Raw genomic sequence first — 576,716 nt, forward strand, 5'->3', positions numbered from 1 at the left:
AGCCCTGAAATTTTTGTATGTTGATACTGGGTAGCTTTGAGCAAATACTGTCTGTGTTTCTGCTCTCACTGTGACCAATGATAAATTAATATCCTGGTGTTAAGAAAGGAAGGTAAAAAAGCTTCCCCCCAAAACCTGCATAGCTGTACTTGTACCCATCCCTAATATCTCTCAGAATGATGTTAGATGTGATCGGGGACGCATAACACCCTTCTCTTAATTGACTATAAAATGAACCTAGCCTGCTAGCATGTACTATTCACCTCATTTTTGGCAGCTGGGTGCAGGTGAGAGGAATCCCACATTAACCAAAAGGTGTTTCCAAGATAAGATGTGTTGCCTGTGCTGTTACAGACCTGCCAGGCCCCCTGATTTGCAGTTCCTGTGCTTTTGGACCTGCTAGCACTGGTTTCCTTTACTTGAGCAAGCTACTTTCTCCAGTCCAGGAGGACGAAATGCAGAGCAGTGGCACTTCACACAGCAAGTATCCCACAGCAAGCACAAGTGTGTGACCTGACCTACAGGTAAACCCTCATTTTCTTCCCTTTTTTCGTTTGATGCAACCCGTCTGGCTGTTCCACTTTTTTTTGTATTCTGACAATTCTGGGCTTTCTGAAAAGAGAGGTAAGCCAGGCCCACACTGGGAGCCAGTAACTCCTGACTTCTCATTGCATCTCTGACTGTAAAGCTGTCAGTCTCAATCATTTTTGTTATCTCTTTGCAAGACAGCCCAGAGCACACTAGGCTCTTCCCAGACAAACCAGAGCAGCCAAGCTGTTCAAGTGTCTCTGTGTCTCACACAGTGGCAACAACAGCATTTGAAGAAACGTGCAGATTGTTTAGTGTTACAAATCACTTCCCTCTCCTCTCCTCTCCTCTCCTCTCCTCTCCTCTCCTCTCCTCTCCTCTCCTCTCCTCTCCTCTCCTCTCCTCTCCTCTCCTCTCCTCTCCTCTCCTCTCCTCTCCTCTCCTCTCCTCTCCTCTCCTCTCCTCTCCTCTCCTCTCCTCTCCTCTCCTCTCCTCTCCTCTCCTCTCCTCTCCTCTCCTCTCCTCTCCTCTCCTCTCCTCTCCTCTCCTCTCCTCTCCTCTCCTCTCCTCTCCTCTCCTCTCCTCTCCTCTCCTCTCCTCTCCTCTCCTCTCCGTTTTCATCAATTAAAGCTTGTACACTGTGTACAAGAATCCATTTCATGGGTCTGTTTATGTTTAACCAGACAGCAATGAAGATTGCTATTTAACAGTTTCCCATTCCAATAAGGAATTTCAAAGTGAACACAGACCATGAGTAAATGTTTTCTTATGTGAATAAAGTTGTAAAATAGGTCCCTGTAATTCACTAAGCCAATGAGAGATTTTCATACAGCTGCAGAGATGTCTCTATCAGAGATACTACAGTAATTTACTGGGGAGAATAATCAGCATCTGAGACAGGTTTTCTATAGAAAAATCAGATTGAGACATGTCCTGATCAATGGGATCCACTGGATTCTGCACTGCAGGAAAAGAGTGAATTTGGAAAGATGAAAAAGCATAGGTTATCTAAACCCACTGCTTTTCTAGGTGATGCATCTCTAAGTCAGGCATGAGGAAGAAGATTTGCCAGCTGGTCGAGTCAAGAAATATTTGTTGCTTTCTGAACAGTCTGACAATGGGGTAAGCTGGGCAGTCCAGAAGAGACAGACGGAGATAGATGATATTATTGGAAACATCCCCACACTGGCTCCTTCTGAAATTCTGCATCTGGCAAAGGGAGGTTTAAGGCAGAACAATAGCAGTGTTTGCTGACCTGTCGTAGCCAGGACTCTCTTGCTGAGAGGGAAGAATAAAGGCTGTCACCAGTGTTCCTAAATTCCCTCTGATCCTCTCCCTCTGCAGCGAACACACTTAATTTTTATTCTGTGGGCACCCAGGCTCACTTCCAAGCTTTGTACCAAGCAGGTGCCAGATTATAGCCATTGTGGTATCTGACAGGGAGCACAGTGGGATCAGCCTGATTATAGTCATAGGAATTTGCAAGCTGTTAAAAACACTAGAGAACATCACTATCACAGAAAAAAGACCTGATTGATGCACTTTAATTGCTTTTGTTGTTGAAGTTAGAAAGACCAAGAGTAAGCAAACCTTACTATTTGTAGTACTAGCACTTTTTTCCTCTGTTACTGTACTCTATTCCCACACACTGGATGGAGTTGATCATGTGAGGTGTGGGAGTACCTGATAATAAGATCATCATTTATTAAATCCATGGGATGCACAAAGGAGGCACAAAGGAAGGATCTCTTTTCTCTGGTTACCAGTGACAGGACCCAAGGGAATGGCCTGAAGTGTCAGGGAGATTTAAGCTGGATATTAGAAAAATGTTCTTGCCCCAGAGGGTGTTTGGGCACTGGAACAGGCTCCCCAGGGAAGTGATCACAGCAGCAAGACTCACAGAGTTCAAGAAGTGTTTGGACAATGCCCTCAGGCTCTTGTTGTGGCTCTTTGAAATGGTCCAATGAAAGGATAGGAGTTGGACTCAATGATCCTTGTGGGTCCCTTCCAACTCAGCAGATTCTGTGATTCTGCAATTCTGTGATTCTGTGAGATGTCTTGAAATTTCATACCATCATATAATTCCTGATCGTGCTTTTGTATTTTCAAAGCCTCATCAGATTGGATGACTCCACCTGGAAGAGAGACCTCTACACCACAAGTTTGAGCACAGTCATGGCCTAAAATGACAGAAAATTGTTTTCAGGGTTGTTTGGTGTCCTCTGTGAAATAAATTGCTTTTTTCCTTTTGGCTTCTTAGTAGAGATGTAGACATGTTTGAAACATTTCCACTCCATTCCATGGCCTATCAGAATATTTAAAGCACAAATGGGTGCAAAGAATGCACGATCCTTTCCCATTCCCATTGGCAGCCCTTTCCCAGAGCTCCCTTAATGACTTCTCAATGGATAACAGTGAGATTCTAGGTTTTTTAGATTCTAGGTTTCAGGTCTTTGTGGTTTTGAGAAGTTGTATATAAAGAGATGTTCTTAAGCCACACGCATTGTGGACAGAAGAAGTTACCCATTCTATGACCATAGGGACACTCTGCATGTATTTGGGGACCCATGCAGCTGTTCATGGAAATATGGGCATCCTCCTTGTAAAGTGCTCTTGCAATAATTTTAAACTTAGCCCCTGATGTCTGCTGGGTCCAGCTTTACCCAAAACTCCAATAATTTATCTGTGGAGAGTGTGTAGGTGAAAGTGAAGTCTAACAGTGTTCAGGACTGTATTTCCCTGCAAAATCTTTATAAGTCTGTTCATACTTGGTCAGCTTTTAGATACTAGGACAAGGAGTCTAAAAGAGCCTGGATGGTTTATCTCTCCAGCATTGCTGCCTGTCCTGATGGCATTAGGCCTGTAAGTGTTCCGGCATCAATGACATTTTATTTATTCAAAACCACTAACCATCTTTAAAAGAAAAATTTCTCATCGTTTTATTGGGCAATATCTTACAGCCTGTATACCAGTTTTGACAGAATCAAGTTAACTGCTGTGGTCATGAATTTATAGAAATCTCCCAGACTGAGCAAGACTGACTATTTTTGTAAAATGTCAGAAATACAAATATTAGGCATCAGGGGAAAAGGTCTGGTCTGCCATGAAAGGTGGCAGCTTTACTTTTAGCTGCAAGCACTGCTGGATCAATTAGGGTGATCACAGGGGCTCAGCTCATTCATATTTAAGGAACGTCCTTTGAAAAACCACTAATGCTTCTGGCAGCAGATTTTGCTCATGGGACAAATACCTTTAAATTAAACATACAAGAGTTCAGTGTTTGAGATGAAAGGGAAGATTGAAACAGTCTGGGGTGGTCTATGCTATTATATATCTTTATTAAACTCTCAGAGGACAAAGAGGCACACCAGGTTTTTAGTGCTGGAAGGTTTACAGGGCTCTTGAAGGGCTGCTGGTTTTTTTTCTGTAACACTTCAGGATACACATGGGTCAGACAGAGAAATATTTCCATTTACTTTCAGGGTATGCCAGTAGAATTTCCCTGTAATCCCTAGGGTTTGCTTTTCTACTAAATGACAGTGCAGAACATGCTGTTAGCAGAGATGCCAAAGCCTAGCTAGTGTTTGACACCTTAACCTCCCCAGGAGTTATATTAAAGCACTGGAAAGATCGACCTCAGTCTCTTTTGTAGAGAGGCAGGGACCTCTGGCACAGCAGATGAGTGGGTCAGAAAAGATTGTTGTATGCAGCAAGTGTCAGATGAAATCTGTTGGCTGCTCAGAAATTTGTTTCTGACTCTTTCTCAAATACATCTGAAGCTTCATGGGACACAAAGCGTGGGAGTGACAGTGGACATCATGCATTCCAATGATTTGTTTGATTTTAATACGCAGTTAACTTTTTTAACATGTACCAGCTGTGTGTTGCCCCTCACCTTGCAGAGGCACCCCATGGAGTGCTGCTAAACTACAATTAAGGCATTTTAAATGAAAACATTGGGCATGTGAAGATTTTTATACCACTGAAAAAACATCCAGTTCTGCTCTTTCAAGCTGGGGCTGACTAGAGATGCTGGTATCAGCCTTCTGCCTAATGTCTGAGTCGACCATGCTTAAGCTTTGTAACAGCTTAAAGCTGTAAAAGCTTTGTGCAATTGATGTGGCTGCTCAGGCTGCTGGTACTGCAATCAGCACTGAATTATTTTATGTCAATAGCAACTGTCAGTGGGGAGTTGCACTGCCTCAGTATAGCCATGAGCTTGCTGGCTGCTTGTGGGAAGGAAGGAGGCTGAATCCAGACAGCTCTGGTCAAGGATAGGGATTTTTACTTACTCCTGGTAACTTAACAAAAATTACTAGTTGTGTATGAAGTAAGGATAAAGGACTGCTAAGGTCTGAGAAGGAAAGTGCAGGAAGAAAAGAGCAGGAATACTCACAGAAAGTCTACTTTATAACATGCTATAAAAGAGGGGACAGAATTGTGTGCCTTATTAATGTATGGCCATTGGTTCATACAGTGTGAAAACCAGGCATTGCTGAAGGGCAGTGCCTGAGCTGGCTGCAAGCACACAGCATGCTGGAAAGTGCAGGCAACGGGACATCACTGCAGTCAGGGCAAAGCTTGTATGGCAAAAAGTAATGTAGGCATTTTAACATTCATGCAGAGTAAAGCTGGCCCAAAAAAACCAGTGGCAACAGAGGCCACTGTTCCTGCTGGGGAAAGGTGCATGGCTGTCCTGAACTCAAGGGCACATTGTCAGCCTGTATCCATGGTGAGCACACCTTGGAGTGGCAGCTGCAGCTCTGAACTATACCCTGCTGGAAATTCTGACTTCAGTTTGTCATATGGCTCCATTTCTTCCACAGCCTTGTCCTTCCCTTCACTATAAATTCACAGAATTTCACTGATTTTTTTCTCTTCCCCTTCCTGGCTATATAGCCTCTGGCACAGGATATAGGGCCTGATTCCCTCTGCAATTCTTTCACTACACCCTTTTCTAACAAGGGCAGCAGAGCCACTGCCCCTCTACACCCCTGTGGTTCTGCAGGTTTGTGCCATCCTCCACCACATCTGGATTTCCTACCCATAGCAACTTACTCATTCCTCAGTCTGCTGGAACAAAATCTTTTCTCAAATCCCCCTCATGCCTATGGTGGGTGGATGAAACCCAAAAGTTGGATGGATTTTGTGGGGCAGGCTGTGGGCTTTGCCTTGCTGAGTTGAGCTGTGCTCACACATTTCACCTGCCAGCATAGTAGGAGGCTTCTACTGTGCAGTCAGAAACATGCCAGAGACTCCTCATTCTGCCAGTTTTTCATTAAACCAAATTCTGTATCCTCCAGTGATATGGGAGGAAATACCAACCAGTGACCTTGGCTTCTAATGACACCAGGATGCTCTAAAGGTCTGAAGTCTATCAGCAAAGCCTCTGTTCACAAAGCCATTTATCTCTGGCAGCTTCTTTTTGCACTGCTGGAGCAGTGGCTGCACCCTACCCTGGCCAAGACAGTTCAGCCTGGTAGATGGAAACAGGCAGATGTGGCAGGGAACTGTGCAGAGGAGAGGTGGGAGCTCAGTCTGTCCAAATGGTGTGGGGGAAGAACAGAGAAAGGGGAGAACTGGCATTAGAATCAGAACTGATATTGTAGATTTTCACATGGTGAATAGTGAGTGTCTCAATAAACCTGGAAGAGTTGCCATGCACATTTGGAGGTGAAGTTCAACAGCAAATTAGAAAAACAAAATAAGAAATCTAGTGTTTAATGTGAGGATTAAACATTGTCTTCTTAACAACTTGAATCTGCATTTTGAGGGCTGTGAACTATGACTTGTGGTACATGAAGCTGACAGTGTTGTTATGAACACAGGGACTCACAATGCTCCTGTGTGCTCTGCCCCATCAGGCACACCCAAAGCCTGTTCCTGGCACCAAGGCCTCACAAGCCCCAGTGTGGGCTGCAGCCCCTCTGTGCACAGCAGCTTGCCACTGCAGGGACTGCAAGGTCAAGGCAAACCCAAGCATTTTCTTCAGGGAACTTTAACAATGGGCAAACAGATGCATGCACAGCCCCATCCCAGGCAGACAGGTGGCATTAGCACGGCTGGATGGAGGCATCCAAGAGACCCTGACACAGCTGCACAGAGCTGAATGCTGGAGGTCTCTGTATCCCAACACTCTCCTGCTTTAATTTCCAGCTGATTGAAACTCCACTGAGCACTTGACATGCTGTGCTACAGCTGCCAGGTCCCCTCTTGCACCCCACACAGCCCCTCTGTACCTCAGAGATGTTCCTGAGCCGTGCACTTGGTGTCCCTTTCAGCCTTTGGCAGGGGGTGCCTGCTGTCTGTGGGAGATCAAAGAGAAGGACTCCTTTTTCAGCTGACCAGAACACACTGTCTGCTGTTGCCTGGCCGTGCTGTGAGTGTGGAAGGGTTTGGTATCAGGTGGCACAGAGCTCTGCCCAGTTGCTGGAACTCATTGAGCACAGGGAGAGCTGCCCTTTCCGACACAGAGCAGGAGGGGGACAGGGAGGAGGCAGCCCTGTCTGCCCCTCACTTTCAGGGTGCATTGGTGAGACGGTGGGTAAGTGACTCTGGGCAGGCAGGAGCCAACTGCAGCTAACACCTGGAACAGACTCAACTGTGGGCTTGGACTTTGACACGGCTCCTTCCAGCAGCCTGGAAAGGGAGGGAGAGCAGGGCATGACCAGTGTGGGCGGTTCTTGCTGACTCGACACAAACATGTTTTGAAGCTTGCAGCGCCGGCAGCAGGGAACACGCTGTGCCCGTGGGTTCCTGCCCCTGGCTCAGGAGGCTGCAGGACAGCAGCCAGAGCAGCATCGCTGCTTCCCGTGCCTCCAGTCCCGGCTGGAGCAGGCTATGCTGTATATGCAGCCAGGATTTGTCCTCATAAGAAGAAAAAAAAGGAAAATAAAAGGATGAAAAGCTGTAAGTGGAACAAAAGATCCAGCAGCTAGCAGCAGACAGCAGCCATGGGTTTCCTGAAGGGTATTTTAAAGGTTTATAATTGTTCATTTCTTATTTACAGAGCTGTTTTGTATCCTTTTATCTAGCACTATCTACCAGTCTGCCCTCTGCTTAAACCAAGCTATTCATGTCCAAGTGTCTGGAGCTCCACTAACTATGGGAGGCAAACTTTGCTTTTTTAGGTACCTGGCTCCAAACAGCTGGAATAATCTTCCAGGCGTATTGAGGCAGGCCCTCGCACTGTTTGGGGTTTGGACACTCTTAATCCTTTTCTAAAAAAGCCTCAGTTGTGTGAAATGAGCACAAGCTGTGGCTAGTCACTGTCATGTGCTATTAAAGAGTTCTGTCCCTCTCTCTCCAGGCACGGGCAAAGTCCCTTTATCTCAGTGGGGATGCAAGGACAAGCTGCCCACTTTGTGGAACAGGGACACACTCACACCTCAGACACAATGGTGTCTCTGCACCCAGAATTCTGCAGCCTGTATCATGGCTTTTGGTCTCACCTGGCTTGAACAGAGAGGCTGAGAGCAGACCTCCCTCTCTCAGGGGTGTTTGGATCTCAGGCTTCTCCAGTATAAGGGCTGTACTGAATTAAGGAAGGAGGATGAGCGGAAGCCAGAGCTGTCAGCCAGTTCAGTGTACTTAAATTGGCCATATGTGCATACAGACATGTATGCTCAACATATCTTGAAGGTCTAAATGTCAGTCATATGCTTATCTTCCTCTCCTAGCTGTGGCTCTTGATTTTAGATTCCTCCTGCCCAACCAGTGGCATCTTGAAGATCTCATGGCAGGTAACAGAGTGAGGCCAACCTCTTGTCTGCTCTTGCACCCTGAGGAACTTAAAAACTAGTTTGCTTGCTGTTTTCTAGAGACATTTAGGGGGGTGTGTGTGTCTCTTCTACAGATCAGCAACCCAAACTGTTTTGGCTTTGTCCACCATTCATTGCTGTCAACAGGAAGCTTGTCACAGATTTCAGTGTATGTGATGTGAAGTCTAAAGGTCAATTATTACTACTATCATATTGTTTAATATGTTGATCCCACACTATATTACACTCTTTTATCAATTGAAAAAGAGTTAGCATATGTTAGAAACATCACAGAGAAGAGCAGGGAATTCAATCAAATTCAATCAGCAGTTCTCAGACATGCTTATAGACAACCCATTGATGCATCATCTATATTCTGTGTTCCACACACTATTAATATAAGATCAACTGAATAACTGCTTCTGAATCTATTATTCTATTATTTTTTACTAATGTACAGTAAAGAAATACTTCTATAAGTGAAATTTTACTGTAATTTATACCAATATACTGTTATTCTCCTAGAAATGTTTACATTTTTTAAAACTCCCAAACTTTCCGGTGTAAATATACTTTAAAGAAATGCTGAAAAACATTTATTTTCCACTTTCAGTGTCAACAGCTTTGCTGGAATCTTTTTCTACTCATATGAAAAGAAACAGCCCCCTGATAAGGGTAGACCTTTTTCCTCCAAAACTCTCATTTCCTAAGGCAGTGAATATGTTTGTTCCTGGGAAGTACTGGGAGGATTCCCAGTTCTTCTCTGCTTTGTTTGGCTACTATAGCTCAGATTTAAAGTCAAGACAAATCCTCTGCCTTAAGTTCAATACTCAGAGGTGAGGAATATCATTCTGCTGCAAAGGAAAAGGCAAGAACAATCATTGGAGAAGAATGGTAACATCTCTTTCAGGAAGTTCTGAGTACTGAAATATAATTTCCAAGGTCTGTCTGCATCAGTTTATGGCACTCCAGTGAAAAATTCTGCCATTGTTTCAGCTGTTCTTACATAGATGTTGCCATTTAAAACAACATCTATGTAAGAAGATGTTGTTCTTAGCCTGGCAATATGCAGAAGGTGTTACAATTTGATTTTTTTCCTCAAGTGAACTGACCATTCAGTGGCCTTGAAAAATCATCAAAAGCTTTTGGAAGTGTGACATGTCTCCAAAGGACTGTTCCCATCCTTTGGCTACAGAAGACAGGCTCAGACCATGCAAAGGCAGGCATCAGGAGGAGGATTAGGAAGAACACAGGAACAAGAGGGCAAGGCCACGGAGGAGAAGCACATGAATGAATTTGTATCAGCAGATTTCTGGGCATCTCCATTAATAACATGAATAATGAAAACTTCAGGTGCCCCTGGCCAGAGCTTGAAAATGAAGATTTTTTCATTGTGTACTTATGTAAAACCCGAGGTGAAGCTGATTACAAGCAGGGGAAAGTTGAGAGCAGAAGGTTTTATAACAGGCCCTAACTAAGCAGAAACAAGTGTCAACACAACCATAGTTTTATGCCTGAGCAAACAGCTTGCTGTGGTCTGTGAGGCAATGACACAAGCCTGGTAACACTGAGAGTGGTCCAAACCATCTGATCCAGCCCTGTGTGAAGGTTGAATTCCACCTGTAATGCCCTTCATGAGCAGGGGAGTGACGCTGGGCACCAATAGCCTTTGCAGTGCTTGTTACTAGCTCTGCTCCACGCCACAGGGATTGGAGGAGGCAGCAAGTAGCTCTGGCAGGTATTCAAACCTGTTTTCCAGTTAATTTGTTAAAAATCAACCCAGGGTGTTGTGGGCAGTAAAGCTGCTAGGAAGAGAAAACCACTCTAAGGAATAAACAGTACAAAAAAGAGCTATCAGTGCATCTGATTCATCCATATGCCTCATGGCATTTAACAATCAGCATCAGCTACAGTTATCTCCTAAGTTTCTGTAAAAGGCCTGCTCACCAATTGGTATTTGGCTGTCCCAGGAGCAGTAAGCATGGCTCAGAGCTGTCTGGCAGCCCTGCTGCCCTGTGGGGTGCAGAGTGATGAGGCTCATGCTGTCTCCTGTGATCATGTGGCCCTAGGACCAGTCCCAAACCCAGACAAATCAGCAGTGTCAGTGATGACAAGCTGCAAGAGGCAGCTCCAGGCTGACACAGTTTGTGCCAGCAGCCAGCTCATCTGCAGTGATCCCATTGGCATTTGCTGCAGAATAAACATTGTCTGGGATTTTCCATTTTACATCCACCCTGGCCAGCAATGACACAGCAGCAATGTAATTTTGAGCTTTGTATTTCCAGTTTCCTACAACCACACAGAACTAGTAAGAGGGCTTGAGTCACTTACCTAAACATAAATATTCACTGATACTTTAGAAAGCCAGGATTGCCCAAACAAGGTATTTGATGGGACTAGCAGGCATGACAAAGGACTTGTGGAAGACCTCTGTCTTCCAGAGTGACAGATGAGAGACAGGAAGGGTACTCCAGCCTGCCTCATATAGGACTATGTGTCTGTTTTTAGGTCACTCAATGAGCTGGGAGCCAGCTCACAGCTGAAGCCATCTAAATACAGGTGCCTGGAGGTGCCCCCGTGTCTGGAGCTCCATTACAGTCAGTTAGCTCTGCCACTGGGGACACTATTCAGGCACCACAATTAGGTGTCTGTTTCAGAAGAGCTCTCTGGAGTTCTCTGGGTACACTGACACTGGTCAGGAGAGGCAGCTGTGATATCCAGCTCACACCTCAGCACACACACAGCCATGTACACAGTGCCATGATAAGGTGTCGTACTCGGTGTGCCCAATCCCATGCCAAGGTTCTCAGCTTTCAGGCTCAGTCCAGTGATGTGACAAAGTACAGAAAGCCCAACCTATAACAGCAATGTAAACAAGTATCTTTTTTTTTTTTTCTTTTTTTCTTATTTGAGGCTTGCAGACAGGGCTGTATCACATTAATGTAACTTAAAGCATACTTGTTCTAAACTAGAAGCTCTCTGTCACATTCCAGGAGAATGTTCAGCAACTCAAAATAGTGGGATTGGTGGTCACACCTCTTGCTGTGTTTCCTGCATCACAGTTCTGTCTGCATTTTCAATTGGCCATGACTCCCAGGAAGGCAGTGAGACTCATTCCTCAAGGCTGTGCCCCTCACACAGCAGGAAATCAGATGCTTTCCTTTCTTTCCTCTTCCTGTTAGGAACTGCAAGGCAAGTGTGACACAGGGAAATTGTGCTAATTATACATGAGCCAATTTGTTGCACTCTGCTTTGATTTGCTTTCATAGCTGCAGGAGGAATACTGAGGAGAGCTGATGAGGAGCAGCTCCTGATCATACATATACATACAAGCCTTCCATATGTATTTTTCTGTTTATATAAAAATCTTACATTATTAAGAGCCCTCAGGATATTCCAAAGTGCCAGGACTGTGTCCCAGCTCCTTGCTTTGACGCCCAACACTTGGGATTGCGAGGAAGAATTAAGACTGCCTGTGGGTATTTCTGCCCTTTCTTTCCTGTGAGGTGAGTGGAGAGAGGCAGGACTGACTGAAGCTGCCTACCAACATGTCCTTTCTCCTTGCTGACTGTGAGCAGTATCAGCATCTAGCCAGGTACTGAATCAGTCATTCTGTCCAAATGTGTACGACAGCACAGATGTGCAAAGCCACCTTAGGACCTGTAATGCAGGGTCAGGACACAGGCATTTAAAACTGTATTGTCAGTTCTTGGGAAATATAAACCCAAAGATGTTAATGCAGAAGTGTGCCCCTTATTCTTCACCATCCCCACCCCCAAAAATTAGCTGAGCTGAGGGATCATAAACTGCCATATTCTACCTCCTGTTTGCCAAATGGCTAAAGAACTTATAGGCAAAAATTTCTTTGGTGTTTTACCTAATTCTCTAAAGTCATCATTGCTGCCATAAGGAGGGAAAAGACCCAACTATTTTTCCAGTCCAGTAGTGTTTCTCATCAAAGGTAGAAAAGCTTGTTTTGTAATAATTCTTTGGGAAGGACATTATTGCATGTAAAGGGCAAAGTCTGGCAGATTTAAAAACTTGGTTAAGTGATAGGGAAGTTATGATAATGAACAACTGTGTATCAAGGCTCCAGGGAGATTAATCTGGATTTGTGCCCCAGGCACCAGTAACACTAACCAGCAATCAGTGTACACTTTTTAGCTAATGATCTAGAAGAGAAAACACAGGGTGCTTTGGCGTGGTTTCTGTTGACATCAGGAACCTGGCTGTGTAAGGTCCCAATCAGAGAGCAAAGGGCGAAAGTGCAACGCCTGCTTATCTCCTGTGAAACCAGAACACTCCAGCCGTGGGTAAATGTGCTGATGTCAGTGCCCCCCTGACGTGCCAGCAACAAGACAGCCCCACACAGTGACCAAGAGCTGGTGCATGGCCTCTTACCCACTGGACCTGTGCAGGGGAAGGAAAACCCCCACATTTTGCCTTCTAGACTGCAGGAGCTTGGCTGGGACTGGTGGTCTGTGCACAGTGTGCTGCACAGAGTCCTGGGTCTGCTGGGGCCATGAGCTCAACAGGGAGTTGCACAGACAGCAGCTGGGTCCATCCTGCTGCACTTGGGCACCCCTGCTCCCAAGCCTGTCATAGGCAAGGTGTAGAAAGCATGTATGTGTATTTCTGCTTCTGAAAACCAGACAGGAAATATGCAAGTCCTGCCTACAGAGACTGCAGCATGGTAAAAATGATGGGAAAACACAATGTGTGTTTTTGTTGTTGGTTTCCTTTTGTTGGCTGTAGTAGTTTATTGAAGTCCCTGGTGCAGTTTAGTTTGGGGTTGTTTCTCCCAACATACCTGGCACACTGGTATGTGTCAGAGTGGTACATTTCTGTAACTGCAAAATGCAAGAACGGGATGCCATGTCATCTGCTTCCCTGGCATTATGAGTCAAAACCCTTAGGAAGGTGAAACTCTCATTGTTAAGGAAGGTAAACTCAGTACACAAGGCTGTCACTTTTAGACTTGCTGCCAGACACCTAGGTTGGTATTACCTCTCCTCTTTCAGGTGAAGCGTATATGTGTATTTTTACAGTTACTCTATCCTCTTAAAATTAAGGGAGATGCAAGATGGCCCCAGGCCAACACAGCTCTGCTAAAGCACCAATTGTACAGGTGGACTTTTGGGTCATGACATCATCAGATCACTACCATTTTCTTTCACACCAGCTATGAAAAGCCAGCTGGCCCATTGCTTCAGAGCTGAAAGACAGCCATCCCTTTAGTCTGTGGGAAAACTTTTTAGTTAGATATAAACCCAGTGATGGATGTCTTTTTTTCTTAGTCAATTTTCACACTCTTCAAAACTGAAGACAACTATTTTAGAGTGCAGAACATACACTGATGGAACATTCCCAGTTCTCATCTCAAAATGAATACCCTTCTAATTAAAAAGAGTAAGGACATAGCTAAGGTGATGCACTGATTTTAGGTACTGTGTAAGCTCTCAACCAATGCAACATTAAGCATAAGCAGATCATTCTTCCAGTGTTTCTCCCCCCTGCTGTACCTCACATGGTATGAGTGTTTTTCTCAACTCCATTTCCTAAGATTTAAAATAAAAAGCCCTTGCTTGCATCAGACTTTTTAAAAACCAAAGGCACAGACAAGCATTTAAAACATTTTATTATAAAACTATTTCAACATCTACATCCAAGTTTAAAGACTTAAAATTACAGCTCTGCTTTTAGAATAAAAAGTCAGTGAATGCTGCAAAATGTGGAGTAGTAGTAGCATTATCTAGGTAGATAGCCTAGATACTACACGGATTTCATGTGTGTTCCTTAAGTGCTTCACAACTTCTGCCTGCATCATGAATGTTCCACAGCTTTGCTCTGCAAGCAGCATCACAAACATTTTTGCAGCACATATGTGCCTCAGCTGCTTTGAAAGAGAAATTACTAACTGAAGCAGCTGCAGCTGTGTTACAAGTGTACCATCAGAGCATAACTCAGGTTCAAGCATTACTGGATGCAGACAGAAAGGTATAAATGGTGTGTACTTAACAACAATGACTATTTTGGTATGTGTTTGTGACCTTGTATTCCATTCAAAAATCATCAACTATCAATTACTTTTGATAGTGAAAGCAGCTTTTTTACACCTGTATATTCTAGACAAAGGTATTTCTTTTTTATTAGCCATATCATTCACTGAGCTGAGCTCAGATGCATGATCTGGTGACTTTTGGTGACTACAGCTCATTCACCAGGATAAAAACAGCCTAGATGCAGTACTGAGATCATCATGCTCAGCAGATATCATGAATACATAAAATTAGTTTTTAAAATAAATGAGGCATATCAAAATATATTTTATTTTCAATGAGAAATATATCTCAACGGGACTTCAAGAATGCAAAGGTAGTTTCCTATTGAAAACCATTTTAGATTTACAGTGGAATATCGAGTCATTTTCTGCCCTACAAATAGAAATCTCTAATAGAAAATTGTCACACTGAGCAGGATGCTTTACTGTATTTGTAACTTTTTGCAAAGGATCACATAAACAGAAGATAATATGATAATTAATACAAAATTAATTTCAAGTAATATTCTACATCCCTGATGAACTTTTGACTGGCTAGCTTGGCAACATCCAATAATTTAGCATCTGTTAAAGTCTACCTTGCTTACAAAAGTGAAAACACACAAAGATGGGCAAGGAAGAAGCTTACTGAGAATGGAACATTTTCTGAACAACTCTCTCTCACTGGCATTTTTCCTGTGGGATTGCCCCTATTTTGCTCTTCATAAAAGCTTTCCAGTAGTTTTTAGTGTTGTTTACATTCTGAAACATTTCCTAAGCTCTTTCCATTGCAATGAACAGTTCTTAGAATAATTTTTTACAGTTCCAACACCACTCCTGAAAACCTTTCTACAGACCTTCAGTGCTCATCTGCAGCTTTCAGGGTACAGATTCCCTATGTACATCTTTGAGCTGATGTGGTCCAACACAAATTTGAAAAAGATAATTTGCAAGTTTGACAATTTAAAATGGTGTTGTGACAGTTTGAAATTGACAATTGGACAATCTGAAAAAGACAATTTTGGTTTAGTGTATTGAGCCACTAATCTAACAGCATAACAGAAACAAGCCACAAGACTGTATTTTAAACATGCTGTTCTTCACAACATGCTTATACAATACACATCACCAAAACCTTTCTGTTCAACGTGCAATGTCTGACCTCAGTTCTTGGTAAATCCTAACTGACTTGGCACACAATCTCCAGAATACAGGGACAAAGGCCAGATGTACCCTAACGTTAGAGCTATTATAACCAAGTAGCTTTCCATTTCTTTTTAGTAGGTCTTAAAAATATCCTGATTTTCTTCTTCATTACCTTATGCATTGAAGCCCTACTTGGCTGATTTCCCATGCACAGTTTAACATAAAATATCTAGCAGTGTGACTCACAGAGCAAGGCATCACTTAAGATGAAGATCACTTAATTATTCCTGGAATAGCTTTTTTTTTAAAATGGGACTTCCTTACATATGGCAAACACTTTGTCCCTACCTCCCAGGCTCCCCCTCTTCCAGTCAGGCTGTACTTGAACGCTGTTTGTATCTTGCTACAAGACTGCCATGTTAAGTAGATCTTTTCCAAACATTATAAATACAACTTTAAAGTATGGATGCTAATTATCTACCTGAGAAGTTCTGTAATAAAATAAACTGCTGATAACTATTCTAACAGAAAAATATGCATCAGCATAACTCGTTTATCAGTCAGTATTAAGAATTCAAGCATTAAACAGGATTTAAAAATTGCACACCCCTACCACACCAAGTCTTTGATCATAGTAAAAAAATAGCTTGATTTTTCTCTATACACAGCTCTTCTTTAAAGACATATGTGCTCCTATTTTCCTCATCCTGAAGTCCACAGCAAGGTTTCAGATTCAGTGCATATAGCCTATGTTTATGATACTCTTATCTTCTTTTTCTTCTGCTAGTCCTGAAACTTGCTTGTTTGAAGGTAGATGAATACTTCCAAATGCTGCTCTTGAAGCCAGCTTGATCCCCTGGGATGTCTTGATATCAGCTTCTCTTCAGGAAGCTGCACTCTGCTTTGCCATATTCTTTGGGTCTTTACTTGGGACACACCAGTCATCTGCCTCTGAGGTAGCCTGGTAATGCTTGGAAGCTGATTTGTTAAAAACTGGGAGTTTTTCTATTGATTCTGTTGATAAGGCCTAAAAGTCAAGAAGGAACAGGTTAATATCTCTCAATAATGTCACTCAGCAAAAATTCATTCAGCATGCCTGAAGCGTTAAGCCAGTGACACTACAAAACAAAGTTTATCTGCACAAATGTTTCTGCAATAGGTGTGGTAGTTTATGTGTTTCAGTATCTATGATTGGTTGGGTAATTTGGTAGGACAACTGCAGTAACATCTCATCCTATTTATGCTTTTTTCATAGGCCTTAAGCAGTAGCCTCTAACATGTTTTCAAGACAGTCCAGGAATACATGGAAAAGGACTGATTTGCAAAATTCCAGTGAAAGAAGTGTTATATACATATATATATCTGAACTGTCTTTTCCTTTCCTACTTCTGCTCTTGTTTGTGCTTCAGTGTTTTCAGGTTAGCAAGAGGAATTCAAAGCAAGTTTTTCCCACTATTAGGCACAGAAAACAGCATGTAGTGTTGTTTGCATGTGTTTGAACATGTGTTTCTCATAGAAACAGCAGTGCAAGTTACATGCCTAGTGTTCAAAATTACTGGTATCTGAATCCCACAGAGGGGCTATGTGGCAGATGTTGAGTAGCACCTTGACTCCTTAAGGATTTAGTTTATAAGACTTTCTGGTTTTCAGAGTAAACAAACCAGATCTGTTGCTCAGACTTCAATCTCTTCAAGTATTTGGTATTCCATGAACAAGTAGATAACACCTTAACACAATCTGAAAACCAACAGGGCTCTCACTAGCAGTTGTTCAAGTAGACTAGTTAAAGCTAAGTGACTTTTTTTGATACCATTTAAAAACCAGTTACTAAATCTGTCATTTCTCAAGAAAGAACAAGAGCTACTCATGAGCAGAGAATCTGTTTACCTTAAAATGGTAAAAAGTAGCTATCCCACTGCATTGATGGTAGTAGTCTTTTATGTAACTAAATTTAAATACATACCTTCAAGTAGATGATAGCATCTGTTCCATAACCACATATGGAGTAAAGATTTAGATCTCCTTGAAAGTACTTAGCATACAGACGAGAAATTGGCAAGCCATACCCAAAGCCAGCCTAAAAATAAAGCACAATATAAAATTAATTATTTTTTACTAGCTCTAATGGCTTCAAGTTAAATAGCTGAAAAGTCTTCAGAAATTTTTAAGCTGTTAAAAAATCCTTTGAATTTCCTCTTGTCTTAGAAGAAAGCATAAATCTCTAATCAGTTTCATTGAGAATGCTGAAGCTGACCGTTAAAAACTCCAAGTCACAAGAAAAAAGATCTCCATGGAAGAGGGAGGGTCTATACATATGTCCCACTTTTGCACATTAAATTTCAGTATTTTTCCCTCTCTTGTTATTGCTAGTACAGCTTGATTAGTAAAAGGAGCTTTCTACTGGGAGATAAACATAATAGTCTCAAAGACTGTTCCAGTTGTGCTTGCCTCCAGAAAGACTCCATGATCTACAGTAAGTTTGAAGACTGAATGGAGAGTGAGGACAAAGAAAATTAGTGTCATTGTAAGGCAAGAAAAAAAAAATGAGGGGGTTAGATTCAGGTTGTAATGTTCTTCTTTATGCCTTTAAAAGTATATTTTTGTCCATTAAGCTAAATACTAAAATTCTGTTTCAGAAAGTGTAATTTCATACTTATGGGGCACAGTAAATCTTTAAATACCCCACAGAACAGCCGGATGGACACAGTGCTTCATTATAAACCCACCAACACTTACAACAACAAAATTGCAACAGGAGTATTGAAAGTATCTTACAAGAGGGGTATTTCGAGAATCATCCACATTTGGCCTTGGTGCAGTGGAATACATGTAGCTAAACAGCCGCTCAATTTTCCTCACGGGAACACCACCTCCCCGGTCTGAGATCTGATTTAAGAGAGAACAAAGTTAACAAGCATGCACTAAGAATAGTATTTAAAATGCTGTTATTTGAACACACCTTTCCAACAGTCATAAATGCAAAGATTTGTTTTGCAGCACATTATTATACAACTAGATAACTGTGCTACATGGAGGCTCACATCATCAAGAGAATGCTCTTGTGCTCATGCACAGTGTCTTCGACCTGTTCTCAGAGGCCAGATCTTTTAATAGAACCAGCTATGCATGTATAATAACAAACATTACAGTAAGTCCATTGTAGTAGGCCAACAAAATACCTTGATTGCCAGGTCTTCTTTCCCGAGAACAACTGTCACTTCAACTGGAGAAAGGGTGGAACTGTTTTCTTGGAATTCAACAGTTGCTCTCATTGAATTCTATGGAAAATAAGGTTACTGTGATCAGACGTTGCTTAATCCATGCACTTCAAACCAAATCTCATCTACACAGAGGCAAAATTATCCTCTACTCCTATCACTGCCTGGTTTCCAAGGGACACACTTAGCATTTTGGCATAATGCGAGCAGATTTATCATCATTTAAGGCGTGAGAGGAGGTCTCACAATTTAAAGCATCTATGCATAGCCAAGACTCTTCTGAGTGAAAGATTACAACATTCTTGCCCAACATCAACTCAGGCACTGTAAATTAAATAATATAACTCCCTTAAAGTCAACAGGTTTCAGGAGAAGAGCAAAGTTCAGCAGTTGCTAAAGGTTGCCAGACTTCTGTATGTCATGTTGGCTGCACTGAAGTTCAGCTGCACTCACTACTCCTTAAAGATATTGTCCATTTCACAATGGAAAAGTCAGCAGGGCAAACCTGCAGATGTAATCTCTAAAAGCAGAAGGCTACTGGTGGCCACAATCCCACATCCCACTTCACTCTCTCAGTCTATACTAACATACCTTAAAGAGCTCAAAAAGCATGTGAAAAAGATGAGATGGAACATATACAATGTTAATTGGTTCTCCTGGAGCTTTTCCTAAAGGAAAGGAAAAATAAAAACACTTAAAAGGGTGATGATATTTTTCTATGGTATCCAAATTTTACAATGAGCAAGTTGCCAAAACAAACAAAAAAATAAATCAAGTTTTATTTTTGGTTTTCCCCCCTCCAAAATTGGCAAACAGCTTTATGCATTCATTACAGTATTTACATTACAACTGCCACTTGCTTAATAAGTTTCTTTCCAAATAAACAAATAAAAAAATCAAGTATTTATTCCCCTTTTATTTATAAAGGATTTCAAACATTAAGCAGACTGCTGTGACCAGACACATGCAGGCAGCTCAGACCAGACCCAGCATTTCTGTCACAAGCCCCAGTTCCTCACTCCAGATATGGAGGTCTTCTCTAGCAACTTCTCATATTACTTTAGGTACAAGTTTGTCTAACTTTTCTCAAATTTATAAATGGTACCTCAAAAATGTTGTGTTTAAGGTACACCAATATTTGAGTCCTAACATGGGAGGTTGAATGAGTTGCCTATAATAGAAAATGGAAGAGGAACTAGCCCAAGCCAGATCAACTGGTATGTGTCCTAAGGTTACAGAATTAGGAGACTTTTGACTCAGTTTTGGATAATGATAGGCTCTTATCTTACCATTCACTTGAGTAAGTTTCAGTTCTGGAGATGTCAAGTAATACTGGTCACACAACATCTTGGCACTCTCATAAGCATCTGAAATAGTCATTTAAATAAATTATATAAAGTATAATATCAAGCAATGTAAAAATTCATTCAAATGCAAGGCAAAAAATACAGCTTTTAACCACCTTAGCTGCTAAGGTGTTCAACAGTCTAAGTCTGGAATGTGTCTCAAGGGAATGATAACATTGCATCCACTGTGTGCACTAAAAATTGAGAACAATGGGCAATTACAGAAGCATGAGCAAATCTTTGTACAGTTCGATAATTGTATGGAACTGATAGATCTGTTATCTACCAGTTGGTAAAGCCAATCTCAACACCTCAGACAACTTAACTCCTACCTCATCTGTCACTAGCTAGGACTTCCTCCAACATGGTTTTTTTTACTGCTATTTTGTATTTTAAATTCTGTCCTCTAAAAGCTCATGCTTTGATAAGACTGCTTTCAGCTATTTCAATTAAAGCCAGTCAGCATCCTCTGCAACTGGAGCTGGTTACCCAAACTGCTTGCAGTCAGATACAGACACTGATCAGGAAGAGAAACGTTAAAGCTCTGAGAGTACGCACCATTCACTACTTCAACAACGTCACAGCAAGGATCAATACTTCCAATGTGCCTTGGGTGCCCCGAGCCAGATTTATCATCAAAAAGAAGAGCTGTTTGACATGAGGACAATACAACATTTAATCCCAAAGAGTGGGTTATAAAAAAGCCCCAAAACTGAGACTAATGTAGTGTGATTGCAACATATAATTACATTAAATACTGAATATTGTTTATGCCTTTTATGAGTTAAAGTATTCTCTACTGTCAGCAAACTATGTTGGCTTTTCTGTAGCTCACATCTAAAGGTTTTTCAGACATAAAGAATGATATCCCTACATACTCCACAAAAGAGCTATTTCAATTGTTCTTTAGTCTAGAAAACAAGTTTTCCCATTACTTTGTTAAGTGATAGATTCAGTTACTAACTTTTCAGTGTCACATGAAATCATGTAAAGCAGTTCCCCAGCTGTTTTAAGAAGTGTTTACATTAACATGTTACTCATTAGGTTGAAATTTTTTCTCAGGTAAAAATTTCTACTTACTGTGTTGGTTCATTAGCATCCGGGTGGAAATACGGCTCATGTAAAAACGATCCAAAAAATACTGGATGTTTTGATTGGTGACAGGATCCACTTTAAAAGTGTCTTTGTATTCAATTACTCCTTGTGCCATTGTAGGAACCACATCATGATGTCTGTTTCGGACTCTAATTAGAGTATCTATAAAGCTAGGTTAAAAAAAAAAAATCTTTTTAGAACATTATTCTCAGACTACATGAAGCAAGCTTTGTATAAAGTAATTATCTAATCCAGCACCAGCACAGATAAGTGCTTAACAGCATTAATACTAAAATACGGTGTAGTTTTTTTTTTACTCTTTTAGAAGTAATTCTTTATTGATCTAACACAGAAGTATTTTGCATTTTTAAAACAAAAGGTATAATGAGCCATATCAAATTCACCCCCTGTTTACTCATTTATTTGAGCAGAGGAAAATGCAAGAAAAGGAAAAAGATCCCAAGCTGACATCTTGGAAAAAAGCAGAGATATGACTGCAGAGATAATATTTTTTTCTGTATTTCTCTGTCATGACAGTTCAAGGAGCAATATGACCTTGAAATTAGGCTGCAACAGGTCATATTTATTTGCAGCACTGCTAGACATGGTCAGAGATTTCTGCCAGCTTGTTCTATGCTCAGCTCTTCCTGCTAGATTATCAAATTCAGCTCATCATGGCTGTTAGTCTAAAGTGAATATACTGTGACAAGTAGAATGTGAACTAAAAAGTTCAAAGAAAAACATGAAAAGCTTACTCAGATAAGACTTTTTGGTCATCTGGGCTTTTCTGATGGAATTCGATCAACTCCTTTAAGCTTTGGATGTACCTATTGAAAAAGAAGATAAGAAATATATGCTATTAATTTGATTTTTAATAATCTAGCAATATCAAAAATATTTTGTCTTGTGCACATCATTAGTCCTAATAAGTTATCTAGGAGCTTTAATTATCTTTGAAATATCCAAGTTACAACCAACAATGGAATGACAGATGGACATTTCTTGGCTGCCTGAACACCAAAAGTTTTCAGTCTTTTCTTGTGCCTGCCACCAGAGAGAAATCTAAGCCCTCACTTAAGGTACACAGGATCTCCTTATAATTGTTTAGAAGAGATGTATTTCAGAAGAAGATCCAAACGACAATGCCAATCAGGAATCCACTTAAGCAAAATTTTTCCAAATCTGATCAGCTTTGGCAGAAGCTAAGTAGCTGAGCCGCTTGCACTAACATCTGACAGCCCTGACGCATACAGCAAAGGCACAACAGTTTGCTACATTAAGAAGAGTTTCTAGATCTGACTCTAATACTTCTGCTCTTTATGTCAGCCATCCTGGCAAATGATGCAACTGTGCCAGTAAGCAAGGTTAAATCAGCTTCAACCCCTGTGTCAACTGCAGGGATTATGGTAATTGAATTTCAAACACTTGCTGCACAGGTCAAGACGATATACTTTGGCATAGAAGCTCTGTTAGTAACTCCTTCAGTGAGAGATCAAAACAAGTACATAGCCTGCTTTCCCCTTTCGTGTGGGTCTAAGAGTCTGTAATGCTGTATGGAAACAGAACACGTTTTCTTTTCTCCCTTCTCTATTTGCTATTTCAAACTGTTAACTCCCTGCCCCCCACACCTATTTAAAGATAACAATATAATCATATTGGTTTGCAATTTAATTTTAGTATGCTAGAAAAGGAAAGTGTGTAACAGCTTGCAACTCAGATTTCATGAAGGAACTGTATTTCTACTGTATTTTGTTATACTTTCTACTATTCAAAGAAGTCTGTATCTCAAAGCTGTGTAACTTTGCATGCTGAATTAGAGCAGTTCATACTTACCAGCTTCTTACTAATTTTACTGATGGAGTGCTTAGTAATTTATCAGGAAGAAGATCAATTTCTTTCAAGATGTTTGCAAACCTCACAGGAAGTTCTTGTCGCAAAAATGCAAAAGAAGTTCTCTCACATCCATTAGTCGAGCCTATGAATAAATCCAAAATATAGTTTTCGTTTAAGGGAAGTTTCAAGATAGAAATACAGATTGCTGATTTCCCATGAACTTCAGGACTCTATTTCTCTGCAATCGTGAGGTTTTTACTAGCCGGCTCATCTAAGAGTTAGGCGTTATATGTTTATGCAGAACGCTGTTTACATGACAGTAAGACACAGCGTGTTCCCGGACGGAATACTTGTACAGTTCCGACTTAGACACGAGCCTGAATTGTAATCCCCTAAGAAGCGCTCCGGCCTCTGTAAACAGGAGGTTGCTCGGGGTGACGTCGGGCAGTATCATGTGCGCACAGCCGCCAGAGCGATAACGGGAGCTGGAACTGCGCGTTCGCTCGGCCGGAGGCTCCTCCCGCCCCCCTGTGCGCGGAGCAGGAACACGCCCCGCAGCCCGCGTCCCCCTCAGTGCCCGCACGCTGCCAACACCGCCGAAGCAGTGCTGGAGCTCATCTTCAGCTCTCACGGCGGCACCCGCAGGTCTCCAGCCCCTGGCACCTGGTCGGCGGGTAACTGCGGCCAGGGTCCCCGCCCGAGGCGACCGCCCCGCCGCCACCACCCACCCCCGGGGCTGGGAATACCCGGCGTGCCCGCTCCCCTCCTCCGCCCTGGCGCTGGGCAGCTGAGCCGGGGCCCGGCAGCGACTTCAGCGCTGGCTGAGCGCGGAGCCCTCCGGGCGGGGATCGCCGCCTCCTCTGTCCCGCAGAGCGCCGCTCCCGCGCCCCGCCCGCGGCAGCCCCCGGGCTCGCTCCTCCATGGGGAAACGAGCCTCCGAGCCCCGGCTGCTCCCCAGCCCGACCTCCCTCCGCTCCCCCCGACTCTCACCGAAGTCCAACAACTGCTTGATGGAGAGCGGGGAGGGGGAGAAGCGGGAAAACTGCTCCACCTCCTGTGGCAACCGGCCGCTGCTGCTGCCGGCGCTGGCCCCTGCCAGCGGGGCGGCGCTGCGGAGGGCGATGCGGGCGGCCTTCATCGCTGCCGGGCCGGCAGGTGCGTGGCAGGTAAGCGATCGCTGGGAGAGCGAGTGCTCCGCGGGCTCCGGGACTGTCACCGTCCCCTCGCCTGTGGCGGGCGGCCTCACGTGGCGCCTCTATTTACAATCGCAGGCGGGCGGGGCTCCGGCAGGCCGCGCCCCCCGGGCCCCTCGTGACGGCGCTGGCGGCGTTCCCTGTGCCCGGCCCGGCCCGGTGGGCACTTCGCCAGTGGCACGGGCAGTGCCCGGGGTGCTGGGCCGGGGGGCATCCGCGGGGCCAGGGCACATGGTGCTGGGCACAATATTGCTGCGCCGCTCGCGGTGACCTTGTGCATCAGGCAGGGGCTGGGCGAGGCTGGCAGGGCGGCCGTGCCCAGCTGCGGGGGCGCCGTGCTGTTGCCGCCCCTCATGGGCTGCGGGGTCCGTCTCTGTGCGGGCTGTGCACCCAGTGGGCGCCAGGGCTCGGGGGAAGGCGGTGCCGGGCACCATGGCCCGGCCTGAGGGGTGCCGGGGCATTGTGTGTTTGCACTCATACAGGGGGTGCTGCAGTGCTGGCACTGACGGGGTAGCTCCAGGGTCGGCTGGCCGACTGCGTGGAAGGCAAAGGGAGCAAAATCAGATCCCAGCCTCAGGTTGTTGACATGTAGGTCATGGCTGTGACCTGGTTAATAGTGACCAAATACCGGAGGACAGCTGTGCTGGTGACGCACTGGCCCCAGATCAGCATGTGGCCTTTATTTACTGTCGTAGAGCTGCCCTAAGAAGGGGATGACACAGGGCTCTCAGGGACAGCTCATCTCCCAGGGTGACAGTCGAGCTGGGGAAAGCCCCCTCACCTTTCCTCTTTGCTGAGGAAGGAGCTTGGGTCTCCCTGCTGCCCGGCCTTTCCCCACCACAGCCTGTCCCCTTCACTGAGGGCAGGGTTTGCATAAGGCATGGAAGAGTGGAATCAATGTCAGCAGAGGGCTTTCTGACATCTGAAATCTTGGTCTGTGGCAGTAAAATAATACAAAGTAATTGTGTCCTAATATTTGCATACAACTCTCCAGTCCAATTTTATATGCATATATTTATGCACACAAACATGTAAACTCTTTTTCAAGGGAAGGAAGATCAAATTCCTCACAAGAAAGCTGTGCACGTAGTTTAATAGACGGAGGAAAATACTTTAGCTTGTCATTAGACTGTTTTTTTAACTTTATCTTATTTTTGCCTTCCTAGTATATCTATTATCCCTACTTATGGTTCTACTCCTGCTGTACTTTATGTTTTATTATTTTATTGCTCCCTCTTTTATTATTTTATTGGGAGATTTATTCTGTTATTTTTCCATGAGATATATTCTGGTTTTCCACAGTGATTGAATGTTGGCATATGAAATGTGAAATGAAGCAAAATTTAGACATCAAATAGAAGCAAATATAATGACTTCGATTTTTCCTGTCCTTTCCAGAAGTTAAAAATTAAAGAATTTGAGATTTGGTTTTGACTGTTTAAACTTGGTTTGAGTGCAAGTTGCAGATGAGTCACAGAAATAAAACTATCATACACATTTGTTTAAACCATGAAACATGTATGATAGCTTTTGTTTAGTTCCACTTTCTTCCTTAAGCCACTAATTGGTAGCAAGCAGGGACCAAAAAATTAATTCTTTGCAATAAAATATGGATCAGGAAGTTCTCTGCAGCAGGCAGTTGTTGCAGTTTATAAAGTCATTATTTCTATTCCTATGAGATGCTTTACTTAATCTGTTGGTGTGCTGAGCCTGCTTAATATAAGTAACTCAAATATCCTTTGTGAGCAGTCTGATTAGGAAAATAGTCTACTAAGAACAATTTCTGTTGTTTGCTTTAATTTTCTTTACAGCAGCTTGTTTTCCTATTGCTTTCCTGGTAGTTATATGCAGTAAGGTATGAACAAATATCTTACATATTCAATTTAGCTGTGAACAAAGGTAAAATTGTAGTTGCAGGAAATACAGGAAGCGTGTTGCCTTCCCCATTTGTTAAAAGGACAAGGCTCCAGTAACTCAAAACCTGGGTGTTTTTCAAATCAAAACAAACTTCTGCAAGGATTTTGCACATCAGCAGCACAACAGCTGAGGGTTTTTTACTCAGATGATCTTCTAAAGAAGTGTGTCTCCTTCATAATTCAGATTTGATCCTTGCTCTTTGTATGATGGTTATATGTTACAGGAGGTTCTGAACAACATTAATTTCTATTCTTGCATATATAAATTATATATCTGTGAAGTAATTGTTATGGATGTCCTGAATGTTGAACAAGACAGCTAAGTTTTAGGCACAAATGCAACAATATATGAGGATTCATCATCAACCAAGATGCAGGTGAACTAGGCTGTGAAAATTGTAACCACTTCATATAATGCCTCCATCTCTCCTATCTTTAGCAATGTTCTCACTTTATTTCCTCTCCAACCACCATTTCACCTTCCTTCTGAAACACATGACAGTTTTAAGTCCAGATGTCAGAGAACAATGGCTATGAAGTGCAGTGCCAAATTCTGGAGTATTCATCGGAGGGGGTCTCATTTCTGCTGATTAGATATTTCAGCTTTCCTCTTCTGAACTGCCCTGGGGCAAGTTTTGAAAAGGCAGTAGCAACACTTGCAGTTGCTTGGTCACAGTAATGTTTTGCTGACTATGCTTAAGAAAATGGAGCTGCATTAACATTCTACTTTTTTCCACAACAGATGGGTCCAGAAGAGTGGAATGAATGAAGCCTGGATTCCTGTCCATTTGTCTCCTAATAGCTCTCCACTGCAATCAGCTGTCTCTCACCTCCTGTTCCCTGTGTGGTCACCCCTGCCGGAGACACAGCGTGCTGTACTGAGGTCAGAGCTGTGTTCCTGGCCAGGCAGCCTGTGTAATACCTGACCATGTTGCTGATGTCTAAAAAAAGTATCATGGTTGCTTTTGCCTTTCCTTTTTCTCTGTGGGAACAGAAAAAAATGTAAGGATCTTTTTCCTAAGCTGACAAATGCTGGAGACTCAATAGGATATGCTGGGATGAGTGCCCTCTCCTGACCAGCCAGAATATGTGGGATGACTGCTGATGTGGTTGCTACTCTTTAGTAGAATGAGTCTGGTTGAGTTTCCCCTCCCTTTTATCCAGTGTGTAGCAAAATTCTAATCTCTCCTCCCTAAACCACCTGCTAGTTTGTACACAGTTTGTAGGGAGTTGATTATTCAAATTTGGTTAAAATTCTTAGGAGGGACAGTTTGGTGAACAGGTGGGCAGGCAACATCATCAGTTTTTTCTCTTATGGAACCAGACTAACATTTTCTGCTGGGGACAAAGGCAGCTTCTAATTCAGCTTCTGTAGGAAGGGCAAATGATAACCCAGAAGGAGTAGTAAGTCTGGGTGGAAATTAATGGTAGCACTAGGAAGTTTTGAAAGTAAGCAGAGCAGTCTGGTGACAAGTGCTTGAGTCATATTCACAGCACTTCATGAAATTTCCTGCAGTACCAAGGGCAAATCACTCACCCTCCACCTGCAGATGGGTCTGCATTTATGGAATTGGATTGATACTTTAACCTACTGATACATTTGTTTTCTAAATATTTATGTGGCCCTTTACATGGAAAAAAGGACAGAAATAGCATTAAAAACAAAGGTCATATCTTCCCGTTCTCATCTTTCTGTCACCCGACGCAGCGGCTGCACAAGCTGTCAAGTTGCTGGGGGCTCCCAGTGTAGCCAAAACAGCCAAAGTAGGTGAAAGGTTGTGGAGGAGCACACAAACAAGCTGGCATGCCTCCTCAGTAGTTCAGTGAGGGAAAGGTTCTGCAGCTGCTCCAGCACTTACACAATCTCCTGTGGCTGCTCATAACTTGCAAAAGTCAAGAGTACAGTAGCTGGATCATTTTACAGATGGAGCTGTGGCTGGTCAGCAGCCTGCTTGGAGCTGTAAACATGGCAACTCAGCAGCCCTGAACAGGAGACACCCATTTTCCTCATTCCCTGCCTTTGTTACCCATGTCTGAAATTATCTGTTACCTCCTTTAAAATCATGGAAAATGAGACTGGATTGCTGGTTTCAAAATTGCTTTTCCAAAAAAATAGCTAGAGGCTTGCACGAGATTAACTGTGGGTGTTTAAACTAGGAGTGTAGAGATAGCTGAGGGGAAAAAACTGTTTTGGAGTATAGCTGTACCATTCAGGAAATAAAGCTGGGACTCAAACTGTGATAAAAGTAGGACTCAAAAGCATTTATCTTGAAATGCTTGTCACAATTCAGGAGGCTGCTTACTAAGTAGGGGAATAGTAATCTTCAGCCAAGCACACCATTGCAGAGGAAATAAAGGTAGGCTTTGAGAGTGGGCTGGCACTGATCTAAAGTAAATACTAGACACAAAATAATGTCCTTTTCCAGCCTCAGCTGACTACCATTGCAGTTCTTGTGGAAGAGCATGTGGCATCCTCCATGCGAGCTGCAGATGCAAAGGAAAATAAAGAGGAAAGATATCATCAGGACAGCTGCTACTTTGGGCCACTGCTGCCTTTACTGTGAACAGCCCTGCTCTGGAGAAAATCACCTGGGAAAAAGTGGACACCTTGTGAAAAGTCAGGGAAAAAGTTCGTATTACCAAAAGAATACATCTTTTAAGGTCTAAATCTGTTTCATCTGAACAGTTATGTTTTTTTCTGTAGGAATAGGGAAATGGGGTTAGTGGAACAGGGTATTTAAAATTAAAAGCCTTGGATTTGACATCTTAGGAGACACCTCACCCTGAGAAGGAGTTCTAGCTTCACCTGTAACCCTTACAGGGGTCAGGGGCTTTGAACTGGTGTACATAGTGGGGGTTTTTTCGGACTAGATCACTCTGGGTGAAGAGGAGATGTTTTTGCTAAGTTTTGTATCAGATGCACTTGATACTGTTGACTGTAGCAGGACAGATGGTAAAGTGGATGTGGTGGCTTGAGTTTCGGTCCTGAACTGAAGCCTGAAACTTACTCCAGGTTTGTTGTCCAAGGCTGATCTTAGAAAGCATTCCCAGTTGCTCCCTCTCAGCATTTCCTTCATCAGATTTGAAAGAGTTTATTTTCTTTTAGTGTCCACATCATATGAACTTGAATGAGAAGTTTAGTCCAGGAAATAGTAAGCCAAGACATTATCTAGAAAAGGGCTCTTTATGGTGTTACCTGGCCACACTTTCAAAGGGCTCATGGTATCTCTGGAATGCCACCTCTCCTTAGTGCTTAGGATTACCCAAGGGAAGTTTATTTTTTGTTTGCAACATCCTGACTACTATCCCTGAAGAGTGAATTCACAGATACTAATCAGTTGTTCTCATAAAGACTGAGCTTCCATAACATGCTCTACAGGGGTTGTCTACACAGTAGGTCTGTGGGAGTTTTCTTACTTGATTAAATGTATAGCCACAGGCTAAGGTGTGATGATAACTGCAATTAAATATGAAAATGTAGCTTGTGTACTGAAATATTCCTGATAAAGAGCCAGTACAAGAAAAAATGTTGCACTGCGCAATTAAAATGCTTTACCTTTGGGTCTGAGGAAGTGCAAGATATTTTTGTGTCGTGACTAACAGATAAATTGTCAATACAACATTGCTGGAATATTAACAGTTTAAACAAGGGAACTCTCCCTCTCTCCATTTATTGTGGCAAAATCTCGTGGTATATTAGACAAAACCTGCAGTTCTGCTATGCAGGATTAAGTATGCTTTCTTGTTACTGTAATTATTTTAATATTACTTATTACTCTATCCACTTTGGTATTTTCAAACTCAATTTTCAATTTAATTCTTTTCTAATAGTCACTGAAATGAAAAGACAAAATCATCAGAGCTACAGCGGTACTTGACTTCCAAGATTTCTGTCTGCCTAAAGGGACATAAATCCCCACACTAGTTTAATATTTCTTCATTTCATTTACTGGAATTACACCAATATTCTAAATTTACTGTGGTGGTTACATTCATATGTAAGCATTCATGAACATACATTTTATTTTGTTTCTAATGGGTAAAGACCCCTAGATATTAAAAACTGAAGGAAGAAATTGCTGAAATATTTACCTATTTAAAAGTTAAGAATATGTGTAAATACAAGTCTTGATTCCCTATTTTCTGGGGCATAATATCTGGGTACAAATAATCAGCAATAAGTTTGCAGGCATTGGTTTCAAAAAGCCCCCTTTGAAAGAAAATATTTTAAGATACTCACAGGAGGATAGAGTCTGAAACAGAGATAAAAAATATCTTTGTCTGTTGTGAGACTAATTGAATTAAAAATTTAGTTTGAAAAAAATATGTTAAGACATATTTTCACTGCTGAAAACCAGATTCACTAAGATGTGTAAAATCTCTTTTTACACCATATAAGAAGCAGTGTAATTTCTTCTTACACACTCACACAACTACTGTTGAAGTGAGAGTTGTTAAGCCTTCCACTTTGTGGATACTCATCATGAATACGTATTTAAGTAAAGTTGAATATTTGGGCATTTCCTCATTCCCAGAAAGAAATACAAGCTTCTTATTCTCTGTTTCAACAGTACTGGAGAAATGTTTTGAACTTTCAGTATTCAGATCAAGAAATAAACCCAAGGTAAACAACCTTGAAGATTCTATAGACAAGAGGAAACTTGGTAATCACCGCAATAGCCCTTGCTCGCTTTCAGCTGGTGCTGAGAGGGAGGGCAGTGCTTTCCCCCGCGTTGGGTGTTGGACAACCAATTTTCCTTCTGCTTTTTGTTCCAGAAATGCTACATGGAATCCTGAAAAACAGTTCCTTATTTGCAACTGCCTGAATGCTGAAACTTAGGAAAGAGAAATAAGAATATTATTAAAGAAGCAATGTGGGATTTAATTGGTGTAAGATATGCAACAGATACTGCATGGGAGTGATGCCATGTTGCAGTAAACAAGTGTATCTGTTTTGTTGGTATTATGGGCTTACAGCACACACATCAAATGATGTACATGCTTATCACCCCTCATGTATGGAAATAGTTTTTAAATTCTAAGCATTTCAGTTAAAAGAAGTAAAATCAAATCAATGCCATGAATCCTAGTTAGGATGTAATTTTTGCTGAAAATTACCTTCTTCAAGGCCTTGGAGGAAAAAAGCAGCAATTTAGTAAAATTGAACAAATAAAGACATTTCTATCACATTCCCCTTAGTCAAACCTTCATTACATTCCCCCTCTTTTTGTGAAATACAGTAAGTGAATATGGTATTATTTGCCCTTTCCATGAGAAAGACTCAAAAAAGTGTTGGACTGCATTTTGAGAAGCAGTCTGTAGTTTTGTATGAGCACTTCTGGCTGCTTAATAAAGGCTGCAAGACCTTGCAGGTCTGAGGGATTTCAGTCAGAGTTTTGAACCCATAGCACCTTGAGAAATTAGGTGCTAGGCCTGACCAACATGCTGAATTAAACTGTACTGTTGAAAACCTGACATAAATTTCCATCTGAAGTCACTCAAAGAGCATTTTGACTCCAAGAATTTTCTCTTTCAAATAAAAAGGGTGTCTCTATTTAACCATTCCTGGAGGAGAATATCTAATATTTTACTTTTGAAACATCCAGATAATTCCTGTCCTTTACAGTCAGTTCATGTTTCAAATAGTGTGCCAAATGCTCAAATCCTAGGACTAGAGAAGACCCAGAGGGAACTCATAAAATTATATAGGAAAGGCACCAATTCACTCTTGCTGAGAAGTAATTTAGTTTGGTTTAGTAACCTGTGAAATAGTTCTGTAAAATTATGAACTTTAAAGAAACTGTAAAGAGTGTGATTATTGACATCTGCTGTAGGTGACCTTTATGTGCTGAAAAGATCACAAGGTAGTAAAGACAAAAAAATTACAACCTCCTTTCCTTCTTCTCTCTAATGGTCTGAAATTGAAAAATTGAATCTATTGAACCCCAGTTAAAGTCAGGACAGCCAAATAAAACAAGGCTACAACCTACAACTTGCAGTTTCCCAAGTATGTAATTTATATACTTTAGAGACTAAATGCTGCTGCTCGAGGGAGTTGTGAGTCGCCACTGTCACCTGAACATAAATCACTTCATGTTATTTCCATCCATTCACTACCTCTTCCATAACTTCCCCCTCTATGGTAAAGAAACATATCCCAGCATTTCAAAGGAATAGATGTACACGTGCAGATCATCCAAAGCTGTCCTGATTCTTTTCTCAAGGCTGTCATAAGGGCTGTGTGCTCTGCTATCTTTCCTACTTCTCAGTATCTTTTCTGGCTGTTCTTTCTTTGCTGTTTGTGTTACCATAAGCTAAGCTCCTGGCAGCTTTTTGAAATTTGTACTGGTATTGATCAGTTTGCAGGGTACGGCGAATGCCTGAACGTCATGGTTGCTGGTGTTACAGCTCTACGTAGCAGCTCACATTTCTAGTGCATGAGCTGTGCACATGACCTTTTAGCTCTCCTCAAGAGCATCTCACAGCTGTCCTGACTCAGCGTGCCAGTTACCACAGTAGTCTGAGGGTGGCATTTTAAGTGTCCCTTGTCGTCTTGATAAGGGACCAAAAAGGCAGCAGCATGACACTGGGTATGCCCTATGACACAGATACTGCCTGAGTGTGCTGGTTGCTGGGAAATGCTGAAGGGGGCCCAGACCCAGAATAGCATTGCTTTCCTCAATGTAAATATCCCCTAACAATTTCCCTGTAATCATGTCAGTTGAATTATTTTATCAACAGCTCCCTGTCCCCTGGACAGGACCCTGTCTGGTCCTGTCCTATTTCACTCTTTTCATTTAAATGAACATGTTTTCCAGAGGTGTATTGAGCAACACAACTAGCATTGAGATACGCAATTGCATTATTCTTCCTTTTTTTTTTCATTTAGAAAGTTATTAACATTTACATTTTTTTAAATCTAATTTTATGTCTGATACACTGTTTACATGTTCAAAAAGATGTGTTTCCCTGTTCTAGTAGAAGAGTATGGACTGTCTGATCCCAAGTGCTGTGTGTCTTTTTACATAACCTTGATTTGTCCTAAGAGAAAGCCTTTATGCTTGCAGAACAGGCTTGTTCTGTGTCATGCCTGGGAATCTGGGCTGTCTCCAGTAGGGTGCAACCCAGATTTTCAAATGCTTTTTAAAGTTTTTGGGCATGGGACAGCTGTGTCTGAAAATACATTAAGGAGAGGTTGTTTACAGAAAAGGACAGGCTTGGTGTGCTCACTAACTACTGCACTGCTGAAGAGTTGGCTGTGGTTTTCTGTACTCAGACTCAGATAGTAACTCATGAGTCGTTGTATGAGTTAAATGGATGGTTTTAAGCAGGATGGTGGGAAATCTTATTGCCAGCTGCACATATTAAGTACTATGCATAGCTACTGCAGTGTGAGATACTAGAGGGCGTTGCTGGGGCATCCTTGCAGTGATGGGTTAACTTGTCAGCCAGAGGGAAGCTGTACATGTGTTATTTCCAGTTACTGGATAGTGTGTGAATGACTGTGAATGAAGTCCTAATCTAATGCCCGCTGCATTCAGTTAAATGTTTCCAGTCATTTCAGCTGTAGTTTTAAGTGGGAACTGGATCAAACCTCTCTCTGTAAGACTGGAGATAGCAAAAGGCACACTGAAAGGAAAAAGTCAGGTTTATGGTTCCTATTTTAATTTTTCAATAATTTCTAAAGACTTCTAGGGAAGTATCTTTTAAAGTCTGATTTGCCCTTTGTTCAGTTTCCTACATTATGCATAGATTAATTCTAGGAGTTGAATTTTTTTTTTTTCTTATGGCTGTCTAACTTGAGGAAGTAAGTGACCAGGCCACCTTTTTAGTGAGAAAAAAATAAACCAGGCATTCATTTCCTTGTTTTGAAATACTTTTCTCTGTGTGCTTTGTTCTTTCTGGATAAAATAAGCAGTACTTCTGTTACAAAAGTAATTTGAAACAGAAGTACTGCCAATGTCATGTCCATCATTGCTCATGGACTGTTAGAGGAAACATGGGATATCTGAATTGAGAGAGACCATCAGGGAGATCTGGTGCCAGCAGCCGGGGGGCAGAAAAGGAGGAACTGATAATTCCCTTGTGTGAGGACCAATGTCTGAGTGCACTCTGTGATCAGGAGGGAAGTGAGGGACACCTAACTTTACTGCCTGTCTCTTCTCCAGATGTAGTAAGAAAATATTAGAAAGGTAAGATGGAGCTCTGCAGGGAAATTTTTAATTGATTGAATGTCTTTATGCAGGAAAAGAGCTTCCTGCTATTTTAGTGAGTTGTTGGGGCCACTGTGCTCTGTCAGACAGCCTTGTGAGCTTCCCAGACTAGGATAGATGACATGTTAGGTAGCTTCACTGAGCCATCCCACCCCTGCCCATACAGTGTAGGCTCCTAGGATGGGTGTCCCACAGAGAGGTCCTATCAAGGCCTTTTTAACATTCATACCACCATATATAGGATTCAGATTAGCTGTTGCTACCATGCTAAAGCACCTCCTAGCTAATGACCGAGGAGGGATGATCTTGCTGGGTTTTTTGGTATTGGAGAGGGGTAGGAAAGTGAAAGAAAAAGTGGACTTAATACCCATACTCAAGACTAGTCAAAAGATGAGGTATGGGTTGTAAGTTGCTGCAGACTTTATTCCTAGCAGGGCATTCAAGCCTTCTGTTTTCTTCTGGTCAAAACATCTTTGTTTTCCTTACTGCTTCAGATTTTGGATAGATGCTTTAGCTATCAGGATGAACAGTGTTTTGGGTTTTTCCATGATTCAGTGACATGTATATGTTTAGAAACTCCCTATATGTTTTACAGGTGTAACTGTGTTATCTGCATTAGCCTAAATTCTGAAACTGGGTACTCAGTAGAGAGTCAGATAGAGGCCACTGCTTCCATCCAGACAGTAAAACTTCATGAAACATGGAAAATGTCCCTAAGGCCCTTCAAGGAATTGCATAAATTATGTGTTCTGTAGCAAGTCTCTAGCTCTAAGCTAAACAAAATTCTTTGAAAGGTTTTCACACCCCACCCTGGCTTTTGTGTCAGCTCCCAGATCAAGACTGTCGGCTTTCTGCCCAGTTAGTCAATATCTGGAGGGAGCAATACACAGATACCATTTGCTGCTGACTGCAGACATCAAGTCTGAAGTTTGAAGTCAGTGAAGGCATCTCTCACTGAAGGTATCCAAAATAAGCAGAAGCTGAAGATTTTTTAGAAGAAAAAGTAGTAGAGCAAATAATCACCAAAAAATGAGTTTAAGATGGCTTTACTGTCTCTTTAAAACAATTAGAGGAGAGGATCCAGGCATAGCTGTCATCCCTCTTTTGCTAACTTAGGAATGGTCCCTGGGATATTGTGAGGGTTGGCATCGATGCAGGCCAACACCCACACCTTGAGTTTGAGGTTTGGCATCTCTCTGCACTTCTGAGAAGGGTAAGGAAGAGGGTTGATTTGGGAAAGAGGTTGATGGTATCTGAATGAATGAAGGACCTTGTGTCCTATCCTTTAGGAAAGTCATTTATCAGTCAGCTGCACAGAAGCTTCCCATTTGGCACAGGGGATATTATGGAGGGATGGGAGAGCTCTGCCCAGCTGTGAAGAGACCACGGTGGGCATAGCTGGAGTGAGGGCTGGACTTGGAAGGCACTGAAGGCATGCTTTTGTGGGAACCCCTGTGTGAAGGGCTTTACAGATTGGAATGGGGCTGGACTGCGTGTGGAAGGCTGGTGAGTCTCAGGTGGGCACCAAATCCTCAGTCCCAGCTCTCATTGCCCTTGGGCAGTGTTCAGCACTGTGTTGAGAGCCAATATCCTGTGCTTTATATTAGGATGGATAGTGGTGTTAGAGTTAGGGTCAGAGTTACAGTTAGGAGAGTAACATGAAAATTGAAAGAAGTTAAATACCATCAAGTCCTGTGGGATCTGCTTGATCATGGGCAGTCTGGTGTTGGCAGTGCACTTAGACAACATTTTCATCGATGTACTCGGGTCATGTATTTTCTTGTGGGCACTAGTCACTTTGCTATTTTTACTTCAAGGATTATTTCAGATTTATGTGTAGGGACAGAAAGAAATGGAGTGGTTTTATACTACATATATAATTTAGAGTTCAAATGAGGTTTGATATCCATATAGGGCAATGGTTTGGTACTGATTTCTGTGAAAACTTTAGTCCCTAAGTGAACAGTAATATTTTTGAGGACATCAATTTTCCATAAGTATGAACTCACATGACTTTTTTTTCCCTGGCAAAATACTGGTGAGAAATGATCTTAGTTCTGCAAGAAACTTCAGTACAATTCTGCACTAAAGATACAAAGTGTGGAGGACAATGAACAAGATAGTATATTAGTATATTATTGTCATCTATTTCCAAGGAAACAGGTTGTGAGCATTTGAACTAAGTCTAGACGTAATTAGAGCCTGGATTACATCTGCTGCATGACATAAACTCAAAGCTACTAGCTCACCTAAATAGAAATTTGTTAGTTTAAGTATGATATGAAAGAGATAAAAACATAGCTGGGGCAACTTAGTTTCTGGGGGAACCATGGCAGTTGTAGTTATGGTACTTTAGAAACAGCCTGTTTATGAAAACTAGGCAGCCATGCAACAGTATGGCATTCCCCTTTTACTCTGGCAGACAGTACTTAAATATCATCTTGCAACTTAACACAATAAAATGAGAAATATTTACTATTGCATGGACCTTTTCTCCTCCTTATGACTGAATTTATTGAAGACCCATTATTTTTCTTATTTGTGAAGTGTCAATATTTCCATAACACATAATTTTTCCCCCACTGTGGAAAGAAGCAGTTCCTCATTCACTGGCATTTGTTTGAGAGGTTGGCATGCCAACATGTGACCAAGAATCCACATGCAGCAGGGTTTGTATTTTGGCTCTGAGCAGAGATGGTGAGGGAAAACATGATATAGGTGTACAGAAATAGACTGGGTATTTAGGATTCTAATCAAGTCGTCAGATCTAATCTCAGCCTCTGGTAAGGCTAAACCTATGTTCTCATTCAACACAGACATTCTGTGATATTCTGGAGGAAAATGCTATAGAGTTGAAAGTTGAAATTTTCATTGGAATTGAAAATAATTCTTCTGATATTATTCTATACATTCTGTATATTCAGGTTTTCAATCTAAAATCAGATAAAGGAAATTATTTTAGAACTGACAAATGCCTTTTACATGCCCAAGTTTCTGGTAGTCCAGCTCAAAACATCTTAAATGGACAACTAATGGTTCTTTCAGAAAGTTAACTTCCAGACTGACGCTGAATGGACAGACACTACTGTATCCCATCTTTGGCATTGTGAAAATATCTGCTAGGAAAGCTGTTTCAAAACAGAAAGGCTCGTTCTTACTGGCCCAGAAAAAGTAACTTTCTGCTAAGTGCTTTTAACTAGAGTTTGCTCCTGAAATCTTGCTGCACACTGTGCAGACATAATGTATGTAGCTGTTAAAAGAAATATGTGTTGTAGCCATTCTTGGTAAATAATCAGAGAAAACTTTCTAAATTAATTATATTCTAATAAATGACAGAAAAAGAAAGCAAACTTTTGTAAAACCAGAGTTATTTTGTCTAGGAAGCAGAAGGTTTTTAAATGGGCAGTAGACATTATTGACTGATCAATTCTGTCTGTGTTCCTTGAGACATTGCACCCCAGTAGATTTCTGTGGCAATGCAGGATGTCATGACAGCTTACCCAGCGTAGGTTAGATTTGCCTGTGTGGCACTGTCTAAGCTCAAGGATGTTGCCTGCTGAGACCCTGAAATGTTTTCTTCTTATAATGCTGATTCTTTCTTTTGCCTGGTTGCAAAGTCCTACTTTGGACTCTTATTTGTTTCTATTAATTTTTATTTGTATTTGTTTTCAGTGTGTATAGTTGGGAATTTGAATGCATTTGGTGTTAGCTAGAGAGTTATTTGAATCATAATTTAAGATTTCTGAGAAAAAAATAACAATTTTCCAAGAAAAGTCTTCAGGCTACTACTACCAAAACCGCCTGTCGCAGTATTATTATATATATCCAACAGACAATTCTACAGGGTGTAGTAAATCTGTAAGTACTTTGGAAGTTACTTTATAGCAGATTCCAGAAAAATAATATTTCTTTTTCCTGAATATTTTTCTCACTGTTTTCTGTATTATTTGCAGGCTATCTCATGTTTCTGATGGCTAAAATGAAACAGGAATCTTATCTACAGCACACATAATAAAACATAATAGAAAGGGTCCAGTCCCAAGTTCAGTCCCTACGCACAAAGAGATCCTCAGGTGGCATGGCAAAAGGGATCTTGGGTAGTTGTGTGGATCCTGCACAAAGGACTGCCAAAGCCATGCAAGTCACCAGAGTTGAATGTATTGCATAACAAGTTCAATGCACAGCACAGATTTAGATAGTATTACCTGCAGAACAACAGTGATAACAACACTGTAGAACTTAACAAGCCAGGAAGTTCCTGGAAGGCATTTATGATAACTTCTTCCTCCAAGCCTCCAAGTGATAGAGAAGCCAGTTAGGAGATGTGCATTGCTGGACCACATCCTCACCAAGGAGGGGCTTGTTGGGATTGTGAAGATCAAAGACAGCCTTGTGTGCAGGTCAGCATGCAGTGACCATGAGATGGTGGAATTCAGGATCCCGAGGGCAGGGAGACAGGAAAAGCAAGGTCAGAACACTAGACATCAGGAAAGCAGACTTTGGCCTCTTCAGAGCTCTTGAAAAAAGTGCTGTGTGATGACACCCTGGAGGAAGGGTGGGGCTAAGAAAGATGATTAATATTAAAAACTTGCCTCCTACATACTCAAGATTGTTCCATCCCAATGAATAAAAACTCAGACAAAAATTTCAAGAGGGCCATGTGAATAAACAAGTTGTTCTTGGCCATACTCAAACACAAAAAGGATGCAAGGATGGGTAACCCCTGAGGGATACCTGTGAGAATCATTGTCTGAATATTGAGAGATGAAGTCTGGAAAGCTAAAACCCAGCTGGATTTGAATCAGACCAAGGGGTGATGGAGGCAACAAGAAGAGTTTCTATAAGTACATAGGTGACAAAAGGAAGACTGGGGAAAATGTGGGCACCTTGCTCAATGAGGTGTGCATCTGGCTACACAGGGCATGGAAAAGGTTGAGATACTGAATGCCTCTTTGCTTCCATCTTGACTAGCCTTCAGGAGTCCCAGATCCCGAAGACCAGGAGGAAAGACTGAATCAAGGAACATGTACCCTTGGTGAAAGAGGGTCAGATCAGGGAATACTTAAGTAAACTGGACATAGATGAGTCCATGGGTCCTGACAGGATGCTGAGGGATAGCAGATGTCATTGTGAGGCCACTTTCAATAATCATTCAATGATCTATGATCATTCATGGTGACTGGGAGAAGCACCTGAAGACTGGAGGAAGGTAAATGCCACTTCTATCATTCAGAAGGGCAAAAAGGAAGACCCAGGGAGCTACAGGCTGGTCAGCCTCACCCTGATCCCTGGGAGGGTGATGGAATCCTGGAAACCAGTCCCAGGCACATGAACAATCAAAAAAAACAAATCACCAGGAGTAGTCAGCATGGCTTGCCTGAGGGGAAGGTCTTGAGCAACTTGAGGAACTTGTATGATGAAGTGACTGACCTGGTAGATGAGGGGAGAGCTTTGAATATTGTTCACCTGGACTCCAGTAAGGCCTTTGGCAGTGTCTCCCATAAGATCCTTATAAAGAAGCTGTTGGCATATGAGCTGGATGAGCAGTAAGGTGGGTTGAAAAACAGCTGAATGGCCAGGTCCAGGGGTTGGTGATCAGAGGTGTGAAATCTTTGTTGGACTTCCTTCAGTGTCCATGTCTGTCTTCTACTGGGGCCTCAGAACTGGACAAGGTACTCCAGGTGTGGCCTCAGCAGTGGTGAATAGAGTGAAAGGATTACTTCCCTTGACCTGATGGCAGCACTCCTCCTAATGCAAGCCCAGGATCCCTTCAGCCTTCCTTGCTATGCAGGCACACCACTGGCTTATGTTCAATTTTGCATCTAGCAGAACCCAGATCTACTGCAAAGATGCTCATGCTGGGTGTCCCCCAGCATATAATGGTGAATGGGGCTGTTCCTCCCCAGACTCAGGACTTGCCCTTTCCTTTACTGAACCTCCTGAGCTTCCTGCTCACCCATTCCTGTCATGGTCCCTCTGGACAGCAGCACAACCCTCTGGTGTATCAACCACTCCACCCAGCTCCCAGATTTGTGTCAGCTGCACCCTGGCAGGGGGTACACTCTGCCCTGTCATCCAGGCCATTGATGAAGACTTTAAACAGAATTAGACCCAGCCCTGACCCCTGAGGTACACTGCTGGCTCCTGGCCTCTGGCTAGACTCTGCCTCAGATGTTCAGACAGTTTTCAGTGTGCCTCACAGTGTGTGTCTGTCCAGGCCATGCTTCACCGGGTTCTCTGTGAATTTCTTACGAGAGACAGTGTCAAAGGCCTCACAGCAGTCCAGGCAGACAACGTCTGCCGCTCCGCCCTTGTCTTGTACTTTCTTTGTACTTTGCTTCTAATTTCTATTTATAACTCCCTCACTATGGCTACCAGGGTGGTAGAGCTAAGTGCACCAGTACACAGAGTTTTCACCACAGTGATCTTCTCAAAGAGAGGACCAATTCCACTGCCTTTTTAAAGCCTTTAACTGAGAGGTGTAAGAGCATAGACAAAATTATCTCTCAATCTTTGGGGGACGTGAGCCATAGCTCAGCAAGCCTGCGGTGCTGCTGCTCGGGCAGAGTGAATTGTGTCCCTGACACCTAGTGGCAGCATGGCGCTGTGTAGCAGTAATTGAGTCTCTGATACTCGCTTTATTATGATGCTCACAATTTAAGGAGGTGTTTTATTTTCCTTTTCTATGTGTTGGCCCCCTTTGTACTAATGGAATATCAAGCATCAATCAATGTCTAAAGTCTTAATGGATATTGGGATATATAATGAGAAGCCTGAATAAATAGGATTGAGAACACTGAATAACTATTTTACTAGCAGTGTATCAAACATGAGTATTTTAACAAATTCAAAATAAAGAGTTGATTAAGGAAACAAAAGTGGTGTTCTTGTAATAATTAATGACTTATTAGGGCTGATTTTGTTATCTCCTATAGTTTAGACATAAAACTTCGTTATTTAATAAAAATTTAATTGGGAAAAATTAAAAATGAATGGTGCCTGTCCCATTTACTCTGTTATGTCATGTATATGTTTTGCCATGGAATATACCCATACCCTTTCATTCACCCATCATATCTTCCTGAAAAGTCCGATGGTTAATAAAGCAATGTATGGTGAAATTATTTTTGCAATAAGAAATAAAGACATAATCTTAAGTATACAGGAACAGAGTCTATGGTTTTTGTGATGGAGAGCAGAATCATCACATGGATGAGATGCTGGCTTTTCAAGCACTGGTGCTGTGGAGCAGCTGACTCTTCTGAAAGATGCCAGCCACTTTATCTGGAGACTGAACATCCAAGTGCTTCCCATCAACCAGCTTGATTGACCCTGACTTATTGAAAATGATTATGAAAATGTACTATTTAAACCGAGGTAGGAAAAGCACTTACAGTGGAAGACTTAGAGTGAGCACCTCTGTGGGAAGGGATCACAAAAGATGCAAGAGGCTGCAGTTTTGGGTAGCAGAACGTGGGACTGATATCAATAGCACAAACCTAAGGATCTGTTTATGAGGTTCCCAAATGCAGGCCCCTCTCACTGTGTCAATGGCCATGCCAGAATGATGAGAGTCACTTGGTACATAACTCAGCTTGTTTTGAAGGCGGATAGTGATCTAAAATAATTGCAGGAGCATGGCAGTGGTATGTAATGCAAAAGTTTCTCCTTCAACATGACACCAGATGGTGATGCTACATATCTGTTCAGTGTTAAGTTTTGCACAATGCACATTACGTGTACTCTGAGCAAGGAGGATTTTGGTAGTGACTTCCATGTAGTCATCACTGGCTCCTGTAAAAAGACAGGAGCCTGGGGCTTGTCCCTGGAATGTTGCATACATTCATGTTTCATATAGCTCAGTGAAAAAATCTTTATTAAAAAGTAGAATATTAGTTGTCTTTAGGATAGCGATTTTTAAAAAGTAAGTATATAGGATGAATCAGTGGAAAGCTGAGTATCTGGCCATGCTGCAAATATTTTTTTTTATGAACTGGAGAGAGTTTTGTGAATATTGTCTAGACACACACAGAGAACTATTTTTATTTTCATCATAGTCATGGTGAGAAAACCATGCTGAGGTGAGGATACATTCATCTTCCTAGTGTAGAGTGTGACATAGGTAATGGTTCCTCTGGTTCAGTTTGACATTTTCCACAGATACTTACTTTTTTATTAACTCTGTGACATCTTTATAATAATACCACAAGGACTGTTTTTTAGGGATGTGTTAAAAAGCAGTATGCCTTTATAAATTCACCCACTCTGATTAGTGGTTATAAACACAAAACTCCCTCATCATACCATGTAGTGTAAAGTTAGCAGTGCCCTTCTAGATCTTTATGAGATCTGCTGTGTTTTCTTTTCCTGTGTAACCCTGGAACAGGATTTTTAGGATGTGTAATGCAATGGGGGGACAATTGCAGCACCTCTGTAAACTTTTTACTCCTAATCTGCTTATAATGCTTTCAACATAATTTAATGTAATCATCATTTTGCCTTGCTATAGTTGTATTTATAGAACATTAATAAAAGCTGGCAGTGATGAGAAGGATTTTACATCTGTACTGTACTGCAAAGCCTGACAGTTAATTTTCCAAAACTAAATCCTGCTAATGAATTACTACTCCTGGAAGGTTTTGGAGAGGCATTAGCAATATGTGCCAGACCTGGCAGCTGTGCTGCTGGGAAATGGTGAGGTGCAGGAAGCAGATATGGACTGCAGGCAGCTGTCAGGCAATTATGTGAAGGAAGGTATTAAAGAAAACACTGCACAGCAGGTGCAGCCCAGGGAAAAGGGAGCAGCACTAGCCACTGACATAGAAATGGGAAGGGTGGCTGAGATACAAGCTGGTGGCACACCATGTGAAATACACAGTCCCAAGGCTGCAGCCATTGGCTGTGACTGCGCAGGAGCAGGCTGTGACAAAAAGTGAATGTCTCACAATGTGCACTCACACGATATTTTACAATGGATGGCTGCACTTGATGTGTAGTTCATCTGACTAAAAGGTGTCACCCACATTTAGGCTACAGGCATCTCCCAAAGCCGTGGCCTGTGTTCAGTCATGCAGCAAGTACCTCCCTCCCTGCTGATTCAGAGGGAAGCCTGGAGGCCCTGGAGGCCCTGAAGGCTGCAGGTGGAGCTGTTCAGTGCTCCACATCCCTGAGCTGCTTGCCAAGGTGGCTGCAGGGCAGCTGCTGAGACCCCTCTCCCATGGAGCATGCATAGCTCTCCTGAAGCAAAAAGGCCTTGGAAGCCCATGTTCTTTCCCAACAGTGAGACCCTCCCCTTGTAACACAAGGTCCCAGAAATGCCAGCATCACTGCAGGGCTGGGGGGCAGCAGCACTACCAGGGACAGCAGATCTCCAGCCTCAAGTGGAGGATTCCCACACCTCAGCCAATCACTCACTACCTTCTGCCAATAATACAAATGTCAAGAAGAAATACTTTATCTTGGGAATAGCTGGTGTAGGACAGACTTGCGGCAAGTTCCTTGGGCAAATACTGCACAAGAGTCAAGACAACACTGACAGATTTGTCTGATGATAGACAAGTTTTCATGGGAAAAATGTGATCTTAAGTTTCTGTTGAGGTCCTTCTTTCATGCTTTCCTCAGACCCTTGGTTCTGTACAGCCAGTTAGACTCATGGCAGCATCAGCCCTGGTGGATGATGCTAAACAGCCCTGCTGCAAGCAGGTCAAACAGTGTGCATGTATGAAATCAGTGCCTGTCTTAGCTACTCCAAAGCATGGCTTCTCCCTCCTCCACAAGGAAACAGCCCTTTCCAGGAGGCCAGCAGTGTCAAGTGGGGTCTCTGAGATGACATAACTCTGGCAAGAACTCCCTTTTCTCCTTCACATTGGGCATCATGAACAAACAGACAGTTTGGGGACTGTCACATGCCCTGCACTGTGCTCACATGGTCCCATAAGGAATGTGAGTCCATGGGTTTTCAGGTGGCAATGACTGATACCTTGCTCTGCAGCTGCCTGCACACAGAGGAATCTGGGATGTGACACTGTTGCTGCAGTGAGGGACTAAGTTCATAGGGCAAGAAACAAATCACTTAACACAACTCTTTGCATCCAGCATGATAGGCAGTAAGATATCAATGCAGACACAATGACACTACTCATCACTCATCACTGAGACACCACCAAGCCAATGCACAGCAATTATCTTCTGACCAGATTATAAGTTTTTCCTTTCTTTCTGCACACCATTGCCAGGCATCTCACAGGCAATGTGGGAATATGGTCTGTGGGTGGGCACTTAGATGATCTGGCCACAGTGTCTGATCACTTTTAACAGCCCAGGAGGTAAGAGAGACTTAGGAACACCAACCTTGACCTCCCTAATACTCCCCCTCTCTCCCTTGTCTCCACTGTAGCTCATCTCTTCCAGCATACAGCTTCCCAGAAGAAGAACTGTTCTTGTAGCATGACCTTGATCTTATCTTCTCAATCAAGTGTTTCGTATTTTGGGCTGTTTACTAAAGATGTCCAGTGTACTCCACAAAACAGAAGACAGCAACTATTCCACAGTAAAATGCTGAGGCTCTTTGGCACTGCAGAGCACTGTTGAAACTGTGTGATTCATCATGAATATATTTCCCACTGTCAGTTACTATCCCAACCCTCCAAATAATGAGCTCTGTCAAGGTGATGTGCAGAAGGAAAGCCAGTACTCAAGCTGAGGCCCTGCTGTACTTGATGATCACAGTCCCAGAGGCAACACAGGTTGCCACTGCTTGGGACCATGATTTCAGGCAGATACCTCCTTTTATGGGTGGAAGTACAGACATAGCATCTTTACTCCTTCCATTCCTGTCTCAACATCATCTGGGCTGTGCTAGATTGACATCTAAACTTGACATCACAGCAGCAGCATCTTTGACCTTCACAACCTCTCCCTTTACCACTTGTGCTGTGACTGCTCTCATTTATTCACAGAGAGCCAGCCCTGGAGCTGCTGTCACCTCAGCCTCTGCAGCAGCTGCCAGACCTTTCCTCCTCAGAAGGTTCAGGGGTGAGTTCCTCTACTACAATCCAAGTAAACAAGGCAGGTACCACAATCCCTTTCAGACCCTCCCAGTTCTTCAGGCCTATAGCTTTTGGACCCTTGCCTATATCTTGCAGAGCTGCTTGTTCTGACCCTGTCCAGACCTAAAGTTTATCCTAGGTCCTAACTCTCCCTAATCCCTATTCACTCTGATGTCACTGGCTTTATAACCATCTTGTATACAATTTCCTAACTAAGCCTTCTTTCTCCATCTCTTCTGCACTCTTCACTAACCTCAAGTTAAGAAGAGTGGGGCAAGAGGTTTTATTCTCAGTGGATAAGATTCAGTCTTATCCCTGGCACTTCATTCTAGAGATGCCTTTTGGTGCAGACATAGTTCTGTCACACCTGGAGAGAGCAGGCAGACAGTCCTTGAGAATGGCACAGGGCATGAAATGTCTACATAACAAGGCTTACTGGAGATGTGTTATCTGTATGTACATGAGAGTGACATAAGCATCCCTCAAAGCAAAATGTTGGAATCGTGCTGCCTACCAAGCAGAGACATCCCATTCAGGACATGAGTGTGTTAAAAACTGTGGGGAAGTCAAGGTGAATTATTGTCATACACCACAGTGTCTAAACTGACACTGGATGCTTGCCTACTTTAAGTTCCAAGTAATAATCTCAGTGTCCTGTGAGCTGAGGGATTCCAAATCACCTTACCTGCTGTATGCCACACATACAGCACTCTGTTCCACTGTGGAGTGAGGACACACAGCCCTGTTCACGTCAAGCTAAGCAGCCCCATTCATTTTGTCTGTGTGGAAGCAGCCTCCTTCCTCTGGACTGAAGTGTATAATTGATCTGATTTTCTAAAAGCCTGGGTATAAATGCCACTTGTCTGCTGAATTTTAATTTGCCTTGTCTTGGTGGAACAGCCTGCGCTGCCATATCTTTTCCCTTAGGCTTCTGTGGTACGATGGTTGCCATGTCTGAAAGCTCATAGCATTCAGTAGAAAGTTTCCCCAACTCCTCTAGTATTTATTTTTAGATTTCAATGAGAAAAATATATATCCATCCACAACTCTAGGTAATGACAGCTCTTTGGGATCAGAAGCAATGCTGAAATAATCATGCTCATACAGTGCAACAATAAATTCCCTTAACCAAACAGCACTTTGAAGCAGTGGAACTAGCCTACCCCAGAACTGCTTTATCATCTATCCCCTTTTAAGAAGATTAAACTGTTATATTTCTCTGCTGCTGCTTTCATCTTCCCTCTCTGAGTGTCATCCAGGCCTCCAGGCAAGCATAACTGCTTATCCTCATCTGGAGACTTTAAGTCAGGAAAAATGAGGGTGAGAGAAAAGAAAAATTACAGACATATTTGTCAATAAGCAGTGGGTGTGTATGAGAAGAACCTGGTTAAAGAATGGAAGCCATGGCCAGGGCTGGATGCCTCAGGCCCCAGGTGAGTGGTTTTCTAACACTGCATCATAAACTCAGAGCTAGGACACTGCTTGAAAACTTTCATTATGCACTGACACATTGATAGCCATTTCCACAAAGATCCAGATCATTACTGTAATTAGCACCTACTGTTGTTGAGTCTGTAGATGGGACATTAAAGCCAGAATTTTCTATTAATTCACACCAATTATTCTGTCCAGTTCATGGTTAAGGCATAATGAAAAGGCAAGCAAAGATGACTGTCTTGGGCAGAAAAAAGTATGAAAAATAAAGGACATTTCAAAGAAACATTTTAGATAAATAGTTCCCTTTAGAATCTTCTCTACATAATGCATTTCTACTTTCAATTGTATGAATAATTTGCCATAAGGTTCCATTTGTTGTCAAAAATAGCACTTATCTGCTTTCATACACTTTAATACATTTTCATGATGTATTAAATTCATGTATCACATTGTATATACCACTGATTTTAATTTTGTTAAAGCTAAGCTTCAAGTTAATATTTGGGAGGTCTCAGCAATCCTATAAAGGAGTAGCATCCTTTGGTGTTTGCAAAAATGCAAATTGTTGTTGTTTTAAATCAAATATAAAGGTGTGGACTTCAAACCAAAGGTGGTGTGGGGAAATGAGACAACCTTTTATAAAAAGAGCACAAATATTGTAAAGATAGATGGGTGCTGCTGGTAATTCTGTAAACTCAGACATTTCTTTTGTTGTCTTCAATAAAACTATTGAGTTCTCAGGAACTCAAAACAGAGGTAAGTGGAGACAACGGTGTGGTTTGGTTTTTAGGAGAGCATTTCAGAGTCTGTGTTCCCTAAACTGTCCAGTCCTGCCTGAAGCCCATTTCTCTTCCAGGCACTGCCACTCAAGCTGTGGAGCTCTCCTTTTACAGCTTCCTCAGTAATTCAGAACGTGAGCACAGTAAAACCCTTCAAGCCTGAAGTCCTCTCCATGCTGCTGAGCCTGCATGACCATTGCCGGGAAGTGTCTCCCAGAATGTTCCACTTCCTTCCCAGGTTATCTGCTTTGCTGACATGTTTCCAAGCCCTTCCCAGTATACTGAATCTTTTCAAATAAAAGGAATTGGTTGCATTACGTAGCAAGCACCTGCTGTTTACAAAGGCAGTAATAAAATTTCTGGAGCCCTTCTTTCTGGTAGGGCATTTCTGTACCTTGGTTACAAGTGCAAAATCAGAAGCCTGGGCAATTATGTTTTAACAGGCAGAGTCTCAGATGTGAAGTCAAGTTAATGATTCCTCTTGCAGATGTACAGAACTGTTGAATTTTAGGAAAACAACTTTTTGGTGACAATGTTGTAGGAAAATGAGGAACAAAGCAAGAAAAGAGGCTTAGAAAAGAGCTTGACACTAAAATACTTGTTTCTAGGAGCACACAGTTGCAGCATGTTTGGAGAGCAACCCAAATCCAGAACAGTGTGGAACTCACCCGTCCGCCAGAGATCTCCCTTTGCCTTCTACTTGTATACATCATCTCTTATTACTGATGTTTTTTCTGAGAAAGAATTTATCATTTTTAAGACATGGGGGAGTTTTTTGGCTTTGTACATGTGTTTCGGCAAAGAGCTTGGAACTGGCAATCTACCAATAGGAAATCAATTGACAGAGGAATTATTAGTGACTGTGTACCAGATACATTTAAAATCTTCCTTTTAAGTTTTGAATGTATTGTGGATATTCAGACCTGTAGAAATTTCAGCTCAGCGATCTGCTCGGAGATCTAACTGATTTCAGCAAACAGTAAAACAAGCTCTCCAATACTTTCTTATTAAATTTTTAACTGAGCAAGCACCCATACATTTCTTGACATGAGTAACTAACTAGTTGACTTGTGAAGGAAAGTTTCTGAAGCCATGTAGAATAGTGTCCTATAGTGACTTTACTGCTGTAGCAGTAAATCTGACTTCGGAAGTGATATCCCTCACTTTATCTAAAACTTTCATTCTGCCTTTTGATCCTTTGTTTAAATCATTGATTTTGAAAAGCTGGAAGGCAATTTGTAACATCCTCTGTTATTTGCCAAACCTAGGTTATGCCTACCATGCAAAGTGTCTAAAATGTGCTGCCATTTCCACTAAGCCTTAGAAATGTCTGCTTTGAAATTAATTTTTAACCTTCAAGTGGCAAAAACTTCCTAGAGTTTGCTCATTTATTAACGCCTGCTGTGATGTAGGAGTTGCTGGTGCCTGAGGCAGGGAAAGGCAGTGCACTACTAATTATTACTAATTATTTTTCTTGTGCTGCATCATAAACAGTTATTAATTTGCCAGAGGAACTTATACCCATCTTCATTAATAACTTAAATGTGAACAACTTTATATAAAGTAACTTCAAAAAGAAAACATGCCAAATTATTTTCCCTTGAACTTTTCCAATCTAGCAATTAACCACACATTGCACTCATTAATGTGCACGGAAACCTCTACATTTTACATGTGTGTAAGCTAGAGGAGGGGAGACAGACAAAAAATGAATTTCTGTAATTTTAACAGTAGCCTTTTTCTGCACAATCCATAGTCTGGGATGGACCTCAAACTTTCCCTTAATCTTTGATTTGTCTTCAAATGACAGCATGGTGGCTGTGTGTCCATGAACAACTGACCTCTGCTGCAGGGATGGCAGCGTGTCAGATGTCTGTAATTGCTGACCAGTTTGCCCTCTGTTGTTCTCATAAAGCTAAGTAGGGCTACAATGACCACCTTCTGAATGAGAATAACCACCTCACAGAATGAGAACATAAGAGTTTTGAAAATAATCTTAACTCTGTGCTACTGCACCTTCACCTGATGACTAAGAATACGTAATCAGAAAATGCTACTAGGAGAATATATTGAGTTGGATAATATTATGGATTTGTATTTAATGGGAAAATGTAAAATTAGTGGGGTATATTGAAATGACTGGGTATTTTTCATTAAAAGGAGTTACAAATACATTATATACATGAGAGTGACATAAGCATCCCTCAAAGCAAAATGTTGGAATTGTGCTGCCTACCAAGCACAGACATCCCATTCAGGACATGAGTGTGTTAAACTGTTTTGTTTTGAAAAGGGAATATAATCATATCTTCTTGGTGTATGAAAGACATTGACTGTTGCCACTAATTTTGCCTTGTAAAATTAGTGACAACAGAATTTGCATGCCTAGAGGAAGAAATCCACAAAAATGGTGAGACCTTTTGCTGTGGAAGATTACAGAAGAAAATGGTGAGATTGAGGTCAAAGAGGACAGAGCATCTCTTCTGGGGAAATTTGTTATTCCTGCAGAGAGCTCCTTAACTGGGCTGCTCATAAATTTTTCTTGAGTTCCTGGAGGTCATTACTTGTAGGAACGCCTAGCCTATACTGTCTAGGATTGCTTCTCTCCAAATTTCCTTACAACAGTTTATTCTGAGGAGAAATTTGGGGGTTTGTTAATATACTACCCTGGCCACTGAAGTTATTTCTGAACTCCTCTGGTAAAGTAGACATTTTAAAATAATAATTTTACTAAATCTCTCATTTTGATTGATGAGGATTTTTAAACAATTTTTCCTTGACGCATACATTTCCATTCTTTATTTTTATACTTTCAGAAGACTTAATCACCTCTGGGAAATGTGACAACAGATAAAATCTGTGATAAGAGATATCAAAATTGTGTCCCATTGAACTTGGGTTTACAGGATTTTTTTAAAGAAATATCTCATGTAATTATTACTAGAACACAAAATGCTGTTAATCTGTAACAAAGCAATCTAGGGCTTAACAAGCTCTGAAAACCCATTTATGACATACATTAGTGTGCCTGGTATCACCATACAATGATATGTGTGTGATACCATGGCATCATGGTTATATGGATAGGACAGCATCTTAACCATAGCAGGCCCCATGGAGAGCCAGTCTCATCTGTCATTTCAGGAATGTTAAATGACTCCAAGGCTCTCTTTGGTCAGGAATAATTTAAAGCAATCCGCTGAGTTTGAAGGAAATTTGCAAGTGACATGTAATCAAAGGAACCTAAACAAACCCTATGGCATTTATGTTAAAGCTAAGGCCAACACTCCAGCACTTTCAAATGCAAAAGTCAGTTTCTGAGGTTCAGTTTTGGGTGTCTGATAATGAAAGGGCCTTGTTTTAAAAAAGAGTTGCAATCTAAATGTGCCAAACTCAAAACTTTTCAAACTGCGCATTTAAAACCCCCCCCACATGCTCCAACCTGCAGAAGCCAAAGATGTTGCTCTTTAAGGACTTCACAGGAGAGCAAAAGATTAATCTTTCCTGCTTCAACTCCAATTAAATTGAGAAACTGTTATTTCATTACTGTATCTGCACCAGCAATGGAGGCTTTTGCTCCTCCTCAGGATTCCTTGTCTCCTGGCCAGGCACAGTCTCTCTAGGTCTGGCAGGAGCTGGAGGTGATGTGAATCCTTTATGGCTTTCCAGTGGGCTGGGCATACCTCACTCTTCCCAGCACAGCCCTAGACCTCAAAGGACAGTGGCTGCAATTAGTGTTTCCCACCAAAACAAAAGAAGAGATGAGGCTCCAGGGATGGGGTTCTGGTGGGTACCTCTTGGACCAGAGGGATGGACAACAGTATGTCCAGGACATCAGGTTTTACAGAACAAACCATGGTACCAAAAGGTGCGTGTTTTCCTCATGTTTGGGGCAACAAAACTGTGAGCAATAAGGGAGTGGAAAGCTGGGTTATCTGCACTGGAGGTGGGTGGTATTTGGCAGGAACATGGATGATCCCCAGCAGCTCTGCTTGGCACCTCTCCCCCAGGAGATGGATGTGTCAGTGTGTGGAGAGAAGCAGGGCCAATGCTGGAAGTCTGGCCCTCCTGTCTGGTACCTGTCCCCACGAATGGTATGAGGAAACAGGGGCAAAACAAAACCTCTGCCTTTGGGCAGTCTTGTCCTTATTTAACCGTGACAGCATCTGTTCTGGAGTTTCCCTGTTCTTCCAGAAAGGGACAGGACCAAGCAGGAGCCTGGTGCCATGACAGTTGACCGGGGCTGATGGATGGCCCGGCTGCCGTGGGGGTGCTGGTGAGGCTGGCCTGCAGATATCCTAGGCAGCTCAGAGGGCCATGGCTAAGCCTTTGTGGGGCTGCCAGCTGCTGCCGTGGGGATGGCGGTGGGGATGCTGCCGCCGGCTGCTGCCCTGCGATGGTCTCAGGATGCTGTGGGGTGGCGGTGGATGCTGCCGGGGCTGTCGCGGGGCTGGCGGTGACGCCGGAGTCGTGCTGACAGCCGGGAAGCTGCCGGCTCGGCTGCTCCCGGGGCGAGCCCTGCGCCACCGCGGGGGTGACAGCGAGGGGAGCATCGCGGAGCCGAGCGGGCGCTCTTCAGGCCGGAGTTGCGGTGGGGCCGTGCGGGGACCCCGAGCCGGCCCCGCCGCCGCCACCTGCCCCGCGCCAGCCGCGGCCCCGCCCCGGTCCCACGGGCGGCGGCGGGGGTGTGTGCACCGGGGGCGCGCGGGCGGGGGAGGAGGAGGAGGCGGGAGGAGGAAAGCGGCAGCAGCAGCTCTCGGGAGGAGCCTGTCCACCGTGAGACAGCATATTCAGCCGGCGGCGGCGGTCCTGCCGCAGCGGCGGGCGGCACGGCTCGGCTCGGCTCGGCTCGGCTCGGCTCGGCAGGGCGCAGCTACTGGCACCAGCCCTTCAGTCAGCGGGGCATCCCTCTGCTCCCCCGGCGGCGAGGGCTCGGTGAGTGCTGCAAGGCGCCGGAGCCGCTCCGCATCTCCCGCGCCGGCGGAGGTGAGGCACCCGCGGGGCGGCGGGGCCGGGACGCGGCGGGGCCGGACCGGAGGGGCAGTGGGGGCTGCCCTTGGGCCCGGCGCCGGCTGCGGAGGAGCGGGGCGGGAGTCGCTCCGCGGGATGCGCAGCGGCCGCGCAGCCTGGTGCGGCCGCCGGAGGCGCTCCCCGGGCAGGCGGCCCGGCCGGGAGAGCGGGCATCCCCGGCTGGGCTACCGGGCATCCCTGGCATCCCCGGCTGGGCTACCGGGCATCCCTGGCATCCCCGGCTGGGCTACCGGGCATGCCTGGCTGGGCGAGCAGGCATCCCCGGCGGGGTGAGCGGGCATGCCTGCCCGCGGGTGGCTCTGGCAGCCTGGCGGCTCGTCGGCGGGAGGGCTGCGGTGAGCGAGCCTCGCCGGCCTCGGCACCTGCTCCGGTCCCTGGGGCGCCTCTCGGCCCCGGCTGTGAGTGGCGGCCGCAGGCTCCCAGCTGGTGCCTGAGCGCCGAACAGCTTAAAGCAAAAGGGGGTGGTAAAAGTTTTTCATCTGTAATTCTTCACACAGCGTGAGCGGTAGCGGGTTTGCTGAAGTCCAGGATGACAGCGGACAGTAAATAGATCTTTCCCCCTTCTTAAGGTCATTCCCTAAAAGGGTGAGAGAAGGAGGGAGTCAGCCAGAGGCCTTTTTTTCACTGGTAGTCCAGTGAAATAGATTTTCAAAAAGATGTTATTGCAGTTACATCATCCCGGGAATCCCCCATGGTCAGCAGAGAACATAAGACCCCAGATTTCCTAGACAAAGCCCCTGTTTTATGGACTAGAACAAAGTTTGTCTTTCTGTCAATATTGCCATTACAGAAAGTACAGATTTGAGCTATAAATGCATATGACATAAGGATTCTTGGCAGATCAAGCAATCTAGCCTGCTGATATAGAGGGTATGAGATGGAAGGACCTGACATGAAGTTGGCACGTGACTTTGGCGCCTGAAAATTTATCTTGTCATGCAGGGTTTTGTTAGTGCTTTGTTTCTGCATGAGGACTTTAAATAACATTGGGAACTGCACTAAATATCACGCACAGGACTGCAAAACCTGTTTCAGAATGGAAGTCCCAGTCCCAGGACTGCCTGTCCCCTGATAGATGGTGTTATCAGAGCAATCGGGGCATTTAATTTCTGGTACTGCCAATGGGCTTTGTTGAAGTGCCTTGTTTGTTCTTGCCAAGTTAATGGGGAAAACTTACATGTTTGCTATTCTGACTCTTTTAAGATCTTTTTGTTGTTGCTGTTTTTATTTTCATTTGAGATGGCATCTCTAGTCACATTCTCCATATTTAGTGAAGGCAGATAAAATTCCTTTTATAATTTCTCTGCAGCATTTTTCTGCAAGAAGGGGTTTCTTCAGCACAAACCTTGGGGCTGCATCTGGGTCTTGTCCCCATGAGAGTGCTCGCTGTGACACCAGTGCATCCTCTGCTTTGTTTTCTTTTCCCAAAATCATTAATTTATAGTTTGTAAAAATAAAAAATGTGTTGCCCCTTCTGCACCTTCTCTGTGAACAGACTGTTTTGAAGTTTGGGTCTTACCATCATCCTCCTTGTTGAGCAAGACTTCTGAGGGCCAGGTATGTGAAGATCCAAAAGGTTTAGAGTTAGATTGGCTAGATTCCTCTCAGCTCTAAGCACTTCTGCCTCTAATTAATCTGTCATAAAAATTCGCTAACTGTAGTGCTGCCTTATTCACAGTTTAGGAGAGGAATCTTTAAAGGAGCAGCATTAAACCACACCTTACACATGCAGTGATTACTGGCAGTTTGTACCCAGCAGATCTTAAATTAAGAAGCTGACCTTCCAGCTCTTTCTATAGAAGGAAGGGCAGTGAGCTGCCCTCCTTTGTGATGCCTTTCAGTGGCTATTTTTTTTCATTATTGAAATGTGTTTGTTTTTCAGTGTATTTTTCCAACTTCAGGTTTCTGGTTCCTGTTATGCCTCCCATAGATAAAAGCCTTTCTTTAGCAGCTGTCTTCAGGGTAGGTACTCTAAACCATGCAACAGGAACTTACCTGCCTTATTTTCAAATAAATTAACACATTCAGTCCCTTGGTCTTTTTTTCTTTTGTAAGACAGGTTTCAAAAGGCATTCCTTGCTGCCCTCTGTTTTCCAGCATGCAAGAAGAGAGAGGGGGAGTTCTAGATAGAGCTGGTTGCTCCATCTGATGGGCTGTGTTGGAGGCACCACCATTGCAGGATATTGGACAATGATGTGAAATGGGCTGGAAGGGAAAAAAATAAGGGATTGAAATAGAAAAAACATATGGGTATAGAAAGGCAGTATTGTTTTTGAAAGCTTTATTTACTCCTGCTGGTGAATCAGTTAATAATGTGGTATCTTTCAGTTCCTCAAACTTCTTGCAGAGATTTTAAACATATTTGTGGCCACTCCCTAGGACTACTCAGGCTTGTTAACCTGGGCTATGCCTCAAGTGCCCTGTTGAGCTTCTTTGGCTTGGTTTGACCAGCAGCAAAAGTAGTAATTTGGAATCTTTCAGAGTTACCAACACCTAGTTCCAAAATAAGTTGCTGCTTGGAGGTGGTGGTGAGATGTTAACAGAATGATCCTCCTTGTTGTTTCCCTGGGCTTTAATTTTTAGAGAAGTTGGAGGGAAGTAACACTGAAATCCTCACTGAGGTACACAGGGTAATTCACATCTGCAGATACAAAGTCTCAGGCTTTCTGCAGCCATAGTCAGACATAATGACCTCTCAGTGCAATACTCATCTGATACTTCCCCATTTTATTTTAAAAACCTTAAATGAAACAAACCATAATGACTCTAGATGTAATCTGTGTTTAAAAGGGACATTTTCCAGCCAAAATACTGATGGAATATGATGGCAAAATGCCCTTAGTAGAGATGCAACTTGTGTTAGTAAAACTGTGCATTTGCCAGTGCAGCTTTATTTCTGTTTGTCAGAATAACACAAGTCCTGCAGGTGAGTACACATTTCCATGTCCATATACATGCCCACATTTACATGTCGATATACATGCCCACATTTGGACATGTCCATATGGGGGCTTTCATTTCAAGTGAGGGCTTGAATGGTCTCCCCTCAGCTGTTTGTAAGCAGGCAGAAATGGTAATGCAGGAATGATACTGCTTAACCAAAAGACCCTGACTAAGTCTAACTCTCAGATTGATGCAATATGTCCCTTTGCTACTTGATAATAATCCATCTAAAAGTGTGCTAGCTCTTTTTACTTGGAGATGACATTGGGAGCTGTTGTTCACTTGGCCATCTGCAAGCCTCAAAATAAGACAGTATACATGAGCTTGCTCCCCCATACTGTTCATTTTACGTGGCATCATCTTGCCAACTTTTCTGGGAGGATGGCTACTTCCAGGCAGATGGCAGGAGCTGCAGGAAGCTGTGAAGCAGACTAATGTGTGAGCCACTAGATCTTACAGATACAAGACACCTCTGATAATCTGTGACAGGTGATGTACCAACTCCTCCTGAACTTAAAACTATACCCCTTCTTTTTTTTACTGTGCATTTTCAGCACTTTTCGTTGTACCTTTTGAGGCAAAAGCATGCTGATGACTATCTGGGAGTGCAGTGCAGCATGGAGAAGGCATGGGGCAGGGGTGATGGTTTCTTGAAGCCTTTTGTGGGCAGCACACTGGAACTCCATGCTCAGGTTTAAGGACAGAGGTCTCAGCCCTATCTCTGCTGACAGTAACGGGAGTTTCTCTCTGACTTCTCTGGTGGTGAGCAGAGCCTATAGAGTGATGGCAGAAGTCAGCTGCCCTCATTGTCTGAAAGCCATGATAATTCTTCAAACACTATTGAAGGAAATGAGAGCTTTGCATTGACTTAACAGAGTTTTTATGAGTCCCTGTGTAACTGCTGCATTGACCTGTGTGCAGATGTCTGTGTTACCTGATGAATAATAGCTGCTTAGATGTCTCTTGTGATTCTTGGCTCCTAATTGTACAGTATAAGTACATGTTTTATATTTAACCCAGCTCCCATGCATGTGAATCAGCTGATCTGGAGAGACAAGTTACATCAACCTGAGGAACAGACCTCCTGGCAGCCCTTCTGGAGCAGTGCAGTTCTCCCCTGTGTGTTCCCCAGATGCTGGCTGACTGTCCCTGCTTGGCCCTAGAATAATTAATCAATAATTAGACTAAAGGAGAAGGCTCATTTATTCCACTCAGCAGAAAACCAATACAGAAGGAATCTTTTAAGGACCTAACTTTTTGTTTGTGAAGTGGTATCTTTTCTTAAAATTTCCTTTACCTCTTGCTATCATTCTTTGAGGCTTACCCTTTTCTCTTTTACTCAATACTTGTCTTAACATCACATTCCCTTCTTACTGGCCTTCCCTTCCCCTCCCCTTTGTTTTCTCTCCCTAGCATAGAAATTATATTAGTTCCTTGGTCTTTCTCCCTCTAGCTGTGATATGGGACAAATAATTCCAAATCCTGTTCCTCAGTTATTAATTTTGCACTTCAGCCCAGCAGAAAGATGCAGTGTGTTTTGTGTTCAGACAATGGGGATTTATTGTAAGGCAAAGACACAAAACTGCCTACTATGATTAAATATAAGTAAGTATAATAGAGGATCTATTTCTTATCTATTTATATCACTTTATATCAAGCTTTCCTTGATTCTAATATTTTCAGGCTGAATTTGAGAGAGAAAGCTATGCTATGTTAGTACTGAAACTATGCCGTGTGAGTATTGAAAGTTAATCATTGAGATCTTAGACCACATGCTGGGAAAATATGGATTTCTCTTGCCTTAAACTATTCACCCCTTCCATTTTGTACCCATTAAAACAGATCTTAGCTTTTAAAGGGCAGAGAGAGTTGTATTAAATCCTTACTATTCAAGGCATGCCCTTGTTTCGTGTTTTGCACATTAGGCCAGCACTGTTAGGATCAGAGTGGTTACCAGGTCACTTGGTAATTGGGGCAAAGACATTTCAAATGATTGCTATTATATATTTCCAGAAATTAAAATATGTAATAAAGCAGGGTTACAGGGAAAAAAAACCAACCAAACAAAAAACAACAGAACAACAGACCAACCCAGGCCGTCTCTAATGTTTCCTTATATTTGAACCTGTCTGTCCTGGTTTAAAGGCTATTCCACTGACACTGACATTTGAAAGAATTTCTTCTCAGATTCTCACAGCACAAAGTTGGGGGACTATGTAAACTCATGTGACTTATTTCATAATACATGTTTATCTTCTCTTTAAGTAATATAAAAGATTTGCTATTTTCATTAATCTCACTATTCAAAGTCATATGACATTGTTTCTTTAATCAGTTTGTTTCTAGTTACATTTTAAGCAATTGCTGAACCAGAAGGTGGTTTGTATCATAATTCTGATTTATTTCATATCTTAGCTTGTCCCTAAATGAATTAATTCTTTGTCCTTTTTCGCTCAAACTGCTCATAGAGCTTTGTCACACGCTTATAGCACTTTGTTACACACTATCAACTTCTGCCAGTCTTCATTGCCTAGGAACACAAATTACTTCTGCAAAAAACTGAGAAAAGATAGTTCAGGTTATATGTGCTTATGACTGTAAACTGTGTTGTGCATTAAACAATGAATGGCTTAAAAATCTATAACCTTTTGGAATGAAACAAGAAATGTGACCTAAATCATACCCCCTGGTGTGCAATTAGCTATTCATGTACATAATCTGCTGCACTTGGCAAGCCTGTGAATGTTGTATTCTTGCCTTTCACTATCTCCACAGTAGTAATAATAATACAAGAAAAATTGTGCTGATGGGATAGGAGGGTATTGTACTGGAGACAAAATAAAAAAAACAGTGATGCCATTCTCCCTTTGTACTGAAAGAGCCCGTGGGAAAACTGTCCCTTTATTTCTCACAATATTTTCTTTTTCACAGAAAGCTGAATAGAAAGAAAATGCAGGAAAGCCTAGTTTCTCAGCCTTTAAGGGCCTCTGAAAATATTTTAAAAACATCTTGTGCAAATTCAGTACTTTGACTGATAATTATAATTAAAGAGCCTTAAGATTTTTCCCATATGCTTAAAGCATAGAATTCAGAAGATGACAGTAAATTCTACTCTTTGTTAGGGGCTAAGATGGAAAAAATTCTGTGTTCCAGCCTTGCTACTGGTGCTGTCCACACCTTTTACAGCAGCCTTTATATACATAATACTTATTGGGTTTTATTGTTTACTTATCAGTGACTACGGGGACAGGGAAATAAAAAACTCTAGACTTCCACATTGGCAAACATATCAGTCTTTTTGAACAAAATTATAATAAAATGTAGCAGCAATATTAGTTAATACTTGTGGGGATTTTGAAGTCTTTAAATGGAGATCATGCCTCCTCAGTGTTCATTCAGTAAAGTTTAATTAAATTTATTTTTTTCCCAAGAAAGTTTCTGATCTCCCTAAATCAAGCTATGGATTAGAAGAAAGTATAATGAAAGTTGGTTGCCTCTCATTTTCTCTGTTATTTTTCTTGAGGTACTGTGTATGTGTGTATATGTCAATAAGACTGCTGTGCTTTCTCATGTAATGTAATGTCCACTTTTGCTAAAGGTTTAACTTTAACTATTACCCAATTACTCCTTGGTTCTCTCTGGTTCTCTCTTCTGATACTGCAATGATCTGTAGTTTAACAGTTTAACAGTTTGATGTGGTTGATAGCCAGATATAGATAATTTCTAGCTGCCATGTGGACCTTCAGTGGTCCAGTATTTTGACAGTCACTAGTAAATGTTGATATACTTTTCAAAACTGTCTATATCACCTTCCCCATTTGAAGAGAACTGATGGTCTCTAACTGATGTCTTGGTCTCAAATTCTGGAGCCAAGGTCCTGGTGTAATGGGCCATGCACTAGGGCTTGCTTCTGGAGGTGTCCTGCAGTGTGCTCCAGGGATGTGATTGCCTCACAATTTAGGACAGAGAGTTGTTTGCTTTTACTCTCAGGAAGCCCGCTTTGCAGAGCTTCAAGCTTCTCAGTGGAAGCCAGAGCATTTGAGAGATATGTGTGGGGAGGGAGAGAAGAGCTCATGTGCAGCCAGCATTGCCTCTGTAGGAGGCTGTGCCTGAAGTGCAGAGCATGTCCACATCTTAATGTGTCCAAATCTCAATGGGATGCATACTTGAATTCCCCAAACTGGAAGTTCTTATGTTGCCTGGGAAGCTCAGCTACATCTGGATCCTGGTAATTATAGACCAGTTAACCTGACCTCAGTTCCTGGCAAAATAATGGAACAGTTTATATTATGCGCCGTCACGCAAAATTTACAGGATGGCCAAGGTATCAGACCCAGCCAGCATGGATTTAGGAGGGGTAGATCATGTTTGACCAACCTGGTCACCTTTTATGACCAGGTAGCCCGCCTAGTGGATGCAGGGAAGGCTGTAGATGTTGTTTACTTGGATTTCAGCAAGGCCTTTGACACTGTCTCCCCCAGCTTACTCCTAGACAAGCTGGCAGCCCGTGGCTTGGACAGGAGCACTCTGTGCTGGGTTCAGAACTGGCTGCATGGCCAGGCCCAGAGAGTGGTGGTGAATGGTGCTGCATCCAGCTGGCGGCCAGTCACCAGTGGTGTCCCTCAGGGGTCTGTGCTGGGGCCAGTTCTGTTTAATATTTTTATTGATGACATGGATGAGGGTTTAGAGTCTTTTATCAGCAAATTTGCAGACGACACTAAGTTGGGAACGTGTGTTGATCTGTTAGAGGGACAGAGGGCTTTGCAGAGGGACTTGGAACGGTTGGATGGATGGGCAGAATCGAATGGGATGAAGTTCAATAAGTCCAAGTGCCGAGTCCTGCACTTTGGCCAAAATAACCTCCTGCAATGATACAAGATGGGGACGGAATGGCTGGACAGTGCTCAGGTGGAAAGGGACCTGGGGGTGCTGGTTGACAGTTGGCTGAAAATGAGCCAGCAGTGTGCCCTGGTGGCCAAGAGGGCCAATGGCATCCTGGCCAGTATCAGGAACGGTGTGGCCAGCAGGAGCAGGGAGGTCATTCTTCCCCTGTACTCGGCACTGGTGAGGCCTCACCTGGAGTATTGCGCCCAGTTCTGGGCCCCTCACTTTAGGAGGGACGTTGAGATGCTTGAGCGTGTCCAGAGGAGAGCAACGAGGTTGGTGAGGGGCTTGGAGCACAAGCCATATGAAGAACGACTGAGGGAGCTGGGGTTGTTCAGCCTGGAGAAAAGGAGACTCAGGGGTGACCTTATCACTCTCTTCAACTTCCTGAAGGGTGGCTGTGGTGAGCTGGGGGTCGGTCTCTTTCGCCGGGCAACAACAGACAGAACAAGAGGACACAGTCTCAAGCTGCGCCAAAGGAGATACAGGCTAGAATTAAGGAGGAAGTATTTTACAGAAAGAGTGGTCAAATACTGGAATCATCTACCCAGGGAGGTGGTGGAGTCACCATCCCTCGAAGAGTTTAAAAAAAGACTGGATGTGGCACTTGGTGCCATGATCTAGTTGAGGTGTTAGAACATGGGTTGGACTCGATGATCTTACAGGTCTCTTCCAGCCTAGAATTTCTGTGATTCTGTGATTCTGTGATCTAAACTGACAAAATGGTATGGAAACAGAAAGTAAAATTGCTGTCCTCAAAATCAGCTTGGCTCTCACCTGGCTCCTGAAGCACAGGAAATCTCTAAAAACTCATTTTTTTGCATTTTTTGCCCTTTTCTGATGTGTTCTTACCCTTGAGCTCCCAGACTCAACAGCCAATGTGTCCACTCTGTTTCTCTGAGGTTGCTCCATCTAGTTCATCTCTAGTTCCTCCAGCCCATTTGCAGACTGTGTGCTCCATGCTGAGCTGCAGCTGACAGCATCTGCTCCTGGTTTTAATGGACTTCACCTAAACTAAAGGAGTCTCAGGTAATTTTTACTTTTGCTTAAAGACATATTTGCCTTCCTCTGTGCTCTGACCAGCAACCTGTATGTCTTCTGCAGTAAGTACCTTTCCAGTCTTTCCTGCTGAAGCTGCTTCATATAAGTCTAAAATATTAAAGTTTCTTTGAGTGCAACAGAGCATATGGGAGAAATAGAAAGGACTCTTCATCACCTTGCTTCAAATGCTCAGGAAGAAGCAGGAGTCTTTGGCTCCAGATACTAAATACAGCATTGTATTATAAACTAAACAGTCACTGTGTATAATATAAACTAACCCTGAAACAAAGACTAGAACCCAGGGGCCTCTGTTAGGGATTAATGTTCGCTCTCTCGCATCTGCTTCTTCTGGTCCAATGAATCTTTGCAGAAAAGAAATTAATAGAAAATAGCTTCGATGATTAAGAATGCAATCTCCATTCCTCCAGTGCTTCTCACTCATTAGCCAGCAGTCACCCTAGGAATGAGGGTTTCAGTCTTCTCAAGACAAAAAATGTCCAACCTCCCCCCCAAACAAACCACAAACAAACAAAGAAACAACCCTTAAAACATGTTTCTCCTATTTGAGTGGAACACTTTTACCACAGAAAAGGTAAATGGAAGGAATAGATTTCCTGATTCTTAATCCTCTCTCATATTCACATTCTTTGCGTTAGAAGAATGCAAATGTCCTTTACATTATGGTGTTAGGCATCTGCATTTATCACATTACCCTGTTATCTGGACATACCTTTTTTCTCTTTTGTCCATCAACAGGGATATTTGGCTGATGCAGGCTCTGAGCATTCATCTTGCTTTGTTAGTACTGCCAGATAAGCCCTGGGAAGTACAGAGAGAATGATAGTGTTGCTTGTTCTACTTTTTGAGAACTTTCTGTATATTTCTTACAGCCAGGGCTCTTCCCTGCTTTCTAAATCTTTAGCTGTCTTGACTTCAGAGCTGAAATCAATATGTGATATTTTTAACCTAGTTACATCCTTACAGACATCAGCAGCAAAGCGAAGCAAAGCATATTTTGTTAGAAGAAAGAAACGGTATCTGGGTAAGTCTTCCAGCAAAACCTGTGTGATGGCAGCATAGCTTGGTACATTCCCTGAAATGTTCTTTGATGTCTCTCTGGCAGTTGTCATAACTGGGTTAAGAAGCAGACACTAGATCATGCATTTTTCATGTTTGGGTAAATGGCTTTAAGTATCTCTTTGCAGCCATGTACCACTAGGGTTATCTCAGGAGGAGGGTGGAAAAGTCAGAGGGGTCAGTTTTACCCCCCAGTGTGGAATGAAAGTACACGTTTTAATGGCTGAAATGTTTTCAGGAAGGAGAAAATTAGTCTTTGGTCCACTTCAGGAGAGACTAGCAGACAATCTGAAGCAAAATTTGATGTTAGGTTTTAGTAAATCATTAAATTTACCCCTGGGAGGCATTTTGGTACTGTTATGATGAACAAGATATTTTATATAGGTTTTGAAGAAGTGTTCATATCAATGATAGAAGTAGATATCATTGACATCTTATCATTGTATAAGAAATTCATACAAAAGAAATTGAAATCAAAGACATGAAATACAAGGTTCTTATTTTTCTAGATAGGTGACCTGCAGCTTGTTACCTCTCTCACATTATCCATCTCTAAAATCTTACCCATTTACAGTTTGCATTTGGTTTTCTTTTAATGTCAGAAAACACCTTTAAATTATCCTGTGAGGTCACAGAATCATAGAGTGGCTGGGGTTGAAAGGGACCTTTGAGATCTTCTAATTCAAAGGCCCCTTCAGTGGATAGAGGCACCTTTCACTCAGAGCTCCATCCAGCCTGGCATTTAAACACTTCCAGGGATGATGCATCCACAGCTCCTCTGGGCAACCTGTTCCAGTGCCTCACCACACTCACAGTAAAAGCTTTTTTCCTAATAGCCAATCTAAACCTACTCTTTTTCAGTTTGAATCTCTTTCCCTTTGTCCTGTCACTTCCAGCAGTTATAAAAAGTTTCTCTTTCTTGTAGGCTCCTTTCAGGTACTGGAAAACTGCAATTAGGTCACCCCAAAGTCCACTCTTTTCGAGGCTGAACAAATCCAAATCTCTCAGCCTTTCCTCACAGGAGGTCTCTCTAATCAACTTGGTGGCCTCATCTGGACTCACTTCAACAGGTCCATGTCCTTCCTTGTATCCAATTTACTGGGGCCCAGAGCTGGATGCAGCCCTGCAGGTGGGGTCTCGCTGGAGCCCAGCAGAGGGGCAGAATCCCCTCCCTCACCCTGCTGGCCATGCTGCTCTTGGTGCAGCCCAGTTTGGTTTGGATTTCTGGGCTGTGAGTGCTCATGGCTGGGTCATGTCCAGCCCCTCATCCACCAGCACCCCATAGTCCTTCTAGGACGGTTGCTCTTATCTGTTCATCCTGCAGTTCCTCTCTGGAGCAAGCTGGGAAATTCACAGAAAATAACACGGTGCAATGAGAGAGACCAGTTAATGTGAGGGGAATGTAGAGTCACAAAAACTGGAATTTTGTTATGTCCATTCCCAGCTGTATACGGAGCCACATATGGAATCCTGGGTATTATTGCAGCCAAACAGTAAAAGATAACAGAGACAGAAGCTGATAGAGAGGGCAGTGACCAAGAATGCTTAGGAATCTTCTGTTCTACAAGATCTAAATGTTGTCAAGCATGCTCGTGGTTGCTTTGTTAAAAACATCTGCTCTTTGTATCTGGGGCACAATTCCTCAGTCAGATCCCTGGGAAGTACAAATCAGTATTGGCTGTTGCATCATTGAGGACCATATCACAGAAGCACATCTGAGATCATTGTGCAGATATAACTGTGCTCATTAATACTTATTGAGAGAAAATCCAAGACATTTGGAAGACCTATTTAAAATTCCGTTTTCTTTGAGGTGATATGTGCAGTTGGTTCTGTGGAATTCAATATAAAGGGAGCATATTTGGTGCAAGATGTGCAGCAGTTTTGCTAGAGGGACACGTTCGTATGAGTCCTTGAGTTCATTCTGCTCCTTGCTGGAATGTTGTGTGTTCTTGCTCATCTCCAGGGAGCTGTTGCCAGCAGCTTCTTCCCTTCAACACTGATGGCTCTTCCATGGCTCTAGGTTTCTTTGGTGCCTTGTGAAGGCTGACCTACAACAGAGCCTAGGTGGAATTAAAGAATTAAGTAGGCATTTTTTAGGAGGCCACAATAGATCCACCTTGGGCAGTACAACAGCCCAGCCAGGGCTACACCCAAGATCAACCCACAATGGTCACAAAATGGATGATGGGTCATGGGGTCTCACACTTCTATAAGTTCTGGTCCATTTGCATATTGAAATTAATTGTCTAATTATAGCTTTAGGTTATGAAGTCACATCCTTCTTGTTTTTCTCTTCACTCTGTCATTGTTTATGCTCTTGGACCTGAGATTCTGATCATTTTGCCTTGGTCCCCAGCTAAAGAAGGAATTGTTTTGTCTACATACCCTGTGAAGAGAGCTTAACATCAAGCTTACCACCATATGAAGCTCAAAACTACGCACTAAAGCAGCACAGAATCAAAAAAAGTGAAAGTTAAAACCTGAGGCATCATGTTGGAATTGAAAAGATCATGGCAAATTTAAGAGACATGAGAGTCTCAAAAAGGAGCATGAGAGGAAGGGATGACAAGATGTTGCTTCATTGGCACTATTCCTGGTGTTGGAAGAATGGGCAGTAGTGCCCATTCTTCTTCAGTGAGAGTCCTGCTCACGTGCTGCTTTGTGGAGACCCTACAATTCTGCTGAAACTGAGTTTTTGTAGTAGGGCCATTATGGAAGAACAAGAGTGAAAAGATTAAATGGTAATAGATTGTAAGGGATGTGCAACTGAGCAGTTGTGGGTACATATCTTATACCCTGTCAGCAGCCAAATAAATAGGCTAGAGATGTGCTGACCTGTTGCATAGCAACCAGGAAGAAGCACAGAACCAAATCTCTAGATGCTGGTAATTTGTAAACCTTTACAGAACAAAGTACAAGACCTTTGCCCATCTGCTCATAGTGTTCAGAAGCTGAAGGATAAAAATGGTACATTCCCTGAAATCTAACACTTGACAACCATTTTTATTTATAGATAAATACACAGATGCAGTGTAAAAAGCCTATTTTGCCTCAAGGTTATGTAGAAAAAATACTTAGTCTCTCCAATTTTACTTAGCATTTTCCTGAATTCATCACACACAGGAGATTCCTTTAAATACTGCAAATGCTGAGTTTTTGCAGCTGCAAATATTTGCTCATTGTTATGATTTCATAAACATTGATATGCCCATTTAGCAAAATTATTTATGTTATTCGACTGAAGTCAAGTACAAATTCTGATGCATGATGAAAAGAGGCACTCATGTTTATTTAAAAATTGCTGTTGAGATGCTTCTAGCCTGTCTTGCCCATTTGAAGTGTGTTTCAAACATTATTTTCAAATGAATGCGATGCATTAGAATACATTTATAGTAGGGTGGCAACTCCCTCTGGTTTCTTGCAGACCAAAGCCGTTTATCTGCTTTGTACAGTTTCATACTTTGCATGCACACTTTACAGTTGTGGAAGTCATAGGTAAATCTCATGGGAATTTTTTTTCTATTGTAAAAATATATAATATTTCTGACTGTAGGAAAGATATTAATTTGTACCAAGTAGAGATAACTACAGTACGTTATAGAAATGAATAATTTTTTTCCAGTGGAACACTTCATATGTCAGAGTTTCAATAGTAATAGTACTCCCACTCTATAAACCCATTCTTTAAAACCAAAACCACTGAGTAATATATTTTATTGTGCAAAATCCTTTGCATTTTACACAAATATGTTTTGCAGTTTTGGACTCAAGGAGCTGGCTATTTATGAAGGCATATGAATAATGCATGTACAGCATCTCTAAATGATAGATGCTGCCTATTTATTTCAGAGGAGTTCATTAATGAATCAATTATTTATAATTAGTTATATAGGATGACTAATGCCATATGTAACTGTATTTAATGAACCCCCTTGGTAATTGCAACAGAGATAATAACAAAAAGGACAACACAGGAAGTCACAAACCAGGAAAGACCTCAAGGCGCATGAAGGGCAAAATTTCTACTCCTTTTGGAAAATTTCTACTCTAGTGCAGCCTACTGAATGAACAGCATGTAAAACTCCTGCAAACACCAAAAAGCAGTAAAATCTGTAGGCTTTTTTATGTGCTACCAGATTTGGAAACTTAGGTTGCTTTTTAGATGAGCTTGGCAAAAGCATGCAGGCAAAAAGCTATCCTAGCAAATACAAAGAACAGACTGGAAAAAAAGGGAGATCTTACATATTGTTTACTTTTTCTACTTAAAAAGTGCACTGTTGTAATTGTCTTTTTTTAAATTTTATATACATTGGGCATTTTGGGCTTATTTTTTCCTGTATTTAGTCTATGTACACATCTTGCAACTCTTTGTACCTGTTTTTCTGGTTTTATTATTGTAACTTATTGGTACTGAAATTCAAGTAAAACTTATTAGATACCTGTAACTCTTAAGTGAAGAAAATAAAATACATAAGAAAAATATCTGCTCAAATATTGTGCTATTGATCATTGATAAAGACCTTGTAGCTTACAAAGCTGTAGTAAAACTGGCTTGAACCTCTAAAAGTACTTGCATGGCTTTTAGTCCAGTTGAGGATAAAATGCTGTTGTTTGCACATTTACATTCTTACTGCTACCACAAATGAGATGGTTGTGAGATGTTACTACCTATGGGGTGAGCTTGGTGGAGTAGTTTGGCATATGTTGTGTACGGCAGAAAAGTTTGTGCAAACACCATTATTATTTTAAGATTAATGTAAATTGTCTTTCAAATATCTTGTTTCATACAATGACAAGCTAAAAGGAACTTCTGGGAGCATTGTAAGGACAGGATTCTTCTCACTCTGTCTGAGGCATTTACAATGGAGATTTCTAGAACTTAATGTAGATCACCCAGGGCCCTTTATTATCATTAAAGAGGAATTGATGATTTTGGGGCATGTTTGATCTTAGCTGATTTTAAACATTTGCTTTAGGAAAAGTGGAATCACATCCTGGGATACCCAGACTCTTTTGATTTTACCTGTACTGATGGTAGGGACAGCTCCGCATGTACACGGTGGGCATCCAGGATGCTGTGAGCTGAGCCAGAAGATGGTGCAGTCCCAGAAAGCAGTCCCTGGCAGCCAGAGCTGCACGTGCACAGGCCTGGGGAGCTGCCATCACGCTGGCTCTGGTGTGTAAGTGGAATTAACTGTGTTTCCAAGCCTAAGGGGCATGTTTAATCCTCATGAGGAAAACTGACGTCTTGAAATGGAGCACTCAGTTTCATTAAAAGGCATGCCATGAGGAGCCAGCTATCTCAAAGGAAGGAGAATTTTCTCTAAGTATTCAGACAGGTGCTCTCTCTGCAAGGTCCTGATAACAAGAACCTGTGCTAGCATGTGTGGTAAGCTCTTCTGCAGTGGGAGGACTCTCTCTCCTTTTAAAACCAAGACAAGAAACTCAGCCAAACAAGTAAAAAATTGATCTAAGATCTAAGAATATGCATCTCCCTTGAACAGGGGAGCCCCAGGCTGTTGCCCTGCTATGATAATTATTTCTACACTTACTCAACATTCAGTGTGTTTATTCCTCTGTGTTCCTTCTCCCACACAGGGGATTTAATTGCTTCAGTACAAAATGTGCTCCTTAGGGTTTCCTCTGGCCAGTGCATTCTCCCAGGCCAGAGATTAGGTTGTGCATAAGCCTTGGGCTGTCATTCTGCACCAAAGAGAATGTTAAAACTAAATCTCTTTTACTGTTTGCCCTTATCTCTCTTGGTGTGGGCTGCCTTTTGGCGCTCAGAATGGCACTTGCTAGAAATTTGCTCCCAGGAATGAACAGTGTTAACTCCATGGTTCATGCCAAGCAGAGTGATAAATACATTTTCCTGCTTGCTTGTTACCAGCTTGCTGGCATCTAAGAAAGGTGGTTACATACCCTTGTTTACACACCCTTGGTGTTCAATTTGTGCTAAAATTGTAAATAGCCAGTCTGCGGGTTGGTAAGCTGTCTGGTGGGCTCAGGCATGAATATAATATATTCAGGATGAAAGTCTATAACTGAGCTCTGGCAACATTCTTTGAAGGAAATTTAATACATCCTCTTTGTTGTATGTAAGATCTATTTTGTTAAAAATAGAGCAAAGTTATAATAGGATTTGATCGCCCTGACTGGAGCATTGTAAAAGAGGGGCCAGGCACTAAACCATTGATGCTCAAATCAGGGGAAAAGCTAGTTAGCTTCCCTGGCATTAAGGGAATGAATTTTTAGAAAGCCATTCATTGATATCTGACAAACAGCTTGAAAGGGATGCCAAACCCTCAGGGTTTCTGTCAGGAGCCTTAAAATGCATTTGCATATTTTTTGCACGGAAACAGCAGCTCTCTCTCTGTTGCCAAACTGCAGAACTAAAAGGATGCAAAAACTCTATCCAATCCAAAGGGCTCTGAGGGGTAACTTCATAATCAGAATTCAAATGTGTGCAACAGATTAGGAAAATTACTTCAAAAGGGATTTCAGCCATATCTAAAAGAGGCACGGAAATCCTGAACAGATTGGTAGGCAAAACATTACCTGCACTGCTGTTAAAATGCTTGGCTTTTTTCTCTGGGCATGTCTCATGTAAAAAAATAGATCACTGATGTCAGCTGATCACACAGATTAATGTTGTTTAAGGTGCTACTGCTTACTTTTCCTGATAGCAAATGTAATTTTTCTTCTGACAGTTTTGATTTTCTCAAGTTGATAGCCATACCATTATGGATGAGAGTGATAGAGGAATAAAGAAATGGTGATCCTCCACATGCAGCCAGTGTATCCAGTGGTCCCACTGGCTGGCAACTGTCCTTCCATTGCCATTTGTCCTTCCTATACCATTTGCTGGCAGCTGTTGTGGATGGAACCAGAGTCCCCTGGCCTTGAAAGGGTGCCTTGCCAGCATGGGCAGCTCTGCTGAAGTGCAGAATCTGTGTCAGTGTGAGCTGGAGCTTGAGCTGCTCTTATGCCTCTCCTTTTCATTAAATGGTTTCCTTGTCTGATTCCAAATGTGATTCTGTTCTTTCCTTTATGGGAAATGCTTGCAAAGACAACAGAGCATCTGGGGCCAAGATTGTGCTTAATGTGCAGGTGGTGTTTTGTTGGCAATATCCTCCATGTCACAGGCTAACTATCAGGCTTTTATCATTTTGAGGAGGAAGCTGATGTGTGCAGTGAAATTCATGATGGGTGAAAATGCCCTGTAATTTTTAGCAGATAATTTTACTCTCTGGTCATCCTCCCATCCAGGCTGTAATATGAGTAGAGTTCTCATTATGCTAACAGAGTTGACATTCAAATTTCCCATGCATCAAGTGAGCAATAGACTTCCATTGCGTGTACATGGCACTGCCATTGATCTGATTGATCTGGAGTTGCAGCAGAGGATATGATCAGTGATGTGTGAACAGGAAAAGCACAGTTCACTCTCTTCATGAATGTCTATATTAGTCAGAACTGTCCTTGAAACAAAGTCCTAATAAGAAAATCAGTATTGATACAGTTAGATTACAGTTCATAATGATTATGATGTTAGAAAATCAATAAATAATCCATGACTTAATTTGTGGATTTGTGCAACACTGGTGAGGTTTTACAACTGTAGAAAAAGATTTGTATATTTTCTTTAAAGATCTGGCTCTATATCTGTATAGAATGACTTTTATTTCCTTACCCTTCATTTTCAAGGCTCATGTGCATCAGTATAGGCTGACAGAGATTTAAAAGACAAAGAGTATTTGTGGCTTCACATCCCTATTCTAAAGAAAAGTGGTTTTAAATGGTGGAAGAGGTCCTTCAGTATTTCAGAAGAAATGTTTTTACCAAGTTTGTGTGGTTGGCATCAAATCAGGAGTGTTAGGCATGTCTCCTGCCTCTTGGAAAGATGAGCTGAACACGAGACTGTTGGCAGAGCAATGTGCTGCTTCATTAAAGAGAAACATTGATTTGCTGGGGCTTTGAGCCTTGTCTGCAGCTTCCTGGGGAATGGCCCAGCTTTCCCTGGAAAGGGTGGAGGAGATTCCTGGGCAGGATAGCTCAGAGCTTGGTGAGAGTGCTCTCTGGAGGGGTGCATGTGAGCAGGACACTGAGACTGAGCTGATGGTCTGTGTGGGACTGTGTTGGTGGGACAGGGGATCCTGCTTGGCAGCTGTGCAAAGCACCTGCATAAGCAAAAACTCTCCCGTTTCCATTTTTGCAAGTGAAATTATTACTTGTCTGGGAAGTACGGGGCTCTTTGGGGCAGCTCTGATTCTGGTACTTGGAATCAATTTGTGGATCTGAGCTCTACACTCTGGCAGAGCTGCTGAAGACCATGGAAATCAAAAGATTTTAGTTTCACTTTGAAAGCATTATTTTGAGCAGCAATAGGCTTACTTCACAAAGGTAATTTTGTAGTAAAGGCAGTCTGAAAATATATTCCACATTTGGTGATATTCTGGTCTAGTTTCTTGAAATGAAAATTGCGAAGAAAATATTCAACTTCCTACAAAGTCAATATAGTCCAAGGACCAGTGTTTATACAGAAATATATCTGTTGCAATTTTAGAAGTCCTCATTTTGATATAATTAACTATCCTTTTTTTTTCAGTAAATAGAGTAATCATTCAATTTTCACCTTGATTTCCCTATTTTTGTTTCCAGCAGAGTCAAAATGTCAGACAAAAGCGATTTAAAAGCAGAACTTGAGCGCAAAAAACAACGTTTGGCTCAGATAAGAGAAGAAAAGAAACGGAAGGAGGAAGAAAGGAAGAAAAAAGAGGTAAATCTGCAAAGCCACCTTTTAGATAGCTTATGCTTGCAAAAGGGGCTTGCTGAGGTTTTGACATCTCAGTATTGTATGCCCCAAGGTATCTGTCATGTGGAATGAGATACTCAAACCCACGTCAGACTAACCTGAAAATCAAAAAGCTTATTTTTAGTCAAGAATGTTGGGGTGAGGGAATTGCTTTTAAAACCACGGCACTGTCAAATGACAACAGTTTAGACAACATGATGTGCATGTGTATGGAGAAAGAAAAATTGATTTGCCACAATGCTTTTTCCTGGGCTCTCCTTCAATGGAAAGGGAGTGGAGAGTGGGCAAAGACAGAAAGAGGACTCACATTTTTTCAAGCCATTACAATCTAAATATGTATTTTTGTACTCTGAAGACTAGTTTGATTACTAGCTAAGGTAACAGGTTTACAATTATTATTCTCCAGTAAAGTAAAACATAATTGCAATTGCATTTTCATCTTCTGGCATGGGTGCATCTTTCAGTTCTGTTAAAGTTTGATTGACATATTAGTTTATTTGTCCTTGACAATATGCATTAGGTTTATCATTAAGGGATTTGTACTTCTTTTTATTCAGTCACTTAGTGGAATAGAGGTGAGAATTGACAGGGAGTGGATATTCATTTTCATGCAAAGTCAGAGAAGCATTAAGTGATTATGCTTCCTTTCCTTCAAATGTCAACACTTACTATAGTTTAAAGCACCTGTTATCCTTTACTAATAACTGGTTTCCTTTTAAACTGACACTTTAATATTGTACATGAATTTCATGGAATTACCGTGGAAATGCGATGTGATCCAAGAAATCAGCATTCCAGTTTTGGCTGTCTTTTTAATCTTTTTTCATTTGAGCCACATTTGTGCAGTTACAGCACACGCCCCGGTGAGGCTCCCGGACTCACTGGGGAAGTCCTCCATAAGCAGATCTTTAAATGGAAATGCTTTCAGGGTTCATTACTAAAGAACTAGAGGGACTGGGGCCAAGCTAATGGCTCGAGGGAGCTCTTAGGTCCTTTCTCTTTGTCCCCTGACTCTGACTCTATGCTCATGGAGAACTTGTGGTGGTTGAAACTTTCCATTGGCCCCGAGAGCCACGTCTGCAGATAATTATGCTGCCATGCATAATTGTGTACGTGGGTTGTGCTGTTGTGCCAGGTGGTGCAGGGGTGAAGGCTGACACTCACAAAGGTGCTTGGCCATTCACACTGGTGCTGGGGAGCTGTCTACGAACCTACAGGCTGTGAGATAGTTCGTAGGAAGAGCTGAGCACAGGAATATGCTGGGCCTTGACTATAAAGTCAATGTTTCCTGTCTCTGAACTGGAGAACATAAGCAGTCTGAATTTCCAGGTTTTCTGTTGTGCCTGAACCAAGATCAACACCAGTCTGAGGAACTGTACAAGTCCTATTTTCCAACACTCAGATTTCAGCAGAAAGGGCAACCTCATTGTGGGATTCTGGCAAATGCAGGTGCTCCTACTGTGCTTAGATTCCCACAGATCAGCGTGGGAGAAGGCTAATGTGTGGAAGCTCCAAGGAGGTAGAGATAGCTAGGCAGAGAGGGAAGGGTCTCGTGGACCTTTAGTGGGCCAAGGGCTGCCAAGACCTGGTTTAGAGATGTCAGTTCTTTCCTTTGCTCCTCTTGGATATTGAAGCTAATGAGTCAGTATTTCTTTTCCCAACAAGTGCTTGGGAGCAAATGTAGGACCTTAAGCTACATCAGTGAAATGCAATGAAATTTTTTTCTTGATTCTGAAGTAAGTAGGAAAGGGCCAGTTTTATTCAGGGTAATGATACTTGTTTTATGGTCAGCTTTTATGTTAGTTGAAAAAGTTGCACCTACTGAGTGAAAGGCAGAAAACTTCCATTGTTGTCCTGTAAAAATTCCTGCATATATCCTTGCAAAAACCAGTTTTACCATCAATTTAGGGAAAAAATACTGTTGCTGATATATATAGTATAAATTATCTAAGTTATAAATTACCTAAAAGTATCAAAATGAATTTCAAATTTTACCTAAGCAGTAGTGGATACAAATATTACCACACATATAATTGCTAGAGCTGATTATATATGAAATAAACTTTTCTGTTTTCTTCTGGTTTAACTCAGGCTGATCTACAGCAGAAGAAGGAGCCAGCTCAGGAGGATTCTGACCTAGACCGTAAAAGAAGAGAGACAGAAGCTTTGTTACAGAGCATTGGCATATCCCCAGAACCACCTCTAGGTATTTAAGAGAAGCACATTGTAAAGCATTCAGCCTTGCCACAACTAATGCTTTCTTTCTACTAAAGCATGCTTGGCTTTTTTGATTTTTGGCTGTATTAGTGAAGTGAACTCTTCTGTTTGAATGCCTGCCATACCATTCACGTATACAAGCTCATGGCATTTTGAGTACTTGTCATTGCCAAAAACATCTGTTTCATTTCTTCAAGAATTTTTTATGAACATAATGCAGGTTGGTTTTGCATACCAACAGTGATTTCTTTTCTGATGGACTGTTTTTTCTTCTCACTCAAAAATATAAGTGCTAACTTCATTAGCCCCAAGTTTTGTTTCAAAAATTCAAATTAAGCATTTGTAAGGAAGGAGGAGCATAGTTATGTGGGAACTCCCACTGTGTTTCTTTTAAAATTAGGAAAAACTGGAGAAGCAAAATAAAAAAAACAAATCATAAATAGAAAAACACTTATCAACAGACACTATTGTAGATTTTTGCTCTGGTTTCGTCCACTTGACATCTTTTTTGGTTTTTATGTTTTAGTTCTAGAACCTGAAGGCTTCAGTTTAAAAACACATAGAGTACCTGAGTATGGATTGCCTTGATTAAGATCTGCCTCATTTATTGAATGATCCTAAAGTGAGAAATTTCCTTCCCCTTCCCCTTCCCCTTCCCCTTCCCCTTCCCCTTCCCCTTCCCCTTCCCCTTCCCCTTCCCCTTCCCCTTCCCCTTCCCCTTCCCCTTCCCCTTCCCCTTCCCTCTCCCTCAAATCTGGGACCACTCCCACTGTTTTAGCTGAAACCTTGGCCTCCCAGAAGCTATCAAGCCTTTTCATTAAGTTCATTGTGACTGAATCTAGGATTTTACTCCTGGTTATTCCTGCCAGTAATATATAGGAGAAACTTCAAATTTGCCAAAATGTTGAAGTTTTGGTTTAGGAAAGCACCTTATACAGATGCCTGGGTGCATATGCAAGTAGATAGTGACATTCTGAATTGGAATTTAAATTAATTACTTCCATCAACCAACATTCATTGAGAAAAAGTTACTATTTTTATAAGTTATGGTAGAGTGACTAAAGCTTTTAGACCCTATTTCTCAGAAGAATTGTCTGACAAGTAATGGTTAGGCTATTTTTATGTATAATAAAATATATTTATTAAATTATATCATGATACAAAAGTAAGGTCCAAGATAAAATCAGATATAGCATTAAAAATACTCATTTTTATGTAAGAATGAGTATATATGTCCTTATGATTTTATTAACCAAACACATATATTCATGTTGCAAGTTATCAGTTTTTATCATAGGTATTTTTTTATGTTTGATACTGTCAAAGGAACACATAAATTCACAAGAAAGATGATTCCTTTTAGTTAAAAATAGTGTTTTGTTCTCTTTTGTTCCCTTTGCATACACTCACAATTAATACAGAAAGGAGGATTTAAGAGGTCTCACTGTGAATATGGAATATGTAAACCACCAGACATACCTGTAACCTGCCAAAGGGCTGTCACAAAGATGAATTCACTTTTCATGCTGCAGTCATTTCTGTGACAGTCTCTAGGGAGAATCTGCATTAAATGCTTGACCATATGGAAAATCCGAATCTCTTGACAGGTCTGTCATTATACATTGTAAGGCATAACAAAGTATTTTAAAGTTTTACTCTGTTAAATCTATAAAAAGAAATGCACATGATTTGAACCAAATGGAAACAATGCTTTTGCATTAAAAAAAAACCTCTCTTTTTGTTTTTTATTCAATGTGGCTGCTTTGAAGAATACTTGCTTTAAATCTTGACTGGAGCCATCTCTTAATTTTTAATATTTTTGAGAAACCATTTTAAAAGAAATCAGGATATTTTTACTCTTTTATTTATTATTTCTTTGCTGAAGAGCTTTAACTCAGGCTGACCTTGAGCTATGAACTTCCTTTCCTGTTTCAGGAAACAAAACTGCCTTTGCATGAAATATGCTTCAAAAGCCCTGGCAAGGCAAAGAGAAAATCATTTCAAGAGCTTGGGCAAATAGTGTCTAAACCAAGGGAAACTTTTCCTTGAGTGTTGAAATCATGTCCCATCCAAAATGGAAATTTTATATGACCTACATTACTTAAGAAAACAATCACCAAGTAAACTGTGTCTTCTTAGCACCTTTGGGAAATGATTTTAACTTAGCTGATTTCCTTATTTAGCTTTTATTTTTGATGTCATTTCCACACTGCAGCCGTAGAGCATATCTAATGGACACTGGCTTTTGATTTAAATTCAGAATTTGAAAAGTATGCTTGTTCTGTTGCCTACGTGACTTTACCAGAAGAGTTCACTTAGATTTTGACAAGACAAGCCCCTGATACTTCTTCATATCTTTAAAATCTTTTGCAAGTCAACTTCAAACCAGACTCAACAAACAAGTGCTATTTGATTTCCACAGGTATCTTCTTCATTGATTAGCTGTAGATTTCCATTGGGCTTTCAGTCCTGTCTAGATACATGTCAGTTTTAACACTTCCAGAAGACTTAAAATTCACTTGACTCTCTTCCTTTTCTTTTTCTTTCCTTCCTTATTTGCTTTCACCATTTCAAACTCTCCTACTCATCCATCCACTATCATTTTGGTCCATTGGTTTTGATTTGTCTGACACTGCTCTTCATCAGTGCAGTCGCTGCATGTGTTAACATGGGATACCTGTTATTTTCATTATTTAGTCCCAACCCCTATGTCTCCCTCTTCGAAATCAGTGAGCACACCCAGTGACGCAGGCAGCCAGGACTCAGGGGATCTGGGACCCATAGGAAGGTAAGACACAGAGTTAACAGACTTGAATTAATGTGAGGTTTCTTTCACTTTGCTCTTACTCGCCCATTTTTTCCTTTTCTGCTGTAAATAAGAACATGCTGTATTGAATGTGTACGTTTGTTTCTGCATTGTCCACTGGGTGCTACCATCCAGCAAGAGTGGTCTTAGATGTGAGGCAAATAAATGCATGCAACAAATGGATCTTTAACTCTGAGCCCCAAACCTTGTAGTGGAAGCAGGAGCTGAATTTATACTTCTGAAATGGCCTACAGGAAGCTCTCACGCTGTTTGGCAATACACTAAACAAAAGGGAGATGTGCCCAGGGGTAGAACCTGTTATTCATGCTGAGTTCTCTCTGTTCACATAACCAGTCCCCTTGGCATTCCTCCTCGTGTAACACCAGGTTGCCTCAGGTTGCTGTGACTGCTCATTGCAGTGTGTGCCACTGACAGTGGCAGAGAAGAGCTTGCACAGGAGCAGGCTGAAACATCCCAGGACCCACTGGCAATTCTGCCTTGGAAATTCTGGATATTGGAGAGTTTCATGCAGAATGGAAGGGAAGCAGCTCTGTTCTTGTTGGAAAGTGGAATGTGTGTGAGGGATGGAAACAAGAGTAATCTTATTTTTGTTTCCATCGGGGAAATAAAAAATGAAGTGGCAATCCCAAAAGAATTCCTTCTCTGGAATAGAAAAGAAAGGAGAATGTGAGGATGCTGCTTGTAAAGAAGGGTATGTTCAAGTAAGAAGAGGTGCAAGCAGCTATAATGTATGTTTTGAGAAATGTAAAAGACAGATCCTAATGGCTCTTTTTGTATCACACTAATTCAACATAGGGCTGAGCTGCCAGCTCATCCAGTCTGTGAGCCAAGACTGCTAATGGCTTGAAAGCACAGTGATTGCTCTCTGTAGTTAACAGTGCTCAGTAGACATCATAGAATGCCTCTCCAGGCATAGACTGTAATGTAACAGAGCTTCAGGCCACCAGATTTCATGCCACACCAGCCTGCTGCTTAGTAAAATCACACTTCCATAGCAGAGACTATGTTGTGTCCCCTTCAGCCAGATGCAGACACTCTCCCTTGTGATGTGGGTGATGCACAGCTGCTACTAAATCAGCTCAGCCCTGCTCCCAGGTCTACTCTCTAGAAGTGGAGGTTGCTAAGTGAAAAGCCCTAGCCTGTAAGATGTAGCAGTTTAAAAGAGAGAAAATAGTGTAATTCTGCCTTCATAAGTAAATGCAGTAGATTTCAGCAAGTCAAAGTGCTTTGAGTAGAACAAAAATCCTTTTAAAGCAAAGTACAGCCTGCTGTTCAGTATGAAGCTATTTACCATAGTCCTGTGTGAAGCTCTGACAAGACTTCTGAATTCCTGCTTTTCCTCTGAACCTTAATGCTGTAACTTTTTTACTACTAAGGTAAAAAAAAGGCTCTTGGAAGAATTTATTTGGCTGTTACCCACGCTAGCTGTTTGGCTGTCTGTCAGCAACAAGCAGTGAAAGCACATGACCACATGTCCTTTCAGAGGAGAATGGAGTTTGTCCCCTCCTTCTGAGCTCATGATGTTCTGCATTCTGGGCTTTCACTTTGGATCCATTTTCCAGCCTCTTGTGGCTGTACTACAAATTCAGTGGGAATCCTGAGACCTTGCTTGTAGTGTCCCAGTTTGCTTGGCATATTCTCAGGTATTGAAAGGGCTGTGCTGTGTGCCAGGAAGGCTGCTTGCAGATCTTTGCCTGGAGTGATTGGTTTGTAATGGAAATGATGTCTGGTCCAGGCCCTGGGGAATGTCTGCAACCAGTGGATAGTATTGAGTGGCAGAATTAGTGTCACTGGGTGCAGGTAGATGTGCTCAGTGTTTGTGTGAACAGGTGCACTCAGGCCTGCATGTGTGATAGAGTGTCAGATGTTGAGAGGAAGATGTAGAACTGTCATCACAATGGGTAAATAGGATCAAACCACCTCAGCTGTTTTCTCTGATAGGTTCCTAGACCATGCATCTAGCTTGTTTTGACTACTGCATATATTCCCTGTTATCTGTATAAACAAAGTTATCCTGCTTCAATTTAATTTTTTTTTCCGTTTCACTTCCTGTGATAGAGGGGACACTTCTGCTGGATCCCCTGCCATGCCATCACGCTTGTTAGATCTTTCCCTTTTCTGTTCTAGGCTGAGCTCAGGCTTTAGAGGAGAGCAGATTAGTTTCAAAGCTGCTAATGCCCCAGTCTCAGTGATCACAGCTTGTCCATTGTTGCTGCTGCAGGAATGACAGGCTCACACAGCCTGGCAGAAATCCTGCAAGCAGTCTGGTTACTCATTGCTGAAGTGTTCCCCAGAGGAAGATGATGGATATAAAAAAAAAAAAAAAAAAAATAAAAGCTGTGAAGTCACAGATCTTGGCTTGTTACAGGAGAGAGGCTCTATTGAAGCTTTGAGGAATGCGGGAGATCGTCATAAGTTCCCATGAGAGGCACCAGATTCTGGTACAGAACTAGGGCATGCTCATACTTCTTAGAGTTGTTGGTACTTCTGGTAGTTCACAGACTTAATCTGTTGGTCCCATTATCACCAAGTATATTTGAGATATGCTTTGATCAGCAAGCATATGTGATGCCTTATATAAAAGTGAATGTAATTCAGCCAGGTTTACGCAGGTTTATGACATCTGCTTTTCAGGAAAGAAAATTTATAAACTGGAGAATCTGAACATTTTTAAGTAATTGTAGTCCTGGAACCACAGATCTCAGTCTTACTTTGCAAGATGAAAACTGACTGGCAACTTGCTCAACAAGTGTGATATCTACAAAGGAAAAAACAGGCTCCTCCAGCTGAAAAGGTGGAAGCAGCAAAGTGTTTGGTATTGCAGTTGGAGAAATATAAAGCAGAAAAAAATTCAATAGTGAGACAAATTTACCTAAAGACTCTGTGGGGTCTTCTATCACTGGTTGTTGCTTGTCCAGGATAATGTGTGTGGCAAACAGGCAGATAATAGGTCAAACAATAACTCATTCATAAAGCTGTACAGCCCTTTTGTTGCACAGGAAGAAAAGCTGCATGGTCACAGTAGTCACTTCTGCCATGGGACCTACAGACCAGTAGTGCTGCTATCCTCAGGACCATTGTCCATTATCTCCAGCACAACAGCCAGAGCACTGTTATCTTTTCTCTGATGCCATTCACTGTATTAGGAGAAGAAATGGGGTGGACTTTGTAATAGCACTGAATTGTGGAACCATTTCTGTCTTCCTCATCCCAAGTTTCTATGGGATTTTTTTTACTGCTTAATCTCTAGTATCATTTTGCTATTTGTCACTTGGGAAAATATTAGGTTTGAGCAGCATTCCAGCTTCCCCCTGAGCCATGACAGCGACTGTAAGAATAAGCAGATGTTAGATCGATAGCTGTTCTAGAAACTGCTGGCTGAATGCTTTCAGTTGGACAGGAGAGCCACATTTTGTATCTGTTTTTGTGGTCTTGGGGATCATTTCTGGGTACGCAGAGGTGTGTTACACTTTGATTCTGGTGCTGCTCTTAGTTACCAGGCTACACTGAACAATTCATTGGAGCCCAGTTGTTGCTCAGAGAGCAACTTACCTGTCTCCACATTGCTTTATACATCCCACTTTGCTTTTTTTGATGCCTGTGTTGCTTGTGCTATACAGAGAGGATGGAAAAATTACAGAGCCTGAGCAGATATCCATCTCTGAATAGATGGGTCATTTTCACAGAGCTTTCTTATATGATGTATTCAGACATTACTCATTTTTCATAAGACAGTGTTGCAGGATTGAATGGAGATTCTCCTTGGAATAGAGTATGCTTGGCTCTTTCAGGATAGTGTTTTGGTTTGCTAAATATTTTGTAAGCATTTTGATGTGTTCTCTTGCTGATGTTCATCTTATAAATGCACAGACATGCACATCCACATCCACATCCACAACTTCAGTGGAGATTTGAATGCCTGTGAAGAAAAGGGCTGAGGTAAAGGCATTTGCTGAGAGGTCCTATGCTGTAGCACAGTGTGAAACACAAATTTGTCTCTATTAATATAAAACTCCTTTGTAATAACTGTATGCATCTCCCTTATGGATACTCTGAACTTTTGCTACCCTAGTATGCTAGAGAGGACACTAACTAATATAATTGAGGCACCATGAAATGTGCCGATGGAGAGGTACATTCTGCTACTCAGCATACCTTAGGCATTTGTAAATCTCGTCTTTGCAGCACTGACAGCCATGAATTTTGGGTTTGTGTCGTGTGAGGAAGAGCACAAGGACAATCCTTGTACAGTGCCTCAGGGGCAGGCAGTGCAGGGTAAGGTTTTGTGGGCTGACCAGCTCCCTGGAGAGACCTCCTATCCTGGCTCAGGTAGGGTCCATCTGCACTTTGCATGCCAACCCAGCATAAGGCAGCAGAAACAGCTCTGTGCTGGGAGGAGGTGCTGCTGTGGCTGGGTAGTTTTCAGGGCTCACACCAGCCTGCACTGGTGTGTGTGCCTGTGTTACCAACAGGGAGTCCTGTGCTCACCTGGCATGGGGCATGCTGGCAGGAGCTCCATTTGGATTTATGTGATTTATCTCTGTGGCCCATTTTGCCCTGTATGCTTCACTGCCCCTATGTGTTCCTGGGAACGTGTAGGATGTTCCCAGCTATTTTCACTATCCTACGGTAGCAGGTTTGCACAGTAGCATCTCATTTATTGTGAATTGTGTGTGTGTGTGTGTGTGTGTGTCCAGTGGAGTCCCATGTGTGCAGCACTTCCTTGCTGTGCATTGGGGAACATGAGAATCCCATTAGACTGGGTGTAAGGTTTCCTGCCTTCCATCTGCTCAGTGAACTGCACCAGGCTCAGCTGTCTTGGATGTGTAAAGGTTAATGGTTGCCCTTCTTTCTGCAAGAATTTTATCTCTGCTCTTTTGCTTTCTAACTTGTGTATTTTGCTGTGCATAAGTTTAGGTACCTGATTATTTTGTGGGCTCACATAAAGACAAAGATATTAATCTTCTAGTGGCTTCTTTCAGAAGATGGCTATTTCAAAATGGTGCTTTATCTGCTAAAATAATGTAAGCCGGATTATTTTGTGCTATTTCTCTCATAGCCCATTGGACTGTGCTGTGGATTTGTTTGGCTACAGCTACTCATTCTGTAATTATTGTTCTTATTTGGATTAGGGTACAATGTAATATTTGGTTTAAATGGCTCCTACCTGATTTTTGTTGTTGTTCCTTTGATATCACAGGTTTTGAGATAAGTTTTATGCACTGAAATTGATTCACTTCCTTCAGTGTACGAAGCGTACTTGCAGTAAAGCAGGGTTAGCCCTTCTTTGGAAGAAGCTCTAAATATTTAATGAAAGTTCCTGTGAGAATGAGCTTGAGCATTGCATTAGGTAGCAAAGAAAACAAAAAACAAAGGGAAACTGGATTACTCAAAGAGATTTTTTAGCAGTAAAATGCTGGAGAAGTTAGATCACTGGAATCCTGATTATCTCATAATCACTAGTTTTTTAATTCTGCATAAAATACATTAAATGAACAATCCTAGAAATAGAACAGCTGTCTTCAATGCTGGAGCACTTTTCTCTAAGGAGCAGTATGGCCTTTGGCTTTGGCTCGTGGCATGATTTTTTTGTCCACTACATCAGTTCATCTTGCAGTCACTGTGACCTCTGAATGTTCCCAGTTGTATTCCAGGGAATATTGTAGCAGCTGTCACATCAGGTTGGATGTCCTCACTGATACAGAGTTGAGAGCATGTCTTCTTCTGTCTCGTTCTGTTTTGAAGTTTGCTGACAGTATTAGTCTGCATTTGTGCATGTTTTCATCAGATGTGATCCTGTTCCTTCCATCTACCATGGCTGCTTTGAGCCATTTTGTTGTAAAAAGAAATACACTAGGGTATATTTTCTTTCTCTGTGTTGATGTTCACTCCCAGATTGTATTGGCCTGGTGCAGGAAGAAACAGATATGATTCCAGTCCTTTTTCTCTGCAGCATATTGTTTACTCATTTTTGTATAAATAATAGGTATTCTGATTTATTTTGCAGCATCTAAACACGCACACCAGTCTTGTGTTAATCTCATATTGCTTCTTGTCTGACTGTCAAACACAAACATTTCACGCATTTCAGATACACAATCAAAAGGAAAGAGATAGCTCTGGAGAATCTGGGCACCATATGAGTCAAAGAATGTAATTATTTTGCATTTTGTATTTAATCTTTCTCTCTGAAAGTAAAAAAAAAAAAGTTATCGCTACTCCAGTGTGTTCTTACTACATAATATTTAAAATCAGAAAGATACTTTTTGTTCTATGGTCTCTCATCAGTACATCTACACATCATCAAAGTGTTTGAGCTGTGTCCTTTTTTTCCTGAAAAATCATACTTGGCAACTCAGCTTTAGTTTTCTAATAGCTTCTTAGTTAGGACAGTAATATAACACATTAACAAGCTGAAGAAAGGGTATCAGAATGCCCTTCTCCCTTTTAAGTGTCTACTTTGCTGTTTAATTAGATAGATAAAGAAGGCAAAGGGTAGATTCTGGTCTCAATTTCACTTGTACAGGAATGTTGGATTATTGTAGTAGATGACCTTTAATAGTCCATACAGCATATTTCCTATCTTCTCTTTAGCTGCAGAAAACATCTCTCACAGACATTAGCAAAACCCTGCTTCTAAAAGATCTGCTAAAACCACTGCCAGCAGAACCACATTGCCTCGGGCTCAACTACTTTATCATTAAGTAAATGCATTTGACAGGTTCTGTGCAATGATGCTGTTTCATCCCTGCCACTCAGCTTTGCATTACCAGCATTTCATTGTGTTCCCACATTCAGAAATGACAGGCATCCTTCTTCACTTGTTCCAGGACAAGTGGGCCTGTGATGTATTGCCCCAGGAGCAGCAGCTGTAAAAGTTATTTGTAGTGGATTATTTCCTTTATGGTGCTTTTCTGTAAGATCAATTTATATGTACAAAATGCTTTCTAAATGGCTGCTTTAGTGGCATACTTATTTCATAAATGGGCTGAGCCAAAGGGAAGTACAGAACAATGTGAAGACTCCAAGGGAGCTACAGGAAAGACTGAGGGAAAATAACTGCTTCATGGCAAACTTTGCTTGCATGGTGTTTTATTCAGACAAAGAAGGATTGTAACCCTAGGGACTGTCGTGCTGTTTTTCACAGTGCAGAGTCAAGAGAAGTTTTCTGCTTGGTGACTGGAGATAAATGGGATGCCCTCTGGGACACTGTGTTGCCACTCTGTTTTGGTGGCTTTGGGCTTGGTATGGGGTGTGCACCATTACGTGGTAGGACAGAAATTAATAACACCCAGCTGTTACATTTTTTCCCATTTAATTTACCGCAACTCCATTGTCAGGATGGCTTGGCACACGTTTCATTTTACAGTTTCCAGCAGACTTAGAGGCCAAATCGTGCCTTAAGCCTTCCTGAGCTGAATGGTGATGGCTTCTGTGAACAGTGACAGTGTCAGCATCCTCCCCTTGCCGGGGGGAACCCTGGCTGTCTCTGCTGGCTTTGGCCTGGGAACTCTGCTGAAGCCTCTCACACTTCCCCACATCAGGCTGTTTACAGGGCAGCAGTGGGTGGCTGTGGGGCTGTTTGCACACCACAGCTTGCCCTGCACAGGTTAGGATGCAAGGCTGAGGGAGGGCAGATTTCTTACATTGTTTTCCCTCCTTTTCTCCCTGCAAAAGAAGAACTACAATCCTTCTCCTTTACATTCAATGAATATTTAGCCCTAGATATCTAAAGCCTCTCCCTGCCAGTTTGGTTATTTTTTTTTGTTGGTTTTTTTTAGCCCATAAACAGAAGCAGACACCTTAGGGACTGATATTTGGCAGCTGCTTTCAAGTGTCTGTATATCTGACCTAGAAAGCAGGGAGTGTTTTTCGGTGTGTGCCAGTTACAAAGTCTGAATGGTCCATATTAATTAGAATCATCTGCAATCCTTTTAGCATGTGAGCCTCTGGCATCATTAAGGATTTTCATGCTTTCCTTCCTAAAGGATTGATAGAGTTCAGTCCTCCAGATCTTTGATTATTTTTCTCATTAGCAAGCATCTCCATACTATAAATCAAAGCAGAAGGAAAGATTGCCATTCCCAGGGTGCTTCGTAAAATGCCTTGGAAACCTGAGCCCCAGCTGCATCCAGAAGAAAATATTAATGTATAAAGCCCCACTTAACCATTTATGTTAGCAGCCCATTTATACTTAGTTCTCTTTAGTTATTTACAGGCATATCATCATATATTTAGTCAGACAATCAGATGATTCTAGGGACTAAAATACTAATCCTCTTAAAACAAAACAACTTACTTGCAAAGACCAGCTCAGCTTAAACAGATCCCTTGCACTGAATTTCATCTTAATTTAATTAAATTGTGTAAGATCACCTCCCATTTTAAACTCTTTAATATAGTTAAACTGGTACAGTTTGTGCATATTAATGTTTTCTCCTTCTCTAGCCTATTAAAAAGACCTTAGGAAATTTCCATTCACAATTTCATGTTTTATCTGATAAAATAAAATTATTAAATGAGTAACTATTCCCGTAATGCAATTTTTAGAATATCCCTTCAAATATGTAAAGTGGAAATTGCTGCCACTGGGGAGATATTGCTCTTTTTTTTTGTTTTGGTTTGGTTTTTTTTGTTGTGTTTTTTCCCCAAGGAGTTTTGAAACAGTCTAAGTATGCCATATAAAATTTTCCATAAGCAGAACCTATGAAAATAAATGGTTCGCCATTTAAAATTGATTTTGATTCATAAATTTCAGATGTACTTATTTACTTTAATAGTTCAAACTCAGAAAAGAATTTCTGAGCTTGTCTCTTGAAAGTCAGATCATTGGGTCAAGAGAACTTTTGACATTTTGACTGGTTATGTGAAAAATTTTTGATAACTCTCATACAGTAAGTTCTTGTTTCAGCCCTTACTGTAGCAAAATGTCATCTCTTTTGTAACAATTTTGCTTTTTCTTCCACAAAATAAATTGTATAAAGGAAGGAAAACACCAGCTCTTCTTCCAGCTAGTAGTTACTGGATTTTAGTACCAAATCAAAATGGAAAGATTGCTGAAATCTTTCACCTTCTTCTTCAGCTGAATAATACCAGACTAAAAGTTGTAGGTTCCAACCTTCATGTTACCTCTTTGAGTCCTCTGAAAGGTTATGGATTGCCTTTCCTAGATTTGACTATTAAATATGATTTTGTCTTTAGTGCAATTGTAATCAAAGTCCCTTGAAGTTTATTAGAAAGCTTTCCTTGTATGGAAAGTCTGGATCAAAGACTCCTAATGTGAGTACTGAAGTTCCTTTCAAGCATTTGCATGAGCTGATAGCGCATAAAACTTCTGCCAAGTTCTTTCTTTATATTTGTGATCATTTGAGTTCTGTTTTGCTGCAAAGACTTACTCTTGGTATAAAAACCAAGACAAAAATAGTGTTTCAAAAAAGAATTTTCAAGGTTTGCTAAGGGAATAAAACAACTTGTGCCTTGTCCCTGAACCTAGTTTTTTTTACTGCACTTTCAAAATGACCATTTTGGTATCTGGCACTCAGCGTAAATCTGTGTCAGTTCTGTTTGACCTTCTGTCCTCACAGATCCAGCTGCCCACAGCGACCTTCCTGGTAAAACAGCATAAATTTGCAGACTAAGATTTCTTTAGCTATAGAATATAAAGTGTGAGTATGATATTGCCAGGAGATCTGTAATGCAGACGTGAACCAAAGGAAAGACTTCAAATATAGCAGATAAATTCAGCAGATAGGATGAATTCAATTTCTGCTTTAATTAGTAGAATTCTGTGAAATAGGAATCAATTGGTCCTGCAGTACATCCTTATCATTGCAGGCTTGCCAGAATTGTTCACCCTGATTTAAAAATCAAATGGTTTTTGAAAACTATTAAATCCATTCTCCAGCATAGCCTTGATTCAAGAAGAATTTTGAAATACACGTGTTATAAATATTATTTGTCCATGATTTTTTCATAACTATACCTTAAAAAAAAATAACGTGTTTTAAACTCATGGCATTCTGAAAAGGGCTCTTATGGTTGCCAGGCAGCTAAAAGATAGTGCTGTGCTCTCAGGGAGGGCAGAGTTGCTCTTTTTATTGATGAAGACTGGATGGAAGTCAGAGGTGTCAGCCTGCTTGGAAGTGTAAATGCAAACCCAAGCAAAACCTGCTGGCTGTGCTCCAGCAGTGGTGCCAAGCTCCTTGTTCTCTGCATACATTAAGGCATTTTATTTTATGATTAGCAGTAGCAGCCCAGCTCTGAACACAGGAGTGCTCAGAGAAGTCAGAGCAGACTTTGCTGTAGGAGCACAAGTGAGAGGCACAAATCCTGCCCCACTGCTGATTGCCATCTTGCTTATAGTGTGCTTCAGAAAACAAGCAGCACAAGGAAGGTATTTTCTTTTTGCCAATCCTTTCAAAGTGGAACAGATCTGCAAAACAGAGCACAGATGGCAGCAGAATAGTGGCTTAGATGCAAACCATCCATTGAGGCAAGTGGTACTTTTCCATCTCTGACTAGCAGCTTTGAATCTCCTGGATTTTTGTATAGTTTGTTTTGGAGACACACTTCAAATGTACAAAAATATCAGAAAGTGAAAATCACAGCGGAGAAAATTAAAATTATAAAAATGTAGAGTGAAATTAATAAAAACAAATAGCTTATCTGTACACACATATATTTAAACATCTGCAATAATTTCTCATCAACAGTTTCTTAGTTCAGATTTTTCTATTTAATCAGAAGCAAGTTAGTAGCTTTGGAGAAAGTGACACAAGAAACTAGGTAGAACTCTTTAAAGTAGTTAAATAATTATGCAGCCTTAAATTCATTCTGGCAGTATTCAGACATTGAAAAAAAAATTGGTCTAGATACATGATAGATTACACATTGGAACTACAAATACTACTGGATTGCAAATTGCTGACAATATTTGGTATCATATTGAAAAAAATAATTCATGCACATTTTAGCATTTTATTCTGTTGGTGATTTTCAAAGAGGTCTCTTATCTCACAGATGTTGTGACCAGTATTTTTCAAGGTTGTATGACTTGGGTGTAACGTGTTTTCCGATGTGCCATCAGTATGAAGGTGCAGAGTTCCTAATGTAAGCAATTCTGAATCTTTTGGAAATTGTAATCCAGGGTTAAAATTGTAATTTTAAACATCAAAGTCAGAAGCCAGAATTGTGTTCTCTGCAGGTTTGGGCTTGTTGTTTAGCTCATTTTTCCTAATTCGCTTCTTTTGCTAGTTGCATTTGAAGTTAGAAGAAAAGAAAGCATGAAGCAGACTGAAGCCTGCAGGCTGCAAGTAGCAGCTGATTGCTTCCTTATCTATTTCTCAGCATATCAAAGGGAGAGTGAACAGTAAAGATACAAACCAGCTCTAATACCTATTCACAACTGGAGTCTAAGTTGGGTGTTTGGAGCTGCTGCATGGAGCAATCTCCTGCCTTTGTGTTTGTGTGGAAAGAGCCCACGGTAATGTTTCACTGGTGGAGCCCTTCATTTAGGTGCCTGAAGATTGTATAAACACCTCCTTGCAGCATCAAGATTCCCTCCTACAACAGACAGGGAGAATGAGGCTAGTCACAGTCACATCCTTTTAGAAATACTACTCCAGTAAGCAAAGGTGCCTTGAGACTTCCTACAGGATAGGTGAGTCCATATGCTCTGGGGGAGTCCCACCTTCATTTCTGGTCTCTTTGCTTCAGTTTGGTAACAGTCTATGCTCTGCTTAGTGGGTTGGCCTTTGATCCCTGGAAAACTGTGGCGCAGCCTAATCTGTGGAGTCATGGCACAGTCTGCCACGGAATTGTAGGGTTAGGAGGGCATTGCTGTTTCCCATACAAAGGGTCATTCTAGGACACTGCTGTTGCTGCAAGGGGAGATGCTTGGTTTGGGGCCTGTCAGCTCTAATGGTGTTTCATCAGGGACACACATGGGTATCTCAGTTCAGGAGATACCTCGGGTCTCAGTACACTGTCAGTGCAGTTTTCTCCTGCTCTGGAGAGCACAACAGCTCTTGGTGACAGGAGATGCCAGAATATGGTGTTTGCTTTCCTCCAGTTCTGCTTGAAGGTGTGATTTGCAATGCCGGAAAGAGGATTCTGCCCTGCAAGAAGCCCCTGGGAAAGCAGACTTTGCTGCTTTTCCTGTGAGGAGCCTTTTTTTCAGAAACATGGATTTTCAGGCCTGGCTGCTCTTGACCTGGGAAAGGGGAGTTGGGGGAGAAAAGAAATCATGCAGAACACATGTTCTGCAGCATCAGCAACAGATGAGGCAGGATTTGATTTTGGCTGCAGGGAAGCAGAATCACAACTAAGCTGTCAGTATGTTGCACATGAACAGTGTGGGATTGGGGCACGTACCCAGAGCCAAGTTCTGTTGCGATATGGTGGTGATTACAGATAATAAATATCACTTTTTGATGACAGATTACTAAGGATGTGTATTGGAACTGATGCTGTACGTGTTTCATACACTACTGCTAAGGCCAGACCCAAAGCTGCTTAAATCAGCTGAAGAGTTCTCATGGATTCCAGACAGTTTTGGATGTCAGACAGTTTTGGATTCTTGGAGGTGGAACATTAATGCATTCTGATGTTGGGAATTTTCCAAAAGGTTTCAAGTGTTTTTATTTGTAGTTTATTTTAGTCTTTTCCACATTTTTAATCTACATAATTGACATTATGCAATCAGAATAAAATCTTCTGGAGGTAAGGTTACACAGAGCATTGTAACATATGGCAGCGCCTGTTTTTCCATGGTAAAAATAACAATGCTACAGAAAAGGGAATGCTTCTGTTCAAATTCCTCCCACCTTAGATTTTGTAACAGTTCTCTGTCCTTTTAGAACTGTGCTCTGAATATCTTCCTAATGCTTTGGACTTGAGTTCAGAAGAAATAGCAACATTCAGTTGTTGCTAACTTTAGTAAATATATGACATCTGGGCCTCTTCCTCTTGTTGGTTTCTTTCTTCAGGTTATTAAAAGATGATGTGTCAAAATTATCTGCTACTTCTTGAGTAGTTAGTGCTAAAACAGCACCAGCATTAGTACTGTCCTAAATTTGAGAAAAAATAGGTTATTGAGATGCTTATCTGAAGGAAGAGAGTGAAAGCAGATCAGTTGAAAGAGAGGTAATAACACTTGTACCTTGTCTTCTTAGTGCAACATCTAAGAGCCCTCATTCCCTTTGTGCTGCTTTAGAACAATCTGTTATTTAGTGATACAGCTTTTTATCCTTCAGAGAGTCACCATCAGCTGTTGTGCACTGAACATGTCCAAGGGGGATGGACCATGACACAGGGCTACTGTTTGCCACTATGTGGGAGACTGACACAGCACCCAGCTCTGAAACAGTGTTGGGTAGTTCTGATTAAAATAGTGTCCGTCTGTCTGGCTGGGGGAAACGGACTGATCTGGCTTAGCCCTGACTGTGCTGCTCTGTGGGTTTCCAGGATCCTTGCCATGCCTGTGTCACTCCCTTCATCCCTGGGAGGAGTCTGCAGGACTGGAGACTGCTGGGGAGCACTGCTTTTACCTGTTTGGTCTAATGCTCCTCTCTTTTCCCCATAAAAATGTTCAACTAAAATGTTTTTCATCTCTTCTACATGGACCTGTGCCAAAATCCTTTGAATCCATTTAGGGGAACCTCGAGCAATTTGTGCTCTCTGAAATGTCCAGAGTGGGAGCACCTCAGCCTGCCTGCTGACTCCTAGGCCATGCACTTGTCCTCAGGGTCTGTGACTTTACCTTCTCTGCCTCTGTCTCTGGGTGAATGGAAGTCAAGCCATTGCAGTCTTCTTTTATGAAGTAAGAAAGAAAAAAGAAGAGCACCTCGTCCTTTTCCTCATGAAGAATGGTCTGGAGGTGGAACTCATGAACTAGTTGAAAAAAGCTGCTTTTCTGCTGAGGTCCAGTGGCATTTCAAAATCCCCACTGAGGAGAGGCCACAGGAGAACAAGCGTAACTATGGTGCTCATCCATACGATCAGGGAATGTCGTACGCAATGGCTGTTCATCACAAACAGATTAGCTTTAATTTTCCAGTCAGGATGACAGCACAGGCTATTCAACATCATTTTTGGGTTGCTAAACCTCAAAGAATCTGTTTCTTTCTTTTTTGATGTTATTGCCATGGAAACTGGCTAAATTGCAGGTCCAGATTACATCTTTACTGTTCACTCACTTTCATTTTGATCTGATGACATTCTTCAGGTGCCAGGAAGAGACAAAGAACAAAATCAATAGTGTTCCTTGAAACAGAGTCACTCCCTGTGCTCTGCAGCCTTTACTACCTGAGTGTAGCCACTTGTGTTCTGTCTCCCAGGGCGAGAGACTTGAAACCTGAAGATTTGTTTCCTGCAGCCTCATTTTGTGTGATAGCATTGCTCAGCCAAGCTGGAGAGAAGCAGACTGCTTCCTCATCTCTTCCTCACACCTGTGCAGGTGGTAACACAGGGATGCACCAGGGAGCACAAATCTGGGAAATGTTTTGCAGATGCATTAAAACTGTTGAAAACAGATGTAATCAGGAGTCAAGGAGAATTACTATTAAAAGTAGGTATCAGTGTCCAGAGTGGTGGAAGGCTGTGTATGAGAATCCAGATAATAAATACCTAAATAATGTCTCTATACATGTCAGCCTGCGATGGCCCGAACCACAAGTGCTGCCCCCATAGTTTTGGGATTTGAGTGCTGTCTTGAGTGTTGGAGATCTCTAATTTTTTTTATTTTGGGACATTTTTATCAAAGTACCAGGTAGAGGTGGCCTGGCCTGGATTCTTGGAGGTGGAACATGGGGACTGTACTTCCACAGACCTGTTGCAAGCTCTTGCTTTAATCAAATGATAATGGTGTTCTTTCCAATGAAATAGCTTTTATTGCCCTACAAATTCTGTAGGTTTGAAAGTGAATGTTGGAGGGAGGAAACTGAAATGAGTTATGTGTATTTTCTTTTATGAGTTTGGAAAACCTGGACATGAATGTATGAGTAGCCCCTAGGAAGCAGTAAAATTAGAAACTGGCACTTATGTAGCAAGTCCTAATATATGCAGCTGACCTTGATGACATTACAAGAGCAATCTTCACACAGATAGAATTTTTAATGGAGTATCTATAATGCATTAGTCATTGATGCCTTTGCCTTGCATCAGGCATTCAGATCTTAGGTCCATTTTCCACTGTACTTACACTGCAGTCAAATTACAAGGGAAAAATCTGTTATTTCTTGCTGTATTATCTTATCGCTGACCTTTTATAATACCGTTTAGTTTTGGAGAACCTTTTCTTTACCAGTATAAATTCTTTTATCCTGATAAATATTACTATGGATCATAAGTTGAGGGAAATGAGTGCCCTTATGTGGCATGAGAAAGTAGCTTTGCATTACAGGATTTCATTCTTTTTGTATGCACAGGGTGTTGAGATTGATTCTTTTTCATTCTGAAATGACAAGAGTACAGCACATGCCCCTGTCTGTCTGTCAAGAGAGTGAGTTAATATTGGTAATAGAATGGGTGAGTTTACTGAGGAAAAGAGGTAGAATAATTATTTGGCTTTCATAGATCTATTTCTGAACTAATTCAGTAACTTGTTGGTTTATATGAGTGATTCATTGGCAGAGATTGCTATTGTTGCAGAAAGACTTGTGTATATTGACCACAGCTGATTCTATAGCTAGTTTTGGCTGAACCTGGTAATATTGTCATCTCTATATCCTCAAAATTTGTTTTCAGAAGAAATTTGGGAGGGTTTAATTTTGACAACTATTATTTTCCAGCATGTCTTCATGAAGACTTGCTTGCTTAGGGAAGGAGCACTTTTCTTTACTCTACCCTCTGCTAGTAAGAGCAGTGCATAATCTAGTGTCCATACTACAGCAAAAGGTGCTGAGGAGCCACTTGAGTGTTCCTGATTCTGTCATGGATTCTGGCAGTTTTCTTGCATAGAAGATGTGTCTTCCTGAGTGTGGAAAAATAAAGTGAAATTAATAGACAGGGAAGGAGAAGGCATTTTTGAAAATGTTGGCCCCGATATGTCAGTTTCTGCATTTCTAAACTGAAGGATTCTGAATATTTCACAAGACTCTTTAAAGGCTCTGTGAGTATTTGCAAGGTGTTTTAGAGCTGGTTGCATGGGAAACTGCACTGCAGTGCAAGGAGCAACATCTTCACTTCAGACCACACCTCTGGAACGTTTGTACATTTGGTGATAGCCTCATCTGAGAGATTGTCATAGATCTGATTTTCTCAGATGTATTATTAGCCTCTTCTCCAGGAATTTTATTGGGAGGAAAAGAAAAAGGATTTGTTTGTTTGTCCCAGGTGGCCTCAGAGTGTGTCAGAGCTGGTGTCAGTGTGCCATTTGCTGTCATGTGCACTCTGTGATGCTCCTGCCCAGAGCATGTGTACAGGATGGATTGCTGTCTGTCTCAGGAGTGTGTGAAGGGATAAACTCTTCAGTGGAGCTCATGGCAAGTCCTCAGTCTACCTTTATAAAAACATATATAAATAGTGCCTGCAGATTTTACAAATTATTGTGAATCCATCAACCTAAGTTAAAGAGTTACAGTTTTTCAGGAAAAGCAAAAAAAACCCCAACCCCATGTTTAGTTAATCAATATGTGACAGAAAATCCAGCTTTTTTCCTCTGTTTATCAATAATATGTGGTTTTATTAAATTGCCTGCCCTGTCTCAGTTTGACCTACAAACCTTGTTTGACATATGGTGGCTGTTGCTTGCACCTGGAGGTTGAATGTACTATGTAGAGCATGTGACTAAGGAGATGGGGTTTTGTTCATCCTTTCAGTTAATTCTGTGTGTTCTTTTCTTCCCTCCCCTTCGTGCTGCACGGCTGATTACCACCCTAGGACCTTGCAATGGGACACAGACCCCTCAGTGCTGCAACTCCAGTCTGACTCTGAACTTGGGTATATGTCGGCTCTTTTTGTTATCCTTTCTTTGCAAGAATTATGTTGGAAATGCTTCCTAGCTGAGCTGGTTGTATGTGATTTTCATTTGCTTTTTTGAGTCAAAAAGACCATAATTTAAGTTTCATTTTTTAAGTTTCATAAATAAGAAGCTTCAGCAAAGTCATATTTGTGGAAAACAACCCAGCTATTTAAACAACCTTATGAAAAGATAAATTGCTATTTCTGTTGCCTGAAACACAATATAAATAACTATTTCATTTCAGATGAAATGTTATTATTGTGGTATATATGTGCATGTATAGTTACATTGATCTTGTTTGTACCTGTTGATTCAGACTGTTCTCTGAATCATTTGCAAGATACTTTTCCTCCTCCTTTCTCCTGGTTATAGTTAGGCTGTTTCCATATGCAGTAACAATGTCCCCTTTTCCCTTAGGAGCTGTTTGTGTGTTTAAAATTGTACAATTAAGTATGATCATAAGTCCCAGAGTAAGTGCCATCTTGGTTGAGTTCAGGCCTATGAAGCCTTTTGAAATTTTTAATAGAGCTAAAATTAATATTTTATAGTTTGGGATTGAACTGCTTTACCCTAACAAGTGAAAAAAATTAGTTTATTTAAATTATGTAGAAATGCTTGCCTGCAGAGGTATTTAGAATAACCTGTTCCCCTAAAAGGGTGGGTAGCAGCATGAGTCATAGGTAAAACCAAATCACTGCTGTGAAAAATTTTTTTTACCAGTGTTATTCTACAGAGTTGTCTGTTTTGAGTCTCCAGGCAACTCTCTCGTGCTTTTGCTACTTTATTCACCATTCTGTCAGAAAAACAACAGCTTCCCTTTAGCTGATTGACAGTGCTCCCTGCTGCAGTTAGGTGTGTTAGGTCTATTCAGCAGGAAAGATCCAGAAGGAAAGTATCCAGAGAGTTTTCTAAACAGAAGTGTTTCTCCATATCTAGAACTCCTAGGAATGTTTGTAGTTTACACATGAGTGTGACTTCAAATAGGTCACACATCTACAACTTTACCTGGGCTGTACCAAAAAGGTAGAGTTTTTTGAGCTATTTTAACCTACAGAAACTTTATAGAAATCCCAGCTGCTTTTTTTTTACAGAAGTTTGAATTAAAAGATGAGGACTCCTAGGAGCAAGGTTTCTCAAACAGCTGTGCAAAGCAAGTTCCTTTATCTGACTCACAAAAAGATAACTCTGTATGTAGAGACTTCAATCAATTACCAGCAACCAGTGCAGAGGCAGAAAAGAAGCATGCCAAAGAGCAAATCCACAGGCATACATTGTAATGGAAGTCCTGTCCCTTTTGAAAGAAAACTGTCTTCAAACCCAAGGCAGAGTTAAACTTTCCTCTAATGTCCTGAGACTAGAGCAAAAAAACCCCAACAAAACCAATGCAAAAGAAATCCTGCAGTCAGCAATTAAATGATGTGTGTCTCAAAACACTTCTAGCAGATACATGTTTCTTAAGATACCTATGGACAGAAGAATCAGTTTTCATGTATGGATTTTAGTCTCTATCCTCCTACTGACTTCCCATTAGCAGTTTGGAAAGGAATCCTTCAAAGCTTATGTGCTCTCTAAGATGAATATTTATTGAATTTATGAGAATTATGAGCACCTCAGATGAAAAATGGGGATGGGAAAACAATAAACCTTTTAGTGTTGCCCTAAAAAGAATGAAAGGCTTGAACATTACAGCACATATTTGGTAAAGTCCAGGTATTGAAAGGAAGCTCCAGTTGTCCCTGAGTGCTTGGGACCAAAGGCTAGGCCAACTTTTAGAAGCATGAGAACAATTAGAGGTGGGAATTAGACACAGGCAATCAGCGATCAATAGATCACATTCCTTCAGATGAGGAAGGACCTCTGAGTCTTCACCAGTAATTACAGGATATGGGTGGCACAAGGCATTTGTAGAGGCACCAGCAGTTGCTGAATTGGAAGTGTTTCAGATGAGGAATTCCATGCATTGTCTCAGCACAGTGCTGTGGGAAGTAGCTCACTTCTGGGACACAGTGGGCAGAGCTTCAATTCACCCAACCAGCAGTTAAATCCAGCTCTTTTTTAGGGTCATGTTCCCCATCTGCAGGCAGTCCAGGAGATACAGAGTGACCTCATGTGAAACTGTTTTAGAATTAGGTGAGGTTCTAATTAGGTCCAGATTAGACACATAATTAATTAGGGGTTATACTTAACCAAGACCACTGTCAAGAGACTCTTTCAATGCAAAGAACCTCAGTAAATGGAAAGAGGAGCCTGGGGCAGCAGGGGACTGGATGCACAGGGAAATCAAACTGACCAAGAAGGCAACAGAGATTGCACACCTGGTGCTGAGGGAGGGAAAAGCACATGAGAGTTTGCTGGGGTGAGATATTTATTAAAGATTGAATTCACACAGACCGTAAGTTAAAGCAGCTACAAAATGTAAAACTACTAAAATTTTTGCCAGCTGGAGAAACTTTTCTGCCCCCAGTAATGAGGTAGACGGTTTTCTGTAGAGTTTTTAGACAATTGTAGATTTTGTTCAGATTGGCAAAGTCAGAGATGGTTGTAAGGAGGGAGACTTGATAATTTTTCTTCTTTGAAAAGAGGAAAGATTCAGAGCTACAACAACTGTTTCTGCTTGAGTGGTTTGTTACACAATACAGCTGATTTGTACCTATTACCTACTGAATCTAATTGCAGTCAGCTTAATTACAACCCAGGCAGTAAAACAGATTGGAAAAAAAAAAATTACTGATGCAGCTGAAAAGTTCAGTAGGTGTTATCCAGTGATGACAGTTTCCTTTTTAGTCTCCCATTTCCTTTCAACATGAATCTTAATTGAATACCTAAACCACTGTAAATTAATTAGGTCAAAACCCCTATGACTTCTTCTGATAACCTGGAAAATGAAGAGGATATGGATAATGTGTAAGAATTTTCTGTTTTTCCAAATTTATCTCTTCAATACTGTGGCAAGTTGAGAAACATTGTGTCCTGGAATTTATTTCCCTATAAGTGCACAAGTGTGCTCGCACTTGTTGATTCAGGCAACTGGCCTTATTTAATTAATTTTCTTATTTTGTTTGCATTATTTCTCTGCTGAAAGTTGGCATTTTTTCCAGTAAAACACTTCCAAGTAACTGTTTTATATTCTTCACTCCCTGCAAACAGTCAGCTAATGTTCAGGAAATAAACTGATTTTTTCCCCTGCTGCTGAGTGAACTGTGCGCAGCTAAAAGTGTTCGTGGCCATACTCAAGTGCATCTCTTCTTTCTCCCTTGCCCACTTACAGTTTGATTCACTGATTTATTTCCTATGGTTTATTTAAAGCAAGGGAAGTAGACAAAATAGAAGGCAATAGTTGCCCTGCTGCAGTTGTGTTTTAGCTCTTCTCCAGCCCTTGCATTAGGACTACACTTATAATTATAAACCTACTTCAAGGCCACTATTAATGGTTCCTGTGAAAGGCAGAATCTCCTTCTTTATGGAAATGACACACCTTGCCAGTTAAAGACTCTGTTACTGCTCCCAGCTGAACATTTGGCAGTTTAATTCATTCTGGTTTAAACCCTCTGTACCCTTTCCACAGCTGTGTGTCCCAGGCTGAGGATGAGCTCCTTTGAGCAGACAGAATATCATAGTAATGATGGTGTGAAGGAAAATTTTGTTGCATGTTAAGAGGGACACAAGCAGGCCATTTCTCTCTCCCATTTGCAGTCCCTCTCAGCAGCATGATCTAGAGGTTCAACAATTGGACTTTACTATGGCAAATGGTTCCCAGGTTAATTTTCTTCACTGCAGTGAGGTACTTCTCATGCATTGTTGTGTTTCACCTTTACAAGCACTGAAGTATTTTTATCCTCTCCATAGCAGCAAGCATTTGTTCTTGGTGCTGATTTACATTTACCATGACTGACCTTTTGATGTTGTGTGTTTCACCTCAGACGCAGACTGCACAAACTAGGGGTGTCCAAGATTACCCAGGTCGATTTCTTACCCCGGGAGGTGGTATCGTACTCCAAGGAGACACAGACACCTCTGGCCACACATCAGTCTGAAGGTAAGATTATGGTTTTTTTAAAAAACATTTTAATAGAAAATTTGCATCCAAGTTAAAGAATGTAATAAAAATAATAGTAAGTCGTAACATAGCTGCTTATCATGTGTTTTCTGCAAGGCAGCTATTGTTTATGTGATTAATGTCTGTTCTGATGTGAATAATTATAAAAATCACTTTAAATACAGGTGGAACCAAACTACTTCTGACTTACAATGGGTTGTGCTTAGATAGCAGTTTAATGGGAACATTTTTGAAAATAAATCATTATGAATATAATTAAAATTGTTCTTTATTTCTTTTTTATGTTTTCTCAAGGAAGTTATAAATTCTGTGCTTTGTAAAGAGGCAGTGTTGGAATGTTGCCCTCAGTTGTTTGATCAGGGTAATTGTGTCCCCCTGCTGTAGGTGAAGCTTAGGGAGAAGATGCAGTTTAGCTCCATACACTGAAAAAGGAGGTTTGCATACTTGGATGTGGACAGTCTTTCTTTCTTTCTCTCTGCTGACATCATGCTGGCATCTGTACTCATGGAGCTGTTTGTTGGCTTTTTGGCTCTCTTGTTGATGAATAAATACCCAGAGTGGCAGAGGTTTGCTGATCTGCCATTGTTGTACTGCAGAATGCTGATTGCAGGTCAGTGGAACCATTTAAACTGATTGCAAAACAGCACATCAGCCTGATGTTTCCTGTGCACTAGAACAAAGCAGATAGAAGAGGAAAAACTCATAGCAGTCTTGACATAATTTTTGCTGTTTATAATGAAGGATCAAGAAAAGTTCAACAACTGAGTAATTTTCTGCAGAAGATAGTGTAGAACTTTACCAGGCCTCATTCAGAGAAGAAAAATACTCAAGTAGGTTCAGAAGGTGGTGGTGGTGGTAAATCTGTCTAAATGTAAGGTACTGTCAGGGAAAATAGAGTGATAAATGTAGCCAGTTGTTGCTGGGGTTTTTTTATAACTGGGTAAGCAGGTCTGCCTTAGGAAGCCGAAATAGAAACTGCTGAGCTGACTGCTCAGATTGTGCTTTTCTGGAGCGCAACCTTGGTTCTCTGTGGTCTGAAATAGTGCCTTCAAACACAGACAGCTCTTTTGCTGGGATGATACTCCTTGAGCAGTGTGTCCAGAGAGCTTTGCCTGCTCACAGGGAGAAGCAGTCTCAGAAGCCTCCCCGGGTCAGTCCAGCTCATCTCTGCTTGTTCCTCTGTGGGCTGCTGAAGCCTCGAGAAAATGGGTTTTGCCCCTGAGTCTTTGTCTTCTTTGCTGAGGACCAGTTGATGCTCTACCCTGGAGCATTATCATGAGTTCATTGTTAGGTCAGATGGAGAGGGTGTCCTTCCTCTCTGGCACGTGGCCTTTATCCAATGCAAGAACCCATGGATATGGGGAATTTAAGACATGGCTTTGTGTTTGCTTCCCTTAGACCTATGACTCTAGCACTCATATGCCTTTGACTATTACAGGAAAAAGAAAAATAAGCTCTCTACTCCATCTGGAAGTAGGCTGGAATGAAAAGGACAGGCTCACTTAAGGAAGCATCTTCTTTCAGTAAAATCTTGATTTTTTCCCAATGAGCTCTTCAACTATTACAAAATCTTTTTCTTACTAGACAAGAGGACTATCTCCAACCCTTCAAGGAAAAAACTCCAAACAGCAGTGTGATGCCATGGAGCCTGGCAGTCAGGCAATGAGCAGGGAGGCAGTGTGGTTTGAATTGGTCCTCCCAGCACAGAGGAAAGTCACTTGTTCTTTCATTTGTGTGAAAGAAGATAAGTGCAAACATAAAACATCATGCACTTTTAACTGCCTGAGCCAAAACTGCGATGGAAGGGGTCAAGTATGTGGGTTTGGTGACTGGATTTGTTATATTTCCTATTCTCTGTCATCACAGCCAAGGAAAACATCAACAGTAGTGGTGTTTTACATATTAAAATACAAAGGAAATATCACCCAATATCTTACTTCAGATGTGTGAGGGAGAGAAAGTGTAACTTACATTTCCTTTCCAATCTGCTGCTGGGGAATTCTCTGCATGTATCTTGGATATGATTATGGCTGTGCATCAGTAAAGGAGATTCAGGAAAGTTTGGCTATTCTGTTGAGAGACTATTTAACTGGAAATTCTCTAGGGGGTAAATAAGCACTGTGATTTTGGCCTCCCAGGTCTGATGGAAATGCATTCTCAGGTTTCCAGTCTCCCAAGCCTCTTTATGAATGCTGAGCCCTTCATACTGTCAGTCTAAACATGAACAGAAGAGAGAGATTCCTCAGGAGAGCAGCTTAGAGAAGAAGTCTCTACACTGTTTCTATGCATTCATGTGATAAAATATAGCCATTGTCTTTTCAAGATAAATTGTTCAGCCATTATTATGGCTATGGGCTCAGTTATTTAGCATCTGAAGCCTTAGAGTTTGAGAATAGAAAACAAGAAACTTGGATGAGTCTGGCTTCAGTGTTTGGAATTCACTTTTCACTGACTGCCTTAAATATTGGAAATGTCAAAATGCAGAATTTTAGGATTAGATTGTCCCACACTTGGCTTCTTGTTTGGAAGACAACTAATGAAGGGTATAGCTGATTGAAAAGATGGGTGAAATGAGAACTTTGACTCCATTCAAAGTTCTTGAGCCTTTTCAAAATATCCTCATCAGATTTTCTGCATTTGCTTCTCTATGGAGCAAGAAAGAAACTCTGAGGTACTTTAAACCTACTGCTGTTCTGGAGCTCTGTGTGTGTTTTTTGTGGTAATGGCTATTGCCCACCAAAACTGGAAAAGGAAGGGTTCACTCTGGTAAGTCCAAGTGGTGCCAGAGAGCCAGATGCTATGTGCACTGAAGTCTCAGCTTGTCAGCTGCTAATTTTAGAAGAAATAGTGTGGCATTATTCATCATTGTATAAAAAACAGATTAACTCCTCTTTTCAGAGCAGGTAATTTGCCTTATTTCAGAGGAATAATGACATGTCATTTCTCCTACCAACTCTATTATTTAGGGAGATGTGTATATGTATCATTCAATCCTTTGATCAGAAGAACTTAATTCTTTTGCTTTATTTAGGTCACAGTCAGCTTCAGCCTTTTCTTTTCTTCCTTGCAGGATGACTTCAAAAACACACAGATCTTGGCTCTGGAGCCTGAGAAAAAAACATGCTCTTTATTTTCCCCTTCCTCCTGCTATAATTGAACTTGAATTTAGGTATTTGTAGGCATTGAGAGACATTTTACTAGTGCTGTTTTTCCATTCTGGAGTTGATTAAGACCTAGGCCATGCCAAATAATTTTTGAGAGTTCTCTGAGACACTTCTTTCATTGTGCAGCGGCTCTCACATCACTTCAGGAGTGGCAGCCCCATGTAGCCTTCAGTGGTTGGACCCTCCAAAGCACTGCAGACCTGTTGTTCCTTAAAAGTGCACCTAGAAGAAAACAGAAAAGCCATGGCCTAGCCTCTGGTAAGGCCAGGATGGGTCCCTCACTGCTGTGCAGCAGTGGTCTGAGCTCTGCGTGACTGCCTGCAATCCACCTTTTCCAACAGGAAAACAGTGTGCACATTCAGGCTCTGCTAGATGCCTGCCTCATCTCCAGCTTACTGTTCTGCTCTTTAATGGGCCAGGAGGTAAAATCTCAGAGAAGGGAGGTACTCTTCTGATCTGGGTCCCCTCAGAAACTGAGGGCTGCAAGAAGGAGAAATTCTGTGATCTTTCTGGCTTTGCTGTCCAGTGTCAGGAGAGTTGTTATTCCTCTTTTGCAAAGTAGAAACTACTTCATCAATAAAATGAGATGTTCTGCCTTGACAGACTGTCACTGCAAATAGGTTAGCCAGAAATGCATTCCTGAAAGAGTAGGTCCTGTGTACAAGAGAAGATCTGGCTTTCTAAAACAATGGAAGTCGTGTGCACTTCATCAGTTCATCATCTTCAGCAGATGGGGGGAAAACAAATGATCTGCCATACTCACCTCCTGAGCAGAGTAACCTCATCCTGCCTCACAAATGTAGCCCAATTCTGGCAAAGAACACAATGAGACCTGTGATCCATCTGTTTATCTAGCTTTTCAAACACTAAGGGTATTTTGACTATTAGAGAAAAGAAGAAACCTCTTTACTCCATCTGGAAGTAGGCTGGAATGAAGTGTCAAAATGGACGTGGAGCTCCAGAGGCTGGGTTGGGTTCTCTGTGTGTCTGACAGTGTAATTCTCTGAACTGAGGTTCCTGAAAGTTGCCCTTTGTAAAGCAGTGAGGGAGGAGAGGGGAATTCTCTCAGTCAGGCTCATGAGACACATGAGCCTGTCTGTGTGTGATACCAAATATTAAATGACTTCTGTAGGATGAACCAAAATTCTGCGGGTGCCACAGACTGCATTGACTAGTTCTTCACTGCCAAACTTGGTAAGAGAGCTCTTTATAGCCATATTGATTTAGGTTTGTCATTATGGAGTAAAATGGGTATGTCTTACAGAGTGCTACATTGGCATCATGTGAGGCCTCTGGCCTACTTGGAGTTTTGGTAATTGGATTGGAGTTATCTGTGACTAGGACTGACAAGCTCCAATGCTGTGAAAGCAAGTCAGACCTCTGGAATTTTATCTTTTCCATTATAAAATCTGTAGATATTATGGATTTTATTTATACTTTAATTCTATTTATACTTTGATTGTCAAGGTCCAAGATTTCCAGGTTTAATCGGTGGGGAGATCTCTCTCTGTACATGCTTTAGGATGCTGTGCAGCAGCCCTCCAGCCCAGCAAACTGTGCCCCAGTCCTTCTGTGCCTTGCTGTGCCTGACTGTAGCTCAGCTCTGGCTTTGTGGATGCATGCTGTACCTTGGAAAAGCCAGTCCCAGAACTGAGATCATACTTGAGCTTTCCCATGGGCAATCTGGCTGGAGCTCATGGATCAGAAGCTGGGGTTTAAGTTAAAGAGCTTACTTTGGATTTTCCCTTCCAGAAAATTGTAAGCTCAGCTCCAGTCTCAAAAGGACAGGTCTGGACCCAAGAATAGCTTTGAATGCCTCATTTAATGGGAAATGCAGATGCACATTTGTGCATTACCATGCATGCAACATGTGTGTCAGGATCCATGATATTGTGTGATGGAAATTGGACATAACTAGGGGGAAAGCAAAGGCCTTCTGAGGTAAACAAAAGGAGATGCTGAAAAGCAAAACTAAGATGGAAATCACTATTAAAAAGAGAAGATGACCTAAGGATGAATCAGTGTTAAAGCAGAGAAACTTTTTTAAAGAAACGGACCCTTAGGATTTGTACTAATGGGCACTAATTTTGTAATAATGTTTTGTAACTTTGTAAAATACTATGCTCCATCCTAAGCAGTACCATGTATTGCTAAGTGTTACTAGTTATAAAGATATATAAAACTCCAGTTTGCCTTTTCTTCTCAGACTGCAGTCCATCAGAGTTGTACTGTGGATCTCAATTGCTGGCATTAGAACTCTGATTCAAGATGGCTTTTTTTGTAAATCAAAAAAGCTTAATTTTTTACTGTTGTACCAGACTGTACAAGATTGGAAGGGACTAGAATGAAACAGTGCAAAGATTTGAGGCATTGCATTGTATAGCAGTCTTTCAATAATTCCTCTTTCTTCCTGTCACAAGTGCATCACCTTTTCTAAATAAAAAGCTTTTCAAGGTAGATTTTAATTTATTTTTTAAATTTAGTTTTGACATAAAAATCTTTCAAAGGCATTCAGGCAGCGCTCTCTGGTGGTGCAGCGGTGAAGCGCCGTGCCTGAGGAATGCCGGCCGGGAGGGATGCGGGAATGCTGGAGGCACCTGCGGGAATGCGGGGAAGCCGGAGAGACCCGCGGGAATGGGGGAATGCTGGAGGCACCTGCGGGAATGCGGGAATGCCGGAGGCACCTGCGGGAAAACACCCGTCTGATCTTTTGCCTGAGGCAAGAATTATATTTGACAGAAGGTGCTTGAGTTGTATGTATGACTGAGATGTGTGAATGCAAGTGCTGGTGAAAGAAGTGTGAGAAGAGACCAAGGCATTATACAGAAATTGGGGGGAAAATTATATTATTTAGAAATGTTAAAAAGCTTAGGTATTCAGAGCAATAATACACTGGTGAAATCAGGTGCAAACCCTTGTTATTGTCAGTCCCTTTTGAAGTACAATGAGTAAAGTACAATTTGTTAAGGTACATGTATTCCAGAACAGCCACAACAGGCAGCTACCAGGTGTGTTGGGTCTGTATTCCACTCCTCACCAGATACAGACATTGGATATATACCTCTGAAGGCTTTCTTCACCACTTGGCTCATGGTAATTTTATGTGGTGCAGAATTGGAATAAGGACTAGGCTTTAGAAATTAGTTTCTTTGGTTTCTGTTGTGCAGAAAAATGTACTTGACTCTTGTAAGGATTTCTTCTAGGAGGAAGAATGAAGAGGCCACAGTCTGGTTGTGGATACTTTGGTGTTTGAGTGCAGAAAGGGACATCAAATGTCTGTTTTCGTAAAATATGTAGCAGACTTTGGATCAAACAGGATTTCAACAAGGCAGTGCCAGTCCATTTGTAAAAGGTGACCTAACAGTATATTAATCAGCAGTCATTGCTTCAGTATTTGCTCCCTTCCCTGTTTCTCCTTCCAGGTTTTCTCTAAAGCTTCTGGAAAAGGGCTTTTCTCAAGATGGTTCTCAGAAAGTCTCATGCAGAGAGCCCTTTTAATGCTAAACTGTTTTGAACAAGCAGATCTGACAATTTATTAAGCATCAGTAATTCTCAGGGAATTATCTACTAAGAACTGGTTTAGCAGAGAAGATTGCCTCTAGTCACACACAGTTGGAGGTCTGAAGAAGGAAAACTCTTTAGAGATCTTGGACTTTTTCTTGATCATTTCATTACACAGGGATCAAGTTACTTACCTCTTTGCAGCTGCTCCACAATCTTAACAAAATTTTGGGCAGCTCTCCTGAAAACCAGGCACACACACATAGGAGTTCCCTGCTCCAAAGCGTCCCTGACCTTTTGCAGACTCTGGTTTCTTTTGCACAAGGTGCCCCTGCATTAAATGCCAGCCAAGAAAGCATATCTGGGAATTCTTTATGAGGGTGGGGAGAGAACAACAGACCCTGTCACAGCTGAACCATGCCTTCTCTAAACCATTCAGGCAACAAAAGATGAGGAACAAACCAAAGCTTAACCGCCCTCTTGGTGAAACAAGGAACCCGTTTTTGGCCTGTGCTGCCTAGGAGAGGAGTGTTGTGCAATTTTGTTCTGTGCATGGAAACAACACTGCTTCAGAGCCTTTGCAGCCATCATGGGGAAGGACCATGCTGTACCAACCTTCCTTGCCCCTTCTTGATCCTCATGGGTCTTTGTGCTTTTAACCAGGTGGATTCCATCCTCCGCCCAAGAAATGGGAAGCTGTTCTCTCCTAGAATAATCCCAAAAGCATTGTAGTCAGTCTCCTTGTGTGGAAACCAGTCTGCTCCTTTAGTTGCAGTGGGAAATAACGTGATTGAATAAGATCCTGGTACATCTGGTGTTGCTTGATGGAAAACAAGAGAGCTGATGTTAAGAGCCCTGACCTCAGACTCCTTTAACTAGCTGCAAGTCATCTCACAGTGCCTTTGACCCATCTCTGTGTCCTGACATCTGAAACCAGCAGTGATCCATGAATTCAGAGAGAAGCCCTGTAACACCTGTATGCAAATTGAATTCTTTGTTGTCTGGAAATGAAAACCTTCCTCTAAGTCTTTCTTCTCTGCAAAAGATCCTGGCCATGTTTTACACATGAACAACTGCTGTATTGAGCTGATTTGTTAAATGTTCCCCTCAAGCAACAAAATATTTCTAAACTTATTTACAAATATATGACTATCAGTATGTTGTAACGTAGCTTTAACATGAGAACAAGGAAATTGTCCCACTAATGAACAGCACCATGATTTCCCCAGTCAACAGTCAGTGGAATGACAGTGGCCAATTTTTCTCTTTTTTCATATGTTCCTAGTTATCACTTTATGTATCATTTCAGCAGTGTTTGAATATTCTTTGAATTAGCAGTGTGTATACATATTACAATTCTCAAATGAGAAGGTCCAGACCTGAAAATGTAAAAAGGGTGAAATTTGGGTTAACAGTGCTTCCAGCAGAACAATGAAGACATGCCTTTTTGTTTTCTTCAGAAACAAAGCACGCTTTTTCCTGCCATTCCTGTAATTCCTTCTTTAGACTAATGGGTGATGCCTATTCAGTATATACAAGAATAATACCCAGCACCTTCTATTATGTCTTTAGTAACCTTTGGCAAATTCTGGCTTTGTAACGTGGACCAATCTCCACTAGAATTTAAGACAAGATTAAGAAAAATGTGCATTGTAGAAGTAGCAGTTATTAATCCTCAGTGCTCTAATTAGCACTTAATCTTTCTAATCCTGTAAGTAGATACAAAATCAGGGCTGGAATAGACACAGGCCATAATGTGGAAAGGCCTTCATTAGTGGTGTTAAAAAGATGTACAGAAAACGGCTTGGTTACTTCACGCTTCTCAGTTTGATCCTTGGCACTTGGACTCTAAGAGATGAAAAAGATTCACGTGCCAAAATCCCCTCCTCTGTTTTAACCCACAGCACTGATGTACTGGGTCAAAAATTACACAGCTGAAAGTTCTCCTGTTCAGCACCTCTCTATCTTCAATTCTATAGCTGAGCCTGAGCCTGAGAAGCTGGCTAATTGTGCCCCTCTATAGTCTCCTTTAATTGGCTCATTTCCATAGGAGAGGCCACCTGCCTTGGATAGAGCAGTGTCAGCTGCTTGCCCTCAGACTAACTGGAGAGGGAGCCAAGTGCCTGGGCTGGCTGGAGTGGAGAATTTGGCACACCCCACATGATGCCTGCCTTGGGGATGAATGGGGATGTGCCCCAAGCTGGGTCTTTGTTCCCCAGGTGTGTCCCCACACTCTGACCTGAGCACCTGTGCAGAGTCCTCCATGGCACCCCAGGGCCCCCTTCTTCCCCCCAAGAGCTGCTCCAGGGTCATGTAAAGTCCTGCTATACTTAGTGTAAAGGCAAACTGTGGATCTCATCTGTATGTAATATTTGAGAATCCCTGCTCAAAATCAGTAGCAGCTGGATCCTTTCCAGAGAATCCTTTTACTTGCTCGCTCACAAGAGTTACTCTGAAAACTGAAGAAAGGATCTGGGTGAAGAAACCTTTAATGAAATGGATATGTCAGTAAAGTAAAAGTCTCAGCATGAATTCCCACTGGCCTGTATTAATAGAAGATGGAATTCTCTTTTGCTGCAATACAATAGACTGTCTCCACAAATAATGTCACTTTTCAACCAAACCCTGGCTGTCACTTGCCCATCTATCTTATTTAAAATAAACTTAGCATGTATTCACTCTGAGCCACAATTACTTCAGATGTATGTCCTAACCATAAACCTCCAAACCAGACCTCTCTCTTCCTGCAAGCTAATACCCTACTTAAAGCACACTGGAAGTGAAAACATAATCATTATTTTTCTGAAATGTGTTGAGCTTGAGCCACGAAGCTTCACACTTATTTTAAGTCTATAATTGCATGTTGTTGCTGTGGATACTCCTTTTTTTTTCCTCACCCCAATTGTGTTGTGAAGTTTGCTACATCCAAGCTCAGTGTGGGTTCAGCTCCTCTGTGATTGGCACAAGCAGATCCCTGCACTTATGAATAGACTCACTGATCTCAGTAGCAGCTGCTGGGTTTTGAGGACTCTCAGAATTCACTGCTTGGTTTGGAGCTGAACTTCTTTGAAGGTCTTGCCCCAGCTGCACAAAAGGAGAATTTTTGAAATTTTAACCGTTAATCATGGTTATTTCATATTTTCTTTCTTGTCATCTTCACTCAGATGTTCACTCTTCTCTCCTAGGCACCCATTACTCAGCAACAGCACACTCAAAACAGCACTCATCTGCTGTGAAACACAGAAAGCACTAAAGATCTCACTTGAGGCTGCATGAAGAGTTCTCTGTGTGCTGGTATTGCATCACAGATAATGTGCAGGTTGAGAACACAGCATCTTACACAATGAGACAGCACAAACTCCTCCTGCATGTGTTTCACTGACTTCTTACCTGTGACATGAGACAGACTGGCATTCACATGGGGGGATAATTGAGGCCAAAAGAGCTGAACCCAGCACAGTCTTGTGAGGGGGATATGGACGTAGCCCAGACTGTCCTTCAGTCTGTGCCCAAGTTTCCAGAGCAGTGGAATTGTTAATTTGGTCCAAATGTCAGCTGGGCATGCTGTAACATGCTCCCAGTTCATACCGATCAGGAATAAGCATCTCTTATCTCTGCCTTTTCTTCTTTGCTAGATTGGGTACTGCAGTAATCTTGGGTTCAGGATTTCCAAGTAGGCAGGGTTCCTGAGATCTAGGCATGCTTACATACATTTTAGGGATGTCAGAGCTGCTGTTTAAGTAAAGATATAACAAATTTACATCTGGTTCTCATTTGTGCAATCATGAAAAGGTGTCTAGTGAACAGTGAGCTGTCGTTTTCAAGAATGCCTTGGACAGATTTAGGGTGGAGTGTGCAGGCACAAGTGCACCATTACACAGTGTGCTTGGGAAACATCTCTTCTGCCATTCCTAGTTTGTAACTGGATGGAGGCAGAGAGTGAACAGGAGATTAATCTGGTCTCTCTTTCCTCTTATTGTCTCTAGTCTATGCATGTTTAAAACTTGCAGATACATTTATATAGTTTTTTAAAATATTTAGTTATAAGTACAGCTATAGATACAATGTTTACATAATGTATTACCTATCTGTATATCTAGATTGATATGTAGATTTACAGAGACTTGTTTTTATGTAGATTACAGAGGCTTGTAGATGCACACATAAAGCTGACCACTACAAGTCTCACTGCCTGCCAAGTGATACCCTTGGGCTCAGAGCAATGGTGTAAATCTCAGGAGTCTTATCTTTATTACAATCTGTATGTGTAATTCAGAGCAAGTCACAAACTGAGTTACAATCAATGCAGAGACATAGACCCATCTCTTCATTTCCCACAGTACAGACCACTGAAAGCTTAAACATGAGCTAAGTGAATTCACAACAGCCTAATTTACTAGGATTTTTAGCTGTCACAGAGCTGTCTGATCTGGCAGCATGACTAGTGCTAGTACCCAAGCTAGGTAGCTGCATCCTTGTTGAGATACTTCAGGAGTCCAGTGCAGTCACAGGCAATAGCTCTGCCTTGAGGGGCCAGGCCTGTTTGTGTTAATTTCCATACTCAAAAGACTGACACAGAACCTCCCAGAAAGCAATTTATCCTATCTATTGTATTTATCATAACACTGGAAAAAATTATCTTCTATTTGTGCCTTTCTTCATTGCTTACTGGACTTAACCAACACATTCAAATTATAACCTTAATTTTTAGATGATTTAGGTAATTCCAACCACTTTGTGATGGGAATATGGGCAACTGCATTATGAATTATTTTACTGTCATCCCTTGAAACAGTTTTGGAACTGCTGTTATTGCTATTTCTTTTCTTGAGCTCCTTCATCTCTTATCTATTGCCCTTTGAAGTGGCCTCTTAGGCCTCTGTGAAAGAATAGTGAAAAAGCAGGCACCTTATTTTCCCCTGTAACCTATGTAATTGAGGGCAGCTCTTTCCCAGCTGATAAAGGCAATAGTATCAAGAAAAAATAGAAAAATTACTTTGCTCTTTTATATCTTCAATTAAGTAGTATTTTCATACTATTCAGAGGACTTTATTGTGTAGACTCAATGCTACACTTTATGTGCTAACATTTATTTTGATGCATCAGTCTTGTTTTCATATTGTGTAGTTCCTCAAATGCATGTTTCTGTCCCATTTTGCTCGAGGGTTTTTCTGTACACTAAAGCCCATCAAATTCCTTCCCCCAAACAGTGTTGAGCATCAAGTGGATACATACCTAGATCTGGAAATTATAGCACCATGACTGTGAAATGGACAAAACCACAGCTTTGTTTACTGAGCTGTAGGATGGGGAATATATACTTTCATCTCTTCTTTCATCCCTTTTAACTGTAGCACATAGGTTGTCAGACTCTTCACTTGACCTGTGATATTTCTTGCATCAGAGTGTCCTGATGAAGTATAAAAAATGAGTGCCCAACCCCTAGGTATTAGCTATGCAGTGAGGATGTTTTCAGATCTAATTAGTGAATTAGTTAGTACTAGTTAGCGATTATCCTTAGTGAATCTGGATTAGAAAAGGTTAGTAAAAGTACCTTTTCTGTTTCACAGTTCATCAGCTTGAGATAATTTAGTAACAAAGGCTCATGTTGCAATCAGGGAAAAGACTCCCGCTGACTGAAATGGGATCTGGACTGGGACCAAATGAAGTGCTTGCCATGAGCCTAAATAGCTGACATTGTCACTGACTCATCATGTGAAGCCCTTCAGTACATTGTAGAATCATTTTATTTGTATTTGATGAAATAAAAAAGTATTTTGCCAGGCCTTCCAGCTTTGAAAAACAAAGTATTTATATAAGGGCCAGGCAACCAAATAGCTATTCTCTTTTACCCTGGTTAGCAGGCTAAATCCTGCAAATATTTATGCATGTTCTGTGCTCATCATTATCCTCTGACATGTTTGATTGTCTGATATCAGGCATGTATGTATTTGCAAGAGGGGATCTGGTGCTGTTACTTTCATTTGTTGTATCCCATTTTGCTGATGGACTGCAAGCTCTGAAGGGCAGGAAATGTGTTTATTTTTCATACCTATCAGTACAGAATATAGAAAACATGCTGTAAAGAAATACTGATCATGAAAATGTGTTGATATGTAATAGAATAGTTTGGGTTGGAAGGGACCATTAAATGTAATTTAATCCAACCCCTCTGCATTGGATATTTTCAATTAGATCAGGGTGCTTAGAACCCTGTGCAACCTGACCTTGAATGGTTGGGGATGGGGTATCTGCCACCTCTCTGGGCAACCTGCACCACTGTTTTACCATTTTCATTGAGATAAAACTTTTCCTTATATCATTTAGTTTAAAGCTATTGCCCTTTGTTTCGTTGCAACAGGCCCTACTAAAGATATATATTAAATATATGTGTGTGTGTGTGTGTTTTAAGGGGAAAATATGCTTCTTCCCTGTATTCCAGGTTGATTCACTTTGGCAACTGCTAAAAATGTGCATTTTATTACCAACACCTTTTATCAATCCAAAGAACAATAGAAACAGCAACTCTGCTCCAATACTGGCCACATCTTGCAATAATTTATAAATGTCCCATATTAAAAATAATACAGTTACTCAAACTTTTTCAAAATGTCCCAGGGTAAGCAAATGCTTTTGTATTATTATTAGTTTTGACAAACCTGATTGTATGCTGGCCATTGTTAAAGGGTTCTATCTGCCTCCAAACACAGTGAGAGACAAAGAATTTTTAATGAATTTAATTAAAACTTTATGTGTTTTATGGTGTTCACCTCCAGCTGGTGTGCCATTCTTCTCTGTTGAATGAAGTTTCCTCTAATGCATAATGATGTGTTTTATAAGAGGGATGTTTGAACCCCCTTCCTAGTAGCCCTGAGGTAGTTTCCATGGTATGACACAGTGGTGAAGTTTTTAAAAGCAGGTCTCTTACACTTAAGTGAATTCTTTATATGGTTAAATGCACAGGCATGAATGCATAGATATGAATCTTAAATTTAAGAATCTTTTTTTCCCCCTTGAAGCAGTCCTTGTGGGCTAGCTTTTATGACCCATGCTGCTGAGCATTTGTCTGTACAAATGACACACTGACATGAAAGGGTCTTGTTATTTGACTGCTTCTGTTGGGGGTAGAAAGTTGAATGATGTGTTCTCCTTTGGTTAACACACTGACATCTGTACCAGGCACAAGGTCCTGGTATTGATGGGCACTCCTAGTGCTGCTGTAATAAAAATGAACAATAACATGCAGATAGCCTCGTTAGCAAATGTTTCAGTGCATTTTGTGAGACATGCTGAGACACTGCAACAAGCTGGGTCATTCCCATGGCTGGTTAGAGTTAGTGGAATTTTAGTCTTCTGCATCTCTTGTGTGTTAGGGCTTTCATTCAGGGTCTCTAAAAAGGGCAGTGACCTGTGTCCTTTTCCTGCAAGCTGTCAATCAGTATTTCTTCTGTCCAGAAGTAAGTTCGTGCTAAAAGAGGTAGGCTCTTCATTTTGAAAAGCACTTTCTTTTCAAAATCCTCAGTCTGGGTGTGGCCAGACTGGAAGACAGAGCTGTATTTTTGTGGTTCTTTGGATGGTGAGATCTCAGTTGTGCAAGAATCTTGAACAAGTTCCTCAGGGAAGGAACGAATGAAGCAAGATGTCTTGGACCAGAGGAACAGGACTTAGGAGCAACTCACATCTCTACAGGGAGTAGCATGGTCCCTGGAGAAGTGTCTGCAAAGGAGGCGACAGACTTCCAGTGGTTTTGCAGAGACTTGAAAACTGAGATGAATGTTGAAAGGCATCTTCATAAATAATGTGTCTTGTTCTAATAGTTGTGAGGCATTGGATAGGAAACTGGTTACAAAATCACCCTGTACCAGCATCACCTTTTTCTATCAACTCTCTGAGGTTGGCAGAGCCTTCTATACAATCTCATTGGAAGGTGGCTAAGAAAGAAGAAGGGGCTTTCCAGGAGTATCAGTGTATCAGCTGGAAAACAAATAGTCAGTGGTTACCTGGAGATGAGACTGTTCTCTTGGGAGGGAGATCTCAGTGTTGAATCCACCAGTGATCTTTAACACAGTTTTCTAAGGTTTAGCCGATAGTAATATCAACAGTAAATCACCATATCTGTTTTTCCCACCTGATGAAGGAATAAAATGGTACTGGAGAGGAGCAGTCATAAACTACATCAGAAAAAGTCTTTAGAGAAAATGCTGAAAAATGTGACATTTGGCATTTGGTGGAATGACAAAGAGCTGAAGAGATGAAGGAGCATCAAAAGCTGAAGAATACTTCCTGATGATAGGCATGGAAAAAAAAAGCATGATGAACAGAAAAAGAAGGCGGATAAATATGAAATTGTAAAGAATGAAGAAATGAAAAGGAATTAAATGAAGAAATAATTGGAAGAAAGTGGAGGAAGTCCTGAAAACCACAAAGACATATTGGATTTTCCTCAGAAATTAACAGGATGCTCCTGGAGGTAACAGAAGGAAAGGATATGAGGAGCTGACTGTCCTACATGGGAAAAAATCTGACCACAGACTAATGAGTCATCTTATTGCATTGCTCCTGATTCCAGATGCTCTGGCTGCAGTCTCCAGTGAAGCTTTGTTCATTAGAGCAAAGCTGCAATGTACCCTTCAGGGAAGGTAAAGCTTCTGTTGGTTAGCACAGGGAGCTCTGGGACTAAATGTGCCAGCAGCTGAGTGTCATGTCCTGTCCCTGGGGCTCTGTTGTCAGCTGATGGACTAGATTCTGTGCAGTGTAAACCAGAACAACTTCTATTTAGTGTGAGTGTGAAGGTGGCAGTCTCAGAACTGCCACCCTGTGCCTCGTGGTGTGGAACTTTCTCTGGACATAAGGCTGAGCCACACGAAGGGAGCATCACACAGCTGTAAAAATGAATAATTTTATCATACATCATGGGGCTATGCACTTCAGTATGCAGTATCAGTCAGGACATCAAAGCCTCTGTAACTCACCTGCTGGTAAATCAGTGCTGCTCTTTGCCTTTGGTTAATGTTATCAAGTGGTCAAGCTGTTAGGCATCAGTTTATATTCCTGTGATCTCCTGCTCTAAAACAACATTATGTTTAACTAGTACCCTTTGTTCCTGCAGTTACTTTTGATAAGGACTTTTGGGGACAAAGGGGAAGAAACCTGAGAAGAATTAGAGTTTGGGACTACAAGGGCTGAGCTGTGTACAGCTGTGACATGCTGTTGGTGTTTCATCAGCCTGTGAACACTGACAGTCTGACAGTGAACCTGTGGGTCCTTTGAAGTAGAAAGGCAGGGCCTAAGAAAGTGTAGGAGTCCAGATGCTGGTTGTAGTCTTAATGTTAAAAAATAGAGAGGAAATCAAGCAGGAAAGAAGTCAAATGACTGAAACCCAAGGTTGTTTTTCCCATGGTTTGTAGGTATGTTGCACAAAGTGGCCAATTAACAAAGGATGAAGATGCATGAATATTTGATTTGTAGCAGGTTTTATTGGCATGTGAAAGTGCCACAGAAACAGAGGCTTGAAGAATGATCTTAGGGTGGAAAAGGGGGCCTTTCAGCTCAGCTGAAGTGCAACAGTGCCTGCCCCAGCCCTTTATGCAGAACAAGAGTGTTGTGGAAAGTGGCGCTGCTAAGACCATTTTGATAGGAAGTCGGGGTAGCCAAGCACACATCCAAGGGTGTGCCATAGGACACTTGTCTTTCAAGGTGCTCTTCCAGGTGACCTAAGTGAGAAAATTCTGGATGTCTAAGGCCATTGCTGGATTTGGGAAGCAGGTCTGTACACATACATTCCTAACTGTTGGCAGGACAGTAGTGGAGAATAGAAACAGGAAATCTCTGCCTGTTTCATCTCTCTTACTCTTTTGCCTATTTAAGGTAACTATTGAAGCACAAGGGGATTTTGAGCCAAAGTGCTCATTAGCAGGTATTGTACATACAAATCATAGAATACACAATCTGTATATACAAATCATAGAATCATGGAATTGTTAAGGTTGGAAAAAGTCTTTAAGATCATCAAGTCTCACCATCCACCCTTTAGTACCACCATGTTCACCATTAATCTTTATGTGCAGAGACTGATGTCATTTTAGGGTGAAATAGGATCATTTTGATGAAAAATGTGGACTATTAGTAAGATACACTATGGATATCCTTAAGTATTCTTTGGATTGGAAACACTGATTCTGCCAGAATATGAAGAGAATCTTACAAAGATAAAAACTAATAGAAACAGACATACAAAAATAATGGACATTTAATAAGTTTGCCTGTACTTTTCCTTGTCTCTGGCTTCAGGCCAGATTTTCCGTGCATGGAACATGCTTAAAATCATAAGAAAATTATACCATATTTCCTTCAGAAGAAATACAAGATTTTGCTCCTCTATCTCCCTTAAATGCTTCAAAATCCCTGGATGAAAGCCCACAGAATCTCTCCTGAGGAGAAATCTGAACGTGGATAATTATGCAGGAAGCTATGAGTATTTTAATGTTTTAGCTTCTTTTACTATTTAAGTAGAAGTTAAAATGAAATAAAAAGATATATCATGTCTTATCTTGACAGGTTTTTTTCCCTTTGTTTTGGAATCCAATATTCACCGTTTCCAAAGACATAATGAAAAATTTTATGTAGAGTTAGTTTAAGTCTTTCCTCCAGTAGTCTTTACACTGAAAAGTATTCTCTTTGAAAAGCAAAACTTTATACAAAGCTTGCCAGTATTGTTAAAATGACACACTTTTTGGTGACCTTTGCTAAATCTGCATAAATAATTCTGTCACTTTTGATTATTTCTTTCTGCATTTTAGAAAGTGCTCTAGAGAGTGCTGTGCTGTTTGTGTCCATGTGAATAGCAAACCTCATGAACATTTCTATTTCTGAGGGCCAGCTCTTCCGTCCTTTACTTGCCCACCCTGAAACAGTCTTCAGCTCTGAGCCCTTTGCTCCTCTTGGTGATTTCAGTGAAGGGACAGCAGGAGTTACTTGAGCCAGGAAGCTGTACAGCAGAGGGTATAATTCACTTGTGAGGGATATAAATCGGTTATCCATGTAGGATATGGGTCAATCAATGTTTGTCTGCTCAACACACTTCTTTGGTCACTTTGCCTTGAATGACCCCTGTCAATCCTGCTAACCTCCTCTAGATGTGTGTCATGAAGGCAGCAATAGCAGTTCCCTCTCGGACTCTAGCACAGAAATGCTTGCTGAAGCCAATTACAAAATATTTGCTGATAAAACAGAGATCAAGATATTATTTGAGTGTTCTATGTCCTCTGTATAGCTGGGCTGCTTTACAGCATTGTGCTGGACTATAAATCACATTTACATTACTTTAATGCCCTTCTCCATCCCAGTGTTGTATAAGACAGCCTCAGCGTACAGGAAAGTGAGGCCAGAACAATTTGAATGGCTTTTCCTGAAGTGATAGCCATTTGGAGCAAGCTCCCCTAGAGGCAAATTAGCCATGTGGCCTGAGATCTTTGCCTGCTGTCCACCCAAGTCCCAGCATCCCATCCCCAGGCCAGCTTAGTAGGTTCTGCCTGGCTGCATTCCTGTGTAACCTGCTCTAGGTGTCCCTGCCTGGGCAGGGGAGGTGGACTGGATGATCTCCAGAGGTCCCATCAAACCCTTGGTATTCTGTGACTGTGATTCTGTGATGAGAAATCTAGCCTAGAATTTGTTCATGTTACATGGTACTGCACAGGGAACATGGAAAAGCACCCATATAACTGAAGGAATGTGTTTGGTACTCTGGGCCTGCAACATAGAGTAGGAACATCAACAAATGTCAGGCTTGGTAGCAAACTTCAGGCTTGCTCTCAGTGCACCACTGATTCCTTGCAGTGGTCACCGTTTACAACATGGATTAATGAAAAAAGGCAGTGCGTGTAAAATGATTAAAGTGCTGATCATTCTGCAGCCTGAGGCTGACTCAGGGAAGGATGGGCTCTGCCTTGCTGCTGGGATTGCCTGCTTTACTGAGGTAGATGTGCTGTGGTCCATATCATTACTGCTGCTGTGTTCTGGAGTTGTTATAAATACGTTCAGTTTGGGTCAGGATTTAAAAAAAAAAAGCGATCTCTGATTTGTTGTAATGATGGTGTGCTGTCTGCACTGTGTCATTTTCCTTACCCTTGTAGTGGGATAACATGCAATTAGAGACTGATGTCAGCCTGTAAAACTTTGGTGTAAAATTTTGGTCGCACCAAAATACCATACTTCTTAACAAAGCTGGCAGACATGTCCTTTGGCAGCAGCTGCTTGCCATGTGATTTAAAACTTCCTGTCACTATAATTGATGTGTTTTTATTCTTTCCACTTCCTGAAGCCTGATCAGAATTAAAATTGCTGTTGGAATTTCCTGTCAAAGCAACTCATTTATTCGCCGAGCGCTGCACTGACAGTACTTTGATTGGACATTGCCTTCAGCTATTCTGAGGCAGAGAGATTGCTGTGAATTATGCTCCTTGCCCAGGTTTGACTTCCCTGCATGCCACATCTGCAAATATATACAGATTGTCCATCATGTGGTAACCTTGTCCTAATGAAAACTCCACATGTAAAATGTTAGATTTGAATATCAAACTTGGCCACCTGCTGGGGCCCTGGGTTTTGTGTTTATTTAGGAAACCCCTGAATTCTTCAACTGATTGTCTCACTATAACTTTCATGTTTCCTACCAAAAAGAGCTCTGCTATATTTCTACACTGAGAATTTATACTCTTTTTCATATTTCCTTTAGAAAAAGCTATTGTTTGTGTGGGTTTTTTCTTTAATTTTCTGCTTCAGTATGCTGCTTGCATTCCTTCCCAGAGGTGGCTGTGTTGTGCTGCCATGTGGCAGTTCTCAGATGTTCCTGCAGAATTTGTGCAGGGTTCTGTGAACATCCAGGTTGAAAGATTCTGTGTCCATACAAGCTGTCGTTATTTGCAGTGTGAGTGCTATGAGGTGGTAGCTGTGTCTATTAGGAGAATAAACTGTGAAGTTTGCTGTTGGATGAATCATTCAGTTGCCCCATTTGTAACTTTGTTTTCCTGTTAGAGCTGCTTAGAGAATTGCAGGTTATTTTGGGAAGCTGAATAATGGGCAGATATTGGATTGTTCTTCAGTTATAGCTGACACAAAGTCATTGTCACGTCAGAGTAGAATAGATATAATGATACTTACTTAACTGCCTTTGTAAAGTGTTTTGATAACCTGGGCTGAAAGGTACGTACAATCCTGTGAACTGTTACTATTATTATTAGAGGCAGTATATTATTTTTAAAGTTCTAACCTGCATTATTTTGAGGATATAGAGTGGGCATCTATATATTCATGTGCAGGCTCTTTCCCTTGACCAAACTGAGTGCCAAGCACTCTTCCAGTGTTTTAAGGAAATGCCCTTGGCTGCTTTGGCTGATAGTTGTTGTATGAGGGAATAAGTGGCTGCCTTTGATTCACTCTCTACCTGCAGCTGGTGGAAACAGCTCCCACCAGATCCCGGTTGTGATGTAAGGTACTGTTGATAATTTATTAAATCTACTCTTTCTCCTACATAAAACCAAATAAACAACAACAACAAAAAAAAAACTCTTTTTTTTTTTCTATAAGGCAAGTATAAGAATATACTTGACTTATATTCACCATGGGTTTTTTTGTGGGCAGGAACTTGAGGTTTTTACTTGACATACAGACGAGTAAACAGCATGCCTCCTGCAGTGCCTGGCATTTCCAGGTGAAAAAATGGGAATGCATATGCAAGTGTTTTATGTGATGGAAGAGGACAGTTTAAAGGGAGGAGCTGTGAAAGAGATGGGGTACAGAGGAACAGAGGCTCAGGGATGGATGGTGTGGGAGCAAAGGAAGGGCCTTGCTTTGAAGACTGGTGTCTAATTCCACCTCACAGGCAAAATGTCAGGTCTTCTTTGTATGCAGGGTCACTCTGCATTTAGATAAATATGCTGTGTTGGAGAAAATACTGAATATTGGTTTTGAAAGAGGATGAAAAAAAGAAAAAGATAAAAAGTCTGTAAGAGAAATGTCCAACTGTGGTTGGCAGGACCATGAAGTTTCATTGACTAAGTGATATAATCAGAAAACTGGAAAAATGGTAATTTTGTGAAGGAAAGCAAAAGTGAAATCCTACTTGGAGAATAAAATTGCCTCTTACTCTGAAGGTCAGGATAAGGGTATGACTACTAGTAATTATTTCTGTGCAGAATTTAAGGGAGATTCAAGATATTCAAAGTTGGTCCTCTGGACAGGGCAGCCTGGATGAAACCTCTCAGTAAAGGGAAGATGACAGGGATCTACATATATGGATCATGAGACATGGCAGCAGGAGCTGCACTGGCCAGTGCTTAACAGCAGAGGTAAAGCCAGGACAGCTGGTCAAGGCGGAGGGAAACATCACATTTAAAGGGTTTCCCCAGGTCACTTACCCTAAGTAGACACCAATTTCTCTTTAGGAAGTCACAGAGATGAGGCTGCACATTGCAACATGTCCAACAAAAGAGGCTCAAAGTGAGTCCCTGGCTCTGGGCTGGACTCCTGCCTGCAGTGCTCAGCAAGGGGGGAGCACAGGCAGACTTCTGAAAAGGAAAGGAAAGGATAGTCAAAGTGAGCTCGGTTCTCCTGATGTGAGTTGTGTTTGGTTTTTTTTCAGGAGAGAGGCCAGGACAAAGAGAGAAGTATAATAAAAAAAATACAAACAAATACACTCAGTGTGCTGCTTCTTCAGCTGCCACGTCAGCCCAGCTGTAAATGCCCAGTGTAGGAAGAAGCCAAACCAACAGTGCCGAAGGCTCCAGGAAAGACATAATGCTGACACAACAGTATCTGAGTTCCCAACTGATTTCAATCACTAGATAAATATCAGTTTCAACCCTAAATGATATTCTCAAGTAATTGTCCAATGCCCAGTTGGGCTGGATCGGTGTTGCTCTGGAACTAGTTCAGGCCAACTTTAACTGCTTGGGAGAGCGTGGCCAAGAGCAGACTTATGTGCTGGAGCCTGAGATGCCATTAAACAGGCTGTAGTCGAGAGGACAAAATGCCTGGTGTGTTTAGTCTAATACACCATGGGACTTGTTTGCTACAGTTACAGTATTAAAGCTGTAATTATAGCCAGTGAACCGCAGATGTACTGTAGCCACAGGGTTTAAATGGGGTGTTACTGCTGCAGAAACCACCCCCAGTAGGTTATAAGTTCAAAGGGTCATTTTTCCCTCTCTGTTTAATCAGATACTCAAGCTTTCAGATTTCTTAGTGATCATCATCAGGTATTGAACATCTCAACTTTTTATGTAGGTCCCTTTGATTTGTTTTTAGTTCTTTGTTTTTGTTTCAGAAGAAAGATGATAGCTTAATGCTTGCATATGACCATGCAGTCAGTATTTAGTGCATGGTGCAAACAGAATAGCATTTTTATGATGTGCTGGTTAGATAGAAGTATGCCACCCTGCAGCAATATTGGGATGCAATTTTCAGTAAATAAAGATGTTGATGCTTTGTACTTGAGTTGAGATTGAAAATCACAACAGAAAACATGGATTTTGGCACAAGAAGGAACAGAAAATAACCTCTTTGAGACAATGCAAGTACAATACATTTGAAAATGGTAATAAAACATGCTCTTTTATTAATTATTAAAACACAGGTTAAGGGTTTCTGACCTTGTTATCCATTGCATGCTGGCAGTCTTTATGGCACTGGTCTAAACATGAACACACACACCTTTTACTGACACATATAGGTGTCAAGTCTCAATTTGAAGTGACTGAGGAAAAATGTCAAAATTCATATACTTTTTCCTCCCTGTGCTTGACAGACAAAATTTTATATTGAACGTAAAAGAGATGATAGCTGAATATTGACTTTCCATTTTAGCAGTGAGCATAACAATTTTTTTTTCTGATTAAGCAGGACTGTAATGGTTACCATGTAGGAAAATATAGGTAATATTAAACTGAAATATGTCTGTCTAGGGATCCATTCATTTCCCCAAAATAGCTAGTTTCTATTTATATATGAATGTCTGTATGTTTATATATATTTAAATGCCCCATTTGCTACACTGGTTTTAGCTTCTTGTTAGCATCAGTTCTTGTTAGCATGATGTTCTACAGCACAAGGCAGCTGGAAAAGTGAAACATGTGTTCAAGAATTTATGCAGTGTCTTTCTTTCATTAAGAGAACCAACAATTATAGGTGCATATTATAAGTTAGCAGTGCTAAGCAGTATGTTATAGCCACGTCTGACAGACATGTTGTTTACATTCATATTTTATATTGGTGAAACTGTAGCTTTTTTATCAACATGACATTTTTCAAATGCAATATTTATATCTCTTCTTCCATACAGAGGAAACGTAGTCATCTGAAACCACGATACGTTTTAAATCCACTTGTCTCCTTTTCAATTAGAAAATATTTCCAGTTCTTTCCCCAGAAAAATACATAATTCAGCATATTCTGTATTCCAGGCCTTCTATTAGTTGATGAGAGGAAAAATTCTCACCTTGTACTAACAGTAACACATCTTATTTTAATATGGCTGAAACTTCTGTGGGTACGTGCAACCCTCCCTTGTTGCCCTTAACATTTTCTTTGGGCTACCTGTGCCATCATTTTGCATGTACTGTCTCTGACAGTGTCAGTGGGAATTGTTCACAGCCTACCATTTTTCCCCAAGGAATATCCTTGCCTAAACTGCTTGAACTGTGATCTCTGTGATCCTCAGAGACAGCTAAAAATACAAAATCTTTTCTTACATACATATACCCCAGGGAGATGGTGTGACTATAAGCTCCAAAGTCTAATTGCACTTCTTGTGAAATTAATATATATGTGGCTTGAAAAGACATCTCTGACACTAAAGTAAACAAATAAGCAAGTACTTAGTTAATCCATCTGAATATTCTGTCCTTAAAGAAAGCTATCTTGCATACAGTACAATCTATTGTAGTATACAATCAACAGTGCAATATACAGGAGGTATTTGGTAACATAAATACCAGCCTGGGTCAAATCTGAGATCCATCCAATATAGTACTTTTATTTTCAACAACATCCAGAATGAGGTATTTCAGAGAAATGTTTCAGCAGCTCAGAGCAGGCAGAGGTGGATAATTCCTCCCTCTTTTCATCACACTCAGAAAAGATCTCTCTTAGTAAATTGAGATTGCTTTAAATCCTGAAGCATAAGGTTTCATTTTTGTTCCCATACTCTTCCTTTAAGCATTAACTATTACAAGCCTGGATATTACTACTGTTTCAGCACATGCCTGCGCTCTCATAAGACCATAACCCCAGTAACATCCTGTCATAATGAGCTCCAAGGTCCAATTACACCTTGTCTGAAAAAAGTATTTCCTCCTTTCAAGTCTGAATTTGCTGCTGTTCAGTTGTACAGACCATTCTCTTGTTCTTGCACAGTGCAACAGGAATTTCAAGCTACAGCTTAGCAGTTTTGTGTTGTGGATACACTAGTACCTGAAAAATCCTGATCAGAAGCTGGCTCTTCAAATATTACAAGGTTTTCTCTTATTCACCAGTGGATCAAATCTGTGTAGATAAAAGTAGGAAGAGACAAAACCCACCACTTTTAAGGATAGAGTAAGAGTGCTAATGCCCAGCAGGGACTATTCTCCAGCCCAGTGGTTATTTAGGGAGACTCTCCGAAGGTCCAGAAGCACCTATCAAAGACATCACTGGATGCTGTGTTTATCACTGTCTGAGCCAGACCCTTCTAAGACCTCAACTGCAACCTGATCCCTGAACACAGCATCTGTCTTACCCAGCTTGCCTTGGAGTTCCTTGCTGGAACTTGCTGGAGTTGCCTGTGTAGTCAGGGACATCTCTAGAGAGCATAAAAACCCAAGGTGGGTTGAGCTGCCTTTAGGAGATGCCTCTTTCAGCCTGTTGACCGCATGGATAGCCCAGATAGCTTGTTTAAACTGGGCTGAATTCAGGTAGGAGCAAACCCACGGTGCCAGCAGGCAGCAGCTGTAGAGAACACAGTGGGTGATTGGCCCCCGAGCACAGTCACGTCGGACGCATTGTCTGCAGGCTCTGCAGCAGGCACAGTGTTTGAAAGTTGCTTTGGGAAAGAGGAGAACACGTCCATGCAGCTGGCTGTGTGCTTAGCAATCACTTCCCAGCGGTCAAAGTTGTCTTCCACATTTAGATGGTGCAACTAAAACTAGGCAGACCCCTGATTACTTCCTATTTCGTGCAATTGCAGGTTATAGCAACATTTCTCTTTTGCTGTGCTTATGTTTCATCAAGCTTTCAAAAAATACTAGGTCGCAAGATAGAAATAACTCCACACTGCTTAGATGTTTATTAACGTGTAATTCAGAGTCTATTTTAGAAGGATGTGTTTGTGTCTGTTGATGATGAGCTGATGTGAGCATTAGATTCCTTGTCGACATTGGCATGCTTTCTAAAATCCTGAAGAGGAATTTCTGGACTGCTTGTATTCTGGAGTTTCTGTCAGTGATTGCACAAACATTTTTTTGAACAGTTTTAGTTAAGAAATAGTAAAAAGTACAAACAGTGCAGAGTGAACATAGCTTGTCATTTTTATGGGGTTAAGGCAATTCATTAATTCAAATGGAGAAGGTATGAACATGCAGACTGGCTGGTAGACTGTCCCATTATCTTAAAGGACGTAACTAAATAAAATGGACCCATTCAATATTATTATTGCACTTAAAAGAATGGTTGAAAATTAGTGAGCAGGAACTAGCAAAAAAAAGCAATAGCTTTGGTGGTTGTATAGCTTTGTAGATTGATTTTCTGTGTAATACAGTTTTGATTCTGCTGTGGAGAGTGATATATTTGTATATTATATTCTCTGCAGTAAAATTTGCATTTCTCTGTAGGTAAAATATGCACTTCAGCTGTTCTGCACTTCTTGTTTTACCAGAAAATTACAAAATTCTGGATATGAAAATGACATAATTTTATTAAGGATGTTAATTTTTACCTAGATGTACAGTTCTCAGTAAACTTTTTCCTCTATTTTATCCTGGTTTTGCTGTTGTTAGACTCTCAATCATAATTGCACTGACTGCATTTTTATGGAGTTCAGCAGTCAGCTCCTTTGTGTTGCTCATTTAGACCTATGGAACATACCTTAATTTCAGTAACAGTGAGATAAAATGGGATTTCAGGAGATGCTTGTGTGGTCAAATGGCTTTGACACATGTAAGTGACAATGGGAGAGCTGTTTCTGGCAAGTGGCTCTGCCAACAGTCCATACCACCTGGCCATTACACTGGGCCTGATAACAATGAAATATAATTCTCTCTGATGAGAATATGAAGGGAAAAAGGACCCACAAATGTCACTCACACTACTCAGTGCTCTGCTGAATAATGCATGGCTGCTTGGAATACCATGGAGATGGAGATTATAGAGGAAAAAAGAGAAAGGCAGCACCTCTCCAAGAGGAACCCAGGGTTCTGGATGGCATCCTGCTAGGACTCAGCCAGATTTAGAGACACTTAAAAAACATGTAATGGCCACTGTGAATGCTACCTTTATAAATTTAGACTGATTGTAATGGCCATAAAAAAGGAGAGTCCTTGTGCATCCGACCCTTACTATTGTGTCTGTTCTGTTAATTGGTGCTATTGGCATGTGGAGGGCCTTATGCCATGCTCTCCCCTGCAGTGAAGGGCTCCCAGAGCCCAGCTCTGAGTAGGTCCTCTTTGCTGGGAAGGAATGCAGGGCTGGGAGAAAGTGTTTTTTCTGAGATGAATTGTAGTTGTTTCCAGCCAGAATCTGGCATTATTTTCTGCCATTAAAATAAAAACAGCTGAATTAGTTTCTGGATACGAATTCTTTTGGTGCACTAAAAATCTCAGCTGTCTCAAGCCAACCATTCTTCTGAGGTCATTATGGAGATGCAGCAGAGGAGAAGGTACAATAGATTGATGCTGTATCCCCCCAGTTAGTTCTTTGGGAGATAATATTAGCTAAAGTAATTTAGAGCAGCCCTGAGGCTGCACACTGGTTCCAAGGCTTGGGAGGGTGTGAAGGCATAAGGGTGAGTGAAAGGTATAGAAGCATGGCTTAGGCCCTGAGCCAAAGTTACTGCAGTCAGGGGAAGTCTTTCTATTGACTTCAAAAGGTTTTGAATCAAGCCCTAAGGATGAAGGAATTGAAGTCTGACTGGTTGAATTATAATACCAGAAGGATTTAGCTTCTCTTACAGGGTTAAATTTCATCCCTCCTTAGCTGTGAGACAGAAAGAAGTGTGTGAAAAGTGCCAGTTGCTCCATTTCTCTGAAAGAAAATTTCTCTGAAAACCATCTTACCTATTTCCTGGGATGCTGTTCATGATCATATATTCTTTTGTACACAGTGGAGTAGTTTCATGAAACAAGCTCTTGTCCAGTTTTTCAGATAAAAGGGCTGGATACTCTATTCATAGGTATGATTGGTTGAATGTAGTCTCTTTTAAACCTAGAAAAATAAACTTGAAATTCTGCTGAGAATTTGATAAAGGGGAGTTCAGCTTGGTGCTATTAGAAAGAGTCAGAGTTTTGTGGACATGATATTGATTTGCTTTCATATAAACTAAAAATTGCAGCTGCACATAAGAGCCAGTTTGACTTTCAGTGACCCCCAGGGAATTGTTTCTTTCTCTGTAGAATAAAAGGATGCAAGTCTCTGGCAATCATGTTGTCTTTTTTGTAGAATCTGTAAGAGTTTGGTTGTATTTCTTTATCTGCAATCAGAAAAAGGCAAAATCATTAGGTGAATTTATAGGAAAGAAATAGGCTATTAAGAAAAATTTGCTATGTAAACATGAACAAAATTGTTTGTAGGATCTGGAGTTTTGTTACTTTTTTTTCTTCTGTCTTAATTCTCTATCTCCAGTTTGGAAGTTTCTTCAAATAGTGTTCTAAGTAGTCTGTACATATGCAAGGTGTAGTTGAGGAATGAAACTATGTTTTCTTGAATTACAAAGAAGTTAGTGTAATCTGTCATAAGGAAGAAAAGTCATCAGTAGCAGTGATATTCTACAAACAGTTGCAGAAATTTAAACTTAGATATTTGTTTCAAACTTTTGCAGTACAGTATCACTACTGAGAGTTGTTCATGAAATCAATGTTTTTGCTTTAGCAGCTGAGTTTTTTTTAATAGGTTAGTTTATTTCTGAAAGCAGAGTTAGTTCTCTGTATATGACATTGAGGGATGTTTAAGTATGCAATCTTTAGCAGTAACATTTTGGGAATTTACTGAATTAGTATATTTTGAAGGGATAACACATTAAACCCATCAGATACATGAAACTGGATTCTGTGTACTGGGTGCTAACAGCAGAAACCTCACACAACTGTGGAGCACCAGTTTAACTGTTTCTTGTGGTCTGACACACAACTTGGCATGTAGGGCACATGCCTTTGAGACGGACTTTTCCTGAGAGTGAATGACATCTCTTTGTAATGTACTCCATGCAAAATCAGCAAAATAGCAGTCTTCAGTTTCATCAGTTATAGACTTCCCAGGCAAAATGGTGTATTTGCACAGAGATGCAAAATGAAAGAACAGAGGAAGTTTAACCACAAACATCTTGATAAGTATACAGACATTCTCCTGAGACTGTGCTGTGCTACAGTGTTGAAGAATCTTGAGCTACTGAGCGGGTATGAAACATAAACCTCTACTATTGTGTTTTCATTGTGAAAACTGGAACTACAGCACTAATTCTCTCAGTCTGTGCTTTTAGACTGTGAAGGTCAGTGTGCATTGCAGTGGTTGGTTTCATTCTCCTTGCTCTGTTAACATGGGAACTGCAGTGCTGCAAGTCGAGTCCTTTGCCTCTAGCAACACGAACTGGTGGCAGAAGCAGGACTTGCTGTCTATACCCTTTGGTTTTCCTTTTTTTCCAGCTACACCATATTTTCTCTGATAATATCAGTGGAACAGTGAAAGATCCTGATTTACAGTAATGTGTAGGGTTTTATCTAGAAAACTGCAAGGAAACAGCCAGTAGAGTGTGCTGCTCTCTCATAATGGAACAAAAGAAAATCTTTTGTTGGTTTGCTTAGAACTTCCAGAACATATTTTCTTTTTATTTATTATTCCTTAATGTAGAATTACTCTTACCAAGTTAGACTTTCAATCTCTTTATCATTGCCTTTTCTGGAGTGGCACTCAAAAAATCAGCAGGTAAAACAAATTTGAGTTGTGTAGAAGACACTGCAACCCCAAACCAGTATAGGAGAGCAGTGGAGTCAGATTATCTCATTTTTCTTCCAGCACGAAGTTCCTATTTTGAGTCCCATTCATGAAGGTGCAAAAGGAGTGTTTACATTCCCCTTTTTCTAGCTGACCTGACCAGTTATCCTCTGACCCTGTGTTATGATCTCAAAACATCTGTGCAACCCTGGCAACTTCAGTGTTTGAGGGAGGGATAGGGAGGGGGAATTGAAGTTGTACAGGATCTTTCATCGCCTTTTGCTTTCCTTATACAGACTTTGCAGTATTTTTTGTGCCAGAGCATGCATAAGAATATCCGAATATTTATATTTAAATAAGGATATTTAAATATGTATAAGTTATAAATACTTATATTCTAATGAATTGTTTCTGAAAGACTCTGTGTCACTGCTATATTATCTTTTACAATTTTGTCATAAGGGATGGTTTTTTGTTTGCTTTTTTACAAATAACTTATTAGAAACAGCATTGCTCAATGTGTCCAAACTTTTTCCTACATGACATTTTCTCACCAACTGGGAATGGAGGTGATGAGCATCCTTTGCAGCTGGTGGGTGCCACTCTTGGCTGGCAGATTAGCTGGCACAAGATGTGTTGTGACAGCATGAAAAATGTCATGCGTTGGCAAAGGAACCCATGCCTTGTACCACGCATGCTGCTTTTGGACTGGGAGTTCAAAAGAAGAAAACATGAGTCATGCCTCAGAGTGCATGGGTTTTGCTGCTCACTATAATTTGAATAAACCTCTATCTTCAATGCAAAGATTTGGAGAAAACATTGTAATAGTTCTTAATCTTTATTTCTGGCAAAAATCAATAAACAGCAAGATTGCCCCTTTTCTTTGTAAGTTCCACAGTGTACACTTCAAAATCTGTCTTGTTTTCAGGCTTAATGAGACAAGATTTCTCCAGATTATTATTTTGGCTTTGTATCAAAAAATATTATCTATCATTATAATAAGCCTGTGCCATTAGTACAATCTTAATTATTTAATTAGAATCATGAAACAGGAAACTTTTTTTTCTTTCTTTTTTAAATTTTTATTTATTGGCACAAAAAAAAATCAGTCTATCAGAAGAAATTTTATTTTAACATTAATGAGTTGAGATTTCTGGAAATGTTGGGAAAAGTGGCCACAGTTAAAAAAATGGACTCGATAGGTAAAACTGTAAGTGTGTGTGAGATCAAAAGAGAGCAGTACTCTGATGTAGACAGCTCTTCATGGCTTGTATAAACAAGTGCTCCTGTTGTTACTACCTCTGTTGGAGCTGCAGGCATCAAAATGATCACAGAAAACACCATGGAAAAAGGCAGATTTAGCAAATGCCTGAGATGACTGAGGGAAGATCACAGCTTTCCTAATGACATTTATTTAACTTCTGCAACCATATATTTAGCAGGATAGGAGTGGACTGACTTAAGTCATAATGAGCCTTTGAGGACCTAAATGCATCAATGCCAGAGGATGTAGCAAAATGAGCATGAGGGATTTTACTGCCTAATACAGGTGCCATTTCTATTAACATATAGGGGAAATACTTCTGGTGTGGTTTCCTGAAAATACTCTAGCCATGGCTACGCACTCAGAAAGTAGACAAGTCAGGCTTTTCCTATATGCTCTGTAGCTGGGAAAACAATGCAAAGAAAGCGTTGGACTTCTCTGAAACTATGCTGGCTACACCTATGCTGTGTGCGTGGGGCTGATTCATAGAGCACAGCCCTCTTCCCTACCTGTGCTCCCACTATTCACAGTGTGCAATGTGGGACATACCTAGGGACACTCTGTTACATGATTAAGGGAGTTCAGGCTTCACCTCTTCCACATTCTGGGTCATGCACAAGCACATGCTGCAGCATGGATGATGCACAGGGAATTTTGGCATGTATGGGAATTCTTGACCCACAGTGATCCCCTTCCTGCCCTTAGTGATATATCACAGAGGCACACTGTGATCAACACCTTGCCAGAGACAGAGTTTATACATCTGTGTTTTGATCCCAGTGTTGCACTGAATCTTTGCCACAGCACCTCCTTCAGATTTCAGGGCTGGGAAACTAGTCCAATTCTTTCTGCAAGTATTCATGCAAAATGAATTTTCTTTGTTGCCCATCCTAAACACCCTCTCCCACCCCCACAACCAAAAAAACCCAAAAAAACCCCAAACTAAACAAAAGCAAAAAATAACCCAATACCAAACCAAAAAACCCCAAATGTATATACCACATTTACTGTGATCCATGTGAGCTGCACAACTGGCATACATGAAGATAGGATTTCATGTATTTTTCATTTGGGGTACTGTAAGAAATGACTTTATAAAGCTTTTGCAGATTGCTGTGTCTAAGTATGGCTAGAGTTTATACACTAGACAATAGTGCTCAGGAGCTGTGTCTGACATAAAATATTTTGGTTAGGTAAAATTCCATGGTGCAAAAATATACTAGATTCCTAAAAGCAGGTAGAATTTAGTACTGTAAGATTCAGTCAGAGATCATCTCAAATGCTGGCATTCTTGCAGTGAGGAAGAAAATGGAAGGAGAGTGTGCTTTGTGTGCTTGTCCTTTCCCTATGTGCCTTTGTAATATAATTACTAGGTAAAAATGTAACAGCATAAAAAAAAATGGCGTGCCTGAATTAAGTACAGCCTTCTGCATGCATGCATAGGAGCAGAGGCTTCTGTTAGATTCCTTGTGTCCCTGTGCAGCTTGTGAGGTTGGTTTAGGGTTTTTGTTCAGCAGCAAAGTCCAGTACTTGGGGTGCATTTACATGGAGACTGAGATTCTGCAATACATAGCAGCATGCTTTAGTCATTGCTGTATATCTTACAGACTTTGTGAGAGCAAATGCTCCTGTGGTACATGCTTCCAGTAACACCCACTGTATTTTTTCCCTGGCACTTCAGCTTTCCCTTTCATATGGCTTGCTCTTGTTTGAAAGAGCAGTATATATTTGGTTTGTTGACAGAGCTATGCTTGAGTAACACTGTCTGGGGTGACAGACTCAAGTTCCCAGAATATAATCTGAACACCAGCCTCATTATCCCAGATATTGACACAACAGATAGAGGAAACATATCAGATGAAGTGCATGACTGCTACAGCATCATTACAGCAAGACTAAACAATCTGGAGCACTTCAAATTTTAGAGAGAGAAGGGCTGTGGCTTGCATCTTACACAAGGAAAAAGTAGTTGAACAGTGCTTGTACAGTGAGAGCTCTGATGTCCTAAGGTGGAAACTCTGCTCTCCCCAGCAGGCTCCTGCCTTGAGGTGGTCAAGGCACCACACACAAAAGAACCTGTGGTTAAACGCGGGTGGCTTTCGGCATGGCTCCAGGAGAGCTCAAACCCTGTGTGTCTGCATGCACAGCAAAACACCTCAACCACGAAGCTCTGTGTGTTCCTGTAAACATCTCTCTTGTTTATACACATGATATTTGCACACTCCCAGTGTATAGGTTCTGTCCATGTGAATCCCAGTGTTTGCATGCCTGAGGGCCAGTGCGTAAAAACTGCACCCACGAAATTACCTGTACCTAAGCCAGGCTATCTCGGGTGTTTGAAAATGAGACATTTGCCGTTTCAGGGAAGTATTTTATCCTTAGTATATAAGTGCAAAATTATGCAACTGCAGTGTAATCTAGGTTTTAATAGTAACAGACGCATGATACATTTTTTGACCCTTAGGATACTGTAGAATGGTTGTTTTTTGAGAAGTTCATCAAGCTAGGTAAAACTAGAGCTCTGACAACTATTTGAATAGGTTTTTACCTAGGTTTCCCAGCACAGACAATTTACATTTTAACTAGCATGTGGTTACATTTTCTTCCCTAGGTTTAATCACTAAACACTGGAAATCTTAATTTCATCAAATGCAATCAAAGAATTTTGTATAGTAGCAATTAAAAGTGTAAAACTAGCATTTGAGCTATAGCAAATTAAACAGCTGCATTGGAGTATTTTTAGCAGTCATTCCAATCAAAATGCACAAAAGCCTTTTCTTTTTTCGAGGAGTATCTGCCGGGTGTAGCTCTGGTTTCCATAATTCAACAACCCTACTAAATATACACACATACTTTTAAAAATTCAGTTACAGAGCAGCAAGAAACTATATTTTTTCTACCAGGCAAGTCGGGTGAAAAAGTTCAGAAGGCTTGTGCTGACTGAGTTGCTTTTGCAGAATGGGAGCTTCCAGCTGTAGTTGAAGTGTTTAAATAAGGAAACCAAAAACTACTTTGTTGTTTCTGTTACTTTTACTGTACTTCATGTGTGGCATTGAGTTTTCCATATTGTAAATGCCACACATGAAGCCAGAGGACCTTGTTTCTCATCATTCCTAGCTCCTGCCACGTTGTGGCAGTAGGTCTTTCTATTTATTTTACTTTTTTTACTTTTTTTTTTAACTGGAATGCCCTAGCTTTCATGTATGTCAGCCAACAGAGTCCTACATAATCAACTATAGAATTAACCAAGAGGTAGTTCTAAGCTTCAAGTACCTACATGTTCCACATCCCTACTCTGTTTACAGACTGAATGAAGAAATTTGGTGGAATTTCAGAAGCCTGCGCAATTCCGAGTTGCTCAGCTGTGGAAATTTGCCTGCATTCCCCAGGTCTGGGAGACTTAAGAGACCTCAGTCGTGGTATGCAATGACACCTAGAAATATGGAGAGGGTCACAAGTTTTGTTTTGGTCCAGACCACTTGGGAGTCCTTAAACCAAGCATTTGAGTGTAGGATGTAGATGATATAGAGTGATATGTAGATGATAAAAAGGGACAAAGAGTCTCCAAGGCATGAGTAGAAAAAGCAGTTTTGGAGTAGGGATTGGGTGGGAAAGGCAAACTAACTCCATCAGTGTATGAGCTCATGGAAAAACCAATACAGCCATGAAATTTGATGACTGTGTAACTGTGAGGTGGGGTCCCAGCTTCTCTTCTAGCTAAGCAGAATCTTGATCACTCAAGTTGTCTTGAAACTGCTGGTGATCAAAAAGATCATGGGAGTCAGAGTACGTGAAATAAACTGACATGGTTTCATATCCAGGTCTTCCCTCAGCTTCTTCCTATATTTTGTTCTGAAAAGGAATAAAATAAAGGAACACCCTGGCACCCATTGGGACAGACTTCCTACTTTATCTAATATGTGCTTAGGGAACCTAGCACTTGGAGGTTCTGTGTTGCCAGCCCTGTGCTGAGAGACAGTAATACTTCCATTCTTCTAGCTTCTCCATCTTCCTCTGTTTCACTCTTTGCTCCATCTGGCTTTTGGTCGTTCCTGCTGTTTTACAGATCATCTCCTATATTAATAGGACAAAAATAGCTGTTCTCCCTCCCCCAGAGATTCAGTTGTTTGTTTATCATGCAATGCATTAGCTTGAAGTTAATGAACTTCCACTAGAGCTCTTTCCTTTTATTTTCTGCCATGAAGCATCAATCAGTATCACAACAGTAAGTGCTAGTTCAGTGTGGATGACATCTTTAGAAGTAGGGATGCAGCTGAGGAGGTAAAGGGAAGTGGCTATTTAGAGCTCAAGTCATCCATTAAATTACTCAGTGATAAAGTCACTGTCTTGTTCTTCAGTGATATTCATGTCATGTTGCTGTGTGGGGAGGTGGTGATGCATCATTACACTCTGGTGCTTGGTGATGTCTTATCAGCAATGGAGATATTTTGGGATAGTGCCAATATTCTCCAAGCTTTGCAGGCATGAGATGCTATAATGGGCAAGAGAAATAATTACTAAATCACCACTCCCCTTACACTGTGAGCCAGGACTGGAACTCAGCTTTCTTTTAAACACGTTTCCCAGAGTGACAGATGTGGCTTCCTCGCTGCTACCAAAACTTCATACTCTGGCTGGCTGGAGAACATGTTTGTCATATGTCTTTATGCCTTTATGCTTCAGGAAGTGACATGTTTTTCACAGCACTTTTGAAACCTTTTAGACAATCCTATAAATAAAGAAAACTAGTGTTGCTTCTTGTTGAGTGCTGCTGCTAGCACACTGCAAGTCCTCCAGACCTTGGCATTGCTGTCTCAGTCCCTGGTCTCTGCCCAAAGATTTACTCCAACTTGAAGGGATGAGATGTTGTTGACCATTCCCCTGAGAACGGTCTGCAGAGGAAGTGTGAATTGGAAAAATATGGACATTCAAAGTGGGGAATAACCATTTGAAGAAGGGAGGGACTCAAGAGCTTCCAAATTATTTCATTAACTGGCTTGCTCCCTAAACTCCCTCTAGCATGGAAAGCCTAGAAATGCTCTTAGACACCTAGTTAGGACAAAATGTTTGTGCACTGTCAGCCAGTCCTTGCTGCAGCAATGTACAGTGTGTAGAGTTCACCTAAATTCCCATGATTAAACATCTTTCTCTTGCCCACGTTTTGTAGACTGCTTCTGTGTTTTGTAGACTCACGCTTTTGGGAACTGTAGCATGCACTGAAAACCATTTTGCTGTTAATGATCTGCATGAAAATACCATCACAGGTAAATGGAACACATTATTACAGTGGCATTAATTAAAAATGCTGATCAGTCTACCGTGTTGTCAGTGCCTGAAGAGCTTTCTGAGGGATTTTACCAGCAGTACTGGAAATTATTTGTCAATGAATGATGAAAATATTGGGTTGTTTATACTTCAAGGATATCTTCTTAATAAGCAACTGCCTCCCTGCTGCCCTCCTTAAATTTTTTCCCCATTCAGAAAGCTGTTGAAGGTGGGGTTCCACTGTGGGAGTTAAGATACCGTGTTTACATTTCAAAAAGCAAGCTGAAGCCCTTGGAGTTCATCTCCAGCTGAGAGAAGCCCACATTTAGAAATTACAACATTGGTATTGGCTATTTGGAGCTTTAGGAAGTGGCTGAGAGCTGGCAGTCAATTAAAACTGGGCTGGAGTTCAATATCAGAGTTATGCTGCCTGTTTTTGTAGGATGTGTTTGAATCCCGGGCTGTGCTGCAATATGGTTTTGATGTAGAAGTATGTAAAAAGGAAATGTAACCCTTAAGAAGCTGTCTGCATTTCTGGTACAGACAGGTTGTTCTACATAACTCCAGGGCCATATTTGGTCTGGTAAGCTGCACCCCATGTACTGTGGTGCCATTCGTGATCCCATTTTTTGTGGTGTAAACATGGGCTAGAGCTGATAACTTCGTTCCTTTGAGAGAAGAGCTGTGATGCATAAATTTTGGAGTATTTTTTTGTCTGCAGCACAATGCTGGCTTTTAAGTGTGTGCTGTGCATTGGCGGAAATAAGAAATAGTGATTCTGCTTGACAAGAAAAGATATAATCCATGAATTCTGTACGTTAATGTGGATGTCTAGTGGTTTGATCCCCAAATTTCCCACGTGTGATATAGAAGATTTTCCTGACTGTAGGAAATCTCTCTGCCCGGCATTTTTAAGCTACTGGTTTCTGCAGCTGAATTCACAATTGCTTTCATATAAGGACCCTGAATTTTTCTTTTTACTTTTTTTGATTATATATCTGTGGCCCCTTTTAGCGGTTAGTGTTAGTAATTTCCACACTGGCTCACAGTGAGTGTGGTGTCAGTTCTGTTAACACTATCACATTCACTGTTCACTGGAATAATGCTGCTCTTATCAGACAAAGCAGATCAGACTTGTAATCCAGAGACCTCTGGGTTTTTTTTCCTTCTTTTCCAGTATGGTTTGGGGCTTGTAATAAGAGCACTTTGGGAGCATTTGCCACACTGTTGTGTATGCATGAAAAATACCACCTCCCAGCCCCACCAGTTGGAGAACAAGTTTCAAAAAGGAATATTTGCCCTAAGGGTTTTCCCCAAAGACACTGAAACTAATTAAAAGGCTCCCATTAACTTCAAGAAGTTTTGGATCCGATGGCTGGTGTTTTTTGTTTTCAGAGTGCTGCCTGTAACAGAGGTTTTTGAGCCGTGCTGCGAGGCAGCCTCACTGCAGTGGCGCTTCTGTTCCCAGCAGAACAGGCCACAAATGTGTAAAACAGATTCACCTCTTTGTAAAGCCATTCTCAGATGAAACCATTTAAACTTGCTTTAAAAAGAAAGGAAATAATTATTCCATTTGCTTTAAGGGTTAATTACGCTGGCTAACTAGACGGTGCAATAGAGAAAGGATCCAGGGATCTTCAACCCTGGATGAAGGGTGAAGTCATGCCCCTTACCAGTAGAGAAAAGAATGGTAATTGCCTGCTGTGAGCATGAACGTATTTTGCTGGCTAGCAGAGAAATGGCATTGACAACTGGCAAACCCACTCTGCTGAGGAAAAAATGTATTTCTGAGGCAGGCACAAAGCCAGCATTTTCATTTGGGAAGTCTCATAAGTGGAATCAAAACTCTTGCTGAGGTAACATGAAACTGTGCTTTAGAAGGTTGGTTTTTTTAATCCCACATTTAATTCTGTCAACATTTCATGCTGGAATAAGAAAAATATTCCTTAGGTTGGTTTTAGTCAATCCCTCTCATCTTGGTTTCTACCCCCACCCCAGTTCCTTTCTCCACCCCTCTCCTCAAGACTTCTTTCAGCAACACATTTGTTTGGAAAGCAGTGGTCCTTAGAAGTATGGTGCTATGCTCTCCTCTGAGAAAAGCTGCGTGAGCAGCACCCAGTATTTTGAACCTGGCCCTGATTTGGGGATGTGTTGAGGACCAGACCATGGCTTTGCATAAAAAGAGTGGTCTGGTGGACAACAGACAGGTCTGGGGAGGAGCAGCCCGTCCGGGTCACCGCTGGCACACCCGTGTCTTCTGCAGCCCTTTCAGCACTCACATAGCAATGGCAGCATGGAGATGAAGTAAGAGTTGTAAAACCACCATGTGATAGGGAAATTCAGTTGAGATGAAAGGGCAGAGCTGAGACCTTAAAGATGGGGCAAGTCTTACACAGCCCATCTAAAAGTAGTAGGCACAGAAATAACCTGTTTTAGTGCATTTAGGGAGAGAGTCCTAGGATCATGGCTGTAAATACATTTAGGTCTTGTTTAAGTCTAAGATAAGTAGACATTGTAATTGATTCTCTACAAGCCTCAAGGTGGTCATACTGGGACTTTTTTGGTATGGAGGTCTTCTGAAAATCTTCTCTACATTGTAGATTTGCACCTAATCTTTTTTCCTGTAATTAAGACATGAGAACTTGTGAAATATTAACCCTCTGCCATTGTGCTTAAGGATTTATAAAGAGCTGAAACTTTGACTCATAAATCTGTATACAGGCACTTAAACAAATAGCCTGGTTACCCAAAGTGCTGAGCACGCAGCCTTTCCAGTTGATTTTCTAGGGTTTGGCCTAAAAAAGCCTTATAGAGCTGAGTTCCCAATCTTTCCTTTCCTCCCACTCTTTTTAGTGGTTTAAACTGTGTTCCCCTGTATAGGGCTTCACTTTGCAGTGATGTCTACTACATTTGCTCTATGTCACTTGCAGAGAGAATCACTAAAAAATGTTGTATGGAGAGTTTTAAAATTGCAGGTATCCTGCAATTGCCTTAAGATGATGCCCTTTCTGTATCAGAAGCTGCATTTCATCAAAGTTCTTTAACAAACCAGTTTTTACCTAAATGTCTACTACTCTTTATGTCTGTGCTGGTTCACCATGCTTCAATGTACAGCATGTTATTGAAGTATGTTGTTGATCTTTGTCTATTTGAAATTGGACTACAGTTACCTTTGTACTTTGTACACTCTAATTAACAGCTTTCAGGTAGCAAATGTTTCTTGCCATCAGACAGAATTTGATTCATAAAAGTGCTCAAGACCGTTTCTTGGTATCATTCATTTCTCCAGTCATTACTCTTCCTAAAAACTTGAACACTGCAATAAACATGCCATTGTTTATGATTTAGCTTGGAAAGACCATTATGTTCAGTCTTCTGATCTTTGTTGGTACATTTGGTGTGGTTCTTTATCACAAAGAACTATAACTTAGGGAAAACAAAATAACTGTGTGATGCTGTAAGTTTCTAATACGGCATCTTTCCCCTCCTCCCCCCCAGCACCCCATTTTTAAAAGAATTCATAAATGAGCCAACTTGTTGCCAGATAATCGGTTTGTTGGGGCTTTTCCACTTGTTACAGTCAAGTAACATAACCAAGTATGAATGTGCAATAAAAAGTTGTATAAGAATAGAAGAACCTTTGGAACAGGAGCTAGAGAAGGCATTAACATGAACTTTAAAAATCTGTTTGGAGGCAGGAAATAAATGTTGGGGATTTTTTTTGCTGTTGTGATAAAGTTTTCTGTTCTGGCAAATTTGTGATGACACTGCCGTGGTAAAACAGAGAACAAAATAAAAAATTTTTAAATTCTTAAAAGAGTAAAAATTTTCAGAAGATTGTTCACACCAGGAAAAAAGAAAGAATAATAAAAGAAGAAGATATTTTAATAGTCTGTCTGGATTTCCTCTAAACAAAGATGAAAGCAATTTTGCAGGGATTTCTACTTAGAATGGATTGAGATTTTTTTTGCCCTGAGTTGTTTTATAATACTGCCAAAAATGTAATTGATAGAGGTAAATACTACAGATAAAATACATTTGTTGTTAACTCTGGGAAATAATTTTTGTCTTTTTACAAAAGCACGTATAATAACTTTAATGGGATTGAAAAGCTAGGGGCAGACAGAAGTTCTCTATGGATTCAGGGATACACTGCACCTGCCTACCATTTTGTTTGGCCTGGATATAAATAGAGGTCTTTGGACCAGGTTGTCATTAGTCTCTCATCTTTCATTATTGTTCAGTAATTTAATCCACAAAATACTTTAAGTGGTATATTATGACCCTTTGATTTCTAAATGATTTTCCTCGTAGATCTTTTTCTCCTTGTGTGTTTATTGGATTCCTGTGCACATGGAAGAGAGTCTGGGTCTACTAGTGAGGACAGAGCAGTTTTCCAAACACAAAACAGTTCACTCTGACTTTGGAATTGTAAAGTACTTCTGAAGGGAGGCTTTCAAATACCAGAGCAGAACTGAGCATGAACAGACATTGCAGGACTGAGTCCTTCAGAAGCAGGCCTGCCTTGTGCCTGGACTTGCACTCGCTGAAATGATGAGAGAGGTGTGAAATAGAGCTATGCTTGGGGTGTGTGAAATAGGCCTCTCAATGAAAATGAAATGTAGAAGGAGGTTCTAGATGTGTTTCGTTACTTTAGGCACTGGAAGAATTACAGAAGTAAAAGAACAGCCCTTTCCACTCCCCTGCTGGATACAGGAACCTGCAACTGCAGGGAGAGCACACTGGTTTTAGGCTTTCAAAAAGAACTGAACAGAGGCCTCAGCTGCAAACACTGTGACTTGTTTGTTCAGAAATGCATTTACTAATAAAATGAATTTAATTAGTAAATGCTGAAAATAGGAATGATCAAATAAAAAATCTCATCTGTCCAAAATTTAAACAGCTCTTGTGTTTGAAGACCCAGTTAATGTAATTTTTAGTCCATTTTCACAAAATCAAGTAATGCTTGAGGCCAGAAGGCACCTCAGGAGATCATCTACTCATTATTTCCTCTATTACATTTTGCACTTGAACAAACTCATGAAAAAAATTTTTGAGAGGAGCTTTGAGAGCAGAAGGATTTTCTTGTATTTCCAGTGTACTTTCAGAAAAAATAGATGTTGAAATTAAGTCCTCCAAACTTTGGAGAAGTATCTGAACCAAAACAATTTAAAAAGAGTATTAATATGCAATGAATGTTTATGAAAGAGGCAAAACTAATATCTGTGAATATTAAATGTCTCTGGTTATGAACAGAGCTGTTGGCAGCATGAGTTCAGTCCAAGCTGTGGCAGTACTCTTCCTCACATGAACTGTGTGCCCTGTGTCCACAACCCTTTACATCTTCCGTTCTGCTAAAGGATCACTCAAAAAAAGTCTCACTCTTCCTTGTTTAGACTGTTAGAAATTTCTACCTGGGGAATTTTAGCATTTAGGTAACTGGAAGCTACCAATTTTTTGTTACCAATTTCCATTCCCCTTTACTCTTGTCATTCCCAAAAGAGGTGATCAAGTATTACTTTGGTGTTACTCCTCCCAAAAGTCAACTAGTACAACACATGTGACGACTGAGTGCACTCTTTTCTCAGCCTTATCTCTTGTGATCCTACACGTCTGCTCCTTATGTATATGGATGGCCCTTGGAGCTGCCTACCCCCAAATCACAATTCCTACCACACAAAGCTCACCTTAACATAGAGAAAGCACACCTTAATGTAGAGAAAGCTTGCTCCTAAAAATAAAAAGTTCACTCAAGATCTTGTTCTCTTTTCGAGACAGCCGCCCGATGTGTTTGTACTAGAAACACCTGTCCCTTAGGCCTGGAGAGACTCAGCTCTTCACCCCCTGTCAATGAATCCTGGACTGGAAATAGACTTCAGACCACTTTAATAATTGCCTTTTTTTTTTTTTGTTTGTTTCCTTTTAGTTAATAGGAAAAAACAGAAACATTTTAAACCAAGTTCAAAGGGAACTTGGTCATCTCTATTTCCCCATCCAGGAGAAAAGGGGTAAAATCTGTTTTGAATTTAGCTATCAATCTAGTAGTAAATTGAATTAAATAAGAAAATGTTTGAAAGCCGAGTTGTATTTCATCCCAACTGCATTGCTGATTTAAATAGGGTAGTGGGAGGGGAATAGGGCTTAAATATTCAGCATTTTGTGATAAAGTATCCCCTGTGCTTCCACCACACCTCCTCTGGAGATGAAATACAAAGCATGTTTGGAACAGCTCGTTGCTGCCCCGCTGCAAGGCTCTGGTGCCTGCAGTATCAAAGCATAGCCCAAAGCAGGGTGAGGGCTGAGCTGCCCCGTGCTGCTGGCTCCGTGTGCTGGGGCGTGCGTGCGGGAGCCTGTGTGTGCACTCCCCACCTTGTGCAAGCATCACAAAGAGCCAGAGCTCCTGCTCTGCCTGGGCTGCTGTGGACTTCCAAGGAAAGGAAAAAAGGGTTTCCCAAATTGAAAAGCATGCCAGTGAAGGATTCTTCAAAGGCCATTTGAAGAATCAGGGGGCAGGAGGGGAATAATGCTAGTTAGAGTTTTCCAAAGGCAGGGAAAGAAAGCAAGTCTGGCCTTTAATTCTGAATTCCATGTGCAGGGGGGCAGAGGGAAGTGCACTTTGGTATTTATTTAATGTAAGGATTTTGTACAAGTGTCTGTGTCACTAATTGGTGTAGGATATTCTCTGGTTCTTACCGTGCTAGGCAGGCTCTGCAGAGTGACAGATACACCAGCTGAAATGAGAAAAATGACATGCACAGAAATGGAGGCAGCTATTCACCAGCACATAACAAAAGGAAATAGTGTAAGTAAGCATGTTAATTTCCAGCACATCTGGGAAGTCAGGCATTAATGGCAAAACCCATCATCCTGGTGTGGTCTTGAGGCAGTGGTCCTAGTTCAAAAGCCAGCAGATCTTACCCACATACTGGGTGCTAAAGACTTTGGTTTGGTCACTCAGACCAAATCAAAGGTCTTTTCTGTAGGGTATCAGGCCCAAACACGGAGTCGTGGTTTCAATTCTCGTCTTTGACAATTGGACTATTTCTTTCTGTTGTCATAAGGGTTCCCAGTTTGAGCCTCTGCTCAAGGCTGAATGCCTTGGTGCTCCATATTGCCTGGCTGTTGGCTTGCAGTGTGGTATGCCTGGAAGCCAGCTCTGATCCCCACATGGAGAAACTCTGTTGGGTGGGAGCACATCAAGACACTGATCTGAGCTCCAATGTCACCACCACCAGCAGGCTGGGTGTAATTGGTTGAAACCACATGGCACAGGAGATACGAGCAGACATCCCGACATGGCTAAATAGGAAAAGGTCAACACATCCCAAACTGGGAGTCTGTGAACTGAGAAACGATGAACAGGCAGTACAGACAAAACCTTTGGCCAAATGCTGAAGCATGGACTGACTTATATCAAGGTCCAGCCATGGACTGAGACTCTTGCTGCGGCAAGACTTCTTCTTGCTACAGAAAGAAGCTGGGGTGGTAGCAACACTAATGTGCTGTTGATGAAGCTTAACTTCTTACCATTTGTTAGGAGCTCTGGAGTGCACTATCTGCTAGATTAACCTGCACTGATTTCACATCCATTTATATGGGAAGACATGTATTTTTAACATTAGTTCTGCTGCATGCTTAAATGAGACATGCTTTACAATGTAATTAAGAAGCTCTTCGCACAGTTGTCAGCTCACACTTTTCCCACTTTGCTAATGCCTTCAATGCACAAAAGCCATGAAGAAAATCTTTCCGTGACATGATGGCATTACCAGCTCTTTTCAAGTGGGAGGACTGTACTCCTACACAGCAGATTTTCCCTGTGTTGTGGTATTCATGCAGCAAAGAGCTGTACTTCTGAAGGGTTTCTTGTTTAAGCTCTTTCATGCTTCTTGCCTTGGAGACTTCTTTTAGATTTGTAGCCAAGAGGAGGTCAGGAAGTGCTCCGTGCTGCAGCTTCTTTTTCTGTATATGTTTCTATGTGGTTCTCCACAGATCCATGGAACACATTCTCTTCCATCTCTCTCCCTTTCAGAGTAGTTTATGTTTCATTATTTGCAGATGGAAAAATGACAACTTGACAAACAGGGGAGGATCTTTTTATTTAAATCATCATCTTCTTTCAAGCTCTCATGAAGTGTAATGGGGTAATACTGACAATGCAAATACCAATTGGATTTTATTTGCCCGGTGCATGAAAAATGAACTTCCGTGCACATTTCCATGGAAGATTATTTTTAGCTGTCATTCTGCTGATGGAATTTGCCCATCTTTGTGACTTTCTGATTTGGCCAAACTACTGATGCATTTACTGATACCATTGCTGCCTTTGGTTTTAGGGGGCTGAATATGGCTTTATAAAGTCTGTATTTTCAACTCTTCTGTACTTCTTTTTCATTCCTAAGCACACAGAATAACAACCAGGGGTAGATTCAATCTTGAAAAAGCCACTAAGAATTTTTAGCAGCCTGAACCATCCCAACCAACCCAAGACACACAAGCTCTGTTCCCCAGTTTTGTTTATTCTTTTCCTACCATGATTTACAGCCAAAACACACTAGCTGTGCTTGCTCCTCACATCCCAGTCGCAAAACCAGAAAAGACTTTGTTGAACTCAGCAACAAACTGTTCAGCCCTGTCTAACAGTTTCAGAATCATTTAACCATGAGCACAAAGTTAATCAAGTTTCACAAAGGTCTGTGTGGGATCTCAGTCATGTTGGTAGGAGCTCTGAAAAGTGGTAAAGCTTGAGGGCAGCATCCTGCCTGCTGCTTGTGCCAAGCTGCTTCTCTTGCACTACTTTCCCTGCTATTACATCTCAGTTCTGTGGAGGAAAGCACTGAGAGAATGAGGCAAGAACTGACAAATTCTTTCAGCAGCAAATGGAGTGGTGGGGAAGAAGTGGAGCAGTCAGCTCATGGAAGCAATGATGGGCACTAGCTGGCATTGCCTGCCCACCCACCTCCATCTTCCACCTTTGCTGAGCTGCCCATGTAAGAGAGCAGTGCTTCCACTTTCCTCCCTGTGAGCACAGGGTATGGACCAGAGTGCTTTCCCACCCAGAGCTGATCTATCTCCTTGTGCCCAAAGCCAGGCTGCTCTGGAATGCTGTCACTGGAAAAGCAAGTGGGGCTGGCAGAGCTGGGCACAGCAAGTGTTCATGGAAGAGGACCTTCTGCCTTTCTGCATCACAGCTCCTTGAGCACAATGACTGGTCTGACCACCGCCTTTGATATTTTGTTTCGCATTTGTGTCCACAGTAAGATTTTTAGTACATCCAGAAGTCTCTTTCAGCATCCGTTTTCTAGTACAGCAGCTGAGCTTGTGTTCATAAAAGGAAGCAATTACTTTGTAGCAGCATGTACTGTTCTAAGAGCTAGGAGCAAACCCCTAAACCTTCCTCTGTCCTGTGTAATTGGAATAGGTGTTTTTACAGAAATTGACATCATGGAATCAAAACAAAATGCTTTTTTGTCTCTGATTTGCTTTGAATCGTGGTTGTTACTGCAGTGTAAGACAGTATTGCTGTTATCTTCAACCTTCTCTCCCCAAAAATCAAGCTGTAAAAAAACCTGTCTAGATTTTAGCCACCTGGTTATGGTTAGTTTCTTATTTTAAAATAGCTTTCAAAATAGATCAGACATTACACTGTTAAAAACAATTTTCCCTGTAGGTATTGAATATCAGACAGGGCTTGTAGTAATAACTGATAGGTATCTAGAATAATCTTCAGTATGAACTGAGACTACAAAGATCTGTCAATCACTGTATTTAACTTTAAACACAGATGATTTGAATTCATGTTAGCAGCATGAGGAAGTCAAAAAGATGGAATGGAGCTGTTGGAGAAAAGATGATAGGATTACCTCTGCTGTTAGCCTTTCCTGCTAGTTGTTTGAAATACTAAATCAAGGTGAAGTTTATGAAAAAGGCTACAACGGGGGTTTGTAACTCTTCATTCCTGCTGGGATTTTCCTATTATAAATCTGCTGTCAGAAGTAAGTGCTTTACTTGTGGCTTAATTTTATGCAGGCACAAACACCTTGGTTCAACACATTTTGCCAGAGACAATCTTGACTATCTTAATGCAACAGAGTCCTCATTAACAGGGACCTGTGAAAAAGAAAAATGCACACATGCTCTTTTGTCATTGGTCATTCATAAGCAGCCTGATGAAAACTGAAATAAAACATAAATCCCAAGGTGGTGTAGAGCTGGTGTGGAGACATGAGTGTTTGAATCACACAGCTTATGTGAATTATCCATCTTGGAAGAACATTACACTCCACCTTTTGAATGAAGTTTCATTACTGTAGTGGAAAGCTCACAATTTCTATTTGTTCTGCTCTGGCTGCTGAATTTAGCACTGCTCCCAGTACCTACCCCCAAAACAAACAGCTCTGTTGAGGTGATTTTTCCCATTTTATCTAACCATGTAACCATAGAGCCTACCAGGACAATGGTTTCCAAGATGCTGGTCAGACTTGGCTTGTGCAATTTTTTCTCCATGCAAGAGCCATTAAGACAAATTGGTTGCACTTTTCTGACTTCATAATGCATTTGTCCTGCTCATTTTTTCTGCATACAAATATAAAGAGTCATGACCAGACTTCAAAGCAATAAATACGTGTTTACCAATTTCCTGTTTGATGTACTGGGCTGTGTTTCAGGTGTGCATCAAGTTTGTTACCACTATCTGCTATCTTGTTCTCAGGACATGGATGTGAAATTTGCCTACAGGCACTCAGAACTGAAAGCAGGACTTGAAGTTTGTCCCATCTAAAAGAAATCATTAACCTGAAGTCTTAAGAGAGGGAATCTCAGATCATAGGAATAGATATCTTGTCATTATGTTGATGAAAGACATCCTTGAGTGTGTGCTTCTATGTTGCTTTAATATCAGATTTTAAAATTGCCACTCAAGTATGACTGCATCCCTTAGGCAGTGGCTGCTTTAAAGTCAGGCCCAGAGAAAATCTCTCCTTCATGCAGTGCTGTGAAATTTCAAATTTCAAAATATAATTTTGTACCAGCTTGAAAGAATGCTCCAATGTACTGACACTCCACCTTAAGCAAAATTTTGCCGTATTTTCCAGTCCGGTTACTGAAAACATTTATGTTTTAACAAAATTGAAAACTTTCAATTTTACTTTGCTTTACCTCATATTTTAAAGTAGTCTAAAAAAGTACTTTTTAATGGAAGGCTCCAAAAAAATCCACTCAGAAAATGTGAGAACAGACCGTTTTAATGTTTCCAGGACTGCCTCTTCATCTTGGTTTCTTTTTATAATTTCCCCACTTCCACACAGAAAGTGGCATCATTTTGCAAAAGAAAAAGATTTGATGGAACTGCTCCTTTTTGATGGAATATAACTCCAGCATTGCTGGCTTTTGTGATCTGGCTATAGATGGAAGAGTCAACTGATGAAACATAATGTGCTTTGAATTATCACAGCAAAACCCTTTGCTAGCAGTAAATTCACTGGTGTGTATGTGCGTTGTGTTTCCTCAGATCAGGATGACAACCTCAGTGCTGCCTGGTTTGTGGCATCCCAAGTTAACACATGTAAATTCACAGCTGTGAGCTGTGTTACAGTGAAAAGACACAGGGGCAGAAGCCAGCAACTTCTTTCTTTTGCTTGAGAACAAAAAAAGCAAAAACTAACAAAAAAAAAAAAAAAAAAAAAAGATGCAGAGGTGCTTCTTCAAGTACAGGATCATGAGGCAGCATAACCCAGCATTTTTTATCTGCTTTCATATGATTCTCCTGACTTAAATCTCCTGTCTGTAGCTGAGAGCTTCCAAGAACTTGCAGGAGAGGGTCTTGGCAGTGTTTTGGGGAAAAAGGAAGGGTTTTAATTCACAGGCAGGCATTGTATGGCACTTCATAGCATCCATTTTCCAAAGAGGGACAGATATAAACTAGCCACAGAAATTATTTTCCTGATGAGTCTGAACTGTGAAGAGGGAAAAAGGCAGCATATTCCAGTGGGTGGTCGTGGTGCAGTTGAATCTTCCCATGTACCCCAACTGCAGGTGCAGTCTGCCTGTTTAGACGTCTGACCCTACTGAAGTGTGTTGAGTTAAACACAGAAAAACATACCTGATCCTCCGAGTTGCAACAGATAAATGGGATTTTAACCATAGCAGTTGTGAACTTGGGTGATGGGGGTTGGTTTTTCTTCTTTTTTACAGTTAATTGTCTTACAACCCAAGTTCTCAGAAAAACCTAGAAGGTCATCTGAGAATCCAAATCAGAAGGCATTTCTGTGTCAAACAGGTATCTGCAGGTGGGTAGGGCTCCTGGCATGCAGAAAGCCCCAGATTGCAAGTAGGGGATTTTTGATATCTGCTTTGGGAAGACCAAACGCCAGGGAGGCTGGAGAGGGGCCAGGAGGAAGGAAGAGGCCTTCCCTCCCGGGGGCAGGGAGACTTTGAAGTGTGACCCCGAGCAGAGGAGGGTGGGCAGGCTGGCAGCGGGTGGGCAGCGGGGTGCGGGAGCTGCGGGGGCAGGAGGGCAGGCAGGGGTCAGGGTGGGCAGGGGGTTCCCAGCCCCGGGGACAGCCGTGCTGGGAGCTGGGTGCTCTCCCAACAGGCTGCAACAAGCTGCTGGGGGGAAACCGGCTGTGTTTTTAACAGCTGGTTTAACATAATGAGGGCTGAGCAGCCTCCAAAGCAGCCCGGATCACATGCCTCAGGAGAGGCAGTGGGTGAAATATCAGTTCAGGAATCAGGAGACCAGGATTTCATTCTGTCATCTACAGCTGTTTGAGGAGTGACTTGGGGCAAGAAGCTGATGTGCTTGTGCCCTGGCTTCTCTGCCACCAAAAGGTGTTGCTCGCCTGCAGCAACCACTGCAACTGAGTGTCTAGAAGGGGAAGCTTCTCCTCTTCCAGTATGGTGGAACAAAAATAATAAATTGAAAATTCAATTAAAATATGGCAAGTTCAAAACTGTCAGAGGGAATTCCTTTTTCACATACGCTGATGCAAATCATGGCTAACCCCAGTGACTAAGGTGAAGTGGCGTCAGTGGGAAACAGAATTAAGTGGGGTCCGTTTACTGCCCATAAAAGTAATGAGCACACACTCATCCAGCCCTGACCCAGCGTTTCTTTTGTAGTTTAAAAATTTTTAATAAAGTATTTTTTGCCTGCCTTTTCCTAAGAAAAATGTTGAAATTAATCTTTGCTCATGTAAAATGCAGTTGCCATATGACTAATGGTTATTTTTAAAGTGCTGAGAGAAATTTATGCCTGTGTGTGTCAAGGAGACAAAGAGAGGGAGTTTTTGTCTATTTGCTGTGGTAATTGTTTATGAATATAGTTGTTTTTTCCAATTATCCTTTCCAGTTTTAATGTATTAGCAGCCTTGTCTCCATTTCTGTCGGTTGAGGTTTGTGTGTAAATGTAGGAATTCATGCTGTCAGATATTTCAGTGACAAAAACATATGCTACATCTTAAGCATTCGGTTTTATTCATAAAATCCCATAAAACTGGGATGGGAAGATTTGTGGAAAAGATGGCACTAAAAGTTAAACAATAGTCATACAAAAAACTGTGTGGCCATTCAGATGATTTCTGGGCCTTGAAGTGAATATTTATTTCATGCTCAAAAACAAAGGAAAAACTCTGAAAGGCCAGAACTCATGCTAATACCTGAAGGAGAAGCTAAATCCAGAGTCAGGGCTGGAGAATTTGTCCTAAGGCATATTGGTATGGCTGCATGAGCAGAGATACAGTATGGAAGTGGAGAATTAATTTCTTCTACGACAGCTGTATTTTGTAATGTTGCTTGTGCAAAAACCCAGTGAAAAATAGACGAGGTGGCCAGTGGAGTCAAAAGTCATTTTCACTTGGAATAAATGAGTCTATGAGTGAAGTCCTAGTCCCCTATATGTCAGAAGTAATGATCCCACAGAATTCACTTGGACTACATTGTACTTAAAGTTTTAAGTACCTAGTGCCCAGCTGAGGCAACCACGATTGACCTCTGTATCAGGGGCAGTGTAAGTGCCAGATACTTCATCTGTGTGTGTGTGTTTAGTGTGAAAGCAGCTTTTGTTTTACAATTGCTGCTCATGCCATAGCTTGTGGGGACTGGTTTTCATTAACATACTTAAGTTTTTGTGATTTAACACTATTGCATGATCTTAGTGTTTCAAAATGTCTTGAGCAGGGCCTATCCAGAAGTTTGCCACGTGTCTCACTGCCCTTTCCCAGGGCAGGAGTCATTTCACACTGCTGGCATGACATGATTTCCTCCAGCAGCACAGCAGGAACAAATCCTCAGTGGCTTCAGAGGCTGTGAAAATCTGCATGGTTTAGTAATCCCCTTCTTCATCCACAGAAATAAAGGGTCTCCATCTTTTTCTTCCACAAGGTTAACTGCAGTTATGCTGGGGCAGGGTATTTTAAATTTATACTATTTGGTTTTGGAGCTGGAGGCCTGTAAATGCTACTGTAAGGCTTCTGATGTTCAAACATTATTTCATGTTGGCATTTTTATTTGAAGGCCCAGCCATGGCCAAGGAAAGGAAACTTCTGTACTTTTATTTTTGTGTTACATCTTCCAGCTGGAATATTTTCAAGCACAATAGAATTGAACATGAGATTTGGAGAGGGCAAGAGAGGAGAAAAGGGAGTCAGCTAGAAGAGGTGATGACTCCAGTGGGGTACTTTGCAGTTTAGTTCTCTGGGGACTGAAAAACACTTTCAACCAGTGTGATGTTGCAACAGCCCAAAAGAGGAGAGAAAAATCCACGTCTGATCTAGACCAACCAGAAACTAAAAACAAGGGACACTTTGAATTCTTAGACTCTCACCACAACTGAAAACTGTGTTCAGGCCAAGGAACTGGAAAATCAGTTTCTTGGGTTAGAGAAATGCTTCCCTGAAGAGTCAGAAGCAGCTTTCCATTTTAATTGGTACAGAAACGATTGTGTTCTGAAGCAGTGATCCTAACATTTGAACCGCTGCAAAGGTTTGCAGTCAGGGCTACAAAGAGTTTAGTGAAATGCTACAGTACAACAAATTTTTCTGTGACATTTTCTTGCCATTTGGCTCGGTTAGTCTATCATTTGTCACAAAATGGAAAAATAAGATCTGTCTTCATAATGTACCAAAAAGAAATCTGACGGCAAACACAAGTCAGGAAGAGGCATAGGGACAGGAGCTGAGTGGTGTAACCCTAGATCAAGAGATGGTTTTGAGAAATCATATACTGGGGACCTCAGAATCCCCTGACCAGGAGTAATTGAATGTGGTAATTGTTAAGGAGAGCTTTGAGAAGAAATCTTGAGTAAAAATTACTTACAGTGTGCTTGTTTTAAGAGGGAAGTGTAGTAAATTTCAGGACAAATTTTTAAGTGGCAATAGCACAGGCACGGCCTATGCTGTAGGCAAAATAAATTTTCTAAACTAAATGACTTCTCTCAGTCAGCCAGGCTAAGTGTTTGTTTTTGGGGTGAAATACGTATTTCCTTCATTGCGCTTGTACAAGGATAGCTGAAGCCTGAGAGCAGGACTCTGGGGATCTGGTTGTAATGGCTGGTAATAACACCTGCCCTTTATGGGATGAGGGGTGAAGTCGTGCAAATTTGCATTGCAGAATAAGGGATGAGATCAGAACGCCTTTCTTAGATGTGTCAGAGACATGGGAGATGTACTTAGTTTAACAAGAATCAAGAAAAATAGGATTTTTCTGTTAGTCTTGCACTTTTAAAGCTGATGTATCATTACTAGTCTATTTACTGTGGAAGACTTTAGGCTAAATAATGTCACAGAGAACTGCCCTGCAGCCTTCTGGATTAAAATGATAAATGTGTCAAGCATTATATTATTTTGTGCATAAATTTTAGAACAATATTTTCTTTAAAGTTACTCAGTCAATATGCTTGACTCAGGTAAAAGTAGCATGACTCCTACAGCCTGTATTTTACCAATCTTCAAACTTCTCTTTTGCATAAGAGCACCACTGCACTTTGATAACAACACATGACAAAAGATAACAAAATCAAGGGAGTTTGAAGATGCTAGGCAGTCTGTTCTTGTAGCACTGTGATTTTTTTTCTTGCTCATGTAGAACTGCAGTCAAGTAACAGATAATTTTTTTCAGGATTAAAATAATGCATGTGGAAAATTAAGGAAGAACATAATATAATTCTGTTTAAGTTTTATAGGTGCTGTGGTCATAAGATAGTTCCAGAAATGAATTCATCAGTTCTATCCTATTTTTTTTCTAATGTTCTTTGTTCATCTGATGGCCATTGGAAAGCACAACTCGCTGTGCTAGTTCATAAGGACAAGGTGGTATGTTGGGAGTGTTCTGTAACAGGGATGGGGAACTTCACAGGGATGAGCCAGAGCTTTTATATGTTCCTCCAATACACATTGAAGTATTTTTCTGGATAATGAGCACTAGTACCTTGCATGCATATGATTCTTGAGTGCAAATATGCTTGCAAGCTCCAGCTCACATGAAATTCTCATCTGAAATTTGTTGCCTGTTTCATGGAGCTTAGGGCAAGTTCTGTTCACCTGTGGGGTTTTTGCTCAGTATTGAGGCCTGAGTAGTGTTCCTTCCTTTGGCTAAATGAAATACATTTTAGAAGGCAGCTGCCTAATGCAAGAATATTTCCATCTGGGATGACTAACATGTGCCCAATGTACGTCCAGTCTCACATCCCACTCTGCAAACAAGATCCACTGATGAATTAATTATCTTCTTGCTTCAAAGGGCAGTCAAAAGATGAAAGTAAAAAACTGGACAGATTTCAAAAAATGACATTATATGAAAAATAGGTCATTCAGCCAGATTGCAAATCACAGCTTTTCAAAAATGTGGAATGTCAGGCAGTCCTTTCTGAAAAAATATGGCTTCTCTTGCTTGTTGCATATTTTGCTAGTGATGGAAAGAACATATTCATAAAGGAAAGACAGTGTTTTAACTCCTACTTAGGATAATGCCAACAGTATTCAACTTGTTTGGTTCAGGCTTATGCCAATATGAATACAATGCATTTGTCCTTGTTCAGTTTGTAGCTCTTTTGTAACAGTAGCAGCAAAGTTATTTTGAACAGTTGTAAATATAAAACTTATACAGTGGTTTCTGGTATTTCATAGTTGCAAATATGGAGTCTGCTTTTTGTGAAGACACTTGATTTTATTGAAAGTGTCATATCCATGGCTGATGATATAAAACCCCATGTAACAACCCACTGGCTTCTCATATATCACTGACTCAGTCAATAAAATATATAATTGTGATGCTAATGAAATTGGGATTTTAAAGCCGTGTCTTTAACAAAGGGATTGTTTGTACCTACCCAGAATTAAAACCAGAGCTATCGGTCTAATTCAGTATAGCTGTCAATTCTAAAAACAATACACAAAAGCTGCAACTTCTTAGCTTCAGAGGCACAGGTCTGAGGAGGTGTCAATCCTACACTGAAGAAGAATGCACAACATGCTGCCTGCTGTTTAATGTATTGGCAGATCAGAGACCATGACTGCATAAATCCCCCCAAAAATCAGCTATTTAGTAATCTATTTGAGCAGTACCAGTGCTGACTTCCTAAAACTGGCAATCCAAAAAAGGCAATACAGTATTCATCTCAAGAATTGAAACCCTAAGCCAATGTCATGTGTAGTCCTCTCAGATGCAATTATTTATTCTAGTATTCAAGTTTGTCTTGAATGTGCCTGGTATGTTTTTATGTGCTGTAAAAATAAATACAGTGGTTTAAAAGCCCTGGAAAGTCCAAGTAGGTATTAAATAGTCCAGCACTGCAGAAATGCAGGGTCTGATTTTCTGAGATCATCTGTGCTCTCTGTGAATATCTGATCCAATTCAGCACATCTGGGCATTTCTTCTGCAGCTGCCAGGGAGCTGGCCATGTATTCACAGAGCTTTCCTCTGTACCGCCTATTGCAAGTGGTTGTGGTGTCCAAGGCAAAGGCCAGGCATAGAGCAGGCTCATTGGAGCTAGTAGTTGGATAACATTTGAAAATTAGTATTTACACCCAGATGAAAAAAACCCCAGGTTTGTAGGGAGAGGTCATACTCTTATTAGGGCAACTTCTGTAGTTGGGAAAAACAGACAAGCTTTTAGACAGACAGGACCACTTCTGGTCTGGAACAGAAGCAGAAGTGTTCAAGCTAAGAGACCAAAATGAAAACAATTGCTCTACTTTTACTTTGTCAAGCACTGTTCATATTGACCACCTCCTAGATCCTGGAGAGTCATCAAGCTCTGAGTTATGAAGAAAACATTTTTAATCCAGTTATCTCAGTCTGTATTAATCCCACATATGGCTCCACCAGCTTCAGCAGACAAACATCATTATCCAAGCATTTAATGATCATTTCCATTGAGGATTTGTTTATTTATAGAAGGCAGGGTGGCCTTAGTGGGCAGGACTCTAGGCTGAAACTCTGAAGCCCACTCTGTGTTCCCTAAGCTGCGTGATGTGCAGTGAGTGGGTCTGTCTGTCAGCTTCTGTGTGGTAAATAGACATACCAAAACTGGCCTCCTTGCAAAGTCCTTTTATATCTACAAAGGAGAAGTGTTGCATGGCAGTTATACACTTCTTCATTACTAGCTCTTTTTCATGTGGTTCCTTTAATAGACATTTGAGTTCTGATAGCGTTACACCCTGTTCTCTTCTGAGCAGGGTGCAACACTACTGCTGGTGCTGGTAGCATCTCTGTTTGCCAAATGTGACGAAAAGACTCCTACTACTGTGATGTGAGCAGCTAGAAAGCTGTTTCTCTAAGCTTCCTAATATTAGATATGCTCTTAAAAGGGAAAGGCTGTGTATGTTCAGGAAATACACAAGTTTCTTCATCTGGAAAATTATTGCAATCTGAGTGGGCACATGTGGAAATGAATAACCATGTAGATGTTCACAGATTCTCCAGTAAATGTACAGTAAATGCTATCTTTGCCACCTTTAAATAAAACACAGGAAAATGAATGCTGAAGCATTTCCCATTATTCTTTATGTATATGTATATGCAGTCAAATGTACAAATGTATAACAAAAGGAAATGTATGTACTATGAAGAAGTGTGAGGATGCATTTATTGGTATTAAATAGTATGCTATATATATATATATATAATGTCATATAAACATTTAGGTTGCAAAGCCAAGCAACATTAGGTAGTCCAGAATGCAGATTTCTTGAGCATTCTTGATTAGCCCTCTTCAATATGTAGGATGATACAATTTTAATTGCATGATAGCATTTGGGGGCTTTTTTCCTTAACAGATTCTTGCTTCAGCCAGTCAATAAGGGAACAGTTTTTTAACATTTCTGCTTTTTATCTTCTTCTGTTGAGTGCTCTGGCCTCAGATCTCATATTAGTGCACATGATCAAAGTATTACACTGAACACAGAAAAAACATTAATCCACTTTCAAGGTTTAGTTTTGCTGTTGCTTCCTCAACAGCATCATAATATGCCACAAATCCTGATGAACATGTCTCTGCAAAACATCTATGCAGGGTGAGAATTCTATTTATTTTTTTTTTACAATATTATTGCCATCTTGCATAAGCGCTTAAGCACAGGGGGAGAAAGGACAAAAATGTCAGAATGACAACTTTCACTGAAAGCTGGAAAAGGGAGCTGTGGGAGCCTTTGCATGTGTAGAATTTCCCTAAGACTTTCTCCACTCAAAGCACGGTGCCAGTTGACTTCAGCTTTCAGCACTTCTGCATTTCAGGCCCCAGGTGTCTCTTGCTGAGCACCCAGAAAATGAAGCCAACCACTCAAGAGGGAGGAAATTCCAGAATTATGTCATCATGCCTACATGTGGGGAGGGGAAAGGAGCTAATCGTGCCCAGACAATCCAAATTCTGGCATTTGCTAAGATTTTAGCATTTGACTCACACCCCTATCATTCTTTTAGCTGAGTTTCTCTGTGTTTGTGTATACATTTCTCTGTAAATAAATAAGGACATCTAAACTGTGGCTAATCTCTATAAACTCTTGCACTGCTTTCTCAGTAAAACTATTTTGACGTTTGTGCCCTTGGAAAAAGGCATGATGTGTTTTAATAACCTTTACTTGCTTCCATTTATCCCTACACTGCACTAGAAGCAGGAAAGGACTATAGACAAACAAATATTTGATGCCCAAAATTAGAGGGATCAAGGACTTCTAGAAACAGGGATAACTTTGCTTCACTTCAACCTGAAAACCTGATACTAAATCTCAAGTTCTAAATTTGCTACATGATCCCTATCCATTACCAAATTGCAAGCGAAGCATTAAAAAGCATTGCAAAAAGCCTTAAAAATCCCAAATACTTCAGTTGAATATTGGTGTAGTTTTTGTTTGCTGCTTGAAATTTTTCTCAAACCCTTCACCTTCTGAAACTTCCCTGCACAAGCTGTCAGGTTAGAAACAGGTTAAAAATGGAAGCAAAATCCATATTTAAACAGCTAGTTCCAAAAGTTGGTGCTTTAGGGAATGAAAACCTTTAATGCAAGACTCACAAAACTTTTGTAGGAGCTGGTTTTATTAGTATCTACCATAATTCTGTCTGTGTGTATATATCTGTACAGCATTGTGATCCTATCTGTGTGTGCATGGTTCTTGAGGCTGGCAGAGTATTCACTCCCTGCTGCACCAGGCACTCACACTTCTCTCCTGTTCTTTGAAGCTGGGAGTGCCTTTCTTCCATGCATCCCCATCTCCCCTAGCACCACAGACCAATGGCACAAGGACCTTTTTTACCCCTCCTGTGCGTGTACAGCAGGAGAGCTCTCCTCACCAGCTCTCTGCTGACTGGGTTGGATGTTATCTGTCTTTCAGCCAGTGGACAGAGCAATGTATTTACCCTGCCAAACTGAACCACCCTGGCTTGCTCTCTAAAAGCTCATCCTTAGTCCTTCTGTGTAGGGTATCTGGGGAAAAGTAGGCACCAAAGGGAGGCATTGTGAGTACCCTACCTTTTTTTCCACCTCAGGTTCCATGGTCTGACAAACCCCTGATAAGGGAATGGCATTCATTAGTAGTGCTTTAAATTCTGGAAATGCCTCTTTATCCATGCTGGATTCCTCCTCCCTTTCCAGCTTGGGAAGCACATGGTTATCCCTCCTCCCTGGTGGCAGGGGAGATGAGTTTTTACTTTTTCCCCACTGCAGTCACTAGCAGTAAGGGGAGTGATGGCAGATTTTATGCCAAGATTTCCTCATTTTACCAACAGGGAAAAGCACATCTGTCCATGCTGAGATGCCTCCTTACAGCATGTGCCTGAGACATGATCTCCAGCCAAGAGACTGCAGAATCACAGAATCACAGAATATTCTGAGTCTGGAAGGGACCCACAGAGATCATTGAGTCCAACTCTTAAGTTAATGGCCCATATGGCAGCTAGCAACGTGTCCCCTCTGGGCTTCTGGGAGAAGTCCTAGGGTAGGCAGTGTGGTGGGAGTAGTACGGTGCCTATTACGTTATTGAAAACAAAATACAGCTGCATGTTCCTGTTGCTTGAATGCAACCTGTCAGCACCAGCATCTCACAAGAAGCCAGGACTCATTACAGCCAGCCTTCACAGCAGAAGGTGCCAGTAACCAGCCAGCTGGAGAAGGATGATATGTTTTCCCCATTAACATGGCAGGTTAGAGCAGGAAGTGTGCCTGGAGAAACACCATGACATGAGGAACTGTATGGCGACAGGAGGTTGTTCAGAAAGCCCCAGAGGAACTGCAGTGTTCTCCTGATGGCTGAATGCCCCAGGGCCTGGACAACACGTGGTCTCTTGTGCCCTGGACCAATACAGGGCACCAGTGATGCTTGCTATGCCTTGGTGGTATGTCAAGCTCCAAAATAACTGCAAAATAATTCCTCCATAGCCCATGGATTTACTCATCCTAGTTGTTAAATACTTTTAGAAACAGCTCTATTTTCATTCCTCATAGTTCACAAGATCTAGAAAGCTGTGTGTCTTTATCCTCTCAAGAATGTGAGTGGGTTGGGTGCCAGCCCTGGGCACAGGAAAAATGGATCACATTGCTGTAACAAGCTGCTAACAAGTAATGAGGGCTAGGTAGACTCTGAGGCATTTTGGTGCATCACTGTCTTTTCAGCTCTGCTTGTATTATGTTCTGGTCTGGACAATCAGAACTCTTGTAACTCAGAGAAACATCAAGGAATGAATGGTTTGCCCTCCTGAATAAAATGAGAACATGTGAGTGTGGGGAGAGAGGGGGAGGGAGAGATGCATTTGCATAGGTCAGGAAAGGTCATTAAAACATCTGGCAGTAGTAACTGACATGTGTCAAATTTTAGTGTTCATTAAATTTGTATTAATGCAAGAATGGTTCCTAAGCTCCAAATGCCACTTTTGGTTGCTATATTCCCCCAGCTGATGGTGATGACTTTTCAGAACTGTGCCATGCTTGTTTCCTTGCTAGTGGCATCTGACCTGAGGTCAGTTTTCTGTTTAACCTATTCCTGTAGGTCAAAAGACAAATTAATCTGGTGAGAATTGAATTGAAAATGAGGTATCTGGATAGCAGGTGTCCCAGCTGTGGAATAGCTGCCAGGCTGAAAGGTATTTGTATCTGTCCTCATGCCATCCAAGGAGTCATATCCGAGGTCAGGGAGATATTCAGTTGACATGTGAGAGGGGAAGTTACGGGGAGCAGAAGTGGCAGATGCCCTATGCGAGCAGATTATCTTGCAGTCAGGGGGGAAATGTCTAAGAGTGTCACTCTGAGCATAAATGTACATGTTCCATGTATTGGGCACTTTGCCTTACCATTTTATAATTGTAAAGAAGTCAGACAATTTCCAGGCCCCTTAAGGAGGAGAATCTAACAAATCTTTTTCTTCCTTTTTTTCTTTTTTTTTAGAAGATGAAGATGATGAAGAGATGGTGGAGCCAAAAACACAGGATGACTTAGAGACAGAAAATCAAGACCAGAAGCAGGAAGTGAAAGAAGGTACTTTAAAAATGAAAAGGATGATTTTGGATGTTTAAAGGATAAGATTCTGCCAGTAGCTACTCTCATAAGTAGTTTTCACTATTGAGAACACTGAAATTGAAACAGTCACCAGTTTTAATGATTCAAAACCATATGAGTAGCATGAAAGCAGAAAATTGTATCCCAGAGACCCAGCTGGTAGGCCTGAGAAGATTGTGAAAGGCATGAGGCTTGAGCTGTTTAGCAGAATGTCCTGCATGTCCTTATAATTTGAAAATGAAGTAGGGATTCTTGGATCCTAGTACTGGTACTAATTTGTCCTCTGGCTCAAGCACCCTGCTTATGTGAAAGATTTAAAATGGGAGTGCCAGGCATTCCAGCAGCTCTATAAAGTTTGTTGGTCTGTAGAGACTTTTGGAGCCCATAACTGCCTGCCTGCTAGAGAGGAACAAAGCTAAACCTAGTGGTAGTCAGGAATCTTCCAGCAGAAAATGATTTCACTTGAAAAATGTCTTCTGTCAAAATCAAAACCTTTTGTGGGAACTGCCTCAAGGAACTTAAAAAACCCCTCTGAAGCCAGACTGGTCCAGCCCTTCTGTCCATTACTCTGTATTGAGGTGCTCTGCACTGTTACAAGAGACAAAAATTCAGGTTACTACTTGCTTCTGGTGCAGACAAGGGACACTTGTTTAAGTCATGCATGTCAGCACTGATGTGGTAGATATGCTTGATGCCTCTTCTCCTTTCCTTGGACCTGTCTTAGCTTTCAAATTAGAAGAATGGTGTGAAATTTGGTCTTCCTCATCTAGAAATGTACTAGGGTATTGGCTATGCTGGTGTGTCAATGCCTTCCACGGTCAGCGGTCATTCCTGTGTTGAGTAGAGAAAAAGAACTGAAATAGCAGCAGCTGTAGGGTAGAAGGAAAAGGGTTTCTTCTCCAGCATTTCTTACTTTTGTATTGCCAGTACTGCTCAAAATTCTGTTTAGCCTCTTGAAAGGTAGTTTATTTCTTCGGGTAGGGCCCAAATTATTTCTTGCTATGGTGATCATTACTAGGATAGTTCTGTGAGCTTGGTTTTTCCCAAGATAATCTCACTAGGGGAAAACTATGGAGCCATTTTACATGGAAGCCCATAAAATCTTCAACTGGGAATACAGCAGCCAATGCTTATTTCTCATCCAGGGAGACCGGTATCTTTTCATCAGTATCCAAAAAAGACTAATCTGGTACACTAGTACCCACGTTTACTATCCTCACCCACTGAAGTGCCAGCCGTACTGTTTTGATTATAAATTGATTTTTCTTCCCTCTTTAGAGCATCACAGAAATCACCGCTGCCATAAATCCTGTAGTGTTCATTGCTTGTTTAGGTTCTTGTGGAAATGTGGAGAGATAAAAGTCCTCCTGCTCCTCATCATTCTGCTCCTTCCACTGGCCCCAGCCACTGATGCCATGGACAGAGGGGACCAGTGCAGATAGCAGGAACAGGAGTCAGGCAAGTCTGCAAAGGCAGCACTGAGGACATGAGCAAGAAATGTGGCAACACAGAAAAACTTCATTCTTCATGGAAATTACTCTTCTTTTCAAAACTGTGAGGTCAACTCGCATATGGGCTTTTGCAGTCACTGGATCTAACACAGTATCCCTTTCTGTTGATGGCAACAGAAAGCCATAAAAACCTCTACTACTGCACTGTCCTGGGTTTCTGAATGTCCCTGTAATATTCAACTTAGAGCTTATCCCACACCCATTTATTCCCACAGAAAAGTGATGCAAATGTTTACACATGGGGAGAGAGCATAAACTCCTGCAAGAAGAGAAGAAGAAAAAAATCAAACTAGAACCCTGAACTGATTTGTTTTACTTTTTTAATGGGCTTTCAAGTTAGCCTTTTATGTACTTTGCTCACCAGCCACCAGTACCAACATCTTTTATTTCTTTGCAGTGCTTTAGTCAGAGGGTAGTGCTCCCCTTCCCTGCCCAGCAGACCCCCAGGAGCAGTAGATCATCTGGGCTGCTTTAGCACTGGTCTCAGGCACACCAACTGCAGGCTGGAAAAGCAAGGCACAGCTCGTTTCAGCAGAACTGACTTTGTAAGGTGCTAACATCTGACGGGGTTCAAGGAAGAAGAAAACATGCTCATTGCCTGATAGAAAGTGAACTTGACCTGTAGTATGTGTTATGATAGATAAAATAGAGGAGTGCTGCTGACAGGCATTAACTACTGTGAATCAGATGAAGCCATTGTCCACAAACTGACAAGGAACGGAGGCCCAATTTTTAGTGTTTGGTGTCATTCTCTCCCACTTGGCTTTAGCCCTTTTGCCTACAAAATCCCATTTTCCTCTCTGTTGTAATCACCCTTCTCATGTTCTGAGCAACATTCAGAGTTTGAAGCCATCGTTTGTGTTTCATGGAAGTGATTAAAACCATGTTACAAGTCAAACAGGAGTTTAGAAGAACATTTCCTGTCGGTGCTGCACTCTGTGTGCCTACTCAGAATTAATAGCTTTTCTGCAAATTAGCACATAATGGGTTAAAAGCATGTTTATGTTGGCATTAAGTACTCTGGCTTCTTTTTCTCTGCAAGGCAAGACAATATTTTGCAAACTTTTTAAAGAATCTCTAATAGACATTATAGTGGCGCCATTCACACTGCTATATAGTAGTTAAGGCTGTGTCAGCACTTCCATTATGAATCCTGTTTTTCAGGGATTTATAACCCAGCCGTAAAAATTTGCTCTGGGCTGAAATTTGGTTTCAGCTCAGGGAGCACATTTTTTAACAGATTAAAAAAATCAGCATGGCCTTTTTGAGTTATAGGAGTGTTAAGAAAAAATCCATGGGAGAGAGAAGTGCAAGGAGAGAAAGGCAGAGCATTTTTTCATGAATATAACTCAAAAATCAGTCAGGATAAAAAATAAAGTTTGGATGTAGTCTGTTCAGTCTCCCTTTCTCCAAGCCAACAGGACAAGGGTGCTCTATTTTTATAATGGTATTTTAAGAGGAAACGGGATTTTTTTTTTCTATGTGGTTTATAGGTAGTTCAGCTTAATTCTTCAGACATTTATTGCATGCTTAATTTCCTCATCTTCCCCCCGCACACCCCAGAGCTGCCCTGTGGGGTTTGGTGGGATTATTCAGCAGCCAGGGGTGTTTGCAGGGTCTGACCATGGTTCTGGACATGTCCCAGCATCACTGTCTGGCATGGCACCTCTTGCAGAGCTTCACTGCCATGGAGGCATGAAGGGCAGAGGAACAGCTCGAGGCCCCCAGAGTGGAGTGGGAGATGAAGAACTGACTCGTAGACCTCTTGAAGTGTATGAAGCCTTGGGACCACCTTGTGTTCCTTCTGTGGGGCTGCCTGCTGCCACCCATGTCTCTGGTGCCTGTTGTCCCCATGGTTTTTGGAAGAACCGAGTGTGGGATACCTGATGGTGAACTGGGCTGGGCTCTGACTGTTCCCAGCCTCTCCTGAACACATAAACAAGAGACTGGTTCCAAACTGTGGCATCAAGTGGGATGGGGTTTTCCACCACCAGAGAGCTCTGGAGCTCCACCTAAGGCTCCTCTTTGTGTCAGTAGAAACCACAAGAACAACGGGACGGGCTTGGTCTTAAAAGTGGGCCTCAACCTGCATTTATCTGAAGCCATGGGCATATCCACAGAAACTTGCACGAAAGACTGCGATGGGAAAGGCTGAGATCTGCAGCTCCAAAGACCTGCTGTGCCCTGCTCTTGATCTGGCTCTGTGCATGGGGCTCAGGTGCCAAAAGAGCAGGCTGGGCTGGTGGGGATGGTTTCACTCCCAACAGCTCAGGCATCAGTATTGGAAAAGCAAGACAGGTTGTGGTGAGGTTTGTCATGGCCAGAAATGTCACAGTTTCACTGCCAGCACCACAGTGAGCTCAGGTGTGCCAGCCCATCCTTACAGCCAGCTCAGGCGTGCTCAGGGATGGTGTCCAGCACGGCCCCTGGAGAAGCACAGGCAGTGGGAACAGCCCTGCCTGGCACAGTATCAAATCTAAGGCTCTGTAACTTGCTACTTCAGAATTTTAAAATCCCTAAATAAAGCTTGAAATCTTCCTTTTTATGTTTAGTGGTTATGCCATGAAGGGGCTTGCCAGCACAACAAAGACATGACATATATCAAGCCATGGTATGGGACACAGCAAAGCAGGATATGGCATTTGTCAAGCCTGACATGAAAGTGCAAAGCACAAGAAAAACAGGAGGATCACAGGATCACAGGCAGAAAAGGACTGAAAGCTGCTGAGAGCCACTTCACACCTTGCAGTTCTCACCCTGTGCCTTTCAGCCATCCTCCATTGTCAGCACATCTAAAGTTTACATGGATTTAAATAGATGCTGAAAGAAATAATACAGCTCTTAAAGGGGTTTTAATAATCTCCTTCTGTCTCTCATTATATCTCTGGGTTGATAACAAGGCTGCTTCCTGCTTTACTGTTTTTATTAGCTTGCCCTTTCTTTCATTCACTTACCTTTTGGTCTTTTTCTTTTCGTTTGGTTTTTTTTTTTTCTTTTTCCTTTAATGGACCTAATTTTCATTTCTCTTATCAGGTTTTTAGAATTGCTGAGATTCCAGGAGAATCTTTGTTATATTTATTTAAATGTGGGATGGGGTTTTTTTGTTTTGTTTTATTTTTTAATGTTTTTAACTCCCTTGAGAGAAGACTCAAATTCTGCTACTTGAATATTTCTAAATTTGTTCCTGAACTGTTATCCCAACTATTTATGTTGTATTTACTACAAACATGCTTCTGCTGAATAAGAACAAGTCTGCAGCAATTTTATCTTTGTTCCTAAAATTCAAGAAGATGTTTTAATATAATTTTTTTGGTTTTTTCTGTTTTGCCCAAAGAAATTTATGGACAAAGAACCTGATGTGAAATATGGTATTTCTGAGGATTATGTTAAGTCACATGAAATGATAAAATATTCCTATTTTTGTAAATAAGTCTTGATTAAATTGGTTGTTTTCACATCATGTTCAACTATTGTTTCATATTCTAGACCTTCCTGTTCAAGCACAAGTATATACTCTTTTTCATTACAGATACACCTCACAATTTCTTTCCCTGTGGTGCCCTCTGTGCATATATTACTCTGCACGGCAATTTAATTTTAAATGTAAATTCCATTTTGTTTTGTACAGTATTGCACATTAGCACAGGGCCTCTTTGGCAGCTGTGGGTGACATCCCAGCCCAGCCCCTTGCAGAGCAGGCTGCTGCTGCTGTGGGGTCCCATCCTTGTCTCCGTGGGTTCAGGGACAGACGGGACACCTGGAGCTCCTGCCAGGCAGGACTGGGTGGCTGCACCCCAGATCCTCCTGCATGAGCTGGGCAGGGCCACAGACGGGTCCGGCTCCTTCAGGTGGGGTCACAGCACAGGCACAGCAGTTCTCTAGGAAGCTGTGGTGTCGAAGCAAAAGCAGACTGTGGAGCTTTCTTTGCAGGAGCTTTCATGGCACTCCAGGCAATAGGCACGTAGCTTTTAGCAGTGGTAACATACACACTGCACTGGGCTTTGTTCAGCACAGAAGGTTAGATGTGGTTGGTTTGGGGTTTATGCCAGGGAGAGCAGATACTTGAAGACAAATGCTGTATTCTTACAGGGAATTTCTGGAGATATTGTCACATCACATAGGTCTCCGTGACAAAACAAAACAAAACACACTTTGATCAACTACTTATGTTTCTCAGTTTTCCTTAAAGAGAGCCTGTGTTTCTTGAAAGCTGAGATCAAAGTCACTGTAAGCTCCCAGATCGGAAGAAAAATTGCAGAAAATTACATAGGTTCTTTTTATTTTATTTGAGGTAATGGACAGACAGGGAGAAGAAACAAGGAGAAAATGGGAATGTCTCTGAAAGATAAATGGTTAGAAAACCTCCATATTTGAAAGAACAAGGCTGTCTGTTTGGGTTTTTTGCTTATACTTCATGTATTTACAGTAGTTATAGCAATGTTTTACACTGGAAAAAGTAATGATAACATTCTTGTGAGAAGAGATTGCCTCAAATAAAACTTCAGAGGCAGCCGAATGAAAGAAGAAAATAAGGCTAAAATATGAAGCTTAATATTGCCAGGGGGCATCTGGTGTGTCAGTCAGATGAATGAGGTAAGCTGATTTATGCCCTAAAAACTTTAGCCAAGGTGTTCCTGATGGTTTAATAGACTGCTGGCCTCCCACAGATCATTGCTAACTGCAAGGGAGATTTTGCTGAGGTAGAACTACAATCGTCTGTTTCTCCACTGCTTGTGAGCACTCCACAGCTCCCAAGTTGTTTATTTTTCGCCTTTTCCCTTTCTATTGATTTTGGGTTGTATTTTCTTTGCAGTTATAGCCAGCAAATGGCCGAGTAATAAATTTATATTTCCAAGCTGTAGAGAGGATTTGATTTAGCAAATAATTTTTACCATTTGCAGCAGTTTACCACGAGTTTCCCAGTTGCCTTTGCAGTTGTTTTCCCCCTCTTTATGCCATTTTGCTGCATTGTCATGCTTTTTGTCTTTGATTCTGGGAAAGCAATGCTTTAGTGGTGACGATGGGATATTGCCTCATTACAAGCTTCCTTGCCAGATGAGTTCCCTCAGTGCCAATTACTGTTCAGCAGTGGATGCTGCAATAGGTCAGGCTGTTCTTCTTGCTAGTCTTTTCTTTCACATGCATTGCTTCTGTGTAAAGCACAGGGGCAAATTGTGCTCCTGCCTTGATAATTGTCACTCTGCTATGCAGGGGCACCATGTGAGGGGATGCAAATATTCTCTGGATGTGTGGAGCTCCACAGGGACCACTAACCTGCTGGTACAGACATAGGGCCAAGGCCATGGGAGATCATCAAAGGCTAAAGTTTGTAACTTTTTAGCGGCTCTGTCTCCTGAGGGCCAAATTGCTCCTCCACCTTTTGAATTTTTCCTGCCCTCTGTTTAGCTCAGGTGTAGTGCAGGGATTTTGTCTTTCAGAGCTAACGCTTTGACCACTTGAGGCAAATCATGGTGAAAGCAGCCTCTCCCAGCCACAGCACCTCTGAGAGCAGGGATGCTGAAAACAGGGGGTACTGCAGGAGTGATGATCACCTCACTGCTCCTGCCTGCTGCTGTGCCCTTCCACCCGCTCCTGCCCCGAGGGCTGGGGGTGGCATCGTGCCCCATCCAGCTGGGCACTGGAGTGCAGGAATCCAATGAAGCACAGGAAAATCAGCTGGAGAGCAAGGGCCACATCTGCCTGATCACTGAAAGAAGCTGTGTGGCATGGCACAGAAACTGAAAAATCATTTTGAGCTGTAGCTTGAAAGTGTGTCACTCATTGTTTAATTAAACACTGAGATATGTATGACAGGGCTGGGAGTTAAACTTTGCTGTATGGTGGGTGTTCTCTCAATTCCCTTTTTTGGCTGCCAGTTTTTAACCCAATATGGCCTATGGAGACTGCAAGGTCATTTTCACAGGTAAACACCTCAAATCTGTAGTCTAAAGCTAAATGCAGGAGACCTTTGATCTCCTGTTAAACTCTTACGTAGGAGTCTCTGTAGTTTTGCGGTAAATCTGTTTATGATATGTTGTTTGTGTTCCTAATTATAAATTTGGAACAAAATTCTCTGCCAACAGAGCTTTCTATGCTGGGAATTTAGGCTAGTTGCAAGGTTGATTTGGGGTAACTGGAAAGATACTGTCATTTCTTGAAATACAAGTAATTCTGAAATATAGCTATAATGATGATTCAAAAGCACTTGTAGGAAAATACATAATCAATATACAATATTCCCAGAATATCAATGTGACCCTGATAGTGCAATTGAGAACAGAATTTCTTACTGTAGTAACAGCAGCATCCCAACTTTCATTTCCTCTGATGCTCACATGTGAGTTATAATTTACCAACAAGTCATTAAACTGATGGAGATGTTGCACTGGTGTGTCCTTTAAAGACACTATTTTTCAAATGAAGGGCCAAACTGTAAATATTGGAAGTAAAGGTTTAGCAACTCTGTGTATATGCAAAGAAGCAGCTTCATCTTGGGGGAGACAGACTATTCTTACTGCTGCCCAAGACAGCCCCTACCCCTCCCAGGGCAGCTTTGCCCATGGCTTGGTGACATTTGTTGCTCTGGGTCTTAGCAGGGAATAACACTGCCTTAAATAAACTGCTGTTTGGCTGGTTGCTTTCAATTTTGCTGCCTCAGAGAATATCTTTGGTTATTCACTTCATTACTTTGCAGAAGCTCTGAAGCAAAGACAGAATTTATCAGTGACACCAAGTAGAAATTGGAAGAATTGAAGGGAGAGATTATGTGAGACCTTTTAATAAAAAGAACTGTGGTATAAGTTAAGAAGATTATTTTATCTTCAGCTCCTCTGACAGGTCCTCTGTTACATAAGTGTTCTGCTTTTTCCAGTTAGGTATTGCCTAAACGTCAGTCACGGCCATTTCCTGAAATAGGAACGCTGAGTTTATTTAATTTGGGGGGTTTAAGTATTTTCCATTTCAGAATAATAAATACATAAGATACAGGATCTCTTCTATGTAAAGGCTATGTATATTCTGGTAATATTCAGGAGTATGTTTAGACATATTAAAAACTTCTTAGTCATGATTTTAAGAGTAAAGCTTTGATTTTTCTCCTGACATGGCTACAGCAAGCTTTCATGTCAAAGGAAACCCACTGAAGATGTTGATTCATTGGGGAAGGGGTGAAATGTCATACTCCTAACTACATCTTTTCATTTTCCAAGCTCCTCCTAGAGAACTGACAGAAGAAGAAAAGCAACAAGTTCTCCATTCAGAAGAATTCCTGATATTTTTTGACCGCACAATACGTGTAATTGAGCGAGCTTTGGCTGAAGATTCTGACATCTTCTTTGACTATAGTGGCAGAGATGTAGAAGAGAAAGATGGGTCAGTTTGGGTTTTTTTTTTGCTTCTGTAAAATAAGTTTTATAAAGACAATTCTAATAACAGGAAGCCTTAATTTAAAAAATTAATATTTTTATTGTTAAGAAAATCCTAAAATCTCTCAGTGAAGGCCTGGGTCACTTTGTCATCTAAAATAATATTTAAAATAGCTTTGTGATTTACTGATCTGGGTTTTGGCAGGTTTTTTAATTTGATGTATTACTTAGCTGGTTTAATTTTTTGTTTCATTTTTGGGATGAAATTCAAAATTCTGGTAATATAACTGAAAGAGGTAAATACACATGTACATGTAAATGTATACATTCCAGCAGTGTACGTGTGTGTGCTTATGATATTTTCACAAATTCAAACTAGTGTTGTTTATACTCTACTACTGCCTCAGGTCTGTAATGGATCCCACTTTACCATGCTTCATGGGGATGAAAATGATCTCCCAAAGCGTTTGCAATCTTAACAGCTAAGACGAGAAGTGACAAGTTTTGTTTTCAGCATTTGATATGGGAGCAAAGCAGTAAAACTTGTTAGTTGGAGAAGAAATATTTAGTTTGCAGCAGCTGTGTATCTGCTGAAGCCTCATGGCAAATCAGTAGCTGTATTGCATGGAAGTTACTGGAGGCTAATCCAGAACAGCATCCCTATGGACCAGCTGAGTGCATCAGTGTGGCACTGTTGGACCAGTACTGAGCTTCAGCCTGTCCTCACAGTGTCACAGAGCATCTGCTGTCTCCATCTCTGGGAGATGGTGCTGTACCTTTAACATTTTAGGAGTCAAAAGTAAGAGAGGTTTGGTTGTAGCTTGGAGGTGAAGGTTCATAAAAGTGGGAGCTGAATGCCAGGGCCAGGTTCATCCTGGGAGAAAAAGAGGGCAGAGATGGCCCAGGGTGACCCAGAAGAGTCAGGCAGGCAGTGAGAAATTTAAAAATGTGGTTTTGTGAAACAGACCTAAAATTTGTTCCTTGTTGCATCATTTTCAGCCAGACAGTCAGTGAGAGAAATTAAATCAAGGTGGCAGACTCCCCCAGGCTGAGCAGAGATCTGAGAAGCAGTCAAAAACTTTTGCACTGCTTTTCACAGCATTTGAACCCTGATACCTGAAAATCTGTCACTTTGTTTGAATTCACACAGAGATGTTCAAGCAGGAGCCAACCTCTCCTTTAACCGGCAGTTCTACGATGAGCACTGGTCAAAGCATCGTGTCGTCACCTGCATGGATTGGTCTCTTCAGGTAAGATGTGGAGCTGGGAGATGTGTTTCCATATCACTTCCACTTCTCCCTATAAAACTTATGGGCAGCCTCTGTTTGCTCTTCTTTATGCAGAGCAGGATGTTATTTTTGAGAGAACAGCAAGGCCTTGTATGAGTGAAAGCACTTTTCTCTGTGAAGAAGAGTGGTGGATGATATAGAAGCTGTCTTTTTTTTTTGTATATGTTACTTGGTCTTCAAAATCAGGATGTTGTGTTGAAACCCTAGGTTAACAAACCTACCAAGATTAAGTCTTTACTTTTCCTCCCCCTTTCACTACTTCAGCCAAAAATGGATTTTTTTTTTTTAGGACAAAAGGTTTAAAATTAAACTAACTAAAATTAATTTACTAAATATAATACGTATACATAGTAGTACATGAAATCTTTAGAAAAGGTGAGAAATAAAATTAATTTTTCTAATATACTAAAATTTAAAATGTGAAAGTATCTGAACAATTTAAAAAGATTGAAAATAGGTCCGTCAAAAACTGCTGGATCCTCTCTTCAAGTGATGGACGAGGAGGCTGCAGCTGCTCTGGGTCATGCTAAGGCAGCATGCCTGGAATGTACCCAGTTTCTCTGCATGCAAAGCATTGTCATTGGAAAATAAAAATGATGATAGACTCGCTTAAGCTCTCCAAAACCAATGCAATCACATTAGCAAAGTGCAGAAACCAGTTTAATTAGTTACTCTGTTTGGAGAGCTGGGATTATCAGACATCATCACAGGTCCTGTTAAATGAATTTGGTTCCAGTTTTACTCCAGCTCCCCTTGTCCTGTTTCATCATTGTTAGCCTCTTCCTAGGTTCTGGCCTGGAGCAAAGCATGTGGTCTCCTTGGGGAGAGAACCAAGGAGACTCTGCTCCTAAATCCACCATACACATTTAACAAAACTGCTCCAAGAGGACATTGAGTTCACAACTGCAAGCACAAACCCAGCCTCAGGCATGCCACGGGATAAGAAGCACGGGGACTTCCATCCATGCTTCTCTCTTTTCCCTTGAAATGGCCACAGAGCTGCTTCCATCCCTCTGGGCACTTCCCAGGCAAGGTGGCAGCTGCCTGCACAGGAGGCTGCAGAGAGGAGAAGAATCAGGGGGTCCCAGTAAGCACAGCTGCTATGCTGAGCACATCTGGGTGGTGCACAACAGCCAGTTGCAGAGAAGCTTCTTGTAATAGCCAGCTTGCACTCCACGTGTGAAATGAAGGATTTATACCTTTGCTTTCATACAAAATATCAGCCTAGCAACAGGTATGCACTATTGTGATGTGGGTGGCCTTTAAGCACATATGGATTTCCACAGAAATCAAATATAAGCCTGAGGAAACACTTATCTTAGGTTGTTCACTTGTTCAGGGGCTGGAAATTACATGGAATTCTTATCTGATATTTTCCTAACAGGCAGCTCTTACTGTATTCCCAGGGCAGCAAGAAAAAAAGCCGCCTCAGAAGAGCACTGCCAAATGTAATTGTTCAGCCCCTGGGGCTTGAAGGCATGTTCTGCTTCCCACCTCTTTGTTCCAGGGTGGCCCCTCCTGCCTTCCTCTTTGTTAACTCCTCATGCTCAGCTCCCTGGCACCCCAGCAGGGGCTTCTCTATGTGGGGGGCTTCTGCATGCTGCCCTACAGTAGCTTGGGAGTGCGGAGTTGCCTCCTCTCCTTCCTGCTTTGAGTGGTATGCATGAGACAAGGGCTGGAGCCAGACAGAGGTATTTCACCTAACCACTAGCTCTGCTGCTCACACATGCTCCAGGACATGGCAGTGTCCACTGTGCCAAAGAATAACTTGAATAATCATGGGAACTGCAGAACACATTGCTCAATTTTCTGCGATAAAACTGCTGCTGCGAAACAGCCTGGAGGCAAATAGAAGCTTAATCAAACAAAGGACATTGATGCATTGATTAAACAAGTTACTCTGTTCCCAGTCACATGTAGAATACAGTCTCAAACATGTGGGATCATTCATACCATTCAAGTTAACCCTCTAGCCCCTTGATTATTTCACAGAGCAACAGGAAAATGACTTAGGTGCTTAGGGATCTCAGGGAAAGGCCCGATTGACTGAGACTAAACATGAAGAATGATAGCACCTTACTCTGTCCATGGGAGCTAACTTGAAGCCAATAAAATCATGGTCTCAGAGAAAATGATATGTCTTTCTGGACCCTCAGGCAGCAGCCTCGGAGGAGGTTTTGCACAGCACCATTTCTATGTTGCTTTCATTTGCAGGACATCTGGGCACCCGGTGAGGACTGAAACTGTGTAAATGGAAGTAGCTTGAGTGGGGCATTGGAGTTTGTAGTGCCAGAGAGGATTTAGGGTACTGCACTCAGCTCTGTTTTTTTAAGAGTCAAAAAGTCTCATCTAGGTATGACCCCAGCATCTGCTTAAACTTTAAACTGTGTTTCCAGTCAAATACATAAACTGATTGCAAAACCTGACAATAGACCAGAAAGATTTGAGTCAGTGTCTGTTTATGGCCAGATGTGCTGCCAACCATGCCCACTAAACTTCCCAGGAGCATGAACCAGCCCCATAGTGCTTCAAAATTGGTGCTTTGGACCTGGCCACACACGCTAGCTGGCTGTAGTCATGCTGGCAGGAGGGCTTATTGCTTCTGCCTGCCTGTGTTTCTGCCCCTGCGTGGCTGCAGGCTCAGGCACTCGCGTGAATGGTCCCCAACCTGCTCAGCCACAGCGTGATGCCCTGTCAAGAGCCTGCTGCACACTCTGTTTACTTGGCCATGGGCCAGTGTGGGATGAAAAGGTTCAAAGGAGAAGCTGAGTTTGCTGTTCAGAAGTGGCTGTAAGCTCTATTGCAGGAGTGAGAGAGGAGAGGGGTGAGATGAATGAGAGCAGTTGAGGGCAAGGCTGGCACAACTGTGTCCAGAGAGGTGGCATCTCAGGTGTGGGATTAATTCACCTTCAAGTGCCCCTTGGGTCTTGATGAGGTACTGATTGGTCTACTGCTTCCTTTAAATTCCATGCAAGTGAATTGGGTGTTAAATTGTCCTTACAAGCTGTGCCAGCATCAGGGTCTGGAGGGATGTAGGTATAATCTAGTCAGAGTTTCCTTAAAATGGGAAAGGGCCAGGCTGTGGTGTCCATGTGTCATTGCTAATTCCTCCACACATGGGTCCAGGCTCACTCAGAGCAATGAGCTTGAGTAGGAAAATCATCAGCTCTGTGATCCATTATCCATGGAATTGTACAGAATGTGGGAAGCAACAGCTGCTGGTGGCAGAAGTTACAGCTGTGTGCATTATTTCCTCCAAATGGATTTTGAGACCAGAGAGGTTCAGACCCCAATAATAATGATAGGAAGGCTGGTGGTTTGGGGTTTTATTAACTGTTAAAGTGCCTTTGGACCAAATTCACAACTCCCAAAAGAGAGGTTCTTTGTCCTGCTTCCTACCAGCTGCACTGTTCTCCTGTAAAGTGGTGGATGGTTTGGTAGGAATCTACCTGGGAAAGACAAAAAGTGACAATAATTTGCAGATACTGAGAAATTTTGAGGGAAGCATTTCTAATTTACAAGAGGAGAGTGTAGGTCTTGCACAACTTGAGCTGCTGACTTGTTGGTCTGCAGAAGCCACATGCTTTTCTCTGGCCATCATCTGCCATCATCTCCACTGCCTTACCCCTCTAAATACTCAGAGGGAAGGACAGAGGTTAGCAGAGGTGCCTAGTGTCAAACATGTGAGAGTGAACAACTGGGAGTTACTACGTAGACAGAAAGTGATTGATGTTTTGTGGGTAAATTATTACTTCTTACAGTGTTTTAAAATGATGCAAGGTCATCAAGACAGTGTGAAATTCTGATTTTTCATTTATAATATTATGTATATATAGATAGGTATATATAAACAAAGCAAATGATTATGGGTGCTGCATATCTACTTCTATACAACAGGGGATAATGAGTATACAAAAAAGTGTGGCTCTGTTTTTAGAGTGCTTATTGCATCAATCCTACTGAGTCAGTGGAATTCAAGGTCACCCTGTGCTTTACAAGATGACCTCAGCATCTTGCAAAATTGAGCTTCTGTGAAGAAAATGTTTTGTTTGCCATTTGAATCATCAAGAAGAGCTTTCAAGTTGATTCTGTGCATAAGTGAATAAGAGTGCATAATGAAATAAGAAAGAATAGTTTTCAGGAATGTTGGAAAAAAAGTGAATTTCAGAATAAAAGCTAGTCAGCCCTATGGTCATAGTGTTTTATTATCAGTCAATTAAGACAGCAGTTTGTCCCTGAAGACATGTTGAGCAAATATATTAAAATTATTCAAGCTTTCAAATTTATCTTCCTCCTTCCTTTTCATTCCCTTTATAAATATTTTGCTAGTTGTCTTTTCTTAAGTATTACCTGCAGAAAATAACATTGCCTTTGTGATATTTTAGAATAACTGATAGAGAGCAAGTATCAGGGGCTTTAAGGACTTTAGGGATGAGTAAAATGTAAAACCAAAATGAAGCAGAATAATATGATTGAACTAGCATTTATTTTAATTAAAACCAGATATTGCACATTTACTGTAGATTATTTCTGTCTGATATGATTTTGTGTAGGCTTTTCATTATCCATGTTATTTTATTTGCATTTTCTTTTCCTTTCTAGTACCCTGAATTGATGGTTGCATCTTATAACAATAATGAAGATGCTCCACATGAGCCTGATGGGGTAGCCTTGGTGTGGAACATGAAGTTCAAGAAAACTACACCAGAATATGTGTTCCATTGTCAGGTAAGGCAGAGGAAGACATTGATTTTATGCTTTAGACAAAATAATTTACTACATGGTGCATCTCCCCACTGATTACATGAAAACGTTAAGGTTAAAAATAGTGATATTTAGTAAAAAGTGACAGTCCAGTGTTTTTGGAAGGCAACCAGCCTTCTCAAACAAAAGCCTGTCAGAGCTGCATGTCATTCTTTGTCTATTTAAAACAGTCCCTAGGAGATTTAGTTCATAAATCCCTCGCACTTATGAAGTAACTGTGGTGTACCACTTCCTCATGCAGGCAGTAACACATGCTTTCCCACCCACGTTAACTTCCTCGCATCCTCTGCACTCAAGCTGCCCACCCTTGCCTTGGTTCTGCTCAATATCATGTTTTGCCTTTAAAATTGGGTAGTAAACTTTGCATTTTTGGACATGTGTCTGTCTTCCAGCCTAATCAAAATGGTGTCGATTTCAAGAACTACTCCACCAATTCCTTTAGGTCAATCAGTTTGACTGTCCTTTAAGTCAGCAAAGTAGTGTTTCACTTCACTCAGTGCTACTTTAAAATTATGCTGGCTTAGAAGCTTATGGACAATTCAAAAATAGTTAAGTGTTTTATTTCTCTATGTCTGTTTGTTCCTCTTTTGCCACTGCTTTTATGTGTGAAATGGCACAGCCTCTATTGACAGCAGTGTTCAGCTCACTGCCTCTATCTCCATCAAACTGTCCAAACTGTGGAACAGGGCTTGGGCCAAATTTCAAACCTCTTCATTAATATCCCTCTGTGGTAATTAAATACAGGACAGTGATATTCAAAAAGCCATATGGAAAAGTTTCAGCAAGTAAAACTTAACAATCAGAGATTAGTAAAACGCAGATAATTCTGTGGTAAAAATTGCTTCTCTTGGAAGGATATGTATTACCTGGCTAATTGTGTAAGCTAAGTGTCATTTTACATTTGAGAACCAAACATCTTTTTGAACTAAGTTTATGTTTGGACTTGGGTACATTATCAGATGTAACATAGTGGGAGGGAGTTGCTGGAATTGAAGTTGCTGCTTCAACCCGATTAAGTAACCTTTAATTCTGGGCATATTTTTCTAATTTGCTATACTGAAAAACAACTTCACAAGGAGTTTAGGCCTGCAAATATGCTATACAGATTTATATACATAAATATGTATGTATATATGTGTGTGTGTGTGTGTGTGTGTGTGTGTCTATTACCTTTGAAAGAGGACTTGTGTTTTCCTGGGTATCATATTTGGCAGCCAATGCCAAATTGGCACTGTCCTTTCAGACTGCTTAAGGTCTTAGCTCAGATCCCATGTTCAGATTCTTCTATGATACACATGCAGCTTAATGGTTTGAACAAAACTTCCAAGAGAAGATATAACATTTCTAGGAAGGATAATCCTTTAACTAGATTTATTTTGCAAGATAATGACCAGATTCAGGGTATCCCTCCTGTGCAGACAGAGGAAGATTGACTAAAGACATAACAATTTGTTCCATTAAAGTTCTGTCTAGATACACTTAAACAAAAGAGTTATGACTTACTGCATTGAAAGCAATGAGACAGGCCACACTCTTCACTAGAAAAACACATGTAGGGCAAAGTAAGTGGTGGCCAGGGATTTGGCATGGTTGAGCTTCTGTCTAATCCTCGCATTGTTGGATGTTCTCCCTTTTAGAAATGGAATCTTGAAACCTGTGAATTGAGAGACATATATGACACTGTGCTTGCACATGTATCCTGGATTCACTCTCTTTCAGCTAAAGAATATCTGTTCTGCCCATGGGAAATATTTATTTTCCTTTCAAATTGACCATAGATTATTTGCATTATAAATTCATTATGAGTTGGATCTGTCTTTGAACCATCATTATAGGGCTTTTGATGTGGAGTATCTTCTGCTTATCTTCAGATCAGATGGGGAAACCCACATGGGATTAAATGGGGAAGCAAAAAGTATGCAACTTGGTCTCTTGAACACAGGTTTTGTTGTAACTGACTCAGATGGAAAATAAGAAAAGAGTAATATCTTAGCTCATGCTCTGGATTTCAGTTCTATAGATCATCATGTTATTCTGTTAGTGGAAACTCTATAATTAGTAAACCCCATATAATTTATATTACCATTTTGCTAGAGAAACATTCCCTTATTCACTCCTGATTCTGTTATTTCTCTAGGCCTTCTGAGAGACAGGCCCAATTTTGTTTCATCAAATAAATGACTTTACAACAGTCCAGCCCAACAACTAGAGATGAACACACACCTTACTGTGTGTTGCCCAGAAAGGCCAAATCCAGTACTTTTTATAGCACTGTGGAAATTTGTTGGGGAAACACAGTGTATTTCCCCAATAGCCCTCTATTTTCCTTCCCAATGACTTTCTATAAAAAGTGGTCTCAATAAATCCTACAAGATGCTGACTAATATACCTTTTGCCTTTCAATTTTTGGGGCTCAGAGAGCAAGACACAAGGAAGTAGAAACTCATTTCAGGTGTCACTGTCTATGAGGTTTTGCGAGCCACTTCTGAGAAGCCAAATCAATAAATGGGTTTATGAAGGCATTTCTGAGAAACTTCTAAGAAATTTCACTCAGGAGTTCTGCTAACATCAATAGAGATAGATCTGTGAGGCATCTCTGGACAGCTAAAGAGCTGGCTGGAGTTGCAGCAGGGAAAACTTCAGATACCGATTGTGCACATTTGGTAAATTCTTGAAGTTAGAACCCTTAATCTTTTCCTGTCTTTCCTGATATATTATCTAGATGTGTACCGTGGAATTTCTTTATGTTCTTTACCTCTTTCTGAGACTGTTTTTAATCTTAGATAGGAGAATGTGAAATGCTGAAAGTTGCCAGAACCAAGGGGCTTCAGCTAAAGTTCAGCCATGACAGACCATGATGTAAAAATCTACTGGCAATGATGTTTTTGCCTAACTCCAGTCAGCAAAACATTTGATTTCACTCCTGAAATGTGAGGGGTGCTGAATTCTGTAAATATGAAATTCTTACCCAATTTAAAGTTATTTTAAGTTGTTGTCTCATTAATATAATTCAAGTAGTAGTAAATTTCATAGCTCTACAATGTGTTGTGCTACAAATACTGGGTTCAATTTTAGTTAACACTCATTAAAGGAAAAGTTACAATTAGCCAAGTAGACATACTTACTCATTAATTCATGTGTACTGCCATGCGCTCTATCAGATGCTTTCTAAAATAGTCCTGATGGCTTCTACTCTTACCTCCCATGGAATTGGTTTTTTTCTTCTATGTGTTTTATTTTTGCCCTTCTTTGGGTTTTTATATTTCTGCTTTATGTGCTGACAGTATTTTAGCTGTGAGTCCCAGATTTTTTCCTCTGCAGCTCATCAAACATTTCTTTACCACAATGTTAGAAATAGGAAAAAAGGGAAGAATGAGGGATTGGGCAGTTTGTTCATTTGTTTTCCTATGCAAGCAAAATTTGCTGTCTCAGAAGCAAAACTGGAATGGGAGGATGATATCATTTGCCAAAGGAATGAATGCTCAGTGCTTTCCTTAGGTAGTGAGAAATAAATTGAGCATGCAGTTAATACTGCAGAGTGCAGACTGGGAATACCTTTGTAGGAAGAGTCAGGGATGTCCTCTACCCCCATGCTGGAGCATCACATACTCTTGCTGTGATCCAGAGCATTCCAAAGGCAAGACACATGCCTTTCAGAAGTACTTTACGAAACCATGCAGATGAGTCAACCCTAGTTGGGTTGGTTTGGCAGTATCCAGAGATGGAATGAATTCCAGGAACAACACGGAAATCACATTGAGTCTCCCTTGGTTTAGTTGGGACAATTTTAAGCAGTGGTTCAAATTGCTTCTCTCAGCTACTGCTGGTTTGTGTTTAGGTGGGGGTCACAAAAACAAAAGTAGTATCTCATTTATTGATGATCTGACTCCACATGTGCTCAATCCTATATTGATTTCTGCAATGCACAGGGCTGGCCTTGTATGTAAACATTCCCTCCTGTACCATTGATTGATAGAATAGCACCAACCATGTTTCTCCATATTTGTGTCTTTTTCAGAAAGTGCTTTTATGTTCTTTATGTGTTTTTTCCTTGAACATACAAATAAAAATCTGCATTACCCATTAATTATGAGGATTATTTGTAGTATTCATCATCTCTGCCCCTGATGTTGTTTCTGTTTCATGGTGGTCTGATCTAAGCTTTCTAAGTCAGAATGACCTGAAGAAGTATCTGAAACTTTGCAGCAATATATCTGGACAAGTGAGGCAAATGAGAACTCAGAGTTTGCAGTAGATGGGCTAGCAGATAATGGTCTGAGCTTTACACCCCTTCTTTCAGCAGGGCCTATTAGCATGTGTACAGCACTGCTCTTCTATCAGATCTCATAGCTTTTGGGTTAGACCTGAACAGCAGAGACAGAAGTCACTAGGAAAAGAAATAATCTGTTACCTAAGGGACTTGAGGGTATTACAAACCATTTCCTTTCTTCTGGAACTTAAGAGGGGTTATTAAAGTTGGTTGAGGTATCTGAATCTCAGCCTCAAACACCTATCATTTCAGGAGAGGAGGGGTGGATGAGGAAGACAGCTAAAGATATTAGTTTTGTGCAAATAAACCAAATTGAATGTTACTTTCTGATTTGGAGGACTCTGCACTGTTACTGGGAAGTAAAGAATTCTGTTTTACTACACACAATCTAATCATAACAGAAACAAAATATTACTGCATTGATGGTCTTTTGATTTATTGTGGATTAGTTCCTGATCTTCTAATTTCCTCTTTGTCAGCTATGTCTTTTCCAAATGTCTGAAAAGGGCAGTGAGAAGTATAGATCTGACACTTAGAAGCAACTACAGTCAGTGTCTTTTTAAAGCAGGAGAGCACATGTGAAATAGCTTTTATTTGAGGAAGCAGTAACCATTTAAGAGTTCTTTCAAGGAGTCAGATCAACTTTTAGTATAATCACAAAAATATTTCAGCAGTATATCGCTTTCAATAGCTGCAGCTATTTCTGTCCTTTTCCTAAAATGATATGCAGTCAGATTTACTTGGTTAGTTCCATCTTTTTACTAAACTGTCAGGTTTTTTGTGGGAAAGGGGATTTGTGTTTTCTATTTTAATTTCAAGAAAAGATGTCCATGCTTGGAAAATATTGGAGGATTGGGTACAGAAATCAGCTACTCAGCTGCACCACAAAATGTTTCATTCTCCCCTAGCTTTTTTGTAGTGGCTTCCATACACTGCCATTAAGTTATGTGTTTGACCACTCTTCATTGCTTATCCTGGTGTGGTCTTTCCCTTTTCAACTAAATAGATGGAGTCATAAATGCATATCTTAGAATTAGATGCATTGAGGGACGTGAAAGGCTATATTTAGTGGCTGATATTGGCCAGAGTTGCCTTATTTTTTTCCTGATCTGGTTTCTTTGTTGTTGTCTGCTCTTTCAAAATCAACATAAATTCCTTCAGATGTGCCTTTTGCTCCAGCAGCCTGCCTTCTAAAGGTGCTGGGTGCCCAAATCCACAAGACTTGTGTGTGGAACAGGCTGAGGTAAAAGCCTGAATGACTAATATCCTCCTTTTCCTCTTGTCCTTGACTTTCCTTCTCTGCGGCGGCCAGACTAGAGCTCAGTCCCTCCAGAGCTTCTAAAGAAAAGAAATACTACAAGAAATTTAGGAAAGTCCAGAAAGTATGGTTGGAACACTTAAAAAAAGAAGAAAATTTTCTCTTCTAGTTATATTGGTGCTTTTCCACAAAAACTTCCTCACCTTGTAAGCACTAAGTTTCAAGCAAAGATTCAGGTCTTCAGAGACGTACAAGAAATTAAAGACCCGGAACTCTCTCTAAGCTTCACAAACTTTCCCAAGTAAAATCAATCCAAAAATCCAGCATGTCCAATTCCAAAGCTGACTTACCTAATTCCTCAGTTTCTTGTGAGAGAGGGTACCTGTGATCAGTCTTTAAAGGGCTGCAAATGTCAAAGAAGACCTATGGTTCTGAGCTGACTGCAAATTTTCCCAAAAAAACCACAAATCCCTTCTTTGGAAGAGAAAGTTTTTTCCAGCCTGAATTTCCCCATGACCCTATGAGCCTAAACATGAATCAGATTCCTCCTTTTTTCATAGTAGCTCACTGGTAATTGGGCCTCTGACTGTCTGCCTGTGAAGATACTGAGACAGCTGTCACAGTGGGAATACCTCAGCACCCAGGCTCCCAAATTCGTTGCTGACTTTTGTAACACAGACCCAAATGTTGCCAATCATACCAAGGGGGGGCTTCTTCAGAGATAAAGGTGCTATTTTCTCTTCATTTCAGTTTTGTTTCCTGCTGTGCATCATCGGTAGGATGATCTTGGTGGAGCTGTGTAAGCTCTGCCTTTTCTTTGGGACGCTGTTGCTCATACATTTGTGCCTGCATGGTTATCTGCACACTGTAATAATTAATGCAGATGCATAGTTGTGCCATTTTGAATTACATTTTGGGGGAAGTTCTAACTATAGGACCGGGGGAGAAGAAGAGTTTCAGCTACAGCTTGTGATAGAAGGACATACTTACTCTGTTCCTGTTTCAAAACTTCTGTCATCTGCCATGTTTCTGTTTGGAATGTGGAAATACAGAGCACAGTTTGTGCCATGAAAATGTCAGTAAGCAAGAGCCCACATCTTGTCTCTTAGGCTTTGGTTTTGGATTCTTCCCTCTGTCCTCAGCTGATACCACTTGTGGTTTTTTGCTCCTCCCATTGGAGGCTACACCTCTTCTAGCCTTTGCTGATTAGAAATATCTATCATTCGGCCTAAGATTAGTGCCCCAATACTTGTGAGGAGATTGTGTGTGAGTCAGCAGAAGTTAACTCACACATCTGAAGGCTAAGTGTAGTACTTGGAAATTATTTTAATGTCTTAGGTGAGAGAAGAGACCTGCATGCGGCAGATTTGTAGAGGGGAACAAAGAGGACCCCATGGTCTCCTGTCTCCTGTCAAATCATTTAAATTGGGGGAGGACAGAAAAGGCACTGAAAATGTGAAAATGTATATTCTGGCTCAGGTGCCACAATGTCTTAGCCAGTCCCAAAATCACCAGTCCTGCTTTACTGCTGAAGTGCCACAGCTGTTAGCATGGAATCCACTAACACCTGCACTTCAAAACCAAGTATGCCATGTTTTCTACATAGCCCTTCACCTTTCAGTCCTAAAATCTCTTAAACCTGATTAATTTCCACAAAACTCAAATCATTATATTTTTTATCAAGAGTGGGAGAAGGAAACCTTCTTGCAGGCAAGGTCAGAGAGCAAACAAACATCATTATTTAGACTAAAGGGGTGTCACGAAGTTGCATACCTTCCCTTGGGTTTTAACTGTATCTTTACAAACCCTTTGTAAGTTGATTTTTCCAGGATGACTTGGATCTCTTGCTGCCTTGTACAGAACCCTGAAGAGTGACACACCCAACAAGCCAATTTGTATAACAAAATAATTGTAGCCATGTCAGTCATTGAAATGACTGCTATTACAAAAGGTGGGTGTAGTTCCCCTATTAGTAGTTAACATTCTGAATTATTTGAGAACTGTGTTTATACATACAAAATCTGCTAGCAACAGAATGCTCCTTTGCTTAGAGCAAGGCTTAACACAGATCATCTTCCTCATTTGAAACTGAGATTTCAATTATGAATCAAATAATTAGGAAGTGACAGTTTTGCTTGTCTTGGATAGAAAATTTCAGGCAGTTCTCACATCTAAGCCTTTTTTGGAGGGGGTAGGTATCATACACTTAAATGATACACTGTCACTACTAGCAATAGCATTGTGCTCTTTGCTAGTGTGAAAATAGGGATTTGTAATGAACCTGTACTTAAAGATGCTGTTTCTCTTCCTTAAGTTCCATAGTCTTCCTTTCAGACCAAATATAAAGAATATGTTGGCTACTTGATACAGTGAGCATTCAATTTTTTTTTTAAGTTTCCTTATTTCACTGATAACTTGAATATCTTTCTGAATTACTGGCATCTAATATGCAATTCAGAGAAAGCCTAACTTTTGACTCTGCTGAGTTAGACATGCAATATTTTTAAACTTTAGCTAGCTAAGGGAAAAAAAAACTCTGTAAAAACCTCTGTAAAAAACTATATTTCATAGGAGAAAATTATAGTGATATTGATGGTTTGCCAAAACCTCAAGCAGTGACAAAATCCACAGTGTCCTGAAAGAGATGCCTTTGCAAAACCATTCCTTTGCAGATGGCTTAGATTATTGATACTTACAAACACATGACATTATTCGTTCAACTTTGAAAATCTCTGTTGATAAAAAAATGCAGATTTGTCACACTATCCCAAAATTGCAGAGAAAAAAAATATCACCCAATGCTGCAATTGTTCCTGGGATTGTTTTATGTTTTAGCAGTTGTTGATTTGGTTACATTTCGACATAACCTAGTGTAAAAAGGAAGGAAGAGAAAAAAGAACCCAATTTTCCTTTGCTGATATGAACACTACATTTTAAATATTTTTTGTGTATTTGAAACTCCCATTGCTAAAAGGGTTTTAGGTGAACAAGAAGTGCAGGATCAGATGTGAAATCAATAAGTCACTGAGATCCTTCCACCGAATTTTTTTCCATAAAGGATGTAAAATACCATGCAATTCCCTAGCTGCACTGCAAATGATGGATAAACAGCCATAGGCATGACTTTTCTGTTTGGGTTATGTAACTGTTCTCAGTGCAAACTACTTGCAATGAAGAGTACATTTGGTCCAAATTCAAGAAAATTATTTCACCTCATGATTTTTGTCTCTGTGGGAGCTCTATGTGAGGAGTGAAGCCTCTTTTTGTGTTACCTGGCACAAAATATAAAACAGTTACTCTTCTAAATTGCTGTAAAAGGCCCCAGAAACCAAGGAATCCATCATTACAGCCCAGGATACAACTGTCCACTGCCTTAAGTCTAAAATCAACAGTTTTCCGCCCTCTGCCCCCATGGCTGAATGACTGACAAGTACTTCCTTAAAAAGAACTTTTGTATGTGAAAACATTGATTTAATGATGATTAGCACTCCTGGCTTCTCACAAAGGGAAAGGAGAAGCACGTGCCACGTGGCTGAGATACTGATATTATCCTTGGAAGATGTTTCCCATGGGGCAAAGAGAAAGAAAAGTTAAAGTACATTTATTTCAGCATAAAATGACAAGCAAATGTCCTAAATAGAAGAAGCAATATGCTTTTCACAATTTGTCATATTGGAGAGATCAGAGTGTTTTCATAATCGCTATGACAAAATGTGCCAGAGTGTGTTAGGACCTGTGATAAATTAATTTGATTGCTCTTATAACACTGTTCGGTTTTTTTGTAGTTAAGAAAAATATCAATCCCACTTCAGTTCTATATTGTTCTTGAACATATCCTAAATCACCAGTCATTTCATGGAGAAAAAAACATGCTTAACATTTGCTATCTCATGTTTGCATCTATCGGTCTATTGAATAAATTTACTAAGCCAAATTTGGATTGGAGTTGTGCAGAACTACTAACATGAGTTTTCTGGGATAAATCCATTCTTCCTGGCAGGATAAGGATGCATTGTGAAACGTCCCATCACTGTTGTGAGTGAATGACCCAGGGGTGCTGGTTTTTGAGCAAGAAGTCGTCCTCTGATACTCCAGAGTCAGCAATCGTAGATGGTGTAACTATGCTGATTTAGTGTTACTAAGGCTTCACCCTGAGACTGGAGAACACTTATCTCAACTCTTCCTCCTCTACAAGACTACTTATGGAAAAAAATTGTGGAAACCAAGGAGCATAGCCTTGCAGGTGACAAAAGCAGGATGTGAAATTTAAGAAAACTAAGGTTTTCTTGGAGAAAGAGGAATTAAAAATTGTCTATAATGGGTTTCATTTATTCCTCTGTGATCTTAGCTGCTTCCTAATGCTCTATGGGTACAGAATCAGACTACTGATACTAGAATGAGAGTGTAAATTACAGTCATTTACTGTAGGAGAAATGAACAGTGTGAAAATAATTAATGTTTCCACCCTCATTCTTAAATCCAGACTTGCCTGTGGTATCTTCTGTGTTTCCACTAGATAGCTGTTTATTTGTGCCTCTAAGTCTCTCAATCTCCACATCTACGTGCAATGTTAAATTAATTTTCAATTATTTTCAGTTATTTCCAGTTACACAGTGACACTGCTTATAAAAGGTACATCAGTGAAGTGATGGATTTGGGCAAATATAAAAGTCTATTAGTCTTAATATGACTGACATCATCTGCCTGGACTCATGCAGAGCATTTCACCTTGTCTTGCACAACACCCTTGTCTCTGAACTGGAGAGACATGGATTTGATGGATGGAACACTTGGTGAATAAGGAATTGGCTGGATGGTTGCACTCAAAGAGTTGTGGTCAATGGCTCAGTGTCCAAGGGGTGACCAGGGACAAATGGTGTCTCAGGTGTCAGGGTTGGGACCAGCACTGTTTAACATCTTTATCAGACACATGGACAGTGGGACTGAAGCACCCTGTGTGTTCACTGACCTCACCAGGCTGTGTGTTTCAGCTGACGCACTGGAGGGAAGGGATGCCATCCAGAGGGACTTCCATGGCCTTGAGAGGTGGGTCATGAGAGTCTCATGAGGTTCAACAAGGCCAAGTGCAAGGTTCTGCACCTGGGGAGAGGCAATAAGCACAAATACTGGCTGGACTGAGAAGGGATTGAGAGCAGCCCTGTGGGAAAGGACTTGGGGGTGTTGGTTGATGAGAAACTCAACACGAGCTGATGATGGGGTCTCCATCCATGGAGACAGTCAAACCCTAGCCACACACAGCTAACAACAATCTGCTCCAGCTGACCCTGCTCTGACCAAGGGCTTGGACTAGACAATCTCTAGATGTGCCTCCCAACACTGGTAATTCAGTGAGTCTGTCTCTGACAGCTCATACTTGTTTTCCCTTCCCTGTTTGATATTGATGTGGAAGAGTGCTAGGTTGAGACTGTCTCTAAGTCTATGGAGTCTTCCCAGGACCATCTGAACATGAGGGCGTCCTTCTTTCCTCACAGAATGAAGGTCATTTGCTTTCAGAAGGCCTGAATTTAAAAATTGCTTGTTTAGGAAAGCACTTACCAATTTGCTTGGCTGTAAGCAGGCTTTTGAGTCATTAAAATAATGGAGAACTTAGAAGAATTAATTACAATTAAGTTCATGGACTTCTGAGAAAAGATGGACTTACTAAGTTCTTTCTTCATCTGGGACTTTAAAGTGCTCTTGGTTCAATATGTTTGATCTTCTGACTGTGCTTTGGTTCTCATGGCCTTTGCATTTCTTGTGGGGGTTTGGACTCAGTGCTACACTTGAGAACTATCTGTGACTCTCTTACAAGCAGCTGTGACTACTACACCCAACTTCACAAGCTGAGTTGTAGATAATTGTTCTTGCAGCATCTGTACTGGTTTCTAATTCATCTGTGGCTTCACTTAGTTTGGTTGATCAGATGCATTGGTTTGAGGAACTGCTGCCATAGAAACCACAAAACCATACCCAGAGCATGAGAATAACTCGTGTTTCTATTCCTGTTCTCCAGATCTGGAATTTGTGACTACTGTGGGCTCTCTAAAGTCTGACTCTGGTATTTCCAGGACTTGCCATCAAGTGATTATCTGTTGTGCTTTCACTGTGATGAGGAGAGTCCAGGACACCAAAATCCCAGCCTAAGCTCAGTCTCTGGGGGATCTCTTCTGCTTCTGCATAGTGTTAGATGGGAACACCTCTGGACAGGGACTCTTAAACCTCACTCCTGAGGCCTGGTCCTGCTTCCAGCAGGAAGGAGATTCTGCCTGGACAAATGTGCACCATTACGAAGCTTAAGTGTTTAGACAAATGGCTGGGGTACTTTATGAGCATGGGGCTGACTGCCAAGATTGCATCTATGTTCTATATCAGATGATATCCAAGAGATAATATGCAAAAGTAACTCAGGAAGAGTGACCAAAATTCCTGGATTTGTCCCTCACAGCCAGGTTCCCCAGGTAATTGCTATATAGAAGTGGCTTCACCTTCAGAGATGCTTTAGGACTTGGCTAACTGCAACACTTACAGAAGGCTTTGGTTTGCATGATGTTTTTAGTATGTGCCTTTCTAGATCTGATTTCATTTGCAGTGCTTAAAATAATATGCTTATCTGGCATTTCGAACCATTGCACCAAGTAAGTTTTTCAGGTAATGCTATTATTTGCTCAATTCTAGAGGCCTTCATCAGACTGAGATGTTTTAGTAGGGATTTTGTTACAAGCCCATCATAATAAAGTAGTCTCTGTGCCACAAAACTTGCAGCTATAGTTAGCAGCAGTGGCAGCAGGCAGTGACACCATGACCCTACATGTATAGCAGCTCTGGTCCAGAAGCCTTTGGCTAATGCTGAGCTGAAAGCAGCCAAAGCATGAGCCCTGCTGCCTGCAAGCTGCATGCCAGACTGCCAAGCTGACACTCACCATCTGCTCCAAATTGTGGCCAGCCTGTGGAATGAGCGGGGATGGCAGAAGGTCTCTGTGCTCCACCCAGAGACACATGCCCTCAGGCTCCAGGCCTGTGAGGGTGGTGAAGACCCATCACTTCAAACTTGTCAATAATTCAATCAAAACTTTTACGAGTGCTTGTGAATAACTGTAGAGTATCATGACCTAAATAAAATAGATAAACCAAGGAAGTGTTTGCTTCTCCAGCATGCAAGCACACAGACATTAATTGTTTGACCCTGAGATCTGATAAGCAGCCAGGTCCTAACCAGAAAAAACAAACATATTTGGGTACTTAGCATCTAAGAAGCCGGGGGGAAATAAAACTTTATTTTGATGTGCTGTTGCTATGAAATTACTCCTTATTTCTCCAGGCTTTAATCATCTCATCATCAGTCTAACAAAGACAGTATGATGCTCAGCAAAGATGGTATTCTCACTGCATGTGTGTGGAGTAATTCAGGGTTACTGAATTGACTCCTTACTGCAGTCATGGATAGAGGCACACAGGATCTCCCCATATTAAATTTGAGAAGTGTCAGGATTATCTGCATTTGCAATACAGCAAGCAGTTTTGCTGTTTTTCCAAGTCACCATGACCCTGCTGAATTAATAATAACAGCAAATGCACTTTGCAGAAGGGCTGAAGTGTAGATTCCCATTTGCAAAGGCAGCTTGTGAACTTTTCTCCTGATTATTTTGCTCCTGTAGTTACATGGGCTGAACCTGCAGTTACAGAGATGAAAGCAGAAAGCTCCAGCTTTCTGCTCTATTTAAAATGAAGTCATAAGGCTGGATATTGCCTTTCTGCAGACTTGGGCAGAGTGTCTCATTCTACTGCAATACTCACATGTCAGCACTGAGGTTAGATGCCAGAGCTACCTACCCTGTAAACTCAGCTAAGAAAGGCTGCATTTCCTGACATACTCTTTTCCTTATTTTTAAGGACTTAGTACTTTTTCAATAAAAATAAATTTAATTTGTGGCTACATTTCAGCTCCATTGGTTTGATGGTATAAGTGGAGCAATACCAGCTTTGGATTTAGAGCAGTCGTGTGGCTGAGTCTCTCTGAACAGCTTTCATGTGGTCTGGTGAGACATTCTTAGAATCCCCAAACATTTTTGAAGATCCTAAACTGGAGACATTCACAATTCTTCCCTCCCTTTCTACCATTAATCCTTCATGTTTTAACAAGCACTGAAGTTAATACAGCCTACACTCTTTCCTGTCACACTGGGCCCCCTCCCTCCTTTCTTTCTCTTGAATAAAGCAATCTGTTCTTTCCCGTCCATACTCTTGTAAATCAAAGGGGTAGATGTCGACACACACCATAACCAAGTATAAACTTCCTTTTTTTAATTAAACAGAGTTCTGACATTTGGTTTGAAGAAGTGTTTGTTGGCTTTTATTTATTTATTTTTTAATATGTGAAGGATGTCAACTGCTTTTATTTTATTTTTAGTAGAGACGAATCTTGTATGGTACCGCAAATAATCTCCAGCACAAAATCTTTCAGATGTTGTTTCATAGTTTAATAGGAAGACAGTTGGAGAGGAGCAGAAGTCTTGGAATTTGAAGCTTTTAGAATTAAGAGGTTACCTCTTTGGTACAGGTTTTTGTACGCATAAATCATATTTTAACTTCCTTTTCAAATTTAATTTCAAAACCAGCTGTAATTCTGTTGCTATTCTCTCTGCTGTTTTCTTATTACTACTAATTATACTTAGACAGTTATATGAAACACAGAAATATCCAAACTCACAATAGCAGGTACTAAAAACAAACAGGACTCTTGGAAGGAGCACAGGCTCTATTTCAGTGTACAATACCAGGTATCTCAGTAGCCAAAGCAAAGTCACCTAAAGTTGCCTCTTTCAAGATATCTCACACCTTTTGTGATGGAAAACCAGAGAAATGTCCCTAAATCAGAGAAAGTGCTCAGATCTGATACTGCTACTTTCCATGATTATTCTCAGTCCATGACTGGTCACGAAAAAATGGCTTTATTTAATAATTCAGTTTCTGTTTTATTTCTAGATGATGGTTTTAATCCACATTTGCAGTTGAACTATATCATCCCTATGACATAGGGGACCAGATATAGCAATGTGTGTATAGCAATGGAGGAATGAAAAGGTCTCCTGACTGCCTGGTCAGAAGAAGGTTGGGCAGCTCTCAGAGGGATTGTGAGTGCTTAGACTCTGTAAATGCTGCTCTTGATGAGCAGGACTGAGAACAAAAGGTTATGAGTAAGTTGCTTGTGTACTTCTGGCCTTCCTCTCTATTTATTTGTTCCTCAGGAGTGCAGACATACGTGATCAGTGATTCAGTCCCTGTTCTTCAGTTCCTATGGATGAAGGACTCTGAGTACGGCACCTTTTCATGGTTTTAGCTAAGGAGCACTACCACAGCTTTGTCCCTCCACTCTCAGTCCCTCAAGCACAGAAAAGGATCTGCCACTTCAGCAAGAGGCCAACTGTGTCCTGGGGTGCATCAGGCACAGAATCACCAGCCAGGCAAGGGAGGGGATTGCCCTGCTTTGCTCTGGGATGGCTCACCTTGAATAATGTGTGAACATTTTGGGTGTCACAATATAAAAAAGACATTAAGATGTTAGAGAGTGCCCAAAGGAAGACCATGGGGATACTGAAGGGTGTGGAGGGGAAGCCATATGAGGAGCAGCTGAGGTCATGTGGCAGTCACAACTTCCTAATGAGGGGTAGAGGAGGGACAGGTACTGATCTCTTCTCTGTGATAACCAGTGACAGAACTCAAGGAAAAGGCATGAAACTGCATCAGGAGGAATTTATGTTGGATATCAGGAGAAGGTTTTTCACTCAGAAGGCAGTTCAGCACTGGAACAAGCTTCCCCAGGAAAGTCTTACAGCACCAAGCCTGACAGAGTTCAAGAAGTGTTTGGACAAGGCTCTCAGCACATGGGCAGTCTTAATGGGTCCTGTGCAGGAGTTGGACTCGATGATCCTGATGGTTCACTTCCAGCTCCGCATATTCTATGATTCTATGAACTCAGCTGCAGTTGATTTCATTGCCTGCAGTTGTCTGTGTCACAGTGACCCACAGCAGCATGCCACTGATGGTAGTGCTTTTTCACATGCATGTGCTCAGCTAGAAAATCCACCCAGGAGCTTCCTGAGAGCCTGCTGCAATATAACCTGGTCTTCTGGAGCCTAGAAATCCCTGTGAACTCCTCAGATTGCTTCTTCCCACTGACAAAGTATTGTTTTGAGCTACATCTGGTGTCAGGCGTAGGCATATGGCACCAGTATGGCAATGCTGGCTCCGGGGGTGGTTTCCTGCAGAAGAGGTCTGGCTGAAGGCAGTAGTCACTGCCTATGGAGAGTTATTATTATTTAGCACCCATGCCTTTGTGAACTTGTTTGACTGGTGGCTGGGCAGAGTGCCATCGGAGCGTATGGACATGAGCAGAGACAGCTGAGTCTCCAGGGCCTTGCACACATCACATGTGGGTACTGAGGTCAGGCTTCTCAACAGGGAGAAGCTAAATGTCTGCCTGTCCCAAGCACGTGTACCTGTGGTTGACGGGATATGCCATAATTAATCCAAATCTTGGCTGTATTAAGCTTCTAAAATAAAAAACAGCTTTGCCAGCCACTTGAAGAGGGCTGGGGGCCTGTTTGGATCAGTGCTTTAGTGGGGAAGGAGAGAGGGAAGGAGCAGGGAGGCAGAGCAGGACTGATGAACAAAAGGGTATCATGTGGAGCCGTGCTCCACAGTACTCCTCCCCATGGGCTGAGATGACCTGACCCTACACCAGGGCAGGGGGCAAAGGGTGCTGCCTTCCTCCCCCCAACTGCAGCCCTCTCCAAGGCCTGAGCAGCACTTCTGTTTGTGAGGCCCAGCCCTCTCTTTGCTGTAACAAATGAACATCTCATGATTTGTTTCTTAATTATGTTTTCAGTGCAGTACTTGCAGCAGCTGGGAGGAGAAGCTTTAGCATTTGAGAACCAGGATTGCCTGTTTGCTGAGCAAAATCCCCAGGTTTAGCAGCCTGAGCTCTCTCTTATGCTTGGGCAATGCTCCCACATGGAACTAACTCAGGTTTCCCCCTCTGGCCCTTGGAGGCAGAGCATGCACAGGGGAAGAGGCAGCAGCACCAGTATCGTGGCCCCGCTGAGAGTACAACATCTGAGTGGAATATCATAAGGCCAGAAGCACCAGAAATACTTTAGTAAGGGCATTGAGAAAGCTAAGGAGAGGCAGAAAAAGCAAAACCCAGTAGGCTGTATTTGCACAGAGGGAGAAAACACCTGAGCACTAGGCTGAAATAAATACTGAAGTGATTCAGTGCACAGTGCAATTCAGAGGAATGCAGATGACCAGACACTCCGATTTTGCCTGTCTCTTGTGGGTCCCGACAGTTGCTCAGACTGATGCTTTGTGGCACCCATAAAAAGATAATGCTGGGATTCTCCTGGCCTTAAATGCTGCTTCTCTGCTGTGAACACTAAACTCCCTGTGGAATTCTTTCTGACATGATTCCTTCTACATTTATTTACGTGCTATTGTCATATACTGTGAAACTAGCTGCTTCTGTCCTCTGCAACAGGTAACTAAGCACCTACAGTATAAAATGTCCCTAACTGAAAAACTGGGAAGCTCTACCATTGCTATTGGAAAGTGCCATGAGATTTCCCTAGAAGGGTGTGGCAGGAGTGCAACCAAGGATATGCTGTTATTTTAAAAACCTGACCATGTGCTGGTTCCTCCCCCTTTGAAGTCGGTGGCAAAGCTGTTTCAGAGGAGTAAGACTACTTGAACAGGCAAACAAGAGGCAGCCTGGGGGCAGAAGAGGCTTACAGGGAATGGTTTCTGCTGCTGTCCTTGAGCACAGAGCTGTTCAGACAGACTGGAGACCTGTCAGCCACTCTCTCCCATTAAGACTAAGAAATGAATGCTTTTCAAGTTGTTAAATGAATGGGCTTAATCTTACAGCCCTTACTCATCTGAGTACTGCCATTAATTTTAAGACAATAATCACTGTATTAAGTGCTATGGAATGGGGTCCTTAAATTGTTAAATTCTAATATTTGACAGAATTTTTTATTGGATAGAAAAATAATACTGACATAATTAAAAAGATGTGAACATTTCACCTTTTGAAGACTGCAAGCGGCTTTGGAGGGAGATGTAAAACTAGAAGCAGTGCAGAGAGCTCAAGTCCGTGTCATGTCTGTAGGTTATTTTTGAACTTTATGAAAAACACACTTTAGCAGTTTATATCCTGACCATTCAACTGTATTCTGGCATTCTAAATGCAAAAACATGCTAACCATGAAAGCAGAACTTTTAAAAATACACTGTCCACTTGGCTTCTTTGCCCTCCTTCAGAGTCTCACAAGTTTGTTTGGGACAAACTGGGGAACTTTGTTGTGGAATGGCTGTTTGAATTGGGGTTTCTTAAAATACATGTGGAGCCTTGTAGCTGCTGTGGGGTGTACCCAGTGGTGGAGCTGTACTATTTTAAAATCATCTGGCTATTTCACTTCATGTAAGAATATCTGTCAGCTTAGTTATAAGGAATGAGAGGGGTTGATTAAAACAACTCACGAAGCCATTAAACAAAGAGATAAAATGTAGAACATGTGCTGTAGGGTCGTTTTAATTATAGTGTGGGGGAAATCTGTGGAAACTGGATGGCAGCTGCAGTGTAGCTGAGTCTTAATCCCTCTTAACAGTACCAACATCCTGTTCCTTAGGGGTGGAGTTTCTTTTCTGTAAAGCTAGGTCCTTTGGAAATGGTGTTTGGAAGCTACCTCTCATGGTGATGACTGACCAAAATGGAATTGCTCTGCTCAAGCACTTAGATACAGACTAAAATAGGGACTTTTTACAGACTAAAATAGGCATTTATGTACACTAATTGTCTAGTCCTTAGGTGCTAGACCATATAACAAAAGAGAAATGTATGCAGAAGCGTTAGTCAAGAGGGGAAAGTATAAAGATGTCAAGTGAAAAGCCAGGAGTATCCAGAGAGAGTGGGGAAGAAAAAAGGTAATTGCAGCTTTTTTCATTGTCTTGATTATCTTATCAGGTCAAAAAACCCCAGTAATGAATATACTGCTGTATGCTGTAAGTGTGTCTATTAAGTTCCCTTAGCATATAATCTGGCTTTAAACAATTTATATCAGGCAGCCACATTAATTCAGTAAAAACTGTTTAAACTTCCTGTTTTACTTTATTCTTAATAACCTAGTTATAGGCATCAAGAGTTAGCATAATTAATTCTAGCCTTATCAGAAGAGGTTTCAAGTCTCTTGTGAGTTCAAATCAGTCTCTAGCCACTGGAAATCCTCATGAGGAGCAGTAGGAAAAGGAGGCAACACATCTGCCCAAGTCAAAGGTTTTACAACCCCATGCACATCTCCCAAAGACAGGGCCATTACCTAGGTAGACACTGGGTCTAGTTCAGCTTGGCAGCTCCAGTGTTCCTAATTCAACAAAGTTTACTGAAATGTCTGCCATGGTATTATGGAAATGAAATATGGTAATTTAGTTAATCCTTTGTCAGCGGGAAAAGTGTGTTCCCAGATAGGAATACCAATACTTCAAAATATCCAGTCATTAAAATATTAAAAAAGATTTGCATAAAATAAAGACATAACATCCAGGCCAATTATATAAAATAATATAGATAAATATATTATTTAAGAAGAGCATGGAAGACTTGAAGGAGTTTCTGCTTCTTGCTCTTGGCTGAAGCTTGTAGGCATATGAAGGTCTGGGGACTGTTCCCTTGAAGACTTCAGCTGTTGTATTATTTTAAAGACATTGAAAAAGTGGTAGTTGGGATAGATAACAGTCTCCATACTGGCTTGTGGGGCACTCTACCAGGTAGCCAGGGGACCCATCACACCAGCCTGGCTCCTAAGCATCCCCAGCTAAAGAAAATATACAAAGATAACTCGAAGATAACTGCCATTAGGATGAAGAAAAACTCAGTTCTGCTTAAACAGTGTAAAGTAAAGCATGGTTCCCTTTGTTCTTAGAAGACCTTGGTAGAGGAATCAGTCATTGACCCAACAATGAGACACAGCTTGTCAGCACACCTTGAGGTGAACTTCGGAGGGTTTTTTCCACAGGCTTGCCTCAAGCTGCCTGAATTAAAATTTAGGGAAGAAAGAGTGGAAGAGATGTCATGGGCCAGAATGCCATTCTCTGGCTGGGATCTGGTTAGTTGAAGTTCTCACTTCTGGAAAAGAAATTAAGTGCTTGACCATCACTGTCATGGAGAGATTATCTCAGGTTTTTAGCATCATGCTGTATTTTCCTGTATTTTCCCTAGGAGCAATGGGACAACACATTTTAGGGTCAAAGTTAGTTCTTGGCATGTGTGCTGTTGCTTTAGTAGAATTACTAGTGTGCAAGGAGCATGAATAAAGTTCATACAGTGATTCCTAAAATACAAAGTACTAATTACAGTTTGCTTCCCTTGGGAGAGAACTGAAGATGGCTGACCATGTAACCTCTCTCTTCTCCTCCTCTTTTCCTGCAGTCCTCCGTAATGTCAGTCTGTTTTGCCCGCTTTCACCCAAACCTGGTTGTTGGAGGAACATACTCTGGCCAGATTGTCCTGTGGGATAACCGCAGCCACAGGCGCACTCCGGTTCAGAGAACCCCCCTGTCTGCTGCTGCTCACACGGTAAGGATAAAAACCACCTCCCCTCTCCTTAGAGGAGATGGTCAGCAGGGAAAGGCAGCTGCCATGTTGGGTCTGCAATGCTAGTTGCCACACAGATGAAAACGGAATTGTGGTCCTTGAAGGGAAAAAAGTAGATCTGAGACATGAACAACCACCTCTTGTAAGTGTTTGATCATCACACATTGTACAATCAAGTCAGGACATTATTCTCCTTTCCAAGGAAGAGGGCAGGATTGAGTACAACACATGAATGAGGCACCTATGTGCCAGCACACTGGCACTGCAGTTCTTGTCCCCATTGTCTAAAGAGAGCCAGACCACTGTGAAGGCTGTATGTCTCTCAGTCTGATGTGGCAGGCAATTCAAGTCATTATTGTTGTCTTGGTGTACACAAATTTCTCCTTTGAACCAGATAAGGCACCTGTGAGGGTCTCAGAGTGGATTCCTGTAAGTAGACATTGGTGCCCTCAGAAAAAGTGGGGCAATTTGCTTCTGTTTGTTTGTATTTATGTATTTATGTATTTATGTACTGTTCTGTAGAGCAATACATAAATCCCTGCCATGATCTTCTGCTCCAGACAGGGCCACAGGGCAGAGTTTGCACACTGAGGGAGAGTTTGTTTCAATGGAATGATGCAGGAGAGCGTTTTGCTGACACGCACAGGTACTTACAGATAATTATTGATGGTGGCAATGGGCTCTAGTGATGCCTGGGAGATGAATGGGCAGAGCAGTAACACCAAATGCCTGAGAAAGAAGAGACTTTGTGTGTGATACAAGGATGATGTCTGTGATGGGAGAGTCTCTTACACTGCAGAGTACTCATATTGTGCTGGAGGAGGAGGAGACAAGCCTGGGTTGCCTGCTCAAGTGTCCTCACTCTGCTATGGCACTGACATCCAGCCATCCTGCACAAACACCTTGTGCATTCTCCTCCTCCCGAGTCTGGGCATGGGCAGCCTCTTCAGGAGAGATTGAAGGTGGAGCAGCTCATGCTGGGAGCGAGCATAGGGCAATTCCTGAGTGGACAGTAGAAAGGAGGAGAAAAATGCAAAAGTATGATATAAGGGTGCAGAAAACCACACATTTTCTGTAACATAGGGAACTGAACTCGACAAAGCACTCTGAGAGATAAGATGATAATCTTGTTCTAGCAGATTGAAGGTTCAGACAAAGTGATAGTACTTTTGCAGCTCCAGCTTTTACAATTCTGTGATTCTAATGTTTGGAATTTGCAGATCAAGGTTCAGCTTTCAGTTGACTGTGACAACATAATCCCTGGAGTTAAAAGACAGCTCCAGAAGCCATGCCATGTGAATTACTGCTGAAGATTCAGTATGGGGCCAGTATTATGATTGCAAGTCTCTTATATTAAAAATTACAGGTGTGCACAGATATGCTTAGTGGGCCAGACAATACAAATGTTGTTCCCTAAATTTCCACTATCATGAATGTTGATGTAATTATCTAATGATCTGTGCCATGGGTTGCAACTTCAACATTGCTTTTCATTTCCCTAATGTTTTTGCTCATTGTGTTGCCAGTAATGTTGTTCAATCTGCATGAAAAGAAACAGTCTCTCCTGGAAGTGCAATTTAGAGATGTAGCAGACCAGAAAACTAGTGGCAAGAAGCTGACTGTCACTGAAAATTGAACAACTGGGACTCAAAATCTAGTGGAAAAGCAAAGATTAATGGGAAGTAATTTGTTTACACTCAAAAATCATTTAAGGCAAAATTGTACCTCCTGGAATTATATATTAAAACAGTTTTATTATTGCAGTAGAACAAAATGTAATGTTTTCCTTTTGAATAATATAAATAAATTACTTTCAGTCGTGGATGGGCACTTTATGTGCTGTCATGGATTGGTATAAGTAAGTGTTTACACAGTCTAACATGAGGAGGAAATATGATGTTTAAAGGAGTGCTCAGATTTTACAATAAGAGTTGCTTACTTTATATTTGTACATAGGAATTACTTACATAAATTGTAAATGAGGTCCTGGTTGCAAAACGCTGGCTTGAATCCTTGCTGCCAAGAAAAAAAAATTAAATTAAGACAACACTACATTAGCAATGTTACTTTTTGTACTGCTAGATACGTGAGCTGAATAGTCTTTTTATAATTTGAACTCATGCTGCATGTGAAAAAAGGATTTTTCTCTTTTCTTTCTCTTGCTTTGTTTATTTGAAACAGATAGATCGTGTTGTTTTCCCTGACTTAAACCTTCCTGAAATTTAGTATCACTGATTACTGCCTGGATTCACCAGGAAAGAGAATTCTACCCACAGCTTACTCACTAATTTCCTTTCACACCCACCACACATCTGCACTTGGGACAACAGGAAATTTTAATTAAGACAAAACCTTTTTGCATGATGATTTCATTTCCAAGATAAATAAAAGCAAGCTGGCAGCAACCCTTTGAAAGGAAGGAGCCTGTTTAGACTTTCTGTTACATACAGTTGGTTGTCTTTTTCATCTGCTTTCTTTACATCTTTTCATTTCTGCCATGAGTTTTATTGTGCATGAAATTGATGGCTGGTAGCCCTGATTAAAGCCAGGCCTGACACACTGAGGTGCTGCTGGAAAGACATGGCTCACTCTTTCTCCCCCACTAAATATTTTAGATATTCCACTGCTTGCTGTGGCTTCCTCCCACCTACTCTGTCTGTTTGGTCTACTGGAGGTCAGAAGCCCATGAAAAAAATTGCTCTGTATGTATTTCACACATCAGCATGCAGTAATCATGTTCAGCACTGGGGTCATTAGCTTACACTAAGCGGCAAGAAGGTCCATGATATGAGGGTAATAGTGTGAGACACATGTGAGGGACCAGTTGGGGAGCATTTGATGATCAGGGAGAAATCAGGTGCTTTACAGTCTTGAGAGATAGAAAAAAGTTGGCATCAAATGGACCTTGTGACTTACTGGTGTGTACAGGTTGCCTCCAAGCACAAGGTACTATTTCAGCAGCATCCATCTCACTGTGGGCACAAGCACTGTTTGTACAGGTGCTGCACCTTTTGCTCTTGGAGAGGGGACATTTACTGGGCCCACTCAGGTATCAGACCTGAGAGTGAGCCAGAGCTCTTGGGGATTTCTGCCATTCCCCACTGACTGGGTAGATGACCTGCAGCTGGATCTTGACGTAAGTGGCAGTTCTGCCATTCCTTTCAGCAGGACCAAATGCTACATTCCTGACACTACATCGAGTTGCCTAGAAGCTCCATAGGGATCTCTTGCAAGTTGGTCCTAATTTTCTTTAATTAAGCAAAGTATTAGAGAAAATTTTATTTTTTCTTTCTGGGGATGCAGGTCTTCTATTTATTGGTAAACACTGCAGAAAAATTAAATTTTTATTTGCTTGACTTTTGTATATTTCTAACCCTTAATTTAGCAGTACCACTTGTACTGGTCAAAGGAAATTAAATCTTATTGTTCAGTCTGACTGATTTTTCACTCTGGAGATTGCTGAACTTGACCCATCCCTCATATGTCACCATCAGATACCAGATGACATTTCAGGCTCAAAGTGTTACCAGGCTCCTTGGAAAAGGAATAGGCCACATTTCATTAGGCATACTAACTGGAATTCAGCCTCCATGGAATGACTGCAGGATGGTGAACCAGGTGTAACACCCTAAATCTAGTCACTCCCCACTTATAATGACAGATTTTAAAAGGTGTATTGGCCAATGCTGAAGAACATTGATGGGCTTGCTCATGTTCTTCAACTGGAGTACATTTGCAAAAATTTAGCATGCAAGCCAAATTCTGACAGAGTTCAAGTTTTATGCAGCTGTTTTCTTGAATAAAGTTTTCATTTTTATTCCGCTTGGACAGTTTTCCTCTTTCTGCTGGTTATTTTCAGTGTCAAAAGCCATCAGTAGAATGATACATGTCCCTGTGGGTGAAATCTCATCCACATAATTCTGTATTTTCACAGCATTACTCAGCTGGGCTGTTTTATTATGAGGAAAATGAAACTTTGAAAACATTTCCACCTCGATAACAAACTTCTTAAAATTTAAATGAAAAAGAAACACAAAAACCCAACCAAAACAATTCCTATCTGGCAAAAGCTGAGTCTTATATTTTCCAGGCGTTGTGAGACTACTTAATCATTCTTTAAAATAACATACGAGACATTAGAAATTTGTTTGTGAAAGTGTAAGAATGGCTCTCTGACTTGCAGTGTTCTGTGTTTTCAGCATCCTGTGTATTGTGTGAATGTAGTTGGAACACAGAATGCACACAATCTTATTACTGTCTCTACGGATGGCAAAATGTGCTCCTGGAGCCTGGACATGCTCTCAACTCCACAGGTGGGTTTGTTTGCACCAGCATGGGGGGGAAAATTGTCTTTGGTAGAGCAGGATACCTGCGTAGTTGGAACATAGCTCCTAAAAGCCAAAATCTCACATCCTATACAATCTAAAACCAATGGATGCACTTGAAAGAGTACAGCTTGCTTCCAGCAGTCTCTGCTAAGAGCCAAACCCCATTTCCTTTACCACAAATCATGTAATTATTGTAATACGTTAATGCATAGGTCAGTTTCAAGTGAAAATGAAATAGTCCATTTTAAAGCATGGTAATTACAGAAGTCGCCTGTGGTATAAATTGCACTTATTCTACAGCATTGTTTAACAAATATGGACTAGATTGCACTGCTGCTGAACACACCCTAGGCACTGCAGGTTTCCAAGGCACAGTCAGAAACTCAGAAACTTATTTTGCTGGCAGCCTTCAGTAGCCAAAGGAACAAACAATGCAAATCAAAAGTTTTAGAACTAATTCTCCCCCACTGGAATGTTTGCTACTATTGTCTGTTCCCCCCCTCCTCTCCTTTGTATCAGAAATGAAAGGAAACAGAGGAAAATTGCCCAAACCACTAGTGATTATAATAATGGAAACTAAACAAAGAATCCAATGCTGAAAAAGGTGTACAGAAAGCATCTTTTAAGTGTTATCTTCTGAAGAAGTACATTTTCTATTCCAACACATCACTCATTTTTATACACAATTTCTTAGAAAAAAAATTAATATAATTTTTACTAAGCATCATGGGATCTGATCTTATTTCAAAATGCTGCATAGAAACTCCCTATAATGATTCCACTAATCATGCTCTAATGTGCAATTACTATTGAATTATTTGCTTTTCAATGTTGACACAAGAGGTGGGACTCCTCTATCCTAACCTGAGCCATCTAAAAGTTGATGTGTCAGGTCTAAGTTAGAAATTCAAGTTTTCTGTACCACTGAGATAGAGAGAGGCTGGCACTTCTGGAGGGTGATTCATCGCATCCAAGTGTGAAAAGCCATTTCAGATACCCACCCTGGGACGTGGAACTGTCCTATCTTAGGGTGGAGGAGGAATCTGGAAGTCATCACATCTACTCCTCTGCTCAAAGTGAGACCAACTTCAAATTTCGACCACATTGCTCATGTGAGGCAACAGTGTGGGGCTGGTAGTTGTGCCTTGGGACTGTAAGAAACCAATACTCTTCTGCAGTAGAAATGGAGGCTTCTAAAATGGCCCAGGCAACTATGTTCAGGCACCCTAATGCCTTCCACAGTTTCTCACCTAAACATCAAGAAGATAAATCCCAGCCCTGCATATTCATTTACTGGAATAATAAAGTCTAAGGCACAGATATGTGAACATCTGAGTTCCAGGATCTCATCACTCCAATGGAATTTCCCTGCTCCAAATCTGGCTCTCAACAAGGATGAGAACACACCCCACATTACACTGCAGTCTGGCACATGGCTCATGGTGATCTAGAAAAGAGAGGCACAGGGCTTGACATCAAGCTGCATGCCATAGCTTCAAACTGGGAGGAGTGAAGTGTTGCTGATGTGTGTCAGTCTGAAACTTTCCAAAGACACAGCTCCAGAGCACTTGTGTACAGTCATGGTGTGGGCGCTGGGAGCAGAGTGTCCACCACAGCCTATGGCCGTGTCTCTGCAGAGACACTACATGATGATCTCACCCCAGAAGGTTGTAACAAACATATATGGTCTCTCTCCCATATTAAGAGAATTTCTCTCTCTCACTCACATGTTTACAGAAATATGGGGTGGTCTCCCAATGCATTTTCCATGCCTTGTTTTGCCTTTATAATAGAACCAAATTTATTTCAAAGAAAAGCATAAACCAAGCAGAAGTATTTCTCTGTGGGTTTGCATCTCTCTCCTTTCACAGGGATACCAATTTTCTTTGCAGCAAAAAAGCCCTTTTGAGAAAAACCGTACAGGCTTTGGCCCTAGAAGGACAGCAGCATAGACCTTTTAAACATAGAGAACATAACCACTTAAATAGCTAAAAATTAAAATGGTGAAATCATTCAGGACTTTTGTGGATTCTTGGGTTACACCATTTAGGCTGAAAAACTAAAAAGTTGTGCAAAATCTGCTCAAAGCGTACACATCTTGCAACAGCCACAAACTTGCATGGTTATTCTATTTGCAATTGGAAAAATGGGCATGCTGATTTACTTTAAAATATAGCTACCAAATGAAAACAGAAAACATTCCTGCTGGTTTGTAGTTTGATGGTGGAGTCTAGAAGGAGTGTTTATGGTTACCTCAGAAAATCCCTGAAAAGCAATGCTTAGAATGGTGGTAGTGACAGGACCCCAACTTTTTAATTTTGTTCTGCAAAGGTACAAATGACACAGTGAAATAAATGCCTCACATGCACACGATATTGCAAGTGCTTCCTGACAACTGATTTCCAGAATGTAAATAGAAGGGTATTGCTTGATTTATTAAAGCCTGAGGCTGGCAAATGTAACCATTAAGGTATTATCTTTAGTTTCTGCACCATTAGATTTCAAATTCTCACCTGTCATCTCTGGCTGATTTAAGATGATGCAGAAAAGACCAGCGCCTTCCTGCCAGTCTCATATGTGTGACAGACAGCACTGGGGATGGCAGGAGCATCCTGGTTTGTGACACTGCATCTTCTTACAACATCTTATGTAGAAACCAAATGTGACTGGGTCAAATGATTTCATCTTCCTCTCCTGTTACTCCATGTATTATTTAGAAATCAGTTAAAAAAAAAAACCCCAACCCAGACTAAGAAAAGGAGGATCCCAGCATAATAACAAAAATCTGTTTTGGTAGGAGAGCATGGAGCTGGTATACAACAAGTCCAAACCAGTGGCGGTCACAGGAATGGCTTTCCCAACTGGAGATGTCAATAACTTTGTCGTGGGCAGTGAAGAGGGAACAGTCTACACTGCCTGTCGTCATGGAAGGTGAAGTTCAGCATTTTGTACTTCTAAAACATTGTGTACCTGTGTTAATGAGAGACAGCCAAGTGTGTGTGGAGAGTGGTCAATGTTTTCTTTTCTTGGATGTCTGATCAACAATGTTCCTGTGACCAGCACAGGAGCTCCCCAACTTTGAACATCTTTTTATACTGGGGCAGTTACCCCAGGCTCTGTGTAGCTGGTGGGGAGCAATGATTACCCTTAGGTTGACTTCCTTTACCTTTTTCAGAAGAGGAGATGGCTGGGCCCTCAGAAATACCTCTTTCTCATCAATGAGATGAGATGAGATGAGATGAGATGAGATGAGATGAGATGAGATGAGATGAGATGAGATGAGATGAGATGAGATGAAGGTTTACACAGCTGTGTACGGGTTTATATACCTAGCTGAGATGCAGGTGTCTATGTCTGCACAGGTCAAATAAGGCCTAGGAGACACTTCTGTTTCAGGGTAATCAGGCTTCAACCAAGATCAAATGGTTTATTTTATTTTGGTCTGTTTTACTTTTTACCATTCTCAGCTCCATCTTCGGTCTCCACAGGGATAAATCAGAGAAAAGCCACCATGGGCCTGATTCCTTTAATAACACAGATGCAGCCACAGTGTGCCACATGGGTTCTAGAGAATCCTGTGCTCTCTCACACTGTGGTCACACATAATATAACCCAGGCTGTAGTTTGATACTGCAAGTTCCTTGTTTGGCACCCTGCAAACCTGCAGGATGCTGGTGTGCTCTGTTAGCTTGCAGTAGTAGTTTTATCTCTGGGAAAGTTGAAAGGCTTTTGTAAAAAACAAAATCTTGGTTTTCCACTGACAGATTTGGAGCTCATCCCCACCAGTAGTACACAATGTTCTCTGAATTCTTACTTTATCATATTCTGAGTCTATGTTGGCCAAAAAGACATTGATACAGTGGTTTAAGATTGTAAGGCTTCTATTACACGCCCCCAATGTTTTATAAATACTGTTTTACATATGTTTTGTTCAATGGGGTTTTTTTTAATTTTAGAATGTTTTTATTTTTGCCTGACTGCTGACAGTGTTGCAAAATTGTGTCTATTTAGACAAATACTGATAGACTGTGTGGTGGCTCATGGTTTGAATGAGTCCTAGGAGGCTAGGATGAATGAGGCATGCCCAAGGGCATTTCTCACTTCTGAACTTTCAGACTTGCCTGGTTTGTTCCTCACAAGAGGAGGAAGGTGCCAGATCCTCTTTTTAGCAAACCTTTTTAGAAACTTTCTGCTGACCATTGACAAAAGCTCTTCTGCTCCTGCCTGTCTTTCCTGGAGCTTTTTGCTATCATCCCTGGTTTACTTCCAGAGGCTCCTGTGTCCTTCAGCCCAGCACAGTGAAGAGCCATGTGTCACTCTGGAAAAAGGTGTGTCAAAGCACAGCAGACACCCAGGGTGGTGTCAGTGCTCCAGGACTCTCCTTACCCGCTGAGTACAGTGGCAGATAGCTGGGATAAAATAAGAGGTGTCCTTTGTACCCAGCAGGATACTGCAGGACTCAGCCTCTGCTCCAGCACATGCTGCAAGGTCTGGCAGGAGAACATCAGTGAGGTCACCCTGTCCACACAGGAGAGATGAGGGGACACTGCACCAGCTGGATGAGGGACCAGTATTCTCCTTTCAGTACACTGTACTAACACTGGCACAGGGCAATTTTTCTATAATCTAGCTAAAAGGGTGATTTCATTATTCCCTTTTCTGTATACACTGTCAGACAGCACTGACAACTGATCTGGCATCATTTGCTTCCAGGAAGAAGAAAACTGTGCACATTGTCTCTTACACAGCATTGTACTTTTCCTTCCTAATAGCTATTCCAGCCTCTGGCTGATGAAATGCACATCTCCCCTTGTTCAAAGTAATGACTGTATGATACCTGATCACAGGATCAATTACTTCACTTTTTGTGAAGAAGCATTTGCTTCCTAGTGACTTGATTGATTGCTATGAAAAGTTATCTTAGATATTTAAGAGAAAAAGAATTGCCCATGATAAGTCATTAACATATCTGCATTTTTATTTTAATGGTTATTCCTTGTGATAATGGCTTACTCAGAGGCATAAGCTATAGTATAATTACAATTTTGAATTTTATAATTACACAGAAATGTTATTTCAATCTACAGGAGTAGACAGTGTATGTAGAAGTGAGTCTTCAGAAATAAGAGAAATTCTCCCTGTGCTTAATTCTGAGCATTAATTTTCCCCACTGCAGGCAAAGTCCTTAGCAGAAGGAGAAAGATTTGCAGGTTAAATAGAACTTTAAAAGGAAACAGGACCCTAACAGTAAAGAAAAGTTATGTTAAAGCACTAGTTGGTGAGTCACTCTCTGCATGTAAATTCTTCTTCTCCCTGCAGTAAAGCTGGCATTGGTGAAATTTTTGAAGGCCACCAAGGACCTGTCACAGGAATCAATTGTCACATGGCAGTGGGTCCAATAGACTTTTCCCATCTCTTTGTCACATCATCATTTGACTGGACAGTGAAACTGTGGACCACAAAGGTAAGCAATCCAAGTTGGGCTGGGACAAGTAATTCTACTTGTGAAAATGCTGTTGTCAGAAATATTTTAATACTGTCTATCAAGTCCTACGAACCAATAAATTGAAAAGCTGTGGTTGGAATGAGCATAGTGATAGAATTGTAAGTAAAATATACAGCTAGTGTAATAATCCTCAATCATATTTGCCCTGGAGCATACCTTGCCCTTTAGCAGGCCTTCATTTCAGTATTAACCCTAGTGCTGAGCAGTTTCACAAGGCAAGGAGATGAGGACATCTTGAACTCCAAGGCATCAAACAATCCATTCAGCACTCCCTGTGCAGGCTACATTGCAAGGCTAATGCTATGCACTGTGGTGATGCAGGAGCAGGAACACTTTCCTCCGACGAAGCAACAGGGGAAGTGCACATACAAGTTAGTGCAATCAATATCACTTGTGAAATTCACTGCTGGAGGAAGCTGTGATAGCCAAAAGGTATAAAATGTCCCAATGACATTAGACACTGGAAGCAGGGAGGAAGGACATGCTGGAATTTACATTCATGACCACCAGGGATCTGCTGCTGACTACTCTGTGGCCATCTGCCCGTGACCTCTTTCAGAGACAGAGCAGAACAGCAGAAATGGCACAGTCCTGTGAAACTTTGAAACCCCAACACTCCATGGGACAGACTAAACAGACTAACCTGATGGATCATACAGATTTACAATGAGATGTAAAATCCTAATTTTATAAGTAATCTAAATTTATTTTTTTATACACCAGAGTAGAGAACTGCCTTCCAAATGTCAGGTTCTTGCCTTAACCAAGTTGGTTTTATGCCTGCATTTGTTTCACATCTTGAGCTGCACCCGGCAGAGTTCCTGTACTGGAAGCTGACCACAGTCAGGAAGTTTCTCAGCATGTGTTCCTCCAAGACATTAGAGCTTGGAGATGTTAGAACAGATGCACAGCAAATGTAAATATGAAAGTGATCAGAAGGGCTCATGTGACAGCCTTGTGCTGGAAAAAGAAGCAGTTACCTAGATGGAAACTTGAATCAGCTTCCATAGTAGCTTCCAATGCTTTTGTTAATGGCATGATCCAATGTGTGTGCTAATTAACAGGGAGCTTTTCCTAATCAGCAATGACCACAGCTGTTGGTTTTGTCTTGAGCTTTACACTTCAGGAAAGTCATAATGAGAAAGGTGCACGATTTGCCCAATTCCTATGTAACTATGTACATCACTAGACACAGCCTGAACCAATGCAGAAGTAATCCAGATTGAGGAGTGGACATGGGCAGGCTGGAATGGGTCTGGGATGGTTCCTAGGCAGTCAACATTAGAAAAGGCTGCAGGATAGCCAGGGCATGGACAGCTTAAATGTTGGCTCACCGGGGCTAGATAGGCTGTTTGGTGTGTGAGACAAGGGAGGCCTGGGCAGTGGTGACTTCCCTTGGGAGCAAAGGAATACTGGAGTGTTGAAGCTGAAGCTGAGTAAGGGGAGAAGAATTTGTGGGGAGTCAGGGAAGATGAAAGGCAAGCATTGAATTCCAATCACACATGCACAGAAAAGTCTTGGGTTGGTATTTAGCTGTCAGCTTGAGGCTGAATATGGCAATAAGGGTCTCATTCATCTGCAGCTTAAATGAAAGTGCATTAAGGGATAATAAAGCCTGATTTTTATTTTAAACTCTTGGGATTTTAGAAGTTAGTAGTAACACTAACACAGCACATTTTGGGCACAAAGACACTGCAGATAGTAACACACAGTTATCCTTGTGGAATATTTCAGTGCCAAAATGGTTGGGTCTGATTTTGTTCAAGACAATCAGTTTTCAAAGAACCAAACCATTTAAATTTCTGATATCCATCAAGCTGTGGCTTGTCTGGCAAGAGAGGCTTCCTGAGAAAGCTGTTTGACTGAGCTGGGCGAGCTGTGATGTGCATGTGACACACCACGGCACCGCTCAGACCTGGAAACTGCACTGCTGTTTTGGATCACTCACTTTCTTCTGGAGCAGGTTTAAGCAGCAGCAGCAGCCCCAGGCTGCTGCCCTGCCAGCCACTGCCCTGTGAAAACATCCTCTGAGACACTAGACAAGTTCTTGAATTGTGATGAATGTTTTCTTTTTCTCCCCATTCAACTGCATCAGAAGTTTATTTCCATATTGTCTGAATAATTTTCTTGGCTGGAGCTACTACATATTTAAGGCTCTCTTTGTTCAGTTCTCAGAGTCAAGGCTCAGTCAATCAGTGGGCTCTGAAAAAAAAATAGTGGATTGATATAAAGTATTAAGTGCTTTTGCTAGCTAACAAGATTTTAGTCAGAATTGGTTTATTCCTTTACTTTCTTATTTGTAAATTAAATCTCCCTATCAGCATCCAAAGTCATATTGCTTTCCTGCTTCTACCAGCGTTGTCTACTTAATCCTGTGCACATTATCCTCTTTGGTCATGAAATTCAATTCCTTTCTGTTTCACAGGTTCAGAGTCAATGTCCAATTGTAAAGTGAACCATAAAAGCTTTGTGTTTATATTGTCTATTGATGTTGTGTAGCATCCTGGGGTGCTTACAAGAAAGGCACTTTCATAGCAGGCATTTGACTGATGGATTGAAAGCACCATCTCCCTTAAAAACTCTCACTTTACATTTTATAATGTTTTTGTGGTTAACACATTTTCTAGCTAAAGGCAGTTCAACCAGGTGACTGAGAATAAGATTTTCACTAGCGGATGAATGAGCGTTTTGTAGATAGAGCTAACACAAGGTTCATATAATCACCCATCACATCAGCCAAAAATTAGATCCCTGTGTGAATATCAAACAACCAGAAGCAACAGGAAAAGAAATAGAATTTGCAAAGATAGTTGCTTGATAACCTCAGCATTACCTGGGTACTGATGAAGTTAATAGGGCTTTACCTTGAATTCATGCTGCACCATGTGAGCAAGTCTGGGATGCAGAGCTGTCAAAGGGAAGTCCCGATGTGAAGTGTCTGTGGAGCTCTGCCCTTAATTAGGTAGTGTCTGTATGATGCTTTGAAGAGGTAAAGTGCTAAGTGGAAACGCTAAGTGTTGTTAATTAATTAAACACTAATCCTCATGAATGAATAGCATGAGGTTAAATAATGAAAAGTAAGTATTGTTATTATTGCAGCAATTGCTGTTTGGAGAGCAAATTTTTTTGATATTGTGTCAAGAGATGGAAGCTGTCTTGGAGTTGCTAAAACATAGCAAAACATAACCTGATTTCAGCTAAATCCAGAGAGCTGGATTTTGTTAGCTTTTTCATCCTTCACATGCCTTCTTTAGCTTTTATCCTTCCACTGAGGGGAGGTGCTAATGACTCATTTGCTCCTCTTGCACCCATGCCTAAGTCGTGCTCAGATGGGCAGAGATTGGTGTCACTGGAACAACATTGCTGTATCCCCATCCACGCGTGTCTCCCTCTGCCTAATGTTTAAGTAATAGTGGCGATGCCAATATCAGAAGGAGGCTCAGAGGTGAGCAGACTGGTAGTAGGGCCACCACATCATGTGGGGCCAGGGGTCATGTGTGCCCTCAGTGACAGACTACCCATTGTGTGTCAATGCTCAGTTTTGCTTTACCAGTACGTGCATCAATGCTAGTGCCTTCCTTGTGAGTCTCCTTTGTCTTTTTTTTCTTATGCTCTTCACATGCTGCTTTTCTCTTCTGCTATGCTCTGCTGTTCCAGTCTGTTGAGCTTTTTTGAGAAACCACATTTTAAACAGCAAACATTCCCATTTCTATGCTATGTGCCTTCACATACATCTCTGTATCTTGAATATCTTATGCCCATGTGCTTGTTGACTACCTGGGTATGACCCAGTCGTTCTGCCTCTTTGAGCAAATTACTTTACCTGTCATACCTTCCTACCAGCATGTAACTTCAGACTCCACTGGTTTTCATTTGGCCTAGAGTTGAATTCCATCTCCTCCAAGGTCCAGCTGAAGCCTACCTTTAGAAAAATGCAAAGAAGCATGTGGTAGTGGTGGTGGTGGTGGTGATGTTGCTGTAGACAGGTATCTCTGCCCTTCCCCAGAAGCCTTGCTCATAGGATCTGATCATATCCACTTAATAGACCAAATTTACTGTGATGGAAAAGGTGTTGCAGAATGAACCAGAGCACTACTTGATGGTCACTTTTGGCCCATATCTTCTCACATTATCATGCAAGGCATTTTAGATGACTCTTCATATCAAGTTGGATCCTCCTGGATCTTTTATTATGTAGAGCTTTCACACTTTTGTTTCTTATGCAGCCACTGGAAAGAAGTAACAGTACAGCATATATTATAGACACCTCTTGGAGACACCACCATTCCTGCCCACCACTGTCTGTGCAGGAGCCCAAGTCTGGCAGATGATCAGTTGCTGTAGCTTTTGGTGGCTTTCTTGCATCTGGGCAGCCTCAGGCCATATCTACCTGGCAGACGTGTCAGCACTTCTGAGCTCCCAAGTCTGTCTTCTTATGCTGGTTTTTCCCAAACCACTACCAGGAAGGAATCAGCCTCTTTATCCCATACCACATGCACATATACATGTGCACCTTGATTTGCTGCCAGAATCCTGTGGATTCCTTTACTACTCCTCCCTCTGACTGATTTTGGTGGGGCTCAAATGTCTATCTCAAGGGACAATTTCACTCCTCTTACTTTGGATACCTGACTAGAATGGTCTCCCTCACTGATGCATTACCACACAAAGCTCCTTCTTTTCTCTTTGATAAAAGCAATTAAAATTAATAATTTGATTAATCAGTGTCCAAATGTTAATTTAATCTGATTATACGGCATGACAAAGGGTGATAAAATAGCATGCTAGGATTTCATGGAAATGGTCTCTCTGTGGTGTGAGTTTAGAGTTTTGAGTTTGATCCAAAAACAAGGCAATGAATGAATTTGCTTCAGAGCACACTTTCTGTCAGAAGGCCAAGCTGACTTGGGGAAGAGGGTGGAGTTGCCTGTTCAGACAGGATTTTTTTAGGTTTTGCCCTTTACCTCTGGAGCCAGAGGTCTGGCTCACATCCAGCTGTTAAAAAAAAAAAAAAAAAGGTTTTTTCTAGGTAATTTTAAAGAGCAAAACCAAAGTGAAGTCAGGTGGCTTGAAACCAGTCCCAAGTTCTTCACTTGAAATACTTCTCCTTATTTCAGTTGTCTGTGTAGCCATATTTGGTAAGTGTTAGGAAAATATTAATCAGCTGGCCAACATGCTTAATTTACTGACATGAAACATGGTGCTTCTTTGTGATACATTTAGTGAACAATGGCACACCCACAAATAAAACAGTCATCTAAAATACTGAGTGCTAAAATCTCAGTGGGCTAAACTGTATTTCAGAAAACCCTAATATAAATCCAGCTGTAGCAGTGAAAGCTCTATTTGCACATGGAAAGCAGAATTGGATTTCAGGGGCTTATATAATCTGTGCAAAACAAAGTCATCATTCCTTTTTTTCCCTGAAATCAAAATGCAAACCTCCCACTGACAGCTCTGTTGCAGAATTACACTGGAGGATCAAGCTCGCTTGGAATAGTGAAGCATTTCAGGACAATTATCAGTATATAAAGCCCAGGACTTCTTCCCTAATGGAAATTTTCTCCCACCTGCTTCAGGCAGCCATCCTTTCTCTGCCATGTGAGAGACTTTTGTTATCAGTAAAAAAAAAAAAAAAAAAGGAACTGTGTTCAAAGTCCTACAAGATGGAGTCATCTTCAATAATAATTAGCCTCAAAATCCTTGCTTGCTGACCCATGAAAGCTCTGCGGGCATCCTGGTGGCAGCAGCTACAAATACTAATCGTGACTGTTTAGCAGACAGTGCTGTGACATCAGGCTGTGTCAGCCATCCTGCAATGCTCCCTGTGCTGCTGTTTCCTGGCAGCTGAGCTGCAGCAGCAGGGTCATTGAAAGCCTGGCAAATCTCTGAGTGCACACGCAAGGCTGGGCCAGGTACCCTGCGACGAAGCAGCATTTCCCATTAAAAAGAAAAATTGAGTTTTCAGGGGCCTCATACTGAATGTTCCCATCAGAATCACAGGGGTGGGATCCAACCAAACCACAGCTACATTATCCCACTCCTCTCCTTGCCTTGCAATTTGAGCTAAACTGCCTCTCTTTAACATCCTGAGGCACAAAGCAGGGAGACCAGTGCCATGACCCCAGATGAGGTACGTGCAGGACCTCAGTGCATGCCACTGCCTGTCCTGCATGGCAGGAAAGCACTAGTGCACCAATCCAGCTTCTCCCAAATCATCTCAGCCACTGTCCAGCTCTGCTTCCTTGTCCCACCTGTGTGGGATATAAACAGGGAGTGACAGCTGAAGGTAGAAGACCAAATCTGCCCTTCAGTGTTTCACTCTGTGTTTCCTCTGACCAGGACTTGGTGATTCTTCCATCAATATGCCTTGCTTATAATTTTCAGCAAGTCCCTCGAGAACTTCTCTGAAAAATAATCCAGGAATATAGTAATATAAAGGCAGGAGTATGAACTACAGAAAATATGAATCGGTTTGTTAGGCAAGGGCAGTAGGACTTTCTGTAGTGTTTTGAGCTTCCTAAAAGAAATTGAGCCATTTTTAGAAGCAGTTAGACATTCCAAAAGAAAACAATAGTATTTCTAAAGAAGTCTTTTGACACAAGTGCATAGTTAGTAGTTCAGGAAGAAGTACTGTCCTGCTTAGAGCATGTTTTAGATAAAAGGCGGAAAACGTGATTACCATTTAGCAATGAAGTCAGCAGTCTGAGGAAATGCAGAACAAATGGCAGATACCTGTATAGGCTTTTCCAGTGTTGCTGTCTGCACTTGTCTGCAGTTTGATGTGGGTTAATGAAGCAGAGAATATTAAACCTCACAGAGTGGAAACCCATAGGCACAACTCTTGTAATTGTGGAGTAAAAGGGGCTCCAGATCAGGAATTAAAGTGGATGATCTAAAATGCAGAAACAAGAATACACCAGCCTGGCCAGCAGGAACTAGGGATAAATGTGAGCTGGGGAACACTGTAAGCCAGTCTGCCTTACATGCATTCGGATGTTTTTAAAGTTCATCCACTGCAAGCAAATCTTCTAAATCATTTGAATTTACAGTAGGCATCAACTAACACACATTTATATCAAAGTCAGTGAAAATAGTTCAGTGAGTCTGATATAAACGTGCAGCTAATATGCAGTGGTAATGTGCAAATATGCAGTGGTAAAGAAGAATGCCATACTTTTTGCTTTTTTTTCTTTGGAAAATAAAAAGGTATTTTTCCATTAGGTAAGTGGAAAGGCACAGTAGGAGAGAACTTTGGAAGTACAGCAGCACAGCCAGAATGCGTTGCACCTCTGCTGAGTACTTAAAGAGTTAAGAAGGATTAACCACATAAGGAGTTTACCTGTCAGTAAAACTAGCTTCTAGGCTATATCCACAGATTTCAAAAGCTCTGCTGTTTGAATTTCTGATGCTCTCAAAAGACAAGTGCTGTCTGACTTTCCAAGTTCTTTTATTTTTTCTTCATACCATAGTATTAGACATTAAGATCAGTTCTCATTAAAACCGCCTGTGCCAATCATCAAACCTTTTTCATTTGCTTCCTTCTTTTATACTCACTTGTGGCGCTTTGGTTTTGAAGGAAACCACAAAAAATGTAATCATCAGGTTATCTCCAGACTTGGTCTGCTCTCATAGCCCCTTTCCTTTTGGTCTTACCCTTGTCCCCTCTTCTATCCATAATAATTCCCACATGTTTATGCAAAAATATGGGACTTTATTATTGACAATTAAGAAAGGCAACAGTTTTGGCATCTCTGCAAGAACAATAAATTCTAAAAGTGAACAGTTTTCTGCTTTGTCTGCAAATTTTAGAATGCCAAAGCCCAATCAGTGTAACAATACTACAGCACTTAAACAAAAGGGTTGTGAAGAGTGTAGGGATCATTTCCACACTCATTTCTTTCTCCCTGTTCTAAAACTTCTGAGTCTAAAACTTAAGCCTGTTATCTTGCCAATCAAGTCCGTTTAGACTTGATTCAGTGACTTAGTAGTTATCTGACAGTGAGGTGACACAACATACAGATAAGTCACAGCCCAGGGAAATGTTCTTTGAGTCCCAGAGGACTCAGTTCTGCAATCCAGCACTGAAACTGACTGCCAGAAAAAAATTTAGGGCAGGTAAAGGAGTTTTTACTCATGTAACTCAGTTCAGGTGCCTCAGTTAGCCAGTGACATTGGGTGGCTAAAGCTGAACATCACCCTTTTGCTTTCCCACTGCCGTTCTTTGAAGGTCTGGCTGGTCCTGGAAAAGGTGGAGCAAGCTACAAATTGTGAGTTGTATAGTTCTGGGGTCTGCAGGATAATGATACCCTTTGTGGAGAATGCAGACAGGCTTTGCTGAGCCATCAGATATGTACCTGTAACTACTGCCTCTGATTTATGACATCTAGTAACAGTTCCTGGGAATGCTGTGACTTTTAAAAAATGAGCATGAACTGAACTAAGTCAAGGCCCACAAGTATAGCATCCAAGCAGGAGCTATTGGATAATCCTAGATCACTGTAACTATTAGGAAACAGATTTGGGAGAAACATGATAGTCCAGAACTGGCAAATTTCCTGTGGAGATCAGTCAGTCTGAATGAAAACCAGGGCCTCTTTGACTCCATACAAACACAGAGAGAACATAGAGGCTTACAAGAGCAGTAGAACCTTATACAGAGCAGAGGACCGAACTCCTCACCTCACCACAAGAGGCATGGACGAGTAACTATAAAACAGCTAATAGCTGGTGTCCCAAGAAGGACACCATTGAACGGGGAAAGGTCAAGGCCAGAGTAAAGCCAATTTGATGAGCATTTGACTCAATATTCCCAGCAGCTTTTCATTTCTGCTATGCTGTCTGCATGTTTTGAGTTGGCCTGATTAAGTGGCACCCTCAGAAGGGAAACAGTGAGCCTGGATTCAGCAAAATATTGATATTTCAAAATATTTCAAGATAGAGAAGACTGGGTCTATAAAACACTGAACAAGCTCAGATCCTATCCTGACCAGAAGTTCCAAAAGCTGTGCCCTGTCCTAGTTTCTTTCACATAATCTAGTCAGTGTGACACTGCAGCACTCACTTTAAAGAAAGACAGAAGATTGTACCTTCCCTATGTGTTATCTCTGCTGAAAGAAATGCTTTCTTTGACACCATTTTGCATGTTGTGGTTTTGGTTTTTTGTTTTTTGGTTTGGTTTTGTTTTTTTTTTTTTTAATCAATAAAGACTATTTATAGAATACTTGGTCTCGCAGGGACCAGGTTCATGGAATTATAGAATGGTTTGGGTTGAAGAGTCTGTAAAGATCATCTCATTCCCAACTCCTACTCTTTGGTTTATTCAAGGGCCAAACAGAGGAACAGACACTGCTCAGGACCACTCTAACTGTGCTCTTCCCAAGTGCCTGAAAGTCTGAGCTTGAGCCTAAACGAACAACATTAGCTCGTTCAGAAAGTTTCTGTGCCAAGGACTAATGAATCCATCATATTTTCTGCACACCTAGAGAAACAAAATCAGCTTGAATAACTTGCAAGTACTGCACAATACTGATGGCTGTTGTTAATATGGTGAGAGCCAGAAGTATGGTATTTGGCTTATCATCTTTAGAATAGAAGACAACTGAGTAGAAAGAAAGACCTGGAGACAGCAGAGTGTGTGGTGTCACCACACATCTGTACTGCTGAAGGTACAGCCTAGGAAAGTACCTTTAAGTGGAGCTGACACCCACAGAAATTGTGGCAACGTGTAAAAAAGTGCTTGTTTCATGAAATGGCAAAGCCAATAGTTTTTTCCATGGCTTTTTAGAAGTCAGATGCTAGTTAAAACCTGTGTATATGTATACATTCCTGTATATGGATAATTAGCTACTTCATGTGTGGCGCCTCATGGATTAAAGAAAATTCTTCTATGCAAATAAGTGGAATAGACTGGTCAAATTTATATGTGTAAAACCCCCCTCTTTTATATAAATGTGTAGAATTTATTTAGGTGAGCTTCTTATTTCACAGACAAGTCTTACTTCCTAGACAGCCAATGGGTACATAAAACGTTCACTCTTCATTGTCCTCTTAAACAATGTCTCTATACAAACACTGAGGATAAGTGATTGATAGCATGTTTAAATAAATGAGAAAAAATCCCACGTCTTGGAATTAGCTTTTTGCTTTTTCCAGTAAAAATGCTCAAATCATGCCCTTTTGGAATCAATGGCAAAACTCCATTGATTCTTTAGGGCTGTATTTTCACCCTACATTCTTCTTTTTCAGTAATAAGTCGATTTGGCCCAAGTTTTTCTGAAGATACTGCTTTAAACTATTTCTTCTGTTCTATAGAATAACAGAGTGGGTTGATATTTAAGAATGAAAGCTCATCAAGTTTAAATTTCAGTTGTTTTATAATAATACCCATATGTTAGTTATGGATTGTGTAGGTCTGAAGTTTTGGTAATTTAAAACTGCTTTAAAGTGACCTTTACATGGTTCCACATTTCAGCATTTTCTAAAAGCAGTCGGTAGAGGTTCTTACTCGTAAATCCTTGCATTACAGGATCTGCAGGCCTGGGCCCATAGTAAGGGAGCAGGCTCACAGTAAGGAAGTCCTGAGAACATTTATACACACACCTAAAGTCAGAAATGGAGTCTTCACAATGAAACCAACATAACTGCTCTCACACCAGGATGAACTGTCAACTTTTAAGAAAGGCCAGATGCTGTTAGTATTGGAGACAGGACACGAAGCAAGATGGACCTTATGCAGTTGTTGTGCTCTTCTCTGGTTAAACAGTGCAAGAAGACAAGACATTATGGGAGATACTTTCTCTTTTTCCACTGGCAGCTAGTGAAGCTGGGAGGACAGGGATTTTGGGGGCAGTATGAAGGTGTAGCTCAGCTCCACTACCACTGCCTGATTTCTGCCACAAGATTTCTCCCTGGTTTCCCAGCCATACTGCAGCTCAACTTGCCTTTTGGTTGGGCTGCTCACAATCCTGCAATTTCTTATTTTCTTGCAGTGTTCCACGCCCTATTCTGCTCCATTAATTTGTGTGTCATTCCTTGCATGTCTGAGATCTTTCTCAAAAGCCTTATTATTCCTGTTGTCCACACTTTCCCTCTGACTTTCTATCTGACTGAATATTTCCACTGTTATGGTAAAGGCGTTTCATTTTTGGTCTTTGAGGCTTTTCACCTCAAATTCCAGAACCTTGAAAGTGTTTTTATTTTGATAACAGGGAAACAGAGGCACATCAGCTAAAGCTATTTCCCAGAGACTACACAACATGTGCACAGTAAGATATAGACTAGCACCAAACCTCCTGACCTTCCTTCTAATGCCTTGGTCTTTAGGCATGAAGTGGAAAATAACATAACAGTACTTAGCCATTTTAAAAGTACCACACTTAAGATCATAACAAGTTTTGATATGCTGACAAAAAGGAAATGCTGATTGAAATCTGTCCTGGATTGATTGATATCTTAATAGGCCCTTAACTTCTGTGGAATTTTGTTACTTCTCCCATGACATTAAATGTTAAAGTGCTGTATGTACAGCACTTTTCCCATGAATAAGAAAAAATAGCATCCATCTAGCAGTTGACCAGATTTCTTTTTCTTTTGGCATACTACTATATCCAATGCCCAAAGGATTTAGATACTTGATGTATTTGAACCTAAATTAGATGTTTTCAGTGAAAACCCACAGTGCAGCATTGGGAATCCATGTAGCTATCTCTAAATACTATTTCCTAGCTCACAGTTATGAAGATTCACTTTGAAATTTCCTATGAAATACCTCTGCCTCTTCAAAAGTTTGGTGTTCATTTGGCCCTAAACCCTGGAAAAGCTTTAGCACAGGCATGTAAGTAATTCCATTAACATATGTAAGTAAGTCCACTGATAATATTGTAGGCAGACACATATGTGTTTGGAGAAAAAGACCTTCTTCAGGAACGAAAATATTTTTGTAATTTTTTCATTTTGTTTTGCAAAACTCCAGCCTGGGAAAAGAAATTGAAATGGTGTACAAATTCGAGGTAATAAGGTCAAGCTCTGATTTCATTTCATTGTCACACAAAATGTTTGCTATTCTTAAGAAATGGACAAAAACCATTATGAAAGTTATGAAAATTTGAGACTCAATCCTGTAATCAAAGCATCTTTCATTAATTCAAGCAGAGGAAAAACCAGTCTCCAGAATAAATCCCTGTGTATTTCTGTATATTTGTGATACCTGTAGTGGCCATAAATATTACGGAACTGTTTACAATACAGTGCTGCAACAGCAACACACCACACCAACACTCAGAGACATGGCAGCACAGAGATGGACACACACCTGTCCCATGTGCTGACCCTGCAGTGCTCCCAGCCCCAGCATCCATCCAAGCACCACGGGGTGCAAGAGGACCAAAACCAAAACTTGCAAGGACCTGTCTGTAAATAGATGTCAAACTAACTGCATTATCGCTTTAAATTAATAATATAGGAGAGGAAAGTTATATAACACTTGCAATTGGTCACTCCACTTTTTGGAAAAATTATGCATGGCTATGCATTGAGGCACTCCGGGCAGTGTTTGTAAAATGCACGAGGGTGCATTCCAGAGGGACCTGACCGAGATGTTCTAGGGGTGCGGCCCGGACACTCACACGTCCCGCTCAGTGATGCCGCATTTCCCGGGGCCGGGGGACCGCGGGGGGACCGCGGGGGGACCGGGGGCGCCCGTCCCGCCGGGCCGCGCTCGCCGGGGAGGCGGCAGGAGCGGCAGGAGGAGGGAGGCACTCAGGGAGACCCTCGGAGAAGTCCCATTATTTAGATTTCTGTCATAAGCCATGAGAATACTTAATTTCTTTCATCTCTGGAGTTTTCATTATCATTCAAATTTCATTTTCCATTAATTGATCGGGGATTAGCGAAGCCATTATGCAAAAATTAAAGACAAGCCAGATGCGATGAATAATTCATGAGGAACAATTACACTTTATTCCTGGTGTACTTCCTAACTTCCCTCCGACTCCCCGCCTGCCGCAGATGACAGCCTTCCCTCCCTCCGGAGCTGCCTCCCTCCTTCCCTCCCTCCGGAGCGCGCCGGGCGCGGGTAGCGCGGGTAGCGCGGGGAGCGCGGGGCCGGTGCGCTGCCGCCGCCCGCCGCTAGGTGTCAGGCGCGGCCCGCGGAGCGCGGGGGGCCGTGGGGGCGCCGCGCTGCTCCCGCCGCTCTCACGATCCTTATCGGGGCCTGGGCCGGCGCGCCCGGCTCGGGCGGGAGCGGGGGTCCGAGCCTGCTGCCTCCCGCACCGCCCCCCGCACCCCTCCCGCCGCCGGGGTGCCGGCCGGGAGCGGGAGCGGGCGCTCTCCCCGCCCCGTCATCCGCGCGTCCCACACCCCTCACACCGGGCATCTCATTTATCCCACCGGACAGTTGTTGCCCCATTAAAGCGCAGTCCCGCCCTTCGCGGAGGACCTTTCATCTGGGGAAGTTTTATGACACTTTGTAAATGTGCAAAGTTTTTAATTAGACTCGCCAGACAGCCCCAGGCAGCACTAGCGCCACGAAGTCTTCATGCCGCTCTCTGCTTTACAGCACAACAAGCCGCTCTACTCCTTTGAAGACAATGCCGACTATGTCTACGATGTCATGTGGTCGCCAGTGCATCCCGCGCTCTTCGCCTGCGTGGACGGGATGGGGCGCCTGGATCTGTGGAACCTGAATAACGACACCGAGGTGAGGCGGCTCGGCGGCGCTGGGAAGGCACGGGCGGGCGGGCAGCGGGGCGCCGGGCGAGCCCTTAACCCTGTGAGGGCCGGCCCTGCCGGGCACCCTGGCCATGCTCCCCGCCGCGGCTGCGAGGGGCGCCGCGCTCCCTCGGGGCGGGGACATCCCGGCGTCGGCCGCCGCCCGCGCCCCGGGGCGGGCGGGGAGGGGAGGGCAGGGAAGGGGAGGGCAGGTCCCGCTGCCGGGGGCTCCCGCCCGTCCCCCTCTGCCGTCCCTCCTTCCCTCCCTCCCTCCCGCCTCCCTCGCTGCCTCCCCTGCGGCGGGGCTGCTGCGCTCGGTACCTGTCAGGGAGGGAGGGCACCCCCGGCAGAACGCCAGCGCAATTAAATGCCGCGGTGCCGGCTCGGGGAGGAGGCTCCTTCCCCCTCTGTTATTTTAAGGTGCACTTTGAAACCGCGCCCGCTCTGCAGTTGTTTTTTTTTTTTAATTATAATTTTATCCCCTCACCCCGTTTCTGACGCTGGGAGAGCCGGGTTTGCGATTCCGGCCCAAACCCAGGCGGTCACACCTTGGCAGCCCGGCCGGCGTGTCACTGACTGCCAGCGGGACCGGGCTCGTGTGGGACGGCGAGACTTGCTCTCCCTCTGAATGTGCCACCCTCTGTGCCACAGGCTCTGGGGACTGGAACTTGGAGGCCCCGTGCCAGCCCCTCCGGCGTGTCGGAAACCGAGCGTGTGCCCCTGCATCTCCCCTCGCATCCTGCCTTTGAGGCGCTTGGTACCCTGCTTCAGTCTTCTAAAGCACAGGGCATCTCTCTCACACGTTATTTGGGGCTTTACACCCTCACCCTTATTTTTATCTTTAAACTTTGCTGTAGAACTTAAAGGTACAAATGCAAATAACTACCTTTTCTTTTCACTGCTATTAGCTAAGTAGTGGGGACCATTGGAAAGAAAAGGTCTCGTGTTTGAATTTCATTGGTGAGAAAGGATTAATCAGAAGACTTTTAGCAAAGATTGAGACTGATAAACACTGTATTTTTAAAAGTATCTTTCTAAATGTGCCAAACCTCGGGTTTTTCCTCTTATTATTTCCAATTTTTAAAAACACCAGAGGCTTAAATTGATACTCTTTTTTTTTGGATTTGAGTTTCACCCCAAAATGATTTTCAGAAAACCTGTTATCACCTGAGGTCAATCTTAGATGGCCAGTAATCATTTTCCAGCACAAAACTTGAAGTATTTTTCCACGCACTAAGTCTCCCTTTGTTTTACTTTATGCGATGTAAAACTAAGAACAAACAGAAAAAACTGTAAAAAAATAAAAGGCCACATATTAACTGGTGAGTTTATGTCCCAAAAAAAAAAGAGAAGATGGAAGAGCAAGTGGCAGTATTTTCCTCCTTACACCCTATTTTTAATTTTATTTTTTTCTAAGATTAGTTGGATCATTAATATACCTTTCACATAAACCTGCTGTGCGTTTCAGTCAGAGTAAAATACGGGTGCAGTTTATGGCTTCCAGTGAGTGGTGCTGGCCATAAATAAGCACGGACAGGTAAGAGGAGCCAGCACCGGGCACTGCACTGTCAAGGCGAGCACTGAGGCCTTTTGAAGTGCTCTGAGCAGGAAGCAGTGCAGCCTTTTTAATTAGAGCACATACAGCTGGAGGATATTCAGGAGGAGTCTCCTAAGAATTTATTTTGGGAAGGGAGGGACATATCCTTCAGGTGTTCTCATTAATGCAGGCTTAAACACAGAGCATAAACCCCAGCATTTTGAGAAGAAAAAAAAAAACCTTTCCCCCCAAGTACCAGGGCTGAAATTGAAATCAACTGATGTTTTGCCATTTTACTCAAGGAGACCATAATTTCTTTCCAAAAAATTAGTCTGGACTGCTTGATCCCATTCCCATCAATAATAAGGCTGTACGTAGCAAACCGCTGCTGCTTTCAGTCTGTTTACATATAAATATATAGGAACATCAAAAAAAGGAATTAATTTCAAGCTTCATCCTGCTTTTATTCTGCATGCAAGGCCACCCCCTGATATCACAAATTATTTCCGTTTTCAGAAGTCAAAATCAGCTCTCATGTAGGATCAGACTGGAATTATTTCCATGGTATCCGAGCTTTGTGTTTTTGTGAGAATCAAATTTGGGTCTCTGGACACAGAAATATAATTTGCTTTCCTTACTGAGCAGGGATGAAACAAATAAAAAAATCAGGATAAATGATAAACTGGTAGAGTCTAAATAGACATGAAGTTTTTTTATGCAGGAGAAGCAACAAAAGTATCTCTGAAAGAGAGAACTGCAAACAGTTCTTCTAAGAATTGTAACTGAAAGTGATCGTTGTTTGCTTTTACCCTCTATCTGGTAGGTCATAATTAGCTAATATTTTTCCAGATTTCTGTAATTGATTATGCCGTTTAAGTCTGCCCAGCTATTTGCTAAGAAAAACTCCTTGTCAGCACTTCTGCCTTTGTAATAAGAGATCTTGAAACACCTATTTTTTAGATCGTTATTACTTTTAGATGTCAGATATGTGATGTCAAAGTATTTGTGAAGACAGTAGAAAATGACAGGTCTATTACTGTGTTTAACTGCTAGCTATTGATAAAAATCTCTGTGTAAGAACTAGATGTGATTGTTATTAAGGAGTCCTGGCTTTGTTTAATTTGGAGAATAAGCCACATTAATATTTAGGTATCATTTTGAAAATCAATTAAGAAAACACCTGGGTTTAGTTACAATATGCTATCTTCAAATTTTTGAATCTCAGCAGAGTTTCCACTAGTGTTGCTCTCTGTATTTATTGGAAACATTTTTCCTGAGAGCTGGATGCTTTCTGACCAAATAACTTAGATCATCGGACTGTACCAAGGATTTAATCAGTGTAATAATTATTTTCAAAATCTCGTTGCAGAGTTGCAAGGCTATTGGTGTACTTCATGTTTATTTCTGCATATCAGGAATTATTTCTGTAATAGCAAGGAAAGTCATCATGTTTTATTTTATATCTGATAAATGCATATTACAAAAAGTTGAAAAGAAAAAAATCCTTACCCACTCCATCATTCTTTTGCAAACTGAATATTATTTTTCTGGATCAGTGTAGTGAGATTTGCAGAAAGCGTCAGGATAGCAAATGCTGATTTCTTACTGATGTATTCGTAATATTTATTTTTTGATCAAGATTGGAGAAGATCTGTGGGTGCTTGATGAGTCTTATTTATGTACGTGCTGATACGAAACTGACTTACGAAGTCGCTTATTTCTTCTGTGTTATCCTGTCAGATGTTTCTTGGGATTTTTCTATGTTGTGCCTTAGCTTTTAAAGTGTGAGGATGGTGTCTACATCTAGAAACAGGTAACAGATGTATTTGCAAGCAGGTTTTGACACTACATAGGCAATGAAAATAATAATAAAAAGTTGTATTCTTATCATGCAGGTTTTTCTGACTGCATCTTTCTTAATCTGTTATCTGTTAAAATTTCATTTCAAAATTGTGTAAAATCTGACAAGCACCAACTTCAGAGAATTTGTAAGGTATTTCAAATGTGATTTTAAAAACATAATGCTACCATTATAAATAAACTCTTACCTTGAAGTCTAAAATAGGCGTATGTAATTTAAACTATCACTACTGAGAACAGACAAATCTATTTTAAGATACTGTGGTTTGACTATTTCTCTCCATATCACTGGAGAAAAGGCATTTTCTTTGGATTTTTAAAGACTGTTTCAGTATTGCTTTTTATTTTGCTAGATAGCTTTGTGGATTAGTAACAGGATTTTTCAAAACCATTAGGTTTTGAAAAAAGCATGGGTTGTATCTTGTGTCTGCAGCATTCGTGCTTATTTTTATATGGAACACTGAAAGAATGCTGCATTAACAACAACAAAAAGTAAACCCCCAAAAACAAAAACCTAAACCAAACCCCAGCTCTAGAGTTATGTATTACAGCCTCCTGAAAGATTTTGTGAAAATTCAATGCCTTAAATATGCACTGTATATTTGCACATGAAACATATATCTGCGATCTGCAGTTTTCTGAGAAATGTAGCTGGTTAGTGGCTTAGTCCTCTAAAATCTGGCATTTAGCTGTTTGAAAAAACCCATTCCCAAATGTTATGAAATTAACTTTGTCTGGATTTTTTTTTCCTCAGAAATCCATGATCACAGCGCTAAAACTTGCTTATTTTCTACTGTGATTTTTATCATGGATCAATGACTCCATGTCAGCTTACGGCCATTGACTCCTCTTAGGTTACAGACCCGGGACAAGGAGTTTGTGCATGCCAGCTTTTTTGGGTAATACTGCCTTGGACAGGACCTAGGCCTTGCACAATGGGGAGATGAGTCCACTAGTTATTTGCATTTGAATGGCTTCCTAGAAGGGGGGAGGATGGTATCTGCTTTCTGATTGGTATCCAGCATTATTTCTACATCATTCATCGTCCTGCAAACAAAATCCTCCTGCATTTCTCTTGTGGGGCTCAGGACACTGCTGTGAAGCCCTTTGCCAAGGTGATGCTTTAGCTGTGGCAGAATCCTTGCCCTTGAGGTGCCAGCTGGTTTGGCAGGCTGGTGTCAGGGTTGGTGAGGGGGAGCAGGGAGCCTCCAGGGGCAGAGGCAAGGGAAGCAGCCCAGATTCCCCGTGCTTGTCCAGCTGCTGGCGTGGCAGTGCACGCGCTGCGGCTGCAACGAGAGTGTCAGCAAGTCTGCAGAGGTTTGGCTTCCTGCTGTCACTCATCTGGTGTGACACAATGAAGGCATTAGGGCTGAGGAGGAGACTGGCACAGCAGCTGTACAATGTTCATTTTAAAATTATTTTTGTCCAGGATCTTTAGACCCGTCTCGGTTCTCAGAGTCAGAGAACCAAGATGAAGTCAGCAAAGTACTGGTTTTGTTAATCTTGTTGGTTTGTCATTGTTCAGACCAGGGTTTAGTATGACCTTCAGACTGCTTTCTTCCTGCTCCTGCTGCTCTGTACTGCCAATGGGGACAGTCCCAGGGTAGCCAGGACTCCGGTTCTTGTCCAGCTACCTCTTTTTAACCTGGACTGCTCTCCATTCTATGTCCATTTATAGATCCTGGGACACTCCTTGTCATCTCACATGTTACCAAAACCTTTTCCCACCAGATGGATGTGGTGGAGGAGTTGTTTTTGCAGCTATCCTATCCCATTTGCCTTGACCTAAAAGGCACTGAAACTAAAGCCCTTGTTTGGAAGGCTGCTATGCCAAGCTCCAGGCTCCTTGCTCAGGCAGGTTCTCTCCTATTAAAGGCAGCTGGGTGGAGCATTAGTAGGCTTGCAGGTTACTGTCATTTGTCATATGAGGTGACCTAAATCAACTGAGTGATCCACCTATCTGGGACAAACACCCACACAGTTCCTTCCTCCTGCAGCATCTTTTGATGCCCTCATTCCAGCGTAGATGACAAATACTTCTCTTGAGATCATGTTCATTGCTTTATTCATCCCACACATTAACCAGAATTCTCATGTGTTCTTGTGGATCACCTGTTAAGTTGGTTGACTTGGGGCAGGGAGGGGGTTTAGGAATTAGACAGCATCCAGGTGTATTTAAAGCAGAAGTAATGTCCTGGGGATGTAAAAGAGGATTGTGGGAATATATTGTAGGAGTTTCAAAATGTCAGCTCAGCTGTTCTTACTTGTGCCATGTCCTCACTCTAAAGTGATTAGCTCAGGACTTTTCTGATAGAATACCTGAGTTTCAACCTCTGCATCTAGCCACAGAGGTGAGTATGGATTCAAAGGATGTGTCAGCATGAATGCAGAGATGTGTCTGCTGACTGTCAGGTTATCTGAGCTTGAGTCAGAAACCAGGCCAGGACTGATGCCAAATCCTGCTCTCAGTTGGTTCTTGGCCATGTTAGTGACTTTTGAGAAAAAAAAGTAGGTTTTGCACGTTTCCAGGACTAAGGGGGAAAACATGGTTTCACTTACTGCCCTTTACCCTTCATTCCAAGCAATCTCTTATTCTTCTCTCTTTTTAGCACATCATCAAAGAAACAGTGAATCCTTTTGCTTTTTTCTCTCACCCCAATGAGAGTTGATTGCTGCTTCCAGCAATGCCACGGGACTTTGACTCATCCAGGACATCCAAAACTGACCCCTGGGTTTGTAGGCAGTGTGATTTTATTGTCCTTACTGTTGCTATTGTTTTGACAGGTCCCCACAGCCAGTGTCACCATAGAGGGAGCGTCTGCCCTGAACCGCGTGCGCTGGGCCCAGGCTGGCAAGGAGGTCGCAGTTGGTGACTCAGAAGGCCGCATATGGGTCTATGATGTTGGAGAGGTATCTTCTGTTGGGATTCTTTTGTGCTTTGTTTGTTTTGTTGGGGTTTTGTGTTTGTTTCTAAGCTCAACTCCTGGAGACTGCCACATCCAAGTTGAAGAAAGAAATCTGTCTTACTCTTTCAGTGGAGTCCTCGTTGAATTTCGGTTGCCAACAGTGTGTTAATTGTAAAGCTACCTTGCAAAAGAGTTAACTTGTTGAAGTCTCATGAGAGAAGTCTCTCTTAAAAGCTTCCAGTCTTTTTCAAACTGTTTTTTTTTTATAATCATCCTGTGGGTGCATTTGGAAAAAGTTAGAAGAAGATAAAGAAAAAATTGAGGTGCAAAAAGAGGAAGTGCTGTTCTAAAATTGGTCCTAAAGGGTTCACCTTTTATACTCCAGTATCTCTTATTTTATAACTGGCTTATTGCTGTAAGTTTTCCTCAGCCTGACATGCATAGAATGCATCTGTTCTTTTGATACTGCTTCATATGTCTGAATATGTGCAAAAGTACTAACAGGAGGAAATGAGAGATGTCATTTTGAAGGATAGTAGGGGCATGCATGATAGACTACAGCAGGATGCATATTCTGTATCTAAAGCTGCTCTCAATCCACCCTGCTACATCTTATAACAAGCATCTAAGCTGCAGTGTGTTTGGCAGTGATGAATCTAACTCTTTGTTGATGAATGCAGTATAAAAGTGTTCCATTGGCATTACAATCCCTTGGAACAGGTAAGGGTGAATCTCTGAGCAATCAGCTTTTATGTAGAGAATTTGTTTTCCATCATTATCTGTGATAGGATGTGGAGATACCCATCTCTACACAGTAGGGAAGCATTATAGAATGCATACAGAATTATCTGTAACTCTCATAAAGTGATTTTATGGCCCATAGCAAAATTGCTTGTGCATGACTCATATTTTTGGATTTCATTCGCTAGTGCAGGAGTTGCCCTTCCTCACAAATGTTTGCTGAAACTTCTTGCCATGTTGTTAGCATAATCTCTAAATTGTCTAAGGTTACTGTGCTCAGATTTCCACTGTGACGCTGGCAGGTCAGCTGTTTTTATTTATTTTTTGTTTTGCATGATTGTTCTGTCTTTCAAGTGATACGACAGGCTGTGGAAATGTCTTTGATGACAGCACAGTCTGATCTTGTCTGAGAGTCTAGACAGGCTGTAGAAATGTCTCTTTTTGCATATCATACACCAAATCATTCATAGGACCATTTACTCCTGCAAGCTCACCCTAAAGAAAATAGTGTTCTATGCAGAAGTAGCAATATTGAAGTTTTTGACCTTTCCTGTGTATAATAAGACGTCATCTTGCAAGATGAGTCATAGTGAAACACTCAAATAAAAAAGAAAGACATGCTTCTATTACTTGAAAAAGAAAACAGAGTCGTTCAACAGTATTGATTTGTGTGAGTCCAGTTCAGTGTAACATAACAGTTCTGCTTCAGGGATGTTGCAGAGGCTCAGTGTCTCCACCTCAGCTCCCTATGTGCTTAAGTAAAGCCATGGATGTCTCTCCACAAGGCTGCTGAGAGACCATTGCCAATTCTGCCCTGCTGTAAGGAATGAAGGAGCTCATTAATTTGTGTCCTGGTTCAGTCAGGCAGTATCAGTCTCTCTGCAGTAATTCCTGCATGAAATTTAGAAGTCATCTGGGCTGCAGCACTGCTGAGGCTGCTGTGTTTGTTAGTGTCTTTTTTTGGTTTAAAAGAGAAGGGTGCTCATATATTCTCTAGCCCAACTGTTGCCTCAAGTGAGATACAGAAACACTCTGCAGATCAAGAGCCTTGAACCAAGGGCATGGACAGTGAGTAGCAGCCTCTTGGGTCATGAAGCCTGTGGGGCAGTCTGTGAAGAGCTCTTTGATGAGAGATTCCATCCTTAGCTGTCCTCAGGCGTGATGCATGGGGGATTCACAGAGCACGTACACTCTTGGGAGTGTCTGCTACACAAACATGGCAGCCTTTAAGCATTTTGCTTTACTTCACTGTCCAGACACTGGCCAGTTTCTGGCTCAGCTGGGGTCCTCCTTTGACTGTCCTTTTTGTAGGGGTTTGATTCTGGGATCTGATGGGGCTGCTCTAACAGTTTAAAAAGAAAAGTTCTTCTCTTGCCAGCCATCCTTAGCCACATGCCTTGCTGCCCAGTTTTTGTGCAGGTAGAAGGGCTTGTCACCACCCATATTGTGCAGAGAAATACAAATCAGTAGAGGTGTATTTATTTATTTTTTTGTTTTCTTTTCTTTGGGCTGTTTTTCTCCGTGAAATTACTCAAGTGGGAGTAGATGAGTGAGCATGTAGCTGGGGTCAAGGGGCTGGAAGCTGGACTATACAGCACCCAGCAGCAGCTAACTTTCCTATTTGACCCAGCACTATTGCAAATCCTGGCACTAAGCTGTGAAAGTTGACCTTTCAGCAGCAGCACTCTCCTTATCTCCTTCAACATCATCTTCTGAAAAGGCCTCATCACTGGAAGAACTCATCTCTGCCTGGCTGATAACTCAGTAGCATCTGCTTGTTTGAAGGTGCATCTCCCTGATTTGGGAAGATGGGTATGATTACTTGCATTAGAAAGTCAGCAGGCCACTTTACAAAGACCCTAAATACACTCACTAAAATCATTAATGCTCCACTTATACTGCACCCTTTTAAAAACCTTTGTTTACTTGTAGCTGTTCCAAATGTCACATTAGATCAGCTGTAAACTCATAAAGCACTGATTCCAGCAGAAGAAAAAAATACTATATTTGTATTTTAGTACAGCATCGTATCTTTGAATTACACCTTATGAGATAAACAGTTTTTCTTACCTGTTTCTTAGACAGCATTGATTCTGTGAATTTTAATCAGAGTAGAAAACATCAGGCTATCCACCATTAAGAAAAAAATTAAGTGGTTGGAATTTTTACTTTGATAGATTCATCACAGTTTTAAGGAACTATCCTAGAGAGCAGTAAAGTTTACTGCTGCTATTAACCCATATGGTATAAAAAGAAAACATATGACCTAGTGAAGAACATAAGACATAAGGCCTAACCTTGCATCCTTTGTGAAGGTAAGGAGTGAGGGATCAAGGCTGTTTTCACTTGTGTAAGAATTTGGGATTTGACCCATGTTGATATATTATCCAGTCATGGTCTTTATGACAACAAGAAATGTCAGACACACGAAGAACATGGCAGGGTCCATGACCAGGGAGTTAAAAATAATGGTGACACTTTCAGTTAGGCTATATAGTGTTATCTCCTTTGACTATGTAGTTTTAGTTGTTTGATTTTGGCATCACATCTGAAAATAACTGAACACATTTATTTTCACAGTGAGGGGTCTATTTTCTCCTCCATGCTTGTGCTTTATGCCCATTAGCATTAATGGGAGTTACACACACACAATTCCAGCAGAGAGGAAACTTAAACAGTCCATATAGATGTGCTCTTGTGGATCAGTAAGCACTGTTTTAAAGAATGTGAATTATGAAATGAAATAAAAAACACTCAAAAATCTAATTGTTTCAGTGTGATGGGATCTTAAACTAGTACACATAACCAATCATTGTATATACACTAATCGCTGTAAGATCTAACATTTCAAACTTCTGCTGGCAGAGTAGTTGTGATATTATTATTATGATAGCTTGTATAATATATTTTAGCTCCTTTGGCCTTATGGCTTCTTTACTGGGCAGCAAGTTTTCTGTATGGTAGAAGCTGATTTTAACAGAACATGGACCACTGCCTATAGATTTATTCACATGTTCAGGTGATTGATAGTTAGACCTAACTGCGTGTCTGTTTTGCAGATCTGTTTTCTAGAAAGCTTGCTCCCATTGTGCACGCTTCAGTGATGTTACACAGTGCCTGCTGTCATAAATATTCTCTAACAACCATGTTTGTTGCTTACCGTGCTTATTGCAAATGCTCTTTGCACCTTTGCTTGTAAAAGAAGCAGCTTCTCATCCACCTTCTTTTATTTCTTTTTTTTTCCCATTTATCTATTCCAGGTCATATTCTGCTTGCACTCTGAGTACGTAGATAGAAACTGTGAGTCAATGACTTATTATTTCATTCTAATAAAATATAAAACAAGTTTGCAGCATAAGATCACAGAATTTGAAACTGCAATCACAAGGAGCATAATGCAGCACATTATTTTGCTAAAGTGGTTACAGGACAAACTATTGCATCTGTTTGGCAGTCTTTCAGACAGTTAGTTCTAGTCACGCTTTTAACAGGCATCTAGTGTGACAGGTGGACTGGAGAAAAGTAAAAAAATGTCTTTCTCAAAACCATCCAGGAAGACTGGCTCTGCCAACAAAGCAGTTTCTTGGGATTCTTTGTACGGTTGTTTATCTCCTTCTTTGTTTCCTTGAAGTGACATCAGAATCCTGAGGATGTTTATGTGACTTTGTTAGGTTTCAGAGTTAATACTGCCTTAAGCCTTTTTAGGGCTGCTCTTTTAGGTTGTTTGTGTACTTCCCCATTTGCTCCATCATAGGTGTTAATCCCTCATCTCATTTTCAAGTACATGACCAGCGAGGGAGGAGCTGGTAACTGCCCTGAAGTACGTGGATGAAGTGGTACAGTAAGGATATCCCACTGGTGCCTATAAAATAATTTCCTTTGATTCTAGCAGCCTTTAACATCTGCTCTGAGATTTTTAGGGTTCTAGACAGAAACAAAAGTATATTTGTGACCAGCTCTCACATTTTGGTATGACTATTGAGTCACTTATTTTTCTGGCTAGAGTGGGGAAGCATTTGTACTTTGTACTTCTGTCTTGTGTTTCACTGTAGATTTCATACTGAAAAGACATATCCAGCATCTCTTATCCAGCATATCCTGCACTTAAAAGGCTGCTGTAGCCCAGAGAGAGAAATACGAAGCTAAGTTTTGTGTCATGTAGTTATTCAGGTAGATTTTCCAGTAGGTTTGCTTTTGCCATCATAAAGCTTCTGTAGAGCATATATTGAATTGGGAAATGTTTTTGCCACAAAAGCAGAGTTGAGACTCACCATAAAACATTTTATTTTAAAATCCGTGTTGAGTTACAAGTATTCGTGGAACACAGATAAATGGCTCACACACATATCATGAAGGCAAATTTGAGCAATAATAAGGGGTTGTGCTTACAACCAAGCAACCAAGTTTTATTCAAAAACATTCAAAGATTAAGTAAGACAGAGTCATCATGACAACATGCATAATCCAGGCATACAGGATAATTAAATTTCACCGTTGATATTTCTGCTAGGGAGGTTGGAACCCTGGCCTCAGAGAATTCTAAAAACATGTTTTAACAAAGCAGAATCTCTTAAGAATTGTTGGAAAATGTAAAGAACTATGGTTTTGATTTGCTTCCTCTTTCCCCCCAGTTTTATAAGTTGAAAGATTTTAAAACTGGAAGCATTTAGGGATGGCAAAAAAAAATACCCAGAACTTCAGCTTTTTACTTGAATAATGTCTGAAATATTGAGCAGAACAAGCTCCTCGTCCCTCATCATTTCAATTTTGACTGATATGGTCTGTATTCACAAAGGGATTTTTGAAGTAGGTTAAATAAGAACTCCCTAATGAAAAAAACGCACTAGTTTGAAATCAGTCAATTTAATTACTGTGTTTTATGAAGGCCATTACCCATTGCTGATTACTAGGGTGATAAAATCTTTAAGCTTTGGTAGCCTCCATAGGGGGTGAGCTGATCTAAGTAGAGCAAAGTCCAGTCATTATCACCCTAAATACTTGTGTTTCTCATTACAATATTCATTACTTTAGGTTACTGTGAGCGCTTTGAGGTCTTTATGTAAGCACTGGTTTATTCCTCTGTAGAAAAACAATGTTATGTTGGTAAGTTAAAACCAAGTGTTTATATACTTCTACAGTTTAAAATGAGGCTTAGCTACATCCATACATAGAAATGCATAAGTTTATACCCCTGAGTATAGATTTCCCTATACACACCTATTGATGGCTGTTTGCTTGTCAGTGAGGTTGTATTAGTCTGATAAGAAATGGAAAGGGATATGAGTTACCTTGTTATTTCAGTCTGTTTGGGTACTTAAAGGAGCTGGAATGGAGGCTTATGTTCCTAATAACAATCTTTATTAGGGAGGTACTTTTCAAGAGGGAAAACTGAGCCGTGATCTAATTAATCTGAGTTACCTAGGGCTGGTTACTGAGGATTGGAGATCTTTATCTCCAGTGCCAGCCTGGGCCCTTGTGCTTCCCTTTCTCTGCCACCTCTTCTGTATCATGTGGCATCACTGGCTCTCTGCCCTTCTCAGGCTCCCTCATCGTGGGTTTCAGACTTACAAAGCAGCTTCATAAAACTGGTGTTGTTTAAAAGATCAAAACTGTGCAAATGCTCTTTGCACTTTTGGTTATAAAAGAAGCAGCCTCTCATCCACCTTCTATTATCTATTTTTCCCCTTTTTTTTCCCATTTTTCTCTTCCAGGTCATATTCCACTTTGCATTGGAGTGCAAAATCCCTTATTCTTATGTTTTAAAAAGTATTTTATTTTAAAAAAGAACTCTTGAAATATGTCAGAGAGGGATATGGATGTGGGTTATGGGGTGAGGAGAGCAGCCTGTAGAAAGGGACAGAAGAGCTTGGTGTGACTAAGCCAGGGAAGCATGAGCCTGGTGGCAATATAGATGTTCCATGTCCTTGCAGAGTGCCTGGAGCCAGAGGAGGAGACCAGTGGAGTTGGGGACATGCTGCCACCAGCACACGTGGCTGCAAGCTGGCCATGTATTCATTTGGGTCAAAAATTAGAAGAATATTTTTAACTATCAGAAGGCTGAAGTCCCAGAGCAGGTGGAGACAGTGGGACAAACATCCTCTCACAGTGGAGCCTGTCCCCAGGATTTTGTGATGTGCTTGTGTGTGATGCAGACCTGGGTCACACCTGCTGGACAGGGTCACTCTCCTGCCCAAGCCCAGATGTTTGGTTGATCCTGACAACAACAGTTTCTTCTGTTTCTCTCTCTGGATAAATGACCATGAAATTTAACTTCCATTTTACTGTTTGAATGTTACTTGTTAGAATTAAAGGAGGAAATGTCAGATTTTTTATGAAAGTATCTCTTTTTCTCATTTGTTGATTAGGCAGGGGAATTAAATAGGTATTAGTGAAAACAGGCAGAAAGGGTGGGGGTTTTAAATGGTCATCTTAAAAATTCATTTGATTCTTTATTCTTAGCTTCCACTTGCTTATGATGAAATATTTTAGCAGTTCTCCAGAGGCAGCTTAGTAGCTCCCCTGTGAATTTCATGGGGTAAAAAGACAGGAGTTTCCAATGATACAAATATCTTTTAGAAGAATTATTCAGCTTCTCATCATATGAAATAAAAACCTTAAGAAACCTAGTCAACCAACCAACAAAACTCTGGCCCTAGTCCTTTTTATTCATTTGCACACTACTTTTAAAGCTGACTTATGTTTCCTTTTCCTTTGCAAAGGCCCAGATCCTCCCCCTGCAGAGAGGATCAGAGAGAACAAGCCACATGTGACAGGAGTTAATCATGTAGCTTAATACACTATTGGAAGGCACTCAGATAACGAAGTGATGAGAGCAGCAGAAGAGAATCTGTAAGAGATCATTCCCTTTCTGCACAGTGCAGCCTGCAGGAGGGGGAGAAGGGAGAGCTCTGTGTGACAGTCTTCCTGCTGGTGTTTTCCTGCTGAGCTGGGAAGTGCTGTAAAGGGCAAGAGAAAAAGAGCAAAGGGAAGCCCAGATGGGACATACCCATACTACTCAGGCTTCACTTCTAGTTCCTCAGTTACTGCTTCTCCTGAAAGCTTGTCAAGAGGCTTAGTGAGAAAGAGAATCTGGGTCCAGGCTTTCTGTGGTAGCTGTAGCTGAGACAGCTTTAGCTGGTTTTCCCCTGTCCTAACCTTGTATTGTGGAGCACCATGGGGGACCACAGCTGTAGTCAGTGCATGTTAGCTGTGTCACAGAGTATGTATTTTAAATATCTGGTTAGTCTATTGGGTGGCATTTTCTCTGAAATTTTTTACCCCCTTTCTGATGTAAAAAGAAATGGTACTGAAAAATGTCCATAGCTTTAAGTAACAGAGAGTATGGAAGAGGAGAATTGCCAAATATGAAATTTAGTTTAAGCTCAGTTTGTGGGCAGCAATTTGCAAATTTCATAGAAATCCATGACTTGTCATTGTGGTGTTAGAACACTTCTGAGACAAGAGATGTTTTATATAATTAATTTTTTTTTCAGGGCGCTTCTGTGGTTTCAACCTGTCACATCCAGTAGCAGTTTTCATTTTGAGAATCCTTAACTATGTTTTCAATCTTTATGGGTTGCAGAATGGTCTGTATTTTGAACATATAAAAAATACTTAATTCGTGACTTGGAAAGTAACAGTTAAAATATCAACTGAGTATAACTCTGGGCCTTAATACATCCTATTTTGCAGCTAAAATTCAATATTCTGTGTGTAATTTAAATGTGAAATCTATACTGCAGTGCCTAAAGTGATGGAAGATTCTGTGTCTGAAATGGAAAAAAAAAAAGAAACAACAAATTAAAACTCACTGCTATTTCATGATGGATGAGCTCTTGCAGATAACAGGATGCGTACAAAATCTCAGAGAAGGCATCAAGTCTCCTGCTGCCTAAAATCTTTGAGCAGTTTATAAGCTGCTGTGGTGAGAGTCCATTTGCCAGCTGTGGCAGAAGTCCTTTACAGTTCCTGTTCTGACAGGTTTCCTGGTGTGAATCATGGCATGGACATGGCCAGCTTGGTCTGGAGGGGAAGCAAGCTGAGCTGAGTATGATTTATGTCTTCCCTCAGGCAACAGTCCTTCATGCAGCTGATTTTCCAGGGAGGCACCTTTGCCAGTGCAGCCACCCCACAAGCTGAAGCTTTGGTGTTTCAAGTGAGAATGAAGAACCCATTCTCCCAATCAATGTAGTTGTCAGTAAAAAAAAAAAAAAAAAGTAGGTATTGGAAAGAACAGGTCGAGGGCTCCTTACCTTCTAGTTCAGTTCATTTAGTGTTTTTAGGCTTTCTTGTGCAATGATGACAACTCATAGCAGAATTTGGTAGAGGAGGAATCCTGATGCCTTAGGTCCAAATGTTAAATGTCCTGAAACGCATTTAAAAAATTCCAGGACTTTTCACTGACTTTAAGAAATGGCAATTGGAGCAGGGCTGAGATCCCTATGGGAGGTGAGGGCAGCATGCCTCACTGTTTTTGTCAATCCACCTGTAAATTGGTGGCATCGCAGAAGAAATGGAATGGCAGGAACTGCAAGAAATTTGTTGCTTAGGGCACCACCTCTGTTGAAGCAGAATTGTGAGCTTTCCTCAAGCATGGAAGATGCTCTTTCTGCTCTTTGTGCTGATTCCCTCTTTTGTTTCTAAGGTCTTACAGGCCAATACTCTCTGCCACTGAAAGTATCCCTTGAGGGAGATGCGTAAGAGAGGCTCCTCCCAATATGACTGGTGAAAGCAGTAGGCTCAAGAACAAGCTATAAACTTGTAGTCAGCCATAGTATTTTAAAAATAAGAAGTGATTTAAGGAAATACAAGTTTTTGAAATTTCAGTTTGAAGTCCATTCTTTCAGGATGACTGATGATTACTGAATATTTTATCCTTTGTAGTTGATACCAAGTGCAGCATTTTGATACATTAGTTGAGAGAGGCAAAATCTGTTTGATAGCTTGGACATCATTCCTGGTTAACTCAGAAGAGCCTAAGCCAACTCTGGTTTTGGAGGTGGAACTGTAGCATTGTCTGCAATTAAAGATACTTCCCACTTCCTTGTTTTCTTTTCTGTATGCCCTATCAAGTTGTAATTCTTCAGACTGAAGTTTTCCATAATTGGTGTTTGCTTCTAGCACAGGTTTTGTTGTTTCTTACTTCTTTTTTTTCTTTTTTTTTAAAGATTAAAGACAGTACCATAACACAAAATTAATAACATGCTTAAATTGAGGGAGTTAGTCTTAACTCTGACATTTCCTATCTTTGAAGTGTTACAGTCTGCAGTCTTAATGTTCTGTTAACATGCATTTATGTGTCATGTATGTATAATTTACAGGCCTTGTTTTATTTTGTGCTCCTGTTAGACTGGCATCAAGATGACTGATGCAGACAAAGAGTACTAAGTTTGGAAAAGAATTAATGAGCATTCAAATGTTCAGTTCCTATGTAGGCCCTTTGTACAGCATATCTTTGCACATTATATATAAATTATTAAAATAACACTGTTGTTATCTTGGTATTCAAAACATAATTTAGTATCAATTGTGTAACAATTCAGAAGTTACTGTTCTTCTTAGAAGAAAAAAGTCAGAGTTTGCTGAAAATTGATTCCGTTTTTGTTTAAGTTGGGGGGTTTTGATATAAGCTAATATTTTGTCTTTTTTTTTTTTTTACTAAGGCAGCACTAGTTAAATCAGACCCTGCTGGTGAATTGCAAAGAAATAAATCACAACAGACATTAATCTAGATGAGGGCTAAGTAATTAACTTCATAGAAGAGTGGTGTATATTGTGTCTGTGACACTAGACTGACTGCTGTGCATAGAATAAATGCAGTATTTAGGTTGCCTATGGTATTCCACCCCTTCAATTAAGTAAACAAATATATATAGAGCTACTCTTGAGTGTATCCTTTGTGGTCTAAACACTGTATCTTATTAAAATCATCTGCATGCAATATGTGGGGTTTGAGTTCCTGCCAGTGGTTTCATCCATTGTTAGCAGTGATGCTCAGCTCTCCCAAGAGTTAAATACAGTGGTACTTTAGTTATGTGGAGAGGGTGCTCTTGGTTACTTTGGTGGCCATTTCACTGCATATTACCTCCCACTTTGTTTCCATCCATGTGTGTGGCATAGGGTGTTGCCTGAAAAAATATAGGCTTTTTCAGGAAATAAAATATCCATATAGGTTGAGAAAAATATCAAAGGCAGCCTGTAACTGATTCTGGGGGGGAAGACCAGGGCCAGAATAGGTGCATTCCTGCCTGCTCTATGTGTGTATTAAGATATTTAATATTTACATTTTCATATGTGTTTTCACCTCAACAATAGTGACAAAACATCTGTTGAACTCCAAAGGATAGGATCAGTTCTGAAAGGGGAACTATAATTGTTCATTGTTGTTTGCATTGCGATCCTCATTCTGCAAGTGATTGTTCTACTTTTTAGAAATCATCAAGTTCAAGTAGACATAGTTTATCATCATGAAACACATTTTTACCTACAATGTCAGAACTTCATTCAGATGTTAATCCATTGCTCGAAGTATTTGCAGCAGATTTCTTTTCAGCACTTAGAGATATGGACAGTATAGGTTGATGAAAATTTTGCTCAGAGAAAATATAGCTAAAACTACATTTGCCTGAAGCTGTGTTTATTTGATGATGCTGTTAAATTGTATTGAAGGAATATTAAAATGGTGATAATTGAAGGAATATTAAAATGGTGATAAGCCATATACACAAATAACTTAGTGTGAAGTCTGAGATTTTAGTCACTAGTTCACCAGACTTGCCACAAACTCAGATTAATCTGAGTATTTTTTAAGTTTTAATTAGCTATCTCTTCAAAGAGTGTTTAACTTGCACTTCTAAAAAATTGTAATAGCTACAGGCTATTTTGGAACATCAATTTTTATATAGTTTTTATTTTCCCTGCTAGATATGAGATTTTATGGCATATACAGCTCTGTGGAAGCAGAGACAAGTAAACAGTATTGTCTAAAATAAGGTCACCCTTTGCCTCCGAACAACAACAAGCCCAAATGTAACTAACAAAAGATGCGTGTTAATCAGAACGTGTCTGACCTTTTGGAGCACAGTGATTAGCTAGAAGAAAGCCATCAATTTAGATCAGAACAAGCTTGTTCTTAACACAAAAATAAGAAAGCATTGTGCTTTCTTGATGTGTTGGAATGGGTCACAGATTTTTGAACGGGGAACTCCCGTCACCCTTGCAGTGTATCTGGGACCACCATGCCGGCTCGTCTGCACGCGTGTAATTGGAAACAGCGTGTGGCACAGGGCGGCGGGGCCGCTGCAACCACAGGCTCTGGCACATCTTGTGAGCCCTGGCTTGGCTGCTCCTTGTCAGGTTCTCCACCTACACCTGTGTCCATGGGATGTGTGGGTCAGAGGCGTTACAGGCCGTGCTGGTTGGAGAACTTTGCCCCTTCACAGCAACCTCGCGGTCACTGACAATGCTGAGGAGGTTCTTCCCATGGCTGCTTTTGCCTTGAGGCTTCTGAGCTCTGGGTGATGCCAAAAAAAAGAGTGACTGCTTAAGTGGTGACTGGGATCACACAATAATTTCACCAGTGATCAGAGCTGCAGGTTATGAGCTAGTGTCTCAGTGACAGGGAAATATGCCCATGAGGTACAGTCATTAAAAGGAAATGGAGCAGGTTCAACACAGACAGCTGTGCTCCCTTTGAGCTTCTGGGACACTGGTTCCTCTGAAGTGGAGGTGGCTGCTGCTGCTGAAATTGCATTTTGATTCCTTCTCAGCAGAGTCCACTGCCCTCAAAGGAGAGCTGTGATGGACAAGAGCTTAGAGGGATGAAGACAGGAAGAGTTTGTCCACTCCCATCCCAAAGATTTAGAGGCTTCAGGAAAGGCAAGGAGCCAGAAATAAAGTGAAATATCCTCAATGAATAATTCATTGGCTGGAAAGTGGTTTTTTTGGGGAAACTGAAGCAGGGATTTGGACAAATTCAGCTGAAACACTCTCAGCCATAAAAAAGATGGATAGGAGGGAAATATACAAAACTCTTGAAATACCTTGCAATATCTTGTTTCAACCATCTGGATAGATTCCTTTAAAAGCCACATTCAAAGATTTTGGAGTTTTGTCTCAAAATCTGTCCTTTTTTTCTCTTCTCTGCTTCTTTCCTTTTCTCCTTTTCCTTTTCTTTCCCTTTCCCTAACTTTAAAGAGCAAATGTTCTAGAAGGTGTTAATTTATCTGAAAATGAAATTTATGTTGATTTTTACTTTTATGCACTATTTTTTTGATCCTTTCTTGCTTGCTGGGATTGTCTCAGAGCTCTGACAGCATTGAGAGATGTCTGGTCAGAGCATCTCCTCTTCCTGAGTTCTGTCACAGGTTTCAGAGTAGTAGTGTTCAGTGAAGCTGCTAATTGCACAGTTTCTGGGAAAACAGCTTGTGTTTGCAAATCTCTGCTGTATGGATTGGAGGATCTGCACACAGAGGAGGTCTCTGGCTTCAGGAGGAGGTGGAGGAGGCTGGTTTTGGTGAAGTTCACATGCCTGGTGCTGCCTGTGCTCCCTGGTGAGCCTCGGGGACGGGGCACTCTGTTGCATCCCTACCAATGCACATAAAGCATCTTCTTGGTCAGTCCGAGCAGGGAGCGGGGCACCTTTTCAGGCAGGAAAACTGACAGGTAAGTGAAGTCCTTGGCTAGAGTCATCTCCCAAGAAACAGAAGCTTCAGAAGGTTCAAGAGCTCTGAGAGACACAGTTTGGTTGTGTACTGGATAAATCATGTAGAATGGTGATACATCAGTAAGGCAAGGACAGGTGCTTGTCAGGAAGATCCTGGCAGCCATTTTTCATAGATAATACTGGTTTTCCCCATTAGAATTACTCTCTGATGCAACCTAAACGTACCATGATGTTACAGCTGAAGCAATGTGAGTAATTCAGTCAATTAATTAGGTGTGGGTAGCATTTGCCTTTCACTGTAAAGGGATCAGAGGAAAACAATAGCTTTTATGTTCTTGTTCTGCTCCATACCTTAGCATCAGTTCATTCAAATATTCTGGCCCAAATAAATTATTATATTATTATTCTTTGGTGAACATTTCTACCCTGCATCAACATCATGATATGAAAGTTAACACATGCTGCTTTGTAGTAACTGGAAGTGGACAGAAGAATTATCACATGATTGAGGAACACCCAGATAGCTCTAAACCTCTGCCCTTCCTCCATGGAGTAATTCCTCATTTCTTCTACCTCTGCCCTGGTATTTGCAGGAAAAACTTGTGCAGAAAAGCTGAGAGGGAGATCCCACAGATAGACTCAGGTCTCCAGCACTTGTGGGTGATAATGTGCCCAGATGAAGGAGCTTGAATGGAAAATGACTGGAAGGGGAGCATTAACCCAGAGAAGAATTTGAATTGGAGTTTGTGGATACTTTTGTTTTTATTTGTGGTCTTTTCCTGTATAACTGTTGTGGTTTAGTATTGGGGCCTTTTCAGAAAGAATGGGCTTGGAGGATAAAAGACAATTTTTCCTTTGACTTTATTATTGCCAAGGTTTCCCTCTGCATCCCTGAAGAATTTATATTAGAGAGGTTTATTTTACTGACAGTCTGTTAGCAGGATTGGCCTCTTGTTGAAAGCATGATGCAGTGCATGAGATTGAATAAGGTAAAATAAGATGAAGTTGTAAGGAATTAGGTGGCATGTGAGCGTTGAATATTTTTTCCTCTATGCTAAAGGTATTGACTTTGGTCATTAATTGCTTTGTGAACTAAGTCACTAGAAATGGCCCAGACATTGCTAATACTGTCAGCTAAAAATAACACATGTAATGCACACATCCTGGGGAGATTCTTCAAGTTTGAGATACCAAGTTGTTTTAATAGCCTGGACTTTGATTTTATTTGTCTGTGGCCATGCATGGAGTAAAGGCAATTAAATAATCTCAATGACATAAATATATTTAATTTTTTTCTTTAGAAAGACATATTTTCTTTTTCAGCTACTTAATACATTGTAATGCTGTTAAAGACTAGAAGACAAGGAGCAGTGATGCTTTATTAAATTCAGAAAGTCCTTTGCCTAGGATATTGCTCCACTTAAAAGATTTTTCTACTTGAAATCAGTAAGAGTCATTTCATTCATGAGTTTGACAAATGGAAGTGCTGTACACATCAGAAGAATTGAAATCTTTTAGGAGATGTAGTAACAACAGGGAGATGGTTGCACAGCTGGTTTTGGTTCCATCTCTGATAGCAGGATCTCTTCACTGCCCCTTCCTACTACACAGAAGCCAGTCTTGGTGTGTGGCTGTGGCCAAACATGTGCCACAGGTACTGGTGAGCTGGTGCATTGACCTCTCTTCTGGTGCCACAGTTCCTTCTGCTGAAGGATTTTGAAAGAACAGAGCGGTCTTTCAAATATAGGCCATCCCTGATCCACATCTGTGTATGTGAGCGTGAGAGGCAGCTGTCTAAAATGATTTACTCTTGTAACTCTGGCCTCCATTCCTGGGAGAAGTAAAGGAGAAAATGCCAGAAGTGGAAGACAAAGAATGGAAAACCCAGAGACTGCAACAATACCTATATTAACTGGGCTGACATGGGTTTTTCACAGGTTGCATTTCTCAGTCTGTAGCCTGAGCTAATGCTAACTGTACTATATTTGGTGTTTCAAACCCCAAACTTGCACACCAGCCCTTCATAATGTAACTCAGTCACTGATACACGTGTGTAATACAGGTATAATACATGGGAAGCATTAAAAAACACATTGTGTTTTCCACAAAAGACTGGATGTAGAGGCAAAGTCAGAGAAAAACTAATTAAAAAAAAAAAAAACTGATAATGAGCAGTGAGATATCAAGATGTTTAGATCTTGTATTGCAAATTCTTGTCCTTATAATTAACACTTGCAGCAGTGTATGTGGAGCTTCTACACACAGGTGGTCTTGGACGTTTCCCCAGTCGGTCATGTCCTTTTCTTAGTCTCCAATTCTGTGTATCCAGTCAAGATGGAATGAGAAGAGAATAATTTGACTGTTTTCCAGTACCATATGCCTCATTATATGCCTGTGATATGCCTATGATCTACTAGTGCCACGTGGACACGGTTAGCTGACCATCTGCTTGGCACTCCTTGTGGTGTATTAAAATATTTAAATCGGTTCAGATTGAATACTGGATAGTACAGACTGGATTAGCTATGGTTATACCCATTCTTCAGTCCAAAGGCATCCATTTGCTAAGGTGGACAGCAGTTTATTATAGTTTCCAAAACAGTTGACTTCTTCAGTACCAAGCAGTGTGTAAGGTCTTGAAACAGTTATTCTTTTGTGTTATATGCAGGACGTGATCACAGCGCTTCAGGAGGGCAGTAAAAACTTGCAAGGATCATGTGGATGCTTGTTGCTGTTTTCTGGAATTTGGCTTAATGAAAACAAAGTTGAGAAAAGTGCTTGTTTTGTTTTGGTGTTTCGTTTTGGGTTTTTTTTTGCTTTTTAATTATCTCAATCCCAGTTTGCATTATCTTCCAGAAATTGCAGTATTGGATCCAGCTGGAAATGACTGCAGTATTATTTTGCCATAGCACTAAAGCATTTTGTCTGGAAGTTCAGCTATTTAGTTTATATGTCCCTCTTGAAGCCTAATGCTCAAGGGCTCTTCATTAGAAACATCAATGGTATTAAATGGAAATGGATCTTGCATGATGATATAAAAAAATCAGACAAGTAATGCAGTATCCAGTTGGTATAACATTTCCATTGTAATGCATTTCCTGTAACTGTGAATTCCTTAACATAGAGGAGGGTAACTAAAATAACACAATATATTTATTTTACTACTTAGAGCTTTAATGAACTTCAGCAAAATAGTTTCAACAGAGTGTTTTAAAAGCTCTGTTACCTTGTGCACACTGACCTGGGTCCTGCAAACAATTACACTTGGGCACAGGCTTGCTGACTGCCAATGGCCAGCTTGTGTGTGTAAAGTGAAACATACGTGTTGTGTACATGTAGAGATCAATGTCTTACTCTAGTTGGGAAAATCTGAAACATTTTAACCAAAGGGTAGATTTTGCAGCAAGACTACAGAATCAAGCAGATAAAGCCTTTTATCTGCTCTGCCACTGACTAAAGGCTCATTGAATAGGAAACTGCCAGGTGTGCCATGTGAACCTGGCCACAGTTGCCATCCCCCAGCGGGTTGGTGAGGCTCATGCCATGTTGCTTCACTGTGCACAGCCCTGCTGATTGCAGTAGGAGCTCTCCTCAAAGGAGGTGCCTCAGTTTTGGGCCAGGGCAAGAACCAGTCCCGCAGTGCCAGTGTCTGAATTCATTCTCGCTGGTTTGTCCCGCAGTGCCAGTGTCTGAATTCATTCTCCCTGGTTTGTTCTGCAGCTGGCCATGTCTGAATTCATTCTCGCTGGTTTGTCCCGCAGTGCCAGTGTCTGAATTCACTCTCGCTGGTTTGTCCTGCAGCTGGCCATGTCTGAATTCGCTCTCGCTGGTTTGTCCTGCAGTGCCTGTGTCTGAATTCACTCTCGCTGGTTTGTCCTGCAGTGCCAGTGTCTGAATTCACTCTCGCTGGTTTGTCCTGCAGTGCCAGCATCTGAATTCATTCTCGCTGGTTTGTCCTGCAGTGCCAGTGTCTGAATTCGCTCTCGCTGGTTTGTCCTGCAGCTGGCCATGTCTGAATTCACTCTCGCTGGTTTGTCCTGCAGTGCCAGTGTCTGAATTCATTCTCGCTGGTTTGTCCTGCAGCTGGCCATGTCTGAATTCACTCTCGCTGGTTTGTCCTGCAGTGCCAGTGTCTGAATTCACTCTCGCTGGTTTGTCCTGCAGCTGGCCATGTCTGAATTCGCTCTCGCTGGTTTGTCCTGCAGTGCCAGTGTCTGAATTCATTCTCGCTGGTTTGTCCTGCAGTGTCAGCATCTGAATTCATTCTCGCTGGTTTGTCCTGCAGCTGGCCATGTCTGAATTCATTCTCACTGGTTTGTCCTGCAGCTGGCCGTGTCTGAATTCGCTCTCGCTGGTTTGTCCTGCAGTGCCAGTGTCTGAATTCACTCTCGCTGGTTTGTCCTGCAGTGCCAGCATCTGAATTCATTCTCGCTGGTTTGTCCTGCAGCTGGCCATGTCTGAATTCATTCTCACTGGTTTGTCCTGCAGCTGGCCGTGCCACACAACGATGAGTGGACGCGCTTTGCCCGGACCTTGGTGGAGATCCGCGCCAACCGAGCCGACAGCGAGGAGGAGGGGGCGGTGGAGCTCTCGGCGTAGAGGGAGAGGAGCAGCGCCCGCCAGAGCTGCAGCTTCCCCCCACGGGTGCGCCAGTGCTCGGTGTCACATCAGTCCTGCTGTGGCTTTTGATGCCAGTGTACATGCCAGTATTGCTCAAAGCATTCCATGTTAATCACACTGCTTTACACAAGGCTGAAAATATCCAGAGCATTTTCATACTTTATATTTCTGTCTGAAAAGTAAGAAAGAAAAGACAAATCAACCCTTTATGGGTTTAGTTGTTGCCTTTTAACTACTTAGTAGCTGTATTTAATAGCTAGGAACCCCTGGTTAAACTTGTGCTCACATTGCCCTTCTGGCATAGTCCTATTAAATCCATATGAAGCCAGATATGATTATGTGCAGATGTGGTGTGCTTCACTGTATGGGACTGGGCCAAAGGCTTTAGATGTGGTGTATCACATGGTGACTTACATTATGAATGGATGTACTATATGAAAGTTGCTGCTCCTTATTTATTGCGGTGTGCTGCATGGAACATATTTATTTGAAAGCATTAAAATAAACGATCCTAAAGCATGTGCATAATGAGAGAACTGCATTGTCTGTGTGCTGCTGTAGAGGTTACATTAAAGTCCACGTAACAATTACAGTACATCAGTTGTGCTTAAGATGTAAGATCTATACAGGTTGGCTTGAGTGGATGGAATGAGTTCCCTTTCCTTTTTTTTTTTAAGATGCCTATTATTTCTAGGCACTTTAACTATATTTCAGATACAGTTGGTCACTGATACTTGTCATGCAAGTTAACACTAATAGTCTGACAGAGGGTTGTGGTTCCCAAGTATGACACCAGTATTGCCAATAAAATGTATCAGGCCTGTACTGTTGCAGTGTGGTTGATCTTTCTTTGCCAGCAGTGCTCAGCATGTTCATTACCAGTCACTGGTGAGGCACTGGGTAAATGTGACTGCCCTGATGCACAAAAAACTCATGTAGCTCCTCTATAATTAGATAGTCTCTTCACTATTGGAACTGCCCAGTAATGGACCTGCGTGGATCAGACCCTGATACTAATTTTCCATGGGCAAGCACTAAGCTTTGCATGTCAGCTTCTGGGCTAATTTTTATTTTCCCTCCATGCTTACCTGCACACACATCACACACAGAGCAGCAGCATGCTGCCATATGTGCTGAAAGAAAAGGAGCAGGAGAGATAAGGCCTCCTTAGACTGTCTTGAGAGACAGGCTGGGACAGGGGACAGAGGAACAAGCTCCTTTATGACAATCTCTTGTGGCTTGAGCAAAGAAACGGAGTGCAGACTGGTCTCCATTGAGTGCTGTGGCCCAGATGGATGTTGGTGGTGAGGATGTTTGACACATCCATATCAAAACACTCTGCTGAGCCAGAGGACAGCTCTGACATCTGGGTTTAGCAGTGGTTCACATTTAGGGGCATGGAGGTAAACCATTTTAGCAAGAAACCCTGCAAGTTTGACAAGAAAGATCTTGTACGTTAGGTTTCTCATCTTATTGCCACATCTCATCTTTGGGCAGTCATGTTGAGGAATGAACACATCTGATGTTGTTTGGGGCTATGGCCCAAGCACTGGGAAGTCTGCACTGCTAAAGCCAGAGTAGGCTGACAAAATGAATCCTTTGGAAAAGCTGCATTTCTCTTGTCTTCTTGATGGTTAGAGGCACCTCCCTGTGAGAGTGCATGGGCTACTTTCATCTTCATGGTGGAACCTGCAACTATCTCCCAGAGCCCATGGAAGTGTCCTGCCACTGGGCTGTGGGGACCATCTTCTCCCAGAAGGCCTAGTACACAGCAGAGATTTATCAGTCATTTTCGGGTGGGACCCTGAGGTTGGAGCCATGTGTTAGAGAACTTTTTGTTCCTGCTGCTCCCCTGGGTGCTTTGGGAGTTGTCCTGAAGAACCAGTGTAGCACTTGTAGCAATTCTGTAGCTTAAAGGTGAATGCTAACAAACAGCCAGGTGAAATGACTGTAGAGGAGCAGTTTAGATATCATCTCAGGGGTTTTGTCCCCAGTTTTGCCCTGTTTTCTTTTCAGAAACCATAAGTGTTGTCTGTGTACATGGATGAGGCAGATGTGGTGCAGAGTGGAAGAGGGGGAGGCACTCTTGGTTCTCAGTGGGTCACCAGACCAGGAACATGCACAGGTGGATGGATACACAGCAAAGTACTGCCCTCGTGGGAGGCACAGGTGGGAACCCACCACCCTTCCACCCTGTGGAGTAGCTGCACATTGCAAAGTGTGAGGGCATCACCTGAGAGTGCCTGTGGTGTTACAGGAAGGACATGCAGCCGATCTTGTCTCCCACTCATCATAATCAGTGCAGTGGGAACAGGTGGCAAATTTGCTGCTACTTTTTCCATATTACCGTTCAGCTTTTGGAACCTAAGGGGGGCTCTGCATGTTCATGTCCAAGTTCTCCCTCCTTTATAGCATTAATAGCTTCTGAAAAGGTTTTAAGAGCAGCCTCGTAGGACCTTCAACAATTGCTGCTGTGTGCAAATCAGTATGACCAAAGTCCATTTTTGAAGTTTTTCTTTCCTTTTTTTTTCTGTGGTGTGTGGGGTTCAACAGTACACAGAGGGAACAAGGGAAAGATCTGATTTTCCACAGAAATCACCAGGTTTGTAGATTCAGAGCAATAACGTGAAAGAACCATTTCACGCAGCTGAAGCAGATGGAAAAGCACCCAAGAACAAGAAGCATTTACTTCCCTTCTGCTGCTCATGATTATCCTGCAGTGAAGTTTCTGACCTGCCCTTGTTGCTGCCCTTCCAGGAATCTCCCACAGTTCTTGTTTGTTTGATTTTCCTGCTGCTAAACAAATAGCTGCATTTCACTGGCTTTCTAAAACAGCCCATATGACAAAATGTTACTCAGAATCTGCCCAGTAAGGAAATAAATACAAACTTATCCTTTAATTTCACCAAAAAAGAAATAATTTTCTCCTGTCTCTTTTGCCTACAAACATCCAGAGAATAGAAGGAAGAACATAAAGAACATAATGTCCTATGCTCTAGCACTGCCAGGATGCTGCCATGACTGCTCTGGGTATGGAATGGGTCAGAAGACAGCCTGGCTTTTTTAGGACCATAGCAAGTGAGCTTTCTGTGAAGGACTAACTGTGTGCTCAGACAGAGCTGGAGAGCACATCTGAACCACAGAGGTGAGAAAAAGAAAACCCAAGTACAGCAGAAGTAGGCAAGTGGCAAGAAGAGGCTAAATTGAGGTTTAGCATGGAGGACAGGACTGTGAGGTACATGTGGAAGGGACAACTCTCCTATACTGGTTGAAGGAAAGTCCAGAGACCCCCTTGACTTGAGTGCAAAGGATCAGAGCTATGCCAGCACAGGCAAGAGGCACAGGAATGTGGCCAGGGATGTGGGATTTGTTCTGAAAAAAGCTGTGAAAGGACGTGGGGATATATTAGAGGTGGCACTGGGGGTGGGAGCTGGGGGCATTAGCTGAAAGGTGAAGCAGGACTCTTCACCTTTATGACATGTACTTTGGTCAAGACCCCCCGTGTAACAGAGAAAGAAGGCGATAGCCAGGGTACACTGAAAGAACATGTGCACAGCACTGGCCAACCTGGAATTTGACCAGGACACACAAAGCTCAGCATGGGGCTGGAATATCAGGTCCATTGTGTAAATAACAGCACTTGGACCAAGTGGATCTTTGAAAGGTGGAAGTGAAACAGGCTACCTCTGAAGTCTGGGAACACCACAAACATCTCCATGGAAAGGCCGTCAGAGCAAGCCTTTGCTGCTGAGAGTAGACTCCACAGCATTACCTGCAGCCTATTACTTCAAAGAGAAAAAGCAGGCAGGACAAATGGCACTGGGATGCAATGATTCAAGAGCTGCAGCTTTTTCCACAGGGTACTCAGCAAATAGTCCATAAGAAATTTATCAAGATGGAAGATGTTTCCTTCTGAGTCCCAAAACCAATGCCCCAAACATTTGCTACTTCTGAAAACATCAGAGCCCCTACCACGCCCTGGAATATCATCATCTTCCACTACAAATGACAGCCTGCATCTCTAGGGCTATGGACATAAGAAACAACTAGGAATAGGTTCTTTTACACAAGACAGGAGGGAAAAGCTCCAAAGAGTTTTAGCAAATGTAGATAAAAAGTATGCACAGCAGAAGACTGGAAACCCCTCACAGAGCAAAACAGCATCCCACATGGAATGGGATGGTCTCCATTGGCCAGTGACAAAGGACACTCTCCTAAGGCAGGACTCAGTGCCCAAGGGTGCTATAGAGCAGCCACCTGTCCTTGGCAAGCTTACAGGACCGGTTCTCCTTCAAAGTCATAAGCAAAGAAAGTTCTGAAGTAACACCACCATGTCTTGTACACAGTGTCTGCACAGCCTGGGGTGTGAGGAAGGCCAGGCAATGTAACCTACAGCAGCTAGAATGAATCTTGCAAGCAATAGTACTGCTTCCTGGTGTGATGAGGAGCAGAGCAAGGAGAAGTTAAAATTATTACTACACTTGAAATGTCATCTGTCTGAAGGGCAGCAGACACTTTGGTGACATCCCCAGGTTCAGCACTGGGCGAGGCTGCCCAGTCTCACAGCCTGAGTTATCTGCTGCCCACCATGCAGAAAGCAAAATCACCACATGGCACGTGGCATTAAAGAAACCACTTCATCTCAGGCTGCTTCTGTGTTATTTGATGTATTTGAAGGTCTCTGGAGACATTTCAAATACAAACATCTTGAGATTTGTATATTCTCAACCATTAAATAATTCACAAATAATCACGATCTCCGGAAATTGCCTTCTAGCTTATGCAAAAACCAGCAAATATTTAAACAAAAACAGTCTAAGTTTCACAGCAGTGTTTAAACAGCAAAGCTGGAGGATTCCTGATTGTCCTTGTGCCACTGGAGAGGATCTCAGCAGCAGGCAGTGTGACATGTATGCACACACAGAGGCTAAGCCAAGGTCATTCCAAGCAGGCTGTCCCCTCCTAAGATGATGCAGAGCCGCTTGTCAGGTTTTGTATTTTTAGCAGGTTTAGAAAAACCTGCCCAATTTATTTTTGAAGCCTGTGGTATGTCTGCTTACAAAAGCATCCCTGCAAAGTGTCAATATTAAGTCAGCTTAAACCCAACCCATTCCCCAGGGACCAGGCAGAAAAGCATCTCCTGGCTTCTGCTGGACTGAGAAACACAAACACGGGGTACCTGCTTCAGGGACACTCCTTCCCCACTCAGTCTGACAGCTAACATCACCAGTATTTGGCCATTTCTTTTTTCTAGAAGCGCTGTCACAGGGAGTTAGTTGGAGTGCAGGAAGCAAGTGAGGTTATTTTTTATGCATTTGCATAACTCACCCAGAAACCAAGAGAGGACAAACATTGTCCTCAGGGCATTTTGTTTGTTTGCAAGGCAATCTGACAATTCCTTGGCCTGCAAGCTTTTCAGAGCAGGAATGCATCCTTTTGTGTCTGGAGGAAGCCGACTGTGGGCACAGATCTTCCCCAAGGCTCTGGGCAAAGTTGCAGCACGATTTGGAATGTTTTGAACTCTGCTTCGTGTTAACAAAGCAGCCACTGGCTCATCAATATTTCTGCATCTACCTCTGCTGTCTACTGACCCTGAAGAGGTGGGCAGAAGGAGAGAACAATCCTCCAGGAAAGTTAATGGCAAAGGGAAAGGCCACCATGGGTGGGGGTGTCAGTCCAGCCCTACTCAAAGGTGAAGGCTGTGGCCTTCTGAGATGGATCTGCCATAGGAGAACTGTGCCTGAGCTTTGTTCCTGGGATAGGAACTCTGCCCTTCATCCCAGGAAAAAGAAAAAGTCATAAATATACTGCCAGGCCTGGGAAGGAGAGGGCACCAGGAGCTAGAGAAACTGGTTTTGTGGAACCCAAGCAACAAATGGTCTTTAACACAGGAGCCAAGAAGTTGTGCAAGTCCTACAATAACCCAGCTCCAATTCTTCTTCGTGCCTGGCTGCAAAGCCCTGGCAGCACTGGGGTTCAGTGTCAGGCAGCAGAGGAACATGCTCTGGTGGGTGCAGCCTGGGTGTCCCTCTCCAGAATGAGCCAGGAGGAAGCAGCTGCCAACCAAGCTCATCCAGTGGCCAGGCATTTCCTCTCCTGGATCAGGGAGAAGTGCAGCTCTGCACTCAGACATCTTCCCAGAGCTGCTGACTTTCCACAGAAACCCCTGATAGGGTATATCAGGTAAATACGAGGGATGAAGTATAAAAGCAGCTCTTAAACAGCCTAAAATCTCATGTGTGAAGCACAGGCAGTGCCCAGTGAGAATGTTTTACTTCTGTGACATGCTTTAACCAAAAATCCTGATGGTTAATTTTGAAGGGTTATTACAAGGGAGAGCTTTTTTCCCCCTATTTTTGAAATGGAGGAGCTGTTGTTTGGGGTGACTCGGATACACAGGGCTGGGAGGAAGCAGCTGCTGTCTGTCAGAGCCCAGTGGTTTAGCCAGACTCCAAGATGCAGCTACAGGTAAATATCATCTGCTCCCCTCACCTTCACACACAAGTGCTGCTACTCATACCCCTGAGCTCCATTTCACCAGTAACTTCAAAATACAAATTAGTCCAAGAGAATAATTTGCATGATGACCCAAATACAAATACAAAATCAGAGTGATTTCCACTTCAGTATGCCCACAAATTACAGCACAGTGTGATACTGCACAGCAAACTCATTCTTCTGCAGAGACACTGCATCTGTGCATTCCCTCAGTTTACAGCCAAGGATGAAGGCACCCACCCCTCACCCCTCCCACTCCAAGGAGACAAGCAAAGCCAAATTCCTCATCTTAGAGGTTATCACGGAAGACACCCAACAGGACCTTCAAGTGACTAGGTGATCAGGCTCTTCATAACCACTAACCTTCCCCCAACAGTAAAGATCAAAATATCAAAGCTTCAATCCTCGCTTCTGACTGAGGAAAAAGTTTCTTATTTCTCTTTTTTCCTGAGTGACATCTCCACCAACAGATGTCTTTTCTGGGCAGGGGCATTGTAGTAATTTGTTCTCAAGCTGCAGGTGTTTTCATAGCCTACAAATGCAAACATTAGCTTCATCTTAACCTGACTTTATCACTGAAGCTGAACAAGACATTCAATGTACGGCACTATTTCCATAACAGAATACCATGTGTGCATCTGTTTGAAAGGTTTATTTCTATCTTCATAAATACAGAATTTTCTAAACACTGTGCAAGGCACCAAAAATTAAGTAAAATCTTTTATTTTAGACTATTTTAATCTCTTTTGACTCAATGAAGTAAATAAGAATCTGAAACCACCTATTTGCCAATTACAAGCCAGCAGTTAAGGCAGGTACCATTGATACAGTGCATGAATTTTCTATTGCAGTTATTTAAACAAGCAGCGTTTTACTATAGAAGTGCATATACAAACTGAATTCCAAACACCAGCAACCCAAGATAGGCACCCAGTTATGAAATTTCCTTGTATGTGTAGTAGAATGCCAAAAGTTCTGCCATAAAGTGCAAAGACTATGGACAATAACACTTTCTTTTGAGCATTTTGATACCAGTAACATAATACAACGGCTAAACATTTATAAACATGGTTTCCATTACAAAAACATGTTCCACATAAAAGCTCCATAATACAATCCAGAAACAGAACTTGTGCGTGATTTCCAAAGCTGAAGCTCTACTGGCAGACCTAGGTACCGGCTATGTCTTTGCTGACCTCTACAGACACGCAGCAAGTTTCAAACCAATTTACACGCACAGTTCAAATCATTCTGCTTTGAGCACCGTGATATCTACTGAGTTTTCCATTTGAGTGACAATGTGTGACATCTGTTCTGGCAATCTGCAACTGAGCATTGCCTGTAAAATGATCTGGTTCACAGCTCTCACCCAGCCCTCCCCAATAAACAGAACCTAAAATTAGTGTCTTCCCAACACAAGCACATGTCAGATGTGGACAAATACATTCATGGTCCCAAACTTAAAACAACTGGTAAGAATTTCACAGTGATCTGGTTACGGAAGCACAAAGACAAATGATTCCATTTAAGATGAAAATTACCTTAAAACTCAAATGAAGCTAATCTTTTATATGATGAGAAGCTAAAGGAACAAAGTATTAACCAATTAGAAAAGTGGCTCTTTCCCAACTAATAACAAAAACCCTACAGCAATAAACTTAGGGTCCTACTGCTGCAGCGGCCTTTGAGGTAGGTGGCGATGGCTTAAATCGAGGTAGGTAAAGTCCAAACTTGTTTTCAATCCCTGCAAAAGTGGCAACTGCCAATTTATAACCACCAACATGATCAGGGTTAGGAGCAGGGAGCGTGATCCTAGATTTAGGAACTGTCTCTGATCCAGCTGGTTTTCTGCAAAATAATAAAAAGAATAAATTAACTTCCATAGAGTAAAATCAGTATTCATTAAAATCTCCATAAATTTAATGAGACATCTGAGTGTATTTCCCTGTAAGTAACTAAAATGCTGCAATGTAATGAGAAATGCCCTGTTTTAGAACCTTCCAGAACAGTTAGGCGCCTTCATGTTGATTGAGTACAGTCAAATCCAGGTAAAATTTGCAGTGCATTAATCAAAACTGCTGTGAGGTGGCAGGGGTTCTTTGCTACAGCACACAACCAATCCAGGAACATAGCAGAGTTTAAGTAATTTTTGTGGTGGCTTTCAAACCACTGTCCCCAAAGATCCACAGAAACTGCAGCTGCTCTGGGATCAAGTTAAACAGCTACATGTACATCCACCTGTATTGGCAACAAAGACAGGAGGCACAGCTGAAATGACAACAAATTTGTTTTGACCTTGGTGACAACTATATATTTTTTTGGATGTTGAACGCCTGTCTAATCAGGGCCACAGCTCCTCCACCAAACAATGAGGACTGAAGCAGAGTGTATCCTGACCTTGCAGGAATCACATTTCTCCTGCATTTACATCCCCAGCCCATTATTTAGCCTCCCACTGTCTCTGTTTACACTAACATAGGTCCCCTGCTTGAAACTGTGATATAAAATATGGTAATATCTTGCTATGAAACAGCTACTGGAATATCATCCCAACCTCCACCAGTAAAGTGTAGTTGAAATAATATTTACAAAGCCTTTACAACATGTCCTAGCAAGCTGCTGCCTCTGATATTCCAAGGAGGACCAAGACCCAACAGAACCAAGGGTAACTTCAGGATCCCTGGTATGTTCAGACATCACATACTTACACTCCTCCAAAGTCCACATAAAACCATCTCTGCAGAAGCTCGTAAGTCACCAGAGTTACACCAAACTGAGGAGAAGATCGAAACACGCGAGCTTGAAAGAAAAGAAGAGAGTTCCTCAGTGACAAATGCCACAATCAGAAATCACTTGAAAATCAAAGCTCTTTTACACACCTCCTGCTCCTTTCCAGAGAGCCTTTGGGCCTTCTTCCCGCAGGATCTTGACAAAACAGTCCACAACACCGCTGTAGGTGGTCTGTCCTGCTCGGGCTGCCACCTGGAGCCTTGTTTTGATCACGTCTGCAGGGGTGACCAGAGAGGCTGCAGGCATACCTGAACAACACAAAAGTCATCAGGTGAGTACCACTGCCTTGGCACATGTACTACACACCCAGTTTATCCAGAGGGAAGCAGGTCTTTCCTCCTTACATCAGGAGAATCCAGCCACATTTGATTTAAGCAGAACCTGGGAAGGAGAAGCAACAAGAGGTTGCTGTTGTAGAGCTTCTCCCAGAGGAACAACCATATCATGTGCTTCCTGCCAAGCTGGGAGGCACAGATTGGAGTTTCCAGTGCTAATCAGAAACTTGCATAGTTAATAAGCACAAAGCTTTTGGAGGAAGGTTGATATTTCCCTTTTCTTTTCATTCCTCTCTGTGGTTCCTGGCATCCTGGTGTACACTGTGCTGTACACAGGCAGAAACACAGACACACAGATACCCCTCACACAGCAATCTCACCAAGAACCAGGCACTGCCATGCATGCTCAGCATCACTTGAGAGCTAAGGCTTACAAAAAGGGTCATTCTTCTCATTAGGAATGGCAGACTGCTCAGCTGCAAAGCCACAGCTGACATCCTCAGCACAATATGTGGAGGAAGATTTAAATTTACCCTGGCAGATAATCAACTAAAAGTAAAAAATACCAAATTACCAATGGGTAATTTGGTATTCCAAATTCCTATTCCATTCCTATCCAAACTTGGGGTATGTTTAGAATTGGGGAAAAAAAAGACAAAAAAAGGCAAAGAAAAGCACCAAGACTGTACCCAGAAGACACTGTCTCTTATGGTTTTATTAATTTTCCATTCTGCATCTCTTCCAAACCAACTTGGTTACATGTAGATGCATAAATTTCCTTTCCTTTTTTTTCCCCAGCTCAATAATTCTGTAACAAATTTTATCCAAACCAGTATGGTCTGGCCTCAAGCTCCAGAGCACCCTTCCTGCAGACTGCTCCAAGAGATCAAATCATGTGAATATCACCAAAAGAAGATTTCCTCCTCCTCTCCTTGTCCCCCCAAAATAACTCATACACTGAGCATACATTCAGTGCAAGCATGGGCTGTCTGGCAGGTAAGCATTAAAACCTGGTCTACATTTCTGAACTCCAAAAACACTGAAATTCCTCTCTGCTTAGCTTTACCCACACCAAGGTATTGCTTGAGTCTTCAATTTAAAGTTGGACTTTTGTCCTTCAAAAGCCAACCAGTGTTTTCATGAAAACCAAAGAACTTACTCAGAAACAGTTCTGCTTACTACACATTGACTTCCATCTCCTTATCACTCACTCCATATTATTGAGGATATTTTGCACTTGAGATACTTAAAATCCTTTCTTTAGGAACTATGTGTACAGGACAAAAGCATTTACAGACAAATCGAAGTTACAGATTGCTGCCAAGAGAAGCTTACAATCAGAATGTGACAAATAGCCCAGCAGGAGCTGACAAGAATCAAAAGGAGCTTGGACAGGAGAAGGAACTTTAAGGAGGCAGTAACAAACAAGAGTAAATTAAAGAGAGATCCTGCAGATGATATTAGAATCATCTCAGAATGATTCTACAGCACAACAGGTTGAGACATCTGAAAACCAGAAGCAGATGACACATGTGTTGCTGTGACCCCAGCCACAATGGAGAGGAAGATGATGTAACAGTACAAGCAACACCCACTGGCAAAGGAGACAGATGCACATCTGAGTATGGCTAGCTGGAATATCCCAGCAGCATGGGCTGTGTGTGGGAAGGGGGAGTTTCCCACCTGCAGCCAGAGCCCAGGCACACATCTGAAGTCTGATGACCAGGTGAGATCCCTGGCTGGAGAAGAAACATCACCCAGAGACTGAAGCCAGCTTTTCAGAACTGGTGGGTGTTTTGTTCTGTCTTTCCCTTGAGGTTCTTTTGGCAAAACAGTGGACACATGCACGCCCATCACTCTTTACGTGCACACACAATAAAACAAATTTCTTGGGTTTATAAACAGTATGATGAACGTTGTATCTCTAACACTGTAATTTGCCCATGAGAGTTAACCTAGGATGGGATTCACAGGAAGCACTGGATAAAATTCACATTATAACTAGATTGGTGAGCCATATCAGCAACAATAAAGACTGCTTCTGTGCCTGAACTTCAAAGGGACGGTTATCTCAGTCTGCAATCACCTGACAATGGCTAGAAAGAGAAAAATAGGAAAACCTAAGAAATTACTTGGCTTAAAAATGCCATCTTATGTTTCAAGTCTGTAAATATGATCTAAAGTTCAAAAATTGTTTTGTTCTCTTAAAATGGGTAAGAAATAAGCTGGCTGTAAAAGCTCCTGTTGGAGGGTTTGGAGCCTGGCTTTGGAATGGGGTGGGGGAGGGGAGAGGACAAGGGGGTTTTGAGCAGCAGTCACTGGAACACAGCTGGCTTTGCTAGTGCCAGCTCAATTCCTTTGGGCTGTGAGCTGCTGAATAGGGATCAATATGCTTCAACATGACAAACCAACCAAGCTTAGCTGCTCTCCAAGACCAGATACTGGCCATAAAAGGGCTTTGCTCTCAAATAGACACAGCCCTGTGTACAATTTTGACCAGGAAGTTTTCTCAGAGAGGAGAAAGCTTAAAATTAAATGAGAAAACATTGCTAAACCACCTGTCTGTACTGGATTCACACCATTCCATCATTTTTCTCAGCTGGCAGGTCACAGCAGTCTGCCAGGGGCCATGCTGGAGAAGGAAGCTGCTGGACAGACCAAGCAGCCCCCAATAATCAGATACCAGCTGATCTGAGCCCCCCTGCTTGCTACACACTCCTCTATAGGTCCTGCTGCACGAATTTGCAAGCCTGTTTGTTTCCTAGGTGGGAAACTGTGGAACTCTCAAGCTGCCCCCTCCAGCAGACAGCTACCAAGTGGTGGCCCCTGTGGGTGTAGAAGCTGAGGAGGGAGCAGCCATGCAGCAGACAAGGGCAAGCTCAGGCTCACAGAGCCTCTGTCTTCTCCCTTAGGCTCTGGCACACTCAAGCTAAATTCATCCGTGAGAAGCTAAGCATGTTTGGGCTCTTCTGTCTCTATGCAGCAGACTAAAACAACCAAGTGCTCAAGACCACACTCCACACCTCTATTATATCTGGGTATATCACAGGAATTAGCAACCTGTGGCACTGCAGCAATGTTCTCAAGATCTTCTGCTTTGTTTAATATTTTAAAAATGATAAAGGTAAAATCCTCAGGAAGCCAGGTAACTTCAATGGGATACTGAGGGTAGCAAATACTGTCATCATTTTGTCACCTGTTATATCATTGTGTTTGGAGAGCTGTACTTCCAGTGTGGCTTCTGGACTACATATACCAAAATTCAAGATTCTCTCAATCATAAGGAATTTTATTAATGCCATGGTTGTGTTTATAAATAATTACAGCAAAACATTACCTGACAGCGAGACACAGTCAAAACCAGCACAGAAACTTCACAAGGAATGATGATAAATGATTAAAAAAAAAAAAAAAAACAGCAAAAAACTTTATTATCCCTTTCTTTTGCTTTCTGAAGGTTATGATTATACCAGGAACTTACAGTATCTTCAACTCACTCTACAGCACAGTAACTTTGTTGTTTTTGTAATAAGGCTGCAAAACACAGTATTGTTGCATACAGTCCTTTTGAGCATTTTTTGTTATAGTTGTCACTGCCATAACTACTGTGCTGCCAGAGCAATATAGAGCCAAGAAAAAAGAAATCTGGGCACTTACCAGCTATTGATCCAGCCAAGAGCAGATTTCCAGGGCTAACCCTCCCATCTTCATTTGTAAATGAAGCTTTCAGATGAGCGTAACAGGGGAAGTAAATGGCAGAGAAGGGGATGTCACGCAAAAAACAAGCCTTAGCACCCTGTTTGAAAAAGAGAACAAGTTTTGAGCAAATTTACCTTGATGGACCATGAATATCAGAGAACAGAGCAACTTTGTATTTTTTTTCAGTTTGCTGCAAAGGGCTTACAGAAAAAGCAGTTTCTCCCTCAAAATTTTGAGAGATTCATGTGTTTCATCCTGCTGAGGAGTGTCTCTGTGTTTTTTCTTGGTTCAGTAATTTCTGTCATTGTATGTATCTTATCCACTTCTCCCTCACTCTGAGGTACTGTAAATGGAGACAATACCAGTGTAAACTCTGAAAACACCTTTGGAGGGCTTTAAGTAGTTGACCTTGTAGCCATGAACCTGTAGTGAGAGTTTAAAAACTGTTTGAAACAGAGCCCCAGGATAGGTCTGCCACCTCTCACTCCCACTTTAGATTAATACTCCAGGGGAAACAGTGCCCAGTCCATACCTCTATATAGGCACTATAATTGATAATGCAACATATATTGAGGGAATAGGGGAATTAACAGCAAGTCTTTTTGCAGAAAAGTAACTGCATTACTTACTTGTGAATTTTTAAGTACAAGTTATCTGGGATACAGTTTGTTTCAATAACTTTCATCTCTTAAATTTGCCTTGCTATCAATTTGTGGAAGTAGCACAACCAGCCAATAAAGTTACCAGCAATACAGCTGGTTTAAAATCCAAGAGGGAAGCAAACAGGAAAGGAAATTTTTGGGGCAGAAGCAAGCAATCAAATGTTTTTCAAGCAGGGGGGAAAGCAAAAAAGGCCACTAGGGAATGCCAACCAAAATAAAATACCAAATAGTATTCATGGCCCAACAGCAAAAGGGATTTGTAGTCTGCCTTTCCTCAGAATGGAGATCCACAGGAGAGCAGAGCCTGCCAGGACTATGACCAGGAGGAAAGCACAAACAAGAGGTGGCTTGGGAAAATGGGTAAAATCTTTCAAGCTTGAGAAAGAAATGGTTCATGGATGAGCCTAAGCCTCTTCTCTTTGAAGCAAGGGTGGAGACCTGGTGAAACTGCTTGAGGTTCATCCACAAACCCTCGGGGGGTGCCCTTGTTACTGCTCTTCTCTTGTTCACAGGTCTAGGAGCACATGGCTCAGTGCCAGACATTTCACAGGGGACATGTTCATATCCACATAATTTAATTACATCTAATGATATGCCTGGACACATCTGTAAGCTTAGCTTGTATTATAATACCAGTTAAAATATAGCACTTATCCAAGTTAGATACTGGTTATCAAAGACAAAAGAGCTGCAAGGTGTCAGAAAAGCCATGAAGATGCCTTTCCAGGAGGCAAGGCAGGCAAAGGCAGCAGGATGTGTGACAAGATAACCAGGTCCTGCAAGCTACTTCTCAGGAGACTCTAATAAGTGCAGTTTGCAGTCAGAGACTGCTTCTGAAAAAATAAAAATTTATGTTAAAAAGCCATTAGATGTTGTAGTCGGACTTTCTGTGTGTCACAGGCTCAGCTACTGAACACAGGGAGCACAACAGGTTCTGCTCCAGCCTCCAGTGCTTCCCACCACACTTTCTCGGCTTATTTCTTGATGTTTCAGACTAAGCACTGACCACTTCCCCTGACACTCCCTTTGGAGGTTAATGACTTCTGCAGTTCAGACCCTCTGGCTTCTCACTCAGCTGATGTCTGATTTACACTGCCCATCGCTGGTTCTTGTTGAGCCTTTATAGAGACACTCAGAAAATGCCACAAAGGAACTCCAAAAGCACTGGGTTGGTCCTGCTCTGCCCCTTATGCAGAGAAGGTGAATGTTCTATACTCAACAGGGACCAGGATTCTGGACTCTCTAGCCCAACAGAAGCCCGTTGAACAATTTACCTTTAATCTTCACATAGACAAGACCAGGGTTTTACCAACTTCTGCATGAAAAACCCCAACATTTTAAGGATCAAATGTCTGCACAGTATTTACTTCATAGAAAAATTATGAGACTCACTACTGAAACATTCACAGACTGACATGGTTTCTTCAAAGATTTATTTTTAGAGCATGCATTTCCTCGGAGCAAATCTCCTCGCTGCCTTTGCCCTCAGGGCACATTACTTTTATTTTCTTTGCAATGTCATTAAACACTGCACACATTTTTTTTCCTCTGCATTTTTCGCATACCCTGAAGTACACTGATATAGAAAGTCCAAATGCAAGCAACTCTCAGTTCAACCTGAGCTGCTAATATTCCTCCCCCTTCATTAATAGGCTCTTTTTCACAGGGCAGAAGTGGCATATTGTTAATATCTCTAATAATATACATTCAGGTATGCAGAGAGGGAAGGATGTCCATCAACTTAGCTGGCTCAGTGTAAACAAAACCTGGATCAAAACTTGGATCCACTTTAATAATAACCAGGCTTGGCTCTGGTCCAGCATTGCAACAGTCTAAAGTTTCCCCCCATCGTTCCGTTTAAAGTCTGGGAAAGCATGTTTAAAAGCAGGCCCCATTTAACTTCAAGTTAATCATCCGCAACCAGCCTAGGCCAATTAGGAAGGCTTAGGGAGATTGGCCACAGTATCTTGAAAAGCAAAAGAAACATTTATTTTACTTCTCGCACCTTTTTGATGTGGACAACGCGCTGAAAGCCAAAGGGAGTTTTAATCAATCCCCAGAAAGCAGCAAGGAGCATCCACCCGAGTTTATTCTGGCGGCCAAGGTGCAGACCTGCCAGGCATGAAATTGTTGGGAGCTCCTACACACCGGGACATGCGCCTTCCTCGCACAACAGCCGCTTGGCTCCCATCTTCAATCTCTTTAATAACCTTAAAGCTCTTAATCTCGGATAGTATCTCACCGAATAAACCAACGGAGGAAAAAAAACCCTGATTGTCAAAGATTTGGATAAATAAACCCAAGTCGGTGCTGGGGCAGGTTCTTTAACATGCTAATTCCTGCTTATACCAGCTCTACCTGCAAATAAGGCTCTAAACAAACTATTTCTACTACAAGGGGAGGGTAATTATACTGACAAAGGCACCTCTGTGTCGGGTTGGGCAGAAGGAGCCGGCAGGTCTGGGAGACGCAGGCTTAGCCTAGTCTCCTGCAGTGAATGCACATTGTCTAGTGCAGGGGGAAAAATGCCAGACTGGGGGAACCCAGCAGCATTCAAGACAACAGTGGTGCACCTTGTCTGCGAGAGTTATTTAATGCTTCTGGCACCTGTACTTACAGCCACCCCCTCTTTTTCTCTTTTACAGGTTTAGAATTTATTTGGCATGTATAATTGTTATTTTGATCCTATAGCTACAAACAATAGGCAGCATGTCATTTCTTGATCATTTTGCATTCTTCTTGGGTTTTACTACAGATTTAACCCTTTGGAATCGGAGCCCTAACAGCACCTAACAGGTTTTGTAGCAGTCAGTCAAATATTACTGGTATTTGCTTTCAGGGGCTGCATTTTCCCCCCACTGTAAAATGGCATTGCCTTAAAAGCTACTATAGGTTTTCATTCACATATATTTATACCAACCAAACTATGAAATTCATGTAGAACATCACATTAGAGGAATAAAATGTCGATTTCAAATGCTCTACCAGCAATTTGAATTCACTTTGCAGGAAAAAACAAATATAGCAGTTTTAGTTGGAAGGGCATTTTTTGGGTTAATTTGAAAGGAAATTTCTGAAAAGCAGGTTCTTACATATGAGAACAGTCACAAATAGGCATGGTGGATGCAAAATGTAACTCAAAACTTTAGCTACAGTCTTCATATGTTTATCATCCTGCTGTAAACCCTCAGCTTCAGAACATGAAATAGCTCAGCTGTTATCAAAGGAACCAGGTGAGAGCTTGGTATACATCCTGTCACTTGAGATTACACTTTCCAGGTCAACACACCAGAAGCTTGTTTATGAAGCATTTGAGGGGAAGGGAGAGGAGGGGGAAAAAGAGACTTTTGGAAGCTTTTCTGACTAGTTTTGAAAATGAAAACTGTGTTGGCAGTATCAGCCAAAGCACAAATTTGAGCTAAATACCTTGTAGCAATTATAAAAATAAACATTACCACAACCAATGTACCTTTTCCTTGAAGACTCATTTACCACTCTATTATTTACTGTCTTCCTGGGACACAGAATAACTTTGTTGTGCAAAATTATGAAGTGGCACTGTCTGTTATGCTGTAAAGCATTATTTAGAATGATTATGTATAAGAGGAGTAATATTTTATTAAACATTCTGTGGCAGATATTATATGGATATGAGTTTTTGTGATGTACAAAATAAGTAGGTATACTTATAGTGTTTATTTACATGGACACTTTAAAGATGTCTTTCAAACCCAACAGAATATAAATTCAACTGACTTTAACGGGACTTTATTCATATTAAGTTGTAAGACAGGCAGAAGACAGAAAATGTATTATCTAATCTTGGATGATTACTTCAATATTCAGTTGTGACTAGGAATTAAATAAAATCTATTAAAAATATCAAAAACCAGAAAAGTATCCTTTGCCATTTCTGCCAACACAAATGACAATTTGCATTAATTTAAGTGATATTTTCCCTGACTGCAATATGTCATCTCTATATTTTTAAGAATAGTTGTCACCTACAGAGTATCTTTAGCTAAAGAATTTACTAGTCACAAGCTTCAATGCCCTGGTGCTTTCACAGTAAAGATTACTGGGAGAAAGAAACACAAATAGAGGAAATAAATTCCCTCTGCAAAAGTGCTGTTATGTACCTCCCCAAAGCAGCATCTGGATTTTGAGAAGTACAGTGTTTTAAAATACTTATTTATACAAGTAGTTCAGAATTTTAGACAAAGACAGAAAAAAATATTTGCTTTCTAGCTTTAAGGAACTACAGGGGTTCAATCCAGCCATCAGCTTAACAAGCTGTATGTGTCAAATCTTTTTATTGCTGGAATTAACATGCATTTTATTTCTAAGCTGCATATCATTACAGAATGGCTAATATCTGACCACCCAGTGAAGGCACAGGGAGTCTGGGAGGAAGCACTGATGGTAAATTGTTGCACTTATTATGATCCCAGACCTACTGTGCTTTAGTTCTTTGGTGAGGAAGGAAGAGAAAGGGAAGCAGAGGTGGGTATGGGCTACCCAGGATATACAGAACCACTGCTTGGGTGTGCAGCAATTGAGACAGAAAAGCTAAGGATCAGCTGGAGATCGATCTAGTAAGGGATGTGAAGGGGGAGAAAAAAGGTTTCTGTAAGCACATCAGCAGCAAAAAGGCAACTAAATAAATTGTGAGGCTGTTGCACAATGGGGGCAGGAAACCTAGTGACAAAATACATGGAAAAAGCAGAGAATTACCTTTATCTTGCTTTTTACGAGTAAAATCTGTCCCTAGGCCCCTCAGCTCCACAAGTTTACCATAAAAGTCTGCATTACGTGCAGACAGGGCACCTGGAGCACATGCACAACCCTGAGACCAGAACAGAAACCTCCATGGTGCTGGGACAGCTGGCTGATGACCTTGTGAGTTTGTTACTACCTTCAAAAGGTCAAGTCAGACAAGGGGGTTCTGGTGACTAGAACAGAAAAACATCACACCCATCTTGAAGAGTAAGAAGGAAGTTCTGGGAAACTACAAGATGTCTGGGCACACCTCTGTTCCTGGGAGGTTTATGATGCAAATGTCCCTGGAAGCCATTTCCAAGCATATGAAGAGCAAAGGAGATACTGGGAGCAACTAATTTGGATTTACCAAATCACAGCTGACCAACCAGTTTGCCAGACCTGTGGATCAGGGGACAGCAATGGATGTTGTACACCTTGACTAAAAGCCTGGCTTTTGAAATGGTCTGTCATCATATCCCAAAGCTAAACCAGTGGAACATGAGCTGCAGTCTCATCAGATGATGCTGAACTGGGGAAATAGTGTGCTGTAGTGAGAGGCTGCTGTTCAGAGATAACTTCATAGGATGGATACAGGCCAGAAGCATCTTTGGAGAAAAAGACTGGAGGATGCTGTGCCCAAGTTGAGTGTGGGTCAGCAATGCCTCTTTGCAGGGAAGTCAGCCAGTGGCACCCTGGGCTACAGTAGCAAGAGTGCAAGGGAAGCGATTGTTGCCCTCCATTCAGCGCTGCTGAGACCACATCTGGAGCCTTGTGTCCAGTTCTGGTCTCTCCCATACAAGAAAGATGTTTTCATGCAGGAGTGAGTCCAGTGTGGGGCCATCAAGCCAGTTGTGTAGTCCATGGCAGATAAAAGAGGAACTCAGTGCGCTCAACTCTGAGAAAAGCAGGCCAGGGAGAGACCTTATTGCTCACTTAAAGGAGAGTGCAGGGAAAGAAAACTACTCTTGGAGGTGCACAGTGGAAAGACCAGAAACTTGAACATGGCCAATTCAATTAGTCATAAGAAAGTGGGTGTGGGATTTTTTTCTTTCCTATGTTTACTTTTAAACTGTAAAGGTGGTCAAATACCTGGTCAGGTTGCCCAGGTGACCTCCAGGACTGGCTCTCAACAAAAATTATTCTAACATCAAGTCTGCAAGTAGAGAAAGCAGAGAGCAGAGATCTCAGCAACGTACTCCTGTGAATTGTTTCTGTCAGTAGCACAGTAAAGTGGCACATTAACATGCCAATGAATGACCCAAAATAATATTACTCTCACTTATACAGAAGGGCACCAAAACTATGCAATCCAGCTTCTTCTCAGTGATCCTCAAAGGATATGCATTTGGACTAGAATGCAGGGATAATTATGATCATAATCAATACAAGATTCACTCAGCTGGATGCAAAGAGGGTTTACATTTCCTTTGTTAATTTGTTGACATGAGACATAAGATTTATCTGTCTGTGCCTTGGTTTTTCTCTGTTAATGCAAGACAGGAGTGCTGAAATTAACTATATCAGGGGGGTGTGGGCATTTTATTTTAAAATCCAGAGGAAGTGCTTCATAGGTAGAAAATAATACAAAATATAAGAATTCAAATAACAAGCAGCACATCTTGTTAAGACATGCAGGAATTTGCCTCATGAAGCTAAGACAAACTCTTCACATCTTCTGGCTGAACTTATAATTAATACATTCTTCCTTGCTGACTACGATATGGGACTCTTACAGATTTTCACCTGAATTTCAGCATAAACAACTCATGGAAACTAAGCAGAATATGCCAGATGGATCTGTAGAAGTAAGAACAGCTTTCAGGCATGACTTTTCTCTGAACTAGGAAAGGAGAATTTTCACTGCAATCCTTGCCATGCGGTAAACAAAACTTAAAACCAAAAAAGACATTCATTTATTTAAAATTAAAATTCCTGAAATTAAAAGTCTAAAATTCTGCTTTCAACACTTGCAGAAGGAAGTCAATCAGGTAAAGTTTAAGTCATGGCTAAGATAGACAAGTGTTTAAACAGCTGGAATACTTACATGAAGGCTCATTGAGCCTACAAAGGAACTTCAAGATTCCCAAATAAAATTATTTTCTAGAATAACTATCTATTCTTGCTCTTCCACGGCAGTGTCTATGGAGTCATAACTAGGTCCACTAAAGTAGGTACATTAAGGGCTTGAGATACAAGCCTTGTGTCTTGAGACAGGAAAGACAAAGCTAAAGCAAAGACTTCAGATGCAAATGAAAGAGTTGTTAGAGTGAACAACATGAGAAGTACTGAGATAGTCATAAAATCCTTATTCCTATTTCATAGTTTAAAGCTAATTTGACTTGTTAAGAGTATGAACATTCCAAACATACCAAGATATTTCGGTTCTCATTAGCAGAAGATTCATTATTTTTGATGTCCACTTGGTCATTATACATACTAAATTAATTTAGAAGCACCACCAAAGAAGGCAGCACCTACCAAATCTAGTCTCATCTGAAATTCATTTAAAACCATTGATGTCTCTGGGTAACATTTGCTGGAGCTGATGACTGATGCAATGAGTTTTTAATATCTGCCTGCCCTCACAAATACTGCCAGCTCCAGCACAAGCATTCAGGAGAGGGCTGCTATTGCCTCCAACAATGCAGCTCCACAAGCACCTCAAGGCAGATTAAAATTATTCTGAGACAGGCTGGGTCCCCATGGCACAGCCATTCCTCCCTTTGACTGGGTACAACCATCCTGAGGAGCTACAGAGTGAGCTGCTCTGGGTTCAAAACAAACTAAGCCCTAAGGAGGAGGAGGCTTTAATGCCTTTCTTGTTCCAGATCATTATGGGGGTGCACAAATGCTCTGACAGGAAAGGGGGCAGATAGGATTGCCATTTTCTTTTGGTTGCAGTCCCAAATGTTTGGTAGAAAAGAGCACAAAGCTGCCCAATTACAGACCTATCTGTGACTAAGGGTGCCCTTGGACACAAGCCTTGTGACATGGTCTGTGCTCAGTGAGTGCCTGTCATTGACAGGATAAATTCTCTACTTTTGTCAAATCACTCAAGTTTTTGTAGGCAATAAATCCTAACGACATGCAAAAGGACATGAACACAGGAAGTGGAGTGGAGGGGTAGAGAGAGACAGAAACAGAGACAATAGCTGAGTAAAAACAAATCCAAACCCTTCTGAGGCTTTTTTTTTTTTTTTTTTTTTTTGGTGGAGGTAAATGGACTCAATAAATGAAGCACTGTGTTTTGTGATTAAATAACTGTCTGTCTAACACAATATAGTGCTGTAAGTAGCTCCTCTTCATGTGTAGTCTTGACTAATGTCCACCAGGATTTACTCTAGAGGATAGAAATAATTCACAATACAATCCAAGACATTAATGCCATTAAAAATGGAAAAATGTAGCAAATTCTGCTCAACCACCAGGAGCAAGTATTCAGGGAGAAAAAAATTCAAAAATTGCTACTTTAGCAAACTAGTTCATCATTGGTTTCATTTTGTGTTTTCTTTTTGCTAGTCCAAGTAAAAGTCAGTAGCTGACCTCCATTCCTGCACAGCCTCAGGGAAGCAGACTCTTTACAAAATCCCTGTTTTCAGTTGTAAATGTTAATCTGATCAACACAGTAATGCTGTTTACTAGGAGTTTACACAATAGCCTCAGCTTCAGTAAAACACCTAAAAAATTAGCAAGTCAATTTAAAGGGAAAAACAACTCCCCATTAAATCCTATTCAGACCTGCAACTTCTCTCCAGGCCAAAACATACAGACACGTTCTCATGGGCAGGCTCCCTCTTTGTAATGTTAACAGAACAATTTTAAAAGACTGGATGCTTAAAAAAGCAGAAGGAATTTAAATACTGAGGAGGAGGGGGATGGGGCTCATTTGGTGTCTTTTGAAGCATCTTCAATTTATGGCTGGACTGCTGTAAATAAGAAACAAAGGAATACTGCCACCCTCACTGGAAATCCTGGGACAAATTGGAAGTATGCAAGCTTTCTTCCGAGTTGTAGGCTGCAGAGTATGAAGCAACACCACCCGGTGCTCTGCAGTATATGGTATCCATTACAATATTTGTTTCAATACTTGAGTATAGTGGCTATCTCAATGTGCTTCAAGACCTTTCATATTCCCCCATACCTAATCTCCTCCATCTGAAAGTAGAAGACATCCTAAAAATATGTTAATCCCTTAAATTATTTGTAGCATATCTCCTATTAGATTCAATATTCAGAAGATGTTTTCACTCCTGTTGCAAACATTAAACCTAACGACTCCTACATATTTATGTATCTATGTGAAAACAGTAATACAGCAAGCAGAACTGTACGGTCTGTAGCATATGCTCACAAAGGCAGCTTTTCATGGTATTATTTGGGAAAATATTCTTCTAAAGAAGCAAGGGGAAGCTTGCTTTAGGAGTTTATTTTTATGCTGGGCTCCCACTGTCTGTATTTCTTCACTATTATTGTGCTGCAGTTAATTCCCATCACTAAATGAACGATGACATCTGGGAAAGTTGCTGAATCAACCACAGAAGAGCAAAAGCAAGTTCCAAAACTGTAAGCTCTATACCATGTAGCAGATGAAAATACGCTTTTTTTTTTACAGTAGACAGAATATCAGGAATCACAAACTAATATTCAATGAACCTTAAACCTGCTGAAGTGAGAAATCTCAGTAAGATTTACAAAAACCATATGCTCAAAAAGATGAGACAGTTTCTTCCCTTAATCAAAAATGACGATATAAGATCACATAATAATTTTTCTTTTAGAAAGTAAAATTGTGTCCACCTATGATAGTTTCTGAGAACAATGAAATTATATGTTGATTTGAAAATTTATAATAGGCTTATTTTTAACATTTAAAAAAAAACATACCTTGTAGAGACCAAAGAAACCTAAGTCCCTTAATACACTGAGGGCACTAACTCGTGGACCAGTAGTAATTTCTCCAGCCACCTGCAATCGAATCTTGACAATTTCCAGTGGATTGGTAAAGATTACTTGAGAACCTCCAGCCTGAAATTAAAAGCAGAAATCAATATATTAACCTGCTACATTATTTGCAATGTGCATCCAGTTACATTCAAGATAAGACATTTTCAATCTTGCTGCACTCTGTTAAGCTATTAGCAGTCAAGAGTTTTAGTATTAGTGCATCTCACAAGGTAAGAAACCTACTCCCCCACGAGATGAGTCATCAGGAAAAACAGAGAGGAAGCAGGTCAGCCACTGCAGGACACTGCAGTACATCAGAGAGACACTAGCTCAATTCTTTTTGCAAGAACACATTCTCCAACACAGTTATGCAATATTGACAAACCAAGAACACTATAACACAAGTAATGAAGTAAAAGGAAAAATTAGTAACTAGTAAAGCAGCTGTGATGTGCAGTATATAGAAAGTGAAAACATACTGTTGAAGAGTAGAAACTGGCAGAAACGTTTTCCAATTTTGACATGAGTTCATATAACAAAGAACGCATGGATTCCAATGAACAGAATTGCAAGTATATTGTGCTTTTTAAAAAAACCCTCTGAACTACCAGTTTCAGTGCCATTAAATGCTGTTTGATTCAAGAATCTGAACTCTACATCATTATTTAGGTACCAGGCATTAAAGAAAAGAAGGTTTAGAGACTGAAGGATTCTATTAATCAAGAACCACTAAATGCTTTCAATGTGTTAGTCTCCATTTGTTGGGAAGACACCACTCAATTGATTCTGAAAGTCTGCTTTAAAACACAATGGTGGCAAGCATTTTGGACTCCCTCTGGTTCTCATAAAGTTCATCTCATTCATCATATGTAACTTAGGGCATACCCTTTCAGCTACACTGACAGATCCTGAGCTAAAAATCTGCAACCAGAAAAAAAGGTAATGTGAAGGTTACCTCAGTGTATTAAAAAAATATTCATTCAAACTCCTTCTGGCTCAAATTCAACAAAATGTCATTCTAACTTCTGTTAAGTATGTAATTCTGTGGCATGACAGCTCTGCTCTTCTCTACGTTCTCAAATCACACGAATTATGGAAAGGGCAACCCTTGCCCTCCCTACAAGAAAACAACTACTTTGTTCTAGAAGGTAATGACTAAAATAAAATAACCATTTAAAAGCATTTGCATGTAGTGATGTCTAGTATGCAAACACCATGTGCATGTATTTTTAAAATTATCCCAGTGTTAAAAGAATTAATTGTAGAGATTAACTATCATTCAAAATAAAAATTATGCACAGTAATATGGTTCAAATAATGTGCTGAAGAAATGGCAAATCACACGAACAACTATTCTTGCCTACCACTTGGAGTGAGCATATACAATGTGGTTACAAATTAAAGTCTTTACATAACCCCCAAAATATCCCAAGTGTTTCCTATTTTGACCAGGAAAAGCATACTCTTGTGTAACTCAACTGGGTTTGACTTTCAAATTGGCATAATTTAATTTAACTGCTTTTACCAAACCAGAATCCTGGTATATATAAAACTGCTATTCTTGTTGCCATCAAAAATTAGACTGATAAATTATTTAGCACATATGCTGCTTTAAGTTTTGCACTTAAACTGGAACATGTTAAGCAAGCAAGCATTCAAAAAAAAAAATCTTTCTTTTACTTGTCTACTCATCTTGCTAAGTCTCAAATAAAATAGAATCCTGGAAAGGTTCTTTGATGAATTGCATATTCCTATAAAATAAAAATTTTGGCGTAGATATTGCAATTATTAGGCATTCCCCCGTACCAACATATATATTTTCTTCTTAAAAATGATAAAATCTGAATTGCAGGTGATAATATTCATATGCAAGTTTCTTATACAAGAGCCATTCTCTAAAACACATTACTTAAAAACTCATATCAATTGATCTACTAGCAGAATTAAACTGCATTCCCTCAGTATGATATTCCTGCAGTTCATTGTGCCATGACTCCATGAGAAATGTTCCTTTAATTTTCACTACAGGAAAACCATATTAGATTTTAAAAGATTACAACAAAATTAAGTATTAGTACAAAATTAGTATTATTATTACTATTAGTGAACCAAAACATGGAACAATTTAAAAATCTATAAAAATGTTTATAAGTGAATGCCATTATAAAGAAAGGAAGTGGAACGGTATCTCTGATTTTAAAGGAGAATAATGGCAAATTATTTCAATACAATCTAATTCCAACACAAACAGATGGGAAGTACTTCAGGTGCTAGGAAGTGCATATAAATGCCTATGTCTGCATGTCCAGCCTGGCTGTGCAGACACTTCCAGCATTAGACATTTGCTGCTCTGGCTAAATCACACAGGACTTCCTCTGCTTCAGCTTGCTATTAAAAAACACAGATACTATTATTTACCTACTTCATGCAACCAAGCTCACTACATTCAAATTTTTAAAACAGAGACCTGCATGCACCACGCAGCACTAAAAGGACTATCAATATTGCTGCCCACACAGCAGGTTTGACGAGAGACAGTGGTCATTTCCAGTGAGGTGTTTCCAGACTGTCCAGATACTATCCCAGAACTCCCTGAACAACCTGTGCCATGCTCTGAATTTGATCTAAGACATACTCCAAAAATCAAACAGAGAATAACTGAGCGCGCCAAGGCAGACAATACCTGACAGAGGTCTCAGTAGGAGGGTTTCACCACCTGCCTGCCTTGTGATGCAGAGGAAGGCTGGTTTATCAGCCTGTGCAGAGGCAGTTCCAGTGGTAACAAGTACAGTGTCTCGGTGGGGAGCTTTGATCATTCTGTTATTTGAGCATCTGTGCTGGAAACTGCAGCTCCTTGCTCTCAAAATGGGGGGGAAGCAAACCAGAGATGGCTACTGTACTCTCTAATGAAATGATTTCTTGCTTATCTAGTTCTGGTAACTCCTATTGTGTTATTCATCATCACAGTAATGCAAGCGTCTCATAAATATTAATTTATTTCCTCCCAGTGCTTCTGTGAGGAAAGTACAATGAATCTGGTTTTACAAGAAGGGGTTTTGAGGCAGACAGTTTAATTGTATGACCAGTGTGTGCATTTCCTCCCTGCTCAAACATTCACAACTTGTAAGAGTCTCCAGATATCCTCATCTCCAAATCAGTAGCTTGAATCACAATAGTACAGCTTCTGTCTCCTTTCTCAATTTTTGCCTAGAGAATGCAATGAAAGAAATCTTATCAATCTGTTTTTTTTCCAGTCTTTTCAAGGTACTGGTATGAACTGGTATGGAAAAAAAAAAAAAACCAGACAAAACATCCTCAGCACATTGTATTGCCCTGTTCCTTCATTTTGTTTGGCCAAAAGTTGAAGAATACTTCCTTCTGGTTTTATAGCTTTTGCAGTCAAAAATGTATTTAATTATAAGATTTTTAAATACACTCCCAAAGGGAAGAATTTGAAAAGTAATTTTTTTTTCTTTGCCCTGAATAAACACCATTTAAGCTTGGGTTGCTCAAGCTTAATGATTTCTCCACTAAGTGTCAGAAAAATCAAATACATCAAATGTTTAATACAGATGGTTCCCAGTAACACAAAATTTTCTGTACTGAAGTTACAAACCTGGCTACCCTCAACTCTGAATTCTTTATCACATCTTCCAATCAATTTTTAAACAAATGATCTGACTGTATAAGTAAATCTACTGTATAAGTAAATCTATTACTTTTCCGTTATTATCATGTGATTAAAGTAAAAACTACAATTTTGAGATATTTATAGGCATAGATAACCAGAGGTACTGCATAGATAAATATCTCAAAGGGCCCATATTACTCTGAAAGAATTTAACATTTGACCTAATCACAAGCACTTATGGTTGTTTGACTTAGAGCAAGAAAATAAAAGGGAAATATCACTGTGATCCAATTCATACAAGCACAACTAGAAATGTGCATGCCTTTAAATGTGCTTTAACAAAGTCAGCTAGCTATGCAACCAAACACGTGTGAATTTTTAAAAAGATACTGGGTTTTTCCCCATTTTTGCGGTTCTTCAACTCTGCAATTGGTATGATATCACCCAACACCTCTCGATGGCAGTATAGTCTTGCACAGTAATTCAGTACTGTCTATCATGTCTCCTGCTACTTTCCTACTTTACTGAACAGAAGGAAGAAGTAGAAATAGTTGAGGACTGGTTGGGTTTTTTTGTCCATGGAGAAATAAAGCCTACTCTGTAATTAAAAAAAAATTGCTTTAGTAACAAGCATTTAACAGTATTTCAGTTTAAGAAGTCAAAATGTTTTCTATTTCTTCGTGTTCAAATCACTCTGCAATAAACTTGCTGGAAAATAAACAGTTTTTCACCCCCTCATCACACTGAGAAGAAGAAATTCCTGTTCTCTTTAATCTAACTGCTTTTTGTGTCCTTATGAGATTAAATAAGAAATGAGCACATCAGACACAACTCTCCTCAGGCTTTCACATCTCCATTTGAAAGCTTTGGTGTATGTTCTGAAGAGAATACAGCTTGCAATTAAAGAAGGAAATTCTGTGTTTTCCACTCCAGAAGAAAGTACTAGATTCTTTTCCTTTCAGTGCTACTGACCATCAAATGTTCCTGCTCCTCTAATTAACCTTATTATCTATTTCAAATTGTAGCCCCCCTTCCTGCTCTCAGTTACATCTTTTAGGGTCAGCCTAGATCTTGCTTCTGCATCCCATCCAACTTATCACATATCCCCTTTTATGGTTTCATGGATAAAGAAAGGTGTTATTAGAGTGTTAATGTTTTTCAACAATATCACCCAGGGATAGCAATTATAGCAATTAATGGCAATCATAAAAATACATAAACAATATATGATACAATTACCAAAAAACAACCTCTGCAAAACAAATTGTCCACAGTGTCTTGGTTACTTGTTTAATCTACAAAAGACAAGGAGGTACAAATTCCAAGATTTTTAGTCAACTGTTTATCATATTCAGTCCTACTGTATATCATACTCTGGCCCAAGCCCTTACTCCTTTTAAGTTTCCAGATGCAGCTTGTTTTCCTGTGCATTTCATAGCATCCATTAATCCTAATTAAAGTCAACATTCCTAAAGTACAGACACTAAATAAAGATTGCTCATTGTCATAAAAAATTAAATTAAAAATGTACCAATGATTTCAAGAATGGAAGAATTACCATCTTCATTGTGTAATAAAGGGAAACTAAGGCACAGAACTGTTCAATGATTTACCTCAAAACCACATAGCAACTCTACAACAGAGCAAAGCTTAGAAGCCACATTTACTGCAGTGCTTCAAACTACCTCTAAAAGTTTTGGTGTTTGTATGGCAGTAGGTCCCAAGAGCATTAGATGAATTATGCCAAACTGCTGCACAGGGGACTTCACTATGGACTCTCCTGTTACCAGAAAAGCTGCCAAGTAACAGGCAGCAGTCCAAAATGATTGTTTTTCTTACAGTCTCAAAGGTGACCACCTTAATTTCTTACAGATCTCAAAGGTGACCACCTTGATTTCGTGGTACTCTATTCAGAAGCAAAGCATACTGGATTCTCAAAAGCTTGGTTCTATGCTACCTTTTCATTCCATAAAGCCAGGCCTCAAAAATCTAGACAAGCCATCTCATGCTATTTTGTGTTCTCTCATCTGTGGTCCTATCTACACAGCATTCTGATAATGCTCTTTAGCAATGGGAGTTCATATAGTAAATACCTTTTCTTCAGATCACAAGATTTCCTGAGCCCTCAATCATATGCTTTTCACTACCCTGATCAGCCTATCACAGAAACAGCTTTCATGCTGCTCAGGCAGAATTCTGGTTTTCTCTAGCTAATCTTTCTTGTCTTCTGAGGACAGCCTTCCCTTGGTCTGGCTAAGGTTTTACTTTGTGCAGCTCAAACAGGGAACACTGCTAGAATCACAGTCTTGTTAATGTCCAAATGTACATAAAATGTAAAGCAAGCTCTGTCAAATCCTCACATAAAAGTGCTCATAAATAGAATTGCAATTAGTCTGAACACAAGTACATTCCTGCTACTGTATTGGATTTCCAAGACTCAGATACAAGTTGTGAGGAGTGTCCTACAATAGAATATTAATGACCTGGCTAAACAGAAACAAACAGGAGTACGGTTTGTTTATAAGCACAGACCAAGTCGGCAATGGGAAAAACAATTAAAATTGTGGATATTTTCCACGTTATAGGTAATTCACTTCTCAGAAGCCTAGCCAAAAAATCAAAGTGGAGCCTACTTGATTGGCATTATAAAAGCAATTAACTTACAGACCTGTCAAATCTGTTAATGTTTGGCTCTGTCTGCTCTACTTGTCTATTTTGACTAGCTGTAGAATCATTTAATGATTTACAGACCTTTCAAGTCCTAAGGCATGGTAGCTGTATTAAAACTGTGTCCCATTATTTCTTGGTCACATCATAAATTACTGTGACATCATAAATATCTTCCTTTTTCTCACAGAAAGCTAGATTTTAATTCCTGATTTGAGTTTGAGCCTTTCTTTTTGGATTTGGGGTTTTTTTGAACCTTCACTGGTAAACACCATAATATTTTACTGCCAGTAAAAGAAGAAGTAAAAGGAGAAAGGGACATGTAATAAAATATAATTGTCAAAACAAATCCATGTGTTAAACTGCAGTGTGCATTCATGTAAAACTTTGCAGTCATTATTTCTAATATAACATGAGAAAAAAAAATAAGTTTCATGTTGAATTAATATTAAGTAAGTTTGTTGGGAAAAAATGGACTTTTTAAGCATTCAGAATTGTTTGGTTCTGGAATCAGAAAACTATCAACCTACACCTAGGCATCCCTCCTTGTTTTACAGTTTGAAAAAAAGTTTGAAAACTTTTCTGTCTCTCTTTTTCACGCAGAAAGGAAATGAAAAGAAAGAAAAGAGGGAAACAAATCTCTTATTTGTTATGGAAAAATACTTTTTGTGAAAAAAGTTTAAATTAGATTAACTAATGCAAAAGGAAAATTCAAAACTAAATGAAATCAAGTTCTGCAAAATTCATTACTGATTTAAGGAAAGACCAGTTTAAGTAGGTTTGACTGGATGAAAATTTCAGCAAACTTTTGTTTTAAGAACATTCAAACCTGCAAGGAAATATGGGGTGAGGCCAAAGAGAAGCAGGAACTTTACACCAGTAACTTTCCCAGCCTTTAGTACAACTCCTTGGAAAGGGCTATCATGTTACTGTGTGTTGCCTTCCCAAACCTCAGCATAAGGCTTACGTCTAAAATTAGATGAAAATTTATCAGAGTCAATTAAAACAGAGCAGTGTTGAAATAGAGTGAGTTTGGAAATGTGAAATAAAATTTAAGTCCAGATCTAGCTGGGGTTTTTTTACCAAAAATTTATGATTAGTTTAAATGATTTTCAGCATGCTGAAAATAACTACAATTAGAGTGGTTCAGAGAACTGTACTACACTTTAAAAATACTTAATTAATTATAGTATATTCAGCTATATTATATTAAGTATCTTAAACAGAATTTAAATCTAAATAATTTATTGAACAACATCAATTTTATGCACGAAAAACAGCTTTAAATTTAATCAAGGGAAAAAAGCGTTCAGAAAAAAGATTCTGAAGTTTACCTTAAAGCAGATATGAAAGTTGGATATACACAAGAAGGTAGGACTCTCCTTGAAAGTAATGGGTCCCCAGCCACAGGGAGAACAGACCTCTGAGAACAAATCTGCTAAGCATTCAAGAGACATATGCCTTTTGCTGTCAAAGGTCATAAGAGCAATCATCAAGATGACCATCTTCATTTAGCTATCTCAATAAACTAGACCAAAGCTTTTATGTGTGACAGCAATTGTTTGCTTCTTTTTTGTTTTTTTTCCCAGATATACATGCAGGTTTTTTTTTCCCCTGGCATATACACTGTGCAGTTTAATTTTACCTATAGCTCAGCTTCTCTTGCCAAATATAGATGAATGTTAACATATTTAGGTTGCATAATAACGAAATCAAGAATGGCACCTTCAATCTCCTTTAGTCCACAACTTCCAAATGTCTGAATTTTTGAAAGTAAGAGATCTAAATGTGGGAATTGCAATTTATACATCCTCTGTCTCCACTGCAATGCCACGAAGAAAATGTAGCTCAGATGTGAACTTATCTTTATTACTCTCTGAAACCTAAAATAAATGTTTTAAGTAGCTTAATAAAACTACTTGCACTGGATCTGTTATTTGGCACAATTCACATGGAATTTCACATCACATTCCTGCATAAAAATTAATTCTGGGCAGGATTTTGCACTCAATGTTAACCATATCTAATTTTTATGTTCCACAGCAGAGCTGAGGCTGCCCAAGCAGGTCTGATGCATTTTAACTTTATTATGATTCCTATAAAGTCTCTCGAAATATGCCTAAAATTGCCTTGACAATTTAAGCAAAAGCAGATCTGTATGGGATCTGTAATTGTACTGTGCTACATGATTTAAGCTGGCTAATAGTGAGCACACACTGAGCAGCTGGGAAGGAAAAGACTGTGTGTTCAGAAGGAGAGGGGAGAGCAGAAGGAAAGGTTAATAAAGCAAAATGTAGTTCTCTTTTCTTGCTGAAAATTACGCCCCTATTTACCGAGATCATTGTGTTAATATATGCAGACAAGGCAACATACATTATATAGCGATTCCTTTAGTCATGCTGTAATCCTTCTTGTGTTTTTCTTAGTATTCTTTTATGCTTTATATCCCTCTTTATTTTGCATATTTGCATCTCCTTCCCAGTTACACAAATGTAAATTTTTCATTAAATGTTGAACTGCTTTATTTAAAGTACTAAGCAAAATTACTGTCTCACCTAAAAAGATAGAATTAAAGGTAATGTCTCAAAACCCCAAATATAGTATTTATGACACTTTTACAAAGAGAGTCTTCCATGTGTTAATATAACTCAAAAAAAGAAGAATAATATATAATGCTATATAAAAAAATCAGATTACTTTCAACAGATATCTGTAAGTGAATGAAGATTTAAAAAAGCAAGCAGCTAAACTTGATATGACTTAAAATTAATTTTTTATTTAAAATATAAAAATATAAAATTATTTTTTATTTAAAATATAAAATCAAGTAAAAGACCATGAAATAAAGCTTCCAGAAATTTCAATATTATTGCCACTATAAAAAAATATTTATAGTACAGTACTTACAGCTTACACATCCTTTTATTAAGGAATTCCGAAGGTAAGTTATAGCATTAGCAGAAATCAAACCCAGCATATATGTGTCCATTTTAATTCAATAAGGTTAAGCCAGCTTTGTGGTTTAGGTGCTCAGCAGATCTTAGCTCTACAGCATCATTACACCCTGCCTTGAAACTGAAGATTTTTACTAGCCTCATAATGATAAGGGTTATGTAGGATTTGCATGAGTGATGAGAGTCCAAAATGCAAGCAGAGATCAGAGTTCATGGTGGGTGTCAGGCATTGTGCAAATCTGAAAGCTACACGCATTTTTATGGGTAACAAATACTATAGTCATTAGGAAAATTTCTTACAAACAAAGGAGATGGAAATCTTGTGTTAGTAATTTACATAATAGCCTTCCTTAAGTATAAAGGTTATACTTTTAATTGTATTCTTGGGGGTCTCAAAAAAAAAATCTCAACCAACCTATCGCTTTCATCTTCACGTAATAAAAAGCTATGAAACAGGCTGTTAACTGAATTAAGTGTCACAAGGTCATGAAATAAAAGATCTATTTTCTTCTTTTCTTCTTTCTTTTTTTTTAGGAGAGAAAACAGTTTACAAAACAGAAAAAGACTTGTTCAATGAAACAATCAGCTTTAGTTACAAGTGCAAAAGTCAGCCATGTGTACTAATTCACAGTAATTATGATGCAAAGTGAACTCCTTGGAGACTCAAAAGTCAATGCCTGGCAATGGTTGGGCAAACAGCAGAGTGGAGCTACTCAGGTGATACTGACCCCTTCAAAGCCCTTTGTGTTACTGAACAATCCAACCTATCCAAGGATCTGCTTGTCCTCCCTTTCCTAGGTATTATTACTATACCATATACACAGGGCTGCTATTTAAAACATTACAAACTAGCATGCATCCTAGCACTCAGCTCTTGCATAAGCAATGAATACACTCCAAGGAAACAGAAGCACTGAAGAAGAAAAATTTAAATCTGTGTTTGTAACACAATCCCAGCTGAGAACTAGACGGAGAACGTGGAAAGGTGATAGGGCAGGAGTCTTAGAAAATTAATCTTAGTTGTCTTCCCCTTTTTAGACTTTAACACATCATGCCCTCCTGTCTTCTTGCCTCCCACATAAGCAATTACTACATTGTGAAATGAGGTAAAAATCCAAGAGTGACAATTTTCGAGCATTCAGCACTGTCCGTGCTGCTTCCACAATGAAATCACAGGTTTCACGATGGCTTAAACAAGGACTAAAAGTTGGACCAATACAATGCTGAAAGCTAGAGGAAAAAGCCTGTTTTTGGCATCTCATATCTGACACATATATTTACAGTATGACAGAAAAATTCACCCCAAAAAACCTAGGAACTGCTGATAATGAGAGGCTCTGTTACTAGTCTGAATTGGGTTTAAAATTACAAAAGAGCCAAAAGACCACCTGCAGAAGAGACAAGTTGCAACCTATCTACCTGGCACCAAACTATGCCCTTAAGTGGAGCACTGCAGTTAAAAGAAAACTCAGGGCATTCTGCCACTGCATGTCTACTGCTACAACTTCATGCAGCATCTCACTGTTAATATAAATTTAGGACAAGCCAACATTTACAGCACATTTAAAATACATCTCAAATCACCTATCTCTTAAAGCAGATCCTTAGTTTTCAATGAACTGCTGGCAAAAAGCTTGCTGCAGCATTCTCATGAATGACAGGTCTCTGTAAAGAGTGCTTTTTGTACTGCATTAAAAAATTCACAGCAGTCTGTAAAATAAAAACTCTAGATCAAATGACATTTTAAATGAAAATTTCGCAGAATTCTCTATGGCTGCTATGTTCATGAGACTTTTTATTAGTGCAAGGGGCAAATACTTTTTACTCTGCAAGCACTTTATTGCATTTTTCCTTCATTTACAGCATGCTTTTTATTTAGGGCTTTAGAGACCCACATTCTTCTCTCCCTCCCCTTCTTTTTTTCTTCCCTGAATGCTCCTAAAGTTACAGAACAAGGGGATCCTACCTGGCAGTCTACAACAGGTCAGTGATCAAACAGAAGGAGCAGTGAGACAGCAGCCAAATCCTGCCCCATCTCCTGAGAATTACAGAAAGCCAGGGCTTCTCAGCCTGCAATGCAAGCGAGCCCCTACACCCTGAGGCTCAGATAATCGTAGTTCACTTTCTGCAAGCACACACAGCACAAATCTCTGCACCTACTGAGGTTAAGATGCAAGCATTTTTATTTAAGTTGCTGCTCACTGTAGTTTTCGACACAGGTAGAAGCTGCTTGAAAATGTGACCTCATCTGTCTTATGACAGCAGAAACAAAGATAGATTAAAAATACACCAACATTGCTCTGCCCCAGTGATCAAAGCTGTTTTAAATAAACAGTGCTCTTTATCTGCAAAATGCACTGGTCTTTGAACAACTATTCATTTTACCTAAAGTATTTACATTTGCTTGAACAAATCAATACAGCAGATACAGTAAGCTGTAATATGAACAGACAGAACTAGACCAAGTAGTGAAGTATTATCATTTACCCAGTAATGTGCCAGTTGTTCATTAAGATACTACTTTGTGCAAGGAAAACACTCTTAAAATCTTAGTGGGTTTTAAATACAGCCTACATTCAGGAATGCATTATGCTCTGAGTTAACATTACACAGCCTACGTCTGCAACGAACTCAAAGAAGCATGAGCAGTCTTTGCCATTTTAAAAAGCCAGTATCACTGCAAAAAGTGAAAATTAGTGGGTGCAATAACACATCAGGAAAGAAGTGACGTGGTAGAGTGGGTGCCACAAAGTAGTAACTAATTATTAACTTCTGGAAAGGTTAGCATGAATCCTCTTTAGGCCATAAGCTACAGCCAACATGAATAAAGACACATTCTTGATTAAGGAAACAAACTCCAAGCTGTGAGAATTAGAGAGCGCAGTTAAAAGGCACGATGCACAGGAACATTTACCCTTTCATCAAGAACGGCTGGCCTATCTAGGAAAGAGCTGAGATGCTCTAGCAGAGTCTGCTCTTGAACCGGATCTGTGGTTAAACAGAAGCCTTAGTCCACACAATTAATCTTATGAACTGCACTCTCATGAATGTCATATGAAGGAAATTAAAGATACTTACACAGCCACCAGCAAGAATTTCTGCAGCCAGTGGGACAGATCCATCTTTAGCCCTGAACTTATCTCTCACAAAATCATTAACCTTAAAAGACAAACATTTATGAAAGCTGATAAATTAAAAGGTCAGAGAAAACACTCATCAGCTGCAAATTCTGTGCAAATGAAAATGCAAATATACCCACTAAGCTAGCAAACTACAAGATATCAAAGAAATCAAAGTCTTAGATTTTACATTAAATATTCTAAAGCTATGTTCTTCCTTCTAACACGAATTTGCAGTATAATTCAAATACTTATTATTCAAAAAACAAATCATTGCTAATAATGTAATTTTTAAAATCAGAAAATTATAAAATACATTAATATTTTAGAGGTGTCAAATTAATAGAAAATTAAAATTAACAAATTAAAATGTCAAATTAATATCAGAATGTTCAATACTAAGCTGTAACACAATGGCAATTCAATTAGTAGCATTACATGCCTTTTTTAAAATGCATACTACTAGCTTTGATGAATACTGTCTTATCAGTGAATAAACAATATATTATGATTGGATTATAATTAGAAATTCTTAAGTGCCTTACAAACACTTAAGAAATAACAAAATTACAGAAGTAAAACATTTAGAAAAAAAAATCACACAAACAAGTTCCTTTCTTACCAACAGTTCACTACATGCTCATATTATTTATCTCCTTTTGCACTGGAATCATCCATACAGTAACCACGTGGAGACACAAAAACAAAAGCTCTCCAATAAATAACTATTCTGATTTGCAAAGAAGTGAAACCAAAGGCCTATGCTACTTGCAAACAAGCAGATGAGCTGAACAAGTTGAATGAGCTTGTTCTATTTTGGAGTGAGTCCAAAAATAAGTTTTCAGTAAGATTCTTAAAATTTACATGTACACTTCTGGATGAGACTTGTATACCACCTCTACTGTTCACAAGTCAGATATTAACAGTTGCCAATTTTAATTTGCTGCATTTTACAATGTGGAGAAATGTGAAAAAAATCAATTTACAAACTTACAGTAAGTTTTATGGCCTTCTCTGGTGCTACTCCTAATAGCTGTGGTAACAGACCTGTAACATGGAAACAGAGAATTCTAAGGCATTGAGTAACTTGGTATTAAATAAACAAATCAACAAATGTATGTAGAGACCAGCACCTAGAAACAGGCGATTTTTACAGCAATTTTGTGTTATTATATATAATGAGAGTACTTAAAACATTCAATTTTGAGAACAAACTTTGTGCTACCACTTCAAGTGCTACCACTGTCCATATTTATTTGTTTCTTTTTCTTTTTAATTCATGCTAGCTCATTTTAAATTTAAACACTAATATAGATTTGCCAAATATGCTTCAGTAATGTCCTAAGCTGACTTTTATTTTCTGCATCTTCACACAAAAATCAAGACCTTCTAATTAATTTTGTGAGACACACTATGAATCCACTCCAAAAGTCAAAACCTCAGTACCTTTTCCTAGCAAAAACAATGGCATTAGATGGCAGGACTGAAGGGGATAGGAATCAAAATAATGCAAAACATTCAAACATGTATGACTGCATTCTTGAGCTCTTTGCCCAGCTAAATCATCAGCTCTTAAAACAAAGGAAGTTATGTTGCTTTCTATGCAGGTATGGAATTTTCTATTTTATTTTGTTAGAAGTGATGTGTTACAGAACTGGAAGTGTGAATTTCTGACTGTCAGCTTCACTTGTTTGAAGTGAATGGTCGATATTTTGTAAACATTTGAATGACACAGCCTAAAAATAGGCAAAGCTTACCAACTAAGCCTGAAGCTAGAATGGTGTTGCAAGCCTTCATCAGCATAATGAAATTAGGACACCATTCAAAAATGTGAGAAAATCACCCCAGCTAGAGCTCCTGGTGCAGAACCCTTTGTTTTGCCAGCTCAGGCATCACATTTGGGTGCTTTCTACAAAGCCTGACATTTTCACCTCTCCATGGTTTTATTTTGTTGAAAAGAAGCCCCAAAACCAATTAAGTTTCCACCTCTAAAAGTCAACCTGCTAAAAAGCATTTTCTTAAAGAACTAAATGTGAGAATAACACAGAGAAAAATGCGCATGGTCTGATTTAGTACATTCTTCAATCCTGCTATCATCCATCAGCTTTACTGGTTCCTACCGATCCTCTTAATAAGAAATAGGCATTGAAGAAAAGCATAATTTGGTTTGTGGTAGCAGGAGACTATGTTCATACACTGATGTCTTTATACTGATGTGCACATGCATGTAACATTTACCCAAGATAACTATGCTGCATTATGATCATATGACTGAATATTCAAATTTAAAAATACAGTAGCACTAAGTTCATATACAGTTGCTCAAAACTAAAAACAGAATAAGTTAAATTTTAGAATCTGAGTTTCTTAAAAAGTGTTACTTGTATAACTGATGTGAAAACAGACCTCAATGAAAAACCATTAAGCCGTTCAGAATTATGTAATTAAATATTACATTATCTGCAGCACTATGAGGGAAACAGAATAATATAAAATGAACAGGATTTTTTTATTACAAAATTATCTCTGTAATTGCTATAATATTTACAACTTGCTATAAGACATGTGTGGCTTTATGTAAACATTATGGCAAATAACTTTGTAGCTTCAGAGATTAAAAAAATGTTCCATATACTTTAAATGCACATCTTAAACCAAATCCAGCAAAATTAAGCAGGTCTGATATAGCAGATACAATTCCAAATACAAAGGTCATTAATTTTAAAATCACATATACATATTTATTACACCCAAGCTATACATAACATGACTTTCAAGTCGTATTTTATCAAATAAATCACAGAAGGAGACATTCTAAAATATCAAGATAGGAATAGTATAAAAGTAGTCCAGTTGATGATCTGCATAAACCTCCAATCTTGGAACCAACATTAGCAGGACAAATCAAATGCATTTTCACTGAACTGATCTGAAGGTGGCCTTTTAACCATTTTCAGCTCCCAAAACATTGCATTTGCAAAAACACTGGCAAAGTCATAATAAAAATATGTTTATCTTGGCACAAGTTATTTTTTTCCCATCTGGTTTATTCCTTTTGTACTCAAATTTGATTGGGACTGTTACAACTCAAAGTTTTCCATAAAACTTCAAGGTAGAAAAGAGAAAGATTAAATAGAATAGGCAGCAGTTTAAAAAACCCCAACACCAGAAAAACCCATCTGAACAACCAAAACCTAGAATATTTTTCTCTTTTCCTGCCTCTACTTCACACATGATTTTATAGTATAAAAGTGCTTTGTAAGTTTAATTGCAGATAATGCTGTATATATCTACTGGAAGATAGCAAACAGTGTTCTATGAAAGGCAGCATGAATTTTAAGACTAGGTTTTATAGCTTTACCAGGTACAGCTAGGTCTACTGTCTCCAGCATCTTAGGAAGGCAGAGGGACCCTTCATTTGATCTCATACCTATCTCAAAGTAGTACCTGTGCATTCTATATGCTGTGACCATCAAAATTAAATTTTCTTTTCTTTATTGTTTTGATGAGAGCCCTGAAACACAGTCAAAAAATTTTTAGACATGATAAAGATGCTAAGTTTTGAAAGAAAGCAAGCACATCAAAGGCCCCATATGAAAATGTCATATTTCTGTTGGGGTTATCTTGACACAGTGGGAATTTCTTAGTGTTACTATGCATTAGCAGATCAGCAATATGACATATACACAGATGGGGAACAGGCTTAGAAATGTCTGACAGTGCCTTAAAAATGCATGCCTTTTGTAACATCAGAGCAGAATATCTTGCACATAGGCAGCCTGTGAGTATAGTACATAGTAAACACATTATTCAGTGCCTTTTTATATCCAAGGCTTTTTAGCAGCAATTACAATGTACCACTTTGTGTCTGACACACTGTCATAGTGGGACTCTCAGGGAAGGGGAAGGTGTGTGCAAGACAGAGCACCAAAAGCTGCATTCATTTTGTGACACCCTACAAGTTATTTTCTGAAAGCAGTCTAAATACATTGTGAACACACACACAACAGCTCGTCCAGCCCAGCTGTACTGATAGCACTGAGAAACAAAAATCTTACTGGAACAAAGTATTTTTTTAGATGTCTAACAGGGAAGTTTCAGTTTCACACCATGTAACAGATGTGATTTTCCCTTTGTATTAGGAAAAACAGTGACTGAAGGTTCTGTTGCTCAGTCTAGATAAAATATTTGAAACCATTAGGGCATCTCACAGGAAGACAGTAATGGAAAACTGCCACATATTTCCATTACAGGATTCACACAATAAACTAGACAATTAATTACCAGTTGCCATTCAAATATAGCTCCCTCAAACTGGAAATGGGGTATTTCCTGAAAATGTTGTGCTTTGACAGAACTTGGGGTACAAGTAGGCTTGTAGTTCCCCATCATATATATGGTATGCCATTGCATAATTTGGAAGGAAAGCTTCTGCCACAGTCTTTTTGCATTATTAGCATGGGAGTCCATCAGTAATGATGAAGCTGGATGATGAACAAATCATTAAAATCTAAATTAGATTGCATTTGGAGTCACTGCAGGGCTAGAAGCACCATCAACAGAAATAAAACTAACAAACAAGCTCCTGAACAGCTAATGACCACAGATGACAGTGTCTTCAATAGCATTCCCTCTCTTTTCCACCCTCCAGGCAAAGTGGCATTAACAGCATGGCTACCAAACATCCTCCTAAACTACATTTTATTTCTGGTACTTAAATTTTCCATGAAACTTCCATCAAGTATGTGTGAAATAATCTCTACTGGATGCTCCATTTAAGTCTGTGAAGCATTCTGTGACTCATCAGGTGGACTTCTGATTAAAATTCTATTATGACATGTAGGTGACCTCACCAGTTGGAAGAGACCTTGCCAAATCACAGCTTTCAAAATTTTCTTAAATTTGCATGTATAAAAATACCTGTGATTTCTAAATATGCATTTCAGGTATAAACATAGACACAACAGTAAATTACAGGTATGTGAGATGAGCATTCTTTTCATCCATGCTGAGAGACAGATGAAAAATTTATCTCAGATATAAAGTCTTTAAAAAATGCTAACTACACAGTATTCATATAGTGCATATTATAAAGACTCTACAGAGGTTTATATCATGTTTGGTTTTGTTGGTTTGGTTTTTTTTTTAATGCAAGAGTCTTCTCAGTGGAAACATTGATTACACTTAGAACCAAACTAACATCAAATGAAATTTAGTGCTCCCTATATATCCACAAGATGGTGTAATTTATCCTTATCTGAGGTGGTGGTTTAAAACCAAGTTTGGAAAAAAACAGTGGCACAAAAAAGAAAAATTAGTTCACTTTGTTGGATGGAAATATGAGCCTTTTATTAAGAATATCTGAGTTCAGAGTGGGGCTTATAATTTCTGCTTGCTTTCTTGAAGTGCATCATGACAAAGCGACCACTGCTCTAAATGTTTCTAGTAGAATTTTTAAAAAGCTTTTGCATCTACTCAGCCAAGGAGAAGTCTCCCAGTGATTACTCCCTCCTTCAGTGGGACAAAACCACCCACATTGGCTTAACCCTGAAGAAATCAGCTGAAGAAAGAATTGCAGTGATGGATGAGTAGTAAAAAGTAATGTACTCTGTAGTGTGTCCTACCTAGGGTAGAATTCAAGACTAGAATAAGATGACTCTTGCTAAATGTTTACTGTATTACATTGGGTAATTACACTAATCTATAAAATGCTCCTTTCAAATCTTCCTTCCTCTCAAGCTTAAATGGAAACTTCCTTCTGCACTCTACTCCATAACTTTCTTCAATATCTCCTGAGAGAGTGAGCAACAGTCTGAATTTGCAGAACTGCACAGAAGGAGATGCAGATTTTTAAGCAGTTTTCTCTATTTGCTTCTTTAAAAAGAACTAAGTGAGAGTGCTCTTTAAGGAGAGAATTTGTGGAACAGCAGGTCTCAATTTGCCTCTAAAATGATGGTATTTAACTATATAAGCCAGAAATTAAATTATTGGCCTGGTCTTAGAAGTTCAGCTCCACCAAACTGAGATTTCACTATTCAGTATTCCTTGGAAAACTGGAAAGCAGTAAAGATGATGGAGAATGGAAGGACAACCAATACTGATGAAGTTTCCTAAGATTCCCTAAACCTGGCAATGAAAAAAAATCATTCCAAACTCAGGACAAGCAAACGGAGCTAAGAACATGCATTTATGACATTTATGAGTTTTTATCTGTTTTTTTTTGCCCGGGTGAAAAAAATCACTGTCCTTCAGAATTTCAATAAGACAGAAGGAGGCAATAGTAGAATTCTGCATATTTATTCTTTCAGGATACTAGAAGAAACAGAAAAAAATTTGCAAAGAATACATTTGGTTCTTTAGGCAATAACTGTGACTTTTGAAAGATCCTGATTGCTATAAATCCTTACAAAATAGAGACCATGTCAGTACTTTTTATTAAATTATTATGTCTATTCCAAAAATGGCCTCAAACTCAGTCAGTAATAAGAGAGCCTTCCCATCTCCAATTGTGCTGAAATAATTACAGAGTCTGTATTTTGCAGAGGAGCTACTTAGCCACTCAGGTCATATGTTAGAGTGTGCACATCTATCACACCACCTAGTTTTAATGTTGTTTCCCACATTGTTTTATGAATTGTTACTTATTTTTAAAGTGCACACAGCTTTGCCAGTTCATAACAATATGTTACTAAAATCCTCTGCTCTTCGTTCCTTACTCAGCTGCCTTTAACAAATAATTTCTTTCATTACAATATTCTTATTTCACAAGTGAAAAGAAGTTTCTAAGCAAGCTAGCCAAAAATGAAGTCGGTAATGTAAGTTTCAAATTCTCCCCTATGAATATGGCAGAGGGGCATAAAAGATTTCAATAACTGTGACATCAGAAATATAATTTACTTTAACTCTGTAACAGACAAGAACTGGAATCTCATGCTGAGGTCCCTGATTCTTTATGACTCCTCCTGAATTACCTGAACTGACACCACTGATGCCACAACTGGGACAAGGACAGAACAAAAAAAAAAAAAAGCCACCATTTAACTTCAGGCACTTATCTAAGATATCCAAAGTGAGTATGATTTACATCCTGAACTGGGTCAATGGATTTTGGAGCCTTCTCCACTGGCTATAAAGGCAGGTTGGAATGGATAACTTTGTAACTTAAGTGTATTGGTTTCATATATAAAGATAAGTGGGCTGACACCCAATGAATCACTCTGGCTGATTCCACAGTGACAACCCAAGAAAAGATATACATAAAACTTGGTAAAGAATACTATTTCCAAAGATTACTGAAACAAATGCAACTGGTTTGTAAAGACCTTTTTGTCTCAAAAGAAACACAACAAAAAGTACTGCAAGGAACAAAAACCCATAGATGATCTAATTTCTTACCAAACAGGACAAAACACTCTAGGCACTAAGCACTGCTAAGGAAATCAGAACTTTACTAACAATATATTTTTGCTGTAGGAAATTGCTAATGTTCCCCTATGGCAGATGAGGAGAGAAAGGACAGATAGGTCCTACAGCAATGTTCTCATTACAGTGAAGTTTTAATTACCGGGAAGTTTGCAAATCCTTCCCCTGTAACAAAGAAGCAAACTGAAGTCTGAACTAAAAAGACTCAAAAATCCAGTCACACAAAACTCTTAATAGTATCTTATCATTAGTATATAACACCTTTTAAACTTACCTCGATAAAGCCCAAAGAAACCTTCATAACGCAGCACTTTCTTGAAGCAATCAAAGCTGTTTTTGTACATTAGTTCTCCCACAAAAGAGCCTGTAGAACGCTGGTTTTGCATACGAGTTTTCACTAAATCAATTGGGTACACTGCAGTGGCTCCAACAGCTGCAAATAAAATACAAGATATAAGAAAACATGACTTTGCATTTGCACTGACTGCAACTGTCATCTTTCACATTTACATCTAACATATCAGGTTGTTTTTATTTTTTCATAGTATGTTCTAGATACATTAAAATACCTCACACAGTTTTAACCAAATACACTTTCCAGTCCTACCTCATTATTAATTTAATTTTCCTGAAATATGTCTGGGGACAAATCAGATAGCAACACCACCTGGAAACTCCAACAGCTCATAAATTCCAAAATTCTTGTAGACATGATCCTTTCCCCTTCAATATTAGAGTCATCCCACCCCTTAGACACAGCTCCAAGGAAAAGTCTGAGAAGCCTTTAACACTTAAATGAGAGGCAGAAGGAGAAGAAGGGCAAAAGAAAAGAAGAAAAAACCCAAACAGTGAAGATGAATATTCTTTTGCTCAGCCATGACTAACCTCCAGCAACTGAACCAAGGGCAAACCTGTACGCTGATTCTGCAATCTGGATGAGAACAGGTCGAGACACATCGCCTGAAGCTTTCTGTCAAGGCAGGATTTAAAACACAAAGAAAGACAAGAAAAATAATCAAAACATCTCATTTCCCAAGAGAACATTTCATGATCAGACAGATATAAGTATATGGATACCTGGAAAAAATTCCACAATACACTAGAGATTTTGTTCTCAATTATTATTTCTTTTCCACTGATCTCTAAGTGTCATATAAGGCAGCCTCTTCAGAATGGAATAGAAAAGAAAATAGATACTACAACAAAATTATACAAATCTAAAATCAATGGTCTAAATGAGGGCTTACATATTGCCTCTTCAGTCATTAATCTTCTACAGCTAAAAGCAACTCCAGCTTGGAATTTCTTTCTACTGTTGCCAAAACCAGGTACATCTATTACTTCCCAGGCTACAAAAACAAGTATGCAAGCATTCACACAGATTAGCTGAAGGAAAATAAGGTTCCATAAAGCATCCCCACAATTTCATTTTGCTCACAGTCTATGAGTGCTAGATTCAACTCAATGAAAATAAATTTCAGAAGTGTTACAGATTGAAAATCCCTATCTAATGAAGGACAATAATGAAGAAAACAAAAGTTCTGCAGGGGCATTAAATCTTTCATACTTACTAGCACGTTTTGCAATATGCTCTTTTTAGGATACTATAAGTAAAGCAACAAAATAAAAATATGTATACATTTTCCTGTGTTTACATTTTAGTTAATTCCAATATAGGTGGAGATGACCAGAAATAAAGATATCAATGTAGCTGAAAATCTTTTCAGTCTCAGCATCAAGCAGCTGACATTAAAAAGGAATTGGGTGGAAAAAAATTAAAAGGTGGGATGCATACACAGAAGAAATGGAAAGATTTAAGGATCATTGTTCATTGTCTTCACCTCTTGGAACAACATAAATCATGGTCGCAGAGACAGTGGCCCCAAAGAAAAAGTGAAGAAACTGCTACTTTCATCTCACAGTTTTCTCTACCTTTTACTGCCACCTATTGTAACTTATGTTACTTGATATTCAGCCCAATGCAAATGCTTTTAACTCCTTTAGGAGTCTTCTAGGAATAGATGGTGAGCTTTTGGGAGCCAACTCACTTGAATTCAGCCCAGCATCATCACCATTTAGTCAGTGCTTGAACAAACAGAAAACCACCACCCCAGATACTGTCTTGGAGGTGTGGTGGGGGTGTTCACATGTAGGGGAGGCAGGAGAAGAAAAAAGAGAAGAAAAAGAGACTCATGTGTACACACACACACACAGAGGCCTGGCTTATGGCCTGGTAGTCCTAAAAATGTAGCCTGGATCAACTCATTGTGGTCAAACTGGCGTCTCCGCACAGACCCAGAGCAGGAAAAAAGAAAACCAACAAAAAGCCCTTAGTCTCACAAGACACAAAGTTAAGACTGCCTTAAAATAGAGACAAACAGGAGGGTTAGTTTAAAATCTATCTATATAGAAACTTGTGTCAATGAAAATACAAAATATGATAATATGAAAACTAAAAGATAACTGGTCTGACATTTAAAGAAAACTTCTATTTCCTTTTGCCTCAAAATAAAAAAAAAGTCCATTTGTGGTTATACCACTGAAAGTAAATATCCTTTAGGTTTTGGACATACTTTTACTGAAACTGTGATATTAGTCTATACATAAGCTCTCCAAATTTGATATTCAGCAGAGCATAAAGCAAAGCAGAGAACACTGCAAAGCCAGGAACATGCATATGTGTTCAGAATAAGGGCTGCCATTTCATAGGCTAGATGCTGAATTTTAATTTTTTTCTCTTTTCCTCATTAAAAAGAACACAGAGCAACAGAATCACAAAACATAAACACCTTAATGAAGCATGCATCTAATATTTACTGACTGGCTAGATGACACTGCTATACATATTACCTTTCCAAAGTAAATAACATTTGACCTGTTAAAATGGAGCCCAAGAGGAAGGGGCACAAAGAGATGGAGAGAACAGTTAAAAAATAAATTCTAACAAGATGTTACTCCTCACAGTTATTACAGAACACAAGAGAAAAGCAACTTAGATGACAACAACAGGAAGAGGTTGGCTGTCTATTTACCTGGCACTGGAAACAAATGACAGCATCCTGCTGGCTTCTGTTCTTACCTGCCTCTGAGCCTCAGCCAGGTTGTAGGGCAACGTCCCTTCCTCCAGAGGAGCAATTCTCTCAATGTCAGCTAACGTCATGCGCCTGAGGAAATTAATTCACATTAGTGTTCACTTAGAGGTTGCTTTTCAGATCACTAAAAGTTACCTGCACATGGGCCACTACACTACACTCTCTTGCTCCCCAACATCATCTCCCACTCCTTCCAAGAAAAAGAGAAGAGAAAAGAGAGGAGGATAGATAATTCTCCGCTTACCCTCGTGGCTCATAAAGATCTGCTAACTGAAACAAGATGTCGACTTCCATGGGTGTAACCTGACCAAATTTCTGGGCTGCCAGAACAAACTCCTCTGCAACAGAATAAAAATAGAGAAAATTAAATGAAATCAAACCAGAAGAAATAATCCAGAGCACCCCAAAGTTGCACTATATTTTACTATAAAGTAGAAGATGCTGGTTAGGGAGGGTGAAAGGGGAGTAAGTTACCCAACACAGAAGTGCTCCTGTCACTACATAAATGTGAGCTTTAAATGGTCTCTCCTTCATGCAAGTAAGTACAACTCTCTGGTCTTAAAGCTTAGTACTACCAGCAGGATTTAGGATATTTGACATACGGTATCAATCAGCTGCAGGTCAGAGGGAAAAATATAAAATAAAAAGCAAACAAAGAAAAACCCCCAAAACAGGAGTCAAGAGATGTGGAACTTTTCATGCATAGTCCCAGGAGGCCACATTAATGAAACTCTGGTGTTGCACAGGGAATTCTCTATAAAAGTGGTTAGATATAGCAGATAACATCTTGTTCCAAGCTTGTAGATCAGCTTACTGTGCCGCCAATACAAGTTTATGGAATTCTTCAACTACCCTTGAAGGTCACTTTAATAGGCTGCCAATTTGGCAGGAGTCCTAGGAAGTTTTTTAAACTTTTAAATATCTTTACATACTTTCCTCACCCTGCCCCCACCACCAGTTTACTAGGACCTTTTTCTGATTGAAACAAAATGAAAAAGCTGGAGGGTGCACTGTGACAGGACTGCACAAAACTGAGTGGCAAACCAGGGAGTGGTAACGAGGCAGGCTTCCCCCCTGCCCCCACTGATTTAAAAGCATACAGATGAGGTCTTTCCCTCCATTCAAATACCCAAGGAAACTTCCAGACTGCAAATATTTCTACCAACCTTTAGTGACTTCCACATCTTTTCTATTTCCAGCCAGAGTACTGTAGATCTTTCTAATGAGCTCCATGTTGTTAAGGAGAGAATTAAATCCATTAAAATAGGAAAAGCTGACCTGATGGGAAGTGGTACCTCCAGCAGCCTAGAGACAGTAAAAGAGGAAAAGAGAACAGAGATTGTTACAAGACTAAAAAAAACTTGAAATGAAAGTTTTCAAACAATGTTCTTTTACAAGAGTGACAGCAACACAGGCTTGCTTTTTCAAAAAACCTTCAAAATAAAGAACTTTAAACTACGAAAGATTCTTATGTTACTGAAACTAATCATGACCAGAATATAAAACTCTCCCCACCCTACAAACCTAAACAAATACATATGCAGGATTATAACAACATAACCAGTAGTAATTTACAAAGTTCAAGTTTCAGTCCTGCTTCAGTTGGAAATGTTTCATAAGTCGGCTTATTTCTAGTAATGAGGAAATCTACTTCTACATGTAAAGCATATTACTATATAGAAAATTTCAACAAAACCAAAACATATTCTGAAAAAGGCCAATTGAAACCTTTAAATTCACAGGCATTTCAAGACATGGAAAACCAGCAGTAAGCTCTCAGGCTTATATCAGGCAGTTAAACATAATGGGAACAATAAGGTTTGAACAGTTATTCATTTTCAAATGAGAACTGAGACTAAACCTTTGTCTTAAAGTGGTGATGGGTCTGCACACAGAAAAAAATATTGGATGAATTCACTATTTAAATTATAAGATCAATGATCAAGCAAATTTCTGAAAAAAATATGCATAAGCTTGCCAAATTTTAACTGACATTGAGGGATAATCAAAAATCATACCTGATGTTTTATGACAGAGCATATGACACAGCAAAGCTGGTAACAAGATTGTGAGAGAGCCAAAAGAAAAGTATCAAGTCTCACTGTCAGTTCCTAAATCTTCTGGCTATGCTTTTTGCTGCATGCATCTTCTAATATTCTGGTAAGAGTTTGCACTACTCATCACTTCACAACTGCAAGTGAAGTGATGACATCTCTTCCTTGCAAGACAAAGCAGAACAGACCTTTAAGCAGATCTTCAAACCTGAATATGGCCAAGTTTTGGATTACTTGGAATGTGCTGCTACAAGTTCACAAAATTATAAACTGTGGTCAAAACCAAATGTACCTCTTTTCTTTATGCACTCCAAACTGAGACAAAATATACAGTCAAGTGTGAAAACTATCAGTCAAGATACAGTGAATGTCATTGGCTGATGTTCCAATTCATACATTGTCCCCGGTACTTGCAAATCACACTCAGGAGCTTAGAATTTACATTACAAAGCAAGTTCTTTGAGGATGATATCCTAAGTGGGATGTAATGGCATTCAAAAATATTTGACACAGTCTGCTATGATGGAATGGCTGGAAAAAGGCAAACTCAACATTTGTAGACCATTACTAAGGTCCATCTACATACTTCACAGAATCACAGAACCACAGAAATTCTAGGTTGGAAGAGACCTTTAAGATCATCGAGTCCAACCCATGTTCTAACACCTCAACTTTTGTCTCTGAAACAAAACCATTGAGGATATTTATTCAGCAATCAGGATTAATTTTCATATGTGTAGATAAGAACTGCTAGACTTCAAAACATGCATCCTCAGGCTGGACTATGTGTTGTGTAGTAGTCAAGGCACATAAGAAAAGGAATTTCACATCTGTATCCCAGGTCTGCCAGCTGGGATACCAGAACTACTCACAGCTACTAGACATTCTTCTACAAATGGTGTCAGCATGTGTGGCCGGATGGTGACCATAATGTCCCTGAAGTCCATGGCTGTCACTCTTCCAGACTGAGCATTGTCTCTCTGTACAAAGGCTTGTTTTGCATGTTCTAATTGTATCTCCTGAAAATATATGGGGGGGGAAAAAAGGCAGTTAGGTTCAAAATAATCACCTTAACAGTTACATTTAATATAAGTAATGCATACCTGACAAAACACAACTACATGTAACCGAATTTTAATTGGCTGTTATATGTATGTTTTATGTAAATTTCAGCCTTTTCTATTCAGCCTTTCCTATGGTCTCTATCACTGACCTCAGCACCTAGGACAACATCATGATTTCTTTGCTGTCTGGACATTATGTCATGCAATTCATTTAACTGAGAAATGAAGAACACATACCAGCACACCACTATGTGTCCCGCTATGAACATTAAAGTTTTCCATTATGTGCATTACCCAGTTTATTGCATGTGTCACAGCAGGTGAAAATACTTTCTGTAAAAGCACTCATTACTCCCTGAACAAGGACAACGAAATCATCAGAGACTTCCATGTAGACACCTACTAATCTGGAAAGGATTCCCTCAAAGAGCATCCTCACTTAAAGTTGTCTGCAAAAGACACCAGCAGTTTAATTTAGAACTCCTTGTCTCATGACTGATTAAATATCAGTTCTCAGTATTTCAGTAGTAGTAACAGGCATAAATATTATCTGATACAACCACCTGATAATCTCATTTTGTGATTCAAATCTCATTCTGAAAGAAAAGAGAAAAAAAGTATATAATCTCTCAAAATTGTATCTTCTCCTACTGTGACCTTTCCCCTTTCTTCTTAAATGACTGTTAGACTACTTTATTTTTTTTGTCACTTAAAAGGAATAATCCTGCACAGATAATAGCTGGATATTACATATGAATTTTTGTTCAGTTCTACAGGTTTGTAAAAAAAAACCAAAAAATTCTGGTGATGTAATTAGACTTCCCAACCTGTAATTTTTAGCTGAATGGAGGAATACAAATCATTGCCATGTATCCCCTTTAAGTTTCAAGGATTATAAAAACTTCTTCACTGGAAAAACTGATTAGTCAACAATACGGAGCAAGTCTTGCAGTGGACCATGGCACTATCCAGCTATTTCCATTATATTTGCAAATATGTGCCTCAAAATACATACTAATACAAGACTCGAGCTAGTCAAGAGTCACCATCATGAAGTATCCACAGTAAATATGATTTCCTATAAGTTGATATTTGTCTCACAGCAGCATCCAAGGAAATAAGGAGTGAAAGGTGAAAGACAAATTCAGATGGAGTAGGATCAGACCTGCCAGAGGCCTACACATGCCACCTCTCTCTCCTTCTATTCACTCAGTTCATACTGCCACTCAAACCATGCTTGTATTTTTATTTCAGCCTTCTGACTTTGCCAATTTTGTTCTTAGTTACTAATTACAGCAATGTACCCTGTATGATGAAAACCTCCTAATATATTAGGCAGAGGGAAGAAGGGGTGAGGGGGAAAAGACTGATCAATGTTTCACTCCAGAATTAATCTGAAATTTCTTATTTTGATGGGAAATGCTTGTGGGGGTTATAATTTGAAGTGGTACAATTTCAGTTCAGCCACATTTTCTTTACATTACAGACCTCTATGTTGAAGTGTAACAATTCAGCAATAATACTCACTCTGGCTGGATGCAGCCACACAAGTTCTTACTGCACTCCAATTGAGACTACAATTTCAACAGAAATTTGGAAGGAAGCAATTTTGGAAGGTTTATGGTGAGATGAGCACAAAAACACAAAAAGACTTCATCAGTTTGAGGCAGAAAACTGCTTGGAGGCAGAGAGCTCTGTAGAGGAGTTAAGTATAATAAAGCCTGTATCCTAAACACTCATCACCTAGCAGGTAGAAACGTATGAACAAATGAACAAAAATGTTTGTCATTAAATGGAAGCACCGCCATAGAAAAAAATCAATTGTATTTAGCAGAAGGATTACGTGGGAAACAGTGCATGTTGCTTTCGTCTCCTTCCTTCATTCAATTTGTTTTAACCACTGAAACTCCTGGCAGAGTTTTGTTGGAAGAATCCAGCACTAAAACACAGTAAAAAAACCTGGACACCACTTGCACAAGTCCAATCTGTTCCTGTCCCTGCACACCCATCAGTGAATCTGGAGGTATTGTACCATTGGAGTGACCTTAGGCGACAGTGATGTCCCAGCCACAGAAGAGAGCAGGGCTCATGCTCCAGAGAGGTGCATCAAGTGCATGTTTCTTGTCATCCCCCAGCTGACTGCAAAAAGCCTGCTGGTGCTACAGCCGAGAACAAGCCAAAACACCCCATCCTCTCCTGGCAAATGTGAGTCGTTCCAATTTTCCTGGTAAACTGGAAGCCACTGGAGAGAATTATCCCACTTGTTTAAACACATTGTCAAGGTCTTGGTGCTGCCATTTATCCCCCTCCTTGTCTGCCAGAAAAGAGTCATTTAGCTGTAGACAGACAGCAAGACAAAACTCTGAATGGGATGATGCCAGTCTTCTGAAACTCCTTATTCCCATCTCCTCCCTTAGTTCAGAAACTAAGTTCCAGTTCAAAATGGTTTATGCATACTGCACACAGATAAAGAAGACTGACCTCAGGAAGGCAGAGACTTTTTAGGCTATGGTTATTTTCAGCAGTGCTACACATTATCCAGTTACACCAAGAAGAAAGAAGCACAGGGATCCTCAGCCACATGACATTTCCAAGCCATGACCACGGATGGCAGCAGCAAGGCACACAAGAACATGCAGACAATCACATGGTAACACACAATCCCTGCTGTCACAAACAAACCAGACATTTCTAATCACTGCACAGTGCCCATCAATGCAATAAACTCCTTGAAGTGTTTACCCCAAAAGGCTATCCATACCTGCAGCCTCCATGCCTGAAAGTTGAGATTACTCACAGCATAACCATGTTTCAAAAAGAGCTCACTAGCTACTGGCAATTTATCAGGAAATTCTTGATCAGATGTTTGTAACATATGTTGTGTATATGCAGCTAATATAAAAATATCACCTTAAAAATAAACTGAAAAACAATAAAGCAAAGCTGTAGTCTTCAGAGATGCTATCTGACTTGCAATGGTTTTATAATTTTATTTATACTTATAAATTTTATTTCTATCCCATATTATTTTACCTAGACAGACTCAGGTTTAAAGAACTACAATCGTCATTACTTTGAAATACAAATTACACATCCTAAAGAACCTTTTCCAACTAGACTTTCTGTAAACTTAGATATACATCCAAAACAAGCATCTTCCTTGATGCTGGGAGTCCAGAATTCCCCCAGGTAGCATAAGACTCTGTGAAAAAATAATTCATACATTATGGCAGGCATGCTGGCACCAGAATTCTAATGAAATTATTTCCTACCTAGAGATTTTACCTCAGCTTTCACTTACAGCTCATTAAAAGCTTCTTTACCTTCCACTTAGATAAAATTTTATGTTTGCATTCCATCCCAATGGATCTACAAGTCATCAGATACAACACAATCTTTGCCACTGGAGTAGATCCCAAGGTTCAATTATAGAGAATACTAATTCAGCTAATATTCTGGGCGTAAATAAATTCCCAGACAATGCAGAAATGGTTTTACCAGGCCCACATATAAGCATATGTTAAAATTAATTGTGTGAAATAGATTTTACATGATGAGAAAGGGGCTGATGTTGCTCTTCATAAGGCAGACTTGCCACTTAAGTGATGATGGAACAGGACCATATCCAAAAAGATACATATGAATGATATATAGTATAGATAGATGAATTAATTTTAAGCTAGCAAATAAGCAGGGTAAAATAACACACCTTGAGCTCTAGGTTGATGCAAATAGATTGTTAACTGCATTAAAGCCAAGGAGTTTGGAGGCTATACTTTCAGGCATCTCTCTTATTGCAGACAGAAGAAGTGCTGGAAGAATATAAATATTCAGAATCCCATATAAACACTTCATATTTAAAGCCACAAGAGATCCATCTTGTGCATGGATAAAACACACTAATGTTATTTTCCAACTACCTTGAGCTTTGCCAGAAGTGATGATTAGTCCAAATGCTTCAACAGATAATGATCATGGAACAAGTTTATGTGATATAATAGGACCCAATGTAAAGGAATGAATCTAGCTAGATTATTCCATTAAAAGTTGCAAATTGCATTGTACTTACAAAGCAGTACCTGAAGCGCCTTACAGAACCATCTGGTCCATGTTAAGGGCAATGTAAAGTGCATTCACACATCAGGAATGCAGAAAGGTAATTTGGTATCCACTGTGGTCTCCTGCTGCCTAAGGTCCAAGGTCTAGACATCAGACTAAAAAGACTGACTCATGCACAGGCAGAATGTCAGAAGGAAAAGCTGAGTACCAAAGGTTACAAAGCTTAAAGGAAGATTTCCACGCCTGTGAGCAGTAACTCTCCACTTTGTGCCGAGAGCTATTTCTGTGCCCAAACTTCAGTGTCTGTAATCCAACGCTGCAAGGCAAGAATCAGCAGGGAAACTTTTGTGATTCAAGGATTTACAGTTCTAGAAAGTGGGTAAACAGATGTGCCCAATTACTGTGACTGACTGAGCATCCTAATAGATCGTACTGCTAATAGGCAGCTTCGGCAATTAATTTATTTGAAAATCCGTGCTGACTGCACCAATGCTGAGAGCATCTTTATTAGCAGCATTAGAACTTTTCCTGAGTGCATCTCACCTCTCTGGAGACACCCAGAATTGTCATCCTTATTCTCCTGGGTTATGCTCTGACCTATATGGATCATCACCAAAAGGGCTGGCTGGTTCATTAGGACCACTGATACCTTCCATCACAACCAATTATCCCCACAGTATCATCCCATCTAAGTAAAGTCCTTTCAAGTAAGAGAAACATCCCTCCACAAGATGAGAAGAAAGCCTAATAGTTGGGACCAATCTCCAAAGTTAGAAAACTCCTCCCTCAGTGCTTGCTTTTCCTAATTAAAGTTAAAAACATAAAAGAACCCAAAGAAAGAACCTAAATATTCCAAATACCTAGCCTTATCATTGCAAGCTCTTTTAGGTCTGTGACTCTAAACTCTCTTAACCTCTCTCAACAACCCTTGCACACACATATTTTTGGGGTTTTTTTAAATAGTTAGAAAGTGTTGCATTTTTATTCTGAGTTTTTCTACAGGTTTTCCTCATATCTCTAAGCAAACAGATGAAGAAAACAGGACTGGACTTTTTTAAAACTGTGACTTTAAATCACCAAAATCAAGATACATTTCCGAGTCTTACTCTGTAGCTGGAAGGAGATACCAGAACACATTGCCAGAGGCATTTTTTCCTAATCAAGTAGCACATTTGCTTTTTCATTCAAAAGAGGTTCTGATTCCTATTTCTGTCACAAAACTGGTTTATGTCTTAGCTACTTAGGAGTTACAATAGTCAATACAAAGCCTAAGGGAATATGATTTAATCATGTGATACCTGACGTCCTCTTCATACAAAGTTAATTAGGCTCTGTTCTACAAAGTCAATTTGAAACATTTGTCTCAATAGCATTATCTTAATTATTCCTCATCAAAATGATACCACCTCCTACTGTGAACTAACATACTTGTGTAAACAAGAAAAAAAGAAACCTGGCAGTCTTGAAGCAGGTTCCCATTTTAAAATTCTCTAGTGTAAATACTAATACAGGCATTAAGTATTCAGGAGGAATACAAATAAGAAACTCACGTGTTTCACCTCTTTTCCTACTGAAGACTATTTTTAATAGTACTGCTGAAATACAGATAATAGGGGGGGTTTTTATTAGCATATTTTACTTCCTGAAACAAAGTACCCGAAAGTACAAACAGACAAGAATTCCTTGCAAAAAGTAGCATTTTATTCTTTATATGCTACAAGCAAATTTTTTCTCTCTAAGATAAGCTTAATTCAAAAAAGATCAAAAGTAAAGTGTATGGAAATTACTTTTAACAAATGTTACTGCCTATCAGCTCTGAATTAAATATATGTTTGGCAAACATGCTGTTCACAGACAGAAATACTTCTTAATATGAGTCTGGCAAGTTGAGTCCAAAATGTTCAATACTGTTATTTAACATTCTTTGACTAGTAGATTTAAAAATACAGGAGATTTTCAGACATCAAAGTCTATGTTTTTAATTTCATGTCTGTATCTACACAACAGTGTAGAAAAAAAACACCTTCTGCATACAGGTGTATGTTTCTGCATACAGGTGCAAAAACAAAGGAAAAGGAAAACAAAACAGCCTGAATCAGAAGTTTTACCAATAGCATATCCTATTTATCAACATACTATACAAGTCCAGCACTCTGATTGTAAAAGCCTACACTTGGTAAGTATTTCAACTTCGCTACCAGCATGATATTTGGCAAGTCTGCAAATACTTTGATTCTTGCTTCCTTCCCATTACTCTTGACAAGCCATACTGTATTAGACCCACCAGTAAAAACTGAGTGAACTCGGCGTAGGTTAGGTGTCTTTTTCTATCCTTTCCAAAATGCAGCTGTACGAACTCGGAATTCCAGTTAAAAGGAATGTGCTGATGAATCGTGGTCTGGCCAAAAACTTGTTTGGCATCCTCTGGGAAGAAAAGAAAAGTGTTCATTTAGTAATAAAATAAAATAACAACAGAGACAAACATATAAACAAATATGATATTTTATAACAGGAAAGCAATATTGTTCATATAAATTAGTAACACATTGTAAAGCAAACCTAATGTTTTTTGTTTACCTAAATCATCACCCTCACAAATAGTTCCTGAATAATACTTTTACTTGTGAAGTTTTATATGCACAGCATTTATTTAAAAGGAGCTCAGATATTTCAAGTTCAAGCAAGGGAAAATTAAAATTAAAAGACAATTTGTAAAAAGATTATTAAAGCTAGCTAATTTTCAGCATAATCTTTTCAAGCTGCTAACAATGTCAGTTTTGTATCACTATAATTCATGCTTCTATATTTTTCCCAGAGCTCACCACATTCAAACAAATCAACTGCAAAAATACCATTATTCCAAGATCCAGTTTTCTGGAGTTACTTGTGGAGCACTGACAAGCAGGCCAGGGGATGGGGGGAGACATGGCAAGCAGGAATAAAAACTTATTGCCAGCACTATGCAGATTTTAAACCTAAATCTCTTCTAAGGAGGAGGGGCATCATGACAAGTATGATCACGCCTAAATACAAGCTTCATATTTAGTATTCACAACTGGGCAACAGTTTACTACACCCTTGGTGGACTGGTAACACACAGCAGTTTCTGTGAAAAAGCAACTATTTGATACACAATCAGTAGTAAGGACCACACGTTTCTGCAACTAGACAGTGTATACTGTAAGTAATGAAAACAGCAGAGAGATCTGAGCAAGTATTTGTCTCAAAGGACAGAGCCCACTTCAATATGATAGTTTTGTCTCAGCCAAAAAAATAGGGCAGAGAAATCCTCTGAAGACAAGCTCAAGGCCAGAGGTTCCCAGCTGCTCTGTGCTCTCCTAATTGCTGTATGACTCTTCCAGCAATGCAAGCCAAGAGCCAGTTCTTGTCTCCTGTGAGTTCCTTTGAGCATGGAGAGATGGTTCCCAGGAGTCACTCCCTACCCACAGGCTGGGCCAGGAGCTGGTCTGCTCCCTTCACGCTTTGTGGAAGAAAGACCAGGAGTGCAAACCACGAGCTCCTGTCTGTCTCTGCAAGCAGCAGAGCTGTAAGCCAGTTCCCAAGCACGGCTGGTGCCTGGGGTTGAGGAAATCAGCACAGCTTAGTGCTTGCCTGTGTTCAGAACAAGCTGGGAATCACCCCACTGGAGCCAGCCTCTGCCTGCCAGGCGGGACTGGGAGCCACCTTCCACTCCATTCCAGTGCCACAAGCAAAGGTGGGAGCTGACTCCTTGGGGCAATGAGGTTGTGTCTCCTGTGCATGCTGAGTTCTGGCTTCTGGTTCAGTCCATGCCAGGCAGGCACAGCAGCTCTCTTGACTTGCGGAAATATAGCCAGGGTGGAATCCCCTCTTTTAGGCAAGGAAGCAGGTAAAAGTGAGTGAAGTGGCACAGCTGAGAACCAGGAAGATGTCAAGAAGAGCCCAAGTAAAAGAAGAATAAAGACACAGGAAAAAAAACAGTCACAAAGAGATGAAAGGGGCATGTGTCCTGCTGCACTGACCCAAAAGCCCTGCACATGGTATTACCCACAAGAACAGCTTGTTCTAAAGCAAGAAGGCTTCACTGAGAGAGCAGAAATGAAACTGCAGACCTCTTCCTGTCTCACAAACTAGTCTGTAGTTTCAGCTTTAAAAACACAGCACTCACTGATCCCAGGAAATCAGCGGTGAAAGAGCAAGTTGGATTTAACCTACAAATAGAAAGACTAACCCCAGTTAACCTCAAATTCATAAAATTCATAACTCCAAGTCCTAATGTCCTATGAGAATTTTCTCCAAGCAAAGTCAATGCCCCCAGGACAGCCCCATTGTTCATTCATGTCTTAAGCTCCATCACAGCCAGCTTGGATCTTGTCTGCCAGCATTCTCCCAGAGCAAAATTCTGCTCTCAAAGCAGTGGGAGAGAAATCTATTGGTTCAGGGTGAGGTCCTATCCCTCTACTTGAAGTCTTTCATTTAGGGTGCTTTCTACTGACACAGATCAAGGCACCTTGCCACATATCACTGGAGATCACATTTATAAAGTTCCTGCTTTCTGCCAGACTTTCTTCAAAGAAGGCAACCGGCATGAAAAAGACAGCTTGTCCTGCCTGCATACAAGAGGAAATAAAGGTTGTCTCTTTCTGGCAGTGACCACTGCTTTTCCAGAGAAATAAAAACATTCACAGAGAAATCAGATGTTCATCTGCTTCCTCTTTCCCTCTCATCCCATCTCCAGAATTCCCCCAGAGCAAGCCACTGATATTTTGTGGATGAGATTAGGAACAAATAATCATTTACCAAAAGCTGTGGCAGGACTCCAGACTTGCCTTTGTCAAAGAAAAAAGCTGCATTCTTACCTGATGCAAGGTAAGAGCAGAAACTTAGCTAGTATAAAATGTGTCTCAATTAGTTTTGATGGGGCAAAGCTCCATGCAATTCTTACTTCTAATTTTTAACATAAGAAAGTTGCACAGTCTCCTTTGAATATGCCCTTGTACTTTTATTTTAATTTATTATCATGCATAAGCCACCTTGAAGGAACAATGTGTCCTGCTCCCACAGCTCTGTGTCCTGTAAACCCTCCTTGGCTGGAGCCCAAAATTAAAATTCCATCTCAAGAAAATGAAACACAGAATCATAGAATGGTTTGGGTTGAAAGAGACCTTAAAGATCATCTAGCTTCAACTGCCCTGCCATGGGCAGGGACACCCTTCACTAGACCATGCTTCTCAAAGCCTCATCCAATCTGGCCTTGAACAATTCCAGGGATGGGGCATCCACAGCTTCTCTGGGCAACCTGTTACACTGTTTCACCACCCTCACAGTAAAGAATTTCTTCAATATAACTAACCTAAACCTACTCTCTTTCAGTTTAAAAGCATTCTCCCTTTCCCTATCTCATAGGCTCCCTTTGGGTGCTGGAAGGCTGCAATTAGGTCACCCCAAAGCCTTCTCTCCTTCAGGTTGAACAACCCCAATTCTCTCCACTTTCCCTTAAATCATGGGTTTCCTCCTCTGGAGTTGCTCCAACAGGTCCATGTCCTTCCTGTGCTGGGGACCCCGAGCTGGATGCAGTGTTCCAGGTGGGGTCTCACCAGAGCACAGCAGAGGGGCAGCGCCTCCTCCCTCACCCCGGTGGACATGGACATGCTGCCTTTGATGCAGCCCAGGACACCTCTGTGTCTGGGCTGCAGGGGCACATGACCAAGACATGCCCAAACGTCAGGAAATGAAAAGAATGGTAACTTCAGACTAAATACAATGTTTAATTATTGGCATTACAAAAGGTAAAGGAACGCACAGCAATGAAAGTGAAAACCTCATCAAGCCAATTTGGAATATAATAAGGTCTCTATCCAGACCATTTGCATTCCCTTGGCTGTTTTAGAGATTAAAGGCCACAAGGATGTCTCAGAAGTTCACTTAAGTACAAGTATCACTCTAAACATTCCAAGTTAAAGATGTGCACTTAATTTTTCCTATGACCTGGAAAACACAGACTACCACATCAGTGAAGATACAGTAAGAGAATCCACACAACTTGATCTTTTCACAATCATACTGTATATTGATGTCAATATGACTTGGCAACTACTACTAGATGCTTTTCTGACAGAATGCATGTTGGATTATACAGTGCAGGCAGCTGACTGGAAAATTGCCTACTGTGCTTCTACTGATTCTTTGATGGCATGAGACGTGGTATCCTCTTTGCCACTGCTTTTTTATTTATACCCCATACTTCCTTTTTGCAACCATTTGTGGTGCACAAACTCCTATGCCCAGTGAACAGCCTTCTTCTTCTTCCATTGCTAGGTCTCATTACCCATTCATCTACCACATCACTGACTCAAGTCTCATCTCTAGGCAGATTGCCCAATTCAGACATTAAAAACCATTCATACTACACCAAAAAATGGAAGCGTTTTAGCTTCTGATTTAACCATCAAAATGTATCCAATTATGTACCAGAGCTCACTCCAAGTTACTGTTCAGTTCTAACAGTGTCATCTCCTAATCATCTAAATCCAGTATTAAAACAAAAAATGGACAATGAAAAAAATGTAGTTTTGCATTAAACCTGCAGTTGGAAGTTCCACAGCTATCCACAAGTCACTTAACTAAACACAGCAAAACACAGAGAAGCTGAGGTGTGCCTCAGTAGCCAGGAGTTATGATGTCTGCTTAGACTTTTTTTTTAAAGGAACCTGTTTCAGAGCTAGACAGTAATTTGTAATGGAAAGGACATCTGGATTTCACGGAGTCCAGTCAAAGACAGTCCAACCAGAAGAGGTTGCTCAGGGCCATGGCCAGATGAGGTTTGAACAGCCCCTCATGAATTTCTGACTCAGGATAAGGGAACATTGAAATCCCAGAGGGTCATAATCAGTGGCACAGGGTCTAGTTGGAGGCCTGTCACCAGTGGCATTCCACAAGGTACAAGACTGGCCCCAGTACTGCTCAGTCAGCAAGTTCCACTTGAACATGAGGGTGAAAAACTTCACTGTTTAGGTGTCTGAGCACTGAATCAGATTGCCCAGAGAGGCTGTGGAGTCTCCCTCATGGGAATTACTCAAAAACCATCTGGACACAATCCTGTGCCATGTGCTCTGGGATGACCCTGCTTGAGCAGGAAGGTTGGAGCAGATGACCCACTGCGGTGCCTTCCAACCTGACCCACGCTGTCATTCTGTGAACAACTCCAACAACAGAGATTCCACAACTTCTCTGGGCAACTGTGCTTTGATCCTGAACAAGTATTTAACCAAAATATGCGATAAATGGAAGCTTTAAAATCCAGTTCAGAACACTGTTTAATTGCTTCATTTCTAAAAAAAGCAAAATGTTAAGGCTTCAATGTCAAGAGCCACAACAGCACAAAATCAATCTAGAGCCAGCAAAAGATACAATTTGTGTGTTTGCTTTGCTTGAACCAGAGCTGTAAGAAAGCAAAATAAGCAACAGGTTGAAGTCATTTTCAGAAATCCATGCTGTCACTTTTATCCATCTTTTAAAAAATTCAACTCTGAAACTCAATTTTAAAATAAATTGCAAGGTTCTAAAACAAATAATTGTTTGTCCCTCCACAGTCTCTAACTAAAAAATAGCAGCCTTGCCATTCATTTCTGATCACTGCATGAAAGAGTTGGTTTATTTTCCCTCCAGGTGATCTGCCTGCTGATTTACAGTGGGGGTTTTTGGTCCCTTAATTCCTGGGAACCTTCTTCTCTGCGCTGTACTGATGTGTATGTTTAAACGCTTATTGCACAAACAAGCATGCTACATTCACATTGTCATTCCTGTGATTCCATTCCATTTTCATTCCTATGACATTCCATGTCCTGTGATTAAGAAGTAAAATAGAAATAAAGCATGCTTTGGAATTACTACAGATGCACTTGACACAGCAAGGAGCACCAATATTCTCCAAATGAAATTTGGACTTACAAATTTTAGGTTTTAAAAGGAAAACTCTGAAAGTCATTATTCCACTGTATTTTGTGTCTAAGGAAAGTCACTTAACAGAACAAGCTACTAAAATCTTTACTGGATATAGTCCATAAATATCTGAATATCTGACATATTAAATCTGAAATTCTTTCAAACTATTTATTTTGAAAGTATATTTTTTAGATGTAGACAGAATCAACACCTCTTTACTTTTACACCAGCAGGGACTAATTTCACTGTAGCTGTGCAGCAATAAAAAATTTACTTCAGAATTCAGATGTTTGTTTCCTACAGCAATTTAATATATGAACCAAAGTGATAAAAGCAAACTCCTGGCTCAAGAAATAACCATGAACTTTACACTTTACTTTTCAGCATAGACTTGAAAGCTTTATATCTTTAACAGCTATTTTACTTAGATAGATGATATTTAAAAAAATCACTTTCTTGCAAAGCATTAACACACATTTTCCCTCACTTAAATACTTCAATTTCAAACACACCACAAAATGTACTCCCACAACAGTACTGTATTAGTATAAAACTATTTTAGTTCAATTAAAATGTCTAACTATCTACCCTCAAACCTATCTAAACTGTAATTTTCACTTTGAGCACTTCCAGCATATTCTCAGTTTTGTTTTCTTTTATCAGCTTCTTAAATCAGGTCCTGAATTCCAAATGTTAGGAAAATATAGTCATTAACTGCTAGGTAACAGCAGATTTTCCAATTTAGAAAACTAAATTACACACACCACAAAAATATGTGTATTTTGCTATCTGAAATTTCATATTAAAATCTGTAATAACAAAACACTTTTCTGGCTTCTAGAACTTGCTAAAGTTTCTACTTTCTAATCTACAATTCCAGGCCAGTTTGAAAATGGGATGGGGAAAAATCTTAATAAAAAACAAGCTTGAAGTGATATACAGCTCCTGACATGGTTTAAAATATGTTGTGGTGTAGAAGCTTTTGGTGCCTCCCCAAGTGCTGCCTAGTAATCATGTTGGAGTTTATAGGATATACAGATGGCAGACCCTCAGCTTACCAAAGAGTTACTCTGTTAACTAAAGAGTGACCTCATACAGTTGAAACTGACTCTCAAACTGGCATGTTCCCACCTTTCCCACACCAATTTCTTTTTCTTTTTAAGTAGCATGAAGTAGCAGCAGAAAGCAAAATATTTTAGCCATCTGAGCATGTAGTATTCTTGAACTCTCCCACCTATTGGAAGTGCTCTCTGTTACCTCTATCTTTTAAAATTGGAGCCATTATAGTCAATTGTGCAAATCTATGGTTGGTCGTCCGTAAAAAGAGGATTTTTAACTCACTGAACTGGAACATCTTCCAAGCAGTTCTTCAGATCTCTGACAAGATACCATACAGCACACACATGCCAATCTGATATTCCCATACATCTATGTTCAGTTGTTCAAAAAACACTCATTTATCACTTGGAAAGTTTCAAAAATCAGGGTAATTCTTTTTGTAATAAAACCTAATTATTAAGAGGTGCAATAAAGGTCCACATATATAAAAAAATGGATGTTTTTTTCACCTCCAGATGACATACCAGCATCTGGAGCCCATCAATGAGAAGCAAAAAGCTTATGATACTTGTTGATACTTGTTAGGAAATGCATTTGTTAACTTGGCACACACCCTCAGGCGTTAAAAAAGACTGTAGTGTGACAGCCCCACTGGAGTGCCAGCATCCTCAGAGGCAGCCACAGCAGGGTGGAGAAGCAGGAGCCTGGAGTCTCCCACTAAAGCTGGTCACTTCTATTCCGAGGGGAGCCACAACCATTTTGTGGCTGAAAGAAGCAACAAAGGCTGTGCAGCACCTGGTGTACACAGAGGTGAGATGAAGACCAGTATCGGTAAATAAATGTCTATCAAATGATGCAAGTAGACTTTAAAGAATATGACTGCCAAACAGATCCCTCAAAATGCCTGCAGCAAACCATGAAATCCAATACCAATCCTAAAAAATGTTCAGCATGCATTCTCTTTCAGGACAGAGACACTAGCTACTGAACATAAGTCATTGCCCTAGACAAACTTTTCAACCAGGACAGAGAAGTCTTGAAGATTAATTTCACATTAATGAAAACACTATAACACAGAACATGCTTGTGCTATCATGATTTTTCCCAATCAAAAAAATCCATGATAAGCTTCAACTTCACAAATCTGCTGAAATTGTTGTCTTTTTTATCCTCTTATCTTCCCCCTCCTCTGGTTGCTTCTGCCCTTGTCACTTCTGAAAACTACTAATTCACTTTCTCCTTGGCATATTCATGCAGCTTCCTTTTCAATTTGGCCCTAATTTTTGACTGAGATGCTTGTGCACTTCTGTTACCTGTGTTAAATATTGAAAATACTACCAAAAAATAAAAAAAAAAAAAAAAAAAGAAAGCAAAGAGCAAAAAAGCAGGCTCTTTCCAAAAGTACCATCGCCCTCAGCAAGTAAAAATCTGGATTCAAGGTTGTCTGCTTCTTCTATCTCCACTGTTTGTGAGGGGGAATGATATGAATTTACACCTGGAATATTACATAATTTGCTTACTTAAAATGTCTTCAGAAATTTTCCAGAATGCAATCCCTTAAAACTATTTCTACTTAAACTGCAGCTATCCATCATTTCAGTTCACTTGCAACAGCCTTACATTTTTTTGTTACCCTTCCTGGCCTCACTAGAAGTTAGCAACAAACTGCCAGCACCCTAACACCTCAAGTTTGAAAAGCACTAGGCCCTCTGTGGGCATAAAAAATAAATCTAGTCCTCTTGCCCTGAATAATAATAACAATTTAAAAAAGAAACAAAACAACCCAACCAGATGACTTCTACCAAGGTAAACAGCACAACCTGCTAACAAAAACAGAACATCACTTCTATTTTGTCCATACAAGGCAGCTGGGGGATGATGCATGTGACATACACAGAGAGGCTGATGGAATGGGGTTTTCTTACGCTGGAGATGGGAGATGCAAAGGAGGAGCTCATTGCTGTCTACAGCTACCCAACAGATGAAGGGAAGACAAAGATGCACAGGGGAAGGACAAGAGGCAATGGATGCAAGCTGGAACATTGGCAATCCCAAGCAGGCATCATGAATTTAGTTTTCCACTCAGGAATTTAGTTTTTCACTATAATAGTGATAAAACTCTGGGAAATGCTTGCTCATAGAGGCTGCAGAATCTCCAGCCTCAGAGATTATTTAAAAAAATTGATTAGATATTTCCCCTTGAGCCACTGGTCTTGATGGTGGTGCTGCAAGGGTTTGACCCATATGGCCACACTCACTTCCAGTCTGAATTATTTGATGGTTCTCTTACCATCCCCAACAAAGCAACAGAACAAAACCAACAACAAAGAACAAACTGAAACACTGAATTTCAGTTCTGGATTATGTAGAAAACTCAACTGCATTTTCTAGACCAAATGAAACCAAACAGTGTAACAGGACAAAGCTTCTCCTAATATTTAGAACAACAGATTCACTTTGTATCCAAACAGGCTGGTTTTTATTTGCTTGCATCCAAGTCTGCCTGGTTATATAACATTTTAGTTAAAAGAGAAAAACAAAACAAAAACTTGCCAAATTGACATATGTCTAGAAATGAAATTCTCAAAAAACAGCCTGAGAAGATTTCAAAAATTGTTTTGAAGAAAATAAATATACTAACAAGTCTAATTCACATCCTTTTGTAATTAAAACTGGCAATTATTTGTGCAAAATCCAACACTGTACAAACAACAAAAAATATAAGAGACTGAACAGATTTCACATCTGCAATGCTGCAACTGGATCCATTGTATCTAGGCAGCTGTCATTTGTACATCAGCAAATGTTCACTGCATAGGTGAAGCTGTGATGTGTAAGCTAACAAATCACTATCTGCAACTGGTTTCAAGGCAATTTGAACCAGCAATGGAAGTATCACTGATAAATACTAAATACTACAGTTAATCAAGAGATCAAAGCTTACAGCTACAGCAATTTATTTTGTTGGTTCAGATTTAGCTTTCCATTGCTTTACATGGTGTTCGGTGTACCAGACTGGGCATCACTAAGCTAGGTGTTGTGCAAGAGATAAAAAGAATTACAGATTCCATAAATCAACCAAGTCATACCAGCAATTGCAGTGCAAAGCATAAAACAAGTAATCCTCTGTAATGAAAGCAAGAGCTACGTCGCACGATCAGAAGTTAATTCTTCGGTCCTGAAAGTAATTATGAAACTCTGGCAGTCATTTTTTGTATATTAAAAAAATAACAGAAAATTTTCATAGAGGAAAAAACTCTGAAGCTCATCACAATAGCTGTGGAGCTATTTAAACTTCTCTTAAGAGCTATGTCCTTTTAGAAAGTTTACAAACAAGTATTCAGGTAATTCAAGTATCAGGCATCACCTAACAGGAGCACTTAGTAAGATGTATCCTTAACTAATGTGTTTATCTAACAAATGTACTGATATAATTAATAACAGAAGCAGAGACCCACAACAGCTGCCAATAAAATTTTGGTTAAAGAAAAAAGCAAAATCCAGTGCTCGAATCTGCAGCTCCTACACTTAAAGAAAAATTTGGAGATTGGGTTCCTAATTTCCTTGATATTTTTGCTGGCTTTGGGGGGAGGTTGTTGTTTTGTTGTTTTGGTTTTTTGTTTTTTTTTAATAAAGGACTGACATTTGACAGCATACTCATATTTCTCAAAGCAGCACAACACAGCATCCATTTTGAAACAGCTTCAGATTGAACTAGAGGACGTCTAGAAAAGAAAACCAAAACCATAAAACCACACACTGTACCACAGCTCCATTTCATTAAGTACAAAAGCAAGATTTCTGTCTGTCTGGTGGGTAATTCTACTTTAATACAAATCAGAATTGAAATCTTTAAAGCAGGTTCAATAATGGTTGGCAGCACAGACTCATGCAACCACAGCTCTTATTGTTCCTTTCCTAACTCCCTTAGCAAAGTCAACATGGACAACACTTATTTTGCCCTACACTAGGGCTTGTGAGAACTGGTATCAGAAAATGTAGGTTCCAGTTCCTGGGTATCACTACTGTGTTATTCACAGCTCAGAACTGTTAGGTACCATTGTTTATTTTACCCATCCAAAATTAAAGATGAAGATTACAATGACTTCATTTTTAAACACTTTTTTATGCAACCATCTCACCTTTTTTTAAATGCCATCTAGTAAAGAATTTCAAAGGGCTCTGCTTCTTTAATGAGGCATTAAAATACAGTCACACGACAAAAAAGCAACTCTACTAAGTCTCTTAAACCCCTGGACTTACATTATCAGCTTTTATGTGCCTGTCAACACTCAACAGTAAGAAGCAATGGTTTGCTCTTTGCCTCGAATTTAAACTTTCCTGCTGAGAGCTTTAACTCCTTACAAACTGTCAAAGCTTTGACACTTCAGCAGAAAGTAAATCTACAACATGATGCAATGGCCAGGTGTAGTCTCAACCAGCCACTAGCCACTAATTTACTAGTGGCCATTTAATTCACCTCAAAAAGCAATAAACTAGAAACACTTCCCACCCCCCCGTGTACCCACACTGCTTGCACATCAGCCCTTTTAAATAGGTAATAGCTCTGTCAAAGAACCAGGTACAGTTAACTTGCCGCTTTAAAGAAATGAAACATTTAAAATTGTAGAGATGTCAACATACGGCTGAAACGCAAATCCATTTCCAATCCAGAAGCTAAAGTAAGAGTGCAGCATTTTTCAAGAAACTAAGGGCAAAGTGATAAATTGGAACTTCTTTACCAAGAACATTTCTCTGAGTATCTACAGCCTGGATCTCACATTCAGTGTACATGTTCATTGGCATAAAGCTCATTATTAATTCCATTAACAAAGATACCAAGCCAGGTGCACCTGTGAAAGAGTAAGAGTTGGACGGATTTCCATGGTAGAAAATGTGAAATCCACTGCTGGGAACTATTCTGCTTGGTACAAGCTAAAATATTTGTATCATTATTTTAGTGTACAGGAAAAAAAAATTACTGCAAAGATAAGCCATACTGTTTCTTTATAACAATAAAATGAGACAGAGACTCAAAATGAGAGCCTTGAGATACTACACCTAACAGCAGTATACTGAAAAATTATCCTTTCCCTATTCTTCTGTTCCTTTCACACTGTAATTCCACAGTATACAAAACCCCTATTTAAGTCTCCTAACCTTGATAAGGACTTGATACTACTCTCATTCAAGTGAATGGAAAAAGATCTCATAATTGGCCTCAAAGATGCATGACTGAGGCATTGAGTGGCAAAGTTACAGGATAGTATTTTAATAATGTATTTATGAAAATATTAGGGGTTTTTTCATAATAGCAGGAAAATAAAGTCCTTTTTTCTCCTTGTGATATAAAGTAAGGAACTAGCCTTGTCTAAAGGTCAACCATTTCTGCTGAGAATGCACAGCATGAAACAGGTCTTCCATCCTCCCCAGTCCAGGCATTTACTGGGGTGGTAGCCACAAGGTAGTACACAGAAGTTACAAATACATCTATGGTTTCAAAAGGGGAGATGAAGGAATTAAACAAAAGCTATCTGAGGTTCTGCCAATGTTGGCATGTCTCCTCTTTCAAATACCTTAAATACAGTCTGGCATGGGATTTTCTCTCATCACTAGAAGGACTTCAATGGACTTCAAATGCCAAACAAATCCTTTGACTCACTGTGTCAAACCCCAAGGGAAACATCTGACAGCAGGAAAAGTAGGAACAAGAATGCCAAGAGTTAAAAAGTTAAGTCAGACTGATTCAGCATTCAGATCAAACAAATACAGTTCTTCCTAGATTATTAATGAGCGCTCCAAGCAACCAGTGGCTCTGACACAGACAAGAAACTGCACATCACAGGCATTCCAGAGCTCTGGTCTGCCTTCACTGGAACAAAACCCTAGTAAAATATGCATTCCCTCCTGTTTTAAAGCACGGCTTCTCTGTCCATATACATACACAAAACTGTTAGGCACAAAATACTTCCTTCATCAAGGTTATGATCTACAGATTTTTTTTCTGAAAATTCTTTAACATCTGTAGTAACTTCTGAAATACGTCAAACAAAAAGCACATCTTTCACACCCTCAACACACTACGAAAATAATAAAAAACAAAAAAGACACAAGAAGAGACAGCAAGTTTTCTCACCAGCCACAACTTCAAATAAAGATTTTTTGAGATAGTAGAAAGAATACAATGATGTTTCAAGCAGTGGTTACAGAATCTTGTTAGTTCAAATGGAAAGAGAAGGGCTTTTTAACTGAGCATAAGACATGTGTGGGAAATACTAGTAAAACACAATGGATGTGTGAACCATATATTTTGGAAAGACAAGAGAGTCAAAAGCATCAAAATTTCCCATTTACTTAGAACTGTTTAAAAACCAAACAATAAAACTTGATATATAGGAATGACCATGTCCAAATGTAGCAGATTAGAAACAGCAATTTTAGATAGAGTAGGTACTCAGCAAAAAAATTCCCCATACTTTTTCAAGTGGAAGCTCAATATCAGAAATTAGTCCAAACTGCTAAATTCTGAATCCTTCTTTCAGACTGAATGGCCCTTATCATTAGGCAGGTGGGAGGTAGTCCTGCAGATATCAAAGGCTATCTCTAGGATATCTAGAAAGAAACAGTCCTCTTAATCAAGTTTTAAACTGGCCTAAGTGTATCTCATTATCAGTGCAAACATCACACTTCCAATGCACAGCTGAGTTTTACAGGGGGAGGGAATGGCAGAGGGCATATAATAATGAATAATTTTTATAAAATCTCACAGAAAACAGTTTTAAGCCTTAGAAATCAGTCAGCTTGAAATATAGCCAATTCAAACAAAAAAATAATTCAGGGTAATGATTTCAAACCAAACATTCACCCAGGTCTTCTGGCAACTTCCTTGCAGTTTTACAATCATTTCCTATGGTCACCTATCACTGCTGGTCTGGACCTGCACAAGCATGTTGGGGAAGAGAAAAAGAGAAGTGACCAGTCCTCCAGAGAAAACAATGATGATGACCTTGGCTTCATACTGTGCATAGATAAATGATTCAAGAAGTGGAGGCATGAAGTTGCTTGGCATTAGTGTAGTTCCACTACAAGTCACTGTTTTCTACAGTAACAGGAGGTGAAACAGTTTGGCATAGGTATGGATTTTTACATCAAGAATGCACATTTAAGAATGTCTTACCAAAAGTAACTTCTCCTTTGCCAGTCTTGTCAAACAGCTGAAAGGCTACTATGAACAATGCATCTGGAGCACACAGGACTGATTCAAATGCCACAAACTCTTGAAAGGATATCAGCCTAAAGGATGAAGGAAAAAACAATAACTATGAAACCAACTTGCTCACAAAAAACTGAAATATAATACAATATTGATTATACAAAAGAAATAAGACCATAACCAAAATATGTTCAAAATGTATTCAGCAGGGATTAAAATTTATCCTAAAATGCCCTCTCCCCAATGCTGTCAGGAAGCCTTTATATCACTAAAAGGAAATGTCTGTTGAACAAGGCATTATTCTTCTCAGCAAGTCACAACAGAACATAAAATAAGCAAAACACTCAGCATGGCTACTCACGTCAGCTTTAATGTCTAACTGAACTGCCCTCTGGGGGAGCCTACCTCCCTCCACTGGCAAGACAGAGCCAATCAAGACATGAGTAACTTCCCTCAAAACTCAGTACTTAGCACTTTTGGAAAGCAAATCCATTCAAGACCTACACGCTGCCACTCACTTCAGAAGGAACCGATCAGAATGTGTTATCTGTTTGCTAGCAACTTATTAGTCATCCATCACAGCCCTCCAGTCCTGCATGTTGAGTCACAAATTTCAATCAGTAGTCTGCATGTTCTTCCTCAGCCCAAGAGCAGTTTATTCAAATTCATCATTACAGCCTGGTTCCTAATGTGCTAGCACAGTAGTAGGGCATAGATAAAAGCAGGGTTGTCCTTCCAGAAGTTAGTTCATAAGCAGAAATATGTAATTAGACAACATGGTATTGTTTCCAGCAGTAGGTTTGATAACAGCAAAGACCTTGAACATTCTAATTTCTCTGCATCACACCCAAGAGTTCAAATGGAGATCAAACTCCTGTTCTTAAAGAGGCAAAGGCCAACTATTCTTTTTCCTGCTTCTTTAATGTCTAGGCTGTAGAGTTTAAAATAATCTTCAAATATGTGGTGGCAGGGCCTGCTAGCAGTCTGGGATAGTTAAGATTGCTGTCTCTCAGGCTGCTTTATGTCAGTGTAGCAGGCATGTAACTTTAATGGGTTCGTGTGGCAGCAGCTGGTGAACAAGGATTGTTTCTGAAAAGCACAAAATTCAGTGTATCCAATGTCAAGAAACACACACAAACCCAGGGGATTTTTAATGGAAACCAACTATATTCTTAGGACTTTGGTCCAAAGTGACACTGGAGGCCATTCAATGAAAACTTCTACTCAGTATGCAAAAATAGTGAGGAACTAACAGGTTGAATACGTTGGAAAAGATGTTTTTTTCCATTAAGTTATGATGACCCGTGACTATACAGCAATTTCCAGTCACCTGTTTTATGGGAATTCAGAGAATATGCTGAGTTGGAAGGGGCCCATCAGGATCATGGAGTCCAACTCCTGGCCCTAGACAGGACCATCCCCAAAAATCACAACATGTACCTGAGAGAATTGTCCTTCCTGAACTCAGACAGGCTTGGTGCTGTGACCACTTCTCTGGAAAGCCTGTTCCAGTACCCAACCACACTCTGAATGAAAAACCTTTTCTTAATATCTAACATAAACCTCCCTGAACTCAGCTTCATGCTGTTTGCTTGAATTCTGACACTGGTCACGAGAGTGAAGGGTTTAGTACTTGCCCCTCCTCTTCCCTTGTGAGGAAGTTGAAACCACAATGAGGTCTCCTTTCAGTCTGCTCCAGGCTGAGTGACCTCAGCCACTCCTGATATGGCTTCCCCTCAAGGCCCTTCACCATCCTTGTTGCCCTCCTTTGGGCACTGTGTAACAGCTTAATTTTTTATATTGTGGCACCCAAAGCTGCACACATTATTCAAGGTGAGGCTGTCCCAGCCCAGAGCAGAGCAGGACAATCCCCTCCCTTGCCTGGCTGTGCTGTGCCTGATGCCCCCCAGGACAAGGGTGGCCCTCCTGGCCACCAGGGCACTGCTGACTCATATTTAACTTTCTATCAACCAAGATCTCCAGGTCCCTTTCTGTGGCACTGCTCTCCAGCCTCTCATTCCCCAGTCTGTCTGTACATCCAGGGTTGCCCCATCCCAGGTGCAGAATCTGGCACTTCCCCTTGTTACACTTCATTGGTTGGTGATTGCCTGTCTCCCTAGTTTGTTGAGGTGTCTCTGCAGGGCCTCTCTGCCCTTGAGGATGTCAGCAGTTGGCAAACTTACTTAGCATCCCTATGAGTCCTGCACCAAGGTGATTTATGAAGATGTTGAAGAGCACAGGGCCAAGAATGGAGCCTGCAGAACCCCACTAGTGACAGGTTGGCAGCCTGATGTCACCCCGTTCACTGTAACCCTTTGTGCCTGACATGCAAGCCAGTCACTCACCCATCAGGGAACTGGGCCACTCAGCTGTGTGCTGGACATTTTGTCCAGAAGGACACTGTGAGAGACAGCATCATAAGCTGTGCTGAAGTCTTAAAAGATTACATCCACTGGCTTTCCTAGATCAACACTTGAAGCGTGTTTGCTGCACATCAGCAGCCAAACATCCACAAGTTAACAAGCCAACTTCCACGAGGAACACAAAAACATGAGAAGATTAATAAAAGAGGACATTTTTTTAAAAAAGCACAGCACAGAGAAGGCCTAAAAGCTGTTCTACACTACCTCCCTCAATACACCTGCAATAAATAAAAGTAAAAGAAATGCAGAGTATGAAATGGTCTAACAAATAATTAACTCTGGGATCTTGCCACCGTAAATTATAACACAGTGCAAGAAGTAAATAAAAAGAAAACTCCTCAGGTATTCTTAATATTAAACTCAAAATTAATGATGTCAGCAAAAATATAGGAATGCCTTAAGCTCTACTGGCAAAGAAGTCTGTGCCTGGTTACATATGCACACATTAGCACACAAGCAATCCATCAGGCCTTTAAATGCCTTGGGAGCTCTCAGTACTTCCCACCGTTAGACACAGACTACACAGATACTCAGTCTTTCAAAGGAAGAAAACTTCCATCCCTTCTAAGCCAAAAGAAATTTTTTCAAAAGTAGCATTACCTTCAATTTTGAACCAATCTATCACAACCTACTCAGTTTTGTATTTATGTATATTTACTGTTACAGTGTGACTTACTGGCTATAAAAAGCTATTATTATTTATTATTATTGGCTACATACCTGACAGAACAGTGAACAGATCCAAAGCACTGAGTTCTGTTCCAAAGATTATAATACATGCACACAGGAAAAACAAAAAGGACAGCAGGTGACAAGACTCTAGAATAGGACTGTTTGGAATTATAAATGTAAAATCTCAGCCAACATCATTTTGGTAAAGCTGCTTTTTGTGTGAAACAACCTGCACATGTCCTTACCAATGGTTCACAATACAGTGATTACAGCACCGAAAAGAAATACAGCACCTATCCCAGCAGAATCCCAGCACCATGTTAAGAACATATGCTATGTGACTAGGCCTGGGTTTGATTAAAACTCCATGTATTAACACTATTACAAGATTTTATACTAGTAGAAGCATTTTTTTCAGCACTTGGAAGCAATAACCTCCCTAATAAATCACAAATAAATGCTTAAAATAACCCTATATCCATTTTTAAAAACAATTACTCATAGAACTAGGAAGATTTAAAAGTGTACAAATTGTGTAGTTCTAGCCAGACTGTTAAAGAAGAGACATTAATATCTGCTGTGCCAGCTGAATTCAAATTAACCCAATTTTTACATGTTAATTAAACCAGCTATTTTCTTCTTATTGTATTTTTGCTCCCTAAGTAGACTAGCCTGCTAGTGATTCCCAACAGATCTATTCTAAGGACGACGTATTCATTTACTTCTATTATGACCATACAATACAGTAACTGAGCAGTAATTTTTCAGTCAATTACACGTGTGATTCTTAATGCTTAAAGAAGCTGAAAAAATGTGTACTACATAGCCATATGCTCACTTCTCTATACTGCACAAGGGTAGTTGCCTGGGTAACATGTTTTCTCTCTGGTTTAGCACCACCCTTTTGGGTTTAGCATAACCCTTCAGCGAATATCATTAGGTGTCATTAAACAGCACATGTTAACATGGACTTCAATATACTACTTAAGAGTTATTTCCTATACCTAAACAAGTAGTCATTTATGTTACAAAAGCAGAGAAAAACCTAGTGATTTTAACAGCACAACGAGAGGAAGCTGAAATGTTTACAAAATTTTATTTCAGTTTTGAAGATATTCCACCCAAGTAAGTCAAAGTCGTCCTTCACCCTCACATCCTCATTACCAGTGCCAATACTGCACAGTTTATTCAGGAAGGTTCAAACCTTGATATTTCAAAAGCATCCACATACAAGAGCACCAGTCTAACATAACAACAGAGTATGGTGCAGCAAAACCACTGTTTACTACCCTTTCCTGTCTTCCATGCTCACACCCATGGTATCTGGACACCCCATAGACACAACACATTCCCACCACAGAAAGTCTGCAAGTAGCCACACAACGAAAAAAACCCACTTGCTTTTTATTACCTGCTGTAATAATACATACAAATGCAATGATGAAGAGGTTTTCCTCAGAAATCAATGCAGATGTTTTTACTGTATCAACAATTTAAACATGGTAACATAATGGGACACAAATTGAAGCTACATCTATTATTTTACACTGCAAGCCAGGTAAACTAAGTATAGTGTAAATTGGTGCATTAGAGGATAAATTTATAACCAATAATAATGGAAAATGCTGGTATTTCCAAGTGTTATTTTTGAATACTTTGTCCTTTCTATAAATAAAGCATATGGTATTTCTTAGTAAAGTGTTAGCTACTACAGTCCAAACAAAGACGTGCAGTAAATACTTATTTTGTTAGGCAGATGTTTAAAAGTACCAACAAAAATCTGAAAAATTATATTACAGTAGTCAGGAAGGAAAATGCCTATTGCTGATAGGCCTTTAGAAAGCTACTGTTTTTTGGGGAAATTTCTGATCCAAGTGAGGTCAAATGAAGCCTTTTTTTTTTAAAACTAAGGTTAGGAGTGAGAGGCTTAAGGCCAGGAACCAGGCTCCTCAATCTGTTTCATACAAACAACAACCACGCAATACAACACTTATTAAAATGTATTTTATTACCAGTCGACTACTTTGAAAGGTTTGTCTGGCAAGGAAAGTATTTCCTTTTTTTAGAGGAAACCTTAAAAAAACGCCTCCATAAGAGAACAGCAGAAAAGCCCACCATCAAATAAACCTCTGCCCTGGCTTAAGATGGAGGCAAAACTTGCTCCCATGGCAACAGATATTCACTGAACAACAGAGTATGCCTTAAGAGGTCTCGTACCTTTGTCACAACAACAACAGCTCAAGTAGACCCTCAAATCCTCAATCTCTGGCCATGCAGGAACTGGGCTAGACTTACATGAGCTTTTGTCTACAAGTGACCACTGTGAGATTGTATGTAAGAGCTGCAGTTTGTTTCATTTCACACTCAGAACTTCTTCAGCTCTTGGGTAAGAAACTCTTTGCCCACTTATACGCCCTGCTCGTGAGTCTGAAGTCCTTGTGCTGTCTGTGTTTCACCTGTGTACTTACCCAGTTAAGTATTTCACACTGATTACACTTGGTATGTATATCTAACTTGTCACCAAAATCAGGAGGAATTAAAAAGCATTCTAAAGAGTGCTAGGAACAGCCCTGGTGGAGGCTCAGACCCTTTTAGTGACAACTGGTCATGCTCAACAGTCATGAACAACAGCTGCTTCTTCAGAGCAAAAGAGGGATCCAAGACAGTGGATAAATGCTTCTGGAAATAGCCTAGCAGTATTTTCAGAACTGCACTACTTTAAGTCACCAACACTGTAACAAGGTATCTTGCTCTTGCAAGACACCTTCTATTTCATAATAGAAATAATGCTAAATTACTGAACAGACTCTGGTGACCTTAACCATGTGTAAGTCCCTAAACACTGAAAGCCTATTAAAAATTAACACCAACAAAAGCTGGTTTGTGCTTCACTGTAAAACTGGGAGCTCTGGACTGCTAAATTGGCAACATTCAATAGGAGAGGACCAGTAGTTCTGTTGCTGCCTTGAGGAGACTTCGTGACAGGAACCAAAAAGCAGCTGACCCTAGCCTCAGGTGATTACTCTGCAAATTACTTTAAACACCAGGAGAACAAGGTACAAAAACTGAGCAACATGGCAAAAAAGGCTGCAATGCCACTTTAGGGAGATGGATGATCATCACTTCCCATTTTATGATGGATGATAATCACCCCCCAAACTTTCTCCATTCTTTCACACATTAGCTAAACAGGAAGACAGCCTGAATGCCAGAAGAGACTCTCCAAAGACACGTTAGGAACTGTCACTGCAGTGTGGATTACAGAAACAATCCTTACCCACGGCAGAAAGCAGCAATTAGAAGCCTCAATACTACACCGCAAAACTCTTACAAGATCACGCCAAGTTACGAAATCCAAACTTGTCAACAAGTTCACATAGGCTACAGTTTTACATTTTGTTCTTCCTGACATCAGCTTCTGTGAGGGAGATCCAAATCACAAGGTATGGATTATGTTCTCAATCTTCTTATTACAAAATGGATTTGAAGCCATGTAATTTGGAAAATGCTGTTTTTGCAGGCATCAAACCAATGGAAGAAATCTGAGAAATGTTTAATGTTTTCAGTCAAATGCTGTCTGAAGACATAGCTTTCTTGATGCCATCAATGTTACCAACACAAGCTTTTACAGAATTCTTTTCCTGGGGCAGCAATCATCACATTAACTCATCTGCAAGGCTTAAGGTGCTCAGCTGCAAATACACGAGAGTGGCTGAGTCGAAAAGAGAGCACAGAAAGGACTGCAAAATTTCTCAGTTATGCCTGCATCTTTTCCTAGGAAGAATGCATTCTCTAGTCATGCTTTGTTTATCTCACATTTTACTCTCTGCAACCACTGATATGAGTCATGCCTGAAGTTTTCTGGTTTCTAAAAATGCCACAACTACACACTTTAAGTCCATAGCTAATTATTCTCAAATTTCTCTAAAGATACTTTAAAGGGAGGGTTCAACAACTCATATGGGTGAAGAGATAGCTTGCCTGGGCATGTACCAAAAGCAAATACTAGGATTTCATTAAAGTAGGGGGAAGGAAGATGGAAGGGTAGTTAATCTTGCCTATTGGCAAAGTCGGCCTTTCAAATGCAAACCATGTGCAACCAACTTCACTGCTGTCTTCCCAAGATTGCAGAGTAGCTCCCTAAATACCTTAGGTGCTCCTCCTCCCTCTTGAAGCAAAAACACAGCGGCAAAAACCTTTAACAGTGCCATGGCAAAACAAAGCAGGGGCACTTTTTTCTAGGATCTCTTCCTACACCCTCTAAACTTACGTTGGATTTCTATTTGAATGTGTTTGTGACAGATACATAAAGTAAACAGAGACAGAAAGACTCAGGGAAGGAAAGAAAAGCAGGAGCTAGGGGAGCCAGCCAACAAACATGAAAGGTTCCATGAATTAAAAATACATAGTAGACAGAAAATTGTTTGCACCACTAAATGGTAAGTGCAGTTGAAAACAATGTTTCCACTCTTTTCACTTAAAATATTCTGTATCTCTTTATGGATCTGCAGGGGAAAATAAAACAACCCCCCACTTCAAGGATCACACTGTTTGAAAAAATGATTTTGTATTTTTTAAATGAACAACAGAAAAAGCAAAAAAAACCCAAACAAACAATCAACTACAAATTCCCCCCACCACCCAAACCAAAACCAAAACCACAATAAACCACTTACCCATCTTTTGTCTGATCCACCACACCTGCAAGGAGCTGTACAGTGCTTGCATTAGGCAAACCATCTCCAATTATCTTCAAGTACCGTGTGACAAAGTCATTAGGAGACATGAAGAATTCTCCATTCTTCTCCACACTTGCATACTGTTAAGTGAATACAATATTTAGTGCCACACATCCTCCAGGCATTTATTACCACCACCCATAGTCCCCAATCACGAGCAGGCCTCTGTTACAGCGGATGACAGTTCTGCTCCAGGGAACCTACAGCCTAGACCCAAACAGGAAAGAGTAAGAGGAGAGAACTGAAGCAGCTGAAGGCTCAGCTTCCCACACAACGAATGGCAGACATAGGATTTTTTGATTATCATGTCAAAATTTCTCCACAGTAGTCTAGAAATTCTCCATAGCACCAAATATGTTTCTGAAGTAGAAGAACAAGCACATTTGCAAGCAGGTATGTGGCATCTCAGGCCCACTGAAAGCCTGACAGCATATCTTATTTATGTGAAATGAGTCCTTCTTTAGCCATTCTATGAGAAGGCAGGGCTGGTGACACCTGCACACGCCAGGGCAGCAAATGATCCCGCAGGAATGTCCACCTGGGGGTGCTGTACTGGAGGACTCTACTGCATCACCTCCAGCCACGGAGATTTCTCCTTAAGGAAAGGAGAGCCTACAGATACTTCTCCTTGGCTGAAGTGATGAAAGGAGGCCAAAGAGTACCATTTGCAGAAAAATATAACAGTGAAAAACGAACTTTGACAGTTCAGCACACTGCAGAAATAAGAAAAGAATTCTGACACCTGTCATATATTATCCCTGCTTTACACACAGTTACTAGCATACTACTCCAGAAAAGACCCAAGCATATTTGCTTCCAGGGGAAGCCTCCAGTAATACATTACAAATAAAAGTAATATTAATATTTTTGAAGATAATATCTAAATAAATAAATAAAATTCCCTTTGTTACCACCTCTACCCTCAAATATTTAACTCCTAATTTTCTGAAGAAGGTCAAATTTGAAATCAACTCTAAAGAATGTATTTTGAGAAAATAAAAAGGATAATGACAATTATTAAGAGAAACAGAAATCCCAGGCAAGATTTGTAGAACCATGTGCTAGCTTTAAGGGAAACAGATCTATCTTGAGATAACAAGTATGCATTGAGAACAGGAAAGAAACCGCTTATTTCTCTTTTTTAATTTTTTAAGGCAGGGTAGGATGATAAACTATCATTGCATCTCCCCACAGAGTATTATCCACACTAAAGTAATAAATAAATTAGATGCCTATTGCTATTTTGTAGTGTACTTCAAGCACATGTTTTATTTCACATTACTGTGGCTCCGCTAAGGGACGAAAACTGCCAGTTTTCATTTCATATTGGAGCCTGCAGCGCACTGTTATACCTGCTGTAGGCATATAACTCTCAGAGGGATGCCAAAGTGTTACAGTAAGTAGATTATTTTCTTCTAGTGCTGTAGAAATACCATTTTCAGGTACAGCAATATCTTAAAGAAATAGGGCTTCAGAGAAGCAAGTCCAACAAAACATAACTTGTTTTGGCATCTATATATTGGATAGTGCTAAAGGATTCCTGTTTCAATAACACATGCTTGCTAGCTGCTACACTGCAAGGAATTTTGAATTGTATACTTTTATAAGAACTAACAGATCAATTGATTTCAATGTAATCATTTGCAGAAAGACAGAATCCTTCAAAATCCCAGCCACAGAAACTTTTAACACAGCTGCTATTGAGAAACAAATCAAATAAGTCAGACAGTCTGCGCTTCTACATTTCTTTTTTTCATCCAGTCTAACCCCCTGCTAGGGCACTCAATAACAGAAAACAGCACAAGGTTTCAGTGTCCCCCTGTTTCTTGTCATTGTGATTTACTCAAGTGTATTTGAAATCCAATCACGTACTCTATACTACATATAGAAAATGACCTTGAAAAATGTCAGCTTGATCACTTTGACTAAAATCTAATCTCTTAGGGGCTATGTTAGAAGACTTAGAAGAAGTACTCTTGGAAATTATCATAACAAAAATAAAGAAAACATCAATTCTATTTGTTTTGGAGGAGCAGCATTTAAAAATTGGTTCTTTACAATTTTATTTTCCCCCACTTTGACAATTATACCCACAGAGAATTTGATATTATACATAGTACTTAATGGCTTTTTAGCAACTTATTTACACACTTTTTATATAGTCAAGTAATAACAAGTTTAACCACATTTAAAGTAAGATTTGCAAACATTCTATTGGGGATTTGACATACTAAATATGCTACAAGTTGACTGCAATGCACTGCATTTAAACTGATAACTTCACATTTATTTCTACACTGTGGGTACCATCCCTAAACAGCAATCACATTTTTAAATTCTGAATTGAAGTAGGAAAGAATAGTTGTCAAATTATTTTGTAAGTGAACATTCCACAATCTGCAGAAGCAACTCTATTGGCTTCACCACTTAAAATAGCCTGGAGAAGCTTAATTAACACTCTGGGCATCACTCATCTGTAGACCATGAAACAACATAACACATTTACTCATCATTTTTTCCTTCTTGGGAGTAAGCAGCATGACAATGCTGCATTACACTGAACAAAACATTTAGCTCACATTTCATTACTTCTTTACTGGGATCTCTTCTTTTTAGTGGAAGGGAAAGCAAAAGAGGAAGAAGAAGAAGTCAGAGGTGGCATTTAGTGTGCTAAACTACAACCCATTCAATCACCAAACCAGGTGGTTGAGGGAGCTACAATCTTCAGAAAGTCTTCAGAAATTTAAGAGATTAATATCCACGGGCAGGTAGTAAAAAATTTTCCCACTATTCTCAGCAAACCAACTAACCAACTTCCCCACTCTCCAACTGAGGATCACCTCATAGCTCAGAAGGGACTGGGCTTCTCTCTAGTGTGTTTATTTCCTTCCTCAATGCTACTGTCTTCTCAGGTCAGTGGTCTACTCCCTGTTTGCTTTTTCTGCTGCTGTGCTCCTGCTCTTCAAGTATGTTCCTCTGTAAACCACATAACCCCTTCTTTTGCAAGGGTCTCTTTGCTCTCCTGACAGATACAAGTTCCAGGACTTAAGAAGTTAAATCCTGACTTTCTCAACTGAAAATCTCATTTCAGAGCTATAAATACTGACAGTATATAATAAAACTATAAATACAGGCAATATACATTGTGACACCTACACATATGGTTAATAATAGCTCACAAGGGACAATGGAAAAAATACCAAGAACTACACAGAGAGTGGGGCATGATGCTGGAGAGCAAAGATGGAGGGAAGAAACTGGAAAAGTATGAGCTGTCTCAACACCTCCACAGAAATAATTTAGATACAACAGCTCCCTAATAGCACTGTGCCATCTACCTCGTATTTATTCTTCAGAACCACAAATTTTTCTACTCTTTTTTTTTATAGCAGAATACCAAACTTACCCAGATAGTGGACTAATGAACCTCAGGAAGGCTAGACACAGTTATTTAAATTTAGGAAATGGGTCAAAGAAAGCCAGTTTCACAAAATCACTGAATAGTTTGAGTTGGAAAAGACTTTAAAGATCATCTAGTTCCAATCTCCCTGCCATAGGCACATACATGTCCCATTAGACCAGGTTACTCAAAGCCCCATCCAATCTGGCCTTGAACACTTCCAGGGATGGGGCATTCACGACTCCTCTGGGCAAGCTATTCTGGGGACTCACAGTAAGAGTTTCTTCCTTACTTCCTTAACCTAAACCTAATCTCTTTCAATTTAAAGTCATTCTGCCTTCTCCTACCACTACATGTTCTTGTAAAATGTCCCTATGCTTGTGAAATGTCCCTCTCCAGATTATTTGTAGGCTCCACTGAGGTACTGAAAGGCTGCAGCAAAATCTCCCTGGAGCCATCTCTTCTCCAGGCTGAACAATCTCAATTCTCAGTCTGTCCTCATAGCAAAGGTTCTCCAGCACTCTGATCATCTTTTTTTTGACCCTCCTCTGGACTAGCTCCAACAGGTTCACATCCTTCTTATCTTGAGAGTCCCAAGCTGGATGCAGCAATGCAGGTGGGGTCTCACAAGAACAGAGCAGCGTTGGAGAACCAGCTCCCAGTCTTCAGCAAAACTAAAGCACATTTCTCTCAAGTATATAAGCAAGTATGTGAGTCTTTACTTGCATGCTCTCCACAGCAGGCCAACAAAGAAAGAATTTCAGTTAAATAATAAATATGGCCAGCACTTCACATGGTGATCTTCCCAACAGTTCTACAAATAACAGAAGCAGAGATAACCCTAAGGAAGAAAGGATAGCAAGGATGGAAGAAGAAAGTTTATCAAATAATTTAACAGTAAGGTATCTACATGAACACTTTACCACATGTAAGAACAATAATGAAACTCCTACCACATTCTCTGAACAATGTGGGTTTTTTCTAAGATAGCAATACTGCTTCTGAGTCAATACAATAATCACTCAGGAATATATCTGACTTCTTGGTGAGCATTGTTCAATTCTGATAATGGTATTTAAGTCTAACATGGTAACAATACAGTGAATGATTAATGGTTGGAAAAAAAACCATCAAGAGTTGTATGCTGCAATAAAGGAGCAAAAGATATGAAAAATTTAAGCAGAGAGAGTAAAATATTTACTTTACACATACCTTCAAAAATATTGCTTTCAACTCAGCTGGATCAGCTCTTTTGGTTAGAGCCACCTACAAGTAAATACAATTACATTAATATGCATAGCTTACACAAAAGGTGTCAAAGTGTCATTTAAAAACAAGAACACAAACAACAGAACAAGTGATGAAAATAAATGTTCACCTCAGATAAATTAGGCACAGCTTTAGTTGGCCACACTCATTTTATCCATTTCACACTTACATAAGGTTATTCAATATTTTTGTTCTGCTTTCGTTATGCAACCCTGCAACTCTTAAACAAGCACACAGTAACAAGTCATAAAGACATTCAAGAATCACATCTCTATAACATACCTCTCTGCTGGGATTCAGCATTATACTATCCTTACCACAGATTCTCTACATCTCTAGCACCTTTCACCTAAAGATTTCAGAGTGCCATACACAGTCCATAAGTGATAAATGGCAAGAATGAAATACTCAGACTCACAAACTTGTTCAAGAAAGCAGCTCCATAAAAAACTGAATTTCAATGTAACTATTTGGCTTATTGCACCATTATAAACTTAAAGTGTAGATCTTTTTAATGAGATTAATTCAGAAAGCAGTATCTAGAGTATCTAGATTTTTCTGCAGATCAAATTAGGAAGTTCAAATTAAAATGTAAGTTATATTTATCACCACAAGCCCAAATTAGATTTTTTTTCAAAACACTGAATCAAAAAATATTCAACCCACTATGAAGTAAGTTCATCAGTATTATCCTGGTTGATATACCATACAATCCTTTTGCTGCTTTTGGCACTAAATGGATATGTCCCCTCAGCCTGTGCCTACTATAGCTTCCCTTTCCTTCTCCAAGCTACCTTGATAAAATCTTGCTTGCTAACATAATAGCCCTCATCTGACAAGTCAATTCAGAACATCCATCTATTCCAAATTAAAAAAAAAAATACTTTGCAAGCATACACAGATTTTCAAAAAATTTGTAACAGGGAATAAACAGCCAAAGGACAAGACACACAATCTTACCCTCACTTAATTAAACATCAGAAATATTATCAATAAAACACTACTTTACTTTCTTAACTCTTTATAGCAATGGTAGAGTGCAAAGGCAAATGTGACCCCAAGTGCATTTCTGGAAGCATACTGGCCTACTGCAGAAAATAGAAGGAGTCTGTGTAAGTCTGTACAACAGCATTATACCCTCACACATACACTTACTGACAAATCTTCAGTAAGTTTGTCCTCATCCTAGATGGTGAAAAAACACCCAAAAAACCCACACAAAAACATGCAAAAAAACCCCAAAAAACCAAACCAAAACCCAGAATATTTTAAGAAAAGTTGATTATGATTACGGCTTCTTACAAAAGTTGATACGATTACGGTTTCTTACAAAATTCTGTAAGGTTTTTAAAAGGGAAAAACCACATCTATGCTCAACTGACAAAGTCCACAGCTGGAGTCCCAATCCTGTGTCTACACAGAAATCTGTGTGAAAGCATTGCAAACAAATCAAAGCGTAATTGTGAAGCTAAGAATATAAAAATGTGTGTTTGCTAAAATGCAAGCTGTCCTAAATACAATCACTGTGAGCAGAGATTTAATTTAACCTGTTTGTAAAAATCTGATAGTCTAGAGCAACTGGGAACTCTGTGGAAAGAAAAAAAAAAAAAAGCAGTATTTCTATGCTGCTTCAGTCCAGAACTTTGCCACTATACAAGCAAAGGAAAGACACTTCTTTAGCCAGTAAATATAAATCGGTATCGTATTTTATCTGTCTTAAAGTTCAAATTTTATACTGTCAGAGAAAGCTAAGCCTAAAGAAACCAAGGCAGGGAAAAAAGGAAAAGATACATGAACTTACACTATTTTCCTTTAATTTCACTGACATTAACAATTCTGAGAAACTTGGGGGATGTGCTCACAGTCCAGCTGCCATTTTTGAGCCCCCTTTTGATTACGGGGGAATTTGAGTGGTGTTTGTTACCGTCAATACCGAAAGCTAGGTTGAAGTTGGTTAGGTCAATGAATGGCACAGGAGAACTGCAGACTGGGAGCCCCAGCAGTGGCTGCATACCACAGCTTTTCTCCATTTCCCACAGTCTACTTCCTCATTTTCCCATTCCCCAGCAAACAGGAGAGGAAAGGCATGGTTACCACCGTGTTAATTGGTGCATCCATGTCACATCTACCAATGCGCTTTCTGAAAGGCGTATCTGATCCCAGTTGAAGAAAAGAGCCTCCATTACATTACATGAGAACTTCAGGAAGACTGATATTAATGCAGCCATACCAGTGACTAAGAGAAGCATTTTATTCAGCTTTTCATCCATACCCAGCTATGGGCAAGGCTGAAGCTACACACACAGCCATAAAAACTGATCCTGATGACAGGTGTTACTAGAAGATTCCCACTCTAGAAAAGGTCAAAATATTACTTTCCATACCATTCTGTAATCTGTTATGTCATCAGTTGAAAGGCTGAGTAACCTGATGCCAACAAGACTGCAAGCTGACAGGGAGCATGCTTGATGAAAAGTGACCCACAGACGAAAGCTGCTTCTCCATCAGTCAGCTCAGGTGATATTTACTGACTCACATAACCGGGTTCAGGTGATGTGTTTTGTTACTGGAAAGACTTGCCAATTTTACTTCCATCTTTTCTCCATAAAGATAAAATCAGCTACGAGCTGGAAGGCCTAACACCTCTCTAGCAGCACGAGAAGGCGTTTGATAAAGGAGATCTGAGTGAAATAATGTTGCATTGCTCTTTTAAAAAAATACTATGTAACAGATACACTTAAAACAGCAACTTCTATTAAGTAAGGTTCAGTGAAGAACGCCCTCCAACATACAACATTTGTTATTAAAAAGCCCAGGAGACAACGGAGTACATCAACTGAAGTGCAGGACTATAATCAAGTTAGAACACTCTACAGGGAAGATTGGGATCATGTATAGAAAATATCAGCAGGGATTTTCATTCCTAAGGAAGACACCTGAAAGTCTTTAGCAACATACTGTGTGTACATGGGTGTTATAATATATCTGAAGAATGAAACAGAACAGGCAGTATAAGAACTGCACTTAAAATGCTGAGTCCCTCCCATTAGCAACAACACTCAACAAAGGGTGCACAGAGAAAAGGAAAACTCTCTGAGACACAGTAACACAGATTGATTTGCATGCTGGACCTCATCATATCTTCAGGCTGCCTTGCACCTTGACCATAATTTCAGCCCATTTTCTCCAGCAGCCCTCTTTTCTCCTTATTGACTTATCCTCAATTTACAGAGACATGCATTTTCAGTCTCACTTCCATACTCAAAATTAAATGCAGAGTCTTTCCATAAAAATATAACTGTAGGACACAAGAAAACAGAATCCACTGAGAGTCAAAGAAGATTATATTACATTTCCAACCAATTCTATTAATATATTTGTCATACACAAAGTAGAAGAAACAGGTTGTGAAAGATTGCATGGTCTCAAAAGACACAAAAAGATTAATAACATAGCATGCTCCATCCAGTAAAGAACAACAACATGGGTGGGCAAGAAAGAAAAAGGGCAGTAGGAAAATCATAATTAATGTCAATATAACATCAATCTAATGGCAAAGATATAGTATCTGATCTTCTCACCTTTACAGCAAAGATCATTTTAGCAGCCACAATCTGAACAGAGTAAAGAGGTGCTTATGATCCAGGAATACTTGAGAATTGCCACAATATTCTACAAAGTTTATTGTAACAGCAAGGCCTAACCCAAGACAAAGAGATAAAACTCTTTCTTTCTTTTGGTTTAGTCTGAATACAATTCAGATGTGGAGGAAAAACAGAGGTAAGGTTGCCCCCCAAGACCTCAGTATCTTTAAAACCTCCTGATACCAAGCAGGTAAGATGCTGGACAGCTGTCCTTCTCCAAGCAGAGAGCCAGAGCTGTGGCACAGCTGACAGTGGTGAGCTTGGTCTGCTCAGTTCTAGAGAACACCATCTACAGACACATACAGAGAAAAGATGTTTGATGAAAGGCTCAACAAGTGATCACATACTCCTGTAACTTGTGTTGAAATTAAGATTATTTTTCAGAAGTTCATCCATTCTTAAACACAACTGAAGAATGCAATGTATTTCATACCACTACAAGACCTCAAATTAAAATTGAAACCTTATGTCTTGTAGGGATATTCTTTTATTTCATCACAAGTTATTGAGTCCACCTGTAAGTCTCAAACACATGTGGCCCAGTTTATGTAAGAGGTCAGATTAGATCATTGTAATGTTTCCTTCTGGCTAAAAGTATACATATACATTTCAAATGTGCAACTCCAAAGGAGATCAAACTGGGGTTTGACCTTACATTCTTGTTTAAATGAGTGACTGGAATATCGGAAACCAGTCAAAGCACAGTTACTGGCCAAGTCTGAATTCAGACCAGAAACCCACGAAGTATTATGCTAAGACAATATTCCAGTTTTTATTTTAATACAGCTAACCTGTTCATGTAGATGAGAATCATCTTTCTTCCTTTTTTAGACTATACTGGCATTAACATATATAATCATTCTCCTAACCTAGCACTTTCCTTGGTCACTTTCCATCATCACACCCATATCCTAAGTTACAAGTATTCTGCATCAGCCTCTGTGCAGGGCACTGCCTCTTGTTTCAGCTGCCTCAATAAGCATTTTCTGTTAGTCCAATATACATATTGTCACCTCAGCAAAAGAACTGCCATTCCTTCTACGGTAAAAGAACTTGACTGTGATCTACAGTGGAAAGTGAACTATGCAGAACTTGACATTACAAGGGAGATTTCAAGCAAGATGCGTGGACCAGCTCACCAAGCAGAGAATCAGACAACTGCAAGGAGAGCCGGCATTGAAGACAGATCAAAAACCTTCTCAACAGACCTCCTTAACAATAAACTGAGTATTTCTCCTAGGAAAATACAGTTCAGATAGCATTTGGCATATCTGCCCAAAGGCTTAGGCTAAGAAGAATTGCAAGAGATGTTGGTAACTACCAAGCAGGTAGGTACATCCAGCCTGATCAGTCTGAGCACAGTCTTTCTTTTCTAAAAACAGTTCTGATCCTCTCAGTCAAACATTCCAACTACACTTTGCAAAAGTCTAACCCTACACTAAGCATTCCTTTGTCTAATAACACCTAGCAAAGCTAAGATAAATGAATGCTATTAACAATAAAGAATCTTCTGTAGGATCTTTTCATACCCTACAGACTGGTTGAGAATGAAGAGATGCAGAACAAGCACTATTGAAACTAGACAGTTGTGCTGAGTCTACCCCACACACTGGTGAAGCAAAATGAATTGTTAGCTAACAAAGACAGCATATCTCAAGCAAAGCTATTCACATCCATCTTCACTTCATCATAATTATAATCTCTGGGCAATTCCCAGTCTTCTGCACCATGGGAGGTGAAAGCCTCACTTCCCCCAGGTGAATCAAAGCTAACAAACCTACTTTATTGCGCAATTACCTTCTAGCTTTGATCCTACTTTCAAAGTCCCAGAGCAAATGCAGATGGCTTGTTCATAGGATGGTTCTCACACAAGGAGACTCCCAATGAACCATAGTATTTTTGCACACAAATTCATCAGGGACCAACACCAATTATATACACACAGGAATATCCTTGTCCAGTTTGTCCAATACTTCCAAGTAGGTACAGAAACCAAGGTGGAAGTAGTACATATCTTAAGAAAAACTGCTACAAGAATTTCCAAGATTAGCTAATCAATGCTATGTAAAAATGCCTTTAGAGTGTTTACTTCTACAATTTTTGTACTTTAAGATCTGGAAAACAGAAGGACAGTAAAACTAACAAAGGTAAAAATAGCTAGGCATCGCCATTGGTTAGTGAAAGCATTTAAGTAAAGGAAAAAGCACCATACTGTGGCCAACACAAACCACTCCAAACTTTAAGCACTTATCAGAAAATGGAGTTAGGAACAAACTGGACTATTTGTAGTCAGCCTCCAGACTAGGACAAGGATACAACAGCTATCATTCCTGCAACAAAAATTGATGCACTACACCACAGTAAGAAACTGAACCTGAAAACCTAAACTTTGTTAAAAACAGAAACTTCTTTCACTTTTCATGTTACTATCAGAAAAAGCCCAGTTCTCCAATCACTCTATCTATCCATTATAAAGTGTTACCATACTGTGCTGTAACTTCTCTCTCAAAGTAATATTCCCTATTGTCTCATAGCTCTTCTGCAACACATTTTTGCTCAGGACAGTGATTCAGAGATACACAAGTGAGCCACATTGTGATGGCCATTATGCAACGTTAACATGTTCCTGTGTAGCTCAGCAAACCAGAGCTCACCACTCACTTGAAGAATTGAATAATTCTACTTAAGATATATTAGAGGTCCTTCAATTAAAAAGTTTCTTTTCAAAGGAGCTCCTGAGAATGGTCAAGAGACATTTTTTATCCAGTCATGGGTATGTTTCAAAAATACCCACTCCTGCTCTTCATAGATGGATGAGGTTATAGATGTTAATGCTGCTATTTACTTCCTTACACCCTTCAGAAACAGAGTCATATCTAAGAATTATGAACCTGATAAAACATATTTGGTGGCTATCTCACTCCAGATTAGACTTTCCTTTTTGGTTCTCCCAGGGCATGTTTTGTTACAACAATAATGCTAATGTTCACCCAGTGCGCTGACCTTAAGCTCAAGACATCAACGGCCTCATGTTTATCTTTCAAAACAGTCATCCCAGTTCCAGCAATTTGTCTTCCAGAGGCTTACATCTAGCAGAAAAACATTCATCTCACCCAAAGAAGCAAAGGATAGGAAAATTCTCCAGTGTAACAACTGCAAGATTGAAAGCAGTTTCTGCAGAAAGCAGACAGTGAAGATACTGAATGACACTGTTACCATTCAAAAATTATAAGAGAGAACCGGCAGACTATCATGCAGCATGAATCTTGCCTGGCATTCAATGTTATTAACATAAAATATGTATTTTAACCCAGATGAAGCAATGGGTAGGTGACAAGTCAAAAGGCCATTTAACACCATGGCTCTCAGAATGTGGCATCTTCAGGAAGCATCATCTCACAGCTGTGTAGGGCAACAGTGAGCTCTGAGAGATCCATCTCTGAATGCAACATACAAGTTAGTAACACGGCTCTTCAAGGTACCCACGCTCATGGTGCTCAAGGTTCCCAACAGCTCACAGCTTAATGGAGACAATCACTCCTGGTTTCACCTGGCTTCAAGCTCCTGACCCCAACCACCACCCAAACACTCACTTTCCCCTGCCATAGCACAAAGCAGCTATAATAACCTAAAGAGGTTCTTCCACCAAGAAAAGTCACAATCCAAAGATTCAAAACAATGGTATGATGCTGCACTCCCAGGGAACTTCTTCAGAGTCCTCAATTGCACCTGACATCGTACAGTACACACAGAGACCTAAAAAGAGGCATTCCATGCTTTATCTGACACCTTCATGAATTACAGAATCAACAATGGCAAGGACACCCTGAACAATGTTAAAAAGGTTTCTGCATAATTTTCTCTCCCAGATGCCAACACAAGGTCCCAGTGAGTGAGCAAGATTGTTTGCAGCAATAAACAAAAACCTGCTGCCTTTTGAAGAAAGCAGACCTGGCACAGAGCCATACAGGGGTATGATAGCCAGAATGACCTGCTCTTAAATAACTGCTAATTACAAAAACCTACCACCAAAATAGTAATAATAATAATAATAATCATCATCATCATCATAAAATACAACAAAAAAATTGTATCACGTAAACTTGTGGAACGTTTATAGGCAGCATCTTAAGTTGTTGCTAGAGTAATCTGTAATCTGTAACTCCATGCTTGTGAATGAGCAGGTAAAGAAATGTGCTGAAGAAAAGTTAAGAAAAGTTATGAAATATATATTACATGACTTGACCAATAATGGCAGGACAGGAATTATGTGGGAATAACTGACTGGTAAATGTGGTTTGTTTCAGTATTGTGTTTCTTTCTTTGAAGACAGAAGTTCACTTTTAAAGATCCTGTTTATAATCAATTCCATCTATTCAGCTCTATTCAAAATGCTACACCTCAGCAGCTCAGAGAACTGGGAAGGGTGTGGGAGTGGGCACAAATCCTTATGCATGTATGGATCCAATCTACAACTTTAAAAAGAACAAATGACACCTGCATAAGAAAAACAACATCACACACATCAAGTAAAGTTATTAATAGGCTATAAATGGTGAGACTCAAAGAAAAGCTAAAATCCTGTGGTCAGGAACCCTTCCCCATAGCTAACAAAAATAACAGGAGCATTCCAGAACATATTTGGGCAAAAGGTAACATTTTCCTACTTGAAACAAAAAAACAATGCTATTTATTTTTCTTTTTTCTATCCACACAGCACTCAACACAGTGGCATACTGGGTCATGGGAAGCAGGGCCATGGTCTGTGAAAGTTGAGTAACAGTAACTATCCACCTTTCCCACATAAACATGTTAATAAGCCTCTGGCTATGGAAGGCCTGGACTTTCACATTAACAAAGTATCTCTCTCCCTTGAAGATTTTTACCTGTCATCTCAAAATAATACATATGTCAAAGTATGTGTTTTCAAACACACTCTCTTTTGCCTGTAAACAAGGGTATCACTGTTTGTCCAACTAGCACCATATGGGTTTTCGTTTAAACTTATTACATAATCTCCCTGAAGACAGGGAGTACAAAGTAAAGGCAGTTTAACATTTTATTTCACAATTCTTACCTTCAATATTAACAACAAACAACTGCTTGATGTTTAAATATTAGCAGATTACACAGCTGCCACAGGACACTCTGGTTGTATGACCTTCATTCTTGCTTAAGATATGAACTGAAAAGTGAAGCTATCAAAGAGGGTACTTGGAAATAATTTACAGTTTCATGCAGGAATATAAAATAAACCAGTGAAGACCTATATTTTTTTATGCAATGCTGTCACTGTAATCCTAGGGGTTTATCTGCCACTGAGCTGCCACACCTCAGTCAAAATTGTTAAAAAGTTCACAATAACTCTCCATAATACACCTAACTTGTAAGATACCTGACAACAATAATTAAAATCTTCTCATCTCCTTAAGAAACTGTGGAAACATTTTCAGCATTTTAATTACAAACTATTCTGATTTTAGCTTGAATGATTTTGGCTTATCATCCGTGAGTCTATTTTACCATAGATATTTGCATAAAGCAATAACTGTTTCATTAAAACATTAAATTTACTTCTGCTGCATTGCCCTCTGAATGTTTTTGTGAGATCACTTGGTTGCAGTGGAAATAAGGATGATGTCAAACTGAACATTTTAATTTAAAAATGGGAATTTAAAGATAAAATCCTTAAAATTACCTCCAGGAAAGCATTTTTAGCGAAGGTAAACAATATTGAACCTTTTTCTCCCCCAAGAAATGGACTTCCATTTACTTTGAGGGCATTGCAGTCAAACTAAAGTCTAAAAATACCAGATTAACAAACACAGAGCAGTGTTTAAGACACTAGAGAAGACCTAGCACTTTTCTTTTAATGACTCAGTAACCAGGAGCTCTTCCATTTCATTCCTTCGACACTTGGGTTGTTATCAGCACCCTGACATCACCAAATGAATTCAGAACAACAAGCCTGCCATCCCATAGTATCCTACTTTTTAGCCTAAACTGTCAAAACTGCAGCAGAATTCCAAAAAAACTCTTTCTGACCAGTTGATCCAGCACTTTTGAAACACAAAAAGTTAATGCTTTACCTCAAAAAAAAAAAAAAAAAAAAGTCTGGGTCATCAATCAGTGATTACACCTCACAGCTTTCACAACCTGCACTACCCCACAAAAAAAATCTGCAGTGAACAGAAATCCAGATCTCACACTAGTCGTCATTACATACACCTTTGTTTGATCAAATCGTGGGTCATACACAAAGCCCCAGTTTTTCATAGCTACAAAAGAATTCTAGGCACACATTCTGTATAAAACTTCCTAAAAACACTGGAGAAAAACAAGTGTATTTGGCAGATTTTCTGTGCATATTTTGCTAAGATACTTCCATAATTTTCAGGAGTTCAGGGCTCTCTTTACTTCCTTCACTTGCCACACATCCAGAGAAAAAGGGGAAAAAGCTGATTTATTATCAGCTTGCCAAAGGCACATAGAATAAGGAACTATTAAGTGCTATTTCAATGATACAGGATTTAAATGCTTGCACACTTGAGAATTAAGTATTCTGGTCTGGTCTGTTCTCTTACCTGAGATACTGAATCTATAGGTTACATGTAATGGAAAACCAAAAGCAAATTGCAAGAGTTTCACAGTCATTAAGGGTTTTACACCACTATCTTCTTTATGGAGACCAAAGAGGCTCAAAACTCCTGTAGTATAATCTTCACAATGCAGAAAAGACTGAACCTGCTTCACACCAGTTAGTCTTGACAGAAAAGATTCAGACCAAGTTACTGATCTAGGTCTGCGAACAGAGTAAAAGCAGTTGAATAAAGTTTGTTGTTGCCATGTTTTTCTTCCTTTTGAACAGCATCAACATGGGACTAATTCATGATCTTTAGAAAGTAGTTTCCAGTTAGACTGACACACAATGGCAAGCAGTCTTAGACAGGTGAAGTGACAGGAAGGAGGAAGGCTGACTTGATGTCAGTGACAAAAACTATTTTAATGGAAATGTGAAATTATTCAAAAATTTCTTCTCCCAAACACGTGAAGATTTCTCTAGTCAGATTCAGACTGCACAATGGGCTGAGAGAAGGAATCAGGCAGACGCGGTATTTTTACATACCGTGTTTTTCTAATGGCTTTTCATACCCAGTGCCTCACTTAAAGGTTTCTTCTGTCAAAGATCTGTTAAATCAGCGATGTTTCATCAAATAGTAGTTGTCAAACATGATAAAGAACTACAATAATAAAATACGTGACCAAGAGGTTTTAGCAGCCAAGGATTCAGGGAAGACTGGGAATAGGTTTTATTTCCAAGGCAGAGAAAAATGACAACAGTAATGAAGTCTGCTGTTTGTATTCAGTAGTACTAATTTTCAGACCTCTTCTATCCTAAAGTAAGACCTACACATCAGGTGAAGCAATGGACAGATGTGACAGGAAAGTCACATAACAAAGGAAACATATGACTGCTATTGCAGGACATATCTTTCAATTAAATCTTTTAAGAAACGAGACTGCTGCCCTGCTACTGATACGAGGCAACATCCCAGTCTCTCTCCCACACTAAGAGCCCACACCAGACCCAGACTCGCCTAAGCAGATGTAGAGGGCACCTGATGTAAAAGAAGTGCAAAAATAAAAAAGCAAAGCCACACCATAAACACACACTACCAAGAGGCATTAAGACAGGAGATTTTATTTCTCAATGTAGGATACCACATGTCTACACATTTGAACACAGACCTTCAAACCAGAGTTGCATGTACAGACATAGAATCTTTGTGTCATGATCCTGCTGATGGCCTTTCATGCTTTGGAGATGTTACCTGCATTTTGATTAACACCCATCAACCTTTGATGAAAGATGTAGTCAGATGCTGCTCAAGCTACTCCAACACTGAATAATTTGCTCTAATTTATTTCTTTAAAACTACTCTAATTTACTGCTTTACTTTGATGAAGTGGGCACTTTTGATAACTTCCCAGAATTATATATCCATTGGCTGAAGCAAAAACCCAAACTCCCCCAAAATGGTGATTCTACTGGCTGACAGAGTTCAGGGAAGTTGGGATAAGAAATAGCAACTAAAATATAAAGACAATTAGAATTTTTTCCTCCTACTAGCTAGATGATTGGCATTTGGTTTAGGATCATCCTGGTGAAAGCCTCCTCCCCTGTTGACTGAGTGCATTTTTAAGTAGTGGGCAAACATCATCAGGAAAGAAAAATGTGTGCCTTTCCTTATTCTGAAATCTACAGCCATTTTCCCCAGTACACAATGTCAGAATGAAAAACAAAGCACAGTGATTGCTAGTTAATTTTTTCTCTTCCTCTCCTTGCAAAGCCAGCTCTAAAAAAAGACACCAACCTGCCACAGAACCTTCTTTGAACTTTACATTTCCTACTAAGTTTAAACTTTTATTCTCAGATAGAAATGAAGCTTGGCTCCAGGAAAAAAAACATTTTTAAATCCTTGGTGAATAAAGATCAGGCAGTATTCACCTACAGAAACTGAAAAATGTGAAAAGATAAATACAAAACAGTGTGTGGAGCTTGAAAAATCTGTGGTCACTGGCATTTCACATAACAATCTGAATGCCAGTAAATCAAATTTCAATTACAAAGGAAGTACCAACAAGATCACTGTCATAAACAGAGAAATAATAAACTCTATTGGGGAAACAAGAAGCGAAATTCAACTATATGAGATGTCTATTCTCATCCTTTTCTTAAAGTTTTCAGTTGAAAAAATTTGTTCAGCTATACAGGAAATACTCAGACTTTGATTGCCCACACTTCCCTCCCTGTGCAGTTCCACAACTGCTCAGGAATGATATATTTTAGACTTGCTCAACAGCTCTTTAGCTCAAAAGCCATGTTTTGATACTTAGAATACTAATTACACAAAAACATCTGAATCACAGAATATGCTGAGTTGGAAGGGACCCACAAGGATCATCAAGTCCAATCCCTGTCCCTGCACAGGACCATCCCCAAGACGACTGGACAATGCCCTCCCCACCATGGGCCTGAGGGCATTGTCCAAACACCTCTTGAACTCCATCAGGCTGGTGCTGTGACACTTCCCTGGGGAGCTGTTCCAGTGCCCAACCACCCTCTGGGTGAAAGAACCTTTCCTAATATCCAACTTTAACCTCCCCTGACACAACTGCAGGTTCTTCCCTTGGGTTCTGTCGCTGGTCACCAGAGTAAGGAGATCAGTGTCTGTCCCTCCTCTCCCCCTCATAAGGAAGTTCTAGACTGGGATGAGGTCTCCCCTCAGTCTCCTCTTCTGTAGGAGGAGGGAAAACAAACTCTGCTTTCACGTATTTGTAAGGTTGGCAAATAACTGTGGTCATCTAGCTACACAACATCTTCTGTATTCTAGCTCTGAAATTTAGTTTACTCTTTCAATCCTTCAATTACCCTAATCATCAAGGCATAACAATCATAGTTGTAAAAAGCACATGTATTACTCTTCTGATAGGTTCCAATAATTGCAAAAATAACCTTTAAAAGCCCTGAAATTTTTAAACTGATGGAATTTTTTTTAAAAACTAGACATTAAGAGTTACAGTGTACATTATCTTCACATGGGATTGATTCACAGTGGGACCTGAAGACTGGAAAATAATTTAAAGAATGCACCCTTTAAGTGTAATGCTAATACCCTTCAAGTAAAATTATTCTTTGATATTTCTGTTTTGAAAAGAAGACACAATCAAGTTTCAACTATATGATTTGTGGCTAATCTCAATATAATCTAACAATAGTTCTACAGATAACTACAACTCTAGGACTATTATTGCCAGCTCACCAAAACTTGGACCTTAGCAGGTGAATTTAATTCTGCATTCTGGCAGCTTCTATCAGATAATATATGTTGGTCAAAAAGCAGTTAATGAGCTTTAAAATGCTCAGTTTCTGAAGGATTCTTCTTCAAATTACAACATAACATTAACTATTTGCCTCCCTGATCAGTCTGTTTTGCTGCCAGACAATCCTGCCCTAGATACCCAAAAGAGGTGCTGGAGTACATTCATTATTAGCTTTCTGCAAAGCACTGCACTTGACAAAAAGGTAATCTTACAGGTCTGAATAATATTCAACTGTGTTTCTTTCCATATTAGATCAAATGTAATTAACCAGTGGTATGCAATAAGATGCAGAGTTAACATCCTTTTCCATCGCTGGGACCTGGTTTTCATCAAAAAGAACTACTAATATTGCAAACAGCCCTAATAGGGCTGGGAAGGGCTCACCTGTCATAAGGACAGTTTGTGGAGCAAGAATTAAAAGCCTCAAGACAGGTTACCTGTTCTATTCATTGCAGTCACAGTCACCTAAAATATTAACAGCATGAATGCCAAAAATGTGGAAAGACTACAGAGATGCACAGAGTAAAGAAAATTTGTCACTTAAAAATGGAAACACTAAAACAATCACCAGTTGTGGTAGTACTATTTACTACTATAAACTTAGATTGCCTAAGTTTTCCAAATATGATATCTGGGTTTAAAAAAAAATCAAACAAAAACAAATTTAAAAAAAACCATAACAGCAAAAAAACCAACACAAATACAAATCCCTGAAAAAGTCTCAGGTGTCTGTTCTCAGAGTACCCTGCCTCCAGCTCTGGTCCAGTCTCTTTGAGATCAGGTCTTCTACCAAAAGATAAACTAATATTATTGATGCTAATGTGGACTTGCTGGTAGGGAGCAAGACCAAGGGCATGTGAAGGTCATAACTCATAAAGGCAACCTAAACTCATAAAAGTAACCTAAACCACAAATACATGAAACCTCTCTGTAGCTTTGTTTTTCATTTTGACCTTTATACATTTTAATATGGATAATTCATAAAATGACAGAGTGCTTAACAACTCACATGTGTATCAATCATTCAAAAACTACCAATCAAAGGAAAATAAAGCACGGCTCTCAAAGTTCCTTCATCTTCAGCATCTGTCATCCTCCTTTAATTTCCCAAATTTCTGGAGAGTTAGGATTTCATTTCTCAGTTAGAATTTCACCAGCTGCCTGACTCCTACAGACTAAGGCTACAGTCATCTTCTGTGTGTTATGTTGAGCTAAGGCTGATCAGCACTGTTAGAAAAACAAGTATGGACCAGCTAGGCTAATCAGGGCAAAACCAACCACAAACTTGCCTAAAGCAAGTGGCAGTTACTCCTTCTACAACAAAGTCAGGTCACTTTTGAATACATAAGTAAGCCAATGAGACACATCTTTAAAAAAAACCAAAAAAACAAAAAAAAAAACAAAAAAAAACCAAAAAAAACCCCAAAAAGCAACACAATAGTAGAAACCATTTGCAAGGGAAGTCCGATTTTTAACTTCTGCTTACTCAGGAAACTCCTTTTAAAAACATTCCTTCAGTCCAGGTATTAGGCTTTACAGAGAAAATGGGACAAAATACTTTAAAAGAGTACAAATATTTAAAAGAAAAGTTATGACAAAGCTTTCTTGGTGTTTCAGTTCCATTTCTTACTTTCCTTCTTTCAATTTAAATTTCTGCCGACTGGCACGTAAATAACTTGTGAGTGATCAGTTGACCAATCAGTTCTATGAGAATCTCACAGTTTTGCCTATGCCATATTACAGTTACATCTGCATGGCTACATTCTTGCACCACACCTCCCACCTTCAGGGAAAAATCCCTACAACCTCTATGGCTATCTATGGCTGACGACAGACAAACCACTTACTAAAAGTAAAAAAGCCTGCCTTCTTACTTCTCTGCCAAGCAGTGGAAAATGTAAAAGTATCTATAAATGCACAGCAGTAAATATCCCTATAGCAGTCACACTAAACAAACTTTTGCAGGTCTCCAGCTTAAGGTATTTCTGTGCTCAGTGCCATCCACATAACTCTTTAAACTGCTTTGCTGTGAACTGTACTAGGGAACTGATCTGATCTGATCTGATCTGATCTGATGCAAACAAAACCAATTTATATACACAAAAAAAAAGAGGAAAAAAAGTGTAACATTTTTCCCAGTCAGTTATCCATTTCAATTCACCCCTGCACCATTACACTACTCTAGGATTGTCACTGAATCATTATTTAGTGAAATCACAACTTCATAGCTACTGCCAGCTTTTAAAAACTGCAGTGACCTGGCAGTTCAAGAAACAGACAGGTACCTCTCCACACCAACCCAACCAAGAGAAGCAAGTTCAGCCCTGGCACCAGAGCAGAGAACAATCAGCCCAACACCAAGAAGGCAAAGAACCAGACCTAGAGACCTGGTCTAGCCTTGGCTTTCAAAGAAGAACCAGTAAGATCCTAAAGATATGGAGTAGTGATGATACTAAGATTTTAGAAGTATTTTTAAAAGGTCTGGCTGTGTGGGCACAAGTCTGCCCATCTCAGAGCACTCTCTACAAATAAAACTGTGTTTGTATATTTGGAAACTCCACTTTGCTCAGCCTCTGAGGGTCTGATCCATTAGCACGCCCCACTACCTCTAGTCACAGCATGATGCAAAAACCATTCCATTTGTACAAGCAGAAAGTCACATGCAATTTAAGGCTTTAGGACTCCAGAAGTTTCCCCAAGGTGCACATCCAGAACTGCTGCAGCCCTGATTTGAGCATGTACAGACATTTCAGACGCACTGACCAGGCGCCCAGCAACCACACATGCAACACGCCTAATGCACATCGGCAGTGAGCACCCACCAGGCAGCAGCCCTGGAGGCATCCTTCATGCAAAATGCATCAACACTGCTGGCAACAAAGAATCCAAACCTTCCCTCCCGCTCAGGTGGGTACCATAATGGCTACAAACTGAATCAGGTTCTGGCAACAAAGAATCCAAATCCTCTCCCCTCTGTGCCAGGTTCCATAATGGCTCCAAACCGAATCAGGTTCTGGCCCACACCTCTTGCCCCAGTCCTTCTGTTGCATTGTTACAAAACAGTGCAATGCCTGAAACAGAGGTGTAAACCTTGCTCTTTAAAGATCCTCCAGAGACTTTCCTTTTCTTCATCCCTATTCTTTCATATCCCACTGGCTGCCTTGGATGCTCCCTAGTGAGCACACGGCTGTTTTGGTACCAATCCCTCACAGCTCTGGTAGGTTTCTTAATTCTGAAGTCAAGTGGGTAAAAAAAGTTAGGCATGGAGATGTTAGTCTAAAGAACAGCAAAAAAAAAATATCTTTTTCTAAATTGGTTTTCACATGGCCAGAGTGTAAGGTAGATCTCCACGGGGACTCAAAGAGTGACCATATTGGCCAGCACAAAAACACTTCTGGCAGGCTGCCTAGGCATGCAAGGTATCATAAATATATAAATCCAGCTGATGTTTAGGGATCTCACATATGCCCAACAAGAGGATTAGTCCTGCAACAAGCTGTATTTCTTCTGTTTCTTCACTAAATGCACATAGTTTAGTGTACATGTAGTCACTTTGCCATTCTCTCTCTCTCAAATGTTTATTTTTTCCCTCTTCAGATGAAAAGAAAAATGCCAACAACCCATTCCTTGTGAGCAATTTCATCCTTTAGCACACTGGATTTTGTTCAGGTCAAGTAACATTTTTGGTAAAGAATATAATTGCAATTGCCTGTTTCTAAGATCTTGTAAATAGCATGACATTATTTTAAAAACTGCATTTACAGTGTTCCTTTAAGTGTTTTAACACAGCTTCAGCTGAAATTGCTTTATTCCAAAGCAATTGAATATAGAGTATTTTTATAGGGACCTCTTTGTCTCTCTGTAAATGACTGAGATACAGATCCTTTCCAGAAAGAGGATGCATCAGAAAACATGCAACCTTACATTTTACTAGCCATAGTTATCTAGCACCATGAAACATCAGTTCCTGAAGATTATGTTGTAGCTAAAGCAAAACAGCATGATTAGCAGAGTAAAGTCATGCCTAGAGGCCTTATGCAAGATTAAGTTTGGCACCATACAAACACACAGGCTCTATTCAGTATGGTAAAGCCATTCTACAGCCAAAGCAGAGGCAATTCCATAGTTCAAAAGCAAAAATTAAGCTAAAAATCAGCGGCACATTCATTCCATTTTCCAGGAAATTCAGTATCACATACCTCCTTGTCATACTCCTTGGACAACATAGACAAATAAAATAGATACAGGCCTAAACAAGCTGGTCAGAAGAGACATTGTTATCATTCAGGGCTGTAAGCTTGGTTACATTACAGCTCCAGGAGTGCCTTTAACAAGTGGTTTGAGGCACACTTCCAAGATCTCCTCTACCCTCCTGCGACACAAAGCTGCATAGAAAGAGCAAATTATTTCCCAGTGTGATAAAATCCAGACAACTCCAAATTCTTTTCAGCAGGCATCACAAAAGACAAGGTATACACATAACTGCTGGATCCAGTAGCCCTCTCCTAGGCTATACATGAAGCAAAGTCACCCTGCAATTCCTCTTACAGGGGTACCATAATGGAAAGGAAGAAGTTCCAAAAACCTGCCAAAACCACTGGCAGTTGCAACATGTGATGCCATCAGTACCTAACATATTGAAGATATAAAGCAACCTCTTCCACCACCTCCTCTTGTCCCCACCTTGCTCTGATAAGGAAAGGTGGAGTCAGAGAGGAAATAGCAGCACAAAGACACAGGTAAAATCAATTGAGACAAAATCCCCACTGTTATAAAGATTCTTTTCAGGGTAACTCAGTGTCCACTGCAGCAGAGAGCTGCATGGAATTTTTCCACAGCAGAATTGCTCCATGAGTGTCTTTCCTGGGATTATCCTTGCCAGTGGGCCCTGTTGCATGCTGTGAGTCTTGTGAGACTGGGACTCAACCAGTTCTCCTGAGGGTACACATCACAAGCAAAGATCTAGGCAGTAAAAGAAACCAAATGAAACCAGACACATAAAATGTGACAGGCAGGACAGTGGAGTAAATGACTTGGTTTCTTCTCTCTTTCAGATGCAGCCATCAGTCATGCTACTTTGTACTTAGAAAAGGTCTGAAATTATCAGCACTCATACAAATTCAATGTCCCTCTATCAAGCAATTTCTGGTCTCTTAAGAAATCAAGATGCAGTAATAAGTCATAAGCAGCATAAATACATGTTTTTTTTTTCTGAGGGGAAAGTGGAAAGAAGAGTCTTATGATACATATAAGAATTTACATATTTCTGCACAGATCCAAAATGTAACCATGCAAGAGCAAGCACTGCTGGACCTGTACAGACTAGCAACAGGACTTTTCATGTGGATATTACACAGTGCTATTACCTCCAAAAAACTACCATGGCACCACCATTAAGTGCCATAACACTATTAAATCCATAGTACATAAACTCAGTGGTGCTTCAGGGAAACAGATTGCTCTCTCCTTACTCACCAACCACTTTTCTCTCCACAACTGATCTCACTGAGTGGCTGGAGCCTGTCCACAATGGACTACTCTCCTTTCAAGGACACAGGAGCCCATCATGATGCCAGAATCCCTCACCTCTTCTTTTCTGAGGGCCCCACAAATCCATGTCCAATGCAATGCAATTCTTCTCTTCCATTTGGCTGGAGGAAGGGAAGAATGGCACGATTGAGGGCAAGAAGAGTGAATTTAATCTGTTCCCAGGCAGACTCCATGCTACTGCTAGCACAGGAAAACGAGCGCGGAAGAAGGAGCTGAACAAAGAGGCAAAATGGAGCTGAATGATGCAAAAGGGACACACTGGGTGTGCATGGCAGCAAAATAATCAAAGTGGCATGGTTCTGTCAGCATCTAACAGTTTTGGCATTGCTTGTAATCATGTTTATTTAGAACTGCATTGCCATTGTGCCTGCATTTCAATCGCTGCTTACCCAAACCTCACTAATTCACATCATCCAGGGCAGGCACTGGATCCCTTCTGCACACAAAAAGGGTTGTAGAGGCAGGGCCAGTGGTATCAACCCCTCACAGAACTCCAGTTAATACAGCTGAGGTGATGCATCCTGCAGGACTGGTGTGTTCAGTGTGACATGTCTGACTGCAGTAACACCAAGACATACAAGGAGCCTGTGCCTGGGCACTAACTATTTTTGGTATGACAAGGTTTAGGATTTTAAAGGTAGATGTGGCAGTAACCGGAAACAACATCTAACTCCACTGATACATCTTCCATAATAAACAGTTCCAGAAAAACAAAAGAGAAAAGAGAATTAAAAGAAAAGTTAAATACATGAAAATTGCATAACCAATTTTCTTTACCTTGCATTACAACTATCCCAAATATTGTCACATAAGTCAGCAACAAATCTCTTTCTGTTACATTATTGACGTGGTTCTGACAGTCTTAGAAAGATTTACACATGCACTTAAAATTAAGCATGCAAGCAAGTCCCATAGGGTACTGATGTAAGGTTCATGCCTTCACTGGAACAGTCATTTTACAACTAGCTTTTTAGCATGCAATGTTCACTTTGTTCATAAGACAATAATTTTAAAGTAACTTATACTTTCTGAGTAGTACGGGCAGCCAGTACGTGCCCAATGGAAAAAAGTTCACACATGACACACAAAAAAACAATTACATTAGAAACAGAGATATTCCACAGTATTCAAAAATCAACTCCTGTATCATTATTACACATATCATACAATTACAGAAGTTTATTCACATGCTAACCACAGCAGAGATAAAGTTTAATGGTGTTCATGTGCTTCCATGCTAAGCCACTGTTTTTACAATTTAATAGACTTTGATTATCTATCAAAATTATTTGAGTTTGGAATTTTCATTAATGCAATTTTTAACTGTTTTGAACGTAGCTTAGTGGTTATGAAATATAAAGATTAAAAATATGATATATACTAGCTCCCATTACAAATATCAATTTCTGACCTTAAGTTGAACAGACAAAGTAGCATAGTAGCAAAATCAACTACAGAAAGAAGTCTCATTGAGACATACCTTAGGACCTCCCACTGAAAATATGTTTATATTTTATCAAGCAGTAGAACTTTAAAAAGACAGCAAGTCACACTTTGCACATGCATGAGACAACAGCTATGCCCAGAACTTGTAGCAGAATAGGGATCAAGGGTAACTGACATTCACTCAACACAAACATTTAATTTTGCTGTAAAATACACACCAGGTGAACAGCAAGGGGCATTTGCTAGACTAGGTAAATTCTCTTTAGAACTATCTGGCTAAAGGGCAGAAAAACAACATTGTGATTGCATTGTTAAACACTCAAAATGAAGAAATAAGCAGGACACTCTATGTAAAGCATTAGTGCTTTGTACCTGCATTACCATAAAGATGTTCCACATCACCTCTTTTTTTGCACAATGCAGAAAAAGAAGCCAGCACCTAGAATGGTAATTTAATTACCAAAGGGGTAAAAATCTGCTGGAAAATCTCACCTCTGGTTTTTACTGGAAATTTGTGTGAATATAATTTATAGCAGTTTTCCCAAAACAGTTTCAGAAAATGTTTTCAAAGTTTCAGGCACTGATGTGTAACATACATTGTTTAAAATGCTGTGTAAGTTGGAAACATTGAGCTGTATACAATGAAGGAAATTAAATCAGGCTGTAGTGCCCTTGATACCTGAGTGCTTAACTATGCAGCCTTAACAGTATCTCATTTGGGTTTTCCTTTTGAGAGACTGAATTCCTAGAGTTTGCTTAATATGTCAACATTTGAAATCTTGCAAGCAAAGACCAGTTACATTCAATCCCAAAGACTCATATGCCTAAAAGGGTACAATTAAAAAATTAAAGGAAGCGGTCATGCAGGATACTGGCAAGGAAAAAGTACTAAAGAAATTTAAGAAAAAGCATTTAACTCACCAGTCCATTGTTTGGCTGAGGTGAAAAAGGCAAACATTACTGAGATGCATCAGTGAGGAAGTTAGAACACAAATCAAGGCACGTGCCTGCAAGCACATGTGAATAACTTCAGGCCCAGAAGCTCTTTCCGTGGTGAAGTTATTCACATGTGTAATTGCAGAACCTAAGCTCGGATGTTACCCTCAAAGTACAAAATGCTGTGTACATTTTGCTACTGACCTCAATATAAAAATAAATTTACCTGTATTTAGCTGTTTCAGCTGAAGAAGACAAAACCCCCTTGAATCCCACAAGGTAATGTAATTAATCCATTCTAGCTGCCCACAGTTCTAGTTTGTTTGTTTGTTTGCTTTTAACATAAGTCTCTCAGAACATGTTTAGACTTATATAAAAACCAGAAGCCTTCCTTGGAAGCTATGTGAGGACTGCATGAGACCCTGGGGTACAAAGAGCTTATCTCTGCCTGCAATACACCAAGAATGCCTATGACATGACAATTAAGCCATTATTCTTTTTATTGGGTATCTCTCTGCCAAGCCTGATGTAACCTGACATATACAACATTCAATTAAGTGTCTGTTAAAGTGCTGAGTCTTTCCAACATATGCTTGTGTAGATTTTAGGGATCTGAACTGTGCAAGAAATCTAGCTTAAGGAAAAAGGACACCATGCAAATGTGTAGCATGGAGCACACGTGTCTACCCGATTAGACAAACACTAACTACACATTAAGTATTTTTAAGTATATGCGACTAGCATAGGTTAAAATGGATTGCAGATTACAAACCACTGCTTGGAGAAGAGAAAATAAGTAAAAGGTTCAAAAAGCCAGAGAATAGAACACTTTAAAGTCTTTAAACACCAATAGTTTGGTAAGATGTAACCAACATGTGTGTATGGACCAGTGGGAAATCAAAAAATTTTTAAAAGGCTAGATAGGTCAGCTTCACAGATTCACAAATAGTGAACACAAGATTTGGGGATGACTGCTTTATATACACTAGGAATGAGGAATCAAACATTGCTCAATCCACTAAAAGAGCATGCAGTTCAGATAACCTATGTTCTTACTGAGAAAGGTGCTGACCAAAGCAGCTCTATCATATCCTAGCTACAATAAAGGAGCACACGACTCTGGCCACACTAAGCCATGCTTTGAGTTGTTTGGGGAATTTTTTCCTCAATGATTTTTTCCTCAATGTCAGTTTCATCACTGACTTCAATAAAAGGACATGGAGTAATTTCTTTTTGAAGTGTCAGTATTCAAATATGAAACCTAATGGAAGCCGTAAGTTTTGAAACACCAACACTACATCTCATTTTATCTCCCTTTAGATATGGCCTTGATCCAGCTAATGACAATTTTTTTTCTGGGATGGGAGTACATTACTAGGTGATTAAATAACATATTTCAATTTGTTTATCCTTCTGATCAGTAAAAAAAGCCTAAATAGCAGGTATCCTATCCTGTCCTGACAGGACAGCACTGAGAAGTAAAAATCCTTGGAAATGATGACCAGATGTGAAAACAGAAGGCAGAAAAAGGTACACGGAGAAAATGGGAGAAAAAGCAGAAAGGGACAATCGCGCTAAGGCCTGTAAGCGGGGCAGGGCCAACATCTGTGCCCACTGCGGGACCTGCCAGCCGCCGTCCCGAGGTGCCGCTGCATCCCCCCGTCCGAACAGCGGTGTGTGTGTCTGTCCGCATGCACAGCACGTGTGTACGTGTGTCTGTATGCATCTGTACACTGGGGAACAAGGCGCTCGGCGGGGCTCTCACTGAGCACTACCGGGCCCAAATGCGCTTGGCGGAACCACGGCCGGGCCAGGGCACGGGTGCCCGGCGGGGCAGTGCGGGGCCTCGCCGGGGAGAGCGACACCGGCACCGGCACCGACACCGACACTGACGCCGGCACGGGCCCCGGCCCCGGCCCCGGCCGCGGGAGGCGCCGTGCAGTGTCATTGACGCCGATGATGCACCGCAAGGGGAGCCGAGGCCCGCTGCTCCCGGCGCGGGCAGCTGCGGATGCTCGCCGCGCTGGCGCACAGCCCCACCGGCCGGGGGCCGCCCGCTGCCCACCCCCCGCTCCCCGGGGCCGGCGGCGAGCGGCTGCCGAGCCGCGAGGAGGAGGAGGCGCCACCTCGGCTTTCGTCAAGGGCAGGCCCGAGGTCAAACCCGGCAAGCGCCCCGCCGCGGCCCCTTCCCCGCCGCCCGCCCGCCCGCCGGCGGCGGTGCCTTACCTTGGCAGCCATGCTGTGCCCGGCGCGGCCACCCCTTCCCGTCCCTTCCCTTCCTCCGCTCCCCTCCCTTCCGACCGCGGCACGCAGCTTCCCCGCCTGCGCACCAGCCCGCCAGCGCCGGCCGTCACCGCTCGCTCGCACAGGCGGGGATGGGGCGCCGCCCCCGCCCGGCCCCGCCGCGGCCCCGTGATCGCCCGGCACGGTCCGGACCGGCCCTGCGGGCTCCGCGCTGGGCGCCGGGCGAGGCGCCGGGAGACGTGGCCTCGGGCAGCGGCGGCACGCCGGCCTTGCGGGGCGAGCGCCGCCTCATCCCCGTGAAGGGCCCGGTTGCCCTCCTGCTTGCTCCACGGACACGGCTGGTGGCCCGGCGGGCGCACGGGGACGCCGAGCTCTTGGGGCCCTGCAGCCGCTCCGCCCGCTGGAGACGGGACCGTGTCACCAGCTGGTGCCCCCGGGGAATGCCCCCGGCGCGCTCAGGGGACACCGGGGCGAGCAGCGGAAGGATGCCAACACCTTCACATCAAACCCCGCTGTCCTGCCCAGCGCTGTTTTCTTCCCCTCAAGGCAAGCTGCTGCTCGAGGGATGTCTCAAACAGTTGCAGCACCCCCAGCCATCATTCTGGGATGTCCCAAGAACGAGCTGTGCTTTCAAACCAGATTCTGTCAATGCTGTGCTAGTTTCTATCAGCATGAAGGTGACACACAAGCAGCCCCGCCGCAGTCCAGGGCTGTTCCCAGGGCCACCACGAGTGCGGCAGGCTGAGCCTCCCGGGCGGCTCGCACTCTGCCTGGCACAGCCTGCCCGGGCACGCTCGGCCGTGCCCCGCTGGGGATGCGGGCCGTGGCTGCCGCCGGGGCTATCGTCAGGCTGCCAGCGCCCGCTCTGGCTCGTCCGGGGCTTCTGGGGGGATTTTAGGACAGACTGAGATTGGCAGTGGAGGCAGGGAGCTTGCAACGTGCGTGTAACTAAAAGGTTGCTTGTAAGAACAGCTCCAGGGCAAGTTTTCGAGTTAATAATGATGTATCAAGTTAGTCATAGCTTTGAGGTAGATATTTCAGCACTTTCCCTTAAACTGAGTTATGTAAAGACGCTAAAAAGACAAAGGATCTCGGAGACAACTATTGCCTTTTGAACCAAAAACAATTAACTCTTTGATTGCTATTAGTTGTCCTAGAGAGAGACACTAGAGGAATGATAAGGATTCCTAAATGCATATTCACCTTAGAGAAGGTGAAGCTGGTTTCTCTTTGTCTTAGAAAAAGTGTAAGGATTCATGAACACATCTGTACTTGCCCACTATAAATCTGTGAAGAATATCTCTTTTTGTGTTTTCAGTCCAATGAGTTAACTACTCCAGTGTTTGAGCAAATTGTAGTTTCCCCTGTGCCCCTTGGAAGTTTCTCCCATCACCTGTGAGGCCCAGCAGCAGACATACCCCCTTCGCAGCTGTCTCCCAGTCTCAGTTTCTTGTAAAAACCTCCCACTTGCTGGATTCTCTTCCTTTTCTGCTTGCTCCACGTATGTATGCCCATTGGAAGTGCTCAGCTATTCTGTCTAAGCACAACCTTTCTCTTCTTGCTGCATCTCCCTGACCTAGAAAATAGCAGTTAGATCAAAGCAAGCTTGAAGCCTTCATCCAACCCCACTTTTTCAAACAAAGACAAAAAACAGACTATGTAGTGCTTATCTGCAAACTAGATAAGTAAATACTGTCACCTTGTCATAAATGAATAGATAATAGCAGTCCATTTATAAACAATAGAAAACAATCTTCGATTATTTTAATGATACCACTAAGAAGAGAAAAATTATGTAGAGAAAATAGCATAACAATTGTCTTATAATACAAATACTATGTTCTGTGTATATTCATAAGTCAGGATATTTAAATGTGAGCTTGAAAGTCAGTCCGATTATGAAAACAGGTTTCAATAGCAATTTTTTTCAATTTAAGACTGCTAGGAAAATTACTAGAATTCTTGTGTTATACTGACACATGGTCTTGAGCTAATTGCCAAGGAAAAACACAACTCAAAAAACTGCCTATATTTCAGGTAAACTGGAAGTGACATTCAGAGAGGTGAGTGAAGAGGGATGATCCTGGAAAGCCTTTTTCAACTGCTCTGTAAATGAAACAGCACAAGACCTCTTTTAACACTTGTAATCATAGAATCATGGAATGGTTTGCTCTGGAAGGGATCTCTGAAGGTCATCTATTCCCAGTCCTCTGCAATGAATAGGGATATCTTCAATCAGACCAGTTTACTCAGTTTATTTGAGACCAGGTTGGATGGGAAACCTACACATCTCTCCATCTGCTGGTCTTGATTATTTCCAGGGATGGGGCACCATCTACCACCTCTATGGGCAACCTGTTCCAGTGTTTCAAAAAGTGTCCTTTATCTAGTCTGAATCTGCTTCATTTCCCATCCTTCAAGAGCTCCAGGCACCTCAAGATCTGAGCATGCCTTCAGCACTGCCTTGGTCCTGACAAGATTTGGAAGGTCACTGCCTTGCTTGCAGGAAAACCTGAGTTTGGCCTCACAGGTTCCCGATGATGACCAACATGCATATACAGGCCCAAGTTCCTTTTCTTCATAGAAAAAGCAGTGAAGGCTAATAATGTTCATGTTTTAGATGATAAGCAGTATGACTGTAGTGGACTATAGCACTCTCCTTGGCCACATAATTAACTTGTTTTCAAAGTCCTCTGTTGATTGAGGTTAGATTCAAGCCAGTGTGTCATGCTCATTTCAGTATGTTTTAACCACAAAGCCTTAGACTGCTCTGGGGAAGAGAGGAGGAACATTTTTCACTCTTTCTAGTGAAGACATGTCATTGTGAGAGGAGAATCCAAGATCAGCTGGACTGGAGAGAAGCATGACTCTTTTATATGGTAGAATGCAATGAGGTGAGGGTGAAGTTGTGAGTCAGTTTTCATTACAAAGCATACAAATATTATTTAGAGAAGGCAGGACACAGTGTGTCTGCAGCCAGTGGGGGGTTTTTCTGTATTTTACATGTAATACAAAACAGAGCACACAGTGATTTTAAGGCTTCCTTCTACAATGAGAAACAGCCTAGAGTTAGCGCCTTCTTGTGCTCTCTTCTGATAGGGCGTCTTGAATTTGTACACATGGGGATGGGTTTTGCAGGAAGGGCTGCAGCTTGTTTCCAAGAGAAGGCACAACCAAGTACCTGGACACTGTCCTTGAGGTGAAAAATTAGGCCTTGATAGTTTTCATGTGGAAAACAGAATGAGAGCTGATTCACTACTTGATGTTTTAACTATGAGAGTATTGTATAGGAGGGCAGCATATCTGGATAGACACATATGATTTTTGGTGAGCTTATTAATAATTATCCTGGAAACACCAACAGCCTGGGCCTCCTGGTTTTTTAGACTTGCTAAATGACTGATAAAGGACTAACATTTACCTACTGACGGTGTAAGGCAGAGCTCAGTGTGCTGGCTATTTTGGATCTTATTCATTACTCTTTCTCTTACTACTTTGCAAGTTCGGCAAACTGTTTCTATGATTTCTCTTACAACGTTCTGGATTTTATATGAGCAGACAAATGTCCCAAAATGTAGGCATTGCAGTATGTAGCTTAAAGGCAAATAAATATCTTCTTGGATTTGGAAAGGTCTGAGAGCATCTGGGAAGGTCTGGAGAGGACTGCACCTGAAAAAAATCAGACTGTACATACCTGGATTACTAACTCTCTGGGTGAATAGCTGAGATAAAGCAAAGACTGACCCAAGGCCTTCAAGATCTGTGTTGTTATCCAAATTACTGAGCTATTTTCCTTAGTATATCTTCTCTCTGCCTCACAACATAGAAACTTCTTCCAAATGGCTCCTTCTGTGTTACATTGTATGTTCAGCAACATGGATATTTTCCTGTGTGCTAACTTACCACAAAACTGTACCAAGTACATCTTCCTACAAGTACTGCTGATAGTCAAAAAAAACCCAAGGGGCCTCAATCCTAGTGGGAAAGAGCTGGATGTTAAAAGGAAATGAACACAAGGTTTTCCTGAGCACATCTTGTTTCTTCAAACTCTTTATTGACCTCTCTCCTTCAGTGAAGTCTTAAGGGAAGGCACAAAGCAGTATTCCCTTCCTTAGGTCAAGGGTTTGGTGTGGATTTTTTGTTCTTTCTGTGGGTTTTTTTATTTTGTTTTGTTCTTAATAAAGGATGTTTGGCTGATGTGAGTTAGCACATCAGTTTTAGTGACTCTTTGCCAAGAATTTGTGCTTGCACAGTAGGCCTAACCCTGAGAATTTCTCTAATAAAATATGACTCACTCTGAATGAATCATTCACAATTCTTCTGTTTGAAGGATATTCACTGCAGATCACGATTTCCTCAAATGTATTTGCTGTTTTTCTGGTTATTTTATAACATTGTGTAATGATTTTTAATGTTTTTGAGGTTTTTTTGCTGTTGTACTTTTAAGTCACATATATTCTTAATTTAAACCCTGTTGTTTATTTGTGATTTTTGAGAAGGTCAGTCAAACATGGTCTTATTCCCTTTCTTAAAACAAGATTTTCAAGTACTTTTACATGCATGTCTAGATCAGTGTTTCTGCCAATGAAAAAACAAACTGGTCATTTAAATAGTTCAAGGAAAAGTGAATATAAAAGCAGCACGTTGAAGTATGAATAATTAATTTTAAAATACATACAAATGATACTATATTTTCACAGCTTTCCCATCTCAAAATGCAACACTATCTCCCAGTGTGTGTCACATCTACCAGGAGAGTGGCATTGACAAATGTAGAAGGAGAGGCTATGATTCTGTCTTACAGCAGATAATGGCATTTACACAATCATTGCTGTAAAAATAAAACAGCTGAAAGCACTTTACCAAAGCTATGGTTTAGAAATACATCTGAAATACCTAAAGAAACATTTCTGCTGATGATGAGTAAGGGATTAATTCTTCTGTTGGTGTAAATCAGCATAGGTGGTAGATCTGTGCTGGTTTACATTGGTAAAGCCCCAAAGATAGAGGGGATACAGGACAAACGAAAGATGCTATATTTATTTCATAAGTGAAAAATACTTCATAACTCAGGCACATCATTGGCATGAATAAGTTATGAAAAATCTTCACAGCCAAAAGAACATAATCATCCTTCATGTATAACAGATTTGTTTATTCTGTAAAGATTCATTTCAGTTGATTAATTATCAGTATCTGCTGATGGTGGAGGTAACAAGCCATCTCTGATGAGAGAATCATTTTAGGACATGCTCAGAATATTTTATCACCTAGTGCAAGTTGTGTATGCTTAGAATATTTATCATACCATGTACTAATAGTATCACATTTTATAAGCTAAGTACTGAATGTAAATTATATTACAGATATAGGAGTTATCTATATTTTTCTTGGTTTTTTATTAAGTGGGATTAAAAAAATATAAAGCCCAGTAACAGTTGTGTTTGCATGTCAACTGCTGAACTGTTCTGCTGCATTAAATCATTGTTATTCTAGACCAGTAAAAATTTGCATAAGTGCAGATGGCAGCTCCTAACAATACCATCAGAATTGTTTCACCATACACCAAATCCAACCAGTACCAGGCACACTGCACACTCACTAGCCATTATTCACAAATGGAAGCTAAAAAGATGGAGGTTTATCAAGAGGTAAATTACCTTCCTTTTTCTGCAATTTTATTTATTACCTAAACTAAATTGCAACTCCAAGTTAAAATACCAAAAGAGGGATTAGATCATCTCAATACTGAAGCATTTATGAAGAGGGAAAATTATAATACATCTGTCAATCACTGCAAAATAAAAACCAAAAGTAGATCAGATTTTTAATACATTATAATAATTTGCTATTTATGAAGCTAACCTTAGTCACCAAAGTACCTAAAATATAAAGTACTATCCCTAACAAGATAGATTGAAATTTGTTACTAAATCCATTGAATAGAAACACTACTTCAGTCAGACTTTACTCACAGAGTAGACTAGGCATCATTTAACAACATTTGTGGGTCTTTAAAGTGCATGTACAAATATCTGCATATGCTCAACTTGCATTGAGTGCAAGAGGTCAGCTGGATTTTTATTAGCCAAGACTTTGCAGAAAGTAATAGAACCTCATCAGAGTTTTGTATGAAATGTTGAGTTTCTCTTAGCTTCAACAAACTTTCATGTTTGAAAATATAAACATTTGGTCATCTTGAAACTCAATATTTTCTTTCATTCTCCAGCCAAACCCCATAACTTTTATTTTCCATGGAGATAAAGCATTTATTAAGTATTAATGCGCATTTCCAAAGGACCCACTGTGAGCCAGTCTTTTTCCACAAGCTGAATTAAGATGGTCTGGCTCAAAGTCCTTTAAAACCAAGTGGAGACTTTTTGTTAGTTTCAGTGCTTTGCTTAAAGTCAAAGACTATCATCTAGCTCGGTATTTACAGCTCTCTGTTATCAGTGTATGCCAGCTCTTGGTATTTGTTTTGTTAAAAAGGATGGATTGAGGCAAAAGTTCAAAAGGTTTTTAATTACTTACAAGATTGGAACCGCTGATAGCAAGTGTGTTTACCTAGGGAAGATGGTAACTTCTAATTATTTGGAGTACTTGTTTTTAATTTCATTACCAAGAAATGCAGGTCACAGTGCTTTTGTATGCATCTGGTCAAAAGTCAGCTGGCATCCAGTTTCAACCAGGCCTAAGAAAACAGTAGCACTCTCAGAGGAGTTATATGGAGCTATATTCCTCCACAGCAGCCTGATAAAGAATAAAGGTTTCCTACTTCTTCCACTGAAGAACTGACTGCACTGTAGGTTCATCTCTTTAATTTCAAAGAATCTCTACCAAAAGAGGCACTAGGAAAGCCTAACTGCAGGGAAAGCCATCAGCTCAGCTACTCATCTCTTTAAGATTCTTCTTCCAGAAGAATCCACAGGAGATCAGACTTTCTAGGTTGCTCTGCTCACATAGGTGCTTTCTTGCTGGATTATTTCTGTCCTCTTTCCTCTTTTAATTTTGTTTGCTGTTGTTTTCAGTTTGTTTGGAGCCAGCCTTGGTGAGGTGGGAAGAAGCCATCTGATCTGCGGTTTCATGAAGTAGGCAAGGTATTTCTCAGGGATAGGTTGTATGATCAGGGGTGACTCAGTAAAAATGAGTTGTGCAGCTTTTGTGGTTTTGTGTCTCAGAGCTTTTCTAGCCATATGTCCACACTTTACATATCAGAAGGAGATTTTCAGAGCTTTCAAGCAAGTACCTAAAAGTTTAACTGAGGCAGATGTTTTAGTTGTTTAGTCCACTATTACTGTAGTTAGCAAGATTTAAACAACACATAGAGAAAATCCCTGATATGCTTGCTGAAATCAGTAGGAAAATTCCCATCTGGGATCAGGATTTATCCTCTGTTAGATTTTGTGGGTGGATAGAGGTGTATGAGGCAGAAAAGGATTCTTTTTTCTCTTTTTCCACTGCTTCTACTACAGCAACAGAGCTAATCACATGTGAGTCAGCGAAGTGTCCTTTTCCAGGGAGAGAAAGGAAAACCTGCAAAGGGGAAAAAATTGTTCATCTCTGCTGTGATGAGGAAAAACACTTTGTCATGAGCTGCTTTCTTGTTTATATTAATATAGAGTGGCTTAAAGTGCACATCATTGAAATGTTCATCATCTGGTGAGGGAATCCATTTACCTTAGACTTCTACAGGAGTATCAGAGAAATAGTCATAAAATGCAATCAAGGCCTATGTATTTTCCTCTTTTTCTAGAATATACCTGTCAGTGCAGAGCATATGCCATCACTGTGAGACTCATTACTAGATTCAGCCAGATAAGTCAAATAAGTAAGCTCTATTTATTGAGAGAATACATGCACCTTTTACTCCCAAGTTTGATTACCCTTCTTAAATCCTCAGCCACAAATCAGATGCTAAGGTGATAACCAGCACTGAAGATGTACAGGCTGGTTGTTCTTCCATTAAGGACTGGCACTTTTTTTCTATGAGAATCCACTCACTTTCCTTTTAACTGCTTGAAAGCCTGGGCTTCATGAGATCCACACATAAGTTCAATCTAAAAAGCATTTGGATCTTGAGAAGAGTTTTGGTGACTACTTAATATTATGGCTTATTGGGGGAATTGTGTCTTTAAGAGATGCCTAAAGGAGCTCATTAGTATTGTCATATTGTTTGGAAATTGATAAAGAATAGCATTTTGCACAGCAGCTCTTATGGTGGATGAGACATCTGTCAGACTTCTTGACTCTGGGTGATTGAAAAATGCAATACTTATCTCCCACTCTGCCAATCTTGTATTGGTTCCCAAATATGTCCTTAGGTACATAGTGGAGAGTTTGGTCTTGGTTTATTTGCTCTTCAAAGCTAAGCAAACTAACTACAGCCTTCTCTGTATTTTCTTATTGTACTTGATATCAAGTAGGAGATCCATATCCTGCAAAACTTGGGAATGAGTAGAAATTACTTTCAGCTCCAGAATATGTGTCCTTTTTAATTCTGGAAGGCCTGAGTTTGCTGACCTGCAGTGCCTGTTTCAGAGCCTGTTGTTAAGTGCATGTTTGGATAGGAGCTGAGGAGATGAGTTCTGATCAGTTTTTGTGGAAGTGTCTACCTAACTTTGCATTGACACGTTTTTAGTGAAACTTAGTGAATCACATCTTTTGAGAGTCTTGTTAGTCCCAGTCAGAGCTTTTTCTCTGAAGGAAAAAAAGTATTCCATGAGTGATTACACAGAAACAAGCTCAGCCTAAGGGTCTAAGATACCACTTTTTGTTCCCAGGAAGAACTTTAGATGCTTAGGTCAAGTATCACTGGAGCTGACCTTTCAGATTCCTTTCAGGCAAATCTTCTATATTCTTGCTACTAAAATCAAAGATACTCACTTTGGTGCCAGGGAGTTTGAAATGCTTGTGTAAATCATTAACATGAACATTTTATTCTGACCACAGCTGCATGGTCTAAAGTTGATATATGGAATCTGTTAATGATTACTCGTCAGCTACTTGCTGCATATCAGAAGGTGATTCCAAAACCTCCTGCCAACTTTTCAGAGGTCAGTACCTCGGGTTCTCTTTGCTTAACTAACCTCCATTCAGCTTTTGTAAGTGATCCTGAAATGCCTGGTCAGGCTTTTTTTAATAACCTGTGACACCTGAAGAGAAATCCTAACTTCTCTCTGTCAAATACTTGAAAAATGGTGAAACAGTTGGAATGCTATTCCAAAGCTGTTTTTTTTGGTTTTTGCCTCGATAGAATCAGAAGTATTACAACCCTAGAGAGGACACTGTGTGGTTCTGCAAGTTTCAGGGGCAGGAATTCCTTAGATGACTTGATCCAGCAGGGACTTTGAACAAATTTTCACACAGTGTGACTTGCACTTGGGTACATGACAGACAGTGAAAGCATCAGAAAAATCTGCAGAAATGCTGGTGCGTCTCAGTTGCTTGGTGTCTGCTGATTTTATTTATTCCTAACTCATTATGCTGTGGTGCAGAAAATATCCTGGTCTTTCCCCAACAGCTTCTCCTCGTGAACCTCCTTATCTGGCCAATTGCCTTTCTCTTCATGTTTCCCCTTTCATTCTTCCTGCCACCGAGCAGCCTTGCTCAGTCTGACTTTTTTTTCTCATCTGGGTACTTGCAACCTCATTCTCCTTCAGTTGACCAGTTTTCCTTTCCTAACCCAGTGCTTGAAGTCTTTTGCCATTGTGTCTAAGACTTTTCAATGGCTCCTCTTCCTCTGCTTGAGTTTTCTTACCTCAAACTCTGCTTCTGTAATCCAGTACATCATTTCTGATTTGTTTCTATTGTGCCTTAATTGAGCCATTTTATCCTCTCTTGTGTAGTGAAGCAGAAAAGAAATTCCCTAACTGTAGTTTGGATCTAAAGTGTTGCATTATCCAACAACATCAAAGAGTAGCCTTTCTATGGAAATGTGGGGAGCCAACATCCTTCACTTGCTGACTCAATGCAAAACAAATATTTAAAGAATTTCAGTACCAGCCCTGAGCAAACCATTACTGCAAATCTGTAGACTTTTCCAAATTTTCCAAAGCTTTTATTTTGTCCAAATTATTTCATTTTGTCTAGATCATTTTATTGGCATGCAGTAATAAAAAGGCACATCCTTGATGCAAGTATTAGCTCTGTATTAGTTTTCATCCATTTGTTCCAGAATAGGGTGAATGCCACAGCCAACTATCTGAAAAGGGGTTCATAATTGAAAACACATTCTTTTCATCTTGTTCTTCAGAATGACTGCACCAGTTTTTCTCATACTTTCAAAAAAAGTTGCTGTGAGCCAACCAGCTCCATGGAATACTATGGCCCAGTGTGAGGTTATCTGTAGGCAAATGAAAAATAAAAAATAATGTAAAATGCTGAAAAAACTTTTTTTTCCTAATTATATGATGAATAAATAATCTTTGCAATCTCATATTTTTTCTTTATTACATTCTTTTTTTTTCTGAGACATAGAATGTGAGTAGGTACAGTTAAAAATAGTAGAATAGCAGAAAAATAACTGTGATTGCTTGTTGTATTGAAGTACTAGATGAGAGATTCCACTTGCTTTGAAAAAATGGCAGGTTATAAAAAAATAGCTCAGACTAAATGCACTATTTTTTGTCAGAATTAAAATGCTTTGTATGTTCAGTCTTCTAGAAAGGTAAATGACTGTACAGAATGTATATAGAAAGTCTTGACATTCCTTGAAACAATCATTGATCAGACACTGTAAAATCTCAAACAGAGGTACATTGGTCCTTAGAGAATGACAGAAAATTACAACAGATTAAGAATATTTACTTTGGCAAGACAGAACTAAAGTTTCTGGAAGAAAATGCTTTTTGACACTGTTGTAGAAATAATCGTGTAACAGTAGAAAGCATTCCCACTAGAAATGGGATTTATACAAATCACTGATTTCTTTGTTGTCTTTTGCTTCAGCTATTACCCAATTTTATTCCTGTAACTATTCTTTAATTTGGAACTAATTGCAGATGTAGGGTAAAAATGGGTTACAAATTTATATTTGCAAATGCAAAAGAAATATCAATTATACACTACTGAAGAAAATAAAGACATTTAGTTAAATACAACTTTTGATATTAATGTTAGGATTCCCAGCTTTAAAAAGAAAATCTTAAAAATTGAAGATATTATTTCAATACTCATGTTTTGGCAGTGTTCTGTAGAAATACATTGTTTCTTAATAAGTTTCTGATCATCATGAGGCATGAAATAAGGAATTTCATGCCTCATGATGATCAGTACCCTTAAATATAATGTTTTATGGAAGAGTGTGGTGCACTCCTGAATTTGGAAGTTAGTGTTAACAAAGATCACAGATCCCACCTTTAGGTTTGCACAGCTTTATTCTTTTGATGAAAAAGAAAAAAATAACAGATTGCACTGACAATGAATATGCACCATTCATTTTCAGTGGAAAGGGGAGTTTTTGTGCTGCAGTGTATTCTTACAGATCTTCAGAATTGAAGTTACATACATATGATTGCTTTCATCTGATGCCTGGAAGAAATTCTGACTTCAGGCTACAGTAGTTATGCTGGCTTAGCTGGAAGTTGGGGGAAAAGGTTTTTAACAGACTCACAATAAAAAACTTATTTTTATTAGCCTGGTTAAAGGCTACTGCTGTTGAAGGACAGTTAGGCTAAGAATATACCAAAGGCTGAACTGAAAGATTTGACTTTTTAAATTAGATTATTCATTCTAAATTCTTCACGTTCACTACTTCTCAAGGAACACACCATAACAATGCTCTAGTTTTATTCTAAAGTTGTCACTAACTGTAAATCCTATTTCTCATTGAAGCAAAGCAAATACAAAAAATAATCTTCCATTACAGAAATGTATTGATAGTTCTGAGAAATTCAGTTTGTCTTCAGTGTATCCCATTTTTGTAAAGGACCATTTTTCAAGCTGAAGAATATTCCTGAAAACTTGTCATTTTCTTATTAATGTTTTTTGCAATCCTTTCTGCGCTGCTATGACATTTTTAAGCTTCGGTGTTGTTTTCCAAGGGAAGTTATTTCCATTGCCTGAGCAAGTGAACTGTGCAAAACAGGCCACAAAGCAGGAAAAGGAGAACGAGTGTCTGAAGGAAAACAACCACAACTATGAGCAACAGTTGCAATGAATGAACCAGGGGAGCCTGAGGTTTTGCAGCTCTCCCAAACTAGCCTTTAGAAAGCAAAAGTAGATTCAGGTCACAAACATGTTTACTCATTGGGACAGTTTTGTGATGTGTATTTTCCTTAAGGCCCCAGGCAGAAAATTTCTGCCAAGGGTGTGTGACAGTATAAACCATGGCTTAGAATTCAGATTTCAACTAAGGAGACCCAGAACAAGACTTAATTAAAGAAACTAATCACATTCTCCAGAGTGGATCTAATGGCCCTGAATCACATGAGTGAAAATCCTTCTGAGGTCAACAGCATTATTTGCTGGAGTGAAGACTCTTAAGGAAGAATGATCCATTGATCCATTGATCTGTATATAAGCTACAGCTTTAGGTAAAGCTGATATTTGCCCACATTGTATGTCCTGGCAGTTATACTGGTTGACCACTGTACATGGAATGCAGTGACAGAGGTGTCCTCTTCTTCATTTACATCTTTGTCATTTCCCCAAAGTCATATCTGATTCAGGAAGAAATTTGCAAAAGTTGTCTCCTCAATTGAATAATCATAAACTCTAGCATCTCTCTGATTATTTGCTGTGAGCTTTGCTTAGACAAATCCACATTCATACATAGGATCATGTCTGCTCATCTAAAAACTGTCTTCTGTAAATCCTAGAATGTGAACGTAGCAAAGGGCATTTAAGCTGTTTTCAGCCAGCTCAGTTTCTCACTGTTTTCTCTAGTTCAGCTAGAATGGATTCTGGTGATACAAATGTCAGCATTTTGCCTTGGAAATTGATAATAATTTGTGCATACAGGGACTGGTGAGGAAATCCCTACAGAAGTTTATGTACTTGACTCTTAGAATCTGCAGGACAAAGTAGTGAGTGTAAGCAGGAGGAATGTATTTTGAAGTGCTGATACTTCCACTCTCTCCATACAGGCTCACACTCTGTCAGCTTAAAAGAAAAGCACAAAACTGTTGTGAAAGGGTACCTGCTCCTTTTAGCCCATACCACTCAGACAGCCTTTAGACTGCTTTCGGTATCCTACAATACACATTGGTCACCAGGGAGAAAACAGAAAGCAGAAGCAAACAGCATGGTATCTTATTAAGAATAAAAGCAGCTAATAGTGCTGATTATGTAATGGAATTATAGCACTAAACAACTATGGCATTTCTGACACAGTTGCATTTAGTGGGTATCTGACAGTGGATATCATATTTGATTTCCATCAAGTTAATCTCAAAACATTGATCAAGCAACAGCAAGCAAAAGTTAAAGGGCTGAAGGGCAGAAAGCAGAAGAATCTGAGGGGACACTGAAAAAACAACTGAAACTATTTGCTTCATGAAGAAGATGGTATTTGTGTTGTAAGAAATAGATTGTGCCAGAAAAAAAAGTGAGCTTAGTAGTCTTGGCTCTCTCAAAAATTCAAGATCAGACTGACTTTCAAAGAAATAGAAAGGCAATAAGTCTAAAAATACAAAAAGAGATGTCCTTTTCCACTGCACATAATTACATTTTTGAAGACACCACTACAAAATGCTGCTGCATTAGGGTACTCAAAACCAACAGATTATTATTTTTTGTTATGAATACTAAGAATCCTATTCTATTACGTTTACTAGAATAAAACTATATTGAGTCCACAAATTGTGTTCGAATTTTAGAAAATGCTGCTGGAGCCAAGAAAAGATAACTTTGTTGTTTTTTTGTTTTTTGTTTTTTTTTAAGTTTTGGGGATTTTGTAACTTAGAATTGTGTTCTGTGGGTAATTCTTATTATGTTTTGAAAGAATGACTACTTTTGAGTAATAAGAAGGCTATATTGCCTGAGATGGAAAGACTTTATTGCTGTGCATGCATCCTGAAATAAGAAGCTCCCTTTTTATACTGCTTCATCATTTTCCCCTTCTTTTGAATGCTTTCTTCATCAGATACTTACCTCTTCAGTTTTGAGTTTGATTACAAACATTTGTATCACTCCAAAAGAGATTTTAACATCTGTATTTCTTCAAAAGAGCTTTTAATTTTCTCTTCTCTTTGGTTCCACTTTTTCCTAAAGCCCAGGGGTTTCTAGCATTTGGGAACTGCAGTCTAGGTCTTCGGTCATCCTTTGCTATTGGTGTTATCATTTATTCACTTTATGTTAGAATCAGTGACTACAGAGATTATCTTTGTTAAATGTACTATAATCCATGAGTAAGATTTAAAACATGTATTTATTTGTTTCTACAGAAGGCAAAATTATACATTTAATTTAAAAATTAAAATTTTGACCTTGTAAAAAAATCCTAGAGATCTGCTTGTTTTTTTCTTTGTCTTTGAAAATCGCTCCAAAATAATTCCTGTGGAGTGTCTGGCCCTTTGGTCACAATTTTTATTCAATCCATGGGTTTGACCATGCTGATGAGACAGGGATGTTGTAGTGTTACAGCCTCAGCATTGGAAAATATGGTTGTATTTCTTCTGGTGTCAGAGCTGGCTTGTTTGAAACAAGCAGGGAACTCTCTGCTAAGGATAACCTTTACAGTGATATAAAAGAGGATTAATTCCATGAAATTATAAATAGGTAGCTAATAGGTGTGTTCAGTAATGAGGAACTGTTGTGATATGCCCTTTTCAGGGGCACTTTCGGCCCTTCTATCACCACACCAGATGATATCCATATGTCTGTGCAGCCCCAGTCTGGCTCACTGCCTCCCTGGCCTCAAGAAGCCTCAGCTTCTGCTTTCTGCTATTTATAAGGAGCACTCCATTTTCAAAGGTGCTCAGCTCTGTGAAATGTCAGACTGATTTTACAGCCTGGTCCAGCTAGCCAGACCCCAAAAATTCTTTTCTTACAGCATCAAATATTGAAGACAATGACAAAATGGGCTCCACTGTGGCCAGAAGAACCCGTGGAATGTGGTGCACTGAGGTCACAGAGGTCATTCAGAATTGGATCTCTGTATAGAAATGACAGAGCTTTTTATAAACTTCAAAAGAAAGAATGAAGGTTTCCACAAAAGCGCAGAAGCCACTTCCACTGGAAACTAACAAAAGGTATATTATATAGCTGTCATCTTAATGGGTTTACTATTTTGGACACAAGGATGAAAATTATGCAGTTCTTCCATTTTCCCTTTTTCTAGACTTGCATTGGTTACACTGTGGTAAGCAGAGTAGACCAGAGCCTTTTCTGTGTAAAGTGGTGAACATTCAAAGACCTACCACATGAAGTCCCAGTCCTGCAATCAGACACAGAGAGAGCTTCCCATGCACCCAGAAGCCCACTACCAGCCAACAGAAACATCAAAGATCACTTTTGAAGGTGTAAGCACAGAAACTGAGACAGATTTACTTTGATATTTTCCTCCCATTGAAATGCAGACATATTTTAAGTTTCTTTTTTTATTAATCTCATTAATTGTTAATATTGTTAATTATCTAAAATGTGCAAAAGCTCCTAAAGGGAAACATAAGAGAAGTGATATGAAAATGCATTTTAATTCCTAATATAAAGAATTATAATTATGTGATTCTGTGATATTTTTTTTCCTTCCCTGATGTTTTCCAGAATGTGCTATAAAAATAAAAACTCACCACTGTCTCCTGTCATGTGGTAACATGGTACTGGCTTTCTTTATTTTTCTTTTCCGGCCAATTCAAAGTCACTATTTTGAAAAATCAAAGTCTTTTTATTTATCTTCCTCTGGATCACTTTGTCCAGAGTAAGTGTCCAATATCAACAAAGAAGGAACGTGGTAACTTAGCATGTCCCTTTGTTCCCTCTGTGGAAAACAGCAGAGCTATACATCTTTGCTCCCACTGGCTGCATGGCTGTCAGGCACCAGCATCTTGGAAGTAACTTTCTCAAACTTTGTATTTATACAGACTAATTTATGTGTAACAGAGGATTCTTCTGGTAAAGAAAGTAGAGCTCCTGAATTAACCAGCATCTCCGTTCCCATAAAAAGCTGGAAACAGGAGGTAGTAGAGACCTTTTATATCAGTGTTAGCTTATAGAAAACAGCATAAAACTTAATCCAACTGCTTGTTTTTATTGATATCTTCCTGTTGGCAAGGTGTGGAAAATCCTCTCATTTCAGAACTAGGTAATTTCAGACAGTTAGAAAATACTCATATAGTATGATAAATAATTACAAAAATGAAAGTTATGCTCTGACAAATGAAGGAAAGATGATGTGGTATAAATGTCATATCTTGCCATATATGTTACAGAAAGATTTTACACACTATGTGGCCCCTTATAAGATGAGACATTTTTCTTCATCCCAAGTGCCTGAGGGGTCTAATCCTGGTCCTCATGGCTGTTCACACTACTGAGATACCCCCAGACCAGAATTTTGGGAGGGCTAGTGTGATGTGGTACACATGCCCTTTCTCAGATATGCCTGCCCCAAAGAACTTCCAGTTTCAAAAGGTCTTAATTTGCTGTCATGGAGAGGACTTGAAATTCAAACACTTGATTAAGTCATTAGCAATTATACAGTAAGAGGTTTAGTGGTAATCGTAACATACAAATAAGCCTTTAGGCTTTAAGTATATGTTGTTTTTATTATACTGTAACTAGTTTACCATTATGTTTCCTTGTGACAGATTGTTTTTTTCCCTGTGGAACACAGCCATTGTTTTTTTCCCTGTGGAACACAGCCATTGCTAATATTTCCATTATGCTAATATTCTAAGGGCCAATTATTGATATTTACATCACAACCTTTTCGAAAAAAGTACCATTCATGAGTCCATGCCATTCATTTTCCTAGAATGAGTTAATTTTTTTTACCATTAGCATGCCAATTACTTGAGTCTCCATAGATTACCCAGATCCTGTGGATACTGCTGTCTGTCATTGCTGCTGAACACTGATTGCTATTCAAGAGCCTGTCATACCAGAGAATATTTTTGTAAAACCAAACTGGTTCGCTCCAGACACACAAGACCTAGGAATTCAGATGGCCAACCCCAGTCTCCAAGAGCTAAACAAACCACACAGCTGAGCTCAGATATGGAAAACCCTGCAAACCAAACATCCAGCTCAGTATACACAGCGAGCCAAAAAGTCTCCCAGCTACAGAGCCAGGACTGCCAGCTGAGAGTGGCTATTGCTAAACAGGAGAACATGCAGGCAGGAGTTGCTTAAGTGAGCAAAAATTAGGCAAGAATATTGAAGCTGAAGCAGGGTTTAGCACAGCAGTGATGTAATCTGAATGACTGGCTCTGCAAAGGATTGCATATTGTCAGGACAATGTTCCTTTTCCCTCAGTGACCATGGAGCAGGAGTTCTGCAGAAGGTGTGCAAAGAAGTTGGGGTGGGGGCAGCGAGAAGCCTCAGGTGGGGACATCCCCAGGGGTATGGCAGCGTGCTCACAAAGAGCTTCTCTTGGCTGCAGCACTAACAACTCACAGGGACAAATTAAGTTTATCAGTGTCCTCACCTGCCTGGCCTGAAGCTGAGCTCCAGAATCATCTCACAGTGTTTTCTGGTATTGATGTTCACTTAGGGCTGGAAATCCTCGGGAGCAAATGAAGAATGAGATGTGTGAGTGGCTGCAGAGGGAGGAGGGGAGAGAGCTGCTTTAATCTCTGCCTGTTACCTTGAAAAGCCTTTGAAGGGAATGGTTGCAAGGATTAAAAGCTGGAGTGATTATTTTAACTAATTACATTTTTGAAAAGAATAAAATGAGTAAGTTTCAAGGAGAAATATCTGTGAGACTGTGAAACAATTTCCAAAGAAAAATTGGTTCCCAAAACTTCCTTGTTAAGAGTTATTTTAAACTAAATTGGACAAGTAAATAGGGAGGAAATTATGCATAAAATAATGAAAGTAGTTTCTTACTTAGTAAAAAACTATCTAAAAACAAAACAAAACAAACTTTAAGTATGTCGGAATAGAAAGGAAAATTCCACTTTTAAGAACTTGTTTGTGTCAGAGGTCAGTGTCTCTTTACATAAGGAGGATATGTGCAACATTTAGATTCCTACTCTTCCTGCAGATTCTGCAGACCATCAATGAGATATTTTGCAAAATACAGTAATTTCTTTAAAACTACATTATGCATCATTCCTTGTGACCAGCACATAACTTTGCACAAATAACTGTCACATAGCACAAAAAATGCAGTATATTGTCATATGTCAGAAAACTCTTGAGGAGCCTTTTTTTGACGTATAGCATGTTCACTGTGCTTTTTTGACAAATTTGTTTTAATAGCTTAAGAAAAAAGGCAATAATAATGTCCAAATTCCTTTAGAATTTCAGAGAAGGACCAGAATATTAAGGTATCTGTTTTATGGCAATTCCAGCACATCTCATTGTGTAATGTTGATCCCTAACACATCCTGGAGCTGTTCTGCATTTAAAATTATTTCTAATAAAACATAAAATTAACTGAATAGAATTCAACTGAAGCTAATCTAGTATAGATTTCCATTAGTACCTAGGAGTTGTGTGTTTTTAAATACACTCACCTAGCATATCAGTTCAGTTAGCAGGGAAGCATCTCTGAGCCCCTTTCACCAATGAAAAACTGAGATCCAGAGATAGCACAAGTAACACCACCAAAATATGTAAGTCACATCTTTAAAAGCAGGTTATGTGACCAAAGAACAAACCTTGGGATTTTATGGGCTGTTAGCTCCTACTAAAATAATTGGAAATTAGGCCTGGGAATATCTGAATACCATAGCCTTGTTAATTGAATGTCACCAATGTTATCACTTACTAACCCAGAGGGAGAAGGAAAACAGGTATCCTATTCCTCTAGTCAAACCACTGGGCCTTTCATCAGCATTTTTTGCCATATACATTGCTAAAGGATAATTGTGTGCTTTGGAATGGCTTCATGTGTTTTGCAGTGCCTTATGCCTCTAAAGCATTTTAACAAAAAAGAAAAATTCAGGCCCATCTGTTCCTTCAGTGCCTCTGAGGTTAAGCTGTAGTTGAGCAGGAATTGGCAGGATTTCAGTCTTGGTCACAGGTACTTAAAACCTCCCTAAGTTCCATTTTAATCACATAAGCCCTTTTCTAGATCAAGACTTAATGTACAAATCCGTCTCAGAAATTTTATCCTAAGAGAATGTCCTGGGGTCATGTAGAAAGCCTGTAAGAGAAGGAATTGAAATTAGGTGATATCCTCAAATAATGTTCTCTGAATATCCTTCACAAAAATTTTATTTATGTTGTAATAAGCTAATGGTGATTTTTGCTGCTCTGAAATATACCAGAAAATCATTAGGAAGCTACCTATTTTCAGAGCAAATGAAAGATGCCTTTCAAAAAGGGGTAGATATTTACATCCAAAGGCTTTTTTGTTTCTGTAGTTGGGGCAGGAAAATGCATTATTCCTGATCATATAGACTGTATTTTCTTTGCATGAAAATCATGGTCAGAAGGTCAGAGTGGAATTAGGATGTCTCAGCATGAGTTACTCACAACTGTGGCAACTGCAAATGCAAGGGGAGGTGAGGGGGCTATCTGGAGCTGACAGCAGTACTGAAATAGGTGGGGACTTCCACAGTGCACACAGCAAAGGGAGTGCAGAGCATCACTGCTCCTGACTAGGAGGCATGGCTGAACGCAGAGAATGAGCAAAGTTACTTGCCATAATTACAAATTATATAAAATGGGGTTTTTGTCTCCTTTCAACTAAAGTAATACAGCATTCTTAATGTATATGTTAGGAATACATTGATTATGCAATCCTTCTTTCACTGTGGAGAGTATAGAGATGGCACTTTATGATTTTGTGGGTAAGCAAGTTGAAAAGGAAAACCTGTGGCACTGCTGGTGTAAGTTGTTCTTGCCTTAGTAAGACCAATGAAAGGTGACAGTTACAATGCTTGAAGATTTCCTTTTCTTTCTAAATAATCTGTGTTTATGTAAATAGCCACACCATCAGTGTGGCTTGTTGTCCCATTTAACACTAGAAAATTAGAATCAGTTGATTGCAATGTTCTCTGAATAAAGCTGGTTAATCTTCTAGTTAAAATTGTTTCTAAAACTTATCATATGATACTGTATATTCATGTAATACAGGATATGTTGTTACTGTATTTAAGCTTTGCCAAGCCTTTATTAGGTTCAGATAAAAGCTGATACCAAGTAATAAAATCATCTAAGTGCAAAAATAGAAGAAAAAAAGGAGGTTGCAATGGTTTGGTTTTAAACAGAGAGGGAAAATAATTTCTTCTCATATGCAACATTAAATAAAGCTTCTCAAAGTTACTTTTAAATGTAGCCTGTGGATTTTATACCTTTAATCTTTGGTAGTCACATCCTTTTCTTTCCAGTCCTGTGTATGGAGTCATAAACACTCTTTTATTAGAGAGGGGAAAAAAGTAAAAAATTGTGCAGTTAAAGAGGTCTTTGAATGCTTGTTTACTCTCAAATCTCTGGAAAGCAGCTTTTAAAATAAAGCAGAAAAGATGGCTGTCTGACATGCAAGGAAGATTTATCTTTTTTCAAATATATTTTAATGAACATGAAAGGTTTTAAACTCTCTGTCTCTGACTGTACAGCTTGCTATTCCCTTTGAAAGCAGTTTAATTTCTGTTAGCATGCAGATACTGCTGAGACTCTGAGACTGCTAAAACAACAAAAAAAGGGCCTAATTTTATAAGAAAATCTGTTCCAGTATCTTAATTTTGCTTTTATTAATTGCTTTTTGCTTGAGATCACAGGTCAATAATCTCAGGGACCAAAGCAAAGGCACTTTGCTCCACGCTTCGCCTGCTACACTATTTGAAACTTCAAAAAGTTGCATGCTGAACACATCAAAGATTGGTTGGGGTTTTTTAATACAGTAAAGGTATATAATAGAGCTTTTGTGCTTTCTCCCAAAAGCTAATAAGCATCCTGAACTTTTAACATAAAATCCTGACATTAATTCAATGGGGCAAATTGAGTAAATCCCATGTTTTGACATGAAACAGTCTCTTGTTCTCATCAGATGGAAGTGAATATCCTGCTATTTTAGGTCTAGGAGTCTGAAAATGTCAGAGCAGTTTATGCCTGTGGACAGATATCCAGTGAGGAAATATCATCAATGAAGAAAAACAGTGGATTAATTTTGTGATGTACTTGTTTTATCATCCCACCTTGGTTTCAGAGGTCCAGTAGTTCATCGCAAACAGCGCACATTCCTACCTGCAACATCAGGCAGGGCAGGTAGGAATGACAGAGAGTGTCCTGTTGCCCTGTCACATGTTTGGTTGTGGCACTTTTTTACCCAGCTGGCATGACATATTGCCATGATACTGCACGTACGTGGTGTCACTGAGCAAACGTGAAGAGTCTGTCCCCAGGGACCGAGGAAACGCCGCGTCCTCCGCTTGCTCTGGCCACTGCCAGCGTGGATAGTGGAAAGCTTGAGAGACGGTGAAAGCTGGGGCTCGTGTGGACAGGTTGCAGTGGAAAGGGAACAGAGCACATAATCAGAAGTCAACATAAGCACTAGCAATGCAGCAGATGTGCCTCTGCTTCAGCCTTTGCAGGCCTTTTAGTTTGAGGGGGAAAATTAATGAGTTCTTCATGCCCAAGTTCACAGATACTGTGTGCCTGATCTTCCCATACTTCCTTGGCAGTGCTAGAGTTGCAAGAGACTCAGAATTGCTGACCCTTTATGTGCCATCTCATGAGCCATCCACAAGCCAAAATGAGAGGGAAACAACCTTAGATACCACCTATGCTGTAAAAGCTTATTGCAAGGATTTGTGCATTTTCCTTTGAGCAGCTGCTACTGATCACTGCTGCAGAGCAAACCAGCTGATCCCATGTGCCTGTTCTGCAGTTACCAGCTGCTGTACATGTTGGATTGCAAATGTTGTACAACATGTGCCCATGTGCTAGAAATTTTCCAAGTGTACATTCAAATATTCACATCTCTGGTATTGTCAGGATTAAGTATGTCTAAAACCAAACATTAGGAGAAACTGAACTGCAAATTTGTCAAGGAAAAGCAGCTGCCAAAAGTGAGAAAAGTGTCCTTTTTCTCTCTGTAAACAGAAATGTGGCCCTCCACAAATGCCTTGTCAACTCACCTCCCAGTTACATCACAAAAGCTCATTTGTGCTTCTCACCTTCATCAGTTTTGAGCTTTAGCAGATTTCTCTTACAGCAGGTAGAAATGTATTTTTATGATCCCAAGAAGAACGCTGTGGCACATACACAGACATTCAGAGAGAATTTGACTGAAATTGTTGGCAGAACTTACAGAAATTTGTGTTTCGTGACACTGCTACCATAAATATTCACTGCTTCCTTGTAGCCTCCACATGTAGATTTTCCTCTCAGCTATTTCATTAAAGTAATTCCCAACTATCAAAAGAGGAGGGGAAGCAGCCAAAAGAGGGAAAAAGAAGAAAAAAATTATTATATATATATATATATTTATGATATATATTGTGATAAAAGACAAATGAAGCATGGACTTGGGCCTGAAATGGTTAATTAGGAAACAGTTAAACAGTTACCAAAAAAATATCTCTGAGGTTATTGTGAGCTCAAGAATGACTTCTTTCTGAAGGTTGAAATTAAGTTGTGTTAGACCATCACTTTGATTTTACCGATCTAACTAAGGAAGATGTATTATTATTTTCATGGTAGGGGTTGATCTACTGAATTACACATTGGTGATCTGTCACTCAAAATGACAACACAGACAAGGGATCTTCTTTGATCTTGAGACAGCTGAGGTTTCAGAGAGGAGTCCACCAAGAAGATAAAGTTAATTTTTCAGACCTTGAACCTCAGAACATCTATGTCTAAGGGAGGAAGATACTAGAGAGTATATTTTTAAGTCATCAGTGAAGACCATTGATTTGCCTTCTAACAGCTATTATGATAAGAATCTGGTAAAGCTTAGAAGCCAATTACCAACTGCATTATTACCATTACATCTCAGTTTAACTTAATTTGCCAACAGTTTAAAAATAAAGCAGTTAATTCTTCATATAGGTGAGACTGGCCAGATCTTCAGCTGATTTATACTAAGCTCTCTCCTTTAAGTTCACTGCAGTTATTCTGCTTTGCAACATTTGCGACATAGTCCTCTAAGTACACAATATTGCAGAAGGTATTTGAAAATATAGGGGCTTATTCAAAATTAGAAGTAAACAATTTTTCCACAAATATTTGGAGGATAAAGTGAGATCATCTGGAAATGAGGCAGCAGATTTACCAAAGCAGGCTATATAAAACAGTTGGCCAATTTAGGCTTAGATCCTCATTCAAAGCATCAGGACTCTCTATGTAGTTTTCTGTTCTGGTGGCATTTGCAAGCAAATATTTATATGAGAGCCTCTTGAAGTGTGAATGTACTATGGACAGCATGTTTAAAAAAAAAAACAACAACTACCTGAACTCTTGACAGCTGGGTTTTTTCAGCTAAGTTTGCAGCATATTTTTAACCTCTGGCATCTTAACTGTCAATTAGATTTTCATAATGTAAATAGCAAACAATGGAAGGAGGGTGCAGCCCCAGGTTTCCACACAGGATGTGTAAACCTGTTTGTTCCCTGACCACAGACATCTCTGTTTACCTACTAGGACAAATTAGTAATTGCAAGTGTGTACAATCACTCACATTTTCATGTAAGCCTTTACAATTGCAATATGCAAACAGGTTTTCCTTAGCCCAGAACTTACTCATGGAGACCTCCAGCCACAGTCTGACCCCAAACCTGAGCAGCTGGGAGCTCAGTCAACAAAAAAATCAGTGTTTCTATTCACCTCGTGAAAATGATAGGACACTAGTGCTTGCAGAGAAGGGACATCTCCAAAACAAAGAGGGGCATGTGTAGCTGGTGCAATGGAGGTGTGGCAGAGGGAAGGGCAGTGGAGATGTGTGCATTGTGAGTGGGTCTCTCTGACCAGCCGGGGCTCTCAGCAGCTTCCCTGCCCACCCCACCTTTTTCTACAGCACTAATGGTTGCTGTGAAGCAAAGGGGATTGTACCCAAACATCATTTTTCAGAAACAAGGAAGAGAGAAAATGTGTGCAGAAAATCTATGCAAGAAAAACTGAATAGTATTAATGAGATATAAAAGGACAATAGTAGAATGATGATGCATATATCTGTGCCCTTCCTGTCACTCTTCTACCCCAAGAATAGAAGGATATTGTATTTTGAACCAGATTAACTAGTGTTTGAGCAAATTAATGAATACATTCTTTTCATTCCAACATATACATTGCTAAGGCATTACTGCTGAAATTCAGTGTGAGAAAGCAAAAGCTCTGCAAGAGTCCAGAAGTAGCTTTTTCATGCCAACCATGCCTTGGCTATCCCAAAGTGTGGAGACCTTTCAAACAGACAAATGCTGAGTTCTTTAAGTTCCCACTCCTTTTCTGTTAAATTTTTATATATTTTTAGTAACTTGTCTTGAAATGAGCATGAGTCTGAGCCCTACACTTTGCAGTCCTGATCAGCCTAAACTTTGCAGTCCTGATCAACCTAAACTTCTCCTGCCTAGCCCCCTCCTATGGACATAATTCTCCTCCCTGTCTTCTCCTGTCTCTTGTACTTCCAATAGCTGAACCCAAATCCTTTACCTGAATTCTCACTCATCCCATTTAAAGTGACTTAAATACAGTCCAGATGCAGAAATTTCCTTTCTTGGGAGGATTACTAAACATCACTCCTGTTGCTCTGAGCCAGCCAGAGGGTATGAGCACTCCACATCTGTAGGCCTATGGGCCACAGACCTTTTCCTTTTCATATTTCTGCAAAATAAAGAGCCCTTCACACACGTTGGAGAAAGCTCTTAATGAACGGAGGCAAAACATGTTTTGTTTTTCTCTCAAAGGAGTTCAGTCTTTAATGTCCTAAGACAACATTCCCATTTCTTCTGAGTTTTAAGAGGGATAAAAGGCAGCATTTACAGTTTTTGCCATGGGGCCAGTACAAGCCATGAAATAAATAAAGTTTCTGGTGGGTGATGATGCCTGGATGGATGTAGTCCATGGATGGGGTCAAGCAACCAAAGGGCTTATTTACCACTGTCCTGTTTGCTGGGAGCCAACAGCCACCATCCAGGTGGGAGGTCATGTCCCACAGTGAGCAAGGGCAGGCAGGCAGAGCATGGGGACGAGGTGCAGCATCCCTGGGAAGGTGTCCTGGCCACACGCCTCCAGCAGCATCCTGCCAGCTCACTCACGGAGCAGCCTTGGCAGCAGGCTCTCAGGGGTTATTTAGGAGCATTTCTGTCCGGGGTAAAGATGCTATGGTGACAAAATAAACAAACTTTGCTTTGGTAATGATGTAAAGAGGAAATAGGAAAAAGCAGAACAAAATAGTAAATGTTGCTTTAGCAGAGGGACAGAATAGAGCGCAGAGCATTCCACCTTGTATGGCAAATGTCCTTCATCATCCCAAAAACTAAATAGCATCCCCTTTTTAGTTTCTTGTCCTACACTCTGAGCAAAGAAAGATATTTGTGCCTAGCATATTCCATGATAGTGTACAACTCACCAATAAAATTTAGTCTAATTTGAAAATACTAATACTGGGACTTTCAAAACCACTCAGTTTTTCCCAATAAGTTCCCTTTTGATGCCAATGAGAATTGCAATTGTAATGAGAAGGAGTCCCCATTACCTTTGCAGAAGAACCATTAAAGCAGGAGTGAATACATCGGCAGATCCCAGCTGCTGGTGCTCCATCTCCAATAATTCTTTATTTAGCAGGGAAAACACAGAAATCCCTTTGCTGAAACCACTTAATCGCTTTCTCCTGATATTTGGATGATTTTTTTTTGAAAACTACCTGGATTTATGTTGGGAGTTAAGGGAGACTATTGTGTTCTTTGCACTCAAGCAGAGACAAGGCTTAGAGCCCATGAAATGACTCCCATTACTACATTAAAGAAGGAAAAATATTGCAATAAGTGGGATCTAAAACCCTCTACATCTTGATTCATCTCCAGAATGAAGGATTATGTTTTACCTCTGTATCAACACCTGATGTCTTTCATAAGAAAAGCAGCTGTGTGCATAGTTGGGATATCCTGTTTTAATTCACACTGGCCAAGAAGAATTGATTGAATGAGATAAATCCTCAAACAACATGAGATTTTTTATTTTCTATGCTGTTTAGCTTCATCTTAAAGTTTAATTTTTAAGAGCTATGTCATCATTAGATTTTTTAATGTGCTTAAAATCCATGATAAAATTGCAAGAATTAGCAGCATCATTTACCCTCTTTTAGTGTGAAGACTTCTGTGCCAACATATTGAAAATTTATGCTGCTATAAAGAATCTAAGCTTTTAGTTCTCCCACTGTCCAGTTTTGCATTTCTGAACACTTTGAAGTTTGATCTTAAATTTACTGCTTTTCACAATTCTTTTCCTAATAGCTTATGGTGTAAGCTTGAGTTAAATCACTTTTGGTGTTTAGATACATTTTGGATATATGCTGGGATCTACTGGTGGGATTTGAAGAAAGACATATAACAAATGGTGTGATGCAGCAGTCCCATCTTCTTGTTTCACCTGCCATGCCTTCTCAGGACTTGTAATGAAATCTGATGAGATGCTTCCTTTGATTCAACACATCAGTGCACTGTTGATCATCTATTTGTTGACTGTCCTACAATATCACCTCTTTTCTAGGCACTGAGGTTCTCCTGTTGCTCTTCCATCTCCTCCGGAGTACTCCTGAACTTCAGAGCACATTACAAGTTTATGTGGTTTGTTCAACAGTTATTTGAGTTTGTAACTTGCTGATTAATAAAATTTTTCTATAAGTTGTAGCAGTGCAAAAAAGAGAGACTCAGTACAAACAGAGAGACTAATTCCTCTTTTCTTCCTTTCCTTTTCCTAATTTCCACTGCAGGAAGACTCAGCAGTGTAAGTCAGTTAGCACCTCAAAGGCCTGCTGACAGAACAGGAGACAGGGCAATAACACTGCAGAGGCAGAGCTGGTGGAGAGGCTGAGAGGAGCAGATGGAGAAAGAGAGCAGAAGAGCATCTGCATTGTGGTGGGCAGCACAGTTCTCCAGCAAGGACCCTGCTCAGGGTTACAGGGAGCTGTGGTCATCCTCCAGCAAGAGGCCTCTAACACTGGCAGGGCTCCTGGAGGGAAGAGAGATGAGAGCAGGGGCAGAGCTGAGAGGCCTCTGTGTGCTTCAGGTCACCGTGGCTGGTGCAGGGAATTGGCAGAACAGGAGGAGGCTGCACTTTTCAAGGACTTCAAGGCAGGTCAGGCATCATCACACTAAGTTTCTAAAACTATTCAGCTCATGGGAAGTGGTGCAATGATGGGGCACTTCCCTACGGGAATATTCCTTCTAAATGACACTGGCATGTGCCCCCAGCTGTGACAGGGTGTGTATTCCCAAGCCAAGCACTATTTCCCCCATGCACAACCTCTGCAGTCACACACAGTGAGATGTCACCTTCTGAGGGCCCCTTGGGAGGCTGCTTAGTGAGCCCAGAAATCTGGAGTAGGGCTTGAGCCAGTGCTATTCACTTATTCCAGGAGGAGCCTCTAGACTTTTGAATAACACATTTGTTGTTTCCTACAATGGCTGGCAGTGGGGTAAAAATTAATACATGAATAGAATTATATTTAATGAAATATGATATGACTTCTCATCTCTGAATTGATATACTGTCCTTCTGAGTAGGTCTCTGCATTTTTATATTCCCAGAACACTGTTCAGATATTACATTGACACACACTTTTGAAATATTTCTTGCTAAATCACAGTTGGGAGTCATGGCACTGTGGCTGTGCTTAATGAAGTGGGTGTTTTTATTCATGAGAGCCTATTGTTGAGATTAGCAAATTTTTAAAAAATTTTCTGCCGCAAGATCTACTGACAAAAAATTTTGTTCTGAAAAATCTCATGACTCTCAGGCGTCACCTTAAAAGGATCCTGTTTGCCCTGGAAAATCCCATTTCTTCTATTTGTATGCCCAGATGAGGGCATAAGAAGTGGCAATAGGACTTCAAAAAGTCCTTTCTCGAAGATGCGTCCCATGGTCCTGCAAGGCAGTGGCGTGGCCCTGCTCTGAGAGGTGGCAGCTGGGCAATCAATGCTGCTCTGGAAATTATCAGATTTAGGATGCTACAGCCAAGCTTTTTATTCCAGTAGCAGGCTGAAGAAGACAACTAATACCAAGATCCTTTGGATGTCATGCCAGAAACTTGCATGAGGAGCAATGTCTCCATCCACTTGGAAATAAAGTTTTTTGGTTGCATTTCTGGCTAATAATAACAGGAATAAACAGCTCGTGCTTTCATCTGGAGTAATCCTGAAAGGACTTGTTCAAACATTGGTGAAATATAACCATTCATACCTCTTAAATATAGCTGACAGTTTTCACCAGCAGCACTGTGTGAGACTCTGTAGGAAAGGAAAAGAGATGACCTCCCATTTTGGAAGCAAAGGGTGAATCATCTGAGGTAGGAAGGGTGTCATTAAAGAGTTTGGAAAAGGTCCACAGCTGTACAGAGCCACTCACCACACAGAGGGAAACGGTGGCAAACTAGGAGGAGAAGGAAGAAAGAGGAAGAAAAAAGAAACTGCTGGCTGAAATATGGACTCAAATTATTGTTTTCAAAATAATAAACCAGTGATCAATTCAGCACACAGGAGATGGAAGGATTTGACACAGAGAAGACAGCAAATACTGACTTGTGGACATAAAGCCAATACCCAGCTTGCATTCTGAGAAAAATCTTACGTAGACTGAACTCAGCACCTACAGGACTTCAAGCTATTCCAGGGAAAACCAATCTCTCCATGCACATACAAACCCTTTCTTTCCTCAAACACCCAAAAATGCAGTCATTGTGCTCTTGTCAAGAAAATGTGGTGCTGCTACTGTGGTATCTAGCAAAACCTTCATCCCCTCTGACACATCAGCTGCATATTCACTGTCTTTATAGTCTCATACATCTGAGTCAAACTGGTTAAATCATGCAGTCATTGAGGCTGTGTGTGATCTATTCCTGTTTAACAGATCCCACAGTCAGGCAGCTGTGCGCATGGGCAATGGCAGAATGCCACTGCATTCCCACAAAGGAAAAAGCAGCTATTTTTAAAATGTGTGAGATTAAAAACTCTGAATTGTAATTTTTGGTAGCATTCTTTTTTATAAGCTTTTCAAGTACAATGAGTGCAACTGTAAAATAATGATCCATATTGATAAAATACTTGATGAAATAATTTGAAATCCTTCTAAAATAGTTATCTTTATATATGTCTCCACAGACATGCCCACAAATATATAATATAAATGTATAAATAAAAGTGTAGCTACATCTCATATTAAAGGCGTCTGTGGCAAAGACTCTGACTCCTTCTGAAGTCCTTAGTCACTTGGCAAAATATTTTTCAGGTATCTAGAGTGTAATAAAAGTGTTTTCTAAACAGAAGTAATATCTTTACAAAGTCCAAAAGGGCACAGCAAATAGGCAACTCATCCAAGCATATTGAATAGCCAAAAAGTAATATCTCTGGCACTAAGAAGTTCAGTTCACAATCTGTAAATCCCCTCACTGAGTTAGAGAGGTAGAATGTTTTTTAAGGCCACCATTTCTCTTTCAGAGTCAATAGAGCTGCGGTGAAGCGTGTAACTCAAAAGTGTTCCTGAAATATCCCGGAATGCAAAAACAGGAGGCTGGATGAGTGGCTGCAGTGTTTACTCAGAGCCCTGCTGTACCAGCACTGGCCCAAGCCATGAGTGTAGCAGTGTGTGCTGTTTGCAGCTGGGTGTACAGGCACCTCCAGCCCTGAATGGGGCAGTGTCAGGCAGTGAGGTCTCTGTTAATGACAAGCTCATGCAATTGTCTTCTACAGAAGATGACTAGCAAGAAATATCTTAATGTGCCTTGAAAAATAGGCTCTGGCTGACTGAGTAGAAATACTGAGCTTTTCCATTTTGGTGTGCCTACAAGCTACAGCTGCCCGTGCAACATTAATGAGCTTTCATTTTCATGTGCTCAGTTTAATACAGGCTTAGGTAATGCTGCAGGACCATGTCCAAGGCAGGGCACCCACTGGACACGAGTGCTCTGCATCTCTGGTTGTCCTACTACTGCCATCTAGGGCAGGATTCAGGTGTCTAAACCTGGTGCCAGAGAAATGCCTTGAGGTAACCAAGAGATTTGCCTGAGACATGCAGGAAATCTGCAGCAGGTTTCTAGTAGCAATGGTTGTCCCTACTGGGCCAAGCAGCTCTTTGCAACTGAGGGAATGGGGAAACTGGCACAGAAGCCTGATTTTGGAGAGAGCTTGCAGCTAGTTTGTTCCTGTTTGCAATGCCACTGTCTGACTGCTTTCTGCTCTGCAGGACTCTGCAGCCAGTACATGCTGGTGTGTCCCTTGGCAGCCCCCAGTTCAAGACCTCAAGCACTTCCTTCTGGTGGAGCCAAGGGATCTGGCCACAGAACGTGCCATAAACTATTAGAGAAAAGAAGGGAAGTAATTTCTGGGGTTCATCAAGGGTAGGTGAGCCCTTCTGTAGATGAGGCACATATCATCTTGCAGCAGATGACTCTTGGAGAGAGCCCAAAACAAACAGCTTTTTTCAAACGTAAAAGCTCTTGGTGCACTGGGATTCCCTTATGGAATTGGTGTCCTGTGGAGGCAGAATGCCCTCTTTCTTCTTGGTGGTGACAGAGGAGGTGGCACATCTGTGTGGCACATCCAGCAGACGGGAGGCCTGAGTTCCCTGATCATACCACAGAAAGAGAAGGAGGATGCTGTGTGTGGGAGCAAAGGCTCAGTGTGAGGGCATGGAGGTGTGTGCTGTCCCAGGAGATGTGTGCTGGTGGGTGGAGGTGGCTCTAGCAGGGAGCCTGGAGCCATGGGGTCAGGGAGCTTTTGGAGGCACTGCAGACTCAGGGTGTGTGCAAGGATGCACAGCACATTGATTGGTGAGGGTGTCTCTGCCTCCTGTACCTCTCTCTCTGTGTGGGGCTGCTTATATGACCTCTGCTGTGGATATATAGCTGGGGAATATGTCCTTGACTGTGCTCTGGGAATCCAGATCAGATACAAGCCTCCTTCCCTTGTAATCAGTGCTGCAACCAGTTTTGGGTTGCGTGGAGGTTGAGACTAAACTCCTGTTTAAGTTTAATCTAACAAAGTGCTGTCAGCTCATGCTAGCTGGGAAAGCCTGCAAGTTTGGACGGAAGTAGTGAATTCCCTGATAATAATTTTCTTTTCTAAGAAAAGAAAACCAAAGTCAAGTGCAGTGGCTGTTCCCAGAGCAATGAGATCTGAGATGCTGGCAGGTATCTGCCAAGAACAAATTCAGAATAATAATTAGTGATAGAGAGAATGCTCATCAGAGTAATATCTTGGAGATGCAGATGAAATATGCTCTTCATGAAATGTTTCTGCATAAAGAAAATCTTTCGGAAAATCAAAATTTATAATTAAATTTATAATTAAATCAAAATTTACAACACTCTCGCAAATTATGGGAATTAAATTATTCTCTTGGCATACTAGTGGATATATATCTTTCTATAAGGGTGCATCTTAATTTGAAATAGCAACCCCCAAGTCCACTGGCTACAGCAATGCTGTGATCTGTGTGTGGTGCACTTGATGACACAAAACACTTCTTTCTGTGTGGGAAGGACTAGTTAAAACACTCTGTCATATATTCCCCCAGAGCTGTGACTGAGATATCCATGTTGACATGCAGAAACTGCTTTCCCAGGCAAATGTGCTCCCATGTGCTTTCTGTCAGCAGCCAAAAAATGGAGCACCAGAGCAGCATCAGCTCATGAGTGTGAGGTTCAGTAATCCCAAGAGCATGGGGTGAGTCAGTATGCCTGGGAAATGTGGTTATCTCTGATGCTGCCTCTACTGCCTCTGCTCCACTGCCTCTGATACTGACTCCTAACCCAGAACCACCTCATTCCCAAAACTGCAACTTGGGAAGCTCACAGTTAATAGAAGGATTGCTATGGACTAAAAATAGTAAAGTAGGACTGATGCTCCATGCTGCCTTCCAGCTTCAACAGGTGCTGCAGCCACTGCTGGAGGGAAGTATGGTCAGAAGGCACTGTGATGCAGGAGAATGTACCTTTGGTAGAATGTTCTTTTTAAAGAGGTCAGCACAAGTTAGCTTATTTGGATAAAAGTATTTTTTTCTGACTGAAGCCTTTGACAGCCTTCTTGGCCTGGAGTAATGGTAAAGAGATTCCAGAAAAGATTTTTCACTAGAAGCAAAGTCTCATCTCATCCCAAGCCAGGGATCCACAAGAAGGAAGATGTGCCCCAGAAGATGGTATAAGCCATACCAGATTATAGCCTTTGTTCTGAATTATTTAACACTAAAGGGGCCATCAGGTTTAAGTCCTGTATGAAAGTGCAGTAAAGAATGTAACCAATATAAATAAAATAAACATAAATTCATTTATAAATAATGTTGTTTGTGTGGTGCCTTAACATGTGCACAGTAGTTACCAGACAAATAAAACTGGTTTGGTTTCAGCCTGGAGGAGTTGTTTCCACTAGGCAGAGCACACAGCATTAAAACAGGAGTCAGTAGGGGGCTGGGAGAGACAGAGATTTCAACAGACTCAGAGAGTAGTGGTAGTATTATTCCTTCTATCTAATACAATCAGCTGTGCCCTCCAAAATAATAATCCAGGAAATTTGTCAGGCTATAGGACCTCTAAAGCTGTCTGCATAACATCCATTTCAGAGAAAATAAAATAGCCAAGTGTCCTTATGGATGCAAAGCTAGCATGTCAAACTGATGTAGTATGGCAAACAGAGGATTTTGAAATGAAGAGAACACCTTGGGGTAAAAAATCAAAAATGTAAGCAATTTATTTTCTTCTATTCCTATTAAGCAGAATCCCATTGAAACAAAATTTTTCAATAATAAAAGTGTTTCCCTTACATTTTCCTGAAAAATACACCTCTCATTGTTTTTTATTGCTTAAAATTTTACATTATGCCTTTACCAGCCTTAAGAACACATTATTGTCCAAAGGAAGGCTGAAGAAAAATGTTATTTTATTTTAAAAGAAAAGAAAAAAAATCAGAAATTGATTTCACATTCTGAGCATGATAGAGAATCTGAATAGATGGGGCTCTTGTCAGGGGGGAAAAAAATCTACATGTAAATCCAGAAAGAAAGAGGGACGTTTTCTAAGAAAGTGATTTGTGAAAAATATGTGTCAAGTAAATATTTTAAAAAACATGCTTAGATGCTCTTTTTTGCTTCTTAGAATCTGGTTTTAGTGCTGTGGTTTTTCCTGCACAGTGCTTTCACACATAGATGTAATATGCATCTATGCATATTGCTAGCTATACCAAAATACAAATATATTGAAATGGCTGCAAGGGTAAAAATTTATACAGGAACAAAGGCGAAAATAAAGATATTGCAGCCATATCAACATTATCTCAATCTCAAGTATTGTGCATACAGAAATTTGCTAAACAAAATCACACTTAAAAAATATTTGAGCAACTCAAGGTTAAAAAAGCAGCTCAGGTAAATGTCTGAAGAACCTAAATTGTCCTTACAGACATTCCTTGCAATCAGCATACTATTAAAACATTTTAGTACCAATCACTCCTGCTTCAGTGACTTTGTCTTTTAAAGATATTGTCCTTTAATAAAATGATTCACCTTCCTGGTGCGCTTACTGTGACAAAAGTGTTATTTTACCTTCATGTTTAGCAATATAGAATTGTAAACAAGTAACAAATCACCTTTCTTTATTCCTCAAATGTAACCTGCCCAGGAATTTGGTTTACGAAGCTCTTCACAACAAACATGACAATTAAATTTTACTACAAAATAACCTCTTTGAAATTTAATGGTATCTTAATAGTTTGGGAAGGGAAGTAACAGAAGCTCAATTGTTTTAGGAGAAAAACCCACCCACAAGGTCTTATTTTTAGTGAACCTATTTTTAGCATTCTAAAATTAGCATTAGAATAACAAAGTAGTAAACCAAGGTCCTAGACTACTTAATTATCTCAGTTATTAGCCTGACAGCCTAAGTGACTCTATTAAACATCAATGACAGAAGAGATGAAGAGTTTAAAGGTCAATAAATATGGTGATAGGAATCCTTCAAAGTAACCTTTTGCTACAGACTTCTGGGGTTTAAATGTTGACAAGCTAATAATTCCTCTTCCCTAATTTAGCAAGCAGCTCTTGATCAGCTGGTCAGTGAACAGCTGATCACAATTGCACATTTTTAACTTTGCAGAGGTCTAACCCAACCTAAATTAAACTTGTAAACACCAGAAATGAAAGCCAGATCCCAAGTAGTTGTTGTTCTAAATTGTGCTGTTGTTGGAGTATTCCCAAGTTTTAAAGTTATTTATGCCATTGAGCCAAATTCTTGTTCACAGTCACATGGGAATGAGCCACCTCACATCCATCCAGGTGGATGAGTCTTGAGAGTACAAAGCTTTAACAGGGGAAGTGTCAAAAGAAACAGACTGTAACATTTTCGGTCACCTTCTCAACCCCTAAATCTCTCATAACCCCTCAGTTTTCCCCATTGAGTGAGAATCTCAACAATTACCCTGAAAGATATAATCTAAATCCTCCATGAATGCAGAGGACTGCGGGTAGAAGAGGGCAGACAAAGGCAGCTCCACTGCCACCACGGTCAGCGCATAACATATTCATGGGCCAGGTGGGGAACACTGATCCTCACGGCATCCTGCTCTGGCCGTGGTGTGCCACAGAAACGGCAGCATGGAAGAAATCTCCCAGTCCTCTCGTTCCTTTCCTGTCAGGGAAGGATTTGAAGAAAGTCCTAAAAGCTTTCATGGGAAGCATGAAGCTCCTTCAGTTCCTCACTAGCCTGTTATTAACACTGTTTGTCTCCTATTCCTGCCATTAATGACCTTGCAACTACCGGTATCGAAATGCAGTGTATTCTCTCATAAAGATGTATGTCCTGTGGTGGCTTTTCAATAGCGCTGCTGGCCATTTGTGCTAGCTGCCCCTCTTTTATATAAAGGGAATTTGAGATTATGTTTACATACAAATACAGATAAGAAGTAGAAAATTCGGCAATCATACAAAGAATATGAGCCACGTGCAACAAAAGAGCATTTTACATCAATTTCTCTAAAGTTTTAAGGCTACGTGAGGGTTGGCAAGCACAGGGGAAATTGAAAAGCAAAGAATGTACTGAGCAGAGCAGGACAGGACATTGAAGCATTGACAGAAGTAAAGGGATCCCAGGGATGCAAGGATAAAGCAGTGCAGGGGATAACATAAAAAATAGACCAAACGCTGGACAAAAAGGCTTCAGAAGGAAAGAGATAGCAAAACTAGCACCCCACTTTCAGCCAGTAATATTCTTTTCCTCTTTGCAGTTTCTTTTCAAGTGCTTCAGTATTTTGTCTGATCCTGGCTGCTTTGTGGCTCACTTCCACCACGCCTCTAGGTAGTGGCTTAGATGGAAGAGCTTCCAGCTGAGTTCTACAAGGGAGAATCAGGCTAGAAAATGGCATATGTGTATGATAAGAAGACTCCAAGGAAGAGACCAGCCCAAATAAAAGAAAAAAATTGAGTGTTAGTTTCACTGAAAAGGCTGGAGTGCTTCACTGGGACTGCTGAAAAATTTCATCTGACTACAGAAAGAACTATATTAGGCTTTGATAGCTTTGTGATAAAAAAATTGTTAATAAACTGCACTGCATCATCATGAATTCTTATTTCTATTAGTTAAAACATATATCAATCAGATTTGCATGCAGTCAAATTAATATATGGCACATTTTTCTACCTACTTTGTTACTGGAACTAAAAATCTGACTCTCTGATATCACACGTTTGTTCTAAAATCTATACAGCAATAATCTAATGCTTGGAGGTGTGTATGTGTCTAAGCATTTTCTTAGATATTATAGACTCAATCTCTATCCTATGGAAGGAACACAGAGATGTCTGAGTGCTCACAGGTGGCAATATTTCTCCACTAACAACCAGTGAGTCCCCAAGGACAGGAAAGAAAAATTTGCCTGGTACAGGGGACATCAAACACAGAAAACCAGAAATGTGGCAGTAAATTGGAGCAATACTTCTGATCTCCCCACCCTTGCCTCCTGGCCATGGACAGCTGATGATGCTTCTTCCACACAGCTGGACTGCAGCTCCTTGTCTGGACTTGGTTGTTAGTTCACATTGACTCTGTCCATACTAATAAATTAAATAGCCCTGAAGAATGTTTCCAGGCACTAGAAATCAATCATTCAGCCTTTTAAATTGTCTGGGGGGCACTGACAGTTTAATAGCACGGACACAAGCCATCCCATGCCAGTCAGCCTCAGAACCAGAAGCGCCCTGGGCACATTGACACTGCCCCTTGCCCCCCAGTGTCAGGCTAAAGCCAAACTTGTCACAGTCCTGGTGTGGAGTCTGAGGACAGAGGCTGTGCCAGCCCTTCATGTTGAACTGTACCTTTGCAGATCAAGCCCGTGCTGTCTGGAGTTATTTGAGCCATGACAGTGCTGTCTTGTTTACCCAAATTGGGACATTAAGGGTCAAAACTGGTGCCAGGAGATCACAGAAGACCCCCAGCTTCTCAGTAACAGGTACCAGCTCTCCAGCCTCTTAATCTCTCCCAGCACTTGCAGCCCCATTCGCACATGTATTTACTACCCCATTAGTGTGAGGAGAGTGCTCTGCACATGGAATGTCTCAGTGGGCTGTTCTTGGCATTCATCCACCCAGGAATGAGGAGCCATGGCTGGAAGGGCTGCACTCCACCACCTGCAGCTTCTCCCTGTGTCATGCTTCATCTCTAAGCCTCAGATCCAACTTTTTAGGAAACTGAAATGATCCTGTAGTAGAGTAAGAGAATTATGATGTCTTATACAAAACGTAAGGAAAAGGGCATACACTGGTGGAACTACTAGTTTACAAAGGAGTATTTCATAGGGGTCCTCTTTCGTTCTCATAAGAGGAAAATTCTGCTTTGTTGACTGTCCTGAACCCCAGTGAAACTCTGGTCAACAAACCTACCTAAGCAGACAAAAACATATTAGTAACAAGACGTCCCTGCACATAAAAGTCATTCTACTCATCTTTTGCAGTGTTCAGACACGCAGATGTGCAAATCTACTTTATCAGTAAGAATTTTTGCCCACATTTAGCTGCCCCACGGAGAGGGAAGAGACAGTGACCGTCCCTATCACGGCTGCCTCTTCTTTCCATGTAACCTGGTGCACTTGTGCTCAGACCAGAGCCCAGCTCACTCTCACATTTTTCCTATATCTTGACCCCTATATCACAGCTTCTTACGGGAAGGGAAGGATATGAGTCAGAAATCTGTAGCCATATCATTTTAGTGCTGTTTATTTGTTTGGCTCAAAGATCAACAGCTGTTTTATTTCCTTCCTCTCCTTGGCCATTCAACCATTGCTGTGATTCCTGTAAGTGCATTGTCATAACTTCTACAGCACAGCTGGAGCAACAGCTTTACTCCAACTGGTGTCTCCTTCCACCTGGATGCATGTTAAATACACAGTCAGAGGGGACTGCCCCCAGCAAAAAGATATTTCTGATCTCCATTTCTAATCTCAGATGCCTAAATCTTGTCCCCTGACACTTTATAAAGTGATTTTGGTTTAACTGAAAATTGAGATGGCAGCAGCAGCAGCATTGGCAGAAGCTTATCTCCTGGTGATACTGTAATTACTTTTACTGATCATTTCATTCACACGTGGTCTGCCCTCAAGGACAGAAGTGCTATTTACCTGGCAAAGATGGGAAAAGTGGAGCAGATATCAGCATCACTTTCAGAAAGAAGCTGTATGAGAAAAATCCCAGCTGATTCAAATAAACTTAGTAAGCCTGATAAACATGGTGAGTAAAACTACTCACTGATAGTAATTTCTGTCAGTTTTGCAAGAGAAAAGAATACTTTTTTGCTGACATAACCACTCAGCACTGTAAATCACAAGTCTTTAACAGTTAAAAAATAATTTAAAGGGACCTCCCCACAGACAGATTTTTTCAGAAATAATATCATTTGTGGAATCACAGGCCAAGTTTAAAAAGAATCTGGTCCATTGTAAAAGAGTAGTGCACCTTTTTTTTTTTTTCTACAGTGTTTTTGGAAGTTGGTATTTTGTAGGCAACAAACTCCATTATTGTTTTGACAACATATGGACATTTAAAGTGTAGGCACCGTTGCATTACTTAAAATAGTAAATTGACATTTACTTTATGGTTTGAAGGGTAATTGCCAAACTCTTATCGAGGTCTCACTGAGAATCAGTTAATCAGACTCTGTGTTTTGCCTGCTGGAAGGGCATGGAAACTTTCAAGCAAAATATTGCCTCATTCTCAAGCCTGGATGTAAAAAAAATATTCAATTTAGCTGTCTTTAATAAAACAAAAACTCTGTCCATTTTCTTCAAGAGGAGCATATGCAGCTGTACTAAGAGTGACTAAAATTTTATTTGACAACCAATAGGGTAATTAGTAAATTAAAGCTTGTTTGTTTTGATGTCTGATTTATTTGAGTGACATCAGGATTTTCACTCTAAACTCTTTTTTTTTTTAATTCATCACCCCGTGGATTTTATTCTTTTAAGTTTGTTCCTCTGGAACACAGGTCTGCTTCCTCCTGCTGCAGAAGACCAGCAGATGTTAATCAGATCTCAGTGTTTTTTATAATTTCTTAAAGAAATTTTGTATTGTCAGTTTGCTTAACTTCAATGCAAACCCTGACTACAATATGTCAAGGGAAAGTCTACTTATGGAGGAAGTAAAGTTACATAATCTTATTTTCAATTAAGTTTCATTTAGGGCATATTCTCATCATCACCCACTATTAAATACAAAGATTCTTGACAAGGAACTCCTTGAGGAAAACATGTCATGTTTAAGGATATATAGCACACATGCTTTGTAAAGGACCAGAAACCTTGTTTTAAAAATCCTAACAGCTCAATGCTTCAATTATTCTGGGAGGAGCCTCTGCAAATCCAACCCATATAGCTCCCACTAGGGAAAGTCTGGGACAATCCCCTTGTCAGTGCACCATGCTGTCACATCATGTGTCAGTGGTCTTTTTAGGGTGGACATTCACAAGACAAATTTCCTGCTAAGAGATGGACATGTTATATTCAACCTTAAAGGAAGGTAAATAACTCTTCAGAACATCCATGTTTTTGATGTTTAAATGTTACAGGCTAATTTAGTCCCTGGTGCTGGGCAGGGAACTGCTGCCAGGATGAACTTTATATAGTTTATTGCTGCTTTACAGAAATGCACCCTTGCACATGGGGCAATGCACAACTGTGCTAAATGGACCTATGTAAGAGCTGTCACCTTGTTATTAAAAAGAAATGTAGCTTCCTTGAAGGAAGTGTGACCTCACAAAATGCCTGCCCAAAAGTGGGGACACGTGTGACTGCTGGATGGGTCACATTGCTATCATAGGCAGGTTGGTGTCACACTTTCTGCAGAGCAGGATCCTTGAGGAGAGCATCTGGGAAAGGAAAGAGCTTTCAGCTATTTCCCTCTGTGCTCTGCTGAGGGAGCCAGCACAGGGGCACCTGGTCGGTCCTGGGGGAAGGTGGTGGAAACCAATGGCTTTAAAGCCACACTGAAACATGTTTAAATTAAGATTTTAAAGCACTTTGGATTAAATTATTCTCTAGTAGAAGTTTCTTGGCGTTTGTGGTGTTACGGCCTGGATGAATCGGGTTCTCTGGCATGAGAAATGAATAATGCCTGACTTTAAATAGAGCATGAGCTGTTTGCAGTTGAGCCAGGCTTGTTTCCTCATGGAAAAAAATTTCCTTGCAACCTTTGTACCACATGATTTTGTGTCCTTATAAATGGGCTGACTGAATAAAACAAAAAGTAGCAGGGTACCATGCTGTGTGTACATGTCAGGCAGACTTATTTAAAAGTCCTAACTTATGAGCTGGTTTTTTCCAGGGCCATAGATTTTCATTAGCTATTTACTGTGTTAATGAGAGACAACCACAGCAACAAGTGGTACAAATGTTAGCTTTGAAACACAGAGCAGCTCTTAAACCAACAGAACTGGCAATAAATGGTGTGTGTATATTCGCTCATTTGGCAAAGGTAGAAGCTCAAATTATGTCTTACGGCCAGATGAAATATACCTGACCAAATTCATCCCTAGGGTAACCCCACCAGCTTCAGAGGGGCTACTCAGGGAATGAATTTGCAATTTTTCTTTTAACACTACTTCATTCCAAACATATTTATTTTTTCATGGGCTAGGCAACATGGTCCAGCTGATATTTCAGAGTAACAGAACCGCAAAGACCTGTGTATGGTTTCTGGTCCTTCCTTTTTACCTCTGTCACAATTATTATTTCTAATGTGTGGCTATTAGATCCACACACATTTTGTGGAGCAGGAACTGATTTTCTTATCTTTTAACTCCACAAAAAAAACCCCAAAAAACTGGGCTTTTAATTCCTTACATACTTCTAAAAAGATGAAATAGAAATGCAAGACATCAACATTGAAAGAATAATAAGTTAGCCTGGGGAATGGTCAGCAGAATTAATCCAATCTGCTCTTCTGTTGGATTTTGCTCAGATTGAGGTAGCTGGCCCTTCTCCTCATCTACATGGTGTCAGAGGATACAGATGAGACAAGTAGGTAATTCCCCAATGCTTTTACATTCTTGCTTCAAAAATTGGACATCTCAGCAAGCATGGCAAAGTCCATCTGGCTAAATCCTCCCTTATTCATTTTTTCATGTTGGCTCAGACAGAAAAGGCACACATATAAACCTGAATACACAAATATAACCATACTGTGAAGTCCCGGGAGGACATTTAGCTATGTGATAGCATTTTCCTTGACCATATTTTGCTGGGAGTCAATACATAATACAGCTGCTTATGAGCAATGAGCAATTTGGTGAGCTGAGGCTGTCAGGAGATGGCTACTGAGAGCCCAGACATGGGAGGAGAGGCCTCTCTGCACCTCTGCAGATGTGGGGAGGTTGGTGGATCTCCCCATCAGCCAGAGTGGTAAAGGGCAGCAGGAGCTGGATGCTTTCTCTTGTTCACCTATCCTGCAGAACATGTCAGGGAGGTATGCTGGTGACCCAGTCAGTAATATAGACCTGCCTGTGAAACCATTGCCACCAGCTGCAGATCTCACCTGAAACTGGAAAATCTGGTACCTAGGGATGTAATCAGCACAAGCACAGAGACAATAAAATTTTGACCAAGAAACACCTTCCTTTTCTGGGAAGAGCTGCAGCACTGTTCTTTATCTGTAGATGTTTTATCTATTGGGATATTAAAAGGCATTGTCTGTTGGAATATATAAAGTTGGGCTGCTCTTGCATGGAGATGGGTCATTTTTTGTGCCACACACTCTGTAGTTGTAGCTACTGTCACAGCTCTACATCTTGCCAGCAAGGTATTTCTTAAATTCTGCCCTTACAGAGTGATTGGTGAAGACAAAACCACTAAATTCAATTAAAGCAGTATGAAAATTCTAGAAGTAGTTTGTGGATTTTAAAATTAAACATTTAAAGTTAAAAATTTGCTGTTAAAATTGTATAATTTATTCAATTTATATTACAATTTAATGCATAAAAGCAAAAATAAAAACTCTCATTCTGTTATATATTCAATTCTGGATATTCAGTATATATGATCTGCATGATCCTTCTTTCATCCTTGTGTCGTGCTACTCACTCCAGCATGCTGTGAATCCACTTGGATTTTTTTTCCTGGGATTTTCTAGTTTCTTCAGAACTAATTTAGTCTTGCTGAATTTCTGCCTATTTCCCATCCTTGTGGGGCTGCAGAGTTCAAGTCCTCCCATCCTGCCCTGTTCTGCAGATCCTGGGGGTCCCTCAGCCACGTCAAAGCTTATTTGCCCCCACTGAACTGCCAGAGAGGCGAGGGACTGGGGCAGCACGCCTGCTCAGGCTGATACACTTGTGCTTTAAAATCCAGGGTAAGAAGGAGAGGAAATGTACGGCTTGAAGCTGCCTGCTGGCCATATCCTATGTGAGTTCTCCCTTCAAAAATTATTATGTTCCTTTTTAAAATTAATTCCAAATAAAACACGTTGGCGGATGCCGTTTCTGAAACGCTGGTAGCTGAGTTTTCACGTTAGTCATGTGGATATGCTACTGGCAACGGAGACTTTTGCATAACCTGCTGCAAATATATGACAGACAGCTTGTCAGGAAATGCTCAGTATAGGCAATGATTTGGGACTAATTTCATGGATGTTTTCCAGTTTCTATTTTCTCCCCCTGATCCTCCTTTCTCTTTCTCTGAACAAGAGGGCTCCTGAAATTTCCTGCTTAACGTCTTTCACTTTGAATAAAAGATATGCTAAGCATACCCCCTGCAGCTGGTCCTGCTGAAATTACTCCTCTGGAGGGACCAGCAGATGATGTTGGTGGATTTGAGAAGGTCCAGGCGGGAGGGTTTAGCCCCCAGCACAGCCCACACTGAAGCCTGCAACCTGAAACACCCCCTGCACCTCTGCTCCCCACCTTCCCCTGGCACACGCGTGTGTGCACACATGCAGAGGCAGCCGGGGGCTTTAAGTGAATGCAGATGGCTGGCACACAGGGAGTAGGCATCCTGGAAAAGTGCCCCAGGGCGCTCTGCTTGCTGTCATCTTATTCTACAAACCAAGTGCCTTCAAGATGTCTGTGTTCTTTCTTAATCGGAGATCACTCCCGTTTGGGCTCTTAGCCCCTTCCTGTTGGGAAATGTCAGTGAGGCATCAGAGAGATACACAAAGATTGATTTGACTCAAATCAACCATTCCCTTAACTCAGAGGTTGTAGATTATTATCCTTAATAAAGACCACATTGTAATAAAACCCAAATCAGATCCCAATTGAGAGACTGTACTTTTCCTTCTCCCGTGTGTGTACTGTTGTTTGATTGAGTGATTTGATTCTTGTGCAAAAGAAGTTAATTGTCTAAGAGTAATATAAAATGTTGATGAAAAGTGTGAATGTGATGAATTCTGATAACCAGTTTCAATTACTTTCTTCTTCTTTGTTTTTTTCTGTTTCGGTCATACTGAACACATGTTTCTTTATTTCTCTATAAAAATATGCAAACAATTACCTGGCTTTGGAGACATAATTACAAAGAGGTTCATCTCTAAAAGGTTATTATTGATTTATAGAGTTCTTTAGTTTAATGGAAGACAGACAGGAATAAAAAGAAACTCTACCTTCCCCACAAATAATAGATGAGCTAGAGGGGTAAAGTAAGATTAAAAAGTAATTTTTGTAAGATACACAAGCTGCTTGTTTTGGAGGGGTGTTTCTTGTACAGACTCATTCAGAAACCGTAGTGTACCAAGGCTGGTAGAGGCATCCTTTCCTGTGAGTGATTCAGCATGAGGCCTTCTGACAGGCAGTGATAGCCATCTATCACAGGGCTAGATGATAGTGTTATCTGCAGATAACGCTAAAGACAGTGTGTGGGATAATTGGTAACACCAGACCTGGTGCTGGATTTTGAAGGAGAGGTACATGAGCAGAAGTGCATCTAAGAGAGAAATCAGTCAATTTGTCATTAGCAACTACCAGCCAGCGACTTTGGAGTGATTTGTTGGGTTTCTTTAAATAAGTGCAAATTTATAAATAAATGTGTGTAGGAGGATAGAGCCCAGTTTCCATACACCCGACCTTCCTCCATGTCACCTTGGACAGTCAGGTAAACATCTCAGTGGCACAGGTGGGAATGGGACCGTGCCCTGGCAGAGGACACTGCCTCCAACAGGCGAGGGTTTGGGCTCTTTTTCATGCAATTTTTTTTTGTGTGACTTGCATCTGCTTTCTGATGCCATGGGCCCTCCAGGGCAAGGACTGACACTTTGTCTGGCATGCACCCACGACCAGTAGAGTATGGTGGGACACTGGTGGCATCACCTAGTGGCTTGATGGAGGAAGTTGGATGTTGCTTCAGCACTGCAACCTGCTTTCCAATTGGGCTTGTGTACTAATTAAGCAGCAAGTCCTGCTAAGAGAGAGATATGGCTGCTACAGCCATAGGCAACAGCAGAGTTGATTCCCTCTTTTCTGTAAGTATTGAGACAAAACAAAGCCTGGTTTGTCTTATTTACCTGTGTGCAACAGCCTAGATTTGCTTTTAAACCCACAACCTGGAACAAATGTTATATTTATGGTATTGCAAAATTATTCAACGTTGGCAATTGTGTATACAATTCATCCATTTGGATTTAAGCAACACATCTCTGATTCTCATTCATATAGCATCCTGTGCTTTCCCCTTCCTGCCTCCAGCTCTCAGGTATGCATCCCACCAAGGCTTTGGGGCTTTTGGGTGGGAGTTTCTCATGCCCTGAGAGCCCTTGTGGAGAGCACACTTCTGTTGGCTCTGCTTTATAGTTAACATTACCCGAATCTGATAAAACTGCTTGTAAACACATACCGTCTGAAGCAATTTTGATGGCGAAACAGATAAAATCAATAGTGCATCATATGCTGTGTGGTTTTAATTGCTCTTGATGGTCATTCATCTTGCCTTGTTGCTATTTTTCTGTCTACAACATGGAAATTTTCAGGATAATGATCTTTAGTCTGGCAGCAGGATGGGGAGTCAAGCTCCCACCTAGCTGCTTTGGGCAGCTCCAATACAACCCCAGTGTGGCCACGTGAGCTCTGCTGGCACCCAAAAGCAGCAGGATGGGGCTAGATGGGCAAACTCAATGTGGTTTTATTAAATCATTTTTATTGTGGGTTTGGGTTGCCTGTTGGAAAGGTTTTGACTGGTCTAGATGAACACTTTTCAGCATTCTGTACAAGCATAGGTGCAAAGACCTTTTATGCTGTCCTTTTCTCCTAATGCACATGTTTAAGATCCCTGGGTTTAACCCCCTACCTAGATATCATTTGTTATATTGTTCTCAGCAGAATACAAACCTTTTTGCTTTATGCCTTTTGACAACAGTAAGTAACTGCTGCTGCTGAACATTGTCATAATTTAACTTTGGGGCTTGTAACGTAGAAAATAAGAAGTGCAGGATTATGTTTCATTTTACTTACAATCTTATAATAAGCCATAATATTCTCTTGGAGATTTTACCATATGAGAAAATAAGACAAGCTGAAGAATTCTTTTCCCTTATGTGTCTATATTGAATTACTGCTTCACACCTGATTATACTAATTTAGTTCCAATTCTCAAAGGTATTGGGATTCCAGATCCTTTTCATAAACTAGAAACCAACAGAAGTAATGGCCCATGAACAGTATTTAAGAACTTTGAAAACGTAGAGAATCCAACTTACAGTCACTGAAATATAGTCAGTTTTGTGTCTTGTAGTTCATAAGATTCAGCTGTTAGAAAGCAAATTTAGAAAACTTAGTTGTCCTCATTAGTTCCTAAGATTATTATTTTTGCCAGGCGCACCCCCAGCAGCAGCGAAAGCACCAGTTACACTATCCAGGAGCAGAAGCAGCAGTTACTTTCTGTTTAAAGCAACCAGAAAGCCTCTGATGGTATCTATACCTCACTACCATGACACACTTCCCCAGGTATGGGAGCCTGAGACTTACCTGACCTTCACCTTACTACTGCATCTCCAGCTCAGCCTAGGCAAGCCAGCCATATGTCCCTGTCCCCTCAGCTTTGACATCCAAAGCAGGCAGGCAGACCTGGAACATCCTGGTCTGTGAGCTCAGTCACATCGTATGTCAGTGAAAAATCCTGGTTTTTACTCTCATGTAAACCTGGGAAAACACAGCTGATGGAATTAATGCCTACAGAATCCCTCAGAGAGAAAAGTTACTCACCTCCGAGTGGCCCACAGGGTCCTATTTTCTCCAACTAGAGCTGAGCTGTGTTTCCTTTTATTGCACAGCCTTAATAGTGATCATTGATCAGCACAGCCAATGCTATTTAATTCTGTTTAGGGCTCATTTTCAAATGTGACTGCAGTTACCATTTTGCAACGTACTCATTTTGCATCTCATGATAATAGAGAAAAGTGACACAAAGGATGTGAGTGGTGACACTGTGCAGCTGATGCAGTAAAGTGAATTAACAGCTAATAGCTGGCAGATAGCAGCAGATCAGTTGATTAAACAGATGGCAGAAACCTTGACATTTGCCATCCACAAACTCAGAATATTGCTCTCATCTGTTCTCTAGGAAATACCTCAGGAAACAAAAGTTCTCTTATGGCTTCAGTCTGCTAAAAAAGCAAACATGAGGAGAAGGTGACCTGCTTGCCTCCAGAGTACTGAAGAGTTGGTGCTTAGGAAGAGAACAGGAGAAAAAGCCGTATTCCCAAGATATTTCTGTCAATAAATGGAGAACCTGCAGGATCAGCCCCAGCATTCGGAAGAGGCAGCTTCTCCCTGGTCCTTCCTCAGGCGACTGGGTGCTCTAAACTGCATAAGGAATAAAATAGCTGAAAAGAATGACTCAACTATTTAACTCCTTCCTTAAATGGAAACTGTTCAAATGCTTCCTTCATTTGTCTGTCCCAGTGGTGTATGAGAAAAATGGCTTGTGGGCTCTGCCTGGTGCCACAGAGATGAGAGGACGCACATGGCTCGCTGCTCCTCTCTAAGGATCTCTTTGTTCTTCCCAGTCCCTGGGGCACATGTTCCATGTGAGGCAATGACAGTTTTTGTTATCACACAGACGTATCGGTTTCAGTGACAATCAGTCTCTTTTCAAAAAAACATTATTTCTCATGATTGTCTCCGTCTTGGAAAATGTGGCCTTTAAAGCCAAAGAGGGGGGAAAAGAAGAATGAAGGGGAGACAACAAATGTCCTGGCGACACAGAAGTTAAATGGTGTGTTATGGGACAATCAGTCAATCAGCTTGAAAGGGCATAAATCAATATATGTGTAGGCAGAAAGGAAACGCTGGACCTTACATTGTGAAAGAAAGAGGGACCATTTTGTCCTGCCTGTGCAGGTTTAGCAGATACTGCAAAGGAAACTGCTCGTAGGAGAGGCATAAAGAGAGGGAAGGAGGAGGAGGAGGAGAGGGGGAAGGGAGAAGGAGGAAGAAGGTGAGGGGCTTGCTAATAACATGTTTTTTGCTTCCTTCCTAACTCAATGGTACATGTGACCTCATGAAGCCAATAAGTTATGAGCATCTGATGTAAAAGTTCCCCCCCAAAATGCTCCTTTAGCAAAGACCACTGGGTAAACCGTGTCATGACCAATTTCTGAAAATGCCTTGATTTAAGGCAGGCGCAGGACCTGAAATTCACACCAGCTCTTTGTGTGCTGCAGTCACGCAGATACCAGGCTTGGTGAGAAGAAACTGCATACTTCCTATTTTATTTCACCACTGCTCGACCTGCTTTTCCTCAGACTTAAAATCATTTGCCAGGTCAAAATAAACTCTTCAGAATCCCAATGTGAAAAATGTACCTAACAATTCAACCCTTGTAAGTTGGGAATTGGAAGAGAAAGTGCAGTGGAGTCTAATTAAATTATATAATAAGCAGCTTAACTTGTGGTTTCACTTTGGTTTCTGTTATTCTTATTATCATAAGCACCGTAGCTGGCAAAGAGCTATTGAAATATGCATAGCAGAAATTACCAAACTGGAGATGTTTGGGTTTCACAAGAGCTTGTCTGTCAGAGGTTGGTTTTGAGAATTTGAATCCAGAAGGGAGGTCAGGCTAATTCCAATTTATTTCAAAATTTTCCTCAGAGGTAGCAATGAGTTCTACATTTGACCTATCTTTATTAAAGAAAAAAACCAAAGGAGACCTGGATTTGCAAATCCTCACCTGTCAGGTCCTTGTTTGCACAATGAAAAGCAGTGCTGGCTCAGATTTGGGTGAAACTGAGTATATAATCCTGTCTGTAGCCTTTTCCCATTACCAAGTTAGTCAATATCGCCCAGAAGATGGCACTTCAAAGACAGGATGGTGCTCCTGGCACGCCGGCACTGCTGTAGGATGGGCACCCACCCCACCACTCTGAGCTACCAAAGCTGCCCTTTGTTTCAGCCTGCTCTAGTGCCAGGCATAGCGCTACAGGAGCCAGATATGCAAAGCTGCTGATGAAGTGGGTGAGGGAGTGCCCAGATAAGCTGCCACCAGGGAGGGTGACAATTGACAGAGGTCAGCAGCTGCTGGCAGGGGACACTCCAACCTCCTAAGCCAGTAACATTTTTTGAGTAATAATTTATGGTCTGTCTAGAATATATATGTTGGCTGAGATTTACACCATGCTTTGCCTTAATTGTCAGTAAAGCTGTCTAGTATTTACATAGTGGTGGGTTCATTCATAAGTGAATGCTCATAAATTTGGCTAATCATAACAGAGATCTTTCCAAAAGTTTGCTATACATCCCATCCTGCTATGGAAACAGGTTGCACTGCCCACTGAAATCTGAATCTGTATCTAGGGCTTCGGTTTGGCAACACTTCTAGTTTTGAAGACTGTCTCATGCAAGAGTCAAGTAAGAATAATTTCCGTCTGTTTAGTGGTCTATAAATCCAAGTGCCCCAAGTACCAATGAATCACTCTGTTCTCTGCCCCAGGGGTTTGACTATTACAAACAATGACTGAAGTCATCAGCAAAAGACGAGGTCACAGGCTGAAAGAGGAAAATATGCTTTTTCATTTCTAGAATAAAAAAATTGAATGCATTGTCTGAAAATGTCAGTGCATGAACTAGGCTAAATGGAAGCAGACTAAGTTGGGCTCTGACATCTAATGCTTCCTCCTCCACTCCTATTTTGTTTAATTTGACAGCTACTTACCAAGATACACAAGCTCAAAAATTCAGAATAAGTTGTTAAGGAAGAAGTTTGCTACATTATCCATCTTCTTTCTTGGCATTTGAAAGTCTAAGGATGGAAGGTAGGGGTGAGAAGAAAGAGCTGTGGGCTCCAACTCGAACATTGCCCCTGTTTGCTGCTGCAAACAAGGCACTTAAACCCTCTGCCAAGGCCTTTCTCTAGCAGTTACCATCCTTGCAGTGGTGAGGTGTTGCCTAATGAACAATTACTGCCTGGGGAGCACAGTGAGAGTCACTGAGCCAGCACTGAGCACGGGGTGAGCTGCCAAACAGGGTAGTGGTTCACCAAAGGTCGATGATCTCCAGATCATGCTGAGGAAAAACTACTTACCATATACAGAATTGGTGATTCTCAGTCTCAGGCAACCCCACAGTTTCTCAGGGTTAGTTAAGAGAAAATAGCTTGTGTCTTATTTATTTTTGTATTCATATATATATATATTCAGAGTTACACATATACGTATATGTATTGTATACATATGTGTATATATATATATATATAAGACAATCAATCTAGCCAAGGTAAACCTCTTTGAAGAACTTTTAACATACCATCAAGTAAAAGCATGAGTGTTGCAGGCACTACAGAGCAGGAATGACTTTAAATAACTTCCAACAATCACAGGATTTTTTCTCCGGCTGGCAAATCAAATATGACCCTTGGATCTTAAATCCCCAGAGAATACAAAAAAATGCCATCTTCTATGTAAATGCACTGATTTCCTAAACTTTCTATTTTGGTTCAAGGCCAAAAGAGTTTTAAAAAACTCTTGTGTTTAATATATAATTTCCCAATACATGTGCATTAAGTGATTTTACTTTAGGCTTTATCCTAAAAACAGAAAAAAAATGCAGCCTTACTTGTCAAGCTGCCATAGAAGATGTAGTGTTAGAGATCAGTCTGAACCAAACTTGAGAGGAAACTTTGGTTCCAGTGAAGTGACTGTGTCTGTTTTCTCAGGGGCTTTAGTGGAGCCTGCCCCTCCATTTTCTTGCTCAATCCTAAACTTTAAAAGGGTCAGTTTGTATCATTGGCTGGCAGGATTATTACTACCTCCTGTAAATCCAAAGGCATAAAAAAGAAGCGCTAATCAAACACATCCCAGACCTAATGTTTCATCAGTAAAACTGCCCCAACATACTTTCAATTGATGGCAATTTTCACTTCAATGCCAAGAGTTTGAACTTGTTCTCTGTTATACGCTTTTTGTCACATACAGCAGTAAATGTAGGTGTCAAAGCAAAATTCAGATTTACAAAGAAAGTATGACCTCATCTGATATTCTCTGTCTGACAATGTAAAACACAAGCAAACAGCCTGTAGTGCCAAGTTAGCTTGTTTCATCTGTGTTTTGCACTTGATAATTTTCCTTTGTCTCCTTTAGATAGAAGATCCTATTGTCACATTCTTCTTCCTGATATTTTGGTACACACTTTCAAAAACTGTAAAGGTACATTTCTCATTTCTTGCCAAAATGATGCAATTGGGGTAGAACAACAGCTGCTTTGTCCAGGAATAGCTATCCTCAGCCTTAAATTCCTTAACGAGAAAGAATTCAAATACAGAGCCATGACATTTGCCTTTGAAAGGAGAAAGGGATGTTTTTCACTTCCTCTCCATTTTTTACTTTAATATCCAGCAATATTTGAAATCTGGCAGAAAGGGAGGTAAAGGGAGGAAGAACATTTCTGCATAGAATAGAAATTCCATCAATAAGTCAAAGTGCCTGCAGGCGCAATTTCACTCAAACTTCCATCCTCTGTGTGCATGTAGGCAATTAGCTTGTGTACACCTGATAATGCTCTGCTTGCTAAAGCTAGTGGCAACCTTTTACACAAACTGCTTCCCTGACTAAAACTGTCGAAGGCAAAAATATTTTGCAGAAATTTCTGACCTTTGAGGAGAATCTATTTTCAAATGTAAGAGAGAAATATAAATCTTTCTATCCTCTAAAAACAGAGCACTTCCATTTCCCAGAAAGATGACTTTTTATAAAAGTTTTCATTTTGTGTTGTAATAAAATAAGTTTAATGATATTAAAATAAGATCTAATTATATACTATTAAGTTTAAAACCTGAAACTCTGGAATATGTATATCAATCAACTTTTTCCATTTCTGAGAAATGCTTTGGGGTTTGCTTTATTTTGGAGTGATCACTTTTTACACTTTGACATTTCACCTCAAAATGAAAAATCTTGCTTTCCTGCTGCCCCTCCCCGCCACCCCCCCAAAATACCAAGCCACAAACCCCTTTGTATCTCTGGCTGCTTATCATGTGCCTTCAGGACCTAGATATGCAGTTTTAAAAGGTACATCAACAGCTGAAGTGATTGAAGAATTTAGCCACAATTTCTTTGGGCAACCAACTGTGTCGGCAGTAGCAAAGTCAGCCTTTGGGAACACTGATCTTTCTTTAGGTTTACCACGTAGATGGAAACATGAGCAAGAGAGTGTTTCATTTGTCTCAAGTTCTTCGATGTTCTGTGCTGAAAGATTCTGAAAAACAAAACAAAACAAAAAAAAAAGAGCCAAAATGTTCTCTTTTGTAGCTCCACTGAGCCACCACCCTTTCATCAGAGGTGAATTGGCCCATTCTCCCCAGTTGCTGTAACTCTTTAACCTTAGTGCATATACTAAACCTCAGGCTGATTTAGTATTTAAATGATATACAGCAACCATCCTGTTAAATGTAAATTAAATGCACACTTATTCTTTAAGACAATTTAAAGTGTCACCTTTATAGCTATAAGGCTGTGACATTTCATGAACTCACAGCCACATCTTCCCAGTGATAATGCCAAGCTGAACTGACTGGGCTAAATTCAGATGTGGGGTAACCAAATGCAACGTTCCTGCTGTCAAAGGAGTTTTACCCTTTTACACCAAGGCTGATTCCAGCCTTTCATTATCTACACTTAAACCTAGCATAATTTATTTGAAAAAGTAGCTGAGAATAGTAACATTTCAGCTGGTATTCACAATATAGGCATGATGTTCCCTAGAAATGTATGTTTGCTTAGCTCCTTCAACTTCTTCATTTATGCTGGATGAGGAACAAGCCCTTGCTGGAAAGCAAAGACAAACAAAACTTCACCTGAACTGAATTGTTCTTGGAGAACTAAGTGAAATCATAGAGACTGAAGAAACAATTGATAGTGATTAATATGTTCCAGTATGTGCTAAAATCACAAAGCAAATGCATGGGGTTCAAGAAGACATTTTTGACAATAGATTACTGAGGAAGACTGAGCAGAAAGCATTGACAGGATGTTGGGAATCTCGCACAAGAGCCAGATTTGTGGATATTTAGGTGTTCAAAGATGCAAATTAGTACTTAGAGCTGTTACCTTGTTGGTGTGTCTCAACTGCCGAGGTGCCTATGAGCATTTTTTGGCCACAGGATGCCTGTGGAAATCAGACTGGATGGTAATTTGGGTAAACACAAAGCCTACATTGAAATCAACTGTGACGTGAATAAAATAGTACCATGAGCAGCCTGTTCTCTCTGGAGATTGTCCCGTGCTATGCAGAGCCCTCTCCCTCAGCAGCTCTCCCTACACAGCTTCCTCTCTGCCACATCTTCCTTGCTCACAGCACCTCCTTAGAGTAATCAGAAGCTCTCCTTATGTTGTTCTCCAGTAATCCTTCCATTTCAAAATTGATGGCATAATTGGCCTTCTTAATTAGCACAGAGTACATAGAATTTATCTGAAATACCTTCTGTACCAGCATTAGAAGTCAGAACACATTATGAAGTTTTATTTAATGATTTTCCCTTCACCTTGGACTCCTTAGACTGAAGGGAAAAACTGCTTTTCAATGTCGAGTGTTTTAAATAAAATGCATTCATTGTTGTCAACGTGTAGAGCTGGTAAATTGACAAATTCATCATCCTATTATAATCCCTGCACCTGTTCCAGTTTGCAGTCTGTGGTGTGTTTTAGCTCATGTATGGTGAGTGCATCTGCTTAACAAGGACAGTTAACTGGCAGAATTTGTTTATAAACCAGTGAAGAGCTAAATGAGGTAAACTGCATTATCTTACATGTTAATTGTATTTCATTGCAGACAAACATTTATTAAAGATGCAGACGGCACACCATACATTCTAATTGTGTTTGCATCCATTTCTGGTTTTATCCTGGTTTCCAGAATTTCTGTTTCAACATCATATTTCAAGGATTCAAGATGCAACCTGAGATATCCCTAAAAAAGACACTCATAACAGTGCCCAATATGTGTGCACACAGGCACACAGGGAGGAGCTGGGCAAGTAATTTGCAGGAACAGTCTATTAGAAGGATGCTGCCGTGTTCTCCTGTCTGGCAAATGTCCCTGAAGAGAAGAAAATTTCTGAGAATCTGGCCATCACTTTGCAATGACATTACACAAATCTTCTGGCTGCAGTTTGCAGTTTCCTTGGTGGCAGGTGTAGAGCTCCTTGAGGTCCCTGGCCCTCCATCCTCACTCCCATCCCGTTACCATACTTCTACATTATGGCAGGAGCAGGGATCACACAATACCTGTCAAAGACAGACCTGCAGATACCATCTCACAAACAAAATTTGGAACACTGATTCTGCCCAAAACATATTTTTTTCCCAAACTTGGTATGATTTGAATAGATAAGGTGGCACAAGGGCTCAGGAGGTGGAGGAGCAGCGTTGCTTGGCAATTTGGGAGCTGAGGTAGAGCTACTCATGTCATAGCCAGATCAGCGGAAAGGGTCAGTACAAAATGGATAAAACCCAAAACAACACCCAGACAACCCTAGGTCTGGTGATGAACAAAAGCCAGACCTCTGGGACCTTGTCCAGCAACATACCCGAAAGAACCTCCTCCCCTTGCCCTCTCTTTCTGCATGGTATTATCTGATCCTCAGCTAGCTTTTATTGGCTCTTCAGCATGGGAGAAATCCCTCCTCCCCTGTCCTCACTACCTGAAACCTTTCTAGAGTCAAACTGACTTGTAACAGAGGACAGAATGGCTGGTCCAGCAGCAGTACTAAAATATTTAAATGTGAATTGTCTGAGCACAACTGCTCAGTTTGGAGGTTGTACAGGCAGGATGGACTTGCTGCAGAGGTGCCATAGGAGAAGAAATGGGACTTGGGGGTGGTAGTAGTGTCCCTCAGATATACAGTTGTTGTAAAACATCATTCACTGGTTTCCTGTTGCGCATCTGAGGTCTGAGGGACTGAGAATCAGAGACAGGAAAAAGGTTTACCTTTTAAACCAAGCAAATGTGAGAAGGAGAGGTAAAAAATTGTGGATGTCCTGGTGCCACAGCTCCTGGGACAGTTTCCTAAGGAGTCACTGCTCTGCTGTTCCTGCCACGATGGTGCTGGATCCCACCACGACGCCCTGCATTCCTGGGTGCTGCCCCATTGTAAGACAATTAAAAACATGGCAGTTTCAGAACTTGGGCAGCCCCCAGCACTGCCGGAGAAGATACATCTGGTCTCAGTTTGCTGACTTTCCTTGGGAATGCTTCCAAATTAAAAGGAGATGGGGAAATCTTTGAAAGATGGAGTTCCCTGTGCTAGGCAGTGTGTTTTGTAAGAGACTTTCTCTTTACAGCAAAGCAGACACTGTATCTTCATTCAAGGTGCACCCAGGACTCACCTGCTGGTGACTGAGCACTCAGATAATTTCTGAAGATGAGGCCAAGTCCTGGCACCCAAAGTCAAGCATAGGAACAAAGGTCAGACCTCTGCAAATGCTTAAATACAGGTCTGGATTTATAACCCCAGGGAAATTAGAGAAAAACAACTTTACTGGAGCAAGAAGGGTGCAGAGAATGAAACAGACGTTCTGGCCAGAGAGAGAAGGAATGAAAAATAAATCTACCAGGCTGAGGATCTACATAGCATATGGGTCTCATCTACCCTGCTTCTTGCTTCATATGCAAAGAGGCTGCAGAATTAGATTCCCTAATCCAAATGCTTTCGGACTGATTCTCTAATTTCCCTTGGAAATTCATTAGTTTTTTTTTTTTTATGAGTGGTAGTGCTGCTTGCATTTTTTGGTTATGGAAAGATTAAATGAAGGAAATCTTTGCCTAGAATAATCATCATTACTTAACCTAAATTTATTCCATTCCTCTGAAAATTTGAAAAAGTGCAGCTCTTTGGTTGCTGAAGTTACACTGAAGTAAAACTCAACAACTTGTTAAAATATTGCCATATGAGTGAAAATATTCAGCTCTAAGGAACTGATGTGGTGGAGGAATAAAAGGTTGTTTGTTAGTGCTGGCTGGCACTGGGTTTTAAGCAATACCAACACGCCTGCCAACAAGAAGCCAATAACAAGGCTTTCTGAACATCTTCCAAAGCTTCACAGAAATACTTGTTTGCATAATGTTTTACACTTAAGCTCTTAAAAGTTCACCAGAGAAAAGTGGCTTTAAATCTGCGTGAGCGCCCCACACACAGACGTATGCACACAAAGCAGGAAGAAAACTGACATTGAACGAGAAATTTTGAAAGTTTAAGATGTACAGATTGAATGTACACAATAAGATAGATGTGCCTGCTCTGCATACTAACTTCTCCCCTGCAGTACATTAATGGCTTAACATCTTGGTTGGATTTAGGCTCCCGGCTGACCTACACTTATGCTTTAGCTATTTCTCAGGGTCTCAAACCAAGGGACAACTTGAAGCACTCTCCCTTCCCCTTCCCCTTCCCCTTCCCCTTCCCCTTCCCCTTCCCCTTCCCCTTCCCCTTCCCCTTCCCCTTCCCCTTCCCCTTCCCCTTCCCCTTCCCCTTCCCCTTCCCCTTCCCCTTCCCTTCCCTTCTTTTTTCCTTCCTAATAGTACAGTTTTAACTCAGATCTAAGATAATTTTTGTTCCTGTGTGTGAGGCTTCTGCTACTTGCCAGCATAAAACTTGAGGGAGGCAGCTCTTTCTACGGTTTTCCTGATGCCTTTCAGTCTTGAACTGTAAAACCTCTTCTTGCTCTAATCAGAGCTCTCCAGAGCAGGACTTTGTCCCTGAAAATTGTGTATGTGTATGTGGAAATTAAAAGCCAGTTTAGGGAGCTGGAACCAGACCAAGATCTCTAGTCATACAACATAATTTTGAACCTGGATTTCTAGAAGCAAAAAGCTACTCTAGGCAGCATTCCTTCAAATTAAAATGTCATGGGCAAAATCCTATTTCCTAAAATGTAATACCAAAATGTAGAGTGAAGTCCCGGCTCTGTTTTGTCAGTAATAGATCTCCCATTGTTCTAATCAGCTGCTTCATTCCATGCAGGAATAATCTATCTTATCCCTGTATGGCATTTCCAGACTGCATACAGTTCAGCACATACACAGTAAATGTGATTCAGTGTGGCTGCCAGTTGATAACATTCCCAGATGCCTGGAAATCCCAGATAAACATGGACAATTTCGGAATTTAGAAATTCTAAAATTCTGCCAAGAAAAAATTTCTGGATAGAAGGGGAAGAAAAGCTTGGGAAGCCCTGATATATAATGATGTATCTTTATTCAGGTCAGTATTGTCTTATGGAAGACTCAAAGCCTTTGACTTTATACCTGCTTTTGATTTGCACACAACTGAAACAGATTATTATTTTTTAAGTCATGGCAGAAATCTGGTGTACTGCAAAATGTCCTGTGCCCTGTCAAGCAGTGAAACTCCCTGATTCCAGATGGTCCTCAAGCCTGTGAAGCAGTGCCAACCATGTCCAGCTTAAGGGGCACCCCACCCACACCTTTTGTTGTTCTCCATAAGGAATGTGGAAGAGGTGAAGGAAGGAGATGCACAGTGAGTGCCTTGTTTGGAGACCCAGAGCCCAGCCATGTGGGGTTCCTCTTGCTGCTCCTGCTAACAGTCAAATGTTTCAGCTGGAGCACACACTATGCTGCAGGCACAGGAAAAACTCTTTTTTCTACTAAAGGGGATAACCTTGAAATAGTGAAGATTTTTGTCTGCTCATGGAAAAGTTTCCAGTGCTCATGGGAGTGAAAAACAGAACAATACAGGTTAGTTCAAGGCAGTGATGCTGCATCAGACTGCTGAAAGTAGGGAGAGATGTTTCTTTAAGGCACCCAAATTAAATTTTTCCTCCCCATGTGCAGCTAGTCCTGCTAGCTGCTCATCAAGTGACTTGAGACATCAAATTACCTGATCACAGTCATGCTACTCTTGAGTCTGAGGTGACTCAGGACAGAGATTCCAACACCGCTGAAAGCTGAGATGTACGACAGAAATTAGTTCTGTGAACTACATGTAGAAGTACTAGTGGAAATGAAAAATTAATTCAGATGTCTGAATTTCTTTTTGAGTAATAGCTGTTGCCCTGGAGGTGAGGCAAGAAATTTTAATGTGCCTGTTCTAAAACTGTTCCCCCATTATGTCCAGAGACAGGTGTAAAAACAGACTTTGAAAGAAGCAGTTGGAGCATTACAATGTCTTTTGCCTGATAAAGATGGAGGAAAACCAAAGATTTTCCACCTACAGTCTGCAGAAATCAGTGAGGAAGAAATTTCATGGGAGAGGGAAAGCAGGACCCAAACACTTTAATGTCCTTCAAAATCACTGCTCAAACTGGGAGTCACTGCTGAGCCTGGAGCAGTGCCCGGGTGCTGCCATCCTCAGAGCCTGAGCAGGGGTTTGGCTTTGGCAGCCAGCACCAGCCCCAGGGTCTGCAGTGGAGAGAACACGCCCCACACACCCCACACACACCCCACACACCCCACACACCCCCACACACCCTCACACACCTTCACACACCTCATACACCCCACACAAACCCCACACACCCCACACACCCCACACACCCCACACACCCCACACACCCTCACACACCCCACACACCCTCACACACCCCACACACCCCACACACCCCACACACCCCCACACACCTCACACACCCTCACACACCTTCACACACCTCATACACCCCACACAAACCCCACACACCCCACACACCCCCACATACCCCACACACCTCACACACCCCACACACCCACGCACCCCACACACCCCACACACCCCACACACCTTCACACACCTCATACACTCCACACACCTCACACACCCTCACACACACCTCATACACCCCGCACAAACCCTACACACCCCACACACCTCACACACCCCACACACCTCATACACCTCACACACCTCCACACCCCACAGACCCCACAGACCTCACACACCCCACAGACCTCACACACCCCACACACCTTCACGCACCTTCACACACCCCACACACCTTCACACACCCCACACACCCCAATCCCTGCTCCCTGGGCCTGATTTCCACCTCTCGCACAGGGCTGTGGGCAGCACAGTCCCGAAACCCCCTGGAAAGAGAGGAGAGAAAGGGACCATGAGCAGAAGAAACAGATGAAGTTCACTTTCTACATCTGTTTTTTATTGAGGGAGCTGTTACTGTGAGTAAAGTCAGCTGAGACATCCCAAGTGATTGCAGCTTGAATTTTTAAGCCTGGCTATAAATATCTGGGGTTTTTAAACAGTGATTATTGTTTATGTTTTCTTCCTATTTACTCTGCTTTGATTTAGTAGCACGGGGAGGTTTGTATCACTTCACATGTCAGTTGGAAGCAGCCATCAGCCAGGTTACAGATAACCCCTCCTGCATTACACGGTTCAGGACTGTGCTGTCTGTCCCTTTCTGCACTGTGACCCCAGGTGGCTCAGAAGTACTTTGGGTCAGACTTATTATATACTATTCACTATCCCAATAAACAAGTAGTGTGTTGTCACATTTGGAGTGCTGCGTATTTTTCTAGTAATTATGCCTTATTATATATTTACTATTCAGAAAATGCAGGTGTGGGCTGTTGAACTGGGGCCAATGAGAATTCGTCGAACTGGCAGCAATTGCTTGGTGAGTCATGTTTCACTGTCTGTTGGTTTTATAACTGTTTTCACTACTAATTTAGCTCTGCGATGCAATATGCAATTAGTCCTATTATGGAAGCAGCTGTATTCAGTTTTACAATGGCACTTTCCCCTTTGGCTTGTACCAGAGCCTGTTGTGGTTCTGCTGATTTGATGACTGAAGTTGTAAAGTGGTATCTGGATGAGCCACAGCAAGCCATGAGCCCCATACAAATATGATTCTTCTCATACACCACTGCTCTAATGCTATTTCGTACAGCCCAATTAGAAATGCGGTCACAGAGAAAAGCTGTTTCTTGCTACAGTAAGTAGTACTGTCATGGCAGTGATTTGTTGCCTTGCTGGTATCACCTCTGTATCTTGCAGCTTATTATAAATAACATTTGGTAGCCAGAACCCCAAAAAAAAAAAAATTAAGCTTCTGTTTGGAAATAAGCATCTGCTTGGAAATGAGCATTTCCAGGCTTCAAAATTAATTTCCAAGTTGTAGCCCCAGTGGCCACAGGAATGAAGTAGGACCATGTGGGGATGGTGGCTGGAATGGACAATGGGAGATTTGGAGCTTGAGTCCATGAAGCCCCAACTTGTCATGATAGTGACAATGACAAACCAAGGCTTTGCAGACTCACTGAATCCTCCTGGGGTCCATGCCCAGACCTAAAACACCTAATGCCACTGTCATGGTTGGTCCCTACACTCAGCACTTGGATAACAAGCATGAGCAGCCGTTCTCCAAAATTACACAAGAGAACAGCCAAGTAAATACAAATATCAATTACACTAATTAGCTGCCTTTGCTGTCAACAAGGACATTATGGAAATCAAATACATATTGCTTACTAGTTTAATGCGCACTAGAGCTACTCTGTTAAAAAGAGCAGGGTCGTGAAAAATCACTGAGAACATTCACTACATTTTTTCTGCTGTGTTATTACCCATTTTCACACCCATACATATGTTCTGGTTTTGTTGTGTGTCACACAAAATGGTAATTTGGTGGTGAAAAAATGAGAAATCATGACATTTCACATGTGTTTTTAGTAAAACAACAATTTTCTTCCTAAAGGGCCCCAGTTTTCTTCCTCAGAAATGGGGCTATTTACAATGAAAATGTTCCTGTTGTGGTGGAATAATGGCACAAAGAAAGGCACCAAGCTGAATATTGCAAAGAGAAGTTAAAACACCTCTATTTCCAGTGCTTTGAATGCCAGGTGAGGTGAATTGAAGCCTCTAGACCACCACCTGGGAAACCAGTGCTCGCCAGCAGCAGAGCTGGCCAGCAAGAGCCCATTCACACCAGGATTGTTTCTGACCACTGCTGCCCACAGTTATCATTCTGGCCAGACTATTATAGTAGAAACTATTTTGCAGGAACTTTTCGCTATGAGAAACAAATCAAGTCTCTGCCCTGCAGAGAATAACCATTTGGGAGAGCTGGACTGATGGAGAGCTGGTAGTTTGCCCAGAGCTTATCATTTTCTATCCAGAGGCTGGCTTTATGCTAGAGCAAACAGCTGGAGTTGTGCACTGTATTTCATTGCAAGCATGTAAAACAATAATGAACTTTATGGTTCTATAAAGATTTGCAAAATTATTCCCAGGTCTAAAGTTTAATTGTTTAATGTCACCAAATGACTTTGCAATAACTGAGCACTGTGGAGTGGCAGAAGTTAATCACTCGACTGAAGTGAATTAAGATTTTCTAAAGCTACATTTATCACTGTAATTTCTGGCTAATTTCATTTTCCATTCATAAAATATGATTTCAGTTTCTGTATCTCTGTGAGCTGTGGAAAAGGAACGTGCCTGTTTTAGAAGATATGTTTTTGTCAAGCAATGTCAAAGGTGATATACATACTGATAACAGGCATATGCTAAACCCATCTTAGCAATGCACTCCACATGCCTCTGCATTTGAGTCCACTAGCTCTTTAAGACCTCTAGTTCTTTTAAAGCTCAGTGGGCAAACTATTCAGTGTTCACTTTGCCTTATGTATTGTGGCCTGGCATCGGGAAATGAATATAACAGCCTTGCTTGAAACAAGAGTTAGCCAGGATAGTCTTATTTGCTTAAAGCAAATGCTGCAAGCCAAAAAAGTCTATTTCTAGTGGTCACTTAACTCCTAGAATAGGTGAGGGATACCTCAGTACCTCCCTTCTTTACTTTTGCTTTCAGATGAGGATACAGTTGCTTTAATTTTAGCTATCTAGAAGTAACCAGAAGTCACGCACATTGAAGAAAGTTGTGTAAGCAATGGTAATGGTCAGTGGAAGGAAAATGGCTGTCTTTCTGGCATGCTTTATCCCAGTTATCTCCACTGGCTACAGCTGGGAGCCCTGGCAGATATTAACCAAAACTCCTCTCTCTGGCAGGCTGAAGTTAACCCACGAACCTCACATTTCCTTCTCTGCTTGCACCCCTTGGCACTCCACTGCTGCTCCAGGCAGAATTCATTTTTCTCTTCACCTGGGTCCTGTGAGGGCCTGATTCAGCTGATGTTGTCAGTGACTGGCCATGAGCATATTTGTGGGACTAGCCCCATACCAAGGACTGTCCCAAAGAGTTGGAGCTGGCTCTCCATCCCATTCAGAGGTGTCAAGGGCTTCTTCTTCAAGTGAGGGACTTCCACTAGGACCCAGTCTATCTGAAGGACTCAAGAAGTGTCTCCTCAACACAGGGTGAAGCTGGCAGGTAGAGGAAGGGGAAGCAGGAGTACCTGTGCCTCTCCCAGACACACCTTGAGCCTCCTGTTGAGGCTGTCCTGTTGATATCCTGGCAGTGCCTGGCAGCTCTTGACCTTGTTCCAGTAATTCACATTAAAAAGTCCCTGGGAAATATGGATAATCCATTCTGCAGATTCCTGGTCGCAGACTGTAGGACCTAAAATGTACCTCATCTCACCAGGACAAGAAACTCGGACAGGAACCTCTGCTGCCCAAAGACACTGCAGAGTTTTCTCACTGTCCTGAGTCAGGCAATTAATCCTAGGGAGGGATTGGAGTGTCACACACCCCCTTCTCTCAAGTGGTCACTCACCTACCAAGTGCAGTTCCCAGCTCGTTGGGCTGGATGTCCCCATCACTGCAGGGAGATATCCTACTGCTCTTGTGCCAAAAATGCTCATGGTAAAGGCAAAAGTGATTGGCATCCCTGAGCCAAGAACCCCAGCATACAACAAATACTTTGTAAATTACGGCTTTTGACATTTTTTTCTTGAAATGAATGTATTAAGAAATTAATCAGGAAAGAACTGCATTACCCACACTTCAGTCCAACCTCAAAACAAAGCACTGAGCCCTCTCCTCATCTTTAGAAGTGGATGGATGTCCATATCTTGGCTTTTTTTTTTTTGCTAGTGGCATTGATGGACAAAAAAAGAAAACATTTATTCTGAAGTCTAACATCTCTGTAAAGTTTCCTGCATGTTGAGTCAGTTAAAATGCACTCAAATAAAGGTAGCTTTTTTTTGGAAGTAGCTTTTTTTTTTTTTAGATTTGTTTTATTTTTAATTTTTGAAATGAGAACATCTCTCACCACCCTCTTGCATGATTGCCTTCACTGTGAGGGAGGTAAAGGTACAACGTGCTGGTTTTCATTAGTAGTGAGTATGAGTGTGGTTAGGCATATTATGGTTCACATATAGACAACAATTTACACTCCTCCTCTACACAGAGCGTGCACTCAGATGTTGTACACACATGTAACAATGCTGTCCTGGCCCCAAATTGCTGCCAGGTTAGGTCATCACTTCAAGCCCATTTTCTCTGGGTTTTTCTCTCTGTTGCATTTTATTGGCCTGGTAGAGATTAGCCACTAATCCAGCCTGATTTTAGCATCTTCTGCACTTGTTTGTTCCAATTTTCGTACCCCTTGAACTCTTCCTCCTGCATACAATTTATTCCCACACATGGCAGGCATGCTTTCTCATGAATTATTTATATAGCTTTGGAAACTTCTGCTTTTCAAATAATGAGAGAAGAAAATGTTTCCAGTGTAGGAGTCATAATAAGGGAGAAATCCAGGCAGGTTGGTGTTCAAGAAGATGGTAAAATGCCCCAAGTTAAAAATAATACATTGCTTTTGAAAGGCTGAGGAAACATCACAATGGCCTTTAAAAGCAATCATCTACCTTCAGAAACACTCCTGAGTGGCTAAAATTAGGAGTTGATATCAGGCAATGACTACAGAGGCTTTCATTTCTCCAGTTTTTCCCAAAGGTTGGGTGGGATAAACTCCCCCATTGTCTAATATACCAATGGCAGCCTTGCCACCTACTTGCATGGAGGGAGAAGCTATCCCTTCCTCTCCAGAGCTGAAATGGCACGGCTTTGCTAACAAAAACAAAATTAATAACATATACTGCAAGAAAATACACTATGTGTCACAGCTTCTGTGATGCTTTGATCTTTTATTTTACTGAGAAACAGAGGTAGGCTGTGCTTTCACTTCCAAAACACAGCCAAGTACACAAAGCAGGGAATAAAATATCTAAAAAAGATGTCTCATTTAGAAAGAAACTTGGTAAGAGTTTAAAAAGAATTCAATTTAAGATGTGTTTTGAAAACAGGAAAGACACTGATGGTAACACTGAGGAAGAAAGAATAGGCTAGCCCAGGGAGGGAGCAAGGAATAAAAGGAAACACTCATTTTACAAAGGCTTCATCCCAAGATGGGAGAGGGAGGGAGGATTAGATAGCGAGGGTAGGAAGCACAACCTCAGGAGGACATTTTATGGTCTGCAGTCAGGAGCACAAGGAGCCAGCTCCTGCATCTGTGTCATGCCACCAGGCTGGCTTTGGGCAGGGATGTGTGTCACTGCCCCACCACGGGGCAGCAGGACACCATGACCAGCACACACAGCCCCAGCCTGCGGGCTCCTGTGACACACACTCACGTCCTGTGGCACACACACACACACACACACCTCCTGTGACACACACACACACACCTCCTGTGGCACACACACACCTCCTGTGGCACACACACACACCTCCTGTGGCACACACACACCTCCTGTGGCACACACACACCTCCCGTGGCACACACACACACCTCCTGTGGCACACACACACACCCTCTGTGGCACACACACACCTCCTGTGGCATACACACACACCTCCTGTGACACACACACACTTCCTGTGGCACACACACACCTCCTGTAACACACACACACCCTCTGTGGCACACACACACCTCCTGCCGCTGGCTTTGTCACAGCTGATGATGCCGCCCTTATGGAGTTTCTGGTGGGTTGCCATAGCAATGAGGAAGGAAGGCAGATGGAAAGCAGCAGCCCCAGGCTGGCTCTGCCTGCCCACCTGCCTGCAGGGATGGGGCAAGCAGGGCACGGGGCCTGGCACATGAGGACTGGGAGGGGACCCCCCCTCTAGGGGCATGGCATCCTCTGCATGAGGGGCTCTGAATCCTGCTGCTCACAGACCCACTGACCTCTCTGTCCTATCCTTCAGGTAAGATTAAACTGAATGTTTCTCCACTTAGTGGCTGATGCATAAGAAGAAATACTAATATATCATTACAAAATTGATTCTTCTGAACTTTTAGATGAAAATCAGTATTAATTAGTTGATTTGCAATCTGGTGATTGCAGCAAACTAAATAATTGTTCTAAAACTATAATCCAGTGAATGTATGCTTTATTCACCAGACTACACAAGAAAAGTCCATTAAAAATGAAGATTCCTAGTTAAAGATTTTCTTGTTCCCCTTAAAATGCTTTGGCATTTTCTTTCTACCATTCTGCATCGGAGTTATTTGAGACTTGGTTTGGCATCCCAAGAAAGTGAGAACTACCAAGCCTAGTTTCTTCCCCAGAGCCAGCATTTCTTCTGCAGCATTTCCCAGTCAGGAGATATTGCCCAAAGTCCGACAGTTTTTAAATGGTCCATGTTGATTTGCCTGTCCCAACCTACTCTTTTCATCTTTTACAGTAGACAATACTATGATGAACAGGTTACTTTTCCATTAAAAAAGCACATTTTTCCACAGAAAGCTATCCCTCCTGTATTTTAAGGTCCTTCTGCCAAAAAACACCACACAAATACCTTAACATAATTTTTCTTCCTATTTTTGATTTTGGAAACTGTTGGATCCTTCAGCTTAAGTTCTGTACCCTCAAAGAAATCACTTAGATGCAGGAAAGTGTCAGCTTAAAAAGTTCAAGCTCAGCAGAATGATAAAAGAGTGAAAAGAGCCCCATAAAAATTGAGGAACCCACTGATTCACTGATTCCAAACTAGACCTACTCATCAAAGGTGAAAATTGATAAGCATTCTGAAAAGAAACATTTTGTGTTGCTGAAGTTAAAGAAAAAGAAAGAGACTGGAGGCCTAACTCCAAAGAAAGAGAGAGTGAGTTTTAGGGGATTACAGGAGAAGAGAATTGGTGCTGGAACCAAGCCTTCAGTCCTGGAGGCTTGCATCGGTTTTGAGGTGTTCAAAACAAGGCTTGTACAAAAGGTTAGCACAACTGCTCCTTGCTGGGGTTTGGACTAAGTGACCTGTAAGGTCTTTGCCAAAGCTATTATCAGTGGTACTGTGATACCTTAATAAGGCAGCTTTTGTACTCCAATATCTCAGAAAAGATTGTTCTTTTTTAGAATGACATTTCACAGCCTGCAAATTCTAAAATGGACTAATGGCTTTGACTTTTGGGGGTAGAAAGATTGGTCTGAAAAGTAAAGGTCTAGCTGGTGCTTGAAACTTTTGAACCTTTATTTGTTGGGAGAGAAATGACTCACACACTTCCCTTCTCAATAATGATGGTTCAGAAGATGTCATTAAATTCGATAAGGCCAAAGATTTATGAACAACAATTTAAGTAAATGGGCTTTGAGAGAAAGCCTTTGAGCCAGCCCACACCATGGGCTGACATTAGATAGGTGGATACAGCTCTTTGGAGACTCTAGGAACACTCAGATATTCTCTTACAGAGAGATCTGAACTCAGAGGTGCATCTCTTTATGGATTAGGGTATTTCTATGTGTATTTTTTAATGGAGGCAAAGATATACAGATACAGTTTGTTGGCTTGGAAGAGGACACTTCTCTCTGCACAGAGAGGATGAAAAAGAGGAAGAATGGTGAAACTTAATGGGATTGTGACATCTTTACTTCTATCTCTAGTGCCATAGGGTTTGGCTGCATTTAAGATGTTGAGATATTAAGATATTAGGGCTGCTCTAATATACACCACATGAGATGATTCCTAAGTCTTTTTTCTCAGAACTCTCACTGCCACAGCACTAATTCTTGAGAACTTCCCTGAAAATACAAAATTGCTCAGTGTGTGAACCATCACCATGATGATATTTTTCTCCCATCATTAAAGACAAATTTCATGTGCTACCAATTTGCCTGAGAGTTGTAAAAAATAATGAACAAGCAGGTATGGGTCTAGTCAGGGAGTTCAAAAGGTGTTCAGCTCCATGGTTCTCTGGCACTGCACAGTGCAGTGTGCATATACACTTCAGCAGCAGTTAAACACAGCCCCAACAAGCTCATGGTGGCATCTGGCCCAGAACAAATAGCAGCTGTACAAAATTTGTGTATATCTTTTGTCCAGTTCCTTTGACCTGAATATATGTCTCAGGGAATTTCAGACAGAGTCAAAAGCTGCTTTTGCTGTCAGGTAGGCATGCCACACGTAGCCTGTGTTCCTAATCCTGCATTCCTCCTGCATTCCAGGCACCCACAAAGTCAATGAGAATTTGAGATGCAGAGTGAACACAGGACCAGGTACAGCATTTGAATATTTTAAGGAATGTTCTTGGATTTTTACAGTTGATGTCATGTTTTCTAGCCCATCAATATGGATTAACAATGGTCCAGAGCAGCAGGAACTCATTTCCTATTCATATATGCTAATTGCATGGTGCTGGATAGCAGGGATTTCTTCTTAAACGCAAAGTTTCTTTTTTTTTTTTTTTTTTTTTTAGCAAATGGAAAATAGACAGACTGTGGCTATGAAATAAAGAAGTGAAGAGGATTTTACACAAACACTGAAATATTCGGTACTTCTAAATATGTACTCTGTACTTAAAGAGAGCAAGAGCTGAAGTCCTTTCATATATTCTTCCCATAGGTGAAATCCATCCTTCCTTACTCTGAACCCCAGCTGACTTTGAGGTAAGTCATGTGGTGGGGTTGAACCTCCCTGGACACCCACTGCCCACCAAAGCCACTTTATCTGGAGGAGAGAAAAAATAACAATAGACTGGTGAGTGGAGATAAGGGCAGGGAGAAATCACTCAGCACTTCTGGTCATAGGCTTGATTTAGGGAAATAAGTTTAATTTATCACCAATAAAATCAGGGTAGGATAATGAGAAATAAAATCAAATCTTAACACACCTTCCTTCACCTGTCCCTTCTTCCCAGTCTTCACTTTACTCCTGAATTCTTTACCTTTTCCCTCCCAGTGGCACAGAGGAGATAAAGAATGGAGGTTGAGGGCAGTTCATCACACACTGTCTCTACCACTCCTTTCTCCTCACATTTCTCCCTTGCTCCAACATGGGAACCCTCCCATCAGAGACAGTCCTCCACGACCTTCTTGAACGTGATTCCTTCCCAAGCATTTCAGTTCTTCATGACCTGCTCCAGCACAGAGTCCCTCCCATGGGGTGCAGTCCCTCAGGAACAGACCCAGGGTGGGTCCCTGCAGGGTCTCAGCTCCTGCCAGCACAGCACAGCACAGCACAGCACAGCACAGCACAGAATCTGCTTCAGCACAGACTTCTCTCTCCTTGGGGCCACAGGTCCTGCCAGGAGCCTGCACCAGCATGAGCTGCTCACAAGGTCAGAGCCTCCTTTGGCCATCCAGCTGCTCTGGCATGGGGTCCCCCACAGTCTGCAGGGGGATCTCTGCTCCACTGTGGACCTCCATGGGCTGCAGGGGAGCAGCTGCCTCACCATGGGCTGCACCGTGGGCTGCAGGGGAATCTGAGCTCCAGATCCTGGAGCAGCTCCTGCCTCTCCTGCACTGACCTGGATGTCTGCAGGGCTGTTCCTCTCACATATTCTCACTCCTCTCCTCGGCTGCTGTGGTCCAGCTGTTTTCCCCCTTTTTAAATATGTTATCTGTGAGGCATCAGTGGTGAGCCTGTCTTGGAGATGGCTGGCTTTGGCTCCATCAGACACAGGGGAAGCTTCTGGCAGCTTCTCACAGAAGCCACCCCTATCACCCCCTGCTACCAAAACCTTTCCACACAAACCCAATACAGTCTGTTAATCCCATAATTTATTTTTCTTATTTGTTTCAATATGTTACTGCATTTTTAAAAATTTATATGAAGTCAACTTTTTAATAGTTTCCCACTTACATATCACTGCAGTGTCTCACATCTTCAAACAATGCATGAAGTAGTACAAAACCCACTTGCTGTATGAGACATAAGGGTATACAAAGTGTGTTTTGTCTTTAAATCTTTGAGATTTAAAACATATTTATTTTGCAGAATACTTTGTCAAAAGGTATCCTGTATTTGCAATGAAAGATTATGAAATGCCTTTATTTCTGCCAGTCTTAGCTTGCTTCTCATGTGCTAGGCAGAATTGATTTCTGCTGGATATGGTACAAAGTTTTTTGCTGATACTGTCTGTTACTGAGAAAATAGATGGGAGATGAGTTGTTTCTGTTGGCATAGGCTTTCAGCAATGATGTTTTAAAGGCTTTGGAAAAAAGGCAGTCAAATGCTGGAAAAGGCATTCAAGAAAAATGATCGATGGCTCAAGCCTGTTAGCACTAAAGAGGCATTTGGATAATGACCTTAATAACATGTTCTAAGGTTTGATCAACCCTGAAGGGGTCAGGTAGTTGAAACAGATGATCATCATAGATCTCTTCCTACTGAAATATTCTATTCTATTTTGTTCTATTCTATTCTATTCTATTCTATTCTATTCTATTCTATTCTATTCTATTCTATTCTATTCATTATAATGCCTTTTTATATCCTGTTTTAAATATCTCCATCCAACCAATCTGCAACAACTGGAACTCCAGGGTTCTGTGGACAGATCACTGTCTAATTAAAGAATTTACATTTTCACATAATGCAAAAAATAAACCTGGTTTTCTTTCCTAGTTACCAATGTCAGCTAGGAACATCTATCATAATTTTATAGGTCATCACATCATCTTATGGATATAGAATCTGTTTTTCACAAGGTCTTTGATTAGATTACTGGTATTAGATTATGGGGGCTTTGCTGATGCTAAAAGCCTATTTACTTATAATTATGAAAACAGTGCCAGCTAACTACTACCACTCTTCACATTTTCTCTGCATGCTCTGAATTCAGGGCACATTCTAGTTATGTTTTCTTTCATGTGACATCTATCACTTTGGTGTTATTCACAGAAGACACTGGAAATTTGGCAGTGGCTCTGACTTGTGTGCATCCCCCATGTAAAATAGAGTTTACAGGGATGGCATTCAGCTTCAGAATTCTCAACATATTTAAGGTCAGGCAGAAGGCTTTGTTTGAAAGGCCTGTTGAAACCAGAGGGTCTGGAGAGAACCCTGGGCTCCTGCTTCCCCACAGCTCCAGCATGCTGCAGGACACTCAGGCTGTGGCTGGTACAGGCTGGTCCCTCTGCCACATCCTGCTCCCGTGGTGGAGGCCGCAGGGACAGTGCAATGGGCGCTGGTCAGGTTCCTTCTGCCCACTCAGAAAATCTGCCATGCTGGAAAAACTCCCAGCAGGAGACTGCCATGTATTTTCTGCTGGTGCACTGTATGAAGTGATGTTGGCATAGGAATCAAACCAGGGTAGAAGGTCTGCCACAATCCATGATTTTTAAACTAGAAGAATAGGGGGACAAACACCTTTTTAATATGCATTTTGGCTTATAGACAAAGTGGAAGGGAGAAGAGAGAGTTTAAAAGGAAGGAAATGTGTTTATCTCCTGCATGAAAAACATCTCTCAGTACACCAACATGGAGAACAATATTACTTTTGTGCTCTGATAAATAATCAGAACAACAATTGTGAGGACAATTGGACTTTGAAGCAAGAATGCAATAAGAATGCTGAATCTGCCACAGCAGCTCAATAGCACCAGAGCCCAGGCATGGCTCTGTCTGTTTGCAAATGAGCATTTGTGTCTCTCTATCTGCATGTACCTGTTTACATCTAATCCTGACAATTTGTGCTGTGCTGCATTTCCCTAGATTTAAAATAACTTCACTTGCAACTTCTGAGAGGTTATTAGGTGTGATTTTCAAAAAACATCAAACTTGTACAGTGAAGTTCACTTGACTGAGAGCAATACTAGTTGGGGATCAGGCACATCAGAAAATCATATCCAGAAATAACAAAACATTTTTGAAGATGCAACACTTTGCATCTATTTTTTTATTGACATAATAGTGCCTCTCAGTCTAATTTCTTCATGAACAATTGGTAGATAAGCTACATATCATGCCTAAGACATACATATTTATCATATTCAAGCTGCAAAGTGGTAATCCAGAGAAAACCACGTTTTTTTTCTTCTCTAACTTCTTGTTTTTCTTTGCCTTTATTCTTTTCAATCAGGTCTAATCTTATGGCAAATGACCTGTCCTGCTTCAAATATCTGCTGCTTCCTCTCCCTCCTTAACAAATATTTAACTTGTTTTGGTATTACCAGAACCATCTATTCAAAGTCTTGTCCAGAGTCCTGTTTTCCTCTGGCTCTCCATCTTTTCAGTCCCTGTTGGTCTTTCAGGGTTTCATTCAGACTATGCAGCTTCCCCCTCCCTCTACCCCAGCAGAATTTCTCTTTCAGTATCCAAACTGAAATAGTGTTCTTATCCTCCAGATCCATTTCAATTAATGCAGTTCTCCCTAAACACAGCATTGTTAAATGCTTATGTTTCTGGAATGTAAATCTTCCAGGTTTAAATTATCTAAAGCCCACACAAAGTTTTGGGATAAGGGTACAAATTGCATTGCTTATTTCAGTTGCCAACACTTCAAATCAAAAGGTTGATATATAAAATATTGTCATCATTTTGGTCTTATTACATTCAAAGGCACCTAAATCTTTCCGGAATTCTGGAATATGTCCTTTCTATTCCTTTCCTAGATCTCTGTAAGTCTTTTAGAGATTGCAGGAAATAAAATACATTCCCATTCTATTGTAAGAATATTTTGGCAGAAGATTTTTTTTTATGTTTTTCTCATGGACTTTTGAAGTTGGTGAAAGTGTGTGTGTGAGATTATATTTAAGATTTTTACTTAAATTTTTTTAAAAGACCACTTTTTAAATGGTCTTTTTACTACTGTAACTTTTAGCTTCACACATTCCTTGTGGTGGATCCCACAGTCTTGTCTGGTACCACCCTTTGGGTCAAGAGGTTCCTCTGGACCCAGCCCTGAGCAGTCCTCTGCTCTTCCATTTAGGGAACAGAGTCTTTTCTCTCATTTCTGGCAGGAGAATAGTGTTGCTCTACTTTTGGGTCACCACAGATCTTTGTAAGGTTAGTAAAAGGTTTTTATTTTTGCTGCACGAGCTTGACGGTCTTGCCCTCTGGCCATAATGAAAAGCATGGCCTTGCAAGAGACTTCTGTTCCTATGCTGTCTGGAGGGAAATCTTCTTTTACTGCAATCTCTTGTGATTCAAAGCTTGGAGGACATTTTATAGGAGGAGAAAATCGAAAATTAAATGTACTACAGACAAATCCTCATTTCTGACTCTCTGTACATTGTTTAAAGCCAGTGGCTGCAAACCATATTAACAGCTACTGAAGAATGATTGGGATGGTCTGGGATGACTCCTCGTTGTTCTCTCTGGAAGAATTTTTTTTGAGCCTTCAAAGTCATGGATATATCAAGCCATTATTGAAAAGTGTGTCCTCCTCTTCAGACCAATGCAATGCCCATGGTTTGTCTTCTCTTCTCAGGTGGCATGGGAAGACAAGGAATGTGACTGATTCCTACAGTGAAGGCCGATGTACCTGAGGCGCTTCAGCTCTGTGCTATACTTGCATCAGGCTTTTCCATCCAGTATTTGGTATCTCAGGCACAAGTGCCTCTCAGTGACCTCCTGAATTGCAGCAAACTGTGACCTTTGCAAAGTAAAACAGCTTCATGAGGAGTTTGGAATCTCCAGAGGCCGAACTGTGGCAAGTGAAACCACCAACCCATGGTGTCCTCTGCAGCTACTCATACAGGTAGGCTGTCTATTGTTTTTCCTTGGAAAAAAGTGCTCCACCCACCCATTTAAGAGAAAATTGGAAATTATTTTTAGAGAGAGAGATGCTTGCTTGACTCTTCCTTCTGTTAAAGAAAGAGTAATCAATACCCTAGATGAGGAGAACAGTACCAGGAGAAGCTTCTGCTGGATTAAGCTTTCTTTCATTTTACCAGACAACAAAATTCTAGACTTTCAGTAGAAATAGCTTTTCTAAAAAAATGTTTGATTTTCCCAAAAGGATATTTACATTCATAGTCAGCCAGTCCAGAATATAATTTTTGCAAATTATTACATCTCTATTTTTAGATGCAAATACTTTGCTGATGCCAGTGGGGTTTTACATGAGGGAAAGGGCTCATTCATGGGAGACTAATTGTAAGAAAAGAGCAATTAAGCAAAAATGCTACACTTGCCATCCAATTATAGAGTTGAGTAGTTGATAAAGTTTTCAAAGCGTGTTTTTTAGAACATTAGGGCTAGATTTTCATGTAATGGTTGTCCATCTCTATTGTCAGCTGGAATTGTGTTTTCTTGGGACTTCTGGAAAGTAGGGCTTTCATAGCTTGTTTTATACCTCACGTATTTAAGAATTGTTTTCTGGGGAAGTTGCATGTTTTCTAGAAAATTGAAAAAGCTCTAAAGCAATTTTAATTTTACTTCAATATCTGTCAAAAAAAAAGCTGTGTTAAGTCTTTCTTCTCTAAATAACCAAATTAAGGTTTGCATCCAAAGCTTGGCATCTGAAGTTTAATGCAGTCAAAGTGTACAAGAAAACTTGCACATAATTTAGAAGCCTAATGCATTTGTTTAAAAAGGAAGAGAAGGTTTAATTGAGCATATAACCATGTCATCTTGTCATTCCTGATGAAGGTAGTGTCTGCAGACTGGGGTTGCTAAATGTTGCAGTAGCTGTCTGAATAAATCCTGAATTTTCAGGGGAAAGGAACTGATCCAGTATTTTTCTGATACCTAAAGGTCCAATGGACAATGGAGGACATTTGGGATGCGCAATGGGTTCAAGCCTGGAGAGGTTTGGGGAAAAATAATAAACTTTTATGCCTTTGATGTCTTGATACTAGAAGTCATTGGCTCATAAGAATATGGGTAAGAGGAAAGACATCAGCCCACCTTGGTGTCTCAGGCTTGGCCCAGATGATGCAATTGGCTTTCTGCAGGTTGACGCCTGGTGGGGTCATAGTTAGCCTGAGGGCAATAGTTTCCACAGGGCTGCAGAAATCCAACCAAGCAAGTCTGGTTGCAAAAATCAGAGCCTCTGTTCTTAAAAACTGAGGATCAGGAGCACTCATTAGACAAAGCACAGCATTTGGGGGAAAAAAGAGGGGGTACTGGATTTGGTGATGATGCAGCCGAATATCTAAATCGCTGTATTATACTTGTCAACATAATTGCAGTTGTTTGTCTGATGATCCTATTAAGTATTGCAATTTCTTTCTTCCAGTTTTTGTTTGTTTATTTGTTTAAGGTAATTGGAGTCTGTTTTTTAGATAGTTATATGTGAATTATAAAGGAAATGGGTAAGAGAAATTATTATCTAAGTTCTATTTTGAAGTGGCCTTTTAGAGTGTAAACAGCTATGATGACAGCTTCATACCTTCCTCCTACCTGTTTATAAGCACCAAGAGTTCATACTGGTAATTGCAAAGGGAAGAGAAGTGCACAGTCTCAGGAAAGCAACACACATTTCTCAGAAAATTATGTAATAGGGATTGTTGTCCAGAGCACAATAGCTGTTCAATCTAAAAAACCTGGCCCTGTGGTCTGCCTGGAGTGAAACACTAGATAGACAAAATCAGCAGAGGAGAGGGGCATGAAGAGTCTTGGGGAGGTAAGGTTGTTTCCTGAGGCTGCTCAGTATGTCAGTAGCAGAGAAGGAAAGAGAATGGAATATTTCAGCAGCAGAATCTCATGTGCTGCCCTCCCTGTCTGCTTCTTTGCTGGCATATTTCTAGTTTGTTTTAGAACATGGTGGCTGAGTGTCAAGAACAAACCAACATTTGGGGTACCCAGGAGATGATCCAACGTCCATCTCTACGGCATCAGCACGCACTTACCAGATGTCCAGAGCTCCAGAATCCCTGGGGACAGCAGAGACTTGGAGGTGGTGGGTACAGAGGCAGCCCCATGTACCTATCCCTGATCCCTGCCTCCAGAAGGTTTGGAGCTGCACTCCTGGGTGTGCAAAGAGAGCAGGAGCAAGAGCTCAGGCTGCACCCTGCAAGGTCCTCCTTGAGAGAGCTGGGAAGGAGCATCCTTCTGCTGGTGTGGAGACCCAAGGTGCTCAGCACCTGGCAGTGTCCAGAAGGATCTGACTTTATCACCAAACAGCAAATAATTAGGAGATTTGTGTGGCAGACTAAACATTCAAGTGCTGTATTGCAAATACACAGGATATTACACATCATCAGCAAAAATCAGTCAACTTGCAAATCCCACCTAGACTGGGATTTTTGTGTCTGTTCAGGCATTTGCATATTTTTAAATACAATCACAAATAGTACACTAGTAGTTTTACTGTCAAAGAAATACCTTTTAAGTATAAGGATTTCTTTCTCCCCACCATCACCACTTCATTTATCTTTTGCTTAAATCCTTCCTCTCCAGAAATAATACAAATCAAGCCTCTGGGGCCTGTTTATATAATGGGGATTTATGTCATTTCAAGACAAATGGCATTTGCTAAGTTTCAGGGAAGCACCTGTATTAATTGTATTTCCTGCTCATGCGTTGCTTTTGTTTGCAATAAAAGAATTCATCTCAGGTGAGTTAACCTTGCTTTTAGAGAGGGCACCTGCAGTTATCTTAGTGCTTATTGTAAATGAAAACATGTTGAGCCTTTAAAGCAGTGAAATAAAGAGGTGCTGACAAGAGGGTATGCCAATAGGATTAGAAGCTTTTCTCACCACTTGTATTATCAGGATGGAGAATTGAGTCACGTTAAATTACAGGGAGAAGAGATATTCCCAGAAGTTCCACAGACCAGAGATTGACTTGCTCCTTTAGTAAACCTGTGGATAGGAGGGGCATCCTGTGCTTGGTGAGATTAGGGGAGGGGGGGGGGAAATGAAGAAGAGAAAAAGACCTTTTAGCCCTTTTAGCCTTAGGCATCTATAATTGACCAAGATTTTTCTGCTTGTGACTTGATCCATCTGCTTGTGCCTGTTAGAGGCACTTGCCCCCAACCGAGACCAAGGCTGAGGTGAATAAGAATGAGGTGACTCACTCATATGTACTTTACATGTATTCACATCTATTAGGATAAGTGACATGTCATTCAATTTAAGCACAGGCAACTGGAGATTGTCATATTTTGAAAATGACAACTGTTATTTATTTATTGAGAATATTTATACAGGTTCTTTCTAGGTACAGAGAATGCATTTTTCAGCAGCTCCGGAGACACCAGTGAATCAGACCAGAAAGGCTATTCCATAAAGTGAGAAACAAAGCCAGTGGCCTACTGACCAACAGATCTGGTCAACAGAATCAAAATCTGGCAAGATCAGTAGTCATTTTTTGTGGTCATTTTTAAAAGCTCTCATCATGATGCTCTGATCCCTGCTATATTAACAAGGTGCTGAAGAAAGCACTGTTAGATGGCAGCAAGCAATGGGATTTAGCCCAGTTTTTAAGAATGGGAAAATTAAGAACAAACCAGTCAGGTACTGGTTTACAGGATTCAAGGGCAGGAGGACTGGGGAAGGAGAGGCTTGCCTTCCCCTGTCCTCACACCCCTGTATTCTTCTTACCCCAGCAAGGCTAAGATGGTGCATCCCGGGGTGTTTGTCTTTCTTATCCCTGTTTAGATCAGGGCTTTCTGTATCTACTCACAGGCTGTGAGGTGCTTGTTAAAAGAAATCATTGTTGGTGCAGTTCAAATAAACACAGATTGAACTTATTTCAATCAACATCCTATCTTTTTTATTAAGTACAGACTTGTTTATTAAATAGGTAGGTACGTAGATAGGTAGATAAGTAGATGAAAAAGAAGAATCCACATGATCATAAAAAGACAACATTTACAAAGTGGTTATTAGTTTCCTTACTCTTCTACCTGTGCAAAAAAAGACTACTTTCTTTATCCAGATGTCCAATCTTCAGGCTGGACTCAGCTGTAAATAATCAAACTGCGGCTTGATGGAACTCCCTGTGAAGTAGACACAGTATTGCTTTTTTTCTGTTGTTGTTTCTAGATATCTCTATTGTATTCATTTTCTGACACATTCAGCTTTCTCCAGAAAATCTAATCAGCAAAAAGATGTTTCTGAATCCTTGTCTTCTCCACTGTATATTATTTGGAAATCTTTCATTTCTTTCCATAATTCTGGATTCTTCCCTGTGCATTTTAAATGGGAAGCTAGGGCTCACCACATCTTCATAGGTACAGCTACTATGCAGTTTTATGTCTTATGGTCCAGTTACACAGTGATATGATTTCTTCCACCTTAAAAGTTCAGTTTCACCACAACTTTTGTCTTGTTTGGCCTTTTTTGCACTATACACTTCAGAGAAAGGCACTGCAGTGGTGGGAATCACCAAGTGCACTCAGACAACAGTAGAGGTCTATGAGCTGATTGGAGGAGAAATAGAGCTTTTACCTTGTAGCATAAAACTTCTCTACACTGAAAAGGTGCCATCAAAGCACAGAGGCCAGTGTACTTGGTTGTGTGTTGGCTGAAGTTTGCAACCTAAATAAATATCCTATACTTAATAGAAGCATAGAAAAATTTGGTTTAGAAGAGACCTTGAAGATCACCTAGCTCCAGCCTCCCCTGCCATGGGCAGGGATGCCACCCACTAGAAAAGCTTGCTCAAAGCCTCATCCAACCTGTCCTCAAACACTTACATGCTTCTGCAACTCAAAATCAAAGTTGCAGCCCCTCTAAAAACTAGATATGAGTTGGAACAAATGTAACCAAAAGCCCCTCTTGAGACACTGCCCAGCTTTGAAACATTGGTCTTAGTGCTTTACATTACTGATTTTCCTGAGGATGTACTTTATAGGGACTGGCAGCCAAAACATAAGAAGAGCAAACTGAAGAGAAGGGACTGAAGGAACATTAGCTGAACCAGTCTGTTTTCCCATGTGCTCTTCCAGTCAAGGACCTGTGAGAAGGATCAAAGGAAGGATGAGAAAATGAGACATTGGACGGCTGAATTACATTTATGTACAGGAGAAAGACTTAGGTACTGACGAGGCAAATCTGCTCCAGCTTGCCAGACATGGGAAGAGGCTCATGAAGAGTTTTGACCATGCAGTTTGATCATATTGTGAGGAGGACAGGGCTGTGGGTTGGTGCAGAGTCTCCCATATCAGGTCCCACAGCACGCACTCCATGTGATGTGACGGTACAAAACATGTCTGTCCTGTCACCCACACACCAGAATGCACAAGCAACCTGCTCTGCCAGCTACAAACAGGATTTGCAGAATTTTTTAAATTCCTTTCTTTTTTCAAAGTCACCTTGTAATGATGTAATGCAAATGTAACTGGGATCCAGAGTTTCAACCCACTCAAAGCAAGGTGATTTTGGAGCCATGGGCATGTATTTTTATCCATATGAAAAAAATAATGAGTGGCATTAATTAAACATTCAAAGTTACATTTTATTTCAGAAAGATAAATTATTTTATAGAGGGAAAAACCTGGTCAGGTTTGCCTTTCCTGAACTTTTTGCCTCCCAATATTATGGCCATGGGAGGGCTGAAATTTTCTCTTGAATTTTTTTGAAAGTTACAGACTTTCCTTTGCCTAACACTATGTTCGTCAGAGCATATTTTAAAAACGCAAAAGATCTCATTAGTCACCTCTGCAAAAGGGGCTATGGGAAGCTGATGTAGTCCCTTTTTTCCTCTTTTGACGCTCAGGCAAAGTCCTCATGACCCCCCAGGGGTGACGTTCACTCAGGCTCTGCCTTTGCCTGATAATTCACGAGAAGCAAGAGCAGAGAAATAACAGGGGTGACTTTTCTCTCCCACCCATCTCCCATGGACCTTGGCAGAGCACAGGCCATCTACATGATGAGTTACAGGGTACATTTAAATTGCATTCATTACTCACAGCTGATGTGCCTTCCTCAAAACAGACCATGAGGTACCAAGTCGCAGCAGCAGAGAACATGCCCTGGTAAATGTGGTCCTTGATGGATGCAGGAAAAGAGCAACCTCAGGCACAAATGAAGCAAAAATGGGAGAGGAGTGGAGTAAAACCCATTATCTGCGCCCCTTTGGTATGCCAGAGACATTCAGGGAAACCAGCCAGGGGAGCTGCAGTAGAAGACAGGTTTTCTTGTTTTTTCCAAGGTTGTAGCAAGGATACTGCAACTTGTTAACAGTTAATATGAAAATGTTAGAAATGAACCAACAAATGCCACCACAGAGATGCTTCTAAATAGCCCACTCAATTGTGGAGATGGTGGAAGTTATGCTGACAGTTAAAGAGGGAGTTCAGTTACTCACAATGTTTACTGAAGATCACTAGCCCTAAATTACAAATAATCAGCTCACTCAGAAATATCAATTACAACAAGAAAGGTGTTTCAGCTGAAGCAGGAGGCTCATCCAGTGGGTATATGTAAGCCACTTACATATACACACTGGATGAGTGTGCAAATTGAACTGTAGCTCCCTGCCCCATCCTTCACGTTTTGCTCATTTATGACACCTGATCATTGCTGTTTTGGGGATGTGTTCTCTGCTGGCAGAGGAATGGATCCCAGGTGATTTCACCAGGTGATGGAAAAGTGCATACATCATTTATAGGGTCCAAAATGATGGACAGTGTCTGTCTCAGATCTCATGCTTCAGGAAGAGTTACATTTGTGGAAGCTTTTGCACGATTGGGAGTTTAAATCTTCTGTACAGTTCTTGGACAAAATTACCTTTAATAAAGAGAGAATGCTTCAGGAGGAAGTTCAAATTTAGCATCCTTTTAGGATATCCTTTCAGGAAGTACTTTTTCTACCAAGAGGTTTTGAGGAATATGTATTTCTTACTGTCTTGGCAACACTCCTCTTTATTCTTTTAGGAGCAATGCTTCAAAAAAAAGATACTTTTTAATATTGTTAGTTTCTCAGTAATTCACAACATCTGCTCTCTGGGTCCCAAATAAGCCCGTGGAATCCTTACAAATCAGTCATCCCCTTAGCATTGGCATAGTTGTCTGGGAATAAATTGTGCCCTTCCTACTTGTGGCTCCATGATGTGATTACCTTAGTATCACCCAATTATGACAATATCATGTGTCAATGATGTTTTGAGATAACATCATGTGTCAATGATATTTGATTATCAGTGAAGACAGACAAATTTTTGCTTTTATACACATTATCCATGTAAATTAAAAGGTGGAACAATCAGGAAAAACTAATATAAAAATACACACACTAAAGCATTTCTTAATAGGAGATTATTTGTATGAGCTTCAGAGGTTCTTCTAGTAAGTCTTGCTGTGGTCTTTCTGTAGATTCTGTGGTAAAATCTATAACACAGTTAATTAAAGAGTTTATCATAAGCATCATAGCTGGGAACTCTTCAAAGTGTAGCTGATCTTAAAAACTCCTGTTTGGCACAATGCAACCATCTGTCAATATTTCAATTACCACCCTCCCTGCCTGATCACGCTTCAATTGTTTTCCAATAATTATTATAATCATCCACCACAAGGGCAACTAGTTGTTTCAGGGTTTTAGGTGAGAGGCTGAAAAGAACTGAAAAAAAACCAAAAAAAACCACCAAAAGCCAACCCCAAAACCTGCCCAACCATTTGTACAGATCTTTCCTCAGGGCAGCTCCTCATTTGAACAGCTGCTGCTGAAACACAAATCAGCCTCAGAGCTAAGCCAAGCCTGGCTGGTGTTATGCATCCTGATTTCTGGGGGTGGGGGGTGTTGTTGTTGTTGGCCCTAATTTGAGTCCTGCACATGACCAGCCACTTTCCCTACTGGAAATCATTTCTCCAAATTAAAGGTTGCTGCAGTGTTTCAAACCTATCAAAGATCTCTAGCTGGACAGGCTCCTTCAAAAAAAAAAAAAAAAAAAAAAAAAGAGTCAGTGTCTCAAATCTAGCATCAAGAGACAGGTTTCACTTGATGAAAGGACTGAAAAATCTTTTGCCAGTCACGGTAATTATTTTTCTCTGTTAGATTTCATGGGAAGAAAAGGTTTCAGCTTCAGTTTTATTTTACAGGAATGAATGGCTTGGATCTATTGTTATTTATATGGCTTTATTCCCAGAGAAAAAGGAAAAACAGAACCAGTCAAAGCTGTGGCCCACTTTGTTAACACTGCAAAACTTCGAAATGTTTAAGATGTGGTGGAATCTAGTGCAAGGTAACCTAGAAATGCTGAATATCTCTGACATAGTCTCTTACTATTTAGCACTGATTTCATGCCAATCTCAGTTCATTTGAATGGCTGGAATTTCACTAAATCTATTTCTTTGGGCTGTTGTTTTGAAGTGATGTTATAAATATTACAAGGAACAAGATTCTGAAAATATGTTGAAATCTATTAGGACTTCAATGGAGCTGGGAATTCACATCTGAGGATAACAATCCTGTGGGGCAATGTGTTGGATATTATTATGTCACTCAACTCTGGCAATAATAATAATTTTTTATACATGGGGAAGACAGTGAGATTGCAATGCTAGCAACAAAAAATATTGTTTTACAACAGAGAGGCAAAATGTCACACACTGGGCTGGGAGGAAGGCAGACACAGTGACTCTTAGATCCTCCAGTCTTTGCACCAAATCTAGCAGCTGGAGAGAGGGAGGTGGACACCATGGCTGGCAGCCTGGGGAAGGATCCAGCCAAGAGCCCAAAAGCAAAGCAGTGCTGTTCTGTGCAGGGAACAGCACACTCTGTCATATAGAGCCTCAGTTAAAAGCAGCAGAGGAGCCCTATCTGCAAAGCTGGGCAGAGCTCTCTGCCTTCCAGCTCAGAAGAGAAGGGGAACCTGCCAGCCAAGAGACAGCTGAGGAGCCAGCCTGTCAAAACCCTCCTCTGAAGAGAAAATGGAAAAACGGGGTCAGTTTTCAATAAGAGACAAAAAGAGGAGCCACAAGAAAAGGAGGTAAAAGAAGAATGTATGTATGAGATAAATTACAGTGGGAAAGTCTCTTGTCTCTGATAATAAGCCAGAAAAAGAAAATATTACATCTTTTAATAAGGGGGACTACTGAACCAGAGAACACAGAAATGTTTGCTCTACACAGTGTGCAGTCTGCAGAGCTCCCTGCCATCACCAGGGCCTTGGGATGTTATGATACACAAATTTGTATGGATATAAAACACACCCAGAATAACCAGAAGGGAGGATGATAAAAATAAAGGGAGAGCAGATCTCTTGGAGGAGAAATCGGGTCAATAGTTAATTAGCAGAGCAGAGGAGGAGTCTTAACACAATGGAGTTCTTCCCAGAAGCCTGTGGAAGGCAATCCCTGCTGGCAGAGGAGCAGCTCTGCTGCCTGGGAAGAGCTGCCAGTCTGCTCAGGCTGGAGGATGCTCAGGGACCATGCACAGGGGCAGCAGCAGCACCCCTCTTGCCACCAGCCTCTCCTCCAGTTCCTGAATCCCACCATCCTCCTCCTAGCTGTCAGGAGCATTTCCACACTGAAATGTGATGTTTCCATCATCTCTTCCTGCTTTCAATCTCTGCTGTCCCCATGAAAAAAGCACCTTCACTATTGGTGAGATTAAGAATAATTTTGGTGCTTTGGCTGGTGCTGTCTCCTATGAAAACCTTTTCCCCTTACAACACATACTTTGACCTGAGACATAGCAGAACTTTTCAACTGGTCTTTGTCATCCTTACTCAGAGGAGCTCAGCATATTTCTTTAACTTGAATGTTGGCAATATAGAGGCCTTTCTCCACTTTTTCTCTTCCACAACTTCCATGCCATCCTCCTGCTGCAGAAGCCCATAAAGTGATTATGCTTTGTTGACTGACTCCTGCCCTTTATGAGTTACAGGTATTTAAAATCTGTTGCTCTCTCCTTGATTTGGGAGATCAGTTGTGAATCTTGATTGTTAGATGTGTGTATTCTCCATGTCACAGGAGAAATGGTTGTCACAGTTTTCTGAGAGCTCTGAGCCCAAACCAATGAATTTACTAACCACAAACAGCACTTTTTGGAAACTTGTAGCCTGTATAGAGGACAGCTGGGAGCAGAGCACCACTGCCAGTATTTTTCAAATACACCACTAGTCCTGGGCATGTCATCTGCTGGTGTATGACAGTCTCCTGGCTTTTACCAAATGCTCCTCTCTGTGCCTTTTGTGAGATTAGGCATAAAATACAGGCAGTAGTGGCAGGATATTTTTGAAAGAAAGTATGCATAAAGACCTATCCAGAAACAAATGTAACTGTTGAGGTCAGCTTCATGGTGGCAAACCTTTGCAGAGCTGACTACAGGAAAAACATTTTCAGTCCAGGTCCTGTTGGCAGTGCATAAACAGCACACCTTTATAGCATAAACTCTATAAACTTTTTATTTGCTCAATTTGTGTGCATGCTTTTTTTTTTAAATTCATATATTTGAAAAAATACAATTATATAAATATTGTACTTATATTACTTGACATATAAAATTCAGGTTTCCTTACCTAAATTGTGTAATTTTGTGAAGTGGTGCATTTAGCAGAAGTTGTTTAGGGTTGTATCATTAATTTTTGAAGTTAAAGTGCATCTCATGGTAAATAGGTTCCAACCCTTGTTGATTTGCAGCCTCCAAATAGGCCATCAAGACGATTTACCATAATCCATTTGTCGTTTATCATAATAGCTTATAATTCACTCCCACTGTTGCCACTTTCTCCCTCTGTCATGCTGCACTTCTTCACCTGACCTCTGTTCACCCACTTGTTGCCTAGTCTGAGCCATTTTAAAGTGTGCCTCTGCTTTTCTTCTGCTCCTTTGAGCTCCTGTAAAGCGGCACTGTTCTGTTGATCCATCCTTAGACTGTTCCCTCTATGATCACTCCAAATTGGCTCATACTATGTGCTGGTTATGGTTTAAAATTAGGCAGCCACTCAAGTGCTTTGCTGAACTTGGGCATCCTTCATGTAATTTGGTTTAATCTTTTCCCTTCCTCGCAGCCTCCCCTCACTGCTCTGCAGTGATTAGCACCGCTCTCCTCTGATGCAGGCTCTGCCGGCAGTGTCAAATTTGCAGTTACATTTCCTGTTGAACTGGTGAGAAAAGGTCATTAACTTGTTGTCTGCAGTCTGTTCCTGGCTGCCAATGAGCTGTTCCCCACAAACCAAGGGTCAAGAGCTGCCCTAATACAGAGCTGATAAGCCCCTGCTCCAGCAGCTGCAATCTCTGCACTTGTACCACACCATCAAGAACAAATGTACACCCGGCAGCAGGATAATGACACAGAGCCACCACTGCAGTTTTCATCAAGATGAGGTTTCAAGGACTGAAACTAATAGCTATTGCAAAAGCTATCAAAATTATATTAAAAGACACGGTATTGCTCTTTCTACTTAGGTCTTTTATCCTAGCATCCCAGCGCACAATACAAATACCAAGCTGGGCACTTTCCACTAATGCTGCTTCACTCCCCAAGGTTTGCACCTTTAATGCCACCCATCTCTCCCATAGCTTTGATTTCTTTTCTCATCTTTTCCTCTACTCAATTTCTTCCATATCTTACATACACTTTTTCTATTCCTGAACCCTTTGCAATAAGAATCCAGATTTCTGTCCCTATCTCTTGGCTTCCTCTCATCATCCCTGACCACTGCCGACCCTCCACTGCTGTCCTTTAACCTCAGCAGGGCTCTGAGCACCACCACTGCTGTTTGCAGATGCAGAGGGAGCATCACTCTTTCCATGTCCTGTTCCCTCAAACAATGGAGCCACTTCCCCTGCTGCAAATGCTGGTGGTCCCTGCTGCCCTGGCCAAGGAGAGCCTGTCCTGCTGGGGGTCAGCAGGGGCCAAATGTCTTCACCTATGGGTAAATCTCTTTGCCCACTATTAAGGACAAGCAAATTTTCTTGTGTAGTGGAGGCACTGAGATGCTCTGTAAGTGGTTCCTATAGCAACTGTATCCAGGTGAAAACTCCTGCAAGAGCTCCCCTTCCCCCTTCCCTCTCTCTCCCCACCTCTCCTTTCTTTGCACTGGTTTTTCATGGCAGGGGGTGAGTGAAAGGGATGATAACCGGGATGATTTAACTGCCTACGCTGCCCACACTAAGTGCTGCTGCTGTGAGCGTGTGCCCACGGGATCTCCTGGGCAGTTCTCTGGCCAGTAGGGTGTCAGGGACCACGAGTGATCAATAAGGATGGACTGAGGAAACACCCTCATATTGTGGAAGGAGGATATCAGATAATTCTTAAGGCATTGCAAAGGTGTTTATCTGACACCTTCATTTTATTGTATTTATCATCCAGATCCTGCTCTGTGCCCAGCAGCCCTGACATAAAAATTGCCACCTCCTTCCACAGCAAAATTATAATGGAGTGCTAAGCTAGGGAATTAAAAAGGTCTCCTGAGTGCAAGAAAGGAAATTCTACAGAATAAGTTGCTACAGCATCCAAAAGGGGAAAATACAGACATCACCTCCCTGCTGTGAAGGAAGGATGAGGCTGTGCCTGTGTGGAGAGCTTTTCCCAGGACTTCCATTCAGCCCTAATGATGGGGGAATGGCCACACACTGAGGTCCCTTTTCAGGTCTGCTGCGCCCATCCTACCACGTGTGGGTGGAAAGGAGTTACCCGGATTTCAGCCAGCAAAGCTGACTGGCTAAGTGCAGATCAGCATCCTCAGCCCTTTATCCAAGCTAGCTGGCATTGCCAAAGAGACACTTCAGGTTTGCCCAAGCCCCTTCTTTGGCAGCAGAGTTGTAGGACAACATTCGGCAATGTGTTATGGTAACAAATGGCTCTTGGGATATGGGCACCATCAACAGAAAAATGGATTCCCCAGGCATGTTCAACAGCTGGAGGAAATCTTGTAGGTGATAACATAGTTTAGGCAGTACTGAGTTCAGCTGGGACAAAAGCACAAGCAAGAAGGAGATAATGCATAGGTTATCACACATCTGCTTTGCTGGTGTCTTTGCACAGGTTATTGGACCTCAAGCCTTTGTCTCCAGCAGTAAGGACTAGAAATGTACATTCCATTCAAACAAAAAGGTATTATTCTGAACCAGCAAGAGCAGTTCAGAGCTGTAAGTAGAACAATTTTTTTTCACAGTCACAACAAATATATAATTTGGTTACAGATCTGATCACTTTCTGATTGAGACAGTGAAAAACATCCTACTGGTATCAGAGTTTCCACAAGTCCAGAAACGGCTATTTCTGTTAGCAATCATACCAGCTATGTGTAAGTTGCAATACAGGAGCAAAAAATCACAAGAAGCTACACAAAGCACCAATTTCAGTGCCATGTCCCATATTCAGATCTGAAGCTTTTCAGGGTTAAGATCTCTGTCATCCTTAGGCCATGCTGCTCTGAGAAGCAATTTGATGTTGGCAAATTACTGACATGGTCTTATCCTTTGAGAAATTCTGAAAACTCTGAACAGCCACATAGCCAGTGTTGAGGGCTAGGTGTCCCTTTCCTTGGCCCACCAGCCTCTGTTAGGACACAAACCCAGCTGTATCCTGTATCCTGAATGGCTTCATCCTGACCCACCCACTGCAGAGAGCTGAGTTTCTCATCCCTTGCTGCCAGCCTGCAGCTGCAGGCACACAGGATGCCCAAAGTGTGGCTGTGCCCAAGCTACTACGACAAAGGTGCCAGCAGACATCCAGCACAAGGATGAAATACCCTAGAAGGGCTCTGCCTCTTCTGCAGTGCCACTCTGTGGGATAACCCTTACAGCCAGAGGAGGGTCTTCCAAAACTCTGTGCCAGAGCTGAGTGCTCAAACCATAAACTGCCAGATTATGGATTCGTTTACTGTTCCAGAATGAAGATGGAGGCAGTCTGTGTCTACCATTTATCACTTACCTCTCACAGGGAGAGGGATGGAATTTTTTTCTGATTATCTACTCGGGGTTCTTTCTTAGGTCCCAGTAAAGAACCACCTCTAACTTTTTGCAACTCTAAGTAGACCATCCTCTACTGACCTGATGCACTCTATGGGACCACCAGACAATTTAGGATGAGAGGGATCTCAGCAGGTCCCGATCCAGACTCCAGTTCACAGCAGGGGCAGCTCGAGATGAGATGAGATTGCTCAGAGCTTTACCCAGCCAGAATTTTAACCTCTCCTGGGATGGAGAATGAACAGACACTCTGAGAATCCTGTTCCAAGGCTTGATTGAACCTCCTTGTCAAGGACTGAGAAGAATCAATCCATTGACATTTTAGTGGAGTAGGTCTGGTGAGAGGAAATGTCTTCTGGAAGACGGAGACTAAGAAGAGGCCAAGGAAAGGATACCTAAAAAGTAGCTCAAAATCAATGGCAGTGGACCTTATATCTTTGAATCTGAAAAAAGGAGCAGGTATGCTTCCTTTGGAGTACCACTTCTAAAGCCTGGTGCCCTAAACTCATAATTTGCCATTGCATCACTGAAATGAAGAGTCCTCTTGCTCCTGTTTGTAAGAGAAAATAAGGGTTGATATTTGCTCTTGGCATAAAAAATTGCAAGAGGAAAATCTTGATCTGAATCTGTAGAATATGTAAGGGAATTACTGGATGATCTTTGCGACTATCTGAAAATAACTCAAAGTCTCTGCTGATCTGAACTGCGCTGTCAGGTCTCCCCAGGGACTGCCACCCCTGGGGTAATTGTGATATTTCATGCATTGCTTGACACGCCATGGAACAGGAGGAGCAGCACAGCCTCCAGAGACTGGGAAAGAGAAGCTCCAGACAAGCAAAAAGCTTTTTTTTAAGGAACCCAAAAATAAAAGCCAGAAGAATTATTCTGAAATACCTGAAGAGCTGAGAAGAGCTGGCATCTCCAGTCTTTCTTCTGTCACACTCACCTCTCTGCTCTGCTTGATTGTACCCACTGACAGTGTGCCTGCTGCCTGCCTTATTGCTCCAAGCTAATTTTTAATGCAAAAGATGTTGCAGCAATGGAGACACTGTGATGAACCTGTTGCTGTCACAAAATGAAGGACAGCTCCCAGCTAAGCATGTTATCACAAGCTGTGAAGATTTTATTTAGAAGACTCATACTGAGGCTGAGTGGCAGAGTTAGCAGAGCCACACTGTGGCTGCAGAGTCCTGACACCAGTTACAATCCGAGTAAAACCAAGAAACAATCTCCAGGTGCAGCCAGAAAAATGGGACAGCACTAAATGGATGGTCTGGGAGCCTCACTTTGTTGTAACATTGAATATCCCAGACATGGGCTGTCCTCCATGAGAGCCAAAAGCCCTCCTGACTGGGGGTGGGCCCCAGAAGGAGCCAGCACAACATTGTCCTGCCTGTCACCAGACTCTGCCCTGTGACTCCTGACAGGACTGAGGCCTTAAGAAGGCAAAGGAAAAGAGAAGCATCCCATTTAGCTCATTTGGTTAGAGCATGGTGCTAATGGCACCAAGGCCATGGTTTCAATGCCTGTATGGGCCATTCACTCAAGAGCCAGACTTCATTATCTCTGTGAGTCTCTTTCAACTCAGAATAATCTGTGATCTGTGACTTTTTTTTGTGCAGGTTTATGGCTAGGCCAGGAAATAGAGGCAGCAATTCATATGCCCTTAGGAAGAAATGCCCTTCTGGCAATGATGCATCTATCCAGATTCCCATGGCTGTGCATGGGAATTGTCAGGGGGGGAAGGTTACAAGCTTTCTGCATAGCAAAATATGCTGACCCCATTTTCTATTTACATGGACTAGCAAAGGGAGGACTGGTGAGAGGGGTGAAGGGGGCTCTCGGGAAATAGAAAACAGCAGGAGAGCTGGATTTTCTTTGCTACACTATGCAAATAAAGCAAGCGAACATGACTCTGAAACTGAGCCGATAAATATGATTCTGATTTCTTAAGAAGGCTCCTCTTTCCAACCTGACAATACATATGTGTATTACAGAGGAGACAAATTATTTTCTACAAATGAAAATCTTGCCAATTCATTTTTATCGTTTACCTGACTTCTCACCACCAACATGATTGTTTGAAAATTGAATAATGCTCAGAGCTTTGCAAATAAATGAAAATAAAATATGTCAAAACTGAGGGATCAGAATTCTTTTTCACATGCAGCAGCCAAGCTGGTGCCACCAGGTTCATTCCATAGAGCAGTGGTGAGTATGAAACACTGCATTGCAAGGACAAGGAATAACCTTAGTCTTGGCAAACTATGTGCCTGTAAGAGGAGCAATATTTGGATTCAGCCATGCTGGAAGCTTGCCACAGCTCAGGGAAAATGTGTGTGAAATGGCTGGAATCAAAAAAGAGCCTTTAATGAACCTCGACTTTTCAACACATGTTTTTGGCTTTGGAGCTGAGTAACACTATCAGCTCTGAAGAATATACATAATCATTTTGACACGGAGGGAGCAGACAGAGAAATTGCCATAACTGCAGGCAAATATTTGCTATTTCTGAGCAGTTGGCTGTGAACTTTTCCTGAGATGCTGGAAACTGATCTGGGAGATGCTGTCTGCATGTTGCAGACCCTGTGTTGCTGCTTGCTCAGTACACTGGGAACAAAAGTCCTGTTGCCTTTCCAGCTGGACATTCCTGCATTGCCACAAAACATCCTTACATTCACAAAGAGCACATCATCATCATCATCATCATCATCATCATCATCATTGTTTCTCACTGAGCTGGTGCATTTGCTGGCAATTACTCACCAGTGGTAGATCTGCAATGGTTTTTTAATTTTCAGGTGTCTTTTAACATCATTGAAATATTCCTTATTCAGTTCAGGACTACTCCTTAGTCCTTCCATCAATTCTCCTCTGGGCTGAAGGTTTTTAATCTGCTGCACACCCGTGCAGCAACACCTTCTGACACTGCAGCACTCCTGATTCACGGGGCAGCACTGAGCAGGCGACTCAAAGCTCCTCCTTGACCTCCCTCCCGAGCAGGGGACGCTGCTGCTGCCCCAGATGGCAGATTTCCATCAGCTCTGGCTCTCCCGGTGGCATCACAGCCACTGCCCCCGGGCACAAGGGCTCCAATGCCCAGGGATGCTGGCAGTCACCCCTGCACTCCTGGCCCGTGGCAGCAGCTCCTGCTCAGAGGGGTGGGCGCAGCAGCACGGGAGGTGCTGGGACATGCAGAGGGTGACGTGCATGTCTCAGTGGAAGATGTGTTGTTTTGCTGCCAGATTTACTGTCTGTAACCATGCCAGCTCAGAGCTTGAAGTGATTCACATTGCCTCTGAGCACAATTCACTGTAAAGGTGATTTTGGTGAGTTTGTGTGATTTTGGTTGTTCAGGCAAATACCACAGAGACCTACCCTCAGACATAGCTGTTGTACATTTGAGGTCATATTAGAGAGAAGTGAAGAACTGAAATAAAAGACATCTAAAGTTTAATCTTAGTTTTTGATTCTCATGTGGCAGGCTTTTAATTTCCACTTGCCTTTTCTCTCCTTAGTTTACTCTGGCATCAACAGCAGAAATGCCAAACATCACAAGACAAATTGTTCTCCTGGTAGTTCAAGCCCAGAGGGCAGGACAAAGTGCTGGAAATATGGCAAGGAAGTCTGCACTATGTCATATCCACAAATTAGGCATCCCCCATTCAAAAGACTTCTTTCTTACTGCCATAAAAATTTTCCTATTTTTTAGCATCAGTTGTTGCCAACTACAAGTTTTGACCTGGTTCCAACACATCAAGTCTACAGAAAAACCACACGATCCTTTATATCCAGCTCCAAGGTACTCTGCATCACATACAAATCAACTGCAAATTAGAAAAAAATTGGTATGGAACCATTAATTATTTTGTGGAAAATTTTGTTTGATTTTAACAATTTAAAGGGCATAGGAATAATTTAGATGTTCTTAGGAATTATTGGTATTTAGGAACATTACCCAGTGCAAAGTAGCCCCAGGTTTCTGAATCCTTAATCATGATGAGAAAGCATGGTTTTATCTCAGAAAAGTTATAAGCACAATTGTTAACAAAATGCAATGACAAAGCATCAATATTCTTGGGAGAATGCAGTGTAAATTAAAATGGTGCATATGCTCTGCAGTTACCCACGTTTGTGGGCTAGGTTTCTGCAACTGTAAGGGCAGCCCTTGGCTCAAATATCAGAAATAAATAATTGTACAGTTTCAGCCCCCCACTGAGCCTACATTCTCTTGCCCAGGGCTTTACTGGGCTTTTCTTCACTCTCCTCTGTAGTTCAGGTTTGCTTTTGTGTAAATCAGGTTTTCTGTGTGAAAACGTGACTATCGTGCAGACAAATAGACTTTATAGGGAGTCACCCTTCACCTGTCAGGTTAAATAGCAGTTCTGCTTTATGAAGTACGCTCCATAAATGTCTTCACATGTGTAAAAACAATCTCCTGTGTCTATAAAAAACTCTAATGTGACAGAATTCCCAGAGTAAAGAAGGCAGTACCAGTCTTAAGATTAGGAATAATTGAATAGATATTCAGCTTTTTTGTTGAATGATGCCCAAAGCACCTTATAGTTGCCATTGTATTTAGCAAGCACACTAGAGAAAGCTTTAGTCTTTCAAAATAATTTCAACAGAAATTATTTCAGTTCTTCAAGAAATTAAAAGCAACAGAAATTAAATTTTTCTGCACTGAGCTTCTAACTTATAAAAAAGTACATGGTTTTGGTTTTGATAAATAATCAGAGTAATGCAGAATGTTATAATGTCTTTGAAACTGCATGGAATAGACAATATTGTAAGTACTTAGTACGTACAGCACAGAGGACATATTCTCTGCTCTTCATCTGAAATATGAAAGCTATTTAGTACTTTGTAAAACATGTTAAATGGAGTTTTCTCTCTCTTGGAAATAGCTATTTTTTCCTCACTCTTTGCAGGTGGAATGTTTGAAAATTGCACAAGACGGGCAATTTTGGAACTTCAACTTGGAGGACCAAATGTTAGCAAATCATTCTGAATGGATCTGAAGTTTAAGGCTGCAGTGTTATTCTTTGTGACAGTGGATACATTTTCTTTTTCACCTATTTACATATTCACAGTCAGAAATGCATGGTAGTTATTGTCTAAAAGGGGTCTATTTGGGAAGAAAAGGCAGATATCATTTTTGAAAGCTGTTAGTCCAAGAGTATATATGCACCACAAGGTTTATAATGAAGCTTTAGCCAGGGATGTTTGTAGTGGAAAGCAGAGCTAGACCACTGCAGAGAGCCAAAACAGAAGAAAAAAAAAAAAAAAAGAAAAAAAAAAGAAAAAAAAGAGATTTCTAGGTCTTCACAGGCTGAGTTCCTGTGGGTCATGATGCAGTAGGAAACCATTTGTCATGTAGAAGCTGAAGTAGTTCACACATTGCATTTACTCAGGAAAGCAATAGCCCTTTTTGGCGAGCATGAAACATCCCATCCAGGGGTCTCTTTGTGTCCCTTCTCCATTTCTGTGAAGATCTTAGGCCAGGGAAGGCGTTACAGTTGTGGTGACACCACAGTTTGTGCAACAGAGGTTCTATTTTAGGTGGAGGGTTGTGACTGTCATTACTTCATCCTCACTGGCATTTCCACTCCTAGCTTCCCTACACAACCAGCTCTGCTGCTTTTGGGAAACTCCCTGGTGCTCCTCTGAGTGAAATGTCCATGTATTGCCACAGGAGTGTGAGAAGGGCTGGTCTCCACACCTCGGAGGCTCAAGTATGAAACTGTGGATTGTGACTATAAAGTGACAGGAAAGGGTATCTATATGGTTGTTTGGGTTTTTAATAAGAATTCTGTTTTGCTACCAGTAATTTATAGCAATGATGGTAGAAACTGCTTAACCACCCAAGAGCTCTACATCAGCTCACCCAACTCAGCACCCACTGGAGTGTGCTACAGACCCAGTCACCACCTGAGGACCTCCCCTGTAGATACCACGATGCTTCAGGAACACACCAGGTACTCAGGGGTGACAGGAACAGCAATGGAAAAGGCACCTGAACTTTGAGGTCAACATCTAATCTTAAAAAAGTGAAGAAGTACTTTTGATGGAGGTAGATGTATTTTCCGTTATCAGCAGCTTAGATCTTTAACAAAAGGTTAAGGACTACTGCCGGAAACAAATATGGATATCTGTATGTAGAATTATCTGTGTTCTCTCTAGCAGTGCTGCTTGTATACCTCAGTTTCTTCTTTCCATCCTGACTGAAGCCATAGACTGCTCACTCTTCTAGTTCAAAAGTCCCAACCACTCTCTGCAACGACTATACTTAATATCCAGAGCTTATTAAAACAATTGGTCTACGTGAGCTTTGGAAGAAAAGGAATTTGAGTTTGAATGCAGAGCCCAGTCCTGGATAAACCTGGGGTCTCCACTCATACAAAGCCACATCTGTGATAATCAGGGCTGAAAGGGAAGATTTAACCTCTGAGGCTGATGGAGAGCAAAATGATGAAAGGATTTTTTTAGTTGTGAAAAGACGGATCAAGAGTTTTACTAAATCCTGGGTCAGAGGAAAAGTTGAAAATTGCCTCTGCTCTGAATCTGGGACATTTCTGACTGAAGCAGGTGTGCCTCACATCTTGAACATTTCATGTGTGCTCATTTCATTCCCTTTATTTTCAATTCGCATTCCCTTAAATTTTATTTACGTGTTTCTTCCAACAATATGATAGCATGAAACAGCCTAGTTACAAAGCTTCTCTCTAAATGCCTGATTTAAATAAAGCATCCATTAATTTCTGAACCAACAGTGATACAACATAAAGCAGTACATTATTTTTCAGAATCTGGTTCTGCAAACAGTAGACCATTCGACTAAAATATAGCTAATGTACAAATAAAGTCACTCTTGTGCATTAGTGTTTTCAGGCTCAAAGCTTTAATGTGTTATTTTAGAGTACAAATATTTTCCAAGGTGAAAAATATAAATGCTACTATATTTAAGTCCTCACTAAAATGAAGCACAAAAAAAAAAATACTACAGAAGGCTTTTCTTCTTGCTAAAGGACTTTTACCAATTTTAACAGAACATCCTTAATATCCACATAGAATATTATGTGCATAGTAGGTTGTTACACTGTAATTGGTTTGGCTGATTACAATGATTACAGTAAGTTGGCACAATAGTAGAGTTACCTGGAGAAAGTACTTCTGCAGAGTGCACAGAAATCTGCTCACTGAAGACCATATTGTGTGTTTGGAGGTCAGAAATTCTGATTTACAAGAATGACAGCTTTTTAACTTTGCTTACATTTCTTTCCAAAATAAAACTATCTTTCAAGTGCTTCTTAAAATAAAATCACAAAACCTTTTCCTATGGACTGAGATATTCATTTTGCCAAACTTTAAGAGATAGTGTTATCTCTTTTGTGGGCTAATCCAAGAAAGGTTATTTCAAAACACATTGAAGAAGTAATGGTTAGCTCTCTATGTGTGAAATGGGAAGTGTTTAACAGCACTGGACTTGCCTGTGATCAGGATGGCACAATTGCAGAGGGGATCCCCTTTGCTGGAGCTGCACTCTTCCACAGAGAGCACTGGCTGCACTTTGGCAGGCGTTACTGGGGGGAAGGAGAGAGCTCACACCAGCCATGCCTGCAGAATGTTATAGTGTCTTTGCCACCTGTGTGAGGGGCAAACCTGGGCACCTCCACACTCAGACTTCTTTTTAACAAATAGATGCAGCAAAGACGAAAGCAACATCACACAACATCACTTCCCAAACACGTCCCCCTCTGGCACCAAGGGCAGCTTGCTAGTGGATGCTGAAGCTGTCATGCAAGCCCCAGCATCCTCCCAGCAGGGATCCATCCCTCTGTGTGTGAGTGCACTGCACCCCTCTTCAAGGACTGAATGGCTGCCCACAGTACCCCCAGATGCAGGTTGCCAGTGGCTTTCTGTTGGCAAGAGGGAGAAACACCCTCATGATGGGGAGGATTAAGTTGTTTTTAGCAAGCAATGACTACCCTTCATATTTTCCAAGAGAGGAAATGAACCTCCAATTAATTATGACACTTGATTAGGTTACTTAAATTGCTGAATTTCTAGCAAAATCAGCAGTGCCAGCTCCTCAACACCATATGTGTGATTTGATGGCCCTTACAGTAATGCAGTTCTGCACATCTCCTGTTTTATGGACATTCTCTTCGCTGTTACTCAACTTCCATCTCATCACTCGGAGCATGAATTTCCACCTTGTGACTTCATAATCTTTCTGAGCATTGCTCTGGTGATTACCCAGTGATTTTTGGGCAGATTTTATTTCCTTGAAATATTAATGCATTCCTGATGAAAATAAACAGAGGCCTGTGGCTGTAATATTGTCTTTGGTCAGTTTTATGTCAATTGAAACAGAAATGCAACTTCAAAGCCCTTGAAGCAATGGGTGGCTATGCAAGGGAACATTGGCCTCCAATAAGATAAAAGACCACTTTAATGGAAAAGTCTTATAGGAATTTCTTCTGATCATTAATAGCATGTAATTTCCTTATTTTCAAATTGTAAGAGTGACAGTGGTAGTAGTAAAGTGGAACACTGAAAGTGCTGTACAGCATTGTCACTGTGCTAACCCTGCTGAGAAGCCAATGTCTGTTCTTCTCCCCACCTCAATGCCTTCACCAGCTCTGAGGTGGGAGCTGAGGGGAGCCTGCAGTTCCCCTCTACTCCTTGCTGTCCTGGAGCTCTGTGCACCTTCCTCCACCCAACACCCCTTCCCATAATTTCCTCCATTTCTGAGCAGGGGATAGTTTTTAATCTGCACACTAGAAATGAAAAATCTGTGGGCAATTACATGTACCATACTCCCTGATGGAAGTGGAAGGGCAGATTGGAAGATGTGGGATCCATGGAAGGTGAAACAATATATGGACCCATCTGGGTTGCACTGAGATGAAAGCTCTCCTGTGGTCTGAAACCCTATTAAAAGACAGTTATGGCAACCTGGGCAAGACTGTTTGGGCAGAAGAAAGCAGAAAATGAGGCATCTTTTATGAGAAGGTACACATTTCAGACACTTAAGTGTTGAGTGATTGAAAACCAGTGAGAACAATGCTGCTATAAATTCAGCAAACTTTACCACCAAAAAATGACCCACAGGGTCCTAGACTATTAATTCCTTATAACAGCATAAATAGGTGAACAGGTGGTGTGGGATTTAAAAAGAAAGGGTGGAGATGAGATTCCATTTATTACCATTTCCTCAACATAAGCCCGGGAGCTCATGAAACTCTGCATGATCAGTGACAAAGACCCTCTGGGCAAACCAGTGGCGCCTCTGGCTGCCACTCCTCCACCCAGAGCACGGAGCCTCCACCAGTGGGTGCTTGGTGGGGGTGTGGAAGGGTCCTCCGCCCCCCAGCTGCTCCCTGCCATTGGATAAGGAGTTGTCGGTATCCTGTAGTCTCCTGCCCTCCTCTGTGTTTACCCTGATCTCAGATCTGACTGTAGCTCAAGAAGTTACATTCCTGCAGACACTCTTGGCTTCAGGAACTGAAGATTTTCTGAAAACTAATCATTTCTGTACACAGACATCGTGGCTAATGCCACAGGGCGTGCCCAGGTGGGGCAAGAGCTTGCACAACACGGTGTCCTTGGAAAACCAGCAACTATTTCCAACATTTCAAAGCAAGCAAAACCAGAACACCCTCCTGAAGGAGGAGTATCTACCCATGGGAAGGTTTCTCCACACAGGACATCCAACTGGGAGCTTGCCATCACTTTCTAAAACAGGTATGTTGACATAGAGAGGCACAGCCCAGGCCCTGGTGCTGCTCTGCATACCAGACACTGGCGAAACACAGCACTCAGGCATGGGGAGTGGGCACAAGTGCTCATCCCTGTTCCCTGGGAACATTGGATCCTTTGCCTCTGAGGTGGTCACAGCCTGGATTCAATCTTTCCTACCCTCTTCAGTGCAGTGGCTGTTCAGGGGTTTGCCTCTTCTGCATTTGCACATCTCTCTTGCTGTCTCTACAATTATATTTTTCATTTTTCAAACTCATTAAAGCAATAGTTGACTTACCCCATCCCCTCCCAAACAAATCAATATATTTGTTTTCAAGATTTTCCAGAGGTAGATTATGGAGGTTCAGCTTCTTTCATGAACATTGGGCAGTTTCTCCAATCACTTGAAGCTTCAGTAAGAGCAATCAGTGGTGAGGATTAATGGTGCTCACTACAGACCTGATGCTGAAGTGCCTCAAACGATCACTGTTTCTTGTCACTCATTGCAGCTATAGAAGACACCAGCTTGCACCATGGAGGTACCCACACACGAAGGCAAAAACACTTCTCCACAGCCATTTTCCCACTCAAAGCAGGACCCTGTGTCTACCTGCTGGCAGCACTAGTGGCATGTCTCTGAGGGACAGCTGTGGCTCTAGGGATGCTCCTCCCAGCTGACACCTCTGGGCACAGAGTCTCTGCTCTGACCTCTCACAGTTGCTCTTCAGGCATGTGGCACCTTCACTATATTAAGATGTTTTTGTTCTGTGTCAGCTTTGTGCCATGTTGGAAATATGCACAATAGTCTTACTGTGGGGAATCTCTCTTGAGTTAGCTCCATTGTTCTTCCTTGACTGCTTCTCTTGCTTTCAAAATCTTTGTGGCAATTGCAAAGCTGAGCACAGCATGACACTCTTCCACCTATTGGCTTCAGCAAAACTATGGAGGAAGCTCCCTTAGTGCTCTATGACTAATATGACTTCATGTGGGAAAAATCACTTTTATGTTCCCAGTTCATAGAACTGAAGCCCACAATATAGTTCCTCCAGGATGGACTCCAACCACTGGGCTCCAGCTCCTTGGAAATACTGAATATTTGTCCCTTGGAAGTATTGAATATACCTTGCTCAGTTTTGAAACTTTATAAGGAATTTGAGTTGTTAGTTAACTAGTTAAGACCTTGCATTTAGATCTCTGTCTCTGCAGCCTTTTGAAGGAGGAGGGAAAGGAAACCCACAGCCCCCACACACAGAATGACCCAGCAGTCCAGTGAGGCCTGGGGAACAGCTCCAAATGCAGCACAAACAGCCCTTGGTGATTCCTTGGGTCCACGGCTGCAAGATCACTTTTGCCCCGTGTTCTGAGCCTCCAGGTTCTGATCCCACATCAGTGGGAAATTGACAAACACCCTGGGACACCAAGGAAGCAAAACCAGGATGAGACAAAGACCTGGGAGGCAAACTGCCTGATTTAGTGCCTTCTGTCATGGAAGAGCTAGAGATGGCACAACTCATGAACTCATGGCACACACCATTAACACACGGCAAAACTCACTGCAGTGCTGAGCAGAAGGAAAACAGGGAAACTACAGTGAGGAAAGACTGAAACACTTATCTGTGCATCCTGCCATTCCTGTATTGCATCTCTACCATCTCTCTCTCAGCCATCACAAAGCATCAAGAAGAATCTTGATTACCAGTTCCATGGTGGGCAGACCACTAAACCTGCTGCAAAAACATACAACATAGATTTGTCTAAATTGAGCCTCCAGTTTCTCAGCCTTGCTCTACCCTTATAGTGAGGTAAAAAACCCATCTCCTTATGGGACAATTTTCTTCTTACAGGAGCTTGAGAGCTGCCATTAAATCACCATTCAACTGTCTCCTAGATGAAACAAACCAAGTTTCCTATTCCCATACCTTTCAGGTGTGCTGTTCTTCAGGTTAGGAAGAGAGCTCATTTCACATCAGCCTTTTCAACTCAGATGCAACCTGGATCCAGTATGGTTTGTCCACAAAGCACAACCATCCCTTGCTTCCTCCTAATCTCTTCACTCAGGAGACTGCTCTTTACTTCCTTCTGCCTGGCCCCAAACGTCTACTATTTGTGGTCCTTTCCCATGGCCATCACAATCCACTCCATTCTCTCCTGCAGAGTATCCTGGGCCTTGTTTCAGTCTCACTGACAGTTTCAGGGCAGGAAGGCCACGCTTGATGCTGTGCTTGTAAAAGCATCACGTATGCCTGTTCTGACAGAAGGCTACTGCTAAAGGGTGTGCTTTCTCAATAAACAACACAACCTGCAAGCCCTGGATATCTGTATAACATCAAAGTTATTTTTAAAAAGAACAGCAATTGCTAAATATTCCACAGGAACCGCAAAAATAAAGAAGCCTATTTAAAAATGTCATATATCTATATATTCTTTTTAAGATGAGTCATGCAGTTTCTGCAGCTCCATCAAGTTCCAATCAAATCTCTACTCATTGGTTTTATCACTCTTGATTACTTTTTGAACTGCTGTAATTCCTCTAAGGCTGGCTTACCCCATGCCAGACCCTCTTCGTGGTACAGACAGCAAGCACCTACAAAGGGAGCAGACAGGCTCTAATGAGGCATTTCAGCCTAGAAATGCCCAGAAATTACATCCTGGGAGGGATGTACAGTACCATGGTAATCTTACTCATGCTCACAGGCAGTGAAACACCATTGTGCTCATGGACATTGATCATAGAATAGCAGAGCAAGGAACAGAAGCCAGCGCACATTTTACTGAAATTTCTTAGCAGCTAATACTTCATCTATGAAATATCATGTCAGAGGCCGGGAGAAGATCACATTCCTAGGCTGAAGTTGAGGCTCCCACTGGGCAACCCACAGTACTATCCATTTGCTGCCACCTCTGCACAGCCCATTTCTTGTCTGAGGTGCCAGGGATCAGCTGCAGCTGGAACCTGGCTCTGAAAAGCCACATCTGGTTACAGCACTGAGCAGTCAGGAGCTGGGCCCTGCAGATGAGACCTAGAGGACTAAGGTCATACCTATTGGATAAAGTCTGTTTTGCACAGCACCCTCTGGAATTTTAATAAGCCCCAGGAAAAGAAAAAAAAAAAGAGAGCATAATCAACCCTAAAAAAACCACTGAAGCAATAGTCTTGAAATGGTACATTAGAGATCTTGCCATTTCACAGGTATAATTTGGAGTGAATTGCCCTTTACAGTGATTCAACCTGTGATGTGCTCACATACCCTCAAAGTCGCTGCTTTCTGTTTAGGAGGGATTTTTACCCTTTCCCATTTTAACCTTCACAGTGAAAACAGGTGGTTTTTTTATCTTGCTGCCATGGTTTCCTCTTTCCCTCATGTTCTTCTGGGATCCTCCTCCATGGCTAACTGCCAGCCAAAAAGAAAATGTGCTTGGGTCTCAGCTCTGCCAGCTCACACTCGCCTGCACAGTGGGCACAACAGGCAGCTTGGGAAGGGCGAAGGAAAACTAACATCTTGAATACTTGAGAGTAAGATTGATCAAACTCTTCTTCCAGAGCTCACATTTCTCTGTGCATTTCTGGCCTGAACTGGGTATCTTTGGTGTAAGAAAGTAGTACTGAGCTGAGCACAAACAGAATCATTGCACCTTTGTTTTCCGGATGTGCTGTTACCACCCAGCCACCTCACTACTTTTCCTGAGGGAGAAGTGGTTGATAGCATCAGTTTGTTACCCAAGCCTTGAAAAACAGGGTTCAAGCATTACTGCCAGCTGGACAGTATCACTGAACAGCCTGGTGACTGGGACAATTCCTAATGTTATAGGAATCTTTGTCAGAGGCTTGCATTGTACGGTTCCACCACATCCCATTTGGACACCGCAAACCAACACCCTGAGGAAGGGAAACACAGCCCATCGCCCACCCGTGCCCTTTTACACCTGACAGACCACCAGCTCCCTCGGGAAGGAAGGGCTTTTATTTTGCCCTTTTAGGAGGGACCCAAGGCAGGTGAGGTGGCTGGAGCATTGGCAGGGCTGGTTTCACCTCCCGGGTGAGTCACCAAGCTGCCTTGCCTCCGTCAGGTGCACTGTAAATCCAGACCAGTGCCTGTTCCTTTTCATTAAGAGCCTTGAGCTCACTGCAGGAAAGATGAAAAGGGCTGGTCATTATCCATTACATGTGACCCATTCACTTGCTGATGGGCTGGTTTTCATCTTCCTGCCCTGCCTGTAGGCAAGCATCCCCCAATACCCTAATCTGCTTTTTTTTGTTCTCCACCATTTATTTTCCTAGGAGCCTTGTCAATAGTGGCTCCATTCCCTTCCCATGCCTCCCAGCGCTGTGGATTCAGAAGCCTTAAAGGGTTCCAGCTCACGGTAACACATTCCAGAAAGTCTGACCGCTTATTATAAAGCCAGTGTAGGAAGGATTTGAGAAAAGCACGGTGTAACAGGAGAGCTGGGTAAATGCAGAGCGCACGCAGCCTGGAAACGCTCGAAGGTGAACGGGAAGGGGAGGCGGGGGCATTTGGAAGCCCATTAAATGAGAACTTATCATCCGATTTATGTAAATCACTTCAAATGCCTTCATTTATTAAAAGTATTAAGCTGCATTACTGTTTGCCTTTGGTCCCCTAATTTGGTTGCTAATGTCTAAAACAACTGTTGAAATTAATTTGAAATTAATGTTCCTATATAATTACTTAATGAATCTCACATTCACTGCCCTTAGCTCGCAGTTGACAAAGGATCTCACCCGCCACATGTAAGAGGTTGGAATACCGACTGTGATTTTAAAACGGTTGCTAAATTATAGTTTGCAAATATTTTACATTTATATCACACACTTCATTTTGAAGGATCTCACTGCGTTTGAAATGTTACATAACATTTATTCTTTAGTAAAATTCCACCACAAAAACTTTCTGGGCATCAATCTTCTTATTTCCCTGCATGCCTTGAAATTAAATCAAATTTAGCTGTATCATTATGCAAACAAAAAATCATACCTGCAATAAAAGATTATTATTAGTGCTGTGAAGTCAGACAGTTAAAAGATAGGAAATGCTGAAACTGAGACTCTGAGCAATGTAAGTTCCTTTTCCCATACATATGTTTTCTCATAGTATTTAATTTTATGATCATGTATTTTCTTATATGCACCCCCCTCCCTCAGGGGACTTATTAGTCCTTGTTAGTGTTCAAGAAAAAACAGGATGAGAAAAAAATAAGGTCCAAGAAAAAGCTAGCAGGCAAAGGTAGCCATTTGTGGAGTCCTTGCCTCATTCCTTACAAAAGCTGCAAAGGTTGTAATGCATGTGCCTCCTTTTCTGGGTGGCTAACTTGGTACCCCATAAATCCTGATTGGCAGACGTGCTGAATATGCACAGCAGTAACTGAAGCTAAAGAAACATTTGAACGTGCAGAGCGTTTTACATACTACCAAACCCAGTGAAAGATGAGGTCCCGGAGTCTCACACTTAAAATAATCGTACACTTCAAAGAGGGGAAAACGCTTCTCCCTCTCCCAGGGACAGTGGAAAATGTAACTGAGCAATTGCAAACCAGCCCGACTGCTGTGTTATGGAGACCCACATTTACTCGTTCTCTAGAGCACCACGTGGGCAGGGTGCAGCAGGAGGGAACAGGACACACTGTGACCCAGCAGCAGCAAATACCTGGGGAAGCTGCTGGTGCTGTTGCACAAGGTAGCAGAGGGAGGCAGGCACCAGGGGGGTGACAGCAAAGGCTATTCTGAAACAAAAGAGTAGAATTGAAGGCCTTCTAAACAGCTTACTTTGGACTGCTCACCATTCTGTGTGCTTACCTGTGACTTTGCATTTCTTCTTAGGTGTGTATGGTTTCTTAAGGATCAAGGCAAAGCATGAGTGCCAAACATTGGCAATCAGGAATGTTCCAGAGCTTTCCTCCAAATTAGCTGAACAGCGCTTTGCCTTGAGACATCCTCAGCATCTAGGTCACAGCGAGTCCACCCTCCCCACGCTGCAAAACATGCCCTCCTTTGTCTTGCAGAGAGCTGTAGATGTGTGCCACATAGCCTGGCAGGGCTCAGATAAGGATACTGGCCAAGAGTTCCACAGCTTGGCTGAGGGATGGGCTAGTGAGGAGGACAGGTCCCCAAACACAGGACAACATCAACCTAAATGTCCTTCCTGCAACAGGGAACAGAGACTACCCAGCAGCCCACACCCAGCCAAGCCACGCACACACCTCCACGTGCTGTCCTACTTTCTGAACTAGAAAGTCCAACCTCTCCTCCGCTCACATCTCTGCCAAACCTCCCTCTCTTCAACACATTCCCACCCTGACAGGCTGCAGATCTTCCTTCCGAAATCTTTGTCTTCTCTCAGTGGGTCCTCCCTCACAAGCCCCAGGTATTCTTGTCTCCCACACTTCATGCATTCCTCAGCTAACAGGGATCATTACAACACCTCCAGGAACAAGCGCCAAAGGAAACCTTTCCCAGCAAGGCCAATCTAAAAACCTCAAGTCTACAAGCACACAGGAGTATTAGTTCCTTTTAAAGGTGAATGGCAGGTACATTAGTGTGAATTATGCTGAGACATCCTGGCCAACCACCTCAACATCCTTCCTGAACACCAAAGCTGTCAAAAGAGAACCAAAATGGGCAAAAAGTCCCTAGTTGGTCTCAAAGACAGCATTATAAGACCATATCATCAAATGGACCTTCAAAGCAGATTCTCTCCTTGTTTTCCAGCTGGGGGTTTCATACCACAACCCAGCAGCTGAAGGTTGATACTGTGAGAGCGCAGAGCCACCACCTCAGCCCAGGCTTCCATTCCAATTCTGCTTTTGTGAAAAAGAGGGAAAGATAAGGATATTAATATAACTGAGGCTCAGCAAAAACAAAGCCTTCTTGAGGCAAAGATGCTTTTCCATCTCCATGGCTTCGTCCTGCTGCTTGCAATCGCTGGGACAAGGCTGCTTTAGTCAGCTTTCCAGAATCCTGTAATGGAAAGCAGCTGTCCCTATCCAGATTGCACCAGACATCTCCACAATTATTTTGTCATCTTCTTTTGGTCAGTTGTGTTACTCAACTTCCCAGTACTGCTGTGTTAATAACACCAGCAATCCCAGGACTGTACTCAACAGTCTTTTCTTCTAAATTCCCAACACTAACCTGAGGATGTTTGTATTGCTATTTGCCACTCAATACATAGACTTTACATTTGTTATGTGTCAAAATATGAACTTCAGGACTTTCATTCTATTGAAGTGGGCTGCATGACCCACATATCTCAACGTGAACAATTTAAGTGACTAGGGCAAGCCTACTTGAAAAGCCTTCCCTTTCTTTTCCCAAGTCACAGAGCTGGACAAACTGCCAGCATTCAACACCATCTGAGACATTTAGTTTTGCAGAACCACTCAGTTTTGCAGAACCATTCAGATGGCAATGAAATTCTCAGTCTTTACATAGCTATCTTCAGAAAGCATTAAGTCACAGTGAATCTTGCTTCCATTAAAATAGCACTACCCAATAATTTTGGGGAAACTTCCTCACATTTTGCATTAATCAATTTCATTTTAACATATGATACTCAGTTATTTAGTTAACAAGGTTAAATAACTGCATGTCCAACAACTATACATTTATTCTGAAAGCTAACTTTATGTAACAAGTCTCCATTTAAAAGCAAGTAGCTCATTCAAATTTCCATGAGTATGTAACTATAGATGCCCCTCCCTAATTTAATTAGGAGCCATGGCTGCCATCTCCCTCTGTCTTTGCACACACCAGATTTAACAGGTCCTTTGGGGAGGTTTCATGGAAGTGGTAATAGGTGTGGTAATTTCCACTTTCTGTTTTCTAGTTCAGAGAGTAATTGAATCCAGTCACTACTGCGATATCTTTCTGGCAAATCTGTGTTGGCCTCCATGAAATGAGTTGGAAGTTTGATTTCTGCTCTCCACAGGCAAGTTTACGTGATACAGATGAACTGCTGTAACTGGCAAATTGGAGGCAATTTCAGCAGAGATTCCTAGGCTCAAATAAGTGCAAGAACAGAACTTTCACCTCCAGAGAAGTCTCATCTTTAACAGTCCTGAGAAATGACAGGACTAGATTGGAGAGTTTGGATTTCTGCTGTTGCAAAACACTTTGAACTCTGTTTTATTAAACCAGCACTCTCATGAAATGACTAAAAAAGAAACCCCAAGTCATTATGAAATAAAATGCCAAGGCAAAACAAGCTTTATCACTCCCTAATACTGCTTTCAATCTCTGCTGCATTTTAATTGGAGTACATAAGTATTTTATTTCCTGTGACAGCAACATTCATTAGTCTCCATTCTGGTTACACATGTTTAGCCCCCCAGGCAGCGGCCAGTGCCAAGAGCATCAGCCACTGCCGCACCATTAGTGGCATTCCAGGCAGGTCCATGGATTCCGCCACACAAGACAATTCAGAACCAAAATACAACGTACCAGGTGAGTGGAGGCTAAATGTATGACCAGGCTAAGATTAAAAACTTTATTTTTTATACAAAACAATAATAAATCCAAGCAGATAATGAACTAAGTGTGTCTTCTCATTTTCCATCTTCTTTTCTCAATAAAGTCTATCCACAGTTCAGTGTTAAACCACTCCATATTCTGCAAAAGCTACGACGTTTCCATCTTGTATCCATGTTTTTCTAATTCAGCTCTGTAGAGAAAAGACAGATATATTGAAACACATACACAATACCGTTAGATGTGTGGGTTTTTTTTTAAATTACATATACTACACAACATATAATCATTTAAAATAGCAATGTCGTACTGCTTTTTTATTTCTACCGATTACCTTAACCTTACTTACCCTGTAATTCTTGAACTCCAGTTTTTTATCTTAAATCACTGTAACTTCTCAGTGAAAAATTCAAATATTTGTTTTAATCACAGTTATTGCCCTCTGACCCACCATATGTCGTGAAGTAGCACCTATGCACCTGCAACATCTCCAAATTCATCAGAATAACCAAAATATTATATTATACATATTCTCAAGAATCTTATACATTATTCTCAGTATTTCCTTAACTAAAGCAAGCTCACTATTCTATTTTACCTAACTACATGTGCTTTGAAAACAATTGTAAGCTTTTTTTTTTTTTTTTTTTGCTTTTAGAATAGTGCAGTCTGGACTTTTTATTTATGTCTCGGTGCAATACACCTTGCAGTGAACAAGTCTGAGGGATTGCTGTGTTGTCCTTAGTTGTGGCCAGGACAGCAAGTCAGGAACTACAACTGTTATCACTCCTGCCCTGCCACCAGTTTGCTTCTCCTCTGCCTCTGAACACAACAGCCAGGATGCATCCTGTTTTATCCCCTTTTATCCTAGCACATGTGTATCTAGATACAGAAGTACAAATCTCTAAAAATATTTTGTGTTAGTTTGCACATTTAGTAGTAGGACTTTAAAAGTGGAAGACTGCAGCATTTGCTTTCTAGAGATGGAAGAAACACACAACAACCAGGCAACACTGCAAACCACTATACAGTCCCCAATACTGCAGGCTGCAACTAAGGCCAGTTCACAAAGTTTGTCTAGATCAACTGTGTCTGTCAAGAATTGTACTATTTCTTAAAAGTCTTTTGCACTATTTCTTAAAAGTATTTCATTACATGTTTTCCAATATTACCATTTAACTGTCTTTGAACCATATATGAAATAACTATGCCAACAATTTTTTATGCAGAAGACACAAAAATAATTGCTTTCCCTGAGTACAAGGGAGATCAACCCAGGAACTGTTTAAGCAGGCTGTATTACAGACAGTTTGCTCCTCATGCAACATACTGAGGGATTAATTATAAAATCTGGCTTTGCTCTGAATGCTTGAAACAATTTAAGTTATAATTATGCGTCAGTAAAGGATTACTGAAACTACAAGTGACAAAGAGGATTAAGCAACTGGTTTAGAGGTACACAAATTGCTATCACTTTTTTTAAAGCATGTAATTAACAATTACTTTGCTGTTGTTGCTCATAAACAGTATGTTCACCACATAGGAAAGAACCTTAATGTTAACACAGATCACTAATCTCCAGAAAATTTGCCCATCTGGACAAAGAACAGCAGGGCTGTTTTAAAGTACAGACATAAAAACTGTAACATACTTTGCACACCACATAGCACAAAGAGATAATCTTGGATGCCCTGCCATTAATCTTGGCAGTACAATTCAGAACTTTCACACACACACACAGAAAAGTCATTAGAAAAGGATCCACCCGTGTTAAATTGACAAAGTGTCAACTATATCTCAGCTTTCCATGATCTTTGCATTGTTTGCGTAACAGAGCAAAACTCTGTCACCACAATGCCCTAAGGCATTTTCAGTAGAATTATTAAAAGATGAAATGCTGATCAGTACTTCAGAGTCTTGTAATCCCTAAGTCTGGTTCTAAAAGGCTCAAAATAGAAAAGCAAAAAGTAGTGCTTTCACTTACTTCCATTTCAGATCTTTATTTTTTAAAGTAAGCAGATTTCAAACTTTCAGATATTAACTAATCAACTCAATTTAAAGTATTTTACCCATCTTCTAGAACAGAAAGTTTAAATAAAATTACCTTAATTGATTGGAAAAATCATCTTCTACATTGTCATCATCCCAGTTGTCTTCCCAGACATGTGCATCTTCATCTTCATCTAAACCAGTCCAATCTAAAGACAGAAAAGCAGGTCTAAATACTGTATGCTGCGCTGCTTTGGTACCATGTCCTGCTGACCGATTAGCACAGCCACAGGGAAAGGCAAACTTCTGGAAAATTTAACACAGAAGTCTGGATCACATTCAAGTGTTCATGAGTCAGATCTAAAACACATCTTAAAATTTCTGTAATTACAACAAAAATGAAACTTGGTGAAAAAAAATCACTACGCACACATCATGGCTTGCAAGATTAAACATTCCTAAGAGATTTTTTGCATACTTATGGATAAACTGTAGCCTCATCCTTGCAGATTTGTATTTAAACACCTTTTTCAGATTAAAAAAGTAAATATTTATCAGATGCTTTCACCAAAACACAGACACATTCTCTGTTCCCTTTAAATCAGATGCTGTCAATCTATGGACAAATGACAAAAAACTATCTGTGATGCAGAAGCAAAGGCAAATTGAGATAAGCATCTGCAAACAACACTTGATACCTCCAATCAGCTATTTCTGGCTTCCCAAGACAGCAGAAGCAGTCTTGCCTTTGTAGGGAACCACTTTTTGTCCATTTACTAACTTTATTTATATTTTTCCTGTAATAAAGTAATCTGGCACATCACCCTTGACAAATTACTCATCACACACTTAATACTTCATTATTAGAAAAAAATTAAAATCAAACAAATTAGTTCAGAAAAATAGTGAAAATTCAAGGCTCAGAATCACTATGAAAAGACAAGTTGGCTTACTCGATTGTTTTTTAGTTTCTCAGTTTACTCCTACTGAATGACACACAGTTTTTCAAATGTTAAAAAAAAGAAGCCCCCTAATTTTGACACTTGCAATTTTTTATTTCTCAAAGTCTATTACTGTATTTAAAGAGATAACACTGTTCTTCCCCTCTCATTCTAGGAAGCCATCTGCAGCCCATGCACAGAAAGCTCTGAGGACTAAGGCCTAAAGCAACATTAAACACTGATGGAGGCTTGGGGGGAGCAGGGGACAAAGTCAGTGGGATAAAACATCAAAAACTCATTCACTATGAGCAGCTAACTTTCTAAGAATGAAGCCTGGTCTTTGCATTTTCTCCTCCTTTTTCTAACACTGACAGGCAACAAAATTAATATTTGAGATTCACCAGGACAGGAAAATCCATTTGTCACTGATTAAAGACACACGTGTGGAAGGCATTACAATTAAATTTCCCTACTCAAACAAATTATATAATGGGGAAAGATGAAGGAGCATAGAAATTGTGCTGTGAGAGAAAAAGATAAAAACTGGGAAGAAAAGGTGAAGAAAAAATGTTGTATAAAAAAATGCATTATTTGGATTTAGTTGTATTGCTAGATGCTCAAAGGGAAGGGCTTATCTTTTACAAATACCTGCAATAAGCCTTGCCTTTGCCAATTTATATTCCACTTCTTCTTTTTTTTCAAAAAAGAAACAACTTTACTGATTAACTGATTTTGAAGAGAGAAAAAACAAAGCTCAAACAACTTAAAATTAACACAAAGTCAAACTTTTCTACCTGCAAACATATAAGTAGCTCAGACAGAACTACAAACTTGACAAAACAATCTCCCAGTAACTCATATCCAGCACAACAAACAGCAGCTTCAGTCACAGGAGATCAGCAGGGCAGATGCAAAAAGATGCTCTAAATCACACTGAGTAAAGAGGAGTCAGAAAGGCCCATCTCATCTTCCTTGCTGGGGTGGGGAGGAGAGTGAAAGTAAAGCCTAAATCACATTCTCATCCCCACAGGACAAGATTCTGCAGCATCTATATATTGGAACTATTACCCCAGAATTGTTTAATACAGTTATTACTCCCTGCTACATTATATGCCTGTGACTAAACAAAAGTAAAAAAGGTAGAGCATTATCTGGGATTGAACGTGTTAAAATCACTTACGAGTCCACTGTCATTAAGTATTACTAAGATACACCAAAATTATAAACTTGTCATGACTGAACTCCTTGAAAATATCAAAAAACTTTTATATGCTGATCACTGATTGTTTTATTTTGTACTTGGGAAACAAAAACCAATTTTTAGGATTGTAGGGTTCTTCATCCCCTGCTCTACCACTTTACATTTTTATACTCTGAAATGCACTGTACAAAAGATTCTTAAGTGACTCATTTGCATGTCTTTTCATCTACTATAGTATACTTATGCTATACTTCAAAGTATCTATAAAAATTGGGCACGTCTGGTTTTGATACATAACTTGATTTCATAAATTGTTTAAGTTAATTTTTTATGCTGGCATAAACCCCAAAAGTCCGTGTTTTCATCTCTTAACACAGATTTGCATTATCTAATTTCCTTTGAATAAAACCTGGCTAATAGAACACAAAGTTCTTCTATTGCTAGAAAGTGGTGTTTTAATTTGAAAGAAAAACAATTTGGAATGGGTTTGAGCCCAGTTATCACAATTCTTTCCTAAATACTGGAGATAGACAAAGTGGTCTGAACACTCAACATCTCAAAACTATGACCTCACTCAAGGATTCAAATGGACCCTTTCAGACATTCTTACTTTCTGCAAGGAAGAACATCTAGAAGCCTGATGATGGTCACTTTTTAATAAATCTCTGTTCCACCCAGAAAGCCTGCACAGTACTTTGCTTTAGCATTACAGCCAGAGTCAAGCAAAACTAATTTCACCTTCTGTAGCAGCAAGTCAGGGCTCTGCCCAATCCAAGGTCCAGAAGCTGCAGAGACTTCCCCTACTGTGAATACTTAATTTACATTAAATAAGATAATTTTTTTTTTCTTTTTAAGAAACACTTAGGAAAAACAAAGTATTCTAACTATGTCATGAACTTTATCTGTACCTGCAACAACATTAATTTTAGCAGAACTAAAGGGCTCAGAACACCTAAGGCTTGTAATACCACAGAAAAGAACATATGTAATAAAGACATTAGAGAAAAAAAATCCTGATGTTACATTCGTCGTGATACATAATTTCTCAGGATCCACAACTCGAGACAGAATTAAGGACATAAAAAATAAACATGCCCTAACAGGGATGTTTCCAAGACTATCTCTGGGACACTGAGTTGTTTTATTGGACTTAACTTCCTTATTAAGTACATCTGTACCTATTAAAAGCAAACCAGCATATACATATCTGTGCTTCAACAGGTAAAGAAACTAAAAGTAACTACAGAGCGCAGTATTTCATTTTCATATATTTTTCCGCCTTACGCTCAGTTTCCGGCCCTCGTCCCTCCTCTGCCTTGAGATTCTCATCTCCAATGTCAAAAAGCACTAAACTTCTCTGCACTTGTCCCCAGCCCTCTCGCACAATGACACAGCACTCGCAGCACGATGTGCCCGGCGCCGCGACACCGCCACAGAGCCGGGCACGGGCACCGCCATCGCGGCTCTGCCGGCGCTGCAGCCGCTGCCCGGCCGGGGGCTGCGCAGGGACCCGCGGGGCACCGGGGCAGCTCCCGCGGGGCTCAGCCGGGCCCTGCGGAGCGGCAGCACGGCGCGGTCCCCGGAGCGGCCGCGGGGAGCCGCGGGCAGGGCCGGCGCACACGGCACCGCAGTCCAGTCCCACCGCCGGTGCCACTGCCGGTGCCACTGCCCGTCCCACCGCCAGTCAGTCCCACCGCCAGTCAGTCCCACCGCCGGCGCCACCGCCGCTCCCGCCCGCCGCGTCCTGTCCTGCCCGCCCCGGCCGGCCCAGGCCTCGGCCGTCCCGTCTGCAGGCCGCGGCCTGTCGCGTCCTGGCGTCCCGTCCCGCCCCGCCCCCGCCCGGCACCTTCAGCCGGGAACTCCTCAAACTCGTCGTCCTCCTCGAGGAGCCCCAGGTCCACCGGCTGCTTCTTCTCCGACATGCTGGGCCCGCACCGCGCCCGCCGCCCCGAGCCTGCTGGGATCCCGCGGCCGCCGCCGCGCCTGCGCCGCTGCCGGGCCCGGCTCCGGCCGCGCCTGCGCCCTGCGGATCGCGGCTCCGCCGGCCCCGCCCGCCGCTGCGGCCCGGCACGGCCCGAGCCGGGGCTGAGGGAGCCCCGCGGGAGCTGCTCCTGCTCCTCCTGCTCGCTTCTCTCTCCTCTCTCCTCTCTGCAGTGCTGTGGGGAGAACAAGCTCGTTCCCTGCAACGTCAGACCAAACTGCACAGGCCGCTGCCGCTGCTGAGCGCCTCTCTTCTCTTCATTCTTTCATTATTGGTTTGAATGCAGGCAAAACCTATGGAGTATCAGCCTTCAATCCTTCATCTCCATGTCATGGTGTTGGAGTTTTTTCCCTTCTGGTTTTCCAGTGTAGTGTTTCAAACTGCCAGGAGAGGTTTGGGTTGCACATTAGGAGGGATTCATTCACAGAAGGAGTGATGAGGCGTTGCCACGGGCTGCCTTCCATGGAGGGGTTCAAGGGAAGCCTGGCCGTGGCACACAGGGGTGGTGTTTGGCCATAGGTTGGACTCGATGATCCCAGACGTCTTTTCCAACCGAATTGACCTCTGTGATTCTGTGAAAATTCTGTGCTATGTTCTAAATTTCTTGTCCATCGCATCAAGCGATCATTGAGCAACAAGCAAGCAGCTTGGAAGAGAGAGTTTCACTAAACTATTCACTAAAAGTTTGGGCTGTTATGTGAAAAGTAGAAATGCCGCGGGTTTTTATTATTCCCCACTGTTTTCATTTCACTTAAATCTAGATTCTCTTGATGATTTCAACAAAGGCAAAGTTCAGCACTTACTAGCCTGAACAAGTTTGTGTGCATGGCAGCACCAGTAGCTTCTCTCACCTTATAACAATACTGCCAGTTTGGTGGAGGAGCTGGGATGTTTTCCCTTGCTCTGTGAGAAGCTGATTCACAAGGCAATGACTTACACAGCTGGGTTATACTGTATCCTAAAATTAAAGTCAGGGAAACAACAAAACACTGGTGTGGGAATTCATGTATCATTGAGTTCCAACCCAGCACAAGCGTGTTCTGGCATGCAGCCACAGGTAAGGTGAGGTGGGAAATGAGCCCTTCTGCCAAGTGAAAGGTTTCATCAAGTGGTCACGTTTTAGTTTTTTGTGACAGAAGGACTGACTGACAGTGATGACTGTGAAATTATGAAAACTCTGGTTTAATAAATCAGTATGTGAACTCTAGTTGTAATTTAGCTGGGATTTTCAGCAAGCCATACATTTTGGAATAATAGATATATTGCTCTAACAGAGTACAAGATAAAGTCATAAAGTGGATAGGGGTCTGTCATATCAAAAGCTTGCACTGATCCATGATCATTCCGTTACTAAGGCTCAAATTCAAACCCTCTAGTTTTGCCTAACCTAGAACTTGACTGAAGTAGGAAGTCTGGATTACACCTGGGAATAACAAGATAGTCAGTTACACCTAGATTATCCAAGAAAGAATGTAACTTGGAAACTCCTGTGGACAAGTAGCTTCAGGTATCCCTGAAGCAGAAAGCAGCCTGAACTTGTTTCATAGACTTTCCCTACCTGCCTGCTGTAGAGAAAAGATGCAAGAATCCTTTCCACCCCTTCTTTCTCTTCCTTCTGTGCCAAGCTGCTGGTTAGGAAGTGCCCATGAAAAGAAGAATCTGTACTTCCCAAGAGAATATGGCCAGCCACTGCACAGTGAGACAAGGAAAATCAAGGAGTCCTGAAGCAGTGACTTATTGATGTAGAGTCTGACCAGAATCAGTCTCGGATTTGAGGCTTCCTGTGCATTTCTCACCTCAGAACTGAGTATTCCTCTATCACCAGTCAGCCAAACTTAATCTTCTGTTTCCACAAAAATCTGTAGTGTCCAATTCTCCTCCTTTTTGGTTTAAATCTCAAATTTTTCATGGTTCTTTTAAATTTGTGGTTTCTGGAGTTCTCTCATTAAATAAGGAGCTTGGCTCTTGTTTTACCTATTTTCCTTGTAAGATTTTTGTCAAATCATGATTTCAGAAATAAAAACTCTAAATCCCTTGGTTTAAATCCAATACCCCAGGTTTTGTAAACATGCAATTTCCCTGGCTTGTTCAGCCTTTTTAGGAGATGAATGCATGAATGCAGCCCTCACTGTAATTCCCCATACCCTTTAACTCTCTGCTAGCAGGGTCTCCAAGGGCATAGATATCTGCCATGCTGTGTTTCTCTCACCAAGGTAAGCCCAACCTATGTTGCCTGAAGAACCTGATCTGTGAAGCATTCTCCAAACCATCCTGCTAGACCTTGCAGGAACAAATTCCCAGAGGGCAAAGCAATGAGGCTTACCTTCAGATTTCCTCTGTGTCCAAGCTGGATTTGAGCTGGTGTGAATGCCGAGTGTCACAACCAACAGGCTGTTTAGGGATCAAAATCCTCCAAAGTACAACCAGGTATTTTCTCTCATGGTGGAGCAGATTGGACAAGTAGACAACTCAGTCTGCAACAGTAAGTGATTGAGCTCAACTGACTGAGCAACTCAGTCTGCAGTAGCTTCCAGGGAGAATGTCCTGGCAGGTGGTGGACGGCTATGACCACACCATATCCCAGATGTATGTTCCCAACAGCCAGACTATCCTGTAAGCAAATAGAAAGAACTTATTCTCCTGCAGGTAGCTGTTGTAAATCACTGGTTTCAGTGCCAATGTGGCTGGGATTTCTTAGCAGAGGCATGGGTTAAATCATATTTTCTTATGGTTTCTTCCTGGCTTTCTTATGCAGCTTCCAGTCTGTAGGCTTTGTATATCCCACACTTCATTGCCTCCAGGAAGCATGTGAGAAACTCACATTTCTGCACCAAGAAAAAATATCTTCAAATTCTACAAGGCATCACAGCATGTAAAAATGTGGTGATGCAGTTTATAATACTCAAGTTGTTTGGGGGACCCCACCTCATGGAATAGTTTCAATTCTTTAGGAAAAATAGCATAAGGATTCAGCTGTCCAGAACAGATTTTCCAATGTGGAAAATTTTCAGAAGGATGTTGAAGCTCCAACTATGATCAGAGTTTGATAGTTTCTGGATGGACCATTAAGAATAAGAGTTGCATTTCAGTATCTACCCTCTGCAGTCAGAGTGGGGAAAGGCCATGGATACCTCTAAAGAACATACTGGCAGTGATTTTCATTTGATCCTTCTCCTGTGACAGTCCCAAGACTGGCAGCAACCTTTACAGTCACCAAGCCTATATTTCACATGGACACAGGACACAAGGATCAAGGATTAAGTTTTGATTAAGATTAACTCCCTACATTCCCAAAGCAGTATAAGACATCTGCTTTTTGGAGCTGGAGCCTCTGCACAGCACATCAGCTACATGCTGAATAGGTTGTTTCCCAGGACCAACAGCCTGACAGTATTGGGTGCTTCAGCAGAGACATCTACATGTCTGTTACATGGAAATTAAAGGGAAAAAATTCCTGTAGATTTCAGTAGTTTGGGATATGACTCTCTCTGTTAAAACCTTTACTTAAATATACTTTTAACTGGTAACATGTTAGAAATAATTGAACAAGACAATCCTGAGTAATTCATCAGTGCCTCTATTATTCTTTCTAGAGTTGCACATCAGCTATTTACACAATATGATTTGTTTTAATTTTTTTATTCAGCATGTTTTATGCATTAGTATCAGAAAAGCCTGTCTTTCTCTTGGCAAATGTTGCTGCAAGTTGTCTAGCAGGGAGGTGGATTATGTAGATTTATTTATTCAGAGTGTAATTTGCATAAATGAAAAATGGAAATAAATCCTCTTTTCAGAATTAAAGCCTTTTTTTCCCCTTCAAGGTGAAATAAAAAGTGTGTGTAGTATACTCATTAAGATTTACAGATTTATTTTTTTAGGTGGTCTATTAGTCATTTCAATGCCTGGGCCCATTTTCTTTGATTTGGATGCTTTAATGTCTGAAAGCATATTTTGAGGATAAGATTAAAAAGAGACAATAGAACAGATTGGAAATTGATTTCTTATAAGCAGTCAGAAGTGTCCCGTTGAAAAAAAATTCTCAAAGCCATATTAAGCATTTCAGATATATTGTGTAAACTATTGTTTTGGAGGCCTGCATGGTTCTAGGCTACCATACAGTGCCTATTCAGAAAAACCCTGACTGCAAAGGAAATTGGCATTGTGTGTATTTGATCCAGCTGTGGATCTATATCATGTGAAATCTGGGCAGAGACCTACATCTAATGGCTCACCAGCCCAGACACATCTGTCACAGATCAGTTGTGCCTGCAAAGCTGATCTGGGTGGGAGAGGGACTGTCTTATGGTCCAGGCTGTTAAATATCCAGGAGTGCACCTAATTCATGGCAGGGGAAAAAAAATAAAAAGCCCACAGGGAAGCTTATTAGCATTGTTACCATTCAAAATGTGTGAATTGCTGTACAGTGCAGAATGTCTGTCCTGTAGTGAATTGGGCAGTCCAAGCACTGATTAATGCATCCCAGGAATCCCTTCAGAGATAGTGTTCTGTATCTCTGGATAGTGCTGCATTCCATGCTGCAGGTTTTTTGGATTCAATTGAAGGAAAAAAACATATTCTATGTTCAGTGCATCTGGAAGTAAGGAACAGATTGTCCTGCTTCTTTCAATAGCTCTGCACTATTGGACCCATGGCATTATTCCTGAGGTCAGTGCCTTTGGTTTGCCACTATTTATTTATTCATGTCTGCAGAGGACCTCTGTTTCTCTCCATATGCTCCATCATTCAGCAGCACCTCCTGGTAGCCCACCCTGCTCCCACAGCCCATCCGTCCTCAGAGCTGACCCTGGCTGGGGTCAGGATGCGATTAGGTGGCTGCAGATCATAAGGAATATTAATCACAAGGAACACTTGGATGTTGCTTTACAGACTTCCTTATGTGAAATACGCTGTGGCAAGCTATCAGGTTACCAGTGGCTGAAATAGAAACAGTTCTCTCTTTGCCCTTGACAGTCAAAAGAGGGTTTGATTTATTTTCTCATTTTCACTCGGTCTAAAGGCAGCTGGGCAGTATTGCTGCAAAGCTCTAGCTGTGTGTCATTGTAATAGGGGCAATATGTTTGTTCACTTCTGCTCTCTTCCTCTGTCTAATTGTTCTATTGTCTTTCTGTTTTCTCTCCACATTGGGGCTGACAAAATGTCTCCTTGGGTTTAGCCCTCTAGCCAAAACTTAACGGGCTCCTAATCAAGAACTAACACCACCAGCAGCCTATTTCCTGCCTTTGTTTACCATTTCTGGTATCATCTTTCTTCTCCTCTCAGTCATCATTACAAATTTTCACCCTTATTTTCCTTTGACTCTTCCTCTGTATAGGGTGCAGGAAGCTTCCTAAATATTGTTTTCTGGTTACTTGATTTCTGGCCTCTCAGCTCTGGAAGAGTACCAGACGCATCCAGAACCAGATTTTACAAAGCCAGGTAGCCCTGGGATACCTGTATATTCCATGTAGCTGTATCAGCAGAATGTTTATTGCAGAACCTTGATGCAAATTGTAAGGATGCTTTGAAAGTAAAAGGGGTAACCACAATGTAAATAATCACTAGGTACCTTTCACCATAACTTGAATTTCCATGCAAGTATCAGGATTGTCAGGGTAGAATTCAGTTGCCTAAACAAATGTTTCTAAGGTCAGTTGAGATTCCCTAAAACACAGGGCCACCTGATGTAACCTGGGAGACCCTGGCCCTCCCCAACTGCAGCTGGAGATGGAGCAAAATTCCCCAGGGTTTCCAATCCCTATGCTTAAGGGACTGAATTCCCATCATACATTAAAATAACTGTGTTTTGTGCTCCAGTGTCTCTATCATGTTACTGCACAACTGACTTCATTTCTTCTGCCATGGCTGCCCTGAGGATAGTACACTGTGGGAGCCTCAACAGGAGAGGTTAATATGCAACACTGCATAGGTTAGTGTGACCTTTAGGAATCAGGTGAACAGAGTAGGCCCTTTTTTCCCCACCTCAAATATGCTTCTATCTTTACATATCAAAAGGTGGGTCCAGAATGAAGTTCAACCCAAATAAAATCAAATGTCGTAGCCTGGGAACAATTATTAAGCATTTTTCTGATGTTCAGATAGGAAAGCAGGGCTATTCATTAGCAATCCTGGCAAGCTGTGGGATTTGCTGATACCTAGACTAATTCAAGAACAAGAGTCTGTTCTTGATCAAACTTGAGGCCAATGTCACCTAAGGGGATTTCCTCAGACAGCCACTCTGTACTTTCAGTTCAGAAAGGACATAAATGGGCTGTTCAAGGTGGAGATTCAGAGCACCTGAGTTTAATATCAGCCCTGAAGTATAATTTGAAAGGACCTATCACATCTCTGACTATATTAGGAGGACTTGCCCATAATTATGTATGAAAAGTCAGGAGATGGAAATAGTATCTTACAAGTTCAAGTAAGAGCAGTCATCCTTGTTGGCCACATTTCTCTAGCAAAATTCCTCCAGGGTTTTTTTAGCCCTAAATGTATCTATTTAGCTCACTTAACAGCTCAGCAATCCCCCAGGAGCTTCTGGAGTGTATGTGGTGGGAGCTGGCAGTAGCAGTGCGTGTCACTCAGAGCGTGCTGCTGTGTTGGCTTTGCTGTGCTGGCAGGCAGGAGTGTACTCACTGCCCTTCCAGACCCTTGGGCTGCTTGTCACCAGCCCTGGCTGTCATTCAGCTCTTCTGCAGTGTCACAGGCAGCACAGCCCTGATGCAGGGAATTCAACTTAATTTATTATGAATTAACACAGCCTTTTAATTACTGATTTGTGTACTGAGGGTGAAAAAGAAGATTTATACAATTGAACAAACACTCAGGGAATTACCTTTCCTTACCTTTCTTCAGGCTCTCCTTCAGTCAAACACCTCTTCTCCCTCCTTTCTTGCCTCAGCTCCCTTTGTTTTCACTGCTGGTTCTCACTTTCCTTCCCTCCCAGTCTCTTCAGTGAAGTGATGGGTAATTGGGGTCCAGGCATGTTGGTTGCTGCCCCTGCAATTCACTTCTTGCCCTCCACTCTCCTCACTTCTTACTGCTCCTGTGCCCCAGTGTGGATCATCCATGGCCTGTGAAGAAGTGTTGTGCAGTTGGTGGAAACATCTTCATTGCAAGCACATCAGGAAAACAAGATGGGTTTATTTTATCACATATGTGACAGTGTTCACAGGGGTTTTCGGATGAGGGAAGAGATGAGAATCTGACTCCATATTTCAGAAGGCTTGATTTATTATTTTATGATATCTATTACATTAAAACTATACTAAAAGAACAGAAGAAAAAGTTTCATCAGAAGGCTAGGCTAAGAATAGAAAGGAAAGAATGGTAACAAAGGCAGCTGTCTCAGACTCTCTGTCCGAGCCAGCTGGGCTGTGATTGGCCATCAATTATAAACATCCAAGATGGGCCAATCAAAGATCCACCTGTTGCATTCCACAGCAGCAGGTAATCATTGTTTACATTTTGTTCCTGAGGCCTCTCAGCTTCTCAGAAGGAAAAATCATAAGGAAAGGATTTTTCATGAAAAGATGTCTGCAATACACATAGACTTATGCAGTCAGTGAAAGTCAGGTGTCTGAGGTGTGTTTTAATCCTGAAGCCCTGGATGTAGCTCCAAGAGACGCAGCACAGGGGCCAGCAGTGCAGGGCCAGTGTGATGCATGAGCAGGAGCAGCAATGGCTCCTCAATTCCCCCCAGCTCCCGTGCTGCCAGCTGCTGCCCAGGCAGGGGACAGCAAGGCCACCCCAGCTGGAGAAGCAGACACGGTGCCCATGGCATGGAGAAACCCACAGAGCCCCAAAGCTCCTCCTCATCCACCCTGCAAAACAGAGGATACCTTCTTCCTCAAAGCTCCTGTTAACTTGTCATGTCTTCTTCAGCAAGCAGATGAATCATCCAGTGGTTTTCCACAGAAATGAATGAAGAAACACTGTGCCACTAGCAGAGGCATCAATTAATTTCCTTCTAAACAGGGACATTCTTGAGACCTTTTTTATCTTAGTCTTCTTTTTCTCTTAGATTACCAAGTGAAGTTGATGCAGTACGTCAAATCAAAGCCACAAGGAGCAATTTGGGTAAGTCCTGATCTTAATTTGGCTCATCTAACCAGCTCTCATGAGTGCAGCAGTTGGCCTAGCCAACTCTGGGCCACTGTGTGTACAACTGTGAAAAACTGATAGTTCTTTTTCTGTTAGATAGGAACTTATTCTGAATTATTTTTTAAAGAAAACCCTGGAAATCACACTCTCATTGTCCTGCTCTTTCTAAAGCACATAAAGCTTTTGTAACTATAATTCTTAGCCCCATCACAAACACAGTAGTGTCAGTGACACCTGGAATCCTTACAAAAACAGCATCAGAGTAACTGGTGAGCATGTGTCAAATGAATCTAAAAAACCAAAGATTTTATTGAGAATTGATATTTAAAATCCTTTGGTCTACATTGTATACACACACGTAAGTTAAAATATTTACTTGTACAGTACTCATTGTACAGATAAACTATACAATTAAGCAGGCTAATATGATAGCACAGTGGTGGTAATTGTTATTCTAACATACAAAGTAAATTAAAAATGTTTAGGATCACCTACAGCAATATATTGCAGCAAAGAAGTTAGATTTGAGTACATGGTTATTGAGGTTGGCTGAGAAAGAAAGTAAAAGATCTAAACTGATTGTCACACTGAAGGAGTGCATTAGGAAACAGTACTCTCAGTTTTACTGTTTCTGGCTTGTATCTTTTGTAATACACAATAGGGAAGTCTTTTCTCTGATTTGCTTTTAAGCCTTTAGCACAATCAAAAGCTGGAGGTATTGTAAAGAAAATCTGCAAATATCATGAAAATGTCTTGTGGTGACATTCTTATTCAGGCTCTGGGCCTGATTTTGAACGATCTGAAACACCCAGAGATGGCAGTGCCAAGCTCTTCTGCAGGTCAGATATTTGGGGTCTGGAAGTTGTTTTATAATCTTGTTTTCATGTTCTTGCAAATTTAGATTTTTATTTTTTTTACTTTGTACTAACTCAGATTTTATTAAAACCATTCAGAACAGATATTGATTTTCTAAGCCAACACTTCTTGCTTACCAGTAAGATACATAGCTTTGGTCAGCAGAACAATTTCCAATCTTTGAGGAAACTGACAATCTATTTAAAGTTAAGACAACAACAATTATTTAAAAAATGAAGTTTCAGAAATGCTGGGACTTTTAGATCCTTTCCATTGCATTATTCTGCCTGACTATGGCATCATCTTCACAAAAGTTCTTGCACATTAATGGAAGATGATTCATATAAAAAGTCAGTGCTTCAAAAAATTAGATTTTTGTTCTTTGTATTTCATTGCCTTGTCATCTAGAGGGAAAAGTCCATTTTTGCCATTGTGTTTTCACTCTGAAGTGGTTTGAGGTGGCTGCAGTCTGAAGTATAACCAAAGCAAAACAGTAAGGCTTGAAATTGTATGTTCAGTGTTTATGCAGGCTGTATGGAAGCCACAAGGAAAAATAAATTTAAACAATCACATGTAGATCTGAAAGGCAACTGAAGCAATGGCTCCTCAATTCCCAAAAATACAACTAAATTTAGAATTATATATCCCAACCGATTATCACATGCGTGGTTTATTGGCACAGTGTAACCAAATACATCCAAATGCCTGGCTCTTCAGTTGTAAGAGTTTAAACCATTGCCTAAACAGAGAATTGAAAAAAATGTATATTATTTTTAATGCTGAAAGAAAAAGGAAGAAGTTGACAGATCTCCTCTATACTGTCAGAGATTAGGCATTCCTAAATTACACAAGACTATTTAGAAACATCATCTCTTTTCATACTGCTAATGACCCTAAGGGGCTCCAGATATTCACCAAGGACTCATGACAGCTGCTTTTTGGGTATCATGGAAAACCATCTCCTCTTAAAAGCACAAAGCAAGTAGCAATTGGTATTAAGTTCTGCTGGCAACCAAACCTAGTGTCTGAAGTACCAACCTAGCACTGAAGTCCTGATTCTTTGAGGTATTACAATGTGGGTTTTATCCACCGGGTTTTCACAGAACAACTCCATGTTCCTCAAAACTTGGCCTAGCGTCTTGACAATCCTTTAACAGTACTGATTTTACACCTCTTCTTAAGGCAATTCCATCTATTCTGCTTTCAGTGACTTTCAGGAATGTCCCTATAATATAGTCTTTTTTTTTTTCAGCATATAAAATGCTGACTCTACAGACAGAATCATACAACCTACCTTATTTATTTTAAACAAAATGAAAATCCAATCTATCTGAAGCATACATAAGAGCAAGCAAAAACTATGAATATAGATTTGCTAAAATAATATGGTTGATCACCTTTACAATAAATTTAATAACCTTTTAATATTACTTTTTATATTATTAATTTATTAAAAAGTGTTATATTTTTGTATGCTATACACATATTATATACATATATATTATATATGTGGTATAGCTCGTCTTTTGCAGATTTGCATAAACTTACTGAACAAGCACATCTGAAACAGTTATTGCATAGAAAACTTGAATTGTGCATTTTAAATAATGACTTTCAAAGGATAAATTGTAATCTTCTTTTATGGAACAAATTTATATTGAAGCTTCACTGAAATGTACAATTTTTCAATAGAGTTTACTTAATGTTAATCTATTCATTTGGGGGTAAATGAAGAATTTAATGTTGAAGTGATGTATCTAGAATATAGTCTCAAGTGGTGTGTTAGGTTTATCAATCAGTGAAAATTGTGCACTTGAGTGTAAGAGCACATGTCTATCCATATGATTCTTGCAACCTCAGTTAATTGAAACCCTTTTTCCACCCTATTATCAATACTTGAAAAATAGCTCCAACCACATCTATTAACCAGTGCCTTAATACAAGCTTTATCAGCTCCATATAAATTGCACGTATTTTGCTAAAAAGCAATTTCCCTAATACAAGGGTCAGTTCTATGGTTCACTGGAGATGTTTGCTCAGGAGGTGTTGGGCACAACTGGATGGATGGATAAAGATGGATAAAGATGGATAGAGCTGTGAGCTTGGTCTTCAATCCACTGAAACACTGGCAAGGTTGGAGGTCCGATCTGATTAATGCTCTCAGTCCCCATTCATTTTAACAAAAGCAGGGTGTGCTTATGATGAAAATTAGCTAGGCTTGATCACTTGTACAGGAAAATCTAAATCAGACTAGAAATATGTGGTTTTAAATTTCCTATTTATAAAAAAAAAAAACCCAGAACTTTAGACTCAGGACAGTAGAATTATACACTAATATGTCCTAAACAACTCTGAAATGAAAAGTTCTTCTTTCCAAAGCAACTTCTTCAGATTTTTACTTCATATTTATAATTTCCTTTCTCCCATAGATACTTGATTCAAATGAGCAATAAATATAGGGTTTCTGCACAGCTTGGCTCAGTGTCTCCTGAGATCACGGACAATTCAGCTGTCAATTCAATTTAGCCAGTTGTCACCACGAATCAACAGTAGAAGAAAAATGAAAGCATCTATGAAATAAGAAAAAGAGGGATGTGAGATGCTCAGCAGCATCTAATCTAGTGCTACCTAAAGCTCTCTAAAGGCTGCTCTAATCTTTAAAGGCATTTTGGAGCTTTGAATCCATAGGGTTTCACCTCTGCTGAGAGATTATCCACATACAACAGATTTTGCTTTTGTTTTTGTGATCAAGTTGTTTAATCAGTTCCATCAGATGTGAAGATACAGGTAAAGGACAATTATGCTCGGTAATGCCTAGTTTTGGGGGCATTCTTTTTCGTGGTTAATTGGACTCCCTGTTCCTCAGGGAAACGTGTTGCCATCTCACAGAACAGAGCTTTGCATTGTTGGAGGAGTCCACAGGACAGCGTGAATATTTTTTTTGTTACTGTTAATTCTTTGTGTAGACCTGTCCCTATGATCTTCATCCATGATCAGTGGGCAAACCAGTGGAGTTTTGAGAATTAACATAATAAGGATCTTTACACAGTTGTATGCAGAAGTAATATACTGGAAGCATTTGCATTACAAGTGAGCAAATAGCTTTCCTTTTAGTCTTAAAGTGCAGTTTTATGGGATCATATATTATGTGGGAAGGCAGAGCTGAAACTGATACTTCATTTATCAAGGCATGCATAGTTTAGTGGTTGTGGCACAGCTATTCATAGGCAGGAAAAAAGAGCCCCCATCACAGCCATCAAAGCAGAGCTACAGATCTGCAAACTGGCCCAGGCCAGGTTAGAGCTCAGAAAGGTGCTAGGAAACCTGGCTTGTACAAAGGAAATTAGGGCTCAAAGTTACAAGAAGGGTACAAAAAAGATTGGTGCTTCACCATATTTACAAACATACTGTTTTCATTGTCAAGACTTTATAAATTATACTACAGTGGGCAGACAGGGCAAAACCATAGCTGAAAGCTATCAGAAATCTTTTTATGCGATGAAGAACTTCCTTTTACAGTGGGGTATTTCTTCACTGAGAGAAGATCATTGCTATAAAGAATAGGTATTTATCAATTTTCAAAGGTCTTGGCCCATGAAAGCTAGTGTTAGATTTGGAATTTCTCTTTTGTTGCCAAGGTGACAAACACTTATAAATATACCACATCTTCTAATGTGCTTTTAACTTAGTATTTTTATGGCTTTTAAATCAGATACCATTAGCAAATATATTAGGTAATTTAGCTGAAAGACCATTTTCCACTAACACTTTTTGTTACATTTCCCCAGGTACTTCAGTAAATGTCTGTTGTGACATTGCAGTCCTGCCAGGCTTCTAGCATATAAGGATACATACAGTACATCTGGTAAGAATTAACATATTACCTTAGGGCTTTCTATTTTTTTGTATTGATGATTACAAATTGTATAAAAGAAGACAAATACTAAGGATTGGATCCTACAGTCCATTGACTTCAGAGGGAACTCTGTGGAGGTAATGACTCTGGGATTGGCCAGAGGCCATATTGTGTGTTGTTTTTTTTTGGCTCCTATCTCCCCTTTTTATAACCCAGTAATGAGGCTAAAAACACAGGGGAGACCATAACAGCTCCATAGCTGGGCACTTCCCTCCGCAAAGGAGAAGCAAACAAACCAACAAAACCTGCCTGGGTGTTTTCTTCTTTGTCATGGAGTCAAGGGCCAGAGGAGACCTTTGCCATCATCTGATGTGATCCCTTCAGGACACCAAGGCAAGGAGCTTTCCTGCCAGGAAACCGTCTGGCAACCATAGAAGCTATGTTTGGACAGAGCACGGCTTGAAGGCAACTAGCATGGAAACTGATGAGGCAGCAACATCTGCAGGAGCTGCTTGTCCACAGAGGCAGCTGCACCTCAGGAATCTCCTGGGCCCTCAGGAGAGTGACCTCCCTGTGGGCAGGTGCTGCAGGCACCAGTGGTGGAGCCATGAGAGAGCTCGGCAGCACGACGGGGGTGGCTCTGCAAGCAAAGGCGTACAGGGCCCCTCTGACTGCCCAGAGCCTTGCCCTGTGCTTTTCCTGCTACAAAAACACATCTGGGGGCAGGGCCTGGGCTGGACTCTACTCCCAGGACCTCCATCTCATGCCAGAAGTCCCATCCTGCACCCAGGAGCATCCTGGTTGGGAATTCAGCCATATGAGCAGGCAGGGCTGGAGAGGTGGGGTGCTGACAGAAAGGAGCAGTGATTTCAAAATACAGTTTTTTAAAAATTTTTACAAAGCTCTGCAACACTGAGGATTAAGCACAGTTCATAAACCAGTGAATAAGCTTCCTACAATAGCAGTGTGTTAGATTGGGTGGAAAAGTCCAATGGAGAAGCATCCAGGAAAAATCTTTCATGCCTGCACATTAAATTTAATATTCCACCCCTGTCTTTTAAGACTTGGCATTCATCTACTAAAAAAAGATGTTGATCTGAAAGAAAAAGAGAGGGAAAAAAATCCAGTCTGCTATAACAGTTTGCTTGGCAAAATGGGAGAGACTTGAGGAATGAATTGTGTGTGACTTACAAAGAGCCATCCAGCACTGTAGACACTGGGCCTGTTTTTGTCACTCTCGCTCCCAGCCCAGCACTGTCCCATTGGCCTCTTCATTCAGCACAGCTATCTGTCATGAAGAATTTAAGTTTCATATTTTCATCTGTCAGTTGTGAAAAGGCCTGTCAGCTGAAGCTTACACTACCATTTGCTAAAAGGCCTATAGCCCATGCTGACAATACACTCTTATATTTGTGCTTCCAGGCTCCAGATAATCCCCTCACTTTCCTCCTCAGCAGTCCAGTTATGATGAGGCTTAAATTGCATATTTTGGGGGGTTTAAAATCCAGATTTTGCTGATAAATGCTATCAGCGGGAATGAAATGAAATGAAATACAGCACGGTTTAGCTCTTATTACCAGCATTTTGTGAGACAGTATTCATATTAAACAACTTAATATTTATAATGTCTACAGGAACTAAATGTAGGAATGCTAATATCAGCTTTTATCTGCTTTGTCTCTTAGCCATCCCTGAAAATAAACGCCCATCCTTCAAACAGGGCATTTCCCACTTTGTTTCTTTAATTTGATTTGCAGAGGGAAATAAGATAACCAGCTCATTACAAATCCACAGCCAATTGTTTTATGCTCCAAGATACCACCAAATTACTCATAAAATGCCACAGAAGGAAGAAAGTGTCTAAATCCCCAAAGCACACTTCAAACCCCAACACTTTTCCTGTAAGACTGTTAAGAAAATTATCAAAATAAAAAGCTGGTCACCAACACAATCTGATGTGTGTCTATGGGGGTAAGGAAGGATACAAGGAGTTGATCTTCATACCTGTAACTTTAGGACTGCACAACTTTGAGTCTCACATCTAAAGAACAACACAGCAAAAAGTAAAATTGTTACAGAAACTCAGTCTCACCTGAGGATTGTCAGGGAACACAGCACAGTGACCCAGGTTAAGCTGGTTTTGCTGTCTTGTCTCTAAGAAATTGATTTTCCAACCATTATGCAAGCACAAAGAAATCATATCTTTAATTCAGTACAGGCTTTTAAATTGCCTAATTGATTAAGACACAATTACATTTTCTGAAAAAATATGAGGTTTTGTCCCTATGAAACAACTTTATGTTTTCCTTCTTAGATGAAACATTCTTTTTTGTGTAGTTCTAAAATATTCTAATATAGTACAGTAGTACCAGAGGGATTTCTGTTTCATTGCTTTCTGTTTTCATTTGGAACTCAGAGCAATGTTTTTCAACCTTTGGTCAGAGACAGTTTGGAAGGAGAAGACAGCGGGACTCTGCAAAAAATCCTGTGAAAAGCAGTCTTACTGTTAACAGGTTTCAGCCTGATCCCTTTTTCCCTGGAAAGGGTTTTCAGGTTTTCACATTAAAAAAAAAGGTTGAGAATTACTGCCTTGGAATATCTTTCTCATGACAAGATGGGAAGGTGCTTACCCTCAGCTGGCTTCTGTTCAGAAAATGAGAGCAGCTACAAGGCAGTGTATAAAGTGACTCCATGGAAACGTCCCTGCACATGCTTCACATGCTACTCCTGTGATTAAAACAACTTGTGAGTGCAGATTTGAGCCCATAAATATCCTGCAGGTCAGAAAATAACACCATAACACTACTGAAAAAATTTGAAATACGGGACTTCCTTGAATGTCCTAACTGTTTGGGTTCAGATGTTTTCTACTACAGCCAGCTGTGGTAAAGAATTCTCTCAGTGGGGAAGGATTTTCCCACCTCAGAAATATTTTTTGCCACTGCCATGTCCTTTGGCTGTGTCCCTCCAGTAAGTAAAGAGCAACCAAGAGAAAGGAAGCTGAAAGGGAGTGCTGTAGAACAGTATGCATTTTTGCTTTATTAATTTACGCACATTAAGATTTTATTAAGATGGTACAAATAACAATACCAAATCGTTAATAATAAAAATATGTTTATAGTATTATTAACAGTAGCAATTATTATTAGCCATCCAATAAACCTATTTTTTTTTAATGATAGTGACACACTGCCAGACAATAGCAATGGGGCATTGTCTGTTCAATATCTGGTTCAAAGCAGCAAGTACATCCTGCCCCAGAATATTCTCACACAATGACTTTTAGAAAAGATGTGTAGGAATTAAGATAAATACACACTCTGAAAGACAGGTAAAAAGGAAACAGCAAAAGCTGGTGCAGTGCATAGATGGATTCCTGGTGCATGGAGTTTTGGAGGTCTCTGAGAAGGTAATCAGTGAGTTAATTGTGTTAGCTATTTTTCCACCCAAAAGATTGAAATATCTGAGGAACAGAGGTTTTGTTTTCCTGTGTGTTACCACGTGGAGTATTTTGGCTCTCACTATGTTCTTACTCTTGTTGCAAAGAAGAATTCCCTTAGCATGGCATGTGTGTTGAGTATCTTAAATTTTTTTAATGGAAAAGGCAAATATGTCTTGGTTTGGGAAATTACTACAGGAGCTGTAGCAATTGATTTGATTCCCTAAGCAATACAGACTTTTAATGTATGAGTTGCTCTATCTTGGGTTAAAAATTCAGAAAATAGTTTCACCTCACTGAAAAGCAGGATTTTCCTCCTGAATTCCTGGGAATTTCCCACCTAAGCTATGAGCCCTCCTTTTGTCTCTCAGGTTACTCATTAAAAGCAGGCTCATGCCTCATTTAAAGAACAACAAATGGAGGAGACAGACCAACATTTCTTTCTGCATTTATTTTTACCTGCAATTTGGAAATAGCTTTGGTTAAATCCAGGTCAGTGTTCTCCACAGGCACATTCAAATCAATATAAGGGTGTCCAGTATATTTGTAGATGAAGAAAAGAGTGAGAATTGCTCTGTTTTAATTTGTTCTCTTTGCAAGTTAGAAATCCTGGCCTTTTACTACTTTAGGCTGGGCAGTTCTGTCTTCCAGCTGGTGGCTTTTAGGACTTTATTCCCAGGGGCTGAGCAGCTACTTTTAACTGCTTTAATTTTTCTGAGCAACTAAGGCTCTACCCTCTGTGAAGATCCTCAGTACTTAACTCAGGGCAATAAACCCATGCAGGCAGCCAGATATTTAACTACCAGGCACAGCAAATAGTCATCTCACAAGTCCTTTTTAGATCTCAGCTAAACCTTTCTTCCTTTTTCTGTTACTTGTATTGTAATTATTCCCTCTTCCTGCCCTCCAGTCTCTTTGAAAGGATTTGTTTGATTATTAGCTACATTTTTCTACTTTAAGTTTGCAGGTGGGTTTGACTCAACACACAGGCAGATGCCAGGAAAAATCACTTCAGTCAGGTGCAGAGCTCAAGGTAGTGACAGGAGATCTCATTCCTGGTGAGCACCACAGGGACCAGCAGAGCAGCTGCTGACATGAAGGACCTGCTGCCCATACCCATGAGAGCAGTGGCCATGGGCCAGGCCTCTGGGTGGCAAGCACTGGGGGCAGCTCTCTGGAGCTCCTTGGAGGAAGCTGGTTGCACTCCCAGTCCTTGCTTAGTTGGTCCTAGGAAAAAAACAACTACATCTTGTCCTGCCCCTACACAGACACAGCTGCTACCACCAGAGCTGGTAGTAAAATTCCTAACTTCTTCTGTACCTTCTTCATGCAAGGTTTGTCCTTGGTTCTATGAATATTTTATTGGCATCCCCACATTCCCCAGAAATTTAAGGCTCCTTTACTTTCGTTTTCTTGTTTGCTTCACTAGGGAATAAGAACGCCAGACACCAGGCATTTAAATTAGGATTATACTGTTCAATCCTTCTACAGTGTGATGAAGTTATCATGGCCAGCTCTGTGGAGTTATCACCCTTCTGACCTTCAGGATCTATATTGGTTTTGGTCTGGCATTGCAGCAATGAACCTACTTTGTTTCCTTTATGGGCAGGACAGCATGTGCCTCCAGAGACAGAATGACCCCAAAGGAGAGATGCAGCAGGACCTGTGTGGGGAGCAGTGGCAAGAACATTTGCCATCCGTGTTTTATCCCACTGCTTGGCCTTGCACCTTTGCCAGCAGCTGTGTGGCTCAGGTCAGGCCAGACTGCAGGAAAATAGTAAGAAAAAAACACAGTAGTATTTCCTTTTTGACTTCCAGAACAGTAAAATCAACAGCATGCAGCTACTTTTCCCACTCTGTGAAACAAATAAATGGACTAAGGACAAATAACCAGTCCCCAGTTTCCCATCACAAATTGATCCTGGATATTAAAAGGGATGAAGGGTTAAACTGGGTAGTTTCTTGTGTTACATGCAGCTGACAGAGCATAACAGATGAAGGTATATAAGTGCTGTAGAGCCAAAGGATTCCCATGTTGCTGTACTGTACATCCCCTCCAAATTACTCACTTCATGAGATGTACTGAGGTGGGGGAATTCAGAGACTCCAGCTGACAAGAGATGAAGAAACAGGCTCATTTCTCCCCCAAACAGAATGTTTATTATGTTTCTCTCACTTTGTTCTTTGAATCAGTGTTTCTTCAGTTTTTAAACTACACATCTTTGTAAAAATCATGGCTTCCCACAATGTTATTAATTTCAGTTTGAGAGGATTGAAAGAGCGAGGGCATGATTAATTACACAGTAGGAAATATTTAGATTTAACAGGAAACTGTAAAGATTTATTTTTCTAAATGTTTCTTAACTCCAGCACTAAGTGAAAGTGTAAAGCAAAAGGGGCTGGACTTTTTAAATGTCAGAGTAATTTTGGCCTCTCTCTGGCCCTTCCATTTGCCACATTAAAGCAGCCCTGTTATTCTGTAAACTTTATAGGCTCAGTTGGAATACAACACAGCATTTGTCAGGACCAGCTTTAAGGGTAGACAAAGTAGGTAGCTGCCTACTCTAACAAGGAGCTAGATGCAGAAAAACAAAACAAAAAAAGAGGCAAATTTGCGAATATGAAACATTACTATTTGCCAGCAGTGTTTCCTAATCAAATTGTCCAGAAAGTGTAGTATAATTCTTCAGGTATTTTTTCATGGGGAAGGACATGAAAATGTCTTTCTGACATAAAAGGGGTGAGGTGTGTCACCACTTTCTGCTGCTGTGCTATTTGAGGTGGCCTTTGGCAGCTCATGGGCACGGGAGCTGGTGGGAGCAGATCTGCTAACCCTGCAGAGCAGAGGGCAACACACCTCCACACGCCTGCTGCTATAGAAAAACCTTGCCTCTACAAGCAAGTAGGTTTGGAATCGCTTTAGAGGGTTTTTGCTCAAAATAAACTGCCTTGCAGCCATATGTAAAAGTTAGGGGGTTTTTTGTTCTCACTTTTAGTTTTAAGCAGGCTGCTGTTTTATCCCACATCAACTGCAAATTGAACTAAAACTACTGTTCTGGGTTTTTTAACTGATTTCTTTTATCTTTGCAGTTACTAGACTGTAAAGAAGCATTGCCATTTTAGGTTTCTAGTACCTGAAAACTGCAATCATGGAAGTTGGAATCTTTTAAATGGAAAGCAAGACAGAAATGACATTGGTACGCAATGAAAGAATAACTTCTGGGACCAGATATTCAAGTCTCTTAGTTCTGGATCAAGCAAGCAAATTAAGGTAAAACCCAGAGGGACAAATATACTGCACAGATCAGCTTGGAAAGCATCCTTTTATAGAAACAAACGGGAAAGTAAAACAGTGCTTTAAAAGTGCATTAAGTATACTTTATTCTTCAGCTCAGAGTTAATTCAAGCAATAAACTCACAGATTTCACACAAGTTAAAGCTTCCTACAAATCTCACAACTGAGTTCTCTACTGAACCTCAGGGGATGCTTTTATAATGATAACTCCCTTCCCCCACCTCCAAGATGACCTGGAAATGCTTAAAGAATTGTGCTCCTAAGACTTTTTTTTATTATTGTTATTACCTGCTCTTTTCTCTGAACCAGGTATATAAAAGAGAGGGGATTTCCCTTCGCATCAATTAAAACTCAAATCTCACCTCTCCTTTCTTCCCCCACAACAAGAAGTTAACCCCTGCTGAGCTTTTTTTCCCCCAAGGCATCTATAAAGCCTCACAGGTGAGCTTGCTGCAGTAAATAGAATGAATCAGCCCCAGATCTTCTAACAGATAAACACCAATCTTTTATTCTAGCCACCTGGCTTTGGACTTATCAGACAAGAAAATGGCTGTGGTTCGAGTTAGGTGGATTTTCTTCTCTTTTGCAATATTCTTCCTTTTGTATTTTCTTTCCTTTAGCAAGGTCTCTTGGGAGAAAATGTGCTTTGGAACATCTTCAAGCTGGGAATTTTCTTTCTGAAAAGCCACATTGTGATGCTTTTTGTTGGAGGAAGTTACCTTGTTTTCTGTAGGTTGAGTTGCCTAAAGTCTTTCAATTGTCTCAGAACTCTTATTTTACCAAGTCCTTGAAATACAGATGAGTTTGTCACACCTGGGCAGAAGTAGTAAGAAAATATTTTCATGAAAGTAAAGGTTTAGTTGTAATTACATCTAGTTCTTGTACCTCAGGGAAAATGAAAAGCTTTGTGTGGTTTTATAGGTAAATTTGTCCTGTCTCCCTGCGGTTTTGACCATAAGAATGTAGAGTTAAGAATTGTAATAGTTCTCTTAAATATTTTCTGTCCTAGATGTGCATGAATCATATAATTGTTTGTCTAATGAAGCACTTAAGAATAACTAGAAGAAATGAAATGCATTAAGGAGTCTAACAGGAGAATGGATCATTGCGCCAAATTGCTTCACATTTTTATGATTGTTTTCAAGGAGGGAGTAAAGTGAGAGGATGAGAAGTCAATTCTCCAGTTCAATTTCTACCTCTTCACTGATTTCATGTTATAAGCAAGTGTTTTATAGGGCTGCTTTCAATTTATGTTCTGGTCCTGGCAGAGGGTACTGTCCTGTTGCCTTTATATTTCACCTTTCTCTCTTACCTTATATGCTTTCAGAAGAACACTATCAAATAATGTCGAGTCCTCTATTTTTGAGTACTTCTATTTCTGAACAAAGCCACTTAAAAATTTTATTGAGAATTTTGGGCACTGCTGCTACCCACAATTTTTTCTAAGCCTGTCACTGGGGAAATAAGTGGCCCATGTTTTGAGGCTTTAAAATTTGTGCGTTTTGTCTCTAGTATTTTACTTTCTTCACTCTAAAGGGATTGGTCTTTCTGCAAAAAAACCCTTACTGAAATATTTATCATCAGTCTCATGTGCAGTGTGGGTACCAGATAGCAGCATAGATGTACTAGCTAGAGTTCATCTTGGGTTAAATTCCAGGAAAGCCACAGAAGAACAGGCCTCTATTAAACTGGCATTTTGTATCTACAAGGGAGGTTGTGTTGCTAAAATCCAGGCTGGGTAAATGTGTTCAGAGGACTGTGATATTAACTGATCCACTGCAGAATTTATAATGACTATCAGTGGTTTATTGGTTTTGTTGTGTTTCTTAACCATTATGGTATATTTAGGGGCATTGCTTTTTGTATTTGTTGAAATCTTTTTTCTCAAGAGCTGCATTTTGTATTCAGGCACTGCCTGTGAATTATTCTCTGGAAAAGGAATGTTAATTGTGTTTGGGACAATAGATGCCAATATGTATTTACATAAATAAACATTATTGTTTTATGCATAAAGCATTTTTAAAGCAATTTTCTTTCTCATGGAATTGAAGAGAAATATTGTCTCATTTTCTTACTTGGTAACTTAGAGTAAATAATTTTTCTATATTGCATTTTGTGAAGAAAGAAATGGGCAGAGAAATAGCTATATTATTTGTAATAAATGAGAATTAAAAGTAATTAGTGAAACAGGACAACTTAGAGGATTGGTAATAGAATCCAGAGCCTTTTCTCTTCCAGGTGTTCAGGCTCTGGGTAATGAACATGTCATAAATACCTCTCTGGCGAGGTCAGCAGTTTCAATGGGGTTGTGTCAAGAGTGGCAGGGAGGCGTTCATGCATGAGCACTGGTCACTGGGAGAATGCACAGCCCTTGTCTGTCACAGAGGGCCAAAGGCTGTGTTATTTAGGTCAGCTCCAGCCACATTGCCATGGCACCCTCTGCCAGGGGAGGCTGTCACCCTGTGCCCAGCCATGGGCTGCAGCTGTTTGTGGTGGCTGTCCTGAGAGGACCTCCTGGCCATAGCACTTGCTGTGTTTGTGGTGTGACTTCTGCTGGGTGTTCATTGCCTCCTGTGGCTGTGTATAAAATGCAACAGCAAAGGGCTCCTACCAGGCCTACATGCTGGAAGAAGCAAATTATGGCTTATCTTAGGCAGGAGATGTGCATTAGATTGCTAATTCTGGCATCACAGTGTAATTCTCACAGTCTGCTTCCATGTAAAAATCATTACTTTAAGGAAACACCACACTTGCTAACCTCAATCTGTACCCTCCCTGACTGAAGGGGAGCAGTTGGATCCTGGACATGCCTTTTCTGTTTGAGGGCAAAGATGCTCACAGACTTGCTTACAAAAAGATCATAATCTTTGTTTAACTGAGAGTTTGTATTAACATCATTATAAGTTTATTTCTTGTTTAGTTTAATTCTTGTTTTGAGCCTTTTGAAAGCAGTAAACAACTTGGTCAGCAAGCCATGTCCAGCACTAAAGAGAATTAATTCCTCTTTTTATTTATACAGGAAATATGGTCTGTGCAGTTTCTTAGCACTCCTCAGAGCTGTGAAGGGAAGCTAATGCTTGAAGCTTAGCTGCATATGCCTTTAAGCATTTCTAATTGAAAAACACAAAGCATTGTTTTCTCTTCAAGAATCAGTTCCCACTTTGGATTTAGGAAAGAATGCAACACTGAGATAATCTCACTTTTCTCATCATCATCCTTTCATTCTTCTCTACTCCCCTCCCCAGACACAAGGTGACATATCCAAGTACTTGTCCTTTAACAGATTCTTCAGCAAGCAACAGAGCAGAAAGCCCTAATATCTATTCATTTGTAATCTGTCATTCTTAAAGTATTAAGGACAATTGACGTCACATGTCTCAGGTAATTAGAACAGTCAGCCTTTGCTCCACATTTTAAAAGTGTCTCAAACTCTTAATCAGTACATTTATTGATGTCTTTCAACATATCTGTTTCTTGTCAAGTGTGTGTTAGATTTTTAACAAATCTTGCATACTGAATTGCGCAGGAGAATGATATTAAAACCCTCTTTCTATTGCTTTTGTAATTAAATAATATATATTAGTGACAACATGGTATTTTCCACATTCGGAGTAATCAATCTCTTTTTTAACATGGAAAACTGCTCAAAAGCAAATTAATAAACATAAATGTCAGGAGTTACATTTACACAAATGTTTTAGTACTTGTTTTCCCAAGTTTATATTTCCACATCAAGCAATATTAGCTATGATAATAGCTAATACCATTTTACAAGCTCTAGGGGGCTCATAAAAAAAGGTTGTTGGATTTCTTCAGCTGTTAGTGATCTTAGCAAGAAAAAGCAGCCATTCTTCATCCCAGAAACCCAAGTCCTAACTTTTGTCACTAACACTGGTTTATGCAATTTTTTTTAGCTGCAGGTTCATTTTGCTATCTTTGGGAGACCTCTAGGACAGGCACACCAAAGTGCCCTCTTGCAGCACAAACTTCCTCAGCAGGCAGTGCTCTCTTGAGCAGATTTGTACTTGTGAGAAGGTCAATCTTTAGGGATTGCTAAGGTGTTGCCATTATTCTGTGGCTATAGGGGCTTATCCATAAATAGATTTCTGACATTCACTGTCACATTGCTCATTTCAGCTGTCCTGTTACAGACACTGTTCCCTGGCACCCCTTTATCAAAGAAAAGGCATCTCTCAACATCCGTACTACTGTTTTGGTCCCTCTATGCTTTAGAGCAGTGGTTACTCCAACCATTCTGCAAATGGATCTCAGTTTGACTTCATGTACAGGACAGAAGGAATAAAAAAGCAATTTGGAGTGGGTTTGGGTATGAAAACAGAGTGGCAAAGCATGCTGGGCAGTGGGAGATATATGTATTCATTGCCACACTTTTCTTCTGTTAACCACAGCACACCAAAAGCAAAAGAATCTTTCCACAGCAGGAATTTTGCATGAAGAACTGGAACAATGAAGTTAAAACAGTGCAAAGAGTGAAGGTGGTCCCTCCATCAGTGTTTGCTCTTATGTACACCAAGAATTTCCTGCCTTAGGATGTGGTATATTTCAGTCCCATTGAGGGACTAGTTTGAACTCAAACTGAGAATCTTGTCTTTTGGTTCAGGTATTTCTTTTTTTTTTTCCAATTTTGACAATAAATTAGTAACAAATGATGGAGAGGAATATACTGTGATAAAAAAAACATACAGGGATAGCCTGGTGTTGCCACCATCTCCTAGATCTGTCTCAGCCACAGGACCTTACCCTGTGGAATAGGCATTGTGGACAGACTGAGAACATGTAGACATACACACTCCTTAAACTGATATGGTGCAGATCTTTTGCAAGTCCAGCTTGTTGGAAGAAAATAACTCTTATTCCTGTGCATCATCTTCTTCTGTTGTGCAGGCTGTAGTGATAACAAAAACAGGAGAGAAATTTGAGTGGGTGGGCTGAAACCCAACCTGAGCCTTAGTGGAGCCCCTGCTCCTGTGGGAAAGATGCTTGCTTATCATAAGAGAGCTCTTTATATGTAAGGGCTGGGTACCTGATTCACTACAGGAGATACAAAGGAATATGTTTGAGGTACGCTTATCAGGAGCTCCCTTTTTGGTGAATTTTTCCTCTCTTTCCTTTGTCTAATTTCTCTTTAGGACTTGGGTTAAGTTAGAACAGGACTGTGAGGATGCAGAAGGAAAGAATTCCTTACTGAGGAACCTGTGCACGCTGTACATGCAAGTCTATGACAGAATATGCTGCGGGCATCAAATGAAACCCCAGGTTCATCAAAGAGTGGAAGACCCATGGGGTGTAAGGCAGCTGAAAGTTGTGAGCATTTACTCTTTCAAAACACATGTTTGTGTCTCTCTTTGCTGAGCAGAATAACTTGATTACAGACAGGCCATTAGCTCTGCCCAAGCAGCACAGCATTGCGGCTGTTCTGTGGTAATGACAGCTCTCCAGCTCCAAAAAAGCAAAGCAAAATCTTCCTGTGGATGGCTATCTCCATCAGCCAAGGAGATATAACTCAATACCACAGTTTATTGGGTACCAGAGATTCTGAACTGTAAACTTCAATGGCTATTTGTTCATAATGGAGGAATTCTGTGATTTATCTTACTTCTCCTTTCCTTAGAAAACACTTGTTTGGAGATGAGACAGACCACTTTCCTTAAGAAATTAATTGGATATGCAAATACATAATAGTTTCTCCTTTTTGTAACATATTACTCAACATGGAATAACTAGGAATAGAAAGGTTGCCCTGAGCAGCAGAAGGGCAATATTTGCCTCTCACAGAATCACTTCTTCCTCTTCAAAGGATTAATTTTCAAATTACTACATTTTGAACTTAATATGTAACCTTCACCTTCTTTAGTTTGCATGGACTTTAAATATGTCTGATAATTAGGGACTGTTGCTCCATTTTGAAAATAGGGGCCCCATTCTGGAAACCATTACCATTACAAATTATCTCAGTGGAAGGATGTAAAAATAACCATGATTTTAATATGCTGACTATTTGATTTAGAGTGTTACTTTCATTCATTTAATTGGAAAGTACCTGCCTGCGTTCCTCTGACTTCTCTGAAATTATTTTATCTGGCTATCTAAACATGCACACACTGATGTATTGCTGTGTTTATCACTCTGTTAGCTCACTAAGAGCCACTTCAGCTGAGCTGCAAATTCAAACTCTTGCCATAGGAGAGGAAAATTGGCTTGTGCTTTTGTGGTTTATGGTGTCACCAAACCCTTGGACAAAATTCCAGCTCTCTGTTGAATGGATGTAAATCTATGGTTTCTCTAACTGTTGATTTCATTTTGAGATCACATTTATCTATACTTCCTTTTCCCAAAAAGATACTTTAAAATTCAGTTATGAGAGTAAATACTGTTTCAACTTGAGACTTTGTGACTCCATGGAAAGTAACAGTGAATTTTTTATAGATTTTGGCTTTCTAAAACATATCATTTTTTATCAAGAGGAAAATATTGATACTGGATCTGTTCAAACTTTTATTACAGGACTGGGACAAAAGAAACTTGATTCTGTAAAAATGTCCAGTACAATTTCATAATCTATTAAAATCCATTAAATATATCTAGATTATAAATATTATAGTAATGTGTATAATCTATATATAATCAATAATAATTTATATCTAAATAATTAACATATACCTAGGTTACATTTTTTCAAAACTGAGATTGCATAGACTGGGTCTCTTTTCCTTCAGTTACATAGCCACAGATATGAGTTATTACATGCTCTACATCTTTGAGCTCAGAATGATATTGCCATGAATCCCAGAACCAAAAAGGGCCCAAAATGGAAGCCAGAGAGAGTCAGGCCTTAGCTTTATCCCAGTATGGCCCTGTTGACTTAACAACAGGTCAAAGCTTTAGAGTATGGACTCCCCATCAGGTAGGAGCTTTTCCACATGGAATTAAGGAAGGAGGTAGGATGGGAGTTTGAAACCTTCCTTCTTGGTTACAGAACTGGCAGTGTTTGATGTGAAAAGGAAGAGTGTTCTTTACTCCTGGTCTACAGGGCTCCTGACTGGAGCCACTGGGTGTAAGACTTTTAACTCAAGATGGCAGAAAGCCAGTGGGAGCTATCCTGACCTAACTCCTCATCCTCCCTCAACTGGTGAGTATCTCTGAAGCACAGATTGAAAGTATTTGAAGTGCCAGATCTGAATCTGAGCTTTACTTGGCCCAGAAATATATTTTAGGCTAAACTATAGTACTGTCCTTTTGACCAACCAAAGGTGGTGTGGCAAAAATGAGCAGCTTTATGATATATTACAATTCACGTTCTTGCTGGGGCAGATCCAGTTGGATGTCTAGAAAGCACAAAGCACACTGGAGATGTAGCCACAACAAATAATGAGTGGGTTGGTGTGAACATTTTTATCTGCAGTATGTATGAATTGTTCTTTACTTCCTGACAGGAGAAGATGAACACAGTTGAAAAGAGAGGAATGTTAGGTTATGCCTGGGGAAACGTAGAAAGCTGAAAGGCAAGGCCTTGTGCTCTTAATAACCATTATAATAAATTAGCATATGCTACAAATAATGCATCAGAAAATGGAAAAAAAAAAGCTGTCTTGTAAAGCAGGACATAATTCTGTGACATGTCTACTCTTTCTAGATAAAGGTTTGAATGGTTTACCCAAGAAGAAGCTTTATGCAAATGCATACTGTCATGTGAATCAGATTAAGGGAAGAAAGACTATTTATGCATGAAATCCAAACATGCTTCTGGGGAAAGGAGAAGAGAAATAAACCCTTTCTTTCACCACAAATACAATATATGTGCAATGACTAAAAAGAAATGAATGTGTCACCTCTATTACTGACACTAAGTGATTTCCCACTAACAATTAGCATGATTCATAGTGATAAAAAAAGGAGATGGAAAAGATCTATTAGAACACCCAGTCCACCTCCCTGTAAGCATAGGAATCTCCCTGACAATTTCTATATGAGGCAGTTCATTGCTCAATACTTTGTGTTTTCATCAGTGCTGCTTCACATAGGCATTTGCTAAGATGACTTTACAATAAATACCACATCTGTTCTTCACCTGCAAAAAGAATTATATCAATTCTGCTCTTCCAGAGCAACATCTTCTGGATAGACTTGTGGTCCTGGAACTTTAAATATAATGGGTTGTCTTTGCTTTCATGAACCACAGAAGATGTACAAATTGTTCCTGTATTCAACAGCAAGCATAGAAAGTAAGCAAAGGAAGATACTTGGCTACAGCGAAACAAATGTTGCTGAAGAATTTTGGGTAACACCAAACTGGACTCTACTCAGTGGGAAAGGAGCACATGGAGGTGTTTGTGTTGCCAGGTTTTGAGGATTGTTCTATGCCATGTTTACCCAAAGGGCAGGTACAAAAACCCTAGGGTTCCTCAGATTGCTCCTATTAGGGAATCACCCCCAAAAGAATTTGGTTTTGTTACCTTTTCTCCCCCCACCTGTCTCTTCTGCTGGTCTGTTTGGGACTCAGTGACACATGTCTGACTGTGCTGCTCTGCTCCCATCAAGGATCTCTCAAGAAGAGGGCATCTCTCAGTCAGCAGCAAAACATTAGGACTATAGACCACAAATACAGCTCTTTGTAACCAGTGTGCCAAGCTTCACTATGAATTTGGGATCAAGTTCGGCACTGATTTCTTTTTTAATAGTGTAACAGAGATACCATTAGAAAGAGAATTGTCTGAGGGTGTCTTTGAAGATGGACAATGTCTGAAGCAAGACTGGAAGTTCACACACATGCAGCTTGGCTTGAAAGTCCAGGCAATGGGTTTATTTCTCTGTAATCTTGGGGTTCCCAGACTAATTGGGTTTTTATCTGAATCTGTTGGTGTCTTCACCAGTGTGGTTCCACACACACTTGGAAACTGCCTGACCAGATTCTTAACTGATGTCAATTAATTTTTCCCCACTAATTTCAATAGATAAAAATTCCTCATCCTGAGCATTTTGCATGAACCTGAGATGGTAGGCTGGAGGATTTGCTGGCAATCCTCAGGCATGTCATTATGGTATGAATCAATTCCTAACAAAGTCAACTGGAAAACTGCTGATCCCAGGGGCTGCTGAATATACCCTGTGGAAGTAAAGGCTGCAAGCAAGTGTGGAGATAGAGAGCCAAATGCTGTTGTGGGAGGGTTTTTTCTTTAAAAGGGTATGTTTCAGACATGTGGTGATTCTGTGTTTGTGGCACCCTCCCACATGCTTGCAGAGGCAGCAGCTCCTGTGCAGGAGCTGTTTTGTCCCAGGAAAGGAGGAATGAAACAAGCCCCCCTGCATGGGTAACATCAACTACGAGTTTTGCTTGGATGCCTGTGGCTGAACAGAATTCATGTGTCTGCAGCCTGGAACAAATGTGAAAGCTGATCAGATGATCCCAGGTAGATAGATTTTTAAAGGATATTGTTCCTCTGAAATGCATCAATTTGCCCCATGTGAGCTAAAATAATTTAGATAAAATTGATCTTCTCATGGCTTTTCTGATTGCTTGTAATGATTTTTCTGGATTACAATGACCTTGAGTATAACTTGTAATAGCAGCTCTTACAAAATTCTCAGGCAGAAATCCAATTTACTTTTTATTTAAAATAGGTAATGGGCATTTAAAAATAAGAGTTCCTCAGTCCTGGCACAGACCCAGTCATGAATGTCCTGATATGTAATTCAGAACAGATCATTTTTAAAACAAGAAGTTTGCTGAACAAATATAAGCTTCCCTCAGCCCAGCATGTCTGTCCCCATGGACCAATGAACTTGCCTGTGACTCAAGATATTTTTAATTCTGCTCTGGACTTTCTCCAGGAAATCGGTAATAATTACTAATTGTATTTTTGTAAGCTAAATGAAAGGATGCATTCTTTCTTGAAATTCTCCCTTAGCTTTTGCAATTAATTATGTTGCTCTTTTGTGTGATTAATCCTTGTCTTTGTATTACAACTTCACTTAATCAAATAGTACTGTGTAGCATGCCAAGGGTTCTTAAGTGTAAAATATTTTCTTCTATTTTAGTGTCATTTCTTTATTTTCTCTGCTACTCACATCTCTGCTAAACTTTTATCAAAGTGATGCTTTATTAACGAACTAAGAATTTCTAAAATCATCAAGGGAAATTGGCATGAGATTATTGTGTCTTGGCAAAGATCCCCTGCCATGTGTGGAGCTACAAACAGATTTTTACCAGCTGAAGATGTGTCCTTACATCACCAACACATATTAAGGCGGTTTTCTGATAAAACTATTTCAACAGAAGGTCAGTCAAAACCCCTAAATGACCTCAGGGTTTTTTTAAAACCTTTACTATATGACATATAGTAAAAGAGGCTTACCTGACCACCTTAATTATATATTAAAATTATCCTCTCGCAAAATGCCCACACTGGAAATGTCAGGCAGACAGGAGATGGTTTTGAGTGGTTTAGAGAAAGTCTTAAACACTTAGATTGCTGTGCAATTTTGTGGCAAATCTTACTTCTTCCTTTCCAATCATGGAAAGTTTTTCCCATGGTAAAAGTGGAGCATGTCTGTCATTCCAGCCTGCAATATGGCCAGCATTAAAAGTCAGGAGGCTGGTTTGCACAGATCAAGGTTCTTACTTTAAATTAAATCATTTTCTCTTCCAGTTTTTTGGTTTTTTTTAGGGTGCCGTGGGGTCATATTTCCAAGTGCTCCCCTGTATTAAAATGAATACAAAAGCAGACAAAATCAACTTTTGAAAAGTTGGCAGCCTCTTTGCTCCAGGACCTGGGGGTTTTAGAGTAAGTTCTTACCAGCTTTGCAGTGGAAAAAGCCAAACTGGTTGAAATTGCCGGGGAAACATTTGTCCTTTAATCACCACAGTAGTGTCAGTGGATCAAGGATGATCTGAATGTCTATTCCTATGGAAACCCTCCCTGCCTTGAGCATGGCAGATGATGGGCACAGTCCATTTAAGCTCCAGTAACATGAACTGGGCTGGAGCACAGCGTTGGCTGTTCATTAGGAAAGCACTGAAGAGGCTCCTTACCTTTTGTGATGGGATTACTCTCACAGCTTAATAAAGAAATAAGTGAAGGCAGTAACTGAAATGTTCTGTGCCAGTGCAACTATAAGTGGTTAGTGAATAGGTAAGATGCTAAAAGACTCAGTGCCATCACTGTAGGATGAGTCAAACATCTTGCTGGTGAGAGCTGCAGTGGATTCCTTTGTGAAGCTTTTTACACAGAGTGTCTAATTGCAAGGAGAATAAGCAGGCAGAAGAAAAGAGAAAAAAAATTAGTACATTTCATTAAACACTTAATAAGTGCTGAAAAGTAGTTTTGAATATTCAGATGACTGACCTGCATCAGCAGAGCTTGGAAGTGCATACTCACCTTGAGCATACTCGTAATCTCATGGAAATACAATACAGTACAATACAGTACAATACAATACAGTACAATAAAATACAATACAATACAATACAATACAACAATATTACGATAAATTATTAATAAAATTTAAATTAAATTAATAAATTAATTACATTTAATAAAATTAAAATTATTATAAATTATTAATAAATTAATTACAATTTTAAAAAAGGTAGTGAGGACTTGTAGGGCCCTACTTGCATGAGTAATGTCAAGGATCTACTTCTTGAACTGGGTCCTTTATGCAAATAATAAGTCACAAATGTGGTAAGGATTTATTTTATGTTCCTTCAAATGAAGATGGGTTGGCTGTATTCAGTATATTAAATCCTTCCTGCTGTTAAGCTTGGAGAAACTGATTCTCTTGTAACATATTTTGATTTGACTACTGTAGTTTCCAAGTGCTATAAAGCACTAGAGTAGTTTGCCTTGGCCTCACACCTAGTTACAGTAGTGCTAACTTTAAAATTGCCGAAGAAACCCACATCTGGAGTCAATTGAGTGAATTTTGACCAGCTTTGGTGGTAATATGCAAGTAATATTTCATCCTCGTGTGTATTTCACTCATCTTATAAAAAAGATGCCTCATTCCAAGACTCCTAGACATATTTCTTTGCTGTCTCATATATCAAGAGTATCAGACTAAGCAGACCTCTTAAAACTGGATATGTCCAAACACTCTCTTATCCTAAACAACGGTGAATATTTTTGCCAACACTTCCATTTCCTGCAGTGGAAAAAAATATATAACCCCAAAGCCTTGGCCAGGTTCTGCTTTCCTTGAAATGCATGGCAAATTTGTCAACAAAACACTCTCTGGCTCAGTAGTGGGGGGAGAAGTTTAACAGCTGGAATTAACCAGCAGGAATAATGTGAAGCAGGCTGAAGTTTCATATTAGGTTTAGCCTAATGCTGGGGTTCAAGGCTGAGCTTGCATTCTGATTCGCCTGTGCCAAAATCATGGGAGCAACATCCAAAACCAGAACCAGAGAACAGCCGCTTTCAGCTCTGGATTTGGCCCAAAGCCAGGCCAGGGCTGCAGGCATTGGTCCAGGAATTCAGCACTGAGACACCCACAGGCCCCAGATACAGCATCTTGAAACTCCACTTCTCTACCATCAAAAATATTAGCCTGGTGCACAGAAAGTGCTTCCATTTACAAAGATATTGTAAACATCATTAATTCTCCTTTGCATGGACTCTGCTTCCCTGACTGGTTGCAGGGAGATGACCAGCCATATGGGAGACAGGCATTAAACTAAACAAGATCCCAGATTGGTTTTACACTTCTTTTTTCTTTATATTTTTTTTAATCTGAAGGGACCACCACTGGTGCAAGGCTCATTTCTTGTAGTGCCTTGAATAGCTATTAAAGGCAATTGTCATGTTGGACAGGCTGTGAGTTGAAATCCAGGAGTACCATGCTATTGGTGCTCCCAATGTTTGCCTCCTCCACCCCTCTCTGACATGAATTTAATGCAGGTGCAGACACAAGCCTAACATAAGGGAGCAATTTTCTAATTCATTCATGTAAGACCCTGAGGGAGAGCAGGAACAAGATGTACAAAGGTAATGTGGCATTGTTAAAAAATTAACTTTGCTTCCATTTTATGGAGCCACAGTGCTGTGTTGCTTAGTTACGTGGATCAGGAATTTAACTGTAAACAAGATATTTCACTCTTCAGTCCCTAGGGGTTTCAGCTCCATTTGAAAAGCAGTTAGAAATGAGCATTTTTTGCCAAATCCTTGGGTTGCTTCTTGCCATTACTTGTACCCTTTGTGTTTGCTGCTGCTGTTCTAGCAGTGCTGGAAGATGGAGGTGGTGGCATCCATGCTAGCGTGACCGCTCTCGGGCTAAAGCCGCACTCCTCTCTGAATGCTGCACTTGTTGGGAAACAAGACAGAAAGCTTATGACTTCTGTTTTGGTTTTTGTTTGTACAAATGCTGGCTGCACAAGTTCCAGGCATAGGGAGTTTGCCAGCTGGACTATGCAGTTATTCAAGCCACTGGAAGTGGAAAAGGGGTTAATTATGTCAGTATATTGTTACATCACTAATGGAAATTCTGGTTTTGCCCTCAGGATCTCCACTGCTGTGTCTGCTCAGAACTGTTAAATATGACAAGGTCACTCACCCTGCTTTAGTAACAATGAGTGCTAACAAATTCGGTTGTTGCGTGCATTGTCACTGCTCAACAGGATCATCCCTGTAAGCAAAAGCATGGCCTATGCCTTGTATCCAGCAAACCTCACAGCAGCTCAGATGTTTGGTTACACTGTGTTTAAAAAAATACAGTGACACAAAACTCTATTTACATTCTAAACCAGATTAGGTAACTAACAAATACAGGAAAGATAGGGAGACAGAAAGTGGTGAAGAGAGGTTAAAAAATGATGCTGAAGATATGAACAAAATATTTTAATTGATCAAGCAAACTTTCAAAACATTTTTCTCTTCCCTTTTGCTTCTGGCTCTGCAGATGGCTGGGGAGAATCTGTCTTTTACAACACCATGTATTGAAGCAACATGTTCTTCTGAAGTTTAGTCACCCACTAATTACTAGTCTTTCATTAACAGCACAGGCATAAATGATGCAGCACTTGCTTATATCCAGTAGTCTCTATTGTTGAGGATTAAAAAATTAAATCATTAGCCACATGCTTGTTAAACATGCTAAGACTGTTTATGTAAACTCCCTTGCTCTTATTTTGGCTCACACAGATGGTTAAGATATGTCAGCTAATATTTCTTATTTTAAAGAGAAGGCTAATTGCCTAAATGTCAGACATGCTGAGTATTACTTGTCTCAATGAGAATGGGAATGTAATGTGTGCACTCATTACATTCTAATGTCATCCTAAATGTGGTTCCTGCTAGTGATTTTTTTGTCTGGCTACTGGTTTGTACAAACAGCATTGTCACAGTTGAGAAAAACCTCTGTGGTGGCAATGGCCAAGCAGATCTCTCAAATCTCATGTTTAGAATCAGTTTTATGCTTCTCCTCCAAGGGTGCTCTTCAAGGGAATATCTGAAGACTGAGGCAAACATCAATAAGCAATGCACTTGTTTGGTTAAGGTTTCAGCCTTGACCTCCATCTTTAAACTCTTGTTTGTTATTAATCACGTGCTTCCTGAATCAAAGAGAATATTTTTGGAGAGGGAAAATTGTTCTGGGACTGGAGCATTATGCACCAAACAGACTTGCCCAGATGACAAATAGCCTTCACATGATAGCCAAGGTTCATCCAGCTGCTCGGCCCCGTACCAAGTGATTGATGGTGTTGATGTTCTAAATAGGCTTAAGATATGCCAAATATCAGGGCTGTAACAAAGTCCTTCAGCTATATACTGTAAATAGGCAAGAAGGCATGTTCCCAGCATATGGCAAATCTGAGAGCAGTGTCAGGATTATAAGTAACCTCGCAGGGTTTGTCTGGTTTCTTTCGAAGTGAGACAAAAACAGTTTTCTGTGCGGGAATGAGCAGGGTCACGCGAGGTCTGCACGAAGCTTCCGATTACCACCGATTTTCTCTGTAACTGGACACCCTTCAGAGTTATAACAACATTTGATTTCTTAGCAGAAATCAATAAACTGTTTTTCTACCACAGTTCTGAGGGGGAAAGAAGAATAGGATGTGCTCAGAAGTTGCTGTCAGGAGTTTTTTATATCTTAACAGAATGGTAAATTCACACCTGAATAGTTTTATCTTGATAACAACAGTGCTGGTTCTTTCTACTAATCCACAAAGGGCCGTTCATCGATATCCCACAGGATCCAGCAGCTGCACCACAGGAGCAACAGTTTCATTGATCATTCCTTTTCCCCAGAGAAATTTCCTTTATTTTGTATTTTGTATTGTCTATCTTCACAGTAAATGCTGCATGCCTTCTAGGCAGGGAACAGAAGCAGTCTTGGAAGTGCCAGGATACTGGAGGACAAGCTGTCCCCTGCTCTGGCTTTGGGACTGGCAGAGGTTAGAGTGCAGGGTGGTGAGGTTTCTCTCTGCTTGGTCATTTGCAGGGCATCGTTAGCCTGCGCTAAACTAACCCCTCCCTGACAGGCAGGATTTCAGACCCCTCACTATGGGGCACTCTCTGTTGCAATTCCCTGCATTTGTCGTCTTCATGTCCAGCTTGGTAGCTCCACTGGAAAATGTGTGTTCCTGGGCCTGCAAGCTCTCAGTACAATGCCATATTCTTACTTTCTAAGAGGTTAACCCATCTTGGCCTTAAGAGTGTGTTTGAATGGTTTTCTATGAATGACACTGAGGAAAGCATCTTTTGTGAAAAGGCCTTGATGGTGTAGATTGTTTCCTGGATAAAACTATTTCCTCAGTAATTGGAAGATGAGTCAGGCTCACATGTGTGAAGCCAACTTCTGTACTGACTCATTCCAGTCTGGGGCCAGCAGTTCTCTACTGGATACTGCCATGAGAAGTGGCCAAGACGGCCTCTGCACTGCACCAGATCCACAGTGCAAATTGGCCAGGAAGTAGAATCAAGCTACTCCAGGGTTTTCAGATTTATCCAAACCACACCAGTAAACTCAGGATCAGTCATGCCCTGAAACACCAGCTGAACAACAGTGAGTGGCATTTCATAATAACCTGCTCAGTTTGGGCCCACAACATGGAGCAATTGGCCCATGTCCCTTTTCCATTGGGTATGGCTATAACCAGCTTCTTAAATGATCAGAGGTTTCAAAGTTCTGTCTTCTGTCATCTCCACAGACTGGCTGGAATTAGCTGAAATCCCAGAACCATGTATCTTTATTTATTTCCAACTCACTTCTTGTTGGCAGTTAGAGCACAGCCTATGGAGCCAACAGGACGTCAGGGGGAATTAGCAATTAAAATGTACACCGTTCAGGGTTCCGTGGTGCCTCAAGTGATTTTGTCTGCATTCATCCTGGAAGCAGAACAACAAGCCAGATTTTAATTCACATTGTAATTTAAGTGTGAGCCTGTGTGCTGATGTTCTTATCGCTGCATGCTCTATTTCAGTAGAGCTCAAGCTCATTCAAAGTCATTCAAGTTAAATCAATAGTGAAAGTCCACAGAATGAATGGAAAATGAGTAACCATACAATTATCTTCAACTAATTCAATATATAAATGAAACCAGAGGCAGCTTTTCCAGTGAATTCCTGTTCATAGGAAGCCTTCAGTGTGACACATCAAATGCAGTGCTAAGAGTAAAGCTGGTCACGGTCACAGTCCTGCTCTTGATTTTCATGTCATCTGCTGTTGGGAGTGTTAAGGCCCTAATGGAACACCAGGGGTACATACTCTAACCTGCACAGCACAATTCATCAAACCTGGATGGATTACCCAATAATTTGGGCATGGGGCCTGTAACTTCTGCTTAAGTTATAACCTGCATTTCAGAAAGACAGACGATCATGACTTAAAGACTAGAAGTCACTGAGACTACCCCATTCCTATCTGACCTGCTTTGAGGGTTAATTAACCTTCTTAAAGGAACTCCTCTTTCTGTTCTGTAGCCTTTTCTCTAAGTTGTATGTATAACTGGTAATGATAATGAACTGTGATAGTCCTTACTTTTGCTGATTTTCCATTATTGGGCAAAATAAATTAGCATCCCTGACTTTGGCTGGAGTGATTCTACTAGCTCCTTCCAGCTGGATAGTTCTGCTCAATGAACAATTTCAGTAAAATGACATTTGGGAGCAGGAAAGCTAGCTTTGCCAGACAGCCTAAATACAGGGGGATGGTCTTGTTCTCCTTTTAGTCAACAGCCAGCACACTCTTATGAGCTGAACTGAACTCAGGTTCATATCTGCCTGAGAGGGCAACACCACTCCAGTCCCTGGCACATGTCTGACATAGCTGTGTTGTGTTTCCAAGTAGGGGCTCTGGCATGTCTTTCTGCTGACTCTGCTTTTTGCATGGGATGCTGCCATACCACGTAGCCAGAAGGAGTGGCAGGTGGACACGTGTCCTGAGGCTGGTGGGGAAAACACTGATTCCAAAGGTGGAACACCTTACCCTAAGCAAAAAATCTAAATGCAAACATAAAAAGTGGAACTATGCCAGTAAGAAAAATTGGCATCTTCCTTGGCTTGGGATGCTGGAGACTTGCAGATAAGGAGTTCCACAGCTAAAAACGTGGCCTCCTTCTTCCTCCCTGCAACCTTAGTCTCATGAACTTCTTTTAGTAGTGACCAAAAGGAATATTTCATTCTCAGCAAAGCAAAATATTTTTTCTTTCATATAGAAGAATTGAAATATTTTAGAACATCATTTAAACTGTTCCTTAGTTTTGGCTGCTAAGTCAGAGAACCAAAATGTATCTGACCCTTGATAATGCTGTCTTTCTAGAAATGATGAGTGAACAGTTTGTACACAAGAAGTGGTTTATCTGATAATGTGTCTTTCTTACGTGGCCTTTACTGTAAAGAAATAACAAGGGGTTTTTTGTAGCTGTGGTTATATAGGTATAAAATTTAATTTGACCTAAACTCAATCTCTACTTCTATTAAGACTTGCATGCATCAATACTAACTCATTGATCCTCCTGGAACCTCCTTCAGTTATGAAAGAGCTGAAAACATGATTGAAATCTACAGCAGAGCTAGAAAATAAATCAAGCCCTTTGCACTTTGGTCCCGTGCCCTGACAACATTTTCTCTTCTTAGTCTTTGTAACAGAATATTTTTTGCATATTATAGTAACACTTGTAATTCAAACTCTATTACTTATTCTTCAGGGCATGTAGATTAATGAGATTAATTGGTCCCTCCCTTCCTTTCTACATCTAGATATATTTTCTTACTCCCCTCAACTCTTCACCAGCCTGAACTTCCCTAGTCCCTCAGGCTTTTCCCACATGCAGGCTGCACAGATATCTCATTCTTGCTGCTCTCCTGAGCTCTCCCCTGGTCTCACTGTTTCAGGAAGTTCAGCACACACCTCATCCTCCCTTGCTATGATGGAAAAGTGTTTGGACCCACTCTCACTATAGAGCAGACTCAAATTAGACTTCCAGAATTTACCAGCTGCACTGGGCGATTGATATGACAAAGCTGGCTCTAGTTTGCAAATTTGCAGAGTTTTAAATGCATCTAATGAAAGTTTGGCTTTGGTTATCCCCTGCCTGTGAGCAGTTAATCTGCTTCACAGCTTTGAGTCTCCCAGTTACTTACAACTAGCTATTTGTATATTCACTAGACTTCACTGTGTGAGCAAACTGTTTAAAAATACATTTTAAAGAGATGTTTTCACTTCATGTGGTTTTTTGCCAGCAGTGTGGTTTTTTTAAATGTTTTTAAAACCTGTGTAGTGCACAACTGTGAAGCTCTACCTCAAAAGGCAAAGCAGAGCCCTTCACTTGCCAAGAGTGCTCAAGGGATCCGCTGTTGCAGCACATTGCAAGCCCTGTGCACTGCTTGAAGGCCTGGTAGGAGTTTTGCTTCCTTGTGTTGGAAAAACAGTGATAAGGTTGTGCAGAAGCAGGTGGGAAAGGTTACTTAAAAATTGCTTCAATATGGCCCTTGCTATAACATTATCTGAATTGGCCTGGATATTTAGAAGAGAATTAGCCATAATGATCTCACTCTGTCGCTTGTCCTTTTGTTTCCACTTTTCAAAGAGAAAAAAAATTTGATTTTGTTACAAAGTTCAGTTGAGGTTTCTGCCTGGATCTCCTGTGTCCACCCCATCTCTCTGCCATGCCCACATCTGCCCCGGGAAAGAGCACTAAGGGCACTTCCAGAGATGGAAAGCCACATCAACAAAATTGCTCCCATCTAATCCCGCTGTCTTGATTAATGTCTGCTACACCAAAAGAGGTAGCAGGTCAGCCTCAAGGGGAGCTGAGTGTGCCAGCTTTCCCTCTTACTCAGAGAGTCGCTCCTCTGTGACTGCAAAGCAGCCTGCACGGAGATCCTATGGGTTGGGAAAGGGGTGATGGTTTCTCAGCTGGGTGGGAGCAGTCTCACAAAGAACATTTGCCTGCTGCAGACAAAATAGCTGCTCAGGGAGGCTGAAAATTATCAGACTTCAGACAACCATCAAGCCCTGAAAATGCGTTCACTCCCTCAATCGCCAAAGTAGCAAATGTATCACATTCTTAAAACAACAGTAAAAATCTCATTTTACAAAATTTATTTTTGAGCCATGACAGACTCAAGATTGTTTTAATAAAAGAACAGAGTTTGCTCCCCCATCCTATAAATTAAAGAAATTTTCAACTTGGAGCAATATTTTTGGTCAAGTTATAAAACAAAAGTAATCAGAGAAAAATGTGGAATGTTTATGGAAATGAAGACAGCAGTTTCTAAAATTCTCAACAACAAACCAGTATCTGTACGTTTTATCCATATGTACTTTGCATGTAACTGCAAGAGTAATTGGTGGCAGAGCCCCTTGTTTTCAAATGACATACTAAAAGCAGGTTTCTGGCCACATTTCAAGAATAGTTTCAGTTATTCAAATTAAATTTGCAAGGAACCTTTCTACTCTGTCATAAATTCTCTTTGCAAAACGCTGTGACAATGAATTCCTTAAAAGCAAGTATGAGTGGGGTAAGGTTTCCAGGGAGAGTTAATATCTGTTATTTGACCAGCTGATTTATCCAAAGGCACGTTTGGTTTTTACAGTCAGATTTCTTGGTTCACATTTGATTTATACAAAATCTTGAAACAACATATCTATTCAAAATCTTCATGATTAATTCAAAGGTTTTCAAATATTCTTCTCCAGCTTGTGGAAATTTTTAAAAATTATAACCCTCAGTTGCTCCTGCTGAATTTTGTGTGCCTCACGTTGAGCAAATTTAGACTTGCTCTTTTTTGCCATTGGCCCTATTCAAGCAAAATCCTCCAGTTTTGCATTTGCTGTCCAAAAATCCTTTTAGCCTCCTTTTTCTCTGCCTTAAAATTCCACAAGTGTTAAATCCCGTGCTGAAAAAATGTCTTCATAGAATTCTGTACAATTGAACACCAAAGATGTTTGGAAGGCTAAACCATTCCAAATGCTAATAATCATCTGAAAGGGGACAACCTTGAAGTAGGGAGAGCTTAATTTTTCCCCCCTCAAAAAAAAAGTATATATATTAAAAAAATAGAACCCCCAAACACTTCTTAAAAAAAAAAACAACAAAAAAAAAAAAAAAAAAAACACCAACAACAACAAACAAAAAAAAATCAAAACCAAAAAAAGGAGCTAGAAGGGGCTGGGAAAAGATCTTCTGATCTGAGGAATGATTTTTTTTCCCCCCACTAGCAAAATAGGTATGGAAAATGTAAGTATGCACAGCTGTGTTTATTCCAATGATTAGACATTCTATTTCTCTGTGACCTCTCTGCAGTGAGCTGGCAAGACACCTGGGTATGCTTAGAACTGTCTCATTCATACATTTACATTTTTTCAACTTGGACCTTTCTTTCTCCCCCTTCTTGCCCTTTTCTTCTCCAAAAAGACCACAGAAAAAAAAATCTGTTGAATCTGGTCCACTCCTTCTTCTCTCTGTTTTTATTATGTTGGCAAGGTGTTGGTTAAGATTTTACCAGTGCCTTTACACATTTTAAATTACATCATTGACACTATTTTAACACTGAGCATAACATTTTCATTTTCAGGGCTTTTTTAGGCTGAATCAGTGAAGAGGTGGCTGCAGAGGATCATGTAGCATGACTGCACATGTGCTGTACTAGGAAGGCAACAGAATCTGCATCCCAATGTTTGCATCTACCATGTTCTATACCTGCACTTGCATTTTCTCTATGCAAAGTATGTGTGCATGCAAAATCTGAGCTATCCTTGAACTAGTACCTGGCAACTCTGTTTGATATTGATGGATGTTTAGTGGACATGGAGAAGTTTGCTTACAAAAGAAGGTCACCACAAAAATGTTGCAGTCCAGACTGTGTTACTGATGCAGAAGTGAGACACAGTGGGGTTAAAAGGTTTCCTCACTGTTAGCAAAGAAGTTTGGTACAGACCTGAAATTCCCTTCTAGGTCTTCTGAGTCTTATTCCAATGCGCTATCTGCTCCTTCAACCTTGCTCTGCAAGGTTGCATCAGGCTGGGAAGCAGGGCTTCCATATTTGTTTGTCTTCTAGTGCTATTGAAATTAGAATTTCCAGAAATTGAAAGTTGCCATATAAATTCCAGACTATTTCCCTGAAACTTATTCTAGTTTGTCCCCCTGCTTCTTTGAATATCTAGATCTTTCAGAGCACTAAATACTGACGGCAAATTGTGGATCCAGTTCTTTTAATAATTGCATCTTAACCTATTGTCATTTTCCTTAGAGTTAGTGTAAGTTTGAACTGCAGAAATATGACTGTATATACACAGAATTACAGTAAATGAAATAATAATGAGAAGCATCTGTATACAAGGCACTCATTTTCCTTTCCTTTCAGGCTACCTGAATTCATTACCTGCCCTTCACACTGTGTGCTGTATACAATACAATGTCTCGTTTCTCCTCCATTCTGTAAAATCAGCTTTCTATTTTTTCTACTTCAAAACCATAACTCAAAAGCTTTGAATTGCTATTAGGTGTTAGTCAAAGGTGCATTTGATTTGCTGTTTCAATAAATTTTTACAGGAAATGTTTAGGAAGATTCCCTCACATATAATAGTTTTTACTTTACATGTGATTAGGATGTGTGCAATGCAGACACATTGAAAATATTTCACAACAAAGCAGTCCTATAATTAGATTTGTAGGGAAGTATAAGCAAAAAAACCTCTGAGATGAATGGATTTCTGTGTGTTGGTCTGCCTGCCTTTGGCTAGCCCATTAATACATTGGAATCCATATGGCCAAGTCTTCATAGTTTGTCTGTGGAAAAGGGAGGTAAGGAACTTTAGCAACACACAGGGTGGAAGAAAATGGGAGGATCAAATGAGAATTAAAGTGAGGAACAGAAGCAGTTAAGCTGGAAGCAGAGGGAAAGGAAGCACTGGTGGGGATGCAATATGAAATCTTTTCTTTGTATGTGACTGGAAGACTCTTCAGGTGGAACATTTAATACCAAGTCAAAGTGCTTGCTTACACAGTCATGTTGCTAACCTTGTGTTTCACAGGAACGAGCTCTACTGCAAGGGGTAGCTCCATGGAGAAGTTTCCTCTCATGGCAAAGCTGATTTGGCAGGTTTCCACAACCTAATTTATCTACTTGAGTTAACAGAAGAGACAATTTTTTTTCAACCTCTAATATTTTTAAAACTTGGATATCTCACTTGCCCAGTTTTAAAGTTGCTATGAAAAATTTGTTCTGGTGAGCACAAACTGAAGCAGCTCAGCAGGGTGGGAGTGCTGCAGGTGATGGTGATAGGGGATATCTCCTGTACCATCAGAGACACCATGCCTTAAGTACCATCAGGAGCACTGCAGCTATTTCCCTCTCCTCAGAGGAGGGAGAGAGGAGGTTTGCTGTCCAGAAGCACCCAATCTCCCAGTGAAATGTAATGGCAGTAGGTGAGAGAATCCTTCAGACCCCACAGGGTCACACATTTGAGGAGCCCAAGGACAGCGTCTCCCTGGGATGGAAGGAGTGGGAGCCCGGCTGCTTTGCAGGGCCGATGTGGCTGAGGCCACGTCAACGTGGGGAGACCGGGAAGCGCCAGGGGAACAAGTCTTTTGAGCTCAAAGCATTTTGCAAGGGTTGGGGAAGGGCTGCCTCCCCAGAGCCAGGTTGAAAGGAGGGCTGGAGGGAAAGAGTAGGAACCAGCAGCCATCCGTGCCCTGGCCCCGAGCGAAAAGGTGGTGTGTTTGCCGCCTTCACCCTCCCACCTTCCAGCCACATTAAAGCCCAATTATTCACGCTTGATGTCAGCAAGGCTGGGCTCCGCTACCCGCTGCTCCCAGATCCCTTCCCCGAGGGGCCGCATTACCCCGGCGTGCACCAGGGGTGGGGTTCGTGAGGCCGTCGGGAGCCCAGGGCCGGCACCCTCAGCCCCACATGGCGCCTGCTTCATCCCTGCCCTGTGCCAGGGCCGGCACCCTCAGCCCCACATGGCGCCTGCTTCATCCCTGCCCTGTGCCAGGGCCGGCACCCTCAGCCCCACATGGCGCCTGCTTCCTCCCTGCCTTGTGCCTGGGAGACACCCTCAGCCCCACATGGCGCCTGCTTCATCCCTGCCCTGTGCCTGGGAGACACCCTCAGCCCCACATGGCGCCTGCTTCATGCCTGCCCTGTGCCTGGGAGGCACCGCTCCTTTGGCCTCTGAGGCGGGACAGTGGCTGTGGAGAAGCCCTGGGCTGCTGCTGCACGGGCACCACGGGCCCCTCAGGCACGCCAGGCCGGCTGCTCCCAATGGAGTCTGCCTTGGACGAGGAGACAAGAGGGAACACCCAGCCGGCCCACGGAGCGGCCACAGGCACCGGGGATGAGCTGAGAATGCAACAGGAAGGCAGTAGCGAAGAGAGAGAACTGAGCTGACCCTTTTTTCCCCTCACCATTCACATGCTCACAGATTTTTATCAGGCTTTTTAGCTGCAGGGCAAAGTGTTCCTTTATAGTTCCTTCCAAAGCAAAGCTGCCGCCAGATCCAGGCTGCGGCTTCGGCAGCTGTATCCCATCCCCCAGGCCTGCACGGCCCTGCTCGGGAGGGCCTGGCAGGGGCTTGGAAGCCGGGAAGGGCTCTGCGCACGCTGCTGTGGGCATTTCGTGAGGGCTGTTGCCGGCTTTAGCCAAGTGCCAAAGCGTTTACCGAAATGCACATGTCGTGCCAAAATCCCACTGCGGGGTTGTGGGGTTGTGCAACACAGCCAGAGACACTGCGGCCTCCCCTGGGTGCAGCATGCAGGATGCAGCAGGGTGCGGGGTGCGAGGTGCAGGATGCAAGGTGTAGGCTGCAAGGTGCAGGGTGCAGGATGAAGGATGCAGGGTGCAGAGTGCAGGATGCAGGATGCAGCAGGATGCAGCATGCAGCAGGATGCAGGATGCAGCAGGATGCAGCAGAGTGCAGAATGCAGGATGTGGGGTGCGGGGTGCAGGATGTGGGGCGCGGGATGCAGGGTGCAGAGTGCGGAGTGCAGGATGTAGGGTGCCGGATGAAGGATGCAGGGTGCAGGATGAAGGATGCAGGGTGCGGGATGCAGGGTGCAGGGTGCGGGATGCAGGGTGTAGAGTGCAGGATGCAGGGTGCAGAGTACGGAGTGCAGGATGTAGGGTGCCGGATGAAGGATGCAGGGTGCAGGATGAAGGATGCAGGGTGCAGAGTGCAGGATGCAGGGTGCAGAGTGCGGAGTGCGGGATGTAGGGTGCAGGATGAAGGATGCAGGGTGCAGAGTGAAGAGGTGCCGAGAGGCAGCCGAGGAGGGCTGGGTGTGAAATCCACGGCGGTGGGAACCAGTACTGCTCCCTCCTCCCACCAAGCCCAAGTGTCACATTGGTGGCATCCAAGGACGGGCTGTGCAGCACCCACAGATAGGGAGGGGGGCATAGGCAAGCTGGCACGGAGCAGCTCTGCCCTCTCCCAGGGCTGACGACAAGCTGGTCACTTTCTTGAAGCCAGAATAAGACACTTTTACGGTCTGACTGGGTTCGTTTTCTCTCTATTTTTTATTTTTTTTCCCTTCCCCAGCGGAAACTTACTCGTTTGTAATAGGAAGGTTCATTGTTTTCACGTCTGATATTTCTTTGATTACTTAAAAAGAAATCCCAGAGGCTTGTTTTCACAAAATAGTGATTGCATAATTGATGTGATTATGATGTATTTTGCTGTGTCACTGCAGCTCAGTTGATTATTTTGAGAAGCTCGGAGCACTGTTAGTGCTGCCATGTGTTGTGCATGCATGGCCCAGGCTTTCATCCCCCTCCACATGTGTGCAAGAGCCTTTCAAGCACTGTTTCCTCCTGCAGGGACTGCATGAGACCTTCCTCTGCACCAGGAAAATGATGCAGACCCACAAAGACCTAATATGGGGATGTGACAAACTCCGTGGGTGAGGGACAAAGCTTCTTCTGCATAATGACTGTCTGGTGTGAATAATCTCCCTAGAATCAAATTTGCCATGTGGAAGAGCACACGAGTGAAATAGGCCAAATTCTAGGCTCTTTCCCTGGTTAAAAATGTACAGATAAAGAAAATGCAAAAGAGTCAAGTGATCTGGAAATAAAATTCTTCTGAAAACAAAACCATGAAGCAGATTATTGGTGATAATAATTAGTTAGAACCTGAAAAATGTATCAGCTACATGCAGGTAGAAGTGTTTAAGAGCTCACCACAGAAGCCTTGAGAGAGTGGATTGCCTTCCCTTAACTTGGCTAGAACTTTTTAATTAATTTCAGCTTGAGGCTAGTGAGCATCATAAGAGTCCTTTCTTTCTCCTGATAACAGTATTTTCATCTCTTTGCTGTATTCTTCTTTCTTTTCTATTTAATTCGGGGATGAAACATTGCCCCCAGTAAGGCTTCTCGGGCGAATTTCCAGATTTTTGAACCTTTTGTTTTTCTCTACATGTGTGCAATTTTCACTATTTTCGTCCAGCAGTGACCTCTGGAATTCCAGAATAATTTTCCCTCCCCTTCCTGGTGCCCTCACGTGACCCAGGAACACAAACATCTGAGAGACCTCTGGGCATCTTCACATCTGCTGGTAGGTAAGATCAGAGCCATTGTGTGGTGTATTTTTAACAGCAGGTGTTGGGCTTGGAGAAGGGTGTGTTGGGTTTTGAGGGGTTGGGCAGAATCTGCACTTAATTCTTAGTTCCCAGGCTATTTAGGAACAGCTTAAAAAACACACTTAATCTGTTTGTACAAATTTAACATTGTAAAACCACAATAAGGAATTGCTAATGAAGTGCCAGCCTGGATTTAGTTTCAGCTTTGCACCACTGCTGTCCTAAGAAAAACAAAAAACCCACCCCAACAAAAAAAAGCCCCACCAACCAACTTTAAATCTGAGTCCAAGACTCTAGTTTACAACTTATTTTCATGAAATACTATTGATTGATTACTTGAAGCCTGTTAATTATTATTTAGTCACGGTTTTCAACACAAATTCCTTTCAGCAGCAAAACAAACAGTGTGGATGTTTTATCTTTTGCCAATTAACACAGTTTGAACATGAATTAAAATACGCTGTTAGCTCAGGGTCTGATTCACAACTGCATCTCTGCTGGTTGTGCTGCTGCAGTCCTGTTGATTTCTGTAGCAATGAGGGAACCTTGGTGCAAAATGAGAGAAAAGCTTTCTTTAATTGATACCCCTCCCCCAGCCATGTTTAAAGGATCTTACAGGAAAGCCTCACACACGACTCTTTCATGGTCTGTTAGTAGAAATTTATCATCTAAATTAGAGAAACGGTATAAGCAGAGTGTTTCTCCCAAAATATCATTGAAATCCTATTTTCACAGAAACCGCTCTCAAATTTTTTTATCAGACAAATCTAAAATGGTGCTTAGTGTTCAGTTATCTGCCAGGTATAAATGGCATAAATGGATGATTACTTTAAATACATCTTCTCTGAGAAGGGAGTTATGGGACCTCACAAAAGCATCAAGCTGTGACTACTTTCAGGAAATCACCTGGAAATAAATGATGAAGGTTGCTTGCATGTCCTTACATTCTCATTGCCTTTTTAGCCAGATAATTGAATTCAGTGTAAGCTGCAATTCATTTCTGGTATCACTAAGGATTAAATTATTTAATATTTGGGAGAAGAGACTGAATGACCTTTCAGTCACAGCATCTATGATTATAAATTCTCATGGCCCCTGTCACATGGTTGTATCCATACCAAAATAAAGAGGAAGATTTTAGCATTGTTGAAATTGGAAAAATTTTATTAGTAGTTTCACCATCAAGAGGGTTTCACCTGTTCACTTTTCTAGGCCACATTTGAATTTTACCACATGACTTGTTGAGCTGTCTCTGACCAAAGTCAGAATAGCTATTTTTGAGCAGATATTTTAAATAATTCTAATAATAATTTTTCATATTCTAAGGAGAATAAGATTTTTTCCATTCACTTCAGTGTAGGTGCAATCTCAAACAAAGTAGAGATTTCTACCTCAGTAGAGTTGCTACTGATTGTGGTAGTGGATGGGTTTGGAAAAATCTTGGTTAATGTGGTCAGGATGACACAGTTCGTGCAGGTGGTGGCTGCCCTCTTGTTCTTCTCCATCTGGGGCTGTGGAGTGCTCGGTGTGGCTCAGGTCCTACATCCTGTAATGAGGTACAGCAATGGACATCTTCCCCAAGCACATCAGATGCAAATGCCATTATTTTTAATAATGGCTGGTTGGAAGTAATTTTCAAACATTTCTATTCCCGGTTAGTTGAGTCCAGAGGGCATTATGAAATCTGTCCTGATTGTGCAAATTTGTTTTACACTGACTGGTTCCATAACTGATCTGAACTGTTTTGGAATGTTTTTTAATAAATATAAAAATAATTATTACTTGAATTCCTCATACAGCTGGGTCTTTGCGCCATTCACGGCACAACAAATCTCACAAAAAAAGCAGAGAATCTGTGGGACAGTTATCCAGCCAAAGTAGTGGGAAGTCACAACATGCATACAGGGCCCTTTCATCTGCCCTGTGATGTTTTTAAGCTTCTGGAAACTTGCTTCATCCCACTTGGAATACAATTTGAGTTCGGGTTTAGACACTGAGGATGCTTTCAGACAGTACTCAGCAACCTACATAGCTGTTATGAAGTGACAGAGAAAACTTTTTTCCTTTTTTACCATTCCCAAGAGAATGAAAGCCAACTGTCTCTCCAGCCAGACTTCTGCAGTTACTAGGCATTGTCTCTCATGCCTCTCCCCTCACAGCAAAACAGCCAGAGAAATAGGGTAGCTCTCACTTCAGTTCAGTAAATCCACTGCTGGAGTTTTCATCCCATGCTGATTGCACTTGATTTCTCTCCTGCTTTTCTCCCCACTTGACCCCATGATTACCTCTGACTGGCTCTTCCACTGGGGCATCTTCAAGAGGAGGAGTACCTTCAACCACAGAAATTACTTGAGACCAGAGCCTGTAAAACAGACAGGCTCCCCTTGCTCAAAAGGGAGGAACCTCATTCCATATATGCTGCATGGATGCTCTGAACCAGAGATTCACCATCATTTTTCTTATTGAGCTTTGTACTTTGTGTGGTGCCTGATCTAAGAGGTGTTCTCTGAAAATGCATGTCAGGTCAGGCCTGGAAGCAGGGGGTAACACTTTGTTTGCAAATCCCAAAAGAGCTTAGATGTGATTTAGGTGCTTGGAGGCTCACACTGTTATGACCTTGGCAAGTTCAGGGGCAATATTTAGAAATTTTTCTGGCAGAGAAATAGGCACCTCCAGGCATATGCAGCAGCTCAATAGGAATACAAATGGTGGTTCTGAGAAATACAGTGGCATGTAAGTGGTGCTAGGTGAGTAAACTTTTTGTGAATCTAGTCCAAATCCACTGCATGCAAGTAAGAATAATATCTGAAATGCTGGAACAGTGATCTGAAGAAAGTGTGGACTTGAAAAGAAAGAGGCTGATAAAGCCAGGAGAGATCCAACTGAAGAGAAAAAAAAACCTGTTTATTGAGCTTGTCCAGTGAGGACTATGCAGCAATATTTAATCCTTTGTTAAAAAATCAGACCCTCTGCCCTTGTAGACTACATTCAGTTATAGAGAAGGGTGGCTAGAATGTGGCTGTCAGAGTAGATTGTGTCCTGAGGGTGAGCTGAACTCTTACACTGTGTTTATATAAAAACAAAAGTGGTTCTTTTCCTCCCTCCATTCCTTGATGCATAGAATTGCTTCAAGCAGGGTAATTAATCTGGTCTGTGCCTGCTCATCAAATCTTTCTTGTGGTAAAGCATCTCTAGTCTTTTTAAGTGAAAATTCTTTTCATTTTGGAGAAAATTGCCTTGTGTTTCAGATTTGGGGTTATCCTACAGGATAGGGAAGAGGCACCCTGCTGCAGACTGCTGCCCATTTGAGGGCCAGAAGCAGTGTCTCCTGCACTCTCTTGGCCCTGGGCACGCAGATGGACCTGGGCAGCCAGAGCCCTTCGTGGGAGCTCAGCCCTGCCCAGCTCCTCTCTCACAGCTGCCTTGGTGCTGTCCTGACCGTGCTGTATGGGCTGCCACAGCCTGGCTGCCCTGAGAGCTCAGAGTGTGCCTGTGACCTGCCTTCCCTCCTTCCCCCTTGCTGAGGCTGGGGGCAGCCCACATGGACACCCTTCCCAAAAGTCCTTCGAGATTTGATTCATGCAGCCAGCATCTGTTATAAATCCTGTGGTAGGAATGTTACAGTTTGTATTTTGAGTTAGGTGAATCTGGGCAAAATATTACATCTTATCAATTACCAGAAGCAAAGCTGCCTTTATTGTTGCTAGCAAGACATGTTTTTGTTCTTGGCCTGTCTTTTGTTTTGTGTGGCATCTACATTTGATGTGGAGATCTTTTACCAAATACATACAAATACTTCTATCCTCATCAGAATGGTTCATGTTGGATGCAGTATGTTTGTGCATTGGTGTTCTGGAAGAAAGCAGATTTTCTCCATGATCTACAGTTGGATTCACCTTAACCCCAGCAATGGATGCCACTGTTGTTGCTTTTCTCTGCACACTCTAGAAGAAACACAGGGGAAGAGCAGACATAAACCAGATTTTTCAAACAAAGTCTTGACAGAACAATGGATGAAATGAGTCTCTTCAAGGTTTCTGTGTCATCAAATGTTACTGTTGACACTCTGAATGTAGCAATAGTTGTTACGCTAATTAGAGTGGTGTAGTTCTGGAAACAGGAACTGTGAAAAGACTGTGTCTAGAAGGTACTAATAATCTTTTGATACCTGTATTTTTGCCATTCTTTATTATTATAATGAGAGTGTTAATGTGCGAGGGAGAAATCATGTATGTCCTTAATAAGAATGAAGCTGCACAGTTGTTATCATCTTAAGTACCATATTCATTTAAAATCAAGTAGGCAACTCAAAGGTTAAGAGGTTTAATGTTCCTGAACTGTACAATTGAAGTACTATAGTCCAGGTTATTGTTAGCAATTACTCAAAGTGCTTGGGGTTTTTTAATAGAAACTTTATTTTACAGAAGAAAGTCCCCTTAATTTTAGCCAGCATTGCAGTGTGACCATTTAACTGCACAAAGTACATCACAAGATGCTGTCATGACATAATTTGCTCCCAACAGCTATTTATATGCTGTTCAACAACCTCCTCAAACATTCTTCAGTCTCTTTAAAGTTTTCATGCCCCATATATTTCCAGTGAATATGGGAAACTTGAGAAGTTCTGTACTTAGCGATTAATGTAATATTCCACATTCATTCTTCCCAACATAAGAAATATGCCATTTATTTGCAGCTTTTCTAAGCAAAGAAACAGCCTTTTCTAAAACAGAGAGTGTACCATAAGCCTACTACACTGTGTGAGAAGAAAACAACAAGCACAGAATAAATGTTATGGTGAAGGAAATTGCGGGAAGAGAGGAAGCTTAGAGAGGGATTGCAGATAGTTTAGGAGTGTGTTAAATGCAAAGCTGAACTCCACATATTAAACACAGGCAGCCATAAAAGCTAATTGATGTAGATGCAGATGATTATAACGTGGCATTCACAGTTAACCTTTCAAATTGGGCCCCCATAGTGAACCAAGAGAGTGGCCTACTGCTGCAAAAAATGTGTATGAGCCTGAATCTGCCCAAAGAACTTGAGAAAATGTTTTCAGGAATACTGCAAAAATAAGGAATTGCACCAGCAGAAGTATGACTATTTACCAAAAGGCAAGATTCAGACTCTCTTGCTTACTTTTCACGTCTTGATTCTCTCCAGGATATTCCAGAAGCAACAAAACCGGTGGGTGTTTTGTATTACTTCTCTTCCACTTGATCAGTCACGGCTGTGCTGTTTTCTTTGGTTCCTTAATGGAGGCGTATTGCCAAATACATGTACTATATGATGGGTGTTCCCAGTCAGGTTCTTAAATTCACAGCCCTCTACTTCAGTAGCTAATTTACAGTCTGGTGCCTACAAATCAAGACCTTTCAATTGTAACTTTAATCTGCTAACATGATTTATGGAAGCTACAGCTTAGATTCAATTTAAGCAGCATTGGTTTGGGTCAGCCCTTGCTGAGTTTCTTTTTAAACTCTAACAAAACCCAGCTAGAGAGTGAATTCATTCCTGTTTAAGGATTCGCACAGAAAGACCACTAAGCCAAGCCATATGGGCATAGTTTCTTGCCTTTATTGATATGCACATCATTCCAGTTTTACTTTATTAGTTCAGAAGTTTGACGTTTCTTTAAACTTTGCTGTGATACGTGTTTGTGTTCAAAGCAGTCTCTTCATGTCAGTATGCAGCAGTCTTTCCAGATCCTTTCAAACCCATGCAAGAGAAGAAGCCACGAGTACTTCTTGCACATTGTGCCCCGTGGGGAGAGTCAACAGGGTTCATGACATCATTTGCTGGTCAACAAATCGTGGAGTTTATTGAACTGAGACAAAAATTTATCTCCATAATACAGTTCCCTCACTATTCAAGAGCACCATGTCTCAAAGTCAGCAGTTGAAGCTTCTTTGCTATTACACGAGGACACTATCGGATGAGGCTGAGACACTGTTCCTTCAGGAGGGTTAAAATAAAAGGCAAAGAAGAAAATAGGGCAGAGCCAGAATATGGAATGACAGACATCACCTTTACCAGCATTTTCACTGATTTTCAGTTGCTTCAGTAATGGAGCCATGTAAGAATCCCTTAAAATGAGGTCCTGGCCTGTCTGCTCAAGTAACCTAGGAAACCAGGGTGGCTCCCCAAGCTTTGGCTGTCTCTTGCAAAGAGATCTTTCAGATCCTTGCATTGGTCCTGCTAAAGATGAGGGTTGGAGGAGCTGGACTGCAACAGCATCACTCCAAGTAAGAGGGGTCCATGATGATGAAGACTGTGTTGGGGACACTTTCTTCATTCAGTAAGTGTGACAAATCAGTGTTAAAATAGGAAAACCTGAAGGAGAAAAGAGCTGCCTGTGCTTCTGTAAGTAGCTGGTTCCCCTGACCTCTGGCATGATCCCATCCTAGTCAGATTGACTCATAACCAGTCCTGCTCATCCAAGCCACAGCTGCGTCAAGGCACGGTGAGAGCCAATTGATCCCACCAACTTCATCTCTGTTTCATGACAGTTTAATCACTGAAGACTGTCTCTTTGTTGAAATATTTTCCCTTGGGGTTTTGGATAGCAGAATTATGTCAAGGCAAACAGAACCAAAAAGTGAAAAAGGCATTTGCTCTCACCTAAATTCTTTGGAGTTGATACAAAAACACCTCTTCTGTAGTGTTCGCAGCAAGCATGCATACATGTCATGAGCCCTTAACCTCATGCAGTCATAGCTCACAACTCAGCTGAAATGGCTGTATTTTACATTCTTCATTTTATTGCCGTCAATGGTGACATAAGTTAGAGGATACAGCCTAGAAAATCGTCAGTTTCATCAGACACATCAGCTGAAGTAAAGAAAAGGAAACAGTGAGTGTGAACTGATGGCAAATGTATTATTCCCTGGGCCATATTCACTCTGGTGAAAATCAGGAATTACTACTGAGGTATTCAGAGTTAAATTGCTCTGTAACCAGGCTGAGTGGGAACAAGGTCAGAGGAACAATTTCTATTCCATTGGTGCCTTTTTCAGGTTATAATTCTGAGTGTCCACTGTCATATTTTTGTACCATTTGATAGTATATTACTGATGTGGCTCTGGGTGCTCTGTTAAGATTCACATAAAAAACCAAAATGGTGAGATAATAGAATCAAGTACAGAACACTGCTAATGTGGGACCTGAGTGTTTTCACCCTTCACTGAAGGGTGCTTTTTTCACTGAAAAAAGCATCCATAGGTGCTTGTTTGCAATTCACAGGTTTTTTGTTAAAAATAGCTAATCAAACCAATATTATTAATATACTCCAAAAAATCTATCCTGTACACAATTAGCACTACTGTAAGGAAAGCACTTTTTTCAGTGGTGTTACAAAAATTATAGGTCGTTGTGCCCACCAAAGTTATTTTAGCAGAGCGATGTTGTTAGCACTGGAACTAAGCCATGTTTTCATAGTCAAACGATAGGCCTTTTCTAAGGTCATGCCCACGCAGTACAAAGCCCACTAAGTGCTTCTTTGTAAAGGCTAAATGGAATTCACACTTCTGCAGGCAATCATTTTATTATGATCATATGAGTATTCACAATGTAATTTTTAACATCTTGTAAATAAAGCAGGCCAATATCTAAGGGCAATCATTATGTGTCAAATTGAAAAGCTTCTGATTTCTGGCTTTCACTTACAACATATAACATAACATACAAGAAAATTAACATTTGTTACCTTACTCTGGCCTTTCAATCATGTTTCTTGCTTACAGTTTTGCAGAAAAGAAAAATCCACTTAAACATAATAGAAATCAAGGTATGACCTTTTCATAGCAAGAACTACCAACTCGCACATAACATTATATATTATATAAATGGTGTGGAACCTTTAAAGAAGGGACAGCGAAATGTCAATGCCTGAATTGAGGATACTGCTCAGACTTCACTGGCTGTTTGGTTTTCAGCACCTTAGATAAATCTAGACCAAAGGATGGCCACTTTCATTATCTGCCACAAGTGGATATTAACCCAAGTAATAGATGACCCATGAAAATGTATCTTTAGGTAATGCTAGGCACAGTCTCTGCTCTACCCCTCAGCCTCTAGCCATCACCAGGATCTCTCTGCAGCAGGTGGCTTTCAAGGCATTATGAACAGCCACCAACATCCTCCAAAAGTTTGTTTAAACCTCTTTCGAGTCATGAGTGCCTCAGACCTCTGTGGCAGCCTGGGTGATGCCTTCCCTGCTGTAGCCACACAGGTATGGCAAAGGGCAGAGAGCTGCCAGCAGGCTGCTCTGTTTACATGGTCTAGCAGGACTGTCCAGCTTGATCTCAGTGACTTTTTTGTCCTTTCCTTGTAAGGAGCCCTCCTATGGAGAAATACTGTTAGATAGGTGCCTAACTAGCTGGCTACCATACCAAGGGGAAACTTCAGTCCTTCAACATTAAAGTCCAAATACAAAACTCACTCCTGACAGGTTCTGTCTTATACACATTGCGGGTTTTTTTTTTCCATTTAGTGAGCTGGGTGATGAAATATAAAATATGCTTACTACAGCTACAGATTCTATGATACTGCAGAGATTGCTTTCAAATTGGAGGACAGGCTGGAATCCAGATTGATCTGGCAAGCTGAAGAAATTGGCTGAAAAAAAGAAAAAGAGAAGATTTAATAGAGTCATATGCAAAGTATTAAATTTAGGTAACCATGATCAAGCAAAAGCACAAGATGGAATAAAATTGATTAGGGAGCAGTTCAGAAGACAAGGCAGGCATTAAAATGGAGCACAGGCTGAGTAAGTCAACCCTGTCACATAGTGGCAAAGAAGTCTGACTTTGTGTTAGGTGTCTGAAGAATGCTCCTCTTGGGGAGCACAGCTTGCTGGGCATCTGCAGGCATCCTTCTGCTTTACAAAGCACAAGTCCTGCTTCAGGTGCAGCAATGCACTTAAGTTTGGCTACTGCACATCAGGGAAAGTGAGGACCTCTCAGAGACATCCCAGAGGTAAGCAATCCAAAGAATCCTTTGAGGAGTGACTGAAGAAATGTCAAGAGGTAGGTTAGGGACTCCAAAGGGGAAACACCATCAAATATGTAAAAGGGCTTTGCCAAGAAGCAAAACATCTGATCACTGTTTCTGTGGTGACAAAAAGCAGCAACACATTCTAATTGTAGCCAGAAAGACTCAGGCCAAGCACTTTCAGAAAAATCTTTCTAACACTGCAGGTAGTGGAGCACTGAGGTTGGTTGGCAAAGCAGTGAAGTAGCTGTTGCAATAAATCTTATGGACCAATTGGACAAGTGTGTCTCAAGGACAGCATGGAAATGTTGAGTTGGCCTTCTGGACTTCAAAGCCTTCTCTTTTAATAAAAAAAAAAAAAAGCCTTCCAACCTTTTCTTTTTATTAGCTTGGATGTGAATCTAGTCCATGGGGACTTACTCATATAGAGTGCCTTTGCAGGACAGCTTCTCAAACTATCCTGGGAAAGCAGATCCAACAAATAGGCAGCAGGGTTATTTCCAGTATGTCTAACAGGGATGAGAAGCAGCTCTGAAGGACAGGAGCCTTGTCCTTAAATGGACCTCTGGATTGGTTCATTCTTCAGTTTTAGCACATCACTGGAATTAAAGGCCAGCTTTTTAAAGGACTTTTGTGGTATCACAAATGAGAAAAAAACCCCTTTGCTTTCCTTTTTTTTTCTGAACACCATAATTCATTAATCTTGCTACCACAGTCCACTGGCTCATACCACATTGCATATATTAGTGGCATCTTTGCATAAAAATTTTTATTATTTTGTGACAGAAAATAGCGTGACACAATCATTCCTGTTTGTTGCAGAGCATGCCAGGGAAAGTGGGGAGACAGAATTTGTAGTGTCTCCATTACAAATCTCATGTTTCATGGCTGGGAAATACAGAATTTATACAGATAAATGGCAATGAATAACTAAAAGATGAAAACATAGGTCCAGAGTCCCCAGCACCATTAAGTGTCAATAGTACATTAAGTCTGACCCAAGAAGGGAAAAGTATGGCCTGCCTTCTCAAAAGGGCTTACCATTTTAAAAGAATCTCACCATCTAAAAGAGATCTTCACAACTATATATGCCATTTTTCATTTTTGTGCACATACAGATCAAGGGAAGGCTGTGAGTCCATGGCTTATAAATACTTCTTAATTTCATTTTCTTTAGGAAGTGCTAAGATCTGGTCTCCTTTACTTCGCCTTCTATTATTTATTTTTGAATCCAAAGCCTCTGTTCTTTAGAAGATGGGAAAAGTTGCTTTGAAGTTAATTTTATATGTAGAAGCAAATCCTGACCATAAAAATGCTTTCAGAGTGTCACATCACTGTCAAGAGATTGAGCTGTGCTGCCATTTCCTAATACTGGGGATAAGGCAAACTCCTTCCACCTTGATGTGAGATGTTAAACTTACTGAGGTTTTATGGGTTAAAAATTGTAGAATGCAAATTAAAATTTGGAAGGACTTTTTCCTTTGTTATTATCAGCATTCCTGCACCCAAATTCTCCAAGGGTGCCTCTGAACTTGCATTTTCCATGAATATGTCTTTGTATTTGTGGTGTTACAGCTGACATCACACAGATGGTTTTATCACAACATCCTATATCTCTTTCCCAAAGAGATCCCTCTATATAGGACGTTGTGATAAATGGTCCCAATGGACCACCAAGTCCATTGCAATCTGAGCTCTGTTTTCTCACAAACCTCTCCCTTTTGCTGTGCTTTCCTTGCAGCAGTGACCTCCAGGAGCACTTTGGTTGTGCCAGAGCAGTGACAGCATCTCTGCCCCGACACTGCCAGCGGGAGAGCTGGATGTAACCAGGAGCTGTTTGGTTTCCTGAGGAAAAGAGAACACTTCCAGGAAAAAGAAAGCTGAAGGCAAAACAAGGCAGAGGGGAACATGTGAGCCCTAGCAACCACGACAGCAGGCATGCTTTGGCACTGCAGGAAGGGCAGGTGAGAAAAGCAAATGGGCTGCTGTCTGGATGATGTCACACAAACCACGGAGGATATACTCTTCAAAATGGACAAAAATAGCATCCAAAGTCAGGGCAATAGTAAGCGTTTTGGTACAGAAAGTTAAAAATATGCTTTGGCAATATGATCAAAATAGGCCAGTCTGTGGCTGACATATTCTATCACAGCTAGCATATGTGTGCATATGTGGGTGGATATGTGATACTACCCTCCAAAAGTGAGTTACTTGCACAAGTATTGATGTCTTTTCATTACAGGCAACAAATGCCCTTGCAGAATCAGACCCAAAATCACTCATATCTGCTTCTATAAGGTTTGATCACTATGACTTATTCTTATATAATTTTTCTTTTATTTTAAAAATGTACACTTGTCTGCTTCGTGATGCATTTTTCACCAATTCAGTTTCCATCTTTTTTGGACATCCTTAATGGATCAGTAGAGATGCCACCAAAATTAAACTGTGTCATATTTCTTAGCACAGTTTATAAAGAAAATGTTTAATCTTACATAGCACACCTCAGAGCCTAACTAAAGAACAGCTTCAAACATTGGTCTTTTGGTAAAGTTTTAAAAACAGCAATTTAACACAGTTACAATGCAAACACATTTCTTAAATCTCTCTAATTTTCCGCTATTTCTCTGAGTTCAGTGAATACACATAAAGTGCTTGCACCCAGATCAGTGGCATGCCAGAAATGAAGCATCTCCAGTCCTATCTGGGCCAAGTCCCCTGTCCACCTTTCCTTGGGAGTGCCAGTCTGAAAGTATTTCCCTAAAACTCTCACTTCTGCCTTCAAGTCGCCTTTTCCAACTAACCTAATGCAGTGAGGAGAAGGGGGGTGTTTCTCTCCCTTATAGAGAAAGAAAACCTCTCAAAGCTCTCCTAAATAATGTTCATAGCTTCCAAAGACCATCTTCACATTTTACCGCCAAAGAAGTGGCTATGAAAAAGCAATGTTATCCACACACTCTATTCCCCCCACAGCTCCCCACTGGCATCTCTCTGTTGGCTGGGTACCGTGCTCAGCCACAGCCACACCACAAGCTCTTTTCCAAAGCTATGGTTCCAGATATTTATCCCTAAATGTGTCATTCATAGAAAGCTTTTACATTCCTTGTCAGGCTCCCACAAGGTTAAAAGGATGGTACAGAAGGGATGAGGTGAAAAAGGACATCCAAGATGGCTCAGACCATTGGAGACAGGGAAGATATTGGCATGTTCCCAATTTAAAGAGTCTCTTACAGGGATGAGAGACTCTCTTCCTCCTGAGACTGTCCAGGTGCTCTATCAGTGATGCAGCCAAAAAAGCATCACAATTTAAATTCAATCAGTAAGTGGGAGTAGCAGGATTGTGTCAAGGCGAGGGAATTGACACCTACTTTGGGGTGAGAAATGCCATGTGTTGTGTCTGTGTCCACATGGAGAAGGGCTGTGGTTTCTGAAGTTTCAGGTGGGCACCCAGAGGTAGTATGTCTTGCATTAGAAAATACTTTGATGTGTTGTAATTTGGTTGCCTTCAGCATGGAAATCCTTGTTATGGTGGTTCTGTATTTTCATTTGAAGGTGCATTAAACCATTTTATTTTTCAGATCTATCAGATAAATGGTAGAACATACCTTTGAGCAAGCTGGTAATGCATGTTTTAGGTTACTTTATCTCTGGGAATGGGCCAAAGTGGTTTCTGTCTGTGTGCGTGTGCCTGTGTAATTAGCCCGCAAAATCAGACTCAGATAAAAATAACCAGGCAATGAATGTAAATAATCAGGGCCATGATACACATCACTCCCAAAACGTGATTCCCATGCACTGACAAAACAGGGACTGTAAAAAGTTAGAGAAATCTCAACTTTCATTTCAATCCCTGGAAAACACTCTGGGGGAACATAGATACTCTCTCACTTTAGTAGCTTTTTAGAAAGGGCAGCAAAGCAGAAAAGCTGGACCAATTTCCATGCACAAAGAAGTGTCTAGGATACTAAAGCCAGTGGCAGAGTCTAGGCAGATGTTGAGAAGGGAGGCCATGGGTTGCAGAAGTTGCAGGTTTGGAAGCAAGTTGTTGCCATGGAGAATCCCAGAGGGAATGTGGCAGCTCACATCACCTATCCCAGGTTCACCAGCAAGGAGTTCAAGTAAATCCAAGCTCAGGTCATCTGCTGACAAAGAAAACTTTTATATCCAACCTGTCTGGACTGCACAGCTGAGTCTGGGCACACTCGGGCATTTGGCCATCCCTCCCAAGCACTTGAGGTACATCTTTGCCCCACGGGCAGCGTCATGGCTTGCACCTCAGGTAGTGCCTACAACATGTGGACATTCCTGCCAGCAACCAGGCAGTCTTGTGCATGCAGAGTAGCCTCTAGGAACCTCCACCCAACTTTTTTTTTCCTTCCCTGCAACATGGCATGGCTGTGGCCAGAGGTGCCTCCACAGAGTTGATAGAAGGCTTGTGGAAACAGATCTTCAGCCGTCCTGCTCTTTTGTCACCTCACAGGATCTAGGACATACTGTGGCAGTGCAGACTCCTGCTGCCACTGGAGTTGTATTGCCTTTTGTAATGATGGAAAAAATTCAAGGGCAAACTCTGGAGGGCAGTCTCCCAAGATACTTTCTACAGATACTTTCCTGGGATGAGGTCAGAGAAGCTGTAAGCAGCCACTGTTGGCACACCTGGGCAATGTCACATGCTGTAGGGAGATGCAAGGGAATGGAAATGCATGGAAACATGATGCTATCAGAAGGAACTATAGAAAGAACTATAGCTGTAAAATTTATTAGTGTGATTTGTGAAGCTGACAACACCTGCCATAAGTCGCAAAACAAAACAGAAATGTGTCGAAACTGTAAATCTTTCTGAGCACAATTAGTAAAAACCCTTGTTAAGTTTTATCATAAAGAAGGACAAACATCACAGAAATTCCACATATTGTTTTACTGTTCTTAGCCTTGTCTCTTCTCCAAACAGTAGTCTGGAGACCACCAGAGAAAGGACACTTTATCTTTCCTCACTGCTTCTCACTCCATTATTTTTATCCTCTTCTTATTTTTTTGCACAGGAAGGTAATCCTTCTTTTTGAATCCCAAGAGGAAAGGCACAAACACTTTCAAAACAAATAACTGTTAATACAGTAAGAGGTAGGAGACAGGGAGTTATAAAACCCAATGCCTTATCCCATGATGGGGAGCATAAGATGGTGAGATGGGCTGTGGTGAGTCTGCAGCTCTATATTTCCATGTACTTTGACACTGCCCAGCCTGTGGTACAGGTTCATTTGCTTCTCATAGGAAGAGAGGCTGAGTTCCAGACCAGCTGGGTGAATCCCTGACCAAGCTGATTTTCCACTTGTCCTGTGTTTCCACAGCAGAGTGATTGCTGACATCAGGAACATCAGAGAAGGCGCAGCAGAGCAGAGCAGCCTGGTTCTGCTGACTGGAGAAAAGCCAAGCACAGAGAAGCTGACCTGGCCTTTCCAAGTCAAACCTCTCCATTACCTCCTGTGGGTCACAGCCCATGTCACACTGGCTAGCGGAGTACAGCAGATCTTGTGGGAGGATGGGACTGTGCATGACCTATGGGCTATTCAAGGGTTGCTTCAGCCCCAGAGAGTGGATGGGAATAGTGCTGACATCCTCTTGCATCATTTGGCCTGTAACAGCCCAGCTATATTTCATTTTCCTGTAGGAGAAGAATAAATAGATGGCACTACTCAAAAACTTCCCTTTTTCCTCTGGAATAGGTCAGTCCAGTAGTTCTTGAGGTTTACGCTCACCTGTAGTTTTGCTTGGAATCTGAACATCTCTAATAATAGAATGGACATCCCCAGCTAATTTTTGAAAGGGAGAAAATTGCTTGGTTTTTCCTCTAATGAATACCTCTGAGCTCCTGCACTGAAGGAGAAGGCAGGTTGTAAAAAAGAAATTAATTCTCTTCCTCCTTTTCTCCCTGCCATCTCCAACGTTCTCACTCCCCAGTGCCAAAACCATGCCACAGCATTTTTATACTCAGTCACCTGCTTCAAGACAGAGACATATTTTGAAGCAGCCACTGCACGTCCCCCTGCTCAGCGCTGTACACCTTCATTAATGAGGTGTGACGTGGGATGTGGATTTGTATCCCGACACAATCGTGTTGTCTCCATGTGTACTTAACACTTACCATCCACTTACCACTCATTCAGGTGAGCAGGGTATAGAGTCATTTGATTGCCAGTATGACCAGCCCTGCCAGGCAATGCTGGAGCACTTCTGATCACTTGTTTGCACAGCCTTGTGCTCAGGACCCCGGGCAGGGCCATGGAGCAGCAGCCCCCTGTGTGCAGGGTGATGGGATGTGCTGCATGTGCAATGTTGAGTGCTCTGAGCCAGGCCCACAGACACAGTGGGACAGAGGGACACAGGAGCTGCTGGCCAGGGAGGGTCTCTCACGAGGGGGTGCCTGAACAGCACCCCTGGACTCACACCCCAACACGTCACTGACTGCCCATGAGAAAGCAGCTTGCCACCTTCTCTCACTATCAGGTGTTCTGCTGGCATGCAATATAGTGATGCTAACTAAGCCAAGGTTTCAGCATGGCTGTTTATGGATACAAGTTTTATCTCATGTTCTTAGGTTATTATTGGTGTCACTAGATTTGCTGACTATAGATTGTTCAAGAAGCTTTATTGATTTAATAATTGTTATTGACCGTTTTAAATGCTAAATATGATCAAGGCTTAATATCAGAATTATGACAGAGATATGTTATTGTTCAATGCATTGTAATTTAAGTAACAAGATTTCATCTGCCCATCTTATGAGTACTTTTGAAGTAGAAATATTAACAGAAAGCTAAGTATTCTCAAATGCAACAGATTTACCCAAAATATTTATGTATAATTTACACTTAATTTCACAGTAAATTGCAAGCTGACTCCAAATCAATGTTCTCATTTGTTTTCTACCTGTGTTTGCAGCTGCCATATGAACTAGTGGCTAAAGGAGACAAGGATGTATTAATGACATTTTACAAGTCCCTGGTGAGAATTTATCTCAAATGCTGTGTATCACTTTGATGTTCCCCTTTCATGAAGGAACTTGAATTGGTGCCCACGACCAAGCAGTTAGAATCAGTGACCCTGGAATTATCTTTCCAGTCCTGTTGTCCTGTGTGCCAACTGGCATATGAGAATGAGCTGAATCGATTTATTTTTCACAACTATTCAAATAATTGCAAGAGCACAACCTCACTTCAAAGCATACGCTAGATTTAGCTGCAACTATAGGGCATCTCATTTGGGTTGAAATTACTGGCTGGGATGTAGACAAGGACACAGCTGTGTTTCTGGCATTTGAAAATGCATTGCACTTGGGTCTTGGTGAGGTGATTTCTCAGTTCCACTGAATCACGGGTAGTTTTACCACTAGTTTTAATGTAAGGTCATCACTGCTAGAATTAGCTGAAATCAGTGCTATTATCCATATTTACAATGACATTGTTGAGATGAGAATCTGGTCCTTGTTTTCCTTTTTGGTGAACTAATATATTTAGAAGGAGAATCTTAAATTCCTCTTTGTAAAACTCACATCTCCAGGCCCTTCTACAACACCAAATTCTCTGTTTAGCATCCTAGCTCTCCCAGTGAAGATTTCACTTCCAAGCCTTCTGCTCGAGGTCTTTCCCTGAAAGGTTTATTCCCATTCAGGATGGAGTGCATGGAATCACCCAGGGTGGAGCAATCTGCCCTGTGCTGTCTGGTCTGTGGAAATCTCCATCCCTGCATATCAAAGGTACTGGTTCCTGTCAGTGTGCTGAGGGAGGAGGCAGCTTTTGCAAAGCAGCTACTGGGAGGGAGCCTGCCAGGAGGGATGCAAGGCACAGAAGACACAGGCTCCCAAGGATGCCAGAAGCGTAGGACCCAAAATAACCATCTGGAGTTGCTTATGCCTGTGTCTGGCCTTGCTGGTTTTACTCTTTCAAGGGCTCTTGGGCACGAGGCGTGTTTGTAGCATATAGCCCTAAGCATCCCACCTAGTGACCAATGTGTGGTGGCAGCTGTCGTGGCCATTTTGGCAATGTGTGCCCAGAGCACCTGCAGCAGGCAGCCTTCCCTCCTGGGCATGGTGCAGCAGAGCTGCCTGCCTTGCTTCACCCCCTGCACTGCATGCCCTGGATTGCTCTGCGCGTACCCACGCACACACACACGTCCCTTCTCCCCTTTCACCTCCTCCCCTCGGCTCCAAATGGATCCGTGAGTCACTGAGGGAAGTGCCCCTGATGACCTCACAGCCATAGAACCAAACATGAAGCATCAAAAAGCAACCTCATGTGGGAGCTGGGGACCAAGCAAGCTGAAGCCCAACTGGTCAGATGTTCACGTCGGGGGTTTTATCACTTTCACAGCATTTTCTAAGCAATAGTAGTTCTTCACTGGAAGAGTTTGACAGATATTCAGACTTTGATGAGATACATAAAAATTTTCATCTGGGATATTATGTGATATGTCTGACTGAACAAAATGCAAGTAACTGAATCATCATAAGAGAAATGGAAATGTTATTTAAAGCTTAAAGGTTGTTTTTAATCTACAAATATATCTGGCATTGATTGTAATAGAGAAGTTTAATATGACCATAAAGCAGAAGTGTGAATTTTTGCTATTGGTGCTGTTGGTACATCATTAAAAGTGATGGAGAAAGTCATTAGGGAAAAATTAAATTGTCATAAATACCAGCAATATTTCAGTGTCCATGTGAGGATGCATGTTGGTGTATTTAAATTGGTCAAGATTTTCTTCAATGTTTTCTGAGGCAGGAAAAACATTTCTTTCCATTTATATGACTTTTAAAGTAATGCTAGAAATTATTTTCAATAACACAAATACTACCCTGAATGGGAGCAGAGCTCTTGTGGTGCATTTGAGGGCAGTAAATCCTATTTTCTACCAAGATTAACAGGTTTTGCAGGCTGAACATGCCCGAAGGCAGCTGTACTCTACACACCCAATTTTTTACAAAACACAGCAGGACAGGTTCATGTCTGGTATAATCCCTTTGCCTCCAGAACATTTCAGTCTTGGCAAATTGGTCTCAGAAGCAAGCATACGCTCCAGGTTTCCAGTCAGGGCCAGTTTTTCTTCTATTCCCCCTAAATCAGCTCCACTTCCTGGGCTTGGACCTTTTCTTTACAGGGGCAGGACACTTGTGACACTTGACACAAGACAAGGTCAGCTCTGTGCAGTCCAAGCAAGAAAAATAATACTGCTCATCTTTCAGTGGAGAAATGGTGCAAAAATCAGAGATTGACAGGATATCATGGTACAGACCTCATTCACAGGCCCTGTATGGAAGTGGTTTGGGCTGCAATCTCACCAAACAATCCTTTTCCTTCCTTGGAAAGTCCTCAGAGATCCAACACCTTTCCACTTGTGCAGGTGATCTCTTATGCATCACAGGATGGTGTGAGCCAGACAGGAGCTTCACACTACTTTAATGTGGTGGCCTCAGGTTTGGGTTCAGTTTGGGATTTGGAGCAATAGCTGTCAGCTATCCACATGAAAATGTGGCCAGGTTTGCTGCTGTTTCCCTGGGTTGCGGCAGCCATCGTTCGTGGCTATGCATCCACCTCACTACTGCTACACCCATGCAAACTGTGCCTCACCACGGGAAACGAGCTGATCCAGTTCAAATTCTCCTCTCTCCCTGTCAACACACAGAAATGAAGATAGAAACTGCTGCCTCCGTGTTGCTCAACACGCCGGGCATTTGAAAGGGCTTTTAGGTGAATGTGGAGCCAAAGTGTCTGTCTCCGCCCACTCTCCTTTTGCCAAAGAGGTAAGAGGGAAAAAAACCCCATAAATATAGTCTCTGTCATTGTTCTCTGATTTCAGTGGGTTGCTGGAAGTGTGTGTGTTCTGCAGAGTTTCTGCAATAAAGCACCTCCCTATTTTGGAGGGGAAGAAGTTCTTTTCTGCACTTGCAATTGACTCAGAGACTTGTTTGTCCTGCAGGAAGAGTTGTAGGATTAACTTTGAATACTTTGATATTCAGTAATAAAAAGGACACACCAACATGAGGATTTGGGGAGGCTCAGTATGTCCTTCCTTCTTGCTTTTTACACACCTAGAAGCTGGGCATGAATGACATATTGCAGCTTCAGTCCTGGAAACTGTCTCTTGAGGCTTAATCCAAAGACCAACAATGACATCATGAAAGCTGGTCCTGCTCCACTGAAAAACCAAGCAGCTGGCTGCAGGTGTGACTGCAGTCAGACTCTAATGGCCAAATTCACAGCAGAGAGAGGCTTCAGTGAGGTCAGCTGAAGCTGCCAAAGACAGAAGCACTGTAAAGCCGTGCCCTTCTCCAAGGCAGCAGCTCACCCTCCTGTACCAGTGCATGATTCAGAAATGAGGCAGTGACTTGGACAGTGCACATGTCTCTTTTTGGTGACAAGGAAGGAAGAGGAAATGCTGACAGCATCAGCCTAGCATTCTCTCAGGAAAGACCTAAACACTGGAGTTTCCTCACCTTGAGAAGATTTATAGCTCAAACCCAGCGTAAGCTCTCCAGAGCATCTAAAGCATCTCAGGACAATATCACCTGAACACTAATTAAGCTCCATAGTGTGCTAACTTGGATATTATCCCTAACCTCCATTTTGTGACCTATAAGTACTTATTCATTCATTCTGCACACATTCAGAAATCACAGATCAAAGCCATGTTTCTCAGACTGCTCAGCAGCAAACCAAATCTTTTTGGGAGGGATGATAAGAGATGGAGTTGTAATGGGGCAAAGGATCCAGTGGTACAGGGTGTATTTCTTTCACTCAAGAAGCTGATAAAAACATTTGTCTCTAAGTCTTATTCACAATGGCACTTCTGATACAAATAAGTTATAGTAATAGCAAGAGAAAATATTTCACAGTGGAACCAGAGAAAGAAACAAATCTGAAAGGCAGCTGTTGCTCTGCAAGATCAGTGTGATTGCTACAGAATTTCTCCTCTAAACCTTCCAGTAGAACATCCACACCTACACATATGCTTGGCATGCAACACTCCTGTGAAAGCATTACCTCTGTAGAGGAGAAGAGGTAGGTATGACTTTCAGAGTCTCAAACAAAGAGCAATATATACTAATCACAGAACTCTTCGTTAATTCTGTCAGCTTGGCTTTTGAAGTCAAGTATCTTACACCCCATCCTTAGGAAGCCTCTTTCTGTTCTTCAAGTCATTGGAAAAAAATCATTTTCCACCAGCTACCAAATCTGTGGAAAATATAGAACTCATCATATCTCAAAATGAGTTTCATTTTGAGGAAAGTAATCAGTGCAATTGCAAAAAATTAAAAAGCAAATCCTGAAGTTTTTTATAAGGTGCTTTAGACGTAGTTAAGAGTAATGGTATAATTACGTGCAATGAAGTAGGTATGCTGCAGCGCCTTGCATTTCTTGAGCAGACCGGGGTTCCTAACCTTCTGCAAGGTCCCCACAGCTGTCACATGTGAAGGACTGAGTGTCACAAATCTATGGCTGCAGTGCTGTCCTTCCAAGGTCCTGTGGCACCAGCAGGTCTTTATGGGCAATGGGAAACCAAATGTCTTGAGCTAAACTTGGGTGACATCAGCAGGGTTTACCTGTCTCACTTTAGAATATGAAACATTTTCAATGACCTTGCACTGACAGAAAACTGCCACATGACTTTAGACTCTAGTGTGAGTTGCATCATTCCCACAGCATCAATGCAATGTCAGTAGCTCACGGTACAGGATGGCTCATCTTGGGTTTGGACTTATTTAGAGGCCTCTTCTGCTGAGGGCTGTGTTCCTCCTAAGGAGAGCTTTGCATTTGCCTTCAAAATATAAATTCCATTGGGAAAAGAAAGGAATGGCATCTGATTTATGAAATTGTGGACCACTTAGAATGGGCAATATTTTTTCACCAGGACTCTGCTAGATGAAAAATGCATATTTGTCAACACCAAAACTTTCCAGGAATGTCCCACTTCACCAACTTATTTTCACATATAAAACTGAGAAGAAATTCCCTCAAAATTAAAATCTTTTGTTCTAATATTTTTAAAAATAAAAACTTGATGTTTCTTCACAAAAACAACTTTTTGTTTTGAGATTCATTTCAGCATACTTTGAAATAAAATTGAAAACATTTTTTAAAATCTCAGTTTCAAAATAAAACAGTTCATTTGGGGATCAAACAGAATATTTCATTTAAGTGGTCAGAAAGGCTTTTTATTCTTTGGAGCTGATGATGAATCAGAAAAATTCTTTCTTTCCATGACTCCGGTATATGCTGTTTTGAAGCTGCTTTGATATCTGATATTTATTACCTTAATCTCATTTGTGCCTTAGCATTACTGGCTATAATGGCTCCATGCTTGCCTGATGTTAGATGTTTAAATGCTGTGGCCCTGAATAGTGCTGGAATGGAAGACCACTTAGGGATCATGAGTACTGTTGACATAAACCAAGCAATTATGATGGGGCTGTTGACCTGGTAATCCTATTGATCACTGAGAGACAAATAAATAACATGTCCAAGTCACATAAGTTTATGTCCAAATAACATGGACATAAATAGAGGATATAAAACCAGTGAATTTTAATTATAAAATAATTTGAATGTATGAGAAAAATCAACTCAAAAGAAATTGAGATCTCATGGCATTCAGATTTACTTTGAATCTTTTTTTAAATTGGATCTGAGAGCTGATGAAGAAGTTGCCATATTTTCAATCACTAATAAAAGTAATCTTGAGACAAAACTGATCTGAATATAGGTATTTACTTTTACAAAATAACATATGTTAGTGCTTGAATGCACTGACTTGTGACTACAGGAAAGCTGCCCATCATCTGCATTTTATGAGTACATCTCTTTTTTTATGCAAACTCTAGGGACTGTTGTTTTTTGTGTGGCTGGTTTTCAATATGTTAAGAAAAATACTTTTTTTTGGAAAAGAAAAGGGACTTTTTACCACCAGAAACCCAGAATTATCCCATTAGGACCACCCTGGCTGGTTTCTCTGTGGAGTTCTAACTTCAAGGAAGTAGTATGGACACAGAAAATTGTTTAAACTGAGAAGACTATATAGGTTTGTACTGGAGGTTTTGTTTCTCTATTTGGTTTTAATAGAGCAGTCATTATAAATTAATGAAGTATCATACAGACTTTATTCCTACTGTTTAGAGAACTATTATCTCCCATTTTCAGAGACAAAAATGAGAGTATCCTGAGGATAAAGCAACTTCCCAAAGTTCAAATATTAGGAAAGGTAACCAAGGTCTTTGAGCCACAAGCCTGCTCTTTCTGGCAAGGCCTGGAACAGGCATCAGAGCTGGAAATTTGCCTTTTTATTCTAATTTTTTTTCTGTGAGCAGGGCAACCCACAGGAGTGACCAGCTATGAAATTCCTAGGCAGTTCTAGGTTTGGATCCTGAAACTACCCTCAACTAAGTTTCACAATTTTGATTCAAGCATTTATTATAATGTTATTTACACTTAGACAATGAAATCTGAGCATGTACCAGCTGAGCCTTTGAACTGTATCCCTTCTTCTTAGTGGTCTAGTCATCTTTCCACAGTAAATATGTTAGGTACAGTGATCACTGATAGAATGGGTTCAGCCAATTCCACATGGAAAATACTTTATGTTGAGACACCGAGAAGTGTAGCATTTTTAACTGCAGCAGACACATGTTTGGAAACAGGCTTTAATCCTAGCTATGATGACAAGATGAGTCTGTGTTTCAAGTGGTACAAAGAGTGGTTTCAGGTCCTCAGGCCAAATTTTCAAGGTCAGATGTGTATACAGGCAGCTGAACAAATGGTCTCAGAGAAAACATGCACAGAGATGACATGTAAGAAGAAAAATTTTCTTCAGTTTACTCCTACTTGTGTTTGTTTTCCCTACTCAGATGGCTCTAGCAACCTCCCCTCCATCTCTCCATCTTGTGAGGATATAAGTTTATGCTCTGAAAGTCTGCCAAAATGCTTTGGTGTGCCAATGGGGTCCTACAAGATGGTCAGCTTATTCTGGAAAAGAAGTCATATTTTGGATCCATCTTCATCCCACATCTCCAAACTGCTCCATCCAAATGCAGACCCCACATTGCTCTGCCTGTGCTTTTAGCAGTGCTGCAGCTTGCCCAGGTGTGTGCTTCAGAATGACCAAACACACAAGGGAAGAAGACTGGAGGGTCATCCAGGTCATCCACTGACAACACTGGAGTTTTCCCTGATACCTTGTCCCTGTAGGTTAGGCAGCACCGATCAGATGCTGTGGGAAACCAGGAGGTCAGACAAAATACTCACAATTTGGAAATCTTACTGGATACCTCTGCACTGCTGTGAATACTGCCTGTTTCAAGGTATCTGGTAAATGTTTTTGTCATTGTAAGTAACAACCTGTGAGAAGAAAAGGAAATAGACAAACAAAAGGGAACCTCATCCAGAACTAGGTGGCCATGTCCTGCCCCTCCTGTCCTTCACAGGCAAATTGTGATGGCTCTCCTTTGTGAAGAGATTCTTTGAAACTTCAATCCAAAATCTGATGGTTTCCTTACACTACTGCTCATACCATGATCAACTGGAAATGCTCTGAAATTTTAGTTGTGCTCCCCCAAAAAACACCAACCAGGATTTATTCTCAAATGTGTCTTTTGATTAAGAAAGCAACCATTACCACTGGCAGAAGAGCAATTCAGTTAGATGGTAGCTATTTGAAAAAACAAATCCGTTTTTCCCAGACAAAATCAGATCATACAAACAGGAATCTCTACACCTGGCACAGCTTTCCCACATAGAGAATTCAAAGTCTTTACAGAGGATACAGCTACTGGACTTGTCCATGCTGAAAATGAATCCCAGCCCTTCTGTGAGCCAGACCACCAAGCAATCTGCTGTCCTTCATCTGCAAGAGGGAGGAAGGTGGGGAAATAGTAATTTTCCCTCTCTCACATTCAAGAGTTAAGTTCTGCTCTCTCTGATCACTGGACTCACTCATATCTATGTAGAGTCACTGCTTATCTTGCAGGGCTTCATGTCTTGGTGGTCCCTTTGGAACAGTCCACCTGCACTATGCTTTTGACTCTTATTTTTTTAAACTTTCTTCTTTTTTCCTCTTAGATTTAGCAGCAATAATTGAGCCCCTTTGGTTTGTCTCTGAGGAGAGGAAACTCAATGACTCATAATTACCTTGCATGCCATTTAATGAAATTGAAGGAGCACAGTAACATCCATAATCTAACTCTTTGAGCTTGTTAAGCCCTAGTTCTGCATATTTCCAAATGCTAATATTCAGACATAAATGGAAAAAGGTTAAAAGGATTCAGTGAATTTGTAACAAATGTGCCCTTTGTGTATATGAATTCTGAGTTGTCTCTACTGGACATGGTGTGTTGGTTAATCTTGCTATGAATACCAAAATTACCTCCTTGTTAGCAGGGCTCACTGCTGTTATTACTGTAGCCCAGTGAAAAGGGCATTGACTCAGGTGCTAAGAGACTCGGTTTCTCATCACATCACTGCTACTGTCCTGCCATTTGTCATAGGACAAATTCCTGCATCCATTTATTTCTGTTCCCGTTCCCAGCTGGTGCTGTCTTGTGTACCTAGAGTTGAAGCTCTTTGGGACAGAGACCTCCTTACATACTCAGTGTCAGATCTCAGTTAATTTCTTAATGAAGTAGTAACAAATGACAAGCAGGTAAATGTTAAATGAAGAGAAGTTCCATCTAAAATTAATGAACAACTTAAAAATTGAGCATACTTGGTATGAAATTTACACCAGCTTTATCAACTACAGTTTCAGCAGCCTTAGATTATCTGGTGCAGGAGGTGATGCGTTCTGCAGAAGCTTCTTCTACATTTTAAATACAAGGCCTTTTAATAAATAAGCACTGAACAAAAGCAAGATAGCTGATCCCATGCCTTTTCAGCTTTACCTTGCTTCCAGTTGGCCTGCTTTTGTCGTGTCACTTTCCACATAGATTTTTGCACTGAAAATGAAGAACTCAAAGGGAGAAGTTATTACAGAGGAAGATTGAGAGGTGATCAGAGATTACCTGGAGTGAAGGTGTATGAGTTCTGCAGCTGAACTGAGAGCAAATGATCAACAAGAAAAGAAATAATAAAGAAGCAGGGACCAGAAGAGAAGAGAGGCAGCACTTTATTTATTAAGTGCCATCAATGTTTAAGGCATAAGGTAGAAATTCCTGAACAAAGTAATTCACAGTTTAAGAGTAAAATTGTACCTTTAAGAGGGGTAAAAAAGCCCACACTGAGGCCAAGAAACCACTTACTGAGATTTCTCAGAATGTTTTCCAGCAACACTGGGGTCTGCTTTCCTCCCACCACTCTGGCAGGAAAGGAGTTTGTCTCCATAAATCACACCTCCCTTAGAGACCACCGTCACCCTCATGGATATCCTATGTTTCCCCTGTGGCTGCTGTTCAACCACCAGAGCTGTGCCTCTGCAGCACTACATGCTCAGGAAAGAATAAACAGAAAGAAAAATGTAAAGAACAAAACTGCCAACTTAGTGAAGGAATGAGTTGTGGTTTAAAAGCAGCTAAGCTCCACACAGCTTCTCACTCTCCCCCCCTCACTTCATCCCTCAGTGGGATGGGAAATAGGATGAGAAGGGTAAAAGTGAGAAATCTCCTGGGCTGAGATGGAGATAGTTTGATGAGTAAAGCATAAAGCTGCACATGCAAGCAGCACAAAACAAGGAATTCATTCACTGCTTCCTATGGGCAGGCAGGGGTTCAGCTATTCCCAGGAAAGCAGGACTCCAGCACATGTAATGATGACTTGGGAAGACAAACACCATCACTCCAAACATTCCCTTCTTCTTCCCCCCAGCTTTATATGCTGAGCATGACACCATATGTTAGGGTGTCCCTTGGGTCAGCTGTTCTGGCCATGTTTCCTTATGCTTGCTGGTGCAGTGGGGTGAGAAGCAGAAAAGGCCTCAACTCTGTGCAAGCCCTGCTCAGCAATAGTTAAAATATCCTTGAACTATCAACACTGTTTTCCAGCACAAATCCAAAACACAGCCCTATACTAGCTACTATGTAGAAAATTAACTCTATCCCAGCCAAAAGCAGCACATTCTCCATCCCTTATTCCATACCATTTACATCATGATCCCACACCTTCCAATTCATCCTCACTGACCATCACCCCCTTCCCATCCTTTGGTGGAATACACAGATATCATTCCCTTAGTCTATGGACAATCCCTGTATTATATGTTCATAAACACCCATAAAATATCCACAAAATGTCCATTGAGTTAATTTCATCCATGACTTTGAGTTCCACCTGTCAGGGGAGTCACTTAGGACAGAAGAGGCTGTGTTTAGTTAACATGTGTCATTGGGCACCAAAACCAGCTCAGGTCAGCTCACTGTTGCACTTGCTTCTCCCAAGACTTGTCCTCCACTTCTTTATGTGGTTCTTCCTATAGTAATTCCTATAAAGCATAATTCAAATCATGGGTGACAGAGATTTAGAGTATTTCCATTACAGCTTTCATCCCTGATTCCCTGGTGCCTGTTTGTAGGTTTTAACATGATGAACTCTTCCCCTTTCTTTCAGCCTGGCTAGTAACCTTAAAAGCTTCCTCAAGAAGAGGACCAAGGCTAGTAAGTAGCAGGGTGTGCAAGCATAAGGACTATTGAAGAATCCCCATCATCTCTAGCTAAGCAGTCAGGCCTCTCTCCAGTTGGGTCTGTCATGTTTTCATCAGAAATATCTACTGTTTTATCCAGTGTTACTTTTGGTTGTCTTGGATTTTTTTTTCATGTTTATGTGTCTATAGCTGATGAAGTATGGTCATTGATGAGCTCCCCTCAAGTATCTATGGCAAATTACAACGGGCTGATTTGGCTGTTGCCTTTACATCATTTGAATGGCCTTTACATCATTTGAACACTTCATGATCCCATCTTAGCTTGGCTCAATACCTAAGGGTTTTTCTGAAGTACAACAATTTATGTGATGGGACAAAGTATAAGACAGACATTGTATTCCAGCAAGCTGCTCTGTACTAATACCTTGACATCTACAACCAGAAACAACAACAACAAACAGGGTAGCCCTCTTTTTTGGATGTAGGGTGGAAATAAAACATGTAAAAACTGTCTGAATTCCCAATGTCATTCTTGAGCATGGACCTCATGTAAGGCACAGGATCCTAGCCTCTCCTTCACTCTCAGCATGTGCTGGTGGTGAGGAACTGATTTTTGTTGTCATCTAAAAGCACTATCATGTGTTGGAAACAGGAGGAGGAAATAATAGAAAACCACAGCTCCATAAGTGAGAAAGCTGCAGAAAGGTAGTGAGCCCTCCAGACAGAGTTCTTGGAAGCCTGTTCTCCTACCACTGAAAGGAGATAAAATCTAGCTGAGGACAATCATGTTTGGCCTAACATGACCCCTGCTTTTAAAGTAAGAATCAGAAAGAAGTATGTGGCCTTGCAAGCACAGAAAGGTATTAAAGTCATCCACCTTGGAAAGAGCCATTAGGTTAAAAGGCCACTGATTAGAGGTGTTTGTTTCCTGTACCCATAATTTTCATACCAGGAAATGTAATACTTTTTGTTGCCTTTTCAGAAAATACCAAGGCTCTAATATCTACCATGCCAGAGTATGAAACAAAAAAGAAAATAAGAATTCACTTCTGGTTTACAGCTGTTGTCCCAATAGTTATATATGCTCCAATAAAATATTACAATGGTCCAGGGAGACTTATTTGCCAAGCCACAAGCACATCAGGCTGCAGAAATAAACAAGGGCCAAGAGAAAAAAGTCAGTCCTGTTGGAAACCAAGTATGCTATTGCCAATCTTGTGATACTGTAAAATGCTGCTCTCCCACCTCCAAACCATGAAACTAAACATATATATATACTAGATATTTTTATTTGCCTTCTACAATCCCCAAAGATTCAAACGTACAATCTTCTCCCCACCATCGCGAGGGCTTAGCACATTTCTTTTTAAACAAAAGCTGAGATTATCATGCAATTAAGTAGCTCTAGGCACTGAGCCTTAAAAAAATACCCTTTAGAGGTTCTCTTTCAAACAAGGAAAGATGGTGAGCCTGCAGTGAGAGAGCTGGCAGAGGAAAGGAGACCATGGCAAAGGCTGAGGTGAGAGTGGCCAAGCAGGGTTAGTGACAGTCTCAGCTAACCCACAAGTGGGGTCTGACCCAGGAGTCCAAGGAAGAAAGCAGCAAACACACAAACCTCCAGCCTCGGTGTTTGGCTGCAGCTCTGCTGCGCTTGATCTGCAATTCCTCCGGGAAATCCCACTGAGATTTTTGGCTGGGACTTTGGAACAACTGGAGAGGAAACTTCATCGAGCCCTCTGCCTGTTTGGAGAGCACTTTATAAGTTTGTGCTGTGCTGACTGAACACTTCTGCAGTGCAAACACCAGCCTTGAGACTCATAGCTCATGCACATGGCAGTGAAGGTTCACAGGGGCTGCCAGAAGAGGACAGTCCAGTGAGCAGGGGCACAAGGCAGCTCCTCCTGGCACAAGCTCCAGCAGATCTTATTCTTTCACTCCGCAGCTGCAAGTTGTCGTAGTTTCCCGATGGGTAAATGGAATCTGTTGTTTTCTCTCAGGAGAGTTACTAATCTTTTCAGCTACATAAATACACTTCTATTATTGTCTGAGTAAATTGCCTTAGAAAAATGTTTCTTCAGGAAAAAAGTTGAAATTTCTTAAAAGGAAAATGTCAGTATATTTTTCAGAATTATTCCACTACTTTTTTCTACCACTGTTTATGGTAAAAATCTTCATAGTTAGGAATTAGCATATACACTCACCTTATCATATCTGCTTAAGAATCTGAGTTTACTCAATCCCAAATAAAAAGTGTGACTCATGCATCCCAGTCTCCCTTGCTCCTGTTCAAATCTCACCTAGATTTCTTCCCAAATCATTGCCTGCCTGCATTTGTTTGTTATTACAACAATTCCAATTCTTGGATGGCGAAGAGCTCTGAAAAGAAAAAGATTATACAACCCCAGCATCAGCCTCGCACTTCGGTTCTCACATCCAGCCCTTCCCAGAAAGATTCCAGTTCAGCAGGACATTTTTCCAAATGCTTTATTCTGCACTCAGCAGTCTGCACTCACTCTGCCTGCTCCAGCATTAAGATGAAGGGGGTGCTATGGGAGTCAGGGCAGCGAGGCAATGTTTAGCAGATTCAGATTTCAGGTGGTCTGAGTCCCCTGAAAATGAGGGCAATGACAGAGGAGGGATCTACTCTATTTTATACACAGTGTTAGTTGTTTGTAATGATACTATTGAAATGAAGAACTATTTCATTTACTATTTACTAGTACGTAAAACTAGACAGCCTTTTGAATAATTTCTTTTGTAAAAACAAAAGAAACTATGCAACAGACACTATCTAGATGTAATTTCCAAATAAATCTGCTCTGTGGTTTTACCAGGATGTCTGTAAGTGGAATGCAGGCAAGTCCACAGCAGATTCGTTGAGATGCGTGTGAATGCTTGTCAAATCTAACTTTATATTTTAATAAAAGATTCTGTTAGAAAAGAAGCCATGCCTAAGCAGAGTGCACTGGAGAAACTGTAGGCAAATCTGTACCTTATTCATGTAATTCATTTCAGTGTCTGATCCTACAGCTGAGGAGCACTTAATGAATACAGTGAGCAGATGCAGTTTGGCTGTGTCTTCAGCAGGTATGTTTATTTGTTATCAGAAGGCTAACAATATCCCAATAGCAATTTGCATGGAATGTGCAGTTATTAAAACCAGAACAGTGGAAGAGATTGTAATAATTTTTGAGTCTGGCCCTGAAATTACCTGCTTAACCAGGAATTTTACTGTTGCAGCTACATGTGAATGTTTTGACTGGTCTGGGCCTTCTTATGCTGTAGCTCTGGAGATTTTGTCACAAGTCTTGGACTATTTTGCCCTGCAGAAACCCCAGCTCCTGGCAGAAGCAATCTGGCAGAATATCATCTTTCCTTTGTTTACTTTTTGAAGCCTCAAATCTTCTTGGTTACACAGCAAAGCTCAGCCATGTAATCTTCTAGAGGCTTAAAAATCAAAACTCTCTTTCCTAGACCTAAAATTCTCCTGATTTTTAAACTGAGCTTATTACCCCAGGGTTCTCAACACTGCTTTTTTACAAAACTGGGACTGCAATACTGATTGAGGGGCTCCCAACATCATCAGCAGCACATCTCTCCTGGCTTTCAGTGGCAGCAGATCTGACCTGATGTGATTTATTAATCACAGAGTTTGTCAAAAATACGTTTCAGCTGGTAGTGTTAGGGAAGAGGTGAGGAGAGGACAAGCAGGTGCTATGTTTTAACAGAAAGGACTGTGCCTGTTTACCTCATAATCTAATTTTTTTACTTTATGGTTTTAAATTTCACAAAAAGCTGTGGCAAAGCCACTTAGTAAACAAGGGAGGGAGCAGTGGCTCTGAGGGAGGTGGCAGCTGCTATCAAAACTGCAGCTTCTGACAGAGGCCACTGTGCCCAGCTGCACGTTCAGCTTTAGAGCCACAGCCTAGGGAAACCACTGCTGTCCTGATGAACTAATGAATAGAAAAGGTTACAAAATAAAAGCAATGTTTACATTCCCCACTCAGCATTTCATTGCAGTAAAAGCTGTCCTGGAGGGCCAGGGGTGTCTGAGCTTTGCAGATCCCATGCATCCCAGTTTTCTCTCCAGGCTATACTAGGCACCCCAGGAGCAGCTGGAGGGGCCTGGCACCTTTTCATTACAAATTCTGCACCCTAGCACTTGGCAGCCTACAGCAGCTGCTGACCCACCATGCCTTGGGAGCTGTGACCCCTCAGAAACATGGGTTTTGCAGGGGGGACCCGGTTTAGCAGGAAGTGCAAGCCCCAAATAAACATTGTCACAGAAGAATTGCAGGGGGATAGGGACCCTTCCATGGGTATGGTCTCAGCACTTTCTGTGTGCTCCCTCCTGATCCCAAAATGAATATACAACTTTTACCATGATCACGAGGATTTTTACCTCCTGGGCCAATTATTGCACCTTTTTAGTCAGGGTTTAAGACAACTGAGTGACACCAAGGTGCACCATGAGAGGAGGGGGCCCCAGTCCCCTCCATGGGAAGGGCACGGGAGGCAGGACCAGCAAAAGCAGCACAAGATTGAGTCCTTCTGACTTTCTTCCAAAAAAAATACTTGCAGAGAAACCTGGAATTATATATAAGTAAAGTTGCCTTTTGATATTACCACGTAATTTCCACTTCTGGCAAAGAGATTTTTGCCCAGGCTAATTTGGAGACATTTCCCTTCACCACATTGGCACCGCCGTGTCATTTTTGATAGAAGCCTCATTCATGGGGAGAGCCAAGGCAACCCGTTCCCCTCTCACTTCTGCAAACAGGCCTGGTTGTTGAGTCTCTTGAAAGGCTGTGTGAGCAGATAAACATGCTACACATGAACTACCTTAGGTGGAGGTGAAATACAGATGATTATATTTAAGGGCTTACAATAGTCGTTAAGAGCTTCTAACCACAGGCCCTGGCAGAGCTGGTCCTCAGCTTGCAGTGCATCAGTGCATGTCTTGGCTACATCCTCAATGACTTGCTGTTTGTACCCCTTGAAACAGGGCCAATCTTGTCAGTCTGGTGGCAATGGGAACAAAAAAAAAAAAAAAAAAAAAAAAAAAAACCAACCAAAAACCCAAAAAGAATTAAATAAAAGAAGAAGAAAAAAGAAAAAAAATTCCAGCTCTGTTAATAGGATTATAAGATTTGGGGAATATAATGTTGCTGCAGATCGTTTATTTTGAAAGCTGATTTCATTTTAGTGAAAACAAGCTCAGCCCTGCACACTGGGGGTTTGCAGCCATGATGCCAAACACAATCATTGCTGGTTTGAAAGATGTGATTGCTTTTTAATGTGGAAATTTCACAAGGTTACAAAAGAGGAAAAAATTAAACTCCTTTCTTATAACAAAGTCACCCTGGGATATGAGCTACAATGCCCTGACAATGTCCAGATACTCTGACTGCATTGCACATCAGAAAGGTGGATGAGTGTGATTTACACCATTTCGCAATTGGGATTTTTTTCACAGAGCTGAAAAAGATGAAAAGTTTTGAGCAAAAATAAAAACAGCACTTTGTAAAATGCATTTGGAATTGCACAAACACAACCTGAGGGTCAAGGAAGTAGAGGGGGGATGAGTAATGTGTCCAAAGGGATAATTGTGGGGATAATATGATCTCCCCTTAATTTCTGACAGCTCTGGACCCACAGTGGCAGCCCACTCGAGGTATTGAAACCTAAGTTCTTCCTCAGGCTAGCAGACAACTTTTATATTTTGTTAGACATCCAAAAATTAAAAAAAAGATAGTCAGCATCCCTGGCCTTTTCAATAGCAACCTCCCAAAGGGCTTAAATATATTCTAGAAATAATGGCTAAGCCCCATTTTCCTGGGTGTTAGATGATGTTCTGTCACCATCTCAGAAAAACCATTGTTGTGACAAAAGCCTCATGGCACAGCCCGGACAGGGCTGAACAGGGAAACAGGCACTAGCAGGAATGTCCCAGTCAGAGGAATTCATCAGGAGGGACCAAAAGGAAAGAATTTTTCCAATATGCTCTTAAAAGAGTGATGAAGAGGGTAACAAAGCTGCCACTTTCTGAGGGGGGTGGGGGAGGCGGGCCAGTGGAGACTCGTGGCTCTCTCCTTCTCTGTAGTGAAGATGCTGCTTTTGATCTCCCCAAAGGCAGGGGTGAGGAGGGGCGTAGATCTGGAGGGAGACACAAAGGATGGAGCTGAAGCGCTGCCTCCGAGCTGGGGATGGAAATGACATGTGCACTGCGCAACCTTTTTCTTTCCAAAGCAATTTGCTATCATTATATTGCCCGTGCATTTCCAATACATGTCAGCCTGCTCTCTTTTAACTTGGCGGGAGGGGAAGGTGCTTTCATTGCAGGGCTCCTTGCAGAAGCTCACCAGACATTGCTATTATTGCATCTGCCGGGCACAGCACAGAACGACGCTCATTCATTAAAGGAATGGGCTTAGAGCACAGCAAATTTATTCAGTCCCTGTTAGAGAATTCTTGGGTGGGTTTAGATGTTTTCATATGCAGAAATACTCCACATTTTCAAAGCAGAACAGTTTTTCCCTGTAACTTCAATTCGGCCTCTATCTGGCATTATCAAAATAATTTAGCTTTGTTTGCCTGGATCCTGTCAGTGGTGAAAATCCAGAAAACTGCTAGAACAGTATTTATTAAGGATTTCATAAAGCTGTAAATTACAAGATGCCCATTAACTATTTCAGTTAGGATTCCTACTTAACTGTTTCAGTTGGGATTTCTGTTCTGGTCTGACTCTCATCCTTCTCTAAATATTGGGGCACAGTGCATGGTTACATATCTTCCTGTGTGAAAGGAGAGGTGGGGCAAGATTTTAAACAAAAATTCAAATTGCTCTTCTTCAACCAGATGTTTTCTCATTCACACGCCAAGGGATGGAGCTGAAAATCGTTCCATATGGCATTGTGCCTGGGCTGATACATTCAACTGAGGCTTAACATCCATAGGCAACACACAAAATTAATTTGGTCTCCGTTTCTGCATTTTCAGTGATTAGTACAAGGAAAGCAATGCAGAGCAGAACAATGTCATTTTGGTTCCCTCATCTATTTTACCCTGGTGTTTGGGTCAACCTCAAACAGCCTGAGTGTGAGGCAAGCCCTTCCACCAAACTTTTTTCCTCTGTTCTTGCATGGGAGGTTGGTAGCTGGGAAGGGCCTTTTTGGTGGGAGGGCAGCCAAACCCAGCCATGTCTCGCTGTTTAGCTTTGGAGTCAGGGTTCCTTATGGTTACAGAGAGGCTCTGCAAAGTCTTGGTTTCTCCTGCAGAATTTGGAAGATGACATCAGTCAGTTCCTCCAAAGACATAGAGGAGAGCAGAAATTCTGACCACTTAGACCCATGGCCAGCAACCATCACCTATTGATAATGTAAATACCATCCTACAGCACATGGTGAAGGAGTTTCAGGAAGGAGCACCAGCAATAGCTTGCCATTGATTTATGCCTGCCCTTTCCTCTCCTGGAGCCATTGATGGGGCATTTGAAAAGGAAGGTGATGCTGATGGGTGGTGGCAATGCCTGCAATGCCTCTCTCCAAAATGACAGTGTAAGAAAGTGCTTTCAGAGGCCTTGTGCAGCCAGGCCAAGAGATGGGCTTGGGAGACAAGATGCCTAAAATTTGCCCTGTGGTTCTCCTATAGAAGTGCTGAACTCTAGGGATGCTCTCTCCTGCTGCCTCTCTCCTCTTGTGCAGAAGGCTGAGTAACAAAATCAAAAGCACAGCTTGAAGCAAACCAAGTGCACACAGGTTTCCTCGTGGCATGACAGGCTATCGCAGCCTAATGCTAGGCTGCTAGACTAGAAGCAGTCTTTCATTGAGTTTGTCTTACTGAGAGGAAAAACTGCTTTGTGTAATAACTTTATGGTAAATGTTGGCAAAAGATTTGCACTGCATACTGAAAGAGAGACATTTCTGACCACAGCTCATGAACCACATTTATTTACTCTGGCATTTGTCCATTATTTGTTCATAGGCTTTCTGTCTCTGCTAAATGTGTTCCAATTTTGGGAGCTAAATCATTGCCAGTAGTTTCCAGGACATTCCGCTAGGCTAAGCAAAATTGCCCTAAGCAGTTGTCAGAAACCACTGGAGTAGTATTTTAAATACAGAGAATTTGAAGAAAAGAAAAGATACCAAGTGTCCTATCTGTCTGGATCCCAGATCCTGTGTGTTGTAAAAAGTTAGGGAACAGAAGCAGAGGGCTTAAAGAGCTGCCTGACATTCCTGAACCATTTTCCAGAAGCAGTGGGCTTAAAACACTGTCTTTCCTGGGCCATTTTCCATCACTTAATGAACCAGTCTGATTTTAAAATGAGGATAGCAATTAAAAATATGCATATGTATTTGTCAGCAGCTCATCAGAGAGAAATCATGCTCGAAATTCCATCTGGAAAACCCTATTTATTTCCTTCTTTACAAAAATGAATTACAAAGTACAAGAGGAAAGCCATTGCAGCAAAAACTGATAATTGCTATCAGATGGCCCAACAAAAATGCATATTTATAGTTTAGACAGGACAATAATATGGCTTTTCTAGACCAACCTGATGCATCTACTCACTATCCCATATCTGACAGAGCTCAGAATAACATGATGTATTACCTGCCCTGACAACAGTCCAATGAAGATTGCAAAATAATCCCTAAAATAATGAGTGCTGGCTTCAACTACGAGTTCCTATATTTTCTCTAATGTTATTTTTCTTGGCATTAATTATTGTAACTACAGATAGCATCATTGCTGAAAAAGAAGCTCAGCGTTTCTTCAGACTTTGCTGAGTTCCTGCTGCTGAATTCTGGTATCCTCTGGCAAAGCCTGAATCCATGTGAGGCCTCAGGAAGCAGGAAACTTGCCTGCTGGTGATCTGGACTTAGCTGCCTTTTCTTTTTATCAAGTGTCCACTTTTTGCTATGTGTTACTGGGAACACTGATTATTTTCTCTACTTTTATCATGTCCCTTTCTTTTTCTCTCCATTTCAAAGAGAAAAAAATCCCAGCCTTCCAATTTCTCCGCCAATGAGTCAGAGTAATTTCTGAGTTCATTTCCAAATGCTTTTTCTTTCTGCAGACAGAACAGCCAGTCCCACCTATGCAGTGCTGGAGGAAGTGGTGGTAGTGATTTATGTAAGAGCACTCTGCTGCCCTGTACCTCATCCATACCATTAAATCCCATCAAGGGTTTTAACCCACAGCTTCATATTAAAAGAGTATCTCAATGAACTGCCAACTAGGATTCCCCTCTAAATCAGTGCTTGAGAATTCTTTGAAAAAATGTGGGTGGTTTTTTTCCTTTTTGGCTATATAAATATTTTATCAACACTGAATTTTAGCTGCCATTTTATTACTGTCTATTCAATTTGTTAAATTACTGATACATTTGCAACTACATGAACCTCTTTAAAATGCTCTTTCACACAGCAAAAAAACCCAAACAAACTAAGCTATGTCCTAATATTTTTCATCACACTGCCCAGCTGTATAGTAAACACAGTAGCAATAGAAATATAGTAATAACAGTACAGTAAGTAATGACATTGATCCTAATAAATGGAGCATCTCAATGGTAAACCTCTTACTTTGGTAAAAGCTGGCCATTTAATCTTTATGGGAGTAATTTTTATTCACTAGCTCTAAAGAGTACTTTGCTTCCTATTTTCCAGATGGTTTTGATTGATAGAAATATTCAGCTTAACTTGCATGATGCTGTGGGGTTTTTTTCCCTTAGATTCATGTGTGCATTTTTTAGAGGTTAGTGGAAGTCTAGAGAAATGGATTTCTGGTTCACCTCTGTCCACCCTTCTGTGGACAATAGCAAAGATTCAGAGATTAGGGAGGCAAAGTGAGATTTGGCAAAATCTGCACCAAACTCACATATTACTCTTGTTACTATTTTATTTTTACTTGCCATTTGATGAATTTAATGGGTGCAGATAAGATTCCCACTGGCTCACAAATCCCAAATTATCCCTGTATTTTAAAATATTGGTAGTCTAAGCACAATCCTAATGCTTTAAATATTATGTCTTCTATCTCATATAATTTTTCTTATTCCCACCAGTAATAAGGAAATGCAAATCTACTTGGCAGTGGTAGATTTATACTCTATGGTAGTCATTTGCTTTTAATTTATTGCCTTGCTTCAGTGACACCTTTGTTTCACATTCTGTACCATTACTACTACTGCAAAAGAGGACAGGAAGAATATATAACTTTCTAAAACCTTATGCAATAAATATCTTTCTTAGCTCCCCCTTCAATTCCTGTGAGCCCAAGCAATGCTGTGATTCCCTTGAAGCCTCCAAGTTTGTGATATATTCAAATATAGCATTCTTATTCTGTTTGAGATATGCAGCTACTTGGAACTGTAAAAAGCTGTCTTGACTTCTTAATTTTCCTCTTGCTTTTCTTTGCCAAAAGGCAGCACCGTTATCACTCACTCATGCATTAAAGTACATTTTTTAACCAAAAAAAGAAATAATAGAAGGACTACAGTGGGAAAGTGGCAGCATCTGGAAAAATCAAACAATGTGAATTAATACATTCTTTGTGGGATAGAGGAAGCAATGGAGTCAAGGAAGGCCTTTGGATGTTATGTTTTACAATACCTCTGGAGGCCCAAGCCCCACTATAGGCTGTTTTCTTCCTGCCTCTGGACAAGCTGAAATTAACTGGTAATAACACACAATTAAAAGCGCATGTGTGTGTCTGTGAGGGGTGTGTTACTTTGCTCTAATTCCACTCCTTCTGTGCATTTTAACTTTCAAACTTAGACAGCGGTGAAGAGGAGACAGACAGGTATACATAGCAGCCACATCAAAATCTTGGTGGGGCAGGGGGAACATTTGACACCTCCTTGTTTCAATGCCCCCTGTCTGTTTTTAATTTCACTAAATCGCTCCCGTCTGGGGATTGTATATTTTCAGTGGCCTCTCCCAGCAATGCAGAGGTGGAGTGTAAGTGTGCCAAACCCCAGCTATGCTCAGGCACAGGGCTGCACATTTACAGGAGGCAAGAAGGGAGTCAGCTCATGGGACCAGCCATTCACCCAACTTAGGTCTAAAAGTGGTGCTGAAAATTTCATTTGCCCTTTTGCCTTTATGGTCACCTTATGGGGAAAGAGGTGGACAACTTGAGTTACAAACTGGCTAAGAGTCTTCTGACACTGCAGCTTTGAAAGTATCACAAAACTTTCAAATTTTGTGCGTGTGTGAAAAGTCCCCTGTTATGAGAGGATACTGTACTGCAGTTGCTTGTCCAGATAACAAGGTGATGTTGGCTTGGGTAGGGGGTTTGCTTGGTCTTTAAGAGGCAAGCAGGATCTGATTCTGAGCACTTCCAGGGAAAGGAATGGCCTGTAAGGGCAATTTGAGGAGGATTTCACTGGACAGCTGTAGGCACAGTGAAACCTGGGCTCCAGGTTGCCGTGGAGGCAAGTGGAGATTTTTTTCCTAGTTTTGTTGAGAGAAAAGTTCTGGCCCAACACAGAAAGCTTGTGCAATCTTGTACAATCTGCCTCATAGCAGCAACAAGGTAACACTGAATAGGGAAAAAAATAACTCCTTAGTCAGCTGCTCCAAGGCTGGATATCACTGTCATAGGGTACATGGGGTACTCCTCTACATCCCTCCTCCTGTGAGCATCTCACCAGAGCCAGCCCCTCACAGGCACTGAATAATGCACATCGCAAATGCTTATGCTTGAGCAGAAGCCCTTCATGTATGAATATGTCAGAATGTAAAGCGAAGAGATCCCCTCTAGTATTAGTTTGCACAACTCCGTGCCGTGCCTTCTTCTGCTTGTCTACAGACAGGGGCATGGAACAAGGTTAGTGTGAAGCTCTGGTCAGACTCCAGGCCAGTGCTGCTGCTGGGAGGGCTGCAGAACTCTGCCTCTAGGAGCCAGGGGGCTAAAATAACCCTCAGGAGAAAGCCAGCCAAGGCACACCATGAATTACTTTGGCCCACTGTAGATCATCCTGAAAGGAGCAAGATTTGGCTTCAATACAATGAGGAAACCGAGGTGGTAACAGGGTGCTTTGAGAAATCCCATTGTGCCATTGGGTGGCCCTGAGGATGCAATGAATGAGTTACACAATAAGCTGGTGAGAGCATGAAAAGACAAGATACCTGAGCCACTCCACCAGAGCTTCATTACATTAAAGAACACTTCTTTGTGATCGGAAGGATTTTTTTCCTCCCCTTCACTCTCTGAGTTCTCTGAGAATTGAGCATTACAGTGGCTTTGACTGTAACCATTATAATAATTTTCCAGTGCTAATGTTGTGGTTTTAATGAAAGGAAACAGCAAATGGTGTATCGACTCATATACACAAATCTGCACTTCATTTGCACAAAATAGCTTCTGGATGGCTTTCCTCCATGTTTTTGGTCAAAGCCACTCTTTTTGAGAAATGATCAATGTCTACACTGTTTGCTCTTCCACAGATAAAGCAGATGCTATTCATTACTGCCTTTGCCATGCATATATTGCTACTTTCCCCAAAGCAGCCGCAGTGGGTCATGTGTTTATTTTTCTTTAAATCCTTTTGTTCTTAAATCACTCCGCTTTTGCTTTCAGGATATGATGAATGATTAATGCTGTAGTAGCAGCATTATTGAATTAGGAAAGTCACTGGCAGCTTCCAAAATCATTGAGACAACCAACAAATAAATACAAGCCACTTCTTTAGAGTTAGATGTAGTGAAGCAGTGTGATGGTGTCAAGATAAGAAGAGTCAAGGCTGGCATGAGTACTTTTAAAGCTGCAGGATACTGTTATTGTTGCTTCCATGTAAATCATAGCAGCTCTGATAACAGTGCAGATGTTTTGAACAATTTGCATTGGAGTAATATAACTGAAATAAAGAAAAATGCTAAGGAACACTCAGAACTGGTGTGGGTGCTTGGAGGGAATTCTGTTGTACAAGAAGTTACATGATCACGAAGAAAGGAACTATTCGTGGGTATATGGTTTAGTCAAAGACTAGAGATTTGGAGTCAGATGCTGAAAGGTAGGTGTTCAGCACCTCACAGGGATTACAGCCAACAGCACCAGCAATTACTCACCAGGAAAGGAGAGAGATTATAGATTTCTGGACTAACCCTTGGCAATCACCACTGGAATAGACAAGCAGAGTTAACCGACTGTTTGTAGTGATCCAAGACCATGTAGTGGGGTAATATTCCAGTTAAATGGGAGTTTGTGTGAAACAGGAAAGCAGGATTAAATTCATTTTCTCACATGCATACACAGATGGTTCTCTACTGGCTTCCTAACAAGGCTCATCAGGTTTTGATGTGACCCTGTCTCTCATGTATTTCATCACAGCACCATGGTGGACAGAACAGCCAGTGAGATCAGGCAAAGGTTCTAAAGGCCACCGAGCCTTTAGAACTCCTCTACATAGAGGTGAAGGACTGAAGAGACTATGGAGTGGTGAGAAATAAGCCCTGGCACCTCCAACTGCCTCAGTTTGCAATCTGAAGGGAAGAACCTCAGTGGGTACGGCACTGCATGTTGTTTGACAGCAGTAATTATCATGGCTTTCCTCCCCAGGGGCAGTCCCTGAGCACACTACAGGCCTGCCTAATTCTTCTCCCTGCACCTCTGTTTAGGATTTCTGTAGACATCAAGAGACTCATGCTAGTTACTCCTGTGTACTCCTGAAAACAAAGGGCCCCTTTAATGAGTGCTACAGTGCTATATACTTTCCTGGCCTTAAAATCTTTTTTTTATTTTTCATTGAACTGTCCCTTCTTAGAGCTAGGTAGGAAAAATGTCTCCCTGCAGAGTGAAAGATCTCACAATTTCAAGTGGTGTCACTGCTGTTCTACTTCAGGATGCCACTAAGTCCTTTCAAATAGGGCCTGCTCTGAGCAATCAACAGCCAGGGATTAAAACTCTCACTGCAGCTATTGAAGAACTGGGTAAAAAATATTTCTATAAAGAAAAACCAGAATAAAATTTGTGTTAGTCCAGGATGAGCTCAGTGTGCTGGAAGAGGGCAGGATGCTTTTGCTCATTTGCCTGGCTGCAGCAGTTTCACTACACAAGCAATGACATGTCAGCCATGAGAAGAGACCTGGACTTCCATCTGCTCCTCTCAGCATGGTAATGTAATTCCTGGACTGCCAACTCAGGCTTTTTCACTCTCTTGCCTAATGAAAGCCTTGGCATCTATGCAAATTGGAGCATCTCCAACAGGAGAAGCTCTCATTTTGAAGCAGACTGCAGCCCAGAACCCACCCAGACTGTGGGGTGCTGACTTCCATGTCCCTGGGCCATCTTTAAGAGATTATAGTCCTACATGTGGTCTGCTCTTTTGAATCTGAATATCCAATCCAGAGAGTTCTGGCTGCCCCACGAGAGCAAATCAAAGTCTTTTACTTGGACCACAAACTCATTGAATTTATAACCACCTTCCCTTTGAAAGTTCTGAGTTTGACAAATCAATGTTTTCTGATTTGAGGATTGTATTTCAAAGACCTTCCAGACATCTGTGTTCCCTGTCACCTTTATCTTCAGCAGGTTCCTCTACCTGTAAGTCTTAGTTTTTCCAGGAAATTTTTGTTAAGCTTATTCAAGGAAAATTATTTCTAGACTATTTCATCAGCCTTTCCATAGGGCAAGCTCTGCCTTTGCTTTCACCATGCTTTCGGTCAGCTTGTATTTATGCTCACCCAGGTGCAACCCTAGAGAGTTCTCTAGCTTCATCCCTCAACACTGGCAGGAAACAAATTGCTAAAATCCTTGACAGGAGTTATACATATCTCACATCTCACCAGCTGAGCAGTTGTACCTGAGGTATTAAGGAATTAAACTGGAGGTCCCTTCCCATCTGATTATCTGCATGCAGAGGGTAGGGATTGTCATGGGCAGGTGAACAGTGGCCCTGCCTCCCCGAAAACCACAAAACCCAGAAGAGAATCAATCAAAATTTTACCCTACAACAAACCCATCCACCTTTCCTTTATTTCTTCCCCTCACGTGGCAAAACTGGTATTTGAAAGTCTTCACTCTTCCTGTGCTTGTGTCAAAAAGAGAGAGGTCAGGAGCCCTGCTGGAGCTGGCAGAGCTCAACCCCATTCACCCCCTTCCTGCCCAGGCTCACTGTTGTTTTGATGCTCCAGCTAAGGAAAATCTCTGCAGATTTTTTTTGTCCTCAGAATGAAGCTTCCCACTGCTAGCCTTGGGAGACACAGAACATCCCGGCTGGGCAAGAGCTCTTTATGGATATTTCTAGTGCTCTGAGGGAGAAGGGGAAAAAAAACAAACTACAGCAAGTTTATGGTAATTGCTTTAATGAGGCAAAGCCCTTTAGAATGCAAACATGCTCAACAATACACAAAGAAACAATCAAAAAAAAGTGGTTTATACAGGCTGTTTTATAAGAAGGTAATAAAAGCAATTGTATGGCATACTCAGTTGCATAAACAGGCTCACCATGGAAGGTGTTTGTGTGAGAGCATGACTATGAATACTTAATTGCTTTCTTATTCTTATTTTCAGTACAAAATACTGCAATCAAAACTTAATCTGTGGCTTGATTTTTAAATAAAAATGTTATATTCCAGTTTCCATTGTTGTAAATATAATGAAGCATGGTCTTTCTGCTAAACAGTATTTTATTTCTTACTCTTTGCAAAGAGGTATAACTGTGATTAATGTCTATGTCCCTGGCAATATCAAAATGTTTTTCAAATGCAGGATCATTATTCCTCTTCATATGAAAGACAGAAGACCAAAATGTTTAAAAGGTCTTCATTCATGACCCAGCTGGAAACCTTTGGTGAGACCCTTCTATGGCTGCTAATCCTGTTTGAACCAAGCCCCAAAATCAATGCAAATTTCAGGTCCATTTTCATTCACACGTGTCTTCTGACAAACACAGTCAGTACAAAAGAAGAGTGTAAGGAAATATGAATTTGGGGACCTCAGTAAGTTGCAAAATACAAAACTGAAAAATTGTCACCCAATTTCCCTTAACTCTCAGGAGAGTAAATTACTCAAACAAAAGGCTTGTATGAATTGGAATACAATCTGGTGATCTGGAATGTTGTATTCTGCATCTGGAGATTTCTTTTTAATATGTAATATGACATTTGTGCCTTAGTGACATCTAGACCAGAGTAATTTTCAAATACTTAGGTATAAGAATTCATTTATATTCCCTCTTGACTTTTGGCTTTAGTGAGAAATACAGAACTGTCAAAGACCTGTTGGACATATAAACTGAGTGATAGGTCTAAAAGATTTTGGGAATAAGACTGTCTTATACAAGAAAATGAATATCTGGATGAAAAAAATATATTCATTAATGGTTTGTACTGTAGTGGCTGAGCACATTGCTGAGAAATAACACAACAGTAATACCAGAAAGGCCAGAGTCACTCCCAATGAAAATGGATGTCTCTAGGAAAGAAGTGACAACTTCTGGTTTCAAACTAACAGCAAAAAATGAGTTTAAATTTGATATATTAATTTACTTTTTTTAAAAAAATAACCTCCTCCTATAATATACAGAAAGAAGTAGAACTTTTTCAGTTCACTAGGCATATAAGAATCTCTATCCTTGAAATTGATGGACTCCCTATTAATGCTACAGGCCATCTGCCAAATTGGAAATGTCATTTTTATTTTTACCTTTCCCATCATTACAGACAGCATAATGCTGTCAGGAATCAAGCAGGTACCATTAAGTGTTTCCTGCTCACAATTTCATGATCATATTTTAATATGTTACATCAGTGATGCCCAGAATCTGTTCACATGAAGAAAATAAAAAAAATTAAAATTAAAAAAATACATGGCAGAAGTTCTCAATATGTCCTATCCTAGGGAAAGTAATATTAACACTTTCCATCTCACTACAGTAGAACTACTGCCTAGGAGAACAAAGGAATATTAACTAAATTGGTGAATACTTTAAACCACCTAAGAACTGCAAGAAGAATGCAGACTTTCCTATAACCAAACCGTGATGAACTTGCATCCCATATGGCAAAATCAGCCTTTCCAGGCACTTATTGGCAGGGTGTCCAAGGAGCCAAGAATTCCCAAACACTGACTGTTGACCTTTCAGCAATGTATCCTATCATCTGGTTAGACATCAAAATTAAATTGTTTGCTGGTATCTATCCATCTTTGACAATTAAAGGCAAACAGCTTAATGATGGTACTCATTAGACCAAAGACCAAACCTTTGCTCAGAAAGTAAAGGGTATCTAGATTTGGATTACACATTACACAGAAAGATCTAGCACACTAATCTGAAATTTTTGGAAGGAATAGAGAACATGCTTTCCTTTTAGTAGCTAATTCTTCAAGGATAAGAAAGCAAGTCTACAACCAGAAATCTAAACAAACCAAGAGAATCTGTAATGCACTAGAGAAGTGCAATTGAAAAGACAAGTCCTTCAGTCTGATGAGATAAATGGGTGTCTGGAATCATGCTAAATGTTGTCAGCTTCAAGGTCAAGGAGTCAAGCAAGGGCAGACAGAAAGTTAGTCACAAGGTAACATCTGCTAACAAGGACATGTGAAGAACAGCCAGGTATTAGCCATGAGGAACTTTATAAAAAGATGTGTGGTATTAACCAGCCCTCAAAACTAATCAGAGAGGCTTGGTGAGATGCCACCATATTATTATCTGACTGATCCTAAATGTATTGGCTCTAGGATCTGAAAGTAGACTTTATCAATGTATGCATTTTGTCATAGAGGAGTTGTCAAAATTTTCCTCCTCAATCCCTTGACAGAGATGTCTCATTACAGAAATCAGGCTACAGTGAAGATAGTCATAGATAAACCATGTACTGCTATTTTGATACTCTCCTGCTCTGGTTTCCCCTTTTCTAATAGGAAGCTCTCTGCACTGGGAGCTCAGGTGTGTTCATCCTCCATCAGGATATCCGTCTAAGCCACCCAATAATGATCCATTGTTACCTTGGAGAGGCCTCCATCTGTGCACCACCCTCATGGCAATGCCTCCCAGTGGCACCTCTGCCACCACAGCAGCCTTCCCGTGTGCTGTGGGGGCTGAGGAGAGAGAAATGCAAGTGCCTGCCACGTGTGAGCACCCTGAGCATGGAACTGACTGCAGGCAGCAGACCACTGTGGTGCTCCATGTTCAGTAAGAATCAAAACAGAGATGCCAACAGACACAGCTTGGCTTGTTTTGCATTGCTGGTTGGTATGTTAGATAGTAGATGAGATATCACTCTCTGGATGTGAGCCTGCAGTCAAACTAGGCTGCCTGGTTTGGCTCTGTGTGATGTAACATATTCATGACCATATCTCAGTCACATGCAAGCTCTCTCAACCTCACTAGCAGAGTCTGCACACTGATCAAACCCATAACAAGGGCTTTATAAAGCATTGTAATTCAAGTCTTTGGGAGGTGTAAATGGGTGTGCAGTAGCTATGGCCAAACCCCATTTCCAACAGCTCTTCCTCTTTACCTCTGTTTTTATCACACTTGCATTGGTAAAGTTGCTTAGTGAAGGAAAAAAAAAACAAAAAAAAAAAAGCTAGTTTCCTTAGAAGAAATGTTGCCCAAGAGCAGTTTACATCATATGTTATCTGGAAGCTGTTCTGTGAAACATCGTAATAATTGCTTTTCCTGGACTGAGACACTTATTAGTAGCAGCTAAAGTTAACAGATTGGAAGATTGCCTGAAGATGATGGATGGGTTTTCTCAGATAGTAGATTTCTGGTCATTTTCCATGGCAGCTGTAAATTAAAAAATAATATAAAGTTAAGCAGTGTTAGGATAGAAGTCACAAATACTACACGGCTACTGACTTGATCATTAATCATCCTAAATTAATGTTAAAGTGTTACTATGATGAGCCAAACTTTGCCCTGGGCTGTATGCAGAAGTTACTCATTGATTGCAAACGGGAAACAGCACATGTAGGTGAACACTGAATTCAGCCAACTGCTTGTTTGGTTTGCTGGGGTTTTTTAATTACTGCTTGAGGGAGATGTTTCTGTTTTAGGAATCTCCTTTCATAACAGTGATCTGGAAGAAAATTATCAAGAGCCATCCTCTGATGTGTAGTCAATACTCCAGGTTATTGCAATGATATCTCTATGTATTTTTAAAGCTGAGGACCATTAATTCCCTCTAGAATTCAGTAGTCATTTGATCTGTCTGATGTTCACTTTTAAGGTTGCTGCAGTCAAAAAATAATTTATTTTTAAGCAGAATGAAGAGTTTTGTCTACAACTGAAATTCCTTCTAAGCTAAAAACAATTCTCTGTAGACTTGTCCTAATTTACCCTGGCATTTTTGATGAAGTCAAGTGTCTTCTTGAGATAATTAACTAGAGAGGAGGTGCCAGAGACACACATGTTGAAAAAAAACTCAAACAAGAATCAAATCCAATGCAAATGAAGAAGTTTTGCACTCAGAGACACCATAATGATTCCTTACCTCTGCAGAATCTGGAGGTCAGAAAACCTGTAATGGCCATGGCAAGGTCATGGAGATACACAGACCTCTGCCTTGTGAGCATCTAACTCCTCTCAGCACCTTTGGCACTGTTATACTAATTGCTTAGGCATGTTTATGTTATACATGCTGTTAGTATTAATGCATACAAGCTATAGGACATTACTTAGTCTCATATTTGATGTCTTTCAGACCTTAGGTACAAATGCTCCACAGTAGTTGCATTGAAAACAATTTAACTTGAATGCCAACCACAGAATACTGTTAGTAGCAGGTTTTCTCAGGGCGATTTACTTCTGTTTATGCACAGGGTTTGGTAATAAATACATATATTTTGGGGCCCTAGGTACATTAAACATACTCAATAGTCAGAGCTTGTAGAAGCTAATTTCTCTGTCATTGCATTATAGCTAAATTGGTTGCGCACGTCTCATTCAATTATGCAACTTGAAGAATACCAACAACACAGATTCCTGATTTCAATAGTGCATATGCTTGTTTTAGTGCTCACAATGGATCAGCTTTTAGCACGAGACACTAAAATCATCATGCTTTGAATTTCGGAGTCACAATTTCAAATGTAATACTGTCTTTGTGTGTGTGTCATTAATGGCTTTTTCTGCTTTCTGGATATATACTATAATATTCAGCACAAATCAAAGTGAAGACTGGAAGGTAACTCACAATGGATATTTGCAGTTAAGCTTTCACACCATCAAATTCTTTACTGATATCAGCTTAGTTAAGTAGTTATTCAACTAGTAAAAAAAGGTGCTCAATAGCCAAATAAAGTATTTGCTGTTAAATCCTGATGGAGAGAAAGTGCCAGGTCAAGTCTATCAAGACTCTTCAATGGGACTCCTTTACTGCTGGTTATTCTACATGGAAGGCACTCTGCTAGTATAGTAGTACAGAAGGAACAACAAGAAAGGACAGGTTAAATTCATACCTACAGGAATTGACATACTATTATGATTCTAGTATTTTATAATAGCAATAAAACATATCAAATGCATTAAAAACTGTCTGACAGATCTCAAAAAAAATAGGCATTAGTTGGAATTTTCAGTTGAATGGATGTTCCCAATGTTCCTTTGAGTTCTGTGCAAGGCTTCATGTTCTTTAATAACTTCACCAATGGCCTTGTAAACATATCCCCAAATACAATCTCTGAATGACAAGAGTTTGGCAGATGATGAAAACTGGGCAGTCAACAGAAACCAGCAATGGTAAAAGAAAGAACCAGAAAGTTATTCAAACAAGAATTCCTTGCAGTAAACAAAAATCAAACTGAAAAATAAGTAATTCCATGTTGATTTTATCAGGAGGAAGATGGGAAGACGTTAGTTGTTCACAGGAAAGATTCACAGCAGGGAAATACCAAGTTAAAAAGGACTCTCCCATCTAGCAGAAGCACCAAGGGTTGGAAACTTAAGCCAGACTAAAAGTAAGATACCTTTCTAAGAATAAAGGTGATTATGATTTGGAGAAAAAATTACTAGATACATTTTATGAGCTCTTAAGGCCAAGAGGAATATTGCTTTAGCCAAAACTAGATTTTTTTTAAATTTAACATAAGAAGAGATAATGGAGATAGATAGTGGAGATATAATCAAATTAATCATATTTTATGAGTATAAATACATGCAAATTTAACCAGAGCCAATGTTTTCTCATCTGCCTGTGAGTGTCTCATTAAGAAAACTGCCTTTTAACAACTGTCTTCCAAATACATGGGTTATCATTGTTTAATCTTAAGAGATATTATGAAATAAAAAGTTTATCAAACATTTTAGTACAGTTTAGAAAGTATAGCACAGTGTAAGATACAACTTATCTTGCAACATTGCAAATTTCTGGAGAGAGTAGCCTTTATTTTTAAGATACAAACTTGAAGTAAAAGAGAGTGAAGAAATGGAATTCATCTCAGTTTCACAAATCTTAATAGATTAATCAGGAAAATACTGCCACCATATACGCTTCAAAATACATGTGTGCCCCAGTGCTATTTTTAAAATAATTAGAATCATAATATATATTCAGATACTTTCTGCTTCTATCAAATAACAATTAATAGCTGTTAGCATCCTTCCTTCTTCCATTTTGTAACATGTTATATCTTCCAGAAACTTGCTAGGTCAGTGACATTACTGAAAATAGAGAGTAAATCCATTCAAAACAATGTGAGTAAAAGCAGAATCTGTCTGTTTGCTTTTGCATGGTTAGAACAAAAAGCTCCATTGCTGTTTTTACAGCTACAGAGCATTTTGTAATGAGCTCTGAAATTTTTGGGAAATTCAGATTACAATGTTGGTTTAACATCAGACATTCCATTGTTTAGATGTAGGATCACTGTGATGTCCGGTCTCTGAAAAGTTTAGTTTTCCTTTTGATATTAAAAAGACCACTGAAATAATCCACAAAGAGCTCAGGCCTCAGGAAAGAAGTCTGAAAAACAAACACTGTTAAAGATCCGTAAGACCCGATTATGTGGCTGACAATTACATGTGATAACAATTAAAATTATCTGATTCCAACCACATGGCATCTTAATACAGCAGATCTCCAAGTAAATAACATGTCACATAATAGGTTTTGATTGATGTTGTCAGCAGCTTTTGAATGTTACAGATACCTTCCCATCAATGCCTTAGAAACCAGTGGAGACTGCTGACCTCAGCCTAACCCGAAATTATTTGCATGTACCTAAATACTCTAGTTCTAACTGCTTGGTAACCTAAAATTCTTCTTTTACTATATAGATACTTGTACATGGTGTCCATCTCCTTCCTCCCGGTTGTAAATAACTTTGCTAATATACGCATTTGTGGTTTTAATGAAAACCCTAGATGCTTTCTGAGAGGCCTTTCTGTTACCTGCCAGTACGGATCTGGGAACATACATCTGATTGCAAGCCAGCTGAAGCACTCCAAACAATTTCTGAAGTCCATGGCTTGGCTGGCATATGGGACCTAACCAGGGAGAACACGGAGCTGCCAAGGAGCTGCCTCTGAGCAGCATGAGGTTACTTTGCTGCCAACTTTAATTTGCGTTAAAAAAAATAGGGATGAGTTAATGATTGCTAAACCAACAAATCATCCTCCTATTGGAGGAGCCCCAGAGGACATCCTGTCTCCAGCAGTGATGTACCCAGTAAGAAAACACATTGTCACATTGCCTAGAATGGGCATACAAAAAGCAGAGGGGATGGAAGCAGGAATTTGGAGTATTTTCATGGTGCCAAGTCTCCACACATGTTCTTGGCTTAGCCTCATGCTCCTTATTTTCCTCTAGACTAGCCCAAGAGCTACTCTTCAGATCTGTGATGCAAGTTTTATTGTTTCCTTCTGTATACTGTTAAGTGGGAAGTGAAACAAAATGTCTTAAAAATGAATTGAGGAATAATACCATACATTTGTTAGAAGGACAGTTTTTGCTACCATTGTTGTTTTTAAAAAACAACTTTTTCTACTTTGGCATCTAAATCAGGATTTCAACATCACAGCTGGAAAAGCAGCTGTCTTTTCTAACCAGGGCTGCCACAAACACAGCTCTCCCACTGTAGGATATGGAGTCAGCAGCTTGTTGAGAATTAAGCTTTAGTTGAGATATTGCAACTGTTTAGAAGGTGTTGCTGAAGGTGAGCAAAAACCCTATGAGTTATTTGTATCAGTTTCACTGGTCTGACAAAGCATGTTATCCAGCCACAATGCAAGGTCCTGCCTGTGATATAATTATATTGGATTTTTAACCAATATGTTGTATTTTTCCCCATTCTTTATACCAGCTCACACTGATGAGAAATAAAAATATGAAGCAACAAAACTCATGAGAAGACAATGCAACTCAGCAGTCATACTTGACACCTCAGTCATAAACGTGTTTCTGTCCTGAGGAACAGTCCTACAGGTCAGTCATTTGACTGCCCCATGGATGTCATCTTAATGTAGAGGAAATATATCTGGTTTCCAATGATAAAAAGAGAAGAATTATCTACATGGTCCATGCTAAATTAGAATCATGTATTTCTTCCTGCAAGGAAAGTTACATTTGCTGTAGGTATGCACCAGAACTGTCAGCACCATGGGAGAGCAGGTTCCCAGAAGCACCTGCTCATTGAAGTACACCAAACTTATGTATGAAAACTCTCCACATTCACACAGCCCTAAACCTTCAACACTAATCAGACAACCACATTCCATGTCCTGAACTCCAGAGGATGCTCCAAAAACTCAAGTCACGTGATACTTTGACTTTACAGAGAAAAGATCTCCATGTTGTGCAAGAATACATCAGACAAAATGGCCAAATCATTAAAGAGCCATTGATAGAGCGATGAACAGAGTACATAAACAAGCCAAACTGTACAAAACCAGATGTAGCCGTGCATCTGTAAAGATGTAGCCATAGTCATTTTCTCTGAAGAGCAGCATGACAGAGGTAGTTCATCTGGTATGTGTTTTCCACCCCTGATGTTCAAGACTATACACTCAGAAGCTACTTTACAAATATAACATTTGTGCAGCTGAAGCATGAGCAGAGGTGATTAGCATGGGAGCAGGGCCTCTCATTTTCTTCATGCAGAGCATAATACAAAGGGACTTTGATCTTTAGGGGGATCTCTACCACAGTGCAAACTAATAATGATGTTAACACAACAGTAATAATAGGTACAGATAGCAATGCTGAACTTTAAACATGTATCCATTATGAACACATAAATATTCAGTTGTCTACTGTAAGAGCACAGGTCATATACTCTTTAGCTTCATTTCCCTCCTACACATCCAAAAGTAGGCAGAAAAATATAGAAATATACTTATTTGTCGGAAAACAGTATATTTTTAAATTGGCATGGCAGAAATTTGGAGAATCAGGCTGATAATGTGAAACTGAGAATGTATATAATATTAGAAAACAGAATATTTTAGCCATAGAAGAATCTCCAGAAATAACCAAAACAGCAGAGATATTAGTTTAAAGTCGTACAGGACAGGTTGTGAAAAGTCTAATTTCCCTGCAATGTTTTTAAAAAGTTAGCATCTACCTACAAATCAGCTGGGGGGCTCAGATTATTATTCTATTGATTCTATATATGACTTTCTGGGGTTTTTTATGAGGTTTATTATTTGTTTGGGGGGGTTTTGTGTTTGGAGGGTTTGATTTGTCTGGTTGGTATTTGTTTTCTTGTTGATTTTTTGGAATAAAGGAGAAATTACCAACCCATAGCCTCCAGGCCAGCCAGAATAGTTTATCCAACCAATAGTTACATTTTGCTGCCCTGTCCTTTACTGAGACCTTCAGTCAGAAGCAAATGATTATCTGCAAGCTGTTAGATTGACAAAAAAAAGTGGTCAGAAGCTTGGTCTTAGCCTTGCTTTTGCCCAAGGCTCTCTACACCATTACAAACCAGGAATTACATCCATCCTAATGGGGGCACATCCCCACCACATGATGGACAGGTGATGTGAAAAGCCAGTGTGTGTGAACCTCAGCCTTGTTACAGGCACTACTTGAACTCCTCACCCCTTACCAAAATAAGCATTTCTGAAGAAAGGACTTGCATTTTCATTTTCTAATGGATATGCCTCTCATTGAGTTAGAGGTTAGAGCACATATTTCTTCCTTAAAAATGACACAATCTCCCAAACCAAAAGGCTGAGATTGACACAAGGAATGTGGACTACATATTTCTGGAGTAAACTATTATTTGTTGCCAGATCTAACGTACCAGAACAAGGCTTTGGATGTACATATCACCAGTCTAGCATTTTCTTGAAGTTGTGTATAGTGCTTTTCTGTCACAATGTTTCACCCACAACATCCATAATTCGGATGCATGCACAAAAAGAGCATCCCTGCCTTGGGAAATAACATGCCAAGAACAGAAGGGCTAAAAAAGGCCCAAGAAGTAGAACATTCAGAAGGTCATCAACAGCGCCATTTTCTGCAGACATCATAGCAAGAGACTAGGCAGATTGAATGTGGAGAAGGTAGTGGCCTGGTGAAAGAATTCAAGGACACTAAATAATACCAGTGGGGCTGCATAGAAGAAGCCAAGTATCTCTGTTATTTTCTGCTAAAAGGGAATCAGTTGAACTCCAAAGTGACTGAAAAGTGATGAGCTAGTGCTTCAGAGAGGGGTTGAAAACAGGGAGGTGGGGCTGTTTGCATAGTTTTGTTTGGCATGGTTTCATTGTTCATAAAAATAAGGGGAAAAAACAATATTCCAAAACTCTTTCTGGACAGTTAATAATTATTTTTCTCCCTTGGATTACAACACACATAAATATCAACAACCCTTTTGGCTATGTTGGCCAGGAGCCCTGCTCAGGCTTTGCATGTGGAGTTCCTAAGGAGCTGTCCCACTTGATGCATGTTGAAAGCCTCTCCCCTTAGAAATGCATTTGGGCTGGTGCCTTGAAGGGACATATGAAACCTGCCTATGCTGCTTTGCTTTTTTTTCCTGTTCTTGTTGTCAGGCTCATCATGCTGAGTCATATCTGCATCTAGATCATAATGATTATCCTGAAATGTCAGCAGCTGCTCTTTTCACCCCCATATGGTGCCAGATTTAGGATGAGGTTTCCCTAATGCATAAACAATGGCTATAATTGTGGTTTTTGACAACCAAGGTATCGCAGAGATGTTATTCTGTTGTAAAAAACTTGCATTTCCACAGTGGTAATGAAGGGGTGGGTCACAATGACCCATATGTTTCTTTGTATTTCTCTCCAAAGAAAGCCTATGACATAAGTGAATCCCTGTCAGCATGGCTTTCGGCCATCAGATGTTGTTTGACACGGGAAACATCTAAAAGCTTTAACAGCAAATAGCTTTCTAACTGTAAGAGCATTATTTTCCTAATTCCAGAGATGGTTGTTTGATAGACAAAAAACTGGCTTTAACCTCTATTCTCTTAATTCAGATGTAATTTCCTTGCAGTCTGCAGATAGTCTTATCCCTTAGTGTTGCTTAAAGTTACAAGCTCCCTTTAAAAGCCTGCCAAAAAAAAAGCTGAGGTGTCAGACAAATCAAAAAGAGAACAAACAAACAAACAAACAAACAAAAACCCTAGTAGGACTTGACAAAAGAAATGAAGAAAACAAAGCTCTATCTCTTCTTTCATTTATGGATGTACATCAAAAGTATTTCCACTATCTATTATCTGTGGAGACAGAAGATAGAAGAACTGTCAGTGAGAGGAGAATTTAGTCCCAGCACGTCCATTCTGTATTTTAGTGCCAAATAAAGCAATACAGAGATAAATGAAAGATAAGCAAGTAGAAAATCTTGTGAGGGCAAAGAGAGGGTGAACATCATGTACTATTGTTCAAGACTGGGAGAAAAGGCATTGAGGCTGATGGAAGTAACCACCACCCTTCATCTGAGATAACAGAGCCAAGTAGTTCTTTGATGAGGTAATACAGGTTTCTGAGACAAGGCAAAAGTACACCCTAAATCTTGAATAATGTAGGCAGATGGTACTGATGATTATTGCTTTGGGTAAGGGTGTATTTGTGTGTATGCATGTACAAGAAAACAAGGTAACTGAAACAGAAAGAGAAATAAGCTCTAAACAGAGCAGCTAAAAGGAAACTATCCGGGCATAAAGCCTAAAGGGAGAACTTACTGGGAATACTGAACACAAAAAAAAAAGTGATGCTGTAAGCAAAGATACCGTCTTTGGTGTTTTTGATTGCATCTGCAGGCTGAGAAAGGGAAGTTGGCATGTTCTTTGTAAATAGGTAGAACTGAAGCCAAGAAAGGGCCTGACTCCATCAATGGTTTAGCTTCCTAACCAGAACAAGCTCTGATATGTGACCATCGGTGTCAAAGGAAGAAATATAGATAACAAAGCAGACTAAAGGAAAGACTGCAGACAAACCTATGGTATCCTGAGAAAGCTAAGGATGTTGTAATGAATTAAACCTTCTTGTAGTGAATCAAAAGTCATATGTACAGAAATTATTGCAAATACAAAATGCTTTACCAGATAGAAACACTGGCACTCCATTTTTAACTAAAAGAAGCTCCCCCAAAGCTTAAATGAGCCCTCAAAAACTAGACTGAGAAGGTTCTATTGTTCTGCAGGCTGAGAGGTTCAGGTTCAGCGAGACAAAAGTGGGAGGCAAAATCCAGGGCAGTGTTTCTCTGTGAGAACAAAGTCCCTCCAGGCTCACTGTATAGGTGCTTAAGCCTCATACCCAAAGCTGCCTTATACAGCTAAGCCCTAATTAGGTGCTTAAGGTCCCATCCACTCCTTCCCCTGAAATAATCTATGAGACCACATGTCATGTACCAAATGGTACATAAAATGCCAGAGAGGGGTCTACCATTTTGCTGTTTTCAACCCTGCAGCAGCCTTCCTGCTGAAGCTGAGGAGATGAAAATCAGTTGGAGAGATGAGCACAGAAATTACCTCTGCAGTAACCTGAAGTGTACCTGCTCTGTTCTTCCATGCCACTAAGAAGTACATATCACCCTCCTAAAGAGCAGTTATAATTTGGATCTCTAGCACTAAAACCACTAAAACTGCACTTCCAGAGCTGTAACTGAGAAACAAAATTGGTCTGATTGGAAGCTATTCTGATCTTTCACAAACTAGGCAGAGAAGAAAATTTTTAGGATGGCAAACATCCAGTCATAGTTGAAACTTTCATACATTTTTACTTTCCCTCTGGGCATTGTTTCATCCACTTGGATTACACCTATCTACTTAGATTTAGCTAAGAATTTGGCATCTAGGATAAAGCAGTGGTCTCTGCCTTCTTTTTAGTTATGGAGGTAGATGTTCACTTCCAGAAACATATCACCATACCCTCACAGAGAATTTCAAGTTGGACATCTCTGAAAAATAGTTCAGGATGTCTTTTTGCATTGACTGAAGTGGGAACCTAGACAGCTAGTCAGTCTGGACACATACTTTGGGACAGTAGCAGACGAGGCCTACACAAGTTTTTGTGTGCTAGGCCATAATATACTTCAAAATCTTTCTCAAAGGCATCTGTGGTTACTTGTGTAACCTTTCTTGGGTGTGTCAAAAAAGACACTGTCAAATGCAGTAAACTCATGAAAATAGGAGATCCAAGAGATAGCTCCCAGAGAAAAGAGCCATTAGACAGGCTGCTTGGGTGGGTATGAGGAACAAACCTCACATGGCTTCTGTGCATGAAAGAGCACTACTTGTCATTCAGTATTCCTCTCTCATAAAAAGTTGTGTGTGGTGGGAAGAAACAAGAGCGCTGGTGTTGTCTCAAAAAGGTGTGGCTTGTTCAGGTTAGACTTCAGAGCCACAGTTGTCTGAATGAGGACTAGTAAGAGATGAGAGCGTTTTGATCTGTCTGCCACTCTGTAAGGGATAATAGGCAGTTGTTTTATTATTCCTTCAGTGTAATGTACAAGGATGATTTGTAATGAGGCAGAATCTAGGATAAATAGCTCTTGCTATAATACTTTGCCTTCAGATATCTCAAGAGCTGATCTGCGGTGGGTATGCTTGCTGTAAATCAGAGGCTATGTCTTTGCATTTGGAAGTCACTATTATTATGTTAAAGGGTGTATCCTTTCATAGTTCAAGTATGGCATTTGGAAAGAAGTAATTTCACCTCAGAGTGGAAGCTTCCCTGGGGCACAGATCTTCAACAGTGAAATTTTGTGTGTGTACTTTGACAAACGCATGCCCAGTGGGCATGTGCCAAATTATGCCTTTGAAGCCATGGAAGCCTTGCTGTGGGAACCTAGAACTTTGAAGAATTTCTCAAGGGAGAGGAAGCAAAGCCAGCTGGACTCATTTTCTATAGACAGAAATTTAATTGCTAGCTAGCAGCTACTACATTAGAAGAGAAATCATCTCAGAGACCTGGAACATGTTGGTGTGAACCCTTGTTAGAGGAGCTGGGAGACAGCTTGACTGTGACCCATCCAGATCCGTCTTTTTGCTCATTCTTTTAAACTTTAGTATTTACTGTCATACTAAAATGTGATCATAATTATAAGAACCAACACATCATCGTTATTACTCAGCACCTAAGAACAAACTGTAAATACTCTGCTTTTGACTGCAGATCAGCTGAACAAAGAACAATTTCTTTGAAACTAGTACATATCAATTCAGCAGACTTACAGACATGAAAATAACTTGATACAATAAAAATTATGTACAGCTTTTTCTGCAAGAAGTGGTTTATTTTCACAACCCACTGAGTTCATCTTTCCTATTCTCTGAGACATAACCTTGCAGCTCCTGAGGAGCAGGTTCCTCTTTGCGGTAGCAGATACCTGTTCTCCTTTGTGAGCTCTTTTTTGACTTCATCCTTCTCCAGGGCTCTCAAGTAGGTCCTATGTCATCCTTAACCCACACAAATGCACATAATTTTGCCTGACAAGCAAAAACCAAAACTGCTGTAAATACTGACCCAAGAATGGGAAGTATATGTGTGTGTGTGTGTGTGTGTGTGTGTGTGTGTGTGGTGTAAAATGGTAATTCACATGCTACTGTACTATTAAGATAATGTTTCTCTACCAAAATGATTATAAATAAAGCACTTCAGATAATAATTAAAAATCTTACTGAGGGAAATTGCCTAGTGAAAAGATGCTCAGGATATACCTTTATCACTACTCTGAGGTTTGTGCTAATTGGCAGACAACAAAGCCTATGAATTCAGAGGTTGATTACTGCCTTTCTCCACTGACAGGTGAGCACACCTCCCCCTCTGTTAGCCTTGTGATTTATCTGTACTTGCATGCAGACCTCTGATAAGAACAGTCCATCACTGCGTTGGACTCTGCACCAACATGGAGTGTGAACATTTCCACTATGCAGTTTACAATCTGGACAGAGAAACAAGAGGGAGATGAAACCTCCTCCCTTTTTACATGAGGAACAAATACTATGACTCATAGAGACATTTAGGTGCTTTGCTGATTTGGATCTGATTGGTCAGGCTCACAACAAATTTGAAATATCTTCAACCAGCTGATCTGCTTGCTCCATGCACATCCTCTTACTCCACAGTAATGTCAAAGTAACCAGACCTGTTTCACTACAGGTTAAATCAGCACTGCCACTCTATGCCCAACATTTCTACCAAAAGACCTACATTCCTCCAGTGACATGCACTGGGGAACTGATGAAGATTAAAAACAACTCAGAAAAAAAAAAAAAAAAAAGCAAAGCAAAACAAAACAAAAACCTCACAAATTTTAAACCAGATTAGTTGCCTTCTCAGGGATACGATCTCATGGCAGCAGAGTTGGTTGCACTGATTTAATTATTTGTTCATATAACTACACTTTGGGTCACATCAGCCCATTTGCTCTGGGTGAAAGTGCACACAAGGACAGTCACTGCTGTTAAACTGAGACACAATAGCTTGTTAAATTGTTATAAACTGATCATAAGTCTAAATCCCAAATGTCTTACCCGAGGTCACCCAGCAGTTTGAGACACACCCAGCAACAGAACATCCCCAGAGTCCAGCCTAGTGTCAAATACAATGGCACTTTTCCTCTCTAATTGCAACCAATTGTCACTGTCTTTTGGTGGGTGTAACCAGGAGAAAATGGACATGGGAATGAACTAGCACTGTCCAGTGAGCCCTTCCAGTTTCATCTGAAGCATGTTGGCAAGACTTTGTCAGGAGAACTCCGTGGTTTCACCAGGTTTTGTGTCTCTATAGGCAGCAAGTGATTAGATAGAGTTACTCAGAGAAAAATTCTTGTGATATGTGTAGGTGTTGTGCTGGACAATATGTTTCAGGGAGACTGGGCATCATCTGCAGAAACAAAAAGCATTTTTAATCCTAGAGAAGCTTGTTCAATTCAATGCCTTCCTTTCCTGTGCACCAGAGCAGTGGAGTGCTATGGTTAGTGCTACTCAGTGCATAATACATGAGCACTATATCGATCTGAAGCGCAACTAGCACAGAAGATGTAAAAATGAAATAGTGGGGCAGAGGGACCTAGTGCTGGAGGAACGTTGCTTTCCACAAGGCATGTAAACCCTAATTAATAGACAAAGAGCTCTATTCTTCACCTCTGTTTAACTCCTCCCCTCTTGCTTCTCTTCCCTTTAAGAATACTCCTTTCCCTCTCCAGTTCACAGCAGCATATACAGGGCCTGATGGAGGCCCACACAAACAAACGGCAACGCTCCCATTGACTTCAATGGGCTCTGTAACAACCAGAGACATAAAAAAATGGGTGATTACTTTTTTCCTTTCTGAATGTCAAGACCCTCCCCTTCCCCCCAGATAAACAATCCATGTAATAATCATAAATGCTTTATATTGTGCAGTGCAATGGGCAGAATTAATCCAACACTAAACCACTAGTAGTAGTTAGTCTCTGTAATGCTTGGAAAATTATTTTAAATAGACTTCATAGCTAGAGAATAGGATTTTTTTCGATTGTAAGTACCTAGAGTCCAATATCAGCAGTTGTTAGCAGCGTGTCTGTGCTGACTTTAAAAAGGACAGTCAATTCATATAGAAGAATGGGGCCCAAATCAGCATTTGTTGAACAGTCAAAATCATTTTGATATGAGCTGTTCTCTCAAGGCTGTAAATGTAGTATCAACCCTGCTGTTGCTCTTTGGCCAATTATCCAGACATGATCTTGATTAATTGCTCACCTGGCTCTTTGGATTCAAGCAGACAAATCCCCATCTATTTTCCCTACTCTACAACCAAACACAAAAAAAGTTCCTCCCCCCTGTTCCTTTTGATTCACTGAACTGAGGACTTTACTGCTAAGAGCAAAAATCCCAGGTATATTTTAAAAGTTCTTTGTTTTTGCTGCCTGCAAGTTCATCTGCTTAACAAAGGGCTATGATACTGGGCGGTGGGGAGGGGAGGGAATGCATTGTTAATTTAGTGTCCTAGCATGCTCTGGATATCTGCAATATCTTTGTTCTGAAAAGCTGCACATTTTTTGGCAACACTTGGACAAAAATGTTCCAACTGTATTGAAGTTTAGGTCATATGCAAATGCTCATATTCAAAATGGTGAGCACAACACCGTCTTTCTAATCCTACCACTAAAATATGATTTGTGGCTGTTCTTCAGAACGTCTGCCTGATTAAACATCCTTGGAAAAAAATGCATGGGATTGTAATAAAGAATCATAAAAACGTTTCTTTTAATCAGTAATTAAGTAGCAATTAAGCATAATTATTACAATTTGTATCTAATTTATAATATCGGTAGAATGAACAGATGTAATTTATCCTCCAGTAGTCAACAGTGCTTGGCTTGAGCAAAGCCAGCTCTCACTTCCCTTCGCATTTGCAACACAAAAAGGACACCATGGATGGTGAGCAAATGTGTCTTCCCCAAGGGTGGGAATATTCAGCAGCGGGGTAGGAACTGCTCAGTCATCTGAAAGCCTGTGAAAATACCCATACAGACAACATAAGGTTTTCCTACTGCCTTCAGTAGATGACAAAAATCTTCAGGTTTTTAACCTCATAAGGAGCCCTGGCTTCTGCGTAGCTGGTACAGTAACTGTTCAGTGCCACAACCAACCATTGCAAAACATAACTATAGGTGTGCTTCTTTTTTATATGAAATATTATTAAAACTGGTGATTTTTTTTCATGTGGTGGCTGGGAGAAGTTCTTCACTAGCAGCCTACAAAAACTTACACAGTTTACTGAGTAACTCAAAGAGGAAAAAAAGAAGTTTTCATTACAAACTCTAGGTTAATTTTCCTTAACTCCACAGTTTTTAAATGCTTAAGAAACATGGGTGTGATCTTCAACTGTCTGGAAGCAGCCAATATGATGACTTTCTGCCATGGATGCTTTCAAATAAAACTACTATGAATTTTTGTTTGTTGTCTGACCTTGCTTGAGGTTCATCTGAGACATACATGACTTGATGGCAAAGCATCAGGCTTCACATGTAGCTGATTACCACGGAGCTGTGTTTGGAAAGTTACTTGATGGGGGGCCATTAAAGCACCTTAGAGAGTTCACTCAGTATAGAACACAGAAACATTTATAGCCCACAGCTTTACCATTTGTTTAACAGTACCAGATTCCTACAACAGGCCTCTGCCAAGGTAACTTTCTAAATCTGCTTCAACAGAAATTGCTAAAAAGTTAAAAACTGTATACTTGATGGATCTGGAATGTTCTTCAACCTCAGAAGTCTGCATGTATATGCTCTGTCCTTACCCTGATGCCATACCTGGCTCAGTTGATCCCCTAAGCACGTCTGCTGCTTGGAGAAGAGCATTCCCCAAGGAAGGTGCAAAGAAGCCCCAAAGAAGCTGAAATAAACTAGTATACTGGTATTGAATCTGACCAGCCTGAATGCAGAACTATTTGGCATTTGAAAATGCAAAAGAACTTGTTGAGAAATTAAAATCTGGTTTGCTCAAGCCAGTGTTACTTTGGACAACCAAATCGGGTCTGTGGTTTTCTCAGTGACAGAAGTCTCACAAAGTTTGTGGATCTGTAAACTGAAGATTTCATGCATTCCTAAGCCCTTAATTAACAATGTAAGTCTGTTTAAAAGATTCTTATATAGCAAAAACTTTATGGTTTTAAACTGAAGTTAATGGTTTACTAATGGAATGTACCATTTGAAAGTGGTAATAAGGAGACAGATGCATATTCAAACGTTTATCTCTTTAATGTTCCCAAACCTAATCTCTTAAATGAGTGTAATCAGAAAAGTGGCATTCTAATTCTCTTTTGGGGAAGAGAAGGCGCCAGAGATGGAGTGATAACTGGGCTGTGAGTTAAAGCCATTCTCATGAAACTGTGGCTGTGTTTGAACCCAAATTGGAGAGGTTTTTTTAGGTACTGTGTCTGTTAGAACTCAAAGAGAAGACAAACTTCTGCTTTCAGGGCATAAAACCAAACTATAGGCAGCCTTCATTAAAAAAAATAAAAAAGCCAAACAAAACAACAAAAAGCCAACTTTATAAAAATGGCAGGCTTGCTGGTTTTGCTTTGGTTTACACTAAGATCTTTCTCACACACCTATACCTCTAAGCCAAAAGAACAATAAGGTTGTGAAGTTAGTCACTCAAAAGGTAGAAAGTGCCAGACATGGGGTTGGTTACATATGCAACCCAAATTCAGCTCCTTGGGTGAACTCATGATTAGACATGCTTTAATCACATGGCCACACACATTTTTTTTCCACAAGACAAAGACAGTGCAAGCCTGACGACTTAGAGGAGCAAAGCACGGTATTATGCACTGTGTTGGAGGGTTGTGACAAAAGAGAATGACCAGGTCTGTATGGCAAGTAATGGGCTGAGAGAGCCAGCCCTGCCCAGGGACAGGAGGTAGGAGGCTGTGAAATGCCCTGCTGCCATATCAGCATGTCCCTTCCACCTGCCTAGGCCCCTGCAGACACAAGGGAGGAGAAATGGAGATAGCAGGCTGGGCTGCAGCACCATGGCCTGCTGAACACCACCAAGGAAATGACTGCGAACAGGGGCAGGCTGCAGCCAAGGTTCACTAGTCTATGACCCATTTTGATTTCCGAGACAATCTGGTTCACATTATGAGTACATTACTGGCAAAGTTGTGGTGGGTTTTGGTGGGATTTTGGTGCTTTGTTTTGGTTTTTTGGCGTTTTTGGGGGGTTTTGTTTGTGTTGTTGTTTTTGTTGCTGGTTTTAGGATTTTTTTGGAGGTTCTAGCATTTCCTGGCAGTTCCATGGCTTTTGTCATCTCTTGTCTACATATTTCTTTGTTCAGCCTTGTGCCTTTGAAACTTTACACCCAGCTCCAGTTATCTTTGCTTTTTTAGTACTCAAAAGCGGTCACTAAGCAAGCACGGACTCATGGAGGCCTGAACTTTTCCTAAACAAAAGATCTACAAATAATTGTTACAACTAATCACCTGCTGCCTGAAAATGCACTGTCACCCTCTGAACCGCAGGGGGTATTAGATATATTTGGGTTGACACCCACAATCACTTCAACGTGCAGGCACTGACTTCCTTGAGCCCGAGTCCCCACATTAAGGATGGCAGGCGGAAGCCCAGACAGAGGCTCTCATCTCCCAGATAATAGCAGGTGACTAGGCCAGACCGGCTTTAATCTCGGCCCTCGAATTAAAATTTATCCCTTTCTACTGACAGTGAGGCACCTGGCAGTGGGAGCCGGGATGCCCCCGCCGATGGATTTCTCCTGCAAAGCGCTCGTTCGGCTGCAGGAGCAGCCCGGGACCTGCCGGGATGGCCCGCCCGGCATGAGGGCGGGACTGGTGCCCCTGCCCGCCGCCTGTGCCCGCATGACAGAGCGCGGGGGGCCGCGGTAGCTGCGGGCTGCTGACACCGGAGCAGCTGCAGCCACAGGCGCCGGGCCGGGCCGGGCCGGGCCGGGGCCGCGGGTGGGGCCGCGGCGCGTTCCCGGCGTGGCGGGTTCCGCCGCCTGCCCGGCGCCAGCCCCGCGGGGCCCGGGAAGTCCCCCCAGGTGCGCCGCGCCCGGGGCCCCGCGGCCGCTCCCGCCCGGCCCTGACAGCTCGGCCGCCCCCGGCTCCTGCAGAGGGACGCGGGGAAGGGAGGCCGTGGATCCCCGAGGGGGGCGCGCTCCTCTTCCTGCGCCCTCCCTGAGGTGCCGCACTCGGGGCCCCGCGGTGCCCTCGCCCCCGGACCGGGCTTCGGCCGGAGGGGAGCGGGGATGGGGCCCCCGGGTCCCGCCGCAGAGCCCCGCCGCACGGGGGGCACGGGGGGCATGGCGCTGCCCCGGGCCGGGGGAAGAGCTGGGCACGGCAGGTCCCGCGGATCCCCATGTTTAGCCTAATCTAATAGCAGCAGTGATTAGAGTTTATTATTATTTGCGCGCTGAACTTCTCAGCTGAAGGGAGATTTAAAAATCAATAGTAAAGTCACATGCTTGACTGCTTGGACACTTATGGAAAAGCTGTTGGCCAAGGCCAATAAATCAATCCTCCTTTTTCAGCCCTGTTTGTTTCTTTTCTACTTCCAGAATTTTCTTCCTTGCAGAAGGGAGCCCACATCTAACAAGATGCCACTTTAAAATACATCATGTTTGAAGCCAACATGCTAATTATAGATTAACAGGAGGTGAAACTCTGTTGAAGTGACATAGTGAAAAAAACCCAAGGTGATCAAATATAGTATGTCATCAAACATATTATGCTCGTTTAAAATCCTATGTTTAAGGGAAGGCTGCATAATCCTCTCAACCCCATGACTCACTGGCACCGGCTTTTACTCAGAGAAGTGAAGTTAGAATTCATTTAAAGTTATTTTGTGGTAAGCAGGCTCTCAGACCTCTGAGAGTTTTTACAGCCCCAGTCAAGGTATGTCCAATATTTCCAGCCTGACACATCAGCAGCCTACAGACTGAACAAGTAAATGAAATGGAAGTGTTTAACAGGCTTCACACGTTTCATTTATTTGGATTTGAACTGAGGAGCTGAGCTGAGCTGAGCTGAGCCTTGAATCACCAGCGAAGGAAGAGCATAATTACTTGTCATTATATTCATTCCAATTTATAAATAATGTTTCTGGCTTTATTTTATTCGATGCTTAATTTAAAAATAATGATTAAATATTAGCCCTTGGGCTGCGTGCTGGATTATAGCCAGATGCGTTATTACTTCTCCTTGGGACTCCGGAAATATCTAAATGGACTAGGAGGGAAAATGAAGATTTCCCACACAATTAGCTATGATGGAAGGACAGTGCTATACGTTAAGAATAGATTTTAATTGTTTTACAACGACGAGGTATTTCACCAGAATCAACAAATAAACGCTGAGAGAAATCGCATTTACTGTAAGGTGGTGGTGCATTGCTTTGGTATCCACGCAGAGGAACACACAGCACTGCATTTCTGGGTCTGGCTGTATATACACACGTGTAAGGAAATCGTAGGTGCCTGCATATCTACACACACACGTAAATTTCTCTAATATGTTTATATGTTCAGCGGTGGGAACAGCAGCAAAATAAGTGTTCCCTGATTTGGAGCACTTTCCGGGTGCTGCAAACACTGATGAACTAAAATCCTTATGTAGAAAATGAATAGGTCCCTCACACGTACACACATACACACCTCAAAAAAAAAAAAAAAAAAAAAAAAAAAAAAAAAAAAAAAAAAGGAAGAAAAAGAGAAAGAAAATAGAGGAAAGGGGAACTCGATTTATTTATTCTCATTTGTTTATCTCTAGATTTTTCCCCCTTTCTGCAAATTCATTTGAATAGCTTTCAAGCTGCAAAATGGAAATGTGGCTCCTGCCCTCTATTTCAGCAGCAGCGTCCTGGCAACAGAGCAATTTTCTATCATCAAGGATAAATGGCATCGAACAGAACATTCTGATAAAAAAGAAAAAAAGCTTTAGCCCAAGAAGCCCATGATTGCTGCCCTTCCTGTCTATCATCCCTTTACAAAATCCTCTCCTCCAAACCTGAGCTGCATGCTGTCAGAGCTAATAATGTCTTCTAAAGAAAAGGGGAAGAAACAGCATTCATGCACAATGTTCCCATTTATTACATAGAGTGCTTATTTAAAAATTGCAAATATCTTTGTTTGGTTCACTGCAAATTAAAACCAAGATGTAGGAAGTTACACGATGCAACAATTATTCATGTCACAGCAGAGCATCAAACCCTCATATCTGGCTTTTTTATTGGTTAATATGTGTATGTGTGTGTGTGTGTGTGTGTGCGCGCGCGTGTGCATGCGTTGTGTGTGTGTGTGCAATGCAGGGAATATCCCTTGTTGTGAAAATAAAAACCACTTCAGGTAAGTTTGTGTTTTGTTGTTTTAGAACAAGTAGGGGGGAAAGTCATTACCGATGCGGAGTAGGCAAAGGCTGTGCGTGTGCTGTCTTTGCTTTCCGCGGGGGTTCGGCCCCAGGAGCCGTCAGGAAGGCTGCGGTGGGAGCGGGGTGCTGGGCTGGGGGGCTAACCCGGCCGCACAGCCCCGGCCCTCGCCCCCAGCAGCTCCCGCAAACGCCGGCGCCTTCCCGCGGGGTGCCAGCGGCGAGAGCCGGCCCTGCCCGGCCGCCACAGGAGCCCCGGTAACAAACACGGCTGCGGCAACAGCCCGTGCGAGCGGACCGGAGGCGCTCGGAGACTGTTTCGGGCAGGATCGTGGGGGGCGTTCGCCGTGCTCGGAGCTGTGGTGGGAACCCCGCGGCCCTGCCCAGGGAACAGAGCAGGGCGGTGCGGACAGCACAGGACACACCGTGAGGTGCCACAGGCCGGGGAGAGGAAGGGCCCGGCGGAACAGAACCGGCACGGCCCGAGCGCCGCAGACACCGAGAGGAGGGCAGGGGTTGGACAGCCCCATCGGGAGGACGTAAAACAAGCCGTCGGGCGGGACGGCTTCAGCGGCTGCTTCGCCGCCTCGTAGCTTTCCTCGGCGTGAGGACGCGAGGCCTCGGCGGGCAGGCTGCGGGCCGGGGCCAGGGGCCCCGGCGGAACGGGGGGCTCGGGGCCGTCCTCGGGTTCGGGGCCGTCCTCGGGCGCGGCCGTCGGGGCCGGCGCCGCGCGCATGCTCCGCGCCGCGTCACGTGCGGCGGGAGCGGCGGAGCGGGGAGGCCGCTGGGCCCCGCCGAGAGCCCCAGGGAGCCCGGCCCGGAGCGCCGGCTCTCGGGCACGCTGCCCCGAGCAAGGGAGGCGATCGGGCCCCGCGTCTCCAGGAGGCAGCAGGGGCAGCCGGGTTTCTCTCTGGGGAGGCCCCAGCCGAAGCCCCGGGCATTGCCTTCGAAGGGCGGCTCTGGGCTCGCCCGACGTGCGCACACGGTCAAGGGGAGCCGCTCCCCCGCCACACCCGCAGCTCTCCCCCCTCAGGGAGGTTTGCCGGTCCCGCCACCCGCGGCTGTGTGGACCAAAACCACAAAGGAGCCAACCTACAACCCCCCAAGACGCCCACTTGAAAAGCTGGGCTCGGGTCTCATGCCGGGGCCTGGATTCACTCCTTTCCTAGGAGTTTTACACACCTAGGCTGCAATGCCACTGACTCCTACTTTGCCCAATGGACAAAGCAGCTAGTCAGAGCCTTTGAAGTTTAGATTGCTGTGCGGAAAACTCCTGTAAAACTTATTTTATTCACGGGCCACAGGTCACTTGACAAAAAAAAAAAAAAATCCGAAGACAGGAAGAATGAATAATTGTCTCCACTTTTAACCGTATATATATGCACCAAAAATTAACGTTAAAATATCTTAAACGGGTCGAAGTCCGTGAGAGACTTCCTGCCCTGCTCTAGCTGAGGGCTGCAGACAGGCCATTTGATTTATTTTCATTTTTCAAAGGAATGGAGAAAGTCGTCCGATTAGCAGTAGTATTATTATAATCTCCATTCTTAAACCTTGAAAGACCCTCGTAAACAATCGGCTCCTTCTCCCAGTCCCGTTCCCATCGCCGCTTGTTAATGACTGGAAGATTAATGGCGCTTTTTTAGCAACACCTGTCTTTTTAAGCTGTCGACACAACCAATTAATACTTTTAATTATCACTACAAGGAAACTAACCAGAACCTTTCTGATTTGATTTCGCTGCTGAATTTTATCCCCCCTGAAACGAAGCAGCCCCGACTCGAGGCAGGACAGCCGCGGGGGGCGACTCGTTTTGCTGCGGGTTTATTTTGCTTCGGGCTGGACAGGGAGATGATTTATTTAGGGGGGAAAATTATTGTGGGTTTATTTCGCTTCGCTTTTCCCCGCTTCGTTGGAAGCATTTTGCCATCCCTTTCGAGAAGAAAACAAAAGTGCTTGCTGACACGACCCCGGAGCACACAAGTCCCTTGGCTCCCCGAGAACTAGCCTTTCGCACCAGCGGCCCCGGGAATGGCAAGGGAGAGGCGGGAGGCAGCAAGCACCCGCTTCGGCAAAAGTTACCATAGAGAAACTGTGCAAGGGAGGCGGAGGCGATTCCCCTCTCGCCGAATTCAGGGTGATTTTACCGGTGATTTCAACGAAAGAGCTAGTGTCCCATGGACGGAGCCGGGAAGGACAGGGACAGCGGCACCTGAGCCCCGGGATGTCCGGCTGAACCCCGCTCTCACCTCGGGCCTGGGCTATTCCCTTCCTTCACCCCCATTTCTTCGGGGGCCCCTGATCTCCATCTGAGTAATCCAACAGTCGAGCAGGAGATTGGGCACAAACTTGAACAGAAAGTGTGTTTGTCCTTCAGACGGTGTGAGCGCGATAAAAAGTTCACAGATGTCTGTGAGCAGTGCCGGCGGGGCGCCATCCCCTCTCTCTCCAGAGACCCCCCTTTGGCCGTAGGATGTGTGAGTCTGCATGACCGCCTCCCGACCAGCCCGAAATGCAGGGAAATGGGGCTGCCACAAGATCCCCGGCCTTAGTCTGAGGAGGTGGCAAAGTGTGTGAGCAAACCTTGTCCCACACGCGTATTTCCCATGGCGACATGAAGTGGGCAGCAGCGTGTGGAAACCAAGTGGGAGCACCCAACTCGGGATGCTTAACCCCGGCTCATCCTCGGGGGACTTCTCCCTCTCCTCCCAGCCCCCAGCTAGTGCATGTGAATTGCTGGGAGTTTCTCCGACCCAATGTGGAGAGCTGAGAAGCAGAAAGCGGTGGTGTTTGGGTTAAACAGACACCTCTGTGCCTGGTAAAGCGCGCCCGTGCTGTTCCGAGCCTGCCCTCCTTTGTGTTATCTCTCATGCTGCCCAGGCCTTGCGCAGTTATGCCGTAGGGGCGATGTCCCACGTTAGAACAATATGAATTCGCGCACGGATCCTGAATATGAATGAGGTATGTGGTCGTCTGACTGCTTTGAAGCCGTACTTCTCCGAATATGGCTTTAATTAAATGTCTTCCGGCTGTAAAAGATTACATGTTGTGGAAAATATATCCTAGCATGAAATTTACTTCCACGATACGAAATTAGGTTACTTATAAATGTCTTCATTTAAAAAGGAAAATCGCTTCTCCTCGTTCTGTTTTCTGTTTTGTTGAACAGAGATCTCCAACGAGGAAAGAGGGCTGGGGTAATATATTTATAGAGGCACGTGTAACAAAACCTGCCAGAAGCGGAGTGGGTGAGGGCTGCTTGCTCAAATGCAGACAATTCACAAAACAGGCAAGTTAATCCAGATCTGATTTGTTTCAGATCCAGCTGTCAGAAACCCGGAATACCTCCCGCGCCTCACGCCGCAGATCCCTAACGCGCTCCTACCGCCCACGTCCCCTCGCGTCCCTTCCTCCTGCCTTTATTCCGTGACAGAGATGGCCGGGGAGAGAGGGGTCAGGGCACGCAGGTGGAGAAAGGTGACGGTCTCAACTGGCGAAATATAATAATAATTCTTGCGGTGTGGAGGATAACGCCGTGGTCACACTAGGACCAGTCAGTCCGGCAAAGCAGTTTCACTCTGCCAGTGAAACCGCGCTCTCAGTGTCAGGAGCTTTCCCGCTCCGGACGGTGCATGCCGGCGGAATCCCGGTTGCTGGAGGCGATGCTCTGTTTGTATGTATCTCTTTACGCTTTCAGATACGGGACCTTACCTAGCTAAGTTTCTATGCAGAGATCAGATAATGCATCCCTCCGGATTATCCTTCTAAATTAACTTTTAGATTTGTTTTTATAGTCCGCTGAGACCCTGACAAAAGTGGCTGTAGCTAGATACAGATACGAGATAAACGTATAAAGCAGGCTCATTACACGAGAATAAGTGAACTCTCCTTGCAATCTACTCTAGATAACGTGTCTGCCCGAAGAAACAAGTAAAGCCGAGATATTTACTTCTTTTCCTAATAAATAAACCTCAATAACTGCATTGACTTTGCGCAGTGTTTACTACATTTCCATTCATTGCTTGGGTAAATGCATCCCTAAAGGCAGAGTAAATAATTGCAGTGATCTCAACAAGGGAAATGTGTAGACATTTGAAGTGTACTAAAAATAAACGAAGGCAAAGAGACTGAAGAGAGGGGACACCGCGCTCGTTTGCCGTAATTAAAGCCTCTGCTTTCTCTAGCCGGAATCCGAGACTTGCAGAGCGCAGCCGGGGTGACACATTCCCCGCTGGTGTCACCGGCTCAGCACACGAGTGGCCGTGGGAGCCGAGGCTGAATCCGGCATGTCTGGGCTCGGGAGGGCTCGGCGCGGCGCTTGGCTCGGGGCTGAGACTGGCCGCTACCGCAGGAGAAATTGCAGCCTCTCTGATGACTTAAAAGAGCCGCGAGTTTCCATTCTCCTCTGAGCCCTTCCAAGATGGGCACTTAAGAGCGGTGGTGGCTTGGGTTTTTTGTCTTGTTTTGTTTTTATTTTTTAATTGCATTTCATCTTGTTCTGCTAGATAAAAGTTTTTTTATTTAATTGTTGTTGGGTTTTTTTTTTTCTTTCATTTGAAAAGAAAACAAAACAACATAAGTCCCCGCTAAAACAAACATCTGCTTCAGCAGCACCCGGGCAGGCGGGGACGCCTGCCAAGTGAAAGCCTCGCAGGCGGCGGTCTGCAAACCTGCGGCTACGTTCGGGGAGGTCCCCTGGCCCTCGCAGGGGAAGATCCCCCCACGCCGCTGCCACGTAAGGGTCCCGGCGGAGGGGCGAAGGAGGCACGGCCCCCGCTCGGTCTCTCGACGGGGATCACGTATGCCCAGAGCAGGATTGCCGTGTGGGCAGAGGGGAGAGAGCTGTCCGCGCCTTTCACTGAAGGCGGTGTGGCTGCACACCTGACCAGGTGCGGGAGAGGCGGGCGGCCGGGGCCTCCGCGGGGGTTCCCTCCTCCAGCTGAGCAGCCACTCGCTCGAAACCTAATTGCATTTTAAAGCAGGTATACACCCCCCCACATACACATACCCCCCATCAGGGACAACAACCAACGACGACAACACAACAAAACATTAACCAAACAAAAAGCCCCAGTCTGCGACTCTCTACGGAGCCACACATTGAATGAATCTATCTGTAAGGTTTTAATCACAGCTAAGGCTTCGCTACAAATCTGTACAAGAGACAGTGGCTGGTTCCCTCTGGATCTTTCCCCTTCTGACTCCTATTATTTTGACCCAGGCTACAATATAGAAAGCGGCGTGTGTGATCCATCTGCAAGGCTGGGCTGGGGTTTACCCCCCCTCCGCTTCCCTGCCACTTCCTTCACACTCGCGGTATGGAAAGCCATTGACGCCTGTCTGTCTGTTATAATGTTAGCGGGTTGAAATACAGAGGAGCCTCCGCTCCGCTCTTGCTCTCGCGCTGGCAGCGCTCAAAATCCGCAGTCTCTCCTTAAAATGAATCTCTTCCAGCGTGAGGAGGTGAACTCCTCTTGCTGGAGCCTTTCCTCACCGTTCAGCTGCTATCAGGACGATGGCAATATGACATACTAGCAGAAGGAGAGGAGGATGTGTGTTTTGGGGTAAACAGGCTTGAGAGACCGGGAGAAAAAAATACCATCGGCAGATGCAAGGAGAGCTATTTTGCGGAGCTTCTGGGAGCTGTAAATACAGCGGGCGAAGCTGCGCTGCCAGGGCAGGACAGCGGCTGCCGAGCCGCGCCGGGCAGCTGCTCTCACATCAGCGTGCTGCGGACACCCGCGGAGCGCTCCGGCCGGGAAAGTCCCGTGCGTCCGCGGAGGGAGCCTCTCCGCAAAAGCGCATCTGGAGCGGATCGCTGCCAGCCGGAATATTTTCTGGCTTTCCGCTTCCCTCGAGATTTTCCACATACTGCTCTGCCGGAGACCTCCGCTCTCCCCCGAGCACCTTTCGAATGCTTTGTGGATTCCGTACTGTTGCTAAAAAAACAGGGGATCCCTCACTAATCTAATCTTTGCCTTTTCCCCTCCCTCCCGTCCCCCCCGCCCCACCCGGCATTTCTCTGCCACTTAAAAAAAATCCTGTTGCAAGATCTGCTTCACGCGGGTACATGGGCTTCTCGCGCAAAAACACACGAACCTACGTAATTCCTGAAATAAGTTTATCTGGGACCTTCCCAGCTACTCTGACCGGTGTGAGACAGAAAGCGCTCTCCCGGACTCTGGAATTGGGAAGAGGGGATGTATAATCCCAGAGCACACTCCTTCTGGAGGAACCTCGCCTGGGGAACGCCGTCAGCTATCGCACCCCTTCCCACGAACCACAAAACAAGATAAACCACCCGAAAGAGGGACTCCGCTTGCAGAGCCCACCCTTGCAAACGCCTCAGCAGGACTTCCCGGCAAGGATGGGATGAGAAACGGAACGGGAATGTTTGTTTTCCCCTGTTGTTGTTGTTGAACGCATGAATGAATGAATGGATGAATGAATGAATGGAACAGAAGGTGCTCGGAGGCATATAGGAAGCTTCTGACCGCTTACATTAACTTCCTATTACACCCTAAAAATAGAACCCCGTTTCCTGTTGTTTGTCAGCTCCTTCTAGCTGTTGTGTCTGTTGTGTGACATCTTTCGACTCACAAATGTGACCTCAAACCACGCAAACACGCTTTGGCCTTTTGAAAGTATTACCCACAAACATCATTAAAGCGGCGCGGTTTAAGGTGACACCGAAGACCTGTCGCACGAAGTCACCCCGTCCTGGGGCACAGGGAGCCCGTGCGTGGTGCCACGCTCTCCGCCCGACAGCGGAGCAGGGGAGGACGGCGGGGAGAAGGAATGGGAGCGTAGCATTGACCCGCGGCTCTCAGCCAGCCCGGGAGGGCAGAGATACCGGCCCTAATCCCGCTCGGGATGCAAAGGCCTCCGTGCTCTCCAGACGAGCGAGGGTGACTTGCGGAGAGCATTCTCCGGGAATATTACACCGCGGGGTGGGGAGAGGAGAAGGCCGGCCAGGGATGCGCGGGCAGGGCCCGAGGGTATGGAGGGAATAGAGCACAGAACAGTGCACAGGGCATATCCCCATCGCCCCCGAGCAGGGCTGCAACCCAGACCTCCGGGAGCTCGGCTTGGCCGCGGAAAGAGCGGGGAAGCCGGGAAGGGGGGTGGCATGCGGGTAATTCCTGCTGCCTTTGCCCAGGGACGGACGTGTGCTCACGGAGGCCGTGCAGGGGCTCCCGGCCCGGGACAGTGCCCAGCCTCCCCCTAACTGGCACGTTGCCCCATCCGGGCAGGCTCCCGGCCCGCCCGGCCCCTCGCGGCTCCCGGGAAGCTCAGCTGAGGCAAGGCAGCTTCCCTCGTGGGCTCCCGCCCCTCACTCGTGACTTCTGCCCGCTCACTTTCGGAGACACTTCAGGGCAAGGGGACTAGGAGGTGTGGGGTGCCCGTCCCCACCCCTTTTTCACGAGTCACCCACCCTGGGAAATGGACACTCCACTGTTCTGATGCGTCCAGAGCTATTGATTCAGGTCTAATTTCTCCAGAAAGAGGCCGATGACGGAGCTCGGCTGCGCGCAAATGGGAGCCAGGGAGGAGCGGTGCCCGGCAGCGCAGTGTCCCCAGCGGGAGGGACCTCCCTGTGCCCTGGCATCCCCCTCCAGAGCGCGGGCTCAGCACCTGAACCTGGGAAAAGAAATATCCCTGCCGCTGCCGCTTCTACCGGGGCACGGCTCGGGTCCCTATTGCTCCCCACTCCACCCCCACGCCCCCCGCGACCCCCGGTGGGCCTAATTAAATTGAGCAAAATTATCGGTGTGAGGTTGGACGGAGTCAACTGTCTTGACGACAGACGGGGATGCGTGAGCACCGCGGGGGAAGAGCAGCGCCGGGTTTGCAGCTCTTCCCTCCGGCCGGCGCCCACCGAGGGCTCGGCGGGGGCTCCGCATCCCCCCGGGCCACATCCGGAGCCGCTGCTCGTCCCGCTCGCCCCGCCGCATCTCGCCCGTCAGCTGGGCTGAACGAGAGATGGATGCACAAGCAACTCCGTTTGCTGCCTATGGCAGGAAGCGGTTCCCGCAGATTCTCCCTGTCTTTTCTTCTTGTCCTTTTTGTCTGACTCAGACGCCTTATTCCCTCCGCCAAGACGGCATATAGGTATTATTTCAAAGCGATTTCCTCTCCTGCCCAACTTTCCCCCATTCCGGGGTTAGCATCCATTAGGAGGCAGGAATTATTTCGAAACAAGAAAACAACGTGTTGCAAACACTCCCCAGCCTATTTTCTGACATCTTTTGTTGTGCATGCTCTTGCTGCTGGAGAAAATGCTAGTATGTGCACCTGCGAAAAAACGCCTTCATGATGTTAACAGCAAGCTGGAGGGTATAAAGCAATAAAACTGCCAAATGTACCTGTTCCTGTTGAGTACATTACCTACACCTATGAATAAAGACTCTCAGTAGGAATTCTTTCCTTTCTCTTCCCCTTTTCTCTATATTTTTATTCATTGTAGATTTGTAAACGCCTGGATCGGGTTACCCTTTCGCGTGTTAAAGTGGAACCCTTGTTAAAAGCCGGAGAACAAGGCAAGACACTTACAACTGCATTCAGAGTTACTGAACCGACTCCAAGGGCTCAAGAAGTGAAACAACGATGAGAGGGTGGCTAAGGGGGCTCAGAACATCCCAGCCACACAGGAAAAAAAGACATGCCTCCCCCATGCCCCCCTGAAACAAGCCATATGAACTACAAGTGCAGAGACACTACGGGTTATGCCCTTCCACCGACAGAGCATCGCTTGGCATCCTCCTTCCCCCTCTTCCCCCCCTCCCCAACGGTATGCGAAGAGGGGGCTCGCCTCCTTCGGCTTCCCAGAGCTAATGATCGGGCTGTGGGGAAGCACAACTCCAAGATAAAGGAAAAAATGAAAAAGAGAAAAAAATCCCAGAAAGAAAAAATGAACCCCTCTAAGTATTTCCACAAGCGACGCGTCAAAAAAAAAAATTATATATATATATATATATAAACATCTGCAGAATCTGAAAACCAATCCTCAGGGAATGTCGCATTGAGAGCCAGTGTCAAGACCCGGGATCGGTCTGGGGACGTCTCTGGGCTGCGCGAGGTTTTGGAAGCAGCGGCTGCTGGTGCCGGTGTTGGCTTTCAAAGCCCGAAGCCTCCAGCCCCTTTCCCCATCTAGAGCAACTTTCGGATTTCTTTAGGCTTAGCGAGTTCCGCAGGGTCCTTCCTACCTCAGTCCTCTCCGGTGGGGTCTGTCTCTGGAGTTCATGCTTAGCTGGACGCGAGGAGATTTAAGCGAGGGAAAGGGGGGAAAAAAGAGAGAGAGGGGGTGAGAGAGAGGGGGGAGAGAGAGGAGAGAGGAGAGAGAGAGAGATCCTCCGCCGTGCCGGATCAAACTTAATGTCTTTCCCTAGTCCATCTTTGAAAGAGAAGTGGTAATACCACCTGGATGTTCGGATATAAATCCCCTTGCAAATAATAAATGGATTAATAATAACAAGGTATGAAGTTCTTTTTATAGAAAAAAGGAGAGAATTGAAACTAAATGCGGCAGTTAGACAACCATTTTGATAAGAGGATAATTGAGGCGACACTGGTGTATAATTAGAGGATAATTTATGCTATATCCACTTTTATTCCACCTCCCAAAATAAACCCAGTCCATAATCATTACAGGCAAATTGTTCTGAATTTTATAGCAGCAATTTGAACAAAGTACTGCAGTTAATCATGGGAGATTTTTGTGTATTCCTGATTAGAAGTCTAATTGCCTCCTTCCAGAAAGTAAAAATAACTGTAAAACGACTCTATTTTTATCATTAACAATGTTGACAATAAAATAAAATCAACTGGAATTGTAATCTAAAGACAAATTTAGGGCGCAGGCACTTTTTTTTTCCTTGGGTCGTTTATATCCTAATCAAGCTTTTTGCCAAAACCGCCAACCGCACGTAGCCATTTGCATATATTTGAAAGCCATTACGGGAGCTGCTGCCGCTGCTGCTGCGTTCAGCGGGGAAAAATGCGCTGCGCGTCGCTTCGCCGCGGCGAAAATACCGCGCAAGGAGGCGGCGGGGGGAGGTGTGGGATGGCGGGGTTGGTGTGCGGGGGGATGGATGCGGGATTTGGGGTTCGGGCTTTGGGGGATGGGCACGGGCTCTCCCCCCCCCCCCCCCCCCCCCGTGCGGGGCGCGCAAGGCGAGCGGCTCTGGGGGGGGGGGGGGGGGGCGCGCGAGGGGGGCGGGCGCGGGCTCCGCGCGCGCTGCCGGCTATGACGTCAGGGGGCCGAGTGACCAATGAGGGAGGCGCTGCCCTCCGGAGCCGAACCATTCGACTCGTGCGCGTCCCTGCCCTTGGAGTCGGAGCGCCGGAGCCCCAACTTTCCCGGCTCCCACCTCAAACTGCCCCCACCCTCCACGCCCCCCCCCCAGGAAAGAAAAAAAAACCTTTAAAAAAAAAAAAAAAAAACAACACCCACCCCACGCGCCGGGGGGATGAGGGAAAAGAGCGGCGCAAAAAAGCGGCGGGAGTAGCCCGCCCTCCCCCTTCACACACCCCGCACACCGCCCTCCCCTTCCTCCCCTCCCTCAGTGAACGAGGCCCCTCGCACAACGGCTCCTTGGAGAGGAGGGGGGGAAGGAAAAAAAAAAAGGCGGAAAAGAAAAAAAAAAAAAAAAAGAAAAGAAATTAAATTAAATCACCGCCGCCTCTCCAGCGGTGCCGCGGCGGGTAAGGGGAGCGGCGGTGGCTGGGCAGAGAGGAGGCAGAGCGCGGGGGGCGAGCCGGGGAGCACCGCGCTCTCCCTCCCAAACTTTGATGATGACCATGACTACGATGGCTGACGGGCTGGACGCGCAAGACTCCTCCAAATCCGCCTTCATGGAGTTCGGGCAGCAGCAGCCGCCGCCGCCGCAGCCGCCGCCGCCGCCCCACTCCCAGCAGAGCTCGCCGGCGATGGCCGGAGCCCACTACCCGCTGCACTGCCTGCACTCCGCCGCCGGCTCGCACCCGCACCACCAGCATCACCACCACAGCTCGCCCTACTCCGGCAGCGCCGGCTCCTACAACCACCGCTCGCTGGCCGCCTACCCCTACGTGAGCCACTCGCAGCACAGCCCTTACCTCCAGTCCTACCACAACAGCAGCTCG

The 576,716-nt window shown here is 41.2% G+C and overlaps 4 protein-coding genes and 1 long non-coding RNA gene across 15 annotated transcripts in view; 2 read left to right on the forward strand and 3 right to left on the reverse strand.

The window, feature by feature from the left end:
• Window positions 1-13,909: 13,909 nt before the first annotated feature.
• On the reverse strand, window positions 13,910-24,168 carry PDK4 (pyruvate dehydrogenase kinase 4). 2 transcript variants are annotated; one of them, XM_058026313.1, is made up of 11 exons: window positions 23,957-24,168; window positions 22,967-23,108; window positions 21,889-21,960; window positions 21,119-21,303; window positions 20,597-20,686; window positions 19,982-20,059; window positions 19,284-19,360; window positions 18,654-18,752; window positions 18,250-18,360; window positions 17,438-17,551; window positions 13,910-16,501 (listed from the first exon to the last, which is right to left on the reverse strand). In XM_058026313.1, the coding sequence occupies exons 1-11, from the start codon at window positions 24,102-24,104 to the stop codon at window positions 16,358-16,360; spliced, it is 1,260 nt and encodes a 419-aa protein (XP_057882296.1). In that variant the 5' UTR covers window positions 24,105-24,168; the 3' UTR covers window positions 13,910-16,357. The 2 variants fall into 2 exon arrangements, with proteins under 2 accessions (XP_057882296.1, XP_057882303.1); XM_058026320.1 differs by lacking the exon at window positions 20,597-20,686.
• Window positions 24,169-52,341: 28,173 nt separating this feature from the next.
• On the forward strand, window positions 52,342-239,546 carry DYNC1I1 (dynein cytoplasmic 1 intermediate chain 1). Of its 6 annotated transcripts, none has more exons than XM_058026342.1 (17): window positions 52,342-52,538; window positions 71,196-71,310; window positions 73,438-73,552; window positions 76,210-76,351; window positions 93,269-93,328; window positions 97,271-97,386; window positions 155,639-155,728; window positions 164,469-164,631; window positions 165,775-165,874; window positions 170,516-170,641; window positions 190,685-190,831; window positions 195,049-195,162; window positions 197,975-198,108; window positions 200,497-200,641; window positions 214,242-214,382; window positions 220,575-220,700; window positions 238,590-239,546. In XM_058026342.1, exons 2-17 carry the CDS (start codon window positions 71,203-71,205, stop codon window positions 238,698-238,700), a joined length of 1,938 nt encoding a protein of 645 aa, XP_057882325.1. In that variant the 5' UTR covers window positions 52,342-52,538; window positions 71,196-71,202; the 3' UTR covers window positions 238,701-239,546. The 6 variants fall into 6 exon arrangements, with proteins under 6 accessions (XP_057882325.1, XP_057882315.1, XP_057882352.1 ...); XM_058026332.1 differs by having other exon boundaries at window positions 52,343-52,538; window positions 71,193-71,310; XM_058026369.1 differs by having other exon boundaries at window positions 52,378-52,538; window positions 71,193-71,310; window positions 76,261-76,351.
• Window positions 239,547-245,856: 6,310 nt separating this feature from the next.
• SLC25A13 (solute carrier family 25 member 13) lies at window positions 245,857-344,864 on the reverse strand. Of its 5 annotated transcripts, XM_058026398.1 has the most exons (19): window positions 344,798-344,864; window positions 342,557-342,571; window positions 321,054-321,107; window positions 316,379-316,521; window positions 308,572-308,687; window positions 294,697-294,836; window positions 288,162-288,308; window positions 286,402-286,540; window positions 285,480-285,573; window positions 285,223-285,307; window positions 283,029-283,113; window positions 282,418-282,576; window positions 275,716-275,768; window positions 274,681-274,761; window positions 262,291-262,431; window positions 251,942-252,080; window positions 248,099-248,257; window positions 247,928-248,018; window positions 245,857-247,067 (listed from the first exon to the last, which is right to left on the reverse strand). In XM_058026398.1, the coding sequence occupies exons 1-19, from the start codon at window positions 344,807-344,809 to the stop codon at window positions 246,878-246,880; spliced, it is 2,043 nt and encodes a 680-aa protein (XP_057882381.1). In that variant the 5' UTR covers window positions 344,810-344,864; the 3' UTR covers window positions 245,857-246,877. The 5 variants fall into 5 exon arrangements, with proteins under 5 accessions (XP_057882381.1, XP_057882399.1, XP_057882407.1 ...); XM_058026416.1 differs by lacking the exon at window positions 342,557-342,571 and having other exon boundaries at window positions 344,798-344,843; XM_058026424.1 differs by lacking the exons at window positions 342,557-342,571; window positions 344,798-344,864 and adding an exon at window positions 340,115-340,500.
• Window positions 344,865-449,056: 104,192 nt separating this feature from the next.
• Window positions 449,057-455,176, reverse strand: LOC131092610 (uncharacterized). Its single transcript, XR_009115510.1, has 3 exons — window positions 455,038-455,176; window positions 451,165-451,258; window positions 449,057-449,253 (listed from the first exon to the last, which is right to left on the reverse strand). It is a non-coding gene; the product is annotated as an uncharacterized LOC131092610 (long non-coding RNA).
• Window positions 455,177-576,211: 121,035 nt separating this feature from the next.
• Window positions 576,212-576,716, forward strand: part of DLX6 (distal-less homeobox 6) — a 4,639-nt gene continuing 4,134 nt past the window's right edge. The window contains exon 1 of the mRNA XM_058018844.1: window positions 576,212-576,716. This exon is cut by the window's right edge and continues 28 nt beyond it. Coding sequence (XP_057874827.1) covers window positions 576,384-576,716 — 333 coding nt within the window. The 5' untranslated portion in view covers window positions 576,212-576,383.

This window comes from Melospiza georgiana, chromosome 1 (assembly GCF_028018845.1).
Source record: "Melospiza georgiana isolate bMelGeo1 chromosome 1, bMelGeo1.pri, whole genome shotgun sequence".
In the NCBI taxonomy this organism is placed as follows: domain Eukaryota; kingdom Metazoa; phylum Chordata; class Aves; order Passeriformes; family Passerellidae; genus Melospiza; species Melospiza georgiana.

Coding starts and splice junctions, on each gene's coding strand:
- PDK4 (XM_058026313.1), bottom strand. CDS start 24,104: ATGAAGGCCGCCCGCATCGCCCTCCGCAGCGCCGCCCCGCTGGCAGGG. Junction 20,060..20,596: donor CGTTGTTGAAGTAGTGAATG/GTGCGTACTCTC, acceptor TGACTATTTCAG/ATGCTTATGAGAGTGCCAAG. Junction 16,502..17,437: donor ATGCTATCATCTACTTGAAG/GTATGTATTTAA, acceptor CTTGACTTTTAG/GCCTTATCAACAGAATCAAT.
- SLC25A13 (XM_058026390.1), bottom strand. CDS start 337,771: ATGAAGAAAAGGAAAGTCTCTGGAGGATCTTTAAAGAGCAAG. Junction 285,574..286,401: donor AGATGTGGAAGTCACTAAAG/GTTGGTAGAAAT, acceptor ATTCTGTTGCAG/AGGAGTTTGTTCTGGCAGCC. Junction 248,019..248,098: donor TCTCTGGAAAGGAGCAGGAG/GTGTGTAAAAGA, acceptor TTTTCTTTCAAG/CTCGCGTGTTTCGATCTTCT.
- DYNC1I1 (XM_058026342.1), top strand. CDS start 71,203: ATGTCAGACAAAAGCGATTTAAAAGCAGAACTTGAGCGCAAAAAACAA. Junction 76,352..93,268: donor GATCTGGGACCCATAGGAAG/GTAAGACACAGA, acceptor TTACCACCCTAG/GACCTTGCAATGGGACACAG. Junction 214,383..220,574: donor ACCTGAATAACGACACCGAG/GTGAGGCGGCTC, acceptor TTGTTTTGACAG/GTCCCCACAGCCAGTGTCAC.